The sequence below is a fragment of the Lissotriton vulgaris genome, chromosome 3_1 (assembly GCF_964263255.1).
Source record: "Lissotriton vulgaris chromosome 3_1, aLisVul1.2, whole genome shotgun sequence".
In the NCBI taxonomy this organism is placed as follows: domain Eukaryota; kingdom Metazoa; phylum Chordata; class Amphibia; order Caudata; family Salamandridae; genus Lissotriton; species Lissotriton vulgaris.
In genome coordinates this window covers 43,456,670-44,033,385 of record NC_141689.1, presented here as the reverse complement: position 1 = coordinate 44,033,385, position 576,716 = coordinate 43,456,670, and the positions used below count along the sequence as shown (strand labels likewise).

At 45.8% G+C, this 576,716-nt stretch overlaps 2 protein-coding genes across 4 annotated transcripts; one reads left to right on the top strand and one right to left on the bottom strand.

Annotated features, from left to right (window-relative positions):
- Positions 1–62,178: 62,178 nt before the first annotated feature.
- LOC147725902 (avidin-like) lies at positions 62,179–129,930 on the top strand. Of its 3 annotated transcripts, XM_086962821.1 has the most exons (5): positions 62,811–62,898; positions 62,987–63,029; positions 77,816–78,017; positions 92,845–92,965; positions 129,559–129,930. In XM_086962821.1, the coding sequence occupies exons 3-5, from the start codon at positions 77,858–77,860 to the stop codon at positions 129,590–129,592; spliced, it is 315 nt and encodes a 104-aa protein (XP_086818947.1). In that variant the 5' UTR covers positions 62,811–62,898; positions 62,987–63,029; positions 77,816–77,857; the 3' UTR covers positions 129,593–129,930. The 3 variants fall into 3 exon arrangements, with proteins under 3 accessions (XP_086818945.1, XP_086818947.1, XP_086818946.1); XM_086962819.1 differs by lacking the exons at positions 62,811–62,898; positions 62,987–63,029 and adding an exon at positions 62,179–62,340; XM_086962820.1 differs by lacking the exons at positions 62,811–62,898; positions 62,987–63,029 and adding an exon at positions 74,203–74,306.
- A 14,554-nt stretch (positions 129,931–144,484) lies between these two features.
- LOC147725901 (uncharacterized) lies at positions 144,485–434,623 on the bottom strand. The gene is made up of 9 exons (XM_086960041.1): positions 434,543–434,623; positions 373,879–374,034; positions 346,089–346,329; positions 289,948–290,252; positions 216,917–222,459; positions 187,445–187,664; positions 174,905–175,099; positions 146,735–146,785; positions 144,485–146,657 (listed from the first exon to the last, which is right to left on the bottom strand). The coding sequence occupies exons 2-7, from the start codon at positions 373,966–373,968 to the stop codon at positions 174,944–174,946; spliced, it is 6,555 nt and encodes a 2,184-aa protein (XP_086816167.1). The 5' UTR covers positions 373,969–374,034; positions 434,543–434,623; the 3' UTR covers positions 144,485–146,657; positions 146,735–146,785; positions 174,905–174,943.
- Positions 434,624–576,716: the final 142,093 nt, after the last annotated feature.

Sequence of the window (576,716 nt, the reverse complement as noted above, 5' to 3'; positions counted from 1 at the left end):
GAGCCCTTCATCCCAGTACACTCTATGGGTTCCATTAGCATTCCCAGCAGCCTCAGTAGCAGCTTGCTGTCTGAGGGGTTCAAGAGAAGGGCAGTCCAACTGTGCCTGCCTCAGATCTGCCCTTGAAGGTTCCTCTGTCCCAAGAAACTCAACCTGATCAGGCTCAAGCTCTTCTAGGACAGTTCCTTCTTGGGTCTCACAATCAGCTTCCTGGGAAGGCTGATCCTCATTCTGAGGCAAGGGGGAAGGCACTGCCTTAGCCCTACTGCTTCTCCTCCTGGTAGGCAACTGGTCCATAATTTCAGGATCCAGGGCCTGTTCAGTGTTGCAATTTTCGACCTGTGACCTGGCCACAGCGAGGACATGTGCTGATATACCTAACATTTCTGCATGAGTCCTATACTCCACTTCAGACCAGACTGAAGTTTCTAGGTCATTGCCAAGCAAACATTCTAGAGGGAGGTCTGAACTAACAACAACCCTTTTGAGGCCAGTGACCCCTCCCCAGGAGAAATTCACCATTGCCATACTATGGGTGGTAGCGACATTGCTTGCATTGGTCACTAGTTAACTTTCACCCTGTATGATTTGTCCAGGGTTCACAAAGCTGGGTGTCACCATTGTGACACTAGCACATGTGTCTCTGTAGGCCTGAGGAGTCTGTCTGTACTTGCCCAAGTTACTGGGGCTCACAGTAGAGGACATAGCCATGTCCACATCACAGACAAGAACAGCTCAGGTTGGTATTCTGACTAGGCCAGAATCCACCTCAGCTCCCAGGGTTAACTCTACTACACCCTTCCGTTGAGAACCACCACTATTAGCTGTACTAGGAGGAACAGTTGCCTTAGAAGCAATGGTGAATGGAGCTGCCTCCTTTTTGGTGCAATCACTGGTCCAGTGAGTATTAACCTTACAAAAGTTGCACCATGGTTTCTTTGGACCTTCTTTCTTTTTGGATTTCTTGCAACCCCCATCATTAGAAGCTTTTTGGGGACCTGGCAAAGACTTCTGGTCCTTTGCTTTCTCCCCACCCTTTTGGTCTTGCTTCTTCTGATCGCCACCTTGGTTCTGTACCTTCTGCTTCTCTCATTATAAGGTTGTACAATTCTGTATAGGCACTTACTTTACTGCCCAGTAACTAGCCTTCCAGAGCCTTAGTAGCACAATCTACAAAGTCAGTCCAGTCCTGAGTCTGTGTCTTTTGGGTGTCTCTGAATAGCAACCTATACTGCTCAGTGGTTAAGACAAACTCATCTATTAGAGCACTCTTGAGGGCAGTGTAGTTGTTAGCATCCTCATCACTAACTGTGAGGAGCTTGTCTCTCATTTTGTCTGAAAGGGAGAGCCATAAGATTGCTGCCCACTGACTCTGGGGTACCTGCTGTACTTTGCAGGCCCTCTCCAAAGCAGTTATCCACTTGTGGATGTCATCCCCACTCTTGTAGGGAGGGACAATCTTATTTAGGTTTTTATGGTCATAAGACCTTTCCCTATCTCTAGGAATTATCCTGCCACCAGTGGACTCTAGTCCACTTAATTTTCTCTCTCTCTCAAGAGCCAGGGTCTCTTTTGCAAGGGCCACTTCTTGCCTCTTGATTCTAAGCTTGGATTCCCTCATCCTAGCCTTATGTTGTCTTCTCTGAGGGGAAGTCATTCTCCCTAGAGCTGAGGCATGGGACCCTACTGAGTCATCAGAGTGGTCAGATCCACTGGAGAGTGACCTTTATCTTCCGTGTTGAGTATTAGGCCTACTTGGGGGTCTGGATTGGTTTCTTACTTCTCCAGTCCCATGGAGTCCTAGGTTAACCTGGTTCAGTTCCCTGACTTCTACCTGGTTAGCATCTGCATCATCATCAGTGGCCCCTTGATTTTCATCAATGGGGTCTTCTGTTGAGGGATGGCCCCCCTCTACTATCTAGTTGATCTGGGTTGGATGCCTTTTCTGCATCATACTCCACTAAAATATCTACTAGATGGTTAAAGGTTGGACTCTGTCCTTGTCTTAATCTTCTGACTGAACACAGACTTCTCAACTCATGAAAAGTAAAGGTGTCATACTTAGAAGGTACCCTTGGAGGGTCTTCTGTTAGCAGAGGCACACTAGGCTCTGCTCCCACGAACATTTTCTAGTGAGGTGTGGTGGGTGCACCTACCGACACTAAGGGGTCGATTCCAATTTGTTAAAAAAAAACGCGATTCGCTCTACCGAGCGTTTTTCCTGTACGATTCATACACCTACAATGTCCCCGTACGTACAATGAAGTACAATCCTAACCCAAATCATATTTACATACGAATCGTACCAAACACCATACGAACAAACAATACATACGAGACATATCCGGGTCTCCCTCCACGCGCCGTCCGTAAGTAAACAGGCAGCAGTTTCCAGCCCAGCAAGTACGATTCGTCTCGGCGACCCTCCGTACCACCCTATTGCTACGGGAGCAGAAAACTACCGTAAAAACAGAGTCCGGCCTGAACCGCACCCTGGTACGTGATAGACACGTCATGAACCCCATTGACCGTGTCATCCCAGTGCTGTACGTCTACTACCTGGTGGACAGAAACCGACAACGGTGCAGACGGTGAGTACAACGTACCGCAACAACGGAAGTGTACCTGTACAGTGCCTCACACGCTTGCGTAAACCAAAATTGCAATAGTGATACGAGCCACACACACGCCATAAATGTTGGGGTACAGTGCGTCACACACTCGCGTATACCACCATTGCAATAGTGATAATAGCAGCACACAAGCCATGAATGTTGGGGTACGGTGCGTCACACGCTCACGTATATCACCATTGCAATAGTGATACGCGCCGCACACACGCCATTAATGTTGGGGTACGGTGCGTCACACGCTCGCGTATATCACCATTGCAATAGTGATACGAGCCCACACAGGCCAAATAACTGACCAGGCCACAACTTGAGTGAGAGTCACACTGAGAAGGGTCTGTTTGTGTCCATGAGAGCTCACCTATACAATGAAGTTATGCCACCTCAAGTTAAGAAATAAAGGAACTGTTGTGTTGGCCCTCTGGGCAAAGTAACACATCTCACTCCCAAGGTTACACCACACCCAGGAAGAACTCTTTTGGTTAGAAGTAATGTCTATAATAATAGTAATCTTGGCATCTTGGCACTCTGCATACTTCACATATTCAACATGTATTACATGTTCAAAATATCCATCTTGTGAATATAACACGTATGTGCCTGCATGAAAGTTCCCTCACAAGGAAATGCACACAAACAACATTAACACATTTATTGAGACAGCTTGCAGATTTCAAGATGAAACACTGTTAGAAACAAATGGCGTGGACCATATACCATATACATGGTCCAATGGAGGTCTAGATGGATTGACACACATTAGTCTGTACAATTGACAGCAAAGGAGTCTCAAGCACTCAAGACCACTGTGGGGACATGTCTATGTAGACCAAGGCACACCATTAACCACTAACACTGGCCTCATTCAAAACCTGCCTGCTTATCCAAAAACATTGCACATGTTGTGTGGTGTGCACCAACTTGTGAGACAACTATAACACAGACACATAAGTGTAACCTACACAATTTGTCATATGAACACATTCCAAACATTAACAACTCTCAACAAGTGTTGTGAGTGCCTAGGTACATTCATCAATGTGATATCACTTCAAATATGTCAAACTTCACCGGGGCATCTATCACCAGATCATACAGTTGCTAGCACAGAACACACACTGGCTGGCATGTGAAGTGGCCCACATATTTTTATTTATTATCCTTATGTCCCAAATCAGGACAATGCTTAAGCTAATGTGCCTGCAATTGTGAAGATCGAAATCATTGTTGCATTTCAGACATACCCTTAATCACATGGGAAATGTGAGCACTGTAGTGTGTGCACTAAGACAAAACAGCGTCACACCACAACTACATACATGTAGCAAATACCTTTGAGGCACAATCTTCTCTGTAAGCAAACAACATAGCCTGTAAAGCCCCCAATGACAGCACTGTCCAGCATCACAGGGGAAGTGCATGGTGAAATTACCCCCACAGCTCACTAGTGACAAGGCCAAACAGGCAGGCCCATCACACCTCTCCTGCACAACACCACCATCACTCCATTAATGTGATTGATACAGCTCAAGAAGTTAAAAATCAGATTCAGGCTTTCAAAAACTGTGCTGCAACTTTTGAAAAAGTAAACCAAGGTCACCTGTAGCTAACACATCATAAATACAAAGAATGGCAGGGACCTATGCCACTGAGGCACACCCATGCTGAACCCACATAGAATGGACACAGTGTTGGATGTACACATGATTAGGAGGCCAGGGTGTTGCAGGGCACTGTAGTGGGCACACAGATCCGTGGGTCTAGAAATTGCTGACTGTCCCATGAATAACCGTCTTGTCACTATGCATAGCTTGCAAATGATGTACATCATGTATGAGTACGCAACATGGGTCATGCATGCTGGTAGGGTGTGCATTTTGAAAATTACGCTCCTATGTGATACTCATGATCATTGCAAATAAGTATGAATGTAAAACACAGTGCACAGGTAGTGGCACAGGCAAGGTACCAACACAGGTCACAGACCTCCCTCCCACATGATGCGCAAATCAATGTGCAGTCTAATTACCTTGCACCCTAGAATTACATGTGCAAAATGTTAAACACACAAACCAGAAGACACATGTGGAGGAGGGGAAGGGATGGAAAAGAGCACCAGCTGAATATGGGAAATTGAAACTACAATGCACAAATAGCCTGTCTGACCAGGCCCCCCAACTGTGGGAGTGTTCCCAGAATCCCAGGCTTCTGAGCACCTCAAGTTGCATGTGACACACAACACTACAAACAGACATGTACCCATCCCCTCCTTGCTGCTGTACGTCCTGCAACTGCCTATGGAGGTCTGGAAAAACCACTTCCAGGACCCGGAGCATGTGGGGGGGGGGGGGGTGACGGCTGCCGCCATGCCGGCATGGAGCTTCCAGCTTCAGCTGGACCTGGGCGATACGCCGGGTCCAGCACTGGATATCCTGCCACCTCTTCCTGATGTTGTTCAGCCGACGGCGAGGGCCCCCCACAGACCTGACAGCCCTGACAATGTCCAACCAGATCTCCCCCTTCTCATAGGCAGTTACCTGTCAGGAAGACAAAGTGAAACAACATCAATACACCTGCTCCATGTCTCAGATACACACACTTGCACTACATTGATGATGTGAACAGGGCATAGGATGCTGACAGGACTTGAATCATTGTACATGTGAATTTGGCCTGTGGGCAAACACAAATACACTACATGCCTTAAAAAGGCAACAGATGGCATAAGGGGTGCAACACACTCACTGATCATGGCACACACTGTACAACACATGCAACTGCAGGGTGTTGGGCAGCACGTGACATGCTGTCACATATCCCACTACACCTACGAACCCTGCGCAGACCACACATACACACCCTGGCACAGATCACTTGCCTGTCAGTCCCAAAATAGTATACAACACTCACTTTGCACATGTCACACGTGACAAAGAGGTGCCACAGGTGTAGGGATGACTGTGCAAGTCATGCACACTACAATGCATACTTGTCACATCAGATTGCTACAGCTGCTGCATACGCCATGCAGCTGTGTTGCAAAACATCACATACACACTCAGCCAGGTGACAAGGAACATTCACACTCTTCAATGTCCATGAGTTCAAACACAGCATTTGTACAACATCACCACAGGTCCCCAAAAAACAAAAACAGCAGTGAGTACATTCAGCGGTCACTCTAGGGTGAACACTATTGCAGCTCAGTAAATTATGCCAAAAAACATGCAAGGTGTGGCACAGCAGAATGTGCAAATCAGTATGCATAGAATGTCACAGTTAGCATAATGCAAGTAAGGAGTCAACACACTTTAACTACAACATGCACCTCATGGGAGACACCACAATGTACACACCCAGAACTCACTGCCAAACCACATTGCATGTCAGTTCCACAAATACACAATGGCTGTAGTGACACTCACACAACAGGTCCACAGTCAAAGCTAGTGCATTCATCACTCACCTTCTCCCCTGGTCTCCCATACAGCTTGCTGTAGTTTGGCAGGAGGGCATCCAGCAGGGCCTGGTTCTCCTCCTCACTGAATGCAGGTGCCCTCTCCATGTTCAGCAAAATCAGAGTCCAGGGAATGCAGAGACAGCAGCAGTGTGGTCCACTCCAATGTTATGCAGGCAAGTGCCCTCTCACAGCCATATGCAGCCTTAAATCAGTGCTGCTGAGGGGCTTTCAGTATCAGGAGTACAGTGTGATAGGCCAGATAACTTAGCATCCTACGTTTCATCCAATCACATTCAACATAAGGCCCTGACACACATTTGCATGGTTCAAAACGAGCTTGAGCTCTACAACAATATTGCAACATTGTATAGTTTTGCCCAACTGACTTTTGCAGGACACCTGTAGCACACACTCGAATCTCAATATCCATGACAACCTGCCTGCATTCTGGGCCTACTACTCGTACCCTAGGTGTCCCCTATGTTTTTTTTGGGATCCACACACAAGTACGGTGCATTTCACTTCGTGTATGCCACATTTTTAATAGTGAAACGATGCGCATATACGCACGCATTGTCCTCGGACGGTTCGCTCCCGTATGGCACCATTATAATGGTGAAACGATGCGCACACACGCACGCATTGTCGGGAGACGGTTGGCTCATGTATGGTACCAGTATAATAGTGAAACGAAGCGTACACACGCACGCATTGTCGGGGGACGGTTCGCTCGAGTATGGCACCAGTATAATAGTGAAACAAATCGCACACACGAACACATTGTCGGGGGACGGTTCGCTCGCGTATGGCACCAGTATAATAGTGAAACGATGCGCACACACGCACGCATTGTCGGGGGCGGTTCGCTCGCGTATGGCACCATTATAATAGTGAAACGATGCGCACACGCGCACGCTTTGTCGGGGGACGGTTCTCTTGCGTATGGCACCATTATAATACTGAAACGATGTGCACACAGGCATGCATTGTCGGGGGACGGTTCGCTCGCGTATGGCACCATTATAAAAGTGAAACGATGCGCACACACGCACACATTGATAGTGAAACAATGTGCACACACGCTCGCATTGTCGGGGGACGGTTCGCTACCGTATGGCACCATTATAATAGTGAAACGATGCGCACATATTCATGCATTGTCGGGGTACGATGCATATTACACAGTGCATTTCACACTCTGATGTGAATGCAGGGGTACGGTGTGTGTAATACACTGCGTTTCACACGCTGGAATCAAAGCAGGGGGGTGGTACGTTGCACACGCTCATGTATGGCCGCATTACAATAGTGATACGAGGCGCACACATGGCAGGGATGTAGCTGTACGGTTAACACAAGGATGTCTAGCAAGTTCTTCTCATTGCATACTTACATGAGCATGCCCTAAGTGTGCCAGGCACTGATATTGCACAGGATATCAGATCTTGTTGCACAATCGATGTGTGATGACCTGTTGACACATGTGATGTGTGATCGGTCAGTATGTGGTACACATCACCTTTCCACTTGTCCCATTGGTATCATCATGCACATGTTGTCATGCACATCAACACTGGGATGGCACAGTCATCACTACGGACACCTGTCTCATGATGCCAGGGACCGTGGCACTTTCTCACTTGACAATTTGACACTCATCAGGACCCTATGTAACAATGTAATGTGTGTGTCATGGTAAAGATTGAATTTGCTGTTTGGGTTCTGTAAAATGCATCTGCTGTTGGTGCATCTATAATGGGTCTGTGTTGTGACTGTAATGGTTTGGCATGTACGCACACCATGCCACATGTGCTTTCCAATGTCTTTTGGGTCTGATGGCATCATACATCATTGATCCCCATGCATACATGTCTGCATCGGGACAATTGCTGTGGTGTTGCGTTGTCACATACACACCTTATTAGCAAGTTGTATGATATGTTCAATATATATTCCATGTGACCTGGGTCTGTGCCTTGCAGTCAGCTGTCTGTATGGGATGACAACCTTCTAATGCAGGTCTGGTGATGTGTGTCACTCCAGTGCTAACTTGCTCTGCCCACTCCGAGCAGCCCAGCTGCTCTTTTGTGTGCATGTAATGCTTTGTTGAAAAAAAACAGATGTATCAGGGCATGTTTTTGCAGTGCCAGGAAGCTGGCATATGTGTCCAGGATGTAGTGCCTACACCAGACCTCATAGTACCTTGATGTGTAGTAGCAGTGTTGCATATGCTATGTACATTGGAATAGTTGTTGGCTGACAGTTTTTCTCCATTCTTCATAAATATCTCCGGTAGGGCACCGCCTCTACCAAGGCTTTTTCCAGACTTGGAGACCATGAGGGAACGTGATTGCATCCGACGTTACAGATTCACTCGTGATTTGATTCAGAACTTGACGGACAGGCTGGAACCACATCTCCAACCGTGACACAGGTATCCAACTGCGCTGACACCAAAGCTAAAGGTGATGGCAGCCCTCCATTTCTTTGCCACAGGTACGTTCCAATTTACCATTGCAGATGTGGGAGGTAGTCAAGTCAAGTCAAGTCATAAAATTTATACAGCGCACTACATACCCAGAGGGTTTCAAGGCGCTTAGGAAGGGGAGGAGGATTATTTGTCAAAAATCCACGTTTTAAGCTGCTTTCTGAACGCTAGGTGATTCTGGGTGAGGCGAAGGTAAGCGGGGAGTGAGTTCCATGTTTTGGCAGCCAGGTATGAGAAGGATCTGCCTCCCATGGTGGTCTTGTTGATGCGAGGTACAGTGGCGAAGGCTTGGCTGGAAGAGCGAAGTTGGCGGGAGGGGGTGTAGAAGGACAGTCGAGAGTTGAGGCAGTCTGGTCCGATGTCGTAGAGTGATTTGTGTGCGTGGGTAAGCAGTCGGAAAGTAATCCTCTTATTGACGGGTAGCCAGTGGAGGTCTTTAAGGTGACCAGAGATGTGTTCGTAGCGTGGGATGTCTAATATGAGCCTGGCTGAGGCGTTTTGGATTCGTTGTAGTTTCTTCTGGAGTTTAGCGGTGGTACCTGCGTAGAGGGTGTTTCCGTAGTCCAGTCGGCTCGTGACTAGAGCGTGGGTGACTGTTTTCCTTGTTTCGGTGGGGATCCAGCGAAATGTTTTTCTGAGCATGCGAAGAATGTTAAAGCAGGAAGAGGATACGGCGCTGACTTGTCTGTTCATTGAGAGTGAAGAATCCAGGATGGCGCCAAGGTTCCGTGCGTGGTCTGTCGGGATGGGTGCATTTCCGAGGGCTTCTGGCCACCAGGAGTCGTCCCATGCAGAGGGGGATTTACCTAGGATGAGGACTTCTGTTTTGTCTGAGTTCAGTTTCAGACGGCTTTGTTTCATCCATTCGGCGACTTCTTTCATTCCTTCGTGTAGGTTAGTCTTGGCGGTGCTGGGGTCATTGGTGAGAGAAAGGATCAGTTGAGTGTCATCCGCATAAGAGATGATGTTGAGGTTGTGTTGGCGTGCGATGGCCGCGAGGGGGCTCATGTATACTTTGAAGAGGGTGGGACTGAGTGAGGATCCTTGTGGTACGCCGCAGATGATTTCAGAGGCCTCGGACTTGAATGGTGGGAGGCGGACTCTCTGGGTTCTTCCGGTGAGGAACGAGGTGATCCATTCCATTGCCTTTCCTTGGATTCCGATGTTTCTGAGGCGTTGTAAAAGGGTGCTGTGGCAGACTGTGTCGAAGGCTGCAGAGAGGTCGAGGAGGATGAGGGCGACTGTGTCTCCATTGTCCAGTAGAGTTCGAATGTCGTCTGTTGCTGCGATGAGGGCGGTCTCAGTGCTGTGTTTTGCTCGGAAGCCGGACTGTGAGGAGTCGAGGGATTTGTTGGTTTCGAGGAATGCGGCGAGCTGGTTGTTGACAGCTTTCTCGATGACTTTGGCCGGGAATGGAAGAAGCGAGATGGGGCGGTAGTTTTTGAGTTCGGTGGGGTCTGCTGTTGGTTTTTTCAGAAGGGCGGTGAGTTCAGCGTGTTTCCAGTCTTCTGGGAAGGTAGCGGAGTTGAAGGAGCAGTTGATGACGTCTCGGAGGTGCGGAGCTATGACGGAGTCTGCTTTGTTGAAGATGTGGTGAGGGCATGGGTCGTGTCCTACGTGATGTGTCAGCTTCCATGTTAGAGCACATTGATGAATTCATCAAATTTCCAACTCCTGAAGAGTTAAAAGATGTAAAGGGTGAATTCTATGCCCTGGGAGGGATGCCACATGTCATTGGGCCCATTGATGGTACACATGTGGCTTTGGTGCCACCACAGGCTCAGAAGCAGGCCTACCGCAATAGGAAACATTACCACTCAATAAATGCCCTGGTGGTGTGTCTTGCTAACATGCTGATTTCCCATGATTGTGCATGTTTTTCCAGGATCGTGCCATGATGCATTCATCATGAGGTGAAGCAGGGTACCACTGATGATGCTGCAGCGGCGCACGATCGGGCATGTCTTGTTGGTGGGTATACTCTATTTGTCCTGTATGTTTCATTTTTAGTTTGCTCTGACGGAATGGCATTACCCAAATTATAACACAATGTTTATTTGTAGGAGACGCGGGATATCCCAACATGCCGTGGCTCATGACACCGCTCCGCAACCCAAGGACAGCTGCAGACCAGCGGTACAACAATGCACACGGGCAGACCAGGCGAGTGATTGAGCGAACGTTTGGACTCCTGAAGAGCCGATTCCGGTGCCTTGATAAGACTGGCGGATTCCTCCCATACGCCCCAGTCAAGGTGTGTAGCATCTTTATCGTGTGCTGCATGCTGCACAACATGGCAGTTGAGAAGGCCGTGCCACTCATACTAGATCCTGATGAGCTGGAACATCCACCCGTTGAGGACGAAGGGCTTGGGCATGATGAAAGTGATGAGGAGGAGGAGGATGATATACGGAGTCAGCTCATACGCAACTTCTTCTCTTAATAGTGAGTCACTGGGAATTTGTGTGCAAGCTTGTGGCATAGCGTGGCATGTGTTGCATACTGTGTGTCCAGCTGACTGTATGCTAAGTCAATTTGATGTTTGTTGTGATGTGTCACACAAGTAATGACGTCATGACACACGCGTATGTGCAATGAGTGAATTTGGAATGTACATGTGCACTACATTGTGATGTTTTTTCACATGACCATGTCTGTATGGAAATCCAATTGATGTGTCCACTTGTGTGCCTGTCTTTCCCAGGTTGCTCTGCCTGTTGTCTGTTCATGTCATCTTGGTACTCCTGCTATTCATCCTGATGATTGCAACGTGTGTCGAATCAGCGTTCCATGCTCACACATGTGGAAATGTCCGTTTGGGTAAGAACTCTAAACAGGCTTTTTTGGGTTGGTATGCTTTGGGAATGTGTGCGAACTGTTTCTGTACATGTTGTAGAAGCATACATACATGTGTCATTAACATGGATCAAGATGCCTGTTGCAACACTCCCATGACTGGACAGTCACCTTTCTTGTCAGTCATCTGTTGTTGATTGTTGACTCTGGTGAATGCATCAATGTGTAAACCTTGGGCCAGACACATTGTGGATGTCCCCAGTTTACATTGTGTGTGACATCACAACCACAGGCTCTGTGTGTAATTGCAACCTCACTGTGTGCACCAGGATGTGTCTAGCTCATCACATTAATGTTGTGGGCCAGTACAGTTTGGTTTACCTAATAACATGTTGTGAAGGTGTGGACCAGTGTATGAACCACATGTTTTGAGAACTGTCCCGTGAGTCTGTTCGTTTGGATGCATTGCCCCTTGTACCAGTATGTAATGTCCCTGTCACATCACTACATCAGTGCCGGTGGAGAACACTGCTTTGCAAACCTCCTTGGTAACTTTAAGTTAAATTTCTATTCCCATGATTCCAGGAATGTTGCACTGATGACGTACCAACGTACTGGTGTGGCAAATGTAAACACTTCCGCTACACCAGTCGGTTGACGTTAATCCCAGCTATCTCTTGTGCTGTGCTGCATATCCTGGTCATGGTAGGGTTGGTTTTGTGGCTTTGTTCCTTGTTACTCTCTGTAGAGTTTGGTCACACCTGATTGTCATGTTTGGCATTGTAAGGCACAGTTGGAAGAGCCAATGACTGGCTCTTGCTAGGCTTCCTTGTGTTTCAGTAATCCCCTTCCTCGTTGCAGTAGCTAAGTACGGCTCTTGCGGGTGATGTGTATTTTACATTCATGACCTTCACTGATTCCCAGGGATGACTACAGTTGTTTTGTTTTGTGTGAGTAGCACTGCTACACATTCAATTCACTGTATTTTTTTAACCTCATTCATACACTGTGAGTAACTTGATGAGTGCATGGTTCTAATTGCATTGAAGTAGCCTGGTGAGCGTTAGACCCCCTTCATTTAGGTGACAAACTCTGCTACCTTTTATGTGTCCCTGTTAAAACCTCAGTTGTAGTATCATTTCCAAACCTGTGCTGACAAATTGGATACAGTGGCTGTGATGAAAGTACACAGGTGTAACTGTTACAGTATACATCATGAGTATAATGTGATTTAGTGCCAAGAAGTCTTGATTTGTTGTGCTTGTTTACCTTTGTTTCAGATCTCCCTCCCTGCTGTTCCCATCCTCTCCTTCCCTCGCCAGATCGCCCTTTTGAGTCTGTTATTCATACTCAGACCAAGGGGCTATCTGGAGGAAGACCAAAGGTACCGACAGTCCCTGGCAGTCGTGTGGAGATAGTTTCGCCAGAATTACAGGTACCCTAATTGCATGACAGTTATTTCCTTCTGAGCAATGCCACTGGCCATGTACATTGGCTAAAGCAGCATGGCCTCAGAACAAACTTGAACCATTTCTGTAGTAAATGTATTCCCAAGTGTACATTGTGCCACATTACTGTCACCGCAGATTTCTTTCCTGTCTGCATGCAACATCTATGGCATACTTTACGATGATTGTGCATATGTTGTTATGTGTACTGGGTCAACATGCATGGTGTTTGCAATAGGTCATGGTCCATAATGTGATTGACATACATGATTGTGTATGTATTGTTGTAGCTTAATACCCACAACAGTCATGCAACACATGCTGACGCTGTTTGTCGTCTGCCTCGCTTGGCCTTTGGGTGCCTGATCCTGTGGCCGTCATATTTGGTGATTGTTCACCCATTTCCCAGCAGCGACCCATGAGTAACCAGACACTCCTTCCTTTTCATACACGTGTAACATGGTGCTTTGCAAATATCCTTGTCTTTGTGTGCTACTTTTCCATGGTGCCTCACATCTTCTGCCATCATGTGCTCACACATTCATGATTCTGCATCCCCAGTGAGAACGCAACACCCAGTGCCCAGATTCTGCAACACACACGCCAACAATATGCTCCTCCATCCATCTGTCCATTCTTAAGGCAGGCCGCAGCTTGTCAGTGCCACAGTTGCACCACCTCCATGACAAAGGCAGGACCGTCAGCGCCTGCAACGTGCACAGTGCAAGGCCCTGTGGTCATTCAATTACACAGGTTACACTACAGACTCATTCTCCTGCCACCCTCCACACAGTGAACACCAGCCAATCATGCATCTTGTCTCAGGCAACCCTTAAGTGCACACATGACAGCTTCGCAGGCTGTATGTGCAACTCATACTGCCAACACCGCAGTGCCACACATAACAGTGTATGTCCGTACAAGCAGGTCATGTGCGTCGTTCTGCACATACGCTACATACATCCAAGGAGGTTCCCACGGGGGAAGCTGCGGGTACAGCAGGTACTGGGCATGATTGTTGAGGTAAGATTGGTATCGATATTGAGCATGATGCCAAATGAGATGCTTGGCTGGGCTCTATGCAACCGGATGAAAGAAGGGATGAAGAGCCGGCAATTTCACCTTCTATATTGGGAAGGCCGGGAGCGTTACCTACTGCTTTTGGTGCAGCTGCCTGCAAAGGATCTGTAGGTGTATTGCTATTATCAGAAATCTTAGGGTTATTCATACCCTCTGTAGGGCTATTGCCAGAGAGACGCATAGCTATAGTTTTTACACCTCCTTTAGCCTGTACCCACTTACGTAGTGGACTCTGATCTTTCAAAAGTATCTCCCGGGCACTAGCGTTGGTAGATGTTAATGTTGATGACAAAGTGTTAAAGTTCAGACTTCTGCCCTTCTTGGCCTTGGTCTTCGCTTTCCCTCTCCTTTTAAGTAAGCCCATGTTTTTGCCATTCATCATTATTGCAGAGTCGTCTTCAGTCTCATCACCCTCGAGGCCATCCTCGATAACCAGGTCCTCATAGTCATCCTCGTTAGAATCCACCGGTGAGAGGTCATTTTTAGCTGAGTCCTCTCCTTTCCCAATTAAAGTTCCATCCGATGCACTTATTGCAATTACATTTGTCTGGTTCTCTGTCTCGATATCTATATCAATGTTAGTGGAGCATTGACTTAGCACAGCTGGTGAACCTGGTTGATTAGAAACATCATCCTCAGTGATCAGCTTAGCTTCCTCCATACCCATATCCAAGACTAGGGTCTGTGCTGCCTTACTCGCCCCCTCAGAAACTTGGTAAGTCTCTGCATCGTTTTGTGTAGTATCTCTGGAGTTTTCCTCAGACCGGCTTGTCTTAGTAGTAACAGCTGCGGGAGCTGCAATTGTGACTCCATTAGTAGTAGGGGCGCCAGCGCCTGTGTGATTATTAACCATCGGCACAAGTGAATTATCGCATAAGTTATGACCCCCACCGCTAGAGTGGCCCATAGTATTACGAGAGACCTGAGGGCTAGCTAGTCCCTTGTTATTCGCAGTAGCGTTCTTTCCTGATGCATTTTTACAAGCACTTGTTGCTATTTCATTCCCCCCAGGAATCAATAATGCTGGTGGTCGGATTATCATTTGCTTACCGCCTTGTTTGCCTGGTGTGGCGAGAGAGAGTGAAGTACCAGATTTAGCAGTCGCTGCTACTATTGTTGTTGCTGTTGCTGGTAATGTTGTTACCTCTTTAGCTGCTCCTGGATCCAAAGTCTCTTTTCCTTCAGTGGTCTCCTTCTGGGATTTATTCTGCCGAGGGGGATTTTTGGAAGCGTTTTTGGGGGCCATTATTGCGCTGATTTCCAGCCTCTTCTTGCTCCTGGTCCTCGCCACAGCTGGTCATTCGTCTGACCTTTTGCTGCCGCTATTCAGTCTGCTTCGTCTGCTTTCGTCTTTCACCTAGGAGAGCACGGGATCACTCAGTTGCCGGCAAGCAGAACACTGCTCCACTCCACTCCCTAGAGGTCCCGCTTCATGTAGCTGCTGTTGCCGGTTGGCTGCTTAAACACCTCGCACTGTCTTACTCCGCCTCCGTAACCACCTCTTGCTGCCGCCGCCGCCACCGCCGCTGCCTCAGAGAGTCACAGTGCAACGCTGCCAGTTCCGCGGAGCCTGCTTTACTCGCCCACTCCGATGAAAACCAGAGAATACATGTGAGTAATGCCTTAAAGCATCCGTTTACTCGTTTTCAGTTACTCGTTTCAATCAAGTCAATGACTGCCGTGCTCGCTATGAGTCGGTTAGAGTCCCCCGTTGAGATCCCGCGTGATAGTACCCGCGCTCAATGCGAGTCTTGTAATCACACAAGTGCTTGTTTTTCCCGGGTCTCTGCAGAGAAGGGGCTTTTGTGACCAAACGCTTCACATAGCGTGTCTCTGCTCCATGCGCTCAAACCAGTTCAGCCCGAAACGGCCCGATTCAGTACATCACTCCACGGAGGTCGGGAGATCCTGCAGAAGCGTCCTCACTGTGGCGGCTTCAGTCCGCCATCTTGCTTCCGTCCCTAGAACATCGCCAAGAGGTTCTACACAACTTCTCTCAACTAAGGGAAGACAACTGCAAAATGCAGAGCTGTCTGCAGGAGGTCACAGGCAAACTGCATAATGTTACGGAGGAGATAGTTGAAATTCAACAGAGGATTGTCACTGTAGAGGAAACTCTGGCTACTACTGTTATATCCTCAGATTGCCAGGATAAAGATATTATGACACTTAAGAACAAGGTTGAGGACCTGGAAAATCGCCAAAGGCGCCAGAACCTGCGCTTTTTTGGAATTCCCGAGGGGTCAGAAGGGGCCGACGCCCGAGCATACATGGTTAAGCTCTTGCATAAAGCTTTCCCAGATTTATCCGATTGGGATTGGAATTCCCAAATATAAAGAGCTCACAGATTGCCAATGTTTTCTAAAAACAAGGATAGTAGATTCCCTAGACCCATTCTGATTTATTTGGGAAATTTCTTATTAAGACAGGCAATCTCTATTAAGGCTAGACCCAACTCCCCAGTGACTGTGGATAATGTTACATTTTTTACTAAATCAGATCTTAGCAAGGCCACAATGGACAAGCGGTGGGAACTGCGCAAACTGATAGACCCTTTAAAATCTATGGGGGCAGTGGTCTGTCTCCAGGAGCCCGCCAGTCTTAAAGTTATAAAAGCAGGCCACACGAGTATATTCAATGACTTCAAGGAGGCCGAACAATTCCTGGCCTCATTGGCAGCTGATCACTAACCACCAGAAATATTGTTTCTGTTTGTTCACAGATAGCTCATTGGTTATTCCTTTTCTCTGTTTCTTATTTGCACTCATATTGTTTATGTGCTCTATTCCTTCAATATGATACCTATGTATGATTTAACACGGAGGGAGAGGGTCCTTGGGGAGCTCCCACTGACTGGCTGCCCATCCAGCGGCAGCATAAGATAGGGTTAGGCTTCCGGGTAGGTACAGGTTGGGGGGAGGGATTTAGGCCTAGGCCAGGGGGAGGTTGTGGGAGGGGTGGGGGGGCAACTGAAAAGGGTGGCACAAGCAGGCACGATGTGTGGTACAAATTTATAATCTTAGAATTGGTATATTTTTTTGCTGAAGCAGTTATTCAAAACATCTCTGAATTAAGACATGTGTCAAGTTAACTGCCTTGCATGGAATGTTTCAGGGCTCAATAATAGAAGCAAAAGACAGCTTGTGTTTGAAGAGTTAAGAATGTACAATCCTCATTTTGCATTATTAAATGAAACACATATACGATACCAAGATGGGAAAATGCTGGAGCAAGGGGGTATGAGCTTGTAAACTGTACACCTCTGAATGCGTCTATCCGTGGGGTGGCTATACTTAAGAAAAAATTATTCAAGGCTGAGATCAATAGGGTAGCATCTGATAAAGCCGGAAGATGGGTAATCGCTCAAATCACGCTATCCAGTCTCAAATATACCTTATGTGCAGTATACGGATCTATTTATGACGATGCAGCAGTTTTTGACCGTCTAAATGTTGAACTATTAGGGTGGATACTACTTATGGGGGATTTTACCTGTGTCATAAATTACACAAAAGATACAACTAAGAGCGCTCCCTCACATCGAATGTGCAAGACCAGGGCATCTATTTTAGAGCTAGCCCGTATACATAAATTGAAAGATGTTTGGAGACATTTATATCCTACCTTGGCCAGATACACTTACCACTCTATACCCCATAAAATGTATTCACGCATAGATATGGCTTGGGCAACGAGTCATATTTTGGAGAGCTGCAAAATGGAGATTTGCCCAAAGGTAACATTGAACCATAATCCCCTAGTGGTAACCTTTAAGATTATATCTAAAAAGAAGGAACCTAGATTATTTTCTTTCCCCAGACATCTGATATCCGATATTTTGTTTATTCCTCTCCCAAAAGCACATATAAAAGAATTTTTAGAGTTCAATATCGACACGGCTAAAATCACTTCAGTATGGGACTGTTGCAAGGCCAGTATCAGAGGTTTTGCCCAGCAGTTTATTATACAGCAGAATGCCAACCGGAAAGAAGAGATCGGTCGTATAACATCAGGGATAAGGGGGCTAGAAGAACACTTGGCTGAGATTGCTAGAAAAGAAGGTGCAGGTGCTTCTCACAACTTAAATAAAGATAGATTACAATTTAAACTAACCACCCTACGCTGTGAAACTAAGAAATTCTTAAGAGACAAGGTCACTGCTAAACTACACAAATATAAGACTTTACAATATGAGAGTGGCGACAGAATAGGAAAAATTCTTGCTTATAAAATAGCTGACGACAGAGCCACCTCACTAATAAAGAGCATAAAAAGGGCAGACGGTACTAATTATACTCACCCTGATCAGATACTGCAACAATTTGCTGATTATTACACTAAGCTGTACACCCCTGAGAGCTTTCCCCCAATCGAGCTTCTGGAAAACTATATTAGAAATAGCTGGCGGTCAGAGAATGATACCGGAGGTATGGAAGAACTAGAAAAAGACTTCACTAAGGAAGAACTAAAATTAGCAATTTTTTCTCTTCCATCTGGGAAGGCTGCAGGAGAGGACACTTTGCCTATTGAAATTTATAAAATTTGTTGCGATGAACTTATCTCTGTACTTTGCTCGGTCATTAATCAGATTATCACAATCGATGGGGCCCGACCTCCTGGAATACTGCTAAAATTATCTTCTTCTTAAAGAAGAATAAAACACCTACGAGTACGGGTCCTACTGCCCAATTTCTCTGATCAATGCTGACGCTAAGGTATTTGCTAAATTAATAGCCATAAGACTCTCCCCCTTTATGACTAGATTGGTCAGTGAACATCAGCATGGTTTTGTAGTAGGCAGGGATACCACTCAGCATGTAAACACTGCTATCACAGTGTTCAATATGGCTGCTACTAATCCCTCCTAACTCGGTATGATATTACTTGACGCTGAAAAAGCCTTTGACTGAGTGGGGTGGGATTATCTATGGGCAATTCTGAAAGCAATAGGGTTCAAAATTAAATTATTAACGAAGATCCAGGCACTTTATTACCTCCCTAACGCTTTAATAGGTTACGACTGCTTACTCTCTACTAAATTCCCAATAAGAAGAGGGACCCGGCAGGGATGCCCATTATCACCTCTATTATTTGCTCTCGCCATGGAACCCTTCATTAATGCCATACAATCCCAGGCGATGATAAAACCATTTACATCTGGGGCAAACTCGCTTAAAATTACAGCTTACGCAGACGATTTGGCAGTTTATACAAGAGATGTGATTGAATCTATGGCAGGAATCGTCAAAGAGGCAGAATCTTTTGGAGAAGTTTCGGGATATAAGTTAAACTTGGGAAAGACTCAAATTATAGTTAATTACAAACCACTGATGCAAGTAACGGGAATATGCCATGCTGCTACCTATTTAGGCATCAAGATAACATCTAATATTAGGGATTTATGTCTTTGAATTATGATGCTTTATTAAAAGATACCCAGGCTCTCCTTAAAAAATGGCATAAAGTGCCTTTAAATCTTATTGGGAGAATCAATCTTATTAAAATGAGCATCTTGCCAAGATTCTTGTACTTATTTAGATGCATTCCTCTGAAGATAAATAAAATATTTTTCAGGAAACTTGATTGCATACTGGGCAGCTTTCTATGGGGGTTTAAAAAGAACCGCAGAGCACTCTCTTCTTTGAAACTACCATTTATAAAAGGAGGGCTAAACTTCCCAGACTTCAGAATGTACTTTGCCTCATTTTTGGGGTGGCTCCAGAGCTTGTTTAACTCCAGTAACCCATATTTTTTCCATCGATTTATGCTAGGATCAGATTGCTTACAGTTTTTGGCTAGAAATAATGACCCAAATTACTTTAAAAGAGTGAGGTTTAAGACTGCGAAAGATATAATCAGTATATGGAGGATATTAATGATCCAGAATAAAGTATCATTTTACCATTCTCTTTTAAGTCTTTGGAACAATACGGGCTTACCGAGTATCTTTAATGATTTAGGATGTAAGATATGGGCAAAACAAGGCATAATGAAATTGGGGGACTTATACGGCTCATCAGGCTTTTTGGAGTTTGATACACTAAGGTTATTATACAAGTTACCAGAACACACTTATTTTAAGTATATACAAATACGCGATTTCCTTATAGGGAAACAAAAACTTAAAGAGATTGTGGACTCAGATTTTTGGCAATGTATGTATAAAGGAGTGGGGGATAAGAAAGCCACCATCAGCGAAGGATACAGATGCTTTACTGAAAACAAATCAGATGAATGCCCCAAAATAGCACAGAAATGGGCTTTACGGTTTCCTACCGGTATTACTTCGAATGAAATCTCCTCCTTCTTATACAAAATTGACACGTTAGTCCACTCCTCAAGCTTAAAACTACAAGCATACAAAACAATATGCCAACTTTATCATACCCCCTTAAAAATAAGTAAATGGCCTCTAATAATGCTCTTAGTGATCGCACTAAGTGCCCAAAGTGCCACCTCCAAGCTGCTGATTTAGAACATATGTTGGTCCTCTGTCCAGTTCTTGCTCCGTTTTGGGACAGCTTAGAAAGAATTCTGAGATTGAAACAAATAATTGATGCACCATTAACATCTGAAATGATCCTCTTAGGTCTTCAGCCTACTCCATCTCCATTTCAAAATTTCATTTTTATTCTGTTAGCATGCGCAAGGCTGGTTTTAGCTAGAGCTTGGATTGCGGATCACTCGCCTCATGTAAATGAATGGTGGTGCTTGGTCAAAGAGATACATCATATGGAGTTATCTTTAGCTAGGAAAAGAGGTGTTAAAGCAATGACTAAAATAGAGAGAATCTGGGGATGCATGTTTCCTACTTGTGAACTGAACTAATGTGATTTGAAGCCCTGTTTAATCTCAATTTTGATTTTACTTTTTATTTGTGCCAATTTCTCTCATTTATCTTATTTTCTGCTTCTTGTAATATCAGCGCAGATGCTGGATGTATTGTAAAATGAAATACTGTTTATTGTTTGTGTTAAAATTTGCTTGTGACGCCCATAAAATAAAAATGTTTAAAAAAAAAAAAAAAAACATACGCTACATACACCAGCCCAACATTGGACTCTGTTACCTCATCAACACAACAGCACAACACATATCCTTAATTACTGTGACCTGGTTGTATGTAAGCCCCGCACACTACTTCTACATTGCCATCACAGATGGACAGAAGACCACCCGCAAGGACGACACCAACATTCCAGGTATCTGATTGTTAATACTTTGTGAGGTAGACCCCCAGAGTGACATACAACACCAAGGACCTATTTTGGTGATGCTCAAAAATTGCAGCTCTGACGGGATTGAAGGTGATTAGAAGCACAAGATCCTCAGCATATGATCTCATTTAGACTTCAGACATGGCAATCGATTCAGCGAGAGGGGTAAAGTAAATAATACTAAAGTCTGCAAGCTCTGAGCGTAGCCCTGCGGCATACCCCACTTCTGTGGTTTGACTATGGAGTAGAATGTGTAGGTGTGGAGCTGATGTGTGCAGTCAGATAGTTAGGACAATATTCAGTCCAGCAGTGAGTACCACACACCTATGGTCTTCATGCGGTTCAGAAGAATGGGATGGTCTACGGTGTCAAATGCTGTACACATGTCTGACATCACCTACGCTAGTGCGTCGAAGACGCGCAAAAGGCAAACCCGTCTGTGCCCGCCGGCGCATGGACTGCACCCAGCGCCAGAACAATTGGCCCCCGAAGCCGCCACAACACCAGACAGCACTACAACTCCAGCACCCTCCAAGCTCTTCACCAGCCAGAACTGCAGCTTCAACAGCATCCGGCCCGCAAAAACATCGACCAGAGAACCCACCAGCTCCGATGCATCCTCCTCAACACCCAGTCGGCTTGCAAGCACGCCATTGAACTGTGGGACCTCCTAGACTTAAACAACCCCAACATCACCTTCCTGACGGAGACCTTGCTGAATGTCACCTCGCCACCAGACATCGCCATTGCTATCCCAGAGGGCTACAAAATGTAATGCAGACACCGCACCAACAGAGTGGGAGGGGGAATCACCATCATCCACAAGGACTCCCTCAGAGTCACAACCAACACCAACAACACCCTCACCACCCCCGAATATATGCACTTCCAGATCCACACCGACCCCAACACCACCATCAGAGTAACTATCATCTACAGGCCACCCGGACCCCAACCGCAGTTCAACAACACCATCGCCAAGCTCATCAGCACACACGCCCTCGCCTCCACGGACTATATCCTCCTCGGGGACCTGAACTTCCACCTTGAAAACAACAGCAACGACAACTCCACCGCCCTGATCGACAACCATGCCAACCTAGGACTCAAACAGCTTGTGACGACACCCACCCACGATGCTGGACACACACTGGACTCCATGTTCTCCGCAAGTCCCCACGTCTATTTCAACCACAACACCAGACCTTACTGGACTGTCCACAGATGCGTCCACTTCACCTTCAGGAAGCCCACCAAACACCACCGCACCAAACAGTTGACACACCGCTGCTGGGGCAAGGTCCCAGGGACCAATTGACCACCAGCCTCTCCCTGGGACCACCCACCGACCCCACCGATCCCGACGCTGCCGCCATCAACCTCAAACAGTGGATCAACAACTGGGCCGACACCCTCGCCCCAGTCAAGACCTCCGCAACCAATCACACCAACAAGAAAGCCACTTGGTTCACCGAAGACCTCCGGGCCTCCAAAGGTACCTGTCGGAACCTGGAGCAGTACTGGCTCCGCAACCAAACAACAGACAGACACACAGCCCACAAGAACACCACAAGCAAACACCACCAACTCATCAGGACTACCAAGAGGACCGGCTTCAAGGACCACCTACACAACAATAAGCACAACACCAAAGAGCTCTTCAACATCGTGAAAGACCTCCCCAACCCCTGCTCCAACACCAACGACATTCCATCATCATAAAACCTGTGCGATTCACTGGCCATCTTCTTTCACCACAAGATCACCGTCCTCCACGACAGCTTCCACACCAACACACCCTCATCCACTGCCGGGTCCATCACCCCTGCGACCTCCACCCACACCAGTCGAATGACCGCCTGGTCCAACACCAGCGATGAGGACACCATCAAGACCATGAACTCCATACACTCTGGATCCCCATCTGACCCATGCCCTCACCATGTTTTCAACCAAGCCAGCTCAGCCATCGCACCCCATCTGCAAAACACTATCAACATCTCCTTCAAAACAGCAATCTTTCCGAAAATCTGGAAGCTCGCCAAGATCAACACCCTACTGAAGAAATCCAAGGCGGAGCCCAATGACCTCAAGAAATTCCGGACCATCTCCTTGCTCCCTTTCCTGGATAAGTCACGGAGGACATTGCCAACTGACCCGCTACCTCGAAGACAACCACATCCGGGAGCCATCCCAGTCCGGCTTTTGCTGCAACCACAGCACCAAGACCGCCCTCATCGCCCCCACCCACAACATCAGGATCCGGATGGACAAAGGAGAAACAGCCACCCTCATTCTTCTGTAACTATCAGCAGCCTTCAACACAGTCTGCCACTGCACCCTAACAGCACTCCTCCACGACGCTAGAATCCAAGAGAAGGCCCTGGCATGGCCACATCCTTCCTCTCCGGCAGAATCCAGAGCGTCCGCCTCCCACCCTTCCGCTCCAAGACCACCTACATCATGTGCGGCATCCCACAGGGATCATCCCTCGGCCCGATACTGTTCAATATCTACATGGCACCACTCACCCACATCGCTCGACAACACAGCATCAACATCATCTCCTACGCCAACGACACCCAAATGATCATGTCCCTCACAAAAGACCCCCACACCGCCAAAGGTAACCTCCACAGGGGAATGAAGGCCTTCGCAGAATGGATGAAGGACAGTGGTACCACCCCATCAGCCTGGGAGAACTCCTGGTGGACAACATCGCTAGGTACAGCCCCAGCACCCACCGAATAACACACGCAACCTGGGGATCATCCTTGACTCTGCCCTCTCCATGACCAAACAAGTCAATGCCGTCTCTGCGTCATGCTTCAACACCTTCCTAATGCTCCGCAGGATCTTCAAATGGATCCCCTCTGACACAAGAAAAACCGTCACCCAGGCCCTCGTCACCAGCAGACTGGACTACGAGAATGCCCTCTATGCGGGAACAACAACCATGCTCATGAGACGGCAGCAAGGCATCCAGAATGCCTCCGCACAACTGATCCTCAACGCCCCCGACGCAGTAACATCACACCTCACCTGAGAGGCCTGCATTGTATCACCGTCAACAAGAGGATCACCTTCACACTCCTCATCCACGCACACAAAGCCATACACAACGCAGGACCAGCATACCTCAACGACCAACTCAGCTTCTACACCCCCACCTGCAGCCTCCGCTCTGCTAACCTCGCCCTCGCCACAGGTCCACACATCCGGAATAACACCACCGGCGGCAGATAATTCTCCCACCTCGCAGCCAAGACCTGGAACACTCTCCCGACCAACCTACGTCAGACCCAGGACCTTTTGGCCTCCAGAAACTCCTTAAGACCTGGCTCTTCTATCAGTAGCAGACGCCTCCCCTCCCCCCAGCGCCTTGAAACCCTCACAGGTATGTAGTGCGCATTACAAATTTCCTGATTGATTGATTGAGAGTCTCACTGTCAACTGCAGGGTCACCTTCATACTCCTCAGCCACACTCAGTGGCACTCCACAACCACAGCCCAAAAAACTAATATGGACGTTTCCCATGCACCACCCCGTTGGCTGTAGTCCCTCCAGCCACCCTTGCCCTGGGCAACATTCAACACTTCCACAGTACAACTGCATGCGGGTGATAGTTCTCCAACATCAACAAACAGACCTGGTAGTCCCTCCCTGGACACCGACACATTACCCATGACCTGTACACCTTCATGATACTCTTCTGTACCTGTCTGAGCAGTATGGAAAGCCAGCCCCCCCCCCCCTCAGCAGATAGTAACCATCACTTGTGAATATTTTCCTCAATGGATGTAGTTGATCATACATTGTGACCTATGTGTGTCCACAACCAGGCTCAGATCCCAGTGTATGGATGGCTTGAGTTTGATCGACACTCTGGCATACTTTGACAAATCCCGACACGTATGTTGTTGACTCAGGGAAAAAACTACTTCAACATCATTACGTATTGTGTTTGTTATTTTTATTTCTCCTTCTTGTGAGTGAAATGTGAGTAGGTGTTATGTGCTGTACAAAAATAAGGGGAATCCAAAGTTCACAGAGGGAGATGTGATACCTTGCAGTTTTAGTCAACAGAGTCCATTCCACAGTGTTTGGCATCATTGGTGATAATGCGACCAGCAAGTCCATGTGGGAGAGTCAGTGTTAAGTAGTGGAGGCAGAGACTTGCGTAGGTCCAAATTCAGGTTTATTTTCAGATTGAATTTCCATGCAAAGCACCCACAACCAGAGACGTCCAGTCGTGAGGAAGCCAACGTCCAAAGTGACGTTCGAGGAATCCTCATGACTGAAGGTCAGGATTCGAGAACAACGGTGGAAATGTCTCGTGCTTGCAAGCACGAGATACAAGCATATAACATCTTCCCCTCTAAGAAGGGTAACAAAGAAAACATACAATAGCAAACAATGGTAATTGCTAAATTATGCAAAGTTATTCTAAAACAAAGTCTCTCAATCTGCAGGATAACTGCTTCAAACGAAAAGCCCTTTTTGTTGCCACTTCAGAAGTATCTTGGGAAATCAAATCGTGTGGTATAGGTGAATCTGTTGGGACAGAGTACTGTGGCAAGGAAGAAGTGGAGGGAAGAGAATCTGAAGGAAAAATGGAATGAGCAGGAGCAGTTGCCTGAAAGGACGTGGAAGTTTCAGCAACTGGAATGGAGGAGGATTCAGCAACTGGATTGGAAGAGGGTGGTTGAGCATAAAACAAATCAAACCAATCACAGTGCTCAGAATCTGAAGTGGCATGTTCCTTGATGACGTGGGCTTGAAGTGGAGAAATCTTAACAAGAGCTCGCTTGTTCCACCACCCTCTGTCATCAAGAAGGGCTGAGGCTTTACTAACTTGTGTGACCAAATTTGGAGAAGAAAATTTAGACCTCCCTTTAGAAACTCTTTTGGGATTCTTGATAAGAACCAAATCACCTTTTTGTAAAGGCTGATCAACAGAATGTTTACCTTCATCAAAACGTGATTTCATTGACAATTGTTTAGCTCTTACATGATCTTGAACGGAAGAAGAAAAATCAGACGAATCAGAATCCTTATGCAACCAACTAGGATTGAGAATCGAATGAACTCTTCTTTTACGAAGTAAGCTAAAAGGTGAGACCCCAGTGGTAGAATGTGGGGAGGTATTGTAGGCCCACACTTTGTCATGAACGAAAGGCAAGGGATCGAGCCTAGAAGAAAGAGCAGTCTGGACACCCTCCTTAATGATGCGATTACACCTTTCTACTAGACCATTTGAGGAGGGTGAGTACAAGGCAACTTTGTAGTGAGAAATATCGTGACACTTGAGAAAAGAGCACATATTTTGTGAGACAAAATGGGTTCCATTGTCGGTAATGATGGTCTTGGGAAAGCCCTCAACATCAAAAACAGACTGTAAGAATTTAATAGCATTGTCAGTAGAAGCAGAATTGCAAAAGGAATAATAGAGCCATTTGGAGTGGTAATCAACAAGAAGGATAAGAAACTTGTGCTCAGAAGGTAAAACATCATATGGACCAGAAAAGTCCAAAGCTACTTTGTCCCATGGACCAGCCGGTAAAGGAATGGGACATAAAGGTGTGGAAAGAGTTTTCCAATGTTTATCAGAGAGGATGCATTGAGTGCAATTATCGATCATCTTCCTAATATGAGAGTCCATGGAAGGCCACCAGTAGAATTGTTTGATGCGTTGACAAGTTTTAACAATACCAAGGTGACCTTGATGGGCAGAACGAATGATATGTTCACGAACAGACTGAGGAGGAACAAATAAATCGTTGCGCATGACCATATCATTAACCAAAGAAAGTTCTTCAGAAACATTAGCAAAACCTTTTAACTCAGAGGATAAGGTTCTACGTTCAGGCCATTTGTTGATAATGAAATCCTTAACTTTGGATAGAACAACATCATTTTTATAAGCTATATTCCATTGTGCTTCAGCAATGGGTTGACATTCAGCAACTGCATCAATGGTGGCAACAACACACTCAATATCATCATCAACAATAGAATCATCAGTTAAAGACATTCTTGAGAGGCAATCGGCCCTGAAATTCTTACCCCCAGGAATGTGTTTGATGACAAAATGAAATTCATGGAGTTTGGAAAGGAGACGAACAAGTCTGGCGGAGGCCCTATTGGAAGTACTGTCGGAAAGCATGTACATAAGGGGCTTGTGGTCTGTGTAAATCTCAAACTCCCGACCCCAAATGTAAGATTTGAACTTTTGAATAGCCCAAACGCAAGCCAGAGCTTCTCTTTCAATCGTGCTGTACCTAGTTTCAGCAGAAAGAAGTGTTCTGGATGCAAAGGCAATCCTATGTTCTTTCCCCTCGACCCATTGTCCTAAAACGGCACCCAAACCGGTAAGACTGGCATCGACAGTGATAAAACACTTAGAGCCGTCACAAAAGGGATTTAAGGCAGGTGAATCCTCAATGATCTTCTTGACCTGGTCAAAAACTTTTTGTAAGTCTTAAGACCAAACGAATTTCACTCCCTTCCTTAAGAGTGTTCTCAAAGGTTCAACAATCTGAGCGTAACCATGAACAAACCTGGCGTAGTATTCGGATAAGCCCAGAAAGGAACGAAGTGCATCACGATCCTTGGGAGGTTTGGCATCTCTAATGGCTTTAATTAAAGAGAACTTGGGTTTAATGCCATTGGGAGAAAGGGAGTGGCCCAAGTAATCTAACTCTTGGACGCCAAACTTGCACTTGTCGTGTCTAACGGTCATGCCAGCTTTCTCCAAAACTTGTAAGACGGTGTTAAGAGTGTGATTGTGCTGAGAAGAGTCGTTGGCGTAGACCAAGATATCATCTTGATACGCTTGCTGTTAGACGGACCGGGAGGGTCGGCCGAGGTTACGGGGAGAGGTCTCCAGGGAGAGCCGTCTCCAACGACTGTACAGATAAGTAACTTCCCCCCCACAGACGGACACCACACAAGGTTGAAGGTTAACGAGACTTTATATGCAATTCTTAGGTTACGATGATGGATACAAGGAGGTCTGGACTCAGGGGTCCCCTCGGTTCTAGACTCTGGTTTAGGAAAGGGGTAGCGGGACAGTCTTAGTTACCAATGAGTACAAAATAGCTCTCAATCCTCGAGCTCGGCGTTCTAGATGATCGGGCCGTGGAGGAGCCAAGCAGGTCCCGAGATGGATGAAGGAAGGACGACGGTCCGCGGCGGAGCCTGCAGGTCCCGGTAGAAGATGACGGTTACAACGGTCCGCGGCCACGCCAGCAGATCCCGACGACGATGAAGGATGAAGGTTACGACGGCTGTGGCAGCGCCAACAGGCAGGACGATGGTGCACAGGACAGAGCTATGGCAGCGCCAGTAGTCCGTCCAGGATGAGTTCCTCTTTACGTCTCTCGACTCCAAGATACAACTGCCTTCCTGCTCTGGAGCTGCCCCAGTTATAGGGCTGGTGTTCTTTGATGTCCGGACCCTCGCACTTGGAGGTCGGGAGGTCCGGGATGAGGGAGTCCAGACACCCAGCAGGGGAGTGGAGCCAGCGCCCGGGGAGGCGATGGGCGAGCGGCACTTGGCGGGGGAGAGCCATCGACACCTCTTTCTCCCATTGACTTGCCAAGTAGCCCGCTCACCTCCTGGGTGGATGGTGGTGCCGGGATGTCTGAGGCCTGGCCAGGCCCAGGGTTGAGGTCGATCGGGGGCCGGGCGGCCTCGTGGTGGAGTGTCCAAGATGGCGCCCAGGATGGCGCGCAGGCCGGCAGTGGATCGGGCCCACGAGGTCGACATGTTCAAGGGTAGGGGTCCCTGAGGGGACGGAGGACGCGTAATGGTGGTGTGTGGTACCTGTGTGACCGGGCTCGGGCCTGGTTGGGCCGGGGGAGAGCGGCCCTTCATGTGGCCTGTCCAACATGCGTCCCCCCCAGCTGAAGGCGGGGAGAGTTACCCATCCTCTTGGGGACTCTCCTCGTCGAGGCGGAAAAACCGGGACAGGCCATCCGCGTTGGCGTGATCTGGCCCAGGCCGGTGTTCGACTGTGAAGTCCATACCTTGCAAGGAGATGGACCAGCGTAGCAACTTTGGGTTCTCCCCCCGCATATGCATCAGCCATTGCAGGGGTCGGTGGTCGGTCTGCACCCGAAAGTGGGTGCCGAAAAGGTAGGGCCGGAGCTTCTTGAGGGCCCATACCACAGCGAAGGCTTCCCTCTCTATGGTGCTCCAGCGTTGCTCCCGTGGTAGGAGTCTCCGGCTGATGAAGGCCACCGGTTGATCAAGGCCTTCGGTGTTCACTTGAGACAGGACTGCCCCAATGCCCTGGTCGGAGGCGTCCGTCTGGACGACGAACTCCCGGCTGTAGTCTGGGGCCTGGAGCACAGGGGCGGAACACATGGCGGCCTTTAATTGTTCAAATGCAGTTTGACACTCTGGGGTCCAGGTGACTTTCTTGGGCTGGTTCTTTGACGTGAGTTCTGTGAGGGGCCCCACTATGGTACCATAGTCTTTTACGAACCTTCGGTAGTAGCCCGTGAGGCCCAGGAAGGCTCGTACCTCGGTTTGGGTGATGGGGGGCTGCCAGGCCTGGATGGCGGCAATTTTCAGCTGTAGCGGGGCCACTAGGCCGCTTCCCACCTGGTGTCCGAGGTAGGTTACAGACCCTTGCCCAATTTGACACTTGCTGGCCTTGATCGTGAGGCCAGCTCGCTGAAGGGCTTGCAGCACTGCTCGGAGGTGGTGGAGGTGCTCGGTCCAATGGTGGCTGTATACAGCGATGTCGTCTAGGTAGGCGGCGCTGAATCCTTCGAGCCCCGCCAGGACCTGATTGACGAGCCGTTGGAATGTTGCTGGGGCATTCTTCATGCCGAAGGGCATGACCGTGAAATGGTAATGGCCATCGGGGGTGGAGAAGGCAGAACGTTCTTGCGCCCGGGGTGTGAGGCCGATCTGCCAATAGCCTGCTGTCAAGTCGAAGATGCTGAGGTAGCGGGCAGCTCCCATTCGGTCGACTAGTTCATCTGCCCGGGGGATGGGGTGCGCGTCTGTTCTGGTGACCGCATTCAAGCCCCGGTAGTCGACGCAGAACCGGAGTTCGGGTGTGGTGCCGGGGGCAGCTGCTTTGGGGACCAGTACGACAGGGCTGGCCCAGGGACTGTCTGAGGGCTCGATGACCCCGATCGTGAGCATCTTGGCTATTTCTTCCTGGATGCAGGCCCGTACCCGGTCTGGCACGCGGTAGGCCCGGTGGCGGATAGGGGGGCTGTCCCCGGTATCCACATCGTGCACACACCAGGAAGTGACACCCGGGGTGAGGGAGAACAGGCTGGCGAACTGTGATAGGAGGGCTTGACACTCCTGGCGTTGTTCTCTGGTGAGGGCCTCTGAGAGCCGGACCCCATCCACGGAGCCGTCTTGCTCTTGAGTCCGGAGGAGGTCAGGGGGAGGCTCGGAGTCTTCTTCAACCCCAGTGTCTGTGGCCATCAGGAGGCTGAGCTCTGTTCGCACAAAGTGGGGCTTTAGTCTGTTAGCGTGGAGGACCCGGAGAGGGTTCCGGGAGGATTCCATATCGATGAGGTAAGTGGCAGGACCCTTGCGCTCTATTACTTTGAAGGGCCCCGTCCATTTGTCTTGCAGGGCGCATGGCTCAGTGGGGGACATCACCCATACCTGTTGGCCAGGTTCGAATTCAATGGATGAGGCATTCTGGTCATACCATTTTTTCATGTCCTCTTGACTGGCCTCTAGGTTGGCCTTCGCTAGTTCTCTGAACCGCCGTGTCTGGTTGCGGAGGGTGAGGAGGTACCGGAAGACATCTGGAGGGTTCTTTAGCGGAGGCATCTCCCAGCCTTCTTTGACGAGACTGAGCGGCCCTCGCACTGGGTGTCCATATAGCAGTTCAAATGGGCTGAAGCCCAGGGATTTCTGGGGGACTTCTCGATATGCGAAGAGGAGGCACGGCAGCAGCACATCCCACTGGCGACGGAGGGGCTCTTCCAACCCCCCGATCATTCCCTTTAGCGTGCGGTTGAACCGCTCAACGAGTCCGTTCCCTTGAGGGTGATAGGGGGTTGTGAATCTGTAGGTGACCCCGCACTGTTGCCAGAGGGACTTCATGTATTTGGAAATAAAGTTCGTGCCTCTGTCGCTGACGACTTCTCGGGGGAAGCCCACACGGGAGAAGATCCCCATCAGGGCCCGGCCGACCACCGGGGCTGTCACAGTTCGCAGAGGAACAGCCTCAGGGTAGCGGGTGGCGTGGTCCACTAGCACCAGGATGAATCGATGTCCTTGTTTTGTGCGTGGGTCCAAGGGCCCCACAATGTCTATTCCGACTCTCTCAAACGGGGTAGTGACCACGGGAAAAGGTTGCAGGGGAGCCTTTAGTTTGCGGCCGCTCTTCCCACTGGCTTGGCACGTGGGGCAAGATCGGCAATGCTGGTGCACATCGTTTCTCATTTTGGGCCAGAAGAAGTGGGTCACTAGGCGACTGTAGGTTTTATCTTGTCCCAGATGTCCTGCCAGGGGAACATCGTGGGCCAGGTTTAACAGGAAGTCTCTGAAACGGAGGGGTACCACTAGTACTCGGTTGCTCCCCAGCTCGGCGATTCTTTGCTCGCTGTACAGCAGATCATTGTCCCAGTAGACCCAATGAGTTCCGGGGGTATCCCCTGCGCTTTGGGCGAGCGCTTGCTGGCGGAGTCCCTCGAGGGAGGGACAGGTCTTCTGTTCTTTGCGAAATTGTTCTTGCGTGGGCCCCCCTTCTTGAGGCCACTGGTCGAGGTCAGCGAGGTCGGTGTTTTCGGCTGGGGCGACCGGAGGCGGTGGCGCCGGCCATTCGGGTTCTTCTGGCTGGTGGTTGGCACGGGCGGCCATGGAACGGGTGGTGACGCACGCCCAGTCTGGGACGCCCAACATCCCCAGGTGTTCCTTTCGCTCCACGGCGGCCCACGGAGAGCTTTCCAGGTCATTGCCCAGGAGGCAGTCTACGGGGGCATCGTCTCGGACCGTCACTTTCAACATGCCGGAGACCCCCCCCCATTCGAAGGGGACGCAGGCCATCCGACACAGGCTCTCCGAGTTATCGGCTGATCGTACAGGGCAGAGAATGTTCGGTAGATACTGTTCTGGGGCCACCAGGTGACAGCGGACGGCTGTTACACTGGCCCCGGTGTCACGAAGGGCTTCGGCCTGGTGTCCATTGATGCTCACCCATTGGCTGTACTTCTGGGTGTTAGCGGGTAGGGGGACCCGCGGGACCATGTCTTTCCCCCCTAAGCAGGCTAGAGTCATGGCGGCTGGCTCCCACTCTTGATGCTCTTGTTCGTACTCTTCCTGTTCCTCGGAGATCTGTTCTTCCCCTAGGGCTGCAGCGGCCACTTGGCGGGGTCTTGGGCTCTGGTACTGCGGGCAGTTTGGGTCGTTCGCATAGTGGCCGACTCGTTGACATCGGTGACACGTGACATTGGCTCTGTACCCCGGTCGCGCTGGGGTGCTGCCCCGGTTGGCCGGGGGGGTGGTGTTGGTAGCGGGGGCGACCGGGGCGTTGTCTCTTCCTCGCCCTTGGCCCCCTCCTCCTCCTCTGGGTCGGTGCTGACCATTGTTGTTCCGGTTCTGTTCGTAGGACCCATTCCGGCCCACTCTGGTGATCTCCCACCGGTCAGCTTCGGCTGCGAGCTGCCGGGGATCCGTTAACTTGCTGTCGAGGAGGTGTTGGCGGAGTTCAATGAAGCAATTGTTCGACAGATGCTCCCATACCATCAGGTTAAATAGTTGCTCGTAGGTCGTGACGTTGCTTCCTCGGATCCAGCCCTCGAAGGCTCGGCTAAAGTATGTTACATAGTCCACCCAAGTTGTACCCGGGATGCGGGTGCAGTCTCGGAACCTCTGACGGTACATCTCGGGTGTGAGACCATAGCGGGTGAGGAGGGCCGCTTTCATATGGTCGTAGGAGGTCATCTGGTGGTCCGGGAGCTGTAGTAGGGTGTCGCGGCCCTCATTGAGGAATCTTCCCCAGAGACCGGCTCCCCAGTCGCTTCTATCGATCCGGTGTGCAGTCATAGCGATTTCATAGGCTTTAAACCATTGCTGGATGTCGTCCTCTCTGAAGTATTCTCGGACAACATCCTTGGGGATGTGTACCTTTTTGTCTGTGGCCCCTGAGGTGGGGGGTCGCTCGGGTACCCCTGCTTCTTTATTCTGCTTGCGTAGGTTGATCTCGGCTAGGTTTCGTTCGTGTTCGTACGCTAGTTTTTTTTCCTTGAGCTCCCTTTGTCTCTGTTTCTCCTCTCTTTCTTCTCGGAGACGCAGGTGCTCTAAGTTGATTTTTTGTTCGGCCAACTTAAGTTCAACGTCCATTTTAAGTCGGGCCATTTCTAGTTCGTGTAGTCGGGTCCTTTCTCTTTCCTGGATCTCGCCTTGCGAGAGACCCGTTCTTTGCCCTTCCGGGGCCGTGGTCGTTTTTTCTACGGTGCTTTGATCAGGGGTTCCGGCAGCCCCGGTTTCTGCCCAAGATTCTAGGGCATGCTTAAAATCGTCCTTGGTACTCAGTCCGGTGGTAGCGATACCCAGTTCGATGCAGAATTGTTTAAGTTCACGATGGTTGTACTCCTCCAATTTCTCCATTTGGAATTTCTCGGTTGATCCGCTCTCTTTCGTGGTCATTGTGACTTCGTCGTGGGGTGAGCTACTCTCTGTACGTTTATGCGGTGATTCGGATCGCGCCGCTGGCCACCAATGTTAGACGGACCGGGAGGGTCGGCCGAGGTTACGGGGAGAGGTCTCCAGGGAGAGCCGTCTCCAACGACTGTACAGATAAGTAACTTCCCCCCCACAGACGGACACCACACAAGGTTGAAGGTTAACGAGACTTTATATGCAATTCTTAGGTTACGATGATGGATACAAGGAGGTCTGGACTCAGGGGTCCCCTCGGTTCTAGACTCTGGTTTAGGAAAGGGGTAGCGGGACAGTCTTAGTTACCAATGAGTACAAAATAGCTCTCAATCCTCGAGCTCGGCGTTCTAGATGATCGGGCCGTGGAGGAGCCAAGCAGGTCCCGAGATGGATGAAGGAAGGACGACGGTCCGCGGCGGAGCCTGCAGGTCCCGGTAGAAGATGACGGTTACAACGGTCCGCGGCCACGCCAGCAGATCCCGACGACGATGAAGGATGAAGGTTACGACGGCTGTGGCAGCGCCAACAGGCAGGACGATGGTGCACAGGACAGAGCTATGGCAGCGCCAGTAGTCCGTCCAGGATGAGTTCCTCTTTACGTCTCTCGACTCCAAGATACAACTGCCTTCCTGCTCTGGAGCTGCCCCAGTTATAGGGCTGGTGTTCTTTGATGTCCGGACCCTCGCACTTGGAGGTCGGGAGGTCCGGGATGAGGGAGTCCAGACACCCAGCAGGGGAGTGGAGCCAGCGCCCGGGGAGGCGATGGGCGAGCGGCACTTGGCGGGGGAGAGCCATCGACACCTCTTTCTCCCATTGACTTGCCAAGTAGCCCGCTCACCTCCTGGGTGGATGGTGGTGCCGGGATGTCTGAGGCCTGGCCAGGCCCAGGGTTGAGGTCGATCGGGGGCCGGGCGGCCTCGTGGTGGAGTGTCCAAGATGGCGCCCAGGATGGCGCGCAGGCCGGCAGTGGATCGGGCCCACGAGGTCGACATGTTCAAGGGTAGGGGTCCCTGAGGGGACGGAGGACGCGTAATGGTGGTGTGTGGTACCTGTGTGACCGGGCTCGGGCCTGGTTGGGCCGGGGGAGAGCGGCCCTTCATGTGGCCTGTCCAACACTTGCACGCCAGGGATGTCTTGAAATAGGTTGTCCATACGTTTTTGGAAAATGCTGGCTGCCGAGGCCAAGCCAAAGGGAAGCCTGAGGTACTTGAAGGCACCAAAGGGAGTAATAAACGTTGTTAACTCTTGAGAGCTGAGGGACAAGGGAATTTGGTGATAAGCAGACCTAAGGTCGAGGAGGGAGAAAAATTTAGCCCCACCCAAATTAGCCAAAAGGTCATGAATTTTGGGGAGGGGGTGGCAATCCACAATTATATTGTTATTCAGTGAGCGTAAATCAGCGCACAATCTCACCTCTCCAGTTTTCTTGCGAACTAAAACAATGGGGGAAACCCATTCAGACGAGTCACAAGGAGCAATGATTCCTTCATCACAGAGATTTTTTAGGACACTTTTAAGTTCATCTCTAGCGCTCAAAGGAAGAGGACGAACTTTGTGAACAACTGGCTGAGCATTGGGTTTAAGTCTAATTTCATGCTTAAAACCAAGAACTGTACCAACCTTATCTTTAAATAAGTTTGGAAAAGAACTCAGTAAACTGTCCATTTTGACTATGGGAAAGGAAAGATCTGAAATATTGAAGTTCCCAGAATCAAGACTAGTGTAATAGTCATGAGTGATGTCGCCTAGGGCAATGGGTTGATCAGAGCCAGGTTTGAGAATCAAACCCATTCTGGCTAAGTCAAACCAACCAACAATATCCCTGCCCTTGAGGGCAACATAAACTTTGGTGAAGGTGTATCTGCCTAGACAAGCAATGTTAGAATAAAAAAAAAACAACATATCGATGTCCTTTTCGCCAAAGGCCTTGGGATTGACGTCAGACTTGGAAAGGACAACTTGACTCCAATTATCATAAAACGTGAGGTCGGATAAAATGGTAATGGGAGAACCAGAATCAGCTTTGACCTGGATTGTAATTGTACCAATCAACAATTCACACAAGGGACTCTTAATCTTGGCAAATTCAAGAGAATCACACTCAATGGACAACATAACATCATTGAGTCTGGTGGAGCAAGACTCTATGTTTTCTTGAAACTCAATATTATTGACTCTAGTGAATCTTTTGCGACCCCTGCAAACAGAAGGAAAATGACCAATTTTCTTGCAGGAGGAACATTTTTTTCCAGAAGCAGGACAAGTGGGAGAATTGCCAAGGTGGTTTCTTGATCCGCATCTGTAGCAATTGAGGGGTTTTCTATTCTGTTGTCTTGAAGAATTGTTAACAAGGTCAATAGAAGTGAAACCAGAAGCTTGGTCGACCAAATGAACAGAAGGTTGAGATACACTTTCTTGTAGAATTTTAGAGGAATAAGTTGCGTGTTCAATCCCCTTAGCAATATCAATTGTTTCAGTTAAAGAAGGATTTTTGCAACTTAATAAACGTTCCTGGATTTTTTTAGAAAAACATGCAAAAATAAATTGGTCTCTGATAGAGGTATCTGTACTGGCACCAAAGTCACAGGTAGAAGCAAGGATTCTGAGTTGAGCAATATAGTCTTCTACGCTCTCATCAATACTTTGTTTACGTTTGAAAAAATTATGACGTTCTAACACGATACTGGGCTCATCGTCTTATTGTTTATTGAGACGAGCAATGGCTTCTTGGTAAACATTCCAATTGTCACCGGAATCACCAGAGGGAGAAGGAATATGAGGTAAGTTTTCAAAAACTTGTTGAGCAGCAACTCCCAAACAACCATAAAGAATGGCAACCTTGCGAGGAGGATCATATTTGGTAGCGTCGATGGCTACCAAATAGTTCTCAAAACCTTTGAGCCAGTTGCGCCAAGCAAGAGTAGGTTTTCCAGGAGTTTGCAGAAAAGGAGCTGGTGTTTGGAACTGTTGAGAAGAGGCCATGGTGAGATAAAATGAAAGGATGAAATTTTATGGTTGAAAATGTTTTACAACCCAGAAAAAAGTGGTTAAATAACTTGAAACGCTGTTGTGATGAGGTTTAGACGATGAAGCGTGTCTATCGCTGAAGATGAATTGAAAAATGAAAATACCAAGTTAAATATACATGGTAGACAGTAAAGCGTGCCTATCGCTGTGGTAAATAAATGACTTTAAATGTGAAATTATGACATCAAATAAACATGGTAGGCAAAGAAGCGTGCCTATCGCTGTAGTCACATAAAGACTTGCAATGTGAAAATGAGACGTCAAATGAACATGGTAGGCAATAAAGCGTGCCTATCGCTGAAGTCGCATGAAGACTTGCAATGTGAGGAATGAGACGTCAAATGAACATGGTAGGCAATAAAGCGTGCCTATCGCTGTAGTCGCTTGAAAGGAATTAGCAAAGCGAGCAAGTCACAGTAGTTGAAAACGAATTGGAAGACAGCAAAGGGTGCTTAACGCAGAATAGTAGTGTTGAAGTACGAACGAAGGCTTGGAAGGTCGCTGAAAATGGACGCCGGCGTCGTCGTCAAGGTAACAGTACGACGCGATTTTCTAAAGGCGGTGGGCTCATTTGACAATCGTAGCGTAGTGCGCGTGAAGCAGCGCGAGCAGGAAGTTGGAACGTTGCGCGCGTGATAGCGCGAGGCAGCAACTGGAAGAAACGAGCAGCGCTGGGAAAAGGGCCAGAAAGAAGAGAAATCCGCGCTGGGAGCCAGGTGATGGACGGGAGAGTGTCCAAAAGTATACGACCTGGAGACAGAAGTCGGACTGGAGGGTGAAGAGGCAGGAGACGAACAGTGGTCGTGTTCCGGTGAGTCTTGAAGACTTGACTGGCGGTGGGTGCAGCAAAAGTCCAGATCGTCGCCAAAATATGTTAAGTAGTGGAGGCAGAGACTTGCGTAGGTCCAAATTCAGGTTTATTTTCAGATTGAATTTCCATGCAAAGCACCCACAACCAGAGACGTCCAGTCGTGAGGAAGCCAACGTCCAAAGTGACGTTCGAGGAATCCTCATGACTGAAGGTCAGGATTCGAGAACAACGGTGGAAATGTCTCGTGCTTGCAAGCACGAGATACAAGCATATAACAGTCAGACAGTAAATAAGGTGATGCTGTTGCACACAAAGGCAAGATGCCAGACCAGGTGACCTGGGAGATAAGCATGGCCCTCTGCCTCTCAACGTCTTCTCCGTGGATGACCCACCTTCCTTGGGGGACCCTCATATGCAGGCCTTGATGATGCCTGGGACTCACCGTCAGATGATTCCACCTCCTCCTCCCTCCCTGTGCCTGTTGGCAGTCTTTGCCGCGATGTTTCTGGCCTGGTGACACAGGGAGGGTGTTGCATGTTGTCAGCAATCTGACGAAGTGAGTGGCTTATGTCCCTCTGCACCGCCAAGAGCTCAGCCAGTCTTGCCTCCATCTGTCCTTGGTGTCGTCGTTGACTGGCGTGTTGCTCAGCCTGCTGGTTTATTAAATCAATGAGGGCCCCCACTCCCTGGCTGAACTCCCTGGTGTCCCGCTGGTATTACTCCATGATGTTTCTGAGTTCAGACATACCGGGCCATGCTGCTTGCTGGTCAGGTTCTCGCCTCCGCCTTTTGTCACTCCCACCACCCCTGCCCAAACAAGCCCGGCCTGCTGTTGTGGGCCCATCGGTCGACCGGATCCCTGAGGGTTGACAGTGGTGGTGTTGTCTTCGACCTCCTGGGTGCCCGGCGAACCTTGTCCCTCATTGTCAGACTGGCTCAGTTGTAGATTGTGGGCAGGGCTCCGAGCTGTCTGCTGGGATGTGGCAGGAATGGGTGTAGTGGTTGGCGCAGATGCCACTGATCCAGCTGCTGCACGGGTTTGGGATCCAGAGGTGCCAGGTTGGTCGGGGTCATCCATGGAGTGGTGAGAGGCGTCGCTGTGGATCAGGGTCCTGTGGAACCTGGGACTGTGATCCATCTCCCACCTGGTTGGGGGTAGATTGTGCACGTTGCCCTGTGGGTGTGAGAGACAGACAATGTTAATGCCATTTAATGTAAAATCTAATTTTCATATACATTGTCGTTATCACTGTTACACCTGCTTTGGTTTCTTCACAGTGTTCACTTGTGGTGTCAGATTGATCTGTGTTCAGGACACATTTTAATGTGAGGGTCTATTTCCAATGAATGGCACAGCCAGCCATATCAGCAGGGATTTGTCAGACATTGTGCACCATAGCTATGCCAGCATGGATGCAACACATTAATACAGTGGATCACCGTAGTGTGATAACAGTACAGATGTGTCCCGCATCTGTGCCATGAAAGTGTCACATTGCTATAGTTGTGTCGCTGGTGCAACGCAGATCCAGCAAAGCTCTGTGTGGCCCCATCAGCACAATGCTGTCAATCCTTACGTCTATTTGAGGCATGCACAGGGTTTTGAGGCAGCATGGGCATAAAAGTGACGGAGTGAAATGTTACAGAATTCACTCATCCACTATTGGGAGGTGTTGCTGTGCCGTGACGGGCAGCCACCGCATACCACACCACGACCACACCATGACCAGCCCACCTACTTCTGGCGCAGGGCTTTAGAACGTGGCACATCTCCCAGGTGCATCACCTTGTCAATACCCAGCACCATTGCAGTAATATGTGTGCGTCCACTGCGTCAGTAAGGTGTAGCTACGGCATTGTGGTATAAGTGCAAGTGACTTGGGACTCAGCCCTGTGAATTTTTTGATTAAATGCTTCATCAGATCAGTATTTGATGTGTTACATAACTATTGTGACAGTGGGGCACTACATTGCCTCTCCCAGCTAGCTATGTTTATGTAAGGGGTGTGTGTGACAGGCCGTGCTGGTAGTTGGCGTTTGAGTTGTAACTGGGCCTCACTCATAGTGTGGCTGTCCCCCCATGGAGCATGCTGCCATGACATGGTTTTGAGTTCTTGTGCAAGATATCTGACCTTGTTGTCCTGATGTTAGTGTTTGCACTTGTCACAGGAGGGCCTTGTGCTGCATACACCAGGGCCCAGTGTCAGCTATCTTGACTCACTCCCTGTACATTGTGCATGGTCCAAGGGTGTTTACCTGGACCATATGGGATGAGTGCAATTGGGCTTGTGCGTACACAGTATTGGTGATACGGGTGGCAAAAGTTTTAGCTTCTTCACTAGCCCCCTTGCACCCTCCTACCATCCCCCTTACAGCCTTCTTGCCCTGAGCCTTGCACCCACCCCCATACTGTTGCCCACTGTTAGGAGTCCTATCCACCCACCCCTCCTATGTATGGGCAGTGCTGGGAGTCATATGAAGCCACCCCTCCTATGTCTGGGCACTGCTGGGAGTCATATCGACACACCTCTCCTATGTCTGGGCACTGCTGGGAGTCCTGTGCACCCACCCCATACTGTTGGCCTATGTTGGGAGTCATATCAACACACCCTTCCTATGTCTGGGCACTGCTGGGGGTCCTGTGCACCCACCCCTCCTATGTCAGGGCACTGCTGGGAGTACTGTGCACCCACCCCTCCTATGTCTGGGCACTGCTGGGAGTCATATCCACACACCCCTCCTATGTCTGGGCACTGCTGGGAGTTCGATGCACCCACCCCATACTGTTGGCCTATGCTGGGAGTCATATCCACACACCCCTCCTATGTCTGGGCACTGCTGGGACTCCTGTGCACCCACCCCTCCTATGTCTGGGCATTGCTGGGGGTCATATCCACACACCCCTCCTATGTCTGCGCACTGCTGGGAGTCCGATGCACCCACTCCATACTGTTGGCCTATGCTGGGAGTCATATCCACACCCCCCTCCTATGTCTGGGCACTGCTGGGACTCCTGTGCACCCACCCCTCCTATGTCTGGGCACTGCTGGGAGTCCTGTGCACCCACCCCTCCTATGTCTGGGCACTGCTGGGAGTCCTGTGCACCCACCCCCATACTGTTGGCCTATGCTGGGAGTCATATCCACACACCCCTCCTGTGTCTGGGCACTGCTGGGAGTCCTGTGCACCCACCCCTCCTATGTCTGGGCACTGCTGGGAGTCATATCCACACACCCCTCCTATGTCTGGGCACTGCTGGGAGTCCTGTGCACCCAGCCCTCCAATGTCTGGGCACTGCTGGGAGTCATATTCACACACCCCTCCTATGTCTGGGCACTGCTGGGAGTCCTGTGCACCCACCCCTCTAATGTCTGGGCACCTCTGGGAGTCATATCCATACACACCCCCTATGTCTGGGCACAGCTGGGAGTCCTGTGCACCCACCCTCCTATGCCTGGGCACTGCTGGGAGTCATATCCACACACCCCTCCTATGTCTGGGCACTGCTGGGAGTCCTGTGCACCCACCCCCATACTGTTGGCCTATTCTGGGAGTCATATCCACACACCCCTCCTATGTCTGGGCACTGCTGAGAGTCCTGTGCACCCACCCCCATACTGTTGGCCTATGCTGGGAGTCATATCCACACACCCCTCCTATGTCTGGGCACTGCTGGGAGTGCTGTGCACCCACCCCCATACTGTTGGCCTATGCTTGGAGTCATATCCACACACCCCTCCTATGTCAGGGTAATGATGGGAGTCATATCCACACACCCCTCCTATGTCTGCGCAGTGCTGGGAGTCATATCCAGCCACCCCTCCTATGTCTGGGCATGCTGGGAGTCCTGTGCACCAGCCCCCATACTGTTGGCCTATGCTGGGAGTTATATCCACCCGCCCCTCCTATGTCTGGGCACTGCTGGGAGTCCTGTGCACCCAGCCCTCCAATGTCTGGGCACTGCTGAGAGTCATATCCACACACCCCTCCTATGTCTGGGCACTGCTGGGAGTCCTGTGCACCCACCCCTCCTATGTCTGGGCACTGCTGAGAGTCATACCCACACACCCCTCCTATGTCTGGGCACTGCTGGAAGTCCTGTGCACCCACCCCTCCTATGTCTGGGCACTGCTGAGAGTCATATCCACACACCCCTCCAATGTCTGGGCACTGCTGGGAGTCATATCCATACACACCTCCTATGTCTGGGCATAGGTGGGAGTCCTGTTCACTCACCCTCCTATGTCTGGGCACTGCTGGGAGTCATATCCACACACCCCTCCTATGTCTGGGCACTGCTGGGAGTCCTGTGACCCACCCCCATACTGTTGGCCTATGCTGGGAGTCATATCCACACACCCCTCCTATGTCTGGGCACTGCTGAGAGTCCTGTGCACCCACCCCCATACTGTTGGCCTATGCTGGGAGTCATAGCCACACACCCCTCCTATGTCTGGGCACTGCTGGGAGTGCTGTGCACCCACCCCCATACTGTTGGCCTATGCTTGGAGTCATATCCACACACCCCTCCTACGTCAGGATAGTGCTGGGAGTCATATCCACCCACCCCTCCTATGTCTGGGCAGTGCTGGGAGTCATATCCAGCCACCCCTCCTATGTCTGGGCACTGCTGGGAGTCCTGTGCACCCACCCCATACTGTTGGCCTATGCTGGGAGTTATATCCACCCACCCCTCCTTTGTCTGGGAAGTGCTGGGAGACATATCCACCCACCCCTCATGTGTCTGGGCACTTCTGGTGGTCCATCCATGTGACATGAGTTGTTTGTATACTCACCAGGCTCCAGGACTCCTGGAATTCTATGTACTCCCACCGGTGGTAGCAGGGCCATGGCCTTCTCCTCCCAGGGCTGGTACTGTACTGGTCTGCGGGGACCACCACATCCAGTGAACTGGCTCTGGGCATAGTCCTCTTCCATCTTCCGCTTGAACATCCTCCGCAGATCGTACCACCCGCCCTGGCAATCCTTCCTGGTGCGCCTGAAGGGTGCAACAGCATTAACCGTATTGACGATCCTCTCCCACAGCCGGGTTTTGTCAGCTATGCAGGTCTGTCCGACCAATGCGTCAAACAGCTGTGGCTCTACTCTGATGACTTCATCTGCAAGGATCTCCATCTCCTGGTTTGTGAACTTTGGATTCTTCTGTGCTGACATGTTGTGGGGTGAATGTATTTGGGGGGGGTGATAGTGTGTATGGATGGGGGGTTGTGGGTCTGAATGTGAAGGGGGTGTGTGGGTCGGAATGTGATTGGGGGTATGTGTGAAAGGAGATGTGTGCAGTCTCTGTAGGTAAATGCGTATGTTGCCAAGGATGCTGGTTTGTGTGTGTGGGCCCTTTTTATTGGTCCATTTGTGGGAGTGGCTTATTTTGACTTTTTGGTGGGTGTGTTATAAGGGGTGGGTCTGATTTGGGCCCTCTGTTTGCCAGTTTGGATTTGGCCAGGACATTGCTTTGCAATGGTTTCTACACAGGAAATATGTTTTGTGGTGGTGTGCGACTCTTTTGCACACTCCTTGTGCTCTTTTAGGGTTACGCGTGTTTTTTTGAGGGGGTTCGTTTCGTACTTTATTGTGTAGCTCTCTCATACACGACGTATTAACGGGGTATGCGTGCGCTTCGTTGAGGGGGTTTGTTTCGTACTTTATTGTGTAGCTCACTCATACGCGACGTATTTACAGGGTACGCATGCGCTCCGTTGAGGGGGGGTTTGTTTCGTACTTTATTGTGTAGCTCTCTCATACGTGATGTATTTACGGGGTACGCGTGCACTTTGTTGGCGGGGCTCGCTTTTTATTTGATTGTGCGGCTCGCTCATACGCGATGTTTACCGTACAAATTGTAGTTCATGCGCGCCGGCGTTTTCCCATACAAATCGCGTTCAAGGTCCCGGTCCAGATCGTACTTGGCGGGTCGTACGTCATGCTTACAAATAGTACGAATCACTAGCCAAGTCCGTATTTTACGGATCTTCGCTTGTATGGTTCGTAAACATTTGGACGGATTCTTTTAAGACGGATCATACTACGCAATTCGGACGGCTTTGTACAATTTGTACGGAAACGGCTACGAATACGAATCGTAGGACGTATTCCTTTCCCGAATCAGAATCGACCCCTAAATGTTATCTACAAGAACCTCTCTAGGAGTTGTAGTCAGGGTGTGCTAAGCCCTTATCCCATACAACTGCTAAGTTCAGTAGAACTTAAAGTATTATAAGACTTGATTTACAGGTACCTTAATGTGATCTTTCAAATTATATCTTAAGATTATATGGTAAAACAACAGCAAGCTCTTATCCCATCCGCTGCACACCAATGTGAGAAGTTAGCCTGGCATATGATGTCCACTACTCTAGTGGGCACTTTGCACCAGTCTAATCGACCCTTATTGATGGTGGTTGTTAAGTCAACCTTATATACAAGCTATCCTAGTGTTAGCATGGACTAGCCGTCAGAGGCTAAGACTTCAGAGAGCATGTGAAGCAAGCTGTTTTACCAATTATAATCCCTTGAATACCAAATGAAAGGACACCACACAAGGTATATATCAAATATGTATGTATTTATTATAAACACAACCCCTCTGCGCTCTTTATGAGGTCAGAGGTAAAAGCACAATACAAATTACTTAATTAGCATACGATAAATTGCACAATATACAGTAATGCCCTAGGGGTCTCACAAACCATATACCAATATAGTGGTATAAGAACCACAACAGAAACAGTGAATAGGCCTAGGGCCTAGGGAATCGCTAGGGCTACACTAAACAACCAAAGGTTAGGAAGTAGGAGACCCACAGGAGATGCGTGCAGTGTCTAAACACAGTCGCAAGTTACCATTGACTTATAATGGAGAACATAAAAGTTACAAAGTTACTGTTTAAGGGCACTTCCGGATGGACTACGACAAAACCCCTTTAGACTAGGATACTTCGAGAGGCAAGACCCACGGGAGCACCGGATTACTTGTGTAACCTCACCCATGGAAGCCGGGTACATAGGTGCCTTTTGGTGTCGGGTTTTGTCAATGTTTTCTATAGAGATCTGCAAAGAATTGCTGCAGTCGACCAGAGGAAAAGTGTCCGGGTGGATACAAGGGTGGATCGAAGAGGGGACAGAGTCTGGGTCACTTGCCAGTTACCAGGAAGGTACCAGGAAGGAACCAGGCGATGTCGTGTTGATCTCAGGTGAAGAGGTGAAGCTTGTCTCTGCAGCCACGAGGACCAGGAGGTGTTGACGACAACCAGGAGCTGGATTTGAGCTGTCCCACAAAGGATCTAGTTGACTGTGGTATCGGTATCCATATTGGAGCCAACAAGACTTGGCAAACATAATCCACGCAGGAAGTGAAGATTGGCTTTGAGTCAAACCAGCAAAGTCTGGGGGGCTACTCCTTTGCAGGGAAGCTGGAGCAAGCCTTGAGCAACCAGGAAAACAGTTTAGTTTTCAAAGAAAGTCTTTGGGGGGCTAACTAGCCAACGGGCTAGCAACCAGGAAGACGCGTCAAGCTGAAATACAAGAGCAGGCCCCACGCGGTACTCCTGGAGTGTGGAGGGCTGAGCTTCAGTGCAAATGGAGCTTCAGTCTGGGGCTTCTCGTACCCCAATGCACAACTGCAAGGTACCTCTGGAGTTAAGCAGTTAGCAAAATGCAGGATGACCAGGGTGTCCGGTCCCACGTCTCTCGTGTCCGTCAAGGGTCTCAGCTTTGCTGTGGTTGTGGGTCGGAGTTAGAGAAGTCTGGAAGTCCAGTTCTTGTGTCGCTGAGTCCTCGTGTTCTGGCAGGAGCATCGACAAAAGCAGACCAGCAAGTTACTGGTGGTGCCTGTTTGCACAGGGTGGTCACTCCTTGACCACAAGGGAGATGTCTTCAGTCTTCTAGTCAGAATAGAATGTTGAAGGTCCAGGCGTTGTGTATCAAATTTTTGTTCCAGGATAATCTAAAGTCCTGGGGACACAGCTCCCATACTTATACTAAGAAAAGGGGCTGGATTACCTGCTAGGTCCCTCCTATGGGTGGACCTGGGAAGGGGTGACACACCCCTTTCCCTTTGTCCAGTTTCATGCCAGAGCGGGGCTGGAGTGCCCCAGCAACTGGTTTGAACCTGGCTATGCATGGAGCACCTTGTGTGCCCCAGGCAGTGTCTGGAAAAGCATTTGCTGATGCAGCCCTCCCTGCCCCAATATACAAAACTCTGTCTGGGGAGGTACTGGCACCTCCCTGGACAGGAAACCTATTGTCCAGGCCTCCCCTGCCGGAGTTTCGTCCAGCAGCAGGAGGTCAGACTCGTGTCTGTGGCAGCAGCATCTATTTTGTGATGCTGAGGCTCTCTTTTGCTTTAACAGGGGTTAGCAGTGACTACATGTCTTCTCCCTCTAGAAGGGTGGAATGCTACCCCCACCGCCAGGACTCGTGGGGGGGGGGGGTAGTATTCCAACGTGTTTGACACCTTACACAACATGTTTTGATAAAGCCAAACCAAAGTTAGCATTAACAGCAAGGATTATAATGCACTTAAGAGTATATGGTATGGCTATATCATAGAACAGCTATAAGGAGATGGTTCCAAAAGCTGCAGAGGGGCTCAGCTCATGCTAGGGCACCCTCTCACATAAAACCATGAAGAAAACAACAAACCTTCTCAGGAGTCCCACTGATACTTGGTCCTTTTAAACCAACAAAGAAGAAATTGGCACAGAAGCTGTAATATAAAATACATATTTATTGAACCTCAGATGAGGGAGACTACGTCACACAGAAGCCTTAGCAAAGGAATAAGGCAGTCTAAGGAGTACAGATAACTGGGGCCTTATATATGCTTAGGGTTACATAGTCAGCATAAGACCAAGGGGCAGTCCTGGCTCTTTGAAAAACCGGATTTTGGTTGAAAAATAATACAAATTATGCTGAAGAACTGAAAAGAACAAATTGTAATATAAATAGCCTTGAAAAAGCCCTGGCGCGAATCGCCACAGGGGGCGAAACACGTGTCAGCTGTTCATGTCTTTTACCTAAATTAATAAAGAACATCTTTCTATACAAAATGGACTTTTGATTCTAATTATATGAGCAAGGATTCAGCCTAATGATATAAAGAACTACTGCTAACACACTCACTATCCCCCTAAAGACTTTACTGTTCAAAGCTCAAGAGGTCCAGAGTTTTTTTGAGTGTGTTCTCTCTACAAAAACTATGTGAAAACTGATATGGACTTGGATTCTTCCTTTGACCACTCTCCCTTTCTAGAAAGCAGTCCTGGCTCATGTAAGCATGCAAAATGACTACTATGGGCATACAAGATCTGCTTGCTCAACAAATTGAGAGGAGCTAACAGTGGCTGTTTTTGGCAAACACATCCTGACATTTACAGACTAGGAACAGTTGCAAGGATAGCTACAAGCTCAACTGAGCATGTGCGAAGGTGGAAGATGCTGAATATAGTTCGTTTCTAGGCAGATTACAAGAGCGGTCAACACTGAGGGAGGACAGAGCACATGGCGAGCATGTGGCAGCACATGACTAACTAAAATGGCTGCCAGAAATACAAAATGGCTTTCAGCTCATGCTAACAAATCCGTCCAATATTTAACAACCAAGCACTCTGCCTTCAGGACTGTCAAGGCCTGAAGGAGTGACTTATAGGTGCATATGTGTCTATAAATCAGGTAGATATAGGTATACTATATCTAAGTAAGGGGTGATTATACCACCTTACCCAAGCTGAGTGATCTGCCTGGGCGGTCATTTTGGAGGGCCAGCCAGGGGTGGCATAATACATGCTGCAGCCCCTAGTAGGCCTTGGATGCACCTATGCCCTGGGTACCTAGGGTACAGTATACAGGGGCTCACAAAGGTGACCCAGTAACAAATCTGGTATGTACCTAAAGTACATGGTATCAATTTAGAGAGAGAACAGCTGGGCTGTGGGTCTGATTAGCAGGCCCACAGCCACACTAAAATTGAAAAACCAGAGTATCACAACAAAAAGTGGGGGTGACCATAGGAAGCAGACCCTACTCTCCTACGCCGACCTTGCTATTTGTGGTCTCGCTCTCACGGGCACCGCAGGTCACGGGGAGAAAATGCCAAGGCAGTCTGTGGGACAGAGGCCCCTACGGCAAGGTGCAGTGTGCAATAAGCAATTTTAAAACATTATTAATGTGCAATACACAACTTTAAAACATTAAGAACATAGAAGAAATGCCCTTTACTGTGTCTCAACTAACAGTAAAGTATCAAGTATCCAGCCCATGTATTCTCTATGGCTTCCCTAGGCACTTACAATATCCAAAAATGGTCTTAGATATTGTGTGGTCATATCTGTACAGGCAGATATGACCACACATGTGATATAGTGCACCCTGCTTCAGAGCAGTATGGCCTGCAGTAGTTACCTATACCCCATGCAGTGTAATGGAGCATGGCACACAGGGCTGGGTGCCATGTCGACTCTTCAGTTTTCTCTCGGCCAAGAAAAGCAGCCTGCACTGGCAGTGTTCATGGTCTTGGTGAGGGGTCCCGAGGGTGGCACACTTCATGCTGCAGCCTAAGTGGTCCCTCTTCAGTCCAGTGCCCTAGGTACCAGGGGTCTTACAAGGGGGACTAAAGTTGTGCCAATTGTTGAACATTTAGGGGAAGAGCACTAGTCCTGGGGACCTGGGTAGCAGGGACCCAGCACATTCTCAAATTTGCAACAGGTACCAGGCCAAAAGGGGAGGGGGGAGGAGTACTGCAACAATAACCCAGTGTCCTACAATTATCGAGCTAATATATTCACAGGGGCTTCCATTTCAGCTGTAGATTTCCGTCACTAAGCCATTTTTTTACATATTTGCCCATAAGAGAAGGTCTGTGTACAAGATCACATATGTAGGCGGCCGGGATTTCAATCTATTGGTCAGGCTATTGTATTTATAGAAGATGCATGCTACACTCAAGATGTGTTTGAAAAGCTTGATTAATTAGAACCTGTGCATACCTGTGGGATCCTTTTTGTTTCATGCTGCAGTTGAAAAAACTCTGGGCCTCATTTATGAAAAGTGACGCATCACTGCGTGAAAACAGCGATGCGTCACTTTTCATTGCACCCTCCTTGCGACATGCTAGATGTGTGATATTTACAGTATGACGCATCATGTCGCAAGGAGTTTCCGATATGTCAGTATTTCTGACGTATCTGTAGGCGCAAAAGTGGCACATTGCTGGAGTATGTCACAAAAGTGACGCAACTTCAGCAATGGGTTATTTCACATGGGCAAGTCCCATTTCAAATGTGCCTGCATCAGTCTTACGCCTGCTGTGAGGCAGGCATAAGAAATTGACGCATTTGCATCGTAGAAGTGGCGCAGTGAAATCTCATAGATTTCACTGCGTCACTTCTATGAGGCTTACTTGCGAGGAATGCCCACCCTGGTTACATTATTCCTGGTGCAGGTATAATGTGGCACAGAGGTTTACAAAGTGACGCATCTACCGAGATGCTTCACTTTGTAATATGATGCAACAATGCACATTTTTTACGCCGTTGGTGCATCACAAAAAGTGACCCAGTGGCAGTGCCAAAGTGACCCACAGGCTCATAAATACGCCCCTCTGTGTCCTTGTGAATTTGTGATGTTAGTGTTATTGTATTGTGTTGTCTGTGCATTTACATTGCACTTTCGATTCTCTTGTGGTGCCCCAAGTGTGTGTAAGGTGGAAAAATAAGTAACTACTCTATTTGTCATTTACAGTTTTTTTGTTTATATTGCGCAACTGCTCACCCAGCTAAAACTTACAAAAAAACCTTATTATTAATTGCATAGCCCAATTTATTGCTTTTACCAATGATTATTGGTCGTATTGCTCATAAGGGGCTCACTTGTAATAATCATCTCATGACAGTAATTGCTCATGATAAAATGTCACATGAAATGCCACACATTTAGCATTGAAATGTTACTCCTACAGACAATGAAACCATGAAAATGTCACACATAAGCATTCTGAAACTTTTGCAACTATGAGTCTGAGGAGAGTAGATAATGTTTAAAATGCAGGATGACCAGGGTGTCCGGTCCCACGTCTCTCGTGTCCGTCAAGGGTCTCAGCTTTGCTGTGGTTGTGGGTCGGAGTTAGAGAAGTCTGGAAGTCCAGTTCTTGTGTCGCTGAGTCCTCGTGTTCTGGCAGGAGCATCGACAAAAGCAGACCAGCAAGTTACTGGTGGTGCCTGTTTGCACAGGGGGGTCACTCCTTGACCACAAGGGAGATGTCTTCAGTCTTCTAGTCAGAATAGAATGTTGAAGGTCCAGGAGTTGTGTATCAAATTTTTGTTCCAGGATAATCTAAAGTCCTGGGGACACAGCTCCCATACTTATACTAAGAAAAGGGGCTGGATTACCTGCTAGGTCCCTCCTATGGGTGGACCTGGGAAGGGGTGGCACACCCCTTTCCCTTTGTCCAGTTTCATGCCAGAGCGGGGCTGGAGTGCCCCAGCAACTGGTTTGAACCTGGCTATGCATGGAGCACCTTGTGTGCCCCAGGCAGTGTCTGGAAAAGCATTTGCTGATGCAGCCCTCCCTGCCCCAATATACAAAACTCTGTCTGGGGAGGTGCTGGCACCTCCCTGGACAGGAAACCTATTGTCCAGGCCTCCCCTGCCGGAGTTTCGTCCAGCAGCAGGAGGTCAGACTCGTGTCTGTGGCAGCAGCATCTATTTTGTGATGCTGAGGCTCTCTTTTGCTTTAACAGGGGTTAGCAGTGACTACATGTCTTCTCCCTCTAGAAGGGTGGAATGCTACCCCCACCGCCAGGACTCGTGGGGGGGGGGGGTAGTATTCCAACGTGTTTGACACCTTACACAACATGTTTTGATAAAGCCAAACCAAAGTTAGCATTAACAGCGAGGATTATAATGCACTTAAGAGTATATGGTATGGCTATATCATAGAACAGCTATAAGGAGATGGTTCCAAAAGCTGCAGAGGGGCTCAGCTCATGCTAGGGCACCCTCTCACATAAAACCATGAAGAAAACAACAAACCTTCTCAGGAGTCCCACTGATACTTGGTCCTTTTAAACCAACAAAGAAGAAATTGGCACAGAAGCTGTAATATAAAATACATATTTTTTGAACCTCATATGAGGGAGACTACGTCACACAGAAGCCTTAGCAAAGGAATAAGGCAGTCTAAGGAGTACAGATAACTGGGGCCTTATATATGCTTAGGGTTACATAGTCAGCATAAGACCCACAGGTATGCATGTTTATATTGCGCAACTGCTCACCCAGCTAAAACTTACAAAAAAACCTTATTATTAATTGCATAGCCCAATTTATTGCTTTTACCAATGATTATTGGTCGTATTGCTCATAAGGGGCTCACTTGTAATAATCATCTCATGACAGTAATTGCTCATGATAAAATGTCACATGAAATGCCACACATTTAGCATTGAAATGTTACTCCTACAGACAATGTAACCATGAAAATGTCACACATAAGCATTCTGAAACTTTTGCAACTATGAGTCTGAGGAGAGCAGATAATGTTTACCACAGACATGTAACCCTGCCCCCCCACCTCTGACCCAAGAGGAGTGCTGCAGACTCTTTTCCCCTGCTCAGAGTAGACAGAAATGTCTGCATTTTTTTACCCCAATTATTGAGAAACTAACTGCTAAATACTTATTTATTTATTTATTTATTTTTAATATTTATAAAGCGCTACTTATACCCGTGGGCGTCAAGGCGCTAAAACCAATATTGACTATGAAAATATGAGAGCATATGTTGGATAGAGCAGATATGACGGTATAGAAAAGAGATTACTGAGAGAACAGCCAGGTTTTCAAGAGTTTACGGAACCGGAGCAGTGTGACACTTTGTCTGATATTGAGAGGCAAGGTGTTCCAGAGTCTGGGGGCCGCCACCAAAAAGCGTCGGTCACCCCAGGAGACTGTTTTGGTGCGAGGGACAACCAGTTGGCTGAGAGTGGCTGATCGTAGAGCTCTTGTGGGTTTGTAGGACTGTAGTTGATCTCTTAGGAAATGTGGTCCTTGATTATTGATTGATTTGAAAACTATGCAGAGTGCTTTGAACTGAATTCTTTTTTGTACCGTCAGCCAATGAAGGTCTTTTATGTTTTTGGAGATGGGTTCAAACTTTGTTTTGCCGGTAAGGAGACGAGCTGCTGCATTTTGTATAGTTTGAAGTTTTGCAATTACTCTGATTTGAGCATTGAGAAATAAACCATTACAATAATCCAGGGATGAGAGGACGAGGGCAGAAACCAGTGTCTTCAAGGCGGAGTCAGGAAGAAAAGGGCGTATTTTTCGGATCATTTTTAATTTCATGTGCGCTGTAGATACTGTTTTGTTAGCATGGTTCATGAAATTAAGTCCATCATCAAATGTGACCCCCAGGTTCCTGACCTTCGAGGCCGGCGTAGGAGGAGTACCGAAGGTCTCTGGCCACCAGCAGGTGGACCAGGCTGGGGAGAGTGGACCAAAGATGAGTACCTCGGTTTTTTCTGAGTTCAGCTTTAAGCAATTTGTCGCCATCCAATCTCCTATGTCTAGGAGCCCTTTCTTAAATTTTTCCGCTACTTGCTCTCCGTCGCCTTTAATCGCCAACACTAGTTGGGTGTCGTCGGCGTACGAGGTAAGGCTCATCCCATGTGCTTTGATGGTTTTAGCTAGGTCCGACACAAAGATGTTAAAAAGTGTCGGACTGAGGGATGAGCCTTGAGGAACTCCGCAGGGGGCAGAGAGTTGAGCTGATTGGAAGGGTCCCAGAATGACAGCCTGCGTTCTTTTGGCAAGGAAGGAAGCTATTAGATTTTTGGCAGTGTGGCAAATGCCAAGTCCTTGGACACGGTCGACCAAGGTGTTGTGGTCGACCGTGTGGAAAGCCGCCGATAAATCTAGCAGAACCAGTATGGCAGTGCCACCCTGGTCCCTGATGACCCTGATGTCATCAGTGGCTTTGATCAAGGCTGTCTCGGTCCCGTGATGTTTTCGGAACCCGAACTGCGTGTTGTCGAGCAGCTGATGTTCTTCGATAAACTCAGAAATCTGGGTATTCATGATTTTTTCAATCGTCTTAGCCATGAAGGGTAGACTGGCAATTGGTCGATAGTTTTTTAACTCACTTTTGTCCAGTGAGGGTTTTTTTAACATAGGTTTTAGTAAAGTGTTTTTGAGAGGATCCGGGTAATTGCCTGACTGCAATATTAAATTGCAGACCTGTGTGAGTGCCGGTATGATCACATCCATGACTGGTCTGAGTACAGATAGAGGGCAAGGGTCCAGGGGTGAACCTGATTTGATGGTTGATAGTGTGTTTTTTATTTGGTCCTGCGTGACTGGTTGGAAGCAAGGGAAGGTATTAGCTGGAGGGGGGGTGGTGGAAGAGATTAAACCCGGAGGTGATTTGGAGGAGAATGCTTGGTAGATGTCATCTACTTTAGTGTAGAAAAAAGAGGCGAGAGAGTCACACAAAAATTGTGACGGGGGGGAGTGAGGTCTGGGGAGTTGCCTGATAATGCTTTGGTGATTAAGAATAATTGTTTGCTGGAATTCTTGGCTTTCTCAATTTGATCACTGTAGTATTCTCTTTTTGCTTCCGCTATCATGTTTTTGTATAATGCTAAGGATTCCTTATAGGCGGACTTACTGCTAACATCGTAGTCTTTCCTCCAAGTTCTTTCCTTGCTGCGGTTTATCTGTTTCTGTGTCCTTAGTTTATCATTATACCACGGTGCGGTGGGTTTAGCTCTGTTACTAGAGTGTTCCTTGGAAGGGGCTGATTGGTGTGTTGCCTGGCCAATCCAATCGTATAATTGCTGAAGCGCTAAATTAGGATCTGAAGCGAACAATGGATGGGATTGTTCCAGTATGAAATTCAGATCTTCTAAATTTATATTTTTCCAATCTTTAAAAGATTGTTTAGGTGTAGGTTGAGGCTTGTTATTGCAGTGATTGTTGGTGGCAATATTAGCAAAAATTGCAAAGTGGTCTGTCCAAGGCATGGGCAGAATATGGGTGATTTGCAGTCCTTCTAGGTTGGAAAAAATAGGGTCTAAAATATGGCCTGCTTGATGGGTGGAGGATGTGACAAGTTGTTTTAGCCCTAGGTTACCTAGATCAGCGATGAGGGCGGCAGAATCGGCTAGATGGTCTTAGTAAGTCCAGGTCTGTGAAATTATTCCCCAGTGTAGGGGGAAAAAATGGGGCTTTACCATGGTCCCTCCACAAGCCCTCAAAGACGATAAAAGAAAAGTCAGGGCGAAAAGGAGCATGGGCACGGACAGTGTTGCACACCCCCTTGTGCCTTCTGCCACCCCCGCCGGTGAAAAGAGACCCTCACCTCTCACAGCAGCCCAATAAGCACCTGCAATCCTTCACCTGCAGAAAAGGGAAGTGAGGCCCTGGCATATGGGGAGTCCTCACTGGATTGCTCCCATCTCTCCGGGACCACCTGCCTGAGCAGACAGCAACTGATAGACAAAAAAGGCAAAACTCACCTGATGATGGATTCAAATTTCCTAAAGTCGGGCTATACTCACCAATAGTCCAAGGATATATATATTAATATATTCACCATTAAGGAATAACCAAGCAGTCGGCAATGGAGAAGGTCAAATTATTTATTGAATCAAAATACAAGCCCTGACAGGGGAGCTTCTGTCTACACAACCCATGGAGGTGCGCAGAGGAGACTAACTAAATACATATTACACAAAGTATATATACGTTTTACATATTCTGGTTAACACCAAGAAAGGGAATACACAAGCTATCCATTGGTCTACCGGAACACCCATTTAAGGTTCTTTCCACATTTGTCAGTAGCTAAGCTAAAAAGCTATTCCAAGAATAGGTCAGCAAGGTGCCCTTCTAGTCTATCTTAGACACATGGAGTACAGAAATAGACCCCACTATAATGTATGCATCCTACGGGAAGAGCAAATCTGACCTTGGGTTTCCCTGAACCATGTTCCATACGAAAGAGAGGCAGACTTACGGTTTAACCTGTTTTCCGTGTTTCTGTGTTATACCATGAAGTATCAACACTCGAAGAGATAAACGAAGGGATATAATACTAAGTAGTCCTAACTACATTAATGGGACAGAACGATATTCTATAACCTATCATTAGGCTATCATATGAATATGTCTTTATTCTCAATTCACGGATACGTGTGATGGTTATATGGTTCATAGTCGGACATATTATTTTATATTCCAACAGACGGCCCTTTTGGCCCACTATGGCCAATATAACAATGTTACTTTTACTCTACAAATACTCCTTCATCTATCTGCATGAGATCCGCTACTTCTTTCTGAATCATTTGTTTTTCCATCTTCTTTTGTTGGGCCTGAGTCAAAGAAGACGATATTTTAGTTGCACAAAAAGTACAACACGCTGGACCACAATGAAGGCATATGCAACAAGTGAAAATTATTCCAAAGATTCCCACGATAATCATAAATACCTTTCATCCTCATACAGCTAAAAGATTCCAGAACCACCCACTGAGGGTCCAGGTACCATTTTCTTCATGTAATTGATTTGCTATCAAATGCAATTTTTTAATGGCAAGGTGTATAGTAGGGGCTGAATCAGGTATATAAACACAACACGAGCTGCCGATCACGCGGCAAGCTCCGCCCCGATCTGCCAGGATGACGTCTAACACCATCTGATTTTGAAGAGAAACAAGCCTTGTAGCCTGAAGCTCTACAGTAATATTAGCTAATATTTCAGTCGTTGTTTGGACCACATTTTCCACAATTCTAGACAGTTGTCTTATGTTACGACAATTGAAAATTGGTCCCCAAAATGGAACCAGTCCCTTTGAAATATCCTCAAACTGTTGTAGTGAGGTATCTGTCTGGTCAGTCTTACCAGTATCATAGCTTCTTATAGTCCTATTAGTTTCTAAATCTCTTTTTATAAGCTGGTGAGTTTTATGAGTTTATTAGAAGGTGCAACATATACAGGAGGGTAAAGAAAAGATAGGTAACATTGTCCTGCCCATCCCCGGGGAAGCCAAGTATAAGCATTTTCCCCACAAACAAAATACACATTAGGGGGAGTGATCATCGGAGGAGTACTATCAGTTTGCAACGTATAGGTGTAATTACAGGTACTACTCCCTACCTTAATGTGACCTCGCCCCCTAACACAAAACATAGAAGTGGAATTTATAATGGGGACTGGCAGTGCTCTATCATTCGTTACATTACGTTCCTTGAAATGTTGAAAATACAGAGTGGAATTAAAAAGGTCGAAGTCTTGCATCTCTTCTTGTAACAAGGTACTATTTTTGGAATCCGTATATACATTCATGCAAGCATTTGGATCTAAAGAACCCTGACCTTTATCTCCTTCTGCATCAAATCCTTGGTGTCTCTCTATATACTTTAAAATAGCTTCATAGTCTCTTTCAGAATATATTTTGGGATTTACAACATAATGAGAATACATCAAGGATAACAGTTGCCACCATGCTTCACAACTAGCTAAATACGATAGAGGTAAAGATATAAATAATTCATGTTGATGCATAACTGATGGTAATAACCCACAAACCCAGCAATTCGTCTTGTTTGTAGTACTATGAGTCTGATGTAACATTTCTATAAACACATTTTTCGAATAAGTTTCCCTATGCCTTGCTTTATGTGGGGGTAAAGAATAAAATTTATGTTCTTCAGGACCGGGAGTGGTGGCTAATAAGTTACCAACTGGATATTGAAATTCGAGATATGTAAATACACACATCATAATTATAGTAATGAAAGCAATTACAACAACGAACACCACCTTCATTCTGGTGGGCCATCCAGAAAACATTTGCATATCACGAATCTGGCGCTGTGGAGCCAATGGTCTTTCATCCGCCATCATAATTCGTCCAAAGGGAAACATACTCTCTAAAAGTCCAAATCTATCTCGGTCCCTTGCTAAAAGTCCACAACTAAACTTTGTATCCACAAAGCACGCCGACCACCAGAGGGTTTCTTCTTCCCCTAGAGGGATCTTCTCCCTGTTTCTGTTTTTCTTCCCCTAGAGCCTCACAGGCAGGCTCTTATCCATTTCCAAGGAAAAGCAAACTTTCAAGGTTCAAAGAGTACCATCACGGCCCTTTTCTCAGTTCTTCTTTCTGAACAGAGCTTTTTACACAAAGTTCCTAGCTCTCTGCGAGTTCAGTCCAGTGTCTCGCTTAGTACCCCAATCACTCTGCTCGATTCTTTAGACAACAACGTCTCATTTTGTTTTCCTTCCTTAGCGAGTGGGGTACCGTGCTATTTTCGGGGCCGCAGATCGTATCGACAACGGCCAGGTTGCTCCTGGTCAAAGAACAAATTAGCAGCATGGATGACAGGCCTGGCCTCCTCTTGTGCCGCCTCTGGATTAATAGTTGCTTTTGACTCAGCGATTTCACCTTCCCCTTCAGCCAACACAACACTTGACTGCCCTTTTTCCTGAGCATCCGAAAAAGGGACAAAACTCCGAGTCAATTCTTCTTCCTGACTCGGCACTCTGTCTTTATTCTGTCGATCTGAGGGCAGTGGCAACAGGAGGCTCTTCACATGGCTAGCATGTATCCAATGCTTGCGACCATGCACTTTCCCCGCCGTTACCAGTAATACTTGGAAAGGGCCGGTCCACCTGGGCTCTAGGCTCGATGTCCGCTGATAATTCTTCACCAGTATCCACTGGCCTGGTTCCAATCGATGTCCGGGACCCTCCGGTAGTGGCTGCAATGTGTCAAATACCTGTTAATGAATAGAACGCAGATCTTTAGTCAACTCATACAGATAATCTGTCATCAAAGGGTAATCAATATCTCTAAAGGATCTAGATCTGGGGACTCCCCACACATTAGCTGGATGGCCGAATGTAATCTCATAAGGAGACAAGCCCGTCCTTGAATGGGGGGTTGTTCTAAGTGACAGTAAGGCTATCGGGAGTGCATCAGGCCACTTGAGTCTAGTGTCTGCACAGACCTTGGCCATTTTAAGTTTCAATATGCCGTTATATTTCTCAACCAGTCCTGCAGATTGCGGGTGCCTGGCGGCATGAAACTTCTGCTTAATCTGTAGGCCATCACAGACACATTGTACAAGAGTAGAGTTAAAATGAGGTCCATTGTCGGACCAAATAACTCGAGGCAAGCAGTACCGAGGGAAGAATTCTTTAATCAGTACTTTTGCGGTTGTGATGGCAGTTGCATCCTCAGTGGGGTAGGCCTCGACCCATTTACTGAAAGCACACACCACCACTAAGACATATTTTAAGGTATTTACACGTTCATTTGTATGAAATCTATCAGTAAAACTTCAAATGGTAAGGATGGCAGAGCAAATTTGCCACTTAAAACAGATTCTCTACCTCCTGGATTATGTCGTAAGCACACTGGACAGTATTTCACAACGTGGGCTGCTGTCTTTACAATATTAGTGTTGTACCACACGGGGTCTAGAACTGTGCTGATTCCTTTTGCACTGATATGAGCTGGGCCATGTGCCATCATAACTACTGCATACATCATTGCATTTGGAAGCAACCATCGCTGTTTTTCAGAACGATCTATCCAGCACCCATTCTCATCTGATTTCCCAATATCCTGTTCCCATTTCTGTATCTCTTCTGGAGTTGCTTCTTTCTGTAACTGTTTTACACTTTCAAGGGTATTATCAAATAAAGATGTTTCAATAGGCCATCGATCAGATGCACTAGAAAATATAGGACTTCCTTTACTTTGAGCAGTTTCCTTTGCTACTGAATCAGCAAAAGCCTTCCCTTTTCCTATCGAGTCTACAATTTTCTTATGTGCGCTACACTTAATGATGGCTAACTTTTTCGGTAATGTTAAGGCAAATAACAATCGATCAATCAAAGGACCATGCTGTATCTTCTGTCCATGAGTTGTAAAGAAACCCCGCTCCCTCCAAAGCCTCCCAAAACTATGGGCGACGCCGAAGGCGTACTGACTATCTGTAAAAATATTTACTTCTCGACCTTTACAAATCTCACATGCTCTTAACAAAGCTATTAGTTAAGCTGCCTGCGCTGAATGATGTGGAATCCTTGCGGTCTCTACTATGGTCTTTAAAGTCGTGATTGCATATGCAGCTGTCGTAGTGCCATCTGGTAATTTAAGGCAAGAGCCATCAACATATAATTCTCCCTCTGGCTCCAGTAAAGGGGTGTCAGTCAAGTCTATGCGTCATTTTGTTTCTTCCTCTGTTCTGAACACACAATCATGGACATCAACTTTTTCATCTTTGTCAGGGAGTGGTTATAACGTAGCAGGATTCAAAGTAGTGCATTTCTTAATCGTAATATCGGGGGCAAACAATGTCAGTTCGTATCCTGTCAACCTAGCACTTGTGAGGTGTTGTGTTTTAGTCCTATTTAAAAGAATGTCTACAGCATGCGGCACCATGACCGTCAGATTAGTGTTAAGGACGATTCCTTCTGACTGTCGGATGGCCAGTGCAACTGCAGCAGTGTCCCTCAGACAGCTTGGGAGAGCTTGTGCTACAGTGTCTAAAATAGAAGAGAAATATGCACAAGGCCTCTGCTTCTCCCCAAATGGTTGTGTCAACACTGACAATGAACAACCGTCCACTTCATGTACATAAAGTGAAAAAGGCTTTCGGTAATCTGGGGTCCCCAACACAGGTGCAGAACACAAAGCAGACTTTAAAGATACAAAGGCTTCTTGACATTCATCCGTCCAGGGTAGGGGTTCATGCACATCTTTGGTTGTCAATTGCAACAAGGGTTTAGAGAGAAGGGAATAGTTAGGAATCCACTGGCGACAGTAAGAGGTTATGCCAAGAAAGGCACGAACATCACGTTGCGTACGAGGAACAGACATGTTAGTTATAACAGATATTCTTTCTGGAGTCAATCGTCTCCCCGCTTTCGACAGAAAATGACCCAAATAGGTCACTTCCTGTCGACAATATTGAAATTTGGAAAGGGACACTTTATTTTCATTCTTGGCCAAATGTTGTAACAATTTCACCGTGGCCTCTTTGCACCCCTCCTTAGTATCGGAGGCCACCAATATATTATGTGTCTCTTGCAGACATAGTATGTCTATATTCATGCTCTGTATAATCGGATTACAGATCCCCCTTTTTTTCCTATTATTCAATCCACAGACATTCCAAGAACAGATTCTAAGTTTACCCATCATCAACAATGAAAGTTTTCTTTTTTGTCCATCTGTATACATCCAAGCTGTCTAAAACAATGATCATTTAAATGCATATTCAAATTTTTATATTCACCCCTTCAAAGAAACAGATAATAGAGAGCAATGATAGAGCAAAAATCCAATAACTTAACATTTTTTTTACTGTTTTTGCATGCACCCGCCACCCACCCTTGTGTCCCCCCCTCGCCCGCCTTCCCCTCTCCCTTCCCCTTGACCCCACCCCAGTTTGGGCATAAGGACTGGTAGTCCCTAGTATGGATGGAGTGAGAAGCATCTAGTGTCTCACCGTCCCTCCTCCACACCCTTCCTATTTTAAGCTTTTGCTATGAGTCATTTTCCAAAAAAGAGAAGAAAAGAAAAGAGAAGTGTCTTATTTTAGTCAGCGAGTAATAAATTAGTTAGTTAGCTGCTATTCCATCGATAAGACTATATGACTGCTAATACAGAGAGAGAAAATCAAACATATTTGCAGATATTAAAGTCACAATGAAGCCGAGAGCTCTGTAGCTGCCCCCTCCGAAGTCAAAAAATACGATTTCTGTTTGAAAAATATTTTAAGTTTAGAGGGATTCAGAAGGAAGGCCTGAGCGCCTTTGGCTTGAAAAGCAGATATTAGTTTACAAAACTGCCAACGTTGTTCTACTGTGGCATGGCAATAGTCAGGCCTAACAAAGAATTCAACTCCTCTCCCCCATCTTTTCCTATCTGGCCTAGCCAAATCATAAAGAGCCTCTATTGCCAAAAAATTGTTCAGGCATATCAAAATTGTCCTGGGCTTTACATTAGTGCCTTGTCTGGTGTTTTTTTGGAATGGGAAACGATGTGCACGTTGAATTTCCAAATCCCACTTCCATTGTATAAGTTCTGGGAAGGCTTCTGAAAAAAAGGTCAATTACATATTGTCTAATATTGCCACCTTCATTACCCTCCGGAATACCCAAAATTCGGACATGTATCTTCGTGATCTGTTCTCCAAATCCACCAGTTTCCAATTTATCTCATCTCTCAACCCTACCAATGATGAGATTTGGGTTTGTTGATTTGTCATTGTGTCTTCAATCACCGATATTCTCTCCTCAGCCTCAGTTACTCTTTCAGATGTCTCATTACAGGATTTAGCGACTTTTCTAAGATTATTTTGAAGCCGTCGAATAGCACCCTGCGTGTGAAGATTTTCTGCCCTTGCCTCTTCCCGATGCTGAATCATGAGTTGACAGAGCGTATCTAGTGTAATACCAGTCGCTTGTGGTTGCGCGGTATCCTGAGGCTGCTGGTTCTGTGATGCGGCCAAATTTAAGTCACTGGAGAGAGAGCCTGCATTTGCTGTAATAGACATAAAATCATTGACAGCGCCCTCCAATCTCTGTTGAGGAAGATCCTCATCCTGATCCTCAGACTGCTCTAAATCTTCTTCTTCTTCACCCTCCTCACGTCCCAATGAGTCAAGTGAATCATGCTGTGAACCAAGACTCTTAGCACTCACATCATCTCTCCATCCACCATCTGCCGCCTGGATATCAGACTCTAGTGCCACTGACAAGTCAGTCATAGAGTAAAAGTTACCCGCAGAGTCTAATGATTCAGCATCCTCCCCAACCGGTAGAGATTCTGGTACATCCTGTACCAACTGCGTATTATCAATTAAATCCTCAGATATCTGAAGAGATGGAGGGATTGGATTTTGGCTTTCCTTTAATCCAATTTTTGATCCGCCTTTATCGCCTTTACCATTCCCAGTACCAGTTACTTTGGTACGTCCAGTATCAGAAAATGTCTTTAACCTCTCATTTCCGGTTAGGGCAGCTTTCCCTGTGGTGCTGTTTGAACCGATATTTCCCGGTTCTTGTGTCTTAGTGCTATTTTTTTTCTGAGCAAACATATCCGGAATTTTGGGAATTGATCCCTGCCTACAAGTCCCAGAATCCCCCATTAATACGCGGGTATTATTACCAGTGATATTTTCAACAGAGGCTATTTGCGATAGAGAAGCTGCTATGGAGCCAGGCACAGAATCAGAATCAGTATTTTGGATTACCTGTTGAGGGTTCTGAAGAGGAGGGTTCGGTGGGGCATCCTGTATCGTGGAATTACCAAGATTACCAGCATTGCTACTATTCTGTGCATTCTGGGCGTTATCCATCGTCTGAACACCATCCTGTGCATCCAATGCTGCCGTGGTTGCCCTCGTCTTGGGTTTTACTTTGTGCTTTGGGAGCCGTTGCAGGATTCTTTGGTGCCATTGTTCCACTAGTACCTCTGTTGGTAACTCTGTTATTCTTGCCTCTGCGTCCTCTCCGTACTCGAGAAGGCGTGTAATAGGTAAGGGATTGCTGCAGGCAAACGCCGTTCGTGGCGCTCGACCCCGCTCCGGTCATGGATTCTACTTTTGCCCTCAGAAGCGGGAGTGCGGAGTGCCGCCACGTAGGTTGTAACGTCCGTCGGACCCAGCACCATAGATCCAGCCGCATCACGGGACATAAAGCAGTAAGTGGTTTGAAGGTTTTTTTAATCGTTTTTTATGAAATTTGCTTTCTCAGAGAGACGCCGCTTCCCTATGTCAGTGTTCGCCGATATCCCATTGAGCCGTCAGCCGTCAGGAAGGATGTGGAGGCTTAAGGCGGCAAGACCGCTAACGATGCTGCTCAGTCAGACACTGATGCGTCCGCCATCTTGCAAGGTGCTTCCTGGTGCACGCCTGCACACTGTCTGCTGCCTCGATGCAAGGACCACCATGGTGCACACCCACACACTGTCTACTGCCTCAATACAAGGTCCCTCCTGGTGCACTCCCGCACACTGTCTACTGCCCTGGCAAAATCCTCCAGTGACATCACTTCTCCCTGCTCATTCCTTTCATTAGTTCAGACAGTTCACTATACTAACTCAAGATGGCCGCTACCGTTTTTTTCCCAGTTCACGTTCACGTAGTCCTTTTGCTATTTCCCTTGTTATCTATTAACGCTAGTTTTCCTTGCACTTCTCGCAACGTACACGCTGCTCCTGGCATCTTGAAACTTTGAGCACCGTCTATCGTCTTTGGTGGTGAGTTATTTTTATTCCTACAGGCTCATGTACCACTTTGTCCTCTCACATAGTACCGTAGACTCGAGCCTGTATCTTTTTTTCACAGATTGACCTGACCCTCCTTTCACCATTTGAAAGTTACCCACCCGGTAAGCTGTTTCACTTTGTGCACCCGCGCATAGACCTATTACGTAACGCTATACAGCTTTCTAAACTACCATTTCCTTCACAGCTTCATGTTAAATATTTATTTAGAATCTCACCCAGGGACTTTCCCGTTACGTTGAGTGTCCCGGTTAGAATTCTGACATTCAGCTATCCACTTTCCCCCACTCTTATTTTTTCGTTTTGTCAAGACGCATGCTCGCTTTCACTAATCACGCTTGGTATCTATTGGCATTTCGTACCTCGTTTGCGTGTTTCGTTTCACTATCGTATTTCAAAAATATTGGCATTTTCCACATTTCTCTTTTTTTCTTTTCTAAGAACACGTCACTTTATTTTATTTCAGGCTTTTGAGCTTTCTATCACTGCACGAACTCATGGTATCTTCTTTAAAGCGGGGCCATTGACCCATTGTTAATTAGCCTGTTGCCTTTGCGAAAACTATAGTCTGACATGTATATATTATTTTGTACAGATGCCCCTGACGAAGGGCGCTTTGTTTTGGCCCGAAATGCATTGGGATTTATAATTTGAAACTCAACATGAACTTTCTTGGATCTCATCCCTGTGGATTTGAAATTTGAATTATTTGAATTATTTGAACTCATATAAAGACTTTTTGATTCAAAACCAAAAGGATCACCTCTGCTTTACTGTTGGAAACTGTTATTTTGATAAAACTTGAATGATGATGATAACGCTTTTGTGTTATGATTGATACCACTGTCTAATTTAGTACACTCAAATAGAGTGACTGGCTGTAGTGCACCGGGACTACCAGATCCTTATCTGGTATTCTCCCTTATATTCTCAATAGGCCTGCAGAGCCTAATTCCCCGCTGCACGCATTGTTTACTTTTGTATCAACAAAGTTGAATTGTTAACTATTTTCTAATTTGTTTACTGAGTGCAAGACGGTTGCCACTTCCCTACTTTTGATGCAAGGTCCGCCATTACAGCCTCGATGCAAGGTCCCTCCTGGTTCATTCCCGCACACTGTCTACTGCCTCGATGCACGGTGCCTCCTGGTGCACATTACACACTGTCTACTACCTCGAAGCAAAGTGCCTCCTGGTGCACTCCTGCACACTGTCTACTGCGTCGAAGCAAAGTCCCTCCTGGTGCACTCCTGCACACTGTCTACTGCCTCGATGCAAGGTCCGCTATGGTGCACACCTGCACACTGTCTACAGCCTCGATGCAAGGTTTCCTCCTGGTGCACACCCACACACTGTCTACTGCCTCGATGCAAGCTCCCTCTTGGTGCACACCTGCACACTGTCTACTAGCATCAGTGGAAGGTCCCTCCTGGTGCACACCCACACTCTCCCTACTAGCATCAGTGGAAGGTCCCTCCTGGTGCACACCCGCACACTGCCTACTAGCATCAGTGGAAGGTCCCTCCTGGTGCACACCCGTACACTGCCTACTAGCATCAGTGGAAGGTCCCTCCTGGTGCACACCTTCACACTGCCTACTAGCATCTGTGGAGGGTCCCTCCTGGTGCACACCCGCACTCTCCCTACTAGCATCAGTGGAAGGTCCCTCCTGGTGCACACCCGCACACTGCCTACTAGCATCAGTGGAAGGTCACTCCTGGTGCACACCTGTACACTGACTACTAGCATCAGTGGAAGGTCCCTCCTGGTGCACACCTTCACTCTTCCTACTAGCATCAGTGGAAGGTCCCTCCTGGTGCACACCTTCACACTGCCTACTAGCATCAGTGGAAGGTCCCTCCTGGTGCACACCTTCACACTGCCTACTAGCATCAGTGGAAGGTCCCTCCTGGTGCACACCTTCAAACTGCCTACTAGCATCAGTGGAAGGTCCCTCCTGGTGCACACCCGCACACTGCCTACTAGCATCAGTGGAAGGCCCCTCCTGGTGCACACCTTCACACTGCCTACTAGCATCAGTAGAAGGTCCCTCCTGGTGCACATCTTCACACTGCCTACTAGCATCAGTGGAAGGTCCCTCCTGGTTCACACCTTCACACTGCCTACTAGCATCAGTGGAAGGTCCCTCTTGGTGCACACTGCCTGCTAGCATCAGTGGAAGGTCCCTCCTGGTGCACACCCGCACAGTGCCTGCTAGCATCAGTGAAAGGTCCCTCCTGGTGCACACCCGCAGACTGCCTACTAGCATCAGTGGAAGGTCCCTCCTGGTGCACACCCGTACACTGCCTACTAGCATCAGTGGAAGGTCCCTGCTGGTTCACACCTTCACACTGCCTACTAGCATCAGTGGAAGGTCCCTCCTGGTGCACACTTTCACACTGCCTACTAGCATCAGTGGAAGGTCCCTCCTGTTTCACACCTGCACAGTGTCTACTCGCATCGATGGAAGACTACGTTTGACACTGACAAGGGTGAAAAGAGAAGCTACACTGATCCTAACTAGTGAATTTCATCTCCATGACGCAGAGCTGAGAAGTATGTAAACCACTTAAGTCTCAACGCCTGGACCAGCGCACCATTCCTGATGAGGTAGCTCTCCTAGTGATCCATCAATCCCGGTATGCACCCCCCCAACTCCCCCACAAGCAAGTCACCTTCACTAGATCGAAGCAAGTGGTGCGAGGAATCCAGGTGAATGGGAGAGTCCTGAACATGCACCCCAGGTCACTATGGACTGGTCCCAGTCTCACACTGCTTCAGTCTCGGTGAAAGGAAGGAAAGTCTTCGGGGTCCAACCCTTCCAGCTTCAGTGGATGGGTGACCATCTCCTTTTTTCTCTGAGGGTTCCACAGGTAGCCTTCTGAAGAGAGATGCAAACCAGCTTGCCTTCCCAGAGAATTCATAACAGAGAATAGATTCCCATTCTGAGGAAGGAAACTGTTAGAGAACACGTAGCAGTGCTTAATTTGAGCCGGTGTTTGCCTGTGGGGAGCCATCAACACCTATTTTCCCGCATCAGATTTTTAACAAGCACAAAGGAGGGGAAACCCCACAGGTCAGAAAAATGGAGAAAGAGAAAGACAGTAAACCATCAAAAAGGGAGGAAGAAAAAGCTAGGAATAGCAAGATAAAGTCAGGTAGTGTCTTGTGGAGGGTGGAAGTGGCCAGTGGTCGAAGTGGGCGGGATTGGCAGGGCACAGCGTGCCCCTACTTCTTAAATTCCAAAGCTTCAGTTCCCCTACTTATTTATTTTGAAAATGCGTCCCAGGACACAAGAAATCGCTATCGCCTATAAAGAAAGCTCAGTGTTCCTGGTGTTCATGACGGACGGGGAGGCAGACAAGTAACAAGACTCTGGGTCCGATGTAGGTAATTGTAAAATACAGATTTTTTAATACCGTATATTACCGATTCGGTATTAAGAAATCGGTATTTCCTATATAGGTAAAGATTCGGTAGAAAATACTGAATCCTTAATATTCCTTATTATCGAATCGGTAATTGAGATTCGGTAATAAGGAATACCTACCCATTCATTCCTATGGGCTTGGAGGCCCATAGGAATGAATGTGAAGACAATCAGTATTAGCGATTCGGTATTACCGAATCTGTAATACCAGGAGGAATTGCAAGGGTGCCAGGATGTCCAAAGGACACCATGTTGAACCCCTGAAATGTGCATGTGTGCACATGTGGCAAACATCCATGCCCCAAGAGCATGGATGTGTGCCACATGTCACTACTAAAAAAGCAAGAAAGTGCTTTTTTAAAGCAATTCAGTAATTACCACCAACTTGAAGTTGGTGGTAATTACCGATTTCTTTAGGCCCAGAAGCACTCTTTTATGTGCTTCCTACATTGCTTTTAAGGAATCGGTATTACTGATTCCTTAAATGCAAGAGCAATAAGGAATCAGTATTTACTGATTCCTCATTTAGCGATTCCTTTGAGGTAATAGAAATTTTCATGTAGCCAATGTGTCACCCAACTCGCACCCTATCCATGCACCCATGTTCCATGTATGTCGTGTAATTTCTTTTCTGTTCATGCTAGAAAGACGCGTATGGATTTGCGTCAAACCTTAACATGTCAGCCATCCAGTCATGCATGAAAATCTCGTTCATTAGGCTTCTAGGCCTATGGTGCCAACGTCTTTACATGGTACACTTTTGAATAAAGCACACGTTTTCTCCATGTTTCCTGGCCCAGTCGAGCCAGGCCCTTAACGAGTCTCCAAGTTCATTTCTGCCTCTGAAAGCTGCAGTTCAGGTATGCATCCCTGACCTCTGCCTTACATCCTGCACAGACGAGCGGTGCCCGGCTCGGCCTGCTTGCCTGCCAAAACGTTATTTTGCCTACAGTTATCTGTTCAGCCTCCTCGAAAACACATTCCAGTCTAGTGAAATAGGTAAACATATTCCCGGCTGCAGAGCAAAGGGTCCTGCCTTCCTGTCTCCATGCAAGTAATTTACTGCTCCCGTTACCATGGTAGGCCCATGGCCCCCGCACTCAACATGAAGACTCATATGCACGCACTAGCATTCAGTGATGAACGGCCTCTGCCCGAGAGACCTTTTACTTCAGACAATACATCCTCCAAACATGAGATACCAGATATGCTATAGGTGCAGGTCGGTCTGACACCCCAGACATTAGTCTCCTCTACTCGTGCAAAAGTCAAAGCCCCCAGCTCTCCCCAGTTACACGCCATGCTCAGTTGCGCGCGCATCTAGGTCAGAAGTTTCTGCCGACTCTGCAAACTTTCACTAAGCATCCACCCACTTGTGACGTTTTCATGTGACGTTTCTCTGACATGTCAAGTGCACGCCCATGTGTACGCCTTCTTACACGCCTCCTGTTACGCACATGTGTTCTTATCTCTCTCTTTTCACCTGTTACGCCTACTGCATTTGAATCAAGTATACTGTTTTACTATATATAATGTGTGATGTTAATAGAAAGTTGAATATACCTTCCTGAGCCTTCGTGGTGATGGAACTCGATGTCCATACCTCGAGGTATTATTTTCATTAAAGCCCGTATGACTCAGATTCCACGGACTCTGCCTCTCATTCATTGAGCTATCCTTTTACTTTTAATTGTATGGAAAAATGGTACGGTAATTTTATTTACCACACCTTACCTACATTGGGAATGGCTAAATACCGGTCACTAATGGTGAAATTTACAGAATTTCACCGTTACCGACCGGTATTTAGCCACCTATATCGGGCCCTCTGTGTTTTATTCTTGCCCAGAGAAGACAAAGACCGTGTCCACTTGTGCTCTGCTGCCTCAGCTGCCCCCTCACTCTTTCCCTCTTCCCGCTCTTTCTGTCTATCAGTTCCTCTCTCAGAAAACAGGGGCTCTTGCTCTCTTTCCTCTCCTTTCTTTTATTTGCTCCCCTGTGAAATGGATCCGAAAAAAGAAAACCCCTTTCACTGGAAGTGTCCTTTTGAAATTTTAATTCCAAAGTAAGCATCGGGAATAAAAGGTTAAAACAATGAAAGACAGAGTGGTAGCAGACTGGCCAGATTGATTTTATTACCACCCAAACACATTAGCGCCCTTTTACAGAGTTTGTCAGTGAAGCGCTATTTTTGTCTTGGCTTTCCACGGGCTTGGAACTAGTGCTGGAGGTGCTGCAATGCATGGATTGGAAAACAAAATGTGTGCTGCGGATCTGGATCCAGGGATGTGGTCTTTTTACAATACTGCTTACATTTTGTAAGGATATAAGCAATGAACAGGGCCCTGTAGTCATGTCCTTCACTTTTCAGGCAAAAGCGCTCACTGGCTTTTGAATAGTGAATGTAAAAGCGTTATGGTAACCATGTTGTTCCTGCTTACATTTCACATGGTTTGCTAAATTTAGCATTCTCTATGAGTGTTTGCTTTTTTCTAAGATGATGTTACTTTTTTTTGTAGGCCACATATTGCACTTGTCTAGTGCCTAATTTAAATTGAGCCGCATCCAGGTGTTTATAGCCAGCAACAATTGGGGGTTGTAGTTGAAGGCAGTGTGAGTTTTTCTCAGTGGGGCAGTATGGTGTTCAGTGGGGGAGAGGATGTGGCACTGTGGCCAAAGCTGCTGAATTTGGAACTGGGGAACCGGGTTCAGCCTTCATGACCAGTCCACCCGACCACTCTCCTGAGCGAGCAAAATTCCATGCTAGACCATAGAAGGCTTCGCAAGACCTTAGAAGTCCTGGTGTCTTAGCACCAGCAGGTGGACCCTAGCGGTGGCAAGTTTAGGTTAACATTCAAGGCTTGTCCACCACATTCCATACTGAAGTTCACCTCCAGTCTTGCCGGCAGGCCTATGAAGCAGCACACCCTGGAACAACAATGACTCTGTCACTGAGGGCACAGGACCCTCGAGGAGGGCCAGCTCTAAGGCAGTGCAACTGGTGTGAATGCACCGGTGCTGATTTTGGGTGGAGGCATCATTTCTGCAAGTATATTATGGTTTTAAAAGCACTTGCTGCCTCCGTGGCCTCCAGCAATTTTCGGCAACAATGAAAAAGTCATGATGACTCTGGTGATTAATGTTCTTCCTAGAGAGAGATCTGAGTTTTGTCTAGTGGAAGTTTTGACTCATGTAAAAGGTAGCTCAGAGGGTTAATGTGCCTGCTGCAAAGAACACCTGCTGCAAAGAACATGTACCATGCAGATCACAAAGTGCACATAATATAAATAGGTCAGTGGGCTAATGCTTTTGTCAGAGAAATCCTGTTGTTACTTGCAGTTTATAAGTTAAAATCCTAACATAGAACAGTGAGCTATTAACTGTCATCTAAGAGCTGCATACAAACTGCAAGGTATAAATTAGAGCGTTATGTGTTTTCCCCTAGTCTTTGATTATCATAATGTTGCAGAGAGTGTTCTTTTCAATAGCAATCAATTCTGATGTTTAAAGAGAACCCCCAACCATGGTGTTATGTTTTAAAATATGAGTTTGTGTTGCTCCAGACCAATCACTATTAAACTATACAGCCTGTTAGTATGGTTGTCATGTGACTCCAACACCTTGTAGTTCTTAATCTTATGTAACATTTGCTGTATAGTGATTTACACACATATTGATTGTGTAATGTGTGTGATGTAAAGTGCTCTGACACCCTACAATGGTATGAGTGGCGCTGTAAATCAAATTAAATGCAACTGAGAGAGAGTGGTTATGGAGACTTGGGAGGCCACAGTTAAAGGGTGGTAGTGAGGGAATCCGTGACGGAGGTGGTCATTGGGGGGCATCAACAAACAGTAATGCACAGGACACCACCAGTGCTATGGCAGGCCCTGCCCTTCAGACCAGCCTGCCTCAACCATAGGTACCTCCATTGGCCTGGTTTCAGAAGTAGTAGCTGCAACTCACCAGGGATTAGCAATGCAGGAGTTTCACTAAAACCGAACTAAGTTCACAAACTTTACAGTCTCCCTGCTTCATTCACAAGCACTATTAACATGTGCTGCCTGCTGTGGGGCCACTGGAATTAATTATGCAGCAAAGGAAGACAAAAGTATGCAGCAGTGTTGACTAAATTATGCATTAAAAAAAAAGGCCGCAGCGTAATGCAGGATATTTTTGGATATTTTATTATTTTGACATGTGTACCCACACTAACGGTTTGGGAAAGATTTTGCCTTATTAGTTCCAATGTAACATACAAATGTAGCTGTGAGAAAGGTGACCAGTCAACTTTTGCAATAGGCCATCCACTCCACAGCAACACAAGTCACATTTTTTATTAACTTTTGACACGTTTGAGCTACAAACAATTTATTAGTTTAAATGGTCAGATCATGCATTAGATCTTGCATTATGAGGCAAATATGGCAGAGCAATAATTAAATAGAAAACAGTTGCAAACTAGGATATCTTGCCATTCATGTTTGAACTGCTGTTGTGGGAAAAGGGAGAGACGCTGATGACAGAAACTCCATGTCTCGGAGACAAATGGCTTGTGCTTCCACATTTTGTCGTATTTAGGACCTTCTGTGATTAGAAGCATATCCCACTTTCTGAATGTATTTTAATGTAATTAACTCATTCTAACCTTAAATAATCGTGTGTCCATTGGTTGATTAAACTGGGCAGTGAAATGCCAAACAAATCTAAACATTGGGATGGTTGTGCATTCTGGCCACACCTCTGACTCCGCCCACTGATCCAATCCTTGGGTTAGTCCCGCCCTCGGAGTCTCCTCCCACAGTTCCCCTACTTTTTCCCCCCACTTCGACCCCTGGAAGAGGCCTGAGTTTGTATTTACACCTGCGCTGCATCGGTATTCGGCGCGCTGGCATGTAATGGCGCCGGCCGCGGGCATCGGGCCGGGCCTCGGCGCTCATTATTTGACACATGTAACACTGGCCTGTGAGCCCCTAAAGATCAGCCGTCTGGAAATGACTCCTTTGTGGCCCTTCGGAGACCGGACGTTACTGTCAGCAAGAACACAGTGTTGGGGTTTTACACGCTCCGGGCAGGAGTGAGTCATTCTCACCCGAAGAGGGGTGTTACACCCCAGGATTGGCCCACTGGCTTGGCACACTCAGCCCACCTCATGATGTATCACCACCACCCTACCGGCTGCTAGTCTGACTGCTGAACCAATTGGAAGAGTGTGTACAGCAAGGCTGCAGGCGGACCGTGTCCAATCACCGCCTCTGTGCCATGGGAGGCCGCTTCACCCACCTCTGCTGGCAGCCGGGCGCTGCACACCTTTCTCGCTCCTTTCATGCCTTTCTCAGGTTCCTTGCTCTGTGGATGGCATCACCCGGGACTCTTTACCGCCCTTCCCTTTGGGGCGTGGGTGCTTTCATTGGCACCGCACCCACACTGGTCACACACATACCTGGCATGCTTCACATACCTGGCATGCTTCTCCCACCTCCTCTGAAACATAAGATTCCTGGCCTTTTCTTGGCCCTCCCCTCTTCTGGGAACCTGGCTGATTCACATGCGGATAAACAAGTATGTCCTATTAATAATTAACTGCTCGTCGCCTGGGAAACTTCGAGGCTGCATCATTCCCCCAGTTTTGCATTTGGGGGAAGGGGGGGCAGGGCAGGTGGCTTGTCTTCCGCATCTAGCCATGGGATAGGACCGTTGGCACCCCTTAGAAGGCAGGATGGCAGCTGGGTACTGCTCTAAGACCCCCCTCCTGTGGGACTGGCTCTCACCACCTCTGTGTGCAGCAAGGTAAGGAAGTGTAACCTGTAAATCTCTATAGGCTCCCAGTCCGTCCTGTGGGTCTGGCTCTCACATCCTCTGTGTGCAGCAAGGTAAGGAAGTGTAACCTGTAAATCTCTATAGGCTCCCAGTCCGCCCTGTGTGTCTGGTTCTCACCACCTCTGTCTGCAGCAAAGTAAGGAGGTGTAACCTGTAAATCTCTATAGGCTCCCAGTCCGTCCTGTGGGTCTGGCTCTCACATCCTCTGTGTGCAGCAAGGTAAGGAAGTGTAACCTGTAAATCTCTATAGGCTCCCAGTCCGCCCTGTGTGTCTGGTTCTCACCACCTCTGTCTGCAGCAAAGTAAGGAGGTGTAACCTGTAAATCTCTATAGGCTCCCAGTCCGTCCTGTGGGTCTGGCTCTCACATCCTCTGTGTGCAGCAAGGTAAGGAAGTGTAACCTGTAAATCTCTATAGGCTCCCAGTCCGTCCTGTGGGACTGGCTCTTACCAGCTCTGTTTGCAGCAAAGTGAAGAGGTGTAACCTGTAAATCTCTATAGGCCCCCAGCCCTCCCTGTGGGTCTGGCTTTCACCACCTTTGTGTGCAGCACGGTAAGGAGGTGTAACCTGTAAATCTCTATAGGCCCCCTTGCTCCCTGTGGGTCTAGCTCTCACATCCTCTGTCTACAGCAAGTTAAGGAGGTGTAACCTGTAAATCTCTATAGGCTCCCAGTCGGCCCTGTGGGACTGGCTCTCACCACCTCTGTGTGCAGCAAGGTAAGGAGGTGTAACCTGTAAATCTCTATAGGCTCCCAGTCCGTCCTGTGGGACTGGCTCTTACCAGCTCTGTTTGCAGCAAAGTAAAGAGGTGTAACCTGTAAATCTCTATAGGCCCCCAGCCCTCCCTGTGGGTCTGGCTCTCACCACCTTTGTGTGCAGCATGGTAAGGGGGTGTAACCTGTAAATCTCTATAGGCCCCCATGCTCCCTGTGGGTCTGGCTCTCACATCCTCTGTCTACAGCAAGTTAAGGAGGTGTAACCTGTAAATCTCTATAGGCTCCCAGTCGGCCCTGTGGGACTGGCTCTCATCACCTCTGTGTGCAGCAAGGTAAGGGGGGGGAGTAACCTGTAAATCTCTATAGGCTCCCAGTCGGCCCTGTTGGACTGGCTCTCACCACCTCTGTGTGCAGCAAGGTAAGGGGGAGTAACCTGTAAATCTCTATAGGCTCCCAGTCGGCCCTGTGGGACTGGCTCTCACCACCTCTGTGTGCAGCAATGTAAGGGGGGATTAACCTGTAAATCTCTATAGGCCCCCAGTCCTTCACCCTGTGGGACTGGCTCTCACCACCTCTGTGTGCAGCAAGGTAAGGGGGTGTAACCTGTAAATCTCTATAGGCTCCCAGTCCGCCCTGTGGGACTGGCTCTCACCACCTCTGTGTGCAGCACGGTAAGGAGGTGTAACCTGTAAATCTCTCCAGGCCCCCAGTCCGCCCTGTGGGACTAGCTCTCACCACCTCTGTGTGCAGCAAGGTAAGGGGGTGTAACCTGTAAATCTCTATAGGCTCCCAGTCCGCCCTGTGGGACTGGCTCTCACCACCTCTGTGTGCAGCAAGGTAAGGGGGTGTAACCTGTAAATCTCTATAGGCTCCCAGTCCGCCCTGTGGGACTGGCTCCACCACCTCTGTCTGCAGCAAGGTAAGGAGGTGTAACCTGTAAATCTCTATAGGCTCCCAGTCCGCCCTGTGGGTCTGGCTCTCACCACCTCCACATTCAGCAAGGTAAGGTGCTGTAACCTGTAAATATCTCCAGGCCACACAGTGGAGTGTGAGCTGGCATGCTGCTGCCACCTCCCCTGAAACATAAGATTCCTGGCCTTTCCTTGGCCCTGCCCTCTTCTGGGAACCTGGCTGATTCATATGTGGATAAACACATATATCCTATTAACAAGGAATGACTAATTGACTGGAAAAGCCCCAAGTTGCATCATTCCTCCAGCTCAAGGGGAGTGTTTTGCACTGGGGGGGGGGGGGAAGAAAGGCGGCTTGTTTCCCATAATATAAATAGAAACCACAGCTAACCAAAGGATAGGACTGGCGACTTCCCTTAGAAGGCAGGATGGCACCTGGGCACTGCTCTAAGACCCCCTTCCTGCTCCTTCTTGGACTGGCTCTCACCACCTCTGTCTGCAGCAAGGTAAGGAGGTGTAACCTGTAAATCTCTATAGGCTCCCAGTCGGCCCTGTGGGACTGGCTCTCACCACCTCTGTCTGCAGCAAGGTAAGGAGGTGTAACCTGTAAATCTCTATAGGCCCCCATGCTCCCTGTGTGTCTGGTTCTCACCACCTCTGTCTGCAGCAAAGTAAGGAGGTGTAACCTGTAAATCTCTATAGGCTCCCAGTCCATCCTGTGGGTCTGGCTCTCACATCCTCTGTGTGCAGCAAGGTAAGGAAGTGTAACCTGTAAATCTCTATAGGCTCCCAGTCCGTCCTGTGGGACTGGCTCTTACCAGCTCTGTTTGCAGCAAAGTTAAGAGGTGTAACCTGTAAATCTCTATAGGCTCCCAGTCTGCCCTGTGTGACTGGCACTCACCACCTCTGTCTGCAGCAAGGTAAGGAGGTGTAACCTGTAAATCTCTATAGGCCCCTATGCTCCCTGTGGGACTGGCTCTCACCATCTCTGTCTGCAGCAAGGTAAGGAGGTGTAACCTGTAAATCTCTATAGGCTCCCAGTCTGCCCTGTGTGACTGGCACTCACCACCTCTGTCTGCAGCATGGTAAGGAGGTGTAACCTGTAAATCTCTATAGGCCCCCATGCTCCCTGTGGGACTGGCTCTCACCACCTCTGTGTGCAGCAAGGTAAGGGGGTGTAACCTGTAAATCTCTCAAGGCCACCAGTCCTTCACCCTGTAGGTCTGGCTCTCACCACCTCTGTCTGCAGCAAGGTAAGAGGGTGTAACCTGTAAATCTCTATAGGCCACCAGTCCTTCACCCTGTAGGTCTGGCTCTCACCACCTCTGTCTGCAGCAAGGTAAGGGGGTGTAACCTGTAAATCTCTATAGGCTCCCAGTCTGCCCCGTGTGAGTGGCTCTCACCACCTCTGTGTGCAGCAAGGTAAGGGGGTGTAACCTGTAAATTTCTATAGGCCCCTATGCTCCCTGTGGTACTGGCTCTCACCACCTCTGTCTGCAGCAAGGTAAGAGGGTGTAACCTGTAAATCTCTATATGCCACCAGTCCTTCACCCTGTAGGTCGGGCTCTCACCACCTCTGTCTGCAGCAAGGTAAGAGGGTGTAACCTGTAAATCTCTATAGGCCACCAGTCCTTCACCCTGTAGGTCGGGCTCTCACCAGCTCTGTCTGTAGCAAGGTAAGGGGGTGTAACCTGTAAATCTCTATAGGCCACCAGTCCTTCACCCTGTAGGTCGGGCTCTCACCACCTCTGTCTGCAGCAAGGTAAGGGGGTGTAACCTGTAAATCTCTCAAAGCCCCTCCAGTGCCCCTGTGGGACTGGCTCTCACAACCTCTGTCTGCAGCAAGTTAAGGAGGTGTAACCTGTAAATCTCTATAGGCTCCCAGTCTGCCCTGAGTGACTGGCTCTCACCACCTCTGTGTGCAGCAAGGCAAGGAGGTGTAACCTGTAAATCTCTATAGGCTCCCAGTCTGCCCTGAGTGACTGGCTCTCACCACCTCTGTGTGCAGCACGGCAAGGAGGTGTAACCTGTAAATCTCTATAGGCCACCAGTCCTTCTCCCTGTGGGACTTTCACCACCACTGCCTGCAGGAATGCGTCAAAACCTATTAGTGTTGTGTTCAAAAACCCACTGCAACCCCCATGGAACGCCCCCTTGACGAAGTGTAATGCAACGCCGCGACTGTCGCTGCGTTGCTTTGTACCACATCTCCGAGGCCATGAAAAGCCGCGCAAAGTGGCTTTGCATGACTCGGTACATATGGGTCTGCAGTCTGCGCTGCCGATGCAGCATAAAAAGTGACGCGCCAGAGACCTGTAAACATGCCCCTAAATGTATACTTGGGTCATATTTGAAAAAAATTGACGTAGGGCAGTGCCCCCAGTCTATTTGCTGTGCTGCCTATGCCAATTAGAAAGGGCAGGAACGCATTGCATCCATGAGATACAGTGCAATACTGTCCTTTCAACCAGCACTGGCGCACCAGGCGGTGCCTAGCGCCAACGCAGGCGCAGCGCAGGCACAACGCAGGCACAACGCAGGCCCCCTTGCACCATGGTACACCAATGTCTGCATTCTTTGCGGGATTGTTTCTGTGCAGGAAGACTCGCCTTCGTGCACAGAAACAACCCATGGACGCTTTTCTTCTTTCTTTGCTTGCTGCACAACGCAGCGAGCAAAGAAAGAGGAAGAAACAAAGAGGAATAAAGATATTTCTCCTTGTTGTCCCTCCCCTGTGAGGCACACCCTTTTGAGGCATCCCTAGGTTTACATGTCCTTGTAATCTGGGAATTTGGCAAAACCCACTGGTGTTGTATGGGAAAACCCCTTGCAACGCCCATTTAAAGCCCCCATGACACAGTGTACGGCAACGCAGCGGCGTGCGCTGCATTGCCTAACAACACCATATCCACTATGAATTGCAGTTATGGGTCTGCACTCTGCGCCTCCCGCGTGTCGTAAAAAGTGGCGCACGGGTGGGGCAAGAGGCTTGTAAGTATTCCCCTTTGTATATCGGGTAGGGAGACCCTTGGGCACGTGGTACGGTTCCGCAGTAAACGGACTGTGGTTATGCACATAACACAACACCTTAGCTAAGGCCAATGGCGAGACATGCCTTACCACCCCAGGGTCATACATTTAGGGATATTAGTGACATAATGACGTCAAGCTGCTCAAACAAGCTCCCACCAGCGACTGAGATCTGTGAATCGCAGCAATGTGTTGAGTCTACAACGGGTGTGCAGTGTCTGAGTGACGTGAAGCAGTGTGCACAACAGGTTTGATTGTAAATCCAGCTCTCTTCCTCTCTGGAGAAGAACCGCCATGTATGACAATGCTTAAGTACCTGTGATAAGTGGCTCTATGTGTAGTTCTGCATCACTCGAGCCCAGTGGCACAACAAAACGAGCCCCCCCTGCAAGATATGCTGAAGGAGCCTCCCACCCTCGCATCAGTGGGGGCTGAGGGGGCCTCTCCAGGTGGGGTCCCCCTACACTGTGCGGGTTGAGGGGGCCTCTGCAGCAGGGCACAAGTCCTAAAAAAAGAAGTGGGGGGACGCTGACATCTTGACAGGAAGTGACGTCACGAAAGGTGGCATTTACCATCAGACTCATTGCCTCCCCTCACTCACCCCTTAGATGCGATTGCATCAGAGAAGCCAGCGCATGAGCAGCGTTCTGAATCAGCTCCGATCTCGCCCCAGAGAGGCCAAAGAGTGAATGTGTGGCTCCATTTGCTCCAGCTATCGCGCTCCCGGTAAAATAAGTGGGGGGGGCGCCGTCCACCCGCGTGGTAGCCCGACTCGAGCCCTACTCTCCAGTACGGATACGCCTGGGACCCCCCTACACTGTGGGGGCTGAGGGGGGCTGTGTTCTGCGGCTGCTGAATCCGCAAAGCGCTGCATCCACAGATGCTGTCACAGGCTGTGGTCCCTTCGGCCCTCATGGAGCGACCACCAGGATGGTGTCCTACACGGTTTGCGACCTGAACATGGCTCGTGTCTGTCTCTCCGCAGTGTCATCTCTCCGGAACATGGAAGAACGACCTTGGCTCCACCATGTCCATCGGCAGTGTCGACTCCAAGGGGGGCTTCGAGGGGTCCTATCTGACGTCTGTTTCTGCAACAAACAACACCATCGTAGAGTCTCCGCTGGGGGGCGCCCAGCAGCTGGACGACCAGCCCACCGTGGGTTTCACCGTGAAGTGGGCCTTCTCAGGTATGGCTTTATTAGATGTGCCTATTTATTTAGATGAAATGTGCAGCCATTGTGTGCTCTCCTCCCAGCATCCTTTCTCCAGGGCATCTTTTTTCTTAAACATTCCCCTGTGCATCCCACACCCTGCTGTCCTCTGCCAGGCTTTAAATCTACTTAAATTATTTATTTAAAAAACAGTTCCTCACTCAGGCAGCATTGCAAAAAACATTTCATCCAATCCTGTTGATATGCAAAAGAATTGTCTTTAAAAAATTGGTCATTCACTACTGATTACTGATTTTTAACTGAAATTTTATGTGAGAATTTGGAGTGAGCGATTTATTCCAATCCGCTGGTTGAATTGACGGACTTTTGGCCACTCTGCGTCACACGTGTAATGCGGTTTCAGCAAAATTCTGCCAACTGCCACGTAGCAGAGTTTATTCTCACAAGAGGCTCAAAAACAGTAAGTTGGCAAAAGTGAGAGAGATTTTGCAACCCTGGCATGATTTTTGATCGCTAGGAGGGTACCCGAAAAGATTTCCCCAACACAGGCGGTCATGGGCAGCCATGATGGTTCGCGGTCAGGGAGCTGCCGCTCGAGCAGAAAATCTATTCGAGCGGCAGCAAAATGGGCTCAAGAGGTGCGCCCGCTGGCATGGTGCAGTTTATGCAGACTTGTTTTCTGTGTAACTAGCTCCTGGCACTAAGGGGCAGATGCATCAACGCAATTTTTAGTCGCAAACGCTGCGATTCGCAAAAAAAGCAGCGTTTGTGACTAAAAATTCACAAAACAGTATGTACTAAAGAAATCGCATCACACAAATAAGGAATTGCAAAATTTGCGATTCCTTAATTTTGCGTAAACATTTAAGGAATCGCAAATTGTGATTCCTTAAATGCAATGTAACAAGCATTCAATTTTTGCGATTTCTCCTTAAGAAATCTCAAATTACCACCAACTTCAAGTTGGTGGTAATTTGCGATTTCTTTCACAAATGCACTTTTTGGCATTTGTGAAGGTGCCATATGGCGCACATACATGCCCTTAGGGCATGTATGTGCACCATATGCGCACACAATTTCATTTCAGGGGTGCCTCAGGGTGTCCTTATGACACCCTTGCACCCTTGTAATTATTCTCAATTTGCGATTCTCAAATTGCGAATCGAAAATTGAGAATGACTTCACATTCATTCCTATGGGCCTCCTGGCCCATAGAAATGAATGGGAAAGAATTCCTTAATTGCGATTTCGCAATTTGCTAATTGCACTTAAGGACAACTAAGAATACGCTAAAAAGTAGCGATTTTTTACATACATCCCATTTTGCAATTCTCAAATAATGATTCTCAAAAAATCGCTATTTGAGAATCGCAAACGGGGATGTTGATACATCTGCCCCCAAGTCCCTGGGTGAGCTGCGCAACATGCCTATTTTTGCCCATTCACTAGATTCGGTAGAATCTTGTGGATTTTTTTTTGCAACTCTGCAGAATTCCGCGGAGTAAAACGTCACAAGTCCCACCCAGGCCTATTGAGAATAAGGGGTATTGTCCATATAGAAAAGTAATCGAGAACCACCTGGTAATGAATTACGGTATTTCCAAAAGTATTCAGGGCCTTATTCAAATTTTTCATAAACAAGTTAAGCATGTGAGGTGACAAAGAGTGAAATATTGATAAATAGGGCCGCAAGTTTCTACTAATCTATCAATCAGCTATTCTTAAGAGAAGCGGGAATGCCGCAAGGACCTGGGGCGCCACTGGGTCTACACCTCCTTACACAAGCTCAGAGCTTCCTCTACTCATGACATTATCAGCTCCAAAGTGACGCGCCGGACATCCGGTACCAGGGCGTCGGCTGTTCCCTGATGGAGTAACCGCTGAGCTAGATGTCTTTTGTTTATGCAAATGTATGTATGCTCCTCCCACTCCAGGACCACAAGAGTATTTTCTAATTGGAGCTTCATATCCTCTGCTCTATTAAAAGATTCTCAAATGTTGCTTTGATACCTTGACCTTGAAAATATGTATTCTATTTGACTTTGGTCCTCAAAATAATGTACTTTCTCTGCCCACAGTTTTTTCTTTTATTTATTTTTTGAGTGTGGTGACGTAACAAAACGCCTAAATTATTACCTTTTGCCTTTATCAGTGATTGCATAGCCATGAATATGATTCTCAATTATTTAAAAAAATGAATAAACCATCTCTTATCTGAAGAAGATGATAGGTTTGGAAGTGAACAGTATTTTTTCATATTAAGGAAGGCGTCAAAAACTTGGTGCTCTTTGGCCACAGTGATGGGGGTTGCATCTGGTGCCAGCATTCATTATGGTAATGAATACTCCCACCAAAAATAATTTTACTAAAGTTTTGCAATACGTGTTGATACAGGTATATTACATTTCATTACTGACACTACTACTTCAAACACATATGCATCGCACAAGCATTAGTTCTATTTTTATAGGACATTTATGTAAACACACGGGTCCCAAGCTAATGTTAACCCCTTCGCTGCTAGCCACCCCCATACCTTTTTCGCGATTTGGGTAGTTTGAGCTTAGGCCCCTGTAACGTAAGGTATCCACATTAACTTTGCGTCCTTCTTTACCAACACTCTGAGTATTCTGAAGGTACCCAGGGTTTGTGGATTCCCCTGGAGGGACCCAGAAGTTAGGCAAAACACAGCAAAAAAAAAATTGGGAGGAAAAAACGGGAAAAGAGTGCTGCAGAAAAAAGCATCTGTTTTTTCCCCTGCAAATAGTATCCAAACAGGGCTCATGGTGCTGAAATCACCATCTCCTCAGCTTTCAGGGACAGGCAGACTTTTGTCAGAAAACCAACATTTCCAACATAGTTTTGGCATTTTACTGGGACTATTTTTGCTATTTTTTGCACTTTTAACCTCCTTCCAGTTAGTGGTAAAAATGGGTGTGAAAGCAATAATGGATCCCGGAAACCTATACATTTCTGAAAATTAGACAACATTCTGAATTCAGCAAGGGGTGATTTATGTAGATTTCTCAAGGTTTTAATTTTATATAAACTAACAGTAGAAAATTAAAAATATTGAAATTGAGTTTAAAAAAAAGTCATTTGCTCAAACATTTTCCCCTGTATCTTCTTCTAAGTATGGCAGATTTTGTAAAGCAATATAACGTTACGTCTGATGCATCGTTCTGGTTGCGGGGTATATGTAGGACTTGTCGGTTCACCAAGAACCTGATAAACCTAGAGCCAATAACTGAACTGCTTCTTGCAATAGTCTTTTATTGTGTAGTGGGTATATAGTAATTCATTTGGTTAGGTATAAAGAGTGACCAATAGGTATCCAGGAAACCTATATATTTATAAAATGGTAACAAAATGTAGAGTTTACAAGCAGTTGGTATTTGCACATCTCAGAAGTTGTGAGTACCCATACAAGCAAGTGAATTAGAGGTCATTTTCTAACCTGATTTCTTTTTTATAAATTGTATTATATTTGGAAGGCAGAAATGCAAAAAAAGTCAATTGGTAATAACACTTGTTCTAGTATTCTGTGTTCTCCTAAGTCTCCCCAAAAAAATGGGACCTCACTTGTGTGGGTAGCAGCGTCGACAACCAACCCGGAAGCCAACCCACCCTACCATCTGCTGACCATCTTCCCCCCGCTAACACCATTAACGCCTGGAACCCAATCTCCACCGAGGACACCATCCGCCTGATGAACTCCATCCACTCTGGATCCCCCACAGACCCATGCCCTCACCACATCTTCAACAAAGCAGACTCCGTCATAGCTCCGCACCTCCGAGACGTCATCAACTGCTCCTTCAACTCCGCCACCTTCCCGGATGACTGGAAACACGCTGAACTCACCGCCCTTCTGAAAAAACCAACAGCAGACCCCACCGAACTCAAAAACTACCGCCCCATCTCGCTTCTTCCATTCCCGGCCAAAGTCATCTAGAAAGCAGTCAACAACCAGCTCGCCGCCTTCCTCGAAGCCAACAAATCCCTCGACCCCTCACAATCTGGCTTCCGAGCAAAACACAGCACTGAGACCGCCCTCATCGCAGCAACAGACGACATTCGAACTCTACTGGACAATGGAGACACAGTCGCCCTCATCCTCCTCGACCTCTCTGCAGCATTCGATACAGTCTGCCACAGCACCCTTCTACAACGCCTCAACAACATCGGAATCCAAGGAAAAGCACTTGATTGGATCACCTCGTTCCTCACTGGAAGAACCCAGAGAGTCCGCCTCCCACCATTCAAGTCCGAGGCCTCTGAAATCATCTGCGGCGTACCACAAGGATCCTCACTCAGCCCCACCCTCTTCAACGTATACATGAGCCCCCTTGCGGCCATCGCTCGCCAACACAATCTCAACATCATCTCCTACGCGGATGACACTCAACTGATCCTTTCTCTCACCAGGGACCCCAGCACCGCCAAAACTAACCTACACGAAGGAATGAAAGAAGTCGCAGAATGGATGAAACACAGCCGTCTGAAACTGAACTCGGACAAAACAGAAGTCCTCATCTTAGGTACATCCCCCTCGGCTTGGGACGACTCCTGGTGGCCGGAAGCCCTCGGAAAAGCACCCATCCCGACAGACCACGCACGGAACCTAGGCGTCATCCTCGATTCTTCACTCTCAATGGACAAACAAGTCAGCGCCGTATCCTCCTCCTGCTTTAACATTCTTCGCATGCTCAGAAAAACATTTCGCTGGATCCCCTCCGAAACAAGGAAAACAGTCACCCATGCTCTGGTCACGAGCCGACTGGACTACGGAAACACCCTCTACGCAGGCACCACCGCTAAACTCCAGAAGAAACTCCAACGAATCCAAAACGCATCAGCCAGGCTCATATTGGACATCCCACGCAACGAACACATCTCTGGTCACCTTAGAGACCTCCACTGGCTACCCGTCAATAAGAGGATCACTTTCCGACTGCTTACCCACGCACACAAATCACTCTACGACATCGGACCAGATTGCCTCAACTCTCGGCTGTCCTTCTACACCCCCGCCCGCCAACTTCGCTCTTCCAGCCAAGCCTTCGCCACTGTACCTCGCATCAACAAGACCACCATGGGAGGCAGATCCTTTTCATACCTGGCTGCCAAAACATGGAACTCACTCCCCGCTTACCTTCGCCTCACCCAGAATCACCTAGCGTTCAGAAAGCAGCTTAAAACGTGGATATTTGACAAATAATCCTCCTCCCCTTTCCTAAGCGCCTTGAAACCCTCTGGGTATGTAGTGCGCTATACAAATTTCATGACTTGACTTGACTTGAACATGCAACGTGGACGCATCACATTTTTCCAGTGAAAACTGACCCTTTTGTGCCACGTGCCTAGCCTAACTATGGATTTTAGACCCTATTTCAGCCGGCACTTAGGTAAACCTAGCAAACCTATACATTTTTTTAAAATAGACACCTAGCGGAATCAAGGATAGGGTGACTTGTGTGGCTCCCACTAAGCTATGTTACCCAGAATCCCTTGCAAACCTCAAACTTTATGAAAGAAAACACATGTTCCTTACATTTCAGTGATGGAAAATTCTAGAATCTGCATGGAACCACAACATTCTACACATCCTTCATTCCCTCAAGTCTCCTTATAACAATGGTACCTCACTTGTGAGGGTAGGCCAAGTACCGGCGGAAGGAAAGGGCCCAAAACACAACATGGACACACCACAGTTTCCACAGAAAACCCTAGCTGTTGGTTTTGAACTCTAGCTCAGCCAGCACCTAGAGAAACCTAGCAAACCTATACATTTTTGAAACCTAGACACCCAGGAAAATCCAGGATGGGGTGACTTAACAGATTCTGTAACACAGAATCCTTGCAAAACTCAAACTTTGTAAAAAAAAACCCCAACATTTTCCTTAGATTTCTGTGATGGAAAGTTCTAGAATCTGTGTGGATTCACAAACTTTCATCCACGCAGTATTTACTAAAGTCTCCCGATACAAATGATACCTCACTTCTGTGGGTAGGCCTAGTGCCCTTGACAGGAAACTTTCCAAAAAGCAACATTAACACATCACATATTTCCAGTGAAAACGGACCCTTTTTAAAAAAATGTGCCTAGCTGTGGATTTTGAAACCTAGCCCAGTCCGCACTTAGGAAAACCTAGCAAACCTATACATTTTAAAAACTAGACATCCAGAGGAATCTAGGACGGGGTCACTTGTGTGGCTTAACCAGATTCTTTTACATAGAATCCCTTGCAAACCTCAAACTTTGTAAAAAAAAGACACATTTTCCTCACATTTCTGTAATGGAACGTTATGGGATCTGCGTGGATACACAAACTTCCACCCACCAAGCATTCCCCAAAGTCTCCTGATAAAAATGGTACCTCACTTGTGTGGGTAGGCCTAGTGCCTGTGATAGTTTTACAGAAAATTGTGGGCAAGATAATTTACCGGGATCCACAAGCCCGGGAACGCAATCGTGTAGCAGGAATACCCTGCAAAGAGACATCATTTCTCCCTTGATGCCTCGATGCACGAAGAACCCCTCACCCACTAAGCAGGAAACACCTACCTGCTTCACCGGACGCCTGGAAGAAAATGGCTTCCAGTGCATCCAGCTATGCCTAAAACGTCAGCGCATGCGGTGCACGGTGACATCATCGGATTACCGAGGGTTTGGCAGAGGAAACTCTTGTGCGGCCATCCTTGTTTGGGGGGATGTCGATGGGCTGCCCATGGGAGGAGTGCCAGTGCCTCCCCCATGAGTGGGAGCCATGACGGAACAGTTTAGTCATGAGCACACGCCCACCGTGGCTCTTGACGAATCATTCTGTCATGAGCATAGAACGGGCTAAGTCTCAATTCAATGTTAACTAGTGATATGGACAGCTCACCTTCGACCCCGGTGATGACAGCATCGTTTCCATCGTGGTCAAGTGGCAGCAGTCATGGCAGGACTTCTCCATTCACGTCCCTGGCAAAAACAGAAGTGGAAAGGAGAAGAAAGGGAGCTTTTTACCTCTTTTCCCATCTACTCCACCAACTCGGCTGTGGAGGTATCCCCACCACAGTTGCCTTGGTGGGAAGGCACATCCTGATTAGCTCGGCGGCAAAATTGGCTGTGGTCCTGCCACCAGCCGCTCTCTCCTAAGGCGCCGCTGATGTGGACGTGAGGTTTTTGGTGTCTGACAAGGGCTAAATGAGTCCAATGCCTTCTAGCTGAAGCTAAAGTGGATTTACTGATGCAGAAAAGCTCTGAGCAGTGGAAACTTGTTTCCTCAGCCCAGAAAAGTAGTGCCTTGGGCAGATTGGTGTGGCAGGTTTGTCCTGGCTTTCTTCAGTTCTTGGAGTTCAGAAGGTTTCTAAGTCCCACCATTTGTGATGATAGGAGTCTAGTTAGACTCATCCTAGGGTCCTAGGACTTAGGGAACAGTACTTGCGTGTTAAGACTCACTCCAGCAGAGGCAACTGGAAGTCTATTCTCATGAGGAGAGTTTTCTTCTTTCTGATGAAATGGCCACATTGTTGTTGCCCAAGAGGTAAATAGAACGCTGACGTCATCCTCTGCAGATGGCCAGAATAACTGGTGCCGCTGTAAATGCTGCATCTTCAGTGATTGCCATTACTTTGGATAATGGGCCAATAATATGTAAAGGTTTTGTCTTGACAAATGTAAAGGACTTGGTCAAAGCCCTTTTAGGGTATTTTTCTTTCTTGAACAAGAAGGCAAGCATTGCTGGGTCCACATCTGGAGCAGATGCCAATTTATGCAGAAGTAACAGCCGGACATCCTGGATAGAGTTTATTGCAGAATAACGTATGCATGGCTTGAGAGATATGACCCTTCTCAAGGACAAGAAGGTGGCTGATAATCCACCTATTGAATGTAGCTGGAATAGAATGCCTGATAGCCACCTCTGAATCACCTCTCCCATTGCAACCTGCCCCACACTGACAGACTCCTGCTGGTGTGTCATTCTGAGACATCTTGGTCAGCAGCGGAATTAAAGTCATTCAGCTCTGAATTTAATGGGGGTTTGTCTATTGGCAACCTTTCAAGTCACCTTTTTTAAGTACATTCCATTATATGCCACACAAGGTGTACCTCACAAAATGATTATCACGCCAAAGTGGGGGTAAAACAATAGTTAGAGTTAGATATAAATATCCTGTTTTAAACAATAAGAATGTAATACATGAGAAATATAGATGTCAAATTTTAGTATGAAGAATAGACCTTGTTGAATTAACAAATTAACTAGCCTATCTGAAGAATATAGAAAACAGAGTGAGGAAAAGAAACTATGTTTGCTTTGTTCGAGGAAGCTAATGTTGAAGATGCTAAAAAGATCTGTGAGGCAGTGAACTATGAACACTTCCATCAGGAGGTGAGCAACAAGGCACCATTTGAATTTTGAATTTGAATCGGATTTATAGAGCGCGTAGCTACCCGGAGGCGTCCCAGCGCTGTGGCTCAACCTGCAAGGTCCCTAGGATTAGATTTAATAGGGGCAAAGATTATTAGGGGAAAAGCCAGGTCTTCAATAGCCTGCGGAAAGGCAGCAGGTTGGTTTCTTTCCGGATGGTGAGGGGTAGGGCATTCCATAGTTTTGGGGTGTTGTATGAGAAGAGGCGTCCCCCGGTGCGCGCTCTTCTAATTCTGGGGACACTGGCCAGGGAGAGAGTGTCTGATCTCAACTGTCTAGTAGATTTGTGAGGTTTAAAGAAGGGTCTCAATATGGGGGGGCCTCTGCCATGAAGAATTTTGTGCGAGATACACAAGGTTTTAAAGGTGATCCGCTCCTGTATTGGGAGCCAGTGTAGTGATTTGAGGGCGGGTTTAGCAGAGCATCTGGGTTTGGTCCCCGTGAGGAGTCTTGCCGCGGCATTCTGGACGTGTTGTAGTTTGTTGATGACTGATACTGTGGCACCTAGGTACAGGGCGTTTCTGTAGTCCAGTCTTGAGATCACGAGGCCCGGGATTAGTGTTTTTCCGGAACTGGGGGGGATCAGGGGGAGGATTTTCCGGGCTGTTCGCATGAGGCCGAAGCAAGTGCCGGCGGTTTTTCTTGCTTGGACTCTGAAGCTGAGGTCTTGGTCTAACCAGATGCCCAGGCTTATAATTTCCTTTTTTGGTGTGGGGGGGGGGGGCCCATGCTGGGCGGCCAGGATTGAGAGGTGGGAAGTTTGCGTGGGTCGCCCAGTAGCATGATCTCCGACTTCTCTCCATTGAGTTTGAGGCGGGAGTCACACATCCATTTTGATGTGTTCTGAAGGCAGGAGACCAGGTTCTCCATGCACTGGGTTGATTGGTTAATGGCGACGACTAGTTGGGTGTCGTCGGCGTACATGACCACCTTTATGCCAAAAGGTGAAACAATGTCGTCTAGTGGGGTCATATAAACGTTAAAAAGTGTGGGGCTCAGAGAAGATCCCTGGGGGGCCCCACACTTAAGGGGGAAAGCTTTAGAGTGGTCGTGACTGTCGGCCACTTCGAAGGTCCTGTGTACCAAAAATGATTTGAGCCAGGCCAGGGCGGTACCAGTGACTCCTGCCTTGTTGAGACGGTGGATGAGGATGGTGTGGTCCACCGAATCGAAGGTGGCGCTCAGGTCCAGGAGGATCACTGCCTCACTGGAAACAGGCCTGTCTGCTCCCACAGGAGCCTGCAGGGCTCACACGCGAGCGACAGGGCTCCCAAGGAGAGACAGGCCTCTCTTTTACAGGACAAAAATATTTAGAAGGTCATTATGACTTTATATACATTTACTATAAAAATAAAATGAGGTATTTGAAATGTGGACAGACCCCGCACCCAAACCACTGCGGGACACCCACCCTGGCCATAGAGCGACAAACCCCAGCTGTGCCCTGCCTTCAGCCATGCACAGTAATGGCTGGCCGCAGGGCCTAGCCTTCAGCCATGCATGGTGGGGGGTTGGCCGCAAGGCCTGACCTTCAGCTGTGCACAATGGGGTTGGCCTCAGTGCCTCGCCTTCAGCCATTCATGGTGGGGGTTGGCCGCAGGGCCTGGCCTTCAGCCATGCCCGGTGGTGGTTGGCCTCAGGGCCCAGCTTTCAGCCCTGCCTGGTTGTGGTTGGCCTCAGGGCCTGGCCTTCAGCAATTCTCGGTGGTGGTTGGCATCAGGGCCTGGTCTTTACCCATTCCTGGTGGGGGTTGGCCTCAGGGCCTGGCCATCAGCCATGCACGGTGGGGGTTGGCCGCAAGACCTAGCCTTCAGCCGTGCACAGTGGGGGTTGGCCGCAGGGCCTGGCCTTTGGTTCACTGACTGACTATCAATACCTCAAATATCCCCATACCACAATAATTTGAAATATCGATGTCAAAAATATCGACATTCTATATGTATAATAGTAAGTACAAAAATATCAGAAAAAATATTGTTTTTTATTATATAAAATAAAACAATACATATTAAATATATTAAATAATAAAATACATTAAAAAATAATTAGATTTAATATACATTTTAACAAATATAACAAATACATTTAATAAAAAAAGTTCAACACATATATAATAATTAATATATAATTTACTTCAAAAACAATTGTTTTTGAAGTAAATATATATATTAATTATTATATATGTGTTGAACTTTTTTAATTAAATTTATATATATATATATATATATATATATAATAAAATATATTTAAAAAGCATTCGGTTATAAATTAAAACATTACATTATTTAAAAATCTTTAAACTTAAATTTCACACTCCGGTCAATGCAACAGTAGGGAAAGTGTTGGATAGCGGAGGGGTAAAAATTACTATTCCCACTCCAGTGAGTGCAACAGTAGGAAAAGTGTTGGATAGTTGAGGGGTAAAATTTACTATACCCACGCCAGTCAGTTCAGCAGTAGGGAAAGTGTTGGACAGCGGAGGGGTAAAAATTACAATTCCCACTCCAATGAGTGCAACAGCAGAAAAAGTGTTGGTTAAAGGAGGGGTAAAAATTCCTATTCCCACTCCAGTGAGTGCAACAGTAGGGAAAGTGTTGGATAGCGGAGGGGTAAAAACTACTATTTCCAATCCAGTGAGTGCAACAATAGGGAAAGTATTGGATAGCAGAGGGTTAAAATTACTATTCCCACTCCAATAAGTGTAATAGTAGCGAAAGTGTTGGATAGCGGAGGGGTAAAAATTTACTATTCCCAGCCCAGTGAGGGCAACAGTAGGGAAAGCGATAGATAGCGGATGGGTAAAAATTACTATTCCCAATCCAGTCAGTGCAACAGTAGGGAAAGTGTTAGATAGCAGAGGGATAACATTTACTCCTCCCATTCCAGTCAATGCAACAGAAGAGAAATTGTTGGATTGCGGAGGAGTAAAACTTTGTATTCCCACTCCGGCTAGTTCAAAATTAAAAACAATCAAAATATCAACTACAAAAAATATTTAAAACTTAAAATAAATAAAAAATATATAAATATATTCAAAATTAAAATACAAATATATATAATATTAAATAAAATTAAAAATAAAAACATATAATCTTAAGTAGATATGAAAAACACCTACAAATATTATATTAAATAAAAAAATAAAACAGTTTTACTTAGAAATTATTTAGAACAAAAATATTAATGATTACATACATTTTCATTTTTTTTATTTCCTACCCTATAACACAACACAAATCACAGCCCGCATCTAAATGTTTCAAAAATGTACTTCCATAAGTAACATAATTAATCAGCAATTAAAGAAATAATTTTAATTAAAAAACAAATTTAAAAAATTAATTAATTTCCCATTCTTAACCCCAATAATCCGTAGAACCTACCGCTAAAATTAAACTGTAAAATAATATTTACACAATTAAAATTCATTTTCATTAAAAAAAACTAATAGTACTTAATAACTAATTATAAAGTTAGTAAAATTAATTTACTCCCCACCCTTTACCCCTATAAATCCAAAACCCCCACACACACAAATTACCCTAATTAATTATCAATTAATTCATTAATATGAATGATCAACTAAATATTAATTAAACATAAATTACTTCCAGCCCTTTACCCCTATAAACCCCACAAGCCCCACCTAAAATTAATTACCACCAGCAATGACCATGGAACGCCTCCCTAGCACAGAGTAAAGCAACCTGAGACTTGCACTGCTTTGCCTTGCTTCATATCTATGAGGCCGTTCAAAGCCAAAGAAAGTGGTTATACTCCATGAACTCCGCCTAGGCTTAATTTTGACCCCCCCCCCTCCCTCCCCAGATTTTCAAGGCTATGTAAACATGGTGATGCGCCAAAACTTTACTCCTCCCCAGGGAGGTGCAACAAGGAGAAATATCTTTATATAAAAGAAGAAAAAAGCCTCCCAGGACAGTTTTTGTGCTGGAAGGTGTCCTTGGTGTACAAAAGCAATCCTACCTACAATGCAGACACCTTTGCACCATGGTGCAAGGGTGCCTGTGTTGGTGCTGAGCAGCCAGCATGACACCAGTGCAGGGGAAAAGGACAGGAATGGGCTGTATTACACAGAACAGTGCATTCCCGCCCTTTCCCTTTCATGCAGGGCAGTGCAACAAGGTGACTTGCTGCACTGCCCTGCACCAAAAGATGAAAATATGCTCAAGTGTCTTTAACGCTTTTGAGAGGTCATGTTTACAAGAGGTTTCCAGCTTTGGAGAGTCTGTCCATAGTAATGCTGTGGTCTCATATGCCATGTCCCCTCTATGCCTATTGGGCCAGAGAGCATTTCTCCCACATTGCGGCCCTTGTTTATGGGGCTTTGGCGTAGGGCAGTGCAGCAAGTGCTGTTCTCCGTCAAAGTGAAAGGGCATGAATGCACTGTACTTCCCCAATATGATGCATTCCTGTCCTTTCACACTGCTCTGGCTCTATTTCAGGGGCCCAGCGCCAACGCAGGCACCCTTGCACCTTGATGCAAGTGAGACCGTGTAGTCAGCAGGAAGGGGCACCTTCCTGCCCAGAAACAACACATAGAAAGAGGAAATAAAATAAGATATTTCTCCTTGTTACGCCTGCCCTAGAGAGGCGTAAGGTTTTGACACATTCCCATGTTTACAGGTCCTTGTAAATCTGGGAATGCATCAAAACCCATAGGATTTGCCACCACACCGCACCTTCTTTTGTGCAGAGTAAGGTGGTTCCGCGATTTGCGCGGCACTGCTTTGTGTTGCCATACTGCCTTATTAGGCAATTACACAAGTGGCTTTCCATGGCTTCATAAAGCTGACCCTGAGCCTTGCGTAACGCTTTTACCACTTTGCGTGGTGCCAACATGACGCAAGGCTCTCATTAATATGCCCGTAAGTGTCTCCGTGAGTATGCCACAGCCTCTCTCCCGTTGCAGTGTTTTATAGCATTTTAGGACCTTAGTGTAATTTTCCCGATTCATGCCCTTATATAGGCATAGAAATCATAACCATATTTAGACATAGCCCATGCAGTCCAAATACAGGCATGAACACTTCCACTAGTTCCGAAAAGCCACAACGATTTCTTGGAAAACTCGGCTTCAGCAGTCAGGGACTTCCCCTTGCTTGACTATTGATTTATCCAAGAACTCATGGAGTTTTCAAAGAACTGCCATTACTTGGAGTTCTTTGGTGACGTTAAACCAGGAACCTTCAAGGTACCTTCAAGGTATAAATATGCCCACACTTGCCCTAGCAAACACACTGTGGTTTGGAGCAGCTCTACTATCTACTTGCCCAACACAGCTCGCTACAGCAAGTGCCGAAGGAAGCAGACCCTCCAGCTGACGCACTGACAGAGACTGCCTTTCTCTCGCTGAGAATCCACCTCCATTGTTTCCAAGCTCCACTTGCGGGCTGTTGGAAAATCGAGTCCCGAGACAGAGATACCAGACCTCCTTCATTCTAAACCAAGGTACGGAGCTGATTAGACCCTAAGATAAATCTTGGATAGATTCTTGGAAAAAAATACTAAACCTGTGCTACACCACACTTACTTCTTCCCTCTTTCTAGACTTAGGTTAGGGACATTGAGGTAGGCGTATTTTAAAAGTACCAGTTGAGTTCTTTTAGTCTTTGGAATTTGTGTATGAATTTTATGGCTTAAAAACCATACAATGCTTTTACAGTATTATTTCATAATACTCTTCTTGCTTTACATATTATACTTTGCAGCCAGTATTACGATTGTAGCAGTTAATTTCTTCTGCACGAAAAAGAAGACTGTTCAATAAATAGCTTTTTATTGAAAACGCCCGTCTCTCTATTTCTCTGCACCTCTGGTGAAACGAAGCATGCACGATTGACTGAGTAAAATATCTATCTATTGTTTCCACGACTCTGAAGATACGTTTTATTCTTGGGAAACAAAGTTGTCATGTTTATGAGGTTGTCAGAAACTAATCCCTTCTTGTTTATTCGAGAAAGTTTCTAGTGACCTCTGAGCTAGCTGGCACTCACAATTAAGTCTAATATATTCGATAGCGACCTAGTCGACCTAAGTCCTACGTCAATAATATAGGATATATTATTCAAATGCACAGAGCCTATTGGGAATATAGGAACTACACTACAGCAGGTAGGTACATTCACAGCTTCATAATGCACAATATATCAACAGAACATACAGGATATCAACTATTATGAGTGTTTTCCTACATTGTATCAACAATTCTGAGATATGATGTCCACAGCATCTACCTGGTCGTATAAGATGCCCCATGGATGTATATGCCCACAAAAAATATCAGACTTTGCTGAGGCTCTCGTGCGCAAATTTAGAGCCTCAAACTTTGAAATGTAATTAGAATTTACACCCTGTTTGCACTGAAATTGAACACACTCTGTATTCTCTCTCTTCCTCAGAATCAATGACAGTCTTCACCGGGCAGTGCTTTGTGGATGAGAATGGAAAGGAGGTTTTGGAGACAATGTGGCTGCTTAGAAAGCATGCAGATGAGAGAAAAGACAACTGGAAAGTGACAATGTAAGTTATGATGGTGGTGCCTTTTCAATAAGAGCCTCAAGTGTGTTTTCATTATCAGACTATGGGGCCAATTGCGATGTTGTCAGGAAAGCATTCCCACCGAATCGGGATAGGAATGATTTCTGAACGATTCCTATTCAGGGAGTCCTACTGACAGATTACGATGTATCCGGATGGTTATGGACTCGGTTCGGTTGGACTCCTATTGACTTCAATGGGAGCCTGTGTTCCGAACGAGAACACAGATTCCCATTGAAAAAAGAGGTGGGCAGGGAAAGCCTTGCACCCTGTGGTGGGCATCCAATGGTGCCTGCTACACTGTGCATGGTTGGGAAGGGGGGGTTCCTTGGGTACCCCCACTGGCCCCATCCAGAGGCCTACGGGTGAAGGGGAGTCTACTATGGGCCCCAGAAGTTCTATTCCAACAGCCATTTCATCTAGGCCAAACCGATTCGGAACGGCTGCCCGAAACAGTCATGGTACTTGGTCATTCGGAAACAGTCTCCATTGGGCTGTACGATTCAGCTCTGATAAACTCTGGCTGCCTGAATCCCATTTGGAACCTATTCCGGTAGCCCGGAGGGCTTCCTTGCATCATACGCGGCCATCCGGAAAGGTGAAAAATTTGGTCGGGAACATAGGTGCTGAATCGGATTCACAGAATCCGAATCCTGGTCCGAGCCTTTCCTGACTACATCGTAATTGGCCCCTTTGACTCAAGATCAAGTGAGAGGAAGGTAGAGAAAGAAGAAGGAACACAATGCTGGGAAAACAATGGAAAAGGGAAAAAGCAGGACGGACAAGTAATGGCAAAACCAATAGGCCAAGTCTTTCTCTTAGCTGCAGTGCTTCAAGTCATTACTACATGTCCTTCTTAAGGGAGAAACAGCTGCCTGCAGTCTAACAAGGCTGCAGTCCTTCAAGATTTTAATAGATGTCCCTTATGCAGGGACCCAAGATGTTGCTGAATGTCCATTTCAAATAAGATGCAACTGCTTTAAATGTTTTTCCTAAAGCTGAGAAGTGTCTCTCTGCATAAAAATATACATATACACGTTTTCTACTCTAAGGAATTGTGCTTGTTTTATATAGGATAAGTAAATATGCCAAAGCTAGTTTATAATGAGTCAATATTTCAACTTTTGCTACATGTCGTATTGTGTTGACATCCTAGTATACATGGATACTAGCACTCATTGGTAAATTCAAGTACCTTATGCTATTCTTAGTGAACTGGTATTTGCGTAGCACTATACATTTGTTGCACTAAATTGCAGATGCTTATAATGGAGTCAGGTGATGATTAAGTGGTGCTGATCTATCGCCCTATGCAGTGTGTTGTGGTAGAAAGTAGCAAAAGGTCAGTGAGCTGAGCAAAGCAATAGATAAAACATTTCATGAAATCAATCACTCAGTCAGTGTTTTTAAAGCATGGCATATCACCCGTGAGGGGATCCAGGCGCTGGGCTGTTGGGCTTTAGTCAAAAAGCCACGTCCTAAGTCTCTTCCTGAACTCCGTCAGTTAGCGTGAAGTCTGGAGGTGGAGCAGGAGGGCGTTCCAAGACTTGGCGTTGAGGTTGTACAAGGTTCGGCCTCCTCGGTGCTTACGGTGGATGGGCAGAGTCAGAGCAAGGGCAAGGGAGGCGAAGCAAAGGTGTTGGAAAGTGGGTTATTGGTAGGGATAAGTATGCAGCTACCACCAGGAATAAGTCCACTAACACAGAATAGGGTCCAAAAAAGGTCTGAATAAATGAGTCCCTTGCTCAATCCTTGGTAGCTGTAACCGAGCAGCTTGGCCTAACTTAGGAGACAGGTATTTAAACCATTTAAAAACACCAATACTTAAAATAAGTAAGACGCCACACATGTCTTTAGTTTCTCTCATGGAACATACCTTTCACAAACTCTTTTTACCGGTACTCTTTTGTGTGGCTCACTTTCTTTTTATTTAAGTAAGTAAGTGCTGTACTCAAGGGTCCAATGACTACAACCTTGCTGCACAGGCTGTTATGTTGACGGCTAAGTTATCCTAACACACTGGCCTGTAGAAGAATAGGGGCCGGGGTCAATCCAGGAGGTTTTACTTTTATGACTGTTCCTGGGGTAAAATTTACCCATCCTCCGGTGCGGAGTGACCAGGCTCTTTCTCCCCTCTTACTGGTTTAATTAGGCTCTATCTTCTTGGAATCAGAGCATTATTCGTTGAATGAGGACTAAAAAAAAAAAGAAAAAAGACACAACACACAATAAAGATCCCACACCAATTTATAAAAATAGTAAATATTTTTATGGCAAAATAGATATCAAAATGACAACAATCAATGCAGGGGACTGCTGGATAGTGCTTTAAACCTTAAAAAGCTTAAAAACCTATAGCACCACTCAGGGACTTCTGGGTGTGCTTGACCCGGACAAAGTAAAAAATTCAGATCGACCGCAAAGGAGCCTTGGTTGGATACACTAAGCGGGAAGCCCCCGTCAAAATTTTAACTTCACACTTAGAAAAGGTTCTGGAGCTTTTCTTCCGAGGGCTCTTGTTGCCCTTCAGCAGGCCGGATTTGGAGAGGATTTACCGGTATGAGTTTCCACAAGGCCCGTCAAATCCTGGAAGTAGGAGATTCAGAGCTTTTCTGGAGGATGACCTGCAGCCCAGGCTGGGTCGCAATTAAAGGATGCCGGCTTGACTCTCCCGGTCGGGTGGGTCACCTTATGGAGCTTTTTCCCAAAACGTCTCCAAACTTCTCCAAGGTGCTTCCTGAACGTCTCCTTGTGGGTTCAAATTGTCCAGAACACCAATCAAAAGATCTGGAAGGTCTCTGAAAGGTATGGGCCACAGTTCCCACAGTGCACCTGGCCAAATCCTTAAAAGTCTACTAGACACACTCCAGGTTGGAGAATCTTAGTGCAGATGATGCAGGTGGGCTCTGTTATCCTGTAGCTGCATGTAGTCCACTCCTTAATCTCACTTGAAGCAGGGCACAGTCCTTAGGGCTGTAGTACCAAACTGTGCAGCCAAAGCAGTCATTCAGAGTGCAGGGCCTTTGTGTGCAATATTAAATTCCAGCAGGACAGTCCATCTTTTCCTTGTAGTTTCAGGCAGCAGAACTGAGAGGTTATGTGCCTCTCACATATTTATTCAGTGATGTCATCAGTGATGTCACTGACCATATCATGTAAGCAGAGCTCTTGAGGCGGAAAGCCGAGAGCAGGACTTTTTTAAAGATTACTTTTAAAATTGTTATTGTGATACTGTGTTTTTAAAAACAACTATAGTCGATCTCTTGGCTCCCCACGTGACTCCCTCCCCGCGCAGCCGAGTCAGGAGCTGCAGCAGGTCGCAGGGGAATCGCCGGGACACCAGGGCCACGCCCATTGAAACAGGCCACGCCCCCTTCACTACAAAAGCGCGCCCTCCTTCGCTTGCGCTTGTTGTAAGCAGAGCTCTTGAGGCGGAAAGCCGAGAGCAGGACTTTTTTAAAGATTACTTTTAAAATTGTTATTGTGATACTGTGTTTTTAAAAACAACTATAGTCGATCTCTTGGCTCCCCACGTGACTCCCTCCCCGCGCAGCCGAGTCAGGCGCTGCAGCGGGTCGCAGGCGAATCACCGGGACTCCAGGGCCACGCCCATTGAAACAGGCCACACCCCCTTATTTCCGTCATTTAAGGATGTGCTGGTTTCGGAGGCGCAGCGGACACGGGCGCAGCGGGCGCGCCGGCGGTGCGCTGAAGGCGCGCCAAAGGCAAGCCCGTCTGCGCCCGTCCGCGACCAGACGGGACCAGGGGCCACAAACCCTGGCTCCCCCACTCCCCAGGGCAGGATATACAGCTCGGCAGCCTTACACAGCATAGGAAGCATAGCTGTTGTCCAGTGCACTCATATCTATGCACCTACAGAGCTCCCCTCCCGCTGCCCGGACTGCAAACACTCCTTCCGCAACACCTCCCCGTTGGCTTCGGCACAGAAATACTGCATGTATGCGTTAAATTGCCGATCACTGCCAAAACATAGCACACAAATTGCCATGCTGCTCGAGGAGCATAAGCCAGACGCGGTCTTCCTGACAGAGACTTGGCTCACTGCTCAATCTGAGCCAGATGTGGTTTCAGCCTTACCTGCAGGTTACCATATCTTCAGATTGGACAGACCGGAAGGGAGAGGCGGAGGTCTGGCGATCATATTAAAGGACCAGTACCGCTGCCGTACTACAGCAGAAACTATCCCTGAGTGCGAGAGTGTAGCATTCTGTATAGAGTTCAACGCGAATAGCTCATTCTCCGGCACTTTGATTTACCGCCCCCCTGAGCCAGTAAATTTGTTCCATAGGTCTCTCCCAGAGATTATAGCGAAAAGAACTCTATCCTCTGCCAATCATACGGTCTTAGGGGACCTCAATTTCCATTTTAATTCCCCTTCAGACCACATTTCTAAGGAGCTAATAGATGACCTTGGAGCTCTTCAACTGTCCCAGCTGGTGACAGCTCCGACCCATGAAAAGGGCAATTTACTTGACCCAATATTTAGCAACTGCTTTGATCTGACTGTTGACCAACCCATCCCCCTCCCATGGTCGGACCATTTTTTGGTCCCGTTCACCTGGGTTACACACAAAGCCCCCCAGTTACCCCCCCAAGTTACAACTAGGAGGAACTGGACAAAGCTCCCCTTGGAATCCTGGATGCACAACCTGGACTCCACCCGTCCGCCACCCTGCCCAGACCCCAATGTGGCAAACGGAAACTATGTAGGTTGGATCACGAACTCGCTAGATACGATCCTTCCCCTTCGCAGATCCTCCTCAAAGAGAATGCAGAAATCAGCTCCCTGGTTCTCCGACTCTCTAAGAGAGCTAAAACGCCTTTGTAGGCAACGAGAGAGAGCCTGGCGATTAGACTTCCTCCCGGACAAAAAGGCATCCTACAAAGAGGCGATCAAAGCCTACAGAGAAGGGGTTAGGATGGCCCAGGCAACCTACTACTCTGATAAAATCCTGGAAGCAAAATCAAAGCCTAAGGAAATTTTCCACATGATAAAACAATGCACCAGTGTCAACACTGCCCCCCCCTCCGATCAAAACTCAGGACCAATGCAATGAGCTTGCGGAATTCTTCCACAATAAAGTTTTGAAAATCTACTCCACCTTCCCAACAGTAGACACAACCCCGGATGCGACTGACCTACCCCCCCCTAGACTGCCTCTTCCCCCAGACCAGCCTACGCTTGAGCACTTCCCTCCTCTGGACCTTGACACCCTAGGCAAAGTGGCACGCCAAGTTAAGTCGGGCTCCCCACGTGACCCAGCTCCACCAGAAGTCCTGATGCAGGCATGCAAAGCCACCCTGCCTGTAATCCTGGAGCTTCTAAACTCGTCCATATCCGCATGCTCAGTCCCCACAGCTTGGAAGCAAGTCATGGTGCGGGCGCTGTTGAAGAAACCCAGCCTGGACCCTGATGATCACTCCAGCTACCGCCCCATCTCACTCCTCCCTTGGGCTAGCAAGGTGCTGGAGAAGTATATAAATGCCCAGCTGGTCCAGTTCCTAGAGAACCACTCCCTATTACATACATCCCAGACAGGCTTCAGACCGAAGCATGGCACTGAAACTGCCTTATTAGCGGTCACCGAAGAATCTCGAAGGGTACTGGATCAGGGAGGATCAGTGGCAGTGATCCTCCTTGATCTAAGTGCCGCCTTCGATACGGTCAGCTATGCCACCTTGCTGAACCGTCTCTACGACATCGGAGTTTCAGGTGACGCATTAAGGTGGTTCGACTCTTTCCTGTCTGATAGATCTTTTCAGATCTTCGACGGTGATACAGTGTCTTCCAGCAAACCTCTGAGCTGCGGAGTACCGCAGGGCTACTCCCTGAGCCCTGTGTTGTTTAATGTATACATGAGACCGCTGGCTGGGGTCGTCGAACCGTACGGCATTAAAATCGTGTCATACGCCGACGACACTCAGCTAGTGGTTTCACTGGCCACAGAGAACAACAGGCAATCCCCGGTAGGTCTGCTGAAATGCTTAGAGGACGTCAAGGAGTGGACGACCAATTCCTCCCTAAAGCTAAATGGAGAAAAAACAGAGCTCATGCTTCTAGGCCCAGCCTCACCAGTGCCTTTCACCTCCTTGTGGCCCCGCGCTTTGAGCTCTCCCCCCACCCCTAAGGATAGTGTTAAGAGCCTAGGAGTGTTGCTGGACAAAAAGCTCTCCTTCTCCACCCAGGCCACTAAGCTGTCCGCCACATGCTTTGGCCTACTCAGAACCTTGAGGAAGGTCCTCCCGCTTCTGCCTCTGGATGCCAAAAAGGTGGCAGTACAAGGCCTCATCCAGTCCCGCCTGGACTCAAACAATGCCCTATACGTAGGGGCACCTGAGATGACTCTCCGGAAGCTGCAGGTGGTACAAAACTGCGCAGCACGTACCCTGCTGCAGATCCCGCGAACCCAGTCAGCCAGACCTGGACTGAAAAGTCTGCACTGGCTGCCAGTGAGGCAGAGAGTGGCATTTAAGGCGCTGTGCATTGCGCATCGTGCCTTCTGGAAGACGGGCCCAGCAATCAATAATAACCTTGTCATCCCCTACCACCCAAACAGGAACCTCCGGTCCACGGAGGCTTTCCTGGCGGCAGTTCCCAGAGTGAAGCGAGCCAGGGCCGGGGGTAGGCTGTTCTCTTTGAACACCGCCAAGCGCTGGAATGCTCTCCCCCTCTCACTTCGGTCCAACCCAGACCTGCTCTCATTCCGGAAAAAATTGAAAACACTACTGTTTGCCAAATCCTCCGTGCCTTAACTCCTCTGCTCCGCTACATCTCTGCTTCAACTCAGCGCTTGGACGCCCGTGGGCAGCAACCTCGCTTAACAAATTTATTTTCATTTCATTTCATTTCAGTGAATAATATGTGAGGTCATAAGCAGTGCATTGCTCACTAACTATAATGGATGCATTTCTCTGGTTTTGTACGAGTGACACCTGAGCCTCACTATAACGTACTTGTAAGCTTTGGTTTTTAAGTGAATTTCAAAGTTTTTTAAATGCTAGTTTCTAACTATAACGTCCCTGTAACCTTTGTTTTTTTCAGTGAATCTCTATGTTTTTTCAACTAGAGTGGTGGAGAAAGGTGGTTGGGCCTCTAACCAGCTCTCAGGAATCCTGCTGTGCAGGACTTACAGAAGGTATCAGGAGGGCTTATTGGCCCTCAAGGTCCCTCAGGAGTAAAGTGGACTTTATCGTTCAACCAGCAATGCATCCTGAGCTGCATTTGCAGAGTAGTCGAGAAAGGGGGCGTGGCATCTGAAGACCTCTTAGCAATCCCGCTGTGTGGGACTTATTGGGGAAAAAAGAGGGGTATTTGGTCCCCAAGGAAGTCCTTGGAGGCCAACTACACCTCCTGTTATCTCCAGTAAGTCCCTAACAGCAGGATTGCTGAGACTTAGTAAGAGGCCATGCCCCCTTTTTCTACCACTCTCCAAATATGCCTCCTGGCGCACTACTAGTAGGGGAAGAAAATACACGAATGGCATGTTAAAGCAAAGAATTCATGGGGAGGAGATAATAATGAGAAAACATAATACAGATCCCAACATCAAACACTTGTAGTAGTTACCTGAGTCATGCACCCAAACAGAGACCCATTCAAAGACTCACGCACCCATTCAAAGACTCATGCACCCATTCAGTGACTCATGCACCCACTCAGTGACTCATGCACCTAGTCACAGGCCCATTCAGAGGCTCATGCATCAACTGACAGACCCACAGACAGGCTCATGCATCCCTTCACAGACCCACACTAACTTATATACCTACTCACATGTCCACTCAGACACTTATACCCCACTTATAAACCCTCAGGTCCCTCTCACAGACCCACTCAGAAAGTGATGCAGCCACTCACAGTCACTTATATACACATACACCTAGTGACAGACTCACTCAGAAACTCATGCACCCTCTAAGAGACCCGCTCAGAGACTCATGCACCCAGTCACAGACCCATGCAGAGGGTTATGCACCTACCCAGAGACCCATTTTGAGATTCATGTACTTCTTCACAGACCCTCACTGACTTACAAATCTAACAAGCACACTCATTGACTCATGTCCCACTCACATACACTCATGCTGCACTTACAGACCCATTCAGACAGTCATTCAGTCACTGACAGAGTCACTCATATTCATATGCACCCACTGAGAGACCCACTTAGTGACTCATATACTCACTCAGAGACCCACTCAGAGACTCACCGCCAACTCACAGACCCACTCAGAGACTCATGGACACACTCAGAGGCTCATTCAGAAACATGTACCCTCACTCGGACAATCACTGACACACGTGTGCACCCAGTCACAGATATCACTCAGTCGTACAGACTGTGCAGACACATTGAGAGAGTTAGAGATGTTGTTTTAAACTTATTTAGATAGTAATGCAAGTGTTTGATGGTCACTATCAGTGTTTTAGTTATACATTTTGAATGTGCTGTTGGCTATTAAATGCCTGCTTATGTTTTGTGTTTTTGCAATGTATTTGCGATCATCGTGACGTCGTTGCGAATATGTAAAAAAATTGAAAAGCTTTAATAAAGAAAATTAACAATATTTTAGGCACTATGGGGGCCCTAATAAGAGCCTTGAGTTGGTTGTGTGTAAATGACAGCTATTCATAAGACCGGATGCAGAGTTTTAGGTTGCTTAGAAACACCGGTTGTCTTCATCTATAAAGTCATTCTATAGAGTCAATGCATGTCAAAACGCAGGTTGTTGTTGTAGATACAGCCCATATTATTGTCTCTGAGAAATGCAGAACTACTTGTATTAACATGTTTCCTGGCTTCGTCAATTTGTGAACAGAATTGATTAGACTATTTCCATTTCTGCCATTGGCATATGTTGGAGTATATTAAGACAGAGTGAGGGAAAAGAGTCATTAATTCTGCAAAGGTATCCTTGATCTTTGCGAGCATGAACGTCATCATGAACACACGAAATGGAATATAAATGTAGTTTACGCTAAAGTAAATACAGAAACATAAGTTTAAACATCATGTTAATAAGCACCTATTGTCATACCTACTGTAACATTTCTGTATATATCTTTTTTACACTTTTTAAAAAAGACGTGGCCATTGTGATTACCAAAGCCCAAAAATTGGAAAATAGAATGCAAAAGTAGGTAGGTAGGTACATTCCTTTATTCGGCATTATACAAAACACCATAAAAGTTCAATTAAAAAGACTAATAATACACACATTCTTGTCATCTGTACAAATAGTATTTTTTTAAAAAGGGCACAGCAATATTCATGACAGTTCATTACGGTTCATTGATCCCCTATCTGCCCCCCACTCCTTTACTCAGATCCTCTTGTCTCTCTTAATTTCAATGCTAGCCTTAAAAAACTTGTAATGGAAAGCAGGGTAAGTGGATCTTGCGCCATTTGTAAATGTAAAAGGGCAACCTTAGCATGCCTGAATTTCATTTTTTTAAACAAATTTATTAGATACAGGCGCCTAGGCAATGAATAAAAGGGGCAAAGTAATACAAAATGAAGGGTGTCCTGCGGAGATCGGTGATCGCAGCCGGTGGGACCCTTTGGCTCTACGTAATTGATAAAACCTTCCGGTTTGGTTAATAAATAATGTAAAATGATGAGCCTAAAACATGTGATTAAAAATCTATCCTGAGCGTTATATGTAAGGGCAAGGTATGGCTCCATTCCTTCACTAGACCTCAGAGAGTTATACACTCTAATTGACTGTTTGCCACTTTCCTTCTTCTCTCTGGAGGCTGTTTTATAAGTAGTGAACCTCTCCTTCACACTAGCCTTATCTCAGACTACTCCTCCAGTCGGGTTAGGGAAGAGGTCCTTACAGCCAATTTTTTCGCAAACAGCCTTGAGGGACTTTAGCCATGGGATGTCCATTCCATTATCCCTGCCAAGGCAATCCATAATTATTTGCCTGGTCAGTTCAGCCTCCGGGTTATCCCAAATCTTTATCCATGCTAGCAGGGGTCTGACCTGAATCCTGTCCTCTATGAAGGCCCCCCCAGCTCTTCATGGACAATATAGGCGGGGAAATTGGAAAATAGAATGCAAAAGTAGTTTTAAATAAAATAAGTACAGAAACACAAGTTTAAACATTATACTAATAAATCTCTATTGTCAAACATACTGTAGAATGTGTGTTTTATACTTTTTTTAAAAGACACGTTCATGTGATTACCGACATTATCACAACATTCGGCATCTATGCAAATACTGAAAATACACTGCAAAGATATATTTTATATAATCTAAATACAAAAACTGAAGTTTAAACATTATACTAATAAAGCTTGACTCTCCAGCATACTGTAGAATGTGTCTATATATGTGTTTTTCACTTTTAAAAATAGATGCAGTTGTCACGATTGCCGATGTCAATGTGGCATCTGGCGTCACTGCGAAAACAGAAAATACATTGCAAAAATGGTTTTCATATAAAATAAGTTCAACAACACAAGTTTAAACATTATACTAGCATACCCCAATATTCGAACATCCTCTAAAAGGTGTGTATATATGTGTCTTATACCGCATGAAAACATACAATTTTTACAGCATCTCTGCAGAATTTGCAGTCATTGTGACCATTTTTTTAAAAATCTGTTATTAATAAACTGAAACATCTGAGAAAGACTCACTCACATACACAAATGCATGAAATAGTAGACCATTGAACACTTCTAATGTATATTATGACATTTTTCAACAAAGAAAGCAAAGGTTACAAACATGTTATAGTTACGGAATTCAATGAAAAAAGCCTTAGAAATTCACTGAAAAAATACAAAGCTTACAGGGACATTATAGTTAGGACATAGAGTTAAAACGCCACATTTGTAGGGACGTTATAGTTAGGCTCAGATTCAACTTGTTCAAAATAAGAAAAATTTAGCAGTTATAGTTATCTCAGCTAACTATAACTTACACCCCTGCAATGCACTGCTTATGACCTCACATATGACATCACTGATGACATCACAAATGACATCAACGATGACATCTCAAATGACATCACTGATGACATAACTGAAGACATTGTCCACATAACCACTCACACACTCACTTACACCCATATACTCACACACCAACTCACTGATCCATAGAGCCACTCACACATCAACTTACCCATACATGTACTAATGCAACCAGTAACTTATATATACAGCTACTCATGCAACTACTCACTGACCAATACAGTCACTCACACAGATTTCTAAAGCCTTACACACCCACTTCTGCAGCCACTCACACACTGAAGTAGTCACCCATACATCTATTCACACACCTACTCACTCTACAGGGACTCCCACAGCCACTCACTCACCCATACGGGTACTCACACATCCTCTCATTTACTAATACATATACTATCGCATATACTCACTCACCTATACAGTCAATGACACAAGCACATACTCACCCCAAAAACCTCTCTCACACTCACTTACTTAACCTCTACAGCCACACACACACATTCACTCATCCACTAACTCAACTATACTCCCAACTACACACCCATTCATTCACCCATGCAGCCACTCATTTACCTTCTCACACACCGATACATACACTTATGTATCTGTTGAGTCACCAATACAGCTACTGATTCACCCTCTCATTCATCATCACGGCCACTTATACCCCCACTCACTCACCCATACAAATACTCACACAGCCACTCACTTAAGCATACATCCACTGAATCACCCATTCGAATCACCCATCCGCTTGCCCATACAAAAACTCACACACCAACTCACTTAAGTATAGTCTCACCCATACGCACTCACTCTTCTATACAACACTTACATGTCTACTCACTAACCCATACACATACTTCCATTGCCACTTACCTTAATATACATGTTTAACACACAGTAACTTTTACAAAACACACCCAATCACTGGATGATGTCATCAGTGATGTATTTTGAGATGTCATTAGTGATGTCCCTGATCACGTTATGAGTGATGTAAGATTTGAGGTCACAAGCAGTAAATTGCAGGGGCATAAATTATAGTTAGCTCAGTTAATTTTAACTGCTGCATTTCTCTGGTTTTGTGCAAGTGAAATCTGAGCCTAACTATAATATCCGTGTAACCTTTGTTTTTTTTCAGTGAATATATAATCACGAGGGGGCATAACCACGAATAATTGCACCGCCCCCTCCTTCCTTTATTTCCTGTATTTCCCCTTTTTTTCTAATCTCTATTTTTGAATTTTCCTAAAACTCGTCGAAATCCCAGTTGTAAATAATTATAGATAGGTGACAGAGCGGAAATACCTAGCAAGATTGTTTTGAAGTAGGTGAACATACGAGTACTTATATATATTGATAGAAAGAGATTACGTCGACAGGAGAGAACTAGAAGATGTTGGTTATAATTTGTAGTACGAACGGTTAAGCGTTAAACTACTAGTCAGGGTACTATACCCATTTTTGTTTTAGCAAGAGAACATTAGATTTTCTCCTCTCTCTCGTTATGAACCCGGTGACAAAGAATAACCTTAAATTTGAGGGTACTTTACCCAAGCAACCACACAAGCACTGCTGATATCGAGACTGGGAACTCTTAAGGTTACTAGAACATCGAGGACCAAATTGTATATATTTTACATAACAATGGGAAAAATTGGCACTAATGGAATGTTCTGAACTAAATTAATTTGTGTCATGAACAAATACATTATAATAAGATTTCGTAAATTTTGACACTGGACCTGTGTGATGTTGTAAACACAGAGTCTTTCATTGATTTCCTTTAAACCAAAAGGTATATGATCACCTGACACGGAACCATGGTCATGTGACCAAGATTCTGTGCGCTCGAAACGCATCTTTTTTTGCCCTGTAAATAAATCGATTTGGAAAGTACCTGGTGGGTGTGGCTCGATCTTCTTTTTGAACGAGAGAATCCTGCAGTATATATATATATATATATTTTATATATATATATATATCTATATCGAAGAATTCTCTTTGTCTCCGCTTTTTCTTCTCTGGATGCAAATGAGGAGCACGGACCACATACATTTTAAAATACCTTCTGTTTATTCTTACAGTGTACAACAGTGAAGGCAGCCATGACGCGTTTCGTCCTTACCTGGGGACTTGATCATATATATATATATATATATATATATATATATATATATATATATATATATATATATATATATATATATAAAACATATGTCACACACACAAACACACACCCTCCACACACACGCAGACATATAAGCCTGAAATCCCTTAATAAAAGCCTGTCTATAATTTCCTAATTGCAGGTGTCTTCTGCCTTCTCTCATTGCCTGTAATAATTAAAGAACATAGTTGTTCAAACTAGTAACGTATTACAGTGGAGTTCTGACATAGCAATGATTTCTGCCAAAGCCATGTTTAGACAGAAAAGGCAGGTCACAGAGCATAATTAATCTGCATTTTAAATACACAAATATGAAACATGGCTTTTCCTTCTTCTCCTATGGTTTTCTAGCTGAACAGTGATAAGCGGAAAGGATATATTTATAGCAACATGTTTTCCACTCTTTAGATAATTATAGGGAAGATAGAATCATCTACATGTTCCATTAACTATTTGCAACACACATTTACCCACATTTTGTATGTTTAACTTTACACTAGAGATTGTACTTTAATTTTTCATTGTTACAAACATCCTATCTCTTTAATATGAAATAGCAACACACCTAGGGGCACATACTATTCTTTCAAGCAACACAGTTTAGCTCTTAGAACAATATAACGGGGCTCATGTTAAGTAAGGCTTTGGCTTTGTCATATACAAATACCAAAAGTGATGGGTTTATTGGCTTTATCATGGGCTCAGCACATCAGCATATACAGAGCACGCCTATAAACCGTGTCAAATATTCACCAATAGCTATCAACTTAGGTATAATTTAAATGTGCACACATTTTAATGTTAAATAAAAGTTATTGTCATAAAATATTTTCAATAAATCGTTGAAAAACGATTAAAGTTTTTTATAACAATATTGAGGCTGCAAGTTGCAGCCATAGGCCCAACCACATGGGGACCCCTGCACTCCAGCTGAAGAGCATGATCTTTTACTGTTGCAAGGAGCCTGCAGCACTCCCTGCAGCCACACAACATTGAAGAATAGGTTGGTGGTGCTCCTGTCCCTTCTCCTGGCACCACGAGGAAGAAATATTATTATTTAAAAAAAATCCCTACTGCATTATGGGTTTCTCCCAGCTGAACAGTCAATGTGAAATAAGTGGCTACTCTGATCATTTAACATAGAAAGCAGCACCCTTAGGAGGATGCGTGTTTGTACTTTCTTGTAACGACTAGTCCACTCGTACTAAAGGGTCTGTAGAGTACTGCAATATATTATTCAGCCTGTTTGTTTCTCATCCCGGGGAAAGAGCCACCTTGCTATCTGCGAAGGTAGCGTACAAGTCCTTCATGTATTAGATAGAGTAGTGTTATGCTTTCATACACCCGGCATCCAAATTCTGTGGTATCTCAGAACCCCCCTAATAAAGGCGCTGTCATCAGGAATCGCGTCGTTGTCCGTAGTATCGTCGGTCTATACTACGGACAACGACACGATTCCTGTACATACACGCATCCTACTAAGGGTGCTGCTTTTTATGAATATTTGTTCCCACTAATGAGGTGTGAAGCTTACCAGAGCAGTTATAATCATCACTTTTTATCGCCCTGAAGAAGTCCTCTGGACGAAACGCGTTGGCTACCATTGTTTGTGAAGATAAAGAATAAATAACTTTTTAAGCTTTGCTGAACGGACTCTATGAGAACTTTATTACACTTGTTAAGTCATTTTTGACTCTTGTTGGCTAGTCCAGGACCATATTGCTTTTTTTTTTTACTAGCCCTAATGTGATCAGCAAAATAGAGTCCTACTGGAGAGAGGATTTGGCTCACCCACATGTTAGCACCCATGAGTACAGGATTTGATTAGGCCTAATTTGTGTGCTTCCACAACAAAGACTGCTTGTATTGCACTTCTTGGCTTGAGGCAAAGTTTAAATTCAAAGCAGCAGGTCTGAGTTGGTTATGGTGGAAACCAATGATTATGGCCATGGGCCTGAGCTGTTTATTATCAAATGCTATAAAAGATGCACTTAGCTTGACGGGCCCGATTCACAGAACTAACTTAAGGCAAAATCCTAGGCTTGCTACCATTTTGGTATTCACAGAAGGCACTTTACTCATTTTGGTATTCACAGAAGGCACTTACTCATTTTGGTGTTCACAGAAGGCACTTACTCATTTTGGTATTCACAGAAGGCACTTACTCATTTTGGTGTTCACAGAAGGCACTTACTCATTTTGGTATTCACAGAAGGCTCTTACTCATTTTGGTATTCACAGAAGGCAGTTACTCATTTTGGTGTTCACAGAAGGCACTTACTCATTTTGGTATTTACAGAAGGCACTTACTCATTTTGGTGTTCACAGAAGGCACTTGCTCATTTTGGTATTCACAGAAGGCACTTACTCATTTTGGTATTCACAGAAGGCACTTACTCATTTTGGTGTTCACAGAAGGCACTTACTCATTTTGGTATTCACAGAAGGCTCTTACTCATTTTGGTATTCACAGAAGGCAGTTACTCATTTTGGTGTTCACAGAAGGCACTTACTCATTTTGGTATTCACAGAAGGCACTTACTCATTTTGGTGTTCACAGAAGGCACTTACTCATTTTGGTGTTCACAGAAGGCACTTACTCATTTTGGTATTTACAGAAGGCACTTACTCATTTTGGTGTTCACAGAAGGCACTTACTCATTTTGGTGTTCACAGAAGGCACTTACTCATTTTGGTGTTCACAGAAGGCACTTACTCATTTTGGTGTTCACAGAAGGCACTTACTCATTTCGGTATTCACAGAAGGCACTTACTCATTTTGGTATTCACAGAAGGCACTTGCTCATTTTGGTATTCACAGAAGGCACTTACTCATTTTGGTATTCACAGAAGGCACTTACTCATTTCGGTATTCACAGAAGGCACTTGCTCATTTCGGTATTCACAGAAGTTAGGAGTCCTAACTTTAGGACTCCTAAATTCCTTCTGTGAATACCAAAAGTCATTAAGTTAGGATCTTTCTCAGTTTATGAGTAGTAAAGTTACGACTCCTAACTTTAGGACTCCTAAATTGAGAAAAATCCTAACTTTATGACTTCCGGTATTCACAGAAGGTATTTAGGAGTCCTAAAGTCAGGACTCCTAACTTCTGTGATTACCGAAATGAATAAGTGTCTTCTGTGAATACCAAAATGAGTAAGTGCCTTCTGTGAATACCAAAAGGGTAGTAAGTTTAGGATTTTGTCTTAAGTTAGTTCTGTGAATCGGGCCCGACGTATTTAATGCAAACAGCATATGTTAACATTGATACACAATTAGGTATTGATTTTTATTATTCTATATGAAAGACTACAAATAGGTATTTTGTTTCTTGGAATCTCACAGGTGACAATAGTAGGGCAAAGGTCTGTCATTGCCCCCCCCCCCCCACTGTGACAAACTCTAAGGGGTTTCACTGTGATGACTCCCAATTGGTCCTCTTGTGGTGGGTTGTATACTGTTTTGCAAGCTGCATTTCTCTAAATATTTTAATGATATAATGGCGGTTGCCAGTTTATGTGCACTTGAATAAGATACAGTGTAAGGTCAATATTAAAAGCTTTACCAGGTAATAAGGAAAAGAACTGCCGATTTCATAGGCTTGATCTGTTTATTATTAAATGTTATGACAAAGCGATTATGCCTGACCTACTTGTTGTGAAAAGTATGTGTTAAAGACAACAAAGATTCCCTGCCTCACCGACCCGAACTGCTGACCACGGACTGAAGCCCTCCAGCGGGAGATTTCCTGTGCCTGCTGCTGCTGCCGCTACGCCTTGCAGGACCCGCTTCGCGGGTCCCGCTTCGCGGACAGCAGCGGCTACAGAAGTTCTTCAAGGGGTGCTCCTCATTTTCGGAAGTTACAACCGGCAGGGCTGCGAGCTTGCAGCGGGGGACTCCAAGGACCAGGAGCCCCTGCGCGCCCGTCTCCACCTGGGCTGCTCTCCCTGCCGGCCCCACCCCCAACAGCACAGCTAAAGAAGCGCCGCGCCTTTCCTTCAGTGGATTCCCTGCCTCACCGACCCGAACTGCTGACCACGGACTGAAGCCCTCCAGCGGGAGATTTCCTGTGCCTGCTGCTGCTGCCGCTACGCCTTGCAGGACCCGCTTCGCGGGTCCCGCTTCGCGGACAGCAGCGGCTACAGAAGTTCTTCAAGGGGTGCTCCTCATTTTCGGAAGTTACAACCGGCAGGGCTGCGAGCTTGCAGCGGGGGACTCCAAGGACCAGGAGCCCCCGCGCGCCCGTCTCCACCTGGGCTGCTCTCCCTGCTGGCCCCACCCCCAACAGCACAGCTAAAGAAGCGCCGCGCCTTTCCTTCAGTGGATTCCCTGCCTCACCGACCCGAACTGCTGACCACGGACTGAAGCCCTCCAGCGGGAGATTTCCTGTGCCTGCTGCTGCTGCCGCTACGCCTTGCAGGACCCGCTTCGCGGACAGCAGCGGCTACAGAAGTTCTTCAAGGGGTGCTCCTCATTTTCGGAAGTTACAACCGGCAGGGCTGCGAGCTTGCAGCGGGGGACTCCAAGGACCAGGAGCCCCCGCGCGCCCGTCTCCACCTGGGCTGCTCTCCCTGCCGGCCCCACCCCCAACAGCACAGCTAAAGAAGCGCCGCGCCTTTCCTTCAGTGGATTCCCTGCCTCACCGACCCGAACTGCTGACCACGGACTGAAGCCCTCCAGCGGGAGATTTCCTGTGCCTGCTGCTGCTGCCGCTACGCCTTGCAGGACCCGCTTCGCGGGTCCCGCTTCGCGGACAGCAGCGGCTACAGAAGTTCTTCAAGGGGTGCTCCTCATTTTCGGAAGTTACAACCGGCAGGGCTGCGAGCTTGCAGCGGGGGACTCCAAGGACCAGGAGCCCCCGCGCGCCGTCTCCACCTGGGCTGCTCTCCCTGCCGGCCCCACCCCCAACAGCACAGCTAAAGAAGCGCCGCGCCTTTCCTTCAGTGGATTCCCTGCCTCACCGACCCGAACTGCTGACCACGGACTGAAGCCCTCCAGCGGGAGATTTCCTGTGCCTGCTGCTGCTGCCGCTACGCCTTGCAGGACCCGCTTCGCGGGTCCCGCTTCGCGGACAGCAGCGGCTACAGAAGTTCTTCAAGGGGTGCTCCTCATTTTCGGAAGTTACAACCGGCAGGGCTGCGAGCTTGCAGCGGGGGACTCCAAGGACCAGGATCCCCCGCGCGCCCGTCTCCACCTGGGCTGCTCTCCCTGCCGGCCCCACCCCCAACAGCACAGCTAAAGAAGCGCCGCGCCTTTCCTTCAGTGGATTCCCTGCCTCACCGACCCGAACTGCTGACCACGGACTGAAGCCCTCCAGCGGGAGATTTCCTGTGCCTGCTGCTGCTGCCGCTACGCCTTGCAGGACCCGCTTCGCGGGTCCCGCTTCGCGGACAGCAGCGGCTACAGAAGTTCTTCAAGGGGTGCTCCTCATTTTCGGAAGTTACAACCGGCAGGGCTGCGAGCTTGCAGCGGGGGACTCCAAGGACCAGGAGCCCCCGCGCGCCCGTCTCCACCTGGGCTGCTCTCCCTGCTGGCCCCACCCCCAACAGCACAGCTAAAGAAGCGCCGCGCCTTTCCTTCAGTGGATTCCCTGCCTCACCGACCCGAACTGCTGACCACGGACTGAAGCCCTCCAGCGGGAGATTTCCTGTGCCTGCTGCTGCTGCCGCTACGCCTTGCAGGACCCGCTTCGCGGGTCCCGCTTCGCGGACAGCAGCGGCTACAGAAGTTCTTCAAGGGGTGCTCCTCATTTTCGGAAGTTACAACCGGCAGGGCTGCGAGCTTGCAGCGGGGGACTCCAAGGACCAGGAGCCCCCGCACGCCCGTCTCCACCTGGGCTGCTCTCCCTGCCGGCCCCACCCCCAACAGCACAGCTAAAGAAGCGCCGCGCCTTTCCTTCAGTGGATTCCCTGCCTCACCGACCCGAACTGCTGACCACGGACTGAAGCCCTCCAGCGGGAGATTTCCTGTGCCTGCTGCTGCTGCCGCTACGCCTTGCAGGACCCGCTTCGCGGGTCCCGCTTCGCGGACAGCAGCGGCTACAGAAGTTCTTCAAGGGGTGCTCCTCATTTTCGGAAGTTACAACCGGCAGGGCTGCGAGCTTGCAGCGGGGGACTCCAAGGACCAGGAGCCCCCGCGCGCCCGTCTCCACCTGGGCTGCTCTCCCTGCCGGCCCCACCCCCAACAGCACAGCTAAAGAAGCGCCGCGCCTTTCCTTCAGTGGATTCCCTGCCTCACCGACCCGAACTGCTGACCACGGACTGAAGCCCTCCAGCGGGAGATTTCCTGTGCCTGCTGCTGCTGCCGCTACGCCTTGCAGGACCCGCTTCGCGGGTCCCGCTTCGCGGACAGCAGCGGCTACAGAAGTTCTTCAAGGGGTGCTCCTCATTTTCGGAAGTTACAACCGGCAGGGCTGCGAGCTTGCAGCGGGGGACTCCAAGGACCAGGAGCCCCCGCGCGCCCGTCTCCACCTGGGCTGCTCTCCCTGCCGGCCCCACCCCCAACAGCACAGCTAAAGAAGCGCCGCGCCTTTCCTTCAGTGGATTCCCTGCCTCACCGACCCGAACTGCTGACCACGGACTGAAGCCCTCCAGCGGGAGATTTCCTGTGCCTGCTGCTGCTGCCGCTACGCCTTGCAGGACCCGCTTCGCGGGTCCCGCTTCGCGGACAGCAGCGGCTACAGAAGTTCTTCAAGGGGTGCTCCTCATTTTCGGAAGTTACAACCGGCAGGGCTGCGAGCTTGCAGCGGGGGACTCCAAGGACCAGGAGCCCCCGCGCGCCCGTCTCCACCTGGGCTGCTCTCCCTGCCGGCCCCACCCCCTTGACCGCCAATCACACATCTATAAAGGGAATCCCACATCCCCGCTGCGCGGGAGCGCGCGGGAGGGCGCCGGGAGAAGCCCGGGACAAGGGCGGGACCGTTTGAGGCCGTTCGAGGACTAAGAGGACTGGCCTGGCCCACCCCCCTTGGTTCTTCTCATCACCATCGTGTCTGGACCTTGAGTTTAGTGAGTACTACATAGAAAGCATAACTGTTATACATTATGTGTACTCGGGGGAGCCGCAGTAAGACTGCACTGGGATTAACTAAGCCAAAAGGTACCTTGGACAATTTCCTTGTGAAAACAAACCTGGCAATAGATGCAGAAATCACAAAAATGCAGAAGAGGGTTTCAATCGAGTTAGATGCGGCACGCAGACTTTCCCAAACTTTTGCCAACTCTAAAAAATCTTCCCTGGGAAACATCGCGTCCGCTGCATCACCCCAGCAGGCTGCACGCCCCCCTCCTCTGTTGATTCTCGCCGACGTTCATCACTCCCCCCCTTTTTCTTCACCACCATTAGATTCTTCCCTCATCTTCTCACCCATGACCGTCCAACCTAGTGAGGGTGAACCACCAACTGAACAGGAAAACTTTACCACCTTGCCGGTCATAACTGCCCCTTCCTTCTCTGTAGCAAAAAGTACAAACCCAGGTTGCCATGTTTTGAAGAAGAGAAATAATGTAAAATCTGCCTATGCTCGTAAGAAAGCCAAAGTGGCTAGGCAGCAGTTTTTCAATCGTAGAAGAACTCTACCCAATGTAGGGGACCTTAAACAAACATCACCGCCAGCTACCCAGCCAACAGGGGGTGATAGTAATCCCACTCCTTCTACCCCCCCTAATGCCCTTGTTGTAGAGAACCCTACTATCCCTGAAGATAACCTAACACTGGGAGGGCTAAATGAGACAGGGAGGGACACTGATAAACTAGGTGATGATGAAGATTTCCTTCAAACAGTCTGGGTCACGCTAAAACAACTATTGACACCGTTTGAACTCAGACTGTCACGTATAGAGAATCACCTACTTGAAATGGATAAAACATTAGTATCCCTGGCCACACTTAGCCTAAAACAGCTGGAAGCAATACATCCCCATATTAACGAGGGTCTACCCCTGGTTAGAAATGTCGGTATCCAACCTGCTCCAGACTCTAAGACTGGCACTAAAGTAGCTACAGCGTCTAAGGAGGTCCCTCCCGCCCCTTTGATTTTGCCCGCACCCTTACCCCCCCCATTATCCAAACCTACACCAATTCCCAAACCTAGGACACTTGTAAACGTCGCTGCTAACCCTCCAAAAATCGAGGAAAAGCCTCCTAAAAAACACGTCCAGCCTAAACCTTCTTCTAGATCCGACCAGAAGGCGAGCAACTCTATCACTCCTCTTTTAGAGCGCTTACCAAATTTACATCCGAACCATCAGAACTTTCGTGGAGGCTATATTGATCTCCCCCCTGAGGCTGGGCCCTACGTGGTTATCTTGGCCGGGGTACCTCCGCTTGCCCCTGACATTGTTGAAACCCAGTGGTCCTTAAAAAATAAAGTGATCCACTGGTTAAATACCAATAGGCAGATCTCTCACACCAACAGGAGCAGGGTCCTTATGGTCAGGAGAGTCCCTTGGGTGGGCCGTACTTACAAATCGATACCAGGTGATTGTATCGTGGTGTCATTTGCAGACCCTCACACAGCCCACCTTATCACCACATGGGACCAATATGTGACCGAACAAACCATTGTCACCAAACCCCTTACTTTTTTCTACCCTCCTAAACAGGTAGCAGAGCATCCTGGGGCTTGGACTACGGTCCACAATCATAGATGGAAGGGTCAAGGACAGGGATGGCAACCCACCAATAACTGGTGGGAAGGTGCACCTACTATGAATAGGTTCGCATGCCTAGACCAGGTGGATTGACTGGAAACTGACGACCAACCACCACGATCAAGTGACCAAAATCAAGCAATGATTGCCAGTAATAGCAATACATTGCCAGATATTGCTAGCAACTCGACCCATTCGATGATGATTCCACCCTCCCTCGGCTACCACCCGCTCCCTGTGCGAGTTACACAACATCTAGACAGGGTACATCCCCAAGACCAGGTAGATGCTATGGAGTGTGTGGGCCATATACACCAGGTAGCCAGGCAACTGAAACACTCACTATTATCCTGGAATGTAGCGGGTCTGGGCAATAAGATCATGCATACACCCTGGCTGGAGACTGTCCAGAAGCATGACATACTTTGCCTGCAAGAAACTTGGCTTGCTGAGGAAAGGCATATCATGGGGTATCGAACATTCCATTCACCCGCTGCTCCCTCTACCCAGGGTCGTAACAAAGGGGGCCTGTGTATATATATTTCGAATATAGGGGATATAAAGGTGTACAATTTCCACTCTGACCAATACTTTCAAATCCTTTCTTTTAAATGGGGCACCACACAAAAGGTCATACTGGTGAACTTTTATAACAACATGCCAGTAAATGAAATGGAATTCATCTTGAATAAAATGTCGAACCATATCCATAAAGTGAGAGATCAAAACACGGGAGACCACACAGTTTTTTGGGTAGGAGACTTTAATTGTGCCGTCTGCCCACTTTCTGAGTTAGGTTTGTGCGGCCTTGCAGATCGAGAGGAGGACGGCCCTTTTCACTTCTCACACACCAAGCTGGGGTCTCTCCTTAACAGTATTGTGTTTACTTTTGACCTCACCTTCATTAACCAGGCATGCTCTCCCCCAGTTCCCTTTGCCCCAACATATAATGGAAGAGGCTGTGAAACCACAATCGACTTTGCACTGATATCCCCCACCACACCTAATTTTATAACCTTCTGGGAGATAGGGGATGATCCAATGAGTGACCATTACCCTATTACCTTTGGGGTTAGGCTCCCACAGGAGAAAGCAAAGGAATCTAGCGGCCCACTCTATCCACTGGAGGTCACTTTAACGAAGTTAAACGGCTATGTGCTCAAGTGGGAGAAACTGAACCCCACAATTTTCCTCCAAAATCTAATATCATCTTGCCTTGCAGACATATCTGTTTGTTTAAAGGAAGATATTGAGCCTAAGGCGATTATGGCAGCTTTCGCTAATATCCAGGAGCACATAAAAAGCCTTTTAACCAAGAGTCACAAAAAGAATGGGAAACGTGCCACCGGGTGGTTTGACTCTAGGTGCACAGCTGCCTTAAAGAACTTGAAGAAAGTTCTAAACACCATCCCGAAAAACAGGGTCCAAATCTCTGAGGCCAGACGTGAGTACAAGAGAGAAATAAACCTCAGGAAAGCAACCATGAAAAAGGAGGCCTGGGAAGCTTTGGGAGAAGCGGCCAGGAATAAGGATACTAACCTTTTTTGGAAAGTGATAAGATCAGTTTACAACACTAAAGATACTGAGAACTGTATAGATGTAGCAATTACAGCAGAGCTCTGGGTTGAACATTATGGTAAACTTTACACCAACAGTCAGGGGGACAACACGAATAAAGAAAAGACACTCTTACCCTTGAACAAATTCACTCAGGTCTATCAGTCAAGTGATCCCCCAGCTTCCCCTTATCCAATCGACTTGGTCTTTACCACTCTAGAAGTGGAAAATGCAATCAGGGAAAGCCCTTCAGGGAAAGCCCCAGGTCCGGACCACACACCAGTTGATGTCTACAAAACAAACTTGGAACTTTGGACTCCACTCTTAACAAATGTTTTGAACATGGGAAATAAATGTGGCTTAATTAATACCTGGTCTGAGGCCATTGTGGTCCCCATCTTTAAAAAGGGAAATAGGGACGACCCGGCGTGCTATCGCCCTATATCCTTATTAGATGGCCTCATGAAAATTGCGGGAAGGATCATCCTTAAGAGGATTCAGTATTGGGAGACAGAAAACAAGATTATTTCGGAATTCCAATATGGTTTCCGAAAGGGCCTGGGCACTCAGGAACAATGTCTAAACCTGTCCCTATTGATGTCCAAATATACTGAGGCCAAAAAAGGGGAGCTGTTTGTTACCTTTGTTGACCTTAGCTCAGCATTTGATTGTGTGGATCATCTGCAGCTTTGGTCAACATTGGAGTTTATTGGGGTGGATCCTACCATCATTGTATTTATTAAAGAACTGTATAGAGAGGCTGGTGCCAGAGTGAGGTTCGGGACCCAGGGACAATGTACACAGAAATTTCCCATAAATAGAGGGGTTAGGCAAGGATGTATACTTGCGCCCCTTCTATTTAGTTTTTACATCAACTCTGTTGTAGACCACCTAACAAACTTCCAAAATGACTATCCAGCTGTCAATGGTAGGCCTGTACCCATCCTACTATATGCCGACGACGCGGCTATTATGTCTAGGACCATGGTGGGGTTGCAGCGAGCGGTAAGAGAATTTTCATCCTACATGGGGAAAAGAAATTTGAAAGTGAACATCTCAAAAACTTTCTCCATGCCGTGCACCCAAAAGAGTAAAAGGCCACAATGCTCGATATACCTTGACGACCAAAGAATTGAGAGCACAGATACTTTTTGTTATTTAGGTGTTGTCTTTGGGAGAAAAGGAGCCTGGAAGCATGCAGTATCGGCTAGGAGGCTTGCCTTTACGCGTGCTATTGGGGCCCTGAGAACTTTTGCAGCGAAAATTGGGGGCAAACCGACCGCTGAGATGATACAGATTTACCAAGCAAAGTGTGTAGCGACAGTTACGTATGGAGCAGGCCTATGGGGGTTTGAAGACGTGTCCTCACTCCAAATTTGCGAGAACCTCTTTATCCGCTACTTATTGGGTGTGAGTAAAACCACTTCAACTTTTTTCACTCACATTGAGACTGGCCTCAAATACCTTAGCGACTCCATAAAGCTGTCCCCATGTTTGCTCTGGCATAAAATCTGGACTACCAAGGAATGCCAACTTAATAGAGATCTCATCACAGATTGTATGAACTTGGACGCCGCATCCAAAATAAAATGGATGCGACATGTCCGGTTGATGTTCTCCAAGATTGGCTGTCCTGAATACTATGACGACCCAGAGTCCTTAGAAAATCTGTCTAGGTCGTCCCTTAGAAAACTTCTAATTACACATCTGGAAGGTATTAGATGGGATGCTGAGAAACTCAAAAATACCACCTTGAGCTACCAAAGAATCACTCCCACCGAAGGTTTGCAACTGTATCTCAGGACTGAAACTGCACCCTATCCCCGTATGCTACTCACCAGACTCCGCATGGGCACTTTTTTCCGTATGGTCACTCTTCCAAAACAAAATGATTGGAGTTCCCCGAACCTAATCTGCCCATGCGATGATCACTCATCACAAAGTAACATTCATATTATGTTCTTTTGCAAACTGTATTCTGCCCCAAGGAAATTGTACCTATTACCTCTCCTCAAACACTGGGGCATAAGAACATGTAAAATCGCTTATTTTAAGTTACTTCTGTTAGATGAGGTGTATGTCATCTTTGTCGTTTCTCGCTTTTTAATGTCAGTGTTGAAATTTAGAAATTCTATGATGTAACTCTTACATGTTTAAATCTTTGTACATGCTTCTACCCGAGGCCGAGTTCTGAAACTTCACCACTGACTTTTGTTCTTATCATGTGAAAACGGTTTTATCGATTCTTATAAAAGTTTCGTTGGGGATAATTTTTTAAAAATTTTTGCTGTATAAAATGTATTTGTATGCTTTTATGATTTTATCAAACAAATCGAATAAAGCTAATTTTGAACTTTGACAACAGACTATTAAGGATAGTTTGTTATTACATTGCACAGTGCTAAAGCCCGTAGACAGACATTTTATGACATGGGATTTCGTAGACAGCACCAGGATGCTCCTTTCGGAGTGACAGCCCGCGAAAAGCAAAAGTTAAAGTCAGTAGGCCCTCAAGGGTAGATTGTAATTACTTTAAATTAAATCCTAGAGATATGATTTCTGCTACATGGTTGCTTTGGTAGGCACAGGTTTTGGTGGTGGTTACCCCTTCTAACAAACCATGGGGCATATTCGCAAGAACCTCATTAAAATTATCGCTGTTTTAGCGGCAGGAAACTGCCGCTAAAATAGCGATAATGGGCTTGCTAATATGCATTATAGAATTCCAATAGAAGCTCATATTAGACGTGCAGGACATCTAACCTGGGCTTCTATTGGAATTCTATAACGTATATTAGCACGACCAGTATCGCTGTTTTAGCAGCAGTTTTCTGCCGCTAAAACTGCGATAAATTTAACAAAGTTTATTTATTTATTTTATTTTATTTTAAAGGTTTTCTATAGCACTGGCTAGACCCGAAGGTATCAGAGCGCTTTACATTACATTATTACAAAGGTTACACAGTTGGCAACATATTGACAAGTAAGGTCAAGACAAACAAAAAGGACATAAAAGCAGGCAAGGGGAGAGATTCAGGGGAGGAAGGGGTAAGAGCAGGGGAGGTAGACAGAGAATGTAGGAGGGTAGTGGAGGGGAGGGTGAGAGACTCAGCATTGAAAGAGGAGGGAGGGCTGATGGGGACACAAACAGATAGAGAAGTCAGAGCTGTGTCCAAATTCCAGTAAGCTGTGATCCCAGGGGAAGTGGTATCATTTACCCATCTCTGTTGCGAGAGGCTCCCTATACGCAGTGGACTCTCACAGAGGGGTCTCTGAGACAACAAGGCCTACATACTGAATCCTTCCCCAAAAAGGGGAGAGGGAGTTCTTTGGCAAGGGGTGCCATACCATACCTCAGCTGTGAGTGGCTCCCTAGGCGCTGTGGACTCTCTCAGCGGGTTCGCTGAGACTCCAGAGTATAAATATTGGATATTTCCCCAACAAGGGGAGAAGGAGTGCTTAGGCAAATGGCACAAAAGGACAGGGGGGTAGGCGGTGTAGCGGGCAAGGGGAAAGATTCAGGTAGGAGGAGATAGGAGTAAAGAAAGTAGGACAAAGAAAGAGTGCTAAATGGGAGCAGATAGATAAGAGACAAGGAAAAAAGCAGAGTTACATAAATACGATGAGGGGGAGATGGAGAGAAAAACTGTGCCCAAAGTCCAGCTGGGTAGGTGACGGTCAGGGGATGAACCAAGGCCGATCTCCTCAATAGCTGAACAGAGCAGCTCCACCGGGCATCGGACATAGTGTTCGTACTCCGCTGTCAGGATGGAGATCAGGAGTACTTGGAGATTGTCAGATTTGGGGGTGGGAGGGTTTTGGGGGAGAAACCATGGACCGAATGAATTCCAGAACGCATTTGAGGTCAGGCACAGTCCTGGTAGGATTATTAGGAAGATTTCAGCTGGGGGGAAAAAGGTAAAACTGGCGGCCATGTCGCTGTGGCGCCCACAGCGGCAGTTCTCACTCCTCTTAACCTCTGCCAGGCCAATAGGGACAGTTATGTTGCAGCAGGATAACTCTGTAGGTAGGAGGTTAACGATTTCCTTATGGCTGCCGGCGGCTTCTCATCTTCAGATTACGATCAGCAGCAGACCCAGCCACCAGTGTCTTCCAATTACGTGAAGGCATGTACCCCCACAGGCATGCAGAGGGGGCCAGGAGCTCAAGCTGTTCTGATCCTCCCTCTTGTACCCAGGCATGCAGGGACGCCAGATCTACGCGCACCTTCAAACATCCAGCACTACTCAGCAGTCCAGAGGGGGAGCAAAGGGTGTGTCGCCCCCCACGGTCCCAGCATCCCGCACACCCAAAGTCCTGCAGGATTCACTCACCGCAGGCTCCAGCAGGAGGTCGGGCCCAGCTCCGCTTGTGTACCGGTGATCTCAGTCCAATGCAGGGCAACGCCCTCCGATGTCTGTGCCTCTTGACGCGGCCACAGCACTCGGCCGCAATTCACCAGCGCTCCTCTAACCAGCCCTTCCGACATTCAGCAGGGCCTGCAACAGTGCAGGGCCCCAGCAACTCAGGTGGATTCCCTCGTAGGCGAGGCTCCGGGGTGGTCGTCAGTGGGCTCTTTCCTGCCGCCAGAGACATACAGGATTTGATTGTGAGAATCCTTATAAAGTCCTTTTAGTCAAGATACTATTTTACTTTGCCAATTGTATTTTGTATGCATTGCCAATTTTATCTCAGATGGTTACTCTGAGGGAAGGCATATGCTCAGTACATTCGGCCTGAGTTTGTTATGGTGACAATCCATTATTATTAGCTAGAGCATTGAATGGTGTGCAGGAAAATGGTATGTCTGCTGAAATAGGTCTGGCCTGTTATGAAAAGGTGATATAAAGACAGTAGGCCTGGCTTATTTATTGTGAAAATCATATTGTAAAGCCATTCGCCTCTAACAGTGGATTGCTGTGAAATTAGGCAAGGCAAGGTGACTACCATCGTATTCAAGGGCTATGGTGTTGGTCACCCCCTTTGAAAAGCCCTGGCAAAGGAATTTGATGTTTCTTGTTTGGTCCTACTGAGAGGGGCTTTATATTGTTTTGCTGTAAGACCTTTCAGCCTTAGGGTTGTCTTCTCTCAAACCTTTTGCCAACTTGCCTCCATTTCGTGCTGACATTTGTTTTTGTTGGCCTTAGGACTCTGTTCACTTTACCACCTATGCCAGTGCTAAAGTGCTTGTTCTCACTCCTCTAAATGTGGTTTAGTTGGCTTCTACCTTAGAAGAAGACTGCCTCAAGCCTTCAGATCTTTTTCAGTCCTTGCCACCATTTAGAAAAGAGATTTCATTAAAATATGAGCTTGAATAGGCAAACTATTCTGCATTTATGTCAGCAGCTGGACTGTGATTTTCTGCCCCACAATATCAATACAACAGCAACAACACCAACAGGGAAACTAGTGTCAGACCATCATTCTGTGGCTGCATGATCTTTCCAATACACAGTGGCAATATCCGAAGGCATTTCTAAACCAACTTTCAGTGGTGTGCTACAAGAAGACCTTTCTGCAATCATGAGACACATCAACAGCTTCATCCAGTTCACACGACAACAGGATTTTTCCAATATGAAGGGAGAATTTTATGCAATGGATGGCATGCCACATGCTGTTGGAGCAATAGAAGACACTGATATTGCCTTGATGCCACAACATGCCAGGGAACAGATCTACCACAATAGGAAGAACTTACACACCATCAATGTGCACGCTATCTGCTTAGTTGATTTGTACGTCTCACGGTCGTGTACCCATTTCCCAGGGTCAACACAGGATTCCATTGTACTGCAGAACAGCACCCCAACCCTGCAAATGTCACCACTTGGACCTGAGAGGGCGTAGCTTGCTAGAAAGTACAGTATAGTCTGAGGATGATTAGCCTGATTCATAGTTTAGGAACGTACAATGGGATGAGCTTTATTTCTTCAAAGTATTTTTACTTTGAAATAGGAGACTCAGCGTATCCTAACAGACCAGGGTTGTTAGCACCACTGAGGAATCTAACAACACCATGGGAAGTGAGCGTCAATGAGGCCCACGGAAAAACACGGAGGCAAGTGGATTCCTGTGTCTGGGCTAGACCGGTGGAGCAATCCTCTACTCACCTGATAAGGTGTGCCAAATCACGGTTGCCTGCTGCATGTTGCACAACATAGGCCTGCGGCAAAACATCCTAATCATCATAGAGGATGGAGAACATGAAGAGCCACAGGGTGAGGATGTTGAAATTGGAAACGAAGATGACAGTGGTGAGGAGGAAGGAATTGACATAAGTCACGATGGTATTGACCAATGCTTCAATTGAGTGTGTTCACCTTTACATATTGCAACATCAAAAGACAGAACAACTTGTAACATAGTGAACCTCTCAGTCTGTGATGTTTATGTAGTAGCAATGATTAGTTCAGGAAGTCCTGGGCAAAGCCGTTTGTTGAGCAAATTTTCCATACATTGAAGTGTTTATTGACATTTATTATTTTTGCTTCTATTAGGCATATGTGTCCTCCTAGCTTATCATTGGAGTCAAGTTTCTTCTGTAAAATCATGTACTTTCCCTTGTCACTCTGTTGTAGGATCCTTTACAATGTAATCTTCGTTTGAACATTTCAAAGTTGTGACAATTGCAGAGAGATGTTGCTGTTGGAAAGTACAAAGGGAACATGTGTTGATCCTGCAACAGACACAGTCTTTGGTTGTACAGATCTTGTACCGAGACAACTGGCGCAGTGATTGAATGGAAGTTCTTGTGATTGTATCAGACCTATTATTTCTGAATGTTGCCACCGAGTCCATTTGTTCTGCTTAACTAGCTATAATCAGGGCGGCGGCAGTGGACTTAGTGGGTCACAGGAGGCGAGCCGTTACTAGCAAATGGCAGTAGCGTGAAGACAGCCTCCCCCGCTTAAGCCCTCAGATGACAGCACTGTAATTCCGTGCTTTTTTCTGAGCCCCTGGAAATACTAGGGTGCAGCAACCATATTTTATGGTAATTTTTTATAAATATTTATTTTTCATACACATCCACTGGTTGGACGCGCCTTAGCGAGCACGGACCACCAGGGATTTTCGCGTCACTGGTCCTGAAGAAAGCTGCATGAATTAAAAAAGACAGCTGAAACATGTCGACCTACCTCTGAAGTGATATAAGTTGTCAATAATATTACCACTCATAATATCCTACACATTGTTTTTAATAATATTGGTTGACCACTGAATAAAGTGATTTTGGGTACAATTAATATTTTTTAATTCACTACCACCTGCGCTTATGCACATACACTAAGTCCAATTCACAAGAACCTGCTCCGCTGCAAATCAGGCGTTGAAGCACACTGGAGGGACATTCGGTTCCTCCAGTGGGAACCCCGTGATGAAGCATATCACCACTAGGGTGAGTGAGGGTTCTTCTTAGTTAAACACTTATTGTTTCTTTTGTATGTGTTTTCACTTATTTTTCCTTTGTCGGGTTCCATTATCGTTTTTTCACTAGGAGGTGGAAGAATTTTTTGCCCTATGGGTTGTCTGACTCTAATTTCGTGTCCACAGCTTCAATAAGTCACTCCTTAGTTGTTTCTTGTATTTATGATTGGGGATATAGGAGTGATCCTTTTCTAATCCTCGCTCTCTTGTTGGTAATTAATAACTAGCTATAATACCATGTATAGGTCAAGCCATAGCATACTCATCTTTCACATTGGCAACATCTTCATTTTGTGTTTAGTGTTTGAAGCTGTTGATGTGCTTCATCGAAGTTGAAAGATCAGTTTGTAACACATCACTTAGAGGTGGCCGTGGCATTCCACCAGATGATGCCACAGTGTACTGAATTGATCATGTGGCCTCAAATTCTGTTACTGCCATGATTAAGACTATTGGTGTTATTGATGACGGATAGTGAGGCAAGATGTTTTGCTCCAGCTGATGTCATGAATCAATAATAGTTTGCCTATTTAATTTGTTTTAATTAATGTTTTGCCTCGACCCGATATTCAGTCAATTTCAATGATTGTGGGAGGCTATTGATCTGCAGATGATTTTAATGATCTATGATATGTATTTTAAAACCACTAAGTAGTGTCTGTCTGTCTGTTGGATAAGACATGAAGTAAATTAAACATCATTCCAATCTTGAGGAGAGAAAATGGATAAAATATAGTGTCCAGCTTCTTTATAGATATTGATTGTACTTATATGATTAAATAATTGTCTTAAAGAAGGTGATGAAAATTTGTGTTGTCACCAGAATGCCGTGTTGACTATCTTTTTGTATAGATAACTGGCAGGAATCTTTTGAAGAATGACACATTTTTTCTTTTTCCAGTTTTTTAATATGTGAATCGTTTTTATTGACTCTTATTGTATTCAATTATGCTTTGAACGGTAGTATAATCTATGTATTAGGTGAACTTTTGATGTTTATTTTAGGAACAAAATTGAAATTATTGATATAAGCACTTTATGTCCCTGATATTAAATGAGATTGAGATATATATCTATATTCTTTTGCTACCCATTTTTAAAGGTGTTCAAAATAAAAGATTCACATATATATTTATACACATACAAATAAATTTGGGGTGATCAATGGATTCCCAGGGTTTCAAATGATTACGTTTTCAAATGTAGGTTCACTTGTTTTAATTCTATTTATCATTGTTACTATTTCATATCTACTGAGAACTGTTTTTCAGTTTTAAAATTTTACAATCATAGGGGCTCTCTATTAATAGGTGGGTTCCGATTATTACTGGATTTTTCATAATTCTAGATGAAAAGGGAATTTTCTTTTGTTGTTTGTATCTCAAATGTGTCTTCAGCTACAAATGAAGCAACCTAAAAAAGAAAATCTGGTTAATTGTAAGACTAGGCCTTGGTGGGATTTGTAATACTTTAGACATGCAGGTTAAATCACACAGATGCAAAATTCCGTAACAATGATGGAGAGAAGTCCTGAAATATAAAATGTAAATTTAGAAGTGTACATTACATGTACCAGACAAGCATATCGACATAGTTGAGTGGGGGTGTGAGAGCTGAACTATAGTACAACCTATTGGAACTGATGGCATCGGACCTCATATGAACACTACAAAGTAAATTCTGTATCAATATTACTTATAATCAGCATGCCACAAAACATGGTTGTAAACCTTGGAATAGACAAACTATGATTTCTGCAAAAAAATGGATCAATTCAATTGAGTGACAAGAAGCTGACAACATACTAGATCAACGCAGCAGGTAAAAATGTCCTACATAGCATGACATTGTGAAAGACAAATACATGACACTTTGACATTTGTGCATGTATGGATAAAAATGGAGGTTGAGCAGCATCACATTGCACTATTGTTTTTCAGAGACAAAAACAGAGCTTTCTGGTAGTTGAAGTCATTTGGTAGCACCATTGACCATACTTGTTGTAAAATGGGTTCCACATACCTATTCAAATGACTTCAGGGAAAAGGAACACATGTTTGCAATATGACCACACATATGTGTATGATGTGAATAGGTAAAGGTGCCACTTACAAGCACTATTGCCTAATGTGCAAATAGATGGAGTTTGGAACCTGTTTTCTGGAGTAAAACAACATACATTGTGATAAATCAAGGGACTAGGCTAGTGGAAGGGATGATCCACGTAGAACGCACAATCTGTCAAGGCATATTGAGCATTGTTAAAAAGAGAGATACAACCTTGAAGTTAGTTATTTGGAAGGATCAAGATATTTTGTAGGTAAACATTTCTATTTTTATGTTTTGATAAGGGTATTCAAAAGAAAAATGTACAATTAAACTAAAGGGCAGAAACTCAATTTGTGATTATTATTGAGACATTGCTAAGTTCACCTTACCAGTCTCCACTCCACCAGGATTCCAGTAAAGCCTTCAGGATGTAGAATCTGCAAGACCTTCTCCTCCAGGAAAATAGTTGTAATGGGGAGCTGGGAAAATCACCACCAGACCTCTGGGCCTCCCGGCAATGCTTGAACGCCAGTGAATGCACTCTACTCCGCAGGTCATTCAACCTCTTCCTAATTTCCTCCTGTGTCCGCAGGTTACTCACCACAGCGTTCACTCAGTCAATTATTCTGGCCCTCGTTTCTCTTTTCTGAGATATGGTTGTATTTCGTAGTTGGGCTCCAAACAATTGTGCCTGTACTCTAAAAATTTCATCCACCAGGACAGACAATTCTCTGTCCGTGTAACGTGGATTCCACCAACCTGCCATAGTGCTATTCAAAATCAAAAAGTAGTGCCCCAACAGTTAGTGGAAAAGCAATTAAACTAAAGGATTAAGGTTAAACTAAAGGATAATAACCAACAGAGAATAAAACAGGGTCAAACCTGAGTCCTTTTTTTGCAAAATGAGCAGCAAAGTGCTGTTCTGCATTAAAATGGCACAGGATCATGGTCTGAAATGGAGTGTGTCAGCTGCGGGTACACGCATGCTAACAGAGTACACTTTGTAGATGCAGGCAGAGGTAGAACTGCCTTAGATATAAATACGGAGGTCAGAAGCCCCTCAGCTTGATGGAGTACTTGGGGCAGCCACAGAGGCGGGCGGTGGTAAGCCTGTCAAGGTCTAGATCAGGCCCAAAGACATGTAAGAGTATGTAAATCATGACTTTTGTAGTATTACTACCCATATTCATACATCCTTTGTGAATCCACCCCATTTATCCTGTTCATAAATAGACACAAACTAAATTGAAACATTGAATTTACAATGGGTTCCAGTTAATGTCAGGAATACGTCCTAAGCATCATCAAAATACATACCAAACACTAGATGAACTCAAGCAATTGTAAATTAGTAATTAATTGGTTCAATAGATAACACAGTAATATGTTCTTTCAAAGTGTCCGTGAGTCAATGTGTATAACATTATTGTGATAAATACACTACTTCTAATAACCTTTGCAGCCACAGACCTCTACAATTTTGACTGGATAGGATATGGGGGAATGTTTATCTGTCCTCAAGTACATGTCAAGTATGCTGGTGATCAAACCATGGGAATAGATCCTTTGCACTATAGTAATCCTTACTAGACTCTATAACTTGGAATGTTGTATGATTTTGAAACTGTATTTTGTACATATTAGTCATTTTACTACAGTTTACCTGAAAGTTGCCTTGTGGGAAGGCTGAAGAACTAATACAGCAAATCTGAGATGCGTATGGTGACAAGCCAACGCAAAACATTGCAGGCCTAATTCTTTATAATGAAAATGTATGATAAAGGAAGTAGGCCTAACATATTGATTGTGAAACTCATATCTTAAAGTCATTAGGCATTTAAGGGTAGCTTGTTATTACTCTCATTGAAAGCCTATAGATAGGTAATTTGTTGTGTGAAATCTTACGGATTACCATAGCAGGAAGTGCTTTGGTGCTAGTTCACCCCTCCGATACACCATGGGTAGAGAAGACCTGTACTGTCAGAAGTCTTATTAGGCCCTCTAAGTAGGGACAGTATTTCGCTTTGCCAACTGCAATTGTGTATCCCTTGTTATTTTATGACTTAATGCCTGATGGTGGCCTTGTGGAAAAGCTTATGATCGATTTAGGAAATCCCCGGTTGGTCATGGTGATAAGCCATTGCTAACAGCTAAAGCCTGATTGGTACACTAAGTAAAAACTTTCAGTTGCCATTGGTCTGATAGGATTATTCTGAAAAGTTATGATACGCACATTAGACTTGACATATTGATTGTAAAAAGCATGTTGTTATCAGAAGGAATTTAAGGGCAAATTGTCATTTCACTTGTTTAAAGCTTACAGACCGGTATATCATTATACAAAATGACAAAGATTACCTTTGTAGTAATGATGTTGGTGTTGGCTACTGCCTAACACACTTTAGGGGGAGAAGATTGGCTCCATAATAAGTCTTGCCATCATCTCAGCTGTCTAGATGTTATAATTAAAATAAATCATTAAATCATACACACATTCATATTTTTAAATATATGTCCACACTGAAGAGGGCATTTGGATCCGCTCTGTTCTGCCATTGGTCGGAGGGTCATTTACACTTTACTTCCGTCCATGACAGCATACTGCAAGGTTCATGGTTCAGCACGCACCAGTCATTGGCTTGCTTGCCCTATGATTGACAGAGTTTGTTGATCACATCTATATATCCACCTGAAAATGAGTATGCTTCAGTGTCTGGGCTGGTTGGCCAGTAATTTACTTTTCAATGTTCTCCTTTTATAGTTCTCCTTTAATTTCTTTGCTTCTCCTCACTTTGTTTTAATATTTCTCAAGAGTATACTGCAGCTTTGAAGGCAATGCACACAGGCTAACAGATTTAATGAGTGGCAATGCTTGCCACTCATTTAATCTGCAGTTTGCCCCAACCCATGTGGCCACTTCCTCTACACCAGAGGAGCATTATGAAATGCTATTGTCTGTATCATTTGTTTACCATTCCAAGATGGCCAACACATTGTTTCTAAATGTGACGGCCATGTTTAAACTTTAAAACAACAGTAGTTTTTACAAACCTTTGGAAGATGGACATGCACTGCAGAGTTTAGTTTAGTCTTTACTAACCTATGCATCTCGTGTTTAGAAGGCAATATGTTTTCTACTATTATCTTTTTTATTTATCAAGCATGTGCTGTTGAATATTCTTGGATATTCTATTTTGATTGTGTGGTTGAGTGGAAGGATGAATCAGTGGAATGATGAATGAATGCATATGTACAAAGATGAGTGACCGATGTGTGCATGATTGAGCGTCTTCACCCATCAGTGACACAAAAGGCACTTTTGTTTCTAAGTCAAACATATTGGCATTGCAGTGGATGTTTAAAAGGTTGTGGCAAGGGTCAATTGGCCAGACTTTATAGAGGGAGGGATACATCCTTGTGACACATTCAAATGATATTCTGATTGAAATCAAGACTGAAGTTTTTCTGGATGGGATGAAAGGGAAAGCAGTCAATAATTCTCACCAAAGTCTGTCTTCATCTGTGAGAGTTTTCAAAGAAGATGAATAGTTGATGCAACCTTGGCTGAGTAACAACTGTAAGGTTTGTTCATTGTTTATTCATTGAGAACACAGGCTTGGTTACTAGAGGAGTTAATTAGATTTTGAAAGTGTTAAGGGTGTCTTTGCTGAAATCCTAACGTGTATGTTTTATTTATGCTTTGCAGGGTTGGGATGAATGTTTTTACTCGAGACGTCTGAGAGGATCCTTGAGGTGGCATCAAGTATAAGACACCAGAGATGAATTAGCATCTGCAGAAGACCCTCCTGTTCTAGCTACATCCACTCTGCATAGTGTCACTCAAATCAGCCCCTATTGGGGACTTATGGGCCAAAGACCTGCAGAGAATCACTACTGCCAATCGCTACTCTTGGACTTTGCTGAGGTTTACCAACTCCTTCAGACTCTGCTCGCCTAACTTCCCATTCTACAAGCTTCTAGGAGCCTATTAGAAGGTCTGAAGGCATTTCACTCTGTCATTAAGTTTGTATCATATTCCAGTATACACAAGTCAATAAAAAACGAACCCTTAATTCTTGCTTATGAGTGTTTTTTTTTCATGGTGCACAACTTTAGAAGCAAGTTGCTATAATCAATGCATGTCTGGCTGAAGCCGACATCATGGATGAAAGAACATGTTAAAAACTTCAAGGGTGCATTGCTACTCAAAGAGACAGAGTGGACCTCAAGAGTTACCTAAAATGTACACAAGTAAGAGACCACCCTGCTCTTTCATTCCTTAAGGTGGTTTCAGAAATAGGTCTGGACATGAAAAGCCTTAAGATATAACTTGTGGTTTTAGATAGGTTGGCAGTGTGACAGCCCTGGGAATCTCAAAAGGTGTAAAACCTTGAATACAGAGTGTAGGACAGCAGGTCAAAGAGAAGTCAGAGTCCAACAATGCATCCTCCCGTGTAGAGGGAGTGATGGAGCAAGGTGGAGAAACAACATTTTGTGTATCCTTGCAAATTCATGCTTCCATAATCATAATCTGAATTAACTGAGTGACGCATGAAACTAATCAACGTAGAATAAAAGTTGCACCTACACAAAGACACGTGGGAAATTAACATTGCTTATGTTGTAATCATAATTAACTAATTTTGTGATTTTGTCATGTCCTAAACTAATGAGCAGCTTTAAGATAACGGAATGCAAATGTGCTTTTGTTTATGTATTATTGTGGCAAAACGCGAGGATAAGTGAGTATATTACTATTAAATGTGGCTATTTGCTAGGTAATTACTAACAGGGAAAACCTTCGAAAGGGGGCGGTAAACAGAAGGGTTAAATTACTTAAAATTAATGTTCATTTATGTTTGTTTCTATGATAGTTCCCATTTTGACTCGTGAGGCCTAAAAGAAAATGGAGTCACTCGATTATTGTGGTTACAAAAGAAGTACGCATGCGCGAGCAAAGTCCGAGTCTGAATGCGAGCTGCTTGTGCCTGAAGTGACTGCGGTTCAGGGACAGTTTGGCCTGGAAGTATAGATGGCTGCCAAAATGATGAGCACAATGGTTCAGAACATGGGAATACATGGCAAAGTTGCGAGTAGAGAACAGCACTAGGCCGGACTTGGGCCAAAACAAAGGACCCATTAGAAATTTGCGAACGGAAGAAAATGTAATATTATGATGACGAGATGATGCTCATCCACCCCAAATTTGTCCAATCAGAACTCAAATTTAGGCTGAAAATTACACTTTTAGATAGAGCTAGTGAAAAGGGTATAAAAAGTGCTGATTTCATTGAAGAAAAAACTTCTCTTCGATTTCCTCCAGAGATGCTGCTGGAATGCTGATTTTTCCTAAGATGTAAGACTCTGAATAATTTTTCTATTTCCTTTCACAGGGTGATGTACTTTAGCTGAAGGTATAGTTAGGGAAGTTAGGAGAATAAATGATTATTTGGGAACTATCTGTTTTCCTAATACTTGACTGATAAAATAAATGAAAATGTCTATTTCGGAGTTTTCTTAAATAAATTAATCTAACTGTCTTGAATTTACAAATCCTTATTCTTTAAAATGTCATTTTGAAATAAATAAATAAATAAAATGAATAAAATTTAGACATGGTGAATTTGCTCTTAATAAAAATTAGATAAATGGAGAATTAAGCCGGTCTGGAGTTTTCCTAAGCCTAATTTTTTAATAGCAGATCCGTCAACCTTAGTGGTGGTGTGTCTAATTAAATGTTTTATTAAATAAAAACCATGGTAAGCTCATTTAAACTGCAGGTGTAAATAGTATAAATATCTAGTTTTTTAGTTTAGACACTCCACTATGATACAGCAGCTCTCCTTTGAATTTCACCGATCCATGAAGTAGGATGGATGTGTTTTGTGAGTGACTCCCAGTGTCATGGGCCCCACTGTTGAGTATATGTATGATTAGTACTTCAGAGAAAGGTGATATGGTAAGAGAAATTATTTCTGGAGTAGCGCTGCATCAGGAGCACAAGGAATAATACTGCCACTGAAGGAGTTTGAACACATTTCCCTACCTTAAGGTTATATGGATGAGGATACTGTGTCTCTCTAACACATACAACTCCATGCAGAGATGTAGTTGGGTGCCAAAGGAGTCACCTGAAACGAAAGGCCGCAGCTGGCATTATACTCTATTGTCAAATGAAGCAATCACCAGCATTATGTGGCTTTACGATAACCCATCAGCCCTGGCTCTGAGTATGGTGTCAAGCAGGGCACTTTTACATATTTAGTAGGTCAGATAAGGAGGCCTCTAATGAGATGATGCAACATTAGCAAGTGTGGATGGCCCACTATGGGCTGTGGAATGAATGTCATCCTGATTACCTGCCTTGGGGGGCATTTGTATAGGGAGGACTGTGCCACCCATGAGGGCCATATTCCTGGAGGTACCCCTTAAGCACCCTATAAGTGTGCTGTGTGTACTTAACTTACCAACTGAAGATTTGCCCCTCTAAACACAAGTCACGGAAATATTATGATTTATTAAGATGTAACTCTGATGAATCCAATTTCTGCTTATATCTCCAGAGACATCTTGATCTGTCCTTTAGTCACATCCGGGACACTCCTGAGTATCTGTGCGCGTTACAAATTCCCGTAACATAACAGAACATCTTGCAATATTGCAAACCTTGGTAGATTCCACAAAATGATTGGCTTTCCTTTTGGGCTCTTTCTCTATGTTTACATGTTGGATGAAAATTAAATGGATCAATCCAATGTTATAGTTTTTCAAGAGTCCAATGGCTTCCGCCAAGGAGTACCCCGCTCAGTGTTTGCCCCTTCATTGCATCGGACATGTAGTACATTCGGTATTGGGGTCAGTAAGTCTGTCTCTTTTTGCTTCTAAAGGAGAATGCTGGTATGCAACCCGAGGGCTTCCTGGTGCACAAAAATATAATAACGCAACCCCCATCTTCAATCTCTTCACTGGCTCCTACTTGGCTCCCACAGTCAATTCAAGCTGGGAAGCCTTTCTTCCTTTATAGGTCGTCATGCCTGACACAGCCTCACAGTCCCTGCGTGGGTGCCAAAATGGTATATGGGTTAGATGTCCTGAAGGCTGTAACGTGTCAGCTACTTACTGGTAATCATCATTACTCCCATTCTTCCTTCCTCCTCCCATTCCTTAGTCTAGTCAGTTGTAGGTGACCCTTCAGCCCCCAGCACTCACTCTCCAGGCCTCTTTCGTATTTTGAGAAATCCACCACCAATCCTAGAACACATCTTTCAAACCCATCCCCTTCATGTTTTGACAAGAAAAGGGGGAGGAGCGCTGGCATAAGGGTTTACTGTTGGTCCAATGTGCCAAAAAATCCCATGTAATATTGTCTGTGGCTGTAGTGAAGCACTCTTATGTCCTCATAGATGGTTCATCCTGTGTGAAACCTGTCCTACTCACAGTTCTGTTCCTCCAAGAATAAAAGGATAAGCATTACCCTGTGATGTCAAACAGAGAGACCAGCAAGTGGTGAATTACACAGTGTGAAATGTGAACATCTCGCATCAATCTCTGCTTCCTAATTCTTCGGCCATTGGGTTCCACTACTGATCTCACTCACCGCTCACTCTCTACAATTACCTCCAGCTTACCCGCTCACTCTACAATAACCTCCAGCTTACCCGCTCACTCTACAATTACCTCCAGCTTACCCGCTCACTCTACAATTACCTCCAGCTTACCCGCTCATTCTACAATTACTTCCAGCTTACCCGCTCATTCTACAATTACTTCCAGCTTACCCACTCATTCTACAATTACCTCCAGCTTACCCGCTCACTCTACAATTACCTCATGCTTTTCCGCTCATTCTACAATTACCTCCAGTTTACCCACTTATTCTACAATTACCTCCAGCTTACCCACTTATTCTACAATTACCTCCAGCTTACTCGCTCATTCTACAATTATCTCCAGCTTACCTGCTCATTCTACAATTACTTCCAGCTTACCCACTCATTCTACAATTACCTCCAGCTTACCCACTTATTCTACAATTACCTCCAGCTTACCCGCTCATTCTACAATTACCTCCAGCTTACCCACTTATTCTACAATTACCTCCAGTTTACCCGCTCATTCTACAATTACCTCAAGCTTACCCGCTTATCCTACAATTACCGCCAGCTTACCCGCTCATTCTACAATTACTTCCAGCTTACCCGCTTATTCTACAATTACCTCCAGCTCACTTGCTCATTCTACAATTACCTCCAGCTTAACCGCTCATTCTACAATTACCTCCAGCTTACCCGCTCACTCTACAATTACCTCCAGCATACTTGCTCATTCTACAATTACCTCCAGCTTACCCGCTCATTCTACAATTATCTCCAGCTTACCCACTCACTCTACAATTACCTCCAGCTTACCCGCTCACTTTACAATTACCTCTAGCTTACCCGCTCATTCTACAATTACCTCCAGCTTACCCGCTCATTCTACAATTACCTCCAGCTTACCCGCTCATTCTACAATTACCTCCAGCTTACCGGCTCATTCTACAATTACCTCCAGCTTACCCACTTATTCTACAATTACCTCCAGCTTACCCTCTCATTCTACAATTACCTCCAGTTTACCCGCTCACTCTACAATTACCTCCAGCTTACTCGCTCATTCTACAATTACCTCCAGCTTACTCGCTCATTCTACAACTAACTCCAGCTTACTCGCCCATTCTACAATTACCTCCAGCTTACCCGCTCACTCTACAATTACCTCCAGCTTACCCGCTCACTCTACAATTACCTCCAGCTTACCCGCTCATTCTGCAATGACCTCCAGCTTACCAGCTCACTCTACAATTACCTCCAGCTTACCCGCTCACTCTACAATTACCTCTAGCTTACCCGCTCACTCTACAATTACCTCCAGCTTACCCGCTCATTGTACAATTACCTCTAACTAACCCGCTCATTCTACACTTACCTCCAGCTTACCGGCTCATTCTACAATTACCTCCAGCTTACCCGCTCACTCTACAATTACCTCCAGCTTACCCACTTATTCTACAATTACCTCCAGCTTACCCGCTTATTCTCCAATTACCTCCAGCTTACCCGTTCATTCTACAATTACCTCCAGCTTACCCCCTCATTCTACAATTACCTCCAGCTTACCCACTTATTCTACAATTACCTCCAGTTTACCCGCTTATTCTACAATTACCTCCAGCTTACCAGCGTATTCTACAATTACCTCCAGCTTACCCGCTTATTCTACAATTACCTCCAGCTTACCCGCTCATTCTGCAATGACCTCCAGCTTACCAGCTCACTCTACAATTACCTCCAGCTTACCCGCTCACTCTACAATTACCTCTAGCTTACCCGTTCACTCTACAATTACCTCCAGCTTACCCGCTCATTCTACAATTACCTCTAGCTTACCCGCTCAATCTACACTTACCTCCAGCTTACCGGCTCATTCTACAATTCCCTCCAGCTTACCCGCTCACTCTACAATTACCTACAGCTTACCCACTTATTCTACAATTACCTCCAGCTTACCCGCTTATTCTACAATTACCTCCAGCTTACCCCCTCATTCTACGATTACCTCCAGCTTACCCACTTATTCTACAATTACCTCCAGTTTACCCGCTTATTCTACAATTACCACCAGCTTACCTGCTTATTCTACAATTACCTCCAGCTTACCCACTTATTCTACAATTACCTCCAGCTTACCCACTTATTCTACAATTACCTCCAGTTTACCCCCTCATTCTACAATTACCTCCAGCTTACCTGAAAAGGAGAGATTCTTAACATCTCAATCAATCAGGATTCATGAAGTGTGGCTAATCACCAAAATGGTATCCAGGCGTTTGCAGGTCTTGGCGGTCCATTCGAAGAGCTATATCTTGAGGGCCTTAAGGAATTCTGGATATGAGGTTATGGTCCAGAGTTTCATGTGGATGCTATTCCAGATCTTTGCTGTGATGTGGGAGAAGAAGTGTCCTCCACTTCTGCTTTGGTAGATGTGGGGAGTATGGGCAAATGAAAGGGAGGCGGAGCGTAGTCTTCTCAATGGTTGGTGGAAGTTCATGCAGTGGATAATGTAGGAGGGTCCTTGGTTGCATGAGCCTTGTGTGTGTGGGTCAGCAGCTTGAATTGGCATCTCTTCTATACTGGGAGCCAGTGGAGTTGACCGCGGTGCAGTTAGATGTAGGTTCATCGGGGAAGGTCAAGGATGGGTCTGGCTGCAACATTCTGCATGGTCTTAAGACTTTGTAGGAGGTGTGTGGTGATTCTATGAAGAGGGTGCTGCCGTAGTCTGTAATAACCAGTGTTGTGCGGTGAAGAATGCTCCTCACGTGTTCCATCGCTTAGTCCAGATTCAGATTAATACTTCTCCTAACTTTGCTGCATGGATTTCCTGGATGGTTTCTTCACTAATCTGAAACTCCACACATCTGTGTCACATGCAGTTCACTTTATGTGATTTAATGACTACAGCTCATCCGCAGTATTATGGGTATTGAGACAAATGATACTTGTCTTCCTACAATAGGAGTATGGCCTAGTGACTCCTAATAATTTCCTGCTCTTGTGAAATGAGAGCAGAGTGGACGTCCATTCCCTCCAATTGCTAGAACACAACAAAATAACCAATGCATCACTCACCATTGAAAAACTGTATGCAATGACCTACGTCAACCAGTCAATAAAACAAAGTGATTTTAGATGTTAATAGGCCTATAGACAGTGCGGTAGTACTTCTCATGTACTATAAAATGTTATGATAACCCTACGTGCAAAGACTTCCTTCTCTCATAACTTTTCTATGTGGAGATCCCCACCCCCATGATGCAGATATCTGCACACAAAGGTATACATTTTGTAGTAAGAATGGGAGGCGTCAGGGATATTGACTGGGTCATAGGGAGTACCTACTACTAAATGGAAGGGTATTAAGAAGGATTAAGGAGTGGTTTATGAAGGTCCAAGGAGGGGTGTAGAGAGGAAGATGCCAATACAAACCACAAAAGAGTAGGGTTCTGGTTTAGATTGCAGAGAACAGTGCTTACTCCATCAGGTTGATGAGTAAAATACTCCGTCACCCTAGAGGAGTAAGTGTACTCTGCATTTAGAGATGCCTGCTGCCCCAGCGCACATCTCTTACTTTGGCAGGAGCAGCCATCTTGGCAGTTCCTGTCAATGCATTGAAGTGTGCTTTGCGGCTCCATCAACATGACGATACTGTATGGTGCACTTTCTTTTTTTTTCATTTCCAAAAACAAAACCCCCAAGCAGGATTTTCTTTTTGAAAATAATAAAAGCAATGACCCTCTCAATGCAGGAGTTATCTTCGATTGCGGGGTGGGTGGATGCCTTTTGTTTCACTATAACCATGTTTTAGATGGCAGTTTGTGAAAGTAAAACTATCCATTTGTCTGCCCACTCTAAGTAGTGCTTGCAGACGAATGGGCAAACCTCCAATGGTCCTTCCTCACGCGGGCCATCAGTAGAGTATGTCAGTGGCAGAGACGAAGTATCGCCATCTCTGACATACTTAACTTCAACACCAAAGGAGGTGGACGTAATTTCAATTTGGTAGAAAGAGTACTCTGTCACTACCCTCTCCGCCAAACTCTAAATCAGGCTATTCATAAACTATACTTCTTAAGTTACTACAGCCCAAAGATCAGAAAACATACCTAGCTTTGGAGTAAATGAGCAGCACACATGGCCACTCCTATGCTGCTGACCGGTACGGCAAGAATAAACAAACGAAGGAGCCGGACAGTATAACGTTTTTAGAAGCAATTGCAGACCTAGTATAATGAATTGCTAGGCTGAACAACCATTTGTGTTGAATCACTTATTTTTTATGAAAATTTATGAAGCAAGTATATGTGCGTCAAAGGATACACTACCACATTTACAGAGGTTCACAAATACATTGAGTAAACCACAAACAATACATTCAATCAAATAATACACATATAAACAATTGTGATGAAAAAATAAATATAGACAACTGTGCAATGCCTCAACAAATTACGTTATTGAGGCACCAATCCTAAATGCAAAATGAACAAGTGGACTGACAAGGTGAACAACTAGCCTACTTGTTACAACCACCACAGAATACACAGTGAGTTTGTCACATGGTGCGCAAAATAGGAAAACACATAAACTATACAACAGTGTAGAAATGTGTAAGTTCTATTCCTATTACGCCCTAGTAGTTTGGTATCTTGGTGGAACTGGACGCCGACGCGTTTCGAACCCAATCAATCATTTAATGGGTTCTCCTCAGGACATGGATTGGGGGGGTCGTTGTCACTGTGAATTAAATAAAAAAATAAAATTGGTATCAATGCTGAGCTAACTGCAAACTCGCTGAAACCCGAACACCGTAAAGAAACGTGCAAGTACCTTATACTTGGGGTATCAGGATGCTCCCTGTGAATAAGATGGTATAGAGAACCTCAGTTACTGTCGGTCTTATAGAAATCCCTATGAGCCAACCTGTTGAATTATTGAATTTAAACACATACCTCGATGTGGTAGACACTGGGAATCGATTGTGGTGCCGGTGCACCTAAGGTAGGTGATTTATGGCTATGGAGCGCCTGAAAGAAGCGAGAATACTTCTTAGTGTCGTCCTAAATATTTCAACGTAGTGTGAGGATATACTAAGAAATAAAGTCCTACCTTCTTGTGTGGGCCGGGGACTTATTTGTGCTCATACGCGGGCGGCAGCCGCCGCAGGAGTTAAACAACTGTAGAGACAAAGAATGGGCTTTTTTAGAAAAGGTCTGGTGTAGCGCTCGCTCGACCAAACTGGCATTTGTCTTACGGGACTTACTTCAGAGACGATAAATCGAGGCTCTGCAACCGGCACCAAAGCGATACTGAATGACAAGTCGAAGCTGGGGGGGGGTGTCCTGTTGTATTTAACACGGACAGCGTCCCAATGCATCTTGGGATATGTAGTTTAAAGGTGCGTGAAAGCGCAAAATCCATTGCTGGATTGAAACGGGGGGCTCGAGAGGGAGGTTCACCGTTAGAGACCTGTGCCCTTAAGATGTCAAAGGGACACGTACTTTAAAACAGATGTCGGCAGCTAAAGGCTCAGAAACACGAGCAGCAGCAAGCGGAGACAGACAATCGCCGCTGACAAGATATCTACAGGTTACTAAATTCATTGAGATCATTGAGTCCAGACATGGCAGTATTAAATCTCAAGATAAGGTAGGCCTCTTTTTTGGCCAGGCGTGCGTCAGGATTACCGCCGGCCCCTGGAGTGTTCTTGATACTTGCAAGGATTGTCCATTTTAAATCATTGGCCGAGTGTTCCTTTTTCAAAAAATGGGACACCAGGGGTGCTGTTAGGACTTTATTATTGATCCGGGATCTGTGCTGGATAATGCGTTGGCGTACTTCTTGAGTTGTTTTGCCTATGTACACTTTTCCGCATGGGCACGTGATGGCATAAACTGCATATTTGGTCTTGCAATTTGTGAAGTTGTCATGTCGCCAATGTTTTTTGCCATCTGTAAAGAGGGTTCCTTCCGTTGTCAAATTGCACACCGAACATGTGCCACACTTGTGGTGACCCTTTACTGGGCCCATGTTGAAGAGAGTTCCTTGCATTTCTCTTTTGATAGTACCTCGTGTAGATGAGATCTGTTGTCCAATACTTCGGTTTTTTTTTAAGTGCGAACAGCGGTTTGCCAATGTCAGGAAGAATATCCTCCACCAAATGCCAGTTGCTCCGGATGATTTTCTGTACTGGGTTGGTGTGAGGTCCAAAGGTAGAAACACAGACCATCCGGTCCACCTTTGTTTTTTTTCGTTTTTGCAATAGATGTTCCTGAGGTGTCCATCTTGCCCTCTTCATTGATTGTTTCAAGAGTTTGGCCGGGTAGCCACGCGCCCTCAATTTGTTAGTCAGTGCTTCTCCGTGGGTGATGAAATCCTCCGTTCTCGAGCAGTTCCGTCTCACCCTAAGGTATTGACCGTAGGGGAGATTGTTCTTTAAGCTTTTGGGGTGGAAACTTGCATAATGTAGGGCATTGTTCTTGTCAGTTTTTTTCTGGAAGAGTGTGGACTTCAGGCCTTCTGGTGTCGATTTGATCTCCACGTCTAAGAATGGCATAGTTCTACAGTCGTACGCCAGACTGAATTTTATATCTGGACTGCGGTTGTTCAACCATTCGTGGAATTCTTCAAGAGCCTGTGGTGTACCATTCCAGATGCACCACACATCGTCTATGTACCTAAGCCACTGCCCGATATGGGCTCTGTACAAGTTGTTATTGTAAACAAATTTCTCTTCATATTGGGCCATATAAAGTATAGCCATCTCCGGGGCAAAGGGACACCCCATCGCTGATCCCTTTATTTGCAAGAACATTTCATCCTCGAATACAAAGAAGTTCTTCTTTAGGGCGAGAGATGCCAGGTTCACAATCAACTCAGTCGGCACTCTGTGGGGGCGAGGTCTGGAATCGAGGTACATTTCAATGACGTCCACTCCATCCTGCTGCGGAATTTGAGTGTAGAGGGACGACACGTCCATTGTCACTAGAAGCTGGGTACTAGGATCAAATTCTACTCCTTCTACCCTGGTTAAAAAATCCATGGTGTCACGGAGGAATGAAGGGACTTTGATGGTAAATTCCTTTAGAAAGACGTCTACGAACTTCGAGATTGGCTCGAGCACCGAGTCACACCCCAACACTATCGGGCGGCCTGGTGGTATATTTGGATCCTTGTGTACTTTTGGGAGAAAGTACAAATGAGGGGTGCGAGGAAAGCGCTTGACAAGGAATTCTGCTTCTTTTGGGCCAATGATCCCATTCTCTCTTGCGGCTTTCACCATCCGTGAAATTTCATGGGTGATCTCAGCTGTAGGGTCTTGTGTGATAGGACGGTACCAGTTGATATTGTACACGTGCTTCCTGCCTTCGGCTTTGTAGAGATCTTTAGACCAAAGGACCACTGCCCCTCCTTTGTCCGCCGGTCTGATGACCGCTTCTTGCTGATTCTTTAAGGAATCGATGGCTTGTCTCTGATCTTTCGAGAGATTTGCTGGTATGGCCACTCCTATGCTGCTGACCGGTACGGCAAGTCACACTCATAGAAATGCATGGAAGCATCTACCATATACTCAATGTAACACCTCTTAGGAATTCATGATAATAAATGTAAGTATTAAGACTTTTATGGTAAATATATAAATCTTCAGTATTTAAAAGTTGGAGTAACTGAAAGAATACACATTGTATAATGTTAGCATTTATTAATCAATATTTTCTTAATAATTAAATTAAGCTTTAAACGTTATTCACTTTATGCAAGCATACATCATTTTGAATTACATGTATTACATCTTAAACATTAAAATGGTAGTGAAGGTCAGTTTTTCATTTGGATAAAAATATTTACAACATAAATATATTTAATTATTTAATAATTATTTATTTTGATTAATTAAGGTGCAATAACATTTTATTTTATTACCTAGGTTAATAAATATTTTGAACTAAATTGCATTTGCATTTGACATTAAATTGTTTTTATTTTCTTTTTAAGAATGAATAAACTTTCTCATTCTTTCTCATACTGTTCCATGGAGGTGGTCTCAACTCTGGCGGTGGACACCTCCGCCTACAGGGGAAAAGTTGCTGGTAGTAACTTTACAGTAGTACATTTTCTCATTAGATGTCTGCACTCCCTGAGTTTTGGGAGTTGAATGTTGTAGTCTTAGAAGAAAATCTGCACTTGAATACGCAAAAAAGTGCAATCGGTCAAAGTTATTGCCACAGTATCTCTCTACAGTTTTAAAGTCCACGCTCGCGAGCACTCTGTTGCATGGCTGCAGCAACCCGACTAACTCAAGGACTTCCTGTAGACAGCAGAACTCTGATCACCCATTCGGAATGGTAAGATGGGACAGAAAAGCAAGAACTGCAGGTGGAGATTGGAGAACCTACTGCATAAGATCCTTCAAAAGTAGGATATATTGGTTGGACCTCAGTTCCATTGTAAACAGTCACACAATCAAGAGGTTTCATAGGAGATAGGCAGTGCTTGTTCAAAGGATTGCTTGAGACAAAGGATCTTGCAAATTTGAGAATGAAAACAGAAACTTAGGGGTCGATTATGATGGCGGACGGACCTGAGTCCGTCCGCCACCATAGAGTAGGAGGGACCGTCCGCAGGGGCAGTGGCGGTCCCTCCGTCGAAATTAGGATGTCACCGCCACCCTGGCGGTCACATCCTGTATCTTTACCATTGCGGCGGGTGCTGCTTGAAGCAGCACCCGCCGCAATGTTAAAAATGTAAGTTGTGCATTTGCATGCACAAAGCGGCAGGCACCGCGCGGTGCCTGCTGCTTTGTTCACGCAAATGCAGGGGGGTACCATTGGTACCCCCCATGTGCATCCCCCAACCCCCCTTCACCCAGGGGGCACGCAACGGGCCCCCGAAGTGAAGGTCTGTATGCTTTTACACGGCGGAAAAGCCGCAGTGGAAAAGCATACATTTTACACCATCATAATATGGCTGGCGGTGTCTGCTAGACACCGCCAGCCATGTTAAAGCTTTTCCACCGCGGTCGGAAGGCGACCGCGGCGGAAAAGCTGCGGACAGATTTCAAGACCCACCGCCATCCTAATATGGCGGTGGGTCTTTTGAGGCTCAGCAGCGGTTTTCCCGCATCCTCCGGGCCGGCGGAAGCCACCGCCGGCCCGGAGGATGCAGGAAAACTGCGATCCTAATGAGCCCCATAATACACAGCTTTTGGTGACAAACTATAAACAAGCCAGGGCTGTCATTGTTTGTATGCATAATGTATGTATTTATGTGGTATTCATTAGCACAAGCCTACCCAAAAGGCAGAGTACCTCTGTACTGAGTCAAAGGAAGGACCACAGTCAGTGAGTGACAGGAGAGGTCACAGGTCATTCGGATGTTGTTGCCTAGTACCAGGAGTGCATTGGACAAACTTCTCAAAATGAGACTATTTGTGATTGCAAAATGGCCTTTTATGTGTACCAAACCCAAATGTGATTAGGTAACACGTTACCGCATCGCACTTTGGGTCTGCGATTACATACCAAATCTGCATTTGGAAGGGGAGTGTTTAGGGCGTCCCTTACAAATAGTGACTCAGAAAGGGATATATTAATGTTCTGCGATCTGAATCAAGTGGCAAATAAATAATATTTTACTGACTACTGAAAGGTGGTGGTAACCCATTGGCAAATGGGAAGCTGTCCACAAGGAACGCATTCCTCTTAGGGATGTAAAACATGTTTTAAGGGTAGGCAGTGACCATGGACCACTTCCTACTCTTAAAAATGTCTGTAAATTCTTTTACATTTTGTCCCCGTTTCCCATTTAGGGAACCGCAGCCATTCACCGTTCCTGTCATGGCAGCGAATCATCGAGGGTCGCAATTTGCAACCTGCCTCATTAGTATTCATGAGGTAGATCGAATTGCGACTCACTATGATTTGATATTTTGCAAACCGACCTATTAATGCATAGGTTGGTTTGCAAAATATCACTCTGTCGCTAAAATACTGGTTGCAAATTGCGACCAGTATTTTGCAACCAGTGTTTAGTAAATCTGTCAATGGTTTCAGTGTTATGTTTTTACAATTTTTTATGAATATGAACCAGACAATTCCTTTTTGGTTCTCAGGTAATGTCAGATATGAATCAATTTAGCACCTTAAGCAGAAGGACAGTCATACTCTCTTATCCAGCCTAGAGAGAACATGTGTTAGAAATGTAATGAAATGAAAATGAAATGAAATGAAAAAGGTACTTAATAGAGCGCACTGTGACCAAGCGGCTTCCTGGCGCTAGAGGTAAGAGCTGAGGGAGATGGGAGAAGCCAGAATTGTTTAGCAGGAATAAGCAGTAGAAAACAAGTGGGTTTTTAGGGCCTTGCGGAATTGGGAGTAAATAGTAATGGATCTGATTGATAGGGGGAGACTGTTCCAAAAGGAGGGGCACAAAACAGAGAATCTGGTGCCTCCAGTTTTGGATCTACGGAACCGAGGTACATTGGAGAGGAACTGATTAGAGGAACGGAGGGAACGGTTGGGGGTATAGGGAGTGATGAGAGAGTTAATAAAGGCTGGGCCAATGCGGGCTCGAGCCATGAAGACCAGACAACCCATCTTAAAGATGGATCTCTGAGAGATGGGGAGCCAGTGAAGTGCTTTCAGAACGGGGGTGATGTGGGAAGACTTTGGGAGGTGGAGGATAAGGCGGGCGGCCTGATTCTGAACAGCCTGAAGCGGCGAAGTTCATACGCTTGAATGACCACATACCGGCTGTTCCCGTAATCAAGACGGGAGAGAATCATTACCAGGATAATGAGCTTAAGGGCGTCGGGAGAAAAGAAACGGGATGCCTTTCGGATGATTCGGAGGGAAAGAAAGCAGGAGAAGACAACCGAGCCAATCTGGGCATGCATAGAGAGGTACCGACTGACTTTAATGCCCAGGGTCTATGCCGAGGCCACTGGCAATGTAACAGAACCTATGAAAGAATGACAGCCATTTCATATTATTGTTGTAAATTCTGCAAACCTTTTGCCCCAACAGTGCACACACAAAATCCGCATTGCAATCTTTGTTTTAAACTGATTTTACTGCAGAGTAGAGGAAACAATGTAAATACAGAAATCAAAACTACAGTAGATTATAAAAATTATGAAAGTAGAAAACATATTGCATGATGCATTTTACGGATTCCTTAACATCTACTTTTAGCAAAACAAGTCAATGAAACAATGTAATTGCAGAAATCAAAAGTACCGTAGTGAATGTAAAAGCTCAGATTATGAAAATTAAATGATCGAAATAGAAAACACATTACATGATACATTTTACGGATTCCTTAACACCGAGTCTCAGCATAAAAAGTTTGCCATTTCATGGGGGTTCAGTATTTTGATAAACCCATTCCATTTGTATACCTGATAATCATGTAAGCTTTTCCTAATCATCAACCGTTTAAAAGCATACAAGAATAGATGAACTAGAAGCAAAATATCAGAATATATGACAGATACAGAACATTGCTGCGAGATACTAAATATATATTCATTAACTATTGCAATGGCTGGCATGATCTGAGGCCTCAATGAGGAGTGAGGCCAGTGCATTCTATAAATGTGAGTTTCTAAGAGACACAAAAGGAAAAATATCGAACCATGAGGGGTGGAATCAGGTATATCTTGGGTTTGTTCCTTTGAACTGTAGGTGTTTATGATTAAGTGTGGCATGGCCACTCATACCGTGAGCTCTGTTCTCTTCCAGAATCCTGGGCAGAGGAGTTTTGCTGCTTATCTTACAAGTAGGCTCCATGCCGCCGCCAATAAAATATCTATTTTATTCTTCTGCACTTCTTGGATGAATGTTTCTTGTGCAGGAAGTGGTTCGGCTCCTCTCGTCTCTCATCAGCACCCTCTACAAGATCTTTCTGATGGAAGGGAGACTCAAGATAGTTCTCTAGTTTGCCCAAATTTAAGAACTCGTAGATGTTTTCCCCAGGAGGCGGGTGGTGATGGAGAGCTGGCAGAAGAATTGTTTTAGGCATCAACATGAGCACAGTCTGTCAGAGAATGACATAAAGTAGGAGGCTAAGTGGGCTCTATTGAGGAGTTAATAATAGATCTGGAGAACTTCCCAAAAGGAACTGAAGGAGGATTTGACACTGTGTTGGGATAAGCAGGTGTCATGTTTTAGGGAGCATTGACTGGAAGATATTGGTTATTTTCTCTGATTGGGTGCTTCATGATACGTCTAACATAGAAGGCATTTTTGTTGATCTTTGTGTAATGTTTATTTTTTTGTGCCATGTATAGCTGGTGTTTGGCACCAACACGTATTTTCAATACTTATTTCTGACTGTCCAACACATGGAACAGGAGGCACCCTTTGATTGACAGCCCCATGAACACAGCATGAAAGGAGGACCTGAGATGTATCCATGCAGCCACAGTGTGGAAGAAGGCCAGAGTGGAGCAGCATTCGTGGGCTTCCGCTGAGTCCAGGGTCGACAAGCCATGGAGCATCAGTGCTGCCTGGGGGGGAACGCGGAGGAGCTCACCCCCCCCCCCCCTATATGATTGGAGCAGTCGGAAGAGCGGCTGGGAGAGGCTCAGTGCCAGTCTCCAGCAGCTGCCCACAGGGTACCTGTTTGGGGAATTCGATGGCCATGGAGCACCTGGAGAGGATTCTCAGGAAAGGTGGCATTAGTCTGTCAGTGGAGCCCTGGACTGTGCCCTCAAAGCCCCCATCTCCACTAGCATCCTTCTCCAGGCGAGTCCTGGCAGTTTTGCACTTGACATACACCTGGTTTTCACAAACAGCAGCCGCCCAGGTACATTTACTCACTGAGGAGTTTATTTCTTTCACTGAACTCCTCTGAGTCTCAATTTAAAAAATATCTTCTTCATGATACAGTTTCTGCAGTGTGGGGAAACAAATCAGTTCTAGGGCAGGTAACTGCCCCAGGTAAGCACCGTGCAGAGCTTTCTGTAAGATGTTCTCAATTGTGTGACATTTTATAACAATCCCAACGAAAAACCTATCTCAGAGCAAACCTTTCACAGGAACATGTGATAATCATGAAATGCAAGGATGAAGCGAGACCAGTGAGACAATCTAAGCAAAGCAGGAATGAAAGGCAAAGTCTCAATGAAAACATGCACTCGAAGAAGGTACAAGGCAGAAGTCCAGAACTTGAGTTGAAGGACACTTATCGATGCTTGAGTTGATGGACGCTTATCGATGCTTGAGTTGATGGACACTTATCGATGCTTGAGTTGATGGACACTTATCGATGCTTGAGTTGATGGACACTTATCGATGCTTTCTGTCCATGGATAGGTTGTTTTGCATTCTTCAGTCTCTGTCAACGATAAAAAAGATGGGTTAGACCATGGAATAAATATATGTAGTTGTTGAATAAATCAAAGTCAGCCAGAAGTGATGTAGATTCACCCTGCAGGCACATGAAAAAACAGAAAGTGTGCAATAACCCCAGGCGAACTGCATCTTCTCTTTGAAGGGTATATTGGACAACAAAGAACTAGCCATCTGTTCTTGTACTCGAATTATGAACACATACTTCTGGCTGCAGAGAACATATCCTGGTGCATGCAATCCTGCTACATTATTCTCAGTTTGCAGAGATGAGAAAGACTGTGAAGAAATAGCGGTGGCCATGATTGAGTTGTTGCAATAGAATTCTGCACCAAGCCAAGTCCAGATATTCAAGATGCATCACTGGAGTTGGCTGATTTTATTTTATTGGTAGAGGTTTGTGCTTGTGAGGTCATTATGGACCTCTTCAAGCAGCATCTGTACTTTACACATTGAACTAGGTTGTGGAAGCATCCTACTTGTGTAATGTAACCTCATCACAGATATGTGAAGTGATTGTGATAACAAGAGCGTGCTGCGGAACCAATGATTCGTATGTGACAATCCACACGGGCAGTCCACATGGGCTTCAAGAGGTCCATGATTTGGACTGTTGTGGCCTCAATTAAGGCTCATGACCTCTGCTGGCACGCCAATTAAGAATGGCAAATGCATCTTAGATGTGCTGAACATTTTTCCGACAAGACTGCTAAATACTGTGCTATAATGTCTAGCACATTGCCAATTTCAGAAGATGATTCAGACACAGATAATTCAGATAGTAAAACTGTAAATGTTTTTCCTGCTATGACAATTCAGAGTATGGGATCATTCAGTAAAATGCTGGTTTAATCCTTATTTCTGAAAGCTGGCACAAAATTGGTGTTATCATATGTCAGAATGTTATTTTATAGCAAGGAACTAGGGTGACCATGAATCATGTTGGAAAACCAACAAGGCTACAGATAGATTTAGCAAAAATCTCACTGTGCAATAGTCTGAAGTCTAGAGTTTCTCTGTGTTTGAAAATGGATTGAGGCGTTTCCAACTGGGTGATGTCATGACATTACAGTGGTAGCATTAGTGCTGAAGGTAATTGATCCCAGGATTTGGTTTGCCAGCTTCTATAGAGACGGACAAGGGTACACACTCTCAACATTGAGTAATGTGAGTTGTATGTGTAGCATTGAACACCAAAAAACCCAGTTGATGGACAGAATGTAGAACAATGTCTTACATTCACCCCAGTACAAAGATCTGGGCCTAGCATTGAACACCAAGCAGAAGTTCCATTGTAAATATCATGTACAAAAACAAGGAGAGAACCAATGTTACAATGAAAGCAACACTAGCCAAAGTGAGTTCTTCAATGTCATTGAAATGGGAATATGCTTTTCAGTTGGCCTTACTTAGCATGAGAAGAACTCCAAACAAGAAGACAGGTTAGAGCTTACATGAAGTTCTCAGAGGGAGGGCCACTGGGATTCCTGGCATTCCATCATCTGCTGGTCTTGTGAATAATACTGATGACTTGGACCTGGATTACTGCAAATGTTAGATTGATGCAGTACGCATGCTCTCTCACCATGTGAAGTTTGCAACACCATCAGCAAGCACTGAATCCTCCCATGACCTAGAGCCTGGGGACTGGGTCCCAGTGAAAGAACATGTGATAAAGATGTTGGTGGAAGCTAAATGGAGTTTACCATATCAGGGCATACTGGTAATGAGTCCTGCACTGAAATGTGGAGGTTTGCCATATAGAGCCACACATCTCACACAAAATGAATGTGTACTGCTTGTCGTGTAGCTCCTATATGACCTATATAGAATCTGCATGTGTGGGTAACATAAATTGTGGGATTGGTGGTAGACTGATTCCGTACAACCCACCGGGTATGTTAGCCTGTCTGTATCAGCTGGCTCACAGTGCCACTATAATATCTTCTTACCAAGGAGAGGATAGATTCTGGCAACCTCAGAAAAAGACAACCCTGATCCCTCAGGACCGTGGAAACAATATACTACTTTTCACTCAGTCACTCGTGCTCACGTCGTATGTCTCAGAGAGGTACACCGAATAAAACAAACTGGGCATTTTCAATAATCATTTATTGAACAGTTGTTATTCTGGAGTAGAATAGATGTGCTGCAACAACCATTAGACAGTATAATATATAAATGATCAACAGTACTACATAGGTAAAAGGATGGTGGAGTTCTACCTTCTTACTAAAATCATGAATACATTTGAGTATATGAAATACATGATAAAAGGATGCATACTCCTACGATGGCTACCTAACTAGATGTACCTAACTGTACCTAGCATAGGTGTAGGTGTTAAGGTGTTAAGCCAAGAATTCCTCTAGGATCTAGTTAACCCTGTTACCTTAAGTGAGACTATGGGACCTCGTCCTGGTCTTGAGTTGGACACCCCGCGAGGGATGTTGGACCACTGCGAGCTGGAGTGTCTGCATGCAGGAACCTCAGCATTTCTGGTCAGTGTGTCTGCTGGGAAGTCTTGATCTCCTCTAACTCTTGTAGTAAGATGTGATGTATAAATACCCATTGATCTCCCCAGGGTTCCTACCCTGCTATGTTACTGTGTTGGCCGATGGATGATGTTGCGCATGAACTTTATACATAGATTTTATACATACGATGGTGGTCCTGCTGTGTTTCCAAGAATCAGCATGCATAATGTATGATATTTCAAACTGGGGAAAACCCGCTTTCTGAATGCAGTGTAATATCTAGGTAAAAGGTCAGTTCCAGTAAACTGTGACAAGTGTAAAGTAGGAATAGAATATAGGTGAATGGTAACAAGTTTTCCTGTGCCTATAATATAGTACCTATATGGAATATAACATGCTGAAGAAAAAACAGTCAGTAAACAAAGTGGAATCCACTGAGGAATTAGTGTGGTCCCCACTGTGGTGGGGAGCACACAGTGTTGTTTTTGTACCCCTCACACACCAAAAGGACCCTTGGTGTCATTCTACCATCATTGGGGTCTTCGCACCCCTCTACGGGGTGCTCTCTGTTACCTTACTCTGCCCCTCAGCGCTGCTCCGATGACTATCATCGGAGCAGCGCTGAGGGGCAGTCAGAGGAGAATTATCCCGGGAACCAGAGCTGAATCTAGTCTGATGGGACTCCCCAACATTTGGCGCAAAAGCTCATGAGGCACTGTAACTTATTAAATAAGTCCAATTTAACCGCCAACTGGGCGCTAGGACTTCGTGCTGAACAACACGATAGGTAAACATACACCTATAGTTAAATTTTAATCAATTTTTGTATAATACACTTTAAAACATACACACATGTGAGTAAGGTGGGGAATTTTGTGCTTTCCCGTCCTGAAGAAGGAGTTGGATACTCCGAAACATGTCCATGTCGACGCACTAAAGAGGTAGCTGTACATAATTTTACAGTAGTAACCTCGCAGAGCACCCCTTTTTAACAATACCAGCCGGGGGCGTAATTAAAGTCTTTTTTCCCCACGTGCCAGGTATTTTTTAATTATCACTCTCACCACTCCACCACTCACGTTCTATACTCCACACACTACCACACATAGTCCACACTTGAAGTGCTCCCGCGTATCCGTAGGTCGCAGCATGCCGCACTCCGTAGAGGGGTGCGAAGAACCCAATGATGGTAGAATGACACCAAGGGTCCTTTTGGTGTGTGAGGGGTACAAAAACAACACTGTGTGCTCCCCACCACAGTGGGGACCACACTAATCCCTCAGTGGATTCCACTTTGTTTACCGACTGTTGCCCAGGGAGACTGAATCCACTGTACTCTCTCTCTCCCCCTCTTGTTACATATATGAAGAAAAAACAGTGATACAAACTGTTATTTCACTGTCAATCTTGAGTTTGCGACATGTATGCAAAAGGGGAGAGCAAAGAGTTCAAGAAGAAAAACAAAAAACTAAAGATAATCAAATTTGAGAAAATCAAACTTCAAAATCAAAATCAAAAAGAACATCAGACTCTGACAAACTGTACAAATCAAGAAGCAGAAAAAAGCCAATTAACTGGAAGTTACTGGTTTGATTCAAGCGTAACAGTTTGGAAGAGTGACAGAGGAAAGCTAAGAGTTGCAAAGCAAAGATGGTCTGAAAAAAGAGATGGGTAGTTAAGCTGAAGCAGTAATAGAGTTGATAGACAAAGGTATTGGTGAACAAGTAATCAGAAGATCCTCGAGTAGCAGTGACAACAAGAAATTCACAGCTTGTGAAAGGGCATAGTTGACAAACATGGTGTCATAAGAGGAGGATATTGACTTGATACGTTTAAAATGTTTGCTAGCAGGTCCCCCTTGAAGTGTCATTGAACTGAGAAATGAAACAACTGATGCTAAATAACTTCATGTGAAGGAGTGACCTCTGCATTGCGCATTTTTTATTTTTATTTTGAAGAGACTGAATTGATTATAGAGAATACATTTTATTCCTGCATAGCTTTGAGTGGATTTTAACTTCTGCCCACAATAATTCTCTTTATTACTTGCCCATATTTCTTTAACTACCCACATCAAAATTGTCACATTCATTGGCTAAAATCATCCAGCAAGTTAACTTTCTGAAATGTTTTGTGCCCATACTTATGACCTGCTGGTTTTCCAGTGCCCACATTGCTATTGTTAAAAGGGTAAACAGTCAAAATATCGAGTAAAAAATATCGAATGGACATAATATCGAGTTTAAAATATAGAATGGACAAAATATCGAATGGACAGAATATAGACATCAAAAATATCGTTTTTAAGGTAGGTAATGTAATATCGAATGTTAAAAATATAGAAAGTTAAAATATCGAAGTATGTAATATAGGTTATTAAAATTATCGAATTTTTAATAATATCGAATTTTTTATAGTGTTGTTTATGTTATTATAAGTGTGAAAAGTGTGTATGTTATAATGTATTTTAATTAATGAATTTTGTTTTTTTAATTTTTGCGTAATTTAATTCTATAGCGGGTTGTGGGTTTATAGGGGAATAGGGTGGGAAGTAATTTAATTATAATTAATTAAATATGTAAATTTATTTATGGTATTCATTTTTAATTAATTGTTAATTAATTTATATTTGGTAATTGATGAAATTTTAATTGGCAATTCATTTTAATTAATTTATTGATTGCTAATTATGTTAATTTTACTAGTTTTTTTCTGTAGCGGTTTGTGGGTTTATAGGGGAATTGGGTGGGAAGTCATTTATTTATAATTAATTAAATATGTAAAATTATTTATTGGTATTTATTTAGAATTAATTGATAATTACTTTTTTATGGGTAAATAATTAAATTGTAATTGCCAATTAATTTTATTTAATTGATTAATTGCTAATTATGTTAATTTTATAAAATTATTATCTGTAGCGGGGTGTGGGCTTATAGGGGAATAGGGTGGGAAGTAATTTATTTATAATTAATTAAATATTCAATGTATTCAATTGTATTTAATTTGAATTAATTGTTAATTAATTTTTAATTGTTAATTAATTAATTGTTAATTTTTTATTAATTTGTATTAATAGGTAACTAATTGTAATAATTAATTTTAATTTGTAATTTTAATTGATTAATTATTATATTGTAATAAATTGGTAATTACTTTTAATCAATTTTTTATAGCTATTAATTTATATTTTTTTAAATAATATATGAAGTATTTACTTTCCCTACTGTTGCACTCTCTGGAGGGGGAATAGTTATTTTTACCCCTACGCTATCCAACGCTTTCCCTACTGTTGCACTCTTTGGAGTGGGAATTGTAATTTTTACCCCTACGCTATCCAGCGCTTTCCCTACTGTTTTACTCTCTGGAGTTGGAATAGTAAGTTTTACTCCTACGCTATCCAACACTTTCCCTACTGTTGCACTCTCTAGTGTGGGAATAGTAATTTTTAACCCTACGCTCTCCAGCGCTTTTCCTACTGTTTCACTCTCTGGAGTTGGAATAGTAATTTTTACCCCTATGCTATCCAACGCTTTCCCTACTGTTGCACTCTCTGGAGTGGGAATAGTCATTTTTACCCCTACGCTATCCAACGCTTTCCATACTGTTTCACTATTTGGATTTGGAATAGTAATTTTTACCATTACCCTATCCAACACTTTCCCTACTGTTGCACTCTCTGGAGTTGGAATAGTAATTTTTAACCCTATGCTATCCAGCGCTTTCCCTACTGTTTCACTCTCTGGAGTTGGAATAGTAATTTTTACCCCTACGCTATCCAGAGCTTTCCCTACTGTTGCACTCTCTGGAGTGGGAATAGTAATTTTTATCCCTACGCTATCCAACGCTTTCCCTACTGTTGCATTCTCTGGAGTTGGAATTGTAATTCTTACCCCTACGCAATCCAACGCTTTCCCTACTGTTGCACTCTCTGGAGTGGGAATAGTAGTTTTTACCCACCCGCTATCCAATGCTTTCTCTACAGTTGCACTCTCCGGAGTTGGAATAGTAATTTTTAACCCAACGCTATCCAGCGCTTTCCCTACTGTTTCACTCTCTGGAGTTTGAATAGTAATTTTTACCCCTACGCTATCCAACGCCTTCCCTACTGTTGCACTCACTGGAGTTGGAACAGTAAATTTTACCCCTACGCTATCCAACGCTTTCCCTACTGTTGCACTCTTTGGAGTGGGAATTGTAATTTTTACCCCTACGCTATCCAGCGCTTTCCCTACTGTTTTACTCTCTGGAGTTGGAATAGTAAGTTTTACTCCTACGCTATCCAACACTTTCCCTACTGTTGCACTCTCTAGTGTGGGAATAGTAATTTTTAACCCTACGCTCTCCAGCGCTTTTCCTACTGTTTCACTCTCTGGAGTTGGAATAGTAATTTTTACCCCTATGCTATCCAACGCTTTCCCTACTGTTGCACTCTCTGGAGTGGGAATAGTCATTTTTACCCCTACGCTATCCAACGCTTTCCATACTGTTTCACTATTTGGATTTGGAATAGTAATTTTTACCATTACCCTATCCAACACTTTCCCTACTGTTGCACTCTCTGGAGTTGGAATAGTAATTTTTAACCCTATGCTATCCAGCGCTTTCCCTACTGTTTCACTCTCTGGAGTTGGAATAGTAATTTTTACCCCTACGCTATCCAGAGCTTTCCCTACTGTTGCACTCTCTGGAGTGGGAATAGTAATTTTTATCCCTACGCTATCCAACGCTTTCCCTACTGTTGCATTCTCTGGAGTTGGAATTGTAATTCTTACCCCTACGCAATCCAACGCTTTCCCTACTGTTGCACTCTCTGGAGTGGGAATAGTAGTTTTTACCCACCCGCTATCCAATGCTTTCTCTACAGTTGCACTCTCCGGAGTTGGAATAGTAATTTTTAACCCAACGCTATCCAGCGCTTTCCCTACTGTTTCACTCTCTGGAGTTTGAATAGTAATTTTTACCCCTACGCTATCCAACGCCTTCCCTACTGTTGCACTCACTGGAGTTGGAACAGTAAATTTTACCCCTACGCTATCCAACGCTTTCCCTACTGTTGCACTCTCTGGAGTGGGAATAGTAATTTTTACTCCTACACGATCCAGCGCTTTCCCTACTGTTTCCCTCTCTGGAGTTTGAATAGTAATTTTTATCCCTACACTATCCAGCGCTTTCCCTACTGTTTCACTCTCTGGAGTGGTAATAGTAATTTTTATCTCTATGCTATACAATGTTTTCCCTAATTTTGCATTTTCTGGAGTGGGAGTAGTAATTTTACATTTTACGCTATCCAATGTTTTTAATACTGTAGATTTGTTTGGACTTTAAATAGTAGTTTTATTTATTATTTTGAATGAATTTAGATAATGTATTATGTTATTAATTCAAAAAATATTGGAAGTATATTTAATTTTTTTAACTTATTAAAAATAATTATTTACTTGTTTATGTAATTTTCTTATTTGTGAAGATCTATTTGTAATTTATAGTATTTTTAAATAATTTATAAGTAATTATGGTAATTATTAAAATGTATTATTAAGTAAATATATAATATATATTTTACATATGTGTTTAATTAATGTTATATTATTATATATCTATTATTTATTAATTTTAAACATTACTAAATATTTTTAACAATGTTTATTTTATTTATAAGTATTATTTACTTTATTTTACACATTATATTTTAACAGATATAAAACGATATTTTTAATGACGATATTTTTACATCAATATTTTTGTTTTGATATTTTTGTACTTATTATGTTGTAGATAGGATATCGATATACTTGCCTTCGATATTCCTGCTTTGATGTTTCTGTAGGTCGATATTTTGTCTGTCGTTATTCTGTCATAGATCCCAAAGGCCTATGATATACTGAAGTATTTAAAAAAAAGTTGTCAAACCAAGAATTATAGAGGAGATGCTATAGTAGTGTAGTGTGAAAATTGCTTTGATTTAAGTATAATGTGGGGTGGGGGGTTGTAGAACATTTTTTTATAAGAAGAGATAGTGTATGTGGTTCAGTTAGTGTAACTAGACCTCCATTAGCTTGTATTGACAACTTTTCTCATTTGCAGAACAATAGTGTGCACTTGTCACATGAACAAAGACTCTCTTTGTATGCTTGTGTTTTTTACCATTTCAATAACTCATTACAAAAAAAGGTGCAATAGTGATGCCTGCAATGTCAATTTTTGTTGAGAAATGTCAAGGAAGCAATGTTCATGGTGTTCCTTTAGTCTGTAACTTTTGAAGGTTTCCTATCGAGGCTTTTTGATATTCTAGTCATAAGCTGAACGTACTTTTGGATTTATGTATTATTTAAAAATAATAATTGATTTCTTTAATCAGTTCTACATTCTTTAGCCAATAAGACGTAGTAGGAAATAGACATCTATTAAAGTGTCTGATTTAGTAGAATATTTACTGGCCCATTTCTTGTAACCATGCTAGCCTGTCATGCCACAAAAATAAAATAACAAAATGTCCTAGGCTTCTGAACCCTCGAACTTTATATAAACTACTGTATATTGGAAATAAGCCAGTCGTTTGCCTTACTTCTTTGGAAGCAGACACTATGCCAGTCTTTCTTTAGCTTTATACTTTGTTCTAGCTATCGGCTTCCATTAGAGGCTGACCTTATGGTAGTCCTCTGGCTGATTATGACTTTGACTATTTTGGCTGAGCTACTTCATGATTAACTAACTAATTATGTTTTGCATTTTGTTCAATTATATTTTTTTAATAAATCCAAGAGTTTTAGTATGGAGTCCTGTTTCACGCAGGTTTGAGTTTATTAGTCTTCAACTAATCTTGCAAAGACTCTCAGGGTCTGACTAAAACTTAGACAGTCTTGGTCTTGCAATTCAAGCATGGTAATATGTTAATAAGAACATCAACACATCTATTGTACTCAACTCCGTCCCAGTATCTAAATCACTTTTTCTTTCGGCTTTCCTTATGCAGTGCTCTTCGCACTCATCACCTAGTTTTCAGACCACTGCAATGCCCTCTACTTAAAGATCTATCAATTTTCTTTGCTTAAGTTCCAAGTAATCCAGAATGCAGCAGCTCGCCTGGTCCTGGGAGTACCTTAACATGCCTCCGTTAGAGATGAATTGAGATTACTGCATTCGCTTCCAATAAAGAAACAAGTGGTGTTATAGCATTGTGCTTAACGCATAAGGCCCTTCATTCTATGGGTTGGAACAATTTGAAGACCACCCTAAATTGATATGTTCTCAGGAGATCACTGAGATCTGCGAAACAGTATCAGGGAGTGGATCCACGCTGCAAGAAAGCTAGGTGGGTTAAACGCACCTTAACTTTAGCAGCTGCTAAGCTGTGGAATTCTCTTCCTGAATTTATCAAAAGTCAGAGCTTTCATTTGACCTTTCAAAAGCAAATTAAAACCTGGTTGTTTGCGGAATAGATCATTAGGGACTGTGTAGGTGATTTGCCTGTTGTTGTGATCCACTGTTCTCTCTGTCACTCCTCATGTATAGCGCTTTGATACCTTTTGGTATAACGCACTTTTAGAAATACCACATATACAAATACCTAATTAGGTATTGTAGATATTGTGACTTTTAAAAGCAGTGGAGTAACCAAGGAAGCTGGGGGTGGGCTGGGTGGCAACTTAATTATACACTCACTGGATACCAGGACGTTTTTGGCAGGTGAAGACTGAACCTCTGAGGGAGTATTAAAGTTAGGTGACAGCTTTAAAGAACCACTTCAGAGTGTCTGAAGCCTAAATGATACCTCCTGAAAGCCACCTGTGTCTATCAGTTGGGCTCTGAGATCTGGCTAAGTGTGAAATTGGGACACAATGGTGGCCTTTAAGTGCAGGATGAGGAAGTGTTAGGAACAGCAGGGGGAGACTAAAGAAAGTCTCAGGTTCTTGAGGGCATGGTGTAGGTTTCTGAGGACTGACCAACAGTACTCGAGGGCCAATTGGAATGTTTAATGAGCAGCTGAAGGTAGGGAGCAGTCTTAGAGTCCATAGGAGCAGGTTCATACCTTCTAAGGGCATGCTGGAGGTGCACACCAGGGTTCTCTATAAACACAGCTGGGTTCTTTATATATCATATGATGTTGCTGGGGGACAGGCTGAGGGACAATTGGGTTTGTTTACAGACATATTAGAGGTTTCAATGGGGCCGGCTGAGAGCATTCTGGAGACCTCTGAGGGTCAGATAGTGATTTTTAAAACTGTCATGCAGATATTGTCTGGGACAGTGAGGGTATCCACTGTCTGATGTACACACTTAACCAATGGGAGTCTGTTTCCGGTTTAAGGCCCAGAAGAATATGTTGAGAATCTCTTAGAGCTGCTCCATGGTGTCTGGGGCAAGGAAGGGGGTGTTTGAGAGAAGACCAGGGTGTCTGCAGGCAGGTGAAGTACCTCTAGCGCATGGGTGAGGGATCTGCCGATGCCTTATGGGAGTGTCACAGTTAGAAATGCCACCTTTCCAAGAGAAATATAATGCCATTCATTGTTCTTTCTTTTAAAAGTCTGCAAATGCCTGGATGTGGTAGTAAATGGGACTGAAAACAAAATCTACTTCATTCATTTGTAACATCAATTTTTTTGTGTTGTGTACTTATATTATTAGTCATGGATCATTATTGCAGGACTAGAACACATTTAAAAGTGTTTTTAATTTATATTTGCTATTTGAAGTATGTAAGGATAAAGGCCATAAATATAAGCTTTAGATGTTTTTGCTTATTTGTAGTATCCGCCTACACAGCATATGCGCTGTGCTTGCAGGGGGCATTGTTTAGAATGGAGGGCATGAAGCCCACCTTTGCTTCCCATTCGTTGGTTGCATTGTCACTCTTTTTGCTGGCTCCTGATTGACCAGCATATGCCATGCATCACTTCCAGTTTCGAGTCTGGCGTGTAGTACAGGTTGATTAATGGTTGTCCGCTGTTCTCGCTGTCATTGAGGCACATAGCACATTTTCTTTAACAGTCATGCTCTCCACCAGTCCACCCACTCCTATTGATTAACCCAGCCGTCTTCCATTTCACAACCTCCATCCGACTGACAAAGCCAATAGCTTGCCCTTTGGCGAGACCTGTTGTCTTTGCTAATGCTTGTTTGACTGGCTAACCCATCAAAATACTGGCGGAGCCGGTAAAAATCCGGGCAGGTGGAAACCTTAGTCACAGTACATGTCAAAGCCCTGGGACATATGTGCTTTGGAATGTTTTAGGACACGTTTAGTGTGTCTGATAGACAGGTCCGGTGCACTTCAAGGGGGGAATGACGTCCCCGTGCCCTGAAGAATTTGCCAGAAAGTGATTTGGCAATGAAACATGTCTGCCGTCCAACTTGGAATGGTCGAAAACATGGTATGGTTTTTGATCATGAGTGCAGGCCCCAGCCATTATAGACGTATGCAGAGTACCTTTTAGCAACTTATTTGTAACTTTTTCTGTGCCTGTGAGGAAATTGTTCTCCTCCCTCTAGAGGGACTCTGGGATTTTTTGGAGATGGGCACCGTGCACATTAGTAGTTGTTAGGTTGCACTCATACAATATTCTTTCACACATTTTGGATGCTGGTTTCGATCCCTAACATAGGAAAGTGTTGATGATGAAAGAGTGAGCATTTTGGGATAACTAGCCAACTTCTCGCTGGTGGTGGCTTACGCGAGGCACTTCCCATGTATGCACTTTTTTACTCCTAGTACATGTAGGATTCACCAGGATACACCTGAACAGTTTTATACATTTAAAACAATATATACATAAAGCATTGAGTTGATATGTGATGCGTGATGTGTGAGAACTGTTTCTATGTGTGTTAGTGTCTGATGGACAGCCAAGGACACTTGGCAGCCTCAGAGGGCTATCTAGAGGTAATCAAGAGTAAGGTGGTGTCCTTTTAAATGCACTGAGGTGAGACTGACAGTCTCATAGGGTGCCTGAAGCGGGGCTGTTCAATGGGTGATGCATCTGTAAAATTCTTCCCAGGCCTTGTGCCTCGGACAGCTGCAGGCGTGTGAATCATTTTTCAGATGCAGGATGTCCACAAGAGCTTAAAAGCATAAAACCTTCATTTCCCCAGCTGGATTTTATTGCACACTCCTGACAGGCTCAGGGATTTGGTGACGAGCTCCAGACTCTGGCCCTCAGTGTTTTGACTCTGCTGGGCGCTTGGCATCCTTGCTTCTCTGGATTTCTAGGAAGTCTACAGGGCCTTATGGTCCTTGAAGTTTCCTGATCCAGATTCTAGGAGACCTGTGTACTATGGACTAATAGTGACCCCTTATGGTGTAAAGTGTTAAGGAATCTGGGATGAAGGTGGAGGCTGGGCCACAAGTCTTGGCAGCGGAAGGTAGAACCAAATATGCTGGTCCTCTCCTTTCAGTTTGGGTTTGGGTGAGCGGTCTTCTTTCCACAAGGCTCGTTTTCTAACATGGTTCTTTTCCCAATCCAAGATGGCAGCCAAGCCGTGCTGCGTTTGTTTGGTCACCCAATCCAATCCAAGATGGTGGCTCCATATCCTGTGACGTGTTTCCTGTTTCTAGTAATCATTCCTCCTGCATGGAGGGTGTGAAAGGAAGCGTTAGTGAGATATAACTGGGCTGAGCTCAGGTGAATGATTCGTTATTGGGTTCATTGCCACCTTCTGTTTCCGAATTTTTGCTACTGCTTTTGATGTTTTTTCTAGTCTTCTGCAGCTCATATGAGGAGCACACACTCTTCAGCCTTGCAGCTCCTTTCCAACTCTGGTAGGTTATTCCTTGTCTGGTGCCTTTCTTCAGTTGTCTTTTATCAAGGTTGAACTTGGAAGCTTTAAGTAAATTCTGACTTTTTTTCCTCCTTTGCGACCCTTTCTCCCTTTCTGAGGTCAGCAGTTCCACTACATATGTGTGTAGTGCAGTAGATGCTGTGCCTGCTGCTGGGATTCACCCTTACCGCAGGTAAGTGATGCAGAAACAGATTGAGCACCTATGCCTCCCTGCCAGTGATGGCCCTTGCTGACAAGGAATGCCTCCGAAAGTCACTGGACATGTATCTCTGGAGCAGGCTGCTGAAGGATTGACCATTCAGATTCATGTTGGAACCAGAGTATGCTGTGGAGACCCTGCTGCTTGGCGCTCCACAGCAACTCCTCTGAGGTAGGTTTGTCCTTTTCCATCATGTTCAGAATAACCTACGTTTATTTGGTAATATGATATTTTAATTTTAGTGGGGAACTATTTCAGTGTGTTTGCAAAGAGTGTATCTATAAATTAGTTATGTATTTCAATTTGGGGCTTTTGTGCGAAGCTAAGCATAGCAAGGATATCCCTTTAGGATCTGATAAAAAAGTATTTGCTTTTCTGATGTTCAGTTTGATATGGGAAGCACCATATACTTTAAGCCAGTGGGTCTTAACTTGTTGACTTCCATTGACATTGACACCTACTTATTACTAGAACCCCAGGCCCCTGCTGAATCATTTCTGGAATCCGGGGATCCCCACGGAATCATTATTGGAATTTTGTGACCCCACTGAGTTATTATTGATAGGCAGTACCTCCGGCTATAGCGGCAGAGGAGCGTCGCCCCACTCGTTGAGCCGTGTAAAATAAAATGATGATAACATAAGCTATGATTTTATTTTTAGTATCTCCAGCTTAGGACGGGCGGTGGGGCTTGAATCCTTTACATACGAGAATAGAGTAGTTGGTGCGCTCTAAAGTGCGCACACTGGTTTGGCCGGCCGTCTTGGCCTGCCCAAACCATCATATGCACTTGCATATTCTCCACCCAGCCTGGGTGGAGAATATGCCCAGTGTTCCGCTCCCCATCTGAGCGCCAAACCACGGCGTCATTGCAGCGTCGTGATTGCCTTAGGGGAGTCTGGATTCTTCATGGCTGACTCACCCTGTGCTGACTCACTCTGGATCCCCCAACCCCTGTCACTCACAAACCAAGACACATAGTACACAAGCTAGCAGAGGCATGCTGGATGGTTAGGCAAGAAAATACTTTCTAAAAGTGGTATTTTCAAACACAGAATGTTAAAACCAACTTCACTAACAGATGTATTTTATCACTCTGAGTTCAAGTATACTAAATGCTGCTTTTTTCCATGTTTATGTTTATGGGATTTATAAAGCGCGTGACTACCCTTGGGCATCTCAGCGCTGCGATGCGAAGAAGAGCAAGAGGGAGAGACTAGCCTTGTGGAAAGAGCCAGGTCTTGATTTTTTTCCTGAACTGGTATTCATTTTGGATGGATCGGATATTGGGATCCAAGCTGTTCCAAAGTTTGGGTACAAGGTGGGAAAAGGATCTACCCCCCCATCTGGCTCTTTCAGCAATGGTGTTCTTCATGAGGAATTTTGAGCTGTATCTCAATTGTCGTTGGGGAATGTAGTGGGTAACCAGTTTTTGAATAAGTGCAGGGCCCCTCCCGTGCATGGCACGATGAGCCAGATTGAGTGCCTTAAACTTGATTCTTGCCTGAACAGGAAGCCAGTGAAGTTCCTTCAGTCTCGGTGTGATTGACTGGCGTCTAGGTATGTTTAGTAGTAACCGAGCTGCTGCGTTTTGTACGACCTGCAGACGGTTAACTACATATTTCGGGGATCCCAGGAAGAGGGAGTTGCCGTAGTCCAGCCTTGAGACCACTAAGGCCTGGACCACCATGTTCCCTGGTGTTATATAGATGTTATAATCAAACTGCCCGTTCTAGCCGTGGGAGCAGGTAGCCTTGCAATAGTGAAAAACGAAAATGGCTGTAATTCACTACCAGGACATGCCACACACATCAGGGCATGCCCTACCTCCTACTGACAAGGCACCCTGCCCGCAGGCCTACTTTAGGGGTGACTAACATGCAGCAGAGGGAAGGTTTGGGGACTGGTACGTGGATGCACTTACCAAGTCGAAATGGCAGTACCAGACTGCACATTGGCACTGCGATGGCAGGCCTGAGACATACTGGTTGAGGAGCGGAGGAGAGGCGACATGGGCGGGACAGAGGAGAGATGCGGTGTTCAGGTAAGTGAATTTTTATTTATACTACCCTTCCCAGCCCCGCCGCACCACCCCGTACCGTCTTAGCCGCCACTGTCCGGCTAAGCATTTGTTGATGATTTGAACTGCAAAGAGATACAAAAGCAAGCATTTATCAATGAATACACAAACGATGAAATATTTTATTCAATTCACAAACAATTAAAAAACTTTTTTTTAAATAGGAATGTGTTCGTTTTTTAAAATTCAGTTGTGGCCACTTACAATACTATAGTCTCTTTTATGCATTTGCGCTGCTCCCATAAATCAGTCTGAGGATACTAACATAATTGTGTTTGCTTCTATTTCATTTCATTTCATGAAGCTTTATTCGGTTCCTATACAAAATACCATAAAAGCACATAGTAAAAATCACAGTTTGACAAATTATAAGTTACATATAAAAAGATACCAACAGATACGGGCAGGTAATTTAAAATAGCAAGCCTTTGTGTGCACTAATGGACTGATTTAAAGACATGGCAGTATAAAAACAGATGTCGACATTTCAAGTTAAATATAAGATTCATTGCCTCATCAACTGTACGTACACCATATTTGACAAACATCGGTTTCAGATAGGCGATACGAAAGTTTGTGTACAGTTTACATAACAATAAAAAGTGCAGGGTGCTCTGTTTAGACACAAACATGGACCTTTAGGATGTTTCTTAAGGTTTGGAAAGGCAACTAGATGGTGTGCTACTCCAAACCTCAGTCTAGTTAGTACAAACTTGTGGGATGGCCTAGTCACTATGGCTAAATAGAATGGAAAACCTTCAGTAGAAGAGTATCTGCTAAAAAACATAACTGTTGACATAGATCCACTAGCTAAAGCTTGCTTACTCGCCTTATTAGCCAAAAATGTAGCTTTCAACTCGGCTTTAGATATCATAGATGCAGAACTAGGGTCAGTCAAAACATTTAGATTAAATATTTCCAAAAAACAACCGGCGACATATTTTATCCAGGGAATTTTCCCGTACATGTCCAAAGAAAGACAATCTTCGATAATAGATCTATTAAAAGACTTTTCGTCCTGGAGCCAAATGGAACGCCATAGCATAAGTGGTCTTAGGGATATTGAGTCAGTAAGGAAATCAATGTCTAATTCCCGATGAGTCAACTCAGTAGGGGCGGATGGAGGTAAACACAAAAGCTTTTTAAACAAAGAGTTTTCCTCCAACAGCAAGTCATGGTTACATCTGTGACCCCAGACAGCCGCCCTAGACAGTGCAATTATGACACATATTGCTTGATAAATTTGTGACATATACCTGGTTCTTCTGTCCCCAACTTTTGCCGCAAATCTAAAGACACCATAGGCGCTTTTCGCCATTTTATGACTAATATTATTAAATTCGGTGGACCATTTTCTGTCATGATTGAAGGTTATACCATGGTAACAAAATGTATCTACTGATTGTATCTTGTCAGAATCAATAAAAAAGGCATTGGATTTGCTTTTTGCCCCACAGGACATTGTGTGCGTTTTCCCCTTGTTAATGACCAGTTTTCTATCCTTAACCCCTTCGACGCTCATGACGGAATGGTTCCGTCATCAGCGCCGGTTGGGCTGTGCTGATGACGGAACCGTTCCGTCACGACCGCGCCCGTTTTTCGAACCTTCAGCACAGCGCGAAAATTCGCGCCGCGCTGAAGGTGTTAATAAACATAGAAAATCTGTCAATTAGACGTTGTAGGCCAAGGGGAGTTCTAGAGAGAAGCACGGCGTCATCAGCATACAATAACACCGGCACGGAAACACCCTTGATCTGAGGGACATCAGCCTTTACACCCTTTAAAATTGCATCAATTTCATTTATAAAAAAATAAACAATAACGGAGCCAAAACACAGCCCTGTCTAATGCCTCGTTGGATGCTGAACTTGGGGGTACACTCGGCCTTGCGTCCGTAACGCACACAAGTTGATAATTTTTGGTACAGCCTAGCGAGAAAAAAGATTATACCCTCAGGGGCTCCCAACTGTAACAAGGTTGGCCACAATAAAGTATGGTTGACCATGTCGAAGGCGCTGCTTAAATCTGCAAAGCAGAGATATAAACAGCCGCCTTTGGCTTCTGTATATTTACCAATTATAAGATCAATATTTATGCACTGGTCTAAGGTTCCCCGTCCCTTCCTAAATCCATACTGGCTATCGGCCAGAATGCCCTCTTGTTCGACCCACTCTTCAAGCCTGACCAGCATAACTCTACTCATGATCTTTATTGAGGACTCAAGGAGGGAAATAGGGAGATAATTTTTAACATCCGACCTGCTGCCCTTATGAATTGGAATTATAATAGATTCTCCAAAGGTTTTAGGGGCTTCTGATCAGACAGCTGCGTTAAAAACTATTGCCAAAAGGGGTCTCGAAATCTCAGGGGCTGCTTTGTATACATCAATAGGGACCCCGTCGGGTCCCTGGGCTTTCCCCCCTTACTTGCACAAATTCCATGCTCCACCTCGGTGGCAGTAATATCCAGAGGTAAGATGGGCCATCTACTAGGGATGTTGGCCACACAATTATCGCATTTTAGAGAAATGAGTAACCCAACCTTCACTAGGAACATTAGAAGTTAATTCAGGTAGATTTCCCTCCTTAAGAATAGGGGAGTTAACCGTAGCCCAAAATAATGTATTATTATGTAACCCCGCTGCTTGCTTAAGGGAATCCTAAGCTTCCTGCTGTAACTCACCCCTCCTCCTTTTCAGGGCTCGCTTATAGTCTACTCTTAGTTTAGTTATTAGAATATTGTCCCTGTGTTTTTTAACAAGTACGTGTTTCAGTTTGGTTAGTAAAGCAGTACACGCGTGGTCAAACCAGCCTGGACTTGTTCTACACTTGTCTCTAATTGGTCTGGTGAACCTGGCATCGATAGATGTATTAATATCTATAAAAGCAGATAAAACTCGCTCATAGTCAGTGTTGTTTTCAAGGATAAGGGTGATATCAGTCAAACATTCATTAACGATAAAACTTAATAATTTGTTCGCTTTTTCCCCTATCCATCTAACTCTAACACCTTTTGATCTGTGTGGTTCCACATTGGTAATGGTAGTTCCTACTGCTACAGTACTCTCACCCCAAAGGGTACATTCTAAGATAATATAATTGTGATCACTTAAAGAAGTGACTTCAATCCTAGGAGATGCACAATAAGGGGTGATATTAGAGGAAACAATCATGTGGTCAATTACTGAGCTACTTCTCCAATTCTTAAAAGTAGGAATGGTCTGCCCATTTAAATCTTTAGCGAACTCCAGGAATTCTAGGTCATAGCAGCCCATGAGGCTATACAAAAAATCTCCATAGCTGTTGTGCCTAAAATGGAGATCATCAGAACCAGCATTATTTGTAACCCCACAAACTTTTTGGGTTGATAATTCACATAGCGGGATGTTAAAATCACCTACCCAAATAAAATTTTAAAAAAACATTATTTTCATCATTAAGATTATCAACAGTGCTAGCTAAGTCTTTAACTACAGACGTCCTGCTGTCATCAAAAACATTATTATAATAATTAAGTAATAATACATTTCGGCCTTGGTCCTCAAAGAGCCAGAGGATCTGAACATGTGCTCCCACGGTCATGTACCTTTTGACTACAATCCACCGGTTAATAGAAACTAAAATCAAAAGGCCACCTTTGGCTCTCCCAGATGTAGAACCCTGCTCTGGCAGATTATAGGAAGCAAGCCCCTCATAGTTAACCTCCTTCCTACTCCATGTTTCCTGGAAACACAGTATATCATAGGTATTAATAAAATCATTCCAGCCCAAGGCGTCCCCCTTGGATTTCAACCCTGCAATATTCCAGCTAATAATTGTTATACCCTTAAGACCCCTGGTTCTATTATTATTTCCAGGTAAGATGGTACCATTAAGGTCAGCTCCCGTATTAGAATTCCCATTGACTATATTCCTAGTGTCACTAGACAGATTGTTGTTGGCCACCAAGGTCGGCTCAACATCAGTATGCTTTTCCCTTATACCAAACACCTGGACGTTTGTGGTCACACACCAAGCGGGCCCAAGTAACTGAGTATGTCAATCGTTAGAATCCAAAGTGCTTAAGATTTGGAATCTATTCTGCATAGGGATCCCAGGGACCGGGCAATAAGGGGAGGTGAAAAGACTACTTCTATTGGTATCAGGGAGCAATTTAATGAGGTGACTATAAAAATAGCCAAGAGGGCGGACACATATGCTGTTCTCATCGGGTGTTAAGGAAGCTGCCCTTAACAAGACTGTTGCCACATGTTGAGGATGTTTGAAGTGAACTATTACACAATCACCCCTACTTGTCTTATTAGAGTTACCTATCCAGTCTACCCTTCTGGTAGTTAGTATTTGGTCAGAATAGGTAAGTAGAAACCCACAGTGATTGTGTAGCCATGACACTGTTTTATTTTCTAATGAATCATGGGATTCCTACGGGTGCTTGATAGGGATTGTTCCAATAGGTTAAAACATTGGTTAAAACAACCACATAAGGTGCACAGTCAGGTGGGAGGTTAATAAAGCGTTTTCTCGTCGACTTAATTGACCCAACCTGGCTCACAGGGGCCGCTGCCACTGCTGCTTGTTTAATCTGACTGGTGATAGGCGGAGATTCAGAGCGGGGGGTACAGATATAGCTTCATCGTTTACAGTTCTCCTCCCTTTAGGTTGCTTTGGGACAGCTTTGGGGACTATAAGGCCCTTCTCGACAACCCTAGATCTTTTGGCCAAGGCGATATGGGTATCCAGAAGACCTCCTAGTCTTATGACTTCAGCGGAAACCTGTCCAATTTAGCCACTAGGGGTTTGATGATCTTTTCTACCTTGGCATCAATGATACGGACCAAAAGATCAAATTGGTCAGTGTTCATTTTCACTGAGCCTTTCTTGTCCTTTGGCTGCGCATCCCCAGCGATACAATTAGAAGATGTTTCTACTCTTTTTTTGTTACGGGTTCGGATTCCCCCTCGGTTAGTTTGGGCTTTCCTACAAGCTCTCAGCGCTCTAGGGGCCGGTGAGCACTGGACAGGGGGCTCAATAGATACATCAGACCTATCCATGTTATGAGCTAATTCAGCAGGCACTTCCACTGAGACTTCAGGGCTATCCAGTTCGCAATAATCATCCACTGGTGAAGCCACCTGCGAGCTAGACAGAGTAGGACATCTAATAGGTGGGCTCCCCTTACCAAGCGATAATCTGCGCTCGTTATTGATTTTATTGACCATCATGGCTATCACTGGAGGGTTTTTAACGGCCTTCTGTTTAGACATTATAGGGCTAGCAAAGAAGAAATAAAATATGCTTGTAAAACAAAAGCTATCATGAAATAGGGATAAAGAAGATAAAACCAACTCGTAATCCTGCTAGTTACAATAAAATAATCATATAACACAATCAGAGAGGTCGTCAAAATTGGGCAATCTCACAAATTAGTCCATAGATCACCTCTGCTGCTACAACCAAGGGATGTGGCCCAGCCCAGCCTTGTCCAGCCCCGGACTGCCACAGACTGTCCCGCCCTTGTCCCGGGTTTCTCCCGGCGCTTCCCGCGCCGCGGGGGCTGTGCAGCGTCTTATGCGCCTCCTGGCGCGCGAAATTCGGGCGGCGGCGTCTTCCGCCGCAGGGCAGACTGGGAAGTGTAGTTCCCCAACAAGGTCCCCTTCCACACAGCGGCCGCTCAAGATTGAAGGTGCGGTGGCGGGAGGGAGACAAGCAGGCAGCGGAGCTAGCATTCAGGGCAAGGGCCCGCAAGGTAAGCCCCCCAGCGAGAGGTGTTTGCTTCTAGTTTCAAAATCCCTTCACTTTTACAAAACATTTCATTATGTTTCAATTTTGCTTCTTTATCCCTATACAGATTACTAGTTTTGCTGTTCCCAAATGACAACCTTGAGTATGAGAGATGCATTTCTGGTGAAGCTCTGATGTGCTTTGTGGCCACATTCCATGTCTGACATATTGATCCTGGAGTGGACAGACTATGTTAGTGAAGGATTCCAACAGGAATAGTCTGGGGAAACAACTACTTGCAAGTTTTAGCCACTGCAGTGGACTTCTGTCACGTTTGTCCATCCATTTCTTCTTTTTCATTTTCGTGACGTTTGCCATTTCCTTGTTTTCATGGAAAATTTTTGCGAGTTACATTTTTCTTATGTATTTGTATATATCAATGCGAGTTTGCGCCATGTCCATTCATTCTGTGGGACAGAAATTGATCTCATGTTTAATGATGAGGTTTCATAGGTGCTGATGGAACGTGATGATAGATTCATGACTAGCAACTCATCATTTTCAGAGTTATCTAGCCAATTTATTTTGAGGTTTTTTGACGCATGCTCCTGGTTTTGGTTCCTAAACAAAATGTAAATATGTACGTAGGATGTCTTAATTGCACTACAATTCCCATGATTCCTAGCACCATAATTAGGAAATGACATAGTGAATCACGTGGGTGGCAGATCACTCCTAAATGGAGGGTTTGATTGTGACTGAAAATATCTACCGTGAGCAAGCCGCCAGTTTGGTGGTGAAACGCGTCGGTATTTGGTGTTATGCTGGAAATTGCTGAAAATTAAACTTTGCAAAACTGAAGATCCTGGGAGTGCGTATTCATTCTTGTGAAGGAGGTGTGTGCATGAATTACGGCAGGGCTCTGCCGAGGAGTATTGCACCGGTCAAAGAAGCGCCAGGGGTCGACAAGGACGAGCCAAATTGGTGGAATATATATATATATATATATGTATAGCTGTATGTATGTATGTATGTCGGTACTTAGGGGAGGAGAGTTTCATTGATGCGCGGGCGCTACTTTGTTTTACATTTGGTTTGAACAAGTTTAGGACGCCTGCACTTATCCTTCTGCAAGTGCTAAATAAAATGTCAGCCGACAACGTGAGAGAGCGGGAGGCAGCGGCTATTACGATGTTCTCGGACAGCCTCCCGATTCCAGCGAATGTTCGCGGAAGACCTAACATCGAAAGTAGCCCTAACAGCAGTACTCTACAAGAGAAATTTAAGATACTTGAGAAAAAGTCTAAAGCTGGGCAAAGTAAATGGTGGGAATCCAAGTCATTACAACGCTATATCGATGTAATAGGATTCCCCGGGGGCTACGCATCCTTACTGCCCCGAGCTATGAAAGCCCTAATCCTGACTTAATGAAGGAATGGGCTGAAAGCAACCTAGAAGCATCGAGACGCTTGGTATTAATCTTAATTAAATATGCCGCCATCAATCGAGCTCAGCTTCTTAAGGAAATTTCAACCATTTATGATGAACTTGAGACAATGGGCACCACGGAGGAGAAATCCAAGCTTACTACTGAAATGAACGCCAGATTGAAAAAGGAGGAGGCAAAAATCATGGAACGCAAGACTTACAAGTTCCAACGAGACAGAAATGATTATGAGTTAGGCCCGATTTTTACGTTTTCACTGAAATATGACACTCTGCGAGGGCCAACAGCTGGGGCACATGCACCAGATCGCACAAGAGTGGCAAATTAAAATAAAGATCATACTGACTCTACCGTATCTGACTGGAGCTCTGGAGGGGGGAGCGAGTCTGTCTCAGAGTTTCGCAATGTGGCGTCAAACATTCAACAAAAGAGACCGTCTCCTGGAGAAGAGATCAGTTTTCTATGTCAGGAGCGGATGCAATCTCTAAGACCTCGCGTGCAAAGGAATTACAAAGAAAATACAAAAACTACACACGCAGGAAGAGGTTCGGGGCAAGGAGGCGGAGGACAATACAAGAGATGGGGCTGAGGTCAATGGACCAAGAAATAAATATACTTGGCAATACAAAACAAACTTGTCAATTTAACACCCCTGACACTATCGACCAAGGAACAGAATATTCTCGAACTAGGCCTTACTTATGCCCCAGAAATCAATATGGACTATCCAGCTATCCGAACTGACATATATAAAACAACTCGGAAACTCAAGCTCAAGAAATTCCATTAATTAAGAGCTAAGAACACTACTGACCCACATACTAGTTCAATCAATCTTAGTGCCATCGGAAATGAAACAACTTTTTCTGATGAGCTATTGGAACTTTGGGAAACTGAAGGGGCAGACTGTGACACTATTCGAACAGTGGATGGCAGTACAGCAGTTGAAGATGTTCTGACATCTAGCACCAAAGCACCGTTACCAGCTTTTAAGCCATCATCAACATTTAGCCCCATTATGCCACGAGATCTAATTGATGTCTTTCAGGAACATGTTACTAGCCAACTCAAAGATTTACAAAGCAATACCTGCAGGAGCAAACGCAGATATGACAGTCCAACTACTGATTATGAGCGACTTATAACCACATTGTGCAAAGACAAGAGCATTGTAATACGACTGAGTGATAAAGGGGGAAATGTAGTATTTATGACCCAAAGCAACTATGAAAAGGAAGCCTACAAGCAGTTGAATGACAGGCAACACTATGAAAGAATGAATATGGCCCAACTTAAAACGATGCAGTCTGAGTTTCACCAGAAGTTAACAAAATGGAAAAGCAAAAAACTTTTGTCTGAAGCAGAATACAGGTTTTTGAGAACGGACAAACCAGTGACGCCCCTTATCTATTTTATACCAAAGGTACACAAAGATCTGGAAAATCCCCCTGGTAGACCGATAATATCTGCTAGAGGGGGGCTACTTGATAATACCTCGGTATATATTGACTAATTTTTGCAGAGTTATGTCAGATCCTCTTGTATTCAGGATACTGGGGATTTTTTATTTAAACTGCAAAGTACTGAATGGCAAGACAACAATTGGATGATTGCACTAGATGTAACAGCACTGTATACTAGTATCAAACACTCTGATGGAATAGCTGCTGTTAACTCTTACCTGTCACGAAGAAGTGTACTTTTAAAAGATCACAACTTGATGTTGGTACAAATGCTCGAATTCTGCCTAGAAAATAATGTATTCATGTATAACAACTTACTGTTTAGGCACCTACAAGGAGTAGCAATGGGGGCCAGTTTCTCCCCAAGCTATGCTTGTTTGCATATGGGTGCTTGGGAGGAACTGGTCCTTAGAACGGAATTTGGTGAAGTCATTGAATCTAAGGTGGTAGCATGGTACCGATTCATTGAGGATTTATTTGCGGTGTGGAAAGGCAGTCAGGAGGAAGCAATGGATTTTGTGGCTAAAATCAATGTAAATCTATTCAATCTCAAATTCACCGCTACACTCAATCAAACCATGGTGTCCTTTTTAGACACAGAAGTGTATGCTAGTGGTAATAAACTTGAGACCAGGCTATTCAGGAAGGCAACCGCTGGAAATGCCATCTTTATGCGGGTAGTGCACATCCGGCTCATTTGATTATGAGCATACCATATGGCGAAATGTTTCACCTGGGACGGCTGTGCAGCAATGTTACTTATGTACACCAGGCCAAGGTAGCCAGTAGATCTAGGTTCCTGGAAAGGGGGTATTCAAGTAAGATCATAGAAAAAGCCAGATCTAAATCCATGCTTGTCAGCCATCAGCAATTACTGAGCAAGTATGACACCACAGCTGAGATAGCTACCCCTGTTGTATCTGACTCAGTTAAGACTAACACACAGGTTGTAAAACCAACTAATCCCTTCAATATTATAGTTGGTTACAACAAACAACGTTACAAAAGATCATTAACAATAGTTTGCCTATCATTCTTAAAGATACTGTCCTTGGCAGTACACTCCCCAAAAAAGCATCCATCACATTCAGTCGAGCTCCCTCTATGTGGGATAGATTGGTGGGCACGAGCCCTGAAGTAATCGAAAAAACCACTTGGTTGTAAACCAATAGTGTTTTTTTAAGTGCAAGACTTATTTATCATGCACTCACGGGATCAACAAAAAGTCATTCAAGGATGGGTTCAGTAATAAAGAACATCAGACCAATAAAGTGTTGACCTGTGAGACAGAATTTGCTGTCTATATCCTGGAATGCTCTTGATCACTCAGATATGTAGGGAGAACCAAGCACGCAGTCCATAAGCGTATCCTACAACATCTGAGCGCTATTGTCAATCAAGACAATACGTACCCGGTAGCAAGGCACTTCAAAGTGCACCATCAAAGTAACAACAAAGGGCTCAAGTACTATGTCATAGATGCAGTCAGTGCCAGCAGACGGGGAGGCAATAGAGAATCAAAGGTGCGTAAATTAGAGACTAAATACATTTTACAACTCGATACTAAACAGCCAGGGGGTCTTAATCTTACAGAGGATCTTCACACTTGTTTGTATTAGCAACCTGTATTTAATTTGTGATAATATTGTCCGTATACCAACACTTTATTGCAGTAGGGATTATTTTAGAATAGTTTTTACTATATTGGATAATTATTTATTGTTTTAACTTGGATATGTTTTATTGCATATATCCTATCCTATACTGATACTGACCCCCAGACGCAGTACTGTTATGTTTATACCCAGTGGACATTATCTAGTATATTAGACAAGTCCCTTGGTTAACCTGTATATTAGATTCTGTACTCCCCTGTATTTCTTCTAATCATTTAAACTTATTTAGTTGATCACGCATCTCCTCCCCTCTGTCATTGTGCTTACACTACAGTACTAGTTCTTGATTCTCGAGTATCTGTGAAGCTACAGCTAGTTTTTATGCATTTGACTGTGTAATTATGATGGTACTGTATTTGTTTGATCATGGTCGTTTGGGCTATGATTAGGGATATGATCGGTTAGGCAAATGCAGATTAGATAGGACTGGGCTCAGTCTATCTATGATTTTGACACATGTAGATTTTAAATTCACTTTAGCACTTAATATCTACACAATTTATGGGTGATTAGCACATTTGAATGGGTCGTTGGCACACTCAAATAGATTGCCTCGTTCTGCACTGGAAGAGCCCAGAGAATCTGCCTACCAGCTTTTGACTCAGTAAAGGCAGTAAAGGGGATACTTCATCGAGTCGCGAAGCTGGTGATGCGAAGGCGATGCATCGTCAGGCCGCAGCAGCGGTGATGTGTCGGTGTCAAGGAGAGAGTTCTGATCAGCACAGTGATGGCAATGCATTGATTTTGCTGGCTCAGCATAATGAAACCCACTTTCAGTGGCCCAGGAAGTAGGGAGGTCTTCACAAGCACCCATGTCACAGAAGGGAGGTCTTTACAAGCACCCATGCCACAGGAGGAGGTCTTCTCATGCACCCATGCCATAGGAGGAGGTCTTCTCATGCACCCATGCCACAGGAGGGAGGTCTTCTCATGCACCCATGCCACAGGAGGGAGGTCTTCTCATGCACCCATGCCACAGTAGGGAGGTCTTTACAAGCACCCATACTGCAGAGGGAGGCCTTCAAATGCACCCATGCCACAGGAGGAGGTCTTCTCATGAACCCATGACACAGGAGGAGGTCTTCTCATGCACCCATGCCGCAGGAGGAGGTCTTCTCATGCACCCATGCCGCAGGAGGAGGTCTTCTCATGCACCCATGCCGCAGGAGGAGGTCTTCTCATGCACCCATGACACAGGAGGAGGTCTTCTCATGCACCCATGCCACACGAGGGAGGTACATGTACCCATGCTGCAGGGGGAGGTCTTCACATGCACCCATGCCACAGGAGGAGGCATTCTCATGCTCCCATCCACAGGAGGAGGTCTTCTCATGCACCCATGCCACAGGAGGAGGTCTTCAGATGCACCCACGCCACGAGAGGAGGTCTTCTCGTGCACCCACGCCACGAGAGGAGGTCTTCTCGTGCACCCATGCAACAGGAGGAGGTCTTCACATGCACCCATACCACAGGAGGAGGTCTTCTCATGCACCCATGCCGCAGGAGGAGGTCTTCTCATGCACCCATGCCGCAGGAGGAGGTCTTCTCATGCACCCATGACACAGGAGGAGGTCTTCTCATGCACCCATGCCACACGAGGGAGGTACATGTACCCATGCTGCAGGGGGAGGTCTTCACATGCACCCATGCCACAGGAGGAGGCATTCTCATGCTCCCATCCACAGGAGGAGGTCTTCTCATGCACCCATGCCGCAGGAGGAGGTCTTCTCATGCACCCATGCCGCAGGAGGAGGTCTTCTCATGCACCCAATGCGGATGGGGGAGGTCTTTGCAACTACCAATGCTGCAGGGTGTAGGTCTTCCCCGCACCTGCGGTACAGAGAGGAGGCCTTCATATGAACCCACACTGCAGGAAGTATGTTTTCGTATGCGCCCATCCTGAGGGCAAGGTCTTCACATGAACCCACGCTGGACGAGGGAAGTCTTCGTGTGACAGATATTTGAATCACATGGAACCCACTGTTGTTTTTTACAGCATTATCTCCTGTACACCTGATCCAAGCTGATTGGATTTAAAGATGGTTTGTATGGTTCCCTTTTAAAGAGTGTATGAAAAAAAGATGAGAAAAACAGTTAGGTGATCAGTGTCCATGGGAACATATTGCACTCCCTGCCTGCGGGAAAGAAATGTAACTAAAACAGATGGCTGTCAAAAGACCCCTTACCAGTGCTATCAACATGTATAAACTTAACTTTTTATGCAGTCTTTAAAGACAGCATTCCTCCTCTTTAATATCACTCACCTGAAGAATGCTTCTCTCTGTATGAGGATGATGCCTGATTCAGTTTTCCTTCCTGTCCTTTGGCTCTTCTCCAGTGGTGTTCCCCACAGGTGCGTCTCCGGCTTGTATCGTGTATTTTCCGGCTTTGGTGCACAGCTTCTCAAACTCTAGCTGTCTCTTCACAAGGGCTCCATATCGACCCTGGTTTTCTGAGATCTGTGAGTAGTTGGAACAAACAATCAGTCACTCAGATACCACTTTGAAATGCCTTTACCATATGCAGTTGGGAGGACTGGATCAGTGTTGTGACCCCAGATCATTCACATACAAGCCCCTGCCCAGTGGGAGTGCTGGTGATACATGTGGGCACCACGTTTCATGGGAGACTCACAATCGTGCACTATGCATGTTTTTTATTTAATTAAAAAGTGTGCAATTCATGAAAATCACCTCTCACACATTTCCAAGTATAACAATGTCTGTGGCTGGTAAATTTCCCTGGGTGAACGCAGGTTACTGTTCAAGAACTTGCAGCCATCACTAGCAAATGTATGACAACCGTGTCCCAAACGTGTCTGACATATCCAAGTGTTTATGTGCATTGTACAGTGATGAGTATTGAGTAGTGCACTCTTACATTAGCAAGGGTACTGGGAGTATGTGCATTGTACAGTGATGAGTATTGAGTAGCGCTCTCTTACATTAGCAAGGGTACTGGGAGTATGTGCATTGTACAGTGATGAGTATTGAGTAGCGCACTCTTACATTAGCAAGGGTACTGGGAGTATATGCAATGTACAGTGATGAGTATTGAGTGGCGCTCTCTTACATTAGCAAGGGTACTGGGAGTATGTGCATTGTATAGTGATGAGTATTGAGTGGCGCACTCTTACATTAGCAAGGGTACTGGGAGTATGTGCATTGTACAGTGATGAGTATTGAGTAGCGCACTCTTACATTAGCAAGGGTACTGGGAGTATGTGCATTGTACAGAGATGAGTATTGATTAGCGCACTCTTACATTAGCAAGGGTACTGGGAGTATGTGCATTGTACAGGGATGAGTATTGAGTAGCGCACTCTTACATTAGCAAGGGTACTGGGAGTATGTGCATTGTACAGGGATGAGTATTGAGTAGCGCTCTCTTACATTAGCAAGGGTACTGGGAGTATGTGCATTGTACAGTGATGAGTATTGAGTGGCGCACTCTTACATTAGCAAGGGTACTGGGAGTATGTGCATTGTACAGTGATGAGTATTGAGTAGCGCACTCTTACATTAGCAAGGGTACTGGGAGTATGTGCATTGTACAGAGATGAGTATTGAGTAGCGCACTCTTACATTAGCAAGGGTACTGGGAGTATGTGCATTGTACAGGGATGAGTATTGAGTAGCGCACTCTTACATTAGCAAGGGTACTGGGAGTATGTGCATTGTACAGGGATGAGTATTGAGTAGCGCAATCTTACATTAGCAAGGGTACTGGGAGTATGTGCATTGTACAGGGATGAGTATTGAGTAGCGCACTCTTACATTAGCAAGGGTCCTGGGAGTATGTGCATTGTACATGGATGAGTATTGAGTAGCGCTCCCTTACATTAGCAAGGGTACTGGGAGTATGTGCATTGTACAGTGATGAGTATTGAGTAGCACACTCTTACATTAGCAAGGGTACTGGGAGTATGTGCATTGTACAGTGATGAGTATTGAGTAGCGCACTCTTACATTAGCAAGGGCACTGGGAGTATGTGCATTGTACAGTGATGAGTATTGAGTAGCGCACGCTTACATTAGCAAGGGTACTGGGAGTATGTGTATTGTACAGTGATGAGTATTGAGTAGCGCACTCTTACATTAGCAAGGACACTGGGAGTATGTGCATTGTACAGTGATGAGTATTGAGTAGCGCACTCTTACATTAGCAAGGGTTCTGGGAGTATGTGCATTGTACAGTGATGAGTATTGAGTAGCGCACTCTTAGCAAGAAGCAAGGGTACTGGGAGTATGTGCATTGTACAGCGATGAGTATTGAGTAGCGCTCTCTTACATTAGCAAGGGTACTGGGAGTACGTGCATTGCACAGTGATGAGTATTGAGTAGCGCTCTCTTACATTAGCAAGGGTTCTGGGAGTATGTGCATTGTACAGTGATGAGTATTGAGTAGCGCACTCTTACATTAGCAAGGGTACTGGGAGTATGTGCATTGTACAGAGATGAGTATTGAGTAGCGCACTCTTACATTAGCAAGGGTACTGGGAGTATGTGCATTGTACAGGGATGAGTATTGAGTAGCGCACTCTTACATTAGCAAGGGTACTGGGAGTATGTGCATTGTACAGGGATGAGTATTGAGTAGCGCTCTCTTACATTAGCAAGGGTACTGGGAGTATGTGCATTGTACAGTGATGAGTATTGAGTGGCGCACTCTTACATTAGCAAGGGTACTGGGAGTATGTGCATTGTACAGTGATGAGTATTGAGTAGCGCACTCTTACATTAGCAAGGGTACTGGGAGTATGTGCATTGTACAGAGATGAGTATTGAGTAGCGCACTCTTACATTAGCAAGGGTACTGGGAGTATGTGCATTGTACAGAGATGAGTATTGAGTAGCGCACTCTTACATTAGCAAGGGTACTGGGAGTATGTGCATTGTACAGTGATGAGTATTGAGTGGCGCACTCTTACATTAGCAAGGGTACTGGGAGTATGTGCATTGTACAGTGATGAGTATTGAGTAGCGCACTCTTACATTAGCAAGGGTACTGGGAGTATGTGCATTGTACAGTGATGAGTATTGAGTAGCGCACTCTTACATTAGCAAGGGTACTGGGAGTATGTGCATTGTACAGGGATGAGTATTGAGTAGCGCACTCTTACATTAGCAAGGGTACTAGGAGTATGTGCATTGTACAGGGATGAGTATTGAGTAGCGCACTCTTACATTAGCAAGGGTCCTGGGAGTATGTGCATTGTACAGTGACGAGTATTGAGTAGCGCTCTCTTACATTAGCAAGGGTCCTGGGAGTATGTGCATTGTACATGGATGAGTATTGAGTAGCGCTCCCTTACATTAGCAAGGGTACTGGGAGTATGTGCATTGTACAGTGATGAGTATTGAGTAGCACACTCTTACATTAGCAAGGGTACTGGGAGTATGTGCATTGTACAGTGATGAGTATTGAGTAGCGCACTCTTACATTAGCAAGGGTACTGGGAGTATGTGCATTGTACAGTGATGAGTATTGAGTAGCGCACGCTTACATTAGCAAGGGTACTGGGAGTATGTGTATTGTACAGTGATGAGTATTGAGTAGCGCACTCTTACATTAGCAAGGGCACTGGGAGTATGTGCATTGTACAGTGATGAGTATTGAGTAGCGCACTCTTACATTAGCAAGGGTTCTGGGAGTATGTGCATTGTACAGTGATGAGTATTGAGTAGCGCACTCTTAGCAAGTAGCAAGGGTACTGGGAGTATGTGCATTGTACAGCGATGAGTATTGAGTAGCGCTCTCTTACATTAGCAAGGGTACTGGGAGTACGTGCATTGCACAGTGATGAGTATTGAGTAGCGCTCTCTTACATAAGCAAGGGTCCTGGGAGTATGTGCATTGTACAGCGATGAGTATTGAGTAGCGCTCTCTTACATTAGCAAGGGTACTGGGAGTACGTGCATTGCACAGTGATGAGTATTGAGTAGCGCACTCTTACATTAGCAAGGGTACTGGGAGTATGTGCATTGTACAGAGATGAGTATTGAGTAGCGCACTCTTACATTAGTAAGGGTACTGGGAGTATGTGCATTGTACAGTGATGAGTATTGAGTAGCGCACTCTTACATTAGCAAGGGCACTGGGAGTATGTGCATTGTACAGTGATGAGTATTGAGGAGCGCACTCTTACATTAGCAAGGGTACTGGGAGTATGTGCATTGTACAGCGATGAGTATTGAGTAGCGCACTCTTACATTAGCAAGGGTACTGGGAATATGTGCATTGTACAGTGACGAGTATTGAGTAGCGCACTCTTACATTAGCAAGGGTACTGGGAGTATGTGCATTGTACAGTGATGACTATTGAGTAGCGCTCTCTTACATTAGCAAGGGTACTGGGAGTATGTGCATTGTACAGTGATGAGCATTGAATAGCGCACTTTTACATTAGCAAGGGTACTGGGAGTATGTGCATTGTACAGTGATGAGTATTGAGTAGTGCACTCTGACATTGACAAGGGTGTTGGAAGTATGTGTGTACTAGCACAATCTTTCAGTAACATAGGTGGTGGAAACATGTATAGCGTAAGCCACTCTCACACTAACAAGGGTTCTGAGGGTATTTTTGGAGTTACATACTCACTAACACTGGTGCTAGAAATTTGTTTTGAGGTGTGTAGAGCCTCACTACTATACTAAGTAGGTGCCTGGGGGTATGTGTCGGTTAGCACACTTTTACAGTAACAAGGGTGCTCGGAATGTGAATAGAATAACACATTCTTACAATACCAAGGGTGCTGAGAGTTTGTGTAGTGTAGCACACTCCCACACTAACAAGGATGCTTGCAGAATGTGTGGAGGAGCACACTCTTGCACTATCAAGAGTGTGGGAAAGATGTGTAGAGTAGAACAGTAGAACACTAACAAAGGTGGTTGGGCATATGTAGTGCAGCATGTTCCTACCCTAACAAGGGTGCTGGGAGTATATGTAGGTTAATACAGTCCTACACTAATAAGGGTGCTGGGAGTATGGATAGAGTAGCAAATGTTTACATTGACAAGTGTGTCATCTGTATGTGTAGAGTACTACACTACTATGTGCACCAAATGCTAACCTATGTACATGTACATGATTAGCTGATGTCATAAGTGATATCCACAATTATGTAATTTGTGATGTCATAATTCATATACTAAATTATGTCTTAGAATATTTCTTGGGTGATGTAATACATGAGGTCATAAGCAGTGATTTCCATGGTATTTTTTTAAAAAACACCACCCGATCCACTACAAACCCTGGGGACCCCGGAGGCCCTATTTTTTCATTTATTTTTTCTAAAAGGAAAGGAAGTGCGTGCCTTACCTCACCCCAAGACACTATTGGCCTCTGCTCAAGTTTTAAGAGGCCCCGGTGAAACTATCCCCCAATTACAAGTACATTAACACTGAGGTAAGAGGGCGTTTCCCCCACACCCTGCCCAAATGGGCCACAGGAGTCCCATCCCAAGTCCATTATAGGGGAGAGGGTGCACGGCTACCGTCACAGAGCCTTAAGAAGCTCCTGGGCGTCTGATCCAACTGAAAAGACTTCATCTCGTGTACATCTCAGGCACGAGGTTGCAACTCATGGGCCGTGGCTCTGATGGGCTTTGCTGGAGAGGATGCGGGGAGGCGGGGACGTTCCTTCATATCTTGTGGGAATGTCCCCTCTCACGGATCTACTGGCAGTAAATACACCACTGCATGCGTGCGGTATGGGGGGGTGGAATTGCGGGTGGAGGCTAAACGGTGCTTGTTGAATTTATGGGAACCCACCGATCTATCTGTACGGGGCAGAACGTGGGCAACACTTGGATTTATGATTGCAAAGCGTAATGTAGCTAGACTCTGGGGGGCGGGTTTACCCCCAACGATTGGCCCATGGAAACAAGACATGGACTGGTGCATGCTTCATGAGAAGACGATTTACATGGCGAGGGGCTGCCCACAGAAATGGATTGGTATCTGGTCCAGCTGGAATGAGTACAGGGGACATATCTGCGAGCCACCGGAAACGGCCAGAGTTGACGAACCGCACGAAATGATGCATAACTAATGTACTTTTACACACTGTCGAACTTGTATTGGTGATTTCCTGTGCTATGTTTTGATCTTGTCTAGTACGAAAATACGTGCAAAACTTAAAAATGTGTTATACACCACAAAAAAAAAAAAAAAGAAACTCCTGGGGCCCAATCCCTCAGGACAGAATACTTTATATTAGGGGAGGGTGTGTCTGGCCCTCCTCTTAAAGCTCAAATGGGCCCCCCAGCCCCCAGGGACATATTTTCTTTTTTCGGGAGGAGAAGGGTGCATGGCCCCCCACTCGGAGCCTTAAATATTTAAATTATAAAAGAGGGTGGCATGTGACCCTCTCCCTGAGCCTTTATGAGAACCAGGACCCCATCCCCAGGGGCCAAATACCTTATCTGCACGGGCCACTGCACGCTCCCACGTGTCGCGCACGGCCGTGGGTTTGCACGGCGGGGGTTCGGCTACAGAACAGGCCCATTAGCCAACCCCTTGCCAGGCATAGCGGAGGCCATGTGTGGTGTTGAATTGGCTTCACATATTCTAATAATAAAAAAAATCAGATATTTACAAAAACAAAAGTAAAGATTAAAGGGAGGGTATAGTTAGGAGCTGTAATTAACGCTTACCTCACATTAAAAATACCTTGGAAATAAACTGATAAAACGAGGTTAAATGGATGTTATAGTCAGGTGAAACTGTCTGGTAAAGCATACACTTTTAAACTAACAAAACCACTGAAATGTATTAGTTATAATTATCTCAAGTAACTGTAGTTCATGCTCTAAAGTTACTATAGGTTGCGCCCTTTAAATTCACTGGCTATGACTCTCATACTACATCACTATAGTTACTAGAGAATAATATAGCTGGTGAATATCACTGATTTTATTAGTTGAAAACAGCGTTTTAAACTAACAGTTTCACATAACTATAACGTCCTTGGGTTGTTTGTGTGTATTCCTATGGGTTTTTAATATAATGTTAGTTATAATTACAGTTGCTAAGAATAACATCATTTTAACCTTTGGTTATATATATATTCCCTGAAAGAAAACAAAGGTTAATGAGATAATATAGTAAGGTGAATATGTTAGTGCCAACATAACATTTTGAATGCAAAAAAACACTGAAATTCCCCAGTTATTGTTAGCAGAGCTAACTAGTTCTTGCACCCCTTCGTGCACTACTTATGTTCAAATATATTACTTCACTCATGACATGTTCTATGATGACATCATTTATGGCAGCAAATCTTAACCTGTTGTCTGGGGCTCTTGGGGTTGGAGATGCCCACTCGGGGTTGGCGACTGCTTAGACAAAATGATATTATTAACAGATTTATAAGGTTTATAAAAATAAAGAAGCAAAATGTAAATCGGAAAATGTTAAATCTTACTTAAAATTATAGGCTAAATCTACAACCTCACCAATACAATTTTGATTTTTTTTTGCATATGTTTGTCTATTAAAAATATTTTATTATTTGTGTAATTGTTTGATTGATACTTGTTTCTGCATTTTTGTGTATTCTTTTGCAGTTCAAATCATCCAAACTGCTTAGGCCGGAGTTCCCTGGATTCCAATATTGATTAAGTGGCAGTCTACATAAGTTATAACACTACAAAACACTGATTTATGGCATTACTGAAGACATTTCAAATGACATCATTGATTACATCACTGACAACATCACATATAACAACATCCAGTGAGTGTGTTAGTTTATTTAATAGTTTACCTGCTTAACCGCGGCGGCAATTACACCTTGGTGCGGCGGTTCAGCACAGTAGGCAGGGCCGCGTAGCCAACGGACGTGTGCAGCACTACGAAGGTAGTGCGCACGACGGCCGTTGACCGCCCCAGCAGCGAACGGGTTACATAGTAGAGGATAAGTTCCATATTGCATCTCCATCTAATGCCATAGAACTAAGCATGGGCGAATTTTGCGGATCTCGCGTTCGCGAATTTTGCGGATTTGCAAACTCGCAATCCGCAAAATCCGCGAATTCCCGCGAATTTGCGGATTTTTTTTTTTTTGTGTTCGCCCGTGTTTCTGCCAGTTCGCGAGGGTTTTTACAATTTCGCAATTTGCGAACTTACCTGTCGGGTCGCAAGTTTTGCGAACTTGTTGTTTCTACGTGTCCAGCCTGTTTGGGACACTCTTCTTCATCACTGCCACTCTCTATCACCACTGCGACTCTCTGACTACTCATGCCACCCTCTGGCCCACCCATGCCACCCTCTGTTTCATCACCACACCCTCTGGTTGTCCAGTGTACATTATTTTCGGCAAAGCAAAGCACACCTTCCCTGCCTCAAGTGACCTGAATTAATTTGGGGCTGATTAATGTGTCACAGAATATTTTTTTAGCTGGCACCTGCTTCCTTAGTGCACCCTGATTAGTGATCTTTTGCACTTGCTAAGTGCTTTCATTGTTGCAAAATTAGTTACAACACCTGCCCTGCCCCAACTGACAATAATGAATTAGGGGCTGCTTAATGGATTTTAACTTCCAGCCTGGCTCCTGCTTGTCTCCCTTAGCTGTAATTCAGGACCTTTGTGGCATATGTGTAACTATTCTGAGGTTCAGAGCAGGGTCACATAATAGTTGCAACTGGCAACTGAACTCTGGAGGGGCCCCTCAGGAAGCACTACAGGAAATGGCTACTAATGATGAGCCTGAACTTTTGAACCTGGCAAGTAGTTTCAGTTTTGCTAAGATCGTATTTCTGCAATTTAGCACTTATTCGCGGGGCGCGAAGTTGTACTGGGAAGCCGCGAACTCACGCGAACAGTGCGAGCAGTGCGAGCAAAATCCGCTGCTCGCGGATTTGCGGATTTTGCGGGAGATTCGCGAATCTCGCGGATTGCGAATTTCCCGAAAATCCGCAAAATCCGCGAGCGAAACGGATTTTTCGCCCATACCTACATAGAACCTCTATCCAACTAATGGGTGTAAGTGTTTACCAAATGTGTGCGCTCCTAATGTATCTAAGGTGTATAGAACACATTATAAATCTTTGTATTCAGGAGTAACTGTGCGTGCAGGGGACAGTTGACGACTTCTGTCCAGTATGTTTGAGACAAACTTTTTGGTTCTGCAGCAAAACTGGGCAAATTCCAATATTTAGGGGCTTTGTAGCACATGGCAGCACAGCAAGTCACCTTGCTGCGCTGCTCTGAATTACAGGGAAAAGGCAGGAATGCGCTGTAATTATCTAATACGGCACAGCCCTGTACTTTCCCTCTGCGCTAGCGCCCTTTTGGCTGCCTCGCACCAACGCAGGCACAATTGTGCTATCCTCTGACACATGTTCCTCTGCACACGTAGAAGGAGGTAATATAGATTTTGTTTCCTTGTTATGCCTCACCTGAGGAGGAGTAGGATTTTGGGACATTCCCAGGTTTACCAAGATTGGTAAATATGGGATTGGTCAGAAAACACCCACACGACACCTATGGAACACCTCCCTAGCACAGAGTAAGGCAACACATCGATGGTGCTTTGCTACCCTTATTTTCGAAGCCATTCAAAGCAGCGCAATCTCGCTTTGCATGGCTTCAGAAATATGGCTTATTGGATTGTGCTACGCATGTGCCATGTTGCGTGGTGCAAGCATGCCACAAACCGCTTAAAATAGGGCCTTAAGACATTTAGGCAGCCTTCAGTAGTTAAACAGATTTATCTCCGCACGCCAATTTACCCAGAAAATAGAAAAATGTGTGCACCAGGTACTAACCTATGTACATGTGCGTTATTGACATGATGTCATTTGTGATGTCATCATTGATATCATAAATTATGTCTTAGAACATTTCTTGGGTGATGTAATACATGAGGTCATAAGCAGTGCTTTCCATGGTATTTTTTTTAAAACAAAATCAGATCTTTTTATCAAAAGTTACTATAACATCAATGTAACCTTTTTTCCTGTGAATTTTTAGTTTATTTAAAATGCAAAGTACAGCCAACCTGTGTCTCTCAGTGTTGGTTGCACACCATGGCCTGCTGTCAGACCCTGTGTGACCAGGCTCTATATCAATCATTGCATCTGTAAAGCGCACTACATACTCATGAGGGTCTCAAGGCGCTAGGGGGGGAAGCTGCTACTGTTCAAAGTGCCAGGTCTTGAGGAGTCTCCAGAAGATTAGGAGGTCTTCGGTCTGCCGTAGGTGGATGGGGAGGGTGTTCCATGTCTTGGTGGCGAGGTGGGAGAATGATCTGCCGCCGGCGGTCACTCTTCGGATGCGGGGGACGGTGGCGAGGGCGCGGTCTGCGTAGCGGAGCTGGCAGGTGGGGGTGTAAAGGCTGAGTCGGCTGTTGAGGTAAGCTGGTCCGGTGTGGTGTAGTGTCTGGTGTGCATGGTTGAGGAGTTTGAAGGTTGTCCTCTTGTTAACAGGGAGCCAGTGCAGGTCTCCCAGGTGGGGTGTGATGTGGCTGCGGCGAGGGATGTCGAGCACCCAACTCCCTGCTGGAGGACGGGTGGTTCAGCCCCCTCCCTAGCCTCTGCTAACCCTAGGGATCCTTTTATTTTATTAAAGGAAAGGGAGTGCATACATTACCTCACCTCAAGCCACTATTGGCCTCTGCTCAAGTTTTAAGAGGCCCCGGTGAAACTATCCCCCAATTCCAAATACATTAACACAGAGGGAAGAGGACGTTTCCCCCCACACCCTGCCCAAATGGGCCACAGGGGTCCCATCCCAAGTCCATTATAGGGGAGAGGGTGCACGGCTACCCTCACAGAGCCTTAGGAAGCTCCTGGGGCCCAATCCTTCAGGACAGAATACTTTACAATAGGGGAGGGGGTGCCCGCCGCTCAGAGCCTTAAGAGGCCCCAGGGACCCTGAGAGACATTTAAATTATATGAGAGGGTGTCATGTGACCCTCTCCCTGAGCTTTAAGAGACCCAGGATCTCATTCCCTGGGGCCAAATACCTTATTTTATAGGGAGGCAACAATTGCCCCCCCTCCCCTAAGTCCAAATAGGCCTTGGGTGCCCATTTCCTGGGGCCATATTTTAATTAAAAGGGAAAGTGCATGTGCCCCCTTTCCTGAGACACTATAGGACCCGAGGACCTCTCTCTCCCCCTGCCATTTACTTGGGCCTGGTGCAATTATTAGGGAGAGGGAGCATGCCTTCTCTAAGCCTTCTTTGCCCCAGGGACCCAATCCTCCTAAGCCAGAAGTGGATTCCCCAATACCCACCCAGATACCCACCAATCAGCACATTACGGGCAGGGTGGAGATCCAGGGTCTGTGTGGTGTTGGAGCCGGCTTCGTCCCTCTGGCGGAAGCAATGTGTGTTCGTCTTGAAATTCTCCACCGGTTAAGAGCAGACACAGTTTGTCTGTCCGCACTGCTGCAGGCAGGGAAGGCATGCTTTCTCCTTTCTGGCAGGAGAATATAACATGCCTCCAGCCAGGTGAGAGCAAATATATCTTTTCTTGCCTGTGCTATTGTGGCGAACAAAAATACTCAGAACAGGGTTATTGAGCCGGCTGCCCCAGGGGATGGGATACCCAAGGTTTTTTGAGGCGCAGGGACGCTCCACTTTTAAAACTTCATTTTGGCCCTGGGCATTGGGGTCACGGGTCCTGAAAGTCTTGATAGGAGACCGTGCAGCTAATTAGCCTGCGGGGACAGGGGGTCTAGGGTCTTTAAAGGCATGAGGGTGGCTGAGTGGCCCCTTCCCTTTTTTTAAAAAGAGGTTGGCCTGAGCTATGGGGTCCCCATTGCCTTTAAAGGCTTGGTAGGGGGTCTCTATATGGATATTGTGCCCCAATTTTTTCGGATTTATTATCTGCATAGTTTTCATGATCTGTTCCTGCCACTTAATCAATCAATCAATCAGTGACACTTATAAAGCGCGCTACATACCCGTGGGGTCTCAAGGCGCTGGGGGGGGGGGAGCCGCTACTGCTCGAACAGCCAGGTCTTCAGCTTCTTCCTGAAGGAGAGGTGGTCTTGGGTCAGGCGCAGGTCGGTCGGGAGGGAGTTCCAGGTCTTGGCGGCCAGGTGGGAGAAGGACCTTCCTCCTGTAGTCGCTCTTCGGATGCGGGGGACGGCGGCGAGACCAGTAATCTATCAGTCCATATTCGAGATTTATTTATCATTCATTGATTTACCGGTTATAGAGACATTACGGAGAAGCTATAGAGGAGATTCCACTTAGCGTACCCATACGGTTCTTTGGACTCTCCAGATCAAGTGACCTAGCAGCATTGTATTCCTTTTGCCCTTGTCCTGATGGGGCCTGAATCAATTGGCCGAAACACGTCGACCCTTCAGCACGGAGGAGCCCCACAGACTACGATTGATATTTAAAAAATTAAGTAATGCACACTTTCTGTATTACCTGGAGTGTTGATTTACCCCTTCTAGCATGTATTGAACTACCTCTTTATCTTTTGGAATTATTTTTGTTTGTGATTAGCAACCGTATTGATTTAGAATGGGTAGGTAGGAGTTGTAAATGTAAACGTAATGTGTGTATATATTTGTGTACATGTCCAGCTGTTCTTTTGATATCATTATATTAAAAAAGATAAAGTATTTCATTGAGAGTACACTTGGAGTTGGTATCTGAGTTATAAATAAAAAAGAAAAACAGTTTGTACTCATCTGTAGGGACTAATTTGTTTTTCTCTATAGAAATAATTTTTCATTGATTCATTCCTCCGCATTCATGTGTTTCTATGTTCAATATTTCAGCCCACGCATTGAAGCGGGATCACTCTCATTTAGCAGTACTCAAGGTTACGTTACCTCCTTGTAGACCTTCGTTTTGAGATCCGCTGCCTCCTTTGTGATATCCTGATCCGCGTGGACCCCTTTGGCCAGTGTCAAGGCGCGGTACAGCGAGTTCTTATCTTCAGACTGGTCTGGAATAACCGACCCATCATCTGCCACCAAGTTGAACTGGCCTTTGTATAGACTTTCATTTCCTTTAATACGGTCCTTCATTTGTTTGATCCGGTCTGAATCCCTGAAAATAAATATATTGAATTAAGCCACATGTGCAACAAACCTATTGTGATTTGAAATGATCATGCCTTGGAATGAATCACCCTACATGGATGTACAGTTTTCACAGCATAAGAGCTCATGTGCCTGAAAAGCATCTCTCAAGCCTACTTCTTGACATAGTAGATAGTGCCCACTCCAACGTTTCAAGCCTGTGGAGCAAGACCCACGAGTAGGATGGAAGTGGCACTCTACTAGAGGTGACACTTCTTTGTGAGCCCCATGCGGAGGATCTAAGCATTGGTCTGAGCTGGAGTTACTAACTGAAAGGTCTGTCAGAGGGTTTTGAATTTCTTTATTGATTTATTAGCTTGTATAGAGCCCTTCTCAACCCATGTCAGGGTCTCAGAGCGCTTTACGTTCCATCATGAAGGCGCTAATAGAAAGCAAACATATAGTATGAGAGGAGAGACATGAGAAACATATAAAATTCAGTAAGAAGGTAAGAAAGTAAATATACCTAGAGAAGCAAGTAGGTAAGATGTGTAGTGAGCCCATGTCCCTTCAGCATTATTCCGAGATGTTGGCTGGGTTCATAGAGAAACTGCAGAGTCTCAACACAGAAATTGATGTGAAGGCCACAGACACACAGCTAAGTATTGATCTGGCTGGGGACACTCTTGTCTTACCTTTAGGGCCACTTTCTACCTGGATTTAAAATGTGCAACTAATGGGCATTTTTAATGTGGAGGCTATCAAGCACAGTTCGAACTCTCACAGGCAGGCTGATCGTCCATATCCCGAGAAACATTTTGGGAGTAGAAGTCCATGTACTTCCAATGTTATATATATAAAACTCCTCCAGGCCCATCCTAGACTATGGGTCTGATTTAGAGTTTGGAGGAGGGGTTATTTCATCACAAACGTGACGGTTATCCTGTCTGCCATATTACAAGTTCCATAGGCTATAATGGAATGGTAAGAGGGTGGATGGGATCTCAGTCATACTTCTGATTGAGCAACCCTTTCAGCCAAACCCTACATCAAGCCCTATGTCTTAGTTTCTACCGCCAATAAGGATATCTCCCAAGGATCCTGGGACTCTTGCAGGGGTTTTCATCACCTGTCCCTTTTATGCCAAGAACATCTTCATGATTCTCTTTTTCCACTTAAATGTACTAAGAAAGCTTGACTTATTCTGTTTTTCTTGGGTCATCACTTGTGGTGTCTGTCTCCTGTGAAATCCATTCCCAAAGGGACATGATGTGTTCCCTTGTGCACCACCGAACATACAGTGAGATTTCTACAGCCAGAAGTGGACCTAATGTGTTTCTGTCTCTGGGCGCCTCTTGAGGTTTCTGCCATCTACTGAGTCAATATTATCAATGCATCCCTAGTTCAGTTGTACTAGGGCCTCCTGGGGTTGCTTTACGGTGCCCCTTCCTGCACAAAACAATCACTCCTACAAGGCAGACACCCTTCAACCACGGTGCAAGGGTGCCTGTGTATGCGCATGGCAGCCCAGTGTGCACCAGCGCTGGGGTAACAGACAGAAATGCGCCATATCTCATAGATACAGCACATTCCTGCCCTTTTCTTTTGACTCATGACAGCGCAGCAAGAAACCTTGCAGAGCTGCCCTGCTCCAAAACCTTGTAAATTAGACCCTTTGTCTCGAAGGCGCCTCGGTTGTTACTGAGCTGTCTGTTGAGGTTTTGCAAGTTTTCTGCCAGGTTTTGATTCCATACCAAAGATAAGTCATTGGTATCCGTGCTCCACAGCAGGAACGTCATTGATAATCATAACTAGCATAGTTCTATGTATGCGTGGGATCCAAGAAATATTTTTTTATATATTTATATTTCAGCAAATTATTTATTAAAACTGCCCATTTTTAAATGCAAATGCACTCTACAGCAGCCCATCCTAGGATAAATCTGCTGAATTGAGTTGAGTAGGAAAATGCCACACTTGGGTTATTGGTGCCCCGGAACTGTGAAACAACGCTGGGGCCAGAGCTGGGTGCAACAACCGCACACACCAGTCGCGAAAGCACACGAGGCGGAGCAGCTCATGGCAGCAGCCAGGGTTGCTTGTTTCTGCAGGGTTCATTGGCCCCTCAAAGCCAGGCTTTGCCCCCACCTCATTCAATGCATCTGTTAGTGTAGAGTCCGCAAATGCCACCATTGGGTCTCAGATACAATCCACCATAGTCTGCTTGCCAACTGGCCTAATGCGCTTCTCACCACACCACTCAGAAGCTCAAAGATTGCCGCACCGACGAACCCCGGTCACCACCAGTGCAGGAGGCTATTGGTGAGCTGGTGAAACATGGTGTTTAGGGTCAGGGCATCTTACCATATGGTGGTGTGCGAGGCCGGCGTGGTGGGTCCTGGCCTAAAGAATGAGGGTTACAAGTGCCCTGAAGGAGACGGCCTACTGTCCTGTGTAAAGGCAGCTCTCCTTGTAGCTTATGCACCCATGGTACCCATGGAGCACCCATGGTGCATCCATGGTGCACCCATGGTACCACAATGGTGCACCCATAGTACCCATGGTGCACCCATAGTACACATGGTGCACCCATGGCACCCATAGTACCCATGGTGCACCCATGACACCCATGGTGCACATATGGTACCAATGGCGCATCCATGGTACCACCATAGTGCACCCATAGTACCCATGGTGCACCCATGGTACCCATGGTGCACCCATAGCACCCATGGTGCACCCATGGTACCCATGGTGCACCCGTGGTACCCATGGTGCACCAGTGGTACCACCATGGTGCACCCATAGTACCCATGGTGCACACATGGCACCTATGGTACCCAGTGTGCACCGTGTTACCCATGGTGCACCCATGGTACCATGCAAACAAGGGAGATCACATTTGATGCATCCTTAGATGCAAAGTGACAGGTAGTGAGCACATATATGTCCTTTTCCCTTCCCTTCTGCTGTCCTCTGCGGCTCTCTGGCAAATGTCTATCGGCTCCTCACACCACACGGCACAGATTAACGCTATATTTCTCCCCAGTCCAGCAGAGCTCTGCTCCATGAGAGCCACTCAATCCTAAACACAACCACCAAAATTAAAATTAACAAGACAAGCTCCATCCGCAATGGGGCCAAGAGGACTGAGCCACTACTGAGATCAAGGAGTCTTCAACGCCATAATCAGCTGCCCTTCAAGCATCGCCCAAGAATTAAACTCCTGGAGAAAACCCTGAAATGGCCTTGGGATTAATATGCTCAACACAAATTCTTTTTGACTTAGAATTAGCCCAGAACATGGCACAGCCAGCATCATTAGACAAATCTCAGCTTTAGTGGCTGTGGAGATGTGTTGAATAACGTCCTCAAGCTGCTGTGCCAGGCTAGTGGCCAGAATAGGAAATTACTCACCTACCTCAAAGAGGGAGAGAAATAAACAGTGAAATCAGCAATGGTCATGTCTCCAGTGATCAGCCTAGATAGAACACTTTTTTTGATGATTTAGCCCACCCAGGGAGAATCACCATGTTCATGCAGGAAGTGCCACTCCCCCCGAAAATCCAGAGATGGTCAAGAAAATCTCCCTAGGGGCCGGACCAGGGTCCTTAACAACTCCACATGTGGTTGCAGACTGAGGGGAATTCAATGAGGTGTCCCAAGGTGAGGACTGAGGAGAGGGCCCAACCAGCGCAGTGTGACACCTCTGCAGGATGTAGCTGCAATTTAATAAACCCTGCATGGGGCAAGTGGCTACTGAGCTTCAGCCGACTTGTCTCCGGTTCCAGGGGCTCACTGGATGCACAGCTCCCCCTCCAGCCTTTCGCTCACTGATGCATCGGAAACATCTTTCTCGGCCACGTCTTTGATCTTGAAGTGCCGGTCAAGGGCAGTAGGGCGCTCTCACACCCGGCAACCCCATCCCACCCATTACTAATCACAGGTTTTTTGGGCGCACCGGGGGCATCAGTTCCTTGGCTGTGTCGCAAGACCAGTGAGGATTTTTGCGACTGGCGAAGGAGGTCGGAAGCAGCCTCAAGATGTGATCGCCATCTTGGCCGCCTTGGCCACGCCGCCAGAGCAGGTACTTTCATAAATGTTCCCCAAAATGCCACTGACACACACATCTCACAGTCTTAAATGTCCCGAAAAACACTTTATGGATATTTTGAAAGAAGATACGCATCAATCCCCCATGGGTGCAGCACTATGATGATACTTGGATTATGGATAGAGATGAGCTAGCCTTGTTAATGCCAGTGGTGACAAAACACGTGTTGCCTAGAATGGATCTGCAATTCACTGTATTAAAAGGAATTGGAAGACCAGAAATGATTGGAACTTGCATTTTGGATTACTATGAGGAAGCATGGTTAATAGTATACATAAGCAATCCTAAACATCTGTTAGACCTGGCACCCTTGGCGTGGGTCTCCCTTCCATTTTTGCTGTTGCCTCATGTGTTTTTCTGGTGTTAGATGCTTTGGGCACTGTGCCACTGCTGTCCAGTGCCACAGTGCGAGTGCTCCCTACTGTAAACTGATGTATTGATTAGGGGTTCCATGATTGGATATTTGGTTTACTTGTCAGACCCTAGTACAGTGCACTGAGTGTGCCCAGGGCGTGTACATCCAAATGCCGCTAGTGGGCTTGCAGCACTGGTTGTGCCACCCACAGAAGCGGCCCTGTAAAATGTGTCTAAGGTCTGCCATTGCAGAGCCTGCGTTCAGTCTCGTACTGTCATGCTGACTGGGCAAGTGCACCCACTTGCCTGCCCCTAAACCTTCCATTTTCTTCATATTAGTCACCCCTATGGTAGGCCCGAGGGCAGGGTGCATTGTAAGTATAATGTAGAACAAGCCCTCATGTGTGCGGCTTGTCCTGATAGTGAATTACAGCCATCTTCGTTCTTCACTATTGCAAGGCTACCTGTTCTCCATAGGCTACACTGGGCTGCTGGATTGTTACATGTTTATAATCCTAGCAGACTCCGAGAACATGGCGTAAATTCGAGTTTAGTATGCCTGGACTCAGAATGATAAGATACATCTTTTAGTAAAGTTTATTTTAATATTCTGTGTTTGCAAATACCACTTTTAGAAAGTAGGTATTTGCTTGCCTAACCATTTCAGCCCGCCTCTGCTAGGTTGTGTATTCCTTGTCTGGGTTTGAGTGTGACAGGACTGGGGAATTCCAGGAGGCAGGCTGGGGCCACCCGGTGGTGAAAAGCGAGATCAGCAACTAGATGGGAGGGAGGAGTTGCACCTGGGACCTGAATAGGGCTGGGCCTTCCCTCTACAATGCCGGCTCCACCCCCTGTGGTGTGTCTGATGTCTCTGCCCTGCACACTGAAAGAAGAGAAGGAAGACTGTCAACAGAGTACTCCTGGACTGTACTTGCCTTCCACAATAATGGCTCCACCACCTGTGGGGCGTCTGATGTTCCTGCCCTGCATGGAGAAAGGAAATGAGCAGTCTGGTAAACAGAGTGCTCAGGAACTGGTTTGGACTGGGCACAGGCCCCTCTCCCCTGAGAGAACAAATGATTTTGGGGTATAAGTATTGGGACCCTGATCCCATGAAATTAGATCACTCCTGGAACTGACAAGATGAAACCTCTGCTGAGGAGAAGGAACCTGAAGAAACTGAGGAGAGACTATTCCAAAGATGAAGTGCTGCTTGGGGGATTGGCCTGCAGTGGGTGCCTGAACTGCCTAGAGAGGAGGAAAGACTTTGTGGACTTTACCTTTATTTTCAACTTGTGCAAAAGATCTCCAAGGGCTTGGAAGATAGCTTGCCCCCTGACCGAAGTCCCAGGACCCGTGGACTTCACCAGCCTTTGTGAATTGCTGCTGGAAACAAGTGGCTACAGAGCTAGGGAGCTGTGACCGACCCTCCTGACCGGCCGGTGTCCTGTTGGCACCGCACTGAGCAACGTCCTCCTCGAACAATGCAAGCTCTGTGCTCACCGACACCGTCAACGAGCCGTAGCCTGCACCATGACTGGAAGGACAACGCCACGTGCAACGCCTCGCTACACTGAATTGAACTGGTCTGACCAACGCGTCACTGCTGCTGACTTCAAGTCCTGTGACCGCACCGGAGTTGGGCACCACCTCGCACGCCTTGCGATGCACCGCCCGACTCGCACCGCTGTCCGGACTGATCGATGCCAGCTCCTGAACTCCAGCTCGAACGCCGCACCGTACAGCTGGAAGCACCGCAACGAGCAACGTCCGCCCTGAACAACACAAGCTCTGAGCCCACCGACATTGTCAACGATCCGTAGCCTGCACCGCGAAGGAAGGGACACCATGACCTGCAACACTTTCTTTTTGTACACCGTGACGTTCCCCAGAACCGGCTCGCACATCCGTGCCGGCCGCCCCAAGGAAAAGGTACTGTGTTTGAGTCTGTCGACATTTGAGTGGGCCCGGACCGACGCGGTCCGCTGGATTTGTTAGACTCTGTTCTTTCAGCACGCTGTAGCCGGACGAGGCTACCGACTCGCACAGAACTTTGATTTACACTTTTTTAACCAGAACTCTTGAATTGTAATAGTACTGTGGATTCTTTTTGTTGTTTATTGGTCTTGTGGTAACTCTATATAAAATATACATATTTTTGATATACAACCTTGTGTGGTGTCCATTTGTAGTGTTGTCACTGGGTTACTGTATGTGGTCACAACTGCTTAACTTACATCGCCTCTGAAATAAGCCTTGACTGCTCGCGCCACGCAAACTAGAGGGTGAGCAGGGGTTATTTTGAGAGGGTAATTCCCTTGCCCTGACTAGAGGAGAGGGTCCCTGCTTGTCACGAGTACCTACCTGTGTCAACCAGAGACCCCCGATTCTAACATTGGTAGGCAGCGGAAGGGATCCGAATTTTCAATTGTGACTCATATACAGTGATTGGTGAACACTACTTAGTGAGTGCAGACCATAACGCAACCACATACTTTTGATACTTGCTTTTGCCAGGGATCTCCATTTTCTTAATGATGCCTGGTTCAGTCAGAGTGGAGGAGACAGCCTCCATTGCATCTGATGACTGTGAGCGGGCGGAAGAGAAATTAGAAAGCTACACCAACAAGCATCTCAAGAGCTTCTGCAAAAAGTTTAAAATTTTCACAGCAGGAATCACCAGGAAAGACCAATTCCACAAGGCACTGAGGGCCTGGATTGAGGCAAGGAATGCCACTGGTGATTTAGTGGAGTTTGAGGCAGCAGAGCAGCGGCTTGATGAGCCACTGGTTCTTGAGAGGAGGTGCGCGCCCTCCCCAGTGGGTAGCAGTGTTTCTGCCAGAGGTCTGTCCCCAGAAGAGTTGGCGGACAGGAAAGAAAACAGGATGCATGAAATGGAGATGGCCAAGCACAAATTGAATGGGCAACTGGAGCTAGAAAGCAAGTAAATGGCTCTAGAGGAAAATATATTACAGATGGAGCGCAACAAAGTTTTGAGGGAGTTGGATCTGAAAGCCGGGAGCCTAGAGATTACTCCCTCTGGTGGCAGCACACCGTCAGTGCCTGTGGAAGGTAGAGTGTACATCCCCAAAGATGTGGTGAAGGAGTTTTTTAAGAATTATGATATTGGACATTGGTTCAGAGTCTATAAGGTAGCCATGTCTTCCCACCGGGTCCCTGAGAGAGATTGGGGAGCGGGGTTGTGGGGAAGGTTCCTTAGTGAGGGGCGGGACACACTGTTGGACTTGACTTCTGAAGTCCATAATTCCATTAGCCACATGAAGGAGGCACTCATGACTAGGTATGGTTTGCCTCCTGAGCTCTATAGGCAGAGGTTCAGGAAGTGCAAGAAAATAGAAGGTAGTACCTGGGTCGAATATGTCACTTTCTTTTGCAGAGCATTGGATGGTTGGGTAAAGGGCGGCAAAGTTAATGATTTTCAAGGTGTCTTTGATTTGATTGCATGGGAGCACTTGTCTGATAACTTTTTTCCAGAGCTGCGCCAGGACCTGATTGACAGCAAGCTGACTAACCCTAGGAAGCTTGCTGAGGAGGCTGACCGCTGGGCCAGTACCAGGGTCCGCAAGGGTCACATGGGAGACTCAGCCAAAGGTGGGCAGGGTCCCCAGCAGAAGAGTGGGGGGGGACAAGGGTAAACAGAGGGAGTTCCGCAGAGGACCCCGAAGTAATTCCCAAGGGAACCAAGGGAAAGGTTCCCAGCCTCCCCCTGAGAAGAAGCCAGTGGTCCCGACAGGTAATCCTGTTCCACAGGGATCCCTGAGATGTTACCAATGTGGGGACCTGGGTCATAGGGCCACTTATACCAGGTGCCGCCTGTTTGGTAAACCAGTACCCACTGATGCTCTGCCCTGGCAGATGGCTAGTGTAGCCTTTGGGGAGGAGGTAGAAGTCCAAGGTGGGTGGGGGCCACCTTGGACTCTTGAGGAACCCATGAGGCGTATGAGGGACGTCCTCTTACCATGCCTGTTGTTTGCGTACCGGGAGGTGCCACAAAAATCTCCAGGGTTCAGTCCCTTTGAGCTTCTCTATGGATACCCGGTCAGAGGACCTCTGAGTCTGGTCAAAGAAGGCTGGGAGCAATCTCCCAGGAAACCTCCCCAAGATGTATATAGCTACATGCAGGCATTCAGGAACCAGACTAGGCGTTTAAGTCAACTCGCTGAGGCCAATCTGGAAGCCGGCCAGGAGGAGATGAAGCAGTGGTACAACCAGAATACCACTCTAGTGGAACTTCAACCTGGCCAGAAAGTGTGGGTCATGGCCCCAGTGGAGCCCTGCGCGCTCCAAGATAAGTGGACCGGACCATTTGAGGTTGTGGAGCGCAAGAGTTCAGTTACCTACTTGGGGAACCTTGGTCTCCCAGGAACCCTTTGAGGGTCCTGCATGTCAACCACCTTAAGCCCCACTTAGAGAGGTCTGAAGTGGGCATGCTCTTTGCTACAGATGCTGGAATGTAGGAGGACACTGAGCCTCTTCCTGACCTCCTGTCAGCGTCCGAGCAAGATGGATCAGATGTCTCTTGTCTCTTTTGGAGACTGTGAGGTGGTCCCAGAGAACCAACTGCCCAACAACATTAAGAAATATGGGCAGTGGGTTACCATTAATGACCAAAAGGTGGAGGCTCTTAGAGACACAGGAGCCAGTGTGACAGCTGTCAGGTGTCACCTGGTGTCTCAAGAGCAGGTTGTCCCACATGCATTCTGCCGAGTTGTTGTCACAGACAACACTGAGAGTCATTGTCCAATGGCTCAGGTTCCCTTTGAGTGGGAGGGGGTCTCTGGTACTCTGCAGGTAGCTGTGAGGCCCGCCATGCCTGTTGACTGTTTGTTGGGGAACGATTTGGAGTACTCACCTTGGGATAAGGTGGAGAAGAGTACTCACCAGAGGATGGTGGGTCTGCCTGACTGGGCGTGCGTGACCACCCGGTCAATGGCAGCCAGTAGGGGTGCTCAAGAGGACCTGGAGCCTGAGAGGGAGGCCCATGAACCTGCCTTGGAGAGAAGTGGCAGGGGGCGCGGGAAACCGGCCCCCGAAGTTCCCACGGCCCAGGAGGAGGTAGACCCTGAGGAGGATGCCCTGGAGCCTACCGGGGAACAAGTAGCTGAACTGGGGAACCTGCCTGAGCTGACTCATTGGCAGCAAGAAGAAGGCCCCTCCAGGGAGGGATTCTGCAAGGAGCAGAGAGAATGCCCTTCTCTTGAGGGCTTGCGGCAGAAGGCTGCAAGCCAGGCAGCAGGTGATCAGTCCGGATCACTTTGGATCTATTGGGAGAATGGTCTCCTGCATAGCTAGCCTAAGGTTTCTGAGCCTGGGTCAGCCTGTGTGCTGGTGGTACCCCAGCCCTTCAGAGCATTCCTACAGGGGCTGGCTCATGATGTGCCATTGGCAGGACATTTGGGGCAGGACAAGACCTTTGAGAGGCTTGTCACCCACTTTCATTGGCCCCAAATGCGCAAGATTTCAGACACTCATTGCAGGACCTGTCAGACTTGCCAGGCAAGTGGAAAGAGTGTGAGGAAGCAGAAGGCTCCTCTGCAGCCATTCCCTGTGGTCAGTACCCCCTTTGAGGGGTGGGTTTTGACATTGTGGGGCTACTGTACCCCAAGTCAGCCATGGGCAACAAGTACATCCTGGTCTTGGTGAACCATGCCACCCGGTACCCGGAAGCCATACCTCTGAGGACAGTGACGGCCCCCGTGGTGGGACGAGCACTGATTGGAATTTTCTCATGAGTAGGATTCTCTCGAGAGGTTGTGTCTGACCGGGGCACCAACTTCATTTCCAAGTACATGAAGTACCTGTGGCAGGAGTGAGGGGTAACCTACAAGTTCACCACTCCTTACCACCTCCAAGGAAATGGGTTGGTTAAAAGGTTCAACCGAACCCTGAAGGGAATGATTATGGGTCTTGAGGAACCCATGAGGCGTAAGAGGGACGTCCTCTTACCATGCCTGTTGTTTGCGTACCGGGAGGTGCCACAGAAATCTCTAGGGTTCAGTCCCTTTGAGCTTCTCTATGGATACCCGGTCAGAGGACCTCTGAGTCTGGTCAAAGAAGGCTGGGAACAATCTCCCAGGAAACCTCCCACAAATGTATATATCTACATGCTGGCATTCAGGAACCAGACTCGGCGTTTCAGGCAACTCGCTGAGGCCAATCTGGAAGCCAGCCAGGAGGAGATGAAGCAGTGGTACAACCAGAATACCACTCTGGTGGAACTTCAACCTGGCCAGAAAGTGTGGGTCATGGCCCCAGTGGAGCCCTGCGCGCTCCAAGATAAGTGGACCGGACCATTTGAGGTTGTGGAGCGCAAGAGTACAGTTACCTACTTGGTGAACTTGCGGTCTCCCAGGAACCCTTTGAGGGTCCTACATGTCAACCGCCTTAAGCCCCACTTAGAGAGGTCTGAAGTGGGCATGCTCTTGGCTACAGATGCTGGAATGTAGGAGGACACTGAGCCTCTTCCTGACCTCCTGTCAGCTTCCGAGCAAGATGGATCAGTGGATGGTGTTAACCTCTCTTCCAACCTGACCCCTGAGCAACAGAATCACTGCTGCCAGTTGCTGGGACAGTTTTCTGATCTGTTCTCCCTGGTTCCTAGTATCACAGATTGGTGCGTCCATGATGTGGATACAGGAGACAGCTTACCTGTGAAGCACAAGTCATAACATGGTAACTGAAAGGGTAAGGGCTTGCATCAAAGAGGAGGTCTCAAAATGCTTGCACTTGGGGTGATTGAGTCCTCCAGCAGTCCTTTGGCAAGCCCAGTTGTCTTGGTCCCGAAGGCTGCAGCGCCGGGTGCCACACCCTAACTCTGGTTCTGTATGGACTACCGAGGGCTCAATTCGGTCACGAAGACCGACGCGCACCCCATCCCCAGAGCTGATGAGCTCATTGATCGGTTAGGGGCTGCACAGTACCTCAGCACATTTTACTTGACGTCTGGGTACAGGCAGATCGCCTTGACTGATGGGGCAAAGGAGAGGTCAGCATTCTCCACCCCAGATGGGCATTTCCAGTTCCGGGTTATGCCCTTTGGGATGAAGAATGCCCCTGCCACCGTTCAGAGGTTGGTCAATCAGGTGTTGGTTGGACTGGATGAGTTCAGTGCCGCCTACCTGGATGACATTGCAGTGTTCAGTGTCACTTCGGAAGAACATCTGTGCCACCTCTGGGAAGTGTTGTTGGCACTGCGGAAGGCAGGTCTCACGATCAAGGCGAGTAAGTGCCAGATCGGGCAGGGTTCTGTGGTGTACTTGGGACACCAAGTTGGGAGCGGCCAGGTGGCGCCCCTATAACCCAAGATTGAACCTATCCTGGCTTGGGAACCCCCAAAACCCAGACGGAGGTGAGGGCCTTCTTAGGCCTCACCGGCTACTACAGAAGGTTTGTCAAGGGGTATGGCAACATGGTTGCACTCTTGAGAGAGCTGACTTCCAAAGCAGCCCAGGAAAGTGATTTGGACTGACACCTGTCAGAAAGCTTTTGAGGCCCTGAAAGCTGCCATGTGCACGGGGCCCGTGTTCCTGGCACCCAACTTCTCCAAAGAGTTCATCGTTCAAACAGACGCTTCAGAGCATGGTGTGGGGGCTGTTTTGTCACAGATGAATGAAGAGGGCCTAGATCAACCTGAAGCCTTCCTCAGTAGGAGGTTACTTCCACGGGAACAGAGGTGGAGTGCTATTGAGCGTGAGGCATTTGCTGTGGTCTGGGCACTGAAGAAACTGAGGCCATACAGGTTTGGGACTCACTTCCGGTTTCAGACAGACCACAGGTACCTCAGATGGTTGATGCAGATGAGGGGTGAGAATCAAAAGCTGTTGAGATGGTCCATTTCCCTACAGGGTACGGACTTTACGGTGGGACACCGCCCTGGTACAGAACACGCCAACGCTGATGACCTGTCCAGATTTCTATGCCTTAGTGATGAGAACTCCCAGGAGGTGGGGTAGTTCTCCCCACTTTTCAGCTGGAGGGGACACGTGTTAGACCTGGCACCATTGGCGTGGGTCTCCCATCCATTTTTGCTGTTGCCACATGTGTTTTTCTGGTGTTAGATGCTTTGGGCACTGTGCCACTGCTGTCCAGTGCCACGGTCCGAGTGCTCACTACTTTAAACTGATGTATTGATTAGTGGTTCCATGACTGGATATTTGGTTTACTTGTCAGACCCTAGTACAGTGCACTGAGTGTGCCCAGGGCGTGTAAATCCAAATGCCGCTAGTGGGCTTGCAGCACTGGTTATGCCACCCACAGAAACTGCCCTGTAAAATGTGTCTAAGGTCTGCCATTGCAGAGCGTGCGTGCAGTCTCATACTGTCATGCTGACTGGGCAAGTACACCCACTTGCCCATCCCTAAACCTTTCATTTTCTTCATATTAGTCACCCCTATGGTAGGCCCGAGGGCAGGGTGTATTGTAAGTATAAGGTAGGACAAGCCCTGATGTGTGTGGAATGTCCTGATAGTGAATTACAGCCATCTTCGTTCTTCACTATTGCAAGGCTACCTGTTCTCTATAGGCTAGACTGGGCTGCTGGATTGTTACATGTTTATAATCCTAGCAGACTCAGAGAACAGGGTAGGAATTCGATTTTAGTATGCCTGGACTCAGAATGATAAAATACATCTTTTAGTAAAGGTTATTTTAATATTCTGTGTTTGCAAATACCACTTTTAGAAAGTAGGTATTTGTTTGCCTAACCATTTCAGCCTGCCTCTGCTAGGTTGTGTATTCCTTGTCTGGGTTTGTGTGTGACAGGACTAGGGAATTCCAGGAGGCAGGCTGGGGCCACCCGGTGGTGAATAGCGGGATCAGCAACTAAATGGGAGGGAGAAGTTGCACCTGGGACCTAAATAGGGCTGGGCCTTCCCTCTACAATGCCTGCTCCACCCCCTGTGGTGTGTCCGATGTCTCTGCCCTGCACACTGAAAGAAGAGAAGGAAGACTGTCAACAGAGTACTCCTGGACTGTACTTGCCTTCCACAATGCTGGCTCCACCTCCTGTGGGGCGTCTGATGTTCCTGCCCTGCATCGTGAAAGGAAATGAGCAGTCTGGTAAACAGAGTGCTCAGGAACTGTTTTGGACTGGGCACAGGCCCCTCTCCCCTGAGAGAACAAAGGATTTTGGGGTATAAGTGTTGGGACCCTGATCCCATGAAATTAGATCACTCCTGGAACTGACAAGACAAAACCTCTGCCGAGGAGAAGGAACCTGAAGAAACTGAAGAGAGAATATTCCCAAGATGAAGTGCTGCTTGGGGGATTGGCCTGCAGTGGTTGCCTGAACTGCCTAGAGAGGAGGAAAGACTTTGTGGACTTTACCTTTATTTTCAACTTGTGCAAAAGATCTCCAAGGGCTTGGAAGAGAGCTTGCTCCCTGACCAAAGTCCCAGGACCAGTGGACCTCACCAGCCTTTGTGAATTGCTGCTGGAAACAAGTGGCTACAGAGGTAGGGAGCTGTGACCGACCCTCCCGACCAGCCGGTGTCCTGTTGGCACCGCACTGAGCAAGGTCCGCCTCGAACAACGCAAGCTCTGCGCTCACCGACACCGTCAACAAGCCGTAGCCTGCACCGCGACTGGAAGGACACCGCAACGTGCAACGCCTCGCTACACCGAATCGAACTGGTCTGACCAACGTGTCACTACTGCTGACTTCGAGTCCTGTGACCGCACCGGAGTTGGGCACCGCCTCGCACGATTTGCGACGCACCGCTCGACTCGCACTGCTGTCCGGACTGATCGACGCCAGCTCACGAACTCCGGCTCGAACGCCGCACCGTAAAGCTGGAAGCACCACAAGGAGCAACGCCCGCCCCGAACAACCAAATCTCTGAGCTCACCGACATCGTCAACGAGCCGTAGCCTGCTCCCCGACAGAAGGGACACAGTGACCTGCAACACTTTCTTTTTGTACACCGCGTCGATTCCCGGAACCGGCTTGCACATCCGTGCTGGCCGCCCCAAGGAAAAGGTACTGTGTTTGAGTTTGTCGACCTTTAGAGGGGGCCCGGACCGCGTGGTCCGCTGGATTTGTTAGACTCTGTTCTTTCAGCACGCTGTAGCAGGACAAGGCTACCGACTCGCACAGAACTTTGATTTACACCTTTTTAACCAGAACTCTTGAAATTTAATAGTACTGTGGATTCTTTTTGTCCTTCATTGGTCTTGTGGTAACTCTATATAAAGTATACGTATTTTTGATATAAAACCTTGTGTGGTGTCCATTTGTAGTGTTGTCACTGGGTTACTGTATGTGGTCACAACTGCTTAACTTACATCGTCTCTGAAATAAGCCTTGACTGCTCACGCCATTCAACCTAGAGGGTGAGCAGGGGTTATTTTAAGAGGGTAATTCTCTTGCCCTGACTAGAAGGAAGGGTCCCTGCTTGTCACAAGTACCTACGTGTGCCAACCAGAGACCCCCGATTCTAACAACATCCATCTCTTAACTATGGTGCCATCAAGATTACAATTTCTATTTCTGAACACTCCATTGCCAGTTCTATTGTATTTTGCAAGTTTTGTGTTAAGACCTTACTAGAGAAACCCAAGGCTCATTCTATAAGAGGTTAAGCATCTACTACTGTCTTATTTCGAAATGCTCTGGCTGCTAGCTTTTAGAGAATACGCAAACTAGTCTAGCCACTATGAGGAAGCCTTAGCCTCAGACAATTTCCCTGTGACCTGAGTAAATAAGGTGGCTAGTCTACTATTCTGTTTATGACTACCACTGAAGATCCTGTGATGCATGTGGCATTAATAAGATGGTGGTCAGCTAGAATGCAGCCACAAAGGACTCTCACCTTTCTTGGCCCCTGCCTTACCATATTGTGCTGTTCAGCTCTAATGACACTCAAGATTTCTAAGCTATCACAAGAAAAAGTGGAGCAACGTTCACCAAGATGAATTTCCTCACTGTCATCATACCCAGAAAATAGCAGAAGTTGATTTGAGAAAGTGTGATAAAATTAAATATCAAAATCCAAAAGCAGTTGGAGCCAACTATTGTGGTTAACTTTGACACAGAGGTTGCTGGTAAGATGGGTGATGAATATGACAGCACTGAGAGTTCTGTACCTATTTTCCAGCTCATCCAAGGTCAGAAGCCTCTTCTTCTGTCAGATACAAACTTGTCCCACCAGCCAGAGGCCTGCCCTTCTCACATGGTTTGAGGTGAGAATGTTTTTGACATGTATTGAGGTCTTTATTTTGATGAAACTCTCAATGCCTACTAAGTGGAAAGTCTAATACTGATCAGCTGGATTGACCAATTTCCCCTCTGGGGATCCTAATGCAGCAGGCAATGAGAAAACCTATGGCAAGATAGTGAAGTATTCGATCATCTTTTTTTTGTGTTAACTTTCTTTCAATATATTGACCGTGAGTACTCAATCCCAAGGCAAAGAATCTTTCCCAGACAGCACAGCAGGAATATTTTAACACTCCATGCTCTAGGAAAGCATTGGGGTGTCCACAGGATAATGATGCAATGAAGATAAAAGTCCCATTCTGTCTGTAAATTGTTGCCCCCCCACCCGCTCACCAGGCAACATTTTAATTCCATGGCCCACTCTTCCATAAGGATACTACAAGACTCAAATTCCCGGAAGTAGTTTTTACCCCCAACCTGGTTTATTTATCTGTGGACGAGTTTATGTCCAACATAACATGCATCAATCCTCAGAATTGTGTTATCAATTGAATTTCTCTGTCTGAAACTGGAATGGAAGGAATTCCATCAAGGCATGCTATTTTGCTAAGGAAAACTGTGACTAACAATGTAGTTGTGAGCCCTTTTAGGGAAGGAAAGTGTCCTATTTTTCTTAAGTAGACTTCTATGTCAAAGATGATGTTGTAATTCCTGACTGCAAAGGGGAGTCCTCTAATAAGTCGAAGGGTACAGTGTGCCAAGTGTATGGCTGTACTGCAGTGTGCAGTGTGCAATGTGAAGAGTCACATTCATTCCAAGCCAGCATGCATGCATACAGTACCCAAATATATGTCGGATGGAAAATGTTTTCCCATCCTCCTAATTTTCGATGGCCCCGTAACTTAAGGTTAGAAGGGCCCCATTATTGAACTCATGGAGCCTAATTGTCATTCTTATGTCAAAGACCTGCTCTGCTGCTGCACTTACTGTTACACACAAGCTCTCCCAAGGGTGGTGAAGGACACTATAGATGCCTATCCTGATAAAAAGCAGAATCCCACTCAGGGGCCTACACAAGACTGAAACATGTTGATCAAGCAGATGCAGGATTAATTGACATGCCTGGACATCACAATATTTTTGTTTTTAACCATTTCCTATACCTTTCCAAAAAGTGAATATTGTGGTATGGTGACTAAGAATTTGAACTCTCATATTAGATCCCATCTCACACTCCACTACCCCTTATAAATACTCCTTGCTAAGTCTGGGAACCTGGTAACCATTAGGTTTTTCTTTCGCAAGTGAGTTGGACCGGTGATGATGCTCAACACCCAGGTTGGTGTGTGAGGCCTTGACTTACAATGTTATATTTAGTTTTGGACCTTACATATAGATAGACATACACGTCATTGTGGTCCCCTATACCTGGATACGGTTTTGTTGAAGTGCAACTGAAATAATGAGGAAAAACCAGACTTCATAGTGCGATTAAAGTATTCCACTTCAATCCTCGCAGCACCAGGGGCTCCACTGGGGAACAATTGATTCTCCACATTCAAAACTCACATCCCATCGTTAACTTAAAACAGCACTCCTTGCACCACTACACAAGAGTGACCGTGTGAAGACAGCGCTTTTAGTTAATCACCACAACACCTTCCCCTTACAACGGCAACTAAATTAACTTAGAAAAGTACTATACTACTAGATAAAATATAACATGCATGATAACCAACATATGATGTTAATACATTAAAGAAAATAAACTGCAATGATTCACCTGTGTTGGAATGCAATAAAAATGTGTATTTGGCAGACCACAATATACATTTTGCAAAATGTATATGAATAAAATTAAAATTCCAGTTTTAATCCCTAAACCTTGCTGGTTTCCTGATTACTCTACCTCTATCATATTTCTGGGAAATGCCCACATCTCCATTCTGAACAGGTACACTGACAGATCCTTCACTGGAAAGATTCCAGTCAGAGTTCTCTCTGACATCTTTGTTATTAACCTTCACTACTCTAGGCAATTTCCACCATTCATGCCCTTTGTCTTTGACAGCATGTCCACTCACTGCTTCCACTGGACTGACCTTTAGATACATCAATAGGCGCTTTAAATCAAACCCAGTCTCTAAAGTGAATTTTCTAACTGAACTCACCAACACTATGCTTCTCATCAAACCATTCCCTCACCTTTGCATGACTTCAACTTTACAACATATATCTCTATTCATGTCTTTCTCATGAAACAAAAGAGCTTGAAATTCTTTCAACCAAGCCTGACACATTACACACCCTGGCACACGACCGCTCACCACTTCAAATGGTATCTTCCCCGTTACTGCATTGGGGCATGTACAATGCGAGAACAGCATGCAATCCACAGCCAATCTTACATCAATTCTGCTTTTCACTGCCCATGGAACACACTCAACTAATGTTTTATTCATCTTCTCAAGTAAGCCATTGGCTTGAGAGTGATATAATGCAACACTCTTGTGCACTAGTCCTGTCTTTGCTAACAACTCTCACATTTCCCTCAATACAAATTGTACCCCATAATTGAATACCAACTATCTAGGTGGACCTTCACATATTAAAAGTTTGTTGAAAATTGAAATCACTGTGGCTGTGGTTAGTTCATGAGTAAACTCTACTGCCCATCATCTGCTGTAATAATCAACTAAAACAAATGCATACTTGTACCTAATTGACAGTGAATTGAAAGGTCCTATGAAATCCACTGCCAACTTTGACCATGGTCTGGCTGGAAACTTCACAGGATGAAGTTGGGGTGTAACAGTTTTAAAAGATTTGTTACTTGTTGAACACATTACACACTCTCAGGCAGTTTGCACAATTTTGTTGTCCATACTAGGCTGCCAATATACAGAACGTATTTTCCATTTCGTTACAGTTTGACCCAAATCGCCTGCAAGACGAGCCTGAAGGATTTTTGGTCTTAATGACCTGGGCGCAATAAAGGTATCTCCCCTTAAAATTATATTCTCCTTTTCCAAAGACAACTCATCCGCAATTTTGAAAAATGGTTGCAAATCAGATGGTAAATACCTTTTCTCAGGCCAACTATTTATAACATATTTCTGAACCATCTTTAGCACATCATCTCTCTCCAATCAGTCCATCCACTCACTCTGGTCAAAAGTCCCCTTATTACATGCATCAATGGCAGCAATCAAACACTCTTCATCTTCCTCTCCTGCGTCACATCCCTCATTCATTAATAGTGACCTCGACAAATAATCAACTCTAATGTTTTTACCCCCAGGAATATGTAGAATGCCAAAATTATTCTGTAGCAGTTTAGAACTCAATCTGGCTATCCTTAGAGTAAGATCTCTGATCATGACTCCCCACCGGATTAAAAACCAATGGTTTGTGATCAGTCACCAATTGAAACTTTCCACCCTGAAAAAACTCTTCAACCTTTGGACTGCTCAGCAGCACGCCAGTAACTCTTTTTCAATGCATTCTCTCTCAACACCCGGGATGCAAATCCTACTGTCCACCTTATGAACTTTTGAGACAATGTCATGCATAGTCCACTGCTACTTGCATCTACTGTGATGATGCACTGAACTGACCAGTATCCCTGCAGACCCAATTACTTCCCTCAGCTTGTCCAAATCTGCCTGGCAACCCTCATCCCGTTGAAAAAACACCGTTTTCTTAAGCAACTTCCTTATATTTTCCGTCTTATCAGCAAAATTCTTTATGTATTTTGCATAAAATTCGCAAACCCTCTACCCCCAAATAGATTAAATTTGCTCTTGACTTGTGGGTATAGAAGCTTTGCTGATGCCATCTACCAAACCTTGCCATGGTTCTACTCCCTTTTGCAAAATGACATCCCAAATCTTAAATGCTTGATTAAGTGAACTCACACTTCTTAAGATGGCAACAATGCCCGCCTGCTCTCGTCTTTCCAAAACTATACTCATAGTCTGATCATGTTACTGTAACTCTCTTGTGAAAAGGAAGCCAATATCTGGGTTCGGGGACCTGTCTTGTGTGAAGGCTACCTAACAAAAGTGTGTTGGTGTAGTTTTGCAGAAAAAAAAATGTTCTTTCTTGTTTTGAAGATGCGGTCCAAGGGGAAGCAGCTAGGTAATACCACGCGGCATTGCTGACTAGGAACATTGTTTCCATCGAGGCGATACCGCCCCCCTAAGAGACCATGATGTGCCATTAAGCACCAACAAATGTTCACCATTGAACAATACATCTGCGCGTGTACCAAGTTGGGACAGCGTCATTCACTGTAATATTTATTTGCACTAATATATTCTTCAAATCCTAAATCTAGGTTTTTAGGAGTGGCATTATACAGGGCTGGTCCCTGTATGGTCCTGACGAAACGCTAGGGGTAGCGTGAAACATGTTGACCATATACTGAACCTACCCACATCACTGGTTGGTACACAGTATAAACCCCACTTTTAACATACCGGTCTAGGAGCAGAATAAAACATTGAGGCCCACTAGCACGGTATTTTTAACACTCACACACACATCCACTCCACTCTTCTCACACCACACATAGTCCTTCACCTTAACAGTGCTCCTACGTAGTTCGCAAGTCGTAGCACGCCCCTTTTCGTAGAGAACTGGGATGACCCCGATGATGAAGCATGTCACCGTGAGGAAACTCAGGTGAGTGAGGGGAAAACAAGAAAGAAATTTTTTTCTTTCTGCAAAAGCTACACCAACACACTTTTGTTAGGTAGCCTTCACACAAGACAGGTCCCGGAACCCAGATATTGGCTTCCTTTTCACATGTATTCTTAGGAGGACGACCTGAACTTTAGAACCTCCTTCTCCCTCCTCTTTTGGCATGACTGTAACTCTCTTGCCACTATAAGTATTTCAACTTGAAACCCAACCACCCAATTAATTCCTTTCAAGACAGACTCCTTGATGCATTGGAAAACGGTGGCTGTGGTAGCTAGGCCGAAAGGCATTCATCTGAACTGAAATATTCAAGCTGGGAGAAATGAAAGCAGTGAGGTGCCCAAAAGATTGCTCTAACTCCATCTGATGGTAGGTAGAATTTAGATCAATTTTGCTGAACACAATCACCCTGCGAAACTTGTCAAAATGTCATCTATTCTAGGTAGCGGATGATAGTCCACCCAAATGGATTTATTTAGAGTTTGTAAATCAGTGCAGATTCATAAATCACCCATCTTTTTATGGGCGATAACTAGAGGAGATAGCCATAATTTCACTTCTACGAACTCAGTGACCCCCCTTCATGCACATTCTCTCAAGCATGTTTGTTAAATGCTCCATGAGGCTAAAAGGCACGTTCCTCACTCCGAGTGGGATGGGTATGCCCAGACGTGGGTCTATGCTCTCCATACCACTGGAATCAAGTTATCCTGGCTGATGAGGGGTGAAACCCCGAAACTTGTGCTAGGATTCTTGTTTCCGGTTCAGGAAGAACCTGGCCTAACAGTTCAGGCTGGACTGTTCCAATAGGGAGCAGGATCAAGACTGATTTGCATATGGCTGGGTTCAAACTGGAATGGCACAGGGAGAAAAACAACTATGCATTTAGGCCAAGATCTCTGTACTGGGGTGAATGTTTGACATTATTCAGCAATCTATAATCAATTCTTTTTTGCATTTGTCACCCTGAGTTGGGCGGGTATGCCCAGACGTGGGTCCCGTACTCTCCATGCCACTGGAGTCAAGCTATCCTGGCTGATGAGGGGTGACACTGCTCTTAGGATGCTTGTTTCTGGTCAGGGAGAACCTGGCCTGGTAGTTCGGGCTGGATTCTTCCCATAGGGAGCAGGGTCAAGACTGATTTGCATGTGGCTGGTTTCAAACTGGAATGGCATGGGAGCAAGTAAACAATGGATTTAGGCTGAGATCTCTGTATGGGGTTGAATGTGTGACCTTGTTCAGCGTTCTGTCCATCAATTGTTCTTTTGCACCTTCTTCAACTTATGCTTGACAGGCAGCTCACTTTTCTGAACCTTAATTCTATGCTGGCATCCCTTAATTCTACCTAGCTTTCCTTTAAAAACTTTGGGAACTGTCTTGATCCACAGTTTGTTTACACATCAGTCTCTATGTCTATCTCATTACCACAATTTGAACTTCCTTGCCTGGCTGCAAAGTCATGCCAAATAAACGTTGAAGGTACTAACCCAAAATGTTGATCCCTTTCTTTGCAACATAAACCTTCCCTTTAATTACTTTATTTTTTAACTATAGCATGATCTCAAAATACCCCAAAAACTCAATCCTCTTGCCATCGTACACAACTGGACATCTATCTGGTTCTATTAACTCTTTGTCGGTCCAAGTATCTTTAAACAACACTTTAGTGAAGATAGTCAACTTTGCACCTGCATCGACTAATAACTTTAGCACTTTCCCTTCAGCCCTGATAGCAGTGTAAGGATCCCTACATTCAGATTCCTCTTGATCTGTGACAACTAGCTCTAAATCTTTAGTTTTCTCCATCAGTTCAAATGTTTCTTCATGATTCTCAACCACCACATTTAGTCTGTTCTTCTTAGATTGTCAAACTTCAGCAACGTGGCCAACTTTTCCAACATTCTTTGAGGAGCAGGGTGACCCATGGGTGCTTGTTGAGGGTACCCACACTTATAACATATGTTATTTTGTTTAAAACCTGATTCTGGTCCCCCTTTGAGGATTCATTCTTTGGAGATTCATAGTTTTTTCTTTGAAAAACACATTTAGTGTAATGCTGACCCTTCACACTACCGTCAGCCACTACATGCACACCAGCCCCTTCTTTGTTCACCAATTCCCTTGACGCCTTGTGGAAAATTGAAATGCTGTTGATGATGTCTATTATTTATACCAATGAATGGTTCTTATAGGTTAGTAATTGTTCCCAGACTCTCTTGTCCCAACACCGAACCACAATTTGGTCCCATATGAGTTGGTTGGTGAAATCTTCAAACTAACTATCCACCTCAAGTATGCGTAATGCTGCCCTATATGAATCTATTGACTCCTGCTGGTGCTGCTCTCTGGTAAAGAACTTATGCAGGTCGACAATTAAACTTGGTTGGACATCAAACTGTTTCTCGACTTTTTTTAATACAACTTGATACTGATTTAGTTCCTCCTCTTCATCCCATCCTTTATGCACTGGTGGTAAATGTTCATAAAGAGCTTGCCTTTCGAAACCTAGATTATGTTCCAAAAGAAACGTATTTCTTTCTGTACAATACCTATTTCCATCAATAGCCCCCAAATATTTAGTAAAAACATGAAACTAAGTCTTCTATTTAATAGGTGGCTCACAGGGAGACAGCAAAAAGGGAGGTGGCGCATTTACTGACTTGACTTGGACTAAAATTTAAATAACCACACAAAATTAAAAAATGAAGGATGTGCCTAAAAACAAATAATTGGCCAACATAAGAACGCTAACCCCTGGTTACAAATGTAATACACACTTTAGTTTTCTTTTAATTTAGAATATCACTGTCCTATGCTCAGTATAAATAAAGTAGCTGAAAATCTCTGTTATCACCACCTAATGGGTTGAGTGTGCATTTCACTGTTGATATTAAAATGTGGAGTAACACACAGTTCTTGAGAAAGTGTGCGTCACTGTCCAAACTCTGACCTCATGTTATTGTATGTTTCACTGTTAACTACTATTATGCAAAACACGCCGACGCAGTGGTAGTATGCTTGTTACTGCCTTCCATGCAACTGTAACACCCTTGACATGACCTAGTGTGTGTGTGTGTGTGTGTCACTGCAAAAGACCTACTTGTATTGAAAAGGTAGACAATGACAATCACCTCAAATAATGCTGGTGTGCGCATCACCAAAGCTGTGAAACACACACAGTCTATTTACATCATATGGATCTTCCCAATGATCCAAAATGGGCACTCTTGCGCCGTTTAATGTGCTTTCCAAAGGAATTAGGGCTTGCGCTCAATGCCCCACTGCATGATGTTATGTGTTTCTTTCTGGAGCGATTAGCCAGTTCTGAAAGTAGTGCGCGTGCCAGCCCACGAGCAGAGGAGTATTTAATCCTGGCCCTTCTCGTGCAGACACAGCCACCTTCAAAGGTAACAAACTCAATGTTGCCGGTTGTAAAGAACTTGTTTAGAGTTTGTCAACGCTGGCACACCACCTACCTAATGGATGTCCCTCACGTGGACAGTGTCTTCTTCTTCACTGGCACCCTCATACAAGAATATTATCCCTATCTCCCATAACAGCCCAAACACCCCCATCACCAAAACAGTTGAGTCAGAGCTGCATTGTTTGCTCCACAACTGCAGATCTGCAATCAACCACGAACTGGACATTTCTAACACTATCATCCATTACAATCTTGACATGCTCTTCCTCACTGAGACCTGGTTTATTGACTCCTCTTTATTGAGGCCAGCTTTGGTGTACCTACAGTCTCTTGGCAGTATTCGTATTAGATATTCTGTGGCCAGTTTTTTAGTGGCAGCATATAGAATTAAAACAAGGACTTTGCCTGCCACTGTTGTAGTTTAAGTTTAGGAAACAATGTGTAGTATGATCAGATACAATTATTTGTTTTGCCTATTTTGCACACTTTGTATATAATGAATGTTTTATGAACTATACATTATGAAATTTGGTTGTTTTAAATTGCATATATTGTTGTTGTTTTATGGCTTTTATGATTTTAAAACAAATCGAATAAAGTGTATTTTGACTTTGACTTTGACCTGGTTTATTGACTCCTCTCATACTTTATTTGATCTTCTGATACCTACTGACTACTCTATCCTCAGAAACGACAGAACAGACAAAACTGGGGGAGGTGTCGCTATCATCTTCAGAAACTCCCTTCAAATTAAAGCCTTTCCTACCATCTTCTTCCGTACATTCGAATGCCTGTCCCTAGAACTTCAATGGCTCACCCTTCAGATTCCATGCCATCTACCACCCGTCCGGTAACTGCTCTTCCTTTTTGGAAGTACTCAATCAGTGACCAATATTCTCAAAGTGAAAGACAGACCTTCCTGGGTTACTTCAATCTCCACTGGGGCTCTTTGGAAGACTCAGCTGTCAACAAGCGGGCCACCTTTCTCTCAGCCAATGATCTTTTCTAACGCTGCTCGGAAATTACACACTCTAAGGGCTCAATCCTGGACCTTGTTATATCTAAAGAAGACCTGCTTACTGTTGCTCCCCCTATCCATATAGACTGGTCAGACCATTTCCTCATTCCTTTCTGTTTTCACCTATCGCACGTTATAACTCTCGGCCAACCTAAAAGGACTACTACCTGGTTCGGCAACACTAAAAACATTGATCTTGACACTCTATGTGATTCTGCTATGGGTTCACTTCCAAAACTAGTCCCTAACGTGGATGTCAATGATCTCACCTCCCATTGCCGCTCAGTCCTAGCAGTCAAAATCGGTAATGTCACTCCGCTCCAAAGCAAAAGGAAAAGACCCACCCCTTAGCATCTTGGTTCAATAAGGCTCTCTATGATGAAAGGAAGAACCTTAGAATTTTGGAGAAACACTGGAGACAACCTCCCTCCACCTCTAATCTTGCTCATTTACGCTTCAGCAAGATCCAAATACAACACGCACATCTTCCATGACAAAGCATCACATTTCAGATCCCTCCTCGACTCAGCTAAAAACAGACCCCAAAAACTGTTTGACCTCATCAAAAACCCAAACTGCTAGCCCCAAACCATCAAGCCTGAGGAATCTTTAAAGAAAGCAGCATAATTTGCTATATTCTTTGACAATAAGGTAAATTCACTGGTGGATCAGGAATACCCCACCCCCATTGAGGAGCAAAAATCCTTAATCACTTGGCAGAACTTTGCCGACATCTCGGAAGATGACCTCATCAAATGCATCCTCGAAACCAAACCCTCCAACCATTGTTATGAACCAATCCCCAGTGTCATCACCATTGATTTCTACACCAATACTCTCTCTTACTGGACCAGGCTAGTCAATCTCTTCCTCAGCCAGGGCTCCCTCCCTGCTGCCCGCAAAACAGGACAGGTTACCCCTCTTCTAACTAAAACCCCCACTGATGCGAACGACCTCAACAACTTCCGCCCCATCACCAACCTCCCTTTTCTTTCAAAAATCACAGAAAAATGTATGGCAAAACAACTTTCCCTACATATTATGGACAATACTCTCCTTGATGTGTTCCAGTCTGGCTTCATTCAAAATTGCAGCACTGAAACAGTCCTGCTACAAGTGATTGATGATGCGCTGCACATACTTTATTCTGGGGAATTTTGCCTTCTGATTCTCCTTGACCTCTCTGCAGCCCTCGATACTGTTAATCACAACACCCTCCTTAACCTTCTTCAACAGAGAATGGGTGTGGAAGGCACAGTGCTTAAATGGTTTGCCTCATTCCTCTCGGATAGATCCCAAATGATCAAGATAGCAAACAGTCTTTCGTCTCCATTGGCGGTAGGCCACGGCGCCCCCCCAAGGTTCTATCCTTGCACCCATTTTGTTTAATCTCTATCTGGAACCATTAGGGAACCTCCTAAGTAAAGCTGGAATCCACTACCATCTTTATGCGGATGACACTCAAATCTACCTCAAGGTCTCTTCCGCACACGATCTCTCACTACTCAACTCTACTCTCAACTCTATTTACAACTGAATGTTAGTTCACCAACTCATTCTCAATCCCTCCAAAATGGAATTCCTCCTCCTATCTACCTCTCTCTCCCCTCCTCCTGTTCAATCCTGAATGGACCAGCTGAATTTATTCAACAATAATCCCATCATTCTCTAGAGCGCTAAATCCCTAGGTGTCATACTTGACAAAAGACTCAACCTAATCTCCCACATCAACCTCATTGCTAAGAACGCACGTTACCAGCTGCGCCTTCAGTGTGGGATTCGCCGGTTCCTCCCGGAGAAAGGTCCAAAAACCTTGGTCCAATCGCTAGTTCTATCTAGACGGATTACTGCAATTCTCGTCTGACTCCCCCTCAAATCCGTCCTTCATTCAGCAGCTTCCTTTATTTCAGGGTCCAAACGAAGTGACCACATCACTCATATCCTGTCTTCTCTTCGATAGCTTCCCATCAAAGCAAGATCTATTTATAAAACTGCTTGCATCACCCACAAAACCTTGCACACTTCCTCCCCTCATTACCCGGCGAATAAACTGAAAATGTCTGGAGGCTCAAGACTGTTTTGGAATGCAGAAAAGTTTCTGCTAGAGCCTCCCTCCTTCAAAAGGGGAAAGATCGATGGCTCAATCATTCTCAGGTAATGCAGTGAGAATCTGGAACTCGCTTCCTCCATTGCTCTGTGCCACCACCTCTATCCGGATCTTCAAAGCTGACCATAAATCTCTTCTCTTCCAAAGATATTTGCTGTATTAATACCTTCATTCTCAGACCCCTCTAGGAAGTTCGTTCATCATTGTAAATTTGTAATATTTTCTTGTACATTCTCCACCCTTGCTTGATGTGTTTGATATTGGGTTCTTGCCTTTTATGGTTTTATCCTACATCTTCTAGTCCCCTGTTTAACGTTCTATTTTGTAACGTTTCTCTCATGTAACATAACTGGTTTTATTGTACAGCGCTCTGCCACCTTCGGGTAAAGTCCACGCTATACAAAAATGCAATGAATAAATACAATAAACTCAGTCTGAATTTATGTCACACACTAGCCATTGATAATGCCTCGGCTCTTTAAATCCCAGCTCTATAATTATAAGTTCAATATGCCTACATAGTATTCGCTCCTACCTTCTTCTGTAAATACTTTACTGCAATGTTCACACAGGCGCGCAACACCAAGTGGGCTCACCGGGGCGTCAGCCCCTCCCACTCGTCGCGTGTCAGTTCGGGCTGAGACATCTTCCCGGCTGTCGGCCGTCTAATTGTAGCCACACCTGAGTACTTCACAGGTCTTTGATAATGAGGCTTTTGTTGTGTTTTTTCCCCTTCTTAGAGCCACTATGCCTATGGCTGGAAGAATAAGCCCCCTCACCCCCCGAAATATTTTTGACTTTCCTCTAGTTGTCCGCCTGTGCTCACACGACTTGCTCAACTTGCAAAGTATTTTGGGAGGGCGCAGACAAGTAATGCCCATGATTCCTCAAGCCCCCTTGATCCCAGATATTTGGATCTTATGTGTTTGGGTAAAAGTTAAGATCAGAAAATTTACAATGGAAATATCTATCTATCTCTATAGATAGATAGATAGATAGATAGATAGATAGATAGATAGATAGATAGATAGATAGATAGATAGATAGATAGATAGATAGATAGATAGATAGATAGATAGATAGATAGATAGATAGATAGATAGATAGATAGATAGATAGATAGATAGATAGATAGATAGATAACCAAAAACAAAGGGACCTTAATTAAAAACATTGAAAACATGATGTATCATGGCCCCTCTTTTAGAATGATCACGCTTACAGGCTGTGTTTGGCTAGGGAGAATGGCTGTGGCTCTACCAAGGTAGAGAGAAATGAAAGTGCTAATCCATAAATGCTGAGAGCATATACAAACATACCTGCAGGTATCTCAGAAAGGGAGGTTAGTTTTCCTAGTTGGGCTGAAGTGATAAGGAGAGATTCCACACTGGCTCTCACCAGAGACACTTACATCCATTTTCCTATGACCAGAGCCTGTGTCCTCTTGTAGATAAACACATGCCCTTTTCCCAAGTGTAGAGAGCAGAGACTCTCAAAAGATCTAGGTGTATAGAGAACACACCAGAGAAACCAGTTGTCTTAACACCTTTTAATGTTAAAATAGTATTAAGTGACTTAAATACAGCTCTGTTAACCCCTTGGCCGCGGCGGTAATTCTGCCGCGGCGCTAGGGGGGAGGGGAGGCCGCGCGGCGCCGCCATGCTTGTGACGGAACCACTCCATCATGAGCCACGGGCGTGCTGTGCTTGTGACGGAGTGGTTCCATCACAGCCCGCCCGCTCAATACAATGTGCCGTGCAGGCACAGAATTCTATCAGCGTGGGTGGGGCGACTGCGCCGTGACGGAACCACTCCGTCACCAGCACAGCGTGTCCGTGGCTCGTGACGGAGTGGTTCCGTCAGGAGCACACAAGGGGTTAAATGTACGTTTAATGTCACTGTTAAAATTCAGCAAGGCAGGTGAAGCTCCAGCAGTAGGAGGCACTGTTTGCAGACAGTTTCAAACATCATCACCATTAACAATGCCCTACATTTCAGAAAACAGCTGCATTACATTCCTAATATTCATTTTTAATCACAACATATTCCAGATTCCCCAATTCCTGGTATTGAGACATATTTGTGAAAATTTCACAGACAACCACATACATTCTTAAGGGTAATATGGTCAATGTAGAGATCTTGAGTAGAAATAAAGTGCATGGTTCAAGGGAACCAATGGTAGGCTGCAGAACGCAGGCTGTCAGCCCTTCCCAATGTAGCGTTCCCATCTCATTTCTTACTGTCTGAAATGTAATAATCATCTACCACTGGTCCTAGAACCTTCATTTACAGAGACTTACAGTACAGACAAGATGGGTGCCAGATGCATACTTAACTCTAAATGAGCAGACACATTCATTATTATGATCTGATTTCTTACCCTTCACTTCTCTCCTTTACTTTCTGCAGCTGGAGGGTGATGACACCAGTGGTGGAGTCTTTGCCTGGGTAGATCTCTGTGGAGATGTTCTTCTGATTCTCGTCCACCACAATGACCTTGATGCCTTTCCCTTCCAGAAGGTCACTCTTCGTGAGGATGTTCAGATCCAGTTCTGTGGCCGGGCAGCTTGTATCCTCCAATTTCTTCACATAGTCATTGACCTCCTTCTGCTCAGCCTCTGTTAATTTAAGTTTTTCTCCTTCAACTGGTGTCTTCTTCATCTTTCTTTGGTGCTTTTGTTCTATGAAGAAGCGCTCAGTCTTGTTTCTTCCAAGAATATTGTCGACGGTCTTCCCTACATGCTTATTCATTTCTTCACGAATGGGTTTATTTATCAAACTTGTTAAGTTGCTTGAAAGCAATTCAGTAAAGTTATCACTCAGGTTTTGGGATATCATATCCAGCAATTTGACTTTCACTGCCTCCACTTCTGGAAAATTGCGGCGTCCATCTTCCTTATAGTCAGCGGCTGATGGGAGTCCATCAAATTCCTTAACCATGAACGGAATTACTTTTCTTTCAATCATATCTTGTGTTGGGCAAGAATTTAGCATTTGCACAAACTCAGACACACTTTTCCCAACAGCAACACTGAGCTTGAACCCTTTTTGGATAGCTCCACTCACCTTGGCCTTCTCCAGGATTTGCAGGATGCCATTTTTGATTGTGTTGAGGTGAGTGAAGAACTTATTTAAGGTGCTGTAGTCTTCAGAGACATTAGCTACAGCAGACTTGCAAACATCTTCCAATATTTTGTTCATGATCTGTTTTTGTGCGTCTCGGATCTGAAAAGTTGATGGGTTTTCTATCTTTAGGGCAATCTCTGGTACCCCATTGATAATTATAAACTTTATAATTGATTGGGTCAATGTTTTGTCTCCTTTTATTGATTTTGCTATCAAGTCTTTGAAGGCATTTTCAAATATTTTCTTGAACACAGCTTGTAGGGCTTCATCCATGCCATACTCTATAGCTTTCAGGGTTCCTTGTTTGGCAATCTCTTGTCCAGTGTACTTTATCACCTGCACAAGGTTTTTCTTCATGGCAGAACTTGAGGCGAGGGTCTTGAGGGAGCTGGACAAGGCCTTTTTAGACGCGGCAGAGATAGTTGATTTTGCAGACGTACGAATTGAAGAAACGACAGCTTTTCCGGAACGAATTATGTCATCAGCAAGAGAAGCAAATGTTTTGCTTCCATTTAGTAGACTTTTTGTCACTTTGAAAATGGCCATTGCTGCCTTTTTAATGAGGCTAAATCCTGCAGTTATGAGTGATAGCCCAATACTAATGGCTTTGGAAATTGCCCATTCCGCCCAATCGAATGTGCCCTTGACCATTCCTTCGATCCCTGATATCATGTCCGACACACCCTCGGAAATCAGACCCATTCCGATCTGACTAGCTGTGCCACAGGTGAAAACACACACAAGAATCCCAGCAAGGACCTGCAAAGCTCCAAGAATAAAGCAAATCAGAGCATTAATGCAGAATTCTGGCTTCTTCTCAACTTCAAACACAAAGGACAGGCCATAGTCATACAGCACAATAAGCTCGTCGGAGGTTATAGGGTTATGATCAGCTGACAAGGTGAAGACAGCTTGGTCCTTGGTGATAGCATTATTCTTCTTCTTTTGAAGCTCAGTTAGCTTTGCTACAGACTTGTCGATGTAATCGATCCAAGACTTGAACAGGCTCTTGCGGGTCTCCATTTGTTTTGTGAAGTTGGGAACGTCTTTGTTGTGAGGTTCAAACTTGGCCACACAGGACATCTGGCAGGAAACTATAGTGTTTGATACCTCGGATACATAGACATCGATCATCTGCTTAGATTCTTTTAAAAGGTCTATTGCCTTCTGCATGTAGCCTTCCTTTCCTAGATTAATTGTAATGTAGGCCTGATTGTAGAGTGAGACAGCCCGGTACACCCGATCGGTCTTCTCTGCTTTCTGCCAGAATGATAGCGCCCCAAAATCCGATGCCTTGTTCTGAGTGTGGAGGTACATGCGATCCATAGCTTGTTTGATGAAGTCGTAGAAGTTATCTGATTCTCCTCGCAGGAGGCTGTCTGCCCTCCTCTGGATCACTTGGTCAAGGTCTTTCTTTAGCTCTTTGATGTCTTTATGTTCATCTATGTCTTTTTCATGTAGTGTGAGCCAAAGAGCCCAGCTCTCCTTCAACGCATTCAGAGCTGGGCGGTAGTCAAGCTTTTTCTTAGAGGGATCAAAGATGTACTCACCCTTCACTGAATCAGAAGTAGTGTAAATGTCTTGTTTTTCCTCTTTATTGTAATTCTGTTGAAAAACATTTAAATGTTCACAAAAGTTCACAAATAGTTCCTCCCGGATCTGTACCTCCAGAAGCTCATCGCCTTCCATGTCTGTCATACGCTTTTTCTCGTAATCTGCTCTGAGCTGTCTCATGACTTCTATGGGTTGCCCCTGATATGATGGCAATAAGCTTTCATAGTTTAAAATCATCTGGACCATCCCTGGGTTTCCTTTACGAGAGGTCCGCCCAAAGATTTGCTTTTCAACTCTCATGTTTGCAGGAAAATGGGTGAGAATAACAAAGAGCCCTCCACTTTCATTGACATCTTTAGTGATTTTAACATCTGTGCCTCTTCCACCGAGGTTTGTGGCTATGATAACATCTCCTGGACCAAAAATTCTCTTTTCAATATTGTGCTTATCACTTCTGGTGTACAGAGCTATCTTACCTGAATCAGAAACAACCTTTAGTTCTATTAATTCATTTTGTAGCTTTTCGGCTGTTTTCACATCTTCGCACACAACTAAAGCCGCTTGACCTTTGCCCCACTGGTTTGCACTGGTGCGCTCCTTCACACTGCCACAAATACTTTTGATCCATGCGTCGCGCCCACCTTCCACCTGGAGTACGGGTAGCTCAGTCTTCTTGGTGTAGCGATGGGTAGGCATGATATAACTAGACACCTTGTAGTGTTTTTTAAGGAATTCAACCTCTGCCTCATCACCAAGGGTTCCCGAGACCCCGAACATGCCTGTGCCTTTAGTGTATCGTTGAAGGAAATGGAAATTTGACATGAAATTGGTGACGTCGGACAGTGGTGAGATCGCCAACTGGTGCTTCAGCTCCAGAAACTGCTGTAAGCCGTCACCCCATCGCTTGTTCTTCTCAAGCACACCAGTGGCTTTGAAGTCCACTGGGATGATGGAGTGGTATTCATGGATGGGCGCGTTGACATTCACTCGTCCTGTGTCAGTGGTTGATTCTATCATGTACTCTCGATCTTTCACCATTGTGAGGGCCTTCAATGCATTCTCCACAAAGACTGTTAGCCTGTTCTGGGTATATGCCTTCAGGTACCCTGGCAGGAGTATAACATTCTCATCATTACTCTGTTGTTTATCTGGTGGTTGATAGGTGTCTGAGTACCTGATTCTTGATTCCAGGTCCCTGACTGCCCCTTCCACTAGATCCTTGTTGCTCATCAACTCACAGGCACGTCCATGTTCCTGAAGAAGAATGCAAATCTTGTCATGCTCAGAAGTGGACTTGTTTTCAGCTGTGGTTTTATTGTCTGTTGCAGAGTTGTTTGATGTGGCATTCTTATCAGCTGTAGAACTAGTCTCTGATGTAGAGTTGTTGATGGATCCAGAGTTAGAGTCTGATGTGGAATTGTCCTCAATGGGAGATGCTTTGCCATCCTTCAACTCGTAACAGTCAAAAACAACAGCATCTTCTAGAATTTTTTGAAAGATAGACAAAAGATCTCTCTGCTCATCTGGCCCAAGTTTATCCATGATGTCCTTGATTGCAGAGCCTTCTGGTGTTTCTGTTACCGTCTCCTCAGTTTTATCTACCAGCAGTTCAATCTGCTTCACATCCGCTTCACTGAAGAACCCCAGCTGCAGTCCCGGCATTAGAATGTCGAGAGGGGAAAAATGCTCTGATGTCTTCGGTCCCATCACAGCTGTTGCAGCAACTTTGTGAAAGTATTGTGTTCCTGTTGCCCAAAGTATCTCACCAGTTTTTGACTCTTGGATCCGTTGACAAGTGCAAACCTTTGCCCAGATGGCTGCCAGCAGTTGTTCTAAGTGCCGCATTCCTGTTGCTGCATGTGAAAGGAAAGTGACTTGGACACCACTATCTAAAGTCATATAGTCCACCTCATCCACAATGGCTAAGTCAAAAGTCCGATTCCCTCTGGTTTTGCATTTCTCAAAATCTTGTCGTAGAACGTCAGCAGCAAAGTTCCCGATAGTACCATACACGATATCAGCTGCATACGCCTGTTGTATTGCCTTGTCACTTTCTCTTGAATCAGTACATTCATCTAACCCCGGAGGTGGCACAACACTGCAAGACACATCAAACATCTTGTACAGTTGACTCCATTCTTCTTGATCTCGACGGGCTAGTACTGGTGAACTTGTGATAACATCAACCTTCTCCCCACGGATGGCATAAATAAGGGCGAGCATGGCCACGATGGAAGATTTACCCTCTCCAGTAAAGATCTCCATAAGACAACCATTGCAACCAGGAGCTTTAGAAATTAGCAGAGTTAATACAGAGGCGAGCTGAGTCATGCGTGGAAAATATCCCTCAATCTTCTCTCCTGACTGCTTCACAATAGTCGTAGTATCCTGCACAGCTACACATAAGCCAATAAAAATGTTCACCAATTTCTCAATATCAGGGTTCTCTAAGTTAATTGATCTGGTCATGGCTATACCTTCTTTCTTCATCGCTTCATCCAGGTCTAGGGTTTGATAGGCTGGAAGCCGAGCTCCAACTTCGCTGAGGACTTTGTCCAGGATAGTAAGAACCTTTTCTGGATAATTGTTTTTTCTCATTTCCGCTAGTATGGTTTTTAGGTCCTTGTCTTGCTCATTCTTTACATGTTGCTGTAGAGGAAGCATTGGATCCTGCTCCTTCAAAGATGCAGTAGTCGTGTTTACATCAATCTGGTATGTCTGGACGCGTTGGAGGATGGCCTCCACCTTCTCTTGAGGAATCCTACTCTCCTGCACTTTTAGAGTGAATTGAACTGCCTCCATGGGTGTCCACATTCCACTGAATAATATGTGCCCAAGGAAGTCTTGGCTGGTGCTGGAAAGCTCAGAAAAGACAGCTCTCGACAGTTTCCCAGCTAAGGTCTTGTTTGTGTTGTACAGAACATGCATGATACGAATACGGAAGCTGGATATATCATCTATCTTATCTCTGTATTGCTTCATCTCAGCCTCTTTCAGTGTTACCTGGGCAGTTGCCTTAAGTAGGCTCATCTGTTCTGTGAGTGAAATATTCTCATAATCAAAGGTATTCTCCAACCCTCTAAGACACCAGATGGGTATCTCCTTCTTCACAAAGAACTGAGCCATGAGTTGCTGTTGTAGCTTTTTCATCCGGTCACCAAGGTCTTGGGATTCCACAGCCTTCTCTTCTATCATGTTGATATCAATCAAGAGCTGCTTAAATTTTTCTTCGACATCCTTTTCCTACAAAAGAAAAACAATAATATGTGTTGTTTATTACATGAACTTTGTGGTGATCAGGGTACACATAAATCACTCCTCTATGAATGAATACATTTGAATGAATTAATACATTTATAAAGCGCAACTATTGCCGAGGCATCTTGGCACTGAGCTGCAATGACAATAGTAATTGCTATGTAGTGAGCATGATTAGGATGAAATAGTTGAAAACAGCCAGGTTTTGATCATTCTTCTAAACAGAACTCTGTTAGGTTGTAGCCTGAATGAGATTTGCATTGTGTTCCAAAGTTTGGCTGCCCCTTAGGAGAGGGTTCCACCCCTCCATCCGGCTTTATTGATTTTTTGGACCTGAACTAGTCCTTTATTGGCCGACCTGGGTTCACAACCTGGGACATGCCAGCGAAATAGTTGCTGAAAGTCCAGAGACCCCCCTGCATATAGTCACTTATGCACAAAGCAAAGCACTTTGAATTCAATGCGTTTCTGGACCGGGAGCCAGTGGAGCTCCCGGAGACTGTTGGAGATGGGGTGTTATTTAGGGATGTCTAGAAGCAGCTGATCAGGAACTTTTTGCAGGGCTTGAAATTTCGATATTTGCCCTTTGTCAATGTCTAGAAGTAGCACATTGCAATAGTCGATTCTGTAAAGGATCAGTGCTGCTACCACCGTTTTGCGAGGCCTTGAGGAATGAAGGGTAAGACTTTACGCAAAACCTTTACGAGGAAAAAACATGAGGAGGTCAGTGAATTACACTGGCCAGCAAAGTATAGTTGATCATTGAACATAATACCCAGGTTTCTCGTCTTCTTAGTAGCTTCAGGGCACCGCTCGGCATTCGCTGGCCACCATGAGTTACTCCAAATGGAAGGGCCTTTTCCCGATTCCACCACCTCCGTTTTTTCGGTATTCATTTTAAGGAAATTGGAATGCATCCATTCAATGATCTGTTTCATACAATTGTGAAACCTTTTTGCCACTGTTTCCATATTTGAGGATATAGATATCACTATATGTTAATCATCCGCATACAAAATCAGAGCAAAGCCATGTGCTATGATCAATCTAGCCAGAAGAGTCCTGTAAATGTTAAACAGGGTCGGTGATAAGGTTGACCCCTGTGGGACTCCACATGGAAGGAATAATGCCACAACAACACAACCTCTGTTCCCTGCCAGTGATAAATGAGGTAAGTAGGGCCAGGGCCATTCCCCCCAGTCCTTGATCCTTCAGCCTGCGTATTAATACTTGGTGGGTGACCGCATCAAACACTGCTGAAATATCCAGTAAGATTAGGATGGCTCTCCCCCCACTATCAACTTGTTTGCAGATCTCCTCAGTGGCCAAGGCCAGGGTTGACTCTGTAGAGTGACATGATCTAAAGCTGTGTTAGGCGGAATCAAGGAGATCATTGGATTCCAGGTAGCTCCTTAGCTGCTGATTGATAGATTTTTCTAATATTTTTGTAGCCAGCGGTAAAAGGATATGGGCCGGTAGTTCTTTGCTTCAGTGGGATCTAAGGAAGGTTTCTTCAATATGGGTCGTATGGATGCTTTCTTCCAGGACAAGGGGAAGGAACCTGACACACAGACATTATTTATGAGGGGGTCAGGTATGTGCTTACCCTATCTGCAACCATATGGAGAATGTGAGGGGGACAGGGACCTGCCGGAGAGCCTGATTTCATTAGTTTTAGCAGTTTGCTTACAGTCATGTGCGTTAGTGGCGAGTAAACTGATAGTCAACAGGGGGAGGGTTCATCCAAGGTGGCAGCCTCTACCCTCGTCTGTATTAGGGCTATTTACTGTAAGTTCATTGTAGATCGTTTGAACCTTATCCTGAAAGAAGTTAGCCAACCTCTTACAGAATGATTAGTTCACTGCAGTTTGGAGAGAGTGGTAACGGTTGTGTACAATTCTCTTGATGAGCTTTTAGCAGCCTGTAGTTTGGTGGTAAAATGCTTTTTTGGGGCATGAATGATTTCTTCTTTGTATTGCGCTAAGGCTAGCTAAGGCTAAGGCTAGCTTGTAGCCCAGTGTACCTTGCACACTGTAATTAACTCTCCAGGCGCGCTCTAGGCGCCTACACTTACATTTAATGTTTTTAAGTTGAATGCTATGCCATGGTGCTGAGGGTTGAGCTCTTCGTTGTTTACTGGTCGTTTCTGGGGCCCGACAATTAAATGCAGATCTAATCCAATTGTCAAAATTGTCAGCAGCCTAAATATTATCTAGGGCTGGGAAAGGAGGGCCAATACCAAGAGCCTCCTCCAGGTTAGTGGCTAAAGTAGAATCTTCCTTTGCATTCCATGAGTCCTGGTCACTACTGAGGACTTGGATCTAGCATATGGTGGCTACGCCTAATGTTTACACACCTACCCCCAGATGTCCACCGGGAAGCATCACATCACAACGCGGTTGACTGACTGGCACAACAAAAACCAAACATATATTACTGGGATTCTAAAGAGATTGCAAAATGCAGTACATTTTTTTTTCTTCCATGTCAGGGAAAGGAAGGACACCTTCTCAGATAGCCCCCGCTCACCCTTTTGGTGGCTTGGCCCGAGCAGCCAGGCTTATCATCAAGGTAAGTGTGTAAAGTATTTGCAACCACGCTCTCAGTAACCCAATGATCACCCTACAAATGGACTCCACACGACTTTCATAATAACAAGTATAAATTTATATAAACTGATATACGATGAGACCACACAATATAAATCCAACATATGCGTATTTGTAATATTCCTCCTGGCCGGTTATTAGGCCAGCCAGCCCTTGTAAGTTCTAGTGATATTAATGAGCAATTCTAAATGATCTTTTGCAGTCCTCATAAAATGCTATGCAGTCCCTAATGCAAGAATCAGGCACTTTGCAATGTAAAAATAATGCAGTTTGTTATGCAAAAATCAAGCAGTTCGTAGTGCCAAAATAATGCAATGTGTAATACAACAATCAGGTAGTTCGTTATGCAAACTAACGCAATGAGTAATGCAACAATTAGGTAGTTTGTTAAGCAAAAATAGTGCAATGCGTAATGCAACAATCAGGCAGTTTGTAATGCACAAATAATACAATGCGTAATGCAACAATCAGGTAGTTAGTAATGCAGAAATAATGCAATACGTAATACACTAATCAGGTAGATGGTAATGCAGAAATAATGCAATGCATAATAATCTCCAGCACCAATCACAGTGCCTCAGGTGGTCTCTCCGCCACTTGTACTGACTCGTGGTCAGCTTCCGTCAGTAGATGCCCTCACAGGGGTATGATGTAAACCAAGGTGCAGTTCCCCACTCCGGCCCTGTACTGCCACTCCTTGTCAAGTACTGGACAGGATACAAGCCAAAGCAGAGGCTCGCGGTGCAGGAATGGGAGAGGCCTTGAGTGTCTCTCTCCGAGCCTGCACCCCACCCCAGGCGGGGACACAAGTTACCTGGGGGGTGCAACCTCGCTCTCCTCTTCTCTTCCTGCAACTTAGGCCTCCGATGCAAGTTTGCGGATTCCAGGGAGTGGAACTCGGGCCCTCCCTCGATTGAATTGGCTCGAGGTCCCGCACTGGCAATGGCGGGCTCGGGCCAGCGGCTCAGCTCCTCTGGGGCTGCTGGTCCAGGCCTCTGGTGCTACGGAGATCTCAGGCTGCAACAGGGCACACACACCCAGTGTCGCTGAGACTTACTTGAGCTTCGGTTGTGCACAATCACAGGGCACTCCTCACGAAGGTCTCAGGCTGCAAGAAGCACTCACACACAGCGTCGCTGAGACTCACTTGAACTCTGGGTGCACAATAACAGGGCAATCCTCACAAAAGTCTCAGGCTGCACAAAGCACACGCACACAGCATTACTGAGACTCACTTGGCCTCGGGTGAACGGCAACAGAGCAATCCTCACGAAGGTCTCTGGCTGCACATGCACCCCATCGTTGCTGAGTCACTTGGACTCCCGGTGCACGACAACAGAGCAATTCTCAGGAAGGTCTCAGGCTGCACAAAGCACACGCACACAGCATCACCGAGACTCACTTGGACTCCGGGAACACAATAACAGGGCAATCCTCACGAAACTCTCAGGCTGCACAAAGCACACGCACACAGCATCACTGAGACTCACTTGGCCTCCGGGTGAACGACAACAGGGCAATCCTCACGAACGTCTCAGGCTGCAAAAAGCACACGCACACAGCATCACTGAGACTCACTTGGCCTCCGGGTGAACGGCTACAGGGCAATCCTCACGAAGGTCTCAGGCTCCACAAAGCACACACACACAGCATCGCTGAGACTCACTTGGACTCCGGGAGCACAATAACAGGGCAATCCTCACGAAGGTCTCAGGCTGAAAAAGCACACACACACACAGCGTTGCTGAACCTCTCTTGAACTCTGGGTGCACAATAACAGTGCAATCCTCACGAAAGTCCCAGGCTGCAAAAAGCACACGCACACAGCATCACTGAGACTCACTTGGCCTCCAGGTGAACGGCAACAGGGCAAACCTCACGAAGGTCTCCGGCTGCACATGCATCAATCGTTGCTGAGTCACTTGGACTCCGGGTGCACGATATCAGGGCAATTCTCACGAAGGTCTCAGGCTGCACAAAGCACACACCCACAGCATCGCTGAGAGAAGGTCTCCGGCTGCAAAAAGCACACACACACAGCGTTGCTGAGTCTCGCTTGGACTCCAGGTGCCCACGATCACAGGGCAATTCTTACGAGGGTCTCAGCTGCAAAAATCACATGCACACAGCATCGCTGAGACTCTCCTGGAAACTTTTGCGTTCTTGAGTTTCCGCAACAGGGAGCCAGCTCACCTCGGGCCCTTGGAGATAAGTTACTTATGGACACAGCACAAAGCAAAGTCCTTTCAAGCAGGGGGCAACAGCACACAGCAAAGTCCCTTTAGCCTCTCCTTGGTTATTAATCATTGTTTCATGGCAGCAACCCAGGCCTCTTCACCTCTAGGGGCTAATCATCCCCCCTACACACCAGATGCAGGTCAGCCTGTTGCTGTCTCACCTTCTCCCTTGGTTCAAGACATTCCCCAGATCCTATCACTTTCAAATCCAGACAGTCAATCCACAATCAGACAGAGACACACAGAAATGTTAGAGCACAAACACCCAGCCACTTCTAAAAGAGTAGCTTCTAAACACACAATGCAAAAACCACCTTCACAAAAAGATGTGCTATTGAATTGTGAGTTCAGGCACACTAAACTTCACCTCTTAATCTTAAGCCTTTGGGAAGATAGGCTGGAAAAATTACACAGCCTCTCCATTCTGTCCAAAGGGCAAGATGGCCTTTCAACTGTCAGGACATGGTACGCACCTCAGTACATGATATACCTTTCGCATGCACTAGACCCTGCTCAGCGGGTACCTTGGACTGACCATAGGGGTGTCTGATATGTATTGAAAGGGAAGGGTAAGGCCAGGCAAGTGGGTGCAGTTGTCGGGACAACATGGCAGTTTAACAAACTGCGCGCAGGCACTTTAGTGGCAGGCCTGAGTTCTCTCTTTAAGGCTACTTGTGTCGGAGGCACAATTTGTGCTGCAGTCCCACTAGTAGCATTTGCATTACCAGCCCTGGCACACATAGTGCACTTCACTAGGGACTTTACTAGTAAAACAAATATACCAATTATGGACAACCAATTACCATTATACTTTATACGGGTAGTACATGCACTTTGACACTGATCAGCAGTGGCAAAGTGCCACAAGCATCTAAGTCTAGATGAAAAGCAAAAAGTTTAGGGAACTTTAGCCGAAAATGGCCATGTTCAACACAAATGAATTTAGATAGTAGTGTGTCTAAAGATTTATAGAACTTAAGTGTAAATTGGGTAGGTATCTTGGATAATAGACAAAATATTTTCGTACAAATTACCATTTTAACAGAATCAACTTTTCTCCACCAAGATAAATTTAAAACAGACCACCTCTGAATTTTGTCTTTATTAGTATTAAGAATATACTCACACTTCAATGTAATCAATAGGTTAATGGTATAAGAGAATGGAATGCCAAGATATTTAAGTTTTTCTTTTTGCCATATTATTTCATTGTTTGGGAGCATATCAGGGCTACAGTGCATATTTATGGGAAAAAAATCTGTCTTATATGTGTTTAAAGTGTAACCCGAAAATTGAGAATATCACTGAACCATACTTAATAGGGGTGGAATAGAGGAACCTGGATTACAAATATATAATAATACATCATCAGCATAAGCTGAAGTTCTTATAGTAACCTCATTATTAGTAATGCCTTTTTTTCTGTGGAGAGTCTGATGGAAATAATTAGAGGTTCATTGGCAAAGAGGAAAGTATAGGTGATAAGGGACAAAGTCGACGGGTGCCTCTAAAAAGGAAACGTTTATTAGAGAGTTGGTCATTAATGAAAAGTCTAGCAGATGGGCCAGAATTGTTGTGAACGTATCTAGGACCCTAATTAAATATTCCCGATTTATGTCCATATGTGGTTATAACAAACCATGTCCTTATAAAGGCATAAGAATCATATCCATATTTAGTCATAGCCAATGCAGTCCAAATACGGCAAGGCTACGTCCCTAGACTCCTAGAAAGTACAACGCGTTCTTTAAACAAACCAAACCTCCAGCAGCCCGGGAATTTCCCCTGCTTCTGTTTTGATTTGTCCTAGAACTCCTGAGAGTCCTGAAAGAACTGCCAGTTCATAGTGACAGTTCTTAGTGACGTCTTATGTCCAACCTTACGTCAAACACGGCACCTTCCAGGTATAAATATACCAGCATTTGCCTTAAGCAAACACACAGTGGTTTGGAGCTGAGCAGCTATCTACTTATCCGAAGCCCAGCTGATGCGAGTGTGGAAGGAAGCCGTCTCTCCCATTTGACGCACTGAGAAAGACGCTGTCTTTTTCTCCTGCCGAGAAAATCCAGCTCCAGTGTTTCCAGTCACCCTTGCGGGTTACTGGGAGATCGAGTCCTGATAGTGAGATACAAGACCTCCTTCATTCTAAAACCAAGGTACGGAGCTGATTAGATCCTTAGAGAATTCTTGAGTCAGATTCTTGGCAAAACTAACTTAACTTAAAAACTCCTTTACTCCTTCCCACGTACTAGGTTTAGGTTAGGTACACTGGGGTAGGCGTATTTAGAAACATCAGTTGAGTATGTTTAGTCAACTTTTATCATTGTATGTAATTGTATATATTTTATAAATTTTAAGTATCATATGGCTCAGAAACCATATCAATACTTTTACAGTATTATTTTATAATACTCCTTTTACTGTACGCACTTTACTTTGTGACAATTATTGCAATTATAGCAATTCACTTCTCTTGCATGAGAAAGAAGACTGCTCAATAAATAACACCTTTTTATTGAAAACGCCAGTCTCTCTATTTCTCTGCACTCTGGTGAAACTAAGTATGCACGATTGACTGAGTGAAATAGCTATCTATCGTTTTCATACGACTCTGGAGATATACTCCTTATTCTGGAGGGAGCAAAGTTGTCATGTTTATGCGGTTGTCAGAAGATAATCCCTTCTTGTCTAAATCAGGGAAGTTAACTCCTCCCTGTTCATTCGAGAAAGTTTCTAGTGACCTCTGAGCTAGCTGGCAAACCTAATTAAGTCTAACATTTTCATTAGAGACCTAGTCGACCTAAGTCCTACGTCTAAACTATTGTTTATGTTATTCCAATGCGCAGAGCCTATTGGGAAAATAGGAACTACACTACATGACACCCAACGTTTGATAAGGCGATAATATAACGCAAGATACTAGAGTAACTCAATCGTGCTTTTTCACACATACCCCCTTTTTTCCCGTGAAAACTCCAATAGACGTCTGGAGTGGGTAAAAGGTTAATATCCGCCAGAACTTAGAAGGGTGAGAATCCTATGTATTAGTTTTTGGTTTAGTCAACGTTGAAGGATACAGTGTTCCAAAATATTGTGCACCTAATCTTTGTTTCCTCAAAACTTGCTCTGCAAACTTTCTGTCAGTAAAAATGTCAGATAGTGAGGACGAAAGGGAGAGAGCTAGACTAGCAGCTCAACTCGTAACGGATGACACACTTGTCCGGGATACCGACCCGGATGCAATACTCATCCCGTTCAATATAAGAAACACCATGACTATAAAACGTATAGAAAATGGAGTAACATCAAGAGGTGGTACAGTCGTATTTGTGGTAGAGGCACATGAGTTTCGGCTGACAGAGGTATTCTATTCCTGGATAAATTTTCCAGCAGCACATGCTGTTACACATGAGTTCCACTACTACAAAATAGCGGAAGCTCCAGCGGAATACTCTCCTTTTGAGGAAGTTGAAATTCCACTAACATACCAAGAGCACCTGCTCTTGTTTAATGGCGCCCTAAAACATCAAAATCACATTACCAGGCTCGGTCCACTAGGTAGACCAGGAGCCACATGGCCGGTTCTAGCCAGCTACACACCACATCCCGACATTGAAATAATGTCAAGCGAAGAACTCTTAGTTAAAATAAAAGAATTACCAAAAGCATATAGGGATTTAGTTCAATTAACAATTGACGGTGCAACCTACCAACTAAATAAACTAACTGAAAACCCTGAAAAAACGTTTATTAAAAATAATATCAATACTCAAAAGAAGAAGTGGGAGGGTAATAAACAAACCAATCCCAGAGAAAAACAGTTTCAGACCAGAGGAAGGTCTCCCCAACGAAGAGATAAATCTCCGGAACGGGGGGCAAGTCTCCCCAAAGGGAGCCCTCTGAAAAAAGATACAACCTTAGAAATAGGGACAATTTGAGGAAACCTGAAAGATATCAAGATATTGATACATGTCCCTCTCGATCTTTTCAGACTTCCTCGAAGAAATCGGAAAGAAGAGGACGGTCAGAACATAAAGAAGAGCACGCCAAGTCCAAAGACAAGGAACCTGCTCATCAAAATAAAAAATTGCAATATCCCAGAAAGAAGGTAGCCAGTATTAAAGTAAAGCATGCCAAGAATTCTGAGGACACAACTGAAAAACGGAGAGTGGGTCCAGACAATGCTAGACAGCGCAGCAGAAGTGAGCATAGCTCGCAAGATCCTGATGAATCTTCTGGAGACAGTGGACACGAATGAATACATTCAAGTGGAAACTGCAGATACCCGAGTTAGCATGCCCCATAAACTATATGAAATAACATTACGTATAGAGGGAGATAAAACCAGGAAAATAAGAGGTCTCTTTTGGGGGAACCTATCTAAAGGCTATGATATCTTTCTAGCAGAAAAGGACTGGCCACCAGAGTTTGTCAGGGAGTGCCCACATGGCGAAGAAATGATTATGCCTGCCTTCTCGAATCACATTCCACTTCATATGAAATACACACTTGCTAAAAAATGGGCAGTGGCCTAAGCGCCTGCATTATATAAAACTCATGTAGGATGGGATGAGGATACGCCTCACCATAACATCCAGTTAAAAAATCAACCTACTGCACAGAGGCAGTATCCTGTTAAGCAAGAAGCTAAAAAACAAGTAAAAGAAATATCTGAAAGAGCCACGTTAGTGATAGATTCCTCACCTTAGAATATCCCCAGGCGTCAGACTGGATCCGGAAATTTTTGCGTAGCAATACCCCTGCGCGTCGGTAGGCGTCGTCTGCGGCTCTGCGTCCGTCGTCGGCGTCGTTAGCGCCGGAATGACGTCGTCAGAGTACTTAGACGCTGCCCATGCGCGCTGACGTCAGTTCTTCTTTTTTCCGCGCCAGCTAGCGCAGATCCGGAGAAGCTCACACCTAGTCATTTTTTGACTAAACTTTTTGATCTTTTTGATCATTTCTTTCTTTGAGTCTTCGACTCTATCGGTGCTGGTAGGGATGCCCGGGTTCAAACCCTGCTTGAAGTGCGACCAACTGATGTCGGTTACGGACCCCCATCACCGGTGCCTGAAGTGCTTAGGCCTCGACCACGACGACCGCACCTGCTCCGACTGCCGGGCCCTGATGTCGAAGGCTAGGCGGGAGCGGTCCCGCAAGCGGCTCGAGCTCCGGCAGTCGGCTCCGCGCCACTCCAGGTCCCAGTCCCGGTCCTACAGGAGTTCGAGGGACAGGTCGCGGCGTCGGAGTCATCGAATCTCCGGGAGTAGACACTGGTCGTCAGGCTCCAAGTCCTCAGGTAAGAGTCATGAAAGGTCGGAGAGACGTCATTGTTCCTCCGACCCGCCCCGACGCTCGCAAGATGCGGCCGGGGGTTCGGGCGACACCGCCCACGCGGCTCCACGGGAGTCGCAAGTGTCGCCGCCTGCCCCACACCTTCGGGTCCCTGGGCACGGCGTGATGCCGGAGGAGATCGAGTGGTACCTCATGGCCATGAGGTCCCTCCCTCCTCAGCCGAGTTCCGTGGCGCCTCCGGGCCCAGCGGTCCTGACTGGAGGCCCTAGCGGGTCGGGTGCTTCGGTCCCGGTGCCGCAGGACCTCACCGGATCCGCTTCCGGATCCGGGTCGTCACCGGCGCCGGCGCCCGGCATCCACTGTAGACGCCGTCCCCAATGTTCCCGACGGTCCGACTCTGGCGCCGGAACGGCGCCGCTGGGCGCCGCTTCCGACGGCCTTTGGAGATTTTTATTTCCATGAGGAGGCCCTGTCTACTAATCCTGTTTTACAGGAAACGGGTGACGAGGAAGATTGGGAGTGGTCCGAGGACCCTCTGGCACTGGAGTGCCAGTCTCAACAGGACTGGACATATGAGCTTGGGGAGGCCAGTGGTATTGACACTTCGCCAAACACTGGATTTGTCTCTCCTCCGACCGCGGCTTCGGAGGAGGGGTCTACATATAGTGTAGTGTTGACGAGGGCGGCCAAGGCCTTAAACCTTGAGCTCCCCGTCGCGGCCGTGAGGACTAACCTCCTCACTGAGGTCCTCAAACCGCAGTCAAGCTCCAGCGAGCCCCTGCTGCCGTTCAATGAGGCCTTGTGTGACGTTCTTGTGGGCACTTGGTCCAAGCCCGCCACAGGTCCGCCTGTGGAAAGGAACGTGGCCAGACGCTACTGCCCGGCCCCGGGCGACCCTTGCTTTTTGTCCACCCATCCCACCCCCGAGAGCCTGGTCATCCAGGCCTCCAACTCCCAGACCGTGTTCCCGTCGGCCCCACCCGACAGGGAATCCAAGAGATATGAACAGTTCGGGAAGAAGGTGTTCTCGTCCCTAAGCTTAGGACTGTGGTCTGTAAATACCGCCTGTCTCTTGGGCCCCTACACCCACACTCTGTGGGACGCGGTTGCGGACGTGCTACCACAATTTCCGGAGGAGGTCCAGGGTAAACTCACCCAAACCCTTGCGGAGGGCCGAGATGCAGCACGATATTCCATCCGGTGTGGGCTGCATACCACGGACTCACTGGGCAGGGCAATGGCAACGACGGTGGCGGTTCGACACCAGGCCTGGTTGAGGTCCACCAACTTCTCGCCCGATGTCCAGGCCACACTTCTGGATATGCCGTTCGATGGCCGTCGCCTCTTTGGCGACAAGGCAGACCATGCGCTGGATCGTTTTAAGGACTCCAGGGCTACTGCCAAGTCCTTGGGTCTCTCGGCCCCACGCCAGCAATTGGGTGCCTTTTGCTCCTTTCGTGGCCACGGAAGGGGCGCCCCCACACGTGCTGCCAGCCACGCGCCGCAGAATGTTCAACAGCGCGGTGGCGGCCGTGGAAACCGCCGTGGCGGCGGACGGGGACAACGGCGAGGCCAGTCCACACCTCCCTCCACAGCACCCGAGTTTTCAGGCCCATGTGACACATGTGGGAGGCAGGGTTCGCCATCACCTCTCCCACTGGCGCACTATCACATCGGACAGGTGGGTGCTGCAGATCGTCCGAAGGGGCTACTCCCTCCCCTTCGAGGCGACCCCTCCATCCATGTCACCGCAGTGCCACCGCGTGTCGGGGGATCACTTGCAACTTCTGCAAAAGGAAGTCACGGCCCTCTTGGCCAAGGGTGCCATCGAGCGCGTTCCTGGGCCAGAAGTAGGGTGTGGATGTTACTCCCACTACTTTCTGGTACCCAAGAAGGGCAAAGGGGACCTACGTCCTATCTTGTACCTGCGGAACGTAAACGGCTTCCTCCGGAAAGAGAAATTCAAGATGCTGACTTTGGCTCAGGTCCTAGCTGCCCTGGACCCAGAAGACTGGCTGGTAGTGTTGTACTTGCAGGACGCTTATTTCCACATCCCCGTCCTGCCGGCCCACCGGCGTTACCTGCGGTTCACGGTAGGCCAAGAGCACTTTCAGTTTACTGTGCTCCCCTTCGGCCTTACCAGCGCCCCACGGATGTTCACGAAGGTGATGGCGGTGGTCGCAGCTCATCTGCGCAGGTTAGGGGTGTCAGTCTTCCCCTACCTAGACGACTGGTTGTTGAAGGCGGGCTTGCCCCAGACATTCGTCAGCCACCTCCAGACTACGGCCGACCTCCTGCACTTGCTGGGGTTCTCCATCAATGTGCCGAAGTCGCACCTGTGTCCCTCTCAGAAAGCTCCTCTTCATCGGAGCGGTTCTCGACTTGGCCACAGTTTCGGGTTTACCCTCCCGAACAGCGGGTTTGGGATATACAGGCTCTGATTCCCATATTTCAGCCGTTATCCCGAGTCTCGGTCAGGTTGACGCTGCGGCTTCTGGGGCTGATGGCCTCCTGCATCCTTCTGGTGCATCACGCCCGGTGGCGGATGCGGGCTCTGCAGTGGGACCTGAAGTTTCAGTGGGCCCAGCATCAGGGCAACCTGTCCGATCATGTCTTGATCTCGGAGGGCACTGCGAGACAACTGCAGTGGTGGCTCACGGATTGCGATGGGTCAGTGGCAGATCCCTCTCCCTACCCCACCCGGAGCACGTGGTTGTGACGGACGCGTCCCTCCAGGGCTGGGGTGGCCACATGGGAGAGGCGGAGATCAGACGCCTCTGGTCTCCGGCGGAGTCCCGGCTCCATATCAACCTTTTGGAGCTGCGGGCGATTCGTCTAGCACTGAAGGCATTCCTCCCCTCTGTCCGGAGGAGTGTAGTGTAGGTGTTCACGGACAACACCACCGCCATGTGGTACTGCAACAAACAGGGCGGGGTGAGGTCGTGGACTCTATGCCAGGAGGTTCTGCGCCTCTGGCAGTGGCTGGAACATCAGGGCGTGACCCTGGTGGTTCAACACCTGGCAGGCTCCCTGAATGCCAGAGCGGATGAACTCAGCCGTTGGTGCATGATGGATCACGAATGGCATCTGAACTCGGACGTGGCGCAATGCCTCTTTCAGCGATGGGGAGAGCCTTGGTTAGATCTATTCGCCACAGAAGAGAACGCGCAATGTCATCAGTTCTGCGCGTTGGAATTTCCAAGGCGGCACTCGCTCGGAGACGCTTTTCATCGCGAGTGGAGTTGCGGTCTATTGTACGCCTTTCCGCCTATACCACTTCTGCCCAGAGTGCTGAAGAAGATCAGGCGCGACCAGGCCCAGGTTCTCCTTGTGGCTCCGGACTGGGCACGAAGATACTGGTATCCCGAGCTACTAAGCATGTCAGTCAATCACCCGATTCGTCTGCCTCTTCGGGAGGACCTTCTGTCGCAGCAGCAGGGGACGGTCCTGCACCCGAACCTGTCCAGTCTCCACCTACAAGCTTGGAGATTGAGCGGCGGCAGTTGAGGCCATTTGACTTGCCTCCCGAAGTCTGTGATATCATTCTGGCAGCCAGGCGTCCCTCCACAAAGTCGGTATACGCTTGCAGGTGGAACAGATTTGTGGCATGGTGCACAGCAAAGGCTGTGGACCCACTCTCTGCACCCCTTTCTGAAGTTCTACTCTTCCTTCTTTCCCTTGACCAGCAGGGCTCTGCTCTGGGCACTCTTAAGGGGTATCTTTCTGCTCTTTCCGACTTCTTACGGCTACCTGATCAGCCTTCCTTATTCAAGTCCCCCATTGTAAATAGGTTTCTGAAGGGCATCACACACATGTTCCCTCCTGTTCCCTTTGTGATGCCCCAGTGGGACTTTAATCTTGTACTCACTTATCTAATGTGCGCTCCCTTTGAGCCGCTCCATAACTGTCCTCTCCGTCTACTTACCCTGAAGACTGCTTTCCTGGTTGCCATCACCTCTGCCAGGAGAGTGAGTGAGCTCCAGGCTCTTTCTTCTACTCCACCTTTCCTCTCTGTTCATCCGGACATGGTTGTGTTGCGGACAAGACCTTCCTTTCTGCCCAAGGTTGTCACGGCCTTCCACATCGGGCAGTCCATTACCTTGCCCACCTTCTTTCCGCCTCCGCATCCCTCGAAGGAGGAAGAGAGGCTCCACTGTCTGGACCCAAAACGTGTGCTCTCTTATTACGTAGATCGTACACCCCAGTTCCGGGTGGATGACCAACTCTTTGTTGGTTACGTGGGCGCGAAGAAGGGAAAGGCGGTACACAAGAGAACCATTTCGCGGTGGATCATCTTGTGTATTCAGGCATGTTACTCCATGGCCAAAAAGGAGCCCCCTGCTGGATTACGGGCTCATTCCACTCGAGCCGCGGCAACAACAACTGCCACGGCCGAGGGGTCCCCTTACAGGACATTTGCCAGGCAGCTACGTGGGCCTCGCTGCAACGTTTGCAAGACACTACTGCCTGGACAGTCAAGTCATGAGGGATGGCTTCTTTTTGGCTGTTCCGTCCTCCAGGACTTTCTGGTGTGATTATTGGTTCGCAGACCCACCACCGGGGTTGGTATTGATGGAGTATCTATTCTAAGGTAAGGAATCTATCACTAACGTGTCTCTTTCAGATGCACAAGTTACTACTTGTGTAACGATATATCTGTAAGAGACATTAGTTAGTGATAGATTCCTTACCGACCCACCCATCCTCCCCGTTCTGCGAACCGATATCTAGGGTTAAGGTCATCCCCTTTCAGGGCCCTAGTTTCATGGCACCAGTGTTGGTTCTATCATGGCTCTGCGTATCTGGCGCGGAAAAGCTGTGTATCAGAACTGACGTCAGCGCGCATGGGCGGCGTCTAAATACTCCCGACGACGTCATTCGGGCGCTAACAACGCAGAGGACGGACGCGGAGCCGCAGACGACGCCTACCGACGCGCAGTGATATTGCTACGCAAAAATGTACGGATCCAGTCTGACGCCTGGGGATATTCTAAGGTAAGGAATCTATCACTAACTAATGTCTCTTACAGATATATCGTTACACAAGTAGTAACTTGTGCTTTAGATTAACTTGAATATCAGGGGGGGGATTGAAACATGCACCTCACAAATGAACAATCCTGTCTCCAAGCCAGATGATTCAGATCGTCTAGTTTTGGACTACAGACATCTAAACTCCTGCTGTAAAACTTTTTCAGTACAAAACTCACACAGTGCAGCACTAATGAATAACATCGTGCGCAAGAAATATAAAACGACATTAGATATTTCAAATGGTTTCTTCTGTCAAAACATAGCACCTGAAAGCAGATATTTGACCGCTTTCTCAAGCATGGGGACTCAAAAACAATTTTGTCGTCAAGAATAGCCCAGGATTATTTTCAGCCAGGGTAACAGAGTTACTACAAATGTATGATGATGAGGCATTATCCTATGTCGATGACATCTATCTAACAGACGATGACCTGGAGACTCACTTGAAAAGAGTGAACACCATAATACTTGGGTTTGCAGTTGAAGGGTACAAATTTAACTTTAAAAAATCACGAATTGCCCATCTGACTGTCCTATTTTTAGGATATGAATTATCAAGTGAAGGCAAAAGCCTAGCAGACAACTTCTTAGAGAAGTGTGCAGTACTTCAAGCTCCAAAAGCACTGAAGAATTTACAATCAATATTAGGTTTCCTGAATTTTGGAAGAACATACATTCTAAATTATGCATTATGCATTCTATATTATCTACGAACTAATAAAACCTGATTTTAAACTAATTAATTGGACTCAAAAACACACAGAAATTTTAAGATCATTACAGACAGATATGTTAACTAAAACAAAACTGCAAACACGCGCAAACGAACGCAACCTTGTAATCCGAGTCATCCCAGGAAGATGCGGATTCACATACCTGACCTCTAATGAGGGAGAAACGGTACCAATAGCTTACAAATAACACTTGTACACACAAGCTGAAATTAAATTCAGTTCTACTGAAAAGATTCTAACTGCGGTTCAAAATGCTGTAGCAAAAGAAAGAGCCCTAGCCCAAGGAAAAAGAATATCTGTTTTAACAGCAGTATCAGACCTTGAGGCAGTAACAAGGCCATGCATTTCAAATGCTATGGCTCTAGATCCAAAATGGATACAATGGGAAATTTCACTTGCTACAGAAGACGTGAAACACGCTTTTGATCCGAAAATGAAAAAACTAGAAAATCTGGAATACGAAAATGAATGTCCTCTGTCAATCAAAATTCTGCCTCTCGAACAGTACACCTGTGTAATCTACACGGACAGATTTGCACAACTCTACGTTGTGGAAAAACAAATTTACAATGCAGCATGCACGATTGTTAAAGGTCGCTGGCGCATAGGCGCATAGGTAAATTCAGACCGATGGTCACTAAAACAGAATCACTCAGAAACTGTACAGCTCAGCGAGCTGAAATAAGATCTCTAAAGATGGCACTTGAAAATGCCGATCGCGAATTCCCGACACTGATTGCTGCGTTCAGTTTTACAATAATTCCATGCAGACCTGGATAAAAAATGGTTACAAAGATGAGACAGGTGCCACAATAAAGTATAAAAAACTTTAGCAACAAGAAGTTCTTTTGCAGAAAGAACTACAAAAGACTCACATGGTACATACGCAGAGTCTTCAATGTGATGGGGTTCACGTTGCAGGGAATTCCTTGGCTGACAGAGCCACAGCGGCAGCTGATCACTCGGCTTCCGTAGCTACAAAAAAGCGTACGAAAAAACAAATAGATGGCGAAACGCTGCGTGCAGTAAAAGCCTTAATGGAAGGCAATTATGCGGCGTTACCTCTAAACTATCCACTCGGCAATACATACCTAATTGATGCGAACTCCGTTCCGTTTGCTCAAATCCCTGGAGTGGGGGGATAGAGTAATTCCAAACACGAACCGGAGAGTCTTCTTGATACAAGAAGCACACATGGGATTGGGTCTGAGGCATCAAGAGATCCTGAAATCTCTAATAGAATTACAATCACAATACTGGTGGCCGGGGATGAGCGTGCAAATTTATAACTTTGCAATGAATTGTCAGGACTGCAACAGAGATCGCATTTGTAAACCGAACCAGACACCTGCCCAGACACCACTATTAGACAACATCAGGCTATCTATGCACAGACATCCAGACGGAAAAATACGATCCCATAATTATTAAGACAAGATTCATTTGGATGTGGCCCCAGCGCTCGGCTGATAACAGAACTGTTATAAAAGATTTGCGAGTCTTTATCGGCACATACGCAATTGGCATGCTACATTCTGACCAGGGTCCTACGTTTAGCTCCCGGGCTTACAAGGAGGCCATGGCCAGCATGGGCATTGCATTGCGGTATTCTTGTCCATTCCATCCCAAGGGAAATGCTGTAGTGGAGAGAAAAAAAAGGGACATAAAGCAATCTATAACAGCGAGGGAATTAGGTTCGGGTGACGGGTGGGTCAAACATCTAATAAGTGTCCAAAGTAATCTTAATAACATGGAAAGAAATTCTCTAGGAGGTATCAGTCCGTACAAACTTTTATTTGGTACTAGAATGATCATCCAGGACTTGGATTGTCAGACTTCAGTGGTGCAACAAAAAGCCTTTGATATCAAAGATCGTTTGGCTGTTTTACAGGACTGAAATAAAACAAGAAAAAGTCTGAGTAACGAAAAACCAAAGCCAACTACCACTGAAGAAAAACCACCTGTCCCAGCAAGACCTGTCTGGATTCCAAAGATTGGGAATCTGGTCAGAGAAAAGATCGCAGTAAAGAAGGAATTTGGGCCTCCTTACAGAAAAACAGTCCTTGTCTTAGCTGTCAGCGGAACAAGATCAGTTGTACTACCGCCCTTTGCTGGTAAAAAGGAGAACTGAGTTGTATCAATCGACCTGGTGAAACCACAACCATTTGGCCAATAATAAGTAGTAGGCCCATTGGAATCCCGAGAAGTAGCAGAAGACCAAACCTTGCTACAATCCAAGAGGTTCAAACTGAGAGACTAATCACATTTGATAAACCTGCAGTGAATAAAAAAGGACTATGCAACAAAGCCATGGAACTTGTGCCTCTTGAAACCCAAATTGCAACAGTTCATCAAGAAACACCAGTCTACAACGATGTAGCCTCGGACTATACAAATGTAACAAAAGAAAATGCAAAGATCATTGGAAATCCGGAAGCAATCCCACCAATTGACAGAACTGCATCTGGCTACTTTATCAACTTTGATGACTTTTCCGATGATCCAAGTGAACATGGAGACAAGCCAGCAACAAAAACTTTTAAAAAGAAAATCACAGAGCTCTTTCATCAACTAAGAGAACATATCTAACGTCAACATCGATTAAATTATGGATTATGTTAGGAGTACTTTTCCTCCTTCTATTGCTCATCTTGGTTTTAAGTTTGGGTAGATTTAATGATGGAAAATATAGTACAATGGACACAGCAAGTCAGAACATCAACTTGGTCCTGAAACCACACAGATCCTCACACATCAAAAAAAGAGAACTGTCATCAGTCAACATCACAGCAAAGCCTATACCTGGTGGTATAGCATGGGACAAAACTGATTATGAAATCTATGGCCCGGTGAGCTCTTGAAATATCCACACCAATTCAAGATTTCTTTAAGTGACTTTGTATCACCTAGTACTTTCTCTGATGATTGGGACTTTGACAATATTAATATTATGATGTCAGATTTAGAAATGTCAGCAAAATTTACAGAACATGATTATTTACAGGGTTCGTCGAATTATGAGGAAATGTAGTGTTGCAATCACTTTGGGCATCATTATCTGCATAAATCTGAAAATCCTAGAAATGTTTTCAGTTATAATCAATGGGAACATTGTCCAACTCCACCAAAAGGCAGGTCAAAAACATTTTATGAGAAATTCCCATACTTCTCAGGGTTTAATGTCACTGATCCTGAAACATTCTATTTCAAAGTGTTAAATAAGACAGGAATGAAAAACATGTTGACAAATACTAAACTGATTTATTCTGATAAATTTTATGAAAAAATGGCAACATTTGGTTTTGAATTTTGGAAAAACAACATTGAGACAAAAACCTTCTGGGGTACAAAAGAATGGCAGGTACAAGATTTAGAAGCATTGTTTAGAGCCTGCATGATCCCAGAACAAATAATGTTCCTGAATGACACAATTCAGCAAACAACCTGTCTTGATTTAGCCAAGAGAAAAGATTTAAACAACCCGTCTATACCAAAGCCTATGCCTGATAGAAACACCACTACAGATGAGGGGGTAGACATGGCCTATATTTTAAAACAAAACAGAACAATTCATGATTGGAACAAATGGTTGATCTGGCCCACAGACACTAATAACTGTCAAGATAGATTCCTGAACAAAATACAGGGTTTCAAACAGAATAGGCCAGACTCAAGATATTCCCAAAGACAACATCCAGGGATAGTTACAACATACAGTGTAGGAAAATTATGCCTCAGTTGGCTACGAAGATCCACACTTCCCGAAATTAAGCAACACTTAACTTTACTTAAAGAAGGTGCTGACTTGCGAGATTTCATACTAGGACCTCGCAAACAGTGTCAAAAACGTTTCATATACGCCGGTATATACGTAGCTTACAATGAAGCTTGGAAATTAAATCAAATTGAAACTGCAGAAAAAATACGAGAAATTGATCGTATTCATTTGGAAAAAAACACTTTCTGTAGTGGACAGTGGGTTAACGACTCTGTCCTCCAGAATTTATTCACTGGACAGCATTGTATCATCTGCTATTGATATAATAGAACAGGATATGATAATGTTACATCATGGTCAATCACCATTGCGTTCTATTGTACAGGTAGGCTGGACGTTACAAAACCTCCGTGCAGGTCACGTGCCATGGCGTCTAATCAACACAACGTCATTATTTTCTATGTTTGACCTAACTGATAAACAAATCTCGTTGCCACAAAAAGGAGCAAACTATACGGTGCTGAGCATTGAAAAACTTGAGATATTACCATTGACAATGTCAGAAAGACCTGTCATTGAATGGATAATACATGGCACCATTACCATCCCGATAACAACTTTTCAGTTTCAATACTGCCAAAAGTATATACCAGCAGGCCTGTATAAAGGGTTGGGTAAAGGATACATCAAATCAACCTGGAATTCACCTTATACACATAGATGTTGGAGTGGGGGCAAGAAAGAGGTATTTCTTAGTGGTAATAATTGTAAAACATCACTGACCGGTACACTTCTATGTCAAGGTATAAACTTGCATGGAGCCTGCGAAGGTTCATCAAACAACCTTTCATGTCATCTGCACGGCACCCCAGCTACACAGATAGAGCCCTTTTTCAGACAACTTTCCAACAGTAGCTACGTTATATTAAGTGACCACAGCTGTTGTGGCATGATGCCAGGAAAACCCTATCTCGTGAGCGTTACTTCCAGGGTCATTTATTGTATGCAAGTATTGTATCCAAACAGCAATCCAGACATGGAGGCAGCATTATGGCTTTCTGTGAATATCTCTTCTATTCGAATTGATACTTTAAGCAGAATGAAGTCTATTCTTTTACAGACAACTGTGCCTTTAACCTCGTCCAAAGATACGTATGACCTGCAAGCTGCAAGGACAGCGGCAGAGATACATACCCTATTATCGACAAATTGCCCAATGCATTTCGTAGAAATGTTAAGCCAAATTTTAAACATGTCAGATACCAGTGGCATCGCCCATGTATTTAAGACAATTTTTTCGGGACTGTTAGCACCCTTTGAAACAGTTCTTGGCATCTTCCCGAATTTTGTGCATTCGCTATTCGGCGGCCTGCCTCTTATTTTGGGACTCGTAGCAGGAATTTTATTTTTGTTCCTTCTGCTCCGATATGGCAAGCCAAGTCACAGACAAAACTCAGGCCACGATGGGATAAACGATCCTAGCAATACGATACCGAGACCGTATCACTAAGGTTCTCGGATTGGCCCGGCTAAGAGATCTGAATACTACCTGGTGTCTTTCATTCAGACCAATCTGGCAAGATTGCATCCTACCTGTGCTTCGATGTCTGTTATGCGGAGAAGAATGCGTGCTGGACGTCTGTCTTACACTACCATCAGTAGTACCAATGGATATCGATACTTTGCTTGGTCCGATAACGACTCATGCAACGTGTTGTCCCCAGCGGCTACCGATTCTGATGACGGCATTCGTTGAGACTTCACCATTACGATTAGGTGGCAGTGAAGTACGAGATGAAAGTGGCACCACACAGGTACAACCTTCTGTGAACATTGCTGATCCTGACATCGATGATAGCAATGCATCTCACATATGCACTATTTCAGCTTTTTCAAACTTGGTAGAACTTTCACCTACTGTTGTAGAGGAATTTTTCAACAGCCTATCTGATTTTATGTTCTCTCTCCTAACAACAAGAATAACTTTTGAAACAGCGAGCACACAGCGTTCCCTGAACTCTGAATTCTGCCTTCAGTTTTTATAAACAACACTACTGAAAACATTTGGAACTATTTTTTCCCATTAAAGCGAAATTATTTTTCCCCAATTTCCAAAATATTTACATTTTTCCTTTTTTTGGCACATGGTACTCTGCTTAAAGTAGAACTATTCTTAGAGAACAGAACTTCTATTTTTAGAGACTCTAGAGACAATATTTTGAATCAACTTCTAGCACATGTACAATCTTGTATAAATATGTGATGAAATGGTCTCTACCTTCTCTTCTGTATTAAGAGCCATTTCATAAATGTAATTTTCGCAATTCATACAGCTGATATTTATATTTGCATTATCTGAATGATACCACTGCTTGAAAGCGTACAGTATAATACTCATTTTCGTGTATCTATACCATTAAAAATACATTTGATGTATTTTGGGGTGGGCTGGAAAACACATGCATACCTATATGTTTATATATTGCTTAATATTTAGTAATGATGGACATTATACGTGGAGTGGGTGTTGTGAACGTATCTAGGACCCTAATTAAATATTCCCGATTTATGCCCTTATGTGGGTATAACAAACCATGTCCTTATAAAGGCATAAGAATCACATCCATATTTAGTCATAGACAATGCAGTCCAAATAGGGCAAGGCTACTTCCCTAGACTCCTAGAAAGTACAACGCATTTTTTAAACAAACCAAACCTCCAGCAGCCCGGGAATTCCCCCTGCTTCTGTTTTGATTTGTCCTAGAACTCCTGAGAGTTCTGAAAGAACTGCCAGTTCTTAGTGACAGTTCTTAGGGACGTCTTATGTCCAACCTTACGTCAAACACAGCACCTTCCAGGTATAAACATACCAGCATTTGCCTTAAGCAAACACACGGTGGTTTGGAGCTGAGCGGCTATCTACTTATCCGAAGCCCAGCTGATGCGAGTGCCGAAGGAAGCTGTTCCTCCCATTTGTCGCACTGAGAAAGACGCTGTCTTTTTCTGCTGCTGAGAAAATCCAGCTCCAGTGTTTCCAGTCACCCTTGCGGGTTACTGGGAGATCGAGTTCTGAGAGAGAGATACAAGACCTCCTTCATTCTAAAACAAAGGTACAGAGCTGATTAGATCCTTAGAGAATTCTTGAGTCAGATTCTTGGCAAAACTAACTTAACTTAAAAACTCCTTTACTCCTTCCCACGTACTAGGCTTAGGTTAGGTACACTGGGGTAGGCGTATTTAGAAACATCAGTTGAGTACGTTTAGTCAACTTTTATCATGGTATGTAATTGTATATATTTTATACATTTTAAGTATCATATGGCTCAGAAACCATATCAATGCTTTTACAGTATTATTTCATAATACTCCTTTTACTCTACGCACTTTACTTTACTTTAAGTATTGCAATTATAGCAGTTCACTTCTCTTGCATGAGAAAGAGGACTGCTCAATAAATAACACCTTTTTATTGAAAACGCCCGTCTCTCTATTTCTCTGCACTCTGGTGAAACTAAGTATGCACGATTGACTGAGTGAAATAGCTATCTATTGTTTTCACACGACTCTGGAGATATACTCCTTATTATGGAGGGAGCAAGTTGTCATGTTTATGCGGTTGTCAGAAGCTAATCCCTTCTTGTCTAAATCAGGGAAGTTAACTCCTCCCTGTTCATTCGAGAAAGTTTCTAGTGACCTCTGAGCTAGCTGGCAAACCTAATTAAGTCTAACATTTTCAATAAAGAACTAGTCGACCTCAGTCTTACGTCTAAACTATCATTTACGTTATTCCAATGCGCAAAGCCTATTGGGAAAATAGGAACTACACTACAGAATAAAGCTTTGAAATCATACAAATAAAGGAATTTCCTAAATAAAAAGCAGATAACGTACTAAATAGAGACTGCCAATGTACTTTGTCAAATGCTTTTTCAGCATATAATGCAAGTACAGCAGCGGGAAGGGGTAAAGTTGTAGCAGCTTCAATTGCATTACATAATTATCTAGTTTTATTCAATGAATGTCTGTTTTTCATGAAACTAGTTTGATCAATGTGAACAATAGTGCAAAGCACAGAAGTCAATCTGATCGCAAGAATGTTCCCATCCAATCCAATCCAATCCTTTACTTATAAAATGCACAACTTACCCGCGAGGGTCCCAAAGCGCTGAGGGGAAGGGGTGCCGCTACTGCAAGAAGAGCCAGGTCTTGAGGAGTCTTCTGAAGGTGAGCAGGTGTTGGGTCTGTCACAGTTTGGTCAGGAGGGTGTTCCAAGTTTTGGCAGCTAGGAAGGAGAAGGATCTGCCACCGGAGGTTGTTTGTTGGATGCGGGGGACAGCGGCGAGGGCGAGGCTGGCGGAGCAGTGTTGGCAGGTGGGGGTGTAGAAGCTGAGTCTGCTGTTAAGGTAGGCTGGGTCGGTGTTGTGGAGTGCTTTGAGTGCGTGGGTGAGGAGCTTGAAAGTTGTTGACGGGGAGCCAGTGCAGGTTTCTTAGGTGGGCGGTGATGTGGCTGTGACGAGGGATGTTGAGGATAATGTGGGCGGAGGCGTTTTGGATGGGTTGCAGTTGTCGTAGGTGTTTGGCCTGGATTCCTGCGTAGAGTGCATTGCCGTAGTCCAGACTGCTGCTGACGAGGGCTTGGGTCACCCTTCTTCTGGTTTTCGGTTGAGATCCACTTGTAGATCCTGCGGAGCATGCAGAGGGTGTTGTAGCAGGAGGAGATGGCGTTGACCTAAATTTGACATGGAGAGGGAGGAGTCGAGGGTGAATCCTAGGTTGCGTGCGTGGTCCGTGGGTGTCGGTGCTGTTCCCAGTGTGGTCGGCCACCAGGAGTCGTCCCAGGCAGAGGGGGTGGGGCCGAGGATGAGGACCTCCGTCTTGTCTGAGTTCAGTTTCAGACGGCTGCTTCTCATCCATTCTGCGACGGCCTTCATTCCCTTGTGGAGGTTGGTTTTGGCGGTGTGCGAGTCCTTGCTGAGGGAGAGGATGAGCTGGGTGTCATCGGCGTAGGAGATCAGGTCATGCTGGCGGACCACTTGTGCGATGGGGGCCATGTAGACGTTGAACAGGGTCGGGCTGAGGGATGAGCCCTGGGGTACGCCGCAGATGATGTTGGTGGCCTCGGATCAGAAGGGTGGGAGGCGGACTCTCTCGGTTCTGGATTCCAGCTTTTTGGAAGCCTGTCCTTAGTGTGCGGTGGCAGACCGTGTTGAAGGCGGCTGACCGCTCCAGGAGGATGAGGGGTGATGTTTCGTCGTTGTCTAGTTGACGCCTGACATTGTCTCTAGCGGTGATGAGGGCTGTCTCGGTGCTGTGCTTTCGTCTGAATCCGGACTGGGGCGGGTTTACGATGTTGTTGTTCTCGAGGTGGCGGGCTAGTTGCATGTTGCCAATTTTCTCGATGACCTTCGCCGGGAAGGGGAGCAGGGAGATGGGCGGGAAGTTTTGAAGTCCTTGGGGTCTGCCTTGGGCTTCTTGAGGAGGGCGATGATTTCTGCGTGTTTCCAGCTTTCCGGGAATGTCGCTGTCTTGAAGGAGATGTTGATGATCTTCCGTAATTGGGGTGCGATGGTTGTGTCTGCTTTGTTGAATACGTGGTGTGGGCAGGGGTCTGACTGTGATCCTGAGTGGATGGAGTTCATGACCTTGCGTGTCCCGTCGTCGTTGGTGTAGACCCAGGCGGTTGGTGCAGGTGGTGTTCGTGGGGAGGGGCGGAGTCTGCCGTGGTCGGGGGGGTCAGGGTTGTTGAAGCTGTCGTGAATGTCAGCGATCTTGCGATGGAAAATTTACAGTCTTGATTAATTAAGGAAATAGGATGGTAATTTGATACAATAGTGTGATCTTTATTAGGTTTTGGAAGAACTGTAATCAAAGCTTCAGTAAAGGATCCTGAAGTAGATCCTGATATACTAAAGTGAGTAAATAATTTAAGTAAATGAGACATCAGATAAGGATAAAAATGTATATAAACTTCAGCAGGCAAACCATCCGATTCAGGTGATTTACCCGGTTTAAGAGATTTATTAGCAGAATTAGGTTCTTCTGATGAAACCAGCACATCCAATTTTTCCTTCACTAATTGGGTAATTTTAGATAGGCCACAAGATTGAAAAACATTATCAATGCTAAACTTATCTATAGGTGAGGGATTACTGTATATACTTGAATAGTAGGCTAAAAATTCACTAACAATTTGTGCGATAATGCCAATTTACCATTTAAGCCATGAATTACATTAATTTGGATTTTATCTTTTTAATACGTAAATAATGTGCCAAAAGTCGCCCATTTCTATTGGCTTTGAAATTTAGCTTTATTATTCGAAATTTGTATACTAGCTCTTCCACTTAACAAAGAGTTTAACTCATATCGGAGTGTCTGTAATTTAGTTTTGTATTTAATATCATTCGATAAAATAGAGAGGCATTCATATCTTGCTATTTGTTTATCAAATTCTTTAAGTTTAGTGTTAAAACTTTATTATTGTGTGCCATAATTGATATTGTTACTCCTCTGATATAAGCCTTAAATGCATCCCAATGGTTTACAAGTAAAGTAGATCCCTCTGGATTGGAAGAGAAATATTTATGTAATGCTGACAAAACTTTCGATTTATTATTGTCATTAAGAACAACATTCGTATTCATACACCAGCAAGAGTCGGATTGTTGAGTTGTGTTAAGTTGTAATACACCTGAAATAAGTATATGGTTAGAAATAACAAAATTGTGAATTGTAGGATCAGAAAATAAATGAATTAATGAATGGAAAATTAACAAATTATCAATACGAGAATAAAAATTGTGAGGGTTAGAGAACAAATGAAACAGTTTTTCTTTTGGGTGATGTAGATGCCAAATATCCAACAATTTGTTTTAATTAAAAAAAAATACTTTAAAATAAAATAAGCCTTAGGAGGGCAATGTTTGGTTTGTGAATATCTATCCAACAGTTGGCCACAGATTAAGTTCAAGTCGCCGCCAACAATAAGTGGAACAGTACCTCATTTAATCACTTCAGAGGTAAAAAGAGACCAAAATTTAGGATCATCATTTATTGGACCATAAGCTTTAATTTATGAAAATATTAGTATCACTTTTAACTTTTGTTATAGTATAACGACCTTCTGCATATGAATATTTGGGTACTATTTGAATATGTAACTTTTTTGCAAAAAAGGATAGCAACACCATTCTTTTTACTGAAGAAGAGAAAATAATGTTACCAACCCATTTTTTATTCATATATGATAAATCTGTATCATCTATGTGAGTTTCCTGAAGTAAATAAATATCTGCTTTATGTCTGGCTAAATAATCTAAAACTTTTAACTAAAACTTTTAACATGGTGTCTTAAACCTTTGACATTAAATGAAACAACTTTAATTTTATTAATATTATCCGTAATCAGTAGAAAAAAGAGATAGAACAAAGAAAGAAAAAATGTAGCTTAAAGGATTAGAGAGTAGCTCCAGATGAAGAAGATTGGGAAAAAGGAAAGACAAGGATCAACATAAAAAAGACAACATTGAACATAAATAATGTTCCAGAATCACACACAACACACATATGCAAAATTGACCTGCTTAGACAATGTCCCCAGAAAAAATATCGACAAATCGGCTAGAATCAAGATTTTTCAAATGTATGATTTGTGTTTAAGTGTCACTTGTTTCCATGAAGAGCAGAGAATTTTGATCTAAAAATGCACGAAGATCTTCAGGACGATGAAAAGATTTTGATATACCATCCTTCCAAATTCTCATAACAGAAGGATTAAAAAGGCCATATTTAAAACCACAGCTTCTTAGTCAGGGTCTAAGTGCCGTGAATTCTTTGCAAAGTTTAGCAGTTTTGTTGGCCAAGTCTTGATGTACACATTTAAAATTTCCATTAACCATTAAAGTTGGGATCTCTGTTGCTGCTTTCCGGATAATTATCAGATAATTTTGACGCAAGACTTAAAATATCACCCGACGCAGTTAACATTGATTGGATTACGATGAGAAGGAATTCTATGTGCCTTATCAATTTCAAATTTTTCTGAGAATTTTAACTGTAAAAGACGAGGTATCAATAATTCCAAGTATTGCCTACAGTTGTTGGCTTCAACCCCTTCTGGCAAGTTAAAGATACACAAATTGTAGTGCCTAATTTGCTTTTCTAACTCAAGTAAAAAGGCATTCACTGGCACAATTTTTGCAGTGAGGGGCAACATACTGTCAATTTTAACCTTAATATCCTGGAGTTTTATTGCACTGACACAGACTTACATTGAAAGGCCAGCCATATCCTTGCGAATATTTTTAATTTCCAAAACAATGTTATCTTTATTAGTGCGTACTGCTTGTAACTCTTTCAATAAAGTTAATAAGAAAGGCCCATTAGCATCCACAATTTTAGACGTTAATGGTGGAGGAGAAATTATTTGCTTACGTTTGTTAGTTGTTGCATGTAAATTCTTTCCTTCCATGTTCAAATTTACCAAGCAAAATATATATATAACATATTATATATAAAATATATATAAATTGCATAAAAAGCACCTTAAAAACAAAGAAAATGAAAATACATAATATATCACCAGAGCAAGCAACTATGCAGCAGCAAGAACCAGCAGGTGGTGTGGTTTAGGCCTCGGCCACATCCTTTCCTGAATAAAGATCTGCCCTCCAGACAGGAAGCTCCAACAGCACCTCAAAGGTCAGCTCGATGCAGGGACACAGCATGACAGAAAGCCCTCAAAAATGGAGCCAGAGCCCCAAAAACAACCTTTGATAAAGTGCTGGCCACAAATAGGAAAAAGAGGCACTCCAACACAAATAATGTAAGCCTAGAAGCGGATAAAATATTGTTGATAATGTGGGCTTTCCAGGAGAATTACTAGGAGGCGGCCATCTTGAAAAGCGCGCTCACACTACTACCCAAAACTGAACACAAATGGACTCAAACCCTCAATCTTCTGATCCAAAGTCAGACGCCTTATCCATTAGGTCCCACGGTCAATACATACAGAGTCTTGACCACACTGCATCTCATGGACCTAGTTATGAAAGGATAGGAGCACTCAGACATGCAGTCAGGCACTGCAAGAGACACTCATACATTCATGCACACATACAAACAACAGCTGTGTATAGTGCAGTATCAGAACCAGTAGCTCACTGACACCTTATTCACATATATAGGCAACTGCTGAGGCAACCTAGTCTCATCCACAGAACGAGTACTTTAAAACATGGGTCAGGTTTAGTACGGTTGACACTGAGGGTGTTTCTTTTCAATTTCAGCTCAAATCGGCAGCAGAGAACTTGCTTGACAACTGTTAAACTGCACTTTTACTACAGAAGACTCGCCACTCACCTAGGCTGTAGGTAGGCCATGGAGCACGGTCGTTTCTAATTAAAAGGTGAGAAATGTTTTTAAGAGTTTCACTGACTTAGATGTGCACTGGCAGACCCCTATGACCACTTATATGCAGTGTGTCACCCATAATGCAACTCATATATCAACTTAAAATAGGAGAGAAGCACTCCGACACCAAGTCAGGCCCTGAAATAGCCCGTCATACGTTCATGCAAGCATCCAAACAGCAGGTCTGCACTCAACAGTTTCAGAACCACTTGCTAACTCGTACAGTCACTTTGATATGTTGTCAAGTACTGACACAAGGTAGTTTCCTATTCAGAGAGCTAGTACTTTATACATGGTCCGGCCTACTACTGCTTACCCTGTGCCTCATTTATGAGAAATGACGCATCGCTGCGTGAAAGCAACGATGCGTCACTTCTCAGTGCGCCCTCCTTGCGACATACCTGATGCGTCATATTTACAGTATGACCCATCATGTCGCAAGGAGTCACAGATACGTCAGTATTTCTGACGTATCTGTAAGCGCAAAAGTGACGCATTGCTGGAGTGTGTCACAAAAGTGCAGCAACTCCAGCAATGGGTCATTTCACAAGGGCAAGTCTCATGTGAAAGGGCCTTCGTCAGTCTTACGCCTGCTGTGAGGCAGTCGCAAGATTTTGACGCAACAGCGTCCTAGAAGCGACGCAGTGAACTAATCTCATAGATTTCACTGCGTCACTTCTACGAGGCTTTTTGCGGGGAAATGGCCCCCCCGCATACATTATACCTGACGCAGGTATAATGTAGCGCAGGGGTTTCTAAAATGACGCATCTGCTTAGATGCTTCACTTTGTAAATAGTACGCAACAGGAGGCTTGTTTTACTCCGTCGATGCGGCACAAAAAGTGGCGCATCGGAAGCGCAAAACTGACGCAAGGCCTCATAAATGAGGCCCCCTGAGTGTGTCCCTTTTAAACATAGGCTCAAATTGCCACTAGGATACCATCTTCAAAACAAGTAAACTCTTCTTTGACTACATAAAACTCATCCAACAGCTAAGCTGTAGGTAGGCCCAATTGAAAACAAGTGGGTGCCTTAAAGTCCCCTTCTAAACTGTATTGATTCCAAAAGGCCCTCGCAGAGCGAGCAGCGTAGGCAAGACCTAAAAATGGAAGGGAGACTCACACCAGTGGTACCAGGTCTAACAGCTATTCTTACTATTAATGTTCTACTATATTTCTTTTGGTCTTGGTGTGTCATAAATCTGCTATTACATCAGTTTGGCTTTCCATACGCATTAAGGACACAGAGGCTCGGGCATGCAAGTGAAACGCATTTGTGTTGCATATATTTTTTTGTGTCCACAATGTATATCTGCTTTGGATAGTGTTCAGCTTTTTTTTTAGTATGTACCAGGTGTGAATGTGCACACACTAATATATTTACACAATTTTAGACTTTAATCCACTGCTTAATTTGAGCTGGGGTCTTACGGTGGGCACCAGTCAAGTCAAGTCAAGTCAGATAATTTATATAGCGCACTACATACCCAGAGGGTCTCAAGGCGCTTAGAAAGGGGAGGAGGATTACTTGTCAAATATCCATGTTTTAAGTTGCTTTCTGAATGCTAGGTGGTTCTGGGTAAGGCGAAGGTAAGCGGGGAGTGAGTTCCATGTTTTAGCAGCCAGGTATGAGAAGGATCTGCCTCCCATGGTGGTCTTGTTGATGCGGGGTACAGTGGCGAGGGCTTGGCTGGAAGAGCGTAGTTGGCGGGAGGGGGTGTAGAAGGACAGTCGTGAGTTGAGGCATTCGGGTCCGATGTCGTAGAGTGATTTGTGTGCGTGGGTTAGCAGTCGGAAAGTGATTCTCTTATTGACGGGTAGCCAGTGGAGGTCTTTCAGGTGACCGGAGATGTGTTCGTTGCGCGGGATGTCTAATATGATCCTGGCTGAGGCGTTTTGGATTCGTTGGAGTTTCTTCTGGAGTTTAGCGGTAGTACCTGTGTAGAGGGTGTTTCCGTAGTCCAGACGGCTCGTGACCAGAGCATGGGTGACTGTTTTCCTTGTTTCGGTGGGGATCCAGCGGAATGTTTTTCTGAGCATGCGAAGAATGTTGAAGCAGGATGAGGATACGGCGCTGACTTGTCTGTTCATTGAGAGTGAAGAATCCAGGATGACGCCTAGGTTCCGTGCGTGGTCTGTCGGGATGGGTGCTTTTCCAAGGGCTTCCGGCCACCAAGAGTCGTCCCATGCAGAGGGGGATGTACCTAAGATGAGGACTTCTGTTTTGTCTGAGTTCAGTTTCAGACGGCTTTGTTTCATCCATTCGGCAACTTCTTTCAATCCTTCGTGTAGGTTGGTTTTGGCGGTGCTGGGGTCGTTGGTGAGAGAAAGGATTAGTTGAGTGTCATCCGCGTAAGAGATGATGTTGAGGTTGTGTTGGCGGGCGATGGCCGCGAGGGGGCTCATGTATACGTTGAAGAGGGTGGGGCTGAGTGAGGATCCTTGTGGTACGCCACAGATGACTTCAGTGGCCTCGGACTTGAATGGTGGGAGGCGGACTCTCTGGGTTCTTCCGGTGAGGAACGAGGTGATCCATTCAAGTGCTTTTCCTTGTATTCCGATGTTTCTGAGGCGTTGTAGAAGGGTGCTGTGGCAGACTGTGTCGAATGCTGCAGAGAGGTCGAGGAGGATGAGGGCGACTATGTCTCCATTGTCCAGTAGAGTTCGAATGTCGTCTGTTGCTGCGATGAGGGCGGTCTCAGTGCTGTGTTTTGCTCGGAAGCCGGATTGTGAGGAGTCGAGGGATTTGTTGGCTTCAAGGAAAGCGGCGAGCTGGTTGTTGACAGCTTTCTCGATGACTTTGGCCGGGAATGGAAGGAGCGAGATGGGGCGGTAATTTTTGAGTTCGGTGGGGTCCGCTGTGGGTTTTTTCAGAAGGGCGGTGAGTTCAGCGTGTTTCCAGTCTTCCGGGAAGGTGGCGGAGTTGAAGGAGCAGTTGATGACGTCTCGGAGGTGCGGTGCTATGACGGAGTCTGCTTTGTTGAAGATGTGGTGAGGGCAAGGGTCAGTTGGGGATCCTGAGTGGATGGAGTTCATCAGGCGGATGGTGTCCTCAGTGGAGATTGGGTTCCAGTCGTTAAGGGTGTTCACGGGGGGAGAATGTGCAGCAAATGGTTGGGTGGGTTGGTCTCCGGGTTGGTTGTCGAAGCTGTTGTGGATGTCTGCAATCTTGTTGTGGAAGAATGAGGCTAGGGAGTCGCAGAGGGCTTGAGAGGGGGTGATGTCGTTGGAGTTGGCTGAGGGATTGGAAAATTCCTTGACGATGTTGAAGAGTTCCTTGCTGTTGTGGGCGTTGTTGTCAAGTCGATCCTTGAATGCTGTTTTCTTGGCCTTTCGGATTAGTTGGTGGTGAGTGCGGGTGGCGTTTTTGAAGGCGTCCTTGGTGCTAGTGGTTGGGTCTTTTTTCCAGGCCTTTTCAAGGGAGCGGCAGAGTTTCTTGGACTTCTTAAGATCATCGTTGAACCATGAGGCCTTCTTGCTGCCGGGTTTGCTTTGACGTTTTTTCAGTGGTGCTAAGGTGTCGGCGGTGTTGGATAGCCAAAGGGTGAAGTTGGCGGCGGCTTGGTTTGGGCTAGAAGAGTGGGCTGGGGTGTTTAGAAGGAGCGATGTGGAGATCTGATCGGTGGTGATTTTGTTCCAGTTTCTTTGCAGAGTTGGTTGGAGGTGGTTGTTCATGCTCCTTGGGTGTGCTATGTAACAGATGTGTTGAGTAGTCTGATGTTTCTGTTGTATAACACTTAAATAAATTGTTTTTGTGAAATACTTAGGTGTTATATTCTGTGATATTTCTTTAGTTCATGGTTTGCCCAGAATCTTGGGGCCACGGAAAGAATTGATCTTAGATCCCCAGCTCCAAAATCGGAACCTTTCTCCCTTTAGTATCCACTGTGCTATTTTATGTAATATGCTGTTATGTTTTTTTACAGTATAAGTAAAACCCATTTGTGTTACTTGCCTAAAATCACAGGAAGTTGGGGGCACAGCAAAACTCAAACCTCAAAGTCGGCACCTTTCTCCCTACACCACATTCTCTCCACCGTGACCTTTGCCTCCACCATTCTGTTCCTTCTTTAGCACATTCTTTTATCTATCTCACCGTATACCTTCATTTTCTTCTCTTAACCCCTCTTGGACTTTATTCCTTTCAACTTTTACTCCTTCTCGCTTCCACTCCTTTCCTAATATATCCCCACTCGCCCCCTCTCTTCCTCCGTCAATTTTTTCTCCCTCTTACTCACTCTCTCCACGCTATCTCTCCTTCTCTCATATTCCTCTTCATCCCTTCTGATCTGCTTTACCCCCTACCTCGCATATACACTCCTCTCCCTAGGACACATGTTTAACTGAAATAAACTGTAATAAGCAATGTACATTCATTGGATTAATTTAATAAATATTTCCTCCAGCTATTAACTGAATGGCTTCCCGAACGCATTACGTACAACGAGGCTGGGACCTGCATTAAAAATTAAGACAAGTTCAGGGTCCTTTGTTTATACTTTAAACAAGCATTTACTTTCAACTTTTACAAAAGAATACATCTACTTAGCGGCAATACCTTTATAACAACATTCTAATTTTGTCAGTCTGAATTTAGTATTTATCAATGTTTCTGTTAATATATTTATTAGATTCTGTTTCCTTGGTTAAATAAAGTTGTTTTTCCTATTAAATGTACAACTCTTTTTCAGGTCTCGCCTAGCTTTGCAGCGCATGCGCTGTCGCTCGGCGAGACATATTGTGAGAGAGGAGATTTGAGAAGGGGGGTTGAAGCCCCGCCCCTCTTTTTCATTGGTTGGCATCACCGTTTATGCTAAACGGTGGCCTGCCATTGGAAATTAGGTTTTCTTGTTGCTGTTCTTTCCCCTTTTCGTCCAGCCCATCCGGAATGGATCGTCTGCTTTAGGCTGTCATGAAGCAATTTCTTATCTAAAGTATGCGTGTTATGAAAGAAGCCGTGAAGCAAAGGATCCTGTCCGGATGGGCCGTCTGAAAAGGAGGAAGGACTGCAGGCAGGCTAAATGCCCTCAAGCCTCCTGCCAGGCTGCCCATACAGAGGCACAGAAGGGCGCCCATGGCCTGCAATGTTAGCCCTCTCTGCCTACAAGCAGCTTTCACACATTCATCCCTTTAGGCCCGGGCATTGAGGTGTGCTCTTAGGTGGCAGGGAGAGGGAGGGGGCTGCAGCCCAGGAGGGCTCTAGATAAAGCTGCTTCAGGAGCAGGGTCAGATTGAGGTCCAAACAGCCCTGGTGTGTACCACTGAATGCAAATTAGGGGGCTCGTCCATACCCTGTGTACCCAGCGCCCCCAAATCCCAGACTTGTCCCTGCGTGCAAGTAGAACAGGGGTCAGGTGGCCTTTCATTGGACCAGGATGAGCTGTTGAAATCATATGCAGGCTCCCGCACTTCAATGTGCCTCGACGATGGGCACTCTGGGCGCTTTTAACCGGTGAGCTCCATCCACTTGATGCTCTCCAGAGGTGTCTCACACAACGCTCAGTAAAGCTCTCACAACCCCCTGCCTAACCCCCAAAACAGAAGCCCGTGCCTGCGGCCTCCTTGGCACGCATAGCGTCTCTCTCACGGGGTAACTGCAATTTTTAGTTCATGATTTGCAATGATAAATTCTACAAAACATGTTAGTGTGATTTACGGTAATTGTTGAAGAAAATACATATTAGCAGATATTTCAGCGTGCAATCCACCCCGTGCCTGCTGCAGTGCTGCTGAGATTGGCAGAGCGAGGCCTAAGAGCTTGCTGGTTATAGTACACAGCCAGCTGACAGAGCAGTGCCTGGTGATGCAGAGCAGTGTCTGGTGGACAGTGCCTGCTGCTGTAGAACAGGGCAGTGCCTTCAGCTGTAGAACAGGGCAGTGCCTGATGCTGTAGAACAGGACAGTACCTGCTCATGTAGAACAGGGCAGTCCCTGCTGATGTAGAACAGGGCAGTGCTTGCTGCTGTAGGACAGGACAGTGCCTGCTGCTGTAGAACAGGACAGTGCTTGCTGATGTAAAACAGGGCAGTGCCTGCTGATGTAGAACAGGACAGTGCCTACTGATGTCGAACAGACCAGTGCCTCTTGCTGTAGAAGTGTGCCTGCTGGTACAGGGCAGTGAACGCTGCAGTAAAACAGTGCCTGCTGCTATAGAACAAGACAGTGCCTGCTGCAGGACAGGACAGTGTCTGCTGCTGTAGAACAGCACAGTGCCTGCTGCTGTAGAACAGGACAGTGCCTGCTGCCATCAGTCGCACGTCACAGCAGCCTCCAGGCCCCGCGCCTCCCTCTCATTGTGTCTGTGATGACGCCCCTCTCCGCTTGCCGACACTCCAGCCCAGCCTGCCTTCCCAACGCTGCAGAGGACCCTGCGTGCTCCGCACCCACAAGAGGCAGGTGAGGGAGGGGCTGCGAGAGAAGGGGGGATTATACGGGGGTGGAGGGCTGTTTCATGCAGTTCTCAGTCACAGCCAAAGCACGGGATAAACAACAGTACATGACGCTGGCTCTCAAACATTGTATTTTTAGTAAGCACAACATTTTCTCCTCCCACGAACCCAGATACCTTGACTACAACACGCTTGCGATTTCATCATAAATGCTATTACGTTGCGCCCTCACAGAATTGTATGACAGTTTGTAAACCCACCACGAATGTGTGATGTATGTGGTGTTTACTTTATACCCACGGGCCCCAATGTCGTCTCCTTGGGTCCTGTTGTTGCACCGGTGCACATGCACTTCATAATTCATATCGAGTGCGCAGACACCCACTATAATGACTATGAGCAGTGGTATGTTCTATGTCCTAGTGGCTAAACCTATCACTGAAATGAATTCATGATTACTACAGTTTACTGCCTCAAACTCGATGAGTCACACTTTGAGATGTCTGTTATTCCCACGCTATGCATAGAAAGTATTGGGAACTATAAGAGCACTTATCCCACAAGAGAGTGCATTACAGCGACATCATTTGTTTCGTTTGTGATCTTGTGTTTGTCTTCACAGATATTTTCCATTCAACGAATGGGAGGAAAGGACACCTGACCGTGAGTACATGGTTAGGCTACAGTGATCAAGTGCAGAGTACACCTTAGTGAGTGTATAACCCCCGGGTCACGTTCCCAGGCCCTGATGAAAACCTGGTATTATCAACAGAAGGTTGAAACATGTAGACCTTTTTTACTGCACTCTTTTTTGCACTATTCTGTTCACTAGAAGATACCGATGGTCAATTTAACCAAGAACGGCATCTTAACAATTCTTTTAATATTGTCCAGTTGCCACAGAATAAATAATTTTTAGTAGGTTATATCTGGCCAATTTTTAATCAACACATTTTTCACTTCACAACAACGAAATAACCTGCTCCACTGTAATCAGGTGTTGTAGCACACCCGGATAGCATTCGGCTATTAAGGTGGAACCCCAATTATGAAGCATGTCACCAACTAGGTTGGTGAGTGAGGTGTCTTCTTAAGAAAGGACAATTTCCTTTCCTGTACTCTTATTCTAATACCACGAAGACAGTGATCTGTCTCCTGGGTATACTCCTCATTTTGTTTGTTTATAGACGCCAAGATATAGTACATTCCCATAGTCCATTTGGGAGGTTATTACCACATGTACTATGGTTTTCCTGGCATTAGGTGGCAAGAGATGAAGGACTTTCCTCAGGATTTTCATGGCTTGTAGCATTTACCCACTTTCTGGCTGTCGAATGTCAATTCAGAATCAAACCAGATTCCGAGGTTTTTAACTTCAGCTTTTGGGGTAGGTAGTTGGCCTATTGATGATTCAGGCCATCACGCTGAGGACCATATGGTTGGCGCCTTGCCTACAACCATTACCTCCATTTTACTCCTATTTTAGCTTGAGGCAATGGTTCGACATCCAGATTGCCACCTCTTCTAACATTTAGAGAAACGGATTGCTGCCTGTTCCTTGTCTTGAGATAGCATCACAATTAGCTGCGTATCATCCACGTAGGAAACAATAGACACCTTATGTTCTTCCACTCGCTCAGCCAGTGGTCAAACATAATAATAATTGAATAAAGTGGGGCTCAAAATTGATCCCTGTGGGACCCCCTGGGGCAGGGGGATACTCTTAGATAAGTAAGTCTGTTGTGCGACTTGGAAGCTACGTGCGGAGAGAAATTATGCCATCCAACTCAGAGCACTTCGCCTGATGCCACAGGCCTCTAATCTTTGGAGGAGTAGCTTGTTGGATACAATGTCATCCACCGCACTGAGATCCAGCAGGATCAGTGCGGCCATTTGCCCTTTGTCTACATATTTTCTTAGTGTTTTAGTGGCCAAGAGTAGTGCTGACTCCGTGGAGTGGGCCATTCTAAAACCTGATTGAGAGAGGTGCAATAGATCTTTCCTGTTAATGTGGTCTACCAGTTGTTTGTTGGTTACCTTCTCTGCAATCTTAGCCACAAGCGGTAACAGTGATATAGGTTGTAGATTTTCTAATATTGTTTGCTCAAATAATGGTTTCTTTTTGAGTGGCCTAACAATTGCCTGTTTACATTTAGTGGGGACCACACCATTCTGAAAGGAACGTGAGATGAGCTCCGACATATGCAGCTTAAGCAGGTCCGCTCCCTCCATTACTATCTCAGGTTGTGCTGGGTCTAAAGGGGAGCCAGATTTGATCCCATTTGCTGTGGCTGTGAGTTCTTCTAATTCCTGGATCTTAAATTCATCCAGAGTCACCCCTGCAAAATGTGTCTGATTTCCACATGTCCGGCTCGTCCCCTGTCATGCTTCCACGGGAAGGTGTCATAGATTTTTCTCACTTTTTCAGCAAAGAATTCCGCCACCTCATTACAGCTCTTTACAGAGGCAGTTATATCACTTTTATTTTTGTGTGTTTTGAGAGACTTCAGTATGGCGAACATTTCCTTAGGGGAGTTACTGGCCCTTTCAATTCTTTCCGTACAAAATTTACATCTGGATTTCTTTATTAATGTAGGATATTGTTTTAGTTCCTTTTTGTAATTTTCTTTGGCCCTACTACAATATTCCTTCCTCCATGCTCGCTTCAGCTTTTTACACTTTTTTTGGTCTTCATCAGTTCATCATTAAACCATGGTGCTGTTACATACTGTCTCCTAGGGATCCTAGAGCTCCATGGTGCTATCTTATCTAGTGCCTCTGTATCCATGATTCCAGTTGATTATTGGCAAGGTTTATATCTTTATCTAGTATGACATTTTTATCCATCAGGGCCTGGGTAAAAGAAGTGGAATTGAATTTATTCCACGTCTTTGTTATGACTTACTTAGTCAGTTGTTCTGACCTCTTTCTATGGGAAGGCACTGTAAAAGGGACAAAATAGTGATCTGACTAGGGAATTGGCCATGGTGTTCCACCTCTGTCTCTGTGAAGTTGGAGTAAATAGGATCTAGAATGTGACCCCCTTGGTGTATTTGTGTCTCTACTTTTTATGCTAGATTCAGTGTCAATAAGTCCTTGCATATAGTACAAGCTTCTTGGTTCTGCGTGTTATCAAAGTGTATATTCAATTCGCCTAGTACCAGAAAGCCATAAATTGTGTAACTGGACCTGCTGGGCAGTAGATTAAAAAGCCTGCTATGGTGCTATCTTCTGCTGCTGATAGGGTGGATAGGCGTGCCTCACTGTTATCTAGGTTAGGTTAGCTTGTTTAATCTCACATTTTGTTGTGCATTTATAAATTATAGCGATTCTGCCTCCTATTTGGCCTTCTCGGTCCTGCCTTACTAACATATAATCACTAGGGATCACATCCAGGATATCTGGGGTGGAGATTTCAGTAAGCCATGTCACGGTCAGGAATAGGGCCTACAATGATCTTTCCCTTAGTAAGTCATGTACCTCATATTTGTGTTTAGCCAATGACCTAGAATTTAGTAATGCTGGCTGCAACTTGCCCTCATTGTTAATGGTATGGGTTTTAGACGTTAAGGTCATATTGCAGTGCTCACATTTTAATGCCATACTATATACATTTATATTATGTTTGCATGATTTGTCCGTGGGCTTTGATAGTCTAAGTAGCTCCTCTGCTGAGTACTTAAGCCTCTTTTGTGACCCCCAAAGACCAAGGGTCCTGGTCCATGGGCCCTGTCGGACGTGGAAGGGCTCAGATGGGATTGCCTTTGGCGCACATTCACATCTGTGTCTTGCAGGTGCGCAGGTGGGAAGTTCCTCCTCCGTCTCCCAGACCGGAAGTGTTGTGCGAATGCTCTGAGCAAGCTCTTTCACGCCCTCCACTCATACGGCACTTTGCCGGGATGGACCGGGGCGTACTCAAGGTAAAAGTCTCTGCAAAATAGCAGTATGTGTAAATAAACAGAAGCAGCGCTAGTGCGATAGTCACAATTTAAACAGTACAAGTTATGTTTTCAAAAATCACTTTGTTGAAAGTGCACTAAAATGTATGTGGACACACCCGGCAATCTCACCAGAGTGTCTCAATAGCAATTTTCCCCAGGGTCGCTATGGTATTGATATGTACTACCAAAAAAGTGAATATACTTTTTTACAGCGATAGCATCCAGCTCGTCTGTCAGATTTTTGTGCGTTGTATGTGGTAGTCCATGAGTTCTTAAATTTTAAAGTGGCAGTACTTGCACTTATCAATCAGGGCTGCCGTTCTTGCCTAGGACTTAGTGTCAGCACTTCTGTGCTGTACTTCTTGGGGAACAGTATCCAAACTTCTCAGCGCTTCTGCAGTTCTGTTCTTGGACATCTCAATTGTCTTCAGCTGGGTTTCTAGTACGTTAGTGGCTATTACTAGTTCTGTACAGGACCGATGTCCTTTTAAGACCTTGACCCTCGGTCACTGGTCTGCTCTCTACCCAGCACCTCCGCGATAATCTCCACCGCCGCTGAGCCTCCTGCCTGGGTCACGAGGCTGCTGTCTGCCCGTGGCTGCCTTCGCCGGTCCCTGCTCCCTGCTTCCTTCTGTTGGCCTGACTGCCTCCGGTAACTGTATTGGCAGTATTGTGTTTGCTATGTGTGGCTAATGGTATTGGTCTTACTGTGTGTGCTCTGATGTTGTAATCCGTTCCCCATTGGTCATTTTAGTTGTCTTGGGCTCTCCACGCCCGCTTTTTCCCGCTTCCCTTCCTGCCTCTGCGGCCCCTGCCCCGCCCGTTCCCGTCCCCCACTTGATCGCAACTGCCCTCCCCTACATAATGGCAGATGCTGTGAGATCGCTCAGCGGATGCGCGCAGCAGGCAGGCAACTGGCAATCCTAAGGCCTTACGACCCCTGACCCTCCTGGTAGGTCGCTCCCCCTCCACGCAGCTCCGACTGTGTGCCCCTGCTGCCGCTGCCACTGGTAAGTGTCCTCCATCCTTTTTGCTTTCTGTGCCACTGTCTCCCCCTCTTGTGCCTCGTTTTCTGCTCTGTGCCACTCGTTTTTCCCCCGTGCCCCATTTTGCCTTCTGTACGACTGTTTCCCCCTCTTTGTACCTTGTTTCCTGCTCTGTACCACTGTTTTCCCACCACTGTGCCCCCTGCGGCCCCTCGCCCTGCCCACTGGCTGCTCCCGCCTCCCAGCTGCTCCTCCCTCCCATCTCCCCATATATGCAGGACGTTGCAAGGCTGGCGCACAGGAAGGCGTGCCTAAGGCAAGCCCGTCTGTGCCTGGACCGTGCCCAGCACCAGAACCCCTGGACCCCGCGAACGCCATCACACCAGACTCCACTACGATGCCAACACCCTCCACGCACTCAACGCTGGCCGAAACAACACCTGCTTCCAGGCCGCCCAAAACGGACACACAGGCCCTTCTCCTGCCGCACCTGCAGCTTCACCTGCGACAGAGCCACCAAACCTCCAAGGACTGGACCCAACCACCTCCGCTGCATACTCCTCAACACCCGCTCCGCACACAAACACACCGTCGAGCTCTGGGATCTGCTCGACACCTCCGCCCCAGACGTGGCCTTCCAGACCGAGACCTGGTGGAACGGCTCCTCGGCGCCTGACATCGCCATAGCCATCCCAGACGGCTACAAGATCACCCGCAGGGATCGTGCCAATGGAATCGGAGGAGAAATAGCCATCGTCCACAAGTCCACCCTCAAGGTTGCCACGACGCAGACGACACCCTCAACACCGCCGAACACCTCCACCTCCGGATCAACACCGACCCCAACACTATCCTCATCTACAGACCCCCCCAGACACCGGGCTCAGTTCAGTGACTCCATCGCCGACCTCGCCAGCACCCACGCACTCGCCTTCACAGACTACATCCTCCTCGGGGACCTGAACTTCCACCTCGAGTACAACAATGACACCAACTCTGCCACCCTGATCGACAACCTCACCAACCTCGGCCTCACCCTTGTTACTTTCGACCATACCACCGAACTCCACTGGACCAACCACCGCTGCATCCTTTTCACCTTCAAGAAACCAACCATGCACCACCGCACCCAACAGCTGCCTCGCCGCTGCTGGATCAAAGTCACCGAAGACCAGCTGATCACCACCCTCACTCAGAACCCACCCACCAACCCCACCGACACAGACACCGCAGCCTGCAACCTCAGACAGTGGTTCAACGACTGCGCCAACACCCTCGCCCCACTCAAGAAACCCTCCAACAGCCATGCAAGCAAGAGAGCCACCTGGTTCACCGACGAGCTCCAGACCTCCAAACGCACATGCCGGAAACTGGAGAAGGAATGTCACCATGAACGCACACCGGACAACCACGCAGCCCACAAGGACGCCACCCGCAGACATCACAACCTCATCAGATTAGTCAAGAGATCCTCCTTCAAAGACCGTTTGGATAACAACGCACACGACAACAAGGAGCTCTTCAGAATCGTAAAGGAACTCTCCAACCCCAGCGCTAACAACATCCCGCCCTCACAAGAACTGTGCGACCCACTAGCCATCTTCTTCCACCGCAAGATCGCTGACATCCACGACAGCTTCAACACCACGTGCACCCAGACTACGCCAGACTCCACCTCCCCTGTGAACACTACCAGCGCCAACCGCCTGACCTCCTGGTCCAACATCAACGACGACGAGACACGCAAGGTCATGAACTCCATCCACTCAGGATCTCCGTCAGACCCGTGCCCACACCTCGAATTCAACAAAGCAGACGCAGCCATCGAACCCCAACTACGGAAGGTCATCAACATCTCCTTCGAAATAGTGACATTCCTGGAAAATCAACACCCTCCTCAAAAATCCCAAGGTGGACCGCAAGGACCTCAAGAACCTCCGGCCCATCTCCCTGCTCCCGTTCCCGGCAAAGGTCATAGAGAAAATCGTCAACATGCAATTGACCCGCCACCTGGAAGACAACAACATCTTGGACCCGTCCCAGTCCGGATTCAGACGAAACCACAGCACTGAGACAGCCCTCATTGCCGCCACAGACGACATCAGGCGGCAACTAGACAATGGCGAAACATCAGCCCTCATCTGGACTTGTCAGCTGCCTTCGACACGGTCTGCCATCACACTCTAAAGACACGCCTCCTAGCAGCCGGAATCTAAGAGAAGGCCCTTGACTGAGTCACGTCCTTCCTCTCCGGCAGAACCCAGAGCGTCCGCCTCCCACCCTTCCGATCCGAAGCCACCGACATCATGTACGGCGTCCCGCAGGGCTCATCCCTCAGCCCGACGCTGTTCAACGTTTACATGGCCCTCTCGCTCAAGTGGCCCCCCATCACAACCTCAACATCATCTCCTACGCAGACGACACCCAACTCATCCTCTAACTCATCAAGGACCCACACACCGCCAAAACCAACCTCCACGAGGGAATGAAGGCCATCGCCGACTGGATGAGGACCAGCCGTCTGAAGCTGAACTCGGACAAGACGGAGGTCCTCATCCTCGGACTCACCCCCTTAGCCTGGGACGACTCCTGGTGGCCGACCTCACTGGGAACAACACCAACACTCACCGACCATGCACGCAACCTAGGATTCATCCTCGACTCCTCCCTCTCAATGTCTAAGCAGGTCAACGCCGTCTCCTCCTCCTGCTACAACACCCTCCGCATGCTCCGCAGGATCTGCAAGTGGATCCTGACCAAAACAAGAAGAACGGTGACACAGGCCCTCGTCAGCACAAGACTGGACTACGGCAACGCACTCTACGCAGGAATCCCAACCAAACACTTACAACGACTACAACGCATCCAAAATGCCTCGGCCCGACTGATCGTTAACGTCCCCCGCCGCAGCCACATCACCCCCTCCTCACCCACGCACACAAACACTCTACAACACCTGACCAGCCTACCTGAACAGCAGACTCAGCTTCTACACCCCCACCCGCCAGCTCTGCTCCGCCAGCCTTGCCCTTGCTGCTGTCCCCCCGCATCCAACAAACGACCGGCGGCGGCAGATCCTTCTCCTACCTTGCCGTCAAGACCTGGAACACCCTCCCTACCCACCTACGGCAGACCCAAGACCTACTCACCTTCAGAAGACTCCTCTAGACCTGGCTCTTCGAGCAGTAGCAGCACCCCCCTCCCCTTAGCGCCATGAGGCCCTCACGGGTAAGTAGCGCGCTTAACAAGTACTCTGATTGATTGATTGATTAAGGGAACAGTAAGTACTACCGATTCTGTGCAAGGCAAAAATACTTCATGAATAATTGTACCTGGTCCAAGTGTTAGGAACTTTCAGTGACCAAACATATTGCAAATCCTAAATCAGACTTTAGCATCACAGGATCTGCGTTGCAGCAATTACAGTTTTTATTAAAATTGGATATGTAACCAAGTCCCCCCAACACACTCACTTTAATGATATGTGCTTAAAATTAACATTTATATCAGCAGCAAGTACCATTGTCGATTCAGTATGGGCATTGTCCTTCTGCAGGAAAGGAATGTTATGGTATTGCGTAAGCATGGGCGGATTTCGCAGATCCACGATCCGCAGATATGCGTATTCGCGGATCCGCAAAATCCGCGAATTTGTGGATTCGCGGATTTTGCAGGCTTTTTAAATGGGGGGGGTCTTCTGTGCGAGTTCAAGTGCCTCTTGTGTGTATAAATGGTCAGAGACCGATCAGAGCAGCAGATGAAGAGTGAGAAGCTCCTGGTCACACGGGCTGATGAATGAGTCACTGAATTTGAGCTTCAACTAGTTCCAGCGACCATGTGTGTGTTACTATGCAATCGCCCTGAAAGGCACAGGCGTCCCTTGAGTGAGCTGTCCATCATAGTGGGTAAATGGCGGGAAGGAGGTGCACACCGCGAGTGTGTGAGCGGGGCTAAACGGGCGGGGCTTCCATGCGAGTTCACATGCTTCTTGTGTGTGTATATAAGGTCAGAGACCGATCAGAGCAGCAGATCAAGAGAAAGAAGCTCATGGTCACAGGAACAGCACGAGGATTGCGCTCGTGAAAGTCAAGGATACAAAGGCCTCTATCCAGCATCACAGCTGATTTTCGACGGTAGATTTGGGAAGAAGGCACACCTGCCCAGCCTCGACGACGCTCACGATTGTTTTTGGGCTGATGAATGAGTCACTGAATTTGAGCTTCAACTAGTTCCAGCGGCCATGTGTATGTTACTATGCACCCCGATGTGCGCAGGGGTCCCTTGAGGGAGCTGTCCATCCATCATCCTGTAACTATTTTAGGATGGCGCCGGCAAGCTGCCAGCGCCATCCTAAAATAGTTACTCAATTAGCTTCATCAGGAAGCACTAATAGATCAAATAAAGCAGGTGCTCGAGCATCTGCTTTATTTTATCTATTAGTGCTTCCTGTTGAAGCTAACTTAGTAACCATTTTAGGATGGCTCTGGCAGCTTGCCGGCGCCATCCTAAAATAGTTACAACAACTTAAGGCTCAGATATTGAGGCGGCATTTCAGAATTTCTTCCAGAAAAACTACAAGAAAGATATCAGGGAAGACTATGAAGGAACTAAAGTTTGGCTTAATAAGGTCACTCTACCTAGACTTTCACAGGACCATAACAGGCGATTGGAGGAAGAGATTACGGAGTGTTAGGGATTAGTCGGTTCTTTCCTCTCGGGTCTAGTCTTTTCTCTTTTTTCTGTTTCCCTGTGGTGTCCTTTCTCTGTGTCCTTGTTTTTGGTAACCCCGCCCCTTTTCCCTCCGTGGATTTAGGACGCCAGCACTTGGGCTCTGTGCTTGGTTTCTGACCTTGTTGGCGTTTTTCAAGCGTCTGGATTGCGATTCATAAGTCTTGGATTAATCTTGGGAACCTGTGGGACTTCTCGTCTTCACGACGCGACCTGGCTGGAGGTGGAGTTCTGCTGCACGAGGCTTCGTGTCAGCCGCCCGGATGGGCGCAACTCCGGTCGTCTTCCCGAGCGAGTAAGAACCAGCGGAAGAGTAAGAGGAGCGTCCGAGTTGCGAAGCTCGAGAACTACTGTTTTTTTTTTGTATTGAGACGAATCGTGATTGTGTTCAAGGGTTTACCTCGCCGCCGAGGGAACCGCGGGATGCTTTTTCCGGGTTTTGAGTACCCGAGATCTAGTGTAGTTTTTAGCGCTACTTTCGGAAAGCGTGTCTAGTCTGTGGCCACAGTTCTTTTGATTTATTTTTGGATACATAAGTGCCTTGGTCTGCACTTCTCGTTTTTCCTGGGGTTTTTTGTCAGAAGTATGACTTTTTCCCCGTTTCCTAAACAAAGAGTAAATTCGAGGTATTGGTACTTGTACAGCCAATAGACTTTCGCTCTCCTTGGGACCATCCTGCTATGTTACACAAGTAAGGAGGGGACTGGGGTGTGTTGGGCATGTATATGGTGTGAGAACAAGGATTCAGTTGAAGAAACACTGGGCCAGGTGTTAATGTGTTATTTCTTTTCTGTGTTTCTTTTCTCTTGTGACTGCAGGTTAGAAGACCTTTCCCTACGCTACTGAAGAGGGTCTGCAGTGCGGTAACATAGAGAGAGCATTGGCTTTACTCTTTCTTTGTTTTACTTTTTCCTACCTTCTCCCTTTTCCCGGTTCGCGGTCACGCTGTACTGACTTGCGTGGGGCGTTCCGAGCAGAGGCAGAGGAGTGGGGCCATCCTCGCTTCCGTGGTTGTGGGTTGAGTCGGCGAAAGATCCAACAGAAAACCAAGCCCACGAATTTTAAAACCACCTGAGCGAGAATGGATGAGGATGGGAATGAGTTGGAAGAAAGGGTCCCTACAGTGCAGGAACTGCTGGGGGCTGTTAATGCCCTTCAGATTAAGGTGCAAGAATTGCAACAAGAGAACCAAGGGTTACGTCAGGAGATGAGTGCAGGGAAGGTTAAGGGCCCGGTTTGGGGAATGGGTAAACCTCCTATAGTACAACCTGCTACTTTTCATTTCGATAGGGGCGCGAGTGCCAGTAACCCCCCTTTAACCGTTAATGTTACTACTCCCACCCCTGTCCCTTTGGCGGTTCCAGAAAGGTTTACTGGAGACTCCAGTAAATACAGTGTATTTATGAACCAATGTCATTTGCACTTTATGTGTCGACCTGCGTCGTTCCCTAATGATTCTTCCAAGGTAGCCTTTGTTATATCATATTTAGCAGGAACTGCGGCTTCTTGGGCAGTACCACTGGTAGACAATGATGACCCTGTATTGTATAATTATGTGGCTTTCAAGGAGCAGATGCGTTGTCTCTTTGCAAAACATGCGTTTATGCAAGCCAGCGACGCAGAATTGTTGAAACTAAGACAGGGAAAGCAGGATCTACTGACTTACGTAGCCACCTTCAATCGGTTAGTGTCCGAAACCCATTGGCCCGTAGATAAAAGAACTTCATTATTTTATCAAGGGTTGTCAGAGGACCTGAAAGACGTCGTCTCACAGGTGGTGAATCCCCCTGAAGATTGTGTGGAATTCATAGATCTTGTGGTGAAGCTGAACCATAGGCTAACAGAACGGAGAGGTGAGAAAAACCGCTTTCAGGTTTCTCGTGTGGTTCCAACGAGAGGAGAGGTAAAGAGTCCAGGTGAGAGTAGGACAACCCCTGAACCAATGGAAATTGGGGGTGTGCGGGGCCCCTTAACAGCCGATGAGAAAAGCAGAAGACGAACACATAATTTGTGTTTGTATTGTGGGCAAGGAGGACATTATGCCAGGGATTGCTCTGTTAAACCTTCTTCCCTTTCATCAAAGAAAGTGGTGGCTTGTGTGCAACCTTCTGCTGAATTGGAGATGAGAGATAGACTTAACCCTTCCTACCAGATTTCTGGCATAGTCAAACGAGTCCCCAAACATTTCATGATCACTGTCTGCCTAGTTATTTCTAACAGCCATAGGACTCCTGTGTCTGCCTTATTGGATTCCGGGGCCACTGGCAATTTCATGGACATCAAGTTAGCGGAACAATTGAAAGTGCCCTGGATTCTGAAGGAGCAACCAGAGCCTGTGAGGGCCATAGATGGAACAGAATTGTCCTCAGGTACTATCACTAGACAGACTGAGCCCTTATGCATGATATGTGATAATGGACATTCAGAGTACCTTGGGTTTGATTTAATTGATGCCCCTTCGTTTGGTGTTGTGTTGGGGGTTCCTTGGTTACAATCCCACAATCCCCGCATCGATTGGTTTAGGAGGACGGTGACACTTGATTCGGTCTTTTGTTTGCAGAGTTGTTATAAAGTTGCCACGGATTGGGTTACTCCTCTATCCTGTGCGGTTGGAGATGGATTGAGGTGTGACGTGCAGAAAATACCGGAAGCTTATGTGGAGTTTGCTGAGGTGTTTGACAAAGGGCGAGCGAGGGACTTGCCTCCCCATCGTTCTTTTGATTGTCGCATAGACCTGATACCTGGGGCGACTCTACCTTGTTGTCGTATCTACGCCTTATCTGGGCCGGAGGAACAACATTTAAAGGAGTACTTAGACGAGATGTTGGCTAAGGGGTTTATTCGACCTTCCTCTTCTCCCGCTTCCTCGGCTATCTTTTTTATTCCCAAACGGGAAGGTGGTCTTCGCGCCTGTGTGGACTATAGGGCGCTCAATAAGGGTACTATCAAGAACAAGTATCCCCTCCCTTTGATTCCGGTATTACTCGATCAGCTGAGGCATGCGACGGTGTTTACCAAATTGGACCTCCGAGGTGCATATCATCTCATACGAGTCCGTGAAGGCGACGAGTGGAAGACTGCCTTCCGGACTAAGTTCGGTCTGTATGAGTACTGTGTTATGCCCTTCGGGTTGTGTGATGCCCCGGCTGCCTTTCAGTTTTTTATCAATGAGGTACTGAGGGAGTTTCTGGATGTGAGCGTGATAGTCTACATAGATGACATACTGATATTTTCAAACACGGATGCGGAACATGTAAAACACGTTCGGCAAGTCTTGCAGACCTTGAAAGATCATCAGTTGTTTGTCAGACCTGAGAAATGTACCTTCCATACCGACAGGGTAGAGTTTCTTGGTTTTGTTGTCTCGGTGGAGGGCATTAGGATCGATCCTCGGAAGATCGAGGCTATCACCTCGTGGCCAGCGCCGAAAAATGTGAAAGAAGTACAGGTGTTACTAGGCTTTGCAAACTTCTATCGAAGGTTTATCTCCCATTTTTCGGAGATAGTGGCCCCTATGACTGTATTGTTGCGAAAGGGAGTTCCTTTTGTGTGGTCTTATGTGGCTCAAATGTCACTAGATCCGTTGATAGAAAGGTTTACTTCAGCCCCCGTCCTGGTGCATCCCGACCCGGCGTTACCCTTTTTTGTCGAAGCAGATGCTTCCTTGGGTGCTGTGGGGGGGTTTTGTCGCAGCGGGATGCTGAAACAGGATTTATGCATCCCACAGCCTTCTTTTCAAAAACCCTGTTGCCTGCAGAAAGAAATTACACGGTGGCTGAACGAGAATTGCTGGCCATTAAACTATCTTTCGAAGAGTGGAGACATCACTTGTGGGGGGCCCGCCACTCCATTACCATTTTCACAGACCACAAGAATCTTGAGTTCTTTCGGTCTGCTCGTGCCCTTACTCCCAGGCAGATGAGGTGGGTTTCATTCTTCAATGAGTACGATTTTATAATCACCTACAGGCCTGCCGCTCAGCAATTGAAATCGGATGCTCTATCTCGCATCCATGTGAAACAGAATGAGTGGGGGACAGACAAGGACTCGGGGTTTTTTATTCCATCTGAGAAGATAGTGGGGAGTATTTCACTAGATGATTTTGTAGCCACTGTGAAGGACAAGTTGAGGGGATTAGATGTAACTCCTTGGTCTTCCCAGCCTTCCTTTGCTATGAGAGATGGGTTGTTGTATCATGGCTCACAATTGTTCATACCTCCCCCTTTAAGGGACTCAGTGTTGGAATGGTGTCATTCTTCTGCTTTGGTTGGGCATCCCGGAATCAATAAAACCAGGGAATTCTGCTTACGTTGGTTTTGGTGGGAGTCATTGACACATGATGTTCCGCAGTTTGTAGCTTCCTGTCCGGTATGCGCTGTGAGTAAACCATCTCATTCCAGTCCATCTGGCCTGTTACTGCCTTTACCTGTACCCACTGCACCCTGGCATACGATTAGTATGGACTTTGTTACAGACTTGCCGTTGAAATCAGGTTGCACGGTGATTCTTGTTGTGGTTGATTCCTTTACAAAGATGGGCCATTTCATCCCCTTACCTAAACTACCCACGGCTAAGGAAATGGCTTTGGTATTTGTTTCATCTATAGTGCGATTGCTTGGGTTACCCTCAGCCATTGTGTCTGATAGGGGCTCGCAGTTCGTGTCCCGGTTCTGGACCGAGTTAGGTGAGGCTCTCCATATGAAACTCTGCCTTTCGTCAGCGTATCATCCCCAGTCCGATGGTCAGACGGAGAGGGTCAATCAAACCATGGAACAGTACTTGAGGTGTTTGTTGACTTCTTTAACTTGTGATTGGGTAGTAGCCCTCCCTCTTGCGGAATTCGCGTACAACAACAGCTTTCATTCCGCAGTGGGAATGTCTCCCTTTTACTGTTCTATGGGGTTTCATCCCAGGGCAATCCCTATTCAACCTACTGGTCATGTGCCTGCTGTTGATTCATTGGGAATAGCATTGAGCAAGATATGGGATTTGGCTAAGGAACATCTGGTAAAGGCCAAAGATGACATGAAGCGACAGGCAGATAAACATCGGATTCCTTCCCCGTCCTATGCAGTGGGGGAACGGGTGTGGTTGTCTACTAGGAACCTGCGACTGGATGGCCCTAGGAAACTGCAGCCTAGGTTTGTGGGTCCTTTCCCCATAGCTCAGGTGATCAACCCGGTTGCAATGAAGCTGGAGTTACCGGATGAATATCGCATCCATCCGGTGTTTCATACTTCACTGTTGAAGCCTTATACAGACACCGATCAAACCTTGCCCCCTCCCCCTCCTGTGATGGTTGAAGGTGAGGTGGAGTTTGAGGTCAATGCTATTCTTGATGCCCGGAGGAGACGAGGGAGGTTGATGTATTTTATTGATTGGAAGGGGTATCCACCGGAAGAACGCTCTTGGGAACCTGCTTCCGGGGCGCCTGCTCCTAGACTGGTTAGACTATTCCATCTTCGTCACCCGTCTAAACCTCGCCCGGTTGGGAGGCCTTTGAGGGGAGGTACTGTTAGGGATTAGTCGGTTCTTTCCTCTCGGGTCTAGTCTTTTCTCTTTTTTCTGTTTCCCTGTGGTGTCCTTTCTCTGTGTCCTTGTTTTTGGTAACCCCGCCCCTTTTCCCTCCGTGGATTTAGGACGCCAGCACTTGGGCTCTGTGCTTGGTTTCTGACCTTGTTGGCGTTTTTCAAGCGTCTGGATTGCGATTCATAAGTCTTGGATTAATCTTGGGAACCTGTGGGACTTCTCGTCTTCACGACGCGACCTGGCTGGAGGTGGAGTTCTGCTGCACGAGGCTTCGTGTCAGCCGCCCGGATGGGCGCAACTCCGGTCGTCTTCCCGAGCGAGTAAGAACCAGCGGAAGAGTAAGAGGAGCGTCCGAGTTGCGAAGCTCGAGAACTACTGTTTTTTTTTTTGTATTGAGACGAATCGTGATTGTGTTCAAAGGTTTACCTCGCCGCCGAGGGAACCGCGGGATGCTTTTTCCGGGTTTTGAGTACCCGAGATCTAGTGTAGTTTTTAGCGCTACTTTCGGAAAGCGTGTCTAGTCTGTGGCCACAGTTCTTTTGATTTATTTTTGGATACATAAGTGCCTTGGTCTGCACTTCTCGTTTTTCCTGGGGTTTTTTGTCAGAAGTATGACATTTTCCCCGTTTCCTAAACAAAGAGTAAATTCGAGGTATTGGTACTTGTACAGCCAATAGACTTTCGCTCTCCTTGGGACCATCCTGCTATGTTACACAAGTAAGGAGGGGACTGGGGTGTGTTGGGCATGTATATGGTGTGAGAACAAGGATTCAGTTGAAGAAACACTGGGCCAGGTGTTAATGTGTTATTTCTTTTCTGTGTTTCTTTTCTCTTGTGACTGCAGGTTAGAAGACCTTTCCCTACGCTACTGAAGAGGGTCTGCAGTGCGGTAACATAGAGAGAGCATTGGCTTTACTCTTTCTTTGTTTTACTTTTTCCTACCTTCTCCCTTTTCCCGGTTCGCGGTCACGCTGTACTAACTTGCGTGTGGCGTTCCGAGCAGAGGCAGAGGAGTGGGGCCATCCTCGCTTCCGTGGTTGTGGGTTGAGTCGGCGAAAGATCCAACACGGAGGAAGAAGTGTGTAGTGTCATCAGTCATCTAAAGCGGGGGAAGGCGGCGGGTCATGACGGTCTGCCAGGGGAGCTTTACCGCACCCTCTGTATGGCTATCACCCCATTTGTAACGACTATCTTTAATAGCATACTGTTGGAGGGAGCGTACCCCCCAAAATCTTGGAGCAATGCAACAGTAGTTTTGATACCTAAGCCTGGGACAAATCTGACGGAGTGCAGGTCTTATCGCCCGATCTCACTCCTCAACACAGATTATAGGATCTTTGCTACTATTCTGTCTAATAGATTGGGGGGGGGGGTCATTGGCTCCATCATACACCAAGACCAGAAAGGCTTTATAAAAGGGGCGCCATTTGGCAGATTTAACGCATGACTTAGTGGGGGCCATTGACATAGCATCTACTTTTTCTCTTCCTTTGGCTCCCCCTACATTGGATGTAACAAAAGCCTTTGATAGAGTTAATTGGGCCTACTTGGCGGCAGTGATGGATAAATTCAATTTAGGTGAGAGGTTCCGTCGAGCAATAGCTCTCCTATACAAAACACCAACGGCAAGACTACTCATTAATAACGCTTTGACAGAGGCCTTTAACATAACAAGGGGCACAAGGCAGGGTTGTCCGCTTTCCCCCCTCCTCTTTAACCTCTATATTGAGCCTTTTGCTCAAATTATAAGAGAGAAGCCAAACATTCCATCGTTTAGATTTGGTGGTTGGGAAAGAAGGGTGGCACTTTACGCAGACGATATTCTTATCATGACGTCTGACCCTGACCTTGCATTTCCCATGGTTATTAAAAGAGCGGAGGAGTTTGGGAGAATTTCGGGGTACGAAGTGAATGCCAATAAAACTGACATCATGGCTTGGAATACCACCTCAACACACCTCACTCCGACCACCTCCATGCGATATCTTTGGGTCAGAATTATTCTGGAGGTGGGTAAAATCGCAGAACATAATCTAAACCGGGTTTCAAAAGAATGCCAAAAACAACTAAAGTCTTGGGCTCATCTCCCCTTATCCATCTTGGGGAGAACAAACTTAATAAAAATGTTTATCCTTCCTAAATATACTTTTCTTTTTAACTCCATCCCTCTGGCATTTGACACAAAACTGTTGGACAAATGTCAGCGTGAGATTAACTCCTTTATCTGGAACCACAAAACCACAAGACTGGCATGGAAGAAGTTAAGGCGAAGACGGGAGAAGGGAGGGCTAGCTTTACCGGACCTGCAGTATTACCCATGGGCCTTTCAACTTTCATTCTCTAGAATGCTCCTAAAAATACCAACAAGTTCATCTAGAGCGGTTATGTTTCGGTCTATGCTAGAGAGTGCCGATCTACTAGCTGACGGTTTTCTTTTTAAGTTTGGGGACCAAAACTTCTTTAAGAAGGTGAAATTAAAATTTTTACAATCCTTGGCCAAAAGTTGGTTAAAAATTAGAAACAAAATAGGGATAAGTTATTTTTCATACTGGGCATCTATGTGGGACTCACCAGGCACCCCAACCTGTCTCAAGGATAGCCTGCTGATAACCCTAAGGGATGCTGGGATAGCGATTTGGGGAGATTTGTTGTCAGATGGTACCATGTTATCTTGGGATAAGTTGTTGGAGAAATTTGGATTGGGCCTTTCTAGGTTCAAGTACATGCAGCTGAATAGTTGGGTCCAAGCACTATATAGGAAGGGTGTCCCCCTGGGCAAATCCAGCAACCGTGAACAACAGCTGGTGATAAAACCAGGTGGTGGCAGGGAGATTTCAACTTGGTGCTGGTTGCTTTTGGAGGAGATAGATGGAGATTTCAAACTTCCAGACGAGCTATGGGGCGGAGAGTTGGAGGCCCAATGGGAACAGCTGTGGATTGACTCGTTTAATCTCCTCTACAAAACAGTGAAACCAGCCTGGCTGAGGCGAAATCACCTCTTCACAGCACACCGTGCTTACTTGTCTCCCCTCAAACTATCCAAGTACCAGTCGGGGAAAAAGTGCAGCAAATGCGGCCTGCCAAAAGCATCAGATGTTCATATGTTTAAAGATTGTCCAGCTATAGCTTGCTTCTGGGAGGAAGTGAAGGCCTCATTGGACTCTATTCTCAGCATCTCCCTGAACATTACTCTCCCTTTAATTATCTTTGGGATTGATGAAAATATTCGTGGCCAATCAAGATCTCTCCTTTTTTATGCTATTCTTTTGGCAAGGAGACAAATATGTATGTTTTGGGTCTATTCTGTTGCTCCAACACACGCTGGTTGGCTGACGTCTCTTTATCAAGTCTCCAGGGTGGATATGGCCAGATCATGTAGTAAACAAAAAGTAGCCTTCTGGGATCTGTTGGGACAGTGGAGTTAGGATTTCCGTTTTTTTTTTTTCTTTTTCCCTGGGTCCGATGATTACGCCTGCATTGCTCCATAGACCCTGAATTGGTTTCCCCTTGGCGATAACTGCGGTCTAACAGGTGGTAAACACCTATATGGAGTCATCTAGCTAGCCCTTAGGGGTGTGGAGACTTCTTCCTCCATCCAGATAATTGTGTCTTGCAGCGTGAGGTTTGAGCCTAGGGGTGCGTGTGCTCGCGCCTACGCAGACAAGAAAAGGTGGCTGGGGATTCTCCACACTTGAGAGCTAATGGCAAATGAGGAAAAAAAAAAAAAAAACTTAAGGCTTGAACTTTTGCCCCCCGAATCCGCCGCTCGCGGATTCACAGATTTTCGGTGAATTCGCGGGAGTTCGCGGATTGCGGATTTACCGAAAATCCGCGAAATCCGCGAGCAGAACGGATTTTGCGCTCACGCTTAGTTTTGCGTACATTGCGACAGTCAGGTGTGAAGGGTGGCGATTGGAGGGTTTCCATGACAAAGACAATGGGTATTTGACACTAGTCCCAAGGCCACAGTGTGTAGTGATTTCCCCAGCCTGGCTGAATGAGAAGAGGCGCTGCTGGTTCAGATTGAGCCTCTTCATCAGTAGATCATATTCCCCGCTTGCATTCGCCTCTTCTGCCCGGGACCGTCTTCCTGCCGAGGGTTACTTCCGGTCCAGTATCCCATCCCTGCAGTGCGCTAATCAGTACTAATGGCCCTGCACATCTGGTCTAGATAACGTTTCTTCCTTAAACGTTTCTTCCTTAACAGTTTTGTAAAAATACTTTTGGTCGACCTTTCCTAGCGTCATTTTTCAGTCGTAAACATATCACTGAAACCATCCCCAGCAGAGGACCTTGCAGGTTAACATAGATTATTGCTTTTTGGGGGCGTATCATACTGTACGGAGTTAAGTCCACCAAGATTTGTTATTTCTCAATTTACATGTTGTAGTTAATCCTAAAATGCAATTTCGCATTTTCGGCTGTATATCACAGTAGGAAATAGTTCCTTCCAATGCTTCAATTTTTAACTGTAACACCTAAAAAGCTGGATTACCTTTGCAGCCTATTGTCAACCTAGCCTGAGGTCCTCTGTTTTCGGAAAGAGACAAGCATTTAGAAAATGAAAGCGTTACAATCTGCTACTTAAAATGTGGTTCGTCAAAGGAACACATTTTAGCCAGAACTGCATTTCGCATAATTTAAAGCGATAATTGACCAGGGATTTATTTCAAAACCAAGGCATATGAGTTATTCCAAGAACATGGACTTCTATTGGAATTCTCAAGGGCATATTATCAAGCCCATTATCGCCTCTTTAGCGGCAGTTTTCTGCCGCTAAACCGGCGATATTTTTTAACGCTGTTCTTGATAATATGCCCCAATGCCTTTTCATTTTTTTAAAGGCATTGCCATTTACAATTGTACACACAAAAGGGGTGGGTACAGTAAATAATAAAACCATATATACTAATACAGTGAGGAATAGAGCAAGCCCCAATAGGGCAAATCACTCTATTTGAGAAAACTGCCCTCACTCACATACCGAGGTATGTGACATGCTTCATCATTGGGCCTGCTTACAATACGCCCTGGTGTACCCCACACAGGACGGAGCATAAGGGAGGGGGAAAAAAATAAAGAAAGTGAAAGAAGCCCATGCATTAACTTGCATTTGGGGCCTCCTAAACAACACTAGACACACTATTTAGTGGCTATAGACAATGTATATAATTAAAGGTTTGAATAGGTGGATACATACAAGGGTTCCTTATCCGCCCGTCTTGTTCCTCTTTTTTTGTCACAGTGATTGTTTTCCCGCACTTGAGGGGACACTCTCCATATATTACACAGGAGTGGTATGGATTAATTGGACCTACCTCCCTGTTGGGGTAATAATTTTTCTCCGGAATACGGGGGAACCCTGAGTGAAACCGAATGCGACGGTCCTGAAGAAGACCGGAGTGACCATATAGGCGCATCAAAAGCGGTCGAAACATGTTGACTCTGGCAGTGGTAGGAGGGAAGCCTTGAGGTTCCTAATTATCTCCTGAAGGCATTTCCCCATCCTTTGTTCACTTATTTTTAATCCTGGTAGAGGTGCCAAGAAAAGTCTAATAAAGTTTGCATTCTGGTTGACACCTTTAATCAGTTTTAAATCACTTCTCATACTGCACAATTCCTTTGTCGCACTTTTCGGTTGGAAACACTTGGTGTTTGCACTATTCTCACCTCATTGGATGTGTTAAGTGTTGTGTTTGTTCAGTCTGTTTGACTATATGTTGTGTTAAGAGAAATGTATTATTTTTTTCGCCCTCCCTTATGCTCCGTCCTGGGTGGGGTACACCAGGGCGTATTATAAGCAGGCCCAATAATGAAGCATGTCACATACCTCGGTAAGTGAGTGAGGGCAGTTTTCTCAAATAGAGTGATTTGCCCTATTGGGGCTTGCTCTATTTCTCACTGTATTAGTATATATGGTTTTATTATTTACTCTACCCACCCCTTTTGTGTGTACAACTATAGGTCTCCGGGGGGTTCGGGGTGGCAGAGTTTAAACTTATTTGACCCTCGCCCCTCTTTTGTGATTGTATATTGCCATTTACAATGTCAATAGCTCAGCATAATGTCATTGAGAGACGTTTTGCATTGTAAATGTTTGTTTTTGCTTGGGTGGCCTTTTACGTCAACAGTGCACACATGCCATTTCTTTTGTTGTAAAAGCAGAGCCATTACCTATCCGGTTTGGCACTAGCATCTTTTGTACACTGTTGATTAGCACCCAGACAGGTGCCTTACCACATGCTGTTTCATTCCACGGTTTGTTGTGAACTTTCAGCCAAAGGGCTACATTCTTTCCCTGCTGATTACATTGGCATCCTGCTTTGAAAAAAACAATTGCACTTTACTACAGGTTTCTACAAAATGTTAATACAATCCATACTACGAAGATGTTAATTTAACCCAAATATATTACACTGTTTAAAAAAAATATTTAAGGACATATTAACTTTTCTTACCAAAAAAGACATTAACGGATTTTTTACAGAACAGACATTGTTACCCCACATCAAGACTCTAACTGTAAGTCCCAGATACAAAATCACCTCCTTTCCACCTTTCGCCATATTCCCATCTACATCAATCCTCAAAACCACATAACTATACCCCACATAAATTCACTCTATACCACATAGCAATTCACATAAAAATGCTTGACACAGTGCCACATAATTCCACTCAACATAATTTCACTCTGTACCACATTATTCCATGCCACACTATTCAACTTCACACAAATCCATTCCACACCACGTAATAAAAAAACATTATTTCCACCCCACAACACTTGTCCACTACACACCCCATGTATCCAATTTAAAACACAATTCACATTCCTACCATAAAATTCAAAAGCACACCAGGTAATTAAAGTATACTACATACCAATCCACCACACAAAATACCATTCATCAAAATTACACTCTATTAAACACATTCCCACTCCACATATTTCCAATACACTCAAAATACATAATTACTATCTCAATAATACAACTGAACACCATACCACATAATTCTACAACACAAATCCACTCTACGCTACACAATTCCATGTCACTTCATGCCACAACGAACAATTCCAATCCAACCTTCATAATTCCACTGAACAACACATACATCCACTCTAATCCATAACATAGAGGTAAAAGACATTTACAATGTCAATAGCTGTAGCTCACTCTTTTTTACCACTCAATAGCACAGATCTAAAGCTTAGCTCCTACCTATTTCTTCTTTTTTGTCACCAAACTGGTAACGCTATCCACACAGTTCCACAGATTTGCAAAGCCCACTACGTAATTTGACACCAAACCACATAATACAACTCAACACAATTACACAACACACCACATACATCTAATCCACACCACACATTTACACATATTGCCATAAAATTCATCAGCACACCATATAATTTAACTCCACATTAAATTCCACTACATTGCACTCCACAGCGCAAAATACCATTTCACATAACTGCACTCCATAACACACAATCACACTCCACATAAATCCAGTACTCAATATCACATTTTTACTATCTATATAATTCCACAGCACACCATTCCACATAATTCCACAACACAAATCCAATCCACACCACACAAATCCATGCCACACAACTAACTAATCCAATGCAACACACACAATTCCACTACACACTGCATACATACATACATACCATATCTCATAGGTAAAAGACATTGCCAATAGCTCTAACTCAAACCAATGCAAGACCTGTTGCATTTTCAATGCTTATTTTTCAAATGCAGCCCATTTTCCTTAACACAAGTGGTGGTCACTCAAATGCCAATAAAGACGATTATGAACAGGATGGGTTTCCTGATATTAACTCATTTTACATTATTCTCCTGAGCTGAATCGCAAAGTGATTTGTTGAGTTTCTACCACTACGTTGGATTGAAAATGAAAAGCCACCCTTGGATGGAGAGGAGCAACTGGCTGGACCGACTGGTCAATATGTAGTTTGGACACTTTATTTTTAAGGCAGCCATGTGCTCAGGCAGGTGTAGAAACGCTACCAGCAGATTTTTAAGGGTATTGGTGTGCACACTGAGCAGAGTGAATCAGTAGTAAGTGTTCAGATGTGAAACAGCTGGACTCTGTGCCTTTTCCTCACGGGTGCCATACATTTTCATAGTGTCAAGAGGGCACACCCAGCAGCTGGAAGGGGATAGTGATGGAAAGGAAGACATTGTGGGTGTGCAGGGGGTGGCCGGCTGAATTAGCTGAATGAAGAAAGACAAAGTTTCCTCTCAGATTGTACACAGTGTGGGCGTGCAATTAATGTTGAAAGCTTGAGTACGCCCTTTCCATTGCACTTCATTTAATAGCATCAGTGCTGCCCTCATCTGGTGAGCGGCTTGCACTGCATTGGATGAACGCTGGTGCTGCCCTCTGGTGGAGGCCGGCTGTCTGCACGGTGAGGTGGATGCCTCACAACCCTTTGCTGTTGTGAGTGAGTAGTAGGTGTAGGTCTGGCTTCCATACCAGGGGAAACAGCGATTCCAACACTAACAGCGATAACAACGCTGCTGATACCACGCAGGTAGGTAACAACATGGTAGTTACAATGACCGTGTTGTTACCACACGTGGCTTTACATCGCAAGTCGTTTCTACGACATGCGTTAGGTGGCGTACAACACCAGGGAATAAGTTGGATTTTAAATCCAACACATTCCCTGCTCTTGTGCTAACTGGAGTACGAATAGTAATTTATACTATTCCTAAGTTCAGCGCGCCATCTAGTGCAAGTCGAAGAAATGACTTGCGATGTAAAGCCACGCGTGGTAACATTGCAGTCGTTGTGCCTACCGCGTGGTACCACCATGCGTTGCAACGTCACACATTCTACTTACCGTCTTGGCTCACGGTTCTGAGCAGCCGCAATACATTGAAGAATTATGAAAAGTGTACATTCATAATTCATCATCCAAATGACACATTTTAAAGAATTGGTTGGAACTTTAAAAAATATAATTATGAAGAAGTTATATTTAACAAAACACAGTGGAAAATAAAATTGTTTTATGCAAAATGAATTTGTATCGACCAAACTGAACCCAGCAGTCTGACATGCTGTTCAAGAGGAGCAGACATTTAGGCCTCATGTTTTTCTGTGCGTTAAGGGAATCCTCCATTTTTTAAAAAGGGTAAGTATTGAAGTGCTTATTTCTGAGGGGATTACTCAAATATTGGTCAGAGGAGAGGGATAGGTATAGTAAAAGTATTACTGAAAAAAGAAGGTGGAGGGGGTCCAAGGGGGAGTTTTAACGACCACGGTAGCTCAAAACCCCTTAATCAATGTGAGAAACAAACAAGAGATACCTGGTCCAATTATTCGTCTACGTGTTGTGTCTTGCCTAAACAAAGCCGTCAGACCACCATGTCAGCACGATGATAATGCTGGGTTAGAAAAATTCCCATCAGCCCACCATTGTTGGCGGAGTGTCGTCATGTGGGATGTAACCCATAAACCTGAATATCTCCCAACGCACCTGGTAATGGTGCGGAGATAGGTTTTGGAAGGTACTTTTCTGAACCACAGTATTTCCAAAGTAGGACCGATGGAGTGCAGTGCTCGTGAAAAAGGAAAAGAAAACAAGTGTGAGTAAAATTGGCTCCTGTGACAAAAAATATGTTTATTAAGTATTGTCCAGGGTCAAGAGTAAAAACAACGCCTATAGTTTTAAAGAATAGTTATATCATGGCGTAGTGCATGGGGGTCGACATGTTTCAGCTTGTAAGGACAACTTGTCCAAGATTTCCTCAGGACCGAATGGTGTTATGCATCTGCACTATGTGGAAAAATAGGTATATTAGCATATTGGATTAATCCTACCAGAACTTTTGAGCCCAAAATGTTCTCTGGTGTTTATCCAACTAGTCGTGATTCTCCTGAGGAGGAAAGACAACAGGGTGTAAGAGAAGACATGTGATACAATGGTGATTAAAGACACAACACTACAGAGGTAGACAAGGCGACAGAAACTGTTCTCCGCCTATCAGGAGCTATATAAGTCTCCAGATTCCGTTGATCAACAATGTTAACAAAATATTAGCTTTTCAAATTTCTACTCACCCAGCATTCTGTGGGAGAAAACCTCGCCTCACCCGGCACCCACTCGGGAAGAAGGAGGCCCCGCTCTGTTAGAGATGGAAAAGTGTAAGGACCTCAAGAAATTGTATTGAGGTACAGAGTAAACATACTCTCCTAATCCATACAGATATACTAACAAAAACCAGTTAATTAAAAAGAGACCCAACCCTGAAAGAAAGCATGGTTGTGACCAAGCTAGGGTATGACACTAGTATAAAGTAGCTTTGTGGGTTCAATAGTCACCAAAAGAGGTTTCTCTATGCCTGGCCAGAATAGTGTGTTAAAAGCATGGTATAGATGTGGCCACAAGGATGGTTTAGTACATAGAGGCCAACCATATGTTAAGTTCAACAAGGGGGAAAAAAACAGGACTCTAAATGGTAACTCTTATTGCTAAATAGTGAATTACCAGGGAGCCATACCTGTCCGTCGGTACCTCTATGGCCAGCGTCCGAGCGGGAGTGGAGGTGGTTTGAGCTGTGTTTAACTCCTCCTTATATACCTGCTCGGATTGAATAATAATTGACAGCTGGCATGTGCGCGCGAAAAAACGGCACTTAATTAGGGGGTGTATGCTCAGTAATGGGCATGGGCTGCCTGACTCTCGTGTGTAGCCTGAGTAATGAATACGCATGCGCCCGTAACCCTTGTCAAGTCTATCGCGCTTACAATCTCGCGCGTTGGGTACGAAGCTAGAGAACGGTGTCTCAGCGGTGGCGCATGCGCATAAGTACCACGCTGGAGCGCGGTGCGCATGCGCGAAGCGTGAACCTTACTAGCGTGTGCTATTCCTATCGCAGCAGTTCTTGTGCTAGCGTGTTTGTATAGCCATATTAAATTCCTCGGTGGGCATGCGCGAAGCGCGAAACTGACTGGCATATATTATTTCTATTGCAGCAGTTCGTATAGCCATATTAAATCACTCGAGTGGGAACGGCCATATCTGCAAGTGAAAAATAAAGAAACGGCCCTGGTGAAATTAATTTTATGGAGCGTGCTACTAGAACGGACAGGTTTGGTAGGATTCACTTTTGTTGAAACTGTAAAGAGGAACTATTGTTCTATGCTATGCATAAGACGTAGACTCCGTTCTAGTTGGCTTAGAAAGTCTAGGATTCATCAATGGGTGAAAAAGGAGGGGAGAAGATATGGTCCCTGTATATACCAAACGACTATGTCTGTTACTAGTAACAGAACATTGAGACACCTCATATTTAAATTGCAGATAAGTCGTTAATGGTATAAGGATGGTAATCATAAGGACGCCCATGGTATGTCATCATTGAGCCCCTTGGAATCACTTTGTAGTTGAAAAACCCACCTCTGTTCTTTGCTGAATAAAAATTTGGAGACATCGCTTATGTGGGTAGGGATGAAAGGATGTTTTAGAACTACCCATCTCATGTCATCTGCTGTGTGTTTGCAGGTTAGAAAGTGATTTGTGAGTTTTGTTGCCTGTTTATGACACCGAATGGTGCTCTTATGTTCCCCGATTCTTAATTTAATTTTGCGAGTTGTATAACCTATGTACCTGAGAGGACAGGGGCATGTGATCATGTAAATGACATTCTCTGTGTTACAATTAGTGTGTCTCTTCAGGACCCAAGTCTTCCCTGTACCCAGGTCAATCGTTTTGGTTTTACTGGTCTGGGGGCAGACACTGCATGATCCGCATGGGTGATGTCCGGTGACCGGAGGAAGGTCCCACAGAGTGGTTGGTCTTTCAGTGTTCTGTAACCTAGGTCTCGTATGGACCAATGTGTCACGTATACTGGGCGCTCTCTTAAATGTGGTGTTGAGAATCCCCCAGTGTTTTCGCACTGCTTTCTGGAGTCTGTTGGATTGTACGTTAAAGGTGCTAACAAATGTTAGTCTCTCAAGAGGTGGTTTCGGTGGACGTCTGTCCAACAGTGCCTCACGGTTATTGTTTGAGGCCCTTTTCCATGCTCTTTAGGCTTAATAAACAGTTCACTTTGTAAACTGCCTGCTTCCGGAAAAATAGACAAGTCCAAAAATGAAAGTCTGACACGACTATATTCCAACGTAAAGTTGAGGAACTGGTTACGCTCATTTAGCCACTGGTGAAAGGACTCGATCTCTCTTTCAGTGCCCCGCCATACCATCAGAATGTCGTCTATATACCTCTTCCATAGTACCACTTCTACAGGTCTCCGGGACATCGATGGGGAGTGTTTTTGCCCCCAGCCTCGCCAACCTCTATGTCCATCAATTTGAACAAGATCTTATCCTCAACCATGGTAACCCATTTTTCCACCAAGTGGTACTGTTTATTAAGCCTATGGCAAGAAATTCACTGCTGCTCTTCAACAGCCACCACCCACGCTCCTTGAGGGAGAACCTCCCCGTGGGTCAATTCCTCAGAGTCAGGAGGAATTGTTCATCTCAGGCGTTATTTAACAAACATGCGAAGACCCTTTCTAACCAACTACAGGAACGTGAATACCCGGCCCATCTTGTAAAAAGAGCATGGAAAAGGGCCTCAAACAATAACCGTGAGGCACTGTTGGACAGACGTCCACCGAAACCACCTCTTGAGAGACTAACATTTGTTAGCACCTTTAACGTACAATCCAACAGACTCCAGAAAGCAGTGCGAAAACACTGGGGGATTCTCAACACCACGGACGCGAACATCCCGTTGCCCCTCTTTTCATTTAAGAGAGCGCCCAGTATACGTGACACATTGGTCCATACGAGACCTAGGTTACAGAACACTGAAAGACCAACCACTCTGTGGGACCTTCCTCCGGTCACCGGACATCACCCACGCGGATCATGCAGTGTGTGCCCCCAGACCAGTAAAACCAACACGATTGACCTGGGTACAGGGAAGACTTGGGTCCTGAAGAGACACACTAATTGTAACACAGAGAATGTCATTTACATGATCACATGCCCCTGTTCTCTCAGGTACATAGGTTATACAACTCGCAAAATTAAATTAAGAATCGGGGAACATAAGAGCACCATTCGGTGTCATAAACAGGCAACAAAACTCACAAATCACTTTCTAACCTGCAAACACACAGCAGATGACATGAGATGGGTAGTTCTAGAACATCCTTTCATCCCTACCCACATAAGCGATGTCTCCAAATTTTTATTCAGAAAAGAACAGAGGTGGGTTTTTCTACTACAAAGTGATTCCAAGGGGCTCAATGATGACATACCATGGGCGTCCTTATGATTACCATCCTTATACCATTAACGACTTATCTGCAATTTAAATATGAGGAGTCTCAATGTTCTGTTACTAGTAACAGACATAGTCGTTTGGTATATACAGGGACCACATCTTCTCCCCCCCTTTTTCACCCATTGATGAATCCTAGACTTTCTAAGCCAACTAGAACAGAGTCTACGTCTTATGCATAGCATAGAACAATAGTTCCTCTTTACAGTTTCAACAAAAGTGAATCCTACCAAACCTGTCCATTCTAGTAGCACGCTCCATAAAATGAATTTCACCAGGGCCGTTTCTTTATTTTTCACTTGCAGATATGGCCGTTCCCACTCGAGTGATTTAATATGGCTATACGAACTGCTGCAATAGAAATAATATATGCCAGTCAGTTTTGTGCTTCGCGCATGCCCACCAAGGAATTTAATATGGCTATACAAACACGCTAGCACAAGAACTGCTGCGATAGGAATAGCACACGCTAGTAAGGTTCGCGCTTCGCGCATGCGCACCGCGCTCCAGCGTGGTACTTATGCGCATGCGCCACCGCTGAGACACCGTTCTCTAGCTTCGTACCCAACGCGCGAGATTGTAAGCGCGATAGACTTGACAAGGGTTACGGGGGCATGCGTATTCATTACTCAGGCTACACACGAGAGTCAGGCAGCGCATGCCCATTACTGAGCATACACCCCCTAATTAAGTGCCGTTTTTTCGCGCGCACATGCCAGCTGTCAATTATTATTCAATCCGAGCAGGTATATAAGGAGGAGTTAAACACAGCTCAAACCACCTCCACTCCCGCTCGGACGCTGGCCATAGAGGTACCGACGGACAGGTATGGCTCCCTGGTAATCCACTATTTAGCAATAAGAGTTACCATTTAGAGTCCTGTTTTTTTCCCCCTTGTTGAACTTAACATATGGTTGGCCTCTATGTACTAATCCATCCTTGTGGCCACATCTATACCATGCTTTTAACACACTATTCTGGCAAGGCATAGAGAAACCTCTTTTGGTGACTATTGAACCCACAAAGCTACTTTATACTAGTGTCATACCCTAGCTTGGTCACAACCATGCTTTCTTTCAGGGTTGAGTCTCTTTTTAATTAACTGGTTTTTGTTAGTATATCTGTATGGATTAGGAGAGTATGTTTACTCTGTACCTCAATACAATTTCTTGAGGTCCTTACACTTTTCCATCTCTAACAGAGCGGGGCCTCCTTCTTCCCGAGTGGGTGCCGGGTGAGGCGAGGTTTTCTCCCACAGAATGCTGGGTGAGTAGAAATTTGAAAAGCTAATATTTTGTTAACATTGTTGATCAACGGAATCTGGAGACTTATATAGCTCCTGATAGGCGTAGAACAGTTTCTGTCGCCTTGTCTACCTCTGTAGTGTTGTGTCTTTAATCACCATTGTATCACATGTCTTCTCTTACACCCTGTTGTCTTTCCTCCTCAGGAGAATCACGACTAGTTGGATAAACACCAGAGAACATTTTGGGCTCAAAAGTTCTGGTAGGATTAATCCAATATGCTAATATACCTATTTTTCCACATAGTGCAGATGCATAACACCATTCGGTCCTGAGGAAATCTTGGACAAGTTGTCCTTACAAGCTGAAACATGTCGACCCCCATGCACTACGCCATGATATAACTATTCTTTAAAACTATAGGCGTTGTTTTTACTCTTGACCCTGGACAATACTTAATAAACATATTTTTTGTCACAGGAGCCAATTTTACTCACACTTGTTTTCTTTTCCTTTTTCACGAGCACTGCACTCCATCGGTCCTACTTTGGAAATACTGTGGTTCAGAAAAGTACCTTCCAAAACCTATCTCCGCACCATTACCAGGTGCGTTGGGAGATATTCAGGTTTATGGGTTACATCCCACATGACGACACTCCGCCAACAATGGTGGGCTGATGGGAATTTTTCTAACCCAGCATTATCATCGTGCTGACATGGTGGTCTGACGGCTTTGTTTAGGCAAGACACAACACGTAGACGAATAATTGGACCAGGTATCTCTTGTTTGTTTCTCATAGTAAAAGTATTAGTCTGTCGAACCACAGGTACAGTCTCACCTTACGCCGGCTTCCTGAGGCAGTCTCATTAGCACTAAAGCTGTTCTCTTCTCTCCTAAAACTAAAGATGTTTGCTTTCCATACCCCAACCCATCTTTTCTCCCTCAACTTCATTTACGAATGGGCATCTCAGCAGCAAAGTCCAGCCATTAAGAGTGCTTCCCCTGCAACGGAAAATAACTTCAAAGACTTAGATTTAATATGTGTTTAGCAGTTAGTTTTCACCAATCTGGGGAATGCATGCACGCATCTTCCTGCTCTGAGCAGGGGATATTGTCTGAAGCACTGCTCTTAGGTCAGAGGTGGGGGGGAGGGGAGCTTGTCTGAGGGGAGCATTATCTGATCTCCCAAGACTGCTGCAGGGGGCAAGCAGGGGCCAGACAGTGATACTCCATGAAGCAAGTCTTAGAGGTCTGGTGTCTCCAGAAACAAAATTACCTGGTCCAGAGATTTCAGACCTGAGAATGCCAGGCCTGAAGACACTTGTAATTGGGATTACCAGACTGAAAAAACAAACTGATTATGAGGCCCTTATGTCTCTTGTTGGTGCCATAATTTCCCAATCTCCACCCTTTCCATATTTTCTGCTCAGTTCAACCACTTTCTTTCTGATGATCTCAGCATTTTTCTCACTCAACCATGAGCCTTCACTTGGTACCTGCACTTCGCCTTCCAGGGTTACAAGTTCATGTGTCCTAGTGTCTAGAAGTCTTCACTTCCCCCCACAATTGGTAACCCTCTAGATTCTGTTTCTCACAAAGAAGAGGAGAGGGTAAAAAATCTCATCTACCCCGAACCCCCCTAAGTAACATGATAACACCAAGCGGGGTAGAGAGAGGAAAAGGTGATTAACTTGCAGTGGCACAAATTGTGTATTTGAAAACTGCCCTCACTCACACACAAATGTGTGTGACATGCTTCATCATCGGGTCTGCTTACAAAACACCCAGGGGTAGCCAAGCACATGATGGAGCATAGGGAGGGGGAAGGCAAACAACATAAAAGTGAAACTCAATAGTAACAGGGTGTGTTATACCCAGCGACTGGGTACAGTGATAGAAAATGTGCAGCAAAGATGGTGTTTAAAAGTGGCGCAAGGGTACCCTATCAGAACCCTTTATTCACAGGTCCCAAGGCCAGGATTAAAATTGTGAAGGATGGGTGTGTTATCAAGAGTGTTAGGTCCTCAAAAACACCCCTCCTTAAACTGCCAGTATCAACATGTTTCGACCGTCTTACTGTGCCCCCATGTCGGTCTTCCTCAGGACTTCTACCAGTCCCAGTCAGGTTCCCCACCTTACCTTACTCTGGATAGTCTCTGGGGATTAAGGACCTAAGAAGATCCAAACGTGTGGAGGTACTTCCCTAACCCTCTAGATTCACCAGTACAAGTCTTGCTTCCCACATTTCTTTCATGGCAGTCACATGATTTGGCATGACGTACCTCATGTATGTCAATCTCCTCAGCGTCATCTTCCACGGCGTACTGCAGGATTTGGGAGCGCTCTTGTAAGTTGGTTCGTCCTCGCTGGTGGCTCCTTTGTTTTAATTTCTCTGATGTTTTTGTCAGCCTTTCCTCCAGGGATTTGTTTTCTCGCTCAATATCTTCTGCAATCCTTTTTTCTCTCTCCTGGCGTTCTTGTCGTCGCTTTTCCTCCTCTCTCTGCTTTCGCTCTGCCTCCTCTCTCTGCTTTCGCTCCGCCTCCTGTCTCTGCTTTTCCTGTGCTATCCTATCTTCATTCTGTTTCGCTTAAAGTGGAACAATAAATTTGATAAGAACCAAAGCCAGTAGTCTGTGGCATGAGCATGGCGTCTCATTTGATGACAATATTCTATGACAGAGCAATATTGGTTTCTATTGATATATCATGCTGCTTAACCATGACATGTAGCATTAAGACACATCACATACTAATGGTCCAAAAGTAAGTACTCCTGTCTGGAAATGTATCCTAGGTGCACCATAGTCTAGATGTAATGTCTCTACAAGGCTCCTCCTTAGAGGGAGAATGTTGTGGTAAATGTATACTTACGCAATGCCACATGGCAGGCATGTCTGCTTTAAGAAGGTATAGATGCCATGTACCCATTATGAACCCTGGCCACAAAACTGCCAACCTTCTAGGAATGGTTTTAGGCTGGCAAGGCACAACACACACCTCAGGGACGAACTCACAGATGCCTCCTCAGGGGATTCAAGCTGGGCAAGCAGGCTGCCTTGGTTGGGATTTGCAGCGGCAAAGGCTTAGTGAAGTGTCCCTGGATTGAAAGCATGCTGCCTTGGCTAGGGCAGGGGTGGAATATGGTTAGCAAAGGGGCTATATTTAGGAAGAAGAGCATCCTTGATCTGGCCTGCAGGGAACTTCTGTGCTTCTCAGATGCAAAACTCAGTTCTCTGGTACCCCAAACCATCAATAAATTCACTCTGGGCGAATTTATATGCAATTTATTCCAACTGTAAACTATGGGGTAGGTAGCACTGAAGGGAAATTGAAAAGGTCTGGAGGAAAACAGAGTGATTGAGAATAAAAATTAAAATAAGGGGAAGGAATAGAGGAAAAAACACTTATCATTACTATATCACTCTTGTCCAAGAGGATCCTGAAATCTGCAGTAATTCAGAAGCTTAAAAATTGGAAACTGAAGTGGAAATCAAAAGTGAGTCAGACATGGAGAAGCAAGTAGGGCACATTGATTTGGCATGTTAGGGTAGGAGAGATGGTGTGATGAGGCAGCGCAGCACAGTAGCGGCAGTGTCTAGGAAGAGGCCAGGGAAACCTAAGCTGAGGGTGCTGGTGGTGGTGGTCAAAGGATGAGAGTAGAGAAAAAAGGAACAAACAATAAAGGGAGCTACAATTCGAGTGGGATAAAATCTCAATTACTCTGGTAAATGTTGCTTAACTGTTGGACTCATGCATCATTCTTCTTAATTTTGAAAGAATTAATGGCTATGTATTCCGTGATACATTTTTACGTAGCTACGAGATCATATCACTGTTATCGAGTCCCCCCTTCATGAACTCTCTGTCAAACCAATTCCCAAACCACGTGGTCAGGGAGGCTCTAAAACTAGGCCTGAGGCTGACTGATTGACAGGTCACAGGTGGAGCACACAGAGCTGGTAGGCGCACGCATGAACAGGAAACACAGGTCAGTGCCACAGATAGGCGCAGCAACATCACAATAGTTTTAGGAAATCGGCCCCAATAAAACGCATATAGCCTGAAGGGGTACGCGCATTCCCAAACTCCATAAAAGTCAGATGCCGCATATAGTTAGGAACATTTAGCCAATCACACCACAGCACCCGCAGTGACCCACAGTGATCGCGAGGACCTCATACTGGGCATCTGGACACATATCCACTGGCCCATGCAGTCCACATCCATCTGGATTCGCTATCAGTTTTTTATTTAGGACTCTGCAGTAATGAAGTATTGGCAGCAAATGCGTTGTCCTCAACAGTCTTAGCATTCTCTGCCTATAGTGATTGTACCCTCCTAAGGCGGAAGCCAGGAGGCTAGAGTTCGAGTAGCAGAATAATTGCTGCTCCTGTTAATCAGCCTGCTAAGCTCGTTTTGACTAAAAAACGTTTTACCAGCACTCGCGCTTTTTAAACATTGCACTGCTTCGTTTTTATTGTGATTTTGAAAAACCTTTAATATTGCCCATTATTCCTGTAATTCCAACCGGAGTGAGCCGCTTCCTCGTGCAGACTAATTGCACGACCTGAAGCAGTTTTAGGGCTCCCGGTCTGCCTTGTTAACTTCTCCCCGAGGCACTCAATCCACGGACGCCATCTTAGATAGGGGCCTGGACAGCGCTCTAGTGGCTGGGCGATTTCGGCCCATTCCCCATAGAATGAAGCCCTCTTCTCGTCCGCGCAGTGGGCGGGCGCAGCGGGCGCGCCGATGTCGCGCCGAAGCGCGCCAGAGGCAAGCCCTTCCGGGCCCGTCCGGGCCAGGCCGGGCACAGGGCCACTCACTATGCCCAAATCTGGAGGAAAGCGATTACAATACTCGAGGGATCATCTCCTTCAATACCGCTCGACCGCATCTACCGTCACCCCCATACCGCCACTTTCTGACGAAACAAGAGGGAAACACCATACAACTAAACCGGTCAACCTAGCATTATTGAATTGTAGATCTGCATCTAAACACTCCGTAGACATTAATCAGCTTATCCAGGATATGACATTAGATGTCCTTTTCCTTACGGAAACGTGGCTAACGCCCCATTCCGAAGCCGACATCGTCAATATGCTACCTACAGGCTACCTCATACTATACCAAAATAGAACTAAGGGTAAAGGAGGAGGGTTAGCGATTGTTTATAAAAACACTCTTACCTGCAGGATACAAGATGGAGGAATCGAGGACTGCGAAAATATCCACTTTTCTCTCCAAATAAATCCCAATAAAACCCTTTTCCAGATTTCTCATTTGTCGTCCTCCCGCCAGCTTAGTAAATTTCGTCAGTTCACTGCTAGAGGCCACTATCTCCACTGGCACATCGACCTCCAGCTTTCTCCTTCTAGGAGACTTAAATCTCCACTTTGAGGATAATAAAGATAAAGTTGCCGGAGATATAATTTCGGAATTAAAAGCATTCGACCTCCAACTCAAAAACTCCGAAGCAACTCATGCCAAAGGACATCTTTTAGATCCACTCTTCACCAATCTCCACAATCTAGAAGTCTCTCACCCACACCCCCTCCCATGGTCAGATCATTTCCTTATCCCTTTTAGTTGGCAGATCACTCCTAACACCACCCAGATCTCAACTCCCAGACAACAGGAAAGACTTTGGTCCAAACTATCACCGCAGACCACCTCTTAACCTTCCATGCCAAATGAAGAGTCATAGAAACAGTGGAGAATATAAACCAATAATTGTTTATTTGTATACGGTCAGAGCGGGGGTCTATCTGCACATTCTTGCAAGAGTATTACAGAGGGAACTAATGGATCGTAAGCATGAGGATACATTATGTACATTGCATGGTTAGATAAGAACACGCCCACAGTGGCATTTTCCAAACAGATGTTGCCGGACAGCGAAAGACAAAGAAGGTTTCTATTGAATGAATGAATGAATGAATACCTTCTTCTATAGCGCATGGCTACTCTTGAGCATCCCAGCGCTGTAAGACCAAGGGACCAGGAAGACACTATTGAAACAGGTGTGTCTTTAAACGCTTCCTGAAAGCGAGATGATTAGACTCGTGCCTGATGTCATCTGGGAGTGCGTTCCATTCTTTAGCTGCATGCACAGAGAGCCGGCGGCCACCCATCCGGGCCAGCTTTATCCTGGGGACTACCAACAAGTTCCGCTGGTTGGATCTCAGAGATCTCACTGATCGATGGCGACAAAAGAGGGGATCCAAAATCGGCGGGCCAGCGCCATGGATGGACTTATGCGCCAAGCACATTGTTTTGAAAATAATCCTTCCCTTGATGGGTAGCCAATGGAGATATTGAAGTGCGGCTTTCGCTGAGCATCTTTTGGGGACTTTCATGAGCAGCCGAGCAGCACAGTTCTGGCCAGATTGCAGAACTTTTATGGTGCCGACTGGAGCTCCCATATAGACGGCGTTTGCATAATCCAGCCGCGACAAAATCAGCGACTGGACCAGCAATCGTCTGGCTTCGAATGGCAGGAGGTCTAGCACTTTTTTTAAGACTCTCAGCAGCCCGTAGCAGGTTGCAGCTACCTTTTTAGCCTGATAGTGAAAACCAAGGGAGGAATCTAGCCAGATCCCCAGGCTTTTTATGTGAGTCTTAGGTGTTTTTAAAGGAAACAGGTTGAAGGAGAAGATGTAGATGCATATATATCTGTGTTACGCAGATTAGCTTCTGTTTGCCAGTTTGAAAGTTTCACTGATCAGCTTATCTGAGACCAATTTGCATGTCAATAGAAACACAAACATGTAAGACAGAAACTTCTTGCTTAGGAGAATCCGTCTTTAGAGGAAACCATCAAAGTAGCTAAAAGTATTGAGATTTCTTAGGTTTCTTTGAAAGAATTAGATGAAAAGCTTTGTGAAAGTGTTAATGTTATGTTATGTTATGTTATGCTATGTTATGTTATGTTAGGGTTTTTTATATAGCGCGACAGCTGCCCCAGCAAATGGGCGTCCCAGCGCTGAAGGAAAGACTGACAGATGGCAGAGTGGCACCAGCTAGTTAGTGAGGAAGGGCAGAGTCTTGATGGCCTTCCTAAATTCAAGGTAGTTCTCTAAGCCACGAATCTGCACAGGTAGTGTGTTCCAGAGTGCAACAGCTCTATCGCGAAAAGAGCGACCACCAGCCCGCACTCTATGGATCCAGGGGACCACTACCAAATGATGACCCTCTGACCGGAGGGAACGTACAGGAACATACAGTAAGAGGAGATTAGCCAAAATAGGCATGGTGGCCAATTTCAAGGCCTTGAAAGAGATACACAGAGCCTTGAATTCAATGCGCCTTGCCACCGGAAGCCAATGGAGGCGGCGAATGGCACTGGACACAGAGCAGAACTTGCGCAGACCTAGAAGTGTTCTGACTGCAGCATTTTGTACCCTTTGCAGCGTCTAAACCTCTGCTTTATTGGCCCCCAAATAGAGGGAACACGAGTAATCCAGTCTGGACAGGACCATAGCTTGGATACTATCCTGACGTATAGAGGCATCAAAGAGGCCCATCACCGGCCTAAGCCCCCGTAAAAGTCCAAAACACGTACCTGCCACTTTTTTGGTTTGGACTTGATAGTTTAAAGATGAGTCCAACCAAAACCCCAGGTTCTTAACCACTTGCTAGGGGGGTGAGGGCGTGCCCAGGTTAGCTGGCCACCAGAGGTCACTCCACAGACCATGGTCTCTGCCGACCACCAAAACCTCCGACTTGTTGGAAATAAGTCGGAGGCAGTTAGCAGTCATCCACTCGGCCACTGCCGCAAGATCGCCCTGAAACTTAAGGGCGTCTTGCTCGATGTTATTAGAGAGTGCCACCACTAACTGAGTGTCATCAGCATATGAGACCATGGTCAGGCCCCTACTCAGGGCTACAGCCTGTGGCACCCCTTGCTTGATGCCGTGTTCTCTTGACATAAACTTGACATAAACTGGGGGGCTGATACTGAGAAAGACCTCCCATGAAGGAATGAGGCAAGCCATTCCAGGGCCTGACCCGTAATTCCTACCTCTGCCAGGCGACGCAGCAGGATGTCATGTGATACCGTATCAAATGCTGCACTTAAGTTCAACAGGATCAGTGCCGAAGTTTGCCCCCCCCCCCCCTCCATGGCCGACCAGAGGTGTTCCGTCACAGCCAGAAGCGTAGACTCCGTGCTGTGGCCGGGTCTAAAGCCATTTTGAGAGGGGTCCAGTATGTTATTACAAGTGAGATAGTCTGACAAGAGGGAGTTCACATACGCCTCAGTGATCTTGGCTATCCAAGGTAGCAGCGAGATGGGCCGATAGTTTTCTGCTTTAGTGGGATCAAGAGCCGGCTTTTTAAGCAAAGGTATCACTTTGGCCTGTTTCCATACTCTGGGCACGATAGCAGTACTAAGGGAATTATTAATAACCTGATTCAGAGAGGGTAAGATGGTAGGTAATACCTTCTTGAATTGGTCAGGTTTAAGAGAGTCGGCGGGAGAGCCTGACTTAATCCTACCGCACAGGAATCATAGCTGATCACCGAAATCGGTGGAAAAGAATGGAAAATATTAAGCTGCTGACAGCACAGTGCCACCGGCTCATTGCTGTGCATATTCGGAAAGGAGCTGTAGATATCCTCTACCTTTTTAACAAAAAAGGTGGCCAGCTCTTCACACTGCTGATTAGAGTTGATAGTGGACCCAGCAGCATTATTCTGAGATTGCAGACTGGTAAGTATGGTAAACACGCTCTTTGCTGGATTAGTACTTTCGCGGATCTGGTTAGAGAGAAAAGGTGCTCGTGCCCGATAGATGGCTTTATGGTATTTTTTAATAGCTGCCCTATAGATGACCTTAGCTACAGTGCAGAAATCCCTTCTCCAGATCCGCTCCAGCTTCTTGCATCCCTTGCGCATGTGAGCAAGGTCCACATTGTACCAATGGCCTTTGATTTGGTCTCACGACTACCTGACCATTTCATAAGAATGAGGTTGTCTAATGGACACCTGATCCATTCGGAAAATAGCCCATATGCCTCATTACTATCTTCCGGTAGATCAGGCCGAGTGGCCAAAAGGCCCGCCTCAAATTGATCCCAGTCCGATTTATACCAGGGACGCTTCAACCGAGTCAACCGACCCGTGGACTGTGCAGGAGTAACTCCATGCAGCGACTTAGAGACCAAAAAATGGTCCATCCAACCCATCCTGGCAGGGGCACGAATAGAGATATGGGCTATATTAGTGAAAACCGGGTCCGATAAGTGGCCAGCAATATGCGTAGCCCCACTGACCAGCTGCAGCAGTTGACATGCTGCAATGTGGTGGAGGAAAGTAAGTCTAAGTAAAACTTTACTAGCAATAGCGGGTTCACTACCACTAAGAATAAAGCAAACACTAGTAGTCACAACAGCAGTAATATGTGCTTCCGTTGTGGTAATTCCCCACACGCTAAAGGGGGAAACTGTTCTGTGGCAAATGTCACGAGCAACTACTGCAAAAAGAGAAGACATTTTGCCAAGGTTTGACTCAAAAAGAAATCTCAAAATAAAAAAGTGGTGTGTGTGTGATGGAGTCTGAGGATGAGTCAGACACTGAAGGTATTTCTGTGATCAGAGATGAACACATAGATTCCCGAAGCTGTGTGAATAAACCTGTTGAGGGTGATCAATCTTCTTGTGGAGATCCCATTGTAGAGGTGAGTGTTAGGAACAGGGTTCTCAGGCTTTTGGTTGATCCCGGCGCCAGGATCACCATGATCACTCAAACGTTGTTTGAGAAAACATGCTCCAACAGAGAATTGATGCCTCCTAATTGTTCTCCTGTCGCGTACGAAGGGCATAAAATAGAACTTCTTGGTTTTATCGAAGTCCTGCTTAAATTTTAAGGGAGAATGAGAAAGGGCAAGATTTATGTTGCTGTCAAATGTCCCAACATACTTGGATGGTTTCACCATGGTGTATTTGAGATGATACAGAGACCGTGAGTCAGGGAACAGGCCTTGGTGGTTGCATGTCAGGAGGAGGGGGTGGAATGGAAGGAGAGATTCTCCACTGTGTTTAGTGATGGCTTAGGTAAGATTGAGGTTTCAGACACAAGCTCATTGTGAAGGAAGGTCCTGCACTGTAAGCACAAACTTAGGGGGTCCCTTTTAGTGTGAGAGAAGACCTCAACAAGGAACTCAAGAGTTTTTGTGACAAAGGAATCATTGATCCTGCTGAGTCCTCCTTGTGGTTATCCCCTTTAGTTGTGTCTCGCAAGAGGTAGAGACAGCTGCATGTATGTATGGATTTGAGGTAACAAAATAAAGAAATATGAGTAGATTCACACCCATTACCCAAAATCAATGACTTCTTTGCTTGTGTCAAAGGGTCACAAGTCTTCTCCAAACTTGATTTAGCTAGTGCTTACGACCAAATAAAATTAGATCCAGAGTCTTGTCCTTTGACTGCATTTGTCCCTCCTCTAGGGACATTCCACTATCGTCGCACACCATTTGTATTGGCATCTGTTGTGTCTATTTTTCAGAGGGTGATGCAGATTCTTTTGACTGGAGTTGAGGGTGTTTTGGTGTATCAGGATGATGTTTTAGTCCATGCCAAGAATACCTAATCTCACAATGCTGTTTAACGGAATGTGCTCGAGATTTTTTAGAAACATGGGGTGGTTCTCAAAACCGAGAAGTGCAAGTTTTTGTGTATAGGAATGGAATATCTTGGGCACTTAATATCTCAAGAAGGAATAAGACCTAGACAAGGACTTATTGTAGCTATTGTGAATTCTACTGATCCAAAACATAAAACTGTAGTTAAATCCTTGCTTGGACTATGCATGTATAATTCAAGGTTCAGCCATGATTTTGCCACCATAATGCGTCCTATCAGCATTTAGCTCAAAAAGGGCTTCAAGTGTGAGTGGTCTGAGGAGTGTATGCTCAGTCAGGTCAAATCCAGTTTAAGTAATAGTAAAGCTATTAAACATTTTTATCCCGATTTGCCCTGCTGTATTAGTGTTGATGCTAGCCAGGTGAAATTGGGTGCCATACTGAAGCAAGATTGTGGTGATAAGGAAAATCAATCAATCAATCAATCAGTGACACTTATAAAGCGCGCTACATACCCGTAGGGTCTCAAGGCGCTGGGGGGGGGGGGGAGCCGCTACTGCTCGAACAGCCAGGTCTTCAGCTTCTTCCTGAAGGAGAGGTGGTCTTGGGTCAGGCGCAGGTCGGGAGGGAGGGAGTTCCAGGTCTTGGCGGCCAGGTAGGAGAAGGACCTTCCTCCTGTAGTCGCTCTTCGGATGCGGGGGACGGCGGCGAGGGCGTGGTTGGCTGATCGGAGGTGGCGTTTGGGAGCGTAGAAGTTGACTCGGCTGTTGAGGTAGCTCGGGCCTTGGTCGTGTAGGGCTTTGTGTGCGTGGGTGAGGAGGCGGAAGGTGATTCTTTTGTTGACGGGGAGCCAGTGAAGGTCTCTCAGATGTCCGGAGATGTGGCTGGTTCGTGGGATGTCGAGGATGAGTCTGGCTGAGGCGTTCTGGATCCGCTGGAGTCTCTTCTGGAGCTTGGCGGTGGTACCGGCGTAGAGGGCGTTGCCGTAGTCCAGTCGGCTGGTGACGAGGGCCTGGGTGACGGTCTTCCTGGTCTCGGTGGGGATCCACCAGAAGATCTTCCGTAGCATGCGTAGGATGTTGAAGCATGCCGAGGAGACTTTGTTGACTTGCCTGGTCATGGAGAGGGAGGAGTCCAGGATGAAGCCCAGGTTGCGTGCATGGTCTGTCGGTTTGGGTGCGGTGCCCAGGGCGGGAGGCCACCAGGAGTCGTCCCAAGCGGAGGGAGAGGAGCCCAGGATGAGGACCTCCGTCTTGTCCGAGTTCAGTTTCAGGCGGCTGGTCGTCATCCACTCGGCTACCTCTTTCATCCCTTCGTGCAGGTTGGCTCTGGCGGCGGCGGGGTCGTTGGTCAGGGAGAGGATCAGCTGGGTGTCGTCGGCGTAGGAGATTATGCTGAGGTTGTGTTTGCGTACGATGGCCGCGAGGGGGCTCATGTAGACGTTGAAGAGGGTGGGGCTCAGAGATGATCCTTGGGGGACGCCGCAGATGACTTCGGTGGCCTCTGACTTGTACGGTGGTAGGCGGACTCTCTGTGTTCTCCCGTCGAGGAAGGAGATGATCCATTCCAGCGCCTTGTCCTGGATTCCGACGTTGCTGAGGCGCCGTACTAGGGTGCGGTGGCAGACCGTGTCGAATGCCGCGGAGAGGTCTAGGAGGATGAGGGCCGCTGTTTCTCCGTTGTCCATCAGGGCTCGGATGTCATCGGTGGCGGCGATGAGGGCGGTCTCGGTGCTGTGGTTGGCTCGGAAGCCGGACTGTGAGGGGTCGAGGGATCCGTTCGTCTCGAGGAAAGCGGCCATCTGCTTGTTGACGGTCTTCTCGATGACTTTGGCTGGAAAACACCATAGCATATGCATCTAGCTTGCTTAAGAATGCCGAACTTCAGTATTGTTATAGAGAAGGACTAGCTTGTTTGTGAGCTATAGAGAAAGCATTTCAAACTTTTAACTGATCACAAGCCTTTGGTTACTTTTCTTGGTACTGGTGCTAGCAAGTTTTGTACTCCTAGAATCAAGAGGATGGTTACTAGATTGCTGCAGTCCCAGTTTGATGTGTTCCACATCTCTGAAGGAAGGAATAGGAGGGCTGATTTTCTTTTCCACTTTCTTCAGAATAAAGATGAAAGTTAGGAGTTGGACTTTTATGAGCTCTGTGATGAGTATTCTGAGGATTGTTTTGTAGCTGCATTAGATATCTTCAAACATGGTTAGAGGTCCATGGAGACTGAAGAGGTCCTCTGCAGTGAGGATGGAGGATACGTCCTCCCTTTAGTATACTCCAAAACAAACAATTATCCCATCCAGAGCCAACATGGCTCCTTGGAAACAATAGAGGTGGGGGACCACTGGTACACCTAGTGATAGCAAACCCACTATTGTGGGCGGAATGGGAAAAATACCCTTTTCTTTATATAACACTCAGCCACCCTAGTAGTGGCATGCTTAATCATTGGATTCACCCTAACTCCTGAAACTCATGAGTGGGCTCAACCATATTTCATGGAGCACTTAAGAAGATAGGTTGTATGGGGCATAACTTTAAAGATAAAATTCCTTCCACACTCTAAAAGTATCCTTTTTAAAGGGGTGTGAGGAAAGGTTAAAAAATATGTACATATGGATATGAGGAAGTGATCATCCTATGACCCTAAGGCACCTACATGTTTCAGCTTTGATCTATCTGCCAGCAAAAGGTCCTGGACTTTCGTCAGGGCGGGTAGCGAAGAAGTCACTCTCCGGAAGACTTGACTAATGTGTGCTGGTTACAATTAGCATGTGATTTGCATGTGAGCATTTATAAAAATAAGGATTTACTTGCCACTGCTTTGGGAATTACCCAATTGAAATAGGACGTATATTCCCACAGGGGTATGAGAGGGAGGCCCGCAAGCAGGGGAGCAGATCTGAATACAGGTTTACAGAAGGGATGGGACCTTTATTTTATTTTTATTTATTTTATTTTGAAGGTCTTCTATAGCACGAACAATATCCTTGTGGATATCAAAGCGCTTTACATAAAGTCAGGCTGGATATACAAACTAATAAATGCAGGCACATCAAGTATACATAGCAAATGGATCAAAGTGAAGAAATAGGTTATAAGGACAACATATAACGTTGAGTTAGTTCGCCGTCAGAAAGCGTGCCTATCCAGTCTAGTGGCCCCTTGTGGAAGAGAGGTTAATGGTGAGGGAATAATTGGTCTCCGCGATTCCAAAGTCTATGAGTAGGTGAGTTTCGCTATGAGGAGCGCTTTCACTTCCTTTTTGAATGAAATCGAGGCGTTCAATCTGGTTTCTGGGGGAAGTGAGTTCCATATCCTGGGCGCCATCCCAGAGAAGGATCCTTTATATGTTTTCTTCCTGTTGAACCTTTGAGGTTTCAGTAGCAGATTTTCAGCACTTCTTGAGGGTCTTACCCCACCTGAGATCGTCAACTTCTGTGTGAGGTAGCTGGGTGCTTTGTGGTGTAAGGCCCTATTCGTCATGCATGCTATTTTTCGGTGAATTCTGGCTTCAAGCGGGAGCCAATTCAAGGCTTTTAAATCTGGGGAGATATGTGAGCTTCTTTTCGAGCCAGTGATGAGTCTCGCCGCTGCATTTAATGAGACTCTTAGGGGTGCTGTTGTAGCCTTAGTTAGGGACACAAAGAAACAATTCCATACTCCACCCGGGGGATAACTAGTGCTTGTACTGCCAGCTTGAAATCATTAGCTGGCAAGAATGGTTTCAGCTTTCTCAGTGTGTTAATCTGGATGTTTGCTCCCTTTGTTGCATTGCTAATGTGTTTCTGCATAGTGAGGTTGCTGTCAAGAGATATTCCTAAGGATTTATCTGAGTCTATAATGTTGGGTTGAACGTTGAATGCGGTAATATGTTTAATCAAGTCTTGCATAATGGGGACTTTGGCGGGGGGAGCTATGAGAAGGAATTCGGTTTTTTGAGTGTTCAATTTGAGGTGATTTTCTGCCAACCAAGCCTGGGTGTTCCTGAGCGTTGTATTGAGTACTTTGATGTCTTCCTGGGAGGGAATCTTGAGATAGAGTTGTGTGTCGTTAGCGTACATATGATATTGTACTTTAAATGCATGTAGCAGTTCGGTGAGAGGTTCCAGGACAAGGTTAAACGGTGTCAGCGATAGTGAGGAGCCTTGTGGGACCCCCAATGTGACTGGTACGGGATTGGACAGAGTATTGTTGACCTTGTACTTGCGTTCAATTATGGAGGAAGGAGGTGAACCAGTTTAACACTGATCCCTAGAGCTCCATTCTCTGTTTTAAAAGATCAATCAGATTCTCATGCTTAACCGTGTCAAAGGCTGAGGATAGGTCTAGCAGGATGAGTAGTCAAGCTCCGTTCTGATCCAGATTTTGTACCGCATCATCGATTAAGTGTGTCATGGCTGATGTGGTGCTATGACCTGCTCTGAAGCCTGATTGGTGTTTGTTAATAAGGTCATAGTGATCAATATGTTTAGTCAGTTGAAGATGAACACATTTTTCCAAAGGTATGGCCAAGGTTGGGATATTGGAGATGGGACAATAGTTGTTTAAGTCAGTGGGGTCGGCTGTGGGTTTCTTTAGTATGGGAGAGACCGGTCTGATTTTGAGGGTGTCCGGGATGCAGCCTTGTTGGAGAGAACCGTTGCCAATTTTGGTCCAGAGAGGCAAAAGACAGGGTTAAGTCTTTAACTGAATTTGCAGGGAGAGGATCGGTGAGGTGATTGGCAGGCTTTAGGGTAGTCAGAATCTTGCCTAAAGCTTCTTCCGTATATGTAGCAAATGATGACCAGGCTGCTTTGAGGTGATTTGGTGCAGTGCGGATGGGGGCGGAAGTGAGGTGTTCATAAGCGGTCTGGAGTGTAGTAATAGGTCATTGTCAGTTTTCTGAATGAAGAAGGCAGAGATTTCTTCACAGTTAGGTTGCAAGCTGGCTGAATCTTGAGGACGTTGTGGAGCATCCTTAGATTGGGTTTTGATTAGTTCAAAGAGTTTTTTGGGGGGCGATTTCTTGCTTGATCTAGTTGGTGGCTGAAGAAGTCAGCTTTCGTGCGCTTGATCTTTCTATAATAAGTATTTCTCTTTTTCCTTAGTAAGATACGAGGATAGGACTGATCTCCAGATGCATTCTTGAGATCTGAGAGAGCGTCTATCCTTGTTGAGAAGACCATTGTACCAGGGCTTAGAGTCTTTGGTGGAAACTCTCATTAGTTGCAGGGGGGCTACCTCATTAATTATCGAGGTCATAGATTTGAGGTAATGGTTGGTAAGATCATGTACGTCGGAGGAGCCTACAGGGGGCAGAAGACGGTTGTAACAGGAAGAAGGTAGAGTGTCTGGTTGAGTTTTTTAGGTCTCTTTTTCAAATCTTTGGTTTTGTGGATTGAACCGAGTTCAGTTTCAACGTTTCATTGATAAAGAAGTTGATAATATAGTGGTCTGACCAGTCACAGGGTTGGATCGAGTCCAACTGAATGGTTTCACTTTTGGAGATTATTAAATCTAAGATTGATCCTTTTTTGTGTGTAGAGCTGTTACAGAATTGCGTGAGGGCTAAGTCATCAAGGAACTGTTTGAGACTTAATCACTGTGTCGTTTTGGTCGTTCCAATGGAGATTGAGGTCGCCCAGGAATATTTGGGTATTCTGCCGTTCGGTGTTCGATGAGATGATATCCATGAGATGTTCGGTGAAGAAGGTTGTTTCTAGGTGGATGATAGATGATGTGTAGCAAGCATATTGTTTTGGCATTACTGCTAAGGTCGAGGCATATGTATTCACATGAGGGGAACACAGGGGATACAGCTCTGTTTACAGTGATGTTGCTACGATGTATGCAGGCAATACCACCACAGATCTTGTTGATTCTTTCAAATCTCTTGATAACATATTTAGGGGGAACTAAAATGTCGAGGAGTGGATTGGAGGATTCCGTTAGACAAGTTTCAGTTAATATAGTCAAGTCTAGCTCATGTGAGATGATTTGATCAGCTATATCCGCTGTGTGTCTAGAGGCAGATCTACAATTTAGGAGTATGCATTTGAGACGGGGTGTGGAGGGGGAAGAGGTGGCATCTTGGATGAGAGGGACTCTTCTAAGGTTGTTAATGATAATACCTCTATTGTTTTGGGTAGAGGACCTATGCTGGTTGGGGGGTATGGTGGGAATGGGCATCTGAGTGAGAGTAAAGGTGTTCGTAAGAGTGGGTTCATAAGAGTGAAGTAGAGAGATGAGATCGCTCTCAGAGTGCGGATTGGTGCTACGCATAGGGTGTGTTAAGATGTTACGAAAGGGAACTGTTTTCCGACTAGGTAGGAAAGATTTCGATATTAGAGTAGGGAGGTTCGGGGGCACTCTAGAAGTCAGTGTTCTTGGAGGAGTAGTGTGCCTTGATTCTTTAGAGCATATCGCATATCGCCATTGTCTAACCCAGGGTGGTGTGGAGTGCAAAAAAACGATGGATTTGGGCCCAGATCTTTGGACTGGGTTGAATGTGTGACATTGATCCACATTCGGTCCATCACCTGTTTTGTTTGCAATTGCCGCCATAAGTGCGCTGGGGATGCTCAGACGTGGGTCCCAGGCACTCCACACCACTGGAGTCAAGCTAGCCAGGCTGATGAGAGGTGTTACCTCGAAACCGGTCCGGTCCTCGGATGCTTGATTCCGTTCTGGGAAGGACATGGCTTTTGTAGTTCGGACTGGACTGTTCCCATGGGGCACAGGGTCAGAGCTGATTTGCATATCGCCATTGTCTAACCCAGGGTGGTGTGGAGTGCAAAAAAAAAAAAAAAAAAAAAAAAACGATGGATTTGGGCCCAGATCTTTGGACTGGGTTGAATGTGTGACATTGATCCACATTCGGTCCATCACCTGTTTTGTTTGCAATTGCCGCCATAAGTGCGCTGGGGATGCTCAGACGTGGGTCCCAGGCACTCCACACCACTGGAGTCAAGCTAGCCAGGCTGATGAGAGGTGTTACCTCGAAACCGGTCCGGTCCTCGGATGCTTGATTCCGTTCTGGGAAGGACATGGCTTTTGTAGTTCGGACTGGACTGTTCCCATGGGGCACAGGGTCAGAGCTGATTTGCATATCGCCATTGTCTAACCCAGGGTGGTGTGGAGTGCAAAAAAACGATGGATTTGGGCCCAGATCTTTGGACTGGGTTGAATGTGTGACATTGATCCACATTCGGTCCATCACCTGTTTTGTTTGCAATTGATTGTTTAGAGATCACCTCCTTAAGAGATTGTAGTTCCTTTTTGATTTGGTGCAGTGAGGTCCTAATCTCATCCAGTGAGGTCCTAATCTCATCCAGTCTAGGGTCACGTGCGATTGTGTATGAGGTTGGTGGTTGTGTTATGCATGTTGATGGCTGCGGAGTGGTTGGGTAGAGTGAGTGATCAAGTGCAGGCAGGCGTAGTCTTGGAGGGAGTGATGCCAATGTGGGTGGATGAGTTATGGGTATGGATGGACGTGCTAAGCACTTTGATGGTTGCGTAGTGGTCTGGGTGGGAATGTGATCAGGTGCACAGATGAGTAGTGTTAGAGGCGTTGTTATGGAAGAGGATGGGAGTGTTGTGGAGGTAGATAGCTTAATTGTAGGGTTGGATGTCTGAAGTGTGGGTGTGGGAGGGGAGATTGGGAGGGGGGTGTATTGAGGGTAGTGAGTTTTCAGAGTTGTAGGGGCAGAGACTTTTTAATGCATGGGTAAAGTGGGCTCTGGCCCAGGGCCCCAGCGTTTCAGGGGGCCCCCAGAGAGAGTCAGCTCAGCTCTCCAGAGTTTTGCCCTAATGACCTTGAATATTGCTTAAACAGATTGTTTTAAATACTGTTTTCCTTTAAATAATGTTTTATGTACCTGATGTGTGAGAGCCTACTACAGCCATTTTCCAGAGAAATATTGTGTTCATGTTTTATGCAATATACATAAAAAAAGTTTTTTAGGTCAATACAAGGCCTAACATATAAGAAATGGGAGGGCATCACAGAGATTATTTGCAGTAGTATTGGTGAGCTGCTGCTGTGTTATAATATTGAAAACACACATAACTAACCCTGAATATTAGATGTAAACACATTTATGGCCTTATCTATGAGAAGTGATGCATCGCTGTGTGAAAACAGGGATACGTCACTTCTTAGTGCACCCTCCTTGCGACATGATGGATGCGTCATATTTACCTTATGACGCATCATGTCGCAAGGAGGTACAGATATGTCAGTATTTCTGACGTATCTGTAGGTGCAAAAGTGATGCATTGCTGGGTTGTGTCTGAAAATAGACGCAACTACAGCAATGTGTCCTTTCACATGGGGCTTGCCTAACTCAGTCTTGCACCTGCTGTGAGGTAGGTGTAAGATATTGACGCAATGGTGTCCTGGAAGTGGCGCAATGAGTTCTAATTGATTTCAAAGTGCCACTTCTATGAGGCTTTTTGCTGGCAACACCCACCCTGCATACATTATACCTGGCGCAGGTATAATGTGGTGCAGGGGTTTACAAATTGACGCATCTGCCTAGATGCGTCACTTTATAAATAGGGTGCAACACGGCACATTTTTTAAGCTGCTGGTGCGTCACAAAAAGTGATGCACCAGCGTCGTAAAAGTGAAGCAAGGCCTCATAAATAAGGCTCTTAGAATTTGAACGAGTTTTCCTTTGCACTGTCAGGGAACTAATGAAAATAAATAGTGTATTTAATAAGTTGCGCAGCTACTCAGACTAGAGTGTCCTGGCATGTGACAGCAGGAGGAAAACATGCGTAAAAGATCCATCAGTTATTAAAAAGCCAGGTTTTTAAGTTCTTCCTGAAAGAGAGTAGGTATGTGGTTAGTCTCAAAGATCAGGGAGGCTATTCCACAATTTTGCGCCTAGAAAGCCGAGGGATCTGCCTCCAGTGCGGGCACAGCATATTTTAGGCATGATGGCCAGGTTTGGCATTGGAAGATCTTAAAAGTCTACATATTGTATAGCAATTAAAGCGCTTATTAAGGTAGCCGGCTCCTAAGCTGAGGAAAGCTTTAAAGATGACGGTCATTGCTTTGGAGTTGATCCGTTCTTTTATGAGGAGCCAGTGTAGAGACCTAAGAATAGGAGTCTCAGGATGGCTCTGGCCGCCGAGTTTTATACCACTTGTAGATGCTGGATAAGGTATTTGGGAAGACTGAGGTGCAATCTGTTGACATAGTCAAGCTTTGATGTAACCAGAGCCTGCACCACGATCTTTCTGTTCTCAAGCGGCAACAGTGGCAGGAATTATTTTAGCTTCCGGTGTATGCCAAAGCAAGCTCCAGTTAGATTTTGGATTTGAAAGCGCATGGAGAGCGTCTTGTCTATGACAATTCCTAAGTTTTTGTCTTTCTCCTTTTTCGCAGGCATGGGCGGCAGATCTTTTGGCCAACAAGAGCTCGAGTTAGGCATTTTTGGATTACCAAAGAAAACAACTTCAGTTTTGTCAGGATTGAACTTTAGCTGATTGATCTTAAGCCTGTTAAAAACCTTTGTGAGGCAAGACCTAATCATTGCTCTGTCAAAGTTGGTTCCTTTTTCACACGTAAAAATCGGCAGAGTGTCAGCAGCCAAGGAAACTATTTTGGCACCCTCTTCCTCTACCAGAAATGCAAGGGGATAGATATATATTACAAAGGGTAGGGCTGTGAATCGAGCCCTGAGGGGCACCAACATTCATGGCTGGAACCGGGGATGAGAAAGGTGGGGGGCAGATATCCTGAGATCTATTTGTCAAGAAGGGTGACATCCATGTTAAGGCAGTCCCCCCAGTCCGATGTTAGCATGTCTCTCCAGGAGCCTGTCATGTGAGACTGTATCAAGGCCGCCGACAGATCGAGCAGTATCAGAACAGACTTGCCTCCCTGGTCCAGCTTACCCATAAGAAATTCAGTCACTTCCAGCAGAATGGACTCTGTACTGCAGTTTGCCCTAAAACTGGATTGGGACTCAGGAAGGAGCTTTCCATCTTCAATGTGTTTATGGAGGGCCTTGTTTACATTCTTCTCTAATACTTTAGAGAGGGCCGGAAGAAGGTAGATTGCCCTGTAGTTGGCAGGGTCTGTTGGTTTGGCGTTAGCCTTTTTTATCAGTGGGAGAATCTTAGCATTCTTTTATAATTTCGGCATGTTGCCTGAAGAGAGAGAAGAATTAAAGAGTTGCTTTACCGTGAGGTTCATGGTGGGAACTAATAGGTTCAGGATATTCTCTAGACATGGGTCGGTATTAGAGCCAGACTAAGTGCTTTGGAGGAGGGTCTGTGACTCTTCAAGGTGAAACTCAGGAAAAGCTAGTAAAGGAAAGAAGATCCAAGCGGTCAAATATGCTCCTAGGTAGCAGGTCCGTTCTTCCTCTGAGATGTTAGTGAAGGCTTGTTGGATCACAGAGATCATTTTGTGGAAGAATTAAGCTATTTGCTTAGATCCTTCTTCCGTGCATGGCCCTTCCTTTGTGCAGGCTTTAGGGGCGGTAAATGATTTAACTATGCTAAAGATTTCCTTACTCTTATTTTGGGCATCTATCTTGGTTTGAAAGAAGTTTTTCTTGGCTGCCTTCACAAGAATGTAATGAGCTTTTAAGTTTTCTTTATACACCTTCCCGTCCCCAAGTATATAGGATTTACGCCATTTCCGTTCCATTTTTCTACAATTTATTTTGCTAGATCTGAGGGAATCGTTAAACCATGGAGCTGGTGGGGATGAACTCTTTGAGGAGCGGGAAACAACTGGTACCGCTGCATCAATGTTGGTTCGGAGCCATGAATCCATTGAGAGAGCGTCTGAGTAGGGGCAGCCACACAGCTCCGGTGAGGAACGACCGAGGGAGTTTGCTAACATCAGAATGGATATTTTATGGAACGTCCTGTAATTAAGGACCCAAATTTTATTAAGGAGGTGGTCAGACCTGATAATGGGAAGTGGTAGGCTTACTGATATTTCAAAGTTATGAAAGATTTGGTTCAGGGTATGGTCCTTTTTTTAATGGGTGGCTGAAGAAATTGACGGAAACATGTGGCATGCCTGCAGCGTCTCCAACAAGGAAATAGTTTTAGGGTCTTTTCCATTGTCCATATGTATATTGAAATCTCCCAGAATAAGGCAGTTGTTGTATATTAAGGCCAGGGAGCTTTTGGTTGCATAGTAATAAAATTTGAAACTGCACTGGGAGGTCTGTAATCAGAAAACCAGCTATGCTATGATGGGGCGATAAGGTACAGCAGAAGCCTAAGCACACATCCATTTGTATTGGGAATATGAAGGCTAATGACTATGATGCTAACTGGATCGCTAACGCAGCTGAGGAAGTGGAAACTGTGTCGGCGCAAGTGAGGAGCCCTATAGTAACCCCAGCCCTCCACACAATCGGCGTATAAACCACAGCAGACCAGGACTGGTGGAAAAGCGAGATGCAAATCAAAGCAACTAAGGAGGCAAGCAGATTCAAGTAAAGTGCAAGTGCACGTTGGTAGGGGAAATTGTTAAAAGGCACAGAGTAACTCAGCCACACATATACAATTTAAACAGTATTAAAAACCTAGTAGGAGGGCAAGAAACCCTAAATCCTACCGCTGTCAGCTGAACGTGTCCTTTTGCATGGTGAATATATAGGCTAATGCCTTTGATGCAAACTAGATCGCTTATGCAGCTGAGGAAGCGGAAACTACGTGGGTGGAAGTGAGGAGCCAGATAGTTGCCCCAGCCCTCTGCACAATCGGCGTATCAGCTGCGGTAGACCAGGCCTGGAGCAGCTAAGGAGGTGTAGGCAAGCAGAATAAAGTAAAGTTCAAGTGCGCGAAAGTAGGAGAAATTGCTAAAAAGCACAGAGTAATTCAACCACAAATATATAATTTTAAAAGTATTAAAAACCTAGTTGCAGGGCAGGAAACACTAAATCCTACTATCAGCTGCACACGTCCATTTACATGGGGGATATATAGGCTGATGCCTATGATGGAAACTGGATCGCTAACGCAGCTGCCTCTTTCTCTTAGAAAATAACAAGAGCTTCTCAGTTTCAGTCATCAACTTAAGACTTGGCTGTTCCATGAGTAATGGGGACTTTGAGGAATGAGATTGTACACTGTTTTATGTTAAGGGGGACCTGTTAGCGCCGGGACACTCCATGGAGTAGCTGCGCGCTTTATAAATACCCCATAACATTAGCATTAACAAACAGGGGCTAAAATTGGATCATAAATATAAAGCTGTTCTGAACAGGGGCCCTCAAAACATGTTTGGCCCAGGGCCCCCAAAATCCTTAAGATGTCCCTGTGTAGGGGGTGTCCTTTTAGATGCAAACAGATGACTGGGGGAGGGGTGAGTGAGGTGGGGTTAGGAAGTGTAGTATGTAGCATAATGTGGCAGGGCTAATGTAATGGCAGAGATGATTCTAGGGGGGATGCGGTTAGGGAGGAGGGGAGCTTAGATCGTGTTCTGAGGGGGTTCCAGATCCACTGGGGGGACGTATGTTGTGTCCGATGGGCTGACCGGTGGGGGTTGTGCGTTAGGTGGTGAGAGGAGAGGTGGATCGGTGGGAGGGGTAGTCTGGGTGGAGGTAATGTATGAGTCAAATATAGGTAGAGGATGGGATGATAGGGGGGCAAGGTTGTCAGATGGGATGGGCGAAGTGGTATCTAGTGCGCTGGAGATGAGGGTCGATTGGGTAGCGGATTGGGGATTAGACACTAGTCTTTTAATGATGGGGAAGAAGTTGTCTATGAGAGTTAGACTGCTGTCAGTGGCTTGAATGAGGATAGTGTTGTTATTGTAAATGGTGATGGTTGCAGTGGCTTGGAAAAGCTGGGAGGGGGAAATACAAATAACAAACCCATGTGCGGTTTTCCTCGTGGAGGAGATGGAAAGTACATCTAAGAAAACTCTCCTCCATTGGGCTCTTTGTTTTGTGTGGACATGATATCTGTGGTTGTAATCCCGTTGTGTGGTGAGAAGTAGGGGTCAGCGAAGAGAATTTCAGGGTGATGTTTTATGAAATTGTGTTTGAAACGTTTGGCCAATTTGTTTGAGAGGGTGGGGGTAAATGATGTTGTAAGTGTGTGTGCCTGTGAGCTCCATGCTGTGACCAGCACAATGAGTAAGAAGGGGTGGGCCGTAGGGTGGGTAAGAGACTCGTAGGGGCGGATGGGATGTGCCGAGGAATGATGGGGGAGGGGGAGGATGGCAGGTGCGGAGGTGGTTACAGAATCCTGAAATGATGTGGACTAAAAGGCCTCCCTATCATACCCCCATGGGAACATAAGGTGCTGGGTGGCATATAAGTGCTCTAAATGTGGCATGCATGGTAATGGCCAGGTTGCACTTCAGAGTGTATTTGGGAATGTTTTTGGGCACTGGGCATTTCATCTTAGTATGTCGGGTGGAGGGGGTAGAGAGAGGGGAGATATTAGTTATAAGTCGTAATGTGCGCCACCAGTAGGGCTCCACGGGCCAAATGTATAGTGGTACCTTGTTCTGCAGGGTGGTGCAGGTCTGGGGGTCTCCATGAACCCTCCAGTGCTCTGCATCGCAAGTCTGGGCCAGTCAGCAGATGATGCTGGTGTGGGAAAAGCAGCACCATTGGGACCCTGGTGGCTGGTTGTGGGTCAGCCCAGTCCCGCAGAAACACACAATCACACTGTCTGGGACCAGGAAGTACCACTCCAGGATGGGAAGTAAATGTTGCGTAGTAGCTTTGCATATCCCACAATCCCCGTCGGCCGGTCTTCACTACAACCAAAAGGCCAGCCACATGGCCCAGGACATGCCGTCCTTGCTGCTGGCGTGCACTAGCTCTGTTGCACCTAATACCCAGAGCCCTAAAACAGTCCTGTCCCTGACTCTGAGCCCTACCCCCAGTGACATCCCCCTGAATCTGCAGCCCTAAAAGCCATCCCGCCTGCACCCTAACCAAATCCAATCCAACCTGATAACTGCGTCAACCCCCAAGGCCTAAAAACCAAATCAAAGATCGGACCTTGAGCAGAGCAGCTTCAGCTGTGGTAAGTGTGGGGCAGGAGGGTTTGTTTATAAACACTACCTTCACTACTTTACATGCCTAAACCTTTATCACCACATGCGTGGTAAAGGCATACATGGTGAAGGAACATGCTTGGTAACAGATTCCTAGTAACGGCATTGTGTGGTTTTAACCGTGTGTGTAATGGCGGTTTCCTGTCATTTAGGAGAGACTCTCACTAAGACTCGCATTCGAGAAACATTTTGGTGGCCCAGTAAGGATGCTGAGATAAATGAAACGATAGAGAGTTGTGTGTGTAAAACTGCAGATAAGAGCCTTAAAGTGGTGACTTCTCCTCTATTACTGATTTAATGTTTTTCTAGTCCATGGGTCAAGCTAGGGATTGATGTAATGGGCCCTTTTGACTGTTTGCTGGGCAGTTGCAGGTACATTTTAGTCCTTTTAGACTATGCATTTAAATGGTAAGAAATCAAGATGGTCAGAGAACCTAATGCTACGAGTGTGGTTATGGTCTTGAGGGAGGTGTGCATGACATAAGATTTCCCAGAGGTTAAAGTCTCTGACAATGGAACTCAGTTTGTGAGCTAGGAGTTGTAGGCATTTCTTGCTTCATGTGGTGTAACTCATATTAGGAGTTCTTTATATCACCCACAAACAAATGGTCTCATGGAAAGGATGAATCGTGTGGTGGTAGAGTGCATCAAGTGGGCTAACGCTGGAAACCATCTCATTGCCAGGTCTCTGGATAGTGTGTTGTGGCTTTCTTGGACAACTCCTCACTCCCTCACTTAGGTGTCACCTTTTGAACTCTTGAGGGGTAGGAAGGGAAATACTAGTTTTATACCAGGATGGATGAGTAAATGGATGAATTCAGATGTGATGAAACTTATGGATATTGTGAAAGAACATATATCACTGACTAAAATGAAACAGAAGCTTTAGGATGATAACGGGAAGAAGAAATACAGTGAACTTACCAGAGTTGTGAAGGTTGGTAATAATGTTGTTCAAGTGGAAGAGGCACATTGGTGGAATGTTGCAAAGTTTATAAAGGTGAGAACCAAGCTTTGGGGTAATCTTGACAAAGACACAGCAATTATGCCACTTTGTCCCAGTAAGAGCTGCAGAATGTCTAATGTAACTAAAATGGATGCTCCTAGGAGGAGTTCTGGAATTATAGTAACTCCCAAGAGATTTGGCGAGTGTTGTTGTATATTATTTTAATTGTTTTGTGTTATATATATATATATATATATTGGGGTGGGAAGAAGGGTAGGTATGTAGTAATGTAGTATTGTCAGAGAATGTTTTTTCCTCAAAAATCTTAGCATTCTCTGCCAATAGTTCTGATGTTGTCATGAATTGTGCTTCTAGTAATGTTATGGTTCAAAAAGGGGACTTCGACTGAGTCATTTACCGGTGGACTAAAAGCTGGACAGACCTGTCAACCATGTAGCCACTACAATGAATCTTCTGAACTTACCTTGGTTCCAGTGTCTTCACTACAACTGCTCGCATTTTCAAACAAGAAAAAAAATGTCTTAATGTTTTTATGGTGCACAGATAATTGTATAAAAAGAGCCTTCAAACCTACGTACTTTGAGAAACAGTGCTCAGATCCCAGTTCTGTAACTGTACTCCTGACTGTAAAGTTTAATTAAACAAACTGTTCCTGCTTTGTTGGAGTCCTCTTGTTTTTGCTTGTTAAGATAAATGATGCATAATTCCAGAAATTATACCATCATGCCTCATTGTGCACTTACAGTGCAGAAAAAAAGCAACTGACCATAGCACAAAATGGACACAGGGATGCAGTTTGCCCTAAATTCCACATTTGAGTTCTGCACAGTCTGTATTGTGGGTGTGTGGTGGTGAGGGAGTGAGGAGGAGTGTTAGGGGAACTGGTGCCCTGAAGAGGCCTATCCACGGCTCCAACTGACATAATCAGTCCAGCAAATCTCTTGGATGTAACTTCTCTTTGAATCCTGATCAATGTGAAATTGAATAGAAAAATCTTAGTGCCATTGTAGGGTCTAAAGTAACAAAACAGAACACAGGCCTGCATGCCCATAAGCATCAGCACACACACAACGCTTGCATGCATGCACATAAACAGCAGCACCCACACAACAAATGCATGTATTCAATCTGTATGTAGCTCCGGTTGCAGACATCCCTGACAGATTTGGGATAGAAGTAGTATCTTATGCGGATGACACGCAATTGGTGGTGACACTGACACAAACTCAGGAGCAATGTGCCACCAATTTTAATGCGTGCATGCAGGAACTCGCCACGTGGCTGGCTGAGAACTGCCTTAAATTGAACGGAAACAAAACGGAGGTGCTGACTGTGGGCAGGGCTCCCGCAGTATGGACATCGGCATGATGGCCTTCCATGCTGGGCAATCTACCCATTCCCAGCAATGCAATAAAAATCTTGGTATCTGGCTGGCCAATGAGATCTCATTCGAGCACCAGACCAAACAAGTGGCAGGCACATGTTTTGGAATGCTGAGGATCCTCAGAAAAACCCTGAACCTCCTACCACAGTCGGCTAGACAGACTCTAATCCATGCCGCAATCACATCTAGACTGGATTAGGGAAATGTCTTGTACTTGAGAGCCAGCGCCAAGTGCTTACAGAGGTTGCAGCGCGTTCAAAACGCGGCGGCCCGCCGAATTCTGATACTCCCTAAGAGAGAGTCAGCTAAGACAGGACACCGGATCCTACAGAGGAAGGTACCTTCACAATATGCTTGAACCCTATCTTCCGACGCGCCAAGTGAGATCTACTGGAACTGGACGAGTCCAGGTCCCAAAGTTCACCAGAGCTAGAATGGGGGGAAGATCCTTCAGAGTCATGACTGCTACCCATTGGAACAACCTCCCACAGAGATTACGACTTGAAACCTCTGAAGCGGTTTTCCGCAAAGAGCTCAAAACCAGCTTGTTTCCCACTAGCTAACTTACGCGCCAAAGGCCTCCCAGATCTCTGCTCTCCAGTCCGTCACTCAGTTTGTCTTCTTAGCGCGGGGACACACTAGCTAGTGTAACCATGCGCTTTATAAGCTTCATATAAATAAATAAATGGACATAAACAGCTACACACATGCATTCATGCATGCTTATAAACATGGCATGGAGTACAACATAAAGATGTCCTGTGATTCGGCCGAGTGCTTACCAGTGACTGAGATTAATTCAAGCATTCCATCCATCACTTTTTGTATGCTTATCGTGTCGCCCTAAGTGTGTGCCACTAGAACTAGCTGTGCAGGGCTGATGAGCCCTGAACTAGGGCAAAACTGGTCTTGGGTTGCTTGTGTGCCAGCTCAGGGTTGACCTGGCATTGGCAGTTCGGGATGTCTTTTTCTATTGGAGCAGGATCAAGACCGATTTACTTATGTCTTGTTTCCAGCTGAGGTGATGTAGTACATTACTTGGTAATTACTTACCTGGTTATTACTTGGTTGTTGGTTACTTAGTTATTACTTGCCTCCAACTTTTTCCCCTCTGAACACCGCTTCTGTGGCCTTTCTTGTCTATCTTACAATACAGTTATAGGGAACTACATGAATCAGTTTGATGAAGAAAAGCAGTTCAGTTAATCCTGATAAACGTATTGAGCACTACTCACTGATACAACAGAAGGTAGCTGAAATGAATGGCAAACATTACTTTCTTGAAATTCAGCTAGAAAAATCAACCAGGCTAATAAAGTTAAGTGAAACAATGGAAACCAGTATTAAAGAGGGTTGTGGTAAACTTTAAAAGGTGACCTTTGTAACTTAGGAGATAAATACATTCAAATATTCGTTGCTGCTACCCGGTGGCCTCAGTGGGACTGCATGCCCCAGACTGCCTCTCTCCTTCTGTGTCATAGCTCAGATCGCACCTGGAGGCACATTTTACATTGTGCTTATAAGCGCTTGCCTGCGTCCGCAGTCTCCAAGCGTGTTTCCAGGCGTCCTCTCCCTTCACCGCCTGGAAGCGGCCAGGCCGGGCCCCTTCTCTTCATTCTCTCATCTGCTGAAACAATTGACTGACTAGTAAGTGAATTTTTCTCCTTTATTCATATTGCGGATTTAATCCCTAAAAATTCTAGCCTAGGACCTTAAGATTGACCTAGGGCCATATGTAGGTAAAAAAGTTTTTTGCGATTCTCAAATTGCGATTTTTAGGGAATTGCAATTAGAGAATCGCAAAATGCAATGTAGGTAGGATTTTGCAAAATATTTTGCGAACCCTACATATTCCTTATTTGCGAATCGCAAATTGAGATTCGCAAATAAGGAATACCTAGAAGGCCCATAGGAATGAATGAGAAGAGGTGTGGTGCAGTGGCCACGGCAGCTGACTTCGGAGCACAAGGTTCACAGTTTGATCCCCGGCTGCGGCAGCTCAGCTCAGCTCAGCACCATGTGACTCTGGGCAATAGCTCACTTAATTTCCACGATGGTCCCCAGCTCCTTGAGACCCGTAAGGAGGAGTAGTTCACACTTTACAAAATCGGATTTACATTTAAGATATTCTCAATTTGCGATTCCCTATTGTTAGATTTGGGGGTCTCTGGTTGGCAGAGGTAGGTACTTCTGACCAAACAGGGACCCGCCTCCTCAAGGGTGGGTAAACAGTTACCCCCCCCCCCCTCAGTAATGTCGCCGAGCACTTAGACTGATCCTCGGATACGAGGGTCACGCATTTATGGCTATGCACAGTAAGATCTCACCACACTACAAACGGACACCACACCAGTTGCATATAAAAATAGGGGGTCCTTTATATAGTATTTATCACAAGGTCAATGAGAGAAAGAAAAAAAAAAACACTCTACAATAAGCCAGGAGACAGAGGCGACCCCATGCGCGTCGTCGCAAGGAACAGTTCGGTCTCATTTTGAGTCGTGGTGTGCGACTCAGGTACTCACAGTCAACTGGAGGGTGGAATCGAATCCACTGGTACGAGGCGTACGGCAGTCCGGGTCGGTTCTGGGGAACCGCGATGAGTAGCTGCTGGTTTGCGGAGGGGGGTACGAGACGTACCTGACGACCCGGCTCGCTGTTCATGAGCCGCGTTGCAATTCTGCAGGGCTGTTGGGTACGGGGCGTACCTGACGTCCGGCTCGCTGTTCACGAGCCGCGTTGGTCTCAGCTGGGCTCGAGATGCAGGATATGATGCATACTTGCGTACGGGTTGAGCCGCGACAAAGTCAGCTGGGCTCAAGATGCTGGTTACGATGCGTACTTGTGTACGGGTCAAGCCGCGACAAAGTCAGCTGGGCTCGAGATGCTAGTTACGATGCGTACTTGCGTACGGGTCAAGCCGCGACAAAGTCAGCTGGGCTAGAGATACTGGTTACGATGCGTACTTGCATACGGGTTGGGCCGCGACAAAGTCAGCTGGACCCTCTCCAGTTCCAAAAGTCAACTAACTCAATAGCAGAAAAGGGACCTCTAGTTATAGTGCCTGAGGTCTTTGAAATTCCTTGATCTGGCAGAGGGTTCCCAGGTGCCCCTGTCGTAATTGGCCCGTCCGTGTTAGCGATTAGCTGAACCTACACGTTGTCCTCCTTAACTTGGCTGTATACGATAAACGCCATTTTGAATACTGTGGCGGCCATCTTAGATCATGAGCGGCCTCGTGGCCGACGTGCCCTTTAGTCCTTTGTCCGTTCCACTGACCACTCACATCTGCCCAGCAACAGGCTTTTTTTAGTACTGGTCAAGCCTCACATGCGCAGTTCTCACTGACCCGTATACCTTCAGGAATGTGCCGCTAACTGACCAGCGGGTTTGAAACCCTCCAATGAGCTGGCAGTATTCCAAAACATGACCATGTATGTCTCTAAAACTGTGTCTTAACTTGTGCCGCCTATCTTTTATTGCCCCAAAATTGTATATAAACGGGGTCACACCGGTGTTCGGTGTGATACCTCTTGCAATACCGAAGGGTGCTGTTTGAGTGTACCACCACCCCATGGGGTCTTAATAAACTTGTTCTTTGCCTTTTACAGCTTCCGTGCCAACAGTTCTTTTGTGTATGTGGGTAATCTCTGGAGCGTGTAGGCCTTGGGAACCCCGAAATACTTCAATTGGCGACCACGAAGGGACTCATCGGCGACTCGGATGCCCGAAGGAGAGGTCGTGACGAAGGCTTGGAAATTCGCCATGGATGCGCACTGCCACGAGTGACCCGAGTCTTGGCTGCCAAGGTGTCTTTTCCTTTCCTTCCGATCTGACCTTCCAGGTGGCGCCGGTCTCCGACTGAGTTTTCGAGTGCCCGCTTCACTGAGAAAGTGCCGTTTGGCTGATTTGGCTTACAAGACCTTGGCAGTTGGAATCTGGACTTTTGAGAATTGGTAAGCTTTGTGTTCGGTAAGGTAGTCTTCGGACGCTTACTGAAGTCCTGAGATTTGTGTTCGGTAAGGTAGTCTTCGGACGCTTACTGAAGTCCTGAGATTTGTGATCGGTGAGGTAGTCTTCGGACGCTCGCCGAATTTTGTGAACTTTGATCTGAGTTAGCTAACATTTTGAATTTGTGATCTTTGAACTTATATGTGTAGTGCACTTCACATAGGCAGGCATGTAGAGATGTTTCTCTAACCTTGTTTTTTCCTTTGAGCGGCACAATCGTGTGAAGAACTGTAAGTGCCATTTGGTCTAGGTGTCACGCTTTCGTGATACTTTTTGAACATGCCTGTTTTCAGCAAACTCCGGGGAATGTGTTGCTTAGGAGATGATGCATCAATTAGGTTAGCGGAATCACAGCCGGCTCCCCCAGAGGGAACACCAAATAGGGACATGTATATCAAGCACGGCCTTCCACCTATTATGTACAGTAAATTATGGCATAAGTACACTAAGGCCGATCCCGAATTGCAATGGCCCCTACACGGGTCATACGATTTGAGTAAAATCCAATTTGTCGAGCAATGTATGTTTCAACGTAGGTCTAGACAAAATATGTTTGATTGTGTACGAATGTGGGAGAAAGCGGCGCGTGAACGAATGAAGCGTGAGGTTGCCTTGGCGGACAAAGAGCAGCGTAAGGCTGCTCGGGATAAGGCTTTACAGCTTGAGGAGAAGGAGGCTCAGGAGAAGAAAGAGAGGGAGGAACGGGAACGTAAATTGCAAACGACTGGTCAGTTTCCTATTCGCCGACCGCTTTATCCTGTCCTTAATAATGAAATTGATGATTTTTCTTTGTTAGATCGGTCACCGCCTCCGTACGTTTCACCGACGGCTCCGGCTGCGGATTCCGAGGATGATGGGCAGATTCAAGTGAGCCAGAAAGGGGTATCGGCTCTCAGGTTTACTGCGGAGAGGTCCGCTCATTTACGCAGTTGGGCTCGTAAAGTGAATAAGCATTGTGTTACTCAGGAACAGTTGGTAGCGGAGAAACAGGGGTGGTCGGATCTTGAATTAATGTATTTCTTGTCCACTTTAGCGGATGAAGTTGTAAATGCATATCGTGAAGTTTCTGAAACGTTAGAACCTAAAGCTTTGTCGGTATATCGTGAGAATTTAGCCAAAGGTGATTTTGATCTTACAGATGTGGATGACCTGTTCAAACATTTGATCGCGCTGCGGGATGAGACGACGTATTTGCGACAGGAACTGAAACGGAGGAAAAAGGAGTCCGAGCCGGGAAACGACGGGGCGGTTAAGGAGTGTTCTCTTCGTGGTTCAGATAAGAGCTCTGCGTTGCATGTTATGCCTATGCGTGAAGCCGCGCCTTTGTATGTTCCACCAAAAGGGGAAGGTACGGATGATGATAAATTGTCAAAGGATGCGAAGGGATATTTTGTGTATAATTGGGTGTATACACCATGGAATAGAGCAGATGTCATGGCACTTAAAAACTCTTTACCTGATCTCCGAAAGAACCCAGCGGCATTCTATGAGGGGGTAGAGGGGGCTATATCGTCTTGTGTGATGACTCTTGTAGATATAGATTTGTTTTTTGGGCTAATTTTACCACCTGATATGTGGAGGCAAATTCGTAAAACTAATGACGAAACGATTTTGGGGGGGACCTGGAAAGAGATAAATGCTGCAGATTTAGATAGAGAACCAGCATGTAAGCCTTGTCAGCTAATTCTAGATCTTCCGGCAGCTATTTTGCATAAATTGAAAACGCTTGTTCCTGCCAAAAAGATAGATTGGACCATGTTAACGTCGTGCAAGCAGAAACCAGATGAAACAGTCTCAGATTTCTTTACACGCTTTGAGGAGGCATTTCATGATTACAGTGGTCAATCTTTAACTGACGATACGGGTCGGCATTTGTTTGTAGATAAGTATGTGGCTAATCTCCTACCAGAGATTGCAAAGCGATTGAAGTCGAGTGAGAGTTCCTGGGCCACGGCGACCCCTGCGTCCTTGTTAACTATGGCTCAGTACTATGAGCGGCAGGAAGTGGAGGCTAAAGAAAATGTAGAGAAAAAGACGAAGGAATTGAAAACGAAGGTGATGTTGGCACAGGTTCGGGGAACACAGAGTAGAGGGAATGATAGAGGTAGACGAGGTGGAGGAAATGCGTCGTATGGTCGTACGGACATTGCGGAGGATCAGTGTGCTTATTGTAAGGAGTTTGGGCATTGGGCCGATGATTGTCCGGTACTTCGTGAACAGCGTAGTCAGCGTGGTCGAGGCAGTGGAAGGTCAAGAGGAGGTTATACTGGAGCGAGAGGTGGCGGAGGTGATCGTAGACAGGTTGAGGAGAGGGGCCGTGGTCAGGACGAACGAAATACGTTTGATAGACGGAATCAATATCAGATTTTGGAAGGAGAGAATGTGGAACATCAGGATTATGTGCATGCATAGGATTGCGTAGGATGGGGTAAGGAATCAGTCGAAGTGCCAGTAGATCAGCAAGGTCCATATGTAACAGCGGGTATTTTGGGTTCTACTGATCAGTTTCTAGTCGACACAGGAGCTACTCGTAGCGCTCTGTCGAAAAACTTGGTTCCGAGGGCTCCCCTGTCTGGCGAAATGATTACGTGTGTAGGGTTTGATGGCACACCCTCCCCCAGCCCATTGTCCAAGCCCCTTGCACTATGCATTGACAAGTACTTTAGTTTTGGCCAATTTTTGTTATCGCCCCATACCCCAGATAATATCTTGGGCATTGATTTACTTAAATATTTTCGAGCAACAATACGCTGCGCTCCAGAAGGAGTGCGGGTTATTCTGAATGACAACTACCCTGATCCTGATGATTGCCCTGAACGTGACAGATTTTGTGTCATTTTAGATATTCCCGCTTTGGCCTCTCTGCCGCACACGTTGTGGGCGACATCAGATACGGATGTGGGAGAGATGCGTATTCCACCAATACATATCACTGTTAAGGAGGGGGCCCCTCTACCACGAGTGCCACAGTATAAGATCTCGAAGGAAGGTGAAATTGCACTAACACATATTGTTCAGGATTTGATTTCTGCAGGGGTAGTGGAGGAGGTCCCTTATAATGTCTGTAACAGCCCTATTCTACCAATTCTTAAGAGAGATTCAGATGGCAAGATCTATCGATTTATTATTGATTTGCGTGAAATAAATAAAATTGTCATTCCCCAATACCCAGTGGTGTCTGATATCACGACTTTGCTTACTTTGGTTCCACCGACAGCCACCACTTTTAGCGTTATCGATCTAAAGAATGCGTTCTTTTCTATCCCTGTTCACCCAGATAGCAGATATCTGTTTGGTTTTACGCTCAATAATAAATCGTATAGATTTTGTCGTGTTCCCCAAGGCTATACTGAGAGCCCTAGCATCTACAGCCAGACTTTGAAACGACAACTAGATTCCTTCGAATTGCAGTCTGGCGTTGCGCTCATCCAGTACGTGGATGACCTTTTGCTTGCTGCTGACTCCTATATACAATGTGAACAGAGCACGCTTGCGTTGCTGTCCTTTTTGGCACAAAACAATCACAAGGTCTCCAAGAAAAAGCTTCAATACTGTAGACCCCAGGTGACCTACCTCGGTCATCTGTTGTCTAAGGAGGGGAGGGCATTAACATCTGATCGAATTCAGGCGATTTTAGATACACCAGTCCCCCGCACGCAGAGAGATGTGCGTGCCTTTATAGGGTTGACATCTTTTTGTAGACAATGATCATGGGTTTCTCACATATCATAAAACCTCTGCTAGCACTGTTGTCCAAAACTACACCGATGCCTCTTGAGTGGACAGACGAATGTCAGAAAGCCTTTGAACAGTTGAGACAGGCCCTTTGTTCTGCACCCGTGTTAGGAACACCAGACTACACGAAACTTTTCACATTGTACGTGCACGAGAATGATGGGTGCGCGTTGTCAGTGTTAGTGCAGTTACACGGGGATAAGCAGAGACCATGTGCATACTTCTCTGCCATTTTGGATCCTGTAGCACGAGGGCTGCCTGGGTGTTTTCGAGCAGTAGCGGCAACAGCAGTAGCCATACGACAGAGTGAGGGCATAGTGTTATCACACAAATTGCTGGTGTTGGTTCCTCACGCAGTAGATGCCCTGTTAAACCAAACAAAGACCCAATACCTCACGAGTGCACGACTTACAGGATATGAGTTGACACTTTTAGCGCCACACATAACATTGAAGAGATGCGCTACTTTGAACCCCGCGACTTTATTGCCCTATCCGGCCGAGGAGGGTCAGGAAGAAAAACATCATGATTGTGTTTTCCTGACTGAGGAACAGACAAAGGGTCGTGTTGACTTACAGGATGTGCCACTTCCAGATGTGGATGGGGAACTGTGGGTTGATGGATCGTGTTTGAGGCTGCCAGATGGCACGACTTCCGCAGCATATGCGATCACGACTCTTAAGACGGTGGTAGAAACAGCTCGAATACCACAAAAATCGGCTCAGGCAGCAGAGCTGATAGCCTTAACAAGAGCCTGCGAATTGAGTGCTGGCCTATGTGTGAACATATACACAGACAGCCGGTATGCCTTTGGAGTGGCCCATGACTTCGGGCTTCTTTGGAGGGAACGCGGGTTTCTGACGTCACATGGGGAGCACATTATGCACGGAGAGTTAGTGCGTGATCTCCTAAATGCGCTGCTTGGCCCTAAAAAAGTAGCGATAGTGAAGTGCAGTGCCCATAAGAAAATTACGGATAAGGTGGGCCAAGGAAATGCCTTTGCAGACAGCATAGCAAGGCAAACGGCTATGTCCCGAACTAGCTCCCCCATGTACGTGGTACAATCGCAGGCTGAACGATGGAGTGATGCTAGAGCAGAGATACGGGATATACAAAATTCAGCTACAGAATCTGAGCTTGCGGCTTGGGCAGCAGATGGGGTGCTAGATGATGAGGGATGTTGGAGAAGCAAAGACATGGAGAAGTGGAAATTGCCTGCGGCTTACTTACAGGCGATGGTCCAGATGACACATGGACTGGCGCATGTCGGAGCTCTTGCAATCACTCAGCTTTTAACACGAGTTTGGGAACATCCTGAGATTGCGAACACTGCAAAGAGAGTAGTGCAGACCTGCCTGGTATGTTTGCAACACAATCCTGGAAAGGGGGCCTATACTCCGAAAGGAGGGTTCGTTCCACCTTCTGCACCGTTTGAAGTCCTTCAAATGGATTACATCCAACTCGAGCGCTGCAATAACCTGAAGTACGTCTTAGTGGTGGTGTGTGCCTTTAGCAAATGGGTTGAGGCCTACCCCACGAAAGACAATACGGCTTTGACAACAGCTAAGGTGTTGCTTAAGGAATTCTTTCCTCGCTTTGGAGTTTGCAAATTTTTGTGGAGCGATAATGGGCCCCATTTTGTCGGAAAGATTGTGGAGTATGTACTGAAGGGGTTGGGGATTCAGCAAAAGTTCCACGCTGTATTCCACCCTCAGTCAGCAGGTTTGGTCGAGCGGTACAATGCAACGTTGAAGCTTAAGCTGGCCAAAATTGTGGCGTCTACATCATTGAAGTGGCCAGATGCGTTGCCGCTAGCACTACTGTCTCTTAGATCAGTGCCCCATTCACGAACTGGCCTTACACCTTATGAGGTGGTGTTTGGCCGCCCCATGAATATCTGGGGAGTGCCCAAGCCGCGATTGATACATGATGTGCCTTGTGTTATGATGAATGATTATTTGGCACGATTAACAAATGATTTGCTCTCCATTCATCAACAGGTTCTAGAAGTGCTCCCTGACAACTCTACTGGAGAAGGCCACGATCTTCGTCCTGGGGATCATGTGATGATCCGTTCGTTTGAAAGAGCAAGCAGTTTGGAGCCCAGGTGGAAGGGCCCCGAGCAGGTCCTTCTGGCAACCCGCACCGCAGTACGAGTGACCAACAGGAAGCGGTGGGTGCATTCGACTCACTGTCGCCGAGTCTCTCCGGATCTGGTGACTCCTGCTGTGCTTACTGATTATAAAGAGATCTTGGAGAAAGAAAAGAGCCCAGCTGTGACGTCGGCCGAAGTAGAGGGAGCCTTCCCGGACCAATCTGCTGCTGGAAGAGAGCGCTACAATCTACGACCGCGATAAAGAAGATTTTTTCCTTTTTGAACTGGTTGGTAACCGCTCCAGGTTTGTGAAACGGAAACCGGGAATTCCAAGGGGGGGGGATCAGTTCTGCCAGAGTAGCGACACCCGTCTTGGCCCGGAGAAGAAAACAACGGCTACCTCGGAGTTCAGCACCGCATTTTTCTTTTTTTTAGGTATACACGTACGTGTATCAGAGACTATTTGTGAGAAACTGTGAACAATTTGTGTTCTTTGAGACTTTGCACAAAACTTTCTTGAACTATGGCATCGATGGCATCGCGAGATAAGAAAATACTGGGTGCCTTTCTTTTTGTTTTTACGATTGTGGTGATAGCTGTTATAGCCTGGGTAGTCGAACTTGTGGTGCCTGTACGTGAACATTTGCTGCCGACTACCCCGGCACCGTCTGAACATTTTCATTTTACACTGCCATTTCATGAAGAGCGCCACCGTCAAACGTACTTAAATAACAGCTTCATTCAGATTCTTCACCACACACATAATATGACCAATACCTCTAATTGCTGGGTGTGTGGAATGTTGCCTGGGCACCAGAAGAGAGGGGGCACCCCACTTATTCCACTCCCGTTTTCGCATAATGGGTCTTGCAATGCCTGGTACACCCTCCTCTTTACCTTGAGATGGCCAACCAAAGGGGGGGTGCTTTTCCGCCTAAATAAAGAATGTCCCCATGACAAGGATGGGTTTCCACGGGCTGAGGGTACACGTTTTGAATGGGAAGAGTATAAGCCCGACAATGTGTCTGCTCCACGAATATACAGCAATCAGAGAAATGTGAATGTATCAAGTGCTCATGTTATAAATGTCATTGCTACAAAAGCTGATTTATGTATCCGAAATAAGGGCACGATTGCAGTGGGGAAAAGTGAATGTAACGTTACTCTCACGTTCGATAGCCCGAATGGCATTTCATTTGTTGCATCCAGAAACACCTACTTCATCTGTGGAACGAAGGGGTACCATCAGCTTCCAGTGGGGTGGTTGGGCACATGTTATGTATCGTTTGTGCTACCTCCTGTATTCATTGCCCCACCGATGTATCACAACGACTATACTCTGTACCACGACTTTGTTTTGAACAGAGTTAAGCGAACTGTTGCACTAGAGGACATTGATCAAACGGACACTGCGTTGCAACAATATGTGGATTTCAATCTGGGACTATTCTCCTTTGTGGGGGCCGCACTGAACAGTCGGAAGATCAGACGCCTGACACGTGTTGTTGAGGCTGTTGCAAATGACACTGCTATTGCCCTGGGGAATATTACCGAAGAACTGCAGATTTCCAGAATTGTCACCCTCCAAAACCGGATGGTGCTGGATGTTGTTTTGGCTGATCGTGGGGGGGCATGTAGGATCATTGGAAGCAGCTGTTGCGTTTACGTGCCTGATAATTCTCCATCCGTGTATGATGCGATTTCAAAGTTGCATAAAATAGCTGCCGAAATACACCCGGACAATGGAACTTGGACACTTTCTGGATGGTTCTGGTCCATGATTGCAACTTGGGGCTGGAAACTGTTGACAATTTTCTGTATACTTGTGGGAGCAATGTTTTTTATCTGCTTGTGTATCCAATGTGGTCCTGCATTATGTTCAATGTGCCTATCGGCCTGTTTGCCATCGAGACGAGCTCTTGTCCACGATAAAATGATGCTACATAAGGAGGTGACACAAATTATGTTAATTGACATCGAGGACGAACATCCAGACTATGTTCATTATGAGGTAGATTCAGCTAAACGCTAAAAGGGTCGTCTGTCGTAATTGGCCCGTCCGTGTTAGCGATTAGCTGAACCTACACGTTGTCCTCCTTAACTTGGCTGTATACGATAAACGCCATTTTGAATACTGTGGCGGCCATCTTAGATCATGAGCGGCCTCGTGGCCGACGTGCCCTTTAGTCCTTTGTCCGTTCCACTGACCACTCACATCTGCCCAGCAACAGGCTTTTTTTAGTACTGGTCAAGCCTCACATGCGCAGTTCTCACTGACCCGTATACCTTCAGGAATGTGCCGCTAACTGACCAGCGGGTTTGAAACCCTCCAATGAGCTGGCAGTATTCCAAAACATGACCATGTATGTCTCTAAAACTGTGTCTTAACTTGTGCCGCCTATCTTTTATTGCCCCAAAATTGTATATAAACGGGGTCACACCGGTGTTCGGTGTGATACCTCTTGCAATACCGAAGGGTGCTGTTTGAGTGTACCACCACCCCATGGGGTCTTAATAAACTTGTTCTTTGCCTTTTACAGCTTCCGTGCCAACAGTTCTTTTGTGTATGTGGGTAATCTCTGGAGCGTGTAGGCCTTGGGAACCCCGAAATACTTCACCCCGGTCCTGAATATGGGGGCTTCCTGCCAGATGGAAACTTGTTCCTTAGAAAGTCGGCGGCAGTGTCGTCAGACGACCAGCGGGGAGTGGGGCCGTCCTCGTGGGAGGCAGGACGTGCGATTGAAACTACTCCACCCCTCTCACTTAGAAGCTGCCAGCTAACGCCAGGCTGGGGAGACAACCTGGCATGGTGTTTTAGGCCTCAACGTTTCTCATGGCTCGAAGTACGGTTTGAGGATAATGATTCAGTGGTCTAAAAAAGGGCTATTTCTAAACTGGGGATTTCCACAGTTCTTCTCCACAAGGATGTTTTTTATGAACCCTGGAGATCGGGGGCGCTACTCTGGAGTTTCTATTACCTCCCTGGGGTCATATATAAATCTGCAAAGTCAGAGGTTAGATTATTATTAGGAGGCCTCGCACGGGGCTACTGTTTTGAGCGTAAATGAGTCCAGCCTGAAGAATGGGTCATACACGTAGGAGACCTAGGGTAGAGAATGCAGGGAGACCCACACAAAGGAGGCCAGGTCTAACACCTATCAGTGAATCGCAAGTTGAGAATGCAATTTCATGGGTGAAATAAGCATGTGTGCACATGTGGCGCACATACATTCCCTAAGGGCATGTATGTGCGCCACATGACACTTTGAAAAATATAAAGAAGTGGATTTTTTAAATGAAAGTAAATTACCACCAACCTGAAGTTGGTGGTAATTTGAGATCCCTTAAGTCAAAATCGCCCAACTTGGGTGCTTCCTACATTGCATTTAAGGAATTGCAAATTGGGATTCCGTAAATGCATTTGCAAAATAAGGAATCACATATTTTGCGATTCCTTCTTTTGCAAGTGGGTTTTTGTATGCTACATTGCATACTGCCTAAATTGCAATCGCAAACACTGAAATTCGCAGTGACTTGCGTGGTTGAGAATGGGGAAGTTTAAGGCTTCTGAACTAGTAAAAGCAAACATAAAGAAATCTAAGAAACCTGACGGGAACTCTTCTCCATGTTCTATAACTGGGCTGAATTCTACCCTGGAAGATATCGACCATTTGATAAAAAGAAGTTGAGACAATATTAAAAACCGACCATGCAAAAGAGAGAGTGACCCTGCTACAAAAGCTGCCTGAACCAGATCGATTGACTGGGACAGTGAGATAAAGTTATAGAAAGGGTTGATTTCGACAAGCTTTCTGTTGCTACTGTCCAGTCTCCAGTATGCAGCCATGACACTAGTTGCTGCAATAGGTTGAATTGAGATGAAGCACCAGATTCTAGTATTGGTCTGCAATCCTTCCAGATGATGTTAGATGATTGCATTGTGCCCCCCTTGAATTCTGCCCTAAAGGACGGTATTTTATTGGTCCATTAGAACTAGGCTGGAGTCAAGTCAAAACTCATCGAACAAGAATGGTTCTCCTTTTTTGGGGGCTATGACTTTTGTTTATTCCAGGAGTCTTGAGCAACAGAAGAGGTTGTTAATAATGGATTCAATACCTATAACGTAAGAGCGCTCCCGTCTAAAAATTCAGGGCGGGCAGTGGGAATCATGATGATTTTGGTCAAGACTGATATGGCTTGCACCCACTAGTTAATGAATATTGATTCCCCTGATCTAATACGTATAGTGGTCAATATTCGGGCTTGCTTGGCTCTGGTGATATTGAATATTGAATGTGTCTGCTAGGCCTCTGCCAGCTTGTAGTGATTCACTGACTGTAGCTCTATCGGTTGAGTGAATTGCCCAGTTCCAACAGAAAGCTAAAATACTGGTAGCAGGAGATATAATGCCTCATTTAGACCCTCTCAACTTATTAATATGGGAACTGAAAAGGAAGATGAGTACTGGAGTATCCGTAGTCTTACTCGAAAACTGTATTATCACCCCTCCAAAGTTGCCCTGCAAATTGCATCTGTAGTTGTGGGGAGGAGTTTGAGCGCTTGTAATGGGAGAACTCGTTCTGACCCAAGTAGAGCATCTACATTTAAGAGGGGGTGTACAACTAGTATCATCGATTACGTCCCATTGGATGTTAGTTTAAGGTCACAGTTTCATGACATGGAGATAATCAACTGTACCGACAGTGATCATAACCCTCTGAATGTCATCTTAATTGGGAACGATTTCAGGAGATTGCCACATCTTCTATTGTGGTCCCCGAACCAATTGAGGCCAACAATTGTGGAAGAGTTTTCTGGCCTAGTGTAATGGCAAACATGAATCTTCGGGCTGAGCTTTATTATTGGTCTGACATCATTTGTTCATTTATGAGAATATTTCAGCTGTGGACGTACATATACTAGATATTCATGCTAAATTTTTTTAAGTCTCAGAGACTATCTTCTACAAAGAGACTCATTGTAGGTCAATAACTTCCTCTAATGACCATAAATGGTTTTCAATCGATTGTGAATCAGCCAGGGTAGTCTTCAAAAGCTCTATCAGGAGTTGTACCTGCTTGGATATTTGTGTATCGCTCTCAAGATATAAATCAGCCGTTGTCCATGCCAAATGGGACTGTGAGGAAAAAAACTGGCAACATTTGATTCAGGTTCTTAAAATGAATGTCTGCAGGATCTTCTGGTATATTGTTGCTCATGGGTTTAATGGGAATACTAGTCCCAGACATTATAACATCCAAACATGGAAGTGGGAAGAATATTTTGAAAAATGTATGGCCCTTGATCCCGGCATTAAACAGTCTTGCATTGAGGTCAATGATTGCCCCAATGGCGATGAGTTAAAACTGGAAAATGTCCAGTATGCTAAAGAATTCTTTAGCCTAGAGGATACCCTCTCTGCCATTGACTGTTTAAAGCCATTAAGGGCATTAAAATCTGGGTGATTATTATAAAACAGAACCTCAACTGTTGGCCTTTTATATGAATATTTTTTCATATGCAATAGAAGAGGGTGGAGAGATTCAAGAAAAGTGGAGAGGGGCCGAAATCATTCCCATTTTTAGAAGGGCGATCTGCGATGCCTAGTAATAGGTTGATCAGAATAATAGATACTCTCCAAAAGACTATTTCCAGGCAGATACTGAATAAAATGCAACACTGGATGGATAGAGAACAGATATTGTTTCCCCTCCAGGCAGAGAAAGCACTTTAAATCAAGTCTTCAAATTCTCCCTTTGATATAGCCAACAATTCTATGTGGCATTTGTTGACCTGCGCACAGCATTCCACCTGGTCTCCTGAGAGAATCTTTGGAGAGTTTTAGTAAGTATGGGGTTTTGAGAGGTTTAACCCCTTTAGTGCTGCCGTCGGCCAACGATCGTCGCGAGCACTACCTTGCCAGTGCTGCGCACGTCTGTTGGCCGACGCAGCCGCACCCGTTTCTTCGAACGTTCAGCACTGGCGCAGAACGTTCGAAGCAACAAACGGGTTAATAGAGTTACTACTTAGACTGCATGAAAGGAATTAGCGCAGGTCAGGTGGGGTGAAAAGCGGGAATTGTGAGAGCATATCCCAATCTCACAGGGTTTTCGTCAAGGGTGAGTTTTGGCACCTACCCTGTTTACTTTATATAGTAATGTTGTGATTAAGGAATTATTGAAGTGTGTTAACGACTCCCCACTCTGAATGGGATTAAAATACCCATACTTCTGTTTGTAAATGATTCCTTACAATTATCTAAACCCCAGCTGCGTTTACAAAATCTGCTAGATACATTTCTAAGATAGATAGGTACATAGGGTCTGGAACTCAATCTGACTAATACTACGTTTTGGGTCTTTGGCAAATATGCCATCAAAAGTCGTACTGTTAAGGCTGACAGGGATCAATTGAATAGGGTTTATAGTTTTGATTATTTGGGTGTGACCCTGATCGATAAATATAAGTGGGGGATCAAACAAAGGTTCACTTGCAATATTCTGTACATCTAAAGTCCAAAAGAGCATCCACACCTGGTCCATTTCCCCAAACCTTGGAAGCTTCATGGAGTAAAAGCCCAAAGTGCTGCCTTAAATGGAACAGAAGTGTGAAAGTATACTGACACCCGGGGCGGCCTAAGCCATGTGCAAGCTGTGCACTCGCACATGGCCACCCAACCCCAGGGGCCATCACGCCAATATATATCCTTAATATAATAATCCTCTGAGGACGGATACATATTTGTGTGGTGGTCCCTGGAAGGGATTTGTTGGCCTCCGGCTCTGTTCCACTTCCAAACACACTGCCCCCCCCCCTCTTCACTGGCCTCCGCGCTCCGCCCCGCCCAGACCTCCTCTTCCGGGCCCCCTACCTACGCTCCCTGCCCGGGGCCGCCATGAGCCTAGAGTCGTCCCTGCTGACACCCATAAGCTTCCTGTAGCTGAGACCAACCTTATCAGAGCGCTGGTTTCTGTATCAACAAGCACCCCCCTTATTCCACTTTATTTTGACCTAGGCATAAAACAAGTGTCTGACTTGGCTCAATTGAAACTTTTCATAAAGTTTGTATTTGAATTTGGGTGACTCCTGAGCTTGTAGGTTATAGAGACGTTTAGAGAGATTTAATGGTATCCGATCACGCTGCGAACGTTAACTGGTTAAATTTCAGACTCGAGTGTTGTATAAAACTGGGATTACTTAGATTAGGGAATGCTTGAGAAACAAAACTTGAGGGGAAACTTGGGGCAATAGATTGAACGATTCTTAGCTTTAAAGCCAACCTCAGCTTTTGAATCTGATATGGACAGCATTACTCCGCCATTGACCAAGAATCTCTATGTGAGGCTTACATTAGGTCGCCTTCCTTTAAGATGCTTCTCTAGAAAATGGTGTGGAGATCTGGGGCCAGATGTAGGTAAATCTGAAATACCGATCTCTTAATACTAAATTTTACCGATTCGGTATTAAGAAATCGGTATTTCCTATGTAGTTAAAGATTCAGTAAAAAATACTGAATCCTTAATATTCCTTATTACCGAATCGGTTATTGAGATTCGGTGATAAGGAATACCTACCCATTCATTCCTATGGGCTTGGAGGCCTTTAGGAATGAATGTGAAGACATTCAGCATTAGCGATTCGGTATTACCGAAACGGTAATACCGGGAGGTATTTCAAGGGTGCCAGGGTGTCCAAAGGACACCCTGTTGCACCCCTGAAATGTGCATGGGTGCACATGTGGCGCACATACATGCCCAAAGGAATGGATGTGTGCCACATGGCACTTTTAAAATAGCAAAAAATATTTTTTTAAAGGAAATTGGTAATTACCACCAACTTGAAGTTGGTGGTAATTACCGATTTCTTAAGGCTCAAAAGCACTCTTTAATGTGCTTCCTACATTGCATTTAAGGAATCGGTATTACTGATTCCTTAAATGCAAGAGTAATAAGGAATCGGTATTAAGGAATCGGTATTTACAGATTCCTTACCTTCATTAGGAATGGCTAAATACCGGTCGGTAACGCTGAAATTTACCGAATTTCGGCATTACCGACCAGTATTTAGCCACCTACATACTGCCCCTAGTCCCTGTAACTTGCCGATCTTTCGGTACAGCCCCGGAACATATGTTGTTTGTTTGTCCGGAGTATCGTGGCATGCCTAGAATATGACTTTGTTGGTTTCTGCCTGACTATGAGGCTATTCATTGCATTGATGTGCAACAAATCTTAAAGATTGATACATCAGGTCCTGTAGTTTTTTCCATTAGCCAATTGTTGTTTAATGTCTGGTGGAAACGCGAGAAGTTATCAAAGCATCTTCCATTTGCAGAATCTTTATTTTGTACAGTATCTATAGCAGAGAGTTGAACCTGACCCTCCCAAATATGGGCTTGTGGGCAGCTCCAGCCTCGGCTCACAACCGGCAGTGTGTGCAGCAGCCTACCCGACCCTCCCATATGTGGGCAGCTCCAGCCTCGGCTCACAACCGGCAGTATGTGCAGCAGCCTCCCTGACCCTCCCATATATGGGCATGTGGGCAACTCCAGCCTCGGCTCACAACCGGCAGTGTGTGCAGCAGCCTACCCCACCCTCCCATATATGGGCATGTGAGCAACTCCAGCCTCAGCTCACAATCGGCAGTATGTGTGCAGCAGCCTCCCCGACCCTCCCATATGTGGGCAGCTCCAGCCTCGGCTCACAACCGGCAGTATGTGCAGCAGCCTCCCTGACCCTCACATATATGGGCATGTGGGCAACTCCAGCCTCGGCTCACAACCGGCAGTATGTGCAGCAGCCTACCTGGCCCTCCCATATATGGGCATGTGGGCAGCTCCAGCCTCGGCTCACAACCGGCAGTGTGTGCAGCAGCCTCCCCGACCCTCCCATATGTGGGCAGCTCCAGCCTCGGCTCACAACCGGCAGTGTGTGCAGCAGCCTACCTGACCCTCCCATATATGGGCACGATGTAATGAACTAAATCTGTGAGGATCATCAGATTTCGAGACAGCGATCTCTAGCATACAATGTCAGTGTTCACGGCAAACGGCATCCAGAGCACGAACAGCCTTAATATAACTTAGCAATGTACAATCAGAAACATCAAGCACCACCATAGAAATTCACTTCTACTTAGGTGGAGACCTGCAAAGTCGCATTTGGACTTCATTGCGAAGGGTCACAACTGTATTGGAGTTCTGGACTTTTTGGTTCCGTCCAGAGGTGTCAGGGAACAACACCCAAAGACCCCGGAGTTCCACCTGCCTTGGTGCGCAAATGAACAGAAACACGGGCTTCTCGATGGTGGCGTCAAAGACCAAAGGTTTATTACTGCAGGGACACAGAAGTCATAGATACTACACACGGTCAGTACCCAGGAGCCTGTTCCATTTGTACAAAGGGGGTTGCTCCTTATATACTAAAAATTGTGCTCTAGGCAAATATTTCACATGTCGGTACATTCCCAAACCTTTGTGTCTCTAAACAATAAATATTTGACGTTACACAGGAACCGCCGATAAAATCTGATACCAAACATCTACGAAGAGGGGTTCCCACTAGTTCATCACAATCCCCTGTCAATATTGCATTCAGGACCCGGACCGCCTCATCGTAAAGTTCGTTACCTCCCCCTAATAAAGATTCAGAAAGAAAGAAACAGAGCCAGGTGTGGAAGATAGAAAAGTGGGATAAGGGATGTTTGTAGGTCGTAAATGGGCAAGGCTACCGGCTTCGGCCGCCTAATCATGATCAGGTACAATGGACACGAAGACCAGTTTGGCAAGACTGGCCTTGGGCAGAGGAGGCAGCCTTTGTCGAGTCATGCAGCTACAGCGTGATCTGGTTTAAGGTGCACGTGTCATGTAAGAGGTGAATCTCCGGCTAAGGCTACGTGTCCTTAATCAAAGTGGAGTAAATGAAATGATCAGAGGCTATTGCATATGTGAGGGCAAGGAAACACAAAATGGCGGCCATAATCTAAGATGGATGCCGTGTGTATATCAGAAATGTGTCAGTGGAAGGAGTGCTCTTGCTCGTAGCGTAGCGAAAACACTAGGATATACTAGATGGATCATTTGCGGTACGCTGATACTAATTTTATGTATTTCCGACAAACTTGAAAACACGGGTTCAAGTCGTCACGGAACCGTCACGGAACCTCAGACCCTCCTTTTGCCCTTACATAGGCAATTACTCAGTCTATGTCAGAATCTAGTTCTATGCTCATCAGGTCAGTGACATGTTGTTGTATCATCATCCTTTCTCGTGTCTTTTCTCCAAACGCAGGTGGTTTTCTGAGACAAGTCGTAGCACAAAGACTACACAGAGCAGGACCACACTGGATAATCAGACAACATGAGAATAGGAATACTAGGATGACACCAATGACCATTAGAACTTTCCATCCCCACGCTGAGATCAGAGTCCAAACCCACTCCATGAAGGACCAGTTTCCCTTGTCTACATGTATGGAGTCCGAAATCTTGTGCAACTTAGAGATCGCCTCGTAGACTGTTGGAGCATTATTAGGAATAAAGACACAGCAGCTCGATTGGATCATTCTGCATACCCCACCTCGATCTGCAAGTATAACGTCTAGAACCATACGGTTCTGCAACGTCATGAGCCTATCCGCCTGAAGCTCAGCTGTCAGATTGCTAAGGGCACCAGCAGTTTCAGTAATAGTAGATTCAACTACCCGTGTTAGCTGACGTATGTTTCTACTATTGGCCATAGGTCCCCAGAACGGAAGGAAGCCTTTGAAGAAGTCTCCAGCTTCCTGACCAGCTGTATCTTCCTTGCTGAAGACACCTCTCGCTACTCTTGTTCTGTGGTAATCAGGTGAAGCAGTGTATGTCGGAGGCAATAATCGAGCAATATAACATGATCCTGAGAAGTCGGCAGGCAACCATGTATAAGCTCTGTCTCGACAAATGAAATAGGTACCCCTAGCAGTAAGAAAGGCAGGGGAAGAGTTAGCCGGAAACACATAAGTCTCTACGCACTCACTCCTCCCTAGCTGAGCTCTCGGATTTCTCCCATTACCTTGCAAACAGACCTGACCTCGGTGAGGTACGACCCAGATTGGAGTTGAGCTTTTACGCTTGCTTTCTCCTAAACTAAGGCGATACTCTGAAGTATTCCAACTTAAATATACTCGCAATTCGTCTCTAGGGTAAGATGGAGTATTATTGACGTCCTTGACCATATCAATAATTCCCTGGACTAAAGCTTTGTTAGCAGAGTTATATTTAGTGGAACGTGGTGGACGTGGAGGATAGGTTTCGAGAGCATAAGCAAAGATGGTTTGGAAAGCCTGAAATGATCCATTATAGCTGTAAGGCAAAACCAGATATGGAATACCTTTATCCATAGTGTGAGGTATCAAGCCACATACCCAGCAGTCTGTAGTGTTAACTACCAGTTGGTGTTGGTGCAAGAGCTGTACAAAAGTGTTGTTGGTGAATTCTGAGCGTCTGGCTTGCTCATGTTCCGGAAACGAGTGAAAAGAGTGTATAGAAGAAACAGTAGAAATAGCTGGATCAAGGGGAGGCACTGTAGAAACTGGCACAAAAATCAAATTTATGCTAAAGACAATTCCACCCACCAATGTTGCTAAAACAATCAAAAATGTAATGGCACATTGCATCAAGAAACATTTGCTGTGAAGAATTCTATTTAGTCTGTTTCTGCGAACGTAAATCACATTCTTTCGTTGCAGCGCAGGAAGTTCCATCTTCTACAATCCGCTCGCGACCACTGATGATGTGTACGTAGATGAAAATGCCTCTGTCAGCCCTGGGAGTTCCCAGTACTAACAGAAAGATCGACCTTGTGTCAGACCCCTGCAAATTCAAACTAGGCACACAGCCACGACCCTACGGCTACCCAGACGGCAAGGCAATTTTTAAAAACAATAAACAATAGCAAACTTCCTGGCTGAGGGCAAAAGTTCAAAATATATATAAATATATCAAAATCACAGTATGCAGTTGCCTGCTTTATTAGTCCTTTTTATGGCTTCTAAGGTTGTATCTTTTCTTCGCTGGTACTGTCTGATCGGAAAATAGTGTATCACTAGCAGCTGTTGCAGAGTTTACGTTCGCAGATGGCAAAGTTTCTTTTGATGCTGGAGACAAATGTTCAATGTTCAAAGTAGTCTTTTCAGGAGGAGAGTCAAGTTTCAAAGTGTCAGTAATTAAATCGGCATCACTGAAAGGGACAAATCTCGGAGTTATTTCAGATTCGGAGGCACCAATTCCCTTCTTCACCCAGTCGTCGTAGGGCAGCGGCAGTGGAACACGCTTTACGTGGGAAGCGTGGATCCAGTTCTTCCGGCCAGCAACACGTACAGCTGTCCTCGTTGCCAGCAGGATTTGGAAGGGGCCGATGTAGCGAGGCTGAAGATTCTTTGTCCTCGCGAAGTTCCGGACCACTATGAAGTCACCCGGTTTCAGTTGATGCCCTGGACTCTCCGGAGGCTTTGGCAAAGCATCAAAAACCTGTTGATGAATAAGACTCAATTTAGCAGTCAAGTCGTAAAGGTAGTCTATCAACATAGGATATTCAATGGAGCAAAAGTGTTTAGGCCTCGGCACACCCCAGATATTTGCCGGGCGGCCAAATACAATCTCATATGGAGAAAGCCCTATTCTAGAATGCACTGTTGCTCTCGTTGATAACAAGGCCAAAGGAAGTGCGTCTGGCCAAGCCAAACCTGTGGATGCTTGTATTTTGGCTATTTTAAGCTTGAGGGTGCCATTGTAACCCTCCACTAGACCAGCTGACTGGGGATGGTTCGCACTATGAAATTTTTGTTTCAATCCTAGACCAGCACACACACTCTGCATAACTTTCCCTATAAACTCACTTCCGTTATCTGACCATACAATCCGTGGCATTCCAAACCTAGGGAAATATTCCTTGAGAAGAATTTTGGCAGTTGATAGGGCAGTGTTGTCCTTTAATGGGTATGCTTCTATCCACCTGGAAAAAGCACAAACTACCACCAGGACGTACTTTAAACTGTTGCAGCGTTCCATGTGAATGAAGTCTAACTGTATTACTTCAAAGGGACAGGAAGGAGGAGCGAAATGACCAGCTGGAGTTGGAGTTCCCTTGCCAGGATTATGCATCAAGCACACCATACAATTTTTCACCACTCTCTCTGCACACTTACTGATTCCCTCATTCTTCCAAACCGGAGCTAACATCTTACATATCCCTTTAGAACTTATATGCGTCACTCCATGCGCCATCGTTACTACTGCAAGCACATATGCATCAGGCAACATCCAACGCTGCTGTTCTGTCAAATCAATCCAACATCCATTCGAGTCCAACTTGCCCGTACTTTCTCTCCATACACGTTTCTCTTCCTCAGTCGCTTCTTTCTGAATCTCTTTCACACTTTCCATAGTGTCCTCACACATTCCAGACTCAGCAATCCATCTTGCAGACGTAGCAACATACATTCTACTCATCATGTCTCTAGCTGTCTGTTTAGCGGTTTCATCAGCAAAGGCATTCCCACGACCAACATCATCCGTGATTGCTTTATGAGCACTGCACTTCACAATCGCAACTTTAGTCGGCAAGGTTAGAGATTCCAACAAGTCGTTAACTAGCTGACCATGTTGAATCTTAGTCCCATGGGACGTAATGAAACCCCTTTCTCTCCACAACCGGCCAAAACTATGGGCCACGCCAAATGCGTACTGACTATCTGTAAACACATTCACTCTCTTTCCCTCAGCTAAAACACACGCTCTCGTAAGAGCTATTAACTCTGCAGCTTGGGCAGAATTCTGACTCACTCTTGCAGTTTCCACAATCGTCTTCAAAGTCGTTACCGCGTAGGCAGCAGTCACATCACCATTCTCCAATTTAAAACATGACCCGTCCACATATAGCGTACCATCCGGGTCGGACAGGGGAGTATCTTTTAAATCGATACGTCCTTTTGTCTCTTCCTCCGTTTTGAAATAACAGTCATGTGGCTCAGAATCACTCGACTCTTGATCAGTCGGCAACAATGTTGCTGGATTCAATACATTGCATCTTTTGATCTGAATATGACTCGCTAATAATGTCAGCTCGTAACCAGATAATCTCGCACTAGTAAGGTGTTGTGTCTTCGTTCGGTTCATGAGTGTATCCACTGCATGAGGAACCATGACCACTAGCATATTGTTCATCACCAAACCAGCAGATTGTCGAATGGAAGCTGCAGCTGCCGCTGTAGCCCTCAAACAACTAGGTAACGCTCTGGCTACCGGATCTAATGTTGATGAAAAATACGCACAAGGGCGTTGTTTATCACCAAATTTCTGTGTCAGAACACTCAACGCGCAACCTTCTCTTTCGTGAGCGTAGAGCGTGAATGGCTTACTGTAATCAGGTGTGCCCAATACAGGAGCTGAACACAATGCTTTTCGTAATTCAGTAAAACTCTCTTGGCATTCATCAGACCATGGCACCGGACTTGGAACATTTTTCCCAGTCAAAGCTACCAACGGTTTTGCTAAAAGTGAAAAATTTGGGATCCACTGCCTACAGTAAGAGGTAATACCTAGGAAGGCACGTACTTCTCTCTGTGTGCGTGGAACACTCATCTGCGTAATTGCTTTTATTCTTTCTGGGGTCAACTTCCTTCCCTCCTTTGATAAGAGGTGACCTAGGTAGGTTACTTCTTGGCAGCAGTATTGCATTTTGGAAGGTGACACCTTATGATTCAAATTAGACAAATGATGCAATAGTGAAATTGTAGCTGCTTTGCAAGTTTCCTTGTCATCGGCAGCCACTAAAAGATCGTCTACGTATTGTACTAGGGCAGAACCTGGAGGAAGGACAAAAGAATCTAGCTGACTTTTTAAAGCTTGACTATAAATGGATGGACTTTCACAATAGCCTTGTGGAGCGCGTTTAAATCTGAAACTGCGACCTCCTAGACAGAAGCCGAAAATATCCCTACTTTCTTCAGCTATCGGAATGCTGAAAAATGCATTCTTGAGGTCTATAACTGAAAACCACGTAGCTGTGGCAGGAATCAATGTTAACAAGGCAGTAATGTCTGGCACTACAGGAAACTGTGGAATTACAATCTTATTAACTTCTCTAAGGTCTATGACAAACCTATAAACTGGAGACTTTGTAGGATCAGTTCGTTTCAAAATCGGTAATACAGGACTGTTACAGACATTTCCTCTAGTTTCTTCAACTACACCCTTCTTAATCAAGTCTTGCACAATCAATAAAAGTGCACGCTCACCTTCACTCGATATTTTATACTGGGGAATTCTTGGAAATTTCACATTCGCTTTCAAAGTCACTACATACGGTGGAATTTCTAGGAGACCTACATCATTAGGACCAATCGCCCAAAGAGAATCAGGGAGTGAACGGAGCTCCGGCGGGAGTGCGTCCATTGACAAGTACATCGGAGAGGTGATGTTTTTTCCCAGTGTAAGCTGTACTCCTTCCGGAGAGCAGTACAATGTCGCATATAGTCGCTTTAACAAATCTAAACCAAGCAGATTTTCATTACAACCTGTCGTCAAAATCAGGGGTGCTTTCAATTGGCACGGTCCAACAGAAATAGACAAAGGACCAGATATCGGATTGTACACAGGGGCGCCTGAAAAACCTACGGAAACATTTGTTGAGCCAGACAAAGGTGCGCCAGGGAGTTTCGCATGAATTATAGAACTTTTTGCGGCACCAGTATCCAACAGAAACGGTTCGACTACACCTGATGTTGCTACTGCGACATAAGGCCCACTCTGATCCACTGGAACTGATACTACTCCCTCTCTCTGTCCATGGCTGTCCTAGTACCCATTTTGTTGAAAACCCTCTTCTACTTCACAATAATCTTCAACAAGATATTGCTGAGATCTATTTTGCTGAACAGATTGTCCATTTCGTTGATCAAAGTGATTGGATGGACGATCATTAGTTTGTGGAGGCATAGCACCTCGTCCTCGTCCTCTAGAATTCTGCACAAAACCACCACGACCTCTCTGAGCTGCTGCTGCATTATTTTGCGCCAAGATCGGACATTCATTTTTATAGTGACCCTCTTTCTTGCAGTACGCACATTGATTCCATTGATATTGAGGTCTTGATGTACTATAATCTGTCCTTTGGTATGAGTTCTGCTGCGTATTAGTCTGGTTCGCGCGAGGCGGATACGCCTGCTGCAAAAGAACTTTAGTCTTTAAATCTTTCGTTTTCTTTTCTGATTTTTCCTTTTCCTCTTTATCTCTATTTTCGTAGTACTGCGCAGTCGCAAGTATTTGCGCTGTCGTAGATACAGCCCACGCACTTTCTGAGTCTTTTAATTTATTGCATAATTCAGGTAACAAATTATGCACAAATTTATCGACAAACAATCTTTGCCCTCCTTCTGTACTCATGTCCTGGCCACTATGATCCACAAAAGTCTCTTCGAACCTCGTGAAGAAGTCCGAGACACTTTCGTCTTTCTTTTGCCTACATGCTGACAACTTGTCCCAATTAACACGCAATGCTGGCATCAGAGTCTTCATTAGATCAATTATTCTGCCAGGAAGATTAGCGATCAAAGGTTCGGGTTTCGCACCACCTATTTGTTGACCATCTGCTGCAGTGATAGCTGCCCAATCACCACCTAAAGCAGCCTGATGATCCTCTCTACGAATTTTAGCCCACACTGGTTGCGGAACTACGTTACCAAATAACATATCAATGTCGGCTAAGTTCATTATACAAGCCTCAACTGTCTGTGTTAATTCCTTGTAATATCCGGCTGGATTCTTACGCGGATCTGGCAAGGCCTGCTTCACTGCTAACACTTCTGCTCGCTTCCATGGAATATGTATCCATACTCTTTGGAACTGTGCTGGAGCACCTGCAATACCAGCATTATCATCACGTGGCACTGCTTCGCGCCAAATTGGAGGAACCTCCCTCATAGGATATTGGCGACTTAGCTTCATTTTACCTTTCTCTAAATGTCTCGGTGAACGAAGAGATGGATCATTCCTAAAACTCAAAATGAGTTCCATCGCTTCTTTTATATTATCACCCACTATCATTCCTGCAGCAAACTCTTTCTGCACTTTAATTAAATCTTCCAAATCTGATTCAACATCGTCTTCTTCTATCTCTTCACGTAACAACGAGCACATCTCATCAAAAACGTATCGTTGCGTTGGTTCTTTCCACGGCATAAATGTCTCTAACACATCTCTCGTACTATATCTTCTACCCTTCGAAATCCATCTGAGAGCCGTGGAGTCTAAAACTCCCCGTTCTTCAGTATTTGGAAGCTGACTCCGTCTCTGAACAGAGTCAGGAGTAGGAGTCTTAATCAAGGTTTTATATATAGGAGACAGCATATTAGTAACAGAATCAGTGATTCTTCGACGAACAGAAAGTGGAGTTAGTACACTCGCAGACATAGAGAATGCAGTCGAGGTAGGAATAGATGACGAAACAGTAGGAGTATCGGAAAAAATAGTTTGAGGATCAGTAGGTACAGTGGTAGGTATAGGAGCGGGCAGTGCGGGAAGAGGAGGAGCTGTAGGAACATTTACATTCACCACAGGAGGTACAGGAACTTGATTCTGAGGAACAAGAACACCAGGTTGTCCAGCAACCGGCAATTGAACATTCGGTACAAGTTGAGTCGCAGCACCTTGTGCGTACGGTGGAGGTGAACGTAACAGATAGGACAACAGAGGATCGTTTTCGGGATCCTCCAGTATCTTAGCTGTTTTCGATGGCAAGGCAGGGTAGCACTTGTCAATCGCTAAGTTATGCTCTCTAATTGCTACATCTATAGCCTTTTCGCACTCATTATTTTGCAGTTGTTTAGTTGCTTGCTCTAGAGTTAACTCCTCTTGCTCTTTTTGTTCTTTCTTCAACCTTTTTATTTCTCTCTGTTTGGATTCTTTTCGCCAATAACGGAAAGAATCAAACATTGCCGGCCGGGCTTTCTTCCTAAACAATTTCGCTTCTAAATTATCAAGGATCTCGGGTTCAAAACTACCATGTAGTGGCCAACTAAGGACACCATCCTTCTTACAATAACGGACCCATATTTCATTATAAGTTATAGGACCCACACCATACTTACAGTATAAATCATAAAGGGGAGTCCCAATCGGAGGAACCAGACAAGAATCCTCTAATTGTGAGTCACTGTTGCAACTAAAACAAGACAACATTTTCCGACTTACCATTTTCAGTCTGGAACACAAAACAAACAAAACACGAAAACAGATATGTGCACTTGAACCAAGAACTTAGGCCTACCAAAACCAAACTAATGTATCGATACCCAAACTGAACCAAATAGATTATCGTAACCAGAACAACTAGTGATAATCTTACAAAACTAAACCAAACCAAGAACCGATCAAGGATTTAACAATCCTCACAAAGTAACCAGCTAGCTATCACTAAATACTTAACTGAGGCACTGAAGACGTCACCAAGGAGAAACCCGTCACGTTTCGCTGTACTAAGACTGCACCTCGGGTCCAAGACAGGGCGACGGTCAAGGCAACGGCCCACTGCAGCCGTCCTGAACGGGAACCCTCGTGGAAGAGAACTTCAGGGCCACTTTTGCGATATGCCGGGATCGATGAAGTGGGGCGCCTCCCTCAGGAATCTTCACACGAAGCTTCTCGAACTCTTCGGGCTTTTGGACCGGTACCGAATGACGTCGCCCCACGTTGGGCGCCAATTGGAGTTCTGGACTTTTTGGTTCCGTCCAGAGGTGTCAGGGAACAACACCCAAAGACCCCGGAGTTCCACCTGCCTTGGTGCGCAAATGAACAGAAACACGGGCTTCTCGATGGTGGCGTCAAAGACCAAAGGTTTATTACTGCAGGGACACAGAAGTCATAGATACTACACACGGTCAGTACCCAGGAGCCTGTTCCATTTGTACAAAGGGGGTTGCTCCTTATATACTAAAAATTGTGCTCTAGGCAAATATTTCACATGTCGGTACATTCCCAAACCTTTGTGTCTCTAAACAATAAATATTTGACGTTACACAGGAACCGCCGATAAAATCTGATACCAAACATCTACGAAGAGGGGTTCCCACTAGTTCATCACAATCCCCTGTCAATATTGCATTCAGGACCCGGACCGCCTCATCGTAAAGTTCGTTACCTCCCCCTAATAAAGATTCAGAAAGAAAGAAACAGAGCCAGGTGTGGAAGATAGAAAAGTGGGATAAGGGATGTTTGTAGGTCGTAAATGGGCAAGGCTACCGGCTTCGGCCGCCTAATCATGATCAGGTACAATGGACACGAAGACCAGTTTGGCAAGACTGGCCTTGGGCAGAGGAGGCAGCCTTTGTCGAGTCATGCAGCTACAGCGTGATCTGGTTTAAGGTGCACGTGTCATGTAAGAGGTGAATCTCCGGCTAAGGCTACGTGTCCTTAATCAAAGTGGAGTAAATGAAATGATCAGAGGCTATTGCATATGTGAGGGCAAGGAAACACAAAATGGCGGCCATAATCTAAGATGGATGCCGTGTGTATATCAGAAATGTGTCAGTGGAAGGAGTGCTCTTGCTCGTAGCGTAGCGAAAACACTAGGATATACTAGATGGATCATTTGCGGTACGCTGATACTAATTTTATGTATTTCCGACAAACTTGAAAACACGGGTTCAAGTCGTCACGGAACCGTCACGGAACCTCAGTATAGTTACTTTACTGTCCTTAAGAAGGTCTAAAGGATTAGTTCAACCGAAGACCGAAACCTTAACCATACAGTCCTTCTACTGATTTATGATTAATTTCCATTGATGATTATCTTATTGTGGAGGAATAGATGTCATCTTCTTGATTGATTTAGGATTGGACTTTTTCGCAAATAAATGATAATGGATGTGACAATTCTTGATTTCATTTCTTTAGTGCTGTGTATCTACCAGAAATTGTTAATCTGTACCCTTTTTGACTTTATTAAGTAATATATAAACTAAATAATTTTTATCAAAGGATTTATTACTCCGTGTCTTTTTCATCTCTTAATCTGATTGTTTGCATATTTAAGTTGGCTTAACACTCTGTTCTTTGTATTTAATTTGTAGACAAATTATTGCAGTTTCTGATTAGTCTGATAAGATCTAATGATTTTTCGAACATAGAATCTTAAACTGGAAAGGAATTATTTGAAATTAAGTCCCTTGCTGGCATCATTGTTTTTATATCGGCTCACAACCGGCAGTATGTGCAGCAGCCTACCTGATCCTGCCATATATGGGCATGTGGGCAGCTCCAGTCTCGGCTCACAACCGGCAGTATGTGCAGCAGCCTACCCGACCCTCCCATATATGGGCCACTCCAGCCTCGGCTCACAACTGGCTGTATGTGCATCAGCCTACCCGACCCTCCCATATATGGGCATGTGGGCAGCTCAAGCCTCGGCTCACAACCGGCAGTATGTGTGCAGCAGCCTACCCGACCCTCCCATATATGGGCATGTGGGCAGATCCAGTCTCGGCTCACAACTGGCTGTATGTGTGCAGCAGCCTATCGGACCCTCTCATCTACGGGCATGTGGGCCGCTCAAGCCTCGGCTCACAACCGGCAGTATGTGTGCAGCAGCCTACCCGACCCTCCCATATAGGGGCATGTGGGCAGCTCCAGTCTCGGCTCACAACTGGCTGTATGTGTGCAGCAGCCTATCGGACCCTCTCATCTACGGGCATGTGGGCCGCTCAAGCCTCGGCTCACAACCGGCAGTATGTGTGCAGCAGCCTACCCGACTCTCCCATATAGGGGCATGTGGGCAGATCCAGCCTCGGCTCACAACTGGCTGTATGTGTGCAGCAGCCTACCCGACCCTCCCATATATGGGCATGTGGGCAGCTCAAGCCTCGGCTCACAACCGGCAGTATGTGCAGCAGCCTACCCACCCTCCCATATATGGGTAGTGGGCAACCCCAGCCTCGCCTCAGAACCGGCAGTATGTGTGCAGCAGCCTACCCACCCTCCCATATTTGGGCAACTCCAGCCTCGGCTCTCAACAGGCAGTATGTGTGCAGCAGCCTACCAGACTCCCCTATACGGGCATGTGCGCAACTCCAGCCTCGGCTTACAACCGGCAGTATGTGCAGCAGCCTACCCACCCTCCCATATATGGGTAGTGGGCAACCCCAGCCTCGCCTCACAACCGGCAGTATGTGTGCAGCAGCCTACCCACCCTCCCATATATGGGCAACTCCAGCCTCGGCTCTCAACAGGCAGTATGTGTGCAGCAGCCTACCAGACTCCCCTATACGGGCATGTGCGCAACTCCAGCCTCGGCTTACAACCGGCAGTATGTGCAGCAGCCTACCCACCCTCCCATATATGGGTAGTGGGCAACCCCAGCCTCGCCTCACAACCGGCAGTATGTGTGCAGCAGCCTACCCACCCTCCCATATATGGGCAACTCCAGCCTCGGCTCTCAACAGGCAGTATGTGTGCAGCAGCCTACCAGACTCCCCTATACGGGCATGTGCGCAACTCCAGCCTCGGCTTACAACCGGCAGTATGTGTGCAGCAGCCTACCCGACCCACCCAGAAACGCACATTTTAATTTATAATCTTACCATAGTTGGGGCAGACAGGGGCGTCTCCTCCACGATTACAGACCAGCTGAATCTTCGACCGATCCGAATTGCACACCCGTATATAGAATGTTGGATTGTCTATTCCAGTGTATTGGCGCCATAAATCTGCATGCCATCGACAAGTTTCTTTATTATGGCTTCCAGATTTCACATACAAGAGGCTTATTATTTCTCGCTGTTTTGACGAAATTTTCTGACCAGGCTGAAGGACAGCATGATGCTAAAACAAAAAAAGAAAGGACACATTAAGGTGTAAAATAAGCCTATGACTGAAGGAAGGTTGTTACTGGGACATTGGATCAATAGCTGAAAAAGCAGACAAGGAGTTATGGGCTACGTCTGTCACTGTTTTCCAAAGTCAATTGAGGAATGAATACCCCTCTCTATCACAATACATGTGCTTCTTGAAAGGAAAGACTAGATTTCTCAAGACTGTTCTCCAAGCTCCATCCAAGATTCCAGGAGCAAACCCTCTAAAACACCTGGATTTAATAGTAATGTATCCTCAGACACCCCACCCTGAACCATTCATGCATGATCACACCATGAACATATTATGAACCCCACTATGAGTCTGTATTATTGTACCATCTGTCCATGACTGCAGATAATACATGTAGCTCCAATCTCAGTCCATTCAAGATGTCTCAACCATTAAACAAAGAGACCTTACAAGTAAGTCAACATTGTTCACTTATTTATTTGATTATTTATTTATTGGCCATCACACCTTTAACACAAATTATAAAACAATAATATTTGTATATATGATATACAATAGCGTATATAGTACACTGATGCCGAAGGGAAAACTCTCAAAAAACAACCTGACACTGCCTTACTAGTGATATGTTACTATAGGACAAAATCAAAGAGAAAACACTAACTAAAGCTAGGAAATCAGAACATTTAAAGAATGTATCATGTCCACTAAACTAAAAATGTAAACAGCAAAAATAGCTGCGAATAAAACGACTGAATTAATAGACACCTGGATTTTCTTAAAACCAACTTTATTGATTTTACTAACAATAGTACAACCACACAGTAGTTGACAAGCTACACCACAGTTTCATACATTGGATGAGACAAGCGAGAAGCATCAATACAAACTGATGTGAAGTACATGTGGAGTGACCATAGGAGGACATAATTGTGACTGTGTCACTTGAGTCACTCCAATTGGCTCAGCTATTTACCCCAAACTCATTTGTGTATCTTTGGGTAGCCTCTTGCTTCGTACACAGGCTTCTCCGGCATCGCACACCAGTCAGTCCCTTGCGCCATTGTGCCATGGCGGGAGGTGTAGGTTTTTCATTTGGCTGCTATATCTCATTTTGCTACCATAGTGGCTGTGCCTAAGAATGCTTTGTCCTCCTGGAAACCCACAGGCCCTTCCAATACCCCCAGGAGGAAGACCAGCGGAGTATATGGGACCTCCCACCACAGCACATCGCTGAGTTCTGTGACTATGTCAGACCAATATTTATGTATTGCTAGACTTGACCACACCATATGGTAGAAGTCGGCAAGGGTCTCTGCACGGCGGGGTCAATCAGGGCTTAAGAGGAGAGCAGCATGGTGTAGTTTGGCTGGAGTGAGCTAAGCACAATACAGGTAGTAAGTCTGAATTAATCTCAGTCTGGCCAATCGTCGTCCTCCAAGGGGCCTAACCATCGCTCCCGGCATGTCCTGAGGCTATATAGGGTGTTAAGTGAATTAATGATGAGAGTTTGGTAAATCTGGGATACGTCTCCTTCCCCTAGTTAAACTATCAGGAATTTGGCTTCCAGCACGCTAATCTCCGCGACAGAAGTCTCTTTGAGGACATGAGTGGAAGGTGTGTGCCTAAGTTGCAAGTATTTGTAAAACATTGTGGAGTTGATGGTATCGGTGTCTTGCAACTCTAGAAAGGGGCATATGTGGGTCCCAGACCAAATGTCACCCAGTTGTGTTATGCCAATGAGTTCCCATCTCCCAAAGCCCTCCAGTGTGCCCACCTCCCTCAGCCAAGTGCCTTGCCATACTAGGGTGTGGAGTGTGAGTTTAGCAGCCCGATGTGTGTGACCAATTGCGAACCTCCACGTGAGAAAAACCACACGGGTCACCACTGGGAGGGAGTCAGGGATCGGGGAGCCGTAACGCATCATCATGATCCGGGGGATGCCAGAAGTGTGAGCTCTAGCTGATAGGTCGTATCTGTCCATTCCCCAGAGAACCAATCATTGATTGCCAAGTGTTTTGCTGCCAGGTAATAATAGTAAAGATTGGTGATACCTAGGTCTCCATCATAGAGAGTGCGCTGACAGTGGATAAGGGCCAGACGGGGTCTAGACCAGCCCCAAAGGACCGCTGTGGCAAGCCTATCTAAGGTCGGGAACAGTGGTGTGGCAGGTGGATGGGGAGGTTCTGGAAAACATAAAGAAATAGAGAAAGGATTATCATTTTATATAATACATGCCATTATATAAAATGCCCTTTGGATTTAGTCTTAAGGATTTCCATTTGCAGAGATCTTCTTTACCTCTCTTAGTCAGCAGGTTAACGTTAGGGGACCTGTTGAGTTCCGGGTGGAGTACCATCCAAATTCCAACATAGCAGAAACTGACGGCCGAACTAGGATGGTGGCTTGCCAATCTACACAGTCATGGGAGTCATTTAATGATACCAAGATGGACTTGGCCGGGTTGACTATAGCCCTGAAGCCTCACCAAAGAGCTGGAATACTCTGAGGCACTGAGGAGAGGACCCATAGTTGCGGGTCAGTTAGAAAGAGCAGGACCTCATCTGCATAAAGAGCAATGCTGTTCTCATGGGGATCCTTTCATTGCCTGCCTCGCATCCAGCCATCGCAGCTAAAGAGGCAAGCCAATGATTCTGTCGCCAGTGTGAAGAGGAGAAGAGACCGTGGGCAAGCCTGACAAGGTGTCTGATAGATCACAGTTTACCTGAACTACAGCTACTGGATTGGGGTAAAGCATGAAGACGAGTCTGCAGAAACGCGGTCCGATACCTGCTCTTGATAGCACCGTATCCAAGTATCTCCAATCCACAGTGTCGAAGGCCCTTTTAAAGTCTATGAGTAGTAAGGCCAGACCAGGGAACAGGAGGTGGTGGTGAGCTGATGCGACATGAAGACGTTGAAGACAGTGCTGCGTGCTTCTACAGGGAATGAAGCTGCATTGGTCAGGGTGAATAAGTGTTTTATGCACTGGTCTAAGGCAGGTAGCCAGTACCATGACATAAATCTTTAATTCGGTATTGATGAATGAGATCAAGCGAAAATCTGAACAGGAGGAGGAAAGGGCTGCATCTTTGGGATAACTGCGACTGCGGTCATGTCAATGTCTGAGAGGAAGGTGTCTTTATTCGCTGTCTCCTCATAGAAGACGTGAAGCTGGGGTGACAGGATATCCCGAAATATCAAGTAATATTCTGCAGGGAACACGCAAGGGCCCAGAGTCTTCCCAGAGGCCATAGTTGCTCCCACCTCCTCGACTGATAATGGCTGGTCGAGCAGCTGACTCTTGGTTTGGAAGAGTTGTGGGAGAGGTATTTCCTCCAGAAAGTGGGAGTTCAGCTTAGGTTCCACTGTTGGGACTGCTGCTAAGAGACATTGATAGTGTTCAGTGAAAGTCTGAGTGATACCTCGAAAGATGCGTTGAGTGTGACCCTGGGTGCCGATTACCTCCAGTATCATCCGCTTTGCTTCTGGACAAGAGGCGAGCCAGTACAGGAGTTTGTCATTCTTATTTCCCTATCCTTAAACTCTGGCTGAGCTCACAGTGTACCAGAGGACTTGACTGTGCCATAGTTGATCTGGAAGTAGGTCTTGATTTCCTCATGTGGTGCCCGCTTGTAGGCCTTATCTTATATACCACTGGAGAAGATTTGAGTATGTGTGACAGTGCCGCAATCTGGGGCAGGCATAAATATGAGATATATGCGGGAATGACTGATGTCCCGTGGAGGAGTGGATGTATTGATGCTGCTGAGGTTTTTATGTCTATATTCATCACATAAACCAAACATAGAAGCCCAATCTGAGTGGCATTTTGTGCCCTAAGGGTGACAGGCAGAGGGGACCCCGGTGCATCCAGGTCAGGAGCCAGTACCGTATTGAAGTTGCCTCCAATCACTGTCAGACCCTCAGGAACAGTTGTCAGTAGTTTGGAAATGTCTCAGAGGAAGGTCTCTAGAGCCACCAAGGACACACAGGCAGAAATAAGAACAATTATACATCCTCCCATAGTCCCCGTCAGGGCTAAGCAGCGTCCCGGGGGGTCTCTGATTTCCTTTGTGATTGCTAGTGGAAAGGAGCAACGTAGAAGGATAGCCATTCCTCAAGACCCAGGTGTAAACCCTGCGTGGAAAACTCTGTTGTATCCCTGACGTGTCAAGAATGGGCAGTGGTTCCCCAGCAGGTATGTCTCTTGCAACAGCAGTGCTGCGAGGAGAACTTGGTGGGCGCATTTTAAAACTGTAGTACGCTTCACCCAGGCCAAGAACCCATTGACATTCCAGGAGAGCATCTGGAATGGTTCTAGGTCAGGGTATGCTGAGGCCATCGTTTCGGGCGGTGAGTAGAGGGAACACGCTTATACGGGATGCATGCTGATGGCACCGTGTCATGCAGGATGGGCTGCAGTGTATCTCCTGTCTAGTGTAGGTTGCAGAGGGACAGGTCTTTTCTGAGGGATGTACCGTGTGATGTAAACAAAAGATAAACAGCAACCGTTTAACACATTCCCCATCTTTCCCCCAAACAACCCCTCCTCATACTTTACACTCAGAAGCATCTGTCATCCCATGAGGGAAGTCTTAAACCAACACAGTATGAACTCTCAATCAATCAATCAGGGATTTGCAAAGAATCCTACTCACTCGCGAGGGTCTCAAGGCGCTGAGGAGGGGGCGGGGGTAATGCAGATCTGTTTCAGCCAAAGAGCCAGGTCTTGAGGGTATTCTTGAAGGTGTTCAGGGAGGGGGCACATCTGATGTCTGTCGGTAGCTAGTTCCAGGTTCTGGCTGCGATGTAGGAGAACGATCTTCCACCTGCTCTGGCTCTGTGGATGTGCAGGGTTTCAGCTAGTGCAAGGTTGGCAGATCGGAGGTTTCTTTTGGGCACGTGGAAGTTTATTCTGTTGCTAAGGTATTTGGGTCCGCTGTGGTGTAGGCATTTGTAGGCGTGGGTGAGGATTTTGAAAGTGTCTCTTTACTCCACTGGGAGCCAGTGGGGTCTCTGCAGAAGTTGGCTGATGTGTTTGTGATGTGGGATGCTGAGGATGAGTCTAGCCGTGGTGTTGTGTATCGTCTGCAGTTTATGGAGCATGGATTTGTTGACGGCGGCATAGAGAGCGTTTCCATAGTCGAGTTTGCTGATGATGAGTGTGTGGGTGACTGTCTTCCTTGACTCGGGAACGGAGTGGTGGTGTCCTCTAGGTTGTAGGATCTCAGGACCCAATGTCATTTGGTGAGTACCTGTGACATTGGCCTGTCCCTGTCAATAGGTACGGCCATGGCCCCCATTAGATCATGGGGCTCCATGAAAGGTCTGTGTCCTCCGCCCAGGTGAAGTGGCTGGCTGTACATGAGAATCATGGTGTTTCGAAGCGGAGTCTAGCATCACAGGAAGTGGGAGGGGATCGTGGAGGGGACCTGGCCTGATCTCCTGCCATCAAGGCAGGTGACGAGGCGGTTGCTCTCTTGATGCTATGTCCTCTGTGCAAGTGCGCTGTCTCCATGACTTGGGGGCTGTACCTGATCTGGTCGATCCATTCCGTCGCTGGGTTGAGGATAGGGAAATGGTCAGTGCATGGAGTGACCGTTTCTCGGTAAGCCATGTCCAGGCTACCTCTGGGCTGTCGAAAAAGTGACTTTGGTTGGCAAAGATCACTCTGAGGCGGGCTGGGATCAGAAGTCTTTGAGGGATATTAAACGTCTGGACTGAAGATTCTGCTTAACTTAGGCATAGGAGTGATGCCAAGACTGTACCCCTCTGGTGTAGCCAGGGAATATAAAGCCTTTGTAGAATAAGTCAGAGTGGACGTGGGCCTCTTGCAAGACAGAATCGAGGTTCCTAAAATTAAGGCAATCATTAGTCTGTGGAGGGCTCCCAGAGGTGGCTTCATTGTCAAGGCCCGATGCGCCTGTTCAACAACAAACCATGAGGAGATGATTTAGAGGCATCCAGGATCTAAGCCAGTTTTCTATGAAGGTCTCAGCCTGGGTGGGTTCTCCCCTCTCCAGAAGGCTTATGAAGTGCAGGGTTTTACGTCAGGAGCGGTTTGCCGCATCCTCTGCCCGGCGATGGAGCTCGGCAGTGTGTGACAGTCATGAGACTTGTCTTCAGAGTTTTAAAGTCGTCTTCCACTGTAGATATGCAAGATTCCGCCTTGGTGATCCTCGCTGTGGCGTTGCGTTGGTCTTGTCGAATGAGAGCCATGTCAATGCACATATCTCCTATTTTGGTTTCAGAGGTTTTAGAGGTGTGGATAGCTTGCAGGATGGTGGCGAGGCCACCCTCAGGCATGGGATTTGTCTGAGGTTGAGTTGCCAGTGTTTCCACGACTTGTGGCACATTGGTCCATGGGGGTTTGAGAGGCTAGTGGCCATGCAGGTCTGTCTTTGTCCATGGCTGCGGCAAGGTAAAATGTTATTCAGGGCTTGTTGAGGGGGTAGTGGCCATGCAGGTCTGTCTTTGTCCATGACTGCGGCAAGGTAAAATGTTATTCAGGGCTTGTTGTGGGGGTCAGTCCCACTTACTGTGGTAACAAGAGCATACGCAGGTTGGCCCAGGATATAGGCTCCAATTCCAACAGGGGCTCAATGTGTGTGCCAGAAATGGTCCCGACCACAGGGTGTCCCGTGGGGCGGTAATTTGTCCTGATGGTGTGTATCTCGCAGCTAATCTAGTTTCTGTCCGGGCCCGGGTTGCCAGGTCGAAGGGGACAAGTGGTATGACATAGGTCTGTCTGACGGCGAAGGTTGGGTAGTCCCAGCGCCTGCGGGCGCATGTTCTAGAGTCTCGGCATGCACGGGCCCCTTCAGTGCAATAGTTGCCTTTGGCCCCACTCTGAGGGGTCCCCGCGGCACAGGCGGATCGGTCAGTGGTCTTGTGGCCCTCAATATAGGCAGAGTCTTTCTGTGCAATGGAAACTCTGCAAAGTCCTTGCTTACTGTGGCCCTTAATAGTGGGGTGGGAGGGGGAGGGCTCTCACCTCCTTGGCCAGCACCCGGGGGAGGTGAGGGGGTGTCATGCCCAGTCAGCGGCAGCCACAAGAGCAGGATTGCGGCCCCCCGTGTACTCCCTGTCAAGGTGCCACCTTTTAGTGCTCCTGTGAAAGGGGCCCATAACATTATGAACCCCACTATTTTTCTTTTTTTTAAATATATTTTTATTGTTTTAATACAAACAACACAATTAAAATGAATATCCGGATAAGTGTGCAATCAGGTTAGAATGCAATGAGGTGCAATCATAATTGAGGACAATCACTAATATCAGGCAAATGTTCATATCACAATAAATCGCAGTCTGTGGGAAATGCCATCCATACATCTCTTCTGTCCAATATGCTGGCTCAGTTACAATGATCAATCCTGGCAATGAATCATAAAAAAGATATATACATCCTCCTGTCATGATCCTGACATTGCTAAATGCAATCTTCCACTCCTTCCTCATATCCTGCCCCCTCCCCATTGGGGTAACAACTATGTACAGTTATTTGTAGGTACAGGTCTCAGCTGCGTTGGTATTAGTCAAACGCAAAACATCAAGCAATGACACAGTTCTCTGCCGTCAGAGGTAGCCCCCAAGCAAGACACCAAAGTGCTCATCCCCCTAAAATAGGGTAGTCCCTCAAGGCAGCGCATCTAACTCTGGCTCGCCCGAATCCATATCAGAGTTCATATATGGAATTTTTAATAACAACACCAGTGCTTCCCAGGCCCTCGCCATCTCTAGTGCCTTTTTGCTGTTAGCGTGGGTCGCCATCTGCAATCTCGTAGTCCCCTCGGATTCCGCCCACTTAAGAAACTCAGCTTGCCATCTCCGAAAGATAGGGACCTTCTTGGCCTTCCAGTGAGTTATGATTTCCCTCTTCGCCAGCAAGAGCCCTAAATCTATGAATTTGCTTGTTATCTTGTTCTTAGAGGTGTGAGGGAACCAATGCAGCAAACAGAGGTCTATAGTGGGCTGTATTTCCCTAGTCGTGACTTCCTGCAAAAGTGTTTGCACCTCCTCCCAATACGTTCCCAGCTGAGGGCATCTCCACATCAAGTGGGAGAAATCTGTTCCCACCATACTGCAGCTCAGGCACATTGTAGAATTGACTTTAAAATGCTGATTAATTTCTGCTGGTGTAAGATAAGCCCTGTGGAGTATACTTTTTTTTGATAACTTTATTTCAGTCATAGACCATAAAAGTGCAGATAAAATACATACAAGCACGATGATAAAATCCATAAATACAGCCAGGTAAAAAGTTATTAAACATGAGATTTGTCAAGAGTTATCAAAAGAAGGGGGAATAAAATGAGAAAAGGGTTAATAGCGGGGGGTTGCTCCAATTAAGTCCTTATCAGAAAGGTGGTCCTTCTACGCCACATGCCAAGTAAGAAGCGGGAAACAACAAACACAGTGGGAGGAGAGGTATTTTAAGTTAAAAGTCTACAAGCCTGTGCACCTTGTCTAAGTCCCACATTTCTGCACAGAGGGGCCAACCAACATTTCCGTATTATGCTATACGCCGGGCAGAAAAAAAGGACATGGGCGATATCTTCAGTGGTGTTATTACAGGCTGGGCAAATTCCCTCTTTTGAGGTAGTCCATTTAGAGGTCAGCGCCCTGATCGGCAAGCAGCCATGTCTTAGTTGAGTGTATAGTTTTCTCGCAAGAGGAGGCTGCACTAAATCTAGGAATTCCTCCTTCTCGGGCCCAGTTTTCACCTGCAAAAACTCAGTTGTTAGCCTGCCCAGAGTTGGCAATCTGTAAAGTGAGTTGAGGCTATAATTTCTCAGGATAGCCAACAGTTCTGACTTCTGGAGCCTAGGACAGCTTTCCCCCGGGGACTGCCACAGTTGGGGCAAGCCAATTTGGTAAAGCAAGAACTTGATGTGGGATAGCCAGGGTACATTTTTGTTCTTGAGCTGCCCCCAGACTGCTAAAAATTCCGCTCTATAGTCAACAAGTTCTGGTACAGTCCAGAGCCTTCTCCAGTAAAGCAAGGGACGTGCAGCTATCAGATCTTTTATGGACTCAAGGCCCATATCTAGCCGCAGCAGTATAAGAGGGGTGCTTTGGGGTAAGCCTACCAAATTTCTCATAAAAGCTTGTTCCACCATAAGCAGACTCAGTACATTCTTTTGCCCTCATAATTCTGCACCATACGTAGCTGCTGACCTGGTCTGGGCAAGGAGCCGGTTCACCCATCTCGCTTATGCACGGTATTGCAATCTGGTATATTTTTGCGAGGTTGGTGGGAGAAATCGCAAAGTACAGCCATTTTACCCTTTTCCTATTATTAGTTACCGTAAGAGGTGTTCTTGCCATGGCTGGGTCTGGAGGAGGATTTGTAAGACCGAAACGACCCAGGCTTGAGAGTTAAGACCAAGGCATTGTGGTCACTATCATGCCTTGATACAACTCTAAATTCCTTTAGCCTATCCCAATGTTTTGCCTCCATCATAATGTAATCTATGATTGAGGTTTATCTTACCCTGTTATAGGTGACTACTCCTGGACAGTCGGGGTCCAATTTCCCATTGCACGACCGCATAGAAGTTGCAAGGGTGAAAGATTTTATCTGGAGCACCAACGGTGTCCATGCTCTACCCGGGTTGAACTTAGGATCTGGGATATGCCAGAATGAGTCTACCTCGTCTTGTTCACAGGACTCCATACTACCCAGCGGCTCAAATTGGCAGTTAAAATCTCCGTCCCTAGTCGTGATTTCCTGCAAAAGTGTTTCCACCTCCTCCCAATACGTTCCCAGCTGAGGGCATCTCCACATCAAGTGGGAGAAATATGCTCAGGCACATTGCAGAATTGACTTTAAAATGCTGATTAATTTAAGATAAGCCATGTGGAGTATAAAAAAGTGCACCAGTTGGAAGTGCGCGTTCCTCTTGCTTTTCCATGCCCGTTCTATTAGTCCCGCCCACACTTTCTCAGGGATGTCCAGACCTAAATCCTCCTCCCACATTTGTCGAAGTGAGCACAGAGGGGTGTGTCTCTCGTGCTTCATTCGGTGGTATAGGCACGTAACCCCCTTAATGGTGCCAGCTGCCAAAACTACATATTGACAAATGATTGAGGTTGGAGGTTCTCCATGCCCCTCCTTCCAATGTGCTTGGATGGGCGTCATGAGCGCCATATGCATCAAGTAGTCCCCATGGGCCAACTCGTACCTGTCTTGTAATACCTCATAAGGAAGTACAGCACCATCCGCATATAGATCCCCCATGGTGGTTAGTCCCCTTTCCACATAGTCGATCATCGCCCCCCAATCACCCCCATGTGGTAGTGCAGTGCACATTACCAGCGGGATCTCAGGGGCATACAGCCGCGCTATTTGTGCTTGCCGCTGACTTCTGTTCCAGCAGAGTTTAAACGTCACCATTTCTCAAGTGAGAGAGAAGGCCGGGAATGCCAACTGCAATATTAATCTTGAAAACGTCTGTCTATTAACATGATTCCCATCTATATCAGCTGGGTCCTGAAACGTCCGTGCAATTTTCTGAGTAAGCCACTGCAACTGCACCGCTAAATAATATGTTTCAAAATCAGGGACCGCTAAGCCGCCGTCCGAGATCGGTCTCCTTATCGTGTTAAGTGCCACCCTTCGTCTGCCCGAGGCCCAAAGGAACCCAACCACCTTTTACCGAACCTGCTCAAAGACAGAGGCCGGGATCGAAATAGGCAACGTTCTAAAGTAGTATAACAGCCGGGGAGTGCTATCATCTTAAGAAGGGATACCCGCCCAGCTACCGAGTAATGAAGTGTGCTCCAAATCTCGATACAGCCTTTGAGCCCCCTAATGGCCCTGCCCACATTACCCTCCAATGGGTTGGGTTGGGTATAATAAATACGAGTGCCGACGTATGACATGCATTGACGCTCCCATTGTATTCCCTGTGTTGCCGATGGATCTTCGGTCTTAGGTGCTGCAGGAAATAAACAAGTCTTTGCCCAGTTTACTTTAACGCAAGCAATTGTACCAAGGTCAGCCATAGTGTCTTTGCTCCCCGAAGGGCGCCCTCTGTGTCTGCCAAAAACATAAGGAGCTCGTCAGCATAAAGTGCTTGCGCACTTGGAGCCCCTGATAATGCAAGCCCGTCCTGGCCGCCAGCGGCTCTATGACCAGGGAGAACAGCAGTGGGGATAGGGGGCAGCCCTGTCTTGTTCCCCGACCCACGATGCAGGCATCCAAACTCATCCCACCCGTTTTAACCCACGCTGTAGACTGGCGATACAAGAGAGCTGTCCAATCCACAAAATCATCCCCCAGGCCAAATCGCTGCATAACTTGAAACAGATATGCCCATTCCAAGCTGTCAAAGGCCTCCTCAATATCTATTGCCAACACAGCAGCAGAATGCTTGTGATACGTATCAGCATCTAAGATACTAAGAAGGCGCCGCACATTTAGGGCTGTATTCCAGGACGGTATAACCCCCGCTTGATCCATATGTTTCAATTGCACCATATATAGGAGCAGACTGTTTGCCAATTTCCGGCTTAAAATCTTATAATCTGTAGTCAGCATTGATAACGGTCGACAAGCTGTCCTGTCATGAGGAGGTTTCCCTGGTTTTAAAAGTGGTATAATTACCGCCTCACGAGTAGTAGCAGGTAGAAGGAACTCCCTTCTTGCAGTGTTGTACAATGTTACCAACCTAGGGGCCAGAAGATCGATATATGTACTATAGAACTCCACGGGCAGACCGTTCACCCCAGGGGTCTTTCTCCAGGCCTTATGTGTGATCGCTTCGTGAACCTCCCCTATGGTAATGTCCTGACCCAACAACCCAGCCCGCTCTCTATCCAATGCTGGAAGTTCTGCCACCTACGAGAAATCTTGAATGGCCTCCTCACTAGATGCCACCTTACTCTGGTACAAATCAGTATAGTAGGCAAAAAACTGCTCATTGATCCCCCGCTGTGTGTAATGGATTTCCCCATCAGGGCCATGAAGCTCCAGAATACCTGCACCCCTTCTCCCTGGGTTGGTCAACCATGCCAACAACGCCCCAGACTTATCCCGCTCTGCATGAGCACACGCTACACATCTTTCATAGTCAAAGCAGCGCAGCCTTTCAACCTGTACAGCAACCTCCTCCCTCGCTTCCACTTAATCCTGGTGTCGATAAGGGTGGTCTGGCCTCTCCCTCTCCACTCCCCGCAGCCTCTCCTCTGCCCTCTCTAAGTCTTGCAATAACACCCTAGGTACTCCACGCTTATTCGCAATACACTGCCCTTTTATTACACTCTTAAAAGCATCCCATTCCTCCGCCAATGAGGAGGCAGTACCAATGTTTTCTCGAAAATAATTAGCTATACCGGTCCCCACCACCTCACAAACTACCTGAAACTCTAGTCATTCTGGATTCAATCGCCATGTTGGGATTTTAGATCCCCTTGTAACAGGTTGATACGCAAAAGCAAAGGGTTATGGTCTGACAACGTTCTGGTGAGATACTCGCGGTGCTGGACCTCTGCGTGTATGTCAGGAGAACAAAGCATCGCATCCAGGTGAATATGGAAGGGCATGTAATGCGGAGAAAAACAAGTAGCCCCGAGCGTCCGGGTGGTGCGCTCTCCAGGTGTCTATCAATCCACATCTATGCTTCCAATCTCACCAGAGCCTTGAGAGATTATGGATAGGCGCATCCGGGAGAGGGTGGTGTGATCTAGCCATCATTACGTCTGTAACAGAATTAAAATCCCCACCCATAAGTACGTACCCAGTCAAAAATGGAGCAAATTTCCCTGACAAGTGTGTAAAAAAAAACGTTTGTCCCATATTTGGAGCACAGATACTGTCCCACACCACCTCCCTAACCACCACTAACATGTATCGCCCCTTGGGATCCTTTACCTGATGTGTGGGTTGGAAAGGGACTCCCTCCCGGACCCAGATCAATAAACCCTGTGCAAAGGCAGAAGAAGTTGTACAAAAAACCTGCCCTACACCTACGCTGCAATGCCGCATCCTCTTTGTGTGCACTGTGAGTTTTCTGAAGGAAAGACAACTGGACTCCTCTACGCACTAAGTACGCATGTATCTTGTGCCTTCGTAACATGGTACCAAAACCAAAACAGGGTCTGGGCTCACTGGCAATAAGGACAAGCCTCACTATCAATAAACTATAAACCAAAACACAATACCAGTATTGCCAACTTAATTACACTTGGACCACGGATGGTCACTCGAATCGCTGACTGAAACAGTGACTCTCGGAGAACAGTTTTGTCCGAAATAAATCAAAATGTTTTAATTTTTATATAACATATACCATATCAATGGGCAATTTTTTGTTTTTTTAGATACACATTTGGATAGCTCCACAGAAGTATGTCAAAACAACAAATAATGAAAACGAGTACAAAAAGACACTTTTTAGACAAATTGACACCTTGCATTCAACATTCATACGGGACAACACACATATAAATATACATATATACACAATCGAAAGATTCTATTTACAGCATATATTTTTGAAAAACAACGCATTGGAACAAACAACTAAACAATTTTCATGTGTTTGAGAGTAAATCAACAATTCCTAATGCTGGATAGAGAAGGTCTACGCGTTTCGATGACCCCTTGTTGTGGGGAAATCTCGTCAGGACCAAAAAGCCTGTGAATGAAGGAACAAGATAGGGTCAACTAAGGGGACCGGACTCTACCTCTCAACGTATCAGAAAGGATAAATGAAACTAATCCTACCTTAGAGTTGCTGGGTGCTCTTTTGGGATTTATACTGTAATAAAAACAGAACCTGTTTTAACCCATGGTTAAAGACGCAGAAAAAACCGCAATCGCATTTTCCTAACTATCTCATTCACTCGTGAGTACTTACATAGTGATGCGCAGGGTGCGCTCTCAAAGGGTTTTGTTCTCATCCATAAGTGGAAGTGGAGATCTAAAAGAATGGAAGGACTAGTAAGAGATCTAGTGGTTTGACTGGTGGTAGCAGTAGCTATCGGTGAACCGGAGACTACTTACATCTGGTTGAAGCGTGGAGACGGGGCTGTTTCCCGGATCCGCACGGTGAAACGCCTTGTTAGATTAGTTCCTGAAAGGAAAGATGAAGACTACTGTCAGTATTCTTCGTGGGAACTACGTGGGCTGGATGGCTATTCTCTCACAGTTCTGTCAAGTTGTTCCGATCTACCTGTAGGCTTGTAGTATGATGAGTATATCTGGGGGTCCACGTTCTTCGGTCTCTGTCAAGTGAATGCAGATACCGGCATCATCCAGTTCGATGTTTCTTGTCTCGTGTGTCCTGGTTTTTAACTCACTTCCTGGTCATAGGATTTGTGGGGATTGTAGTTTTTAGGATTCGTCGTCATGGAGACGTTGTTTCTGTCATGTGACCTTGTGTGGTCTCGTGTGTCCTGGTTTTTAACTCACTTCCTGATCATAGGATTTGTGGGGATTGTAGTTTTTAGGATTCGTCGTCATGGAGACGTTGTTTCTGTCATGTGACCTTGTGTAGTCGGGCTCGCAGTCTGCGCAGGAGACGGTAGCCCGAATCTTTCATTGTATGAGTTTATAGACGGTAGATCTCCGAGAGTTCGTTAAGGCCATCAGTAGCTGTATTAAACTTGACAATAAGCATGGCTTCATGGCGAGATAGTTTAGCCTCCATATCTCCTCCTCTGGGGTCTTTTTCGATTTTGGCAATGACTGTCCATTTCAGGTCGTCTAGTGTGTGCTCGTGACTGATCCAATGATTGACAAGGGGGGCAGTTGTGACTTTCTTTTTTATACGGGATTTGTGTTGAGTGATGCGGCATCTAATTTCTTGGCTTGTTTTCCCAATATATAGCATGTCACAGGGACATTTTATGCCGTAGATGACGTATTTTGATTTGCAGTTCGTGAACTTTTCGTGTTTCCAAAAAAGTTGTTTATGTTGAAACAAGCATCCTTCTTCTGTGCTTGCGCAACAAATGCAAGACCCGCATTTATGGTGACCCTGTATGGGTGGTAGGCCTAGCATGGTGTTAATTGTGGGCGGGTTCTGCTTCACTGCAGCTCGTACAATGTGGTTGGCCACACTCTGATCCTTTTTAAAGGCAAATAATGGCTTCTCTTTTAGTGTCTCAGCTACATTTTCTACTAGATGCCAATTCTGTAGAATAGTTTTCTTGAGTTGGTTGGAATTGGGGCAAAATGTTGAGACACATACTATCCTTTCGAGAGATGGTTTTGTCCTTTTTACTAGGAGTGTTTCTCGAGGGATCCACCATACTCTCTTCATAGTTCTTTTGAGAAGTTTGACGGGATAGCCTCTTGATGCTAGATTGTCAGTGAGGTTGGAAGCGTGGAACATGTATTCGTCTTTGAGGTGGCAATTTCTTTTTATCCGCAAGTACTGTCCGAAGGGAAGATTTTCTTTTAGGTTTCGCGGATGATTGCTTGTAAAGTGTAAAGCCTTGTTTCTGTCTGTCACTTTCTTAAATAATGTCGTCACCAAGCCTTCATCTGTAGGATATACTTCAACATCAAGGAATGACATTTTAACTTTGGAAAAGTTCATGCTGAACTTGATCTCTTCTGTGCGAGTATTAAGCCACTCGTGAAATTCTTTTAATTCTTCTTCTGATCCTCTCCAGGTTAAGAAGACGTCGTCTATGTAACGGCTCCAACTTGTGATGTTTTCCGAGTATGGATTTGATTGGTAAACAAATTTCTCTTCATAGAGTGACATAAACAATACAGCCAATTCTGGGGCGAACGGACACCCCATGGCTACACCGCTTATCTGGTAGAAAAAATCTCCGTTAAAATTGAAATAGTTTTTCTTCAGAGCCAATGTAGCTAGTTGCATGATAAATTCCGTTGGTACTCTAGTCGGTTTGGGTCGTTGGTCAAGATAGTACTGAATGGCATCTAGGCCGTCACTACTCCCGAGCAGACTCAAGGAGATACTTAGGGGAATACCAAGGACGATCAACCAATAAATTCATTTCTTTCTCGGATACCTCATCAGCATCAAGTGGAAGTGAAAGTGAGACTAACAATCAAAGAAGAGGAGGCAATAAAAGAGGATCTTTCCAACAACAACCAGGACCCTCTTCGGTTCCTTTTTTAGGAAGAGGCCAACCACAAAATCGAGCACGTCCACGGTACAACCAGCCATGGGAGATGTCGACACGGAGGCACAATTACAAGAACTGGTAGTCTCTCCAATTTTCAATTTATCAAACAAAGTTCTCACTCAAGCAGAAACTAGTGTTTTGGAAAAAGGACTCTCCTTTGTCCCCATGAGACACACCAATTTTGTCAAACTCAAAATGGAGGCAATTGAATTCTGCCGGAAAATTAAACTAAAATCCTTTTTCGCACAAACTCCGATCCAATCACCAATAGAAGTCACAGGACTGAGGAGAAAATCCACATTTTGTCCACCAGGAAATAAAATAGCAAAAGAAATTCTTACTTTCGAAAAAACCATCTTGTCAGCTATAAACAAAATGGAGAAAAGCCGGAGTTGGACTAAATTTAATATCTCGCGAGCTGAGAAAAATGCACTAGACAATCTCAAAAAGGACACGTCAGTTACAATTAAACAGGCGGACAAAGGAGGATCAATAGTAGTGTGGGACACGGAAAAATACATCGGAGAGGTGATGAGTCAACTTAACAACCCGAGATGCTACAGGAAAATAGCCAAAAATCCGACGACAGAACTTCAACAACTACTCAACCCAATTTTGGAGAAAGGATTGACAGACGGAATAATTGGGAAGAAAGAATATGAATACCTTAAATGCAACAACCCAAGGATACCCTTATTTTATGTCTTACCTAAAATCCACAAAGACATTAATGCCCCTCCAGGAAGACCAATTGTCTCCGGTTGCGAGTCTCTGTTTGAACCGGTATCTAAGTTTGTAGATTTCTTCCTGAAACCCTTCATGTCCGAGGTGAAGTCATTCCTCCGAGACACGACGGATTTTATAAATAAATTGCCAACTATACCTTTTGAGCAGAACGAAGATTTCCTGGTGACAATGGACGTGAGTTCATTGTACACCCAGATTCCTCAGAGTGACGGCCTAGATGCCATTCAGTACTATCTTGACCAACGACCCAAACCGACTAGAGTACCAACGGAATTTATCATGCAACTAGCTACATTGGCTCTGAAGAAAAACTATTTCAATTTTAACGGAGATTTTTTCTACCAGATAAGCGGTGTAGCCATGGGGTGTCCGTTCGCCCCAGAATTGGCTGTATTGTTTATGTCACTCTATGAAGAGAAATTTGTTTACCAATCAAATCCATACTCGGAAAACATCACAAGTTGGAGCCGTTACATAGACGACGTCTTCTTAACCTGGAGAGGATCAGAAGAAGAATTAAAAGAATTTCACGAGTGGCTTAATACTCGCACAGAAGAGATCAAGTTCAGCATGAACTTTTCCAAAGTTAAAATGTCATTCCTTGATGTTGAAGTATATCCTACAGATGAAGGCTTGGTGACGACATTATTTAAGAAAGTGACAGACAGAAACAAGGCTTTACACTTTACAAGCAATCATCCGCGAAACCTAAAAGAAAATCTTCCCTTCGGACAGTACTTGCGGATAAAAAGAAATTGCCACCTCAAAGACGAATACATGTTCCACGCTTCCAACCTCACTGACAATCTAGCATCAAGAGGCTATCCCGTCAAACTTCTCAAAAGAACTATGAAGAGAGTATGGTGGATCCCTCGAGAAACACTCCTAGTAAAAAGGACAAAACCATCTCTCGAAAGGATAGTATGTGTCTCAACATTTTGCCCCAATTCCAACCAACTCAAGAAAACTATTCTACAGAATTGGCATCTAGTAGAAAATGTAGCTGAGACACTAAAAGAGAAGCCATTATTTGCCTTTAAAAAGGATCAGAGTGTGGCCAACCACATTGTACGAGCTGCAGTGAAGCAGAACCCGCCCACAATTAACACCATGCTAGGCCTACCACCCATACAGGGTCACCATAAATGCGGGTCTTGCATTTGTTGCGCAAGCACAGAAGAAGGATGCTTGTTTCAACATAAACAACTTTTTTGGAAACACGAAAAGTTCACGAACTGCAAATCAAAATACGTCATCTACGGCATAAAATGTCCCTGTGACATGCTATATATTGGGAAAACAAGCCAAGAAATTAGATGCCGCATCACTCAACACAAATCCCGTATAAAAAAGAAAGTCACAACTGCCCCCCTTGTCAATCATTGGATCAGTCACGAGCACACACTAGACGACCTGAAATGGACAGTCATTGCCAAAATCGAAAAAGACCCCAGAGGAGGAGATATTGAGGCTAAACTATCTCGCCATGAAGCCATGCTTATTGTCAAGTTTAATACAGCTACTGATGGCCTTAACGAACTCTCGGAGATCTACCGTCTATAAACTCATACAATGAAAGATTCGGGCTACCGTCTCCTGCGCAGACTGCGAGCCCGACTACACAAGGTCACATGACAGAAACAACGTCTCCATGACGACGAATCCTAAAAACTACAATCCCCACAAATCCTATGATCAGGAAGTGAGTTAAAAACCAGGACACACGAGACCACACAAGGTCACATGACAGAAACAACGTCTCCATGACGACGAATCCTAAAAACTACAATCCCCACAAATCCTATGACCAGGAAGTGAGTTAAAAACCAGGACACACGAGACAAGAAACATCGAACTGGATGATGCCGGTATCTGCATTCACTTGACAGAGACCGAAGAACGTGGACCCCCAGATATACTCATCATACTACAAGCCTACAGGTAGATCGGAACAACTTGACAGAACTGTGAGAGAATAGCCATCCAGCCCACGTAGTTCCCACGAAGAATACTGACAGTAGTCTTCATCTTTCCTTTCAGGAACTAATCTAACAAGGCGTTTCACCGTGCGGATCCGGGAAACAGCCCCGTCTCCACGCTTCAACCAGATGTAAGTAGTCTCCGGTTCACCGATAGCTACTGCTACCACCAGTCAAACCACTAGATCTCTTACTAGTCCTTCCATTCTTTTAGATCTCCACTTCCACTTATGGATGAGAACAAAACCCTTTGAGAGCGCACCCTGCGCATCACTATGTAAGTACTCACGAGTGAATGAGATAGTTAGGAAAATGCGATTGCGGTTTTTTCTGCGTCTTTAACCATGGGTTAAAACAGGTTCTGTTTTTATTACAGTATAAATCCCAAAAGAGCACCCAGCAACTCTAAGGTAGGATTAGTTTCATTTATCCTTTCTGATACGTTGAGAGGTAGAGTCCGGTCCCCTTAGTTGACCCTATCTTGTTCCTTCATTCACAGGCTTTTTGGTCCTGACGAGATTTCCCCACAACAAGGGGTCATCGAAACGCGTAGACCTTCTCTATCCAGCATTAGGAATTGTTGATTTACTCTCAAACACATGAAAATTGTTTAGTTGTTTGTTCCAATGCGTTGTTTTTCAAAAATATATGCTGTAAATAGAATCTTTCGATTGTGTATATATGTATATTTATATGTGTGTTGTCCCGTATGAATGTTGAATGCAAGGTGTCAATTTGTCTAAAAAGTGTCTTTTTGTACTCGTTTTCATTATTTGTTGTTTTGACATACTTCTGTGGAGCTATCCAAATGTGTATCTAAAAAAACAAAAAATTGCCCATTGATATGGTATATGTTATATAAAAATTAAAACATTTTGATTTATTTCGGACAAAACTGTTCTCCGAGAGTCACTGTTTCAGTCAGCGATTCGAGTGACCATCCGTGGTCCAAGTGTAATTAAGTTGGCAATACTGGTATTGTGTTTTGGTTTATAGTTTTTCGTAACATGGTATGCATACCCATGACATTGCCAGATATACACTTTATCTCAGACATCGAACCCATAATATTGCTTCCTTTCAACCATCAACAGCTCGTTCAAGAAAGTTATGCCAATACCCCCTAAACATTCCCTTACAACAGTAAGAATGACCTCAATAACCCCCTCCCAAGGACAGGCACTAAAAGACTAGCCCCCATCCAAACTACTTGAGAACTAACTGCCCTCTAGTGGCTACAGAGGAACAAAGGGGAAGAGTGGCCACAAACGGGTGGTTACCGTCCGCAAGTATATTTGGAATCAACCGTGTTCATGCCACATTTAATACTCTACACCCCATCCCTGGGATACAACTCTCTACTAGAATAAAGTACACACCCCTCCCACTGCGGCCAGCGAACATTAAAACAACCATAGAATAAACTGTGCAGTACAAAAGTTCACAAAGGCTGAAACCTTCCCAGTGGCACCTGAAAAGTAAAAAGGGTTACGCAAGCATAAAATAAAATCATCAAACAATTTTGGCAGCTGTGCCCAGTGTGACATGTGGCAACTGCACACTACTAGTTTGAGAGCCATCGGTGTCCGTGCCCTCAGGAGTCTTGTCCGTCTCTGTGTCAGCTCCTGAGGACTGCTTATGGTCTCGGAGTAGTTCAGACACCGCCCGCAATGCAGCGCCCGCAATGCAACAGACCTCTCCTACGCTGTCTAGTATGAGCTGGGTGTCTTCAGAGTGGCAGGGTGCCGCCGTTACTTGCGGAGGTGCTGAGGCAACCGCACTGGGGAATCATGCCCCTCAGGCTTCCCAGTCAGCCGTCGACCTGTCTTGTAGGTTTCAAGCCAGTCCCATGCCTCCATCGGGTCATCGCAGAAGTGGGTTGTGGCATTGAGGATAATCGGAAGCCGAGCCGGGAACATCAAGGAATATTGAAGACCCTAGTCTCTCAGGCCTCTCTTGGCGGCCAGGAAAGATGCATGGCGTCGTTGAACTTCTATCTTGTAGTCTGGGAAAAGGGAAACCTTGCTGTTATCCACCTTGGAGGGTCCAGAAATGCGTGCTGTCCGCAGGAGGAGATCTCTGTCCTTATAATATATATCCAGGTCTGGTGGCTCAGTGGACTGATGCATCCGTTGCAGGGGTCTGTGTTCAACCTCATAGTCACAGGTTCAAATCACGGGGGGAGTCCACTCAGCATTTCATCCATCTGAGGTCGACAAAATAAGTACCATTGAGTTGGGTAACAATGAACATCTGTTATTCAGCGCCAAGAGACCTCTGGGTAATTGAGCGCTTTACAAATACACATGTTATGTTATGTTATGTTATGTTATAATGGAGGATTTTAGCCACTACTGACTGCGACGGTCTGCCCTGCTGCGGTGGGCGAGCCGGGATCCGATGGGCCCTTTCCAGTGTGAAGAACTGGGTCAACCCTTCCAGCGCCACTGTGTCACGGAGCCAGTCCTCCAGGTATTGGACCATATTGGCCCCTTCCGGCAGGCCCAGGACGCAGATGGTATTCCTCCGGTTGTGTCCCTCAGCATCTTTGGCTCTTTTTCCAAAATCAGGAACCTATGGGAGATGCCTCCCTCCTGTTCAGCGAGGGATTCCTGCGCCGGTTCCAGTGTTGCCAGGGATGTTTTGGCCTGCTCCACACTATCTGCCAACTTGGAGTGCTCTGCAAGCAGCAACCCCAACCCCACTGATGCAGTAGCTATAACCTGATGTAGGGCCTCCCTCGTGTCTGTAAATGCCTGCAATATTCGAGCCAACTGCTGTTACACTCCTGCCTCTGCGGGCCTCGTGGGTGAATCCGGTCGCCGCTCCTCCTGCCCCCGGTCTTCCTGCTCTGGTGGGCCCAGTGCCTGTTTCCCCCTAGGCTTCCCCATCGGGTGAGGTGAGGACGGCGCCCCCAGTCTAGGCCACCCGCCCCACTCAGCCCCGCGGCACTTTATTCCAGGCACTGTAGTACAGTCGTGCAAAGGTCCGCCTGCACGCTGTGTAGCTCGCATTGTTCAGACCTCTAAGGTCCCCAGGATAATCACCCCTCCACAGCTCCGGCAGTGATCCCGGCTCACAAGTTGTCCCTGGTAAGACAGAAGGCAGTCACCCCCCATGTAGAGGTTCCAGAAGGCCAGGCCCTCCTGCTCCTTCTCCGCGTGGTCATGTTCAGGCCCCCTACAGGTCCATCCCAATCAGCGTGAGGTCGAAACATCCAGCACTATCAGGCAGTCCAGATGAGAGGTGAGGGGGGACGCCTCCCAAAGCTCCAGCATCCAGCTCCCCCATCCCACGCGGAAATCACTCACCCACAGGCGCTGATAGCAAGCAGGGGTCCAACCCAGGATCCTCCTGTGTGATGGTGAGTCCGACTCGGACCAGGCCAAAATTTACCGCTGTTTGTGTCCTGTAATTAGTCTGCGTCACTCAGCCTTGCTCCATTAGCGCTCCGCTAAGTATCTCACCAGGGTTTTTTGTGGTCGCCAGTATCGCAGGGTTCTCAGCAGCTCAGGAGGGCTCTTCCACCCGAGTCCCCTGGGCCAGCCGCTGAAGAACTCTCAACAGCCCCCAGCCACATGAGAGACAGGCCAGGCATGGAGCACCGCCATTATGTCGCTGTTCATTCGATTGTGCCCAGAAGCGTATCTCCCTTCGCTCTCCGTCAGTTTGGCCACCAGCCTTCTTACTTGAGGTGGTGCGGGAACATGTCAAGCTCCCGGTGCACCAACTGTCTACTCAGCGCCATCTTGATGGCAGCAGTGAAAACTTCTAGCGGCCGCCGCAGCAGTTTAGCGCCCCTATGCAGCCAATTAATGGGCCCGAGCGACTCCCCGGCACTTTGCTCCTCAGAAGGAGGGTCCGTGCTGCATCCCCGGTGAAAGGGCCATAGTTAAAGCGGATGAATCAACGGGCCGGCGTGGAGCTCCAAGCTCACGTGCCGGCCGCCACCAGCCTGCAAGCCACGCCCCCATTGCTTCATCTCTCCATGACTCCAGATAATACACGTAGCTGCAGACTCCTTACAAGGAAGCCCACACTATGTATTTGACAATTTATTTATTGGCTATCACATGTTTAACACAAATTATAAAAGGCCATTATTTGTATAGATGATATATAGTGGTCAATATAGTACACTGATGCAGATAAAAAACTATCAGAAAATAAACTGACGCTGCATCATTAGTGATATGTTACTATGGGACAAAATCAGAGAGAAAACAAGAATGGAAATCAGAAAATGTAAAGAAAATATCATGTCCACAAAAATAAAAATGTGAACAGCAAATGAATAAAACAATGAAATTAGTATGCATTTTATCTAAGAAAGAATGAATTATGGATTGATAACTGTGAATAACAGTATTTGTTTTCACCTATGGTTCTTTGCGACATCAAAAGAGAGAAAGAATGCATCTCATGTTGTCTATGATGCTAATAAGAACTCTGAGGTGACAAACATCCCACCTCTTCACAGTTACCGACCTACAGTTTTATGCTATGAATGCTCCCTATGTCATTTGCCCCTACTTCCATCACTTGTGCCGGGATACAGGAGACTCCTGCTTTATCCCTCCACCCCTTCTTGCACCGTAGTCTTTACTCCATACCACTCACTGGCCACAACTCCCTTCCTCTTACCAAATTAACAATCAGCGAACCAGGCACTCTGCCACCCTCTCACACTACCCCTTAGCATTACCTATAAAGAACCTAGGGCCAAATGTATGTAGGTAATCATTTGCAATTACCACATATCCATTTTTTGTGATTCGCTATTTGGTAATCGCAAACATCAATGTACAAATGTGCTATTGACACATTTTGTGATTCCCAGTGGGTTACAAATCGACCTACCTCATTAATTTGAATGAGGTAGGTCTCTGTGTGCGACCCACTTGGAATCGCTAAAATAACAGTAATGGTTCCTGTGGGTGTCAGAAGACCACCATGTCTGTGATTGCTTTTGAATAAATAATATTTTTTTTTAATGCAGTCCATTTTCCTTAAAGGAAAACAGGAGGCGTTTAAAAAAATGAAACACTTTCTTGTCATTTTTTAAGAGTAGGAAGTAGTCTGTGGGACCACTGCCTGCTCTTAAATGTTTTTACAAACATTCATTTCGTGGGGCCCTTCCCATTTGCAAATGGGTTACCACCAACTTGAAGCTGGTATAAATTGTGGATATATTGGATCTCTTTTTCCGTTCCAAAACATTCATCCATACCACTGTAATTTGCCATTAGGATGGGGCTTCTTAAACACCCATCTTCCCAATACCAAATCGCAAACCTAAATTGCAATTCTGTAACAAGTTACCGAATTGCAATTTGGCCTTTGTACATCTCTAAATGCCTTTGTGTTCGCGAATGGCCCAATTCTGAAAATGAGGCCATTTGCGAATGTCAAAAGGTTTTGTACATCTGGCCCTTGCTGTCTTCCTGCTTTCTGCTAAGCCCACATATTAAAGATAATGTATAAATGCCTACTGCCAATCTGCACCTTTCCTCCTCCTCTTTCCCGAAGCTGTGCTCTCAGTGCTCCATGGAGCCACAGCCTCACTGGTGCGATGCCACACTCACTCTGTCTGTCTGTCTGCAGAGACCTGTGCTTAACATGGCTAGTGGAAGTTGATGTAGATCCAGGCCACCTGCACGATCCTTCGCCTCTCAGGTTTGTGGAGATTAACGGGTTGCATGCAAAAGTGAGCATAGCAGTGGTGACATCAGTGGAAACAAAGGTCCAGCTGTGCCAATATTAGGGGGAGCGATTACCTATTGTGATTTTCAGTGAATCGCAATTAGGAAATCGCTATTCCACATGTAAGAAACTCATTAGGTTTGATTTACCGATTCCTTGTGGGTTGCAAATCGATCTACCTCATGAATATTAATGAAGTAGGTCACAATTTGCGACTCATTAGGAATCAATGCCAACACAGGGATGGTGGCCTGCTGAGGTCAACAGACCACCGTGTCTGTGATTGCTTTTAAATACAGCAGTCTTTTTTAAAAAATGCTACCCCTTTTTTTAAAAAAGAAAAACAGTATCTGTTTAAAAAGAGAAGCTTCATTTTTTGCTTTAGTTTGTTTGAGAAGATTCACTAGCCCGGTGGACCACACCCTCTCTTTTTTTCATTCACAGGGATGCTCCTTCCAAATACAGAATCAGTATTTGGTCGCAAACCAAAAATGTGATTAGGCAGTGTGCTACCAAATCACCGTTTGGGCTTGTTACATACCAAAGTGCTTTTTTACCAGTTGCAAACAGGCCAAAATCTATGAATTGACCAGTTTGCACTGGAAAAAAGCTTGATACATGTGGCCCAATCATTTTATTCAACTGTTGCTATCTCATAGCAGTGAAAACCCAGATCCGGAATCCAGTACTCATTCTACTGGCTTTCTATGACAGCCAAATGTAACACATAAAATGATGAACTTGATAAACGATACGCAATATATAATATAATAATACAACAGGGGGATTTTAAGGTGGATCTGACTATCCTCAAACAGAGCACTTCATATAATAACTAAAGAGAATGCTATTGAACATGTGTGAAAAAAAAGGATTATGCAGAGAAAGGAAATAGAGAAAAAGTTAAGTATGTGGATTCTGCTTCTGAATACCCTGGCGCATGGTCTAAATAAAGATGAGGAGTTGGACCCTTTTTAAAAATAATAACAAGACAAATTGATAAAGATGTACTTGAAGGTCTCTTCCTCCAAAGGCATCGCCTTTCTTGTTCAAATATCTCAAACCAATCTTGATCTCTGTCTAAATCTAAAATGAGACACTTATGTTCCGGCCTTGCTGCTGATGTCCCTGCCTCTCTGTTCTATCCTGGACTGCCTGTCGTAGTGAAATAAAAAATTAACAAATTCAGCGCATAGCACCTTGTGTCAGAGAGGCGTTCCAATGGTGGAGCATTGGCGTTCCCGTGCATGTACCTATGGTTTTTGATGCACCCTAGATTTACTAAATGGTGCATCTATCAGAGACTGGTGAATGATGAGAAATATCTTTACGTTTCCTCATCACTTCCTTTTTGCATGTGTTCTGCATTCTGCATTGCATATACAAAGAGGAACAAACTTCTAAGAATTGTTTTTGTGCGAGATAGTACTTTTTCGGGCAAAATTGCAGGCACCCTTGTGTTGTGACATAACTGTGCCTGCATTGGCACTATGTAGTGCACCAGTGCAAGGAGAAAGCCGACGTGTGCCAATTCTTTGGAAATGCAGCATATTTATACTATTTATACTATCTTCCCTTCATGTTCCTCAGTGCAGCAAGTTCCCTTACTACATTGTGTTGCGTGAAAGTTTAGTAAATCCGAGCAGTTGTTGGCTGGGCTTCCAACCATCACACTGGAATCAGATTCTCCCTTTGTTCAAGACATTTTGGGACTTTGGCTTCACAAAACCCCTTTTCATGGCCTCATTGGAGTGGATGGCGTCTGGAGGGTTGACAGTCTTCTCATTTCATCATTCAGACACAGCTTTGGATTCATGCAGCACCTTGTCCAACGCTACGGTTTTATGGGTGATAGAAGGAGCTGTAGTGTTAATCAATGAAAAAATACAGAAGATACTGTGTAACAATGGCCATCTTTGATGACCTTAATCCACTTTCTAGAGTTTTTTTAAACTCATAGGAAAAATCCTGAAAATATTGGTAGTGTGGGACAAGTTTTCCCACAAAACAATTAGCAGGAAAATTCTGCAATTCAAACAATTCTTGCTGCTTTCTTTGCACCTTCGGATGTCAACACAGGGCTAGGATAAGCCCTTACCTGAGTGGTTAGAGATGGAGTCTGTAGGAGAGAACCTTTGCCTGAGTGAACAGTGATAAAAGGATAAGTTCTTCCAAACACAGTTGCTTCAGCCAGCACTGACATCTGTATTCTGGAGGAATGTATTACGTTACAAAGCATACATTTACAATGCATGCCTTTACAACAAAGTTTTTACATCATAACATCCTGTACAACACACTCCATTAAATCCCAAGACACGATATCGCATTTTTAGAAACTACCTTTACAATGCATTCCATTACATCGCATTATACCTTCACAATGCTTACCATTACAACTCATACAATTACTTTGCATTTAAGGTAAGTATTGGATAGTATAGGGGTAAAAATGACTATTCTAACTCCAGGGCTGCAACAGTAGGGTATATGTTGGATAGTGTAGGGGTAAAAACTACTATTCTAACTCCAGGGGGTGCAACAGTAGGGTAAGTGTTGGATAGTGTAGGGGTAAACATTACTATTCTAACTCCAGGGGGTGTAACAGTAGGGTAGGTGTAACAGTAGGGTAAGTTTTGGATAGTTTAGGGGTACTATGCGTTGTGATGGTATGCATTGTAATGGTATGCATTGTAATGCCTGCTTTGTAGTGACATGCGATGTAGTGTCATGTGAGGTAGTGGCATGCGCTGTAATGCCTGCGTTGTAGTGACATGCGATGTAGTGTCATGTGAGGTAGTGGCATGCGCTGTAATGCCTGCGTTGTAGTGACATGCATTGTAAAGGATGTTGAGATGTAATGACTATGTTGTAAGTGTAGTGCGATGTAATGGCTGCGTTGCAAAGGATGTTGCCCATTCTGGAGATCCGAATTCATGAAGTTGTCATCAATAAAAGAAGACCCTCTAGTTAATGGCTTGTCTTTCATTGAGATACTCACCTGGAGATCTCTGTCACTCCCCAGATAGGAGTAAGTGTAGCTGAACACATACGGGGTCTCGTTGACCATTGTCATGCAGTAGTTCCCCATGGTGAACGAACACCCTCACTGCTTCAATGCTCCAAGGGTCCTGGGTGTCCCGAAGATGAGAGGTCCCTGAAGTAACAAGACAACACAATGGATCAATGTCTCCCAGTGTGAGGGGGAGGGTAGACAGATTTAAGAAGTACCTAGAGGAGAGAGTTTAACAAAAGAGAAGGGGACAAGATGGAGGCAAACCTGGTATAATATGCAATGTGGAAACATTTTTAAAAACATTTAAAACTGACAACAAATTAAAGCAGCAAATAAAAGACCATACAAGCATGAACACCCTACTTCTGAAGAAAGGACAAGTTATATCACCTTAAAACACCTGCCCATAATCACTAAATACTGAGAACACCCATGGTCTTGTTGTTTGTTGCAGGCGTGGATCTGATGCTGACTATGCCATAAGACTGAAGCGGTCCCCTACTGACCGCACCTTACTAGGACAAAACTGGTCTTGGTTTGCTTGTCCAACCCAAAAGGAGCGGGCTCCGCCTGCCACTTCTGGGTGTACTGTTCCCGTGCGGAGCAGCGTCAGTACTGAATTGCATAAGATTGGGCCTCTGTCAAGAATGGCATGGAGGATGGAAAACAATGGACTGAAATGGGGCCCTGAGTAATCCCAGGGCTTGAGATTAATTCAACCATTTCTCCTTTCACCTTACAGTTTTTGCAGTAGACAACCTAAGTGTGATGGGAATGTTCAGGCCTGGGTCCAGCACTCACTCTGCCACAGGACTAGTAGGCTGAAACCGGTCTTGAGTTGCTTACGTTCCTTTATAGATAGATGCACACTGGCGGTTTGGGGTGGCCGGTTCCCATGGGGAGCAGCGGCCTTACTGATTCGCAGAAGGGCCACCTCCTTCTGGAAGGGACCAACCAGCTGCCCGAGTGATTAACAATGGCTGACATTGATTCAAGTATTTCATCAGTCGCCTACTGCTGCCGAAGTACAGACTTGCTATTCTTCACTCAACAGGGACGCACCTTGCAGAAATAGATATTGTCAAGATACAAATAGGTGGAGTTATGTTCAGTAAATCAATACTTACCTATACATGCTAAGCATGTCAATAGTTCAGTTGTCAATATTTTGTTTAAATGCTTCTGGAGCACACTATTAACTGTGCAAACATTTAACACAATCTAAAAATGAATCTAATTTATAGCAGCAAATCAAAAATAGGCCAGCATGAAACGATAGTACTCAGAATGGTACAAATTTCATATAATTATCATGTTGACATTTTGGTGTTCAATATTTCTGCTACATTATTTTTTCAGCATTATATTTGAAACTCACTAATCTGGTACCATTTATATGTAGGAAAGTAGCAGGATTACATTACACACGTTGGCCTACCATTTTCCAGCACCCCATACCTGAATCCTAACAGTATACATGTGTTCCCAACTCCCAAGGCCCCTCAGCCCTTCCTTCTTTTATGTGTGTCCCCCTGATGCAAAAACACCACGACCCAAGCCCAGTAATCTTGCTGTACCCTCCACCTCATGCTGCTTTCCATGCATTGAACAACTCTATGCACTGCGTCTAGGGTGAGCACAGGCCTCCTCACCCGTGAATGATGGTGCTGTATATTACAAGAAAATGGACTCTCTTTTTGCAGCATTTACCCAACCCACAAAAGAGCTTTGAGGCACCATCTTGACTAGGCCAGAGAGAAATGTCCATTATGTAGATGCAACATTGGGTAATTTATGTAATTTTGTGTATAGGTTGTTCAGACCAGTCACCATCCACAAGGCGAACACACAGAATACAAGTGCCTGATGTTTACAGCTCTTGTGTTTCTTTCCATTTTTGTTTCCAAAAGACATCCATGCATCTAAAAAGGACACAAGGATGCTAAAATATATTGACAAATATCAAATGCTGTAAATTTGTGAGAGAAGGTGGGATGTTGGTTGACTGGGGTGTGAGCCCTGGTCAAGCAACAACCACAATCCCTTGCGGGTGAACCACAAAAACTCACTAAATTAACCTGTGCTTAACCTTCGGTAGACTGGTACAAAAAGCAGTCAGGCTTAACTTAGAATCAATGTGTTAAGTATTTATGCAGTACAGAAACAGATATACAGTGAGAACGCGACACAATCAAAATCCCAAACTAATGTAGAGGAATGGAGAACATTTTAATAAATTACTCGACACCAAATTCATGAAAATCCAATTAGTAGACTCGGAGGTATGATTTTTAAAGAAGTTTTAATAGAAATTGGCCATCTAGGCACTTTTAGCACTACGGTCAAGGGTCCAGGAGTGGATGGAGACCTCTTTGAGGTTCAAGCCTTACTCAGGCTGAGTCCATATGCTTTTACTGGTTCAAGATGGTGGTAGCATGTCATGAACCGGTGAATCTGAACTAGAGGCCAGCAAAACTAGCCCCTGGAGTCACTTCTGGAGTCCTTTGACTAGGTGAAGATGCAGGGCTCCACAGCAGGGCTGGACTCTCAATGTTCAAGGCAGGTTCCAGGCAGCAAAACAGTCCTTCCACCTACAGCAGCACTCTGGCAGAGTGCACAACAGGTCATAGCAGCAGACAGTCCTCTGAGAGTCCTTCAACAGGACCTGCAGTGAACTGAAGAGTGGGTCTGAGAGCCCTATTTTTATATCCTGGTTGTCTGCTCCTAGAAGTTGGTAGAAGTTTACAGAAGGGTTCTTTGAAGTTTCAGGAGTTTTCGGCAAACCCCCCACCCCCACCCTCCTGCCCTGGCGCTCCTAGCTGACTGAACTGACAATACAGGGTTGTTAAGTCTATTGTGTGGAGGCCGAGCCCAGCCTAGTCAGTTAATGGCCTTTTCAGGCTCTGCTAATCCCACTATTGTATGACTGTCTGGGAAGGAATTCACAAACTCCTAACTGTCAATTACACCCAGCCGTGGTACCTAAGGCAGACTGCAGGCACAGAGGGCTAGGAGCAGGAAAGTCTCAACTTTCTAAAAGTGGCATTTTCAAACGTATAAAGATAAATATGACTTTACCATTAAAGAAGGCTTATCGTTACACGTTCATAGATGCCAAAAATGACAGATTTGCCTACTCTGATTTAGGAATTACAGCTCAATAAATCTAATAAGGAACTTCAGATGTTAGCCTATGGGAGGGGTAGGCCTCACAGTAGTGAAAAACTAATTTTGAGGTTTTTCACTTCTAGGACTTGTAAAACGTAAAGGTAAATGTCCTACCTTCTAATTACACAGCACCCTGCTATATGGGTTACCTAGGGGCTACTTTAGGGATGAAATATGCAATTAAAGGGATTTTGTAAGGCTTGGTAAAACGTTTTAAATGCCAAGTCGACATGGCAGTTGGACACTGCCTTCAGGCTGCCATGGCAGGCCTGAGTGGGACATGTTTTATAGTGCTACATAAGTGGGTGGCACAATAATTGCTTCAGGCCCACTGGTAGAATTTACAGTCCCAATCCCTATAGTATCCTACTCAACAAGGGACTTACTTGTAAATTAAATATGCCAATCATGTGTATGCCAATCGAACTATGCATCGGGGAGTGAGCACAAGCACTTTGGTACTGGCTAGCAGTGGTAAGTGCAGAGAGTCCTAAGGCCATCAAAGTTAAAATCCATCAAAGAGTAGGAGGAGGAAGGCAAAAGGTTGAGAAGCCATTTGCAACTATCTGAATTTAGCATTTCATCTGTTTTGTGCTTGTTCGTGTTTTATTTGTATCCCTTTGTCACATTCAATGAGTTCTAGTGGTTACTCCATTATGCGTTCATCTTTGTCCTGGGCACCGCTGTTTGGTAAATGGTTGGTTTTCTGTTATACAGTGTTTTTTACAGATTGTTTTCCAAGCACCACCATTCAAAGTTTCTTAGCTACTGAACTGAAAGTAGCAAGTGGCTAGTACTTTAATATTGCACTTTTATGAGGTTTCTTGTACATGTGCTATTTATTTGTTTTTTCACATTCAGAATTTCTTCTGTTTTCATTTGTGATTTCTTCATTTTATTTGTTCTCTATTTTTATCCTTTTGCTTTGTAATATTATTAGTTGATGCTGCTTCAATGTTGCTGTCGGCGTCGACTTCTATGTTTTTTTACGTCTTTCTGTGTTTTGTACATGTTTGTGATCTTATTAACCCCTTCGCTGCGGCGGCTATTCCGCCGCAGCGCTGGGGGGGGGGGGGGGGGGGGGGGTCGCGCGGTGGTCCCATGCTTCTGACGGAACCGCTCCGTCACGGCTCGCGGGTGAGCTGTGCTTGTGACGGAACGGTTCCGTCACGAACCCGCCCGCCCATTAATTAGTCAGCGCAGGCGCGGAATTCGCGCTGCGCAGGCGCGGCGAGCGGGCCGTGACGGAACCGTTCCGTCACAAGCACAGCTCACCCGTGGCTTGTGACGGAGCGGTTCCGTCACAAGCATGCAACGGGTTAATGTCCTTTCATGTTTGAATTGCAACACTTTTGATTTCTCTGGCTGCATATACTGCACATGGTTTCGGTATCGGTAGATCTGAAGTTAGTGTAGTTGCATGTGTGGAAAACATTTTTTTTGCAATGTTTAAATGAAGTGTGTATCGTTACCCTGTTCGAATGTTTTTGTTTCAATTTTTGTAATACTTTCAGCATATTTACCTTGTTTCAAAATTCACTTGCTGCTTTTTGCAAAAGCTGTGATGTGTTTCTTCCTTGGTATTTTTGTTTTGTTGAGTTACCTTGGTGTTTGCGGTGTGCATGCACAGTAGGTGCAGTTGCTCTACATTTTAGCTGTTCATAGCAAGTTCGATGTATCTTTGGTTTGCATTGATGGGGTCTTCTATTATAACTCTATAGCCAGATGTACTGTTTGGTCCCTACACAGCTGGTTGCCTTCCAGCGTGAAGCAGTGTACTCTGTGCACGCTGTTGTAGTCATGTTTTCTAACACTTTGTGGCATTTTATCAGCTGCCTATAGGTCGACCACCCATCAGGGCTTGAGTCTCCTTCTGAACATGTCTCCGAGACTGACACTGAGGCAATGGACAGTGAATACTCTGACGATGAGACTAATGCAGATAAAGTGGCTTATTTAGAGCAGGACAGACACTGATCTGTCGTGCAGCTTAAACAAGGCAGGTTGCGGCCGAAGGGGGTCACATTCTAAGGGCTGAACTCCAAGTATCCGCTTCATGGTGCGTCTTTTCCCTCCCTGCAGCAGTGTTGCGGGATGTAAAGAATATACAGAGAATTTATTGATGCTCAGGGGCCTATTTACAAGATGCTCGCACTGCCAGAGCGCCACTTTTTATCCCACTTTGCATGGCTTTTCAAGGCCTCATAGAAATGGAGTTTTACAACGCAGAGCAAGTCGCTGCGTTGTCTTACTATGTACCAGAGGGGCCTTGCAGGGGGTTTTCCCAGGCAACACCCGTGGATTTTGATGCTGCCCCAGATTCACAAGAGCCTGTGAACCTGGAACAGCGCCAAAATCGTACACCTCCTGAGGGGTGGCGTACCGAAGAGAAATATTTGTATTTCTCCTCATTTTTCCCTCTTTCCAAGTATGCTGCATTCTGCAGCACACATGGAAAGAGAAAAATGCCTCTTGCAGGAAGGGGCTCCTTCCTGCACAAAAATAATCCTGCATGCAGCGCAGGTCCACTTGCACCCTGGTGCAAGGGGGCCTGTGTTGGCAGTAGGCAGCCAATTGGGCACAAGTGCAGGAAGAAAGGACAGGAATGTACTATATTTCATAAATATGGTGCATTCCTGTGCTTTCACATTAGCGAAAGGCAGCGCAGCATGAAAGCTCGCGGCGCTGCCCTACGCCAATCTGTTGTAAATATGCTCCACAGATTCTCGCAACTGTTTACGGATGATGCAGTTTTGGAAGAACAGAATATGCAGAACAGGTTTTGAGGGATGACCGTGCCAGCATGAAACCCCATGCAAGAGTTATGCACTGGACTCCCACAGGGCAGTTCAGGGATTGAACATTTCCATGGGAAACCAAAGGGGGCCACCTGTGTCTTCATACTGGCCCTTAATGGCCACTGCTCTTTGCCCAGTGACCAGGAGCAGAGATTCCTATTTTTGCTTCTGCAAAGCCTGCTCCATTTTGTGGACAGGGCGGCCTCGCTGCACGAGATACCCTGACAGTGTTCAGTTCTTTAGCTTTATTCGATTTTTTGTTTAAAATCATAAAAGCATACATATAAAAACACGCATGACAAGAATTACATTCAAAAGCACAAAATGGCATAAAAAAAATAAAACATTTGTCCATGTTACATGAATAAGTTCCTTATGTCATCGTAGGATTCGTGATTATCCATACCCATGGCCAAGGTACATTGTTACAGGGTAGTTGAAGGCGGAAAAGCCATGGCCACACAGTGCACGGATGTTTCTGCGCTTCGGATGCGCTGGGTCTGCCCTTGGTTTTAGTCGAGGGGTAAGTACCATGCTTGGGTAAAAGTCGCATAAGTCCCAGATGGATATAGGGCCAACACCTTCACGGGGGTACAAAGATTGCAGGTAGGGAACAACTGAACTGCTTCTAAATTTTATAAGAACTAGGTCTCCGTCAATATTTTTTTGTAGGGGACCTAGCCAGCCCACCCTTCTAACAGACATAATGGTCCCATCAAAACCCATGGGCAGGGGCCTGTTTTTAGTTAACCAGTATATGACTTTGTTGAGTAAGTCTTGTTCCCGCTCGGTTTTTCCATGTTTGATTACTGGAACTCCCGCAAGAACACACACAAAGGGTGCAGCCTCCGGGGGTAGCTGTATGTGAGTTGTATTATTACTAGGTTCTACTCTTGTAGCAGTATATTGTAAAGGACCCGGTTTTTGGTTAACTTTAGGTGCATTGGGGGGTGGAAGGATGGGGACTACAGGTTGAGTTTGGTTGTTGTTGTTAGTACCAGGTGGGTTGGGACAGATTGATGTTACAGGATTTTCAGTACAAGTTTGATTAGCATTAATGCATTTCTCTAATCCCAGTAACCTATCCTCTAGGGTGTCAATTTTGACAATTAATGGCGAAATTAGTGAGCCAACTATTTGTTCAATCTGGGCCAAAATGTTCACATTGAAGGAGGTAATCCATTGGTCTATTTTCTCTTCCAATTTTAGAAGGAGGTTAGTTGCAGTCAGTGGGGAGCTAAAACACAGTTTTTGTTGTTTTGACTTGTTCCCCATGGGCTTGGCCACATCCCACTTCCTTTTGCTAGATGAGGGCTGGTTTGGTGTATTGGCATTTTTGGATTGGGGAAGTTGTACAAGGGGACTGGCGATTGGGGTTGACATGCTGGGTCGTTTAGCGAGGCAAGGGGAAGAGCTTTTGATTTCGTTTCTGGCTTCCACAGTGGCTTAGCTTGTTTTACAGAGGGAATTTAGTCCGTCCAGCAGCGAGAGATGTTGCGCTATACCATTCGTAGGGACGGGCGGTTGATTAATGGATAAGCTAGAGTCGGCAGGATCATTTATAATGGCGGTGGGCAGAGATGGCCTTCCTAGAGTTTGTGGTCCTGAGTGCAAGCCTCTCTGGCTGATTGTTTTATTGGTTGCCACCTTGTGAGTCGTCATGGGATGTGCAAATATTAGGCTAACAAAGCCTCAAAAAATTCAAAGGGTATTAGAGAATCTTCAACTAAGGTCCAGTTTGTAATCCCTCGCCACAATGTCAGGGAGATCAGAAAGTTGTTACCTTAGTAGTGTGATGAAGTCAGGGGGAATGGCCCCGTCCCGTCCTCTTCGTGCCTCGGAGGGCCACAGAGGGCCCGCCCTTTGCCCGGGCTTAGCCCGGCGCCGCCCGCGCGCGTCCCGCAGGCCGGAAATAAAGCTGTGATAATATCCTCCCCGGTGTCCAGGGGTGGGGCTGCCGGTCCGCTGGTCGCAGCTTCCTGGGACAGGTAGTCCCGCTGCGTCCCCCGCTCTTCCCAAGCAAGAACTGATAGCAGGGTCGATGCGTCTCCCGCAAAGCGGGAGGCGCGAGAAGTGTCTGATCGAGATGTACCCTGCTCTTGGCCGGTCAGAAGATCATTTCACAGAACTCTATGCTCCATCCAGGTCAACATGGAAAAGAAGCTGAATGACTGGATGAATGAGTGAATGAACAAATGACACGACTCATAAAGCACGAGGCCACTTAGCAGTGTCCCGCCTGCGGATGACTCTCTGGTCATGTTCAGTACATGCCCAGCAGGGTCGCACTTTATGGCATGAAGTGCATATGTTTTGTGAAAGTGCCACTGGATATGTGTACAGGTCCCGGATCCACGCTGGAGAGGATTCCTCAGGTCACACCCTGGCCCTCCTGTAACATTCGGAACCAGTGGGAAAGAGTGTTTGGGAGTCGGCGAAATTCATGTATTTTACCTTCTCATAATTAACTGCGTTTTTGTCAATATGATTCAGAAGTATTCATATTTATGCAAATTCTAAATCCATCATTTGACCCAATAGATTAGCACTCAGTGAGTCTTTTTGTCAGTTTTTGAAGCAAAGATGCATTTTGCTCTAACAAAAGAGTGCAAAACTCGAAATCACTGCGAACAGCTGCTCACTTTCTGTTGCTTCAGAGCATTTGCAGTACGTTTTTTTAAAATCACAAAACGTGCATTCAGAGTAAATCTGGCTTCTTGCCAGGACACTTTTTCACAAAGGTCACACTGTGCTCACTGACAATTTCTAGACAGGAATGCGAAGAGCTGTCGAAAGTGGGCGCTCTAGCATGTGGTCCAACCTGCTCCAACCGAGAAACCAAAGGGGCCGAGCCGCGCCTGTCCTGCAATGAACAACTTGCCTTGGAATGTCCCTACAGAAGAGAAGTGCGCATGCTCAGAACGTAGAAAGCAAGAAAGCACTGCACCCATGACTGCCTGAGGTCAGGAGGTCAGGCAGCAGAAGCGCACACATAACTATGCATCACAGACTGTAAGAAGCATATGGGAGGCGCAGATATATCTGATAAAAGGTTTGAGGTTCTAACCCTCCATAAAAACCGTTGACCTTACGTGTCCTTGTTTCCGTTGATGCCTTTCAATGCGTATCCACTGAGGCGGGGCCATTCTGATTGAGGTACCTATGGGGATTTTGCAATTTCCTACATATTACAGGACTTTCCCTCAAAGCAATGCAAGACAAATGCAAGGGTTTGAGGTTTACGGGAATAGTGGGTAAAAAAGGTAGTGGAATCAGGCAAGTCCCTCCTCCTGGACACACCTGGGGTGGGGGTGGGGGAGTCTGCTTTTTAGAAATGTCTGGGTTTGAGAGATTTCCTTAGGTGGGCACCAAGCACGGGGCCAAACCCTACAGCTCCCCAGAGCATCAGAAAGGGTCATTTTTCATGGTGCATTTTTGGGGCTTTCTTGTGACCGGCACTAGGCCCAGCCACACAAGTAGGGTAGGATATATATATATTGAGAGATGTGTGGGACCACAGAATAGAAGAGCATATGTTTTTATTAATTGGATTTCACTCCCATTTGGGCTTCAAAATAACCGCTATTACTAAACTCAGGGCCTCATATATGAGGTCTTGGGACAGGGCACCGCCATAAGAATGACTGCTGTGCTCCCCTGCATCAAAAGAAACGGGACGGAATGTGTAGTATCTATGAGATATGCCGCCTTCCTGTCATTCTCCCCTGTGCAGGTGCAAATGGGCTATCACGCACCAGGGCAGGCACCAATAAGCAAGGTGCAAGGGTGTCTGCGTTGTAGGGAGGATTGCTTTGTGCAGGAAGGGACACCATCCTATTGCAGTGTGAGGCAACGCAGTGACTCGCGCTGCATTGCCTCCTTAAATAACAGGCTGGGTGGCTTACGTGGCCTTGTAGATATGGCACTGCAGTGCGCGCCACAGGAGCGGCAAAAAAGTGATGTTCCAGGGGCGCACTGGGACTTGTACATAAGCCCCTCAGTATCTTGGGCACAGGTTGACATAGGTTAACTTTATAACCATTTATCATTCATTGGATTTTACCAAGGGTTCATGTTCGTACACAGTGAATAAAGATTATAAACTGCAGCTTTGATGTTTATTCCGGGTTTTGGACGACCACCAACAATATATTCTTGAGGGATGTAATGGTATATTTTTTTTGCCATTGGGAGAAAAACATTACAGAGGAAAGCATTGCCAGTCATTTCAATTTTTTCCAATAGTTTTTTTACATTGTTTTTGTTTCAGAGATAAATGTTTACAGGAAAACCATAGGTAATCGACAAGACTTGCACATGCCAGAATTGACATTTTTGTCATAGATATATGGATTTCCTTGTTTACCTCCAGATTTTGCACCTGTTTCCATCACAAATTCAAAATACAGCTGGATATCATCGAAAAGAGAAAAAAAGGACTACCATTTGGAAAAAGGCTAAAAACTGTGGTAAAACAAATATTTGGTTTTGTTTAACAACTAGATGGTGTTCTTAGCACACCAAATCTGTCGTTGCTTCCATTTCTGGTAAACAAATAACAGCTATACACTCTCCTGCAGACACACAAGAACTCCTCAAATTTCCTCGCAATCTTGAGCTCTTTCTGATCAGAAAGAACCATGAATTCGCTCTCATCTTCATTAAACTCCCTTCTTTTTGCACTCTTCGTCCATCTGTCCCCTTTATTCAAATCGACACAGAACGCTCACCATCTTCCTGCCAATCCAAACATTACCTCCACTTAATGAAAGTGCGCATTTATTCACCCTTCCTACTTGGAAAGAAAGAGAAAAACTTGGATTCACACTTGTTCACCCTACTTCATTTTAACACACAAACCCAATCTCAAATTTCGTAATCATCCACATTCCCCCAGGCACTCTCCAAAACTGTTTTTTGTCTCAACTCCTTTAGGCAACACTTCTCGGAATGTGCGACCTCTCAACTAACCAACCAATCAATGGATTTGTAAAGCTCTACTAATCGCTTGGGGGTATCCGGGTGCAGAGGATGTGGCAGTGACTGGACAGATAAGTTAAACAGCTAGGTCTTGAGAGCCATCCTGAATTCTAGAAGAGGTAGAGGTTCTGAGGGGCATAGGGAGGTCCATCTAGGATTTCGACATGAGGTAGGAGAAGGACCGCCCTACACTGTTGCTTCAGCAAATGCGAGGGGTGTGAGATAGAGAGAGGGACACGGATTGCAGGTGTCTGGGGGGCTGCTGGAAGGTTATTTGGTGATTAATATAGGCTGGACCTTGGTTGTGCAGGTCCTTGTAGGAGTGAATCAACATCTTGAATTGGCATCTCTTCTGTACTGTGTAGGTTCCGGAGGTGAGGGGTGAAGTGGGTCTGTTTGGGGAGATAGAGGACGAGTTTGGCCTCGGAGTTCTGATTGGTCTGAAGTCTCTTTAGGAGGTGGGTTAGATTCCTGCGTAGACTGCCTTGCCGTAGTTTAGACAGCTGCTGACTAGGGCCTTGGTGATGGTGTGTCTAGTATTGTAAGGGAGTTACTGTAAGCTTTTCCGTAGCATTTGAATTGTGAGAAAGCAGGGGGAGGGGAGGATACTGCTTTGACCTGGGATATCATGGTTAGTGTTGAAGTGTGAAATCCATATGCAGACAAGTTGTAAATTCCAAGTAGTTCCTTTATTATGATCCAGATACAAATGAAGTAAAATGGTAACTATGATGAAAAGTAAGATGGTAATGTAGCCCCAGCAGGAGCAGCCTCCCTGCTGCTCGGGCTGCGATCTTCAACTGTCACTCTCACCGAAACCCAGCACACTAACATTCCATGACACCATTATACATTCAGATGCACAAAAATTCCTAGGACGTCTAGGTGTATCAGTGTACAGATAAGTCAGGCCAGTTATCAAGAAGGAACAATGGAGGGGATTGGCAAAGTTGTATAAAAAGTATATTTTTATTAGGTATATATAAAAATCATATTGAAATTGACCAAAGGTCAAACAATATGATGGGTATGCAAAAATATCTTTGTCAACATTACATACAATAATCCTAAAAGGTTAGCATAAAATTCATAATACACAAAATAAAGGAATATGTTAACAAAAGTATACAGGTAATCATAAAAGTCAAACAAGCATAAGAACTCGACGCGCGTTTCGGCAGGGGACCGCCTTCTTCAGGAGACACAATTTTATTCAAAGGTAGAATTCTATCCGTGCAGCAAAAAACATCCAAGGAGAATCTTCATGCAACAATGATGCATTTACGGGATAGTTATAGGTAGAGGGATTCCTTAAAATTCCACATACGATGTGTGAATATTCTAGATGGAGTTTATTCTTTATGTAGGCATATGCTGACCGTATTGGAGATGTCCCAAATCAATGTGTGCGGAAAATACACTTCATAAAGATGCTATATACGTTGGTAAGGTTGTTGCTTGAAGCAAAGTAGCTATTGATGGCACTTTTGCTCGTGGATCAAAATTAATAAAGTGAGCTCTTAATATTTAGATGAAGCGGCGCTAATGTAGGACACACTTCAGGTAGGTCGATTTAGAATGGCGCCTTGTGGTGTTGAATTAAAAGATGCACTCGAAAGCCGAGAGGTAACTCGCGGACAGCAAGATGTAGCTGCTCCGTGTTCCAGCGTGTGGGGGCTCGTCCTCCTCACGCTGTATCTTCGAGGAGGACGAGCCCCCACACGCTGGAACACGGAGCAGCTACATCTTGCTGTCCGCGAGTTACCTCTCGGCTTTCGAGTGCATCTTTTAATTCAACACCACAAGGCGCCATTCTAAATCGACCTACCTGAAGTGTGTAAGAGTGAAATGTCCAGCTAACTATAATGCCCCTGAAACCTATGTTTTTTTCAGTGAATGTCTAATGTTTTTAAATGCTAATTTCTAACTATGACATCCCTATTAAGTCCCCTTGAATCCTGAAGGTCCCTGGTGGCCAAATAGCCCACCAGGTACATCCAGTAGGCGCCACAGACCAGTGTTTCAGAGAGGTGTTCTGAGTCCATGCCCCTTTTTACACCACATTGCAAACGCAGCTTCTGGCGCACTGCTGCTCAGAGGATGAAGTCCACTTGTGCCTTGAGGTCCTTAGGACACAAGAGGACCTCATCGCCCCACCAGCAGTGCACCAGAAGTCGCGTTTGCAGAGTGGTGTAAAAAGGGGCATGGCCAAGGAGCACCTCTCTGCGACACAGCCCTGTGGCATTTACTAGAGGTACCTGTTGGACTAGTTGGCCCCCAGAGACCCCCAGTATTGAAAGGTAATTAATTCCCCAACTTAAAACGCGCCACAGGGCACGTTTGCAGAGTGTTGCTGGGCGGGGCCGGAGCCTCCGGCACTATGCCGATCTTTTTTTAAATTCTATTTTTTTAGAAGGGGGGCTCATCCCCCAGGGCCTGAACCCTTTAAAAAAAATCTTAATGGGAAGAGGGCTGCATGGGCCCCCCTCACGTGGCCAATTTTAGTCCCGGGGACCCCATCCCTGGGCATGGCCTCATATATTTAATTTTTAAGGAGGGGGACCCCCCTCCTGAGGCCTCTATTGGCTTTGGGGAGACTTTGGGTGGGAGCCCCAGTGCCCCCCACTGTCCCTCCAGCTCCCTGTGTCCTACTGGAGCCGGCATTGCTTTTCCACACGGGGAGCTGCTGACATGCAGCTCCCTATGTGTAAAAGCAATGTGCTTTGGATTTTGGAAGAGAGAGCAGATTTCCCTGCTCTCGCTTCTAAAATCCAAAGCAGTGTTTGCTATGGCAGGGCGGGACCCGCACGGCTCCCACCCAGCCATAGCAAACAGCAGTTTCCCGGGTGGGCACCCTGGGACACTGCAGGAGCCGGCCCTGGGGAATGTAGGTCCCCAGGGCTATCGAGGGCTCCTTGAGGGGTGCTGCGTGGCCCCCTTCCCTTACAGTTTAAAGCCCCAGGGAGTTGTTGGTCCTCGGGGGTCCATGACGGACCCTCCATTTGACAGTTTTAGTGCCCTGTGGAGGTGGCGGTCCCCGGGGTGTGTGGGGGGCTCCTGCTCCCCCACACAGGTTTAGTAATTTTTTTTAAATAGAAGCCCCGGGGGTGGCCCCCATGAATATTTGACAAAAGCCCCGTGGCTTGGGGAGTCCTTGGAGGCCCCCACAAATTAAACAAGCCTCAGGGGGTGGCGTTTCCAGGGCTGCGGGAGGGCCATGTGCCCTCCCGCATATTACAAACATAGCCCCGGGTAGGTGGCGGTCCCTGGGGCTGCGGGGGCCCCCGCAGGCCCCGCTAATATTTTTTTTGCAATGCCCACGGGATCTGGCCCACCCGGGGGCCTTAATTACATAAAGCGTGGGAGTCCGCGCTTCATTTAAAAAAAAATCGGGGCGGGATTCGTGACGCCAGCGCAAATTTCACGATCTTAAAAAAAAGTGCTTTTTTTAGCCCTGGGGGTTCTTGTGGGACCCCCTGAGCAGGCCTTGGGTTCAGGGTGTTTCTACCCTGCCCCTTTTTCTTTTTTTCCACCTTTGTTTTACTGTTTACTTGTGACTCGGCTCTACCAAGTCACAAGATGGCTGCCAAAATTTCCTGGTTTGGAGTGTTGGCAGCCAATCACAGTGAAGCTTGTGCTTGGGAGCGCTCGCGACTCCACCGCGTCCCTAGATATCAAAACTTTTTCTTTTTTAAATTTCTCATGAACTACTGAACTTATTTTACTGTGAGAGGCACGGAGACCCACTTGGGTAAAACTCTGGAACCACGAAGACCACAATGCTCTGAGAGGAGCTACGCCCACAGGGGCGGTGACTGTGAATTGATGTGGTTATGGAAAACGACTGTTGCCTTACACTTGAGAACCGGCAGCCCATGATGAAGTGCTCACGCACGAAATGCGTCGGGCTGGTTATTTGTATGCGAATCAGCGCTTTGATCCTCTGCCACAACCAACCTCCAATAAAGATGTTTGAGCTAATCCTTACCTGCTTGTGGGCCCTTCTTCAACAGGCAACTTTGTGTTTGGGATGTTAAGTGGCTGGCCTGAGTCGCAGAAGGAGCCCTGCTGGTTTCCAGTCCTGCAGCAGCGTTTAACTACGAGGCGGCTTGGGTAGCAGGAGCCAATTTTGGAGGTGCAAAGGTGATGTGCGAAGGCTCAGCGTGGCAGAGCGAACCACTTGGTATTAATTGGACATTATTTTACTGTGAGAGGCACGGAGACCCACTTGGGTAAAACTCTGGAACCACGAAGACCACAATGCTCTGAGAGAAGCTACGCCCACAGGGGCGGTGACTGTGAATTGATGTGGTTTTGGAAAACGACTGTTGCCTTACACTTGAGAACCGGCAGCCCATGATGAAGTGCTCACGCACGAAATGCGTCGGGCTGGTTATTTGTATGCGAATCAGCGCTTTGATCCTCTGCCACAACCAACCTCCAATAAAGATGTTTGAGCTAATCCTTACCTGCTTGTGGGCCCTTCTTCAACAGGCAACTTTGTGTTTGGGATGTTAAGTGGCTGGCCGGAGTTGCAGTAGGAGCCCTGCTGGTTTCCAGTCCTGCAGCAGCGTTTAACTATGAAGCGGCTTGGGTAGCAGGAGCCAATTTTGGAGGTGCAAAGGTGATGTGCGAAGGCTCAGCGTGGCAGAGCGAACCACTTGGTATTAATTGGATATTATTTTACTGTGAGAGGCACGGAGACCCACTTGGGTAAAACTCTGGAACCACGAAGACCACAATGCTCGGAGAGAAGCTACGTCCACAGGGGCGGTGACTGAATTGATAATGTGGTTTTGGAAAACGACTGTTGCCTTACACTTGAGAACCGGCAGCCCATGATGAAGTGCTCATGCACGAAATGCGTCGTGCTGGTTATTTGTATGCGAAGCAGCGCTTTGATTTTCTGCCACAACCAACCTCCAATAAAGATGTTTGAGCTAATCCTTACCTGCTTGTGGGCCCTTCTTTAACAGGCAACTTTGTGTTTGGGATGTTAAGTGGCTGGCCTGAGTCGCAGAAGGAGCCCTGCTGGTTTCCAGTCCTGCAGCAGCGTTTAACTACGAGGCGGCTTGGGTAGCAGGAGCCAATTTTGGAGGTGCAAAGGTGATGTGCGAAGGCTCAGCGTGGCAGAGCGAACCACTTGGTATTAATTGGACATTATTTTACTGTGAGAGGCACGGAGACCCACTTGGGTAAAACTCTGGAACCACGAAGACCACAATGCTCTGAGAGAAGCTACGCCCACAGGGGCGGTGACTGTGAATTGATGTGGTTTTGGAAAACGACTGTTGCCTTACACTTGAGAACCGGCAGCCCATGATGAAGTGCTCACGCACGAAATGCGTCGGGCTGGTTATTTGTATGCGAATCAGCGCTTTGATCCTCTGCCACAACCAACCTCCAATAAAGATGTTTGAGCTAATCCTTACCTGCTTGTGGGCCCTTCTTCAACAGGCAACTTTGTGTTTGGGATGTTAAGTGGCTGGCCTGAGTCGCAGTAGGAGCCCTGCTGGTTTCCAGTCCTGCAGCAGCGTTTAACTATGAAGCGGCTTGGGTAGCAGGAGCCAATTTTGGAGGTGCAAAGGTGATGTGCGAAGGCTCAGCGTGGCAGAGCGAACCACTTGGTATTAATTGGATATTATTTTACTGTGAGAGGCACGGAGACCCACTTGGGTAAAACTCTGGAACCACGAAGACCACAATGCTCGGAGAGAAGCTACGTCCACAGGGGCGGTGACTGAATTGATAATGTGGTTTTGGAAAACGACTGTTGCCTTACACTTGAGAACCGGCAGCCCATGATGAAGTGCTCATGCACGAAATGCGTCGTGCTGGTTATTTGTATGCGAAGCAGCGCTTTGATTTTCTGCCACAACCAACCTCCAATAAAGATGTTTGAGCTAATCCTTACCTGCTTGTGGGCCCTTCTTTAACAGGCAACTTTGTGTTTGGGATGTTAAGTGGCTGGCCTGAGTCGCAGAAGGAGCCCTGCTGGTTTCCGGTCCTGCAGTAGCGTTTAACTATGAGGCGGCTTGGGTAGCAGGAGCCAAATTTGGAGGTGCAAAGGTGATGTGTGAAGGCTCAGCGTGGCAGAGCGAACCACTTGGTATTAATTGGACATTATTTTACTGTGAGAGGCACGGAGACCCACGTGGGTAAAACTCTGGAACCACGAAGACCACAATGCTCTGAGAGGAGCTACGTCCACAGGGGCGGTGACTGAATTGATAATGTGGTTTTTAGAAAATGACTGTTGCCTTACACTTGAGAACCGGCAGCCCATGATGAAGTGGTCACGCACGAAACGCGTCGGGCCGGTTATTTGTATGTGAAGCAGCGCTTTGATCTTCTGCCACTACCAACCTCCAATAAAGATGTTTGAGCTAATCCTTACCAGCTTGTAGGCCCTTCTTCAGCAGGCAACTCTGTGTTTGGGATGTTAAGCGGCTGGCCTGAGTCGCAGAAGGAGCCCTGCTGGTTTCCAGTCCTGCAGCAGTGTTTAACTATGAGGCGGCTTGGGTAGCAGGAGCCAAATTTGGAGGTGCAAAGGTGATGTGCGAAGGCTCAGCGTGGCAGAGCGAACCACTTGGTATTAATTAGACACTATTTTACTGTGAGAGGCACGGAGACCCACTTGGGTAAAACTCTGAAACCACGAAGACCACAATGCTCTGAGAGGAGCTACGCGCACAAGAGCGGTGACTGTGAATTGATAATGTGGTTTTGGAAAACAACTGTTGCCTTACATTTGAGAACTGGCAGCCCATGATGAAGTGCTCACGCACGAAACGCGTCGGGCTGGTTATTTGTATGCGAAGCAGTGCTTTGATCTTCTGCCACAACCAACCTCCAATAAAGATGCTTGAGCTAATCCTTACCTGCTTGTGGGCCCTTCTTCAACAGGCAACTTTGTGTTTGGGATATATATATATATATATATATATATATATATATATATATATATATATATATATATATATATATATATATATATATATATATATATATATATATATATATATATATATATATATATATATATATATATATATATATATATATATATATATATATATATATATATATATATATATATATATATATATATATATATATATATATATATATTACCTACTGGCTATCGCCAGTAGGTATATATAGTTAGGATTTTTTCCCTATGGGATTTTTGAAAATTCTATGTCTAATAACTTTGGCGTTTGAGGACGGAATCGGCTGAAATTTTCAGGAAAATGGCACATTTTGTTTCTGAGAAGCCCCTGAAAATTTGGTGGGGTTTCGTCAAGGGGGGGCTGAGAAAAAAGGGGGGTCCCAAAACGCGTTTTTCCCATTCATTTTTCCATAGGGCGGTTGGACTCACTTTTAGCTCGAACGGCTGAATGGATTTGCACGAAACTTGGCAAAATTGTAGGGACTGTTAGCCCGATGTGCCTTTGCTAGGTCTCAATATATGTGCTCCAGTAGTTTTTGAGAAATTAACGTTCAAAACAAGATATATATCTGTAACAGCGCTCCGGGCAGCGATCCGGTCCGCTTACTTTTCGCGAAACGGAACTTTGCGCGCAGAAAGCTGATTGGCTCTCCGGTGTCTGTCAACATTCTAAACAGTCCGGAGCGGCCGCCATCTTATCTCTCGGTAGGATCGAGAGAGAAGAAGAGGTGAAAAACGAAGGGGGAATTTATTGAAAGGGGGCAAGGTATACCCCTCTTGACCCCCTAGGAATGTTGTTGGGGTTATTAAAGGGTCCCGTGGGGAAAATAAAAAAAAATGATTTTTCACGGTAGAAGCGCTTCACGGGCCGCGAACTGGGCCGCAAACTGGTAGCGAAACGGGAATTCGCCATTTTGTGCTTCGTTTTAATTGTTTAGAGACAAAAATTATCGCCGCACATCGGCCACAATGCATGAATATCGCTGAAAAGTCAGCGATATTCATGCATTATCCAGCAAATGCTCTTAGCCATGTTATCCACCTTCCATTGGATAACATGGCTAAAAACTGCTCTGTGCGTGAGCTTTTTTTTTTTTTTTTTTGCTGCGTGACGTTTGTTAACGTTCGATTCGATGGAAATCAGGAAGTGTTGACCACCATTTTGTCACTGCGAGTAAATATTTTGTTATAAATGAATCCTTATTGATAAACATTGTCTGCGCCATCTTGCGTTTTTGTCCAATGCCACAATTTTGTCGTGCACGGCAGCCATTTTAGATGCCTTGACCAGGGCCACTCTCTGCACGCCGCCGATCCTCAGCATGGCTCCCCACCCTCGCAAGCATCTCCCCCACGCACTGGTCACCCCCGCTCTCTCTCTCTCATGCATGGGACATATACTTCCCCCCATCTGCGCTGCTCCCGCCCGACACCTCCCTTTCACCCTATTCACTACCGCACCCTCTGACTCTCCTCTTCCTCTGTGTCCGATTGTCCAGGCCGGACCTAGGCTATCACCTAGCCCTGCGGATGTAGTTTATGGCTCCAGCTGTAGAGTATGCAGACATGCCAACCCTCCCGATTCAGGCGTGAGACTACTGATTTCAGTGCTAGTCTTTCGCTTCCCGATTCCTGCAAGGAAAAACCCGGGGGCATATTACCAACAACTAGCGGTAATTTTTGTCTCTAACTTGTTTAGAGACAAAAATTATCGCCGCACTTCGGCGAATTTTATTGCACATAAACCTTGCTATTAGCAAGGTTTATCGCAAATGCGATAAAAAACGGCCGCAATGCATGAATATCGTTGAAAAGTCAGCGATATTCATGCATTATCCAGCAAATGCTTTTAGCCATGTTATCCACTTCCCATTGGATAACATGGCTAAAACTGCTCAGGGCAGGTGTTAGGTTTTGGAGATATTCGCGCTTAGCGCGAATATCTCCAAAAGTTGGTAATAGGAGATAGCGATGGTTAGGGACTGTTTCCAGTCGCTAAAATCTTGGCACGCCCACTTTGCATGTCATTAGTGATAAATATCACTGATATGCAAAGCGGGGCCCAAGATGGTCGCTATCTCCTTTTAGCTGTCACTAACTGGTGTTAGCGACAGCTTGGTAATAGGGAGATAATTTTATCTCTTTTTTTTTTGGCTTTTAAAGCCAAAAAAGCGGAAATAAACCCCCTTGATAATATGCCCCATGATTTCTCGGGGGTTTCAGCTGACAGGGCTTGGTATTGTGTTACGTGCTAATTCTTCCAGGAAACGTCAGAGGGTCGATGCAGGGGTTCTAGAAGGGGTGATAAACCATTTAAGCCTCATGAACAAGCGCATGGTCTTTTAAAGATTTGTGAAGTACTCGGGGCGGCGGTGTGTGTGCGTGCCCTCTTTCAGGAGCGGGCGGGGGGGCACTGCCAGCAATTTGCAGGCCAGGCAGTGTTCAACACGTGCATCACCCTTTCTCTGCCTGCTATTGCGCTCCATGCTTCGGAAAGGTAAGAAAAAGAACGTGCATTTGAGTTTGAAATGTCCGATCTTGTAGCAGTACACTTGCAAAGCCCACACATGACAATAACCCGATTCAAGGCCCCATTCACCCGATTTTTTAAACATATATAGCACTCCAACAAAGTTAGATTTTAAAACTTTATTAACATTTAAATATAACGAACGCAACAAAAACTGTAAATATATTTAACCATTTTTTGAAATTAACCAGAACTATAACGATAACAACAACAACAACAATAATATAACTTTTATGCCTAAATTACGCAAACATTTAGCTAATCTGCTAAAGGGGGGAGTCGCCATTTCTTTACAATAAGCAATAATGAAAAATCCACATCAATAGGGTTGTCCGTTTTCTCGATGCAGCACTATAGTGCAACATACACAGCACCTGGGGTGTCAAGAGTGAACAGGTCTTTCTTTGTTCCTTAAGATGTTATCTGTGTCAACCTCTTCCGAGAATGCTGATGCGTTAGGATTTCCTTGTGTTTCTTAATAGCATTGGTGTCTGTACACTTCTTTGTCAATTCTGTCAAGATGATAACTGCTTCATAAACAGACGATATCTTTGTTTAGTCATTAGTGTTAAGTGTGTCTGAAACTACAGTGCCCTTCTGTTTTTTTTTCTTCAGGCTCTACAGAGTTTTGTGTGTTGTTCTTTTCAGCGACAATTATTCCAGCGGTTTCAGGTTCACTTGTTTTGTTCTGCAGTGAGTTAACAGCTTTAGAGAGTTCATGTTTATTTGCTATGTCCTGCTGTTCGTCAACTGCTTCAGAGACGTCAGCCTCATTTGTTAAGCTTCAGTAGATCCTGGACCTGCCCGGCCGCGCCCAAAATGGCGCCGGTGTAAATGGGACTCGTAACTGCTTGTTGTGTACTGGTTGCCCAACCTTGATATCACGAGATACATATGCAGTTTTGAAGCACATGGCGGAGGCTTGTCTGCTGTAGTGGGGCGCCCCTTTATCGTTTCAGTCGCCATTCCGCCCGCTTTTGCTACACTGTGCCTTTTCCGCCATTCAGCTGTTTAGCGCCCGCTCTTACGGCTACAGCGTCTCGCTCACCATGTAGTTGAGTTGCTCCCACTCTTGCGGTGCAGCGATAGGCGGCTTCCACAGGACTCTTAAAATGGCGGTCGGCTCTTCGGATTTGGGCCTGGTCCAGTAAAATGGCCCTGGGACACCTTGGAACTCGGACGCTTGTCTGCCAGGGCTTGGGTTCCATTCTCGAAAGCGTCCCCTCAGCCTTGAAGATTGTACAAAAGTTTTGGGGGCCGTCGACTCCCGCAGGCTTCCGGTGGGGAGCGGCTGCCATGATTGCTTGCGGAATGGCCACGACGGAGCTACGAGATGGTGGTGCTCTCATGGTGATGCCAGCTTCAGTCTGAAACATCCAGAAACAAGGTGGGGCTTTCATCGTTTGGGAAAAAAAATGTTTTAATCCAATGAAAAGTGTTATTTTCAGGTCACATGACCTAGTCTTACATAATTAGGAAAAGAAAAGTAAAATGAACCAATGAAAAGTTTTATTAACAAGTCACATGACCTGCTATGCTTACGTTACGCGCTGCGCGGCGCGCTCTGGATCGTTTCCGGGAAGCTGCGCCTTGCGCAGCGGAGCACTTCCGGGTGCGCTAACGCGTCACGCCATATGACGCATTACTCGACAATGCAGGTCCAGAATATAGTCAAAATGTCTCCACCAACCAGCGGTCGGAATACAACCGCTTTCAGCAGTCCAAAAAGTTCGGTTAAATCTTAAGAGTGGGAGCAACTCAACTACATGGTGAGCGAGACGTTGTAGTCGCAAGAGCGGGCGGTAAACAGCTGAATGGCGGAAGAGGCACAGAGTACCAAAAGCGGGCGGAATGGCAACTAAAACGGTAAAGGGGCGTCCCACGACAGCGTGTCTTCAGGTCAAACGGATTGTGGGACAAGGTCCAGAATGGAAGATTCTTCAAAAGGGAAAAAATTCCGCCGGACCCCGGGAGCCGGCCGCCTATGCCGGGGGCGATCTCAGGCCTCACCAGGGCAACACGACTTGGGGAGGGGGCAGGAGCCAAGCGCCCCCTCTCAGTCCGCGCCATCTCACCGCCCCTCGGGGGCCTCCGTCAAGCGGTTTAGGGAGGCACCGTATCACATTGTTTTCTAATGCAGTCAGGTCCACAAATGGACTCCACTTACTTTGAATAGTGAAGCTGCAGCAGGTGCAAATAAGGTTTAAACAGTGTTACAAGAGCTGCTTAGAACTCTGAAGTATGGCACTCAACAACCAGGACTTATGCCATTTATGTAAGGCAGTGACATGGAAGCAACTCAGGGACAAAAAGCATGAACGAACATTCACGTATAAAAATCTTATTTGGAGAAGGGGTAGAATCCAAACGCCCCCTGCCAGTTCGCGCCACTACACCGTATGTGGAAAATCTGAAGCCATCATTCTACAAACTCTCAACGCTTGTTATCAGTGCATGAGTTTCATGCTCGATCGATTGAGCTAGCCGGATCGGGCAATAAAAAGTATAAAATAGTTATGTAAATAGTTATTTAATAAAAATGTTTTACTCTGTTTCTTTGCTGGTGTGTTGTGTATATTTATAATATTTGCATAGGGTTTGTCGTTATTTTGGGCGGTGTGGGTGGCGGAGTCGAGCTGTTTTGCAGCCCTCATGGTGTGGAGCTCAGTTCATTTCACTATTTTCGTATTTCTCATGAAGGGTTATTCCTAATGTTTGTATTTTACCGAGGTCAAAAAGAGATCGAATTAGTGGTCTACTGATTTTGCTCGATTACTTTTATTTTTTTTCACGATTTTTTCACTATCTGCAAAGACTAAACAGAGTATTGCGACTTTGTGCTTGTTTGTAAATAGAGAATGATCCAAAGAGAACCAATTGTAAAACAGTAAATGCTTGGATAATAATCAATCAAATGGAGAGACAAGCAGGTACGACGGATTACAACAGGGGTAAAGGTCTGCGTTAACTACCGTTCACTATCTGCAAAGAGAGAGTACTACTAAGAGAAAAGAGGGGAGTGGGGGGGGGCAGCCTTCAAAGCACATCAGCGTGCATAAACACGAAAACGTTTTTACCTATCACGTACTTGACATTTGACAGCTTTTGATATTTGCTATTAAAAAACCATTGAAATTCACAGAAAAAACCATAGGTTATAGTCCATATATAGTTAGGAATTTGCATTTACAAAACCTTGAAAATTCGATGAAAAAACCATTGGTTTTAGGTCATATATAGTTAGGGATTTGCATTTAGAAAACCTTATTTTACTCGCATAAAACCATTGAAATTCCATATATAGTTATAAGCGCTAACTATATATCGCGCACCCGCAATCCACTGCTGATGATGTCACATATTACATCATTCATGACATGGTTAGTGACATCACTGATGACATCACTGATGACATCTCAAATGACATCACTGATGACATCACTGATAACATCTCATTTGACATGACTGATCACATCACTGATGATATCATTCATGTGATAATACCATGAACCTCTTCAGACTCTAATATAACCTTAGATACAATCAGTGTAAACAGACAGTCACTCATCCATGGAGTTACTCACACACCTAGTCAGTTATGCCAAAAATCAATCACACCTCCATTTTCTCAACTATACAGTTATACACACCTTACTTATTCAAACATATACTAACACATATTTACTTTACTCTCTTATACAATCTCTGATACATGTTCACAATGATCCATACAGCCACTCACACATTCACTGGCTCTTATGCACAGTTATTTATAGATGTCAACTCTCACATGTACTGTGTTTTACATATGTACTTAATTTGACATGTAGCACTGAGATATCCATTTACTCACTAATACACTCATGCACAGTCAACCGCCCATACAGTTGTTTCCACATGCACTTTTGAATCTATACATATAGTGAATCAACTACTCACACATCTATGTACAGAGTCACACACCTCCCAGCCACCCATACACACACACTCAGTTTCCCATACAAATACTTGGACAACCAATCAATAACCCATACAGTTACTCATATAGCTACTGATCAACATATGCAGCAGTTTGTAGAACAACAGATATAATGATGCACAAATTAAAACAGTTTAGTCACTAACCCATGCACTCAGTGAGACACATTTAATCACTCACTCAATCAGTCAGTCATGCACCTAGTAAATCCTTCATCCAGACACTTATATATCCACTCATTCTTCAATATGTAAAACATATTTTAACTTTACAGAAACATACAGTCACTGGATGTTGTAATCAGTGATGTCATCAGTGATGTCATTTGAGATGTCATCAGTGATGTCATCAGTGATGTCACTAACCATGTCATGAATGATGTAATATGTGACATCATCAGCAGTGGATTGCGGGTGCGCGATATATAGTTAGCGCTTATAACTATATATGGAATTTCAATGGTTTTATGCGAGTAAAATAAGGTTTTCTAAATGCAAATCCCTAACTATATATGACCTAAAACCAATGGTTTTTTCATTGAATTTTCAAGGTTTTGTAAATGCAAATTCCTAACTATATATGGACTATAACCTATGGTTTTTTCTGTGAATATATATATATATATATATATTTCTCCTGCAATGGGACCAACAACAGTGACGGTGAAAGCCAAGCTCCAGCAGCGGCGCCACCAAAGACCAGACTTTGGAATGGGCCCCTAAAACGCTCGAAAATAGCGCCGACGGGGACACAGGCAAAACCAATTGCATTTATGAAAATTGACATTATCCACTGAAGGGTTGGCCTAATGGATGCACTACATGGACCACAATGCTCGACATTGCAGACCGGAAGAGTCACCCACCTGAGGGCAATTATCTACGGAGCAACTAAAGGTCTTAATATGCATCCGGAAGGCCATCTGATGTCAAAAGGCTCCCCCTCCCCTCCGAAGAAGGCCGACGCGGCCGAAATGCATCAGGATATTGGAGCCAATGTACAACTTATTTTAAATAAACGTGATGTTTCTCGTACCTGTGGCGTGTGCTCCTCCACTTTCTCCCGGAGCAGAGAAAACTTGGAATGAATATATATATATATATATATATATATATATTATCGCCAGGCCCGGACTGGCCGTTGCGGGCACCGGGCAATCCCCCGGTCGGCCGCATGGGTGGGGGCCGGTTTTGGACCCCAGGGGGCCGTTTTTGTTACAGGGCCGTTTTCTGCAGCATAGCTGCTAAAACGGCCCTGTAACTAAATCGGCGAAAACCGGCCCTGGCAAAGAGCACGGTCGCACCCAAACCCCCCCCCCCTCCCCCCCTGGGGGGGAGGCCGGCTGAGCACTTTGCCAGGGCCGGTTTCAGTTCCCAGTCCGGCCCTGATTATCGCTCAAGACTCTTCTTAGTCTCACAAGAAAGAGGCAGCACTCGCAATCCAAGAGTCAACCAGTGATTTAATTAAAGGGAACAAAAAAGCACAGACGCGTTTCGGCGTGAGCCTTCGTCAGTGTGTCCTTATATATATATATGCACAATCTTAGCATTCTCTCACCAGGAGACCAGATTCTGGATTCCAGCGGCGCAGAAGAAGAGAGGAAGACCCAGAGTGCAGATGAGCAGTGATTTTTATTCAATGGCGTGGAAGGCCCACCTCAGCATAACGTTTCGGCCTACACAGAGGCCTTGGTCACATGACGAATAAGGGAGGAAGGGCAAAATTTAAAGTGCAAGTGCAAATTAATTGTATCGTGATTGGTTGCATTCGTCAGGTGCTTCTCCAATAGATTCATGAACATAAATGACATACTATTCGGCTGTTCAAAATTGCGGGGTAATCCCCATATATAAATGGCTGTTATATGTGCAAACTAGGGTGTAAACAGTTGTAGCCAGAGTTAAAATTAATGCGAAACAGATAAATATATATATTCACATGAAGAAAATCATCAATAAATTAATTTTCATTTGGAAATATACATCTCACAATGTTAGCAATAAATATATATAAAACAAAGTTACTTCAATATATAAAGCCTGGATAAAATCATACTAAAGTTAAAATAACTTAATCTATGATATAAGAACATCCTAATATACATATTTACATATTGCACATTGATGATAATTAGTGCATGCTGTTGTATCTATTCCATGGAGGAGATAATATCAGTCTAAATACATTGTCGCAGCCTCCAGTGTAAAAAATAATAAGATGGTAATATCTACACTTAGCCAGCCTTCACAGAGAGCATATGACATTGCAACCAGGATAACAGTGCATAGTGAGAAGTGTCATATAAATTTGTTTTCTCTATTACATATTTTCATTTTAAGAACATAGCCTAAGCCTAGGCTATAATGTTCAGTTGCTGTGTCCACTTTGCATATCAGACTTGGGGCCTATGCAGTTATAACAATATGCTGACCCTGGGTACACTATTCTGGAGTCTATCATGAGTAGAGCCCATGGAATCTGGTATATCTTTGCTCATAGACTTGGACAAAGGGGAGAGAGGTTCAAAGGCAGGTATAAAAATCCTCTGAGTTGATACCACCCGGGGTTTTACTATCCATCTCTACGATGTACCTGGTCTCTAACTTTCTCAAGTTTCCCTCCCTATCTCCTCCTCTTCTAAGGGGGCCCACGGAATCAATGGCATAATATCGCAATAATGCGCTGTTATTATCATGGCACTCTTTGAAATGTCGTGCTACTGGAGATATATATATATATATATATATATATATATATATATATATATATATATATATATATATATATATATATATTACCTACTGGCGGTCGCCAGTAGGTATATATAGTTAGGATTTTTTCCCTATGGGATTTCTGAAAATTCTATGCCTAATAACTTTGGCGTTTGTGGACGGAATTGGCTGAAATTTTCAGGAAAATGGCACATTTTGTTTCTGAGCAGCCCTTGAAAATTTGGGGGGGTTTTGTGGAGGGGGGGCCGAGAAAAAAGGGGGGTCCCAAAACGCGTTTTTCCCATGTTAATTTCCATAGGGCGGTTGGACTCACTTTTAGCCCGAACGGCTGAATGGATTTTCACGAAACTTGGCAAAATTGTAGGGACTGTTAGCCCGATGTGCCTTTGCTAGGTCTCAATATATGTGCTTCAGTGGATTTTGAGAAATTAACGTTTAAATCAAGATATATATCTGTAACAGCGCTCCGGGCAGCTATCCGGTTAGCGAACCTTTCGCGTAACGGAACTTTGCGATGAGAAGCTGATTGGCCCTCCGGTGTCTGTCAACATTCTAAACAGTCCGGAGCGGCCGCCATCTTGTCTCTCGGTAGGATCGAGAGACAAGAGGAGGGCAAAACAAAGGGGGAAATTACCATAAGGGGGCATAGTAGATCCTCGTTGACCCCCTAGGTTTTATGTGGAGGTTTTAAAAGGGCCTAGGAGGGTCCCAAAAAAAAAAAAAAAAAATTTTTTTTTGCGTGATAAGCGCCAAGTTCGCGAACCGGAAAGCGTTCTGGGCAGCGAACTTTATGGATAAAAGAATGAAAGACTTTTCTAATGCTGTATGTTAATTGTTTGTTGTTTTTCTTGTTTTTTTTTGTTTTCTTTTTTTTAAAGTGTTTTTTTTATTTTGATTCTTTTTCATAATTTATTAAACTTTCTAACATTTCAGTGTCTGAAATGTCATTATTTTCTTGATATATTGTTTGCAATCTGTGAGGTTGCAAAATGTCCTCATTTGCAAGGAGGACATCTACTGCTTGGACACATTGCAGCAGTTCATTATCCAAGCTTTCATCCATAAATTCCATGTCAATTTGTTCAATTAATTCTTGGCTGCTCTCTTGCAGGTCCATCTCAAAAGAAACTTGCTGCTCGCCTTCCATTTTGCCTGAAATTTGGATTAAAAAAATATATATTAGTAGAGATAGGGCACTGTTGGGATTAATTTTAGATAGGCAGTTTTTATCAGTGAATTTATATTTTGGCAGTGTATAGTATGAGAGTGGAAATAGGACTATAATTTTGCCTGAAATTTGGATTAAAAAAATATATATTAGTAGAGATAGGGCACTGTTGGGATTAATTTTAGATAGGCAGTTTTTATCAGTGAATTTATCTTTTGGCAGTGTATAGTATGAGAGTGGAAATAGGACTATAAAAAAGTGTATGTGATTTAACCAAGACAAGCCTTACTCCATTGATAACTATAACAGAGAAGTCTATCTAAATACATTACTACTACAGAGGGATAGTGTATATCTAGCAAAAAAAGTCTACTATATTAAGTCATAGTGCACAATATATTAAATTATAACTTACCTTCACAAAGAAGTTGAAGTTTTTTGAAACTATTGAAATAGGAGGTACAACAAGAAGTAGTAGTCAAAATGGCTGTGTTTCCTTCTCTCCCTTTATATATATACAGGTATATAACCAATCAAATGTCAGGTAATAAAAGTAGAAAATGAAAGTAACATTTTCATTGGTTGTCAATGCCAACAATTCAGATGTGTTTTGTGAAGTAATTTACCTCACGGTACTTGGAGAGGTCTACAGGCTAAATGGCTAAATGGAATTTCAATGAAATTTGTGAGAATGGAAGGGATTGTTATGTAGTATGAGCTAATCTATATTTGGTGAGAGTGTCTCTAGTCGTTTTTCTGTAAATTACTTTCCCGCCTTTTTTTAGGACCGCTTTCCGGAAAGCGGCCCGGTTAGCGAACCTTAAGCGTCACGGGAGTCCACCATTTTGTGTTTCGGTCGCATTAAGATACAAGATGGAGGGCAAATAATGTTTAGAATGGGTAGAAGGGGTCATGGTAGACTTATCTTGACCCCCTAGGTTTTCTGAGCGTGGCTGAGGAGGCTTATATGTGCGGAAAAAAAACTTTTTTTTAAAAAATCCGCGAGGTTAGCTTTCGGTTGTGTTGTCACCGCTCCTACTGGACTGGCAGCACATAACATTAAAGGTATTACTTTGCATCGTCTACTGATGCTGCCGGTGGAGCATGACAACAAATTACAATACAACAAGTTATCTGGAGATGCTTGCTGTGAAGTTTCAAGAGTCTTGAGGAAAATGAAACTACTTATCATTGACGAAGTAAGCATGGTTTCCAATGTCATGCTTGCCTTTGTGCATTTGAGAATGCAAGAAATACTTAAAACTGAATATGATGTGTTATTTGGTGGGAAACACATCATTGTTTTCGGAGATCTTCTGCAGCTGACACCAGTAAAAGGTCAACCTGTGTTCAAAATACTCACGCATGAAGATACCAGGAAGTGCTTAGGGAGCATTGGCAACGTCAATATATGGTTAAACTTCAATTATGCAGAACTGCATCAAAATATGCGTCAGGCAAAGGATGAAGATTACAAGAATATTCTACAAGATATTAGAATTGGAAAAGTGACCGAGCATGGGAAAGAAGCTTTAAATGCACGATTACTGTCAAATTTATATCCCAAACAAGAGATTGTGCCTGAGAATATTTTTCAGAAAATTACTGAGAAGAAATCCGGGATATGTTTGATGCCAACTCTTGCAGAATGTGCCATCTTCAACAACAAAATGTTGAATTTAGAAAAGCAAGAGATTGTGAAACTTGAAGCTATCGACAAATTAGAGCATATGGGATCAACAATTATTTTGTCAGACAATTTGAAATCAAAATTGGATTCATTAGAGAAGACTATATCTTAAACAGCGGGTTTTGAAAAGACTTTGAATGTGTGTTTAAATTGCCGAATTATTTTGAGAAGGAATTTACATGTAGAAAGAGGTCTGGTAAATGGATCAATGGGTAATGTTGTTGATTTTGAGAAATACAGAAATAGAGATGGAATAGAATTTTTAAGAATTAAATTTGATGGCATTGAGGAAGTACAGCAAATTGGTCGTTGTTCTGCTAGGTTTTTGCTTGTTAAAGATTTATATGTTCGCCGTAAACAGTTTCCTGTTTGCTTGGCATATGCAGTGACAATCCATAAATCGCAAGGTTTAAGTGTAGACTGTGCATTGGTGAATATTGGCAGTTCTGTGTTCAAGGAGGGTATGGCATATGTGGCATTGTCACGAGTTAGAACTTTATCGGGATTGTACTTGATTGACTGTGATGTCACAAACATTTGTGCGGATCTAGATTGTGTTAAGGAATACAATAGGTTAAGAAGAGAGTATGCGCCACATTTGCCTCAATATCCTTTGTTTGAGAAACGTGTGGTAGGCCGCAAACGTAGAAATAGCAGTAATAGTAGGGAGGTTGTTGCAAAAAGACTAAAAGTCAATGAACCGAAAATTGTTAGCAGAAAGAAAGTGGATTCTGTTGAAGATGTTGTCGGTTTTCAATTTGAAAACAGTTCTGGTGTCAACTGCTATGCAAATGTAGTGGTTAATGTTCTCTTTTCACTAGAGAGCTTAAAAGAACAGATTCTGTTGAATTCTGAACAAATTTTATGCTGTTTGTTGAATTCTGTTTTCGAGAAATGTAGCACTGATCGAACAAAAGTAGAAAGTGTGTCTGAAGTTCGTTATCTGTTAGATGAATGTTCAGGTCAAACAGACTTCTCTGAAAATAATCAGCAAGATTGTCAGGAGTTTTTAATGTATATGCTTGATATATTGCAAGTTGAGGGTGTAGATGTAGATCACCTGTTTGGGCTTTCTTATCAATGGCAGCATGACTGCGAGAATTGTAGGGTATCAAGTACTACTAGTGTAGACTCAGAAAGATTTATATATTTAACTTTGCCAGACAGTAAATCAGTCTCCTTTAATAAGCTAGTAAATGCAGCGGATCACAACATGGAGTGTAGCCAATGTAAATCTGAAATGATGTCAACATTACTTATACGTAGATATGGACAGTATGTCATTTTAATGATCCAACGATGTAGGCCTGATGGATCAAAATTGTCAACTTTAATAAAACAATTTGTGGCTTCTCAGCTTTCAATATCATGAAGGACTTTTGTAACTGTAGCAATTATCTATCACGATGGTCCTTCAACAACTTCAGGACATTATACAGCTTATTTAAAGTCTCGAAACGGCTGGTCATTCTGCAATGATTCCGTTGTAAGTTTCAAAAAAAAATTGCCGTTTGACCTTAAAAATTCTTACCTGGTGTTTTTAAAACCAAAATTTTAAAGAAAGAATCTCGAGATTTCCTGTGAAGAATTGGAAAAGGTTCATCAAGTTGAGGGAATGTAAGTCTGCAATGCTGTCTAGATTATTGGTCCAAAACTTTTAATTATAATGTTATTTTGTAAAATCCGACTATATAAACCTGATGCAAGTAAGTCTGCTTCATAGTAAGCAGTATCAGTGTCATAGGAAAAGGAGAACATGAGTGACAAAGAAGAGTAAGATATTAGTAGTCCAGGATTGTGAAAATAATCTCAAATGTTTTCTTTTTGCAAGTTGCGAAAATAGAAAATGTCGGGATTTGATTGGAAGAATTACAAGACTTGCGAATCGCGGCAACATGATTTGGCCTAGTGGAAACATGGGATAGAATGAGAGAAGTCTTTTTTTCTATGTAACATATTTTTCGTATCGATGGAGGTTTTCTTTCAGAAAGTGGCGGGCTGAAAATATTTATAGCACAACAGAGTGGATGCTGTTCATAGGAGATCCTTCGACGTCATTGAAAGTAAGTTAATTTTAAGGAGTTTTGAAATCAGATTTCTTAGGTTGTATGGGTTTTTTAAACACAGTCATTTTGATTGTGTTTTTTTTTCCCCGCTGTTACATGATGAATATCTTCAAGTCACTGATTTAAGTGAAATTTGATACATTCTGAGAACAGCAAAAATAAACCATTTAACATGTATAATTAATGTTCTTCTGTTTGTACTTATGATATACATTTAGAAATGTGAGGTAGATATGGAAAAACTGAGTCTTTTGTAAGTGTCAATTTTAATGCTTATAGTGCTGTATTTCCGGGTACTGTTTTTTTTAAAAGGAATAGGCCTCACCTCAAAGAAAGCTCTTCAAAGCAGACATCTTATTTGCATCCTGAAACTATCATTTAAAATATTAGAGACAATTTTATGATGGCTTTACATCTTCAACATCAAGATACAGTTTTTTGTAAAATATATATATTTAGGATTGTGTAGGGGACGTAGAGAAGCAGAGACTTCTGTAAATGTCAAAGTTGTTGAAAAACTGTTTGTTCTTGAACCTTTTCCCTTGTCTTTTCTAATTTTTAAGTACATGTTTTAATATTTTTGGAAATGTTTGTTCTCTGTTTTACAGATTGAAAGTATGAAAAAATATTTTAAAAAGGTAACAAGAATTATAAGGTAAATGTTTTCTACTCTTTTTACCCGCAATGCACTGCTGATGATGTCACTGACACTATCTCTCATTTACTCTCTATAGCTGTCTTTCTTTTTACATTATTCTCTGTTTACTTCCCTTATACTAACTCTTCTTTTTTTTAAAAAATATTTTTTTAGTTCGCTTAAAGTTCGCGAACCGGTCAGCGAACTTGAAGCGAACCAAAAGAAATAGAGCTTGCCAGAGTGATAAACATTCTAGCAATTTTATTTGAAAGGGGAGGTAGTTCTGAAAAGAACTTTTTTTTTTGTTTTTGTTGTTTTATATATTTTTTTTTTTTTTGAACATTTTTTGATTTTTTTTGTATTTTTAGAACAGTTTTATGTTTTTTTTGTGTTTTTTATGGAGGGGAAACAACAAAAAAACAGGCATTGAAAACGGCTCAACAGGAGCAAAAAAAAAATTACTTCTTGGGTGCATTAGGGCACTTATGGTTTTCGAACACCATATTAATCAAGTTGATGCTCATGTTCCCATACGACAACATAGCACCGCAATATATACAAGTAAACCTCATATGTTGGAAATTTGGTTGAATATTTGGCACAGTTTCCTGTGCCTCTCTTCCTGACAAAGACATTGATGAGGTAGATCTGGCCACAGGAGTTGTCGGGGGATTGTCTTGTAGGTCCCTTAACTCAGCCCGGCTGTAGTTCAAGGGATGCCACCTGGTCATATGTCGATGCATAGTATAGTTGCCCATACTATATTTCTTCTCTGTGCCTCTTGACAATCTGTAATCACAGATGAGGCAGGTGACATATTTCGCATTCACCTTCTTCTCCCCTGGAGGGATGGAAAAAAACTGCCAGATGAAACTAGTTTTTCTCTTTGAAACACGGGGCAACTCTGGGATAAATTGTTGTTGATCTGGATCCTCTTCTTCTTCTTCCTCCTCTTCCTGCTCTCTGTTGGAGGTAAATTGACTTGGTGGTCCTCTCTTCTTATGAGGAGGTGGAGGTGGTGGTGGGGGTGCACCAGCTGCAGCAAGAATGGAAGCCATTGTTGAACTTCAGGTAAATGGTCTTTCTCTCACCAAGATGAAAGTCAGAGTGAGGAAAGAAGGAGGGGTTTACATGATTTGGGATAAGCAAAAGTTCTGAACCAATGAAAAGTGTTATTTTTAGGTCACATGACCTAGTATTACATCATTAGGAAACCAAAAGTGAAATGAACTAATGAAAAGTGTTATTATCGAGTCACATGACCTGCTGTCTTTACGTTTCGCGCTTTGCGCCACTATCCAATCCGCTTCCGGGTCCGCTAACTTGGCGCGTCGGATAACGTATTACGCGACAACGCAAAACGTCATGATAACGTAACAGTTACGCTTAAGGAACGATTACCGGCTCGCGCACCAAGTCGCGGCTTTGAATTCAGCTAACGGGAAGCTGACCAGTTCGCGGACTAGGAGCGGAACAAATTTTTTTTTTTTTTTAAAATGTATAAAAAACATGTACAATATATTTTATGATTTAAAGAAGAATACATTTTACAGATACAAATATTAGCTTTCAAAAAACCATTGAAATTCAATGAAAAAACCATAGGTTATAGTCCATATATAGTTAGGAATTAGCATTTACAAAACCTTATTTTACTCGCATAAAACCATTGAAATTCCATATATAGTTAGATGCGCTAACTATATATCGCGCACCCGCAATCCACTGCTGATGATGTCACATATTACATCATTCATGACATGGTCAGTGACATCACTGATGACATCACTGATCACAACATCCAGTGACTGTATGTTTCTGTAAAGTTAAAATATGTCTTACATATTGAAGAATGAGTGGATGTATAAATGTCTGGATGAAGGATTTAGTAGGTGCATGACTGATTGTATGAGGGAGTGATTAAATGTGTCTCACTGAGTGCATGGGTTAGTGAATAAACTATATTACTTTGTGCATCATTATATCTGTTGTTCTGTAAACTGCTGCATGTGTTGATCAGTAGCTATATGAATAACTATATGGGTTATTGATTGGTTGCTCAAGTATTTGTATGGGAGACTGAGTATATGTGTGAGTGGCTGGGAGGTGTGTGACTCTGTGCATAGATGTGTGAGCAGTTGATTCACTAGATGTATGGTTTCAAAAGTGCATGTGGAAACAGCTGTATGGGCGGTTGACTGTGTGCATGAGTGTATTGGTGAGTGAATGGATATCTCAGTGCTACATGTCAAAGTAAGTACATATGTAAAACACAGTACATGTGAGAGTTGACATATATAAACAACTGTGCATAAGAGCCAGTGAATGTGTGAGTGGCTGTATGGATCATTGTGAACTTGTATCAGGGATTGTATAAGAGAGTAAATATGTGTTAGTATATGTTTGAATAAGTAAAGTTTGTATAACTGTATAGTTGAGGAAATGGAGGTGTGATTGATTCTTTGCATGACTGACTAGGTGTGTGAGTAACTCCATGGATGAGTGACAGTCTGTGAGTGTCTGTTTACACTGATTGTATCTAAGGTTATATTAGAGTCTGAAGAGGTTCATCGTATTATCACATGAATGATATCATCAGTGATGTGATCAGTAATGTCAAATGAGATGTCATCAGTGATGTCATCAGTGATGTCATTTGAGATGTCATCAGTGATGTCATTTGAGATGTCATCAGTGATGTCATCAGTGATGTCACTGACCATGTCATGAATGATGTAATATGTGACATCATCAGCAGTGGATTGCGGGTGCGCGATATATAGTTAGCGCATCTAACTATATATGGAATTTCAATGGTTTTATGCGAGTAAAATAAGGTTTTGTAAATGCTAATTCCTAACTATATATGGACTATAACCTATGGTTTTTTCATTGAATATATATATATATAAATATATTACCTACTGGCAGTTGCCAGTAGGTAGTTATAGTTAGGACCTATTATCCATAGGAAATCCGCAACATTCTATTTGGAACAACTTTGGCGCCGGTTGACGAATCTTTGCAAAGTTTTCAAAACTGGTGGAGCCCTCCGGTCCGCTCCTATCCTGAAAGTCTCAGGGTGATTCGTCAAGCAGGGCCCAGAAAAAAAGGGGAGGCCCAAAACGTGTTTTCCCCATGCAATTTTCCATAGGAACCTTTAGTTTCAGCTACAGCCCGAACTGCTGAACGGAATTACACCAAATTTGGCAAGAAGGTAGCCCTTGGTTCAAAGTTGTGCCTTTTGGTTAAATGGTGTAAATCTGTTCAGTAATTCATGAGAAAATTAAAAAAAGTAAAATCACATATATATCTATGGCCGCGCAGGATCTGCGCACCCTAAGCGCACCCTGCCGAGCACGAGCTGTATGCTAATTGACTGTCAACACTCCAAACCAGGAAGTGTTAGCAGGCATCTTGTGCCTTGGTAGAACCGAGACACAAGAAAACAGAAGAAAAAATGCGAAAAACACAAAAAGGTGGCAGGGTAGAAACACCCTGTCCCCCTAGGCCTGCTTAGGGAGTCAGACAAGGACCCCCATTTATTAATTTTTTTTTTTTACAAAAATCAGAAAAATCTGTGCAGGGTGCGCGGATCCTGCCGATCCCCAAAAAAAAACGAAGTTTGGGCTCCCGTGCTTCTTGATATTCAGCCTCTGGTTGGGCCAAATCCCGTGGGAAGTGTAAGAATTGGGTGGGGGGCCCAAAGGGGCCCCCCAGCCCCAGGGACCACCACCCCCTGTGCATTGTAACATAAATGGTTGGGGGGCTCAATGGCCCCCCCAAGCCCGGGTACCGCCACCCCCGGGGCTTTTTCAATATTTGTGGGTGTGGCTCAAAGGGCCCCCCAAGCCCCGGAGTCCGCCACCCCCGGGGCTTAATAAATACATTTGCGGGGGGCTCATGGCCCTTTCGCAACCCCGGGGACCGCCACCCCCCGGGCATTCAAATTTTTTCTAAACCTGTGTTGGGGGGCTTCAACCCCCCCACATGCCCTGGCGACCGCCACCTCCCCGGGGCACTAAATCAAAAAATTGGGGGGTCCGTGACGGACCCCCAGCCCCGGGGACCACCACCTCCCTGGGGCTTTAGGAATGGTGGGAGGGGGGCCGCACGGCCACCCTCCTGGAGCCCTCGATGGCCCTGGGGACAGCCACTTCCCAGGGCCGGCTCCTGCAGTGTCCCAGGGTGCCTACCCCCGGGACACTGCTGTTTGCTATGGCAGGGCGGGAGCTGCCATAGCAAACTTGGTTTGAATTTTGAAAGAGAGAGCAGGGAAAGCTGCTCTCTCTTTCAAAATTCAAACTAAATTACTTTTCCCCACTGGGAGCTGCATCTTAGCAGCTCCCCATGTGGAAAAGCAATGCCGGCTCCCGAAGGACGTGGGGAGCTGGCTGGGACTGTGGGGGATTGTGGATCCCCCCACGGTCCCCAACAGAGAATGCCATGCCAGAGGGATGGGGTCCCCGGGGCTACAAGTGGCCCAGGAGTGGGGGCACGTGGCCTCCCTCCCCAACATTTTTGGGAGAAAAAAAAAAAAAGCCCGGCCCCGGGGAATGGGGTCCCTGGGGCCATAAGTGGCCGGAATAGGGGGGCAACATAGCCCTCCTCCAAAATAATTTACATTTTTTTGAAAAGGCCATGCCCCGGGGGATGGGGTGCCGGGGCTGATTAAGGCCTCGGGAGGGGGGCCATGCGACCCCCTTCCCTATTTTTTTATTTTTTTTAACAAAAATCAGGGGGCAGGCCCTGGGGGATGGGGTCCCCAGCCCCCCTTCTTAAAAAAAAAAAAAAAAAAACAGCATTGCGCCGGAGGCCACACCCCCTCCTTTCATCACTCTGCAAACGTACCCTCTGGCGCGTTTGCAGATGGGGAACGAATTCCCCTTGAATACTGGGGATCCCTGGGGGCCAACAGGATTGAAGAGGAATTAATTCCCCAACTTAAACCGCGCCACAGGGTGGGTGTGCATACATGTCAACACAAGCCCCGCCCCCTCCCTTCACCACTGTGCAAAAGCGCCCCGTGGCGCGTTTTAAGTTGGAGGATTAACTCTCTTTTAATACTCTTGGTCCCTGAGGACCAACTAGCCCAACAGGTATCTCGCCAGGGAGCTGCGTTTCAGAAAAGTGTTCCGAGGCCTCGCCCCTTTTTACACCTCTCTGGAACGCACCTCTTTGGCGCTTACTGAAGGTACCTAGTGGGCTAGTTTGACCATATGGACCCTTAGGATTCAAGGGGACTTAATCTCTCAACTAAGAACGGCTACAGGGCGCGTATATACAGTGTTGAAGGGAGGGGACGGGGCCTGAGGTGATGTGTGCAAACACGCCCTGTGGCACGTTTTAAGTTGGGGAAATAATTCCCCTTCAATACTGAAGGACCCTGGGGGCCCACTAGTCCACCAGGTGCTTTCCAGTTAGCGCCACTGTTGCAGAGAGGTGGTGCAGGCTGTGCCCTTTTTTACACCTCTCTGCAATGGTGCTTACTGGACGTACCTAGTGGGCTAATTTGCCCTTAGGGACCCTCAGGATTCAAGGGTAGTTATTCTCCCAACTTAAAACGGCCACAGGGTGTGTTTACATAGTTGGGAAGGGAGGGGATGTCACTGACCATGTCATGAGTGATGTAATATGTGACGTCATCAGCAGTGCATTGCGGGCTCGCTAGTTATAGTTAGCTGAACGAACTATAACAGTGGAATTTCAATGGTTTTGTACAAGTGAAATGTCCAGCTAACTATAACACCCCTGAAACCTATGTTTTTTTTATTTGAATATACATATGCATATATACATGACCCAATTGAAGGCAAATCGCCAAAACGCGTCAGTCATATATATTGAATTGAAGGACTATGGAAAGCCTTTTGTTTATGCCAAATAAAATGTGAACTGAAAAAACTGACCTGAAAAGTGGATTGGTGTCTGTTTGAATGTGCAACTGGATCAGGCCAGGTGACTAACTGAAATGGCACAGGGGACTGTGGGAATCCTGAAAAAACGTGCGCATGGAAACTGCCTCTGAGGAAAGAGCATGAAGGCTCTGAGATGCGTCAGGCAGGAGGATAGAAAATCACCAGAATGGTAATGCCTGCTCCTGTGTAAATAAATGGTTTTGTCAAGATCGCTGGCTGGAGGAGTGCATCTCTTAATGCAGGGGCATCTTTGAAGGAGATTAACACACAGCACGTCCCGCCGTGAAGAGTTTGCACTGCCCTATGGAGATGCAAAGAGATCGTCTTTCCTGAACTCTGCAGGGATCGTGTGACGGCGCAGCCATTATATAATTGCGGAACAGGACTTGCCAATCTGGGGCCCACCGGAGGGCTCACATTGGTCCTTGAAATGTTTTTTATGCACACAAACCTACTGAAAGCTAAAAATGAAATAGAAATAAACTGCAAGTCCCAGCATGCACCTGAATAAAATCAATGGTGAAAAGGCACACCGGAGGCCAGGTGACTAATTGAAATGGCGCAGGGGACTGTGGGAATCCTGAAAAAGCGTGCTCATGGAAACTGCCTCTGAGGAAAGAGCACGAAGGCTCTAAAACGCGTCAGGCAGGAGGATAGAAAATCACCGGAATAGTAATGCCTGCTCCTGTTTAGATAAATGATTTTGTCAAGATCACTGGCTGGAGGAGTGCGTCTCTTAATGCAGAGGCATCTTTGAAGGATATATAACATAATATAACATAATACATTTGTAAAGCACGCTACATACCCGTGAGGGTCTCAAGGCGCTGGGGTGGGGGCTGCTACTGATCGAAGAGCCAGGTCTTGAGTAGTCTTCTGAAGGCCAGCAGGTCCTGGGTCTGTCGTAGGTTGGCAGGGAGAGTGTTCCAGGTCTTGGTGGCGAGGTAGGAGAAGGATCTGCTACCGGCAGTGGTTGTCTGGATGTGAGGAACTGTGGCGAGGGCGAGGTTGGCAGAGCGGAGGCTGCGGGTGGGGGTGTAGAAGCTGAGTCGGTCATTGAGGTATCCTGGTCTGGCGTTGTCGAGGGCCTTGTGTTCATGGATGAGGAGTTTGAGGTGATCCTCTTGTCGACAGGGAGCCAGTGTAGATCTCTCAGGTGGGGTGTAATGTGGCTGCATCGTGGGACACCGAGGATCAGTAGTGCTGCGGCGTTCTGGATGCGTTGCAGCCGCCTCAGGAGCTTGGCTGTTGTTCCTGGGTAGAGGGCGTTCCCGTAGTCCAGTCTGCTGGTGACGAGGTCATGGGTGACGGTCTTTATCGTGTCAGAGGGGATCCATTTGAAGATCCTGTGGAGCATTCGGAAGGTGTTGAAGCAGGACGCGGAGACTGCGTTGACTTGCTTGGTCATAGAGAGGGCGGAGTCTAGGATGATCCCCAGGTTCGTGTGTGGTCGGTGGGTTCTGGGGCTGTTCCTAGCGATGTTGGCCACCAGGAGCCGTCCCAGGCTGAGGGGGTGGAGCCGTGGATGAGGACCTCCGTCTTGTCTGAATTCAGCTTCAGTCTGCTGTGCTTCATCCATTCGGCGATGGCCTTCATTCCTCTGTGGATGTTGGTTTTGGCGGTGTGGGGGTCTTAGGTGAGGGATATGATCAGCTGGGTGTCGTTGGCGTAGGAGATGATGTTGAGGTTATGTTGTCGTGCGACGCGGCGAGTGGTGCCATGTAGATGTTGAACAACGTCGGGTTGAGGGATATATATATATATGTATATTACCTTCTGGCGGTCGCCAGAAGGTATATATAGTTAGGACCTAGTTTCCATAGGAAATCCGCAACATTCTTTTGGGAATAACTTTGGCGCCGGTTGAGGAATTTGCGTGTAATTTTCCAAAATTTAGGCCAGCTCCGCTCCGCTCCTTCCCTGAAAGTGTCGGGGGCATTCCTCAAGCGGGGGTCGAGAAAAAAGGGGCGTCCCAAAACGTGTTTTCCCCATGTTAATTTCCATAGGAAGTTCAGACACGGCTACAGCCCGAACCGCTGAATGGAATTACACAAAACTTGGCAAAATGGTAGGGACTGGTACGCAGAAGTGCCTTTTGTTTAAATGGTGTAAATCCCTCCAGTATTTTCTGAGAAAATCAAAAGGAAATAAATATATATATCTGGGCGGAGCCTAACCACACATCTCATCGTGAGATCTGATTGGCTGTCAGCACTTCATCCAAGAAGTGTTGGCAGCCATCTTGGGACCAATATACATGATAGACCTCATTAAAAAGCACTGCAGTTAATAGAAGGTTTTAGGACTTTTGTTACATTATAAATCCTTTGTTGATGGTACCATACTCATTTTAAGAATTGTGGTGTGTTCTAAGGTGATTTTACCATGTGAAAAAGCCTTCTGCTGGGATATCATCAATATTATCTCATGCTTTTCCCACAGTGGTTTGGAAGGGGATCTATAAGCTAAGCTGAAAGCATATTTTCTGTAAATTCACATTATCTCTCAGTCATGTGAGAATGAAATCTGACATTCTCAGTAAAACATGTTCATCCAACAAGGACAGAGAGTCAGTTGATTCTTTTGTTCTACTGCAGCTTCCCAGATTGTTCTAAAGAACAACTAGAGCGCTAACAAGCTTACTTATTACAAAGGTATGGCACACCTGAAGCCATCTTGATTAGAATAAAGTGGTAAGTCTGAAAACATTTAATTTAAAAAGGAACAAAATGAGGGGGTTCATTTTGCCATAGAAAGTATGATTAGTGCTGCAGAAACCAAAATTAGGGCACATTTTGAGTGACTTCTCAAATCCTCTTCTATTTCATTAAAAATTTTTGAAATGCAGTCTCCCAAGATGGCCACCAGGGACAAAAGAGCCCAAATGTAGCCCAAATTTCACCCAGATGTGGCCCAAGTATAGCCCAATGACAGAATGTCCCAGAGTGTTCTAAAGAACAACTAGAGCGCTGACAGTCTCACTTATGACAAAAGTATGGCACACCAGAAGCCATCTTGATTGGAATGAAGTGGTAAGTCTGAAAACATTTAATTAAAAAAGGAACAAAATGAGGGGGTTAATTTTGCCATAGAAAGTATGATTAGTGCTTCATAAAGAAAAATTAGGGCACATTTTGAGTGACTTCTCAAATCCTCTTCTATTTCATTAAAAAAAATTCTGACATGCAGACTGAAACATGCACTTTGAATACCAGCAGCAGACTTCCCTGGTGAGCAGTAGCTTTACTGCAGTGATCTAATGAGCAACTAGAGTGCTAACATTCAGAATTTAAGGCAAATGTGTGACACATCTCAAGGCCTTCTTGATGGAACCAAAGTAAACAAGCATTGAAAATGCAATAGATCTCACCCTCGTTTAAGTTAAAGCCATTCTGTTTGTAATGAGGTGGCTTTTTAGCTTTGCTTTTATTATTGTTTTTCAAACTTTCATGTAAATAACATGCATATGTATGCATATATGTATATGTATGCATGCATTTATATTTGTATTTATATAGATATGCTCATCCGGAGCGGTCTAGCGCTCCGGATGAGCAGAGGGACGCTTATTTAAGGCGACCAGTCCTGGGGATTGCCTTGATGAGGTACCTGCACGCTGCACTGCGCGCTGCGCTTTAATTGCCGCGCTGCTACTTTTAAACCTACCTATTTGATATTTGAGTTTCTATCAGTTGTTGTTTCCCCTGCTTTTAACTGGGAATCATTTTCTCCCCTTACCTGCACTTTAATCGGCTTTACACCGCTGTTCAGCGGGTCCGGTTCCTGGGTTGGGGAATTTTTCGGCGCCATCTTAGAGTGGTGTGGACTGCGACATTTGCGAGCGGTCTAGCGCTCCGGATGAGCAGAGGGACGCTTATTTAAAGCTCCCCTCAATCACGCAGCGGGATCGCGCAGCGGGCGCGCCCTCGCTGCGTCTGAGTCGTGCCAGAGTCCTGCCCGTCTGCGCCCGTCAGCGCCAAGGAAGCGCGGGTCGCGGCAGGACTCTAAGCAGTAGTCTATTCACCATGACTCCGCCTATTATTAGGTATCAAAGGGAGGATCTGTTGGCTATTCAGGATCGTATTACAACCTGCGATCTCTCGCCTGTGGACCCGGTATGTGGTCCTTATCGCTGCATTTGTGGTGGTTGGGCATTAGACACTCCTTCCCTCACTCGATCGATGGAGTCGTCATCCCTGCATAAAAGAACGACAGGACTGCGTGATCTGAACATTTGGAATCTGAATGTCAGATCACGGGTAAATCACCATCAGGAGATATATGATCTCCTTAAAGATGAATCTCCTGACGTGCTTTTCTTGACCGACACCTGGTTGCAGGACTCGGATTCTTCCATACTTAACTTGGCCTTCCCCCCAGATTATTCTATCTTCACTCTTAATCGTGCTACTAGGGGGGGAGGAATTGCAATGGCCATTAAGCTGTGCTATCCATGTGAGTGGAAGGCTTTAAAACTTCCTGTATGTGAAAGTGCTCTTTTTAAAATTTTGTTTAGCCATCACTTTACTTTTTCTGGCTTACTAATATATCGCCCTCCGGGGTGCAATTCTGCTTTTAGGGCTGCTCTCCCGGATCTAATTAACTCGGAGGCACTAGGCTGTGCTAATTTTAATGTTCTCGGAGACCTTAATCTTCATTTTGACTGCCCGTCCTCGCCCCCCATTAGGAGCATTTTGGCTGATCTAGAGGCCTTGCAGCTCTTCCAGTAGGTTGTTTCCCCCACGCATAGAGATGGCCACATCCTTGACCCTTTTTTTACTAACTTAGAGGGAGTCAGGGTACTCTGTCCCACCCAGATGGTCTGGACAGACCATTTGCTTGTGAAAATGACATGCCCCATATCTGAACCTCCGTTTATACCCCATGACAGATTAGTTCTTAGACGACACTGGAACAAACTGAAATTGGAGGACTTTTACCATCTGTTGGAGGAGGCACCACTGGGCCATTTCACTGATGTTGACCGGGGATATGATTCTTTCTGTGAGTGGATCTCCCGTGCCCTGGATTCTTTGATCCCCTTGGTATGGTCCAAGTGTCGTTCGAAGGAGCCCAGCCCATGGTACGACAGTGCCTTAGCGTCTCTTAAAAGAGCCTGTAGACAGGCTGAGAGGCTATGGAGGAAATCGTTTGATCCCGCACTGAAGGCCTGCTACCTTGCTAAAATTAAAATTTACAACAGGGCGGTGTGTAGAACACGAGCAGCCTTTTATGCCCAAGAGCTTCAGAACAGCTCGAATCCTTCGAAACTTATTTTTAAGGTGTTAAAGGATCTCATGGCTAAGAGGACAACAGCGGCAGAAACATGTTCGGACTCCCATTGTGAGGGTCTGGCCTCCTTCTTCCTTGAGAAAGTTCAAGCCATCTATCGAACCTTCTCGATGGGCTCTCCAAATCCAATTTCAGAGTGGGTCAGCAGCAACTCGGGAGGCAGTGAGTTCCTTACTACCCTGCCCTCCCTATCTATGGAGGCCTTCGATTCCCTGAGCCTTAAAATTAAGTCAGGATCTCCCGCAGATCTGTTGAAACCGGCTCAGATTAAGAACATGTCACCGCTATGCTGCACTCCGGTGCTGTCTTTGATTAATCTGTCTCTTTCCTCAGGTGTAGTTCCCATGAGGTGGAAGCAGGCTGTAGTAACACCTATTTTGAAGAAGGCTACCCTTGACCCCCTTAAACCTGAGAACTACCGCCCTATTTTGTTGCTTCCTTGGGCTACGAAAGTTGCGGAGGCCCATGTGAATGGTATTCTTGCAGACCATCTTACCAGGGCTAACATTCTTGACCCTACCCAGAATGCGTTCCGTGCGGGCCACAGCACAGAGACGGCCCTACTTTCTATGGTCGAACATCTGCGTTCTGTGCCTGATGTGGGTCGGACGGCGGCACTATTGCTATTAGATCTCAGTGCCACGTTCGACACGGTCTCGCACAGGATTTTGCTTCAGCGACTTGAGGAAGTAGGTGTCACGGGCTCAGCCCTAGACTGGTTTCGATCTTTTCTTGCGGAAAGGTCATTCCAGGTTGCGATTCCACCCGGTAAGTCTAAATCCTATCCGTTGGACCTGGGGGTCCCACAGGGTTCATCGTTGAGTCCCACTCTATTTAATCTTTACGTGAGGCCGCTGGCTGCGGTCGTCAAGCAATGGGGCTTGACGATGGTTTCATACGCAGATGACACTCAGCTGGCGGTCACATTGAGTGGGGACTCAGACATGGAGGCTCCCAGGTTCCGTGAAGACTGAGGTTATGGTGGTCGGCAAGCAGGTGGGGTTGTGGGGTGACAAGTGGTGGCCTTCTGAACTAGGTGTGACCCCCTTCTCCAGTATCGGAGATAAAAAATCTAGGGGTCTGGCTTGACCCGTCCCTCAGTTTCATCTGTCACACCAAGAAGGTGGCGGCCTCTTGCTATGGCATTATTAGAGGACTTAGACCTATCCTTACATTTTTTGATGCCTCCACCAGACAACTGGTGGTCCAAGCATCAGTGTTGTCCTGGCTGGATTATGCCAGCTAGCTTTTGGCTGGGATTAATCAGTCAGAACTGACCCGGCTGCAGCGAGTTCAAAATGCTGCAGCCAGAGTGGTGATAGGTCTGCCTAGGCGGTGCTCGGTCTCCAAATCTTTGCACTCTCTCCACTGGCTCCCTGTAAATCAGAGGATTAAATTCAAGGTTCTTTGCCTCACGTTTAAAATCATCAAGGGTACGTCTTCCCAAATTTTGGAGAATCTGCTGACACTATATGTACCCCCGCAAACCCTCAGATCTCTGGGTCAGAATCTGGCTGTGGTTCCGCTCTTCAGGCTGAGTAGAGCTGGTGGTCGCTCTTTTCGAGTGCTAGCGGCGAATTGGTGGAATTCTCTTCCTCCTCATATCCGGGCTATTGATGACCTTCTTTAGTTTAGACGTGCCATCAAGACCCTCTTATTTGTTTAGCTCTTATGCTGTTAATGTGGCCCTTCTGTCTTTTATCGGTGTTGTGTTGTGTTTGCCTTGTCAAAGCGCCAGGACGCCCCTTCGCCGGGGCAACTGTGCGCGGTATAAGTAAAAATAACATAACATAACATAACATAACATATGTTTATATATGTATGTATATATATATACACATACATATATATAAATGCATATGCATATGCATTCCATCCACGGGGTCCGGTTCGAGGAGATCGTTAGGTGCCTAGCGGGTGTTTGGCGTTGCGGGCGGTGTGCCATTGTCGCCACCACCCCCCTCCCGGGACCCATGAAGTGTGGATCTTTTAATACACAAACCACAGGTTCATCAAATTTGTTCGAATCCCTTTTTTCTGGTTTGTTTTTTTGCACTTTTTTGACACATAATTCTGTTTTTTAACTGTCACGTCCTCTGGCTAGGGTGGGCCTTAGCGCGCCTACACCACCGAGGTACACAATTACATGGTCCTGACGAATGCCCAGTAATATCCATACACTTAAAGGGCAGAAACATGTTGACCCCGCTGTAATTAAAAGGGGAAAACACCCAACACATTAGTTGGTATATTTCCCTGCACATACCTTTTAACCAATACCCAGCTAACCACGGAATAAAGTTTTTTTGTTTGGTAAAGCTGTTTGGTATTTTTTTTAACTCACTTTTTTCATACACCTTGTCACAAAAAAAATCCCGCTCCGCAGTAACCTGGCGTTGTAGCACACCAGGGAGGCATTCGGCTTCTCCTGGTGGGCCCGATGATGAAGCATGTCACCACCCAGGGTGGTGAGTGAGGGCTTCCAAGAAATCCCTGAGAAATTCCTGCTCAGGTTGATTTGATTCCCTTTTCTCCTCTGTGCTGGACACTACTATCCCTGTGTGGGCACTCTTCTGTTGATTGTAACTATTACCTGGGGGACCGAGAGTGCCCCTTCCCTCTCTCTCTAGTTGTTGTTATTATGCATATATATGCACATATATATGTGTATATGTGTGCGTGTAGAGAGGTAGAGGTAGAGAGGTAGAGACTAGTAGAGAGAGGTAGAGAGGTAGAGAGTAGAGAGTGAGTAATAGAGAGTAGAGAGTGAGTAGTAGAGAGCAGTAGAGAGAGTAGCAGAGAGTGAGTAGTAGAGAGTAGTAGAGAGTGAGTAGTAGAGAGTAGTAGTGAGTAGCAGAGAGAGAGAATAGTAGAGAGTAGTAGAGAGTGAGTAGTAGAGTGAGTAGTAGAGAGTAGTAGAGAGAGAGTAGTAGAGAGTGAGTAGTAGAGAGTGGGTAGTAGAGAGTAGTAGAGAGTGAGTAGTAGAGTGAGTAGTAGAGAGTAGTAGAGAGTGAGTAATAGAGAGTGAGTAGTAGAGAGTGAGTAGTAGAGAGAGAGTAGTAGAGAGTGAGTAGTAGAGAGTAGAGAGGAGTAGAGAGTGAGTAGTAAAGAGTAGTAGATAGTGAGTAGTAGGGAGTGAGTAGTAGAGAGAGAGAGAGTAGTAGAGAGTAGTAGAGTAGTAGAGAATGAGTAGTAGAGTAGTAGAGAGTGAGTAGTGGAGAATATTCCAAAGTTTGGCACAGCACCACTTGCACAACAAGTCCAATCAAATCATATCACTTAGAGTCCTTATTGAAGCCCTGAATCTTGGTGTATATTCAAATGCTTTTATTTTCCTTAAGTTTATGTACCACAGCCAGCCGACGCGTTTCGTTCTGTACAACAGAACTTCTTCAGGGCGTTCTTATTTCCTTCAAGTTATGTTGGTATCCTGTTGTCATATAACTAGATATTTCTTCCAAATGTTAGACGAGACGTAAGTACATTCTTATTCAAAGTGACTATCAATTTTACCCACACAATTGGGGCAGACTTGAGTAATGTATAGCATCCTCAAAGTCAGTCTTTCAAAAATTCCAAAGTATAGGACATGATAATCCAAATCCAAATGTTTCTCAAGAAAAGTCATTTTCAATCGTTCGGAATATCGAGATTTAAAAAGCAGGCCTAGGCCTGGGGGGTCAGGGTGCTTCTACCCTGCTCCCTTTGCGTGCTTTGCACCTTTGTTTCACTGCTTGCTTGTGCCTTCGTTCTACCAAGTCACAAGATGGCTGCCAACACTTCCTGGTTTGGAGTGTTGACAGACAGTGGCAGCCAATCAGCATGCGTTTCCGAGAAAGCTGCATGCTCATTGGCTGTCAACACTTCTAACCAGGAAGTGTTGGCATCCATCTTGTGCTCGATTGACAAAGGCAAAAGAAAGAAAAAAAACAAACGTGAAGAACACAAAAAGGGGGCAGGGTAGATACACCCTGACACCCTAGGCCTGCCCAGGTGGTCCCACAAGGACAAAAAAGGACCAATTTTTTTTTTTTAAAACTGGTCTGTTTTTTTTAAAATTACCCCACGGGGGACCAAATCGTGAGGGCATAGTGATAAAGAAGTGTGGGGGGTCCACAATCCCCCCCACACTTCCCCGGGGACTGGCGCCCCCAGGGCAAAGCAACGCAGCCCCTTGGCGCATACTGGAGGCTACTGGTGGGCTAGTCGGCCTCCAGGGACCCCCAGTATGCAAGGGGAATTAGTTCCTACTCTGTAAACACGCCAGGGGTTGCGCTGCAGAGAGGTGTAAAAAAGAGTGCGGCCTCATTACACCTCTCTGCAATGCAGCCCCCTGGCGCATACGGCAGGTTCCAGGTGGGCTAGTTGGCCCCCAGGGACCCCCAGTATGGAAGGGGAATTAGTTCCCCCTCTGCAAACATGCTCGGGGGCTGCGTTGCAGAGAGGTGTAAAAAAGAGTGTGGCCTCATTACACCTCTCTGCAATGCAGCCCCCTGGCTAATACTGGAGGCTCCTGGTGAGATAGTTGCCCCCCAGGGACGCCCAGTATGCAAGGGGAATTAGTTCCTCCTCTGCAAACGCGCCAGGGGTTGCGCTGCAGAGTGTTGTAAAAAGGGGGCGTGCCCTCTGAACACCTGCCTGCAAAAATGTAGTAAATCAGTATATAAAAAACAAATTAATACATTTAAAAATTGTCATTTAAAAAACGGCCGAAATTCAATGAAAAAAACATAGGTTTCAGGCCTTATATAGTTAGGAAATAGCATTTAAAAAACCTTGCAAATTCACTGAAAAAACCATAGGTTTCAGGCCTTATATAGTTAGGAATTAGCATTTAAAAAACCTTGCAAATTCACTGAAAAAACAATAGGTTTCAGGCCTTATATAGTTAGGAATTAGCATTTAAAAAACCTTGCAAATTCACTGAAAAAACCATAGGTTTCAGGCCTTATATAGTTAGAAATTAGCTTTTAAAAAACCTTTAAAATTCACTCAAAAAACTGTAAGTTTTAGGGGTGTTATAGTTAGCTAGACATTTCACTCATACAAAACCATTGAAATTGCTCCTATATAGTTAGTTGTACTAACTGTATTTCGCGCACCCGCAATCCACTGCTGATGATGTCACATACAACATTGTTTCTGGCGTCGTTGATCCGGTCACTGTAGGCGGGGTCTCGCCCTCCTATGTGATTTTGGTTGGGAGTCCAGGATCTGTTGTCATCCTCCTTTTGATGGTTCCTTGGGCTCGTCTCCATTTGTCTCCTTTGGTGATCCATGTTTTGTCTCATTCACTCCCCTGTGGTTGGTTTTGATCAGGGGGTTCCTGTGTCAGCCCAGGTGTGGATTGTTCTGGGTTGGTCCCTGGACGTCTGTCTTCTATCCTGGGGTCCTCCGTTTCTGGTTGTTACCTCTCGTGTGATCACTGCTTATGCCAGCCGGTTGGACAAGGGTGCTACTCTGGTAGTTCTTCTGTGCAGGGCGAGTGGTTGCCGTCTCTGATGTCTTGTTCCTCTGATTACCGGGTACTGAAGGCTGTTGGGTTGATTTCTCTGCCTTGCTGGGGGGTCTCCATGTTATGGTCCGGACGGACAACCTGGTGGTCATATCTTACATCAATCTTCGTGGGATTACATTATTTGTTCCCTCTGTTGCCTCGTTCGCCTGTATTGTTCTTCGACTGAGTCGAGCTTGGCGTCTCTGTCAACAATTATTCTCCCGGGTCAGGGGTATGTTGTTGCTGGCTGTCTGGGCAGGGTCTTTCCCTCCATGAGATCTTTGTCTCTGACCCGATTGCTGTTCCGGACTTTGCAGTGGATGTTTGGCTGTCCGATGGTGGACTTGTTTGAGTCTATGGACATTGCCATGGTCCGTTGTTTCTGCATGTTTATACCTTGTCCAGCTGCATGGGCGGTTGATGCTCTGTCCTTCATGTGGCCGTGGAGCCTGTTGTAGGCTTTTCTCTGGTTCTCCTGATTCTGGCTGTGTGGCAGTTGCTCAGGAGGGTGAGGGTGTTGGTTCTTCTGGTGGTCCTGGGTTGGTGCCGCCACCAGTGGTTTCCTCTACTTGAGTAGGCGGTACGTCCGGGTTGGTTGTTACCGTTCGGTTCTCCACCTTGATGGGCCCTCTGGTTCCTCTTCCGGTGTTCTGTTCCATGAGTCTGCAGGCTTGACTCTTGAGAGGGAATCCCAGATTCATGGTGGTTGTTCTGTGGAGGTTGCTGGTCTTCTTCAGCGGTCCAGGCGTCCCTCGGCTTTCGTTTCGTACGCTGTCCATTGGGACTGCTTTGCTGCTCGGTTTCTTCACCATGGTTGGTCGGTTGTCTCTTTGGATCCTGCTTGTGTGCTGGATTTTGTTTGGGAAGGGTTTTGATTTGGGATTTGGCCCTTTCTACCCTCCGTGCACAGTGGGCTGCCTTTCGGGATTTTCATGGGCTCCCTTTTGTGTCTGGAGCCCTTGGTGGCTCGTCTTTTTCGGCCTCTTGCCCTTCTGCGTCCTCGCCCATTGCTTCTCCTCCCCCGTGGGACCTTCCATTGGTGTTGAGGGCATTACAGTCAGTTCCTTTTAAGCCTTTGGGGTCGGTGGAGTTGGAATATTGACTCTCAAAGTGGTGTTTCTGGTTGCCATTGATTCTGCCAGGCGTGTTGGGGAGTTGTGTGCCTTTCTACGATCTGCTCCTGTTTTGCGGATTCTAGATGATAGGGTGGTTTTACATGCTCATCCTACTTTGTCCCTAAGGTGGCATTGTTCTTTCATCATTCTGCTGAGGTTGTCCTCCCTGTGTTCTTTCCAATTCCTTCGTCCCCGGAGGAATCACTGTTGCATCTTTTGGATATTTGGCACTCATTGGTCGTTTATTTGGCCCGCACCTCTTCCTTTTGTAAGGTGGGCAACTTGTTTGTGTCTTTTGGGCTGGCTAACCAGGGACGGGGGCCATCTCTTTCCACTCCCTGTCGGTAGATTAGGGAGACTATTCTTTTGGCGTGTGATACTCTCTCTGTGGTTCCCTCTCATCCGGTTCAGGGGCGTGTGCTGGATCTGTTGCTGTTTCTTGGACCGCCTTTAGAGGTGTTTCTAGTTGAGGATGTGTGCAAGGCGGACGCTTGGTCTTCGCCTCGTCCCTTCGAGTCTCATTACCGGCTTTTGTTTGGGGGTGGGGCTCCATGGCCTTTGCTTCTTCAGTCCTCGGTTCTGTGACTTCGTGAGATGTGTGTCTCTTTCCATTGTTGTCATTCTAGTATGTGTTTTTCTAATGCATTACTTGTGTGGGTTGTGTTCCTTACATGAAGCTGTTCTTGCTTTGGTATCGGCTCAATGTTAATTACTGTGGCGAGGAAGACGGACGCGGAGGTAATGCCCCAGTTACTTACCGGTAATCTTCATTATTCCGAGTCCTAGTCTTCCTCGCCACAGTATAGTTTCCCTTCCCTCCCGCCCCTCTTAGTGGCTTCATGTCTACGGCTTTGTTTTTCAGGTCGTGTTGGAACTTTTGTGTCCTTTTATCTGATTGGTGGATGCCACTGGGGGCCATATTGGAGGGATAGGGAGACTAGTATGTAGCATTTACTTGGAGTTTCTGTAGGAGCATAATGCTCACTGTTAATTACTGTGGCGAGGAAGACTAGGACTCGGAGTAATGAAGATTACCGGTAAGTAACCGGGGCATTCACCCTGCCCTGGAGTTATTTGGTCAGATCGTGCGACAAGGAATAGATAAAAGTAGACTGTCTGTACGAGTCGGCAGAGCTGGCAAGTAAAGCTACTAATTGGCCATCCTATTGCCACGCCCCCCCCCCCCCCACCTTGGAACAATCCTAATCTTCCTCACACCTTCATCGGAGTAAAACCAGTAACTGTTCTCGTACTCACCTTGTCCCAAACTGGATGCTTGCCCTCGACCTCTACTCAATCTATACCTCCCTCTTCTTTTACAAAGGTTCCTTGTGGATAATGCGAAACAGAGGAGTGCACCCGTTCCCCTCGAATGTTGACTCACAATGAATGTCCTACACGGGATTGCACCCACAAGATTAAGATTAAATCAAAGACTCTTTATGATCATAGTAATTTACTTATTCGGAAATAACATCGTGTATTCAGGAAGGACAGAGAATATTAGTTAAAAAGAGGACACTTTAAATTATATGCATAAATTCGTGGACACAGTGTTTACAGAGTGCAAGTATATGTGTTATGAGGAACTGTGGGAAATGTAGTATACAAGTACAATTGTAAAGGGAGTTAGCATTTGAAACCCAGGAAGAGCGCGAGATTTTTAACTGATATGTGAATTGGGCGGGCTAACAGGGAAGGTTTTAAGGCAGATCAGCCTTGGGGGAACGAACGTTAAAAGATTTAGCCGTAAGCGACATGGAAGGTGCTTTTTTATATGCGTTCAGCTCAGGTACGTGAAAACAGCTTATGATTATAGCATACATACATAGCAACTCAGTCCCAGGGTTGGGCACTCGTGATATAAATAATCAGCATCCAAAGCGTTTATTAATTAGTTCTTCAGCACGAGAAGCCGAAAATAAGTCATCTAAGCATGCAGGGAAGAGGGAAACGTTAGGCGTTAGTTCACACCGATTATGCTACGATAATGATACCGATGAGAAAACGTGGTATACAATCCCAGAATTAGGCACATTAGTAGAAGGCAGCAAGGGTAGTTAATTAGTAGTCTGTGAGTTGATAGGAAAGTACTGGATATTGGGTAGAGTGCTAAGAATAGCTCTGTGTAACAAGTAGGTAATTTCTGTGCACTGGTGTAAAGATAACAAACTGATTTCTGTGTACTGTTTTTTGCATTTATAGTGACCCCTGAAGAAGTGCAATCATGCATGAAATGCATTGGGTTTTTACAAAATAAACACTGTCCTGAATGTAAAATGCTCTAGTCGTGTTTTCTCTGAGAGGTCCGGATGGACACGGTGGGAACACTAGAAACCTGGATAAAATGGCATGAACACTCCGATTGAGGAAAATGGAAAAACGTGAAAAGATTAATAATGGATGAACTGAGAAGCATGTTAAGATGGAATATATTATGGTATACTTGATGGACTATGTGCCAGAAGGCATTGATGCTGTGCGACGGATTGACGCGGAATGGCGCTCCAAACTGGTGTTGGATGCCACTGGGGGCCATATTGGAGGGATAGGGAGACTAGTATGTAGCATTTACTTGGAGTTTCTGTAGGAGCATAATGCTCACTGTTAATTACTGTGGCGAGGAAGACTAGGACTTGGAGTAAAGAAGATTACCGGTAAGTAACCGGGGCATTCACCCTGCCCTGGAGTTAATTGGTCCGATTGTGCGACAAGGAATAGATAAAAGTAGACTGTCTGTACGAGTCAGCAGAGCTGGCAAGGAAAGCTACTAATTGGCCATCTTATTGCCACGCCCCCCCCCCCCACCTTGGAACAATCCTAATCTTCCTCACACCTTCATCTGAGTAAAACCAGTAATTGTTCTCGTACTCACCTTGTCCCAAACTGGATGCTTGCCCTCGACCTCTACTCAATCTATACCTCCCTCTTCTTTTACAAAGGTTCCTTTTCAATACATACAACCAAGAGAATTGGTATTGAACTCAGACCAACAAAAGATGTTTGAGAAAGAAATAGAGAGTATGTTGCAGAAAAGGTCAATTGTGGAAATAAAAGGAGAACAAAGTATGTATGCCCCTTTCCTAGTACAGAAGGCCAGTTATAAACTTAAGAGTTAAACAAGTTTCTGGTGCACAGACACTTCAAAATGGAGGGTATCTGGGCTTTTGTTCCAAGCTCTGTAGGATTGGGGGTCAGATTTACAAGCCCCCTGCGCCACCAGTACATCACTTTTTGTGACGTACCAGTGGCACATGTTACTACTCGATATTTACAAGGACAGGAATAGCTGCCCTGTATGACTTTTTCTGTCCTTGTAAATATGGCCCCTTTACACACAGCACTTCGCGTGAAAGGGGTGTTCCATGGGTGTTGCTGTGGGTATTTTCACGCAACACCCATGGAACAAGACACATTTCCAGATTTACAAGGAACCGTTAATCTGGAAATATGTGTGAATGCTACTCCACGCTAGCAAGGCGCAATGATGAAAACTGTTTTAATTCCTCCTCGTTTTTTCCTCTTTAAATGCGTGCTGCATTCTACAGATGCATTGAAAGAGGAAAATGCCTGCAGTGATTGTCTGTATGCAGGAAGGTGCTCCTTCCGGCACAAACGCATTCTCCCATGCCGCAGGCATCTTTGCACCATGGTGCAAGGGTGCCGGCGCATGGCAGCTGTTTGTACGCCAACGCAGAAGAGAGCACAGGAATGCGACATATTATTGTAAATATGTTGTATTCCTGTGCTTTTGGAAGTGCCGCAGCGTGGCGCAGCCAAAGGGCTTGCGGTGAGGCCCTGCGGCACATCCTTGTAAATCCGCCCTGGGTATCTGAAGCCGTCCTTCTCCTGCTCCAAGGCTCAGCAGAGAAGCACTGGCGCTCAAGTCCATCTGCCAGCCTGGTCAGATGTGCTGCTAGCTTCTCACTGAGCCTGCTGGGAATCTAATGGGACAGCTACAACATTGACTGATTAACTGCGTACTTGTATAGCGCTGCTGCACCAGTCAGGGTGTCCTGGCGCTGTGTTCACAAGCAGGCCTTTAGCAAAGGAACTAAAAGTGGGAAGAGAATAGAGAATCTTTAGCAACAACTATGACGGAGTGGAGCGCATAAATGGCGGAAAACTGTTCCATGGAGGAGTCTTAAGGAAATCAAACTTTCCCCAAAGTTTTCCTCACACGTGAACCCAAACCGCGGATCAGAGCGTGCGAGAGCAATATCTCTGCAAACAGAGGGGCTTATTTACAAGCCTCTTCCCCCAATTGTGCGTCATTTTTAACATGGGAATAGTGAAGTATGGGTGGAGCAAAGGGCCTGTCAATAAGCCCCAGAATTATTATAAACACGGGTCCGAAGGGCCCGGTCACAGAAGCAGAGAGCTGTAGAATACAGCTCTTGTGTCTGGCGCCAATGTAATCCCTACAGGTGTTGAGAGGGGTGGGGTGGTGTCTCCTACGACCCCATGGACGGCGAGTGACACCACACTGTAGGAGTCCAATCCGGGCAGAAGAGACACACACCTGGGATGAGGACCTCCCACGGTCTCCGGGGATGAGAGGGGGCTTTCTTTAACATTTTCGAAAGAAGGAAGCATGGACGGCAGCTTTAGAGACAGGGGGCCAGATGTAGGTCACCAAATACCGGTCGGTAACGGCCGATTTCGGCCGTTACCGACCGGTATTTGGTGATTGAGATGTAGGGGGCCTAAATTTGACAGAATCGGTAAATTTACTGAATCAGTAAATCTATATGTAGGTGGCTCTGCAAACAGTGCCAAAGGCCCCTAAGTATTCGTTATTTACCATGTAATACTATTGCACGGTAAATAACCGAATTCCTGTGTACATGCACATCTGTGCATGTACACCTGTGCCATGTGGCACACAGACATGCCCTAAGGGCATGTATGTGTTTCACATGGCACACAAGCCTGAATCCGGGGTGCAATAGGGTGTCAAAGTGACACCCTGTCCCCCTTGTCAATTTGGTAATTTTACCAAATCGGTATTTACCGATTGGGTAATTGCCAGAGGTTCCTATGGGCCTCAAGGCCCATAGGAATCAATGGCAATTACCGAATCGGTAAATACCGATTCGGTAATTACCGAATTTTTCCAGATTCGGTAATTGATTCGGTAAAAATACCTACATAGCATTTACCGATTTGTAAATACCGAATCGGTAAAATTCGGTATTTACGAATCGGTAAATAATAATTACCTACATCGGGCCCAGGGTCCTGCAATGACAGATTGGCATCAAAAGGACCACAACATGTTGTGCTCAAAGAACAGAGGGGGGTGCGGCTCGGAGTCTGTCAGGCACCATTCAAGTTCCAGACGCGGGAACCATTTCCAGTCCATCCTTTACATCGGGCAAAACCGTGGTCCGACTGGGATATAAAAGTGACCCCCTTAGTGAGTTGGAGAGCTAACACCACCTTACAAACTGGTGCAGTGTTGTACTTGTAAAGAAAGGCTATATACGTGTTTGTGTGAATATCAGGAAACTCACTAAAACCAGTGCCCTAGCAGACCATAAAACATGCCCAGGAGCACACACAGACCTGTCAGATCGGTCCAGCGGGTACTGCCTGACTGCCCCATAGGCCAGTCCGACCCTGGTAACAGCACGTCTAAGGAATCTGGTGTGCACAAAAAATGCGCACCAGTGTGACTGGCAGGGAGTGCAGGCCTCTGTAGGAAGCTGATGTGCACAAGCACTGCGCACCAGTGTGTCTGATGCAGGGAGTGCAGGCCTTTATTGGAATCTGGTGTGCACAAGCAATGTGCACTAGTGTGTCTGACGCAGAGAGTGCAGGCCTCTGCAGGAAACTGATGTGCACAAGCACTGTGCACTAGTGTGTCTGACGCAGGGAGTGCAGGCCTCTGCAGAAAACTGATATGCACTAGCACTGGGCACCAGTGTGTCTGACGCAGGGAGTGCAGGCCCCTGCAGGAAACTGATGTGCACAAGCACTGCACACCAGTGTGTCTGACGCAGGGAGTGCAGGCCTCTGCAGGAAACTGATATGTACAAGCACTGCGCACCAGTGTGTCTGACGCAGGGATTGCAGGCCTCTGCAGGAAGCTGATGTGTACAAGCACTGCGCACTAGTGTGTCTGATGCAGGGAGTGCAGGCCTCTACAGGAATCTGGTGTGCACAAGCACTGTGCACAAGTGTCTGACGCAGGGAGTGCAGGCCTCTGCAGGAAACTGATGTGTACAAGCCCTGCGCACCAGTGTGTCTGATGCAGGGAGTGCAGGCCTCTGCAGGAAGCTGATGTGCACAAGCACTGCGTACTAGTGTGTCTGATGCAGGGAGTGCAGGCCTATGCAGGAAGCTGATGTGCACAAGCACTGTGCACCAGTGTGTCTGACGCAGGGAGTGCAGGCCTCTGCAGGAAACTGATGTGTACAAGCACTGCGCACTAGTGTGTCTGATGCAGGGAGTGCAGGCCTCTGCAGGAAGCTGATGTGCACAGGCACTGCGCACCAGTGTGTCTGACGCAGGGAGTGCAGGCCTCTGCAGGAAACTGGTGTGTACAAGCACTGCGCACTAGTGTGTCTGATGCAGGGAGGGCAGGCCTCTGCCGGAAGCTGGTGTGAGCAAGCACTGTGCACAAGTGTCTGACGCAGGGAGTGCAGACCTCTGCAAGAAACTGATGTGTACAAGCCCTGTGCACGAGTGTGTCTGATGCAGGGAGTGCAGGCCTCTGTAGGAAGCTGATGTGCGCAAGCACTGTGCACCAGTGTGTGTCTGACGCAGGGAGTGCAGGCCACTGCAGGAAGCTGGTGTGCACAAGCACTGCACACAAGTGTGTCTAACGCAGGGAGTGTGGGCCTCTGCAGGAAGCTGGTGTGCACAAGCACTGCGCACAAGTGTGTCTGACACAGAGAGTTAAGGCAGCTGATTGAAGTTGACGTGCACAAGCACTGCGCACTAGTGTGTGTGACGCAGGGAGTGCAGGCCTCTGCAGGAAACTGATGTGTACAAGCACTGCGCACCAGTGTGTCTGACGCAGGGAGTGCAGGCCGCTGCAGGAAGCTGGTGTGTAGAACCACTGCGCACTAGTGTGTGTGACGCAGGGAGTGAAGGCCTCTGCAGGAAGCTGATGTGAGCAAGCACTGCGCACTAGTGTGTCTGACGCAGATAGTGCAGGCCTCTGCAGGAAGCTGGTGTGAGCAAGCACTGTGCACAAGTGTCTGACGCAGGGAGTGCAGGCACCTGCAGGAAGCTGGTGTGCACAAGCACTGTGCACTAGTGTGTCTGACACAGAGAGTTGAGGCCGCTGATTGAAGCTGGTGTGCACAAGCACTGCGCACTAGGGTGTGTGACGCAGGGAGTGCGGGCCTCCGTATTCATTGCCACCACCAAGCATGCATTAATATGTACTTAGTAAGATAATAATTGGTTGTGCAACCCTGGCCACGCAGTGAGGCTTACACAGAAACGAGTCACATCTGAACATAGTCTGAGGGTTACTGATTCAGGGTACTAGCCTGTGGGGTCGTCCTGGGAGGCAGGCGCCATACACACCTTGCTTTGAAGTACATCGTCAAAAGAGCCATAGTAATGAGCTTATCGGAATAGCTAATCAGCTGGCCACTGTTATGTAGCGCCTTGAAAGCTGGGCGAGGAGCCTGCGTTGTGTTTGTTTGTGTATCGGGGCCAGCGGGGCTCCTTCGGGTGCATGGAGGGGGCTCCCGTAGTCCAGCGTGCTTGTGGTGTTGACCCCGAGGTTCTTAGCATGGGGTGAGCGTGGCTGTCAGTTCTAGCTCTCTCCACATTCATCCCTTATGAAACCTGGGGCAGGTGGATACTAAAATGAGGGAATTTGCTCACCACAAATTAAAAAAAAATGTTGCTCATCTCTACTTGTCACAAGGCACCCACAGCTGCTGTCAATCAATCAAATATTCTGGATTTGTAAAGCGCACTACTCACCAGTGAGGGTATCCAGGCGCTAGTGTTGTAACACTTGTACTTTCAAACTGACGGTAAAATGTTTTTAATAACAGTAGAATGACCGAATGAGGCCTTGTCCTGTAATTGTGATGTAACATCTCTGCATTCATCGACGCACTTACTCATACATTATCAATGCACTCCCTCACTCACTCTTTCTTCCATCCAGACACTCATTCATCCATGACACATTCTCACATTGATCCACTCAAAGAACAAAAGCAACCAGACTCTCCCACGCACTGGTGCATACACTCATACGAATGCACACACGTGCTCGCATGCACACACAGGCACACATTCAAACATGCGCATACATGCACACACTCACACACGCACATGCACACACACGCACAGGTGCATACACTCAGATGCATGCACACACGCTCACATGCACACACAGGCACACATTCAAACATGCGCATACATGCACACACACTCTCACACATGCACACACACGCACATGCACACACACTCAGACGCATGCACACACATGCTCACTTGCACACACAGGCAGGCATGCACACACAGCACACACATGCACAGACAGACACACACACACACAGGCGCATACACTCATACGCATGCACACACTGGCTCACATGCACACACAGGCATGCATGCACACATTCACACACACGTTCAACCAGACACACCCACACACATATGCATAAACTCAGATGCTTGCACACACACGCTCACATGCACACACAGGCACACATTCAAACATGCGCATACATGCACACACTCTCACACACGCACATGCACACACACGCACAGGTGCATACACTCAGACGCATGCACACACACGCTCACATGCATACACAGGCACACATTCAAACATACGCGTACATGCACACACACTCTCGCACATGCACACACACTCAGCCGCATGCACACACATGCCCACATGCACTCACAGGCAGGCATGCACACACAGCACACACATGCACAGACAGACACACACACACACACAGGTGCATACACTCATACGCATGCACACACGGGCTCACATGCACACACATGCATGCATGCACACATTCACACAAACGTTCAACCAGACACACCCACACACATATGCATAAACTCAGATGCTTGCACACACGCGCTCACATGCACACACAGGCATGCATGCACACATTCACACACTAGCACACATATCCAACCAGACACGCACAGAAGCAGACACTCAGACGCACACACACACGCGCTCACGTGCACACACAGGCACGCATGCACGCATTCACACACACGCACACACACATGCAACCAGACACACAAACACACATGTGCATACAATCAGACGCATGCAAACACACGCTCACATGCACACACAGGCAGGCATGCACACACAGCACACACATGCACAGACAGACAGACACACACACACAGGTCCATACACTCATACGCATGCACACACGGGCTCACATTCACACACAGGCATGCATGCACACATTCACACACACATTCAACCAGACACACCCACACACAAATGCATAAACTCAGATGCTTGCACACACACGCTCACATGCACACACAGGCATGCATGAACACATTCACACACTAGCACACATATCCAACAAGACACGCACAGGTGCATACACTCAGACACATGGACACGCGCGCTCAAGTGCACACACAGGCATGCATGCACGCATTCACACACACGCACACACACATGCAACCAGACACACAAACACACAGGTGCATACACTCTGACACATGCACACACGTGCTCACATGCACACACAAACACGCATACACACATTCACACACGTTTAGTCACACACACACCCTCACAAACAAATACCCACACACGCACAAACACGCACACTCACATATATGTCACATTTATTAAAGGAGCATTTTCAAACAAACTATTGGCTTTGCCAATGCTCACTTGTTTTCGCTAAACAGGCTAGCTGCTCTCTTCAGGAACTAAATTGGAGAAGTCAAATCTTGAACTCTCCATAAAGTGCCCCTCCGGGATCAGCTTGTACAATAAATGCCAGGAACCCCCAGGATTGCGCCGCGTGTCAAGGAGTGGGAGTGATTACTAAAACAACATTGGTAGTTATATGGATTGAAGAAAGTGACCCAAAGTTAAAAAGATGCTGTTTTACACATGTGCATAGAACAGCTGTCTTGGTACTCACGTGCGAGGGTGTGCTGTTCTCGCAGGTTACTTATGGACTCTCCAGAGGACGTCTTCCGGTCTCAGAGGGAGGCAGAGAAGTAGCCAAGCACCCTAGCCTCAGAGGGAGGAAGAGAGGTGCCCTATGACCCTAGCCTCAGAGGGAGGCAGAGAGGTGTTCAGAGGAGGCAGAGAGGACCCTAGGTGCTCTATGACCCTAGCCTCGGAGGGAGGCAGCTGCATGCTCCAGTGGCACAGAGAGGCTGGGCGCAGCTCTTATAAGGAGGAGAGGTGACACTTCCTCATGCCTCTGAAGGCAGCCCACTGACGTGAACACACCTGTCGCCACCAGAGCTCAAACAGCCTCCCCCCCCCCCCTGCACCCTCCCCCCACCCCCGGGCCTCGCCCCTGGCGGCCTCCCTTGTGCCCCCATCACCCCCGTCCCCCCCCTATAGACTCATAGATAACATTACATCGCTCAAGCTGTGTCCACACCGCCCTAGCCGGGGAGAGGGGGGCGTGGGGGGGGGGGGGGGGGGGGAGGGGAGTGTTACCCTCTTTTGCCTTCAAAGTTTGTTTCTGCCTCCTAACATTGCTGCGTGTTCCAAGACAGGTTTATGCCCGGCGGTTCTTCTGACAAATTACTGCTTGCTCCTGTGCGGTTGAGCTGGGGTTTGTTTATCTTTCTTTGACGGTAAAGTGAGAGGCTTTCGTAAAGTAAACTGTGTGAGAGCCTCTCTGGGGTACAGACTGAGGCTACTGAAATGATGCTGCAGGGGAGGCCTACATTATGGGGCAATGTTGACTAAATTAAGTGGCAAGAAAACACATAATATGCAGCTTCATTCATCAGACGTTGTGATGCCATAACTTCATCATTTTGTCATTTGTACATACTGTCTGTGCAAAGCTTCATTTCATTAGTAGCAGTTCAAACCCAAATGCAGCTGGAAGAGATTGAAAGGTGAACACGTCCCCTCTGCAAAGGACTTTCCGCTGAATGGCCGCCCCTGTTGTCGCAATTAAAAATTAAAACGGTGGATTATGCGGCAGATGAGGAGTTATGTGGAAAATGTGGCAACATCATAATTGTGCAGAAAGCACCGCAGCAGCAGAATCACAACATTCCAGCGGGTCTTGGCACTGTGTTCGCCGGCAGACTTTTAGGAAAGGAACTGCAAGTGAGAAGGAAAAGGAGAAGCTCATGGACCGTAGAAAAGGGGGAACATTTGTTTCATGGAGATCGTAAGTGTTGTGACCTGTGGGCTGAGGCCTAAATGCGACTTTGCCTAGGATAGCAGACACACACGCCAGTAATGCTATCTAGTCAGAAGACGGAATCATGGGGCACACGCATCATTGGAATCCCAGCCCTTTGCTTTGCAACCGCAATTTTTGCATTCGGGATGCATCATCCCAAATGCACAAAATTGCAATTTGCGATTGTATTTAAGGAAACGCATTTGCGATTCCTTAAATACAATGCAAAATTGCATTTACAATAGAAATTTACCCCCAGATTCATGAAACCCATTTTCTGCGAATTCTAAATTGCGATTAATACCGAATCACAATTTAGAATTTGCATAATGGGATTCAAGAAAATCTGCGAGAAAAAATAGCGATTCGCATTCGGCCGCAAAAGCCAATTGCGATTTCCCCAAAATTGCAGAATAATCGCAAAATTGGACAATTTCCGTGTTGAAATTGCGATCTCGCTATTAGCGAGATCGCAAATTGCGATCTCGCTAATAGCGAGATCGCAAAAACGGGAAGTCGCATTTCGAGCACAGTAATGACATCACAACCAGGAAGCAGCCAGTTCCCTCCCTCATTCTGAATACTGAGGCTGATTTGGAAGCAGCACTGCCCAGAGCTCCACTCTAAACCACCTCCAGCTTTGATTCAGGATACACCCCACTGCAGCAATGTCACAGGAAGCAGCAGGGACCAGTTCCACAGGGAGAAAGCGAAAAATGAAATTCTCCAAACAGGAGTTTGAACATCTGATTGAGTCTGTAAAGATCATGACAGACTGTTCGGGAAGGACTCCAGGAGGGTGCCAGAGGCCGACAAACTGCGACTTTGGTTGCGCATCCGCGCTAAAGTAAATTCAGTTGGAGTCACCCAGCGATCAATCGACGATCTCAAGAAGAGGTGGTACGACCTCCGAGGTCGTGCCAAGGAGAGGGTCACCTAGAGGCTGGGTGAGTGCCTTGCAACAGGAGGGGGAGAGCCAACAGTCCCTCCCAACACCCCATTGGAGGACCTCGTTGAGGACACATTGCAACCTGAGGCATGCGTGGGGGTAACCTGGCTTGACTCCTCCCGACCCACCCAAGACAGCCAAGGTAAGTGCCATGCGACTGCGACCCTGTCCCCTAACAATGGCCATGACCCTAGAGCTACCCATAAGAAACCTCAGTCATGCAGCCCATGCACACCAGAATATCCCTATTGCATTGTGGGACATGTAGTCTGACCACAATTTACATTCAGCCCCATACAGCCAGATATTTCCTAATATAGTCAATCCAACAGCCAGTCAGGGAGTGCTAGCCTGCATGCATGTAGCAACCTTCCATGTGAAAGATACATGTAATTAATCAACGGCCACTTTACATCACAGGTGGCGCTGAAAACACCAGCAGCGACAGTGAGGGGCTGCAAATTGACAAGAATCATGAGGATTCTGAGGGTGACGCACCTCCATCCATACAACCAGGTCCATCAGGGCAAGCACCAGCACCAGCAGCCTTACCACCACCTGCAACGCCAGCAACAACAGGCGCACCACCATCGCCAACTGTGAGACCCATGCCAGTGGCATTGGCAACACCAGCAGCCGCCAGGCCACCAACACAACGCACACCTACTGTGCCCACCCAGTCCAGCGGACAGGTCAGGGAGCGGCGCCAAACTACCCCCACGCGCCGGCAGGAGGGGGTGACTGTGTGTGTGCCGGGTCTTTCAATAGAGCGCCGCATGCTGCGCGTCCACCAACAACAGGCACAACACCTTGCAGCAATACATCTGCAGCTGCACAATACAGCCAAGAATGTTGGCCAGCTGTCAGACTGGATGGACCGAATGACCACAGCAGTGGAGGCAAACACTGAGGCCATGCTGAGCCAGCGGGACCTCACCCGGCGCCGCCACCGCCAGCTCCTAACACGCCTCTCGGCATACACGCGCTCCAATTATTTAATTGGCAACGCAACATCCCAGCTGTCCTGTAGATCATTGGCCATGAAAATCCAAATGGTCCAATGCTGCCAGGACGTGGCACGGGCACTTGAGCAGGCAACCACTGCAGTTCAGGCTCTGCAGGCAACTGGCCACGGCCAGGCAGGAGGGGATGACGCTAGTGAGGGAACATCTAGCCACAGCAGCCTTTCTTTGCCACCGGTTAGTGTTCCACGCCGCAGCAGCAGGCCCACTGCGGCATCACGTGCGAATCCGGAGGAAGAGGTCGAGAGGCGACTCGGAGCTTAGGGCCGGAGGCGCCAATGACATTTATGCTCATTGTGCAGGGACATGCTGATGAGAAAAGCATGCCCACTAACAAATCAGGAGATGTATGACGCAATACACCTCAAATGTATCTTTAGAAAATAATGCAATATTATTGTGCAAACAACAATAATATTTATTCAATAACAGTACATCAGACTCATGTCATTATTTCCATTGTCATGCATGAGTGAAGTGTTGGGTGAGGGGAGTGGGTGCACTAGAAACAGTTCATTGTGATTTGGTTGCGCCGTCTGTGTCCTTCAGCTGGATTTTCCCAGCGTGCATGACGCGCATGTGCAGGTGGGCGGTTGTCCCCTTCCGACTCACTGCCAGATATCTCTACAGGTATCCTGCGCTTGGTAGCAATGTTGTGGAGTATTGCACACACGGGCACGATGCGGCAGCAGACCTCAGGCTCGTATTTGAGGGCCCCACCAGTCTTGTGCAGTATGCAGAAGCGGCTCTTCAAAAGACCAAATGCCCTCTCAATGCAATTTCTAGTGCGGATGTGTGCAGCATTGTAACGCCATTGCTGTGGTGTTGCAGGGTTGAGGTATGGGGTGAGGAGGTACTCACGGAGACCGTAGGCGCTGTCACCTGAATGAAAGGAGCAGAGGGTGAGTGCCTGTTCTGCGCAGCAATATGGTGACAATGTACCATTTAGTGACATGTGTACTTACCTAGAAGGTGTCCTTCGCCAAAGTCTCCCCTGGCCAGTCGTGTGTGCATGCCGCTGTGCCGGAATATGAATGAGTCATGTGTGCTCCCCGGGTATTGTGCCACTATGTCCGTGATGATTGTCTTAGCGTTGCACACCATCTGGATATTCAGAGAGTGGTAGGACTTGCGGTTCTGGTACATGTATTCTGTTTGTGCAGGTGGGCAGATGTGGATGTGGGTACAGTCTGTGCATCCAATTACTTGGGGGAATTGTGCAATGTTGTAGAAATCCAGCTTGGTTTGAATCAAGTCCTGTTGGGTGGTTGGGAGTGTGATGTTAAGGTTTAGCCGGGTCAGCATTGCCTCCAGGAAACTCCTTAAGCAGCGGGACATGGTGCTCTGGGAGATCCCCCCTGCATATGCAACTATCCCCTGGAAGCTTCCGGAGGCCAGGAGGTGTAGGCTTCACAAGACCTGTACATGGGTGGGCATGGCATTGGTCCTCCTTGTTGGGTGCTGCATCAGGGGGTCTAGGTCCCGGATCAGCTTAGTGATCATTGCCCCATTCAGGCGGTACTTGGAGTAGATTTGCTCTGCAGTTTGGCCCAGTAGGGTGATCCGCTGGCGAAATATTCGCTCCTGTATCCTGCGTCTGTTCCGTGCTGCTCGCTGAAGCCTTCGCCACCTGACCAGCATGTAGAGTCCTGGCATTGTGAGAGTCCTCATGCTCCAGCTGCGTGTCCTTAAGTGTGTTTGGTAGGCCTGCACCTGTGGGTAGTTTGTTAGGATTTTTTCTTTCCTTCATGGTTACCACCTGGTTTGGATTCTCCTTAAATTGCGCGTTGCTAATAGCGATTTTCGGCTTTTTTGCATTTTGCGACTTTTCTTGAATAGCGATTGCGAATATTTAGCGATTTCGCAAATTAATTCGCAGAATCCATGGTTTCTTGCAATTTCAGATTCGCTAAAGGGCTTCTTCCTGGATTCTGCGAAGTACTTTCCGAACTCGCAATTATTCTTTAGCGAAATCGCAATTTTGAACTTTTCACTATGATGAATTCCTTTTCTTCGAATTGCGATCGCAATTGCTGATTCACAGCTATTGCGATCGCAATTTTGCTTCATGTATCTGGCTGATAGTTATTATGGACTGCTAAATACCGATAATTTCAACCTTATGGTGTTGAGCAGAAACTTTGAAAAATACACTAAAGTGCATTTTTCAAAGTTTTTAGGTTACACACACACATGCCCTTGGGGCATGTGGTGCGCTACATGGGTGCACATCACTATTTCAGGGGTGCAACCAGGCGTCCTTTTGACACCCTTGAAATTGCATGCGCAATTTGTGAGTGCCTATTGGTACTCGCAAATTGCGCATGCAATTTCGCATTTATTACTATGGGCCCATAGGAATGAATGGTTAGCCATTCCTTAATAGCGACTCGCAATTTGCGAGTCGCAATTAGGGAATGCTTAGGAATCGCTATTTTTATAGCGATTCCTACATGCATAAGCTTTTGCATGTCCTTAATTGCGATTCCTTATAAAAATCACAATTAAGGACTCGCAAAAGCATAGCTTGATGCATGTGCCCACATATCTACGAGGCTTCGCAAAGCTGCTTTGTGTGGCTTTAAGTACCCTCATTAATATTGAGTAAGGCAAGGCATCGCATGTGGCTGCTCACCTTACTCTGGGCCAGGGAGGCGTTCCGTTGGCGTTGTGGTGGGTGTTCCCACGCAACACCCATGGACTTTGATGCTGCTTCAGATTTACAAAGTCACGTAAACCCAGGGAAACGCCAAAACCTTATCCCTCTCACGGTGAGATGTAACGAGTAGAAATATTTTTTGCCTAATTTTTTCCACTTTCCATGTGTGTTGCATTCTGCTGCACACAGAACGAGGAAAACACCTGCCGGCATTCCTTTTGTGCCAGAAGGTGTCATATCCTGCACAAAAACAATCCTGCATACACGGGTGCTTGCTTTGGCGTTAGACTGCCGAAATGGCACCAGCACTGGGGGAAAAGACAGGACTGCCCCATTTTGCATAAATATGGTGCATTCCTGCCTTTCACTTTGGCGTAGGGCAGCTCAGCAAGATGATTTGCTGCACTGCAACTCCAAAACCCCGTAAATGTGCCCCAGGGTGTATACGTGTTTTGCAAGGTATGGGCAACTGCTGGATTTGAGCTTGCTGTGCTCAATGTTTGTTTTATTATCAGGGAAAATATCAAAAAACGTAATTTCAGCAATTCATAAAACAGGCCCACAAGCAAGGCGGTGCTACCTGTGACATGTCACTGGGGGCTGACATGAGGCGGGGTGCTGTGTTTTCAAATATCTTGTGGGTGTAAAAGCACCTGAGGCAGCTTCTTTCCCGCCAACAATTTTCAGGTAACAATACAAGTGTCAAAATAACTCTGGTGATTAATGGGTCCGCTGGAGAGAGAACCAGTTTGTCTGGTAGATGTTTTGAGGCATCATAAAGTAGCACCAAGGGTTAATATGCCTGCTGAAAAGAATGTGTACCACACAGATCACAAAATGCTTATAATGTAAGTAGGTCAGTGGGTTATTGCGTTTGTCACAGAGACACTTTTGTTACCTGCAGTTTATGAGTTAAAATCCTAATATAGAACAGTGACTTATTACCAGTCATCAAAGAGCTGCATGTAGATCGCACGTTGTAGGTTATGTCTTGATGTTTTCATCACCATTATTTCCTTTCATTATCCTAATGTTGAAAAAAGGGTTCCTTAATGGAGAAATCAATTCCTATTGGTAAAAACAACCCACAAGTATAGTGTTACATTTTCAATCCTGAGTTTGTGCTTCTTCAGACCAGGCACTCCTAAACTATACTGCCCACCAGTACGGCTGAAGTGACTCCTACACCTTGTAGTCCTCTGTCTTATGCAACGTTTCCTACACACTGATTCACACACTTATGATTCATTGTCTCTGTCTAATGTGTGTGATGTAAAGTGCTTTGACACCCTATACTGGCATGAGTGGCGCTATAAAATAAAAGAAGTCTTGTGAGAGAGACTGGTTTTGGAGACGTGAGGAGCACTGTTATAGGGCGGTAGCCAGGGAATCCATAGCGAAGGAAGTTATTTGGGGGCGTCAACACACATTGCCGTACTGCATGCCACCAGCGCTAAAGCTGCCCTTGTAGGCCTCCTTCCCCGTGACGTCAAGCAACGCCTTGTTACCTGAAGCTCAGGATGCACTGGTGAGCTGGCTGTTCAAGGTGTGATCTTCAGATTATTGTTGTGGTGTTTAGTTTTTAATGCACATCAGCTATGGACATGTATGCGCTTTATAAAACAAACAAATAAGTTAAAATATGTACAATCCCCAAACTGCAGCAAGCAAATGGAGTCACTGACCATTAGTGTAGTTCAGAGGGGTTCACTGCCTCAAAAAACTGTTTCCTGTTCAATTTTCCAAATAAAGCCAATACCAGCCACAGTTTTTCAGGCAATTTTGAAGACAATTCCTGCTATATTTCGTAGAATACCATGTCTCCCTCCCACGTGAGCCTGTCCCTGCAGCAGGTAATATGGCCCTTGAGACTCTTGACAGTCTTTGTGAGGACAAATAACTAGTAATTAAATAAAATAAAATAGTTGCCCATGAGATATCTCAGCAAGACAGATGATCCTTCTCCTACAAAGTAGCCTCTTACTGGAATTCCTTTCCTCTGGAACTACCAATGATAACTTTCTACCTGAAGTCCAGCAAAGCACTAAAAACCTCACAATTCAATTTATAATGTTCCACTATTTCCTTTGCGAAATTGCATGGTTTATAAAACTACAAAAAAAGATAAAACTAAGGGGCATATTACCAAGCAATAGCGATAATTATCGCTATTGCTTGGTTAGAGACAAAAATTTACCGCAGCGCTGCGGCGATTTTTACCGCAAATAAACCTTGGTATTACCAAGGTTTAACGCAAATGCGGTAAAAATCGTCGCAAAGCATGAATATCGCTGAAAAGTCAGCGATATTCATGTATTAGCGAGCTAATGCTCCTAGCCATGTTATCCACCTCCCATTGGATAACATGGCTAAGAACTGCTCAGGGCAGGTGTTGGCTTTTGGAGATATTCCCGCTTAGCGCGAATATCTCCAAAAGTTGGTAATAGGAGATAGCGATGTTAGCGACTGTTTTCAGTTGCTAACATCTTGGCACGCCCACTTTGCATCTCATTAGTGATAAATATCACTGACATGCAAAGTGGGGCCCAAGATGGTTGCTATCTCCTACTAGCTGTTGCTAACTGGTGTTAGCGGCAGCTAGATAATAGGGAGATAATTTTATCTCCGCTTTCTTGGCTTTTAAAGCCAAAAAAAGCGGAGATAAACCCCCTTGATAATATGCCCCTAAATTCCAACCAAAATACAGCAATCAAATGAAGTCATGTCCCAATAGCAGAATCCAGCAGGCGAGAATGCCTTAGAGAAGAGGTCTTCAAACCTTTGTGCCCTGAGCCCCCCTAAACAATATGTTTTGAAGTTGAGCCCTTCTCCAAACCTATATGGTAAAAATTTGAGGAGTGGGGGTTGGGGGGTGGATGATCGGGGGCTGGGATCATAAACACCTTCTCTTTGTCACCTCCAAATTGCCATTAGGGAAGAAGGAAGCCATTTGGCAATGTATAGTGGATAAGATCTACAGTGTTGCCCAAGTGAAAAGGACAGATTCTGAGCTGAAAACCTGAGGGCAGCCATTGGACCAGATGAGGACCAGGAGGAGTTGGACCCACTGGAGGATCAGGTGACGTCACTTTTCCCAACAGAGGGGCCGACTCACAGAACTAATCTGAGACAAAATCCGGAAATTACTGCTTTTGGTATTCACAGAAGGCATGTAGTAGTAGTAAAGTTAGGATGTTGTCTTCAGTTAGGATTTTGTCTTAAGTTTGGATTTTGTTTTAAGTTAAACTTAAGTTAAACTTAAGTTTTTCTTAAGTTTTGGTCTTAAGATAAAATCCTAACTTAAGACAAAATCCTAACTTTACTACTACAAAATGCCTTCTGTGAATACCAAAAGTAGTAAGTTTAGGATTTTGTCTCAGATTGGTTCCGTGAATCGGCCCCAGAGTGGGGGGCAGGAGTTGCTGGACAGGGCAGTGCTGAAGTTGAGGGCCAGGATGATCTACAGGATAAGAGTCTTCATTGAACAATACAGTTACACCTGCCATGTTGTGCAGTTGTAGGAAGCTGGCTATCTACGCAGTGGGACCAGATGATGTGTGACATGGGAGTCATGTCCGGGTACAAGTGATCAAGGCTGAGTTAACTGATCTGTGATACCATGCAGAAGGCCAACTGGGGTAATTACAAACTGTGGTGAACTTTAATATTTATAACTTTATACAAATGTGATGGTGCATATCCCTTTCAGAGACGGTTCACAGTGCCTATTGGTCTGGACTCTGGAGATGACTATGTGTGGTAGGACATCACAGAAGTACACACAAATAAATCCACTATGGTAATTACATGCCCTTATGCAGTCCTGCAGTTTTGCAAGGCTGCTTGCTGTGTAGAGTTGTGTGGATGTGTGTCAAGTATGAGCCCTTGGCCACATACATGCACAGATTGCATGTAGAACAAGTCTGCAAGGCGGATTGGTGTGATGTACTGTGTAAAAGGAATCGTGATGGACCTAAAATAATAGATAACCAAACGAACACCACTTTGCCAGTAGCTGTGGGCTAAGTAATGGCTAAAGGGAATATAGGCACCCTGCTGACCGGGTGCAATGTTCTCAGTAGTATTGTCACTAAGTGCACCTTACATTAATGTAGCCATGATATGAAAATAAGCCACGCAACATGGTACATGGGGCGCTTACCTGCACTCACCCTTTCAGCCAGGACAGGCCAGCAAACTGCTTAACTGCTTTGATATGTGTGTAATGACACAAAGATGTCCACCTTGACACACGGTGGTAGTGTGAACAATGTAAAGATATTTCCATTTGAAAAGCACAAATAATTCAACTGTGCTTAACTTACTCTTGGTAACACAAGTTCAACACATCTATATGATACTTAAAGTGTATGATAATAAAGTATGTCATCAAAAATACTATTGGCAACATCTTTCATAGATCATCATAAAAATATACATGTTTCATTGCAGATGGAAAAACACCACTTTCTGTACAGCAGACTGTCTGGATGACCAACCTGTTTGTGATGACAGTCTGCCCCAATCGAAGCTCCCTCTCTGGAGATGGCAGGGTCTCCAGAGGAACCGCCACTCACATCTGCCAGTCCACGCCAAGCTGCGGACTCCGAGGGTCCCCAAGCTTTCTTCCAATGGTGAGTGGTAGGAGTCCAGCAGCAGGTGGTGGCTGAAGGTATGGATACCATAGCGGCACCAAAGAAGGAGTCTGTAGGTACCTTAGTCCCAGTAAAGATGCTTCTGAGGCAATAAAAGGCATCTACACTAGCCTACATAGTATAGGTGAGTCCCTAACTGACATTGGGAGAGGCCCGCACGAGGCAGCGACAAGAACAACAGGCCTCAACATCTGACTCCAGTGAGGGTGCCACCAGGCTGGGAACCATCATTAACATCATGGCATCTATGGAGAGCAAGATGGACTCCTACATAGCAAAAATGGGTTCCCTCCATAGAGACATCACATTGCTGAGAAGCCTTCAGACCCTTGCCAGTGCTTTGCTGCCTTCCTTGCTGGCCCAGACAAGTTATGCCAGGCACAGGTGTTCCACATCTTTGGTCCTTGATGTGTATTTGCCTCATTTGTCTCTTACACAAACACCACCAAACGCAGGTGAGGCACAACACCCGTCATAGGAGGGAGATGTGGACTTCTCCAAATTCTCTCGTAGAACTGCCAGGTAACATTTGGCTGTGCCCCACGGACAGTTCCCCAGTGGTCCTTTGTGTATCATCATGCCACCTCTTTTGTTACCCAGAACAGATACTTTTTGTCTGTGCACCTATTAATCTTATCCACCCGTGGACTTGAGCAGTGGCCTACCTTCCTCAAAGGCAATTTGTATCTCCTCACTGAAACTCTCCTCACCCCTATGCATCCCATGGCATATCCCCAATGGACTCAGTCTGGACATTCTTTGCTCAATATCAATTGTGTAAAAAGGCTCATGGTGACCAACCGACACCTGAAAATAAATTCACTCCTATAAACCTGAGTGTTGTATGTCTGGTCCAGAAAAGACTACCCATAGCATGGTGTACATGCAGAACCAACTTCTTGGCATTTCAAGGAGATTGAGCTTAGGTCAGTATCACCTGCCCTTATTGTATAGGCCCAAACATCCTGTACATCCACTGCCATGGCATTACATGGAATGTTTTGTCTACAAATTGAACATCATGGTGTGATAATAGGCTTCAATTGCTGGTCTTGCACACAGTGAGAAGGCCTTACTACACCCACAGCTGCCTCTCTGCTCAAAATAGAGTCTGTGAGGATAGTCACGGCCGGCATGGCTCACGGGTGGGGGGGGGCAGGCACAGGGTCGCTGGGGTGGGGGCGGGAGACGGGCGAATGGTCACGAGGCAAGGAGGGTTGTGCGTGGAGAGGGGATTTAAATAATACAAATTTTTTAAACGTGCCTTTCCCGGGTCCCGTGTCTTCTGCTGGGCCTGCTCCTGCTTTCCTGCCTCCGCAGGAGCAGGAAGCAGGCAACTTCCCTCCTCTTCCCTAAGCCAATCACAATGCTGCAGCGGCAGCGTTGTGATTTGTTGGGATGCCGACCCCACAGGCTTCTATGGGGAGGCCATGTTCTCTATGTAGGCTGCATTCAGCCTACATGGAGGAAAGGGAGAGTGCGCATGACTGGTTTTGTCGGCCCCAGAGGGCCGACCAAACAGTTAGGGCCTGCTGCAAAGGGCTAGCCACTCGACCCTGCCCTCGACCAGACCTGCCCGCCTCCAACCAAACCCTTTAGCATTTTCACAGTGCGAGAAGCAGAAACATAAAATGGTATTTAAAATACCATTTTATGATTCTGCTTCTCGCACTGCGGGAAAGCTGTGGGGCGGCTCCCCTCCGCCCACATGGAGGAGCCGCTCCTGTGCGAGGCATATGAGCCAATAACAATATTTCACTCATCCACATATTTCTTACTCAGTGAACATCATAACTGATCATGCACCTATTAGAGCCTCAACGCTTAGACAGACTAGACCCTAAAGTTCTTAAATGATGCTTGCTCTGATGATATTCAGATACTCATGTGCAGACTCCTTCTAAATGTGCATCATACCTGTGCTGCACAAGGATGCACAAGGTCAGCCCAACAACTTGGATGTCAGTATGCATGAAATCAAACTGGTTACTTTTAGTGGTCCAGTTTCACATGATAAATGGTGTTGAAAGGTACACTTGGATACATAGCCTACATATGTTCCTCTGCCCCTGAGAGGACTCACCTGTATTGAGTGTGAGTGTAACAACACATGACATAAATTGTACAACAAAAACACATATTACTGATTAGGAACCAAAGCACAGAACCCATAGCAAAGCATCATCCCGCTAGGGGAAAGTACATTTAAGGAAATATGTGTTTCAAACTGTGCAAGCACTATAACAAAGTTATGTGTGTAAGTGCCACACTTAGCAAGCAGTCAATGTCAGCGGCGATGCAGCCTCTTCAGGCCGGGGTGGACCCATTCTTGACTTTTAACCAGCCAACTTGAACAATGGTGCACATTTGTGATGGATAGCGGCAAGTACCAGTGTCTGTCCCTGCACAACCACAACTCTGTATTTTGTACTGACAAACATATCCTAAATGTACCTGCCTTATCCATTTGAAACTGTGTGCAATGGTAGTGTCCTACCTGTGTTGTGCTGCGAATAACAATACAAAATGGGGTCCACTTATAGTGCCTAAAGTGCAGCACGCTTGACACAGATGTAAGGTAGATGAACATGTATCCATAGGCCTCTGACAAAGCAACATTTAACTAGAAATAGCTGCATCATGTTCTCAACTCAACTCACTCCACGTTACCAACTCATAATTATTGAAATGATGACAACGTTTTTAAATGTTTAAGAAATGTATTCTATAGAAACTATGAAACTGAACGACGCCTACCTAGTCTAGACTTGTCATGTGTCCTACTAAGGCCTACAGGAAATGCTACCATCTTTACCAAGTACACGTTTTACCAGTTGCCTGACCTTTCACCCACTGACTTTTAACACACATTTGTCAGCTCATGAAGCATTTAGGACAGAGGTGTTCTATGACTGGGTTACATTCCCAGGCTGCAAATGAAGCCACACTATTATTTCACACCTTCAAACAAGGTAAAGTACCAGATAATTATACACCATACAAAGATATAGAAATACCTCTAAATTGCCAAAAATGTATCAATTGGGTTTACTGGCACCCTCCCACACATAACAGAAAATGTTAGACTCAGCCCTCTCAGCAATGAGGGAATGACAAGGCCAGCCTTAGATAGATACACACCACATTCAAATGTTGATAAGCTAGCAGTAGCACAGGTGAGAACATTATTCAAAGACCTAGTAACAATAAAAAGATGTCTCATACAGTTTGTTATGCGAACACTAACACTTAACCCTGTGCAGGCTGCTCAAGCTGCACCACCACAATTGGCTACACTGGGCATCAACCAACAAATACTAAATGCAGTAATGGGTAAGAATCCCATCAGACGGGAGGAGATTCCGTTCTGTATTGCACACAATAAAATCAGTTTGAGGGAGTGTTTCCCTATGCAGGAAAAATACAGAATATTGAGAATATGCTTACCAACGGGGATGGTTCCCCCGGAGGTAGATTGTGCAACTTGGGGGACAGTCTTTGCTGCCATATATACCAGAAAGCCCTTCACCGGCTGTTTTACCTGAGGTTCTAAAACAGATTCAAAATGAGTACGGGGCAGAAACTGCTCTGGACTTGGAGATTAAGCTGATGGGCATTTTTTCTGCAGTATCTGCCATAATGTTAAGTAACATTAAAGGGGAAGCAGCAGCACTGGCTATACGCCAGCGAATACGAGATTTGGCTTCTGCACAGCAGGAGTGTGGAGAAGTGTGGCTCAATGATTAGAGCGGCAGACCCTGATGCAGAGGTCTAGCCCGGGACCAGGGTTCAATTCCCTGCCTCGGCGGGTCTTGGGCTCAAAAATTCCACGGACCTGATAATTCTCGCCTCGGTGCCTATTCCAATCATGGAGTCCCACTCTGCAACTCTTGGCAATAGCTTGCTTAATCCCCACAACGCTAAGGATGCCTGGCCTCCACCTTGGAGGTGCCCAGGAGTGGACGCCTCACAGGGAAAGCCAGGATGGGTTCCACAGCGGTATTCGTACAATCGCCTTGAGACCCTTGCGGGTGAGTAGTGCGCTATACAAGTATCAATTTACATTTACATTTTTACCTAAAATTAGTGAAGAAACCCTTGCTACGGTGGGTAGAGATAATTTGGGAGCCAGGCCAGGAAACCTCAATTAAAGGGTAAATCTGAAAATGATAACTCTAAGCAAGAGCCTGTGTCTTCTACAAAGAAGAAGTGGGATATTAAGAAAGAAGACAAACAAAGTCATGAATCCACTGAGAAACACTATCCCCTGCGTAACTGTGATAATAGTAGGCCGCTTTACAGGTATACGGATACAGATATATGTTCACCTCTCTTTTTTTTCCAGAGTTTTATATAGCAGAAACTTGACCGAAAGGTTTTAGGGATCAGAGCGTGTTACATGAGCACCAGTTGCGTTACCCAAGGACACATACATTTTTGTTAGGCACAGGGATTTTAAGTGATTTGCCCAAAATTACAGGATGTTGAGCGTTCCTGCCAAAACTCAATCCCGGATCCCCAGCGTTGAGGTTGGTTGCTCAAGCCGTAAGGCCACATCCTTTCCCCTTGTTCCTTGCAGGACTCATCTGATAAATGTTCAGAGAGAGGTGGACAGTCAGAGCGCAGATTGAAGAGCACGTGAAACTAAGGAAGAACTCTTGTCTGAATGCATAATCAAATAGGAAGAAAAACTGAAGTCTTCCAAGCCTGAATAAAAAAAGAAGAAGGTAGCTGGACTTAAGTTCAGGCATGACCAGATATTGAGGACACTGCTTTTGAACGGGGGATTGGCAGTGATGATGCAAGAGAGTGCAGCAGAAGTCACAATAGTTCGTTATAACCTGATGGAATTTTTTGTGGGAGTCGCGCCAAGTGAGTATAACACTGTGGAAAAATCAGATGCCAGGGTAAAGGTCTCATATCTTTCACACAAAATAAAACTCTATTTCAAGAGGGACATACCCAGATGCATCAATGTTCTCTTTTGGGCGGACTTGACACAAAGTTACAACATTCTGTTGGCTGAAAACGATTGGCCATCAGACTTTGTAATGGAATATCCAAATGGGAAAACAGTAATTTTGCCTACTTTCTCTGACCTCATCCCAGAATTAGTTAAACCCTCATATGCCAAGAAGTGATCACTAGCCCTACTCCAGCATTATACCGCTGCCATGTCAGGTGGGATGTCGACTCTACTTACCACGAAATACCATTGAGGGCAACCCCACAACCTCAATGACAATAACCAATTAAACATGAACAACAAGGGGTGGTGAGGGACAGAGTCTCTGAATTAAACAGAATACTCTCACCCAGTCAAGAGATCAGGGCTAGATCCAACACCGTTTTTTAGCTCACTGCACCATCCCAGTTTCAGAACCTGACTGTATGCAAATTAGTCTGTTCCTGTCCCAGTGCATGATGGGAACAGGGCAAACCAAACTACAAAAGCCAATTCTTACACTGGGAAGGAAACAAGCTACCGGGGACCGGTTTCTGGCATTTCAGCCTCTTCGGCCCGGCTTGCTTGAATCCTGATGGTGCAATGAGCAAGGGACTCACATCTGAGTATACCCTTCCACGCTTAGGGTGGACAAAAATATTTACAACAAGGGGTGGTGAGGGACAGAGTCTCTGAATTAAACAGAATACTCTCACCCAGTCAAGAGATCAGGGCTAGATCCAACACCGTTGTTTAGCTCACTGCACCATCCCAGTTTCAGAACCTGACTGTATGCAAATTAGTCTGTTCCTGTCCCAGTGCATGATGGGAACAGGGCAAACCAAACTACAAAAGCCAATTCTTACACTGGGAAGGAAACAAGCTACCGGGGTCTGTTCATCACCACCCCCTTTCTGTATCATTTTTGGCCACTATAAGTGTGGCAGGGTATACTCAGACATGAGTCCCTTTCTCACTGCTCCATCAGGATTCAAGCAAGCCGGGCCGAAGAGGCTGAAATGCCAGAAACCGGTCCCCGGTAGCTTGTCTCCTTTCTGGTGAAGAATTGGCTTGGTAGTTTGGTCTGCCCTGTTCCCATGATGCACTGGGCCAGGGACAGACTAATTTGCATATAGCCAGGTTCTGAGCTGGGATGGGGCAGTGAGATAAATAACGGTGATGGATCAAGCCCTGATCTTTGGACTGGGTAAGAGTGGTCTGCTTAATTCAGACACTCTGTTCATCACCACCCCCTTTCTGTATCATTTTTGGCCACTATAAGTGTGGCAGGGTATACTCAGACATGAGTCCCTTTCTCACTGCTCCATCAGGATTCAAGCAAGCCGGGCCGAAGAGGCTGAAATGCCAGAAACCGGTCCCCGGTAGCTTGTCTCCTTTCTGGTGAAGAATTGGCTTGGTAGTTTGGTCTGCCCTGTTCCCATGATGCACTGGGCCAGGGACAGACTAATTTGCATATAGCCAGGTTCTGAGCTGGGATGGGGCAGTGAGATAAATAACGGTGATGGATCAAGCCCTGATCTTTGGACTGGGTAAGAGTGGTCTGCTTAATTCAGACACTCTGTTCATCACCACCCCCTTTCTGTATCATTTTTGGCCACTATAAGTGTGGCAGGGTATACTCAGACATGAGTCCCTTTCTCACTGCTCCATCAGGATTCAAGCAAGCCGGGCCGAAGAGGCTGAAATGCCAGAAACCGGTCCCCGGTAGCTTGTCTCCTTTCTGGTGAAGAATTGGCTTGGTAGTTTGGTCTGCCCTGTTCCCATGATGCACTGGGCCAGGGACAGACTAATTTGCATATAGCCAGGTTCTGAGCTGGGATGGGGCAGTGAGATAAATAACGGTGATGGATCAAGCCCTGATCTTTGGACTGGGTAAGAGTGGTCTGCTTAATTCAGACACTCTGTTCATCACCACCCCCTTTCTGTATCATTTTTGGCCACTATAAGTGTGGCAGGGTATACTCAGACATGAGTCCCTTTCTCACTGCTCCATCAGGATTTAAGCAAGCCGGGCCGAAGAGGCTGAAATGCCAGAAACCGGTCCCCGGTAGCTTGTCTCCTTTCTGGTGAAGAATTGGCTTGGTAGTTTGGTCTGCCCTGTTCCCATGATGCACTGGGCCAGGGACAGACTAATTTGCATATAGCCAGGTTCTGAGCTGGGATGGGGCAGTGAGATAAATAACGGTGATGGATCAAGCCCTGATCTTTGGACTGGGTAAGAGTGGTCTGCTTAATTCAGACACTCTGTTCATCACCACCCCCTTTCTGTATCATTTTTGGCCACTATAAGTGTGGCAGGGTATACTCAGACATGAGTCCCTTTCTCACTGCTCCATCAGGATTCAAGCAAGCCGGGCCGAAGAGGCTGAAATGCCAGAAACCGGTCCCCGGTAGCTTGTCTCCTTTCTGGTGAAGAATTGGCTTGGTAGTTTGGTCTGCCCTGTTCCCATGATGCACTGGGCCAGGGACAGACTAATTTGCATATAGCCAGGTTCTGAGCTGGGATGGGGCAGTGAGATAAATAACGGTGATGGATCAAGCCCTGATCTTTGGACTGGGTAAGAGTGGTCTGCTTAATTCAGACACTCTGTTCATCACCACCCCCTTTCTGTATCATTTTTGGCCACTATAAGTGTGGCAGGGTATACTCAGACATGAGTCCCTTTCTCACTGCTCCATCAGGATTCAAGCAAGCCGGGCCGAAGAGGCTGAAATGCCAGAAACCGGTCCCCGGTAGCTTGTCTCCTTTCTGGTGAAGAATTGGCTTGGTAGTTTGGTCTGCCCTGTTCCCATGATGCACTGGGCCAGGGACAGACTAATTTGCATATAGCCAGGTTCTGAGCTGGGATGGGGCAGTGAGATAAATAACGGTGATGGATCAAGCCCTGATCTTTGGACTGGGTAAGAGTGGTCTGCTTAATTCAGACACTCTGTTCATCACCACCCCCTTTCTGTATCATTTTTGGCCACTATAAGTGTGGCAGGGTATACTCAGACATGAGTCCCTTTCTCACTGCTCCATCAGGATTCAAGCAAGCCGGGCCGAAGAGGCTGAAATGCCAGAAACCGGTCCCCGGTAGCTTGTCTCCTTTCTGGTGAAGAATTGGCTTGGTAGTTTGGTCTGCCCTGTTCCCATGATGCACTGGGCCAGGGACAGACTAATTTGCATATAGCCAGGTTCTGAGCTGGGATGGGGCAGTGAGATAAATAACGGTGATGGATCAAGCCCTGATCTTTGGACTGGGTAAGAGTGGTCTGCTTAATTCAGACACTCTGTTCATCACCACCCCCTTTCTGTATCATTTTTGGCCACTATAAGTGTGGCAGGGTATACTCAGACATGAGTCCCTTTCTCACTGCTCCATCAGGATTCAAGCAAGCCGGGCCGAAGAGGCTGAAATGCCAGAAACCGGTCCCCGGTAGCTTGTCTCCTTTCTGGTGAAGAATTGGCTTGGTAGTTTGGTCTGCCCTGTTCCCATGATGCACTGGGCCAGGGACAGACTAATTTGCATATAGCCAGGTTCTGAGCTGGGATGGGGCAGTGAGTTAAATAACGGTGATGGATCAAGCCCTGATCTTTGGACTGGGTAAGAGTGGTCTGCTTAATTCAGACACTCTGTTCATCACCACCCCCTTTCTGTATCATTTTTGGCCACTATAAGTGTGGCAGGGTATACTCAGACATGAGTCCCTTTCTCACTGCTCCATCAGGATTCAAGCAAGCCGGGCCGAAGAGGCTGAAATGCCAGAAACCGGTCCCCGGTAGCTTGTCTCCTTTCTGGTGAAGAATTGGCTTGGTAGTTTGGTCTGCCCTGTTCCCATGATGCACTGGGCCAGGGACAGACTAATTTGCATATAGCCAGGTTCTGAGCTGGGATGGTGCATTGAGCTAAAAAACGGTGATGGATCAAGCCCTGATCTTTGGACTGGGTAAGAGTGGTCTGCTTAATTCAGACACTCTGTTCATCACCACCCCCTTTCTGTATCAATTAAACATGAAGCTATAAAACAAGTTAGGGAAATCTTCCAATAACTTGAATACCAAGGTGCAATAGAGAATTTCACCTCCTCTATGAATAATCTATTGTTTTCTGTAATGAAACTAGATCATTTATACCATCTAGTATTCGACTACAGACTAAAAAACAGCTACTCGCACATTTGCAGTACAAACTGCAGACAGATCCGCCCTTATGAACAACATTGTGCAGAAGAATTACAAAAATACACTTGATAGCGCAAATGGATTCTTCTGCCAAAATATAGCATCCGGAAGCAGATATTCGACCACCTTCAGTGTAATAGGTTCTAAGTGGCAATTTTGTTGATTATAAAAATAACCCTGGAATGTTTGCAGCCAGGTACAGAGCTGTTACAAACATTTGATGATCAGTCATTGCCCTATGTCGATGACATTTACTTAACGGATTATGACCTTTCAGGGCACTTGACAAGAGTAGACTGCATAGTTCTGGAGTTTGCTCAAATGGGCTACAAATGTAATTTTAAAAAAACAAAAATTGCCCATCTCAACGTCCTTTTTCTTGGAAATGAGTTGTCAGTTGAAGGTAAAAGTCTTGCAACACACTTTTTAGACCAATGTGCACTTCTGCAACCACCAGCCACGTTGAAGAGATTACAATCCATTTTGGGATTTTAAAATTTTGGCAGAACGCACATTCTGGATTACCCAGAATGAGTTAAACCGGTCTACGACCTCATAGGTAAAGACTGCCAGCCTACTACTTTAGCCTGTGTGTGCATTTTAAAACTGCTAATTTACCTGCACAAATATTCTATTTTGACCGGCCTAGCCATCCCTTTTGAATATTATCAAGTCACCACCAAGGCCTTAAATGACCAGAAGGGTGCATGGTATTTTTTAAAAGTAGGATATGTTAAAGTTCAATGTTAAACATGACCTTACAGTGACAATGCCCTAAACTCTATTTTCACTGTAGCAGGATTAGCTCTTCGCTAGGGATAAATTGGGATGCAATAATACATATAACAACAATATGTTTACCTAGGAGTCAGCTACAAATTTCATTCTTGGATTTTTGAAAATATATATTACAAGGCCAATTTACTGGTAAAGACGGATTTGTAATAAATATTTAACAAAAAGTCATGTTAAAAACTCCCCTCTTACGTGCTTAAAGCCTCTAAATTTCCATGTGCATGAGCTTCGAGCTGTCACACAGGAGCTGAATATCCCCTTTGGCGAGGTGTGAACTTGCTCTCAGAGATGATAAAAAGACCTTGGGTGTGGTGATGTGTTCTGTTTCTCTGCCAAAATATTCATCTGGGCTATGCCCTGCAGCTTCACTTCAAGATGCCTATCCTGCCACCGGCAGTAATAGCTAACACATGGGCCAGCCCCAACCGCCATCTCCCTAGTCAGAAATATTAATGGAAGAAGAGTTGCCCCTAGAACTGGTTTTGAGTGACTACAGAGGAGGGGTTGATCATTTCCCCGGCCACAACTCTATGATGGGCACACAAGGGAAAAAAGATTATGCCATTTACATTTAGGTAGAGAGGGACACTGCAGGTTTTTTAAAAATTAGCCTACACAAACTGCTGCAAAAGTAGGTAAGTTTACCCCTGAGAACATTTTCCCTATTGGTTAGAGAGAGACTGACGTCACCCCAACCCATAGGCCAGTGCCAGGCATAAAAGTGGCAACACTGGAAACCTTCCTCAGAACACTGCTGGGCCTGTGGAACACAGACGAAGGACTGCATCTGCTGCTAAACCACATGTGGAGAGAAACCTCAAGGACTATTCCTGCTCCTCACTGGCACCCAGGACAAGAAAGTGGACTCCACGGTTCAGTTGGCTGACCTTGTATTAAGCTAAATGGATATAACAAGCTACAAGAAGTCCAATATCCTGCAGTGCCCAGCTGACCAGTTCTAACTAAACTCGCCCAAGACCTTGCTGGTCCCTCCTGCTGGAGAAAGTCTTGATACATAAGTCCTGTTCCTGAGGTTCTGGGACTGTTGGGTATATTTATTTATTTATTTGTTTATATAGCGCTACAATAGACCCCCGGAGGGGTATCTGCGCTGAAGCAGACTATAAGAAGAGGCAATGGTTCCTGGCAGGCTTAGCATGTACCGAACAAGAAGGTTTTAAGCAGTTTCCTGAACCTTAGATGTTCTGAGCACTGTCTAAGAGAAAGGGGGAGTTTGTTCCTGAGATGCTGGCCAAGATAGGAGAGAGCCTTCCCTCCTAATCTCACCCTTCTTATACTGGGTACTTCCAAAAGATGCTTACGGCTGGAACGGAGAGGTCGCAAGGGTGCAAAGGGTATGAATTTCCCCGCAAGATAGGAAGGGCCCAGGTTCTGGAGTGCTTTATGGATGACGCAACACGTTTTAAACTTGATCCGTTGACGGAAGGGAAGCCAGTGGAGCTTTACAAGCAGGGGATTGGAAGGTGTCCTGGGTGGCACATTCAGGACCAGCCGTGCAGCTGTATTTTGGACTACCTGTAGTCTGCTGAGTAAGGTGTCATTGGCCAAAATCAACAGCCCATTACAATAGTCCAGGTGCCTTAGCACCAGGGCCTGAACCAGAGTTTTACGGGTAGAGTCAGGAAGAAGCGGGAAGACTCGACGGAGTAGGCCTATTACATGGAAGCAAGATCCAGCTGTCTGAGTAACATGCTCTTTCAGGCTAAGGTCCCAAATCCGATGGCCACAAATCAGGAGTCCATAAGAGAGGGGCCTCTTTAAAGAGCATTACCTCGGTTTTTCCCACGTTGCATTGTAAAAAATTATTTACCATCCATTGTGATGTGGCCCTCATTCCATCAGAGAAGGCCAACTGGACCGCAGCCGTAAGTTTGTTAAATGCGTATCATCGGCATATGATATGGGAATAAACCTATATATCCTTAGGAGATTGGCCAAGGGAGCAACATATATGTTGAATAATGTTGGGCTCACCCAGGAGCCCTGAGGTACTCCCTTGGTCAATTCCATAGGGGCCGAGCGATACGATCCAAGATTGACACTCTGTGAGCGACCGGACAGAAAGCGCTTCATCCATGATAAAGCTGATTCTCTCAGCCCCACCTCTTCCAATCTTCCGAGCAAGACACTATGGGAAACTGTGTCAAACGCTGTGGATAGGTCCATCAGCACCAGAATCATAGAATGGCCTTTATCTAGGGACATTCTGATGTTATCTGTAACTGAGAGTAATGCAGATTCGGTGCTGTATTTGGGCCTAAAACCAGACTGGGAATGATCTAGACATACAGTAATTTCGACATAGTTAGAGAGATGCATGTTAACATGTTTCTCCATTAGCTTGCTCAGAAATGGAATAAGTGAGATGGGGGCGGAGGTTGGACAAATCCGTCCATGGAATGTTCGAGTTCTTACTTATAGGTCTGACCTGGGCTATCTTCCACTCCTGCGGAACTAGGCCTTCTGTAATGGAGAGATTAATAAGTGATTGTACCACATGGGCAAGCTGTTTGGTCAGGGATGGAATAACTTTGGCAGGAATATGATCGGACGGGGAACCAGACTTTATCTGATGCATCAGTGTTTCAACCTCCGCCATGGTGATGATTGGGAAATTATTGAGTAACGTGGGGTTGACCGGTTTGGGTATATACAGGGTCTTAGGATTTTGCTGCAGATTACCTACTGCCATGATTTTACCATAAATAAGCTCTATCTTATGAGAGAAATACAGTGAAATATCATCGCACAGCTGTTGGGAGGGGGTTTCAAGGCTTTCACATGCCTTTGGATTCATGAAGGACTGAAGAATTTGATATAGGGTTTTTGAGGAATTTCCAGCCTGTGTTAACTGCGATAATATATGCATTTTGCGTGCTGATTTTATGTTTTTGTGATAGCAAGTCAAGGAAAGGTAATTTTGGTTTCTATCCGTCTCATTATGTGAGGCACTCCAAACTCTAACTTTCTACAAAATTGTTTTTGAGTTTGCAGATGATCCGTAAACCAAGCTGCATAAGGCGATTGGGGCGACTCATGCAGGATTTCATCGATGCAATATGGTCAATAGCCTTGACAATGGCTGAATTGTACTTAGATAACTCCTCCTCGATATTGTCAGATGCAGTTAACTGGGGTTTTATAAAAACATTTTTAAAATTCTCTGCCGAAACCTTCTGCCACTGCCTGCACGAATAAGGTGTGGCCAGGTTTGAATTTTGTGGGAAGTTAGCATTTAATTTGAAGGGAATTTGAGAGTATAATGTCCAGGGTATGGCCAGCTACATGTGTTGGCCCTTTGTTGAGCTGGGTTAGGCCTAATAGAGATAAATCGGCCAAGAGTGTCTGAGCATCTGAATTGTCCTCCTTTTCAGTATGGACATTGAAATCTCCTAGCAATAAAAAATTATTGCCTGTGTTCATATGGGGGGCGGGCTATTAGGTCAACCAAGTGCAGGGAAAAATTTGCCACGGGTCCTGGGGGGCGATAGATTAGAGCCCCTTTCCAACTAAGTTGTGCGGGAGCATCTATCCTGAAGACTGGCACTTCCATAGCGGCATCACTATGTTGGTCTAAGACCGAGATGTTAATTCTGTTTTTATAAACAATAGCAATACCATCCCTGGTTTTAGTAGGCCTATCCAGTCTAATCATTTTGTATCCTTCTGTGATGGCCGGCACTGAGTGAGGTTTAAGCCAGGTTTCAGTAAAAAAGCCCAGCTCCGGCTGAGCTGAAGACACTAAGTCTCATACCTCCGTGGAGTGTTTGGGCAGGGAACGAATGTTGCATAACAGGTTCTTCCACCCTCTCTGTAAGATATCCCCAGGGAGAATTTTGGATCGGCCCGGGAGGATAGAGGGAGCCTGAAACCAGCATGTTTGGCATGAGAACAGGTCTTCTATACATGGCCAGGACTCCGATTGGCAGACAAGGAGTGTCTAAGTATGAAGATTAAATAATTCTTGTCTACTGTAGCCTAATTGCATGGGGGGACTATGATTTATGGCAAAATGGCCAGAATCTCTGGCTTCTGGCGACGTCCTGGTACGGACAGGGGCAGACGGCCTTGCCATTGGCGCGCCTTTGGTGCTCCGCCAGCGCTCCCGCTGCGCACTCCGCTTTGCAAGGTCATTTATGTTGGAGTCAGGCTGAGCACTAGACCATCAACCAACCAGAAGTGACTGCTTCCCTCCACTCAAATGGGATTAGGGCCCGCGGTGGACCGGGGAAGAGAGCCAGAGGTGGGGCTAGGCAGAAAGCAACAAAAGTATGTGATTCCTGGTGTTTTAAAAACCACGAAGCAAAGTACAGTGCACAGAAACTAAGAGAAATAGTACTTTTAAAAACATTGCAACAGCGTAATAAGCGTCAGCAAGTAGCGCAGGGCAGAGAATGGAATTAACAGTACCACTACCTCATGCGCATCCGCTTTGCGCTCCACTTTGCAGAGTCATTTATGTTGGAGTCAGACTGAGCACTAGACCGCCAACCAACCGGAAGTGACTGCTTCTCTCCACTCAAATGAGATTATGACCCACGGTGAACCGGGGAAGAGAGCCGGAGGTGGGGCTAGGCAGAAAGCAACAAAAGTAAGTGATTCCTGGTGTTTTAAAACCTTGGTGTATCAAAGTGTACTCCTTCTAACCTCATGTAAAACCTGCTACTTAGAAACCTTTTGGCTCCAAAAACCTTTGTAGGACCAGGACAAACCTGCAAAGTCAATCCGGTGCATTGCTGCTGGGCCAAAGATCAAGGTTGCTCTTGCTAAGAGCTTTTCCGAAGCAGCAAATTCATTTCATTAGTAAATTGCTGAAAGGCTATCCGGCCCCATGGAGCACAGTTCAGCCACAGCTTTCAGCCTTGCCCTCATAAAGGAATCCTGAACTCCAAAAAAGGTATTAATTCCGAAAGGTAGAAATCTTCACCTAGCGAAGACATCAAAAGTATCTAGCCATTGAGTGAATATTTAATTTCTCCTGCATAGATCTTCGCCACCAAAAGTCTACTGCTTCCAGTGGCGTCACACAGGACCCCACATCCACAATGGTGCGGGGGGTGCGAGCTGCAGGTGGCCCCCTCAGCTCAGTACTCTGACCAGAGAGCTCCCAATTTAATCCAAAGCGGGGGCCCCTGCATGTACCTAGCAGGGGGCCCCCTCAAGTTTCATTACGCCACTGATTGCTTCACCAGGACCTCATCCGACTACTAGCAGGCCTCATGGAGCCCATCTCGCCACAGCCTGGTGCCTTGCCCCACTGAGGATTTTTGACTTCCATTTTGGAGATTAAGTCAGTCGGTAAATCCTCCGACCGGGATGAACCTGCTTTCTGTGTCTGACTCTGGGTTCATAAAGCTTGTCCTTAAATCGTGCCTAGGTATTGGTCAAGCGTACATAAATGACTATAGTTGGCAAATAACACTTATGGTGCTATTTTCATTTAACACTTTAAAAATTCATATCTCTGGTAATCCTTGTTGGATTTTTGTCATTTGGGTATAATTTTGACCATTAAATCATTGTATATTTTCAGAAATTGATGTTGGATATTTACTTTAACTGTATTGGTACTTCTAAATGTTCTGCATATTTTCTTAAGTTAAGCCTGCCTGTTCTGTGCCATAACTACAAGGGGGTGAACTCAGGTTTAAATTACTGAAACCTTTACTGGACCTAATAAGGATTGTGACTTTATTAGTTGCAGTGGACTACTCTTCACCCAGTCAGGAAATGGGCTGTATATAGGTATAGTTGTTCGACCTCACAGTGTGACATACTTTCCAACCTCTTTAGGACCAGTAGGATTCATTGGCTAAACCTTAAGCTCAACCCTGAGTAGCTGTGGCTCTGACCAGTGAGGCTTACACAGAGGAACAACATGTTAACCACATTGCTGCGGCGGCTATTCCGCCGCAGCGCTAAGGGGGCGGGGCGGCTGCGCGGCGGGCGCATGCTGGTGACGGAACCGCTCCGTCACCAGCCGCGGTTGGGCTGTGCTCATGACGGAGCGGTTCCGTCATGGCCCCGCCCGCTCAATGGAATGCCCAGCGCAGTCGCGGAATCCGCGCCTCGCCGCGCAGGCGCGGCAAGCGGGCCATGACGGAACCGCTCTGTCATCAGCACAGCGCCACCGCAGCTGATGACGGATGGGTTCCGTCATCAGCATCGAAAGAGTTAAGCATTTAAACTTCATCAAAACAATTGAAGAAGAAATACATGAGCCATTCAAGAAATCCAACACCAGTTTATACAAATAGATTGCATTCTTAGACACCACTGGGGGGTTTTGGAGATATAGAATTAACAAATTATGGTAAATGTGAACTTTTCACTTAACTGTGAATAAGCATTGGCGAATTCAACCAATTATACACAGAAACATTTTCAAGAGAAACTTAGGTAAGTATTAATGGGGTTACTTAAGGCAACCAATTTTGACAGGGCACCAGTCAGGGGGAACAACAAAGTCCACAGAAACAGCTAAGACTCTCGGCACTTTAGCTCTGCTGTCCAGTGTAAAGTGTGTGTGCTCTCTGTGGTAAACTTGGTAAGATTGTTCTACACCTGTTTGGCGTATTTAAGTTACCTGTCAGTCCCTTGTAAAGTGGTATCTCAGATACCCGGGGCCAGTAAATTAAATGCTACTGGTCGGCTTGCAGTGCCGCTTGCGCCACCCACCAAAGTAGCCTTTCAAACCTGTCTCAGGCCTCTGCCATTGCATAGCCTGTGCGCGCAGTTTACTTCCGCTGTGACGTGGCACATAAAATGGGTGCCACATCTGTGACCCCCCTTTTACTACATGTCAGTCACCCCTAAGGTAGTCTCTAGCCAGCCCTAGGGGCAGTGTGCATTGTAGGTAAAAGGTAGGATATGTACCTTAATTGTGTGACATGTCCTGGTAGTGACAAACAGCCATTTTGGTTTCTCTCTACTGTGAGGATGCCCTCATAGGAATGCATTGATATGTTGTCAGTGGTAATTCCTGATATGAGAGGAGCAGCGTGGTCAAGTTTGGTAGGTTTGGAATAGTAATAATAAATGCTGTGTAATGGTGTGCGTAGATTTATTTTCATTGTTTTAGAAATGCCACTTTTAGAAGTTGGCATTTGTCTGTGCTGTGTGTTTTTGCCTGCCTGATGTGTATTACATGTCTGGCTCTGGAGTGACAGGGGCTGGTGAGGTGTGTGGCTCCAGAGGGGCTGGGTGAGGCAGCGCTAGGCTGCATGGGCAGATATGCATTTGGAGTAGTGGAAGGAGTAGCCTCTGACCCTGAATAGGTCTCTGCCTGCCTTGTTCAATGTTGGCTTCGCTCCCTTGTGGTGTGTCTGGGATCAAAGCTCAACCTGACAAAGGAGGTTGTGAGCACTGTATAGAAAATGCTCCCACACCCCCCAGATCCAGTTGGGACTGGATCCCCAAGCCCTGTGCCAGGGCAAAACAAAGACACAGCCTGGTATAAATATGGGGTATGTGACCCCTTGAGAGTGTGCTTTCTGGGTGCTTACTTGTGCCTGTTTGGACTGCCGGCCCCAGGAGGAACCACACGAGGGATTGTCCATCTGCTGGAGGGCCCTGTGAGCTGGCCTTCCTGGGCCCAGCTCTGCCCCTCTAGTTTCAAGGGGGTGATCTACCGCAAACGCATGGTGAGTGCTTTGTCTTCCTTGCCGTGGGTGTCCTGTAAGTGGGCTCTTGCTTGCTGGCACAGGCAAGCGCTGCTGATCTCGTTTTGCATGAGCCCCTTTGCCTTGGGGAGAACGATGCACGGTCCTGGTGTTGTGGACCGGCTAGATACTGCCAGGGCCATCGGGGGCATGAAGAGCATCTCTTGGGCTTTGGTACCCAAAGCGCAGAGAATCCCAGTGGGGGGGATCCCCTCCAACTGCCTACCCCGCATTTCTGTGCCTCAGACCCACCAGGAGTCCGGGACCGTTGTGGTAGCTGCCGGAAGTCAGGCGGAGATTGCCTGGTTGTAGGCGGACCGGCCGTCAAGAAAGACGAAGCCTCTTGGGCCTTTTTTGCTTCCAACGGGAAGTCAGGTGAGGAAAGCCTGACCTAGGGCATGCCCCAGGCAGAGGAAATCTAGCTGGAGCCCACCACGGGCTGGAAAACACCAGAGATCGATGGAGACTCAGCTCCATGATGCGGGACCCCCGTGTGCCTGCATCTTGAGGCTGGAGTCCCACAGGACCCCGGGAGAAGAGGGACCGGAGCCTCGCTGGCTCCCCGTTCTGCTGTGCCTACGGAGGAGGAGAAAGGCCTCGTGAGTTGGGCCTTTGCTATGTTAGTGCCGATTTTTATTCGAGAAGAGCCCCAGTGAGTGAGGCCTGTGCTAGGCACTGTTAGTGCCAATTTTCCTTCAAGAGGATCCCGGCGAGGGGGGCTACCAAGGCACTATTGGTGCCAGTTACAATTCACTCAGCTGCACCGCCAGGTTGCGGGCAGATGCAATGTGGGGGCATTCGGTCTAGGAGACTAGGGTGAGTTGCACCCCGCCCGGTTCCCATTGCACACACTGGCTGTGGCAGCCCGAGGGGCTAGGGTAAAGGCCTTGTGAGGTCCAGTTCACTCTAAGTGGGCATTGCGGGGTGAGTCCAGGACAGGGCCCCCGCGTGGGAACACTGAATGGTAGGGGACAAGGCCCTAAGGTGATGTATGCTCCTGGGCAGTGTTAGTATGGTGCAATGTTGATCTGAAGTAATTAATCAATAATGTGGGTATAACCTTTTCACATTTACACTTCATGTACCTTTGCACGCAGACTTGCACACACCTTACGGCGAGATTCGTAAAAGATCTCCGATAAAGAGACCCTTTGGGGGACCCGGAGGGCATTGCAGTGCAGGCCCGATGGGGAGCACGGCCCAATGATGAAGCATGACATCCTTCAGGGTGTGGGAGGGCATCAAGTAAAGGTCTCTCCGACCTTTCCATAGGAATATCTCTTTATCTCTTCTCCTAATTCCCTCTTAGGAACTGTGACTCTCTTTAGTGAAAGCTATAGCATTCAGGAGCATGAGCTACTGGACCTATATCCAGCTCCTTGTCCCACCTCCCCCCTTTTTTTGGTTTAACATCATAGACATAGAAAAAATATATTCTGTTAAATATGTGCATGAATAACTAAACATTATTAACCTGTATTATTTAGTATTATTTGTTTTTCGAAAAAATAATATATATTACAACATTATAATTCATATTAATTGATAAAAATTCATCATATCATTAAAAAAACCTTTATTTTCCATTTGTGACAAACCATTAAACATCAATCATGCGAAAAGGGGCTATAATTGTACAATACAGGAACAATATATGCCCAGTGGCTAATTAATTCGATTCCAATTCATAACCAATAATAAATGGTTCTTCTAGGGTTGCTGCACATACATCTGTTTCATTCCATGATCCAAGATTTCCTACATGAATACTTATTATCATTATCTCGGTGAACCCAGTCAAACCAGGAGACCAGTGAAAAGAGATAAGGGAACTTAAAAACGAGACAAAGACATAAAGAATATATTCCAAATAGCTAAAGTCACTCAAAATCCTTAAATCCTCAGTTAAGAACTTCATGAGGCAGGTCACACAATTGATCATGCAAATATTACTCAGAACTTTCTGAAGATAGAGAGACAGAGAGCAAAGACTGCTTCTCCAAACATTTTCTTCACCCCAGATGCATATACATCTCCTTATCCTGATTAAGTCCAAAAGGGTGACAGGTGTTCGTTAAAATGATGTATTCACTGTCTCTACCTCGTGTGTTCAGGATCACCCTGTCAACACCCCAAAAAAAAGAAATAATCAGTTTCGCTTGGATGGTGTTTGTGCCAATAACTAGAAATTGCATAACTGGAAAATGCTCAAGAATTCTTTTCTTTACAGGAAAAATGGTGCTCCCCACATATTTCACAACACATTTGCAAACAATCACTTAGATGGCATAATCACTAGTGCAATTCATACATTTCTTTCACTTGGACTCTTTGCCTGTGGGCAAATGTATGTGTTTGTATTTCTTCTATATGTACAGGCTCTACAACTGCCACATTTGCCACATTTGTAGAAACTTTGTTGTTCACTCAACCATGTGCCTGTGCCTAAACCATCAACTATGTACACTTGTATAAATCATGACTTGGGAATAGGAGCTTGAAGGTATTTATTTAGGGATAAAGCACTTGCTATGTATGATCATTCCAATATGTTGTTAGAGATGTTTTTGTTTGTGGAATAATATCTTTCTTTTTGGAGAACAATGGCTTAAACAACGAACTGGGACTGCGATGGGGAGTTGTCTTACTGACTCAATCCCACTCTGTTACGAGTAAGGGACTGCCGTCTTCACTCCTTGGATGACGCATAATAAGGATAGAATAAAAGTAGGAGGCTACAATTCCAATCCTCCAGTAAGCGAGTCCTCCTTTCTGCATGCCTTTGTTTTCGGTGTGGTCTGGAAAGTTATCTTTAATGTTGGGTGCCTGTGTGTATGTATGACTGCATGTCTATTTGTGTGTCCCGTGAACGTGTGTGTGTATGTGCTCATGAATGGTGGATATATGTGTAAGTGGTTGTGAATGTATGGGAGTTTGTGTGTATGTAGATGGGTAAGTGTGATTATGTGAGTGTGGGTGCGTGTGGCCCCTCCCCCCGCTCAAATTACCAGTCACCTATGCTCTTCATTTACTAAAATAAGGGCTGGCAGAGACTGCAGAAATCTCCTGAAAAGATTGGCTAAAATTGACCACAAATGAAATAAGCCATCAGAAACTAGTCCAAACTGAGAGATTTTTTAAGTTTTATGTGGGACGAAGTTGAGTTGACCCATTCAAATCCCATCCCAGGGACAGAGAAAAGCTGCCTGCTTGTTTGACTCACAGTCACATTAGGGACATTCTTGTTGTGTAGTCATCCAATGTTAAATGTATTTTGGCTGCACAAGTGTGTGCTCTGTGTAGCCCTCATGCATGCAGTTTGGTCATTTATTGCATAACTGTGAGCAGCCCTGAGTCAGCCTTCTTCCAACTTGTTGACCACAGCACACTTTACTGAACCTGTCTTTGTGCCTGTATCCTGAGGTGCAACTGCTGTTAGCGGCAGAGGTGCAGCCCCCCTGTTGTAGTCAGGACAGGGACTGGCCAAGAGCGCATGGACTTTGTCTTGCAGGGGTGGTTAGACCAGTGAACGGCACATGCAAAACAATCCCTGTTGACTTACACAGAAATGCATTTGACAGGCTAGTACTCAATGCATTGACCCATGTGGGCTCTGTTGCTAGTGAATGCTTTTTTGAACAGCACACGCCCTAAACACATGCATTTCAAGGGGCTCTCATATCGGTAATGACCTTGGAAGCACATATGAAGCACTGTGAAATACTGAAGTTCTTCATATGTGCTGTACAGCAGAGGTCTGTGAGTCAACAAATTCTCATGGAGAGCAAAGCCAAGAGTAGATTCTGGCTCGAAGGTTCCATGCATGAGCCGGGCCTTCAGAATGACTGCCTCACAAATCATGCCACACACCTTTTTAAGGTGTTCAAAACTAGAAAAAGTTGAGTTCTTTAACACTCTGATGTTTAATACCTTACTACGTCATAGAGAAGTAATAAATAAGAGTTTGTAAACATCCACTGAGAACCATTCCTGGCCTGGCACTCAGTGCAACATTATCATTGAACTCAGAGGTAAGTCGGTTTAGGATACCCCATGTACAGGGCCACTGAAATTACGCGATTCAGTGGCCGCAGACTTTTCTGCATATTTATGGGTTTGCCACATTTGTCTCATAACCCAGCACCTGCTTTGTAATCTGAAGATTTTTTTAAAAGTATTGTTTTTAGCTCAAAAGGATGAAAAGTTGCTAAAACCTGGGGACGTGGTTTCGCCCACAGTGGACGGCCCTTTGCAAAGTGACACTGGTCATCTTTTGGTTCCATTTTTTTGTATTTGGTTGTGAAACTCCTGCTACGGAGGTGAAATATTTGCTCAGACTGTAGAACCAAGTGTAAAAAATACAAAACAGTGAAGTAATAGTTTCACAAAATGTGTCCTTTCAGGCCGCATAATTTGCCTTTTCTTGCCGCATGATTTAGTCATCCTGGCTGCATAATGTCAATCTGCTCTGATGCATAATGTCAGTGGCCCTGCCTCTATAGCATAGTATATAGTTATGTGGACTGGATTCTATTTATGTCTGGAGCAACATTATAGGTTATGAACTCAAACTTGGAAGGTTTTTGTTCTAGTGGTAGGCAAACAACTGAAAACTCAAGCTTGGCTCAAGCCACATGAAGGCTCAGCTCAAGGTCCTCCCAGTCCCTGGACCTTAAAACAAGACCAACTTTCATGTGGCTGCTTGCTGCCTGCCACTCAGGCTGTCACCTCACACACAAGAAATGAAGACAAAACTTTGATGTAAAACAGACAAGAGCAAAGTAGATACCCAGCTAGTGGCCTAACTGTAAAGAGCAAATCGAGAAATTGCGGTTTCCCTGCTTGACAACATTGTGTGATCCTGTGCAAATATTATATTTCACCAGGACTCCTGTTCCTTCATTATCACATTTGATTTAGCCATCAAATATGGGCGATCAGGATGTACTCTATCCAATAAGCTCTTGTTTTTTGTTTAATAGACTGTAAAGTCTTCAATACATATCCAGACCATAAAAATGTGGGTACACATACATCATGTTATTTGTACATGTAAAGGGAACTATCACTCACAGGCGCATACTAGTGCTGAGTAGATGAGTGTGCCTAGCCATGCCTCTGACACGGCAGGATGGGAGTAGAAAAGCCAGGGTTCCAGCTTCTTGCTGGATTCAGGAAGAGAGAAGGCTCTGGGCGTGGTTGGTCGAGAGACCATGAATGAGAGGGTGGGTTGCTGTGTGGGTGGTGGTTGAATAATGTGCACTCACTAGTACATACACGAGCGCCTTTGAACACTTGAGCTCAGCATGTGCACTTTGCAGAAATGTACTTTTAAATGTAAAGTGTACACGATCCGGAGCTCAACCTGCGCTCAATCAACTGGTGGCTCAATGCAGTCTTACCTCCTGCGACGCGGTACTCCGAAGGGGCTCACTTCAGCATATACTAGCCACACTCTAGCCTCAAAGGTCTGTAAAGAGTGAGCCCTGCAGCTGCTGGGAACAAGAGTCTGGGATGGTTTGCTGAGAGGACCTGTGACCTGCGGCCTGCTCCTGGACGTATTATCAACGTGCCCCTGTCCACAACTTCTCTTGCTGAGCCACTGGAGACCCCTGAGAGAGCGCAAACTGAACAAAATGCATGAGTGCACCATAAGTACAAGTTAGTCGCACAAACCATAATAGAAGTGCTTGTAAGTGTCGAAATTACATTTACCTATACTGAGACTTGTGTAGTTAACCTAGACTTTTATAGAAGTGGTATTGACGCAGAAATGTGTGGAAAATATATATTCTTATTAGACGTGATTAATCATGATCCATGTTATGTAGCCGCTAAAGGAGGAATGTCATGCTGCAAAGCATAGAGGGGAACAGGCCTCATGGCCAGGGCAGAATGGTTTGGAAATGTACGCTTATGCATAAACATGGATTGCACTAAGGTTATAGTAATTTGTTTATTAGTTAGATTTATATTCCATAGAAGTGTTTCTCATAACCGAAGAATAAAGTGTTAACATGTTATTTTAATTCACGAAAGGATTTGAAGAGAATAAAACCTCTGCGAGAATGGTTGTAGGCCTGAAGTGATCTGATTTGCACGTGCTGGTACAGGCCGAGCTGTGTCGAGAAATAAGTTGCAAACTTCTGTTAGAAGTTTATGAGAATTGGGATCCAAGCTGCGAACGTCTGCCTGCAGGTGCGAGGGGGTTTAGATTAAAGCTTGATGAATAGAGCTCTGTTCGAGAAGACTGGTACAGACATGGAGGAGGGTTCAGGAATGTTTGGGGGTATCAGCAGGCTGGAGAAGAAGCCTGAGAAGCAAGGTCAACGCTAAACACGAGGCCCAGAGGAAGATCATCATGGAAAAAGCCAGAACCGACACCACGTGAGGGGCGTCTCGTGAGGGGCGTTTCAACTGTAATTGGGTTTTTGTATTAGGGACAGCACCCCTGGGTGGAGTTAGAGCAGATGCCTGAGGACCCTTCAGAGAGCGGATGGGTAGGCAGAGAGGGGTCATGACTGGAGATCATAGGTTTTCACCTAAGGACTAAGAGTGGGTGATCTTCTTAGGAAGTCATTCACAGCTGACACCTTTGGTAGGTTGGGATCTTGTTAAGTAGGGATACCATCTAATACAGAGTAGGGACAGCCTAACCTGATTCCTTCCTTCCTTTGTAATGACGGATAGATCACAATTCGTGTCTATGCTTGCAACCCTATTGATCTTGGAACTAGTCCTAGTAGTGTTCTTTGCTCGCCTAAGAGCTTTTAGAGAACATATGTATGTATTAGTGCCCCTATATCTTTTGAATCTCGTTTTGAGATGCCTGTACTTGCAGTTATCAATGACTCTGTAATAAACCTTTAAAACTTAGAAGTAGTATGTGGTTTTTCAGAGTCGAGCCCATTATTTGTAAAAGCTAACCTGGTATGGGATGCACTTTCTTTCCTCAATGACAGGCAATAAAGATTCAGTCGACCAGAACGGGGTTTAGATCTGGAGTGGTAAACTAGAGATCAAAAATCCCGCCCTTCCAGTTGGTAGCTATAGAGGATGGTTGCCTTCTTGAGGAAGGTGATCTAGGCCAGGTTAGATTACCCCAAGGCCCCTAGAGATCGATGATCGGAAGAACAGCCCGCCGAAGAGGGTGCTGACGGCGCGAGAAAGAAAAGCAGCAGTATCGGTCGAGAGTGAGTATAAAGGGTCATGCGTGTTAGATTGCGGTGTTTTTGTGATGTATCTATGTTGTAATGTTATGCGGAGTTGAATGCCTGTAGAGTGACTGTGGAACAGGTTGTGAGCACGCGCAACCGGTGCAAATCTTAAGTTCAGAAGAGAGCTTAAGTGGTTCGGGTGTATCGGACATCCAGAGTAATTGTCAACCAGTGTGAAGGGGGTCATGAGGTACCATTGATCGCCCGCAGGACCGAGATAGGGGGAACGTAAGAGTGAGTGTGTGAGTAACGGATGCTGGTCGGAAGTTACTGTGTGTAAGCAACCTATCAGAGAGACAATTGCCTGAAAAGGCATTTCGTCAGTTGTGGTGACAATTACAGATAAACTGTGGACGCACAGGCAAGAGAAGTGATCGCTTGGTCGGAAGTAATCACCTTTCAGTGTATGAATGGGACGCATGCGTGACCGAGAAACGAGCTGAGAAAGGAGGGGAACTGCTGCGAAGGGGAGACGAGTGACGTCAGAAAGTGCCGCGCTGGGATTGGCCGGTACGGGTGAGACCGCGCTGTGATAGGCCAGCTAGCAAAGCCGCGCTGGGATTGGCGGATTGTCACCAGGAAGTAAACAGAATAGCGAAGCAGGAAATTGTACGCTTAATCATGAAATGTTTTAAATGGTTAAGAGCGGCGTTTAAGAGAGGCGGAGATCCTATGATGGGGAAGAAGCCCCGCCGGAGGGTACGCCGGCAAATTATATGGCAACGAATGTTGGGTTGCATACTATATTGTGGATTTCAAATTGGTGTGAGATTACAGAAGGGAATGAGGAACTGACGTTTCCAAAGTACGGGACGTTTAGATTAGAGGTACTACATCGATTAAAAGCAGTTATGACCTCAATAAGACCTCTGCCTAGACCGACCCAGTTTGAAGCCCTCAATGCATGGATTAGGGCGGCGCACGATAGGAACCAGAACAGGCGTCAAGAAAGGGTGAAACGATCGGTAAGAGCAGTGCAGGATGCCAAATGGGATGCGGATGCTAAAAGGTGGAGAGTGCATAACCTTGAAGTAAACAAACTGTATCCAGTGATAGAGGTGGCGGAAAACAGAAGCCCACTAGAGGAAGATGATGAGAGCGAGACATAGGACAGCCTGATAAATAGGTTGCTAACAGATAGGCCACCCCCGTACAATAGAGAAACAGAAAATGCCGTGCCCAGCAGAGGAGGGGGGGCTGGCGTAGGGGAGTATGGACCACTTCCTATCACAGATTGGGATCCCACTGCAAGTAAAGAATTGCCTCAACCTAGTCCGGTGCAGAAGGTAGTCGGAAGGTTTGTGGTACAAAGGGCGCCGGAAACGGAGCGTGCCACATCCTACGCATTACCAGATGCCCTGCAAGTACCTGTTACTATAGGTCCTATAGTATCGATTTATGACCCAGAAAGAGCCAGAGGGGAGGAACAGGTACGATTGGACAGGGAGAGAGCAGAAATGGCAAGGAGGAACGAGACAATCAATTCCCCGAGATCGCTGCCAGGACCAAGGGATTGGAGCACCCCAGTACATACAGCAGTAGATCCCACAGGAGATCAGGGGGGCCCGCGATGGCCGATGGATCTGAGGGGATCAGGGCCGAAGTCCTTCCAGGAGTTAAGAGAGTACATGAAGGAATGGGATGCGGCAGTAGAAGCTCACAAGAGCCTGATAACAGCGGAAGCTGAAAGGGAAAGCCAAGATAGCAGGATCCGGACTCACTGCGGGGCTGGGGAAAGCAGTCCGGAGTGGGTTGGGAAGAGTCAGGAAAGTAGAGGAGATACTTGCCATACCCAGAGTGAAGGTAGACCAGTACTAGAAACCAGAAGCCTGGAGTGTGGGGGCGTGTCCCGCCCCATTCACAGCGAAGGGGATAGGAGAACGCAGGAGTATAGAAACAGCTTTAAGTGCACCCACTATGTGTCTGACAATAGTGGACAAAACGAGAGTTGCAAGAGGTCTCGCCATGACCCCTGTGATCACGGACATGAACGGAATCATGGGGGCATGGGGAGCCGAGAAGGAGTTTACCAGATACTGAGTGACACTAGGCAACGAAGGAATAGCGACAGGGTGGAGAACAGCAGAGAGTCCTATCATGGGGCCAAGGAAAACAGGCAGAATGGACAAAATGAGATTGGGGGAAACAGGGCAGTGTTTCACCACCCTCCAAGGGAAGATGGCCGAGCATGGGACTTAGAAGGATGGGAAAAAGGGAGGACTCTCCTTGACGCCCCTGAGCCTAGGCGTAGGACTCGGAGCTGGGATGGGAGAGATACCAATGAACACCCTAAGAAAGACATACTGCGAGCCGAGATAAAAGCAAAGAAACTCGATGTCGCCAGTTTAAGATCAGATCTGGATGACATGGTAGATGGTACGTTGCCTTTGGAGAGAATGGACATGTACGAGCAGGATGAAGTACTGTTCATAGCAAAGGATATCACTCGGAAAGCGAGAGCAGCACATGAGAAATTAGTTGAACTGGCCGGAAAATACATGGTAGACTTGTCAAGGACCAAAGCATTACAGGGTAACCACAGGCTACATTACTCAGATCAGGACCTAGATGAGAGAAGGACAATAGGATTAAAAACACACATAAGGGAATTGATTACTGGAATAAGGACATGGAGAGCGCTGGATAAATGGGAAGAAAGATGGTCCAAGAAAGGGACCGTCAGGAGAAGCATGCTTGGGATGTCCCCAGAGGGAGGGCTGCAGAAGATAGAGGCATACCCTTTGCGTGAGGTTGCAAACGGGAGCTATGTGCACGTGCCCTGGAGTAGGGGAGACTTAGCCGCCTTTACCAATTCCTTCCCTAAATTGAGGGAGAACCCAGTGGAATGGTACAAGCAGGTAGAGAGGTTCGTAAAAATCTCCAAAGTACTATGGATCGACCTGAACACCCTGTTTGACATTGTAGTACCAGGGGACTTGTGGTCAGCATGCAAGGTTAGTGCTGAATGGCCCACAGCAGAACCAGAGAGAGATGCACGGACTAATGGACCGTCCGAGACAGTCATGACAAAATATGAGAGAGTGATGACTTGGCTGAAGGAAAAGGTGCCAATGCAGGACATAGATTGGGTCAAAATAGATCGAACGAGACAGGAACCCAAGGAGACAGTTCATGAATATTATGAGAGATTGTTGAAGGCGTTTAAACAATATAGCGGGTTGGACGTAATGGATCCTAAAGACATAGGGCAGTTTGTGTCTAAATTTGTTTTGGGCTTAAGACCGGATATTGGTTTAATGATTCAGCAACACTTGATTTGTTGGCAAAACAAACCTTTGGACGAAATTCTGAGGTATGCTAGGTACTGCAGTGATGAGATAGATTCAAAAGCAAAAAAGCTAAAGGAAAAACTGATGGTGGCACAGATGCAGTCAGCTGGTAAGGGTGGACAACAGCAACAGGGAACAGGGACCATGGGCAGGAGACAGAATAACCAGAACAAGGGTAATGAGGAGAACTCCAACTTTAGACCTAGAGTAGACATTGCGGCATTGAAAAAGACGACCCGGTACCATCAATGTAACGAGGTGGGACATTGGAAACGCGAGTGTCCCTACAACGTTGAAATTGGAGAACTAGAAGTAGAGGAGGAAGAGGTTCAAAACACTCCAGGAAAAGGGGCAACAGCATATCAAGGAAAGGTTGTCAAAGGGGGGACCCCAGCTCCACGAGCCCAGTTCCCTCAACCACCCAGAATAGGGACAGCGGGAAAGACCTTTAGACAGATGCCTCTTTTCGTAGGAGGAGAAGAGTGTTACTACGTTGATCCCCTAACGGGACAGAGAGTAGAGAGAGAAGACTATACCCTCGGGGCCGTCTTAGAGGTGGACCAGAGGGGACCATACGTCGAGGCCGAAGTGGCAGGGTGTCCCACGATTTTTTTAGTAGACACAGGGGCCACTCGATCCACGATAAGATCAGCAGTAGTTCCAGGCCTGCCAATGTCAGGAGAGACGATTCAAGTGGTGGGGGTCGCAAACAGGAGAATAACAAGCCCACTGACAGAACCAGTGCTAGTGAAAATAGGGAAGTACAGCGATGAACATCAGTTTGTGGTTTGTGATTCTAGCCCTGTATGTCTATTAGGAAGGGATCTATTGTGCAAGTTAAACTGTACAATATACTGCACACCACAGGGAGTGGAGGTATTGACTAATGATGATGACGCTGACTTTAAGGTCACAAACTCAAGAACGTGTGTGGAGCTGTATCCCACTTTGACAGTAGATGAGCTTCCGTGGGATCTAAGGGAGACCGTGGCACCAGAAGTGTGGGATTTCACTGGGGAAGAGATTGGACTAGTCAAGGGAGTGGACCCAGTGAAAATCATAGTGAAACCGAATGCTGAGTTTCCGAGAACACCCCAATATAAATTGACTCCAGAAACGATTGCAGGGATAAAACCCGTGATCGAGTCCATGATTAAGCAGGGAATACTGAAAGAAATCGTGGGTAGTCCGTGTAACTCCCCGATTATGGGTTTGCAGAAACCAAGTGGGAAATTCAGAATAGTGCAGGACCTTCGAAAAATTAATAACATAGTTGTTTCATGTTGTCCAGTGGTACCGAATCCATCAGTGATATTGTTTCAGATACCGTTCCAAGCTGAATGGTTCACAGTGATAGACCTTTGTCAGGCTTTCTTTTCGATCCCTTTGGACGAGGATAGCCACTTTCTTTTCGCTCTTAAGCTGGAAGGTCGCGTATTAACATGGTGTCGTATCCCACAGGGGTATACAGAGAGCCCATCGATTTTTTACCAGCTTTTGAAGAAAAATCTTGAAAGTCTAGTACTGCCCCAGAATTCGGTTCTGGTCCAGTACATAGACGACCTACTTGTCGCGTCAGAAACTGAAGAAGCATGCAAGGAGGACTCCATTGCTTTGTTAAATCACCTAGCTGCGAACGGGCACAAGGTGTCCCCGAGCAAATTGCAGTACTGCCTGACAGAAGTGCAGTACTTGGGGCACAGAATTGAAAAAGGAAAACGGAAGGTGTCACCAGACAGAATAGAGGCGATCATGAAAATGAACGCGCCTAAAACGCAGAGGGAGGTCAGGATGTTCCTAGGGATGGTGGGTTATTGCCGACAGTGGATAGCGAACTTCTCACTGAAAGCAAAACCCTTGCAAAAACTTACGCACAAGGAGGTGAGTGATCCGGTACCATGGGACAAAGATTGTTCAATGGCGTTCCTGCAGCTGAGAGAGGACCTGTGTCGTGCTCCTGCTCTGGGAATGCCAGATTACGATAAAACATTCTTGCTTTACTGTTGTGAAAGAGAAGGTTGTGCTTTGTCAGTCCTGGTCCAAATCCATGGGAATGCCCGTAGACCAGTCGCCTATTTCTCGGCTACCTTAGACCCAGTAGCCGCAGCGTTGCCCGGATGTCTCAAATCCGTTGCTGCAACGGGTGTCAGCATTGAGAGGTGTGAGACCATTGTCATGGGACACCAGTTAGAGGTGTATGTGCCACATTCTGTTGAACTGTTGATGACCAGGACCAAAACACAGCATCTGACCAATAGCAGGCTCACGCGCTATGAGCAAGTCATTCTTGCTGCAGAGAACGTGACCCTCAAGAGATGCTCTGTTTTGAACCCTGCTACACTGATGCCACTCCCAAGTGACATAGATGATGATATATGTACAGACCACGATTGCCTCGATGTGACTGAACTATGCACCAAACCGAGACCCGACATCGTCGATGAGCCACTGACTGACCCTGATGAAGTTTTCTTTGTTGATGGCTCATGTGTAAGAGACGATGTTGGTCAGTTAAGAGCAGCTTATGCTGTTTGTACAATTACTGGAGTTGTGGAAGCCGCATGCCTGGAAGGAGTACACTCCGCTCAGGTAGCCGAAATTATTGCATTGACGCGTGCCTGCCTGGCAAGCAACCAAATTCGAGTCACCATATACACCGACAGCCAATATGGTTTCGGGGTAGTTCATGATTACGGGCAGTTGTGGTCTCAAAGGGGTTACATGACCTCTTCAGGTTCACCCATTCGCAATGGTGAGTTTGTACGCTTATTGTTGGAAGCTTTGCAATGTCCTGCAGCTATTGCCGTTGTAAAATGTACCGCACACACTAGAAACAACAACTTTGTGTCACAGGGCAATAGATATGCCGACGAAGTCGCACGGTACTGCGCCGAACAAGGGTACTCTTTCACGGAGGTGGAAGTGGGTGGAATAAATGTAAGGACTGAATTAGCTATGATATTGGAAACTGTAGATACATGGGACGAGTTAAAAGGTATACAAGAAAATGCACCCGATTTTGAGAAAAGAACATGGGAAACTGCAGGATGTGTGATAGGCGAAACCAACTTTTGGGTTTCAGCAGATGGAAGGGCAGTATTGCCAAATGAGTTGGTGAGCCCCATGGCAAGGCAAATCCATGGTCCAGTACACCTAGGGAGAGACGCTATGCTGAGAGTATTCAGACAAACCTGGTACAACCCCAAGTTCAGAGTAGCAGCAGAAGCAGTGTGCCAGCGTTGTGTGACCTGTCAGCAGTTGAACATTGGGAAAAGAACACCAGTTGCATTGAGTCACATAGGGAGGTCTGGAGGTCCATTCAATCGAATGCAACTGGATTTCATTGAAATGCCAAGGTGCAACCGCCTTCGTTACGTGCTGGTGGTTGTTTGCATATTTTCCAGATGGGTCGAGGCATACCCTACACGCAGGTGTGACACCCTCACAGTAGCCAAGTTATTGCTTAGGGAACTCATTCCGTGCTTCGGGGTACCGGCCTCTTTGGAATCAGATAGGGGAACTCATTTCAACAGCGAGCTTGTGAAGATGATTTGTGCAGCCCTGAACATAGATCAGAAATTGCATTGTAGCTACCGACCAGAAGCCTCTGTAATTGTGGAGCAGATAAACGGCACCATAAAATCCCGAATTGCCAAAATGTGTTCATCAACGTCTCTGAGTTGGCCTGATGCCTTGCCACTAGTTCTTATGAGCATCCGTAGTACCCCAGACAGAAGAACGGGACTATCGCCACACGAGGTGTTAATGGGGAGGGCAATGAGATTGCCATCAGTACCGACTGCAGCCTTGTTGAATATCACAGATGATATGATCCTGGACTATTGTAAGGGTCTGTCTGACGCCATTCATTCTGTGTCCCTTCAGGTGCAGGCTGCCGAGGTCCCGTCGAGCCAGGACTTGTGTCATGACCTGTGCCCTGGAGATTGGGTACTGATCAAAAAGCACGTCAGAAGAAGCTGCCTAGATGCCCGGTGGAGGGGGCCTTACCAGATCATCCTAATAACGAACACTGCTGTGAAAGTGGGATGGCTGCCCAATTGGATCCACGCGTCTCACACGCGGAGAGTTCCAGCACCTCTGGAAGAAACAGCTCCTCTCTCGGATGTACGTCCAGCTGCGGACAGAGAGGGGGCCAGCCAAGCTGTAGAGGTGTCAGAAGAAGCTGGGAGCGTGTCTGACCAAGCTGAGGACGGTCAGTACAACAGTGAAACCGACGACGCTACTGAAGTAGGAAGTAGCTGGGAGTACGAATCAGACGCTGACCAAGCTGAAAGTGAGCACGAGCAAAGCAGAAGGACAAGGAGCAGAAGGGCAAGGCGTGGAGAGGCCAGCTGGCCGCAAAGGAGAAGGTCAAGTTTGAGGTCAACTCCAGAGAGAACCCTTGCTCCAATATCCGAAGACTCAGACCCGGACGAAGGTGTTCTGGGCGCTGAAGCAGCAGAACTAAGAAGATCAAGAAGAGTACGTGTGCCTAACAGAAGATACGCCACTCCTGAGTGGACGTATCTGGCGACAGATGTCTTGGGAACGAGTCACAGGGAGAATAAGGGTGGTGATAGTGACCAGCACTGACCCCATCATCAACGTAGAAGTACAGCTGTTGGTGCCTGGAGTCGAAACTGAAGGGTCACTAACGTTCAAAATCCCCAACCCTCCCTACCTGAGCAAGTTAAAGCACATGTTCTTCACCGAATTACAATTCCCCGACTTTGGAACAACGATAACAAGTCATGAAGAGCACGTTCTTCGTTTGGAAATATTGAACTACGCATCCAAGCCGCTGGTTCAAGCCTCATTGTAGATGCTTAAAGACTTTGTAAATAAGCAAGAGTGAGAAGATAACCTAGCGCCTAGTAGAAGGAGAGAAACTTAGGGGCTTTTCCTTTACATTGACGGAGAAGGGCTAGGGTTGTCTGTGTTAAAGTTCAAAAGAAAAAGACTTTGCAAAAGAGATTGCCAGCTTCCGATGTGCGGTTTTGAAGACTGAAGGAGCAAGAGAGACTGTAAAGGAACTCAAAGAGAAAGAACTTTGTATTGAAAAGAAGAAAGGAATTGTACTGTCTGAAGAACATGGAGGCCGGTAATCCAAACCGCAGAGCCAAATGTATAATAGGCACATTAATAGTGGGAGTGATACTTCTTATAGCTTTAGTAGTTACTGTATCATATGTGATGGGACACGAAAGTGAGGCAAGGGTAACAGACGTAAAATCTGTAGTGACACCAAAACCCACTGCTGCTGGCGAGAAAGGGGAAACCATGCAGGAGAAAGCGTTATTAGCAGCAGAAGTCCGTAGGTTACACATGGATGAGTCCCAGGGTGACTATAGGTCAAATGCTTATGCCAAACTGTTATATGAATATGTGGATGCCATGGAGGTCAAGGACTGTTATGTGTGTATGCAATTGCCTGCGTCTGTAGATGAAGGCATTAGATATCATCACCTACCACTGACTTATGGCATTACATGTAGCTTATTGCTTAGCATATTTTATGGGAGAGATAGTTTTGAATATTATTTTTCTAATTACGATGCAGTGTTACCAGAAGTCCCAAATTACAAGCAAATGAATAAGTGGGACTATTATAAGAGTGAAGACAGATTGGCAAAGTTCTTCATTCCTTGGGATACCTTAGATACTTCACATGCCCGCAGAAATAATCTGACTTGCAAAGTGTCAGAGGTCGAGAAGAAGTTTATAGGGCAAGTGGATGATCGATATAGAAGGCAAAAGATTCTGAAAAAATCAGGACAGTGGAAGACAGATTGGACCGAGGAGGAGAAAGCACACAAAAGGAAGGGTAGTAGTGGTCCAATAGCGCTGGATAGAACGCAGAAAGGGAAGTTATGCCTTCACAGAAGTAAAACGTACTACGAAAACGTATTCGTAGGGGAGGTCAGTTGTGAACATGCTTTCAGATTAGGATATTACACAAAGGACTTCTTGAAAGGAATGCAAGTGATTCCAAATGTATATTTTGTATGTGGAAGAAATGCCTATGTGAGACTACCTGATAACTGGTACGGATCATGCTATTTGGCCATTGTCTTCCCCAAAATATACCACGCTCAGGACATAGAGATCATAGAGGGCAAGGTCTCAACAAGAGGGAGAAGAGACCTAGGGGATGCAGAGATAGTTGGAGACGTATTTGGAGCTGCATTTCCTCTTTTAGGACTGATCCTCAATGATGTCAAAATTAGGAGACTGGCAACAGTCGTAGACAGATTGTCTGCCAGTACTGCTAGATCCTTAATGCTGGTGGAAGGAGAGATGCAATCGATAAGGGCCATGGTGCTTCAGAACCGTCTTGCGTTAGACGTTCTGCTAGCAAAAGAGGGCTGAGTCTGTAAGGCTTTGAAGGTCCAGGAATGCTGCACTTACATTCCAGACAATTCAAAACCTCTTGAGAAAGTCATTATGAACATAACTAACATTCACAAAGAGATCGAAGACCTGACTAAAGCAAATGTTTGGGAAAAAGTGGGTCATGGAATGGGTGAAGTTGGAGGTTGGTTCGCCAACATATGGAAGAGCTTTGTATGGAACATACTGAAGCCTATCATCATAATAGTGATCTGTGTGATCATGTTGTGGGGATTGGTGAGGTCGTACCAATGGTACAGGTCAAATAGGTTGGAGAGAGCCAGGAAAGAACAGGAACGGAGATTAGCTGTCATGCAGGACAATCAGTACAAGAGTCTGAGGGCTCTCGAAATGCTGAAACGAGGGGGGGTTGCAACTAGTTCAGTTTGAATTTTGATGATGACCACGAGAGGTCATCAAAGGGGGAACTGAGAGAGCGCAAACTGAACAAAATGCATGAGTGCACCATAAGTACAAGTTAGTCGCACAAACCATAATAGAAGTGCTTGTAAGTGTCGAAATTACATTTACCTATACTGAGACTTGTGTAGTTAACCTAGACTTTTATAGAAGTGGTATTGACGCAGAAATGTGTGGAAAATATATATTCTTATTAGACGTGATTAATCATGATCCATGTTATGTAGCCGCTAAAGGAGGAATGTCATGCTGCAAAGCATAGAGGGGAACAGGCCTCATGGCCAGGGCAGAATGGTTTGGAAATGTACGCTTATGCATAAACATGGATTGCACTAAGGTTATAGTAATTTGTTTATTAGTTAGATTTATATTCCATAGAAGTGTTTCTCATAACCGAAGAATAAAGTGTTAACATGTTATTTTAATTCACAAAAGGATTTGAAGAGAATAAAACCTCTGCGAGAATGGTTGTAGGCCTGAAGTGATCTGATTTGCACGTGCTGGTACAGGCCGAGCTGTGTCGAGAAATAAGTTGCAAACTTCTGTTAGAAGTTTATGAGAATTGGGATCCAAGCTGCGAACGTCTGCCTGCAGGTGCGAGGGGGTTTAGATTAAAGCTTGATGAATAGAGCTCTGTTCGAGAAGACTGGTACAGACATGGAGGAGGGTTCAGGAATGTTTGGGGGTATCAGCAGGCTGGAGAAGAAGCCTGAGAAGCAAGGTCAACGCTAAACACGAGGCCCAGAGGAAGATCATCATGGAAAAAGCCAGAACCGACACCACGTGAGGGGCGTCTCGTGAGGGGCGTTTCAACTGTAATTGGGTTTTTGTATTAGGGACAGCACCCCTGGGTGGAGTTAGAGCAGATGCCTGAGGACCCTTCAGAGAGCGGATGGGTAGACAGAGAGGGGTCATGACTGGAGATCATAGGTTTTCACCTAAGGACTAAGAGTGGGTGATCTTCTTAGGAAGTCATTCACAGCTGACACCTTTGGTAGGTTGGGATCTTGTTAAGTAGGGATACCATCTAGTACAGAGTAGGGACAGCCTAACCTGATTCCTTCCTTCCTTTGTAATGACGGATAGATCACAATTCGTGTCTATGCTTGCAACCCTATTGATCTTGGAACTAGTCCTAGTAGTGTTCTTTGCTCGCCTAAGAGCTTTTAGAGAACATATGTATGTATTAGTGCCCCTATATCTTTTGAATCTCGTTTTGAGATGCCTGTACTTGCAGTTATCAATGACTCTGTAATAAACCTTTAAAACTTAGAAGTAGTATGTGGTTTTTCAGAGTCGAGCCCATTATTTGTAAAAGCTAACCTGGTATGGGATGCACTTTCTTTCCTCAATGACAGGCAATAAAGATTCAGTCGACCAGAACGGGGTTTAGATCTGGAGTGGTAAACTAGAGATCAAAAATCCCGCCCTTCCACCCCCATGTTCCATTTCGAAAGTGAGCTCAGCAACTTGCATTGAACTTCACTGTGATTTGCTGTCAGTGTCATGTGCTTTTCAGTGTGTTTCATACGCACATTTCACCATATCCATTTCATCCATATCCACATCCAATTCAGTCAATATTTTGTGTAGCTCAATGTGATTTATATAACATTTTGGTGATTAACCTATTCGTTTTGACTACAATGTTATTTACCCCACTGTTATTTCTATACATTTCAAGATTTTTAATATTTAAATAATTTTCTAATGTTCATTTATAAAATGAGGTTTTACATTGAATTAGCTCAATACAAAACAGTACACTTTCCAGCACTAGATCACTGTACAGTACACACATGGAACAACATATAGTATAATTAGGGCTACTGGAATTATGCGATTCTGCAGCGTGGTATTTTTAGCATTATATGGATTTGCTGCATTTGCCTCATTATCCACCATTTGCTAAATAATCTGCCCAAAAAATTATGCTGTTTCTAGTGCATCCAGTTCTTGATGTGGTATGCCGCTGTGGAAGTTGGTCTTGGTGTTTTTGGAGAGGGAGAGGATGAGTTCTGTATCGTTGAAGTAGCATATGATGTTGAGTCGCTAGGTTTTGGCGATCCTGGCCAGAGGTTATTGAGAAAAGGGGTAAGCAGGTCCTGATCCCTTACTGGCCGTATATTGAGATAAAGTCTTCTTGGTTGCTTGCCCTTGACAGGGGGAATCCCTTATCCCCCTAATGTGAGTAGGGTTCAGAACAGGATTGTCTGGGCAAGATTTGTATTCAATATAATTAGTGGAAAAATCCAAATCACACATTGGTTTGTTTCTGTTGCATTTATATAGTTGGTTAGTCACTATATTCTTGATAGTGAGTCAGAGAACAGCCAACACGTGATTCACCCCTTTACATGGCCCTCCGGCCTGGGGCTTCCTCAGGGCGGTTGGGACGAAACTAATTCTAGGTCAGCTCTGGGTCACGCCAAGTTCGGAAGTTTCTTAGGAATCTCTAGAAATTTTGGCGTAATGCCACTCAGAGTCACTGCAATCGGTTGATAAGGGATCCTAGAATACGTTTCTTCCCAACCGCCCTGAGGAAGCCCCAGGTTGGATGGCCATGTAAAGGGGTGAAACACGTGTTGGCTGTTCTCTCACTCACTATCACGGATATAGTGATTAACCAACTATATAAATGCAACATAAACAAACCAATGTGTGATTGGAATTTTTCCACTAATTATATTGAATACAAATCTTGCCCAGACAATCCTGTTCTGAACCCTGGCCAGAGGTGTCACATAAATGTTGAAGAGGGTGGGGCTGAGCGAAAATCCTTGGGGCACTCCACTGATGATTTCCTTGGGTTTGGATGTGAAGAGGGGAAGGCAGACTTTTTGCGTTCTTCCAGTAAAAAAAGAGGCAATCCGTCAGACAGTGGCTGCTTGGATGCCAATGTTGTGCAGCCTTGTGATGAATGTTTGGCAGGAGAATGTATCAAAGGAAGGCCCGTGCTTAAAACTCTGCCTCACTCGCAGAGTTTCGGAGTTTGGCAGCTCCACGTTCCATGTAGAATGCAGACTACCTGATAAAGTCTGCACTTCGAGTATTTTTTTTGTTAGTGCGCACAAAATGTCCTTTTGCACGCGCATGAGTGACTTGCAGGACACTTGTGATCACCCGAGAGTTTTCAGAGCTGGTCGGGAGCGCCGCAAGATGTGCTATCCCGCTGCTTGCTCCCGCAAGATTTGCGGTCGCCAGCACGTCATTCGCAACACCAGCGACTTCCGGCAGATGTTTTCTGACGTACGCATTTCCGAACACGCAGGATCTAATGCGACTGCTATCTGGGGAAGGTTGTCTCCTTGAGAAGCATCAAACTCCTCCCAAAATGACGCTTCAGAGAAAAAACCCACCTGAAATGGACGGTTGGCATTGTGTTTTTTTTACAGAAGGAGTCCTTTTTTTTTTACTTTTTCCAACAGGAACGAAGTGCCCTCAGTGTCTCCAACTTCCTGTTTCTGTTTGTTTGATTTGGACATGCACCTGGGTTTATTTGTACTCTTAATCGATTTTTAAAATGTATTGTGCTGGGTGAACTGCAGGTTCAGTAGGAGCCTAGTTATTTGTTTTGCATGTCATTTTTCTTCTTTCATAAAGGAAAAATGTTGCCCAGTTCATGACATTTTCTCCATGATTTTTGATAAATTTGCAATATTGATTTAATTCACTAAGTGGCCTAGTTTGGGAATGGGACTTCCAGCCAGTAGGCCTTGTACTACTCATGGGTGCATGAAACAGCGGTTACTGTGGTGTCTGTTAAATTTATACATCATTTAGGCCATGGATGGCATTGGATTAAAATACAAAATGTGTTCTTTTTGTGGTATTTCATATTTTTTTGAACCTGTAAACAGTGTGTAGGTAGGGTAATGCCTTTGGAGGATGTGTGTTGTTTTTAAGTTCAAGAAAATTGTATTTGATATTGAAAAGAGAAAAGCGAAAATCAAGGTGTCAATACAAAATACAATAGAAATATAAAACGTTGAAAAACTATGATAAGTAAAACAAGCATTAGTATTTAAATAGTATCAAAAGGAAAAATCTGGGCAATGGAATGAAAAAAAAGGGAAAGGCATATAAAACATCAATCATTAAAGCATGAAAATACCTAAAAGGAATATAAAATTGATACAATGAAGAAAAGAAAAATGGAATGTAGTGAGCATTTAAGGAGGTTTGAGGACTTCTTGTTGCGAAGGCAGTGGACGAAAAGAACGAGTAGCACAAATATCCAAGTAAAGCGTAACAGGGAGCCACAAGTCCATACGCTTCGCGGCCATGTGGACCGGAAAAACAAAAGCAGTGTCAAGTCTATGATTGTGGCAAACATTGAACCACCACGCCTTGAAGGAGATATTAGAGGAGTTCTTCCAATTAACTGTTATCTGCTGGAATGCAGGGGCCAATAGCAAATCAATAATCTGAGGCTTTAACTCAATATTATCCCAACAAGGTGAGAGGCTGCCTAAGAAAATGTTTATATTAGAGAAAGGGATACATGTGTGAAAAATCTAATTAATTTGAGCCCAAACCTGTAACCAAAAATCATGAACAGAGGTACATAAGAACAACATGTGAAATAAAGTTGCTTGTGGGGACGAGCAAGTCCAGCATGTATGAGAAGTGTTTGGAAAGCGTTTATGGAGGTCAAAGGGTGTGTAGAGAAGTCTGTTATAAATAAAGAGCAAGGATTGTGTCAAGGTTGCTGCTCTCGAGGATTTGCGGATCTTGATCCAAACCTTATCCCATAGTGAAATTGGCCAGGACGTGGAGAAGTCATGTTCCCAACATTCCTCCACTTTGGATTTAGGCCTAAGAGAGTCAGTGGTGTTTCAGGTATTTGTAAATGGAGGAAGCCTTTGGGACTTTGCGTGACAATGAGTGAAGTAAGGAAATGGGGGTGGGAGGAGTAGGGGGCGGACAAATCTGAGAGAGACGATTATAAGTTGTCAGTACAGCCTCCCTAAGTAAATGATAGTTACGAAGGAAGTAGGTAAGTCATAAAGGGAACAAAGAGTAGTGAAAGATAAGAGAGGATTGAGAAAAAAGCTGAGAGACCCATATCAGTCCCCTATGATGCCATGCCTTCCAAAAGAAGGGTTTGTTACGAATAAGTAGGCCGGTGTTATGCCAGATGGTGGAGGAAAGGAAATCAGCAATAGTCATAGGAGGGTAATGGGAAGAAGATAGGGGCGAGCAGTTTAGTAGTAAATTTGTGAAGGGGAGTGGAGATAGAAGAGGGTTTACGGGAGAAGGAAAGATATTCAGCGAAGGAAAAAGGAGAAACAAGAAGGCGCTCAAATTTAGCCCATAAAAGACAAGGGGCCCTAGGATCTTGCAGCCAGAAGGAGGCTTGTCGTAATAAGAACGCCTTATGGTAAGCAGGGAAGTCTGGATAGTTAACTCCACCCTCCATCTTAGGACGAAGGAGGCGAGCAAGAGACATTCTAGGCCTTTTCTTATTCCAGAGAAAGGACAACACAATGGAGTTAATTTTTTTGAAAACTTTTGAAGGAATGGATACAGGGATGTTAGAAATAGTATAGAGGACTATGGGAGACAACATCATTTTAATAGTATCAAGGCGGCCCACCAGGACAGGTAAAGAGGATGCCACTTGGACGTTAAATCCACTAATTTTTGGATGCATTTGGATAGACAGAGGGAAACAGTATCCGGAATGGTAGAAGTAATATGCAGGCCGAGGTATTTAATATGGGAGGATTTCCATGTGAAGTTAGAGGTAGCAAAATCAGGTTGAAAGGTGAATTTCGTCAAGGGTAGGATTTCACATTTATCGTTATTAAGTTTATAGCCAGATATTTGGGAGAAATCCTTCAATCAGCAAGGAAGGCGGGAATCGAATCAGTGGGGTTAGAGATGAAGAGGAGGATGTCGTCCGCATATGCGGCTAACTTAACTTGGGAGTCTAATATTTGAAAGCCTTGAATGGTATGATTTTGACGAAGTTTAGACAAAAAGGGTTCTAAGGCCAAATTAAAAAGAAAAGGAGATAAAGGGCACCCTTGACGGACACCTCTTCCTAAATCAAAAAAGGGGGATATTTGACCATTGGCACAAACAGCTGCACGCGGATTGGAATAAAGTAAAGAAATCAGAGAAATAAATTTGGGACCGAAACCAAACCAATGAAGGGTGTGAAAGAGATAAGTCCATTCAACTCTATCAAACGCCTTTTCAGCATCAAGGTCAATGGCCGCAAGGGAATGGGGTAAATGACGGGATTTGGATAGGACCCTGAATAGCAATCTGGTGTTGTCAGAGATAAAACGGCCCTTGACAAAGCCTGACTGTTCCTCACCCAGAAGATCCGGAAGAAGAAGATCAAGACGTGCTGCAAGAGACTTCGCAAATATTTTGTAATCAATGTTAACCAAGGAGATTGGCCTATAATTCTTACAATGTTGAGCATCCTTCCCCTCCTTAGGTATGAGACAAATGTGTGCGTCAGAGAAAGAACCTGAGGAAGATCCCAAGGTGAGGAATGCGCCAATGAGGGAGTGTAGTTTGGGGATGAGAAGTTTTGAAAAGTGAAGGAAAAATTCAACAGTAAAGCCATCTGGCCCAGGAGCTTTGTCTTTTTGGAGATTCTAAAGTGCTGTGAGTAGCTCCCGTTGGGAGATATTACGCTCTAAATGAGAGAGGTCAAGCGGGAAGTGAGCTGGCTTTTGGATGCTGGAGAAAAAGCGGTCTAAGGATTGAGAGGAGGGTTGGGTTTCGGAGGAGTATAAGGTTTTGTAAAAGGCAGAAAATTCAGCAAGAATGTCTGTATCTTTGTGTTTGAGAACAGAGTGTGTGTCATAGATTGATTCAATGTTTAATCTGTTATGCTTTACTTTCAAATAGTTAGCTAAAATCTTCCCAGCCTTATTTTTGCCCCCATAAAACTTTGCACTTGATTTCAATAAATATAAGGACGCATCATCCGTGGACTTTTTGTTAAATTTTATTTTGGCATTAATCAGGGCCGTTAAACTGTCTTGCGACCGGGTAGTAAAATAAGAATGCTCCAATTTCTTAATATCAAGAAGGAGAGCAGCTGTAAATCTACGAGCAGCCTTCAGTTTTTTTGCCACAAAGCCAATTATAAAATCCCGTGCTGCAGCCTTAAAGGCATCCCAAATGGTGTGTTTAGGAATGGAGGGAGTGTCATTAAGTGAAAAAATTCATCTGAAAATTCAGTGAAGGAGGCAGTAAACTTGGGATCCAAGAGAAGGGAATTATTAAAGCGCCATCGCCTGGGTCCAGCTGAATTAGGGAGAATATCAAGTTGAACCAAAGTGAGGGCATGGTCTGAAAGTAAAATTGGGCCGATCTCTGCATGAGTAAGGGTTTGGGCAATGTTATGAGTAACAAAAATGTAATCAATTCTGGATTGAGAATGATGACAAGGAGAGTAAAAAGTGAATTCCTGCAATTGTGGATTACATAAACGCCAGGCATCAGTGAGCTTATGTTGAGAGATGGTTTGAGAGAAGAGTTTATGTGACTTGTTAGGAACGAAGTGAGCCTTGGAATGTCTATCCAAAAAGGGGTCAAGGGGCTGGTTACAATCTCCCGCTAAGATAAAGTTGTTATCAATAAATCTGGTAATATGATGGGCAAATGTATACCAAAAAGCCGGATCACCGGCAGTGGGGGCATAAACATTTAGAAGGGAAATTGGAACAATCTTAATAGAAAGCTTAGCATATGTCCAGCGACCACCATCGTCTGATTCCTGAGCAAGCAAGGAGAGAGAAAGATTTTTGTGGCATAAAATGGCTACTCCATTGCACTTGCCATCCCCTGGAGAGTAGTAAACATCACCCACCCAACCTCTCTTTAGTTTAACAGATTCTTCAGCAGACAAATGAGTTTCTTGCAAAAAAGCAATATCAACATTTAAACGTGCAAGGTGCGACAAAATTCTCTGTCGTTTGATGGGAGAATTGACGCCCTTAACATTCCATGTAACTATTTTTAACAACATGGCATGAGAATGAGAAAGAAAATGTCATTAAAAAAATGAATATAGTATATGCCCAGAGTAATAAAATGAGCAAAAAGGATATTAGAGTCAAGAAGAGGAAAAGTAATGTGAGAGCGACAGGTAGTAAGTAGGAAGGTCAAGTAAATAAGCAGAAGAAGTGCTAGGGGGATGAAAAAAAATGAAGAAAAAAGATTCAGAAAAGAGAGGAACATGGTCAAGAGTGAATAAAGAATGATGAGTGAAACATCCAAAGAAAATAAGAGAGAGTAAGAAAAAGAGAAGAAAAGCGAATAGAGAATAATGATGTAGGGTAAAAAAAAGGTAGAAAAAAACAGTTGAATGAGGAAACAAAGTACAAGTGAATGAAAACGAGGAAGGAAAGACACCTTTGAACAAAGAAAAATTGGAGAGAAAGACAAGATTAAGGACAAAAAGGGAGTGGTAAATAACAAGGAGAGGAAGGGGAACATACTTACGAAGGGTGAAGTTGGGGAAGGACGATCACGTGGGAGAGGAGACGAGGAGAAAAAACTGAGGGGGGAGCGCCAACTGGAGGAGGCAGACAACCGACGAAAACGAACCATCAGACCGGGGGGTAAATACATTGGAAACTGCAGAACCTGTGGAAGAAAAGAGAGAACGAGAAACTTGAGGAGAAGGAAAACATCAGGAGATTCACTAACAAGGGCGAAATGCCAAACAAAGAAGGGAAGCAAGTGAACAAATTGTAGAGCCAAAAGGGAAAGGTAGAAAACAAGAGGGAGTAAACATGAGAGGGTTAAAACAACAAGATAAGTACGAGAACAAATAACGTCAACAGTAACTGTGCAGATGAACTAATGAACAACAACAGGAGCCATGAAGGAAGGATCGCATAAGAGAAGGGTAAATTAGTGTGACAAACATAAACAAAGATATAGTCAACACTGAATGTGCAGATAGATGAATGAGTCACAACGACTCAGAAGAGTCATGGAGGGAAAGCTGACGATGAGCTGGAAAGGGCCATGTCAGACATTTGGCAAGAGTTCAGGAAGCTCCAAAGACGAACAGGATCCTCATAAGTTGTTGTTTTGTTGTTGTGAGTAACTCTGAAAAGACAAGGGTGGAAAAGTCCGTATCTGGCACCAATGGAACGAAGCTCTGGTCGCATATCCAAAAAAGCTTTACGGCGAGTGGCTGCAGCTCTGGCGTAATCCTGTGCAAAGAAGAGGGTTGATCCTGACCATGGAAGGCGGGGAGAAGCACGAGCTGCTAAAAGGACTTTAAGAAGGTCAGTGTATTCCAGGAAATACATAATGACACCTCTTTGTGGTGAAGAAGTAGAAGAAGATGAAGAAGAAATGCGGCCCAACCTGTGTGCTCGTTGGATGTTGAGCATGGTGCCTTCAGGTAAATGAAGGAGCTTAGGTAGGAAGGATTTGAAGAAAGCAACGGGGTCGTTCCCCTCACAATTCTCCGCCAGGCCGTAAATTCGAAGGTTATTGCGTCGATTTCGGTTCTCAAGCTCCTAAACCTGTTTTTGGAGAGAGGAAATCTGCGACTGCAAGTGCGTCACCTTGGAGGATGATTCCTGGAAGGAAGATATGGTACTCTCCACCTTTGTTACTCTTGCATCCATCTGCGACCAATTATCAGTAAGGACTTGCAACTTGGAGTTGGTTTCCTCCATGAAAGGACGAAGAGCGCGTATTTCCTCCAGCAGTAGTTCCATAGATACAGCTGAAGTAGAGCCCGTCGGTGAAGGAGGGTCCTTTTTAAGTCGTTTTGTTGTGGCCTTTCCGGAGGTTTGAACCGGACGTTCTGTGTTAGACTGCGACATTTGGAAGACGGGTGCCTGAGAAGCTTCCAGTTGCGCCAATGCAGAGAAGACTTTTGAATTTTTGATGAAGACACGTCGTGGAGCCTTAGAAACACGACCAATTAGACCTCTTTCCATATGATAAAAATTGCCTTCCTGGAAGTAGACAGAGGGAGATCTGAAACCTGGATACCTCGTGCCTACGAGAGTCAACACATGGATAAAGGAGTAGCTCAGACAATGGAAGTGCACAGGAGCTAAAAAGAGAAGACCACTTTAAATCCACTTAGGAGTGTAAATAGCTGCCAGAGAGTCGTACAGAAATGTCCATTTAATTAACTTAGAAAACCTTCATGCAAAGGAGAGAAGTGCAAACATGACAGGTAATAGGTCAATTCACTGTGGAAAGTGGAAAGCTCAGTGGAGAATTCACAACACTGAAGTAAAGGGAAAAAAAAAACAGTCTGAGGCAAGTGCGCAATTCAGCAAAAGCACAAGTAGCGTGAGGAGCTGCAGTTGGCTTGATAAAGAGCAGGGATAAGTTATTGTTGTAATTAACCCATGAGAGGAGAGTGCTGAGTAAAAACAAAATGGCCGCCGAAATTGCGTAATTCGCGTTTAATATATTCAGACCTTAAGGCAGGAAAAACGAGGTCAGCAGCAGTGCAAATACTAAATAATCAGCTCACCATGAGCAGCTGCATGAAGTTAGGGCAGCTCAGAAGGTCGGCATCCCTGGAGGCGGGCAGCGCGGCAGACGCGCGATTCAGAATCAAAATGGCGGTCGCGGCCGTCAGAGGGCCGCAGCCGCTCGATATCTGCACGGAAAAGCAGCAGAAATGCCCATTGAAAGCCTCCGCTGCGTGTCACCACATTTCCTCGACACTCCGGCGCAGGAATCCTCCTCAGGAAGGTAGCTGCAACAGGCGAAAAAGGGTGAGGTCCCCGGTCAACCCGGAACGCTCACATCGGAGCCGCCGTCCGCGCCGGGCGCCAAGCCACGCCCCCATGTGTGTTGTTTTTAACCATGTTAATGTTTGTTTTTGGCATTTCCGAATGAATGCTGTGTTACCACTGCCTCCTATGTCTAGTCGATGTGTGTGTGTGTTTGCCATTTGTTCCTCGTACCATGTTGCCAGGGGAAATTTTGTATAGTCAGTGTCCATGGACCAACATGTGATATTTGTTTACCAGGCCTCCTGCTTCTTGATGTGACCATGTGGCTGGTGGCCATTTTGTGTAGCCAACCAGTGTTCTTCTCCCTTAAGCCTGCATGTTTTCTTTGTTTTAGCCATGCCTTCTTGCTAGTTGTTGCTGTTTAACCATGTGGCTGGTGGCCATTTTGCATAGCAGCCAGTGTTCATTCACCATAGGCCTGCATATGTTCCTCTTAGTTTTTTCCCCATGAATTCCTAAATGTTTTTGTGACCATGTGACTGGCGGTCATTTTTTGTAGCCAGCCAGTGTGCTTTACCCATAAGCCTGCATGTGTTCTTTGTTTTCCAGGCCTCCTACTTCTTGTTGTGACCATGTGATTGGCTGCTATTTTACATAGGCAGTCAGTGTGCTTTTGCCATAGGCCTGCATGTGTTCTTTGTTTGTGGCCATGCCTCCATGCTGGCTGTTGTTTTGCATGTAAGTTTTCTTCTTTTATAAAGGAATACCATTGCGCAGTTCAGTAAAGTATCTCCATGTTTTTTTAATAAATCTGCAATATTGACTTTATTCACTATGTGGCCTAGTCTGCCAATGGGCCTTCCAGCATGTAGACCCAGTGCTAATTCTGGGTGCACAAACAACTGTTTCTGTGGTGTCTCTTAAATTGAACATCATTTACACCATGGATGGCATTGTATTAAAATTTGGTCGGTATTCCTTTTAAGTAGCCAGACAGTTTGCGTTTGCCATAGGCCTACGTGTCTTCTCTTTGTTCCCAATGCCTTCTTGCCCAGTGTTGTTGTTGTTGATGACTATATGGCACTACAGCCACGTTGTGCATCCAGCCTGTGTGGCCCTTTGCCACAGGCTTTCATGGAAGGTTAAGAAATTAGATTGCAGTATAATAAATTATATATTCATGAAAATATTTTCACTTATTTAATATTTGTAATGTACTTTATTTTATTTTCCTTTTTTAATTTTAATATTATTTAGTTACATTTTTTAATTTAAAATGTTTAGCTTTATTTTTTTAATGTATTTTAATTAAAAAAAGTTTTCTTTTTTTATTGTTAATGTGAAAGAAATGTATTTATTTTTATTTTACATTTTTTTAATTTAATTTTTGTAAAATGTTAAAAAATCTATATGGCAACACAAAAAAGCACACACAGATCAAGAGTGAAAGGGAGTGCGGGAAGATCCCTTTTAAAGGATGGTTTTCCTCACCCACCCATGAGTGAAAGGAGTATTCAACCTGTCATGGTCTCATTTGAAGGTTTTAGAACACCTCTTGACCATTTCAAAATCCATCCCATATTTTATTCGAGGAGAGTCGCCCCCTGATGGTCGTTAAACTTCCTCCAACATGCCTCTTTTGTGTGTGCTAAATATTTTTAATCATTTTCATAACATCCGGCGTCAATTAATCAATCCCTGGGCCCATGTCTGCTATAGTTGACCACTGTACAACAGCATTCATTGTCTAGGGATTATTCCATTGTCATCATTTGTAATCTGTTCCCCCCTGAGTGCTGCATCCCATGTAATGCACTTAAAGCAAACAGTTACATCTGTATGTTGTTGTTCTTTCTTATCCTTCCTGAGTTTACACACCATGAAAATGTATGTAGGTGTGGTTTTACAAATGGATAGCGGATACACTATTTTGTTAATAAATCATAATAACTTAAGTAACCAGTAACCACACTAAATGATAATGTTTGTTTGTACTACTAATTGAACTGCAACAATCCCCCGTTTCAGTGATGTTCTTCTTGTTGGTTTGCTTTTAGGTGCCCAAGAGACAACATCACCCACAGTACTGCCAGACAGAAGGCCTGTGCACGATGTGACGTGTGGCCACACATCATGAACATCTTTTCAGCTTGTGAAGCTAAGTGTTACTGCCAACTGACAGCTTTAAGTTTGCCTCAAAGAAAGGTGCTACCAAGAAAGCAACCAGTGATAAGAAGAAAGAGCTTACCACCAATGGTATGTCGACCCACACCTTTTTTGGGAAAAGGAAACCAGTGCTTGCCGCACCGGCTTCTGGGGAGCAACCTTGGAACAGTACCCCCGCAGCAGCGGACCCACCCCAACCTAGGTCCAAGCCCATGTCTGTCCACCTACAGAAGAGTCTACACTCATTTCAGCTATTCATTTAAAGCCCAGAAGCAGCAGCTGAGGGTCATTCAGCATGATAACAGATTGCCAGTTAAAACACTCCATATAGGAGGTGCCAACACTCTGGAACTCAACTTAATACATGTTGCAACACCTGTTTGAGCAGTACAGAGCAATCAATGAATTCTTTCTTGCAAAGAGGGGATGCAACTGTGAAATCATGATCATTGAAATGGACCAATGGAGCCTAGTCAAATGCCTGGTAGAGATGCTGCTTTCTTTTGAGGTGTTCACACAGGAAGTCAGCAAGGAGGACAGTACCATAGGTCAAGCTATCCTGTTCTTGAACATACTACAGGAATAGCTATAGGAGGTATCTGCAATGTATGCAGGTGCGTAAGAAAACAAAGATGGTTGTAAGTTGGCGAAGAGCTTAATCCTTTGCTTATTGGTTAATACAAGGGTGCAAAAAGACAATGTGCTATCCAAACATTACGTCTGAGGCACAATTCTTGATCCACAGTACAAACCATTACTGTGCAATTTCAATCAACTTTTTTCAGATGGAAATGTTGCAAACCACAAAATATGGGTTGCTGTACAAGTCAGTGAGCTACAAAAAGAACGGCCGGTTATTAGAGGCTAATGCAGCCGTCAACTTCAGAGCCTGAGGGCAGTAATGTTGGCTCACAGCGGCCAAAACTAACAAACAAGAACACCAGCAACAACAAGAGCACGAGCATTATCCCCAAAATCTGCATATTATTGGTTTCTACTGGCAGGATTTAAGTCCAGTGCAGGGGCGAAGGCAAAAGAAGCTGAGAAAGGTGGAGCAGCAATGACTATTGTGCGACTGGTCCAACAGAGGCCCATCTTGATCAAAACCCACTTGTCTATTGGTATGGGAAGAGGCGGCAATGGACAGTGCTCAGCAGGCTGGCAATAAACTATCAGGCTTACCCAGTAGTCAGTGCCCCCACTGAGCATGTTTTTAATGCTGCTGGTGCCCTTGTAACTGTGAGAAGCACCAGTCTCTCGGCCCAAAACATGGAGAGATTAACCATGATCAAAATGAGTCAATACTTTATATCACCAGATTTCTCTATCCCTGAAGTATGACAGGAGGAAGATGAGGGAGACATAGGTCATGGAAGTAGTGTGTTAGCTGACCTGCTTCTGGGGGAACCACCTGAGATTGAGCACAAGCTCTACTTCCCTGCCTCCTAGGCCTGGGTCAATACCATAGAACTTTCTCTCTCTATTGCTGATCTGCTTTGATGCCAAAGGGAAAAAAAAGATATAGCTAGGGGAACATTATTTTATTTTATTTGTTTGTGTCTGGCTGACTGATTCAACCTCACAATCTGAAACACATTATATTGCCGGATTAGAGTTGCACCAGTGTGCAGTGAAGAAGACCCCCTCAATCCATTTCCCTCAAGGACATTGGAGACACAAATGTGTGCCTGCCATCATTCCTGGCCCGTGACTATCTATCCTTTCCTAGTCTATTACCCCAGCCATATTGCCCCACATTGTTTGATTTATTACAAGACTGGCTGTTTCATGAACAATGGATTGACAATGTACCATGGTGACCATGCCTTATTTAGAAGAACAGGTAAACGAAATGCATTGCATGCGGAGGGATTCCTGCTTGTGAGTGTGTGGAGATGATTTATGTGGTGGCAGGCAGTGACTCCAGGTGTTCGTTGATCTGTAACTATTACACTTAAAGGTGTTTGTGATGACTTACAATGTTGGTGGGCTACCGACGACTGATCATTTTTTCCCTGAAGGTGATTTTGTTTTCCTTGCTCTTTGAGAGTTAGCGAGATGTAATCATCTGGTCCACTCCACACTGTTTTGTTTTCTGCTTTATACTCCTTAAAGTGTCAGACCCTACCAGTCCCTTTGGATAACACAAACACAAACACAAATCTAGTCTAAAACACGGACTCAATGTTTCTCGTGTTGTGCATCAACAGCAGAGTACTTCAGGTCAATGAATTTTATTTGAATTGGGGCACAGTCTTTAAGGAGTTAGACACCTTACCCGGAGTCATGAGGATCAGGATGATTGAAGGATGCAGGGCATGAGCATGACTACTTCGAGAACTGCCACCAGAAGAAGGAAGTTTTAAACTTCACTGACACCAACCAATTTGGTGATGCCTTTATAGTGCCCTGTCCAATTCTGTGGAGTGGTGGTGAGTAGTGACAGCAGTGCATTGATTTTACTTGATTTGGAAAATGCAATGTTGCTGGGTGTGTGTGCTCAGTGTTGTCTGGCTCAAATTTGAAGCTAAGTGGTGGTTGGGTCGGGGGTCTCTTTTTGTCGGTAACTTGAGACAGACATGTGGTCCTGAATGATCATCACATTATGCACATGCTGTTAAGCTACATAATAGTGTTATGATTTATGATGATAAATTGATGATCATGACAGATGCGGGTTTGATCAGCCCAATACCGATAGGTACATGTGACCACTTTTGTGTGACTTTTGGTTGTTGTAAAATTGCTATCAACTAACTGTTCACACATCAGTCATAAAATGAATGCAAAAAGGATGATTCGTCTCTTCTGTCTTCAGCTGCCTCTGAGTCTTCTCAGTTCACTCCTTATGAAGTGTAACATCTTTCTTTCTCCTTGATTCTACAATATCATTTCTGTTTTAAAATGTGCAGGCCCCCTTATCCTGCATCAAACTGAAAAAGCAACATAACACTCACGCTTACCTTACAGGCAGCTTCCACCAGGCACCCATTTTTGATGGACAGTCCTAGAGGAATGCAGATGCAAATCCCAATTTGACCATACATATAATTTATTCTTTCAATAATCTTTAGAGCTGTGTGTGTTTTTTCCTTGACTCATATATAATTTGTAATGTTTTGCTATTGTTCAAAGCTAGGTAACACAGTAGATTTAGGTATAATGTCACCTGGGTCTCTCTGATGGACAGTTTCCTTTGCATTGCTTTTAAGTTATCTGTACTCATTCATTCATTTCCATTTCCTCCCATAACAGATTTTGGCTGCTTATTGCCCAGATGAATGTTGTCCTTGTGTAGTGTTTGTCTTTTTCAAACCTTTCCCCAAATCCCCCTTCTCATCCATTGATCAAACCCCAAACTCCCTTCTCCTGAGCTGTGTGATTTATTGAGATGTGACTTAATAATTTACACCATTAATTGATCACACACATGGTGGGGCGGATGTCAAACTCATTGCAGGAACTTCTGCTCTAAGTATAGCCGACACTGGCCATGCATAAAAACAGTTTTCGATATTTTCAGAAGAACCCCATTGCAAGCATCATCATTTAGGCGCTGTATTGAGTCAAAGCTTAACCATGTCCAATTCAGAGTTTGAGTCCACTTCATTTTGTAACTATTACTAGCTCACCATTGTTCTGAATAATTCAATTTAGCATTGTGTATTATATTTTCTCTACTGTCTCTTTTCTTGTACACTAGTAGTCTAGTCTGGTGACTGTCTCAATTGCTTGTAAAACTTTCATATGTTATGTTATGTTATGTTGGTTTCGCTCTTTCCTTACCAACAGATCCTTTCAGGTTGCGATACCTCCCGGCAAATCCACCTCTCACCCGCTCACCCTGGGAGTCCCACAGGGTTCATCTTTGAGCCCCACTCTTTTTAACCTTTATGTGAGCCCGCTGGCTGCGGTAGTCAAACGCTGGGGCCTGACCATGGTGTCCTATGCGGATGACACGCAGCTGGCGGTCACACTAAGTGGGGACTCAGCTGTGGACGCCCTCAACTTCTGTGAGGGGCTACGTGCCGTGGCCAATTGGATGAACCTAAATTGCCTCCAATTGAACACAAAGAAGACCGAGGTGATGGTGGTGGGTAAGCAACCTGGATGGTGGAATGACAACTGGTGGCCCCCCGAGTTAGGAACGATCCCTTCTCCTGCCATCGAGATAAAAAATCTCGGGGTATGGCTGGACCCCACACTGAGCTTCATCTGCCAAACTAAGAGGGTGGCTGCCTCCTGTTTCGGCATAATCAGGGGTATCAGGCCGGTGCTTAAATTCTTCGATGCCCCTACTAGACAGCTTGTAGTCCAGGCTTCGATCCTGTCCAGGATAGACTATGCCAGTGTTTTACTAGCAGGTACAAACAAGGCAGAACTCATGCGGCTGCAACGAGTACAAAATGCGGCCGCAAGAGCGGTTCTAGGATTGCCTCGTCGTTGCTCGGCGTCGAGAGCATTGCAATCGCTCCATTGGCTGCCTGTCGCACGCCGGATCGAGTTCAAGGTGCTCTGCCTAGCTTTTAAAATTTTGAAAGGTATGGCTCCACCTATTTTGATGAATTTACTGACCCCATATGTTCCTTCCAGATCCCTGAGATCGATGGGTCAGAATTTGGCTGTTGTTCCACGCTTTCTGCTGTGCAGGATGGGTGGCCGCTCCTTCCGGGTAGTGGCGGCCAAATTGTGGAACTCTCTTCCCAGTGAAATCCGAGCTATGGAGGATTTATTACTATTCAGACGTGCCATCAAAACTTTTCTTTTTAACTAATCTGTCCTGATTTTGCTGCGTTCTGTGATGTTGTGTTTTCTTTCCTGGCGCCAGGACGCCCCTTTGCTGGGGCAGCTGTGCGCGTTACAAAAATCAATAACATAACATAACTTTCATATAATAATGTATAATCAATTTACTCTATTTTTATTTCAATTTAGTTAGTTCCCTGGAATGAATAGTCCTTATCCTAAGGTTAAAATTCACCTAGGAGGGAGTGGGACCTTGCTTCCGATGTCTTCACTTTTAGTGCGCTAGCATGCTGCTACTACCACCACCATGGCACCTTGGTAAACCATGCAGCCTTCGCTTCTTCTACTCAGGTAAAAGAACTGTAGAGCATTGTTGTACTACAATATAGACAGTGGAAAATCACCCCTTCCTACTCGTTAGGGGTCAATATAGTTGCAGACTGCAGAGACTAGGAGGAGAGTAGTAGGACAAGGGTACCACATAACTAATTTGTTAAACTCCATCAGCAGACTTTAAAAAGAAGCTGCGGCAAAGGCAGCAGTGTGAAGTAAAACATATTCAGTAAGTAGCATATTCACTCTGCCAGGTTTCATATTTGTATTTGTTTGAGTCAGATTCACTCTGCCGAATATTACATTTATTTTGACACATATTACGTTCATCCTGGTGTGTGTCATAATCCTTTTGCTCTTAACGGAAAAGAGGTTCGGCCCTTTCACAGTATGGCTAGGCCCAAATTGCAGCATAATCCTTTTGCAGCACGCTATGCATTTCAGGAGTGGTCCTATATAAAAAGTTGTAATTTTTACATGAACCACTTTCCATAGGTCACCGTGCACCATGAGGCAGTGCTGACTGTGTTGTTGCTGGCCAGGAAGCTGTACCCTACCACTATGTGATCAGGGGTTTGGGCTGTATGATGCTGACACAAGGCATACCTGCATGTCAATTTTTACACAGTGCATCAACATCGCTAACTGCCTGGCATATAGCCATTGTCTGACCTAGGGTGGTTTGGAGTGCAAAAAAACGATGGATTTAGGCCCAGATCTTTCTACTGGAGTGAATGTAAGACATTGTTCTGCATTCTGTCCATCAACTGTGTTTTTTGCAATTGATGCTGACACAAGGCATACCTGAATGTCAATTTTTACACGGTGCATCAACATCGCTAACTGCCTGGCATGAGACATAGGGTGTATATTAGGCAATGATTTTGGCATTTCAATCTACATCCATGTGTTGAACAATCGTCTTTGCCCACTGTGTCCCACATTATTTCGGTTACACTCAGCTTGGAAATCTGCCATCCTCATATGACCTGCCAACCCCCATGTCCATAACCCAGGCACCTGGACATCTACCCTCACAATGGGAACCAGTCAGGCAGTGTGGGAGTGTTCTATCTAACACCACGGTTAGTAAAAGTCACAGCCCAACATCCTTACAACCTCCAGTACATCTGTGATAATGTTCCTCTCTCACTACTATTCACATAATAGCCAACCCAAGCGCCACTGCTGTATGTACGACTCTGAGGTAGGAACACGTTACCCTGAGGCTGGTTTGAAGTAGCCAGACCTCAGATTAGGTTAAGTGCATCATCGACCAAAATACTAGTCATAATGTACACCTTACAGACACAGATGCCTTATGTCCTTTATCATGACTATGAACAGGTTTTGCCTATCGCAATAATATTTGCAGCATCTCTCATAGGAATAATCGTGTGTTTGTGATGACTAGCCTTCTTACACGGTAATGCAAGATTCAACAAATTGTACATTTATTTTACACATATATACTTCTGTGGGCCTCCACTTTATCATTGTTGGAACACGGGGACCTTCCCACCTGAGTCATTACTAGAAGCTGGGGTCTAAACATTGATTTCAACAAATAACAATACCCAAAAATACAAAAACAGACACACAAATTATAATATATTATATTTAATTTGCAAATAAATATAAATGAAAAAATATAATAATAAATTTTAATTGTAAGGTTTAAGCTTTTCTAAATAGGATTAGAGCCACACATCTTCCATACTATATTCTGTTTGATGCACCTGCAGTGCTCCCACGAATACATCAAAGGATACTAACTACATTTTTAGCCTCCAATTTCAAATTCCTTGACATTTACAATATGTCTTAAAGTTTTTAATTGTACATTTAGCTTCTTTATTTACATACACTTTATTAATTTGTTAATATTATTTCACTTTCTAAGCAGTCACTGACTCCTTAAGGAGATTTTGCGGACCCCCAGGGGTCTTTGGGCCACAGGTTGGGCACCAATAGTCTATGCCATGCATGACATTACATTTGGATTCTGTTCACCATCCACTAATTAAGGGCCATATGATGGTACATCATAGGCTTCAAAACTCTAGTTGAGCACCCATCACCACAGCTGTTACCCCTACATGCACATTGACATCTGTCCTTGGCCTTTTACCATTAATCTTTGTATAGGTTCAGTTCTGTTGTTACCATGAGTGTAATGTTTTGGCAGGTGATTGATATATCTATGTGCAAAGCGGTCTCTTTATATAGTGGACCAAAATGAGGTAGACTGTGCAAAGAGTCGAGATGAAGCCCGCAGATATCACAGAGGCACAAGTGACATCCCAAATGCTCTCTTTTGTTGTAGTGTGCTCGAAAAGTTAGGCATATCAGAGGTCAGTGCTAAGTATGCAAGTCATACACTCACACAGTAAGTGAGACATACGCTAAATAAATAAATCTGACATCAATTTAAAAAATGAACACGTCCATTTATATAAAGTTAGATGCCAAGATCATCATAAGTACTTTTCAAGATAGGAATTTTTAGAGCTTTTAAAAGTTGACACTGCATTTTTCAGATGCAGTATTGTTATTCTACAGAGGAAGAGCACTCTCTGCATATAGGTGGAGTACAACAACTTATGGAACCAATCTTCTGGACTTAGGGTTGGTATGTGGCAAGGTCCAAGGCCGCACCAACAGGTCCCCTCAAGCAGACCTGAGGTGGCTGAGTGCAGGGGTGCCGTTCTGTGTCAGGGGGCCCATGTACATCTATGGAGATCAGCCCAGTCACAAAGTTGCAGCAGGGATGGACTCGAAGGTCAGTCCTGGGGAACCCACAGGGGGGCTCGACCAGTGAGGTCTTTAGGCATGTGGGGACACCATTGGTCCACTTCTCCTCGGGCTTTGGGCCTCGGGTGCTGTCTTGTCTTCAAGTAAAGTTTTTTGGCACCTTTTAGCTAGAGACAAATCTTCAGAGGTGGCTCAATCTGGCTCCCACCTACAGCCCCAGGTATGGGAAGATTACTATGGTCAGCTTTTTGCAAACTCTGAGGAAACAATAAGCCCCTCTCTATGCCCATCCTTCACCGAAGACCCAGAAAAGGATTTTTATGAGATCTATGTTGGTTAAACCATTTTGGCTTTAAAAATGTTAAAGAAAGGGAAGGCTCCTGGCCCTGATAGACTTCCAGGTTACCTTTCAGTTTGGAGCCGGCTGTATGGAGCACGGTCCTGACTGTAGTCTTTAATGCTATCCTTAAGGGTGGCATGCTCCCGCCCACATGGTTGGGCGCAGAAATTATTCCTATCCATAAGAAGGGGGACAAAGGGTTACCAGAGAATTACAGGCCAATTAGTTTAATTGACGTCTGCCAAAATTTTTTGGCAAAGTAATCCTAAATCAAATTCAAGATTGGATGAATGAAGTAAATATTTTGTCGGACCTCCAAGCAGGATTTAGGGAATCCATGAGCACAACAGACCAGGTCCTCAGGTTTATGATGTCAAGTCAAGTCAAGTCATGGAATTTGTATAGCGCACTACATACCCAGAGGGTTTCAAGGCGCTTAGGAAGGAGAAGGAGGGTTACTTGTCAAATATCCATGTTTTAAGTTGCTTTCTGAATGCTAGGTGGTTCTGGGTAAGGCGAAGGTACGCGGGGAGTGAGTTCCATGTTTTGGCAGCCAGGTAGGAAAAGGATCTGCCTCCCATGGTGGTCTTGTTGATGCGAGGTACAGTGGCGAGGGCTTGGCTGGAAGAACGTAGTTGGCGGGAGGGGGTGTAGAAGGACAGTCGTGAGTTGAGGCAATCTGGTCCGATGTCGTAGAGTGATTTGTGTGCCTGGGTAAGCAGGCGGAAAGTGATCCTTTTATTGACGGGTAGCCAGTGGAGGTCTTTAAGGTGATCGGAGATGTGTTCGTTGCGTGGGATGTCTAATATGAGCCTGGCTGAGGCGTTTTGGATTCGTTGGAGCTTCTTCTGGAGTTTTGCGGTAGTACCTGCGTAGAGGGTGTTTCCGTAGTCCAGTCGGCTCGTGACCAGAGCGTGGGTGACTGTTTTCCTCGTTTCGGAGGGGATCCAGCGAAATGTTTTCCTGAGCATGCGAAGAATGTTGAAGCAAGAAGAGGAAACGGCGCTGACTTGTCTGTTCATTGAGAGTGAAGAATCCAGGATGACGCCTAGGTTTCGTGCGTGGTCTGTCGGAATGGGTGCTTTTCCGAGGGCTTCTGGCCACCAGGAGTCGTCCCAAGCAGAGGGGGATGTACCTAAGATGAGGACTTCTGTTTTGTCCGAGTTCAGTTTCAGACGGCTTTGTTTCATCCATTCGGCAACTTCTTTCATTCCTTCGTGTAGGTTAGTTTTGGCGGTGCTGGGGTCATTGGTGAGGGAGAGGATCAGTTGAGTGTCGTCTGCGTAAGAGATGATGTTGAGGTTGTGTTGGCGTGCAATGGCTGCGAGGGGGCTCATGTATACGTTGAAGAGGGTGGGACTGAGTGAGGATCCTTGAGGTACGCCGCAGATGACTTCAGAGGCCTCGGATTTGAATGGAGGAAGGCGGACTCTCTGGGTTCTTCCGGTGAGGAACGAGGTGATCCATTCAAGTGCTTTTCCTTGGATTCCGATGTTATTGAGGCGTTGTAAAAGGGTGCTGTGGCAGACTGTGTCGAATGCTGCAGAGAGGTCAAGGAGGATGAGGGCGACTGTGTCTCCATTGTCCAGTAGAGTTCGAATGTCGTCTGTTGCTGCGATGAGGGCGGTCTCAGTGCTGTGTTTTGCTCGGAAGCCAGATTGTGAGGGGTCGAGGGATTTGTTGGCTTCGAGGAAGGCGGCGAGCTGGTTGTTGACAGCCTTTTCGATGACTTTGGCCGGGAATGGGAGGAGCGAGATGGGGCGGTAATTTTTGAGTTCAGTGGGGTCTGCTGTTGGTTTTTTCAGGAGGGCGGTGAGTTCAGCGTGTTTCCAGTCTTCCGGGAAGGTGGCGGAGTTGAGGGAGCAGTTGATGACGTCTCGGAGGTGTGGTGCTATGACGGAGTCTGCTTTGTTGAATATGTGGTGAGGACATGGGTCTGTGGGGGATCCTGAGTGGATGGAATTCATCAGCCGGATGGTGTCCTCAGTGGAGATCGGGTTCCAGTTGTTAAGGGTGTTCACGGGGGGAAGATGAGCAGCAAATGGTAGGGTGGTTTGGTTTCTGGGTTGGTTGTCAAAGCTGTTGTGGATGTCTGCAATCTTGTTGTGGAAAAATGAGGCTAGGGAGTCGCAGAGGGCTTGAGATGGGGTGATGTCGTTGGAGTTGGCCGAGGGATTGGAAAATTCCTTGACGATGTTGAAAAGTTCCTTGCTGTTGTGGGCGTTGTTGTCAAGTCGATCTTTGAATGCTGTTTTCTTGGCTTTTCGGATCAGTTGGTGGTGAGTGCGGGTGGCGCTTTTGAAGGCGTCCTTGGTGCTGGTGGTTGGGTCTTTTTTCCAAGCCTTTTCAAGGGAACGGCAGAGTTTCTTGGACTTCTTGAGATCATCGTTGAACCATGAGGCCTTCTTGCTGCCAGGTTTGCTTTGACGTTTTTTCAGTGGTGCTAAGGTGTCGGCGGTGTTGGATAACCATAGGGTGAGGTTGGCGGCGGCTTCGTTGGTGTCAGAAGATAGGGCTGGGGGGTATCGAAGGAGCGATGCGGAGATTTGGTCCGTGGTGATTTTGTTCCAGTTTCTTTGCAGGGTAGGTTGGAGGATTATGTTGGGTTTTGGTTTGTTGTAGGTGAAGTGGACGCAGCTGTGGTCAGGTGATCTGGAAAGAGGTCACCATCAACAGGGGCCACCTGTATGTTGTGTTCGTGGACCTGAAGACAGCCTTTGATTCTATAAATCGGGAACAGCTGTGGGCCACCCTGAGGGATATGGGGATGCCGGTTTACTTGGTCAACATCTTGATCCGTATGCACTATGAAACCTATGCAAAGGTGAGATGGAGCAGTGACGCTGCCCTTTCTGGGAAAATATCTATACAGAAAGGAGGACGCCAGGGGTGTGTCCTGGCACCAACTCTTTTTACCCTTTTTATAAATGGCATTATAGGGGAGCTTTTTAATTGTGGTGGGGACCCCCCCAAAATTGGCTGGTCAACAGATCCCTTGTTTATTATTTGCTGATGACACACTCCTATTACTTGTAGGACACCCCCGCGCCGCACGGCCACCAGCTGCTGCGTGTGCCCCCCCCTGCCGATTCTGCCTGCCTCGCAAAGCCCTCCCGCCCTCGGGTCCGCCCTCAGGCCACGCCCCCCGCCTGTTGTTTCTTCCGCGTTGTGATCCACTGTCCGCCTGTTTCTGTATTGTTTCTTCACTGTCTGTGCCCTGTTACTTTGTTAATTTTTGTCCCCGTGCTGCCCCTGGTTCCCCCCCCCCTGTGCTGCTGACCCCTGCACCCGCTCCCCGCTGCCGATTCCCGCCGCTGGGGAGTGTAGCCACACCCCCTTCCTCCCCGCTCCCGCCTCCCAGCTGCCCCTCCCTCCCTGCACTTGGCTATAAATGGCGACCGTGCGGCACAGGTGAGTGTGACCTACTTGTAGGACACCCCCGCGCCGCACGGCCACCAGCTGCTGCGTGTGCCCCCGCCTGCCGATTCTGCCGGCCTCGCAGAGCCCTCCCGCCCTCGGGTCCGCCCTCAGGCCACGCCCCCGCCTGTTGTTTCTTCCGCATTGTGATCCACTGTCCGCCTGTTTCTGTATTGTTTCTTCACTGTCTGTGCCCTGTTACTTTGTTAATTTTTGTCCCCGTGCTGCCCCTGGTTTCCCCCCCCCTGTGCTGCTGACCCCTGCACCCGCTCCCCGCTGCCGATTCCCGCCGCCGGGGAATGTAGCCACGCCCCCTTCCTCCCCGCTCCCGCCTCCCAGCTGCCCCTCCCTCCCTGCACTTCGCCATAAATGGCGACCGTGCGCACGCGCAGCGGTAACGTGCAGCGGGCGCGCCGATTGTGCGCCGAAGGTAAGCCCGTCTGCGCCCGTCCGTGCCAGGACCGCGCCCAGCGCCAGGACCCCTGGCCCCCGCCGGACGTACGACGCCGCCACCCTCAACGCACTCAACGCCGGCCGAGTCCCGGGCTGCTACCGAGCCACCCCGAGACGCACCCACGGACCCTTCTGCTGCAACGCCTGCAAGTTCACCTGCATCCGGACCTGCACTACTCCAGCAGTGCCCAAGACCTCGACGAGCAACAGCAGCAGCCACCTGAGATGCATCCTGCTCAACACCCGCTCCGTCCACAGGCACGCCATCGAGATCTGGAACCTGCTCGACACCACAGCCCCAGACGTCGCCTTCTTCACGGAAACCTGGATGAACGCCTCCTCCACGCCTGACATCGCCATCGCCATCCCAGACGGCTACAAGATCATCCGAAGGGACCGCATCAACCACACCAGAGGAGGCATCGCCATCGTCCACAGGAACACCATCCGCATCACGACCAACACCGATGACACCCTCGCTACCGCCGAGCACCTGCACTTCCAAGTCCACATCAACCCCAAGACCACCCTCAGAGGCACCCTCATCTACAGACCCCCTGGACAACGCTCACAATTCAGCGAAGACATCGCCGACTTCATCAGCCCACACGCCCTCCGCTCCGCTGACTACATCCTCCTCGGGGACCTCAACTTCCACCTGGAGAACAACAACGACCGCAACACCACCACCCTGCTGGACAACCTCGCCAACCTGGGACTCAAGCAACTGGTGATCACCCCCACCCACTACGCCGGACACACACTCGACCCCGTCTTCTCATCCAGCAAGGACATCGCCTTCAGCCACGCCACCGGGCTCCACTGGACGGACCACAGCTGCGTCCACTTCAGCTTCGCAAGGACCACGATCCACCACCACCAGCAACAGGCTGCACGCAGGAACTGGAACAAGATCACAGCCGACCAGCTCGCGTCCTCCCTGAGCACGAACCCTCCCACCATCACAACGAACCCTAGCCAGGCGGCCACCAACCTCACGAAGTGGATCAACGACTGCGCAGACGAGCTCGCCCCCCTGAGGACCCCGCCCAGCAGACCCGGCAGCAAGAAAGCCCCATGGTTCACCGACGAACTCAAGAGCTCCAAGAAGAACTGCCGAGCCCTCGAGAGAACCTGGCGCAGAGACCCAACACCGGACAACATGACTGCCCTCAAGCTTGCCACCCGGAAACACCACCAACTCATCCGCGCCACCAAGAAAACTGCATTCAAGGAACGACTGGACCACAATGCACACAACAGCAAAGAACTCTTCAACATCGTCAAAGAGCCCTCCAACCCCAACGCCGGAAACAACGACATCACCCCTTCGCAAGACCTCTGCAACTCCCTCGCCACCTACTTCCACAACAAGATCGGGGACATACACAACAGCTTCAGCACCCAACTGACGAGCACCACGACCGAACCACCGCCCCCCACCTCCACCCTCCGCGCCTGGACTCCGATCAGCACCGAGGACACCGTCCGCACGATGAACTCCATCCACTCCGGATCTCCGACCGACCCCTGCCCTCACCACGTCTTCAACAAGGCCGACGCTATCATCGCACCCCACCTGCGGGACATCATCAACACCTCCTTCGACACCGCTACCTTCCCAGAGAGCTGGAAGCACGCCGAACTCAGCGCTCTACTCAAGAAGCCATCGGCTGACCCCACCGACCTCAAGAACTACCGCCCCATCTCGCTGCTCCCGTTTCCTGCAAAAGTCATCAAGAAGACCGTCAACAAGCAGCTGGCCGCCTTCCTCGAGACGAACGGATCCCTCGACCCCTCGCAGTCTGGCTTCAGGGCCAACCACAGCACCGAGACCGCCCTGATCGCAGTCACCGATGACATCCGAACGCTGCTCGACAACGGAGAAACAGCGTCCCTCATCCTCCTCGACCTCTCCGCGGCCTTCGACACTGTCTGCCATCGTACCCTAGTACAACGCCTCAGCAACGTCGGAGTCCAGGAGAAGGCACTGGAGTGGATCATCTCCTTCCTCGCCGGAAGAACACAGAGAGTCCGCCTCCCCCCGTTCAGATCTGAAGCCACCGAAGTCATCTGCGGCGTCCCTCAAGGCTCCTCGCTCAGTCCAACCCTCTTCAACATCTACATGAGCCCCCTCGCAGACATCGCACGCCAGCACAACCTCAACATCATCTCCTACGCCGACGACACCCAGCTGATCCTCTCCCTTACCAATGACCCTGCCACCACCAGAGCCAACCTTCACGAAGGGATGAAAGAGGTAGCCGAATGGATGAAGAACAGCCGCCTGAAACTGAACTCGGACAAGACGGAAGTCCTCATCCTGGGATCCCCACCCTCCGCCTGGGATGACTCCTGGTGGCCCCCCGCCCTAGGCAGCGCACCCAAACCAACAGACCACGCACGCAACCTGGGCTTCATCCTGGACTCCTCCCTCTCCATGACCAGACAAGTCAACGCCGTCTCCTCGTCATGCTTCAACATCCTGCGCATGCTACCTGATCTTCCGGTGGATCCCCACCGAGACCAGGAAGACGGTCACCCAGGCCCTCGTCACCAGCCGTCTGGACTACGGCAACACCCTCTACGCCGGAACCACCGCCAAACTCCAGAAGAGACTCCAGCGGATCCAGAACGCCTCAGCACGACTCATCCTGGACATCCCCCGTCGCAGCCGCATCTCCGGACACCTGAGAGATCTGCATTGGCTCCCGGTCAACAAGAGAATCACCTTCCGTCTCCTCACCCACGCACACAAAGCCCTACACAGCCAAGGCCCAGGATACCTCAACAGCCGCCTCAACTTCTACGCTCCCAAACGCCAGCTTCGTTCGACCAGCCACGCCCGCGCCGCCGTCCCCTGCATCCGCAGAGACACCACAGGGGGGCGGTCCTTCTCCTACCTCGCCGCCAAGACATGGAACTCCCTCCCCACCCACCTCTGCCTGACCCAGGACCACCTCGCCTTCAGGAAGCAGCTCAAGACCTGGTTGTTCGAGCAGTAGCAGACCCCCCCCCACCCCCCAGCGCCTTGAGACCCTCTGGGTAAGTAGTGCGCTATATAAATACGATGATTGATTGATTGATTGATTATTGCAAAAACTCCTCTTGGTCTCCAAAATTTGTTAAATAGATTTGAAAAGGCTTACCAGAGTAGGGGATTAATGATAAATTTTGGCAAAACAAAATACATGGTTTTCAACCCTTATAAGAAAAGCACAGGGCCCTTGTTTCTGGACTCCCAGGCTCTAGAGAAGGTTAAAGCCTTCGATTATTTGGGAATCAGGATAAGTGAAGATGTATCCTGGTCAAACCAGATTAGAAAGAGTACTTTGACGCTTCAACATGTTGATAGAGCACTTTTGTACAAGATCAGAACCTCCCCCTATAGACCACTAGCCCCTAAATTAGAAATTCATAAGGCAAAGGGCTTAGGAGCGGCCCTCTATGGGGCTCAGCTGTGGGGTCTGGATAATGTAAAAGAGTTGACCAAAGCTGAAAATAGGTTTATAAGGGCAATTGAGAACCTCCCAGGATGCACATCCTTAATACCCCTTAGATCTGATTTAGGGTTAAGATGCATAGGATATTATGCTATCCTAAGGGCGCTCACCTTTTGGTTAAGAATTTGGGTGAGTAGAACGAAGGTACCACTAAGGTGTGCTATGGGCGAACTCCTTGATTTACATAAAAAAAACGGGGCGCATCAAATGGCTCAAACAATTGAGGGATTGGTTCACCAAGCTTAGTATGAGTTATCTATGGGATGATCCAGGGTGTATCAAGAAGGCGACTATTCCGTTTAAAATAAAAAGGTTCTGGGCTTTTATGGACCATGAATTCTTGATAAATAATTCTAATGGCTCGCTTACAATAAATTTTCTTAATTTTAAATGCAAGCTTACCTTTGAACAGTTTTTAGATGACATTGAGCCCCTTCAGGCCAGCTATATATCTGCAGTTCAGATATGGGATTTTACCATTGCACACTAGAAGAAGTAATTGGGCCAATGCACTTGTCTCATCTATATGCCCTTGTGTGTTTGGATAAACCAGAGACCATAGGACATTTTCTCTTTTTCTGTACAGCATATAATGATTATCGAAAAAAATGGATCCTCCCTGTGTGTCGCATTTTATCTTGCATTCGCCCCTCTGATGCCATTAGGATATTTACGTTTGATAATACCAATTGGCTTGTATTTGCACTAACTAGGTATCTTCTGTATGCGTGGTGGAAACGTTTGAAGTTTTTTTCAACTTAATTTTAGTACATGTAATACAGTATTTATTAAAATGAACTGTCATTACTTCTTAACTGTAATTGTTCTTATTTGGAACATGATGTTCTTATCAAATTTTATTTAATTGTTTTTTATACTGTATTATGATGGTTTTTATTCTTGTAAATGATACATTTTTCTCTTGATCGAATAAATTACTACCACTACTTTGTGTCTTCAGGCATCAGGTCCAGTGCTGGAGTTGCTCACAGAGGCAGGGGCCCCCAGAAACAGTCTGCAGGTGTGGACTGGGGGTGCAGTCCGACCAAGCCAACAAGTGGGTTCAGGTCTCATTTGGGGAGGAAACATGAGGACACCCTTGGTTCTCTTCTCCTCAGTCTGGAGCAGATGGGTTCAGAGGTGTCCTGGGACATTGGGTCTTTGTCTCAAGGTCACTCGCAGTTGCACGGGGGTCTGCAGATACAGGTTGCAGACGCTGCGGTGAAGTTCAGAGGGAGTGCACTTAAGGTGGGCTTTGTCTCTAGAGAGCTTGGGGACCACCCTGACACAGTTGGCCCACTTCAGCAGGGATTAGGTGGCTGGGGTGCAATGCTGATTTTCGTCATCAGGTTCTTGGTGGTCCTTGTCCTCACAGTTCTTTCGTGGGTGCCTGCAGATTCAGGAGAGCAGTTTCTCTACTCCTAGGGAGTTTTTCTTGGTGATTTACAAAGCACTGGATGCTCTCCCAGTTTCTTGGAAGCTGCAGTGGAAGGACAGGTCAGTTGCTCCTCGATGGTTGGGTGCAGCAGGCAGGCTAGCAGTGTTGGCGCTAAGTCAGTCATGCTCCCTGGTACTCGGGTTCAGCAGGCTTCTTGTCTACTCCTTCCTTTGTGTCCAATGAAGATATGTTTTTCCAGTATTGGGGGGTCCTCTAAATACACAATTTAAGGGGAGTTAAGGGGATTGAAGTGTCAAAACTTGGTAGAGATTACTGTTAGCATGAGCTGAAGTCATTTTGTTTTTGGCTTCCATTTTAGTTAAACCATGTGTTTGCCATGTTCTTCCCCGTCTTTGCTGTTGCCTGCTTCTCCATTATGCCCGAGTCATCATCTATAGTTAGCTCCTGCAGCACTGAACCTGAGTACTGCGCATGCTCAGGGAGGCCTTAGCTGTTAGGCTGAATCTGTCATGTATTTAACTGTCAGGCTATTTTAACTGATGTCAGGAATATTATAGCTCCTCCCACTCTGTTGCCTAAGCAATTCTGATGCATCCTTGTATGCAACTGACTATTTGTGTGTACACTTGTACTGCCTCTTTTTGAGCATCTATGCTTACTCTGCAGTAAAAGGTGTATATAAGGCCCATGGTTTCTGTACTCCATGTGCTGCCGCATACATTGCCTAAGGGTTCTGTATCGATGTTGTTCCACTCATGACTCCTAATAAAATACTCTTTTGATATTACAGCTTCTGTGCCAATCTCTACTTTGCCAGTCTAAAGGACCAGTGCGCAAAAGGGCAAACCCCTGCTCCAGGTGAACCCCTGAAAAAGCTCACCCCCACAAATTTGCACCCAGTACGTGGGGCTCATCGGTGACTTGGATGCACCACGGAGTGGTCTTGACTAAGGTTTGGAATCTCGCTAAGGATGTACACTGCATGAGAAGGCCCTTGTCTTTGCAGGCCAAAGCGCTTTTCTGAATTTCCCGATTTCACCCTCCAGGTGGTGCCGGTCTCCGACTGAGATCCCTTTTGGCGTTCGTCTTACAGTGACCCTTTGGTCAATTCAGAGCTTGGCAGTTGGATGCTGGAGACTTTTGCTTAGTAAGGTCGCTTAATGCGACACTTTTTGTTTGAATTTGTTTGGCCAAAGATTCTGGTTTGATTTGGGTATATATAAATTGCAATTTATACTGCACTGCAGACAATGTGGAGATTTTTCTCTAATCTTTGAATTCTTGAATAGTACAATATTGGTGTTAAGTACCACTTTGTTATAATATTATATATACTATAATAATTTTGACACGCCTGTTTCAAGCACGCTTCGAAGGATGTGTTGCTTTCTTGGAGGCACCAATATGGATTTAGAACTGGAACCAGCCAGCTCCCCCCGAGGGTACACCAAATAGGCATATGTACATTAAAAATGGTATTTCTTCCATAATGTATGGTGCACTATGGAATAAATATACTAGGAAGGATTCTGATTTAGGATGGCCAATAAATGGGTCATTCGATATTAGGAAAATTCAGTATGTGGAACAGTGTGGGTTTAAGCACAAACGTAGACCAGATATGTTTAACTGCGTACGAATATGGATGAAAGAAGCGCATGAGAGAGTGAGGAAAGAGCAAGCTTTAACAGACAAAGAACAGCGCAAAAACATCTATTTGAAAGCGCAGGAATGAAAGATAAAAAAATTAAGGAAATAAAAGAAAAATAGAATAGAGAGCGCCGTCTACAGGTAAATGGCCACTACCCTGTCCGGCGTCCTGTCTATCCTCTACCTAATAAACCACAGGATGATTCCATCTTGTTAGATCGATCTCCGCCACCATATACCTCTCCCTCTGCCCCCGAAGATGATTCTGATGATGATAAATCTTCCGCAGATCAAACAGGGATAGGGTTAGACCCTAAATGACATACTCGCTGCTTTTTGACAGCTGACCGTGCAGCCACTCTCAGATCTGCTCCTCGTAAGGCAGCTCGTGGTGATGCCTCTGCTCTAGAGATTATAGCAGATGTTCAACAATGGCTGGACTCAGAGCAGTTATATTTTACAGAGTTGTTTACTGGAGAAGTAATTGCAAGATTTAGGAAACATTCCACAGAATTAGAGTCTGCTGATATAAAATGTGATCATAAACAATTGAGTGATGGTCTTTTTCTCCCTTCCCAGGTGGCTGATTTAATTAGATGTGTGGTTAAACTACGAACTGATGTGTTCCATTTGCGAGAGGATTAAAAGGCAACTGCTGCAGCTGAACAAACAGCTCAGACCCAGTGCCGCTGGAGGAAGCTCCAGGGACAGATAAGGATACTGTAGTCCATGGGAAACCAATGCGCAAACATGCGCCTTTATATGTCCCTCCTAGGGGTGCGGGAACAAGTGATAATAAAGATTCCGCTGATGTGAAGGGATATTTTGTTTATAATTGGGTTTATACTCCTTGGAGTAGAGCGGTTGTCATGGTGCTTAAAGATGCTTAGCCTGACCAGTGGAAAAATCCGGCTGCTTTTTATGAAGAAGTTGAAGAGTCTATTAGTTCCTGCACTATGGCTTTGCCTGATATCGACATGTTTTTTGGGCTTATTTTACCCCCTGTTCTGTGGAAATTGATTCGGAAAGTAGATGATCAGACACATTTTGGAGATATTTGGATAGAAATAGAGAGACAAGATACTGGAAGGGTACCAGCGGAGAAACCACAACAAGAGATATTAGACCTCCTAAAGGCTATCATTGTTAAGTTGAAAACCCTTATACCGCCTAAAAATATAGACTGGACTATGTTAGCATCCTGTAAGCAAAAGGCAGATGAGTCGGTTTCAGATTTTTTTACATGGTTTGAGACATTCCATGATTTTAGTGGGCAGTCATTGACAGATCGTAGTTCGGCAGAGTTCGTTGACAAATTTGATGTGAACATGTTGCCAGGAATAGCTAGTCGCCTAAAGGCCAGCGAGAGTTTAGGGACTATGTCTTCCCCAGTTTCTCTATTGAGTGTGGCCCAGTATTATGAACATCAGGAATTGGAAGAAAAAGGCAAGGAGGATAAAAAGACTAAGGATTTAAAATCAAAAGTTATGTTAGCTCAGGTTTATGGTCCATCTTATAGAGATGGTGGAAGAGGTGGACATGCCATGTTTCGTCCTGGTGCACCCTCTCTTCCTCAAGATACTTTGTCTTCTGATCAGTGTGCTTATTGTAAGGAGATAGTATATTGGTGCTCTGAGTGCCCACTTTTGCAAGGTCAGCAGTATCAGTGTGGTAGAGGACAAATAAGAAGCCACCCAGGGAACTCAGGAAATAGGGGAGAATGGATAATCGTACAAGGTTTTAGGGAGTACAGAATACAAAAAATTCTTCTAATACCTTTGAGAGGCATAATCAATATCAAATGTCTGATTATTCGACCGATGATTTGAAGGATTCTAACTATGCATAAGAATGCCTAGGATGGGGTAAGGAATCAGTTGAAATCCCAGTTGATCAGAAGGGTTCCTATGTTAATGCAAATGTTTTGGGTTTTACTGATCGCTTTTTGGTTGACACAGGAGCTACTCGTAGTGCCCTGTCTAAACAATTGGTTCCTACGGCTCCCCTGTCTGGTTTAACAATAACATCGATAGGATTCAATGGGACACCTTCCCTTAGCCCACTGTCACAACCGCTTGCATGCCATGTTGATAAATTCACTGCTGCATGTCCATTCTTGTTTTCCCCCATCACACCGGATAATATTGTGGGTCTCGATATGCTCAAACATTTTCGGGCCACAACACGATGTTCCCCAGAAGGTGTGTGTGTTATTTTAAGTGACAATTACCCTCTTGTTGAAAGATCTTGTCAGCTTAAAGAAGATACTGATTTGGCTTCACTACCTACGACTTTGTGGTCTATGTCAGACACTGATGTGGGACAAATGGTTATTCCCCGGTACACATTCAAGTAAAGGAAGGTGCTTCATCACCACAACTGCCTCAATGTAAAATATCTCGAGACGGTGAAGAAGGCACTGATATGCATTGTTCAAGATTTGATTTAAGTAGGTGTTGTAGAAGAAGTCCCTTACAATATTTGTAATAGTCCTATTATTCCGATTTTCATACTAAAGTATACAGATTTATCATTGATTTGCGAGAGGTTAACACAATTGCAGTATCCCAATATCCAGTAGTCTCTGACAACACGTCACTTCTTACTATGGTTCCTCCGACTGCTACTTCATTCAGTGTGATCGACTAGAAGAATGCCTTCTTCTCAATACCTATTCCTCCTGACAGCCGTTATTTGTTCGGCTTCACTTTGAATAATTGATCATTCAGATTCTGTAGAGCTCCACAAGGGTATACAGAGTGTCCTAGTGTTAGGAATTGACATTGCCTTGTGTGCTTCATTCTGGTTCTTGCACTTTACTGTGACCCCTTAGCGTCAACAACCCGTACTTTCCTGACGCTCCCTGAGTGGAATAAGGAGGAGCAAGGCCCTCCCATCATTGCTTGGCTTACTTCCCCGTGACCACGCCCCCTTACCACTTCTTGGTTCCTGTTCGAGTTGTTTGCTGGCGTTTGAGGGCTCCGCTGGAGCTCTGTCTTCTAGACGCTGTGCTACCTGATTCCTGACCCTCTGCCACTTGTATTCTACCCTGTGAGTGTGCGTGTGGAGTCTGTTTGTTAAAGCGGTATTCCTCGCCGCTTCGTTTCCAGTGAACGCGACGCCCTGCTATTTCCCACGCATTTTGCGGGCGTTTTCGGTTCACTCTCTGCTATATCCTGGTTTTACTGCCTCTGGTAACTCCTTTGGTTGTCCCTATCTTTATTGGTTTTCCTCTTGTGAGCGAGCACTCCGCCCTATCCTCCTAGGGGCCGGGTGTCTCATCCCCTGAGTGGGTGCTGCTCCGCTGTACTCGCCCCCCCTGTGCAGCCTGTCAGTGCCCCTCGCTCCTTTTCTGTTTGTTTGTTTGGTGCTTGGTGTCATTGCTCTGTTGAACTGGGCCCCTTTAGTCAGCCGGCCGGTTCACCTCACCTTTCCTTACCAATTGATTTTCGTCAGAGGTGAGTTGAGTCCTTCGTGAGTCCTTTATTTTTGGACCCCTCCCTGTTGTCTGGACTCATCGTTGACGCTGGCCCGATCTACACTTGGGGTAAGATCCATGATTGAGCACACTTGTCAATGTTTTATTGTGTTTCCAGTAAACATAGGGATTGTGTCTATATATAAACTTGCTCTTTGTTTCCTAGCCTGGACCATCCCCGGAGACGCCTTTTTCTACTATTTGTTACCCCTCGTATGAGGAGAGTGGTGGACACTCCTTGGGTAAATTCCCTCATACTTTTAGGAGACAGTAGACAGGAGTGTCGTATACTTTATTATCGCATTCCTGCTGCTGTGTCTTGGAGGTGGAGGGATTCTTCTTCGCTCCCGTGGAAGTTGGCCCTTCTCCTAACACCTAGCATTTACAGCCAAGCATTGAAAAGACAACTTGATTTCTTCCCTGTGCCAAAAGTGGTGGCTCCCATACAATATGTTGATGGCATCTTGTTGGCTACAGATACCCATGAGTAGTGTGAAGAAGGAACACTGTCACTGCTTTCCTTTCTCGCATCTCACCATCACAAGGTTTCTAGGAAGAAATTGCAATATTGTAGACAGCAGGTTACCTATTTAGGTCACCTCCTGTCTAAGGAGGGACGTGCACTCACACCAGATTGCATTCAAGCTATTTTAGACATACCTGTGCCCTGTACTCAGATGGATGATCGTGCACTGATTGGCCTTACATCTTTCTGTAGACAGTGGAACCCTAGCTTTTCCTACATTGTTAAACCATTGTTGGCCCTGTTGACTAAAGATACCCCAATGCCCCTTCCATGGACTACTGAATGCCAAAGTGCTTTCCAACAGTTGAGTCAAGCTCTATGTTCTGCACCAGAATTAGGGACTCCAGACTACACTAAGGCCTTCAAACTCTATGTACACACAAGGGACGGTTGCGCGCTCTCGGTTTTAACCCAGACACAAGGTGATAAGCAGCGTCCTTGTGCATATTTCTCAGCTGTCCTTGATCCAGTCGCTCGTGCATTGCCTGGGTGTTTTCGTTCTGTTGCAGCAGCAGCTGTGTCCATATGTCACAGTGAGGGAATAGGTTTGTCAAATACACTGCTTGTGTTAGTACCCCATGCAGTTGATGCCCTTTTGAACGAAACTAAAACGCAGCATTTAACTAGTGCTCGCTTGACAGTATATGAATTAACACTTTTGGTCCCTCATATAACTTTTAAAAGATGTTCGCCTCTTAATCCGGCTACTCTATTGCCATTCCCAGCTACTCAGTCCCAGTCACAGGAGCCTCATAACTGTATATTCTTTACCGAGGAACAGACAAAGGGTCGTGTTGACCTGCAAGATACGCCCCTTTCAAGTGTTGATGGGGAGTTGTGGGTTGATGGGTCTTATTTGAAATTACCAGATGGCACGACATCAGCTGCATATGCAATTACATCACTTCGAGACAGCTCGCATCCCACAGAAGTCAGCTCAGGCAGCTGAGTTGATAGCATTAACAAGGGTGTGTGAACCTAGCACTGATTTATCTGTTAACATCTACCCCAATAGCCGATATGCCTTTGGAGTGGCTCACGATTTTGGGCTACTCTGGAAGGAAAGATGCTTTCTTACATCACATGGGACACAAATAGTACATGGAGAATTAGTCCATAATCTCCTTACGGCTTTGACATATCCTAAGAAAATAGTGATTGTTAAGTGCAGTGCACATAAGAAAGTGACTGATAAAATAGGGCAGGGCAATGCCTTCGCAGATCACACAGCCCGTGAGACTGCAATGCAATGAAGCACTACATCTATGTATGTGGTGAAGTCACGGGCTGAACGTTGGCATGATGCCAGTCAAGAAATGCTAGACATGCAGCGATCTGCCTCTGCTGAGGAATTAGCACTATGGTCTAAGGAGGGAACATTGGATGATGAGAGCTCTTGGAGAAACAAAGACATGACCAAATGGAGATTGACCACATCCTATTTGCACCCTATGATTCACATGGCACATGGACCGGCAAATGTTGGAGCATCCTCAATAGCAAAGCTACTTATGCAAGTGTGGGAGCATCCAGAAATTGCCTGCACAGCTAAAAAGATAGTCCAGACTTGTCTGATTTGTCTCGAGTATAATCCTGGAAAGGAGCACGAACTCCAACAGGAGGATTTGCCACACCAACTGCACCTTTTAAGGTTCCACAAATGGATTGCATCCAGCTAGAATGCTGTAATAACTTAAAGTATGACCTAGTAGTGGTATGTGCCTTTATTAAGTGGATTGAGGCATACACTATGAAAGATAATACAGCTCTTACTATAGCAAATGTGTTTTTAAAATAGTTCTTCCCTCGATTCAGCGTTTGTCGAGTCCTGTGGAGTGACAATGGACCTCATTTTATTGGGCAGGTTGTTGAGTATGTCCTAAAAGTATTAGGAATAAAGCGGAAGTTCCATGTGGCTTTCCACCCACAATCAGCAGGGTTAGTGGGACAATACAATTCTACTCAAGCTTAAACTAGCTAAAATCCATGCTTCCACATCTCTGAAATGGCCTAATGCATTACCCCTTTCCCTGAATTTCATTAGATCGGTGCCACATACACGATCTGCCCTCAAACTGTTTGAGGTGGTATTCCGAAGGCCAATGAATATTTGTGGATTCCTAAAACACGCCCTGTACACAACGTGCCTTGTGTCTTGATGAGTGACTACCTGTCCCAGTTGACTAACAGCTTGATTTCTATTCATCAACAGGTTCAAGAATCTCTTCCTGACAGGTCCCAGGGTGATGGCCATGATATGCAGCCAGGCGAACAAGTGATGGTCAAAATCTTCCATCCAGAGGTTGAATAGCCTGGAACCAAGCGTGGCCCAGAGCAGGTGCTCCTGGCGACAAGAACTGCAGTTCGAGTGACCAATCGGAAGAACTCGATCCACTCCACACACTGCAAGAAAGTGCCATCTACCCTGGTGGAGCCAGCTGCACTCACCGACAATTGAGACATCCTGGGCATAGAGAGAGGCCAAGCCATATCACCTGCAGGACCTGAGAAAGTCTTCGCGGACCACATGATCCCTGGTGCATCTCCGTATCATCTGCGACCTCGGAGAGAAACTGCGTTGCTGAAAAAGACTGGTTTGGCAACTGTCCTGGGTTAGTGAAAGGCTGAGCCGAGGAGGGAGGGAATCTTTTTCCTAGTGGCACCCATCTAAACTCTCAGTGAAGAAACCAACGGCTGCCCAGGACTTTAGAGCTCCATCTGCTTTGTTGTTTCAACTTTGAGATAAACATGCCTATGGAAAAGACATTGACTGCTGTGAGAATCTGCGACAAGAAAACTATGTTCATTGCTGGGTTTACTTTCGTGATTATTATGGCAGTGATAGCTTGGGTTGTAGAGGAAGTGGCTCCTGTTTGACAAATGCTGAGTGCCACTACTCCAGCCCCCATTGAGCACCATTATTTTGCCCTTCCTTATCATGAGCAGCAGCATAGCATGTCCTACCTCAATAATACTTTCATTCAGATGTTGCACCACACCCATGATGCTATGAACGTCGCCAACTGTTGGGTGTGTGGAATGATGCCAGCTCATCAGAAAAAGGGAGGAACACCTTTCATTCCTCTGCCATTTTCACACAATGCCTCTCGTCAGGCTTGGTTTGCTTTGTTGTAGGCTTCTAAAGTTGCTAATATCACCTATGCTGATGTAGGAAAACTGAATTTCCAGCTAAATAAAGTGTGTTACCCTGATGAGGAAGGAGATTCACAGGCAAAAGGAACTGTATGGGTGATGGAGGAGTATCGCCGAGGAAACTCCGCCATGCACTATTTTTTCCCAAACACTCGAACTTTCAAAGGAAATGGACCACCTGTTATAGCTGTTACTAGAGCCCGAGCAGACTTGTGTGTGAACAGTGTTGGAAATATTCCTGTGGGGAAAAGCGACTGTACCCTGGTGCTAAACATTACTAGGGCGAATAAAAGTAGCTTTATGTCATCCCACAATACTTTCTTCATCTGCTGGAGTAAATGATACTACCATCTACCTATTGAATGGTCAGGAACTTGTTATGTGTCCTTTTTGTTGCCACCTGTGTTTTTGGCCCCTGCATCTTATCACAAGGACTATAGACTGTTTAATGACATTTCCAAGAACCGATATAAGAGAACAATAAATTATGATGAGGTGGATCAGACTGACTACACTGCAGCAATATGTTGACTTTAATTTGAGATTGTTCTTCTTTGTTGGTGCTGCTTTAAACAGCAGGAAAATTAGACGCCTAACACATGCCTTAGAGGCCGTGACCAACCAGACAGCTATGGCACTTGGAAACATCACAGAAGAGCTGGAAATTGCAAGGATTGAGGCACTTAAAAATAGAACGGTCCTTGATGTTGTGTTAGCTGATCGCGGTGGTGCATGTCACATCGGGAGCAGTTGCTGTGTTTATATCCCTGATCACACCCCTTCAGTTATCAATGCAATCTCTAAACTACAGAGAATCGCTGCTGAGATTCACCCTGATACTAGAACATGGACTTTAACCGGTTGGCTATGGACAATATTTGTTACCTTGGGCTGGAAACTGTTGACGATCTTATGTATTTTCTTTGCAATCCTAGTATGATGTTGCTTATGTATACAATGTGGCCCAATGCTTTGTTCCCTCTGTATCACTGCTTGTAACCCTACCAAACGCAACATTAAGAATGTAAACGCCCAATATGTATTAGACCAAGAAGTTCATCAAATGATGTTGATTGATGTACAAGATGTTTTCTTTGTTCCTTCTAAATCATAGATGTCTTCAGCTAATGCAAAAGGGTCGTCTGTCGATCTTGGCAGAGATGCTATTTTGTTTTTGGCATCGATTTTAGTGAAGCCATGTGTTTGCCATGTGCTTCCCCGTCTTTGCTGTTGCCTGCTTCTCCATTACGCCTGAGTCATCATCTATAGTTAGCTCCTGCAGCACTGAACCTGAGTACTGTGCATGCTGGTAGAGGCCTTAGCTATTAGGATGCACCTGTCATGTATTTAACTGTCAGGCTATTTTAACTGATGTCAGCAGTATCATAGCTCCTCCCACTCTGTTGCCTAAGCAATTCTGATGTATCCTTGTATGCAACTGACTATTTGTGTGTACACTTGTACAGCGACTTTTTGAGCCTCCATGCTTACTATGCCGTAAAAGGTGTACCTACATAAGGCCCATGGTTTCTGTACTCCATGTGCTGCCTCATACATTGCCTTAAGGGTTCTGTATCGATGTAGTTCCACTCATGAGTCCTAATAAAATATTCTTTTGATATTACAGCTTCCGTGCCAATCTCTACTTCGTCAATCTAAAGGACCAGTGCGCAAAAGGGCGAAACCCTGCACCAGGTGAACCCCTAAAAAAGGCTCACGCCCACAGAAGGGTAGTAGCCAATGGGCTACTTACTATTGACGTCACTACACCCACTAGATGACCTCTTCCTGTTGGGACTGAGCATCACCCTGTCCAGAGTTCTTACATTCCACCCCACACAAGATGGCAGAATTTCCTACATTGTGTCCACTTCAGGCTGGTCCCCTTGGGGTGTGTTTAGCCTGGAAGGGCGACATGCCTCCTACATAGCTAATTGTCCCTCCTGTCCAGGTGCTAGAAGGGTACTGGGGCAGGGGGAGTCAGCATCCGCCTCTGAGGTGCCAGTTCTGCATACCAAAAGCGGTGTGCTTCTTTGAAGTTCCCTGTCTTGGAATGTAGATTTGTGGGTAATCCTGTTGGGAGGGGTGTGTTAATACCCTGGCCTGAGCAGGCTTTGTTTCTGACCTCCAGAGAGGAGAGGCTCTCACCCTTGGAGGTCATATTCTCATCTGTTGGTGGGAACCTGGCAGTGATCTCACCAGCAGTTGGTAGGTTTTCAAGGGACACCTTTAAGGTGTTCTCTGGGTGCATGCATTAATAAATCCATCACTGGAATCAGTGAGGGTTCATTAATATGAAGTGTTTGACACCAAACATCCTTAGATTCAGTGAAACCATCATGTAGCTGGGGAACACATATTGACCAGTGTTCAGCACATGTATTTACAACGACTTGCCTGTTCACTTGCTATGTCTAAGAATCAACAAAATCATAGCTGCTTTGCAGATATAGCCACACATATAAGATAATGCACCCTACATTAGGGATGCTGTAGGGATGACTTTGCATGCAGCATTTAGGGGACATGGCACACAGATTTGCCATTTTGTGTTTCACTATTAGGGAGTAACTTGTCATACAGCCTGCAATGGCAGTCTGCATCAGTTTGGCGCTTGGTGCCTTAGAGTGGCACAAGTTGTGCTATAACTCTTAGGGCCCCTCTTCAGTAGCCATGCCCAAGGTGCCAGGTTTACCATTTACTAGGGACTTACAGGCGTGCTGAAGGGCCTGGCCACTTAGGGATCAAGTGAACAGGTATTTTGGATGTCTATGCAGTAACCAGGTGTCTACGCATGACATGGAGTATCTAAAGGCATGGTACAAAGGGCTGTGTGCCATGTCGACTCTTTGGTGTTCTCTGTACCAAGACACACAGTCTGCAATGGCGGTCTGCATGGTCTTACTGAGGGGTCTTGGGGTGGCACAATTAGGGCTACAACCCTGAAGGACCCTCTTCAGTATCAATGCCCTAGGCACAAGAGTTACCATTTACTAGGGACTAACAGGGGTTTCTAAAGTTGTGCCAATCATGGTATGGTTTCAGAAAAGAGATCTGGCATTGGGAACCTGGTTGACCGAGTGCACTTTCTATTTGAAATCACATCAGGAACCAGGAAATAAGTGAGCACTTTTCTACATGTCCCCCTGAAAGAGAGAGAATGAAACCAACTTTTACCTAGAGAGTCTTCTTCTTCTAAGTGGAAGAATCTGGAAAGGCTATCTGCCTTGGCATGGTTATTCCCAGGTCTGTGTTCCACTGTGAAGTCCATTTCCTGTTGAGATATGGACCACCTTAACAGCTTGGAGCCTTCACCTTTCATTTGCATGAGCCATCTAAGAGGCCTGTGGTCAGTTTCAACTAGGTAGTCAGAACTAAAGAAGTAGAGTCTCCGCTTTTTCAGGGACCAAACCACAGCAAAGACTTCCCTGTCTTTGGCACTCCAACGCTACTCTCTGGGAAGTAGCCTCCTGCGTATGAAAGCAACAGATTGGTCATGTTCATCATTTATTTGTTCCTCTGTACTCTGAACTGCTTGGTGTAATCTAGAGCTTTTGGAATAGGTGCTCTGCACATTGCTTCTTTCAGGGTGTCAAAAGCCTTTTGACAGCTCACTGTCCAGTTCACTTTTTTGGGCATCTACCTTGGAGGTCAGTTCTGTGAGGGGGTCCCAGCAGACCCATAACCTTTCACAAAACTCTTGTAGTACAAGGACAAGCCAAGGAATGCCCTGACTTGAATTTGGGCTGTTGGAGCTACTAGTCCAGAATTGCCTGTATCTCCGGTTGTGAGGATTGAACTTGGCCTCCACCCATAGGTGGCCCAAGTATACAACTGTTCCCTACCCTATCTGGCACTTGCTTGCCTTGATAGTGAGACCTGCATTCTCCAGAGCCTCCAGGACCTTTATAAGGTGGATCTGGTGATCCTGACAGAACAGCAATATCATCAAGATACGCTGCACTAAAGGATTTCAGCCCACCAAGGACTTTGTTCACTAACCTTTGGAAGGTGGCAGGGGCATTCTTTAATCCAAAAGGCACACAAGTGAACTTATAATGCCCATCTGGTGTTGAGAATGCTGATTATTCTTTCGTTCCAGGGGTCAGACCTATCTGCCAGTACCCTGATGTGATATCAAAAGTACTGAGAAATGTGGCTGCCCCTAACCTGTCAATTAGTTCATTAGCCCTAGGAATTGGGTGTGCACCAGTTTTCATTACAGCATTGAGGCCCCTATAGTCCACACAAAACCTCATTTCTTTCCTTCCATGAGGTTTGGGGACTGGGGACTAAAACAAATGGGCTGGCCCATCTCTGAGAATTCAATAACTCCCAAACCCAGCAGATTGCTTACTTCCGGTTTGATTCTCTCTTTGACATGATCAGAATGCCTGTAAATTTAGTTTTTACCAGGTAAGCTGTCACGAGTTAACACATCATGTATACACCCGCTAGTATAACCAGGAGTGAGAGGAAAGAGCTCAGCAAACTGATTTAGGCATTGCCTGCAATCAACCTGCTTTTGGTCAAGGAGGGTGTCTGAAAAGATCACTCCTTCAACAGACCTATCTTTAGGGTTGTTCAAGAGGAGGTCAGGGAGAGGTTCGCTCTCTGCTTCCTTTTCCTCGTCTGTTACTATGAGCATGGTGACTTGAGCCCTGTCGTCATAGGGTTTAAGGCGGTTGAAATGGATGATTCTTTTGGGGTTCCTGCATCTGCTAAGGTCCACCAAATTGGTGACCTCCACTTTTCCTTCAAGGATAGGGTAAGGCCCACTCCACTTGTCTTGGAGAGTCCTAGGAGGCAGAGTCTCCAAACCCCACATCTTCTGCCCTGGTTGGAGCTCCACAAGTGCAGCTTTTTGGTCATACCAGAAATCTTGGTGCTCTAGGCTGCTCTCAAGGGGGCAGATTTACAAGCCCCGTACGCCACATTTGCGCCGCTGTTGCATCACTTTTGTGACGCAGTGGCGACGCAAAGCCAGTGCCATGCTGCCGGGTATTTACATTGTGACGCACCAGGGAAATGTCTCATGTTGTAAAGCCCTGTGCCACATGTGGGCGTTCCGGCGCAGGGGGGGGGGCGTTCCGGAGCAGGAACGCCTTCTAAAATTGGCTGAGTGAAACCTACAAGATTTCACTCAGTCACTTTTAAGGTCATGCTACATCAAACCCCTGTGCTTGCTTGAAGTAGGCGTAAGTATTGATGCAGCATGTTAGGCATAGGGGTACCCCGAGCCTTGCTGGAGCTGCGTCGCGCTTGCGACGCAACTCCAGCAATACGCCACCTTTACGACAGCAGATGTGTCACGCATCTGTCTACTCTTGTCCCATGGTGCGCCGCATTGTAAATGTAGCGCATCCATGGTGGCGCAAGAGGTGTCTACTGTGACGCACAATAACTGGCGCATCCCTGCTGATATGCAGGGATACACTAGTTATTGTAAATCTGCCCCACGGTTTTTATTTGCTTTTTCCATGTACTCAGCCATTAAGGAGTGAAGGCCAAGCACATAATCTATAATATGTTGCTTGGGCTCTTTGAGAGCTCTCTCCCAGCCTTCCTTTACAAGGCACAATGGTCCCCTTGCAGGATGACCAAATAGAAGTTCAAAAGGGGAAAACACAAAGCCCTTCTGTGGCACTTTTCTGCAGGAAAAATATAGGCATGGTAGCAAGACATCCCATCTCTTTCGGAGTGTTTCAGGGAATCTACCATTCATACGGTTCAATGTCTTGTTAAATCTTTCAACAAGTCCATTTGTCTGTGGATGGTATGGGGTATTGAATCTGTAGGTCACTCCACATTCTTGGCGCACATGTTTAGGTAGGCAGACATAAAGTTTGTACCCCTGTATGATACCACCTCCTTAGGGAAGCAAACCCTGGTAAAGATACCAAGGAGGGCCATAGCCACTGCAGGAGCACTGGTAGTTCTAAGGGGAATAGCTTCAGGATATCTGGTTGCATGATCCTCTACTACCAGTACAAATCTGTTTCTTGAAGCTATTTGAGGGACTGGGGGTACCAATAATGTCAACCCACAACCCTTTTAAACCCCAGCCACAGGGAGTGTATTTAAATGGGTCTCGGCATCCTCGAGGGCTGTCTTTTTCAATTTGTGTTGGAACAACCTAGAGGTGTCTCTCTGGGCTTGCTCGCATCTTTCCCTGTTCTTTTCTTGTTTCTAAATGTGATAGTGTAATATGTAAGCCAGTATCTTCTGCTGGGGTTTGATGCCTTGCCCCTCTACGCTGGCCAATCCGTTTTGTATTTTGGCGTTCAGCAGCTTTTTGAGGACATTGTAACAGAGCATGACCTGGAACCCTACATCAGTTATTGACTGTCCTGTCTCTTGTCCCGATCGTATCCTCATCCTATCCAGAAAATCGGAAATGGTCTCTAAAGGTTCATAGTTTCTGTCATTAACCCTCCTACTTGTTATCACAACGGAGAGTGAGAGACAATCAAAACCAGTTGCACTCTCTCACTTGACAATACTCACACACAAGAGCAACTGAAATTCTTGAAGAGTTTCAATAAAAGCTTGTTGTGCTTCTAGGGTATGAGCTCATTCTCTCTCTCTCTCCTTAGTTTGTACCATTCCTTCAAATCCCACCTAGTATGCCTACTTTGTTCTGAGCTATGCTTTGTTCTTTTTGGTTGGGACTTGCCCTCAAACTTGCTATCTGTTGTTTCTTCAGCTACCTTAGCAAACTCTAGGGTCCCCCCCTTGTCATCGGATCCCGGAATACTGGAACAGTTTTCCTCAACCCCACTAGTTGTGTCAATGTCCAGAACCACTATGAATATCCCTGTCACTTGAGTTTGTTCCCCAGAACCAGTAGAAGTGCACGTTCTCATTGTCTCTGAGGTTCGATGAGCTGAAGGCGACGACATACAGGGATGGGGGTTGAACTTCACGGAGCTCCAGCAATGTACCGAAGTGGTGCTGGGATTGCCATGGCCTGCTGTCCTGTTAGACTTTCATGCCTGGACCATCAGGGATAGCACCTCCATTTCTGCCTATGGCATGGGTTCAGACGGCTTGATTGCTTACTGTAGGTTAGTTTTATTGGTGTGGGCCTATTCAAAGAGGGCCCGTAGTTCTAATAGTGCTTCTCACCTGTCCTTCTTTTGCCATACCTATTTGGTCAGTGTGTGTATCCTCATGCATTCGATTGTTGGAACCAAAGGTTTACTCCTTTGGCCAAGGAAATGTGTGCCTTAGTGTGTGTGTATACCATTTATGAAAAAACACCAAATGCAAAAGCATTCATGGCAAAACTTGCCAAGTTTTTGATCCTGTGTGGGGAACGTGGTTTTTGTGTCTTTTAGTGGTGACTTCATGATAAGTTGGGCAGTTTTTAGGGGACAGATTTTATGGTTTTAGGAATCCTTAAGTTCTAGTCTGGTCATGGGTATATATATATGTACATGGAGACTGTGCAAGACAAAGAACGGTAGCGGTGGATATAGGGGTCGCACATCAAAGAGTAAACATGTAAAAATGGCTGTCAAATACAGAAAGAGATTAGAACAAATCGAGAAGCTGGGAGATGTATAGTGATGCCATTCAGGGTAAATAACACCCCACTACCTTGGGTGCAGAAACCACAGGAACCTAATAAAAGTACCTGTTAAGTGGTACACAACAAAATATACCCCAGCACTTCTAATCTTTGAGTTGTAAATATATAGCCTTAATATGGCAGGAATAAAGAAATAGACTTCTGCTTTATCACAGGAAAACATTAGAGATTTGTATACATAACCAGAGATTTGTTTATACAAATATTTCTTGGTTTATTCCATACAAATCTTTTTCCATTTCAGCTAAAAGCATATCAATGACAGTATTTAACAGGACTGAGTACACTACAAATTCAAACAAGTGAGGGTGTGTAAGATCAATCATTAAAAGATTGCAGGAGGCAGTAGATAAGTTGAAGTATCCTTTTATAAGTTCCAGATAACAAAGACCCCATCCAACTCTCAGGACTGGCAGCTGTCTACTGACCAGATCCACAGATTTAAAGTACATCATCAGCTATGAATATCTTTACATTAAGACATTACAGGGTGAAATAACATTCCTTGAATAGTAGTTGCGTGAGTCAGTCCTTGTAACTGAACACCAGAACAGCCAACACGTGTTTCGTCACATCCATGACTTCCTCACGCTGCAAAGACAGTAATGTGAACATATATAACCTAATGGTTTCAAGCTTATAATTTATAACATTTTTATTATTTAATTTCTTTTTTAACAAGACCAAAAGACTTCTTGGTAACGATTTATAGAAAAGGAAACAGACAGAATGTCTAAAAAACCCAGCTAGTGCTTTCAAAGGGATCTTTTAGAATAAAATGTGTGTCTTTTATCCGCAGAAATTCCATGGCAGACAGGTAATAACCATAGTATCAGTTCATAAGCAACTCCTGATGGACTCTTATAACACAACAGGAGAGAGGAAGAGTATAGTAGTTGTATTTCATATCCATTATTGATGAAACCAGTGAAAAGCAAAAACGTACATATCTTGAACGAGAAAAAGGCGAACAATTCACGGAAGATCAGTATTTTCTTCTTTTTTTTTGTTAAGTCTTTATTTCGACCATACTGATCATGAAAAACAATATATAACATCACAAAAAAAGAAGAAAAAAAAGAAATAGTATATACATAATCTCCAAAGCTTAACAATGACAGTACATGACAAAATGACAATACATGATAAAAGACAAGTGAATTTGTATTTAGTTTAAAAAAACGTACACAAAACTGTTTGGGGTATTTTTAGTAACACACGATCAGGGAAGAGCTATGATAAGCCCCTAAAAATAGAGAACGTCTCCCTAGGTCAGAACACAAGCTTGTTGTGTATTAAGGACTTATAAGAGTCCATCAGGAGTTGCTTATGAACTAATACTAGGGTTACCTGTCTGCCAATGGAATTTCCGAGGACATAAGATACAAATTTTATTCTAAAAGATCCCTTTGAAAGCATTAGCTGGGTTCTATCTCAGGCCATCTAGGATCTTTATGGTGAAGACTTGAAGTGAGTGTTTATTGCAGCAACGATTAGGCATCCAGAAATTTAGACATATTAGTTTATTAATGCATTCTGTTTTTATCTGTAGCCTTCAGACCTTATTTGAAATCTGAAGTGGCACACATACCACGTGAAACTATTGGTGAACCACTGCACAATTATCTTTCCAGAGGTTAGATTTTGAAATATATCAGTTTCTATAAAGTTTCCATCTACTGAATACACTCACAAACCAGGTGACACCTTTTCTTTACCATCTTTTTGGAATATTCCAACCTTGTGGCTATGGGTCTTTTCTTAGAGATGTCTATCTGTAATGCAGAATTAATCTTTTTAACAAATTCTTTAATAAAGAATATATATAAACCACTACTTTCACAATGTGGCTGTTCTCGTGTTCGGTTACAAGGACTGACTCCCGTTACTACTATGCAAGGAATGTTGGGCCATATTATCAAGAAAGGGCGATACATTATCGCCGCTTTTATCACCAGGCCCATTATTCTACCATTACTTATTTGAATTTGTAGTGAACTCAGTCCTGTAAATAACTGTCATTGAAATGCTTTTAGCTGAATTGGAAAAAAAATGGTATGGAATAAATCAAGAAATATTTGTATGAACAAATCTCTGGTTGTATGTACAAATCTCTAGTGTTTTCCTGTGATAAAGCAGACTTCTATTCCATATACATGGGACTGCGAGTTCTAACTTCTAACTACTTTACTATGAACTCAGCACTATTTACAGATGCGTCAACATGAACACAATTAGCCATGCATATTAAGGACCACAACCTATATGAAAGTGCAATGGTTAATTCAAATGTCATGAAATTTGGCATCTAATAGCAAATTTACTTAGGTTTAGATAGCAACTGCAAGAAATTACAACGTCTTCATGTAGCACATTGAGTCATCAACAAAGCACAATACTCAACACAAAATACAGTTGCATTAATTCACCAGCACCACAGCATCAAGATACAGTAATTTTCATTAGAACAAAGAAAAATTGACAGAGAGAAAATTATGACCTTGTCAAAAATAACTTAGCCTGCTCCTAGCGCATGCTATCCTCTGACCAAGCGGAAGCTCTGTGCGTTACACCACACTAAGTGAGCCCGATAGTCTGACAATATCATCTCCAGGACAAATATAGCAATTTATGCTGAGAAAAGGGGTAACTCAACAGCCACAGCCCTTCTTGGCCAAACACAAACTACACTTAATCTCTCAGATCCAAATCTGTAACCCTACTATCCGAATCACACCCTATATCACACTCAGGGGTCAGGCATACCATCTTTGTAATGCCTACTGGTCCAAGCGAACAGCAGCTCTCACTTCTTTCAGATACCAACAGGGCTAAGAAACCTGTAGCACTGAGAAAACACTTTGGACTAATACAACAAGATTGAGGTGTCGGTCCTATATCACACCTAGGGCACAGGCGTACTATCTGTTTCAAACCCAGCGGTCCAAGCTAAAAACACCTCTTATTCATTGAGATACTGCCCCTATAATCACACCCGGGGCCCAAGCTTACCATCTGTGTTATGCCAAGCGGTCCAAGCGGCAGACACCCCTTTACTTATTGCGGTGCTAGTCTGATATCACACCCAGAACCTAAGTATAGCATCTGTGTTACGCCAGCGGCCCAAGTGACATACATAAAACTTCCCTATAGTGCTGACTATTAAAAAAAGGTGACCTCCGCATGAACGCCTCCGAGGCTGCTTGCGACTACTCAGTTCAGACACATAAAATAGATACCATGCCAGATTTATGTCAGTGGTAGGGCTCTCAGGTCTAATTTTTACACTTCTTCATAGTTTGCCATACGCCAAATGCTGGGAGTAAGGCTGTGATGTAGTCTCGTATCCTCTCACAACAGCTTCAAGATGGACCTCCGCCCCGTGAATTCAGCAGAATTAGCAATCAATTGCAGTGTCGCCCACTTTGCCTTGTTGTGCAAAGGTGAATCTGTCCGAGTGGGGTCCCCTTCCTTCAGCTGCTGTCAGGTCTGAGGTACCAATTAGCTCCTGGCTGGCTAGCCAAAATGTTACTCAAATGTGAATTTACCTTGAAAAAACAAAAGGCAAGAGGCATTTGTCAAAACAGAAAAGGTTCATTTAATAAGGCATTACGGCTTGGAGGACAGTTACAGGACTGTCTCAAAGTACAATTGATCTGTGAGGTGTTTTCTATATTTCCCTGGGTACCATAAAACAATGTCACTCACCTGATAACCTCCAGCCTCATTTCACTAAATGCATTTATTAAAAAAGTAAAACTCAAAATGCAGTCAGAGATCTGCATTCAATTTGCTCGCTTTAAATTAAACAAACACTGAGTTGTTTCATTCGATAAACAGCCTGGCGCAATCAGAAGATGTGGGAGGGGCGGCAGGAGATTTTTGAACTTACAGAGTGCACGCTCAAGTTTTTATTAATCCAAGCATCACTGCCTCTGGAGCAAACACCTTCGTTTTTACTGCAAACATAGACAATCTCATGCAATTAGCTTGTGGCATACTCGCCTCTGCAGACCTGGGTGTGGCCTTTCTGCCTTAGAGAACCTGTCACATTTTCAATCATGCATACCCATCAAACCAGTTTTAGTGATACCGGAGTCCCTGTGTGAATGTCAAATAGTTCATTATTGCTCATTGAAAAACCAAAATGCCCTTCAGAGTTGCCTAAGGATTGCATGCCTTCCAAATTCTTATATTGTTATTTTTCTAATGTATTTATGAATTTTGAAGTGCAACAATTAAAATGACAACAACGATTAGCAAAGAAGCACATGATAGAGATATATCCCGAAGACACATCGAAGAATAGAATGCGCCATCATGATGTAAGAGTAGGGAGAGATATCGCACATCAACACACTCAATCAGCATATTCAACGATAGAAGGAGAAAGAAAATAGAGCAGCAGTGCATGGAAAGGGCAAGGGTTAATATGTGGGGAAAGGGGCTCGAGAGTGAGTAGAGGGCGAGGGCCTAATTCATTCTGTAGTGTCCTATTCAAGGGTACGTAGATAATCTTGTAGAGTCTGCTAAAGTCTCTAGGGTGAGATGTGGGCGTTTGTAGGCGTGCATAAAGCTCGCCAACCCTATCGCAACATGCCATACCTTTGAGCCAGGCTGAAGGGGTAGGGATCTTGTTACTGTCCCAGTGGATCATTATTTTCATTTATTTTATTTCATGCGATTTTAAATAGCGCGATTACCTGAAGGTGTCAGAGCGCTTTACAAAAGAACCAGTTGCGATACATAGGTACTTTGGATTACATAAGTTACATAAGAGATACAAACAGAACAAATTGCAAATGTACAAGGTGTAAAGTCACTCAAGGAAGAGATAAAACAGGAAAAAATTGCACATGTACAAGTTGAAAGTCACTCAAGAAAGAGATACAAACAGATAAACTCTAAAATCACATAGGAATGGTAGTACGTAAAAAAGTCTACTACATATACTAGTGGTTAGAGTTCTAAATATACAAATGAACTCACACTTGGCCAATAGGAATGCCATTGAGGTCAATCGGTGCATGGGTCTCGGTATATCCCTGGTGTATCCTAAAAGAGCTAAAAAGGATCAGGTGTGATCACTGCACCAGTCATGGCCGAGATGTGAGTAAAAGAGACGTCCAATACATGGACATCACCGGGCAGGTCCATGTCAGATGTGTGAAATCTGCCTTCTGGGCAAGGAGAGATAGGTGTGGTGTAGGAATTTAGAATATAACAGCTTGCATCTATGGTTAACTGAAATGTGTTGGATATGTGAATAACAGTAGGACCATATTTTATCTGTGAGAGGGATTCCCAGCTCTGCTGCCAAGGTCTTTCACACGCATGTAGTGGTACCTGGATTCATGGCGACACAGAGGGGATATTGTCTGGAGATCATCTGATCGCCATCAGTGCCAGACACAACGGGTGTCAAAGATGGGAAATCATCTGAAGCCAATGTGTAAGAGGAGTGGAGAGAGTAAAGTATTATGTAATCGCTGGAAGACAAAACGGTCCATGTACTAAACTTTATGGATGCGAGGATCATCAAAGTGTTGCAAGACATGTCCATCAGGAAAGAGCTCCCGTGGGGAGAGCAGGTAATGGCGACAAAGTGCACGATGTATTAGAATTTCATGCATGAGTGGTAGTCAGGGATAATCCAGTAATCAAAGTTTGAGGGAATAAAGGGGTCTGCAGCCCAGTGTCCGCCTAAGCCTCTGCCATGCTTAACAGGTTGTGTTCACAGTCTGGCATCTACTGGGATGACGCGCCTGGGTGATGGATGTATGACGGTACGACGCGGGCTATTATCACGCGTACCGTTACAATGCGTGTTTCACAACGCAAGTCGTTACCACGGATTTAGGACTAGTTTAATCTACTATTCCAACACCAGTCACCATGGATAGTAGGGAAGGTGTTGGAATAGTAAATTAACTATTCCTTGTCCTTGAGCACCCTCCAGCGCAAGTCGTGGTTACGACTTGCGTTGTAAGAGACGCGTCGTAATGGTAGCGCGGGGTAACATCCGCATCGTAAAGGATGTTCCCCTGGGTGATACTACCGGTGTGGATATTGATTGGCATTGTGCTACTAGATAATAGAGATGAAGATTGGGGACCCCAAATCCTCTGTGGTCACTGGGGTGGATGAGAGCATCCCAGCGGATGCAAGAGTGGCCCCCAGTCCAGATGAGGCATATAAGAATGCTGCGCAGAGAGCTAAAACAGATCTGTGTAGGGGGAATAAGACATCTTGTGTACACCACATATACAGGCTACACACACATACATTGACAACGTAAACTTGAATTGTTAGCGCCAGAAGTCGAATAAGCGCATAAAAGGAAAGCATTACATGATTTGGCCACTAAGCCTCTATTTTACTGATACAGATTAAAAGGTCTGATCACAACTCTGGATTCACAAAACACGATACGCTGCCACCACTGCTCTATGTGCTAAACCCAGAGTCAAAAGTCCACTGTCAATGAAGCATGGTAGGTGCCCTCACAAGTTCAAAGAACTGGTCCAGAGCCACCACATGTCAAGGGAACTCAATGAGCATACTTGATTAGTGTGACTCCGGGGCCAGAATTAAATCAGGACACCGAACACTTGCAGTTGGACACTCACGGCATGTGAACAGTGAAAGTATATTTCTGACATTCCTGAAGCTGGGGAGAAGAAGCCTAAACAAGCCTGTCTTCATTGGAACCGGTGAAGTACGACACCTTGCAAAGTCCAGGCCGATGCAGCACGACCCATCTCAACGCAAGTGTCTGCAACGCAACCCTAGTAGTTTCATTGACCCAACTCAGCTCAACACATCTCATAGTTCACATTGCAGCTTCTGATCAGTGGCTTTAGCACCGACCCAGAGCGATGCAGGATCAAGCATTGCATCTTCTGTTCGATGGCTCCTCTGCACAATGCGTTGCAGGCAGGCGCAGACTTTGCATCTTGGTCCCAAAGACACCAGGTACTGTCTCAGGAGACCAAACTTGTCCCTGTACCCAGCCTGTGCAGCACGAATAGCTAACTATAATTGGTGCTATTTGGTTCTCAGTGCTATTTCCTCATAAATCTTTTAAATTCAATATTTCCGGTTCTACTGATTCTATTTTTGTTTTTACATGTCATTTTATTTAATATGTTTTACTCTCTTTCTAAATTGGTGTGGGAATATTCTTGTGTTGGTTTTTCACTTTATTACTGTTGTATGCTGCATAAATACTTTAAACAGTGGCTCTTAAGTCTGGCTGCTTTTGTGCCAAGCTACCAGAGGATTAAGCACAGGTTAATTTAGTGACTTTTCTGGTTTACCCTGAGAAGGATGGTGTCTGTTGCTTGAGAAGGGCTCACACCTCCATAGACCAACAACACAATTTCTCACAACACGTAAGTGGAGAGACCAGATACTTTGGAAGGGTTTGTGAGTTCTGAGATTGCATGGAGAGCTCAGACTCTGAACGATGTCTCTAAGGGAGCCACACCTCGAAAGTGCAGCAGTTGCTGGAAAGATGATTGAACAAATTAATTGTGAGCTGATGAATGAAGCCCAAATTAGGCGGTTTTAGCCGCAAGCAGGCTAAGTGCTTACAGAGGTCTATTGACAGCAAGAGAGCAGATAATATTCCATGTGAGACCATGAATCACGGTGAATGCATAACTTGAAGTAGTTGGTGAAAGGCCTGGAAGTTAATAGTGACAACGAGACGAAAGGAGTGCTCTGCCCCATGTAGCCAATGCCCCTCAGATTTCACAGTAAAGGATCCAGAAAAAAATAGCAAGTAGGCTGACAAGTGGTTAACTAATGGAGTTAACAAAGGCTTGGCTCAGACTGGTTCAAGGTCAATGAGACATTAGAACTCACTAGACACTGGTACTGTAAGGACCTGGCAATTTCCAAGGTTCCAAAGAGGACACCGAACAGACAGGGAGCTGGGTTCCAGGCCAGGAACAACAGAAGGACATTATTTTGCATGATTTTGGTGTCACAAGGAGGGGCCTTACAGGACATACTGTCAGGTGAAGGAACCTGTGCTAGCTGCACCATGATAGCAAGTGTATCATCTATCAGTGAAAGGAACAGAGAGGGCCCCGCAGCAGTCAACCGAGGAGCTAAAGACATTTTGGAGAGAGATCTAGGTGCCTTGAAGCACATTTACTCAAAATGAAAGGGTTTGTATTAGAAACTAGTACTTAATTGTGGAATGTCCCTGCCCTGAGACAAAAAGGAGCTCATAGAACTATATATGAGAGGAAGCCAATAAAGCAGGATTAGTAGACAGTGGAGGTTGCCTGGGTTGAGGTAGAAATCATTGATGTCAGCCAAGGGTGATCTAAGGCTGAGAAGGTAAATGTGGTGATGGATGTCTCTTGAGCACAATTCGATTGTCCCTGCGTTAGCACCAGAACCAGAAGCCTTAATGGCTTGGACCATGTCAGATATATTAACCAGAGCACAGGATGTGCATCAGTCTCAGGAAGTGAGTGGAACCTTCCAAATTTCCTTAGACCAGGTCAAGGTGGTATGTGAATTATGGCAGACTCTGAGACGGCATTGGCCTTGGCATTCACTGCCTTTGCTCCAGACAGAGAATGATGAGACTCCTGAAGCGGACCAAGTTTTAGAGTCTGGGTCACCGCTAGAGGTGCAGAGCTTTCTCCCTGTTGCAGGACAAGTGAGCCCTTGAAGCTGTAGGCGGGTACTTGCAAGAGCAAGTTAAAGACATGATGTAGGCATATTGGTCCATATCTTGAGAAAGCAAAATAAATCACTGTTGGAAAAGATGCTTGGCAGGAACGTAGAGACAGTGTTGAAATTGTTTCAGGTGACAAAGGAGTTGCATGTGTGGGTGGTGAGAAAAACAGAAACATTTCAATGAGTAAGACTTTCAGGCTGGTGAGTCAGTAAGAGTAAAATTAGGAAAGAGTTAATGAAGGGATATTCCCATTTTTCCAATTTGATGGAGAGCTAGAGAGGGGCTGGGTACACAGTTAAGCTGTCTGATGGCAATATGTGAAACAACACAGTTCTTTAAAATGTGTGAATCCTTGTTGGGAAGAACTGTTACTTCTTTTCCTGAGAATTTGGGTAGCATGGAAACATTGACCATTTATGTTGAGAGCACAGGAACAGAGCAAGGAAAATGTGTTTCCTCCACATTGGATACCTGATCATGCAATGCCATTCTGTTCTGATCCTGAGAATTAATGTTTTCTGTTTAAAAAATCACATTTACTGTACCTTAAGTCATCCCCTTCCTTAAGGTCCCTTTTCGGTATCTCCCTTGTTCCCCCATGCCCTGGTACTGTCCTTAGAATGTTGATTGTTCTCACAAGAGGGTCGTGGGTGGTCGAGAGCTGACTTTTGGTGATGTATTAAGGAATAAACCTGATCTTCAAGTATCTAAGATTCCTGCAATCATTTCTGGACTCCAGACTCTACATCTTCTCCACTGAAGAATAGTGCACACCTGAGGTCTGTCAAATCATTACACTGACAACGAATTAGCAGGGCAGGGGACTGCTTTTATACAACCACCCCTGTGACATTTCCCAGCAGTCCTTATCCGAACAGTGATTTACACCATTTCTTCATTCTGCTGCATCCAGCGGAGCACTGTCATGAGGAAGCCTGATTCTGTGGCTTTCAACATTGGCTGGGAAGCCATCTAAATTCACTACTGCAGCAGTGCGTTATAAAGCATTTCACAGATCCCAAGTGGGTCCGTCTAATTTCAAGCGTTACATTTTTCTGAATTGCTTTCCTCAGAGTGGATGTAAATACATTATTTTGAACTAAACAATGTGCTTGATGTACTGCAAGCTTTAATTAGCCTTTGGAAATTTCCTGTTTCATTGCCCTCAGTCATAATACCCGACGCGCTCTCAATGAAAAACATGATGGTCCTGATTTACAAAAGTAAATTAAGACTTTTGGTTCTAAAATTATACCAAAAGTCCAAGTTCACAACTTTCTGTATTCACAAAGGGCATTTACGAGTAGTATCTTTACCTCTGCACTTGCGGCGGAGTCTCTGCACTTGTGGTGGAGTCTCTGCACTTGGGGCGGAGTCTCTGCACTTGGGGCGGAGTCTCTGTACTTGGGGCGGAGTCTCTGCACTTGGGGCGGAGTCTCTGCACTTGGGGCGGAGTCTCTGCACTTGGGGCGGAGTCTCAGCACTTGGGGCAGAGTCTCTGCACTTGTGGCGGAGTCTCTGCACTTGGGACGGAGTCTCTGCACTTGGGGCGGAGTCTCTGAACTTGGGTGTGGAGTCTCCATACTCAGGGCTGAATCTCCACACCTGGGGGGAGGAATTATGTGTGCGGGAGGAAGTCATCTTTCATCCTGATACACCTGTGTCAGTGCCTAACATCCCCTCACCCAGGTCCAGCTGAATCTACTTAGCCCAGCCAATCCCAGTCCCAATCCCAGTCTTGCTGCTCACGTAAAAGCAGAGTTGACACAAAGCTACCCTTTGAGACCTTATAACATGTGAGTGCATTCATTGGTTTGCCCATTGCCATGTGACAGGATCAGATTGTGCTACACATCAGATGACATTTGATAGTAAGTGTGACACTGTTAAGACTGCACATTACAGGATGATCACAGATACATGCTTAGGCTGTCTCTACTTGTAGATTGACATTGGAAGATGACTATGTAGCAAAGTCAGGAAACACTGATTACAATAATGCCGAAGGTGAGGGTTGGTCAGTTCAGAAGAGAATCCTTCCCACAAATGTAACAGACGTCAATGTGAGAGTTATTTCAGAACATCACAGTGATAGGGCACATGCATTTTGACACCAAGGCATATATGATTGGTTAGTGAGATCAAAGGAGATTTGTTTCATGAAGTTATGTGCTTTGTTATGAATTCTACACCAACTACATAATGTTTTGACTTCTGTTTCAGTGGACCAGGCTGTCCAGGAACACCAGGAATAGGGCCAGGGGCAGAGCCGGGCATCCTTAAGACATCGGCGGGTACAGCCTCTTTCATCCACTGAGGAGGAAGAAGAGGAGGAGAACGGACTGCATCATCAGGTAGGGGTAGTGCACCCACCCAGCCAGAGCCTACAACATCTACAACAGGCCAGGTGGAGGCTGATGACACTGTAGTGGTGGCACCATTCTGAACCCTCCTTACCGGGGATACAGAATTTAACTAGCACCAAAGCTTCATAGGAGGGCATACCCAAGTCCAAAGCCATGAACATGAAAGTTGTCACCGTCCCAAAACCTAGCTTGAGGTTGACAATGTTAATGTTTTTTTATTATTATGTTACAAGACACTCAAGAACTGGACACAGTTGAGGTGTCCCCAGAGTAAACCTTGTCACCACCTGGGCCTGCCACCACCCCTCCTTACCGGTTGAGGCCCCCATTTCATCAAGGCCTCCAGCTGCACCCCCTGCCACTAGTTCCTCTCCAAGTGTCTGCCCAGAAGAGAGGAGGGAAAGCTTTGCCCGACACCCCACACTCCCCATGTGGGACCAAACCCCTTCCCTGTATTGTCACTCCTGTGGATGCATCCCAAGAAGTGATGGTGACATCAGAGCGCAAGCCTGATATGTTCTCTCGGATCCTACTGTGGATCTATGAAGATCTGTGTGGGCTACTAGAGGAACATGCTAGAGACATGAACACCCTCAATGCCAACATCCCTTCCTTGGGTGCAGCAATGTTGGCTGTCCTGGCACAGCATCACTCACGTCTACCCACACTGTTACCGCCTCATACCCTTTGTACTCCTCATGTTTCAGACTCCTGTGGGGTGTCCGGTCCTACACCAGCCAGCCAGGAGGAGGACACAGAGGTGGAGGATCTCCTCATCATACAAAAAGAAGATGAACAGGGACTGTACCATGTTTGGACAGTGGGCAATTTTGTATATGGGCTGGTTCTCCTGACGCTTTCTGGCATTTTTAATTTATTTTTTCCAACCCACTCCAAGTCTCCGTTTGCCCATTCAGTATGAAGACCATTATTTGATTTCCTTTCTCCCTTTCCAATAAGCGGTTACTTAATTGCATTAATTTTTTCTAGTTAATATAAAAAGTAATTTTTTATCCAACCTAACTCTTTTGTGCAGTTCATTGTATATGCCAGATTCGAAGTGTGGAAGAATACAACCGGAGTGGTTTAGCTGTGCTTTCAACTTGATACTTTTGCACACAGATGGTTCTACTGGTATAAATAACAACAAGAACAATTGGGGATCAAGGCTAAGATGCCTGCACCAGTGCTAAAAGTCCTCAGTGTGAATATCTAATGTGATGAAGGTGCAAATGGCCTAGAACATTATCCTCTATGTCCTATTAGTGAGAGAAGTGAGACAAATCTCCTGCAGAACGGCCCTGCACCCTTCAAATGTTTAACACAATGCTTTGGGGAAATCGCAACATTATTCACGTCATTAAAAAGTTACACTGGTTTCCCCAAGAAGTTCAGATGAAGACTCTGAATTTAAAAAGGAGTTCTTTATTCAGATTTCTTCAGACAACGGATACCGGACTTCTTCTCCTATGTCACATTTAAGTTCGTACTTTATTTATATAAAATAGATATATTTAGTACCTTTTGACTTCCTTATAGTGTTCGAATTTCAGATCCTTACATATTGATAAAAAGTCAGTCAATCTGTAAATTAACTGATCCCTACAAATATATGACAACACGGGCTATACCTCAAGAAAAAATGGGGTACTCGGGAAGCATATGGTACTATTCATACACTCTTTTGTAATGGTGCCCAATCAGGCACTGTTGCCAACAAAATAGCAGTTTAGCCTTGATCCGAATCTTAAGAGTATTCACTTAATGTCAACACAATGTATTCATTTTAATACTGTTAGTGTATAATCACGCAAAGATTTAGGTATTTTTATATCTATTCCATATTAAGAATCCCAATCTGGATTTGTTATCAATGAGATTATGACATCTCTAAGATAGGTTGCTATATAGGAATAACATGATCATTTCATTCTAATAACAACATCCTGTATTGCTATTGTAAAAGAAGGCAGCAAACAATCCTCAAATATAAGCTATTTATAACATCAACACTTACTTCAAAGAGAGTGGTATGCATGCTTCAGTGGCGTTTAAAAAATTTGAGAGTAATTTCACAACAAAAGATGTATATCATAAACAAAATAAATAAACATTTCGTTGTTTCAATTGGTTCAACCTATAAATATATGTCATTCACAATTACCCATGTTCATTGAATACATATTCATTATTCAACAAGACCAAATAAATCTCTTAGTTTGTGCTTCTATTATACACCCTCATTTCCAAATAGTGATAGGTTTCCGGTAGCACCATAGCACCGAGTCGGCTCTCACTGTAGTCGTTAACAATATCCGTAAAAAGGTTTAATCAGGGGCAGACTACTTTACTGGTCCTGTTAGACCTGACAGCAGCTTTCAATACCCCAGCTCCCTCCATTTTAACATCTTGTCTCAGGGAGATAGGGGTAGGAGGGCTCTGCACTTAGCCTGCTGTCCTCCTTCCTCAATCAGAGAGAGCAGAGGGTCAAGCTAGGAGAATTTGTGTCCCCTCCTAAGCCTGTACGTTGTGGGGTACCACAGTGGTCAGCTTTGAGCCCCACTCTTTTCAACATATATGTGGCCCCACTCGCCAGGTTGGCAAGATCTTTTGGGATGGAGATGGTGTCATACGGCGATGACACCCAAATCCTGGTCTCTCTCCCACTTGGTGAGTACCTCCGTTCTTAGCTTCAGGAACTGCATGGAGGCAGTCTCACAGTGGATGATTTGTAACTCACTGAAGCTGAACGGAGAGAAAACCGAGGTTTTGATCTTCAGGGGAGGCCAGGATGCCTGGTCAAGTGACTGGTGGCCCCCATCACTCGGAGAGTGCCCACGGCCCACTAAATCCGCCCGGAATCTGGGCGTGATGATTGACACCTCTCTCTCTATGGATCAGCAGGTAAACAGAACGGTTTCTACCTGCTGGGGTGTCATCAGGACCCTGAGGAAGATTACTCATTATCTCTCTCTGAAAGCCCGTAAACAGACTGTAGTGGCCTTAGTTACTTCCCAGCTAGATTATTGCAATGCACTCTACTCGGGCATTAACTCGGGCCTGATACAACGCCTGCTGACTGTACAAAATGTGGCAGCTAGGTTTATTCTTGATGTCCCCAGCCGCTCATCTGCCACCCTATCCAGGAAGAGTCTGCATTGGCTCCCGATTCAGGCTAGGATCTCTTTTAAGATCCTATGCTTTGTCTACGGGGCGCTATCTGGAGAGGGCTCTGAAGATATACGATCTCTTCTAGTCTCTTACACTTCCTGCAAAAGCCTACGCTCCTCCAGTAAGAATCTCCTGACTGTTCCTCGGGTTTGGAGAGCCAGGTGGGGTGGAAGGGCCTTCTCTGTTTTGGCCCCCAGGTTGTGGAACACCCTCCCCCCTGAACTAAAAGCACAACCCGCTATTGGTCCTTTTAGGAAGGCATTAAAAACATGGCTTTTTTCAGAGGCTTATCTGTGAGTGGGCTCCTGGTACATATATTCTGTATTATTTATGTTAGGCGCCTTGACTTGGGCTAAGTCTGCGCAATATAGAGTGTAGAGGGGATCCAAGTGTCCATCTGTCCATGCTTGCGCACCTCTGCAAGTGTTTACATTTATTACATATATTTTTCTTATTATTCTTTAAACTATATGTTGGACGCTTGGAAGGGCAGCTCCTTGTCAAAAGCTGTATAAAATCCTATGTAACCAATGACTTTAGTTGTAGAGACAAGGCCAATGCACCCTAAATTAATGAACAAGGAAGATTCTTTTCTATCCACCTATTTGCATGAAAGAAAGGTGGCGCAGTGAGCTGAATGTTTGCCACTTAAAAAATGTACAGTAAGTTAAAAGGTGCCAGTTGTTGTAAATTATATTATTATCAAAAATATTGTGTGCAAACTTTCTGTTACTGTTTTTGTCTGTTTATAAATAAAAAGTGCTTCATTGGTGAGTTTCTTCGCGTGACATAAAGTAAATGCATGGTGCCTTCAGTATATGCACTATGAGTAGGGCAAATATTGTATGGTGCTATTGATATTTTTTTTTATTTAAGGAGTTTTACATAGCTTACAACAGATTATAAAGCAGGAATCACACAATAAGGCAAAAGTGTACATGTCGGATTTGGAAGTCCCAGCGAGCAGTGCAACATTAAAGTACAGGAGTCCTGGTCTTGCTGAGTGCATGTGGTCTTAGGCGTGGCCCTTATTCATAAGGGGAGGCGGATGGGCGTTTGGGGTGGTACGTCTTAGAGGCAAATGTCATTTAAGGTGCAGAGTGCATGTTCGGTATAGCGGTGATTATCGATGCAGGAAGGCCTGCTTGAGGAAGAGGTCTTTTAAGAGTTTTTGTAATTTAACCAAGAATGGGATAGTCCTAATATTCGCTGGGATGGAGTTCTAGATTTTTAGTGAGCTTTCAGCGAAGGATCGTGTAGCGGTTTTATTTGTACCTGTTTTTATAGGGATGAGTAGTAGGGAGTTGGAGCTCCTCAGGATCCTTGTTTGGCCGGCCTTTTTGAGTTTGGTGGCCAGGTATTCAGGTTTCCCTGTGTGTAGGGCTTTAAATGTGAGGCAGGCAGTTCTGAAGCTAGCACGCATTTCTATTGGGGGCCATTTTAGTTCTCTGAGTGCAGGTGATATGTGATCAAACTTCTTGACTCCAGTGACCATTCTGGCTGCCACATTGAGAGTTGTTTTGAGGGGGGGGGCAGGTGGGATTTCTTTGCACTGGTGAGGATTGCATTTCCATTATTCAGTTTCGATATCACCAGTGATTGAGTGGTCTGTGGGCGGGATGAAGGGTTTTATTTTTTTAGAAGCTTCTTGTTGAGGAAGGCACTCCTCGCAGAGTTTTTGATGTGTTTGTCCATATCAAGTTTGGGGTCAAGGGGGATTCCTAAGGATTTTACAGATTTGGCCAGTGTGAGATTGTCGTTGAGCGCATCGATTGCTTTTAGCCATTCCATGATATGGGGTTTATCTTCTTTGTTGGAGATGAGGAGGATTTCGGTTTTGACCTGGTTGAGTTTAAGGTGGTTGATATTTAGCCAGTGTTGGACTTCTTTGAGGGTATTATTTAGTCTCTGGATGTCTTTAATAGAGGAGGTTTCCAGATAGATCTGGGTATCATCTGCATAGCGGTGGAAGGGGATGTTGGCTTTTTTAAGAAGGGAGGTGAGGGGTTTTATATATATATATATATTGAATAGTTGGGGGGAGAGCACTGATCCTTGGGGGATGCCTCTGCTGACGAGGTGTAGGTCAGATGTGTAGGTTTTAATTTGTATCCTTTGGGAGCGGTTGTGAAGGAAGGAGGAGAACCAGTGTAGGACCTTTTCATCTGCACCCACTCTGTCTTGGAGCGCCTTGATGAGTAGATTGTGATCTACCATGTCAAAGGCTGCTGATAAGTCCAGGAGGATGAGAAGGCAGCATTGGTTCGTATCCAGAGATTTGCAAATGACATCCACGATGTTGAGGATCGCGGTCTCGGTACTGCAGCCTTTTCTGAAGCCTGATTGGTGGGGATCAAGGAGGTTGATGCTGTCCATGTGCTGAGTGAGTTGTAGGAGCACACACTTTTCGAGGATTTTAGAAAGGAAAGGGAGATTGGAGACAGGTCTGAAGTTGTTCAGGTCATTAGGGTCTAGGCCTGGTTTTTTCAGAAGTGGCATGACTTGGCCGACGTTGAGGCAGTCAGGAATGTCACCGGATCTCAAGGAGCTATTTATGATCTTACACCAGAATGGAGCCAAGGTGAGTTTCAGCTTTTTGGTCAGTTGAGTGGGTATAGGATCAAGAGCATGAGAGGCGGGTTTGGAGGAGTTGATTAGTTTAATAATCTCTACTTCAGTTGTGGGGGTGAAGGCTTTCCAGGCTTTCACGGGTTGTTTGTGTGTGTCAGCTTCGATTGGGATTGAGCCAGAGGGATAAGGGATGGTATCGAGTGAGAACTCAATCTTAGTGATTTTGTCATCAAAGAAATTGGCGAAGTTGTCGCACAGGACTTTGGTGGCCTGACCTAAGGAAGTGGAGGGTTTGAATGTTTGTAGCCTGAATAGTTCCTTGAATCTGTTCTTTGCGTTGTCCTGGGCGGTGCAGAAGAAGGTCTTTTTTTTCTTTGTAGATGTGTCTTTGTAATTCCATTGGGTTGCTTTGAGTTGTTCATGGAGGCTTGTGGAGGGGTTGTTCCTCCATAAACGTTCTGTGGCTCTAAGTTGTCTCCTTTAGGCGTTGATGTCCAAGTTGAACCAGGATCTGGATAGGGTTTTTTCAGAAGTGGCATGACTTGGCCGACGTTGAGGCAGTCAGGAATGTCACCGGATCTCAAGGAGCTATTTATGATCTTACACCAGAATGGAGCCAAGGTGAGTTTCAGCTTTTTGGTCAGTTGAGTGGGTATAGGATCAAGAGCATGAGAGGCGGGTTTGGAGGAGTTGATTAGTTTAATAATCTCTACTTCAGTTGTGGGGGTGAAGGCTTTCCAGGCTTTCACGGGTTGTTTGTGTGTGTCAGCTTCGATTGGGATTGAGCCAGAGGGATAAGGGATGGTATCGAGTGAGAACTCAATCTTAGTGATTTTGTCATCAAAGAAATTGGCGAAGTTGTCGCACAGGACTTTGGTGGCCTGACCTAAGGAAGTGGAGGGTTTGAATGTTTGTAGCCTGAATAGTTCCTTGAATCTGTTCTTTGCGTTGTCCTGGGCGGTGCAGAAGAAGGTCTTTTTTTTCTTTGTAGATGTGTCTTTGTAATTCCATTGGGTTGCTTTGAGTTGTTCATGGAGGCTTGTGGAGGGGTTGTTCCTCCATAAACGTTCTGTGGCTCTAAGTTGTCTCCTTTAGGCGTTGATGTCCAAGTTGAACCAGGATCTGGATAGGGTGTTCCTGTTTTTTTTTTTAGTTTCAGGGGTGCTAATTGGCCTAGGATGATGGTCATAGTGAAGTTGTACTGAGAGGTGAAACCCGATGTTGAGAGATCATCTGTGGAGGTAGGCAGGAGTACGCAAACCTTTTCCTTCAGGTCGGCCATGGAGATTTGTGTCCAGTTTCTCGTCCATTTGGGGGGGTCTTGGTTGGGAGGTTGATAAGTGGTTGAGTGATGTGGAATGGGATTTGGTGGTGGTCGGACCAGTCAAAAGGTAGGGTGTGATCGACTTTGATAGTGTCACGTTGGGCTATAATGGCATCAAGGATTGCTCCTTTGGTGTGGGTTTCCTCAGACCAGTGCTGGGTAAGGTTGATATTGTGAAGTAGCTCATTCAGATTCTGGGTCAATGAGCTGTTTTTATCGTTCCAATGTAGGTTCAGTTCTCCCAAAATTAGGTTGTTAGCATCTCGGAGAGAGCAAGGGGCAATCAGGTCAGAAAGGTGTTCCCCGAATGAGGAGGTGTTACCTGGGGGATGGTAATGGAGATGACAATGGAGTGCCTTGTTGCTACTAGTGTTAATGATGGCGAAAAGGCATTCAAAGGAGTTGTAGTTAAAGGTGTCAATTTCCTACAGGGACAAAGTATTGTTGTTAATGATTACTAACCCTCGGCCTCTTTGGTCTCTATGATCTTTGTTGATGATAGTAAAGCTTGGGGGTAAGAGGTTGTCCATGATAAGGGATGAGGAATCGTTTAGCTGGGTTTCGGTGATGAAGGTTATGTCTATGTCATGGGTGAGGATGGATTCTGCTAGCTCGGTGGCGTGTTTCGTGGCTGATCTGCAGTTTATGGGCATGCAGTTGGCCATGAGAGCCTCTTTTTTAGGATTCTTCTTCCAGGGGGCTCTGGGGATGTTGGTAAGGGCAGGGGGAGATCTAGGGTGTTTTGGGGGGAAGTGCTTTCTTCTGAATCTGTTGAGCACTTGGATTTTGGATTGAGGGTTGTCTGTAGAAGGTGTGTCGAATGAGGAGGCGAGCTCTTCAGTTTCACTCGGAGACATAGCTATTTTGGATCTACTGGTACGGTTTTCGTTACACCTATGGTTTGCTGACAGGGTAGCGAGCCAATTGGCGTGGAGAGCTCTGGGGGGCCATTGGGTAGTGTTGTTGGTGACGGTGGGGGTTAAGTGGGCAGTTTGGGACCGTTCACGGAGCGTGGTGAGATTGGTTAGGATTTTGTTATGATAGATAGTTGGCTTTTGAGCAGGTAGAGACGTTGATCCATCACTACAGGGGAGAAGGTGGGATGGACGGGGTCCCTACATGAGGGGGAGGCTTAGTATTGTTATCTTGTTGTCTAGTCGGTAGAGAGTAGTTCATGTAGTCGTTGGCTTGACTGGGGGCGTAGAGGGTGGCGGGTTGTGATGTGGCAGCTGCGTACTTATGAGTGTGGGTGTAGGGAGGTGTTTGTGAGTATTGGACTGTGTGTTGTGGTTAGTCATAGTATTGAGGAGGAGAATATAAGCAGGGGGAGGTCGGAGAAGCGGTCGGGTGGTGGGGGAGGTTTTGTGTTCTTGGTACCAGAGGTGGTGGTGGTGTCATGAGGTAGAGAGCTGGTGGTGTTGATGGGGGGCATATTGTTGATGGGGGAGCTACGTTGGGGGTCTGTCTGTCGGGGAGAGGGGGTGCGTTGGGCGTGGGAGGAGAGAGTGAAAGGGGGTAGTGCTAAGAGAAGGGAAGAGTGAGCCAAAAGCCTCTAGGTTGTTGTTATTGGCTCGGATCAGGACTGTGACATTGGAATATATCGTCAAAGAGGTAGTACCCCTCAGTCTCGAGCGGTTTGGGATGTGTTAGTAGTTTTGGAGATGTGGAATTGTGATCTGATGATGGCGTTCCACTCTTTGGGTCTATTAGTGTGGAAAATGAGATCCATTTTTATCAGTCCATTGGAGGTGCAGTAGTATGTGTCTGCGAATAAAGATTCCGGGTGCTGTTTAATCAGTTTATGTTTCAAAACTTTTTGTGCTTTGGGAGAAAGGTTGGGGGGGAAACTTATCGAGTAGGAATTAGGGCCATTTGGTTTAAGGTAGTTCACTGTGTCCGGGTTTGGTGAGGGTAGGTCTGATGGAAGGCATATTTAGAAAGTAGGGTATGGAGCAACTATAGGGAGAGGAGTGGGACGGTAACGCTGGGGGAGTGGGGGCTTTGTCATCGGGAGTACGGAGAGTGTGTCAGGGGCTGTCAACCAGGGAGGTAACTCACGGGGTAGCTCACAGGTGCTGAGTTCTTAGGGGTTCCTTCAGGGCCGCTTACAAGCGAACTGTGTAGAGGGTCAGGCCTAGTAGTGTGCCGTTATGCAATGTTTATTTGAAGAGTGATTGTGCGATTAAATGGGCTTTAGTGAATGTTTAAGTAAATGTGAGATGAGTGGTAGATGCACGGATGAATGTGGGAATAAGAGAATTAACAAAGAGAATTAAAGCAGCTAGTGGTCATAGTGTTTGGGGGTAGTTTATGCGTTGTATTCTCCATCCTTATTTAGAATTGGGACAGGCAAATTATCATTGAGCACTTTAGAAATAAGGCATCCCTGGGACTGGCTGAACAAAAGAGGAATTTGTGAAGGAGATTTCCAGCTTTTACCAGTGCGGAACGATGGAAGAGTTGTTATAGATGAAATTAGGCATAAATGTCTTTTGCACATCACAAAAGTAGCATGTAGAGGGGACCCCTGTGTACATTTGTCCACGCTTGTGCACCTCTGCAAGTGTTTACGTTTTTTATATATTTTTGTTATTTTTTTATACACTGCTTTGTAGGCTTGGAAGGCCAGCCCATCCATGTAGCAAAAGAAAGAAAGGTAGCGCAGTGAGTTGAATGTTTGCCAATTAAAAAACGCACTGTTGAATGTCAGGAATTCAAATACTGGTGGAAGTTTGACTTTTTAGAAAATCATGTAGCAAAAAAACAAAAACAGTTCTGAATGCGAGATATTGTATGTGTATTGTGAATAGCATATCATTCCTTATTGTTTGTGTATTTTTGTTAGAATTTTACAAAAGGGGAAAGAAAGGAATTTACTAGATGTTAATAAATGTTGGCTATAAAGTGTTCTCTAAATTCACTGTTGCATGGAGAGTACTTGGCACAGATGTTTGAAGTCCTAAGCATTTGTGGAGCAGAACAAGTTTGTAAACAATCATTAAAGGAACAGTGGAAGGCTTTCCGTAGAAACAGATCTTATCCTATAGTTTATCAGTGCTCAAGGACTAGACTGGCGTTTGGAACAGTGGAAGGCTTTCCGTAGAAACAGATCTTATCCTATAGTTTATCAGTGCTCAAGGACTAGACTGGCGTTTGGAACAGTGGAAGGCTTTCCGTAGAAACAGATCTTATCCTATAGTTTATCAGTGCTCAAGGACTAGACTGGCGTTTGGAACAGTGGAAGGCTTTCCCTAGAAACAGATCTTATCATATAGTTTATCAGTGCTCAAGGACTAGACTGGCGTTTGGAACAGTGGAAGGCTTTCCCTAGAAACAGATCTTATCCTATAGTTTATCAGTGCTCAAGGACTAAACTGGCGTTTGGAACAGTGGAAGGCTTTCCGTAGAAACAGATCTTATCATATAGTTTATCAGTGCTCAAAGACTAGACTGGCGTTTGGAACAGTGGAAGGCTTTCCCTAGAAACAGATCTTATCCTATAGTTTATCAGTGCTCAAAGACTAGACTGGTATTTGTGTTTCAACTGAGCTAATTGGGCTAAAGCAACATATGTTAGGGTAAGCCTGAAAAATTGGCAAAAGAAAGGACCAGTGACCTAGCTGCTTGAGGGTGGGACCGCCACACAACAAAATAATTACGTAGCCGTGCGGGGTGCCTCAAGAAGAATTAAGCTCACGTTAAATAAGTGCACACAGGGAGATATGTGAAAATACACTCATGTAACTAACAGTGTAAGAGGTTAGGTAAATACGCAATTATACAATCCTTGTAATGCATCAGGAAAAGCAGGTTTTCAATGCATATTCGGGTAGAAATTAAGCAAAATGCAAGATGAAATAACCACAGCTTTGCTGTGAGTGCCGCCACTAGCGCATATTAAATGTTTGCAGGAAGGGTAATGTTAGAAAATGAGAATGAACAGGTGCCCCCCACGCTTAGGGGAGGGGCCCCCTTACTTGCGCCATGTGACTGGTTGGGTGAAAAGTGGTGTATCGTGAGGAGGGAGGAAACGTCAGGGGGTGCAGGGAGAGATATTGAAGGCTGCGCCCTGGAACAGTTGGCCTCTTTGGCCCCTCAGATGTCCGGCAGCTGAAGAGGCGCACTGTCGACGTGGAGCGAGGGTTCTGGTCGGTGGTGTGCCGTGTGGCACAGGAGGTTTAGGGGGAGCCTAGGCGGGGTGTTTAGTTAGTTCCAGGTATGCGTTTAGTTTAGTTTTCACACTGTATGAGGCGTCCGGTCTGCGGGCTGAGCGGTGTAGGATGGTGGGTTGGGGGAGCCTGGCGTAGATCGGTAATGGTTGTTGATTCTTTTACGGGTCTATAAGCTAATTTTATGCAGTAATGTAAGTGAGCCCGTAGTGGCTATTAGTGTATGGTTGCTATTTAGATTCGTTTAAGGACACATTATCAATTTTAATTCGGTAATGTAGGGTTGATTGAGCTTGGGGCCGCGACTGTGCAAGGGGCACTTCCAGAGGCCAGCGCGATATACAGTGCCCCAATATAGTGTAGAGTTTTTGAACTGCGCATGCTGGTACAGGTTTTGATGGGCAGCGGCAACTAGCGAAGTACTTGCCATTACCCGTGTGGTGGTTTAGTCTGGCGGTTTTCTTTGTCAGTGATACGGGGCCATGATGGGAGGAGGAACAACGTAGGTGGCTGCCGCGTGAGGCATTGAGCGCGCCACGTACAACTAGTAGGTTGTAGCTGCAGCATAGGGGATGTGTAAGCGCTACGTTATTAGGGTAATTATATGTAAGCGCTACTTTAATGAAGTTTAAGTATTACCTGCTGTGTGTATTTCAGCAATGTGGTTGAGCCTGTGGGAGAATGGGACCGTCCCCGTGTGGAGAAGGGGCGTGGCTCACGGGGCGCGGCGGTCGTCTTTGCTCCGGGATCTCAGATAGGCTTGTAATATCCTAGTCTGGGCCTAGGAAGAAGAGCAGAACCGGACACCAGCGTTGCTGTTAGTGGCGGCTAACTAACCTGACCACGCCCAGAGCCCTGGGCCTTTTATTAACTTGTTTGCGTGTCCACGCATACGCTGGACTTAACCACAGCCCCCTTACGCTCAGGGGTGAACTTGGCAGGAACAGTGGGAGGGGGCGTGTGCTGCAGTGGTACACCCCACTGACAGCGACAGTACATTCCTCCTTTACCTAGGGATAAAACAAACCAAAACACATACAATGGCACATAAATGTCTCTCTGGTCAGAGGGTGTGTTGTGGCACTTATGGCCTCTGTCTTTAACAAAGTTCAGAGCTTCAAGTACTCGGAGCTGCTGCAAAACTCCTACATAAGTGAGTTAGGCGCTAATAGAGCTATATAAGTCTCTATATCAGAATGTGTGCCAGGAGGAACATGTCGAAGGACCTACTGAGATTGTTGGTAAGACCCGTACAGAGATGTGTTGGATTCCCATCAAATAGGTATGTAGATCAAGTGTTCTCATTTGGTCATCCAAAAATGGGGTGGTATGTCTCTTGATCAATGAGACCCATCCATCGCCCTTACTCAATTGGGTCGCACCATCAATCGCTAAGGTACCCATGAGCAAATGATGAGGGCCAGAGTTCTAAGCATTAGCTACTGCATACATAAAGTGAACGTAACGACAATCTGTAAAGGATATACATAAATAGTCCAAAATCGTGTTCCTCTGTACCAAACGGTGTCTCTTACATCTGAATAGTACAGGGAGTGTACCTCACCTCTCCTGGAACCCAGCTCAGGAAAAAGGAGGCCCTGAAGAAAGCCATGGGATCTTGTCCCTACCGGCTGAAACATGTTGGCCTTGTAAATGCAGGTATATGTTTAGACTGCTTCCTCTGCATTGTTCTTGTTTGTTTGAGGAAAAGGACAAATTACATTAGAGTTTTTCGCCTATTGATCCTTTTACCCCTTGTTTTTAACTCACACATCTTTTGATTTTTGCACTGCACTCGATCCCATCTTTATCATTTGCTCATGGGTACCTTAGCGATTGATGGTGCGACCCAATTGAGTAAGGGCGATGGATGGGTCTCATTGATCAAGAGACATACCACCCCATTTTTGGATGACCAAATGAGAACACTTGATCTACATACCTATTTGATGGGAATCCAACACATCTCTGTACGGGTCTTACCAACAATCTCAGTAGGTCCTTCGACATGTTCCTCCTGGCACACATTCTGATATAGAGACTTATTAGCGCCTAACTCCCTTATGTAGGAGTTTTGCAGCAGCTCGGAGTACTTGAAGCTCCGTTATAGACCCCCGGTTCTTTTGTTGTTAGGATTACAGTTAGGGGGATACGAACTGGGCAGGTCTTTAAATTTCCTTCAGACCCTTCTTCAATTGTTTGTGTTTTACTTTAACAAAGTTCACCCAACTGTATCTGGCGCAGTCTCTGAATTTACTGTGGGATTATATAACATACAGGATACAAAACAGAACAGTCTTACTTTGTTCTCGGCGGGGTCAGCCATCTCGGTCAGTTCAACGCCAGCACTGGGCCACAAAGTCTCGGTACCTCTGGGAAGGTTTGGGGCACGGACGTAGACTGTATCTAGCTTGGCTTCGCCCTTCCGACGTAGCTGGGGGTTGTTCTTCCGATTCTCTAGCTTCACTGATGCTGGGGTCTTCAGCCGGTTTCTCAGGCTCCTTTCCGCTCGAGGTGATGTCACTTGTCTGGGGTGTCGTGGTGTCTGTTCTAGTTGGCTCTGACAGTCTGCGCTGGGGGGTCAGGTGCCAGTCATCCGGTTCCGGATCATCTCCTCCCTTGGGTATTTGTTTAAAGAACAAAATGTTTCTTGTGACTACTTCTCCGTTTCTGACGGCCGTGACCATTGTTCCATTTACTCCTGTTACCCTCCAGGGGTCCAGCTCGAACGGTAAACGGAACTTCCCGCCAGGATGGCGATCCTTTACAAGAACTCTGTCCCCGACCTGGATGGGGCTATCTGCGGCCCTCCATCTTCGGGATGCTTCCTGGTTGTTCTTTATGAAAAATGCAATGTGCCTGGTCTCGGGTTTAAAGCTGTTTTTTTATTTCACAGCGAATCAGAAGCTTCTGACTAATCATTAAGCTTCCATGATTTATTCAACCATTTCACAATGTTTTTTTGGTTAAACAGATGCGAGGTCTAAACACAAACTTTAACAGAAATTATTACTCTGATTCAGTGAAAAACAATTGTATCATTCAGTGAAAAACAATTCAAACAACATTTCAAACATTTCAAATTGCAACGTAAACAATACTACTTGTTTTTAAACAATGTAAAGGAAAACAAGTTGGTGGGGTACACCAGTGAAATTTTGAACACAGTCCTGTTGGCTGAATTTCTTTTAGCTATTTAGGACTGGAGTCACCATAGGCTTTATGTTTATTAAACTAAAGTCCCTTTAACCTGGGACAAATATTTAACGCCTTTGGCGAATAGAAGGGATGGATCCTTTGGGAAAGCCGACGCGTTTCCAAACCCGGTCCATGAGTTTGCGGGTTTTTCCTCAGGGCTACCTGGGTACCTAGTGGTGTGGATAATAAAGAAAGCTTCTTTTAGTTCCTACTCCTATTTAGTTAAAACAGAGCTTAGCGCCATAATGGACATAGGAATACCTTTGTGTTCCAGCGCTTCGGTTTCTTCAAATATCAGGGAAGAGTGGTTTTCGGACCTGAATTTAAAAGAAAACTGTTTGAGCTTTTTTCTGAACGGAGGGCATTTCTTAAAATTTCCTGAGTGAGATAATCTCACTACTTACTTGAAGGAAGGCTTGTGATGCAGCTCGGTTTCACTTGATCATCTATCTTGGGTTTTGCACCGCCTGTCAAAACGAGGCAGGTTTAACTTATGGATATTTTGTGATTCTTGGAAAATGCAAGGCTGAAAAAAATGGACCACACTGCTTACTTTTTAAGACGCCGTCATGTTACTGGCGATGCAGCTCCATTATTTAAATCGTCAACCTCGGGACTTTTCTCCTGCTGAATTAATGGACAACCTATGTTTAGGCTCATTGCTTATTAAGTTTGCTGGGATCAAAACTTATTAATGTTTACAGCTTCTCACCTTAGAGCAATTTCGTTTTTTTCTGCTACGCTTCCTGCTGCTGCTGTTCGATGCGTGTCTCCACTGAGTTGGAATCAATCATAGAAGTGTTCCGTTTGATCACGTGGGTTTAAGTAGAAATGAGGGTTTCTGGAACTTGTAGTTTAGGAGTGAAACCGGGCTGCATTTGGGTCAGCAATCAGTCATGTTTGTTTCCCTGCTAATGTGTTTTCTAACTAGCAGAGGGTAAAAAAGGGGGGTGTGTCGGTGGTGCGCACTGAGGTCAGTGAATGTTTCTCTGCAATTCAGACAATTCGTTCATTCCATCACTCACGCAATTGAACTTAAGGATTAGATATGCTTTTTTTTGCATAAGTGATGCATCTGTGTCTCCACCGCGTGTCGGAGTTTTGATGGCAGATAAAACTGTCCACCTGAAATCCTTTTCGGTGTGTCCTTTTTGTTGAAAATGTTGCACCATTGGAGCTGTTAGTATGTTTTGTTTAATTCGAGAACGGTGTTGGGCTATTCGCTGATTTATTTGTTGTGTGGTCTTACCTATATACAGTTTAGGACAAGGGCAAGTGATTGCATATACCAAATTGCGACTTTTGCAATTTGTGAATTCCTTATGTGTCCATGTGATGGCATTGTGCTGGAATTCAGTACCTTCCACTGTATTGGCACATGACACACATGTGCCACATTTGTGGTGTCCCTCTATGGGTTTTAATCGCAATAGGGTGCGTACATCAGATTTTGCCTGACTCATTCCTAAGTCTGCCCGAACTAACTGTTGCCCTAAGCTTCTGTTTTTTCTGAGGGCAAAAAGAGGTTTTTCAAAGGGTGTCTCTAGTCCTGTCAACAAGTGCCAATTTTTTAGAATAATGGCTTTGAATTTAATAGTGTGTGGCCCATATGTCGTCACACACACCAGTTTTTCAAGTGGTTCTTTTTGTACCACACGCCTCACATTTCTTGATGTAGAGGTAGTTCCAGAAAATCAAAAACTCACCACGACTCTCCACCGCAAAGAAACTGATAAAAACACCATTTTGCACTACAAAAGCCATCATCCCCAAAATCTCAAAGCAAATCTCCCCTACAGCCAAATGCTGAGGATTAGGAGAAATTGTTCAAAAAAAGAGGATTTTGAAGCTCACGCCGAAATCCTAAGGAACCAGTTAAAAACGAGAGGCTACCCGAGTAAAATGTTAAAACATTCTACCAAGAGAGCCTGGAACACACCCCGGGAAGAATTGTTGACAAAAAAACAAAAAGCACCACTTGAAAAACTGGTGTGTGTGACGACATATGGGCCACACACTAATAAATTCAAAGCCATTATTCTAAAAAAGAGGTTTTTCAAAGGGTATCTCTAGTCCTGTCAACAAGTGATATTTGAAGAAACCGAAGCGCTGGAACACAAAGGTATTCCTATGTCCATTATGGCGCTAAGCTCTGTTTTAACTATATAGGAGTAGGAACTAAAAGAAGCTTTCTTTATTATCCACACCACTAGGTACCCAGGTAGCCCTGAGGAAAAACCCGCAAACTCATGGACCGGGTTTGGAAACGCGTCGGCTTTCCCAAAGGATCCATCCCTTCTATTCGCCAAAGGCGTTAAATATTTGTCCCAGGTTAAAGGGACTTTAGTTTAATAAACATAAAGCCTATGGTGACTCCAGTCCTAAATAGCTAAAAGAAATTCAGCCAACAGGACTGTGTTCAAAATTTCACTGGTGTACCCCACCAACTTGTTTTCCTTTACATTGTTTAAAAACAAGTAGTATTGTTTACGTTGCAATTTGAAATGTTTGAAATGTTGTTTGAATTGTTTTTCACTGAATGATACAATTGTTTTTCACTGAATCAGAGTAATAATTTCTGTTAAAGTTTGTGTTTAGACCTCGCATCTGTTTAACCAAAAAAACATTGTGAAATGGTTGAATAAATCATGGAAGCTTGATGATTAGTCAGAAGCTTCTGATTCACTGTGAAATAAAAAAACAGCTTTAAACCCGAGACCAGGCACATTGCATTTTTCATAACGTATATAGTCCAGCCTGGCCCCGTAAGACAAAACCCCTCATTTGATCCTGGTTGTTCTTGGCACGCTGTTCCATGGACCGGTTCCTGGGGGTTGGGGCTAGCTCCCACGTGGGGTGATGTGGGATGGTGTCAGTGATAGCCCGGTTGAAAACAAGTCGGCTTGGTGAGACTCCTGTGGTGCAATGTGGGGTCAGGCGATATTCTCGGAGGAATTGGTAGATGGCCAGCTCCAGGCAGTGGCCATCGGCAATTGCAATTTGGATTGTTTTGTTTAAAGTCCTCATTAGCCTTTCGACCTCACCGTTGGCCTGAGGCCATCTTGGTGTTATCCGTTTGTGTTTGATGCTATGACTCTGTAGGTACTCTGTGAATTCACTGCCATTGAACGGGGGTCCATTGTCTGTGCGGACTTCAGTCATGAGCCCGTGGGTGGCGATGATTTTTTCAAACTTAGGGATCACTTCAGATGCTGCTGTGGAAGTCACAATTTCTACCTCGGGGTAGCGAGAAAAGTCATCTACTACGACAAGCATGTACTTGCCTCCAGGGAGGCTGCCAAAGTCTGCACTCACTCGGACCCATGGGGATGTTGGCCCTTCTTCGGTGATCACCGGTGCTGGGGGGTTCGGTAGGCTCGTCGCTAGGCACACCGGACAACTATGGACCACTTCCTCGACTGCTCTGTCGAGTCCTGGGAACCACAGCTTGCTTCGGAGTCTATTTTTGGACTTGACGATCCCTTGGTGTGACCCGTGTGCCAACAAGGCAGCTTGTTGAGCGAGGCTGTTGGGCAGTACGAGGCGAGGGCCTCTCAAGAGGCACCCTTCGGTTGAGATGGATAGTTCGTGCCTGACTTGATACAGGGCCTTCAGGATGGCCTGGGCGTCTGGAGTGCGAAAAGATGCCGGGCTCTGCAGCGCCTTCCAGTCACCAGAGTTTACGGCACGGATTGCCATCTGGAGGCAGTCATCATCTTCAGTGGCTCTTGCTACTTCCTCTAGGGACATCGGTCGTGGTCGTGATCGCTCGACGATCAGCCGGACGTATTCTTCTGTGGCTGCCGCTTCGGCTGCTTCGGCTTCCGTGACCGGGCGGGCGTGTCTTGATAGATAATCCACGGGGTTCTGCGTGCCGGGCCGGTATTCCACGGTAAACTGGAACTCCTGCAGCTGTAGCACCCATTTTTCAATTCTCGGAGGTGGGCGAGAGGAAGAGCCTTGGAAGAGTGGTATGAGAGGCTTATGATCGGTGATCACTGAGAAAGGATGTCCATAGAGGTAAATATGGAAATGGCGGCATCCCCATAGAATGGCGATGGCCTCTCGTTCGATTTGTGAATAGCGCTGTTCGGTAGGTGTCAGTGTTCGGCTGGCGTACGACACAGGGGCCCACTCTCCGCATGCCTGTCGTTGCGACAGGACGGCCCCGAGGCTGGTGGGGCTGGCATCAACTAGCAGTTGTGATTCGTGTTGCGGGTTGAAGTAGGCCAGGGTTGTGTCGGCCAACAGAGCTGCTTTAGTGTTTGTAAAAGAATCTTGCTGTTCCGGGCCCCACGTCCAGGCGGCATTTGACTTTGTGAGGTCGCGGAGGGGTCCTGTCAGGTCTGACAAATCCTTGATGAAACGCCCGCAGTATGTCACCATACCCAGGAAGCTGCGGACAGCCGTCACAGACGTAGGGGCTGGTGCGTTATGGATGTCCTTGACTTTCTCTGGGTCCGGGCCCACTCCTTGATCGGAGAACCTATATCCAAAGAAACTGATGTCTTTGCGTAGAAATTCACATTTGTCTTTGTGGAGAGTCAGTCCTCTCTCCTTCAGGCGGTTGAACACTGCTTGGAGGCGTCTGATGTGTTCTTCCAAGGTCGGGGCGTGCACCAGAATATCGTCGCTCACATTGAGCACTCCGTCGAGGCCTTGGAGGACATTGTGAATGATGTTTTGAAACACCTCTGCGGCGCTTGATATGCCGAAGTTTAGCCTCGTGTATCTCCACAGGCCTGCGTGGGTGGAGAACGTCGTGATCGGGCGTGAGTCTGGGTGAAGGGGAATCTGATGGTATCCTGATCTCAGGTCCATTTTGGAGAACCATTTAGACCCTGCGAGCTCCCCAATGATGTCGTCGATGGTAGGCGTCAGGTGGCGTTCTCTTTTAATTGCCAGGTTGGGGAGGCGCATGTCCACGCATATTCTTACTGCCTCTGGTTGCTTAGGTTTTTTGGCCACTACGATGGGGGACACCCACAGTGTTGGTCCAGTCACTCGCTCGATAATGCCAGCTTGTTCCAGCATCCTCAGTTCGGCTTCCACTTTGGGCCGGAGGTGGAAAGCGATCCGTCTGTGCCTGAGGGCTACTGGGGCCAGAGTGGTCAATGTGGAGTCGGACGGGGGGCCTCGTAGGCATCCGATGCCGTAGAACAGTGATGAGTGTTCCGAAACCAGCTGATCCAATCCTTGGGCTTGTACTGTTAGGGCAAAGTGTATGAGCCCAAGCTCCCGTGCTGTTTTGCAACCGAGGAGGAACCCTGACCCTTCTTGGGATACGTAGATCTTTGTCTGTAGCTGCGTTGAGTCGTGGGACACAGCCGTCCGGAATACTCCGCACAGGCGCAGCGGGCGCCGGGTTCCGTAGGCAAACACCTGCACTCTTGTGGGGTGAAGTGTGGGGGCATCTTCGAGGCATTGGTACAGGCTGGCGGCCATGAGGTTTATCGTCGCGCCGGTGTCGATGAGGGCTCTGACTGCCTGGCCATGCACTTGGACGGTGCACATTGGTTCGGTTGAAGACGTGGCTGCTAGGGTGTTGAGCATGCGCACCACATGGACGGACGCGGCGTCTTCTTCGTCGTCGTCCATGTCGCTGCTGTTTGACGTGTTCGGTAGTGGAGCCATCTGTCGCACCCTCCTGGGTGGGCCACTCTGTTTCTTCCTTTGCGACGACAGGCAGACACTCGCAAAGTGGTTGGCTTTGCCACACGCGCTGCAGATTTTGCCATGAGCTGGGCAGGCGCCTTATGTGGGGAGTGGCACCTCCGCACCACATGCAGGCTTGATCGTGGGTGGCTGGGGCCTGCTTCAGCCGCCCCTTTCTGGGGGGGTCTCATCCGGTTGTCTGTAGGCTGCGATTTGATGGCGCATACGGGTTCCGTCTTGACCGTGACCGCTGGTTTCGGCTCCATGTGGGCAGCACGAGCCTTGGAAAGTTCTCTAGACCACCCTAGGGCCAGGATGTCACGCATAGACATGGCGTCCGTTTCTAGCACCCTCTCTCGCAGTTTCAGGGAGGCGCACCCCTGAATGAATTGGGCGCGAATTTCATCCTCCGCATCCGGGAGAGTGCACGTGCTGGCTAATTTCTTGAGCCGAGCGTAGAACACATCTACGGACTCTTCTGGGAGTTGACGTGCTTGGCGTAGTAGGAAGCGTTCGTAATCCGCGCTGGCGAACGGCTCAAAATACCTTGTGATGGCGTCCCGTAGGGTATTATACGTGTGAGGCTGGTCTCCCTCCGTAATGTCTTTGGAGATGTCGTGGATGGCTTCACCCCCTAGGTGTAACAGCATTGCGCACCGTCGCTCCGCCGCAATGTCCACTGCGATGAAGTAATTTTCAAGCCGCTCTACCAACTTCTTCCACCGGGCAGCTTGTGAGGGGGGGGTCCCTGTGACTGCAAAAGGCTCTAGAGGCGGCACAGTGGCCATGATGGCAGAAGCACAGCCAAATGGGCGACAGGAGGGGCTTCAGGTGGCTCTGCAGGCTGCTGCAGGTACCAGAAAATGGATTCCAGTAGCGTGGAGGATTCCTAGGCCTCGTTCCGCGAGATGCGTGAGGTTTGGCAGGGTCCGTACTCACGCGAGATGCGTGAGAAATGGCTGAGCGGCCGCGTCGCGCGCCAGGAGCGTGGTGCTGGGCGCTCACTGCGCATGCGCGGGAAAGCCAATGAACCGACCGGGGGCTGGGGGCCGAGCAGAGTGGTGCAGCCAGGTGCTGGAGGCAGCGGGGAGCAGTGGGCGCACCTAGGGGTACCTGAGAACAGCGACCAGGTCCGTGGAGCTGCGGATGATGCAGGACGGCACAGGAGGCAGGCCGGAGACTTCTCGGGGCTCCGGTGAGTGGCGCGAGTCACTGCAGGGCGTAAGCAGGTCGACGGTGACACCGAGGTGGGCCACAGCGGGCCGTCGGCGCTCGGGAGTGCCGGGCAGTGCGCCGCGTACAGGCCTGCACGGCGCTAGGCAGCGGAACACGCCTGGGTCGCGGTGGTGTAGCAGGGTGGAGCACGCCTCGGTCGCGGTGGTGCAGCAGTGCAGCAGGGCACGCGATGGGGTGGATCGTAGACCACCTCGTCGCCAGTGTAATATCCTAGTCTGGGCCTAGGAAGAAGAGCAGAACCGGACACCAGCGTTGCTGTTAGTGGCGGCTAACTAACCTGACCACGCCCAGTGCCCTGGGCCTTTTATTAACTTGTTTGCGTGTCCACGCATACGCTGGACTTAACCACAGCCCCCTTACGCTCGGGGGTGAACTTGGCAGGAACAGTGGGAGGGGGCGTGTGCTGCAGTGGTACACCCCACTGACAGCGACACTACAAGGCTCAGTGGAAAACTTGGTTAACATGTGATTGCTGTAAAAGGAAAGGGGGGGGCGCTCCCCCCCCGCACGTATGGCGGGGCACCGGCCCCTTCCTTCCCCTATATTGATCGGTGGGGGGGCGTGCCCCACGCCGCGTCTTGATGGCGTGGCGAGCGTGCCCCACCGCCGATTGGTGCCGGCTCCCTAGTTCTCCTGGAAGCAATGTAATTGCTTCCTGGTCAAAGGAAGGGAGCCAAGGGGGCGGACTGGTAGCCACTGGTCCACCCCCAGTGGGGTTAAAAGGCCAGGGGAGCGTGGGAAGCGCCCTCTTGCTCCCCCGCTGCCCACGCTATCCCCCGCCTCAGTGCGAGGCGCCCCGTAATTTTCTTTCTTTTTATTTACAGGAGCTTCGTTTTGCAGCACGAACCGTCCGGCAGCACTCCCTTGCACCGCCCGGACCAGAGGAGGGATAGCATCTTCAGCCGTCTAGAGATCGTGTCTGCTGGCCGCAGGAGTGAGGCGGGAGAGCGCTGCACGATCGAGTCTACAGGCGCGTTTGGGGGAAGTGTTACCGTGCCTGCGGAGCTGGAGATAGCTTCTGGTGTACGGTAGTAAGGCGGCGTGTGCGCGGGGGGCCACTGTCTGAGCGGGGCACGGTGGGGCGATATCCTACGGATTGGAAGCCAAGTGTTAAGGGCAAAGCAGGGTCGGGCCTGGTTAGTATGTGGATGGGAAACCTCATGGGTAGAAAAAGTGCTGAAAGCAGTTTATTAGCCACAAAGCTACACAGGCCAGCAAGGTGATCTTAAAAACGATTAATTGAATTTTAATTAACATTGTTGGTGTAATTTGTTGGGGATCAACGCTGGCTTTAAGGGTGAACTGTTTTTTTTAATGAACAGTGACACAGTTTGAATAAGATTGAGGGTGCTTGACATAACTGTTTTCTGGTTAATATTGTGTTTTAGGCTAGCATTGTTGCACTGACGCTCAAGTAAAGGGGGCCTGTATACAGCTGAAAATTGACAATTTTCTTTTTAGTTGTGGCAGTACTGTATGTTAATTTTCTTTTCATCGTAGGAAGTCATTGAGGGGACACTATGGGCTGAGCAAAGCGGAGAGTGGCGTTGTGGACATCATTATCTGAGGACACAGGCAGGCCCGCACTTCACTGCTACTGTTGGGCCGCCGGACTAGAGTCCGCTCGCCCAGCACCTCGGCTAGCTGGTGTGTCGCGGTCACAGTTGCGTGGTGCTTACGGCCAGCTTGTGTACCTCCAACTTGATAAAGGTAGAAGCCGGGCAGATCCTGATGGCTGCAGTAATACACCACGCTCATAAGGTAGTGTAGGTGGTTTTAATTGTTGCAAGGCAAAAAAAGGGTGGCTAGTGGACGCGGCGCGAATCGTTCCCGCATGGAACATATGCTGCAGGGCATGATGCGCAAGATGGCAGCTATAGACTGGAGATGGGGAAAAGTGGACCAGTTGGGGAAAAATGTGTCCGAGCTCACGCAGAGGTTTGATGCTCAGGCTGGGCCATCTGGGAGACCCAAGTGAGTAATAGTGCCCCGCAGCCTAGGGGTGATTTGGGTGCTTTGCCCAAGCGGGTCAGGGCCAAGAAGGGTAGCGGTAGGGGCCCCAAGAAGCAGGGGGTCTTCAAGGGGGTCCCTGATGTGGGGCTCACACCACCGGGGGTTCCTATGCCTACTCCCATAATCCCGGCAGGTGTGCCAGTAGCACCGGCTCCTGCCACACCCTCACCAGCACCGAGCTTTGTCCTTGTGCCAGTAGCACCGGCTCCTGCCACATTGGCACCAGCACCGAGCATTGTGCCTCTGGCGGTCCCAGCGGTAGCCCCTGTGGTACCTGTATGTAACCCGGCACCTGTCCCAGTACCCGGCGTGGCACCCCCCATTGCAGTGGCAGCACCACCAGTAGTTGGTCAGGTACCCCCAGAGCTGGCAGCGCAGATAGCGGCAATACTCCCTTGGCTGGGGATATGGGGGATGTTACCTTCTTCAGTGGGCGAAAAAGAGGTAGTAGAGGACTCCCTAGCAGAAGCACAGAAAATAGTAGCAAGGATCATGACAGCCCCTAGTGGCGGGGGGCCCAGTGCACCTATTACTCCACAAGCAGCAGGTCCGGGCACTGACTCCGGAAAAGACAAGATTGTTGAACTAACGCGGGCTGCAGAAAGTGGTAAGGAGGTGGCATTACCAGTACTAGGTGTGGGCTCAATACCCTCAAGGAGGAAAAATTTGGGGCAGCATGTAACACAGGAAGTGAAGGACTTGATCTGGGCGGGCAAATATGTCAATATGTTTTCTTTGTTAGTGGATAACAGGGAAATGGAGTATGCCAGGAAGCAGACTGGATGTTGCCTAGCGAATGGCGGGGAGAAATGGCAAGATTCAGGGTAGAGGAGACATTGATCAATTGGATCAGGGCCTTTTCAGTGTTCATGGCGATTACAGCGGAGCGCTCCCCTAATTTACAGACAGAGATGGCATGTTACCAGAGTAGGATCACAACTTTCAGTGATAATTATGGAGGGGAAGGGTGGAAGGAGTATGACATGAGTTTCTGGAAGGCTAAAGAGTTTAACCCCTCACTGTCATGGGATCGGGTGGATTCTATTTCATGGTATGGCCAGTTTACAGCAGGGCAACCAGGGCCAAGTTGGAACAAAAATTCCCCCTTTAAACCCCAGCAGCCCTTTCGGCCGGCACAGTGGGGTGGCACGGCCCCTAAGAGAGGGAACAGTAGGGGGCGAAAAGAAGTGTGCTGGGATTTCAACAAGCGTTCATGTACCAGGGCACAAGGCACTTGCAAGTTCAGGCATGCATGTTCCATTTGTAACCAACCTTCCCACCCAGAAACAACTTGCTGTAATAAAGGTAACGCCTCTGGAAACACGGGTCAAGAAAGAAACAGGATTAGGTAGCGAGGATGGCTGGTGTCGCATTCCCCCATTGACATTCTGGCTATTACTCCTTGGCTGAACAGATACCCAAACCATGCCTCTGCGAGGATGTTGCAAGAAGGTTTTGGCAGGGTTTTAGGATCCCAGCGGTGGGATATACTGGAACGTCAGTATGTAAAAAACAATTTTCGGTTAGGGACAACCCAGAAGTGGCAGCGACTAAAATTGCTAAAGAGCTGGGCCTAGGCAGGATAGCGGGTCCTTTTAATAACATCCCTGTGCATGATTTTGTTTGCTCACCTCTCGGCGTGGTGCCAAAGAAGGAGGAGGGCGAGTTCAGGCTCATTCATAACCTGTCAGCACCTAAGGGCGCATCGTTAAATGATGCCATTGATGAAGACATTTTTAGCATCAGGTATGCGTCCTTTGACCAGGCAGTGGATATGTTGAGGACTCTGGGACCAGGAGCCTTGCTGGCAAAGTCAGACATTGAATCTGCTTTTCGGCTACTGCCCATTCATTCCCTAGATCAGACTCTGCTAGGCTTCTCTTTTCAAGAAAAATTCTGTATGGATAAGTGTATGCCCATGGGTTGTTCTGTTTCAAGCACCTATTTTGAGAAATGTAGTTCTTTTCTGGAATGGGTTTTTAGGCAAACGACAGGACACCTCCATGTCATGCATTGCCTGGAGGACTATCTCTTTCTCGGGTCAGTGGGCACGCAGGAGTGTGCATGGGCATTGCAGGAATTTTGTGTGCTCATGTGGGCTTTTGGGGTCCCGCTGGCACCGGGGAAGACTGTGGGTCCAGCAACCACATTGGAATTTTTAGGTATAGAATTGGACTCAGTGGAGGGCTGTTTCAGGTTACCCAAAGACAAAATCAGGAAATTTAGAGCGGCCCTCCAGCAATGTCTGGCCAAAAACAAAGTGACACTACAACAGCTACAGCAGACTTTTGGCCAGTTGAATTTCGCGCTATGAGTGATACCCATGGCACGCCCATTCTCCCGCTCAATCGCACAGACCATGACAGGCATGTGGGAGAAACACCATCGCACTAGGCTGCCGGCTGAGGTCTGCCAGGACATGCTTATTTGGATTGCATTTCTGGAGGGCTTCAACGGCAGAGTAGTGTGGTGCGGGCCCCCCACTACGTCTGCAGAGTTGGGTCTATGGACTGATGCTGCGGGCTGTGTGGGGTTTGGCGCCATACTTGGAAACAAGTGGGTGGCCCAACGGTGTCCGGTGTGGTGGAAGGAGAATGGCCTGACAGCTAACATTGGTTTCTTGGAGCTATTTCGAATTTGGGTGGCATTAACAGTTTGGCCTGACCAGTTGTGTAATCGATCTGTAATCTTCTGGTCAGATAACATGACGGCAGTGGAATGTATCAACCAGCAGGCAGTACGGTGTAAACTTATACTTCGCCTACTGAAGGAAATTATGCTGGATTGCAGGAAACTCACTGTACAGTTTAGGGCCAAACATGTCCCGGGGGTTTTGAATAATGCAGCTGATGCACTCTCTCGCTTTAAGATGCAGGTATTCAGGGAACATCTACCATCGGCAGAAGCGGCTCCTACACATTTCCCAGCGACTCTCTGGAAAATTGGTGCACCCAGCTACAGAACCTCGTGGCAGCTAGCCTAGCGCCCAGGACCGGATCTGCTTATGAAGGGGCGTTTTTGTCTTATTGCTCATTTTTGGGACAGGACTGGGCGAAAACATGGGATCAGTCAGATAAGTTTACTCAGTACCTATATACACTGCATAAAAAAGGGCGCTCCGCATCAACGGTTGGCAGGCACATGGCAGCTGTCTCTTTCTTTGCGCAGATAAAGGGGGCCAAAGATCCCACGAATAGTTTCATCATGCGGAAGGCACTAAAGGGGTGGCGGCGCGTGCCGGCAGCCACCATGCACACCAGACAACCGATAGGTTTAGAACGGCTGATGGCAATATTGAATGCCTTGTCCGACATCTGCAATTCTTTAGGGGAGGTACTCTGTCCTTTTCAGAGCCGCATTCACACTGGCCTTTTATGGGGCATTCCGGGTAAGTGAACTGGTGGCTCGCAGTAAGCAGGACATGCTGGGTGGGCTCCGGCTGGAGCACACAAAAATACTGGGTGACACACTGCTGATTACCATACGTAAATCAAAGATTGATCAGGAAGCTCGGGGGGATGGGCTGGTACTCCATTGGGCACAAACTAATCCTTGCTGCCCAGTGTCCCACGTAGAGGCTCTTCATCAAACAGAGAGTAGGCGCAGCGGAGGGAGCATTGTTAATGCATGCAGACGGAACCCCACTGACCAGGTTCCAATTCCAAGGAGTATTGGCAATGACAGTGGACAGGGCTGGTTTCGACCCAAATGACTTTGGGACGCATTCATTCCAGATAGGGGCTGCCACCGAAGCATTGGCTAGAGGGTTACACGCGAGCAGTGTGAAAAGGATTGGTAGATGGTCTTCCAATTGTTTGTTTGTTTATGTTTCAGTTTCTCAAGCATGTCACGCATTGTGGAAGCTGTTGTCAGTTCACCAACAGCAAGTACCTTCATCACGACGGACCCAAGCACAGAAGAATGAGACACAAGTTGTATGGGTAGTTGGTCATTCATTTGTGAAACGTGCTAAATCTGTTTTCCTTGCAGGTAACTATAGACCGAGGGCGGAACAGGGGCGTTTCAAGGTTTCCTCTCATGGTAAGGGGGGGCCTCTGCCTCAGTCAGTTTAGGGGGTTATTTACAGAGTTGCTCGATATACACACCCCTCCACCCACAGTGGTTATCTTACATCTGGGGGTAACAACCTGGTGAAGTTGGGCAGGAGGTTCCTGATGGAAGACATAATCTCAGAGGTGAACTGGTTGGCTAAAACACGCCAAGGCTGCACCATTGTTTGGTCGCATATTATTCCTAGACTCAGATGGAGGTGGGGGGGGACTCTGTCAAAGTGTTGAATCACTCGGTAAAGAGGATCAACAACAAGGTAGAGAAAATATTTCGGTCACCTCAACTGAAGAACATACCACATGGAGGTGTCAGGGGGGAACAGTTCTTCTTACAAGACGGGGTCCACCTGACTAGGGCAGGAAACAAACTATTTCTGGGGAACATTCTGGCATGGCTGGGGGGGTTTCTAAATAGACATGACCTTTCAGAGGAGGGGGATGGGGGGCCAGATAGTTGCTCAACTATGCTGGCCTGTGGCGGTAAGATAATGATCGGTGAGCAGTCAATTTAAGGTCCTTAGGGGGCGGTGCCTTTCTTGAATGGGGTCGCCCAGGGGGAGGGACAACTGGTCTCTCCTAGAACTCCAGGAGCGGTACATCCGCTTGGTTGGATGGGTGCGGGAGAGGGGGGAGTCACGCTTTCTCTGGGCTGGTTAGCCACCCCGCACGTGCACTATGACATCATTAAATGGCGCAGATTGCAAGCGCCCCCCCTTTTGGTTAATGGAGTTCATGCAGGTACGGGGGTAACCGGGAGGGGGGGAAGTACCCTGTCGGTAAACGGGCCGTCTGCGCATGCACACTCATACGTAAGGGCGTAGCTTGCTGATAAGGATTTGACACCGGTTGGCGACCTTGCCGTAGGCCCAAAAATTAGGATATGCAGAAAATTCATAAGTGTGACATGTTAGATTTGGCTAGGAAACATGCTGTATTAGACATTTGTTAATGTTAGCCCTTTGATACCTGTCTACATTGTTTGTAATCTAATGTAAGTACATTTTCTGCATAAATGCTTGTGTACATATTGTTTATTTCAAATTTTTAATTTGTTTTCATATTTTAATAAATACGGCCGGGGGGTCGTGAGACTCCCCGCCTTCCAAATAAACTCCTCTCATGTTCAATTTCTATTAATTATGAAGGTGCAAAAGACGGGGAGGGGGGATGGACGGTGGTCCCTGACCATATGATTAAAGTACATGAGGTCACAATGTGAAAAACGAAAGTGCTTTAACGGACGTTTTATTGTGGGGCTCTTTGACGTGGCCACGCGGGTGCGAGGCCGCACCCGGGGAGCGGGTTGGTGGCTCAGTGGGGGGATTCATTCAAATGGGGATGTAACAAGGGTGGCGTTTTTATTGGATGCCGACGAGGCTGCGTGGGTGCGAGGCAAAGCCTGTATGGGAGCAGGGATGTGGCCAGTGTGAAAGACGGTAGAGAGCTATGCTGGCACAATGGGGGACGAACCAGTTTGTGGAAGGGGGTGTGGCCCAGTGGGGGACCCGGGTTCGGATTTCAGTGCAAGGGGAACTGTATTCAAACAATTTGGTGTTCTTACCCGAAGCTCAGAGCGGAGAGTGATCCGTTATCTTGTGAACAGCCAAGTTTTAACGCCTTTCAGAAAGCCAACAAGTTGGTTTTGCCCCTGAGGTGGGGGTGGAAGATCATTCCATGCTTTCGCTGCGCCAACAACAAAGCTTCTGCCACCCTAGGTGGCGTTTTTTACAAAGGGCACATGTACCAATTTAGCCTCAGAAGAGCGCAATGATCTGTTGGGTGTATACCAATACAACCGCTCTTTTAGATAAGCTGGACACGTCCCATGAAGGGCCCTTGGACCAGATACAATGCTTTGAACTGGGTACGCTTCCTAACTGGCAGCCAGTGAAGCTTCCGAATCTCATTGGAGATTGGAGCATATTTTGGAATACCAGACAGCGAGTCTGGTCGCAGCATTCTGCAAGAGTTGCATTTTATGCATGAGTCCTTCCTGGATATTAAAATAAAGACTATTACTATAGTCAAGCCTAGCCATAGTGACAGCTGTAATGACCGTATGTTGACAGTCTTTAGGTAAAAGAGGCATGATTTTCTTACAGGACTTGAGAGCATAGGATGTGGAAGAGGCCACTGTGTTTACTTGGTCCCTGACACTGAGATTGTGATTCGCCCACATTTCCATGTTTTTTACCTTCTTGCTGGGCATGGAGAGAGGACCCAGAGTGTCTGGTCTGGTCTGGTTGGTGAAAGGGTGGTCGCCTGTGGAGGTAATCAGCAGAGGGAGTATCGCCCACCCGTAATATTGGGAGGAAGGAGGTGGCATCAGTTTTCTTCAGTGTTAATCCTAACATGAGGCTCTGGTAAATAATATTTTTGCATTGTGTATAACCCTGGGGTAAGTTTTCTCATGTTCGCTAGGCGCGTCAGACCACTTGAGACTAGATTACTGCTGCACACTTAGGGCAGTGCCACTTAATTACCCAGAAATGGTGTGGAATGGCACAGCAACTAGCTCTACCAGTAGCCATGACCAGAGAGGCCGGTGTCGCAGGGCCGCATGGGGCTATAGTACTGTGCTACACTTGGGGCAGTTCCAAATAATTACCCAGAACATTATGCATTTCCGGTGGGCGAAAATGGTATGGGATGGCACAGCGCAGCGGCTACCTGTAACTGCAGCCATGCCCAGAAAGGCCGGGGTCATCTGGGGTTGATCGTACGGTGGTTGAAAATCGCAGTACAGTGGGGGCCGTAGTTACCAGATTGGGGATACAGGCAATGGCGGGTGTATGCGAGTAACCCTGGGCAAGTCAATATCAAAGACGGTGCCATACCCCAGCAGTTCTAGGGGGTGAGTGGCTCGGTGGTTCATTTACGCATCTGCAAAGCAAAAGCTTCAGGGCATGCAGCAGGTAATCAAAGGGGAATGGTTTAATGTGTAGGAAATGCGGGGCAGGTGCCAAGACATCCCTTTACCTAGCGCCCCCAGCACTAATGGTATATCAATGCGTTTAACCATGGGCAAGTCAATATCTGAAATGGGGCCATATCCCGGCAATTCTACAAAGTGTGTGGCTTGGTGTTTATTCACGCATCAGCAATGCAAATACTGCAGGGCATGCAGCAGGTAATCAAAGGCGAATTGTTTAATGCTAAGGAAACGCGGGGCAGGTGCCAAAAGGAAGGCAACACCCCAATACTTTGTCCCACTGGAACTAATAGTATATCAGGGGGCAGCTAGAGCTGCTAGTTTGCAAGCCAGTACCTCCACAAACAAATGTCTTGGGTATTGTAACTGGTGCACTTCTAACTCTTCCCAAGTAAAAAATCCATGCACTCAGCCACACTACATGAACCGATTTCAGCAACGGTGTGGCAGTCTGAGCTAGTGCAAGCTTTTAGTGCGCAAGGGGGGCCACACACACATGCGTCCCCTCTCTCAAACAGCAGCCCTTCACTCAGGAAGGGCGGCGATAGGTCTGGCAATTTCCAGCGATTGCCGTTAAACCTCAATTACATGCACCCTCTATATTATGTCATTGCATTAGTTCTAAAAGTTGTTCATGCCAGTGGTTGCTCATTTCAGAGAGACGAGAGGTTCCCGATGGACTAGAGATTCGCGCTTTGAGCCGGCGACTCAACAAGCGAATAGTTTTGGGGTAAGGTAACTAGTGCTCATGTAAATCGCACTAAGTTGTCGCTATATATATATATATATATATAAACATATGCATACAGGGATTATCTCACAACTGCATTTTCAAAATCTTCCCCACAAGGGTAAAGATGTAGCTTTATGTAGTTGACAAACAGTGTTATGCAGCATCGGAAGATCAAAGGGAATGTTGGGCCGATTTACTTAATGCCTTCCACGGATTACGGTGGCTAAAGCATTATGCTGTAAATCATTTTTATATCCAAACAGTTTGGTTTCTCCTATTGGTCTGTGATTCATAGAAAATATAGGGGCAGAGTCCCACTTTTGGGGCACCAAAGAGTCCGGACAAGTGGTAAAATGAGGTTTTCTCAACAGGCATCCTTTCATACATAAAGGCAACCATGATGGAAAATAGGTGGCATTTTGCAGCATGTTCTTTAAATTGGACGGAGTGCAAAAATCGAGATTAAGCCTATGGGCAGGTACCCCCAGGGCCAAAGTGGTAAATAGGTTACGGCCAAGTCAAGGTTCAAGTGGTTGGCCTTGCCTAATTTCACTTACGGCCATTAAGTTAAAGACGATAGCATTCCAGGTTATGTTGGGTTGGCTTAAACAAGCGATACAACCAAACGCCATTCCCCAATCAGTCCTTTAGTCATTGATGCTCGTCGGAAGGTGCTAATCGGATTACGAAAGCATCTGTTCTAGAAGGACTGGTTCTGACATGTGGTCAGAAGTAATACCGCAAGCAATATGGAATGAGGGTTGCCCTGTTCAGGCAATAATAACATCGGTAGAGCTGACCCATTTCATTATAGAAATCCTGTTGGGCGCCCCAACAGGTACAAGTTGGCACAACTTGCGCTAGTAGATATAAGGGTCCAATTCCGCAAAGAGGGGGTGCATCTCTCTGGAAATGCACATGAGCTCTTTAACCATATTATACTGGGGGCGACTAGGGAGCACTGTCAGTGCCAAGGGGGGGAGGGTGAGTACGCCGGGTAGCTTTTCACCCTGTGGCAGAGCACTGACACTTAACAACAAAGGGGGATGCACAACAAGGGAAGTTCAGCGACTGGCTGGACCCCAGGAGGGGGTAGGATCCCTGTCTGCAGAGGGTAGGTGGAAAACAAGGACTGACCTGCCGGTGGTCCTGGACTTTACTGAACCAATCCGCAACGTATGGACTGGGTAGAACTTTGGAGCGGCTCCCGGGCCAGTGCGTTATGCGGTGCCCTGGATTTCAAGTAATGCAACTGTTTGCTGTCGCCCATTGGGGCCTGCCGGCACAATGTGTGCAGCTGAGTGGAGAGCTTGGCGGGATGAGTCGGTCAAGTTCCATTGTAAGGCCAAGCTCAAGTGCTGGTGAAATGTTGTGCCTAATGTTCTTACTACCATTTACATGCTGTTCCCACTAAAGTGTACGGCCAAAACTGAAGTTCAAGTAATGTTGTGCATGGTTTACCTAATGTCTTTGACAGGTTGATGCGGCTAAAGCATAATGCTGTGAATAATCTATATATCCGAATAGGTTGGTTTTCTCCTATTGGTCTGTGATGAATATCCTGGTTTGATGTGAATAAAAGGCTAAGCCCTAGACAACATGCCATGACTCTGAGTTATTGGGCATAGCGGGGTAGAAAAATGTTGGAATTGTTGAAGGGTGAATGTCATGTTGTGCACATACTATGAACAGGCGCCACCCGCACCTAGGGGAGGGGGTAAACAGTCAAAATATCGATTTTTTAATTTCGACTTACACTTATATCGAGTTGCTAATATCGATGGGACAGAATATCGATGTCCAGAATATCGATGGCCAGAATATCGACCCTAAGGTAAGTAATATCGAAATTACTTATATCGATAGCATATATATCGATGTAAGTAATTTCGATTTACTAATATGTGTTAGAAATTTTAGTTAAGTATTTAAATTAATTGTTATAATATGTGTTTAATATGTTTTTGTAAATAAAAAATATATAAAAGTAAATAATATGTTTTACTACCAGAGCGGGTTGTGGGTTTTTAGGGGAATAGGGTGGGAAGTAATTTATTTGTAATTAAATAATTATTTTTTAATGATTCATTTATTTTGCAATTAAATATTAATTGCAATGAATTATTTTAATTGATTAATTGATTAATTATTGATAATTTATGTATATTTTTAAGTAAATTATATGTTTTACTACTGGAGCGGGTTGTGGGTTTGTAGGGGAATAGGGTGGGAAGTAATTTATTTGTAATTAAATAATTATTTTTCAATGATTAATTTATTTTTCAATTCAATATTAATTGGCAATGAATTATTTTAATTGATTAATTGATTAATTAATTGATAATTTATGTATTTTTTTAATTAAATTATATGTTTTACTACTGGAGCGGGTTGTGGGTTTATAGGGGAATAGGGTGAGAAGTAATTTATTTGTAATTAAATAATTATTTTTTAATGATTTATTTATTTTGCTATTAAATATTAATTGGCAATGAATTATTTTAATTGATTAATAGAATAATTAATTGATAATTTACGTTTATTTTTAACTAAATTATATGTTTTACTACTGGAGCGGGTTGTGGGTTTATAGGGGAATAGGGTGGGAAGTAATTTAATTGTAATATTAATTAATTTTGGGTAAAGGAGTATTTTTAGTGTTCAGGGTCAGTTTTGGGTTTTTGGGTAAAGGGGTATTTTAAGGGTTCAGGGTCAGTTTTCAGTTTTTGGGTAAAGGGGTATTTTAGGGTTAAGGGTCAGTTTTCAGTTTTTGGGTAAAGGGGTATTTTTAGGGTTCAGGGTCAGTTTTCAGTTTTTGGGTAATGGGGTATTTTTGGTGTTCAGGGTCAGTTGTCAGTTTTTGGGTAAAGGGGTATTTTTAGGGTTCAGGGTCAGTTTTTAGTTTTTGGGTAAAGGGGTATTTTTAGGGTTCAGGGTCAGTTTTCTGTTTTTGGGTAAAGGGGTATTTTTGGGTTCAGGGTCAGTTTTCAGTTTTTGGGTAAAGGGGTATTTTTAGGGTTCAGGGTCAGTTTTTAGTTTTTGGGTAAAGGGGTATTTTTAGGGTTCAGGGTCAGTTTTCAGTTTTTGGGTAAAGGGGTATTTTTTGGGTTCAGGGTCGGTTTTCAGTTTTTGGGTAAAGGGGTATTTTTAGGGTTCAGGGTCAGTTTTAGGTTTTTGGGTAAAGGGGTATTTTTAGGGTTCAGGGTCAGTTTTCCTTACTGTTGCACCCACTGGAGTGGGAATAGTAATTATTGTTAAGTAAGTATATATTATATATGATTTTTAATTATTATTTTTTAAATTAAATATGTATTATTAATTTTTTTACCATTATTACACATATTTAAATATGTTTAAGTAATTAATAAGTATTATTTACAGTATTTTTTATGTTATTTTAAATTAAAAAAAATCGATATATTTAACAACGATATTTTTAACATCGATATTATTTTTTCGATATTTTGGTACTTACCATGTTGTACATAGGGCGTCGATATTTTTGCTATCGATATAATTACGCCGATATTTGTGTAGGTCGAAATTCTGTCTGTCGAAATTCTGTCATAGATCCAGGGGAGGGGTGCCCTTAGTTGCGCCATGTGACTGAGACCCCTACGGGTTGGGTGAGAAGGGGTGTATTGTGAGGAGGGACGAGACGTCATCAGGGCACTCAGAGAGAGATCTTGAAGGCTGCGCCCTGGAACAGTCGACTTCTTGGTCCCCCTCAGACCTCCGGCAAGCAGAAGAGGCGCATCGTTGACCACCCACCCTCCAGGCAGAGGATTGAGACTTCTTGGAGTGGCGGAGGACTGACAGTTAACAACAAAGGGGGATGCACAACAAGGGAAGTTCAGCAACCGGATGGACCCCAGGAGGGAGTAGGATCCACATCTGCAGAGGGTAGGTGGAAAACAAGGACTGACCTGCCTGTGGTCCTGGACTTTACTGCACTAACCCGCAACGTATGGACTGAGTAGAACTTTAGGGAGGCTGCCTGTGTTTAGGCACCCCGGTGGGCCAGTGCGTTCTGCGGTGTCCTGGATTTCAAGTAATGCAACTGTTTGCTGTCGCGCATTGGGTCCTGCCGGTGCAATGTGTGCAGCTGAGTGGAGAGCTTGGCGTGATGAGTCGGTCAAGTTCCATTGTAAGGCCAAGCTCAAGTGCTGGGGAAATGTGCAATATGCGTTGCCCTGGATTTCAAGTAATGCAACTGTTTGCTGTCGCGCATTGGGTCCTGCCGGCGCAATATGTTCAGCTGAGTGTAGAGCTTGGCGTGATGAGTCGGTCAAGTTCCATTGTAAGGCCAAGCTCAAGTGCTGGTGAAATGTTGTGCCTAATGTTCTTACTACCGTTGACATGCTGTTGCCGCTAAAGTGTACGGCCAAAAATGAAGTTCAAGTAACGTCGTGCCTGAATTACTTAATGTCTTTGACAGGTTGATGCGGCCAAAGCATAATGCTGTGAATAATGTATATATCGAAAAAGGTTGGTTTTCTCCTATTGGTCTGTGATGAATTACCTGGTTTGATGTGAATAAAAGGCTACACCCAGGACAAGATGCTATGACTATGAGAGTTATTGGGCATAGCGGGGTAAATTAATGTTGGAATTGGTGAAGGCTGAATGTCACGTTGTGTGCATACTATGCAAATAATAAAAGTCTGTGCATGGTGGGACCAGAAAAATTATGCCAGCTTTAAATTTGTGCAGGCATGACAAAATTAGCAAATGTGTGTAAACAAATTGAAAAAGTTAGCTACAGGCTCTCTTTTGCAATTCTTTTAATGCGCAGTTTTAATGCATGCAGTCGGGGAAAAGCGCGAAAAAATGCGCAATAAAATACTAACAATTTTGCAGCGCGTACTGCAACAAGACCAATTTTGAACCAGTGACATACGGAAATGCTAGAAAATAAGCGTGCAAATGTCAAAATTGTATTATGTTATTTAAAGATGCTTTTAAACAATCCTTTATAAGCACTGTTTCAATATGTGTAGCCCGTAAAAGTGTCAAAAATGTGTGATAAATACAACAATTTTGCTATGTGTGCTTCCACAAGAACAATTCAGTATGCGCAGGCAGGTATATGTTCGACTAGGAATATCGGTACTCGGGCCTTTTGGTGAAGTGTTTGGCTGCTTTACCTGTGACGCATGTACATGGACAAGGTGCAGAGGCGCAGCTAGAGTGAAATTTCAGGGGGAGGAGGGCTAATAAATATTCTTCCAGCAGTCGGAAGACTGAAGATGCAGGGGCTCGAGTTGCTCAAGACTGGATCAATGCATGCTATTCTACGGGTGACATGCTAAAAGCAAAATCCTACTGGGACTTGACATGCCGAAGCGCTGCAACGCCTCGTCGGAGGTAGTAAGCATTAAATAAATACAATTTACATGTAGCTTTCCCAAACTAAAATATGGTGTCCCTTCACCCTGCTCTTTTCAAAGCAAAGTGGGAGCTGCAAATCACAGGGTTAACCCCTTGGCTGCGGCGGTAATTCCGCCACAGCGCTAGGGGGGCGGGGGTCCATGGGGGGCCGCCATGCTCGTGAAGGAACCACTCATTAACGAACCGCGGCGGCCCTGTGCTTGTGACGGAATTGTTCCGTCACGGCCCCGCCCGCCTAATAGAACCCTCAGCGCAGGCGCGGTGGCCGGATCATGACGGAACCATTCAGTCACCAGCACAGCACCACCGTGGCTCGTGACGGAATGGTTCCGTAACGAGCATCCAAGGGGTTAAAGAACACTCCGTCTACTTCAGCTCACAAAAGAATGCAACTGCTCCTAAAACGCAATCTTTTACCTGTGGGGTCAAGCGAGGGCTCTCGGAGCAATCCCTCCAAGCTCCTGCAGCCAGGTCGGGCTCACTATCCCATTACTGCCTCTACGGAGCCCCGCCAAGCAGCATTGGGTTTCGCTAGGTTTGTGATTAGCAGCCCCTTTAGCCTCCAACCGGTGAATACCGTATTATGGGGGTCTTGCTCGGAGTCATGCGTACTACATCCTGTGCCTCATGCCCTCTTATTGTTGTGGAATTGTCATGAAGGTGGGTCGTGAGGCAGTGTCGGCTGACTTGGATAGAGCGGGATCCTAGTGCGCTTTAAAAGCCGCACAAAAGCAAGGCGTGCGGACGCCATTCTTAAAGCGTCTCGCGCTGCAAACATAAATATGTATATTAAGAATAAGAGTAAACAAAACAAAGGCGTGGGCTTCTATGGGTGAACCAGGCGCCATTGTGCTTAAAACAAAACGTAAAAGTAAGTAGTTTTCAATTGAAAAGATATGGCCCTGCAGCGAAATGAAACTCTACTTGGTCGGTGCTGCCTGCAATAAACAGAAGTGATATCTGGAGAACGCAAGAGAATAATGGCACAGGAAAGCTTTGCAACGCAGGAGTGAGCCATTGCCAAGCGGCAGGCGGGATTACACTCCAACTACTGTTTACTTAAGGTCTTGCGACAGCGCATGAGCTGTCTACGCTCGACCTAAAAAATGAAGGATACACTGAACAACCAAAAACATCAATAATGAAAGTGAACCTATACTGCAGCATCAAGGAAAAAAATTACAGAAAGCAAAATAGAGGTAATGCCAGCCACAGCTTCCAATTATCTCAAACATAATTAAAAAGAGAGGTTGTGTTGTTTAAGGTCAGGAAAATAGACAATTTAAAGAGCTAGTATGTACATTCCCTCATTTAAGTCTTCTCAAAAATGTACACCAGACCGTGGAGAGCCGCCGATAGCTCAGTGTCACCAAAAGACAGGTCGGGTGGTACAGTACTCCAGCAATTAATTAGAGGAGCGGTAGGCACCGGCAGCCGGTCCCTTACTAGTCCTCATAAACCCTCTAACACCATGACAACGTTGGTCAATTTTCTGGAAGCTGGAGACCTTAACACTACGTTTGAGCCTGTGGATTAGTCCTAGAGGAGGAAGCTGCAACAGGTGTCACAAGGCTTCAAATTCCATCACTTAAGAGGTGTACCGGTGTTGCACAGCGAGCTTTATTGTTTACACTTTCTTATGGGTTGCGGGCATGCAATAAGAGGACCCTCTCTGACCCTAGGTCGGATTATACCTTGAGGACGGGGAGCACTAGAAGTAGAATAGACAAAATTTTAGTGGATCTTTGGCCACAAGTAATTGATATGGCCATTCTCGATCGAAATGATAGTGACCATAAAGCCCTACTTTTAAGTTATTCCAGGCTACCGGTTCTAAATCCTCAGCAAAATCTAATCAAGGTGCAGGTAGTAACAAATAATAACAACTAGAAAATTAAGTGGCCAAATGTAGTTGCTGATGGGAAGCTTCTCACGGGAATCTATAAAGAGATGACGCAATTCCTATTGAAGTTGTCTGATGCCAACTTATCATATTAGTCAGCTCCCTCGGCCTTCTGAATAATATTGCACCCTTTTTTAAAAGTCAGGTTAGGTCCCTCCCATGCAAACAGAACATTGAAGCCGGGTACAACAAGGAATGTAGGCAGGCAAGAGCAGGACTCAAGGAGGCAGTAAAGGAGGGTCAAGTTCTAACATACTCCATAAACGGAAGACCTACAAGAGTACACAAAGAGAGGCCAAACGAAATTGGGAAACTGAGAGTTGGCCTACTCTAGTGGAGGCATCTAGGCAAAATGATTGCCGCTCCTTCTGGCATCTCCTTTCCAAGGGGGTAACCTATCAGGTTGCTGAAAATGATTTTTATATACAGCCGAATATCTGATAAGATTATTTCCAGGCACTATATTCCATGGAGGTTGATGAGGTTGTGGGTGTCGCAGGAGAGGTACCCAGGGGTCGAAATGTGGAGCTTGACCAAAATGAGAAGTGAGTTTTTCCCTTATGGAAGTAAAGAATGCAATCACTTCCCTCCAAACTGGCAAAGCCCCTGGACTGGACAGACTCCCGTGAGATCTTTACAAATCGGAACCCAACATCTGGGGCACTCTGCATGCTGTTTTTCATGCTATTATACAAGCAGGCAATATCCTGGGCATGTGGCTGGATGCTGATATAAACCCAATACATAAAAAAGGGCACCCTGCTAATTATAGGCCTGTTAGAACTGGCTATTTCTGGTTGGCTAAGGCTGACGCCAAAGCTAGGCAGAAACCACCATTCTAGTCAGGACAAGGGAGTCACACGCCAAGATAACCCCTGCTCACCCCCTTGGTAGCTTGGCACGAGCAGACAGGCTTATCCCGGAGGCAATGTGTAAAGCATTTGCGCCAGCACACAACAGCAACAACATCCTAGGCACACCACAAAAGGAACTCCACACAAGGTTATATAAAAGTAACTTCTGTATTGCCAAAACACATCAGATAGAAATCACACATGTACATTGTGCCTACTGGCACGGGCA

Excerpts from the sequence above, each read along its gene's own strand:
- LOC147725901 (XM_086960041.1), bottom strand. The coding sequence starts at position 373,968 with ATGGGGAACTACTGCATGACAATGGTCAACGAGACCCCGTATGTGTTC. Across the intron at positions 346,330-373,878 it reads GGAGTGACAGAGATCTCCAG|CATCATGCTGTCCTTCAGCC; the intron begins GTGAGTATCTCA and ends TTTTTGTTTTAG. Across the intron at positions 175,100-187,444 it reads AAACGAAGGTCTACAAGGAG|ATCTCAGAAAACCAGGGTCG; the intron begins GTAACGTAACCT and ends AACTACTCACAG.
- LOC147725902 (XM_086962819.1), top strand. The coding sequence starts at position 62,230 with ATGGATTCTACTTTTGCCCTCAGAAGCGGGAGTGCGGAGTGCCGCCAC. Across the intron at positions 62,341-77,815 it reads GCATCACGGGACATAAAGCA|TGTCATCTCTCCGGAACATG; the intron begins GTAAGTGGTTTG and ends GTCTCTCCGCAG. Across the intron at positions 78,018-92,844 it reads CGTGAAGTGGGCCTTCTCAG|AATCAATGACAGTCTTCACC; the intron begins GTATGGCTTTAT and ends TCTCTTCCTCAG.